The sequence below is a fragment of the Somniosus microcephalus genome, chromosome 3 (assembly GCF_052327205.1).
Source record: "Somniosus microcephalus isolate GS21.2 chromosome 3, FLI_Smic_1.0, whole genome shotgun sequence".
Classification (NCBI taxonomy): domain Eukaryota; kingdom Metazoa; phylum Chordata; class Chondrichthyes; order Squaliformes; family Somniosidae; genus Somniosus; species Somniosus microcephalus.
The window spans coordinates 196,379,931-196,872,663 of NC_140989.1; the positions used below are offsets into that span (position 1 = coordinate 196,379,931).

At 44.2% G+C, this 492,733-nt stretch overlaps 2 protein-coding genes across 15 annotated transcripts; one reads left to right on the top strand and one right to left on the bottom strand.

Annotated features, from left to right (window-relative positions):
• Positions 1 to 96,377: 96,377 nt before the first annotated feature.
• On the top strand, positions 96,378 to 350,746 carry dop1a (DOP1 leucine zipper like protein A). 11 transcript variants are annotated; one of them, XM_085982086.1, is made up of 38 exons: positions 96,387 to 96,570; positions 152,612 to 152,803; positions 155,614 to 155,795; positions 156,647 to 156,817; positions 168,832 to 169,021; positions 175,225 to 175,323; positions 193,010 to 193,109; positions 193,735 to 193,841; positions 209,354 to 209,465; positions 211,165 to 211,285; positions 212,841 to 212,960; positions 213,773 to 213,884; positions 219,349 to 219,378; positions 223,235 to 223,465; positions 224,759 to 225,380; positions 232,091 to 232,362; positions 235,071 to 235,223; positions 238,173 to 238,273; positions 254,717 to 254,976; positions 256,156 to 258,187; positions 270,076 to 270,187; positions 279,776 to 279,949; positions 283,830 to 283,955; positions 285,187 to 285,321; positions 287,236 to 287,291; positions 288,448 to 288,552; positions 289,464 to 289,530; positions 289,666 to 289,810; positions 291,463 to 291,545; positions 311,264 to 311,373; positions 313,068 to 313,217; positions 315,398 to 315,459; positions 326,057 to 326,209; positions 335,878 to 336,014; positions 336,710 to 336,765; positions 346,578 to 346,742; positions 348,107 to 348,236; positions 350,192 to 350,746. In XM_085982086.1, exons 2-38 carry the CDS (start codon positions 152,666 to 152,668, stop codon positions 350,495 to 350,497), a joined length of 7,425 nt encoding a protein of 2,474 aa, XP_085838212.1. In that variant the 5' UTR covers positions 96,387 to 96,570; positions 152,612 to 152,665; the 3' UTR covers positions 350,498 to 350,746. The 11 variants fall into 11 exon arrangements, with proteins under 11 accessions (XP_085838222.1, XP_085838219.1, XP_085838221.1 ...); XM_085982088.1 differs by having other exon boundaries at positions 287,242 to 287,291; XM_085982089.1 differs by having other exon boundaries at positions 193,759 to 193,841.
• On the bottom strand, positions 278,826 to 485,252 carry pgm3 (phosphoglucomutase 3). Of its 4 annotated transcripts, none has more exons than XM_085982099.1 (12): positions 485,022 to 485,252; positions 424,702 to 424,886; positions 416,752 to 416,819; positions 415,580 to 415,713; positions 398,543 to 398,738; positions 394,747 to 394,904; positions 388,986 to 389,069; positions 385,394 to 385,492; positions 382,873 to 382,992; positions 382,258 to 382,380; positions 357,692 to 357,865; positions 278,826 to 279,107 (listed from the first exon to the last, which is right to left on the bottom strand). In XM_085982099.1, exons 1-12 carry the CDS (start codon positions 485,223 to 485,225, stop codon positions 279,045 to 279,047), a joined length of 1,608 nt encoding a protein of 535 aa, XP_085838225.1. In that variant the 5' UTR covers positions 485,226 to 485,252; the 3' UTR covers positions 278,826 to 279,044. The 4 variants fall into 4 exon arrangements, with proteins under 4 accessions (XP_085838225.1, XP_085838224.1, XP_085838226.1 ...); XM_085982098.1 differs by lacking the exon at positions 278,826 to 279,107 and adding an exon at positions 351,717 to 353,382; XM_085982100.1 differs by lacking the exons at positions 278,826 to 279,107; positions 357,692 to 357,865 and adding an exon at positions 351,717 to 353,382.
• Positions 485,253 to 492,733: the final 7,481 nt, after the last annotated feature.

Genomic DNA, 492,733 nt, shown 5'->3' on the forward strand with positions numbered 1-492,733 from the left:
GTTTGTTGGCTTCGCCGGCTGAGGGCTTGCGGAGCGGCTGCATTCATCTTCCCTCATGGCCCCTGGCCATTCCCTGACAGGGGGCTTAGAAGTACCGTGTAATAAGGTGGCGTCGTGCGGCCCTTGGCCCTGGTCGCTCCCTCCTGGGAACGTACTCCTGCTCCTCCTCCTCCTCCTCCTCCTCCTCCTCATGCTCCTCCTGCTCCTCCTCCTGAGGTGCTGGTCCAACGTCAGGTGGCAGTGCCTGAGTCCTGCGGATAGCCAGGTTGTGTAGCATGCAGCAAACCACCACAAATTGGGAGACCCGGTCCGGCGAATACTGGAGAGCTCCTCCGGAGCGATCAAGGCAGCGGAACCGCTGCTTGAGGACCCCAATAGTTAGCTCGATGATGTTGCGGGTGGTTTGATGGCTCTCGTTGTAGGCCTCTTCAGCAGCGGTCCTGGGCGCGCGGAGCGGGGTCATGAGCCAGGTGCACAAAGGATAGCCTTTGTCCCCGAGTAGCCATCCTCTTGGGGGAGGCTGTGCCTGGAACATGTCATGCACAGTACTCTGCCGCAGGATAAAGGCATCGTGGCTGCTGCCTGGGAAGCTGGCATTGACTGCCATGATGCGCTGCTTGTGGTCACAGACCAGCTGCACATTCAGAGAATGGTAGCCCTTCCTGTTGCGATACTGCTCGCCATGCTCCAGAGGGGCCCGCAAAGCCACATGCGTACAGTCAATGGCGCCCTGCACCAAGGGGAATTCCCCGAGTCTGGAAAATCCCAATGCGCGCTGATGCTGGCTCTCCAGGGCCATGGGGAAGGAGATGAATTGGCTTCTCCTTCTGAACAGTGCTTCGGTCACCTGGCGGATGCAGCGATGCGCGCCGTACTGGGAGATGTTTGCTATGTCCCCAGCAGCGTATTGGAAGGAGCCGGTGGCATAGAAGTTCAATGCCACTGTCACCTTCACTTCCACCGACAGAGACGTCCTGCACCTGAGCTTTGGCCGCAGATCTCGGCGAAGCAGGTGGCAGATCTCTGCAATCACCCCCTTCCGGAATCGGAGCCTTTTAACACATCGCGCGGCACTCATGTTTAGGTAGGAGCGCTGCTGGCGGTATAGCCTGACTGGGTAAGGCCTACGTGGCCGACGCCTGTAGCCCCCTCTGCCTCTAGCCAGGGCTGCCCCTCTCACAATACGTCTGCGAGCCCTACGGACATGGAGCTGCAGCTCCGCGTTGGCACCCCATGCAACCCCCATCAAATCCTGGCAAACACTCTAATTTCCAAATGGCCACTTGCAGCGCTGTTGCCTGAGTCCAAAAATACCTGGCTCTTGCTGCTTGAAACCAGTTAGCTATCCTCCTTGTTGTGTCTCCAGAAATGCGTTGCACAAGACTGTTTTCTGAAATAATGGATGGCCTTTATACTGGAGAGGACGTTCCCTTTAATTAGCGCCCCCCGGGGCCCGCGCTGGTTGTGTTGCGTTCCTTTTTCCAAACGCTCCGGCCGCCCGCCGCACAATGGGGCGGTCCGACTGAAGTTTGCAATCGGGGCGGCCAAAGGGCGTTGCACGAGGATGTGACGTCATTTTCTGCGCGCGCATCCGGGCGGGCGCTAAACTTTGCGCCGGCGCTAACGGGCAACTTAATTTGGGGCGGGGCGCAAACTGCGCTGCGCCCGGGCGCTACACGCATAGCGCCCGGAAATCACTTCTCTTAAGGCGCTAACTGCTGGCGCAAGCAACTGAAAATCTAGCCCGTAGTGTTATAATTCAGCGTAGTCCAATGCAGAAACATACTGGTATAATTCAGTGTAGCCCAATGCAGAAAAGTAGTGGGTTAATTCAGCTTAGTCCAATGCAGAAACGTAGTGGGTGAATTCAGCGTAGTCCAATGCAGAAACGTAGTGGTATAATTCAGCGTAGTCCAATGCAGAAACGTAGTGGTATAATTGAGTGTAGTCCGATGCAGAAACGTAGTGTGGTAATTCAGCGTAGTCCAATGCAGAAAAACAGTGGTATAATTCAGTGTAGTCCAATGCAGTAACGTAGTTGTATAATTCAGTGTAGTCCAATGCAGAAACGTAGTGGGTTAATTCAGTGTAGTCCAATGCAGAAACGTAGTGGGGTAATTCAGCCTAGTCCAATGCAGAAACGTAGCAGTGTAATTCAGCCTAGTCCAATGCAGAAACGTAGCAGTGTAATTCAGCCTAGTCCAATGCAGAAACGTAGTGGTATAATTCAGTGCTGTCCAATGCAGAAACGTAGTGGGGTAATTCAGTGTAGCCCAATGCAAAAATGTAGTGGGGTAATTCAGCTTAGTCCAATGCAGAAACGTAGTGGTATAATTCAGTGCAGTCCAATGCAGAAACGCAGTGGTGTAATTCAGCCTTGTCCAATGCAGAAACGTAGGCCGAGAAATTCAGTTTGGGCCCACCAGCTGCTTTGCGCCCAAAAGTTAGCGCTGGGCGGGGAGCCATTTGTGACCATCAGAAATTCAGTTTTTGCGCCCCAAGTCGGAACCGGGCACCTCAGGAGCACAATAAAACTCCCTGAGTCTTGCCCAGACCATTCTAAGGGCTGTGCTTGGGTAATTTGTGTACACAAACCGGATCCTACAGGCATGTTCTGACGGTTCTTTGCCCAGCCATGATGACAATAAATCCAACTCCTCACTAGCACTCAGGCTCAAGCCGCCAGTGGCATTAAGGAAGGATGACTGCCATGCTCTAAAACTCTCTGACTTGTCGTCAAATTTTGTGAGACCTGACCTTACAAGTTCTCTACGTGCCAAATATTGGGTAATGCCTGTCATGTTAGGAGTCTGTGCATGAGTTGCCAGAGTATGATCGCATCGGAAGGGCTGTGATTGGATGGGAGACTGCCATGCCGGATTACCTGTTCTAGCCTTTAAAAAGGGTTCTTTTTTGATGTGTGGAATTTTGGCATGAGTACCTTCCAAGTGGTTGGGAGCGGCGGATTGAGGCGCAGGTTTCTTCGGGAGTGCTGCAAACTCGCCTTCGTGTGACCAGTCATCAATAACAAGGAAGGGGTCGTCATCAATGTAGCGTGAATGTTCCACCTGAGTGACCTCATGTTGGGCTGGTGGTGGCGATTCCGTGTTCTCATGCAATGGTTCAAAGTTTGGGAAGGAGGAGATGTCTGTGCGTGTCCTAGCCTGCTCCTGGACATAGTCGCTTGTCCGCCTCTCAGTGCTTTGAGGTGATGCAGGACGAGCAATGCTGTGGTGCTCTCCCACCTCTGCTTCTAGTGACGCTTTCCATATCTCCGCCTCAGCAGTAGCGGCAGCTGCTTCTTTCTCAATGTGTAGTGCCTCCAGCGTGGCGTCCAATGTAGCAGCCTCTGCTTGTAGTCGGACCTGCTCTTTCTCCAATGTAGCAGCCTCTGCTTGTAGTCGGACCTGCTCTTTCTCCAATGTAAAAAGTCACACAACACCAGGTTATAGTCCAACAGCTTTATTTGAAATCACAAGCTTTCGGAGCGCTGCTCCTTCTTCAGGTGAAGTGGAGAAATGCATAAAGACACAGCTTATATCGTCAGAGAATCATGTCAGATGTTTACAGGTAACCTTTCCAACTGCCATTAATCACACCTCGGCAGAGAGATAATCACAGCAGTCAAAGGTGTGAATGGTGTCCAAACAGGTCAGTCAGGGAAACATTACATCAAAGAACAATGAGGTGGGGTCACAAGGGGTCAAATATTGCAGATGCTGGGGTCTGTATGAAAAACAAAAAAACAGACAAAAAACATTTTTATTTTTTTTTGGCTGGAAATCACAGCAGGTCCGGCCGCATCCGTGTAGAGAGAACAAGCCAATGTCGACTCGAGTCTGGATGACCCTGCATCAGGTGGGGTTACATGTAGCGTGACATGAACCCAAGATCTCTGTTGAGGCCGTCCTCATGGGTGCGGAACTTGGCTATCAGTTTCTGCTCGACGATTTTGCGTTGTCGTGTGTCTCGAAGGCCACCTTGGAGAATGCTTACCCGAAGATCGGAGGCTGAATGTCCTTGACTGCTGAAGTGTTCCCCGACTGGGAGGGAACACTCCTGCCTGGTGATTGTTGCGCGGTGTCCGTTCATCCGTTGTCGCAGTGTCTGCATGGTCTCGCCGATGTACCATGCTCCGGGGCATCCTTTCCTGCAACGTATGAGGTAGACAACGTTGGCCGAGTCACATGAGTATGTACCATGTACCTGGTGTCCTCATGTGTGATGATGGTATCTGTGTTGATGATCTGGCATGTCTTGCAGAGGTTGCTGTGGCAGGGTTGTGTGGTGTCGTGGTCGCTGTTCTCCTGAAAGCTGGGTAATTTGCTGCGAACGATGGTCTGTTTGAGGTTAGGCGGCTGTTTGAAAGCGAGTAGTGGAGGCATGGGGATGGCCTTAGCGAGGTGTTCGTCGTCATCGATGACATGTTGAAGGCCGCGAAGAACATGGCGTAGTTTCTCCGCTCCGGGGAAGTACTGGACGACAAAGGGTACTCTGTTGGTTGTGTCCCGTGTTTGTCTTCTGAGGAGGTCTATGCGATTTTTCGCAGTGGCCCGTCGGAACTGTCGATCGACGAGTCGAGCGTCATATCCCGTTCTTACAAGGGCGTCTTTCAGTGTCTGTAGGTGTCCATCGCGTTCCTCCTCGTCTGAGCAGATCCTGTGTATTCGCAGGGCTTGTCCATAGGGGATGGCTTCTTTAACGTGGTTAGGGTGGAAGCTGGAGAAGTGAAGCATCGTGAGGTTGTCCGTGGGCTTGCGGTAGAGTGAAGTGCTGAGGTGTCCGTCTTTGATGGAGATTCTTGTGTCCAGGAATGAGATTGATTCTGAGTAGTCCATGGTGAGTTTGATGGTGGGATGGAACTTGTTGATGTTATCGTGTAGTCTTTTCAGTGATTCTTCGCCGTGGGTCCATAGGAAGAAAATGTCGTCGATGTATCTGGTGTATAGCGTTGGTTGGAGATCCTGTGCAGCGAAGAAGTCTTGCTCGAACTTGTGCATGAAGATGTTTGCGTATTGGGGTGCGAATTTGGTCCCCATGGCTGTTCCGTGTGTTTGGGTAAAGAACTGGTTGTCGAAGGTGAAGACATTGTGGTCAAGGATGAAGCGGATGAGTTGTAGGATGGCGTCTGGAGATTGGCTGTTGTTGGTGTTGAGTACTGAGGCTGTCGCAGCGATGCCGTCATCGTGGGGGATACTGGTGTAGAGTGCCGAGACGTCCATCGTGGCGAGGAGTGTTCCTGGTTCAACTGGTCCGTGGGTGCTGAGCTTCTGTAAGAAGTCTGTAGTGTCGCGACAGAAGCTGGGGGTTCCCTGTACGATGGGTTTCAGGATGCCCTCGACATATCCAGAGAGGTTCTCACACAGGGTTCCGTTGCCTGATGCGATAGGACGTCCAGGTGTGTTGGCTTTGTGTATCTTTGGGAGGCAGTAGAAGTCTCCCACGCGGGGAGTACATGGGATGAGAGCATGTAGGATGCTTTGAAGGTCTGGGTCGAAGGTTTTGATCAGTCTGTTGAGTTGGCGGGTGTGTTCTTTGGTCGGATCTGCGGGTAACTGTCTGTAGTGTTCCTGGTTGTCCAGTTGTCGGTATACTTCTTTGCAATAGTCCGTTCTGTTCTGTATGACGATGGCACCTCCTTTGTCTGCTGGTTTGATGACGATGTTGCGGTTGGTCTTGAGAGCGTGGATGGCGTTGCGTTGTGCTCGGGTGACATTCTGGACTGTCTTGTGAGTGCGGCTGATGAATCTGGCGTTGATGCATCTCCTGACAGCTTGAGCATACATGTCAAGCTTAGGGCAGCGACCCTCCGGAGGGGTCCAATTTGACTCTTTCTTCTTCGGTTGCTGCACTGCGGATCCCTCTGTCTGCTGTTCCGGATCATTGATTGTCTCATTGGGTTCGCTGCTGACATCTTGGGATTTGTGGAAGAATTCCCGGAGCCTCATTCTCCTGATGAATTCCTCTGTGTCTGCCGCGAGACCGATGGGGTCCATTTTGGTGGTGGGGCAGAAATTGAGCCCTCGGCTGAGAACTTCAATTTCGTCTGGTTGAAGGGTGTGGTCGGACAGGTTGACGATGGATTTCCCTGTGGTTTCAACCGTGGTACCGGGGGAGGCTTGATTGCTGCTGCTGGTGATGCCAAGTTTCTCAAGCTTCCTGTTCTTGGTGTGCATGTAGGTAGCGTAGTTCCGTTGCCTTGTTTGTTTGGCGGTGTCTCGTAGCTGGTCTGCTGCGTCCTGAGCACAGGCTGAGGACATGGACTCCATCTCGGTTTCGAGGTTGCGGCGTCTGCCTCCAAGCTCCATCGTTCGCAGCAAATTACCCAGCTTTCAGGAGAACAGCGACCACGACACCACACAACCCTACCACAGCAACCTCTGCAAGACATGCCAGATCATCAACACAGATACCATCATCACACGTGAGGACACCACCCACCAGGTACATGGTACATACTCATGTGACTCGGCCAATGTTGTCTACCTCATACGTTGCAGGAAAGGATGCCCCGGAGCATGGTACATCGGCGAGACCATGCAGACACTGCGACAACGGATGAACGGACACCGCGCAACAATCACCAGGCAGGAGTGTTCCCTCCCAGTCGGGGAACACTTCAGCAGTCAAGGACATTCAGCCTCCGATCTTCGGGTAAGCATTCTCCAAGGTGGCCTTCGAGACACACGACAACGCAAAATCGTCGAGCAGAAACTGATAGCCAAGTTCCGCACCCATGAGGACAGCCTCAACAGAGATCTTGGGTTCATGTCACGCTACATGTAACCCCACCTGATGCAGGGTCATCCAGACTCGAGTCGACATTGGCTTGTTCTCTCTACACGGATGCGGCCGGACCTGCTGTGATTTCCAGCCAAAAAAAAAAAAAAAAAAAAAAAATGTTTTTTCTCTTTTTTTGTTTTTCATACAGACCCCAGCATCTGCAATATTTGACCCCTTGTGACCCCACCTCATTGTTCTTTGATGTAATGTTTCCCTGACTGACCTGTTTGGACACCATTCACACCTTTGACTGCTGTGATTATCTCTCTGCCGAGGTGTGATTAATGGCAGTTGGAAAGATTACCTGTAAACATCTGACATGATTCTCTGACGATATAAGCTGTGTCTTTATGCATTTCTCCACTTCACCTGAAGAAGGAGCAGCGCTCCGAAAGCTTGTGATTTCAAATAAAGCTGTTGGACTATAACCTGGTGTTGTGTGACTTTTTACATTTGTCCACCCCAGTCCAACTCCGGCATCTCCACACCATTTCTCCAATGTAGCAGCCTTTGCTTGTAGTTGGACCTTCTCTTTCTTCACAGACAGTTCCTGTTTAGCAAAGGTCACGCGAGCCTGTGCCGCTTTAGCTTTAGCCCAGGCTCTAGCTGCTGCTATACTGGCTGTTGATGATCTAGATGAGCGTGTACTTCTTGAGCTGGTCACAGATCTCTGCTCGTCTTGGAAGCTCTTGCCGTCCATGATTGCACCGTGCTGCACTGTGAATGTTGCTTGTTGCGCCAGCTGATGACTTGCCTTTTTACTGTACTGTCCTCCCTACATGTATGTGTCTGTACGCAGTTAGACAGCCAGCCAAACTCTTTTCAATAATGACATGGGAGTCAGGATGTAGCCTCCAAGCTCCAGTGTTTAATAATGCCACACTTGCATGAGGTCAATAAAACAATACAAATCAGTTGCATTGGGTTGGAGTAAAACTGAGAAATAAAAAAGAAAGAAATGCACCTTGTTACATACATGAGATATAACTAACATCTAAACATGAATATGTAATGAAACCATTAAACTCACAGGCAATGCTTTCGAAGGCGTAGCAATGTAAGATTACAGCGGATTAACTTGCAGCACGCTCCATGCTGATGTGACCTCTTTGTTTGCTATCACTATACTACTTCCTGTTGAGTGACCCTACTGGCCATTTCCATTTACTGCCACCTACTGGCAGCAACAAAACGAAACTCCTGCAATTATAAGGCAGAACACTCCCCGCCTGGCGTCTATTAGATGCCACTACTTAAAAAACATACAGAACTGTGGAGTCAATAACACTCAGTCCTCCTTAGGTAAGAGGAGTACGACCTCTGAGATGGTCTGAAGAACTTTTTGACCGTCCCTTTAACAGTGGCCTTGGTGTTCTATCAGTTCATGGTGGTGTCTTGTGAGCAATGTTGTGATGTGGCTTTGATGTGGCAGGACAACAGGACTCCTTTCTTGCAAGCTCAGTTCTGCATGCGTCAGCCATCCTCCAATTCTGATGAGGCCGTCATTCAAAACTGAATTCAGTTTCCACAGTGAACTGGTCTTGGTAATGGTTCTTTTTTCAGCAAGTGCTCTGTACTCCTCAGAGTATGCCTGAATTTGAACTGACCTGATGATAATGTTCTCAGCTGCAGCCAACTCGTCTGGGGAACGAGGCTTCCTGCACCAGTGCCAACCTCTGCATTTGTTTGACAAGCTGCCAGGATCGGACTTGTGAGAGCGAGCCACATGGATTAAGAAAGTTATGGCTCTAACGAGCGATCGCCAGGTTGAAAAGCGTTCAAAGCGCTCACAGGTAAGTAGGCTCGCTTGGGTGTGAGTCATTAAGCTGATCACATGAGGACGGACCTCCACATCTAGATCTGGGCTGACGAGCTTGAATGATTCTTGTGCCGTATGGTCAGCTTGGTCAGGTTTGTGTAAGAAAGCTGGCCCGGTAAACCACATTGTATTGGAGAGCTGGGAGGCAGGCACTGACCTGGTGGCGAGGTCAGCTGGATTCAGCTCTGTGGGCACATAGTGCCACTGGTCGGGGCATGTTGATTGTCTTATTCGCTGAACTCTGTTGTGCACATATATGAAGAACCTCTTTGACTCATTGGAGATGCAACTGAGCACAACTTTGCTGTCACAGTAGAATTTCACTGCATCAATCTTGAAATCTATCTCATCCAGGATGAGATCCGCCATCTCCACCGATAATACTGCAGCACATAACTCCAGGCATGGTATGGTGGGCTCTGGTCGGGGTGTCAACTTCGCCTTTCCCAGGACAAATCCCACGTTGCTTTGGCCCTCATCATCCAGGGATCTCAGGTAGGCGACCGCGCCAATAGCTTTCTCGGACACATCTGAGAATACACACAACTCGGTGCATTTGGATTTGGAGAGTGTGTCTGGTGAGTAGGTGTGTGGGATATGAAGATTTTTTTGTTTTTTGGGAGACTTTCCTCATGTCTCCCATTCTGTTAACCTGCCTTCGGGGAGCGGAGAGTCCCAGTCGCTCATGTCTGTGCAGAGTTCTCGTAGTAGGGCTCTTCCCTGAATAGTCACGGGCGCCACCATGCCGAGAGGGTCAAAGAGCGAGTTGACCGTTGACAGCACTCCGCAGCGTGTAAATGGCTTGTCACCTACAGACACTGCAAAGGTGAAGGTGTCAGATTCAATTTCCCAACGTAAACCAAGGCTTAGCTGGGCTGGCATGGTTTCGTCGCTGAGGTCTAAGTCTTAAATGCCCTTGGCGAGATCCTCAGCTGGAAAGGCCTTCATCACTGCTACACTGTTTGAGGCAATTTTGTGCCGCCTCAGGTTGGACTGTGCTAATGAAGCTTGAGTTCACTTCAGCAGGTTGATGGCTTCTGCTTCTGAAGGTAAGGATATGAGGCTGTCATCAACATAAAAATGTCTCTCCACAAACTGTCTTGTGTCTTTTCCATGCTCGTGTTCTCCTTCTTTGGCTGCACTTCTGAGCCCATAGATGGAGACAGCAGGGGAGGGGCTGTTACCAAAAACGTGGACCCGCATCCTGTATTCAGTGATGTCCTTTGACATGTTGTTGTCGCGATACCAGAAGAACCTCAGATAGTTCCTATGGTCCTCTCTCACCACAAAGCAATAGAACATCTGTTGGATGTCTGCGGTTACTGCTACGAGCTCTTTCCTAAAGCGAATCAGCACGCCAAGGAGGGTGTTGTTTAGGTCTGGACCCGTGAGCAGAACGCTGTTGAGTGAGATGCCACAGTGCTGAGCGCTGGAGTCGAAAACTACTCTTATTTGACTAGGTTTCTGGGGGTGATAAACTCCAAAAATCGGGAGATAACAGCACTCTTCTCCTTCTTTGAGTGGAGGTGCTAATTCAGCATGGTTACTCTCGAAAACCTTTTCCATGAAGGCAATGAACTGTTCCTTCATTTCGGGCTTTCTATCTAATGTGTGCCGCAGTGATGCGAGGCGTGACAGTGCCTGATCGTGATTGTTAGGCAGAAGAAGCCGGGGTACCTCGAAGGGGAGAGGCGCAACCCAGCTGTTTGCCTCATCTTTGTGAAATTCTTTCTCCATAATATTCATGAAAGCTTCGTCTTCGAAGGAGAGAGCACCTTTGTTGTCATCTTTTGTCTTTTCAAACACGGTGTGCCCCAGTTTGTCGACAGCTCTGGTGTCAGCCGAGCACCCCCATGCTGTGTGAGAGAAATCACCTTGTTGCTCCCCGCCGTAGCTCGCTCTCTCTTTCAGGTGGATGTGACTTGGGCAGGGAGTGAGGAAAGAGGGTCGTCCACTTTCTAGCACGTTGGTCTTAAAGGTGCTTACGTTGGGCTTGTGAGCTTGGCCTAGGCACACTTCTCCCACGAGCACCCAGCCTAAGTCGAGTCTTTGGGCAAAGGGGGCACCGTGTGGTCCATTAACTTGCTCTCTCACCTTATGCACCCTCACCACATCTCTCCCGAGCAGGAGAAGAATCTGGGCCTTTGGATCCAATGCTGGGATGCGTGATGTTATGGGCTTTAGGTGGGCATGGTGAAGTGCTGTCTCAGGCGTTGGTATCTCCGATCGGTTGTTCGGGATTTCACTGCACTCTATCAGTGGCGGTAAGTCTATTCTCACCCCTTCACTCACTGCCTCGGCACAGAACCCATCTGCTTTCCTTCCTGCCATCTCCAAGAGTCCGGCACAGGTTCTCAGTGAGTAAGGGGCTGGGCTACTCTCGACGCCAAATATGTCAAAAAAGTCTGACCGTGCGAGTGACCGGTTACTTTGGTCATCGAGTATTGCGTACATGTTTACTGAGCGGTCGCGCTGTCCTTGTGGGTAGACTCTTACAAGGCATATTTTGGAACACGATCATCCTGTGAGGCCTTGGCCACACACCTCAGTGCATATGGAGCTCACCGTTGGTGCCGTGGTAAGGGTTCCCTTTCTCTCGTCTCTGGGCTCAGAGTCTTTGATGGTTGGCTTTTCCATTGTGGGGGTAGGACCTGGGTGCATAGCTGTGCTGTGGCGGTCACTCTCACACACCCTGCATCTCAACGCTATCCTACAGTCTCTTGCAGTGTGGGAAACGGAGGCGCAACACCTAAAACATATCCCATTATTATCTTTGAGGTAGGCTCTGCGTTCATCTATGGTCTTGTTTCTGAAGCCTCTACATTTTGTGAGCGGATGAGGCTTATGATGGATGGGGCAGTGTTTTCCGGGATCGTCTTCATTCTTTGCTGCATATATGCTGATGGCGGTCTTTGCAGTGACATCCGTCTTATGCACAGATATAGGAATTCTTGTGCCTACGTACTTTGACATGGGCTTCTCATACTTTGAGGGTCCACTACAGTAGCTGGACAGGGCAAAGCTTGGATCATTTCTAATTCTGGCCTCTCTGCAGATAAAGTTCACAAAGAAGGAAAATGGGGGAAACCACATGTGGTTGTCTTCTTTGAATTTTGAGCCTACATTGATCCATTTTTCTTGGAGAGGGTGGGGCAACTTCTCCACTATTGGGTTGATGCCGCGAGCAGTATCTAAATAGGAGAGCCCAGGTAACTATCCGTCTGTTTTGGCTGCCAGTAACTCCATTAAAAGGTCTCCAAGTTCTCTAAGCTTAAGGTAGTCTCTGTTACCTATTTTAGGAAAGTTTTCCAGCTTACTGAAGAGGGCTTTCTCTATCACCTCAGGAGCTCAGTAACACTCCCTGAGTCTTGCCCAGACCATTCTAAGGGCTGTGCTTGGGTAATTTGTGTACACAAACTGGATCCTACAGGCATGTTCTGACGGTTCTTTGCCCAGCCATGATGACAATAAATCCAACTCCTCACTAGCACTCAGGCTCAAGCCGCCAGTGGCATTAAGGAAGGATGACTGCCATGCTCTAAAACTCTCTGACTTGTCGTCAAATTTTGTGAGACCTGACCTTACAAGTTCTCTACGTGCCAAATATTGGGTAATGCCTGTCATGTTAGGAGTCTGTGCATGAGTTGCCAGAGTATGATCGCATCGGAAGGGCTGCGATTGGATGGGAGACTGCCATGCCGGATTACCTGTTCTAGCCTTTAAAAAGGGTTCTTTTTTGATGTGTGGAATTTTGGCATGAGTACCTTCCAAGTGGTTGGGAGCGGCGGATTGAGGCACAGGTTTCTTCGGGAGTGCTGCAAACTCTCCTTCGTGTGACCAGTCATCAATAACAAGGAAGGGGTCGTCATCAATGTAGCGTGAATGTTCCACCTGAGTGACCTCATGTTGGGCTGGTGATGGCGATTCCGTGTTCTCATGCAATGGTTCAAAGTTTGGGAAGGAGGAGATGTCTGTGCGTGTCCTAGCCTGCTCCTGGACATAGTCGCTTGTCCGCCTCTCAGTGCTTTGAGGTGATGCAGGACGAGCAATGCTGTGGTGCTCTCCCACCTCTGCTTCTCGTGACGCTTTCCATATCTCCGCCTCAGCAGTAGCGGCAGCTGCTTCTTTCTCAATGTGTAGTGCCTCCAGCGTGGCATCCAATGTAGCAGCCTCTGCTTGTAGTTGGACCTGCTCTTTCTCCAATGTAGCAGCCTCTGCTTGTAGTTGGACCTTCTCTTTCTTCACAGACAGTTCCTGTTTAGCAAAGGTCACGCGAGCCTGTGCCGCTTTAGCTTTAGCCCAGGCTCTAGCTGCTGCTACACTGGCTGTTGATGATCTAGATGAGTGTGTACTTCTTGAGCTGGTCACAGATCTCTGCTCGTCTTGGAAGCTCTTGCCATCCATGATTGCACCGTGCTGCACTGTGAATGTTGCTTGTTGCGCCAGCTGATGATTTGCCTTTTTACTGTACTGTCCTCCCTACGTGTATGTGTCTGTACGCAGTTAGACAGCCAGCCAAACTCTTTTCAATAGCGACATGGGAGTCAGGATGTAGCGTCCAAGCTCCGGTGTTTAATAATGCCACACTTGCATGAGGTCAATGAAACAATACAAATCAGTTGCATTGGGTTGGAGTAAAACTGAGAAATAAAAAAGAAAGAAATGCACCTTGTTACATACATGAGATATAACTAACATCTAAACATGAATATGTAATGAAACCATTAAACTCACAGGTAATGCTTTCGAAGGCGTAACAATGTATGATTACACCGGATTAACTTGCAGCACGCTCCATGCTGATGTGACCTCTTTGTTTGCTCTCACTATACTACTTCCTGTTGAGTGAACCTACTGGCCATTTCCATTTACTGCCACCTACTGGCGGCAACAAAACAAAACTCCTGCAATTATAAGGCAGAATATAGTGGTATAATTCATTGTAGTCCAATGCAGATAAGTAGTGGTATAATTCAGCGTAGTCCAATGCAGAAAGGTAGTGGTATAATTCAGCGTAGTCCAATGCAGAAATGTAGTGGTATAATCCAGTGTAGTCCAATGTAGAAATGTAGTGGTATAATCCAGTGTAGTCCAATGCAGAAACATAGTGGTATAATTCAGTGTAGTCCAATGCAGAGACGTAGTGGTATAATTCAGTGTAGTCCAATGCAGAAATGTAGTGGGGTAATTCAGTGTGGTCCAATGTAGAAACATAGTGGTGTAATTCAGTGTAGTCCAATGCAGAAACGTGGTGGGGTAATTCAGCGTAGTCCAAAGCAGAAACGTAGTGGTATAATTCAGTGTGGTCCAATGCAGAAACATAGTGGGGTAATTCAGTGTAGTCCAATGCAGAAACGTAGTGGTATAATTCAGTGTGGTCCAATGCAGAAACATAGTGGGGTAATTCAGTGTAGTCCAATGCAGAAACGTGGTGGGGTAATTCAGCGTAGTCCAATGCAGTAATATAGTGGTTTAATTCGGTGTAGTCCAATGCAGAAACATAGTGGGGTAGTTCAGCGTAGTCCAATGCAGAAACGTAGTGGGGTAATTCAGTGTAGTCCAATGCAGAAACGTAGTGGTATAATTCAGTGTAGTCCAATGCAGAAACGTGGTGGGGTAATTCAGCGTAGTCCAATGCAGTAATATAGTGGTTTAATTCGGTGTAGTCCAATGCAGAAACATAGTGGGGTAATTCAGCGTAGTCCAATGCAGAAACGTAGTGGTGTAATTCAGTGTAGGCCAATGCAGAAACGTAGTGGTATAATTCAGTGTAGTCCAATGCAGAAACGTAGTGGGGTAATTCAGTGTAGTCCAATGCAGAAACGTGGTGGGGTAATTCAGCGTAGTCCAATGCAGTAATATAGTGGTTTAATTCGGTGTAGTCTGTTGTGTATGTACCTTTAAGAGAATAACTGGTCTCAGACTGCAGTACCGGCAGTGACCACCCTGTATAAAAGGCGCTAGAGAGCCTCTGTTGGTTAGACTCGTTTGTGCCTTTCACCAGTAAAGATCTCTTTGTTTCTCTCCTGCTAGTCCGTGTCTCAATCATTCACGGACTTAACACTGGCGACGAGTTAGAAACAAACTTACCTGCAACTCAGCAGCAGCTCCGACGACGTGTTGAAGGTCGGAGCCAGAAGAAAGAAGAAAAAAAAAAATAGGCCATTGAAACTCGAGAAACGGGCGTCGACCGTCAATCATCGATTTCAAAACTTGCAGGAGAGACTGTCCAGAACCAGGCTGGGTTCCTCGGTCCGTGGTTTCCCAGCTAATCGGGCTGGTGGCAGGTAGTGCTCTGATCCTTCCTGGGCTGCAACGGGGCCGGGCAGCGAGTCGGGAAGCAAGGAGAGAGAGAGAGGGTGGAGCATACAGGGCGCGGCCGGTGTTTCGAAGCTGGGCAGCGTTCGGACCTCAGAAGAGGGAGGGAAGTGTCCCAGAGGGTCCGCTCCACGACGGGAAGATAATAAAAGAAAACGAATTAATATTTAACGCGCAGGAAACCGTGGAAAGCAGCGCTAACAACAGCGGGGAAGAAGGAAAAGCACGGGAAGCGCCATTTTGTTAAATCGGAGAAGAAGGCATTTTAGATTTGCAAGATGCCGAAGACTGGCTGTATCACTGCTTTTGATAATACATTAGAGGACTGGACCACGTATGTGGAAAGAGTCGACGTATATTTCGAGGCAAATGAAATAGCGGAGGGGAAAAAGGCATCAATATTGCTAAACGTAATGGGCGCTAGAACGTACGGCCTATTGCGGGATCTGATTACTCCAGCCAAACCAAAGGCGAAGAGTTTTAACGAAATTGTTGCTGTTCTACAGGAGCACTTAAACCCTGCACCGCTGTTGATAGCAGAAAGATTTAAATTCCACAGGAGAACTCAGCACAAAGATGAGAGTAATGCTGAGTATCTTACGGAACTACGCAAGCTATCAAAGCACTGCCAGTTCGGAGCAGGACTGGCAGATACCCTACGGGACAAATTTGTCTGTGGACTCCTGAGTGAAGGAACACAGAAGAAGTTACTCGCAGAAAAAGAGCTGACGCTAGATAAGGCTTTCAGCGTGGCAGTATCGTATGAAGCAGCAGCCAGGGGAGCTGCAGGAATTCAACAAAAACCACAGGAATACGGCACCCACAAAATGACACGGGGATTTGCAAAATGTTATCGCTGCGGCAGAACTAACCATGACCAGAAGGACTGCTGGTCCAAAGACAAAATATGCAGACAATGCGGGAAGATTGGACACATTGCACGAGTTTGTAGGTCTGGGAAGAAGACCAGCGACAACAAAAAGGCTACTAAGGAACCGTACAAGAAAGTACAAAAGATGACGGACAGTAGTTCCGAAGACCAGATGAGCGATAGTGAATCCGAGAACAGGAGATTAAGCTGTCTCAAACTTCACAATGTAATTGCAAAAGAGGATCACCGAACCATTTGGGTCACCCTCATGATAGCAGGGTCCCAAGTTAAAATGGAATTGGACACAGGATCAGCACTAACCGTCATGAATCGACGAGACTATGAGCGGCTATTTTCACACATACCTTTGAGAGAGACATCCATCATCTTGACGACGTATACGGGGCAAAAAGTATACCCCAGAGGAAAAATAAGGGTGCCTGTCGAATACAATGGCAAGAAAATACGGAAATTGTATCTCTACATACTGCCAAATGGTGGACCACCGTTATTGGGACGGGAATGGATCAGGAAGATAAACTTAGATTGGCATTCCATTCATGCAATGATAGTGGACGGTAAAAAAGATGAAGACGTCACTCCTGGACGATTGTCAACAATCTTAGCTAACGCCAAAGAGGTATTTCAACAAGAACTGGGCACGCTTAAAGGCGTAACCGCCTCGTTAAAAATAGAAGAGAATGCAGTTCCCAAGTTTTTCAAAGCGAGACCGGTACCATATGCAATTCGTCCAGCCGTCGAGGCAGAGCTGGAGAATCTGGAGAAGGCGGGCGTGTTGTCTAAGGTCGACTGGAGCGAGTGGGCAACACCCATCGTTCCTGTCATGAAGAAAACGTTAAGCAATAAGTCCGGAGAGCCAAGGAGGATTCGCATCTGTGGGGATTTCAAGGTGATGGTGAACCCTGTCCTTCACACAGTACAATATCCTCTTCCAAGGATAGAAGACATCTTCGCCTCACTGTCTGGAGGGAAGCGTTTTACAAAAATTGACCTAGCACAAGCATATTTGCAGATGGAGGTTGAAGAGTCCTCTTGGAAGTATCTCACGATAAACACTCACAAAGGTCTTTACCAGTATCATCGATTGGTATTCGGAGTAGCATCAGCTCCGGCGATATGGCAAAGAGCGATGGAACAAGTCCTGCAAGGGATTCCGGGGACTCAGTGTTACTTGGACGACATCTTGGAACAGGTGAAGATGACAGTGAACACCTTAACAACCTAGAACAGGTGCTCACTAGACTACGGGAACATGGGCTGCGAGCCAACCGCTCCAAGTGCGAATTTTTTAAGAAACAGATATCGTATTGTGGCCACGTGATTGATGAAGAGGGGTTACATAAGTCCCCTGACAAAATTGAAGCGGTTGTTAAGGCCCCAGCGCCTGAAAATGTGTCGCAACTGAGGTCATTCCTCGGGTTGGTGAATTACTATCATAAGTTTTTGCCGAATTTGTCGACAATTCTGCATCCACTGAACGCCCTGCTACGAACGGGGGTAGCATGGAAATGGAGCGATGATTGTAAACGTGCTTTTCAGAAGAGTAAGGACTTAATCACTTCGAAGGAAGTATTGGCTCACTACAACCCAGCACTGCCAATCAGGCTGGCGTGTGATGCGTCTCCCTACGGCATTGGGGCGGTACTGTCACATAAATTCCTTGATGGTTTGGAGAGGCCGATAGCTTTTGCGTCACGCTCGTTAACTTCTGCCAAACGTAACTACAGCCTAGTGTGGGGGGTGAAGAAGTTCAATCACTATCTGCACGGTCAAAAATTTACTCTACTAACCGATCATCAACCTCTTGTCTCCATTTTCAACCCTCAGAAGGGCGTACCGATAATGACAGCACAACGGCTGCAGAGATGGTCCCTTTTCCGAGGGGCACACCAATATGACATCGAGTACAGGGGAACTAAACAGCATGGAAATGCTGATGGATTGTCACGTCTACCGTTGCCGATGGTGGAAGAAGAAGACCTTGCAGTGGATCCAATGGAGTTATTCCACTCGACCATAGTCGAATATCTCCCTGTGACGAATGCAAACATAGAAAAGGAAACACGGAATGACCCGACACTATCACGGGTCTATGATTTAACGGTGAAGGGATGGCCAGCACATGGTGAACCACTGCTGCCAGCATTTTCGCCAAGAAGAGAACAGCTGTCAGTGTGCAGAGGAACCTTGATGTGTGGATCCAGAGTAGTAATTCCACCTAAGTTGACGGATAGAGTGCTCAATGAACTTCATGAGGGTCATCTGGGTGGGGTAAAAATGAAGAGCTTAGCCAGAGCATTTGTGTGGTGGCCGGGAAACAATAGAGAAATCGAAGAGATGACCAAGAGCTGTGCAGGATGCCAGAAGGTCCAAAACGCCCCACCACAAGCTCCTCTGCATCCATGGGAGTGGCCCTCATCTCCATGGCAAAGGGTGCACATTGATTTTGCTGGTCCCTTCATGGACTCGATGTTTTTAATTGCAGTGGATGCACGTTCAAAGTGGCCAGAGGTAATAAAAATGTCCTCAACCACCACGGAAAAAACTATCGCAGTTTTACGAACCATATTCGCCAGGAATGGGCTGCCTGAACAGATTTGCTCTGACAATGGACCACAGTTTGTGTCTGAAGAGTTCCGGAGGTTCTTAAAGAACAATGGTGTTAAGCATTACACCTCTGCCCCATATCATCCAGCCACTAATGGATTGGCCGAGAGGTTTGTCCAAACATTCAAGAAGGCTATCAAGGTAATGTGTAATGAAGATATACCCCTACAACACAAGGTGGACAACTTCTTGTTTGCCTACCGGAATGCGACACATGCGGTTACCAACCAAACTCCAGCCATGATGTTCTTCAATCGAAGACTACGATGCCGCTTGGATTTGGTTAAGCCAAACGTCCGAAGAGATGTGGAGAACAGGCAGTTTCAGAATATGAATGACAGGCCAACCAGGAGTTTTAAGATAGGTTAACCAGTTTTGGCCCGGGACTACCGCACTGAGAAATGGCAGCCAGGAACGATTTGTACACGACAAGGACCTCTCATGTATACCGTGGACGTTGGGGAGAGCATTGTAAGACGCCATGCTGACCAGATTCTAGAGTCACTGGAAAACGTCAACTCCACACCACGATCTGATACACCTGGTAATGAAATCGACGTTCCAATTGCAGCTACCGCAGAACCGGTAATATTGGAAGCAGATGAACCAAACAACAACATTGATTCCGACTCAACATTGCCAGAAGAACCTGATACTCCAAAGAGGCGTTATCCAGACAGAATCAGGAAGCCTCCTCAAAGACTGAACTTATAATTGCTTAAACTTAACCAATGTATCTAGCAACAGTAATTGTGATTGTAATTCGTTATCATTAGTTGTTAAATGAATGTTATGTACTGTTTATCTAAAAGGGGAGGAATTGTTGTGTATGTACCTTTAAGAGAATAACTGGTCTCAGGCTGCAGTACCGGCAGTGACCACCCCTGTATAAAAGGCGCTAGAGAGCTTCTGTTGGTTAGATTCGTTTATGCCATTCACCAGTAAAGATCTCTTTGTTTCTCTCCTGCTAGTCCATGTCTCAATCATTCACGGACTTAACATAGTCCAATGCAGAAATGTAGTGGGGTAATTCAGTGTATTCCAATGCAGAAACGTAGTGGTATAATTCATTGTAGTCTAATGCAGAAACATAGTGGTATAATTCAGTGTAGTCCAATGCAGAAACGTATTGGTATAATTCAGTGTACTCCAATGCAGAAACGTAGTGGTATAATTCAGTGTAGTCCAATGCAGAAACGTAGTGGTATAATTCAGTGCAGTCCAAAGCAGAAACGTAGTGGTATAATTCAGTGAAGTCCAAAGCAGAAACATAGTGGTGTAAGTCAGTTTAGTCCAATGCAGACACTTAGTGGTATAATTCAGCCTAGTCCAATGCAGAAATGTAGTGGTGTAATCCAGTGTAGTCCAATCCAGACACGTAGTGGAATAATCCAGCGTAGTCCAATGCAGAAACGTAGTGGTATAATTCAGTGTAGTCCAATGCAGAAACAAAGTGGAGTAATTCAGCCTAGTCCAATGCAGAAACGTAGAGGTATAATTCAGTGTAGTCCACTGCAGAAACTTAGTGGGGTAATTCAGCCTAGTCCAATGCAGAAACATAGTGGGGTAATTCAGCCTAGTCCAATGCAGAAACGAAGTGGTATAATTCAGTGTAGTCCAATGCAGAAACGTAGTGGTATAATCCAGCGTAGTCCAATGCAGAAACGTAGTGGTATAATTTAATGTAGTCCAATGCTGAAATGTAGTTGTATAATTCAGTGTAATCCAATGCAGAAACGTAGTGGTATAATCCAGCATAGTCCAATGCAGAAACGTAGTGGGGTAATTCAGTGTAATTCTATGCAGAAACAAAGTGGGGTAATTCAGCCTAGTCCAATGCAGAAACAGAGTGGTATAATTCAGTGTAGTCCAATGCAGAACCGTAGTGGTGTAATTCAGTGTAGTCCAATGCAGAAACCTAGTGGCATAATTCAGCCTAGTCCAATGCAGAAACGTAGTGGGGTAATTCAGTCTCGTGCAATGCAGAAAGATAGTGGGGAAATTCAGCCTAGTCCAATGCAGAAATGTAGTGGTCTTATTCAGCGTAGCCCAATGCAGCAACGTAGTGGTCTTATTCAGTGTAGTCCAATGCAGAAACGTAGTGGTATAATTCAGTGTAGTCCAATGCAGAAACATAGTGGTATAATTCAGTGTAGTCCAATGCAGAAACGCAGTGGGGTAATTCAGCCCAGTCCAATGCAGAAACGTAGTGGGGTAATTCAGCCTAGTCCAATGCAGAAACGTAGTGGTGTAATTCAGCGTAGCCCAATGCAGCAACGTAGTGTTATAATTCAGTGTAGCCCAATGCAGAAACGTAGTGGTGTAATTCAGCGTAGCACAATGCAGAAACATAGTGGCGTAATTCAGTGTAGTCCAATGCAGAAACATAGTGGTGTAATTCAGCGTAGCCCAATGCAGAAACGTCGTGGTATAATTCAGTTTCATCCAATGCAGAAACGTAGTTCTATAATTCAGTGTACTCCAATGCAGAAACGTAGAGGTATAATTCAGTGTAGTCCAATGCAGAAACGTAGTGCTATAATTCAGTGTAGTCCAATGCAGAAATGTAGTGGGGTAATTCAGTGTAGTCCAATGCAGAAATGTAGTGGTATAATTCAGTGTAGTCCAATGCAGAAACATAGTGGTGTAATTCAGTGTAGTCCAATGCAGAAACGAAGTTGTATAATTCAGTGTAGTCCAATGCAGAAACGTAGTGGTGTAACTCAGTGTAGACCAGTGCAGAAATGTAGTGGTATAATTCAGTGTAGTCCAATGCAGAAACGTGCTGGTATAATTCAGTATCATCCAATGCAGAAATGTAGTGGGGTAATTCAGCCTAGTCCAATACAGAAACGTAGTGGTATAATTCAGTGTAGTCCAATGCAGAAACGTAGTGGGGTAATTCAGCCTAGTCCAATGCAGAAACGTAGTGGTGTAATTCACTGTAGTCGAATGCAGAAACGTAGTGCTACAATTCATTGCAGTCCAATGCAGAAACGAAGTGGTGTAATTCATGTAGTGTATGTGCCTTTAAGTCAGAACTACTTTTACAGCTCCTGTATACTGTAGTACCGGCAGTGACCACACTGGTATATAAGCTTTGCGCATGCCTCTGTACCCCCAGTCTTGAGACTATCCTCCTCCAGTAAAGACCTGTTTATTGTTGATGTACAGCATCCGTGTGATTATTTTATAACAGCATATCCTCTGAATCACGGATCCAACAGTGGCGACGAGTGTCGATTCGAATCTACCTGCAACATAAAAAAAAAAAATTTAAATAGTCGAGGCCAGGAACACTGGCGTCGACCACGAGCAACCGCCCAGCCAGAGATTGAACTTCGCAAGGGAGGCTGTGGAGAGCCGGGCTTGGTTCCCCAGCCACGACGAGCAGCAAGAGACCGACGACAGGTCCAGTGCAGACCCTTCCCGAGCAGCGGCGGCTGGAGCCGACCGACGGCGGAGAGAAAGCCGAGCAGCGTCGACGGGGTAAGATAAAGGGTGAAGAGCACAGGGCACAGCCAGGGGTTGAACACCGAGCAGCGTCGAGAAAAAGAAAACAAAGCGGAGAGAGGGTAAAGAAACAGCCGGGTTCTAGACTGAGTGGCGTCGAAAAAAAAATAAAAAATAAAAAGAAGAACGCGCAGAGCACAGCCAGGGCTCACGGGCTGAACAGGGTCCGCGGGGCGAAGAAAGGGGAGCGCGGGAGACGCTATTTTTAGAAGCCGCTGCGGAGAAGAAGGGCGAGTGCGGGAAGGAAGGAAAGCGCGGGAGACGCCATTTTGTGCCAGCGGAGAAGAAGGGGAAGCGTGGGAGGTGCCATTTTTGACAGTTAACTCATACCCAAGGATGCCGAAGAGTGGCAGTATCTCTACATTCAACAATGAAGTCGAAGATTGGGCGACATATGTGGAACGCATTGAGGTGTACTGCAGGGCAAATGAAGTGCCAGATGCTAATAAAGCACTAGTTCTGTTAAATTCCATGGGTGCAAAAGCTTATGGGTTACTACGAAATCTAATAACCCCAGAGAAGCCGGTAAACAAGAATTTTGAAAGCATAGTAGAAATCCTACAGGACCACTTAAACCCCACACCGCTGCTGATAGCAGAACGATTTAAGTTCCATAAAAGGAACCAACACAAAGACGAAAGCAATGCTGAGTACCTAACGGAACTGCGCAAGCTATCGAAACACTGCCAGTTTGGAGCGGGACTAGCAGATACGTTAAGGGACAAGTTTGTGTGTGGGCTACAAAGTGAAGGAACCCAGAAACGGCTTCTATCAGAAAAGAATCTTACGCTGGACAAAGCTTTCAGTATGGCAGTATCACACGAAGCAGCCGCAAGGGGCGCTGCAGAGATACAACGGAGAACGCAAGAATACGGCACCAATGAAATGTCCTATGGAACAGGGAAATGCTATCGCTGCGGCAGAACAACACATGACCAGAAAGACTGTTGGTTCAAGGACCAAGTGTGCAGACAGTGTGGGAAAGCAGGACACATAGCAAGAGTCTGCAGATCTGGGAAGAAAACCAACAGTAAGAAATCTCCACAGGAGAAGTACAAAAAGGTACACCAGGTGATGGACAGTGGTTCAGATGAACAGAAAAGTGACACAGACTCCGGAAGCAAGGAGCTGGGTTGTCTGAAACTACATAAGGTAACCAAAATGGAGGATCACCAGACTATCTGGGTTACACTCAAGATAGACGGAGTCCAAGTGAAAATGGAATTGGACACAGGGTCAGCTCTAACAGTCATAAATCAAAGAGACTGCAAGCGGCTATTTTCACACATACCCTTGAAAGCTACAGAGATTGTCTTGAAGACGTATACGGGGCAAAAAGTCTACCCCAAAGGAAAAATAAGGGTGAAAGTGACATATAAAGGCCAGGAAATACCTAAAATGGATATGTATGTATTGCCAAATGGAGGACCAGCACTGCTAGGACGTGAATGGATCCGGAAGATACAATTAGATTGGCATTCCATACAGGCACTGAAGGTTGAGGCCAAAAAGGATGACGACGTCACACCTGGACGACTGCCAAAAATGCTAACCGACGCAAAAGAAGTGTTCCAGGAGGGACTAGCAACACTAAAAGGAATAACAGCAACGATTAAAATAGAGGAAAATGCAAGCCCAAAGTTTATGAAGGCCAGACCAGTGCCTTATGCGATCAGACCAGCTGTTGAAGCAGAGCTGGAAGGGTTGGAACGTTCAGGAGTACTGTCCAAAGTGGACTGGAGCGAGTGGGCTACACCCATCATTCCTGTAATGAAGAGGTCGTTGAGTAATACGCCTGGGGAACCAAAGAAGGTCCGCATCTGTGGGGATTTTAAGGTGACAGTGAACACAGTCCTTCACACGGTACAATATCCGCTTCCACGAATTGAGGATATTTTCGCCTCGCTATCTGGAGGTAAATGCTTCACCAAAATTGATCTAGCCCAGGCGTACTTGCAAATGGAGGTAGAAGAAGCTTCGAAACAATACCTTACGATCAACACTCATAAAGGTCTCTACCAATACAACCGGCTGGTGTTTGGAGTAGCCTCGGCTCCGGCTATCTGGCAAAGGGCGATGGATCAGGTCCTGCAAGGCATTCCAGGGACCCAGTGTTATTTGGACGACATCTTGGTCACGGGCGAAAATGACGGTGATCACCTCGCCAACTTGGAGAAGGTGCTCACCAGATTAAAGGAGTATGGGCTATGAGCTAATCGCCACAAGTGCGAGTTTTTCCAGAAACAGATCTTGTATTGTGGCCACGTCATCGATGAAGAGGGGTTACATAAGTCCCCTGACAAGATTGAGGCAGTAGTCAAGGCTCCAGCACTGGAAAATGTGTCACAACTGAGGTTGTTCCTCGGGCTGGTAAACTACTACCACAAGTTCTTACCAAATTTGTCTATGGTATTACACCCACTGAACACCCTACTGCAAACAGGGGTACCATGGAAGTGGGATGACGAACATAGACGAGCTTTCCAGAAGTGTAAGGAATTGATCACATCAAAAGAGGTGTTGGCCCATTTCAACCCAGCACTACCAATTCATTTGGCATGTGATGCATCACCCTATGGTATTGGAGCGGTGCTGTCGCACAAATTCCCAGACGGGTTGGAGAGGCCAGTAGCCTTTGCGTCTCGGTCACTAACCTCAGCCGAGCGCAACTACGCCCAGATTGACAGGGAGGCCCTCAGCCTAGTATGGGGAGTAAAAAAATTCAACCACTATCTGCATGGGCAGAAGTTCACCTTGCTGACTGATCACCAACCACTTGTCTCCATCTTTAATCCTAAGAAGGGCGTTCCAGTGATGACTGCACAGCGGTTACAAAGATGGTCCCTGTTTCTAGGGGCGAATCAATATGAAATAAAATATAAAGGCACGAAACAGCATGGGAACGCTGATGGGCTATCGCGCCTGCCACTGCCTATGGTGGAGGAAGCACCAGCAGTGGACCCTATTGAGATATTTTATTCGTCAATAATTGAACGATTGCCAGTAACAAATGCGGATATAGAGAAGGAGACCCGAAATGATCCGACGCTGTCGTGGGTATATGAATTGACGGTGAGGGGATGGCCAACACATGGTGACTCACTGTTGCCAGCATTCTCATCCAGAAGAGAACAGCTGTCAGTATGCCAGGGGACAGTGATGTGTGGGTCCAGAGTGGTGATTCCACCCAAGTTAAGGGAGAGAGTGCTAAATGAGCTACATGAAGGTCATCTGGGGGGAGTGAAAATGAAAAGCCTTGCTAGGGCTTATGTGTGGTGGCCGGGAATCGATCAACAAATCGAAGACCTAACTAAGAGCTGCTTAGGATGCCAGAAGGTCCAAAATGCACCACCACATGCCCCTCTACACACATGGGAGTGGCCCTCCTCTCCATGGCAACGGGTGCATATTGATTTCGCTGGTCCATTCATGGACTCAATGTTCTTAATAGCAGTGGATGCTCATTCAAAGTGGCCTGAGGTGATAAAAATGTCTTCAACCACTACAGAGAAAACGATTGCAGTCCTACGGACTATATTTACCAGAAACGGTTTGCCAGAGCAGATTTGCTCTGATAATGGACCACAGTTTGTGTCCGACGAGTTCCAAAAATTTATGAGAAGGAATGGGGTAAGGCATTACACATCCGCCCCGTATCATCCAGCCACAAATGGATTGGCTGAGAGGTTCGTACAAACCTTTAAGAAGGCGATAAAGGCCATGTGCGACGATGAAATTCCACTACAGCATAAGATGGACAATTTCTTATTAGCCTACTGAAACGCGACACGTGCAGTTACCAACCAGACCCCGGCCATGATGTTCTTTAACCGAAGGTTGAGATCTCGTCTGGACTTGCTCAGACCAAATGTGCGAAGAAATGTTGAGGACAAACAATTCCAGCACATCAATGAGAAGCCGACAAGGAGCTTCAATGTAGGGCAACCAGTCTTAGCCCGTGACTATCGAACAGAGAAATGGCAACCCGGAATGATATGTACAAGGCAGGGGCCATTAATGTACACAGTGGATATCGGGGAAAACATTGTGAGACGCCACGTCGATCAGATCTTAGCGTCACAGGAACGCGTCAACCCCATGTCTCGAGTACCTGGGGATGAACCCGACATACCGGTAGCATCTACTTCAGACCCAGTAGCAGTGGAACCCGATGAACTACCCGATGAAAAGGAGTCAGAATCGCCTCTGCACCAAGAACAAGAACCTCCGGAAAGGCGCTATCCCGAAAGGGTCAGGAAGCCGCCCCAAAGACTGAATCTATAAATGGACTTTTGTTGTTTAATGTACATGCTGAAATGTTAATTGTTATTTGAATATTAGGGGTACTACTAATCTAAAAGGGGAGGAATTGTAGTGTATGTGCCTTTAAGTCAGAACTACTTTTACAGCTCCTGTATACTGTAGTACCGGCAGTGACCACAGCGGTATATAAGCTTTGCGCATGCCTCTGTACCCCCAGTCTACATAAGAACATAAGAACATAAGAAATAGGAGCAGGAGTAGGCCAATCGGCCCCTCGAGCCTGCTCCGCCATTCAATAAGACCATGGCTGATCTGATCCTAACCGCCAATCTACTATCACAGAACCATCTCCTGAATCTAACAGAATTAGACACACGAAATAGGAGCAGGATCAGGCTACACGGCCCCTGGGCCCGCTCCGCTACCCACAGGGCCATGACCGATCCGAACCTAGACTCATGTCCAAATTCCTGCCCGCTCCCCATAACCCTTTATTCCCTTTACTTCTAGGAAACTGTCTATTTCTGTTTTAAATTTATGTAATGATGTAGCTTCTACAGCTTTTTGGGGCAGCATATTCCATGGACCTACCACCCTCTGAGTGAAGTAGTTCCTCCTCATCTCAGTTTTGAAAGAGCAGCCCCTTATTCTAAGACTATGCCCCCTAGTTCTAGTTTCACCCATCATCGGGAACATCCTCCCCGCATCCACCCAATCCAACCCCTTCACAATCTTATATGTTTCAATAAGATCGCCTCTCATTCTTCTGAACTCCAATGAGTAGAGTCCCAATCTACTCAACCTCTCCTCATATGTCCATCCCCTCATCCCCGGGATTAACCAAGTGAACCTTCTTTGTACTGACTCGAAAGCAAGTATGTATTTTCTTAAGTATGGACACCAAAACTGTATGCAGTATTCCAGGTGCGGTCTCACCAATACCTTATACAACTGAAGCAATACCTCTCTATTTTTATATTCTATCCCCCTAGCAATGAAAGCCAACATTCCATTGGCCTTCTTAATCACTTGCTGCACCTGCATACTAACCTTTTGAGTTTCGTGCACCAGGGCCCCCAGACCCTTCAGTACTTTCCAGTTTCTTGCCATTAAGATAATAACTTGTTCTACGATTTTTCCTGCCAAAGTGCATAACCTCACACTTTCCAGTATTGTATTCCATCTGCCAAATCTCTGCCCACTTACTTAGCCTATCTATGTCCCCTTGCAGGTTTTTTATGTTCTCCTCACTCACTACTTTCCCTCCCATCTTAGTATCATCTGCAAACTTTGATATGTTACACTCGGTCCCCTCCTCCAAATCGTTAATATAGATTGTAAAGAGTTGGGGACCCAGCACTGACCCCTGTGGAACACCACTAGTTACTGATTGCCAGTCCGAGAATGAACCATTTATCCCAACTCTCTGCCTTCTGTTAGATAGCCAATCCTCTATCCTTGCCAGAATATTACCCCCAATCCTGTGATTTTATATCTTAAGCAATAATCTTTTGTGTGGCACCTTGTCAAATGCCTTTTGGAAGTCTAAATGCACTCCGTCCACTGGTTCCCCTTTATCCACCCTATATGTTACTTCCTCAAAGAACTCCAGCAAATTTGTCAAACAGGACTTCCCCTTCATAAAACCATGCTGACTTTGTCCTATTAAATTATGATTATCCAAATGTCCTGTTACTGTCTCCTTAATAATGGACTCCAATATTTTACCTACCACAGATGTTAGGCTAACCGGTCTATAGTTTCCAGCCTTCTGTCTACTGCCCTTTTTAAATAAGGGCGTTACATTAGCAGTTTTCCAGTCTGCCGGGACCTTTGCTGAGTCCAGGGAGTTTTGGAAAATTATTACCAATGCATCCACAATCCCTACCGCCACTTCCCTCAAGACCCTAGGATGTAAGCCATCAGGTCCAGGTGATTTATCCGCCTTGAGTCCCGTTATTTTACCGAGTACCACTTCCTTAGTGATTTTGATCGTGTTTAGCTCCTCCCCCCCCTATAGCCCCCTGTTTGTCCAGTGTTGGGATATTCTTAGTGTCTTCTACTGTAAAGACTGATACAAAATATTCATTCAGTGTTTTTGCCATCTCCATATTTCCCACCATTAATTTCCCGGTCTCATCCTCTAAGGGACCAACATTTACTTTAGCCACCCTTTTTCTTTTTATATAACTATAAAAACTCTTACTATCTGTTTTTATATTTTTTACTAATTTACTTTCATAATCTATCTTCCCTTTCTTAATCAATCTTTTTGTTATTTTTTGCTGTCTTTTAAAGTTTTCCCAATCCTCTATCCTCCCACTAGATTTGGCTACCTTATATACCCTTGTTTTTAGTCGAATATTATCCTTAATTTCTTTACTTAGCCACGGATGGCCGTCTTTTCTTTTACACCCTTTTCTTCTCAGTGGAATATATATTTTTTGGAAGTTGTAAAATAACTCCTTAAATGTACACCACTGATCATGTATCGTCTTACCCTTTAATCTATTTTCCCAATCCACTCTACTCAATTCCGCTCTCATACCTTCATAGCCTCCTTTATTCAAGCTTAGCACGCTTGTTTGAGATCCAACCTTCTCACCCTCTAATTGAATATGGAATTCAACCATGTTATGGTCACTCATTCCAAGGGGATCCTTTACTAGGACATTTTTAATTAATCCTGTCTCGTTACACAGGACCAGATCTAAGGTTGCTTGCCCCCTGGCCGGTTCAGTTACATACTGCTCAAGAAACCTATCCCTAATACATTCAATGAACTCACCCTCAAGGCAGCCCTGCCCAATTTGATTTGTCCAATTAATATGATAGTTAAAATCCCCCATAATTATAGATGCTCCCTTATTACAAGCCTCAACTATTTCCTGATTGATACTCCGTCCAACAGAGTTGCAACTGTTCGGAGGCCTATAGACTACGCCCACTAGTGTTTTTTTCCCCTTATTATTCCTTACCTCCACCCAAACTGTTTCATTATCCTGATCTTTTGACCCAATATCATTTCTCTGTATTACAGTGATTCCTTCCTTTATTAACATAGCCACCCCACCTCCCCTTCCTTCCTGCCTGTCCTTCCAGATCGTTAAATAACCTGGTATGTTTAATTCCCAGGCATTGTCACCCTGCAGCCATGTTTCTGTAATGGCCACAAGATCATACCCATATGTAGTTATTTGTGCCATTAACTCGTCTATTTTGTTACGAATGCTACGTGCATTCAGATGGAGAACTTTCAAATATGTTTTGTGACACTTAGTTCTTGTTTTTGCCCTTTTTATTACTTTACCTTTTACTCCATACCTTCTGCCCCTTCCTGACAGGCTCTGATTTTTAATTCCCCCACTGCTACCTAAGTCTATGACCTTCTCTGTTGTCATTTTTATTATTTGCTCTCTAGGAACCTCCCCCGCACTAGTTAGTTTAAAGCCCTCTCTACAGCCCTAGTTATATGATCCGCCAGGACTCTAGTCCCAGCACTGGCCAAGTGAAGCCCGTCCCAACGGAACAGCTCCCTCCTGCCCCAGTACTGGTGCCAGTGTCCCAGGAAGCAAAACCCATTTCTCCCACACCAGTCTTTGAGCCACGCATTTAACTCTCTAATTTTAAGATGCAGTTGCGGCATTGTCATCAATCTGGTCTTGAATAGTCTCTTGTGTTTTTAGGAGGGAACGGCGGTTCCTCCTGAGAATCTGTCCTTCCTCAGTTCTAACTGTGTATGACCTTGGTCCTACTTCCTCTAGAACTGTAGCTTTCCTGTTCCATGGTGGTGTTGGTATGTCAGCTACTATCATTGGTTCCTTTGCTTGTTTGTTTTGGTGTTTCTGACATGTCTCACATTTGCCTATCATGTTCTCAATGTCCTTATTTATGCCAGGCCAATAAACAGTGTCTCTTGCTCTCCTTTTGCATTTTTCAATTCCGAGGTGTCCCTCATGAATCCTTTTGAGCATGTCTTGACGTAGAGACTGTGGAATGACTATTCTGTTCTGTTTTAGTAATAGTCCACTTGCGACACTCAATTCTGACCTTATGTGAAAATATTTTGGACAGGAACCTTTTGGCCAACCATGATGAATGTTCTCTATTACTGTTTGTAATACTGTATCTTTTACTGTTTCTTCTGCTATTTGCTTTGATTTTGTGTCTGACACGGGCAGCGCAGCAGTAACCATACTCACATGAACATCCACGTCTTCTTCAGTAGAGCTCACATGACTCATTGTGGGTGCTCGGGATAGTGCATCTGCTAACACTATGTATTTGCCTGGTGTGTAGATCAGTTCAAAGTCATATCGTTGCAGCTTCATCATGAGTCGTTGAATCCTTGGAGACATCTCATTCAGGTTTTTTTTTATGATGGCAACCAGAGGGCTGTGGTCTGTCTCAACTGTGAAGGTGGGAAGTCCATATATGTAGCCATGAAACTTTTCTAGTCCAACTACCAAGCCTAGACATTCCTTTTCAATCTGGGCGTATCGACACTCAGTATCAGTCATAGACCTGGAGGCATAGGCAACAGGCTTCCAATCTTCACCCTCTGCTTGTAGCAAGACCGCACCTAGGCCATCTTTTGATGCATCCATTGACACTTTGATTCTTTTTGTTGGGTCAAAGAAGGTGAGTACAGGTGTGGTTGTCAGCACTGTTTTGAGGTTTATCCACTCTTGTTCATGTCTTTCTGTCCATGCGAACTCATTTGTTTTATGTAGCAGGTCTCGCAGACAGGCTGTCTTGGCTGACAAGTTAGGAATGAACTTTCCAATGAAGTTTATCATCCCCATGATGCGTAGCACTCCTTTTTTGTCAGTGGGTCGGGGCATTTTGAGTATGGCGTTTACTTTTTCCATATCTGGCTCTATTCCTTTACCAGATAGATTATCTCCTAGGAAAGTGACTTCCTGGACGCCAAACTGACACTTGGCTTTGTTGAGCTTCAGTCCATTCCGGCGTATGCTCTGTAGCACTTTAGTCAGTCTCTCATTGTGTTCTTTCAGTGTGGAGCCCCAGATGATGATGTCATCAACATAGACCCGAACTCCTTCCAGACCTTCAATTATGTGTTCCATCGCTCTATGAAAGATTTCAGATGCAGATATTATCCCGAAAGGCATTCTGAGGAAACAATACCTGCCAAATGGTGTGTTGAAGGTACAGTATTTGGTGCTCTCTTCATCCAGTTTTAGTTGCCAAAATCCTTGTGACGCATCGAGCTTTGTAAAGTATCTGGCACCTGACATTTCACTGGTGATTTCTTCTCGCTTGGGAATCTGGTAGTGTTCACGTTTTATGTTTGCATTTAAGTCCTTTGGATCCATGCATATTCTTAGATCATTGTTCTTTTTCTTTACACATACCATGGAGTTAACCCAGTCTGTTGGCTCTTCGACTTTCCTGATGACTCCTAGTGTGGTCATTCTGTCCAGTTCATTCTTGAGCCGGTCACGCAGGGGTGCTGGAACTCTTCGTGGAGCATGTACCACTGGCTGAGCATCCTCCTTTAGCTGGATCTTGTAAGTGAATGGTAGAACTCCAAATCCTTTGAACACATCCTGGAAATTATTCACTACAGAATCCACCGAGTCATCTGGTCTGCTTATGGCACAGTTTATACGGTAGACTCTCTTGACCAGTTCTAAGTCCTCACAAGCTTTGTCACCCAATAGTGAATCAAGTCCTTCAGCCACAACAGAAAACATGAGATGATGCACTTTGTCTTTGACTGTCACTTTAAGTCTGCATACACCTAAGCTATCTATTTTCTGACCATTATAGTTCTTCAGTAGTACTGACTTTTTCTGTATTTTGGGCTTTTCTTTCATAGTTTTAATGTCACTCATACTGATTAAGTTTGCTTTTGCCCCAGTGTCCAGTTTCAATGTAACTAATGCTCCATTTATCTGCAGTGGGATCATCCATTTGTCCTCTTTTACTGCATTAATTTTATGTTCAGCATTGTCCATATCTGAGGGCTGCACATTTTCTGTATCATTTTTGACATTGTCACATGGCACCATTCCTACAAAAAATGTCTCACTTAAATCAGTGTCCTCAATTACATTAACTCGTTGCCCTTTCTTAGTTTTTACTTTTGAAAAGCATTGTTTGGCAAAGTGATTCTTTCCATTACACTTTGTGCACATTTTTCCAAACGCTGGGCATTGTCTTAACTGGTGTTTGTAACCACAGCGTTTACAATTTAAAATTTCATCCTCCGATTGCTTTTCATTTCTGTTCTGCCCACGTTTCTTCCCCTTGTAGGACACAGCACCGACAGCAGCATTATCACTCATTACAATCGCATCATTATTGATTTCACTGAAAGTCTTTGCGTGCTTTCGAGCTAGCTTGCTGGCTTGGCATATTTTCACTGCATTTTCCAAATTTAGTTCGGTTTCGCTCAACAGACATTCCCTGACTTTTTTATCATGAATACCAAACACAATCTGGTCACGAATCATGGATGCTTTGAGCTCAGAGAAATTACATGTCTGTGCTTTCAGTTTCAGATCAGTTATAAAGCTATCAAAAGTCTCATTTTGCTGCTGTGTCCTTGAACAGAACATGTATCTTTCATAGGTCTCATTCTTTTTGGGAGAGCAATGTGCATCAAATTTTTTTAGCACATCTTCTAATTTTTCTCTGTTCTCCTCTGGATTAAATACAAATGTATTAAATACCTCTATCGCCTGTGGGCCTGCAACCGTAAGCAGCAATGCTATCTTCCTTGCATCTGGCTTCGTACCGAATCCGATGGCTGCAATGTAGAGTTCGAATTGTTGTTTAAAAGTCTGCCAATTGTAGTCGATTTTTCCTGTGAGTTTCAAACGCTCTGGTGGCTTCAAATTCTCCATGTCGCTTTTCACAATTTTCAGCAGATCTTCACCATCCTGGTACCATCTTATGTTCATTAATAAATAGACTGTGGCGATATGCCACCATTGGACATAATCTGCTCACGGCGGCATGGACAGTTTACGCAGGCGCACTGCCGGCAGCAGCCGCCCCCAGCCGTGGGCCCTTTCCTCCGGCAGCTTGTTTCCCACAGGGACAGGCTGCCGGGAGCACTTCCTGTCTGGGGAGTATTTAAGTGGTTGCGCGGGCTTTTTAAGCACTTGTTTTGCCATGATGTAAATTAAAGCAGTTGTGTTCCATCAACTCTGGTCTCGACTCCCACGTTTGCCGCGGTATCTCAACACTGGTGACCCCGACGCTCAGGACGAATCCTAAGCTAGCATGGCGGATACAAACGCAGTCACGGTTAAACTACCGGACTTTTGGGAGAACCTGGCCGAGGCCTGGTTCGTTCAAGCCGAGTCCAGATTCCGGCTGAGAAGCATTACCGTCGACGCCATGAAGTACGACTACCTCGTCGCCTCTCTCACCTGCGCCACAGTCCCTAAGGTTTGGGCAGCGCTGCAGGATCCACCAGAGGAAGGCAAGTACAAACATCTGAAGGCCGCGCTCCTTAAAAAATTTCAGGCGTCTTCCTACCAGTGCAACTGCCAACCCCTCGACCTCCCAGGCCTTGGTGACGCATCACCATCAGGCCTGCTTTCCCACATGCTGTCCCTTTCGGACGACAAAAAACCCGGCGCCCTCTTTCGCACGCTTTTCATTCGGCAGCTCCCCGCCAGCATCCGCCCGCTCATTGTGGAGTCTGGCTCCGTGGACCTGAACGAGATAGCCGAAAAGGCCAACCGGCTGCTCTCCGCGCAGACCGCCCGCGACGTCGTGCCCGACCTCACGGCAACGACCACACGGTCCCCCCGGCTCACTAGGCCTGACCACCCTTCCACTCCGGGTCACTGCTACTACCACACTCGTTTTTGCACTAGGGCCCAACGCTGCACGCCACCGTGCACTTTCAAACCCCTCCCTGCACCGGCCCCCACGATGGCCGCAGGGCAAAAGGGGCCCCTACTATACGTCACCAACCGCCGATTCCTGTGCGACACAGGAGCCCAGCACAGCATCACCCCCGCCTCCGCCCTTGAAATCCAACGCGGTGCACGGGGTGTTACGCTGGCTGCAGCCAATGGCTCTGACATCCGCACATACGGCACCCGCATGGTCACGCTCGACCTCGCAGGCCGCCGCTACCGCTGGGAGTTCCTCACAGCCAAGGTCCTCTGTCCACTCACCGGCGCCGACTTCTTACACGCCCACGGCCTCCTTGTCGACATTCCGAGGCACCGCCTCGTCGACATCAACACTATGGCCCCCATCCCTGGCGCAGTCACCCCGGCCCATTCGGCCGGCCTGACGACCTACTGCCTCGCCAGAGCCACGGACGACTACTCGGCACTACTAGCCGAGTTTCCCGCCCTCACTAACCCGACCTTTTTGGCCAAAGCTGCCAAACACGGTGTGGAGCACTATATCCCCACCACCGGCCCCCCGGTTGCTGCCCACGCCCGCAGACTCGACCCAGCCAAGCTGGAAATCGCGCGGGCCGAGTTCACCACCATGGAGCAACTCGGCATCATCCGCCGCTCCAGCAGCCCTTGGGCCTCGCCCCTCCACATCGCCCCCAAGCCCGGCGGAGGCTGGCGCCCCTGCGGGGACTACCGCCGCCTCAACGATGCCACCACCCCCGACCGATACCGGGTGCCGCACATCCAGGACTTCTCGGCCCGATTGGCCAGACGAACCGTCTTCTCCAAGGTCGACCTGGTGCGCGGTTACCACCAAGTCCCCGTACACCCTGCGGACATCCCCAAAATGTCCGTCATCACCCCATTTGGCCTGTTCGAGTTCCTGAGGATGCCCTTTGGCCTCAAGAATGCAGCCCAGGCTTTTCAGCGCCTTATGGACTCAGTCCTCCAGGACTTGAACTTTCTATTCGTCTATCTAGACGACATTCTCGTGGCCAGCTCCTCCAAACAGGAACACCTCGAACACCTTCGCATCCTGTTCGGGCGCTTAGCCCAACACGGGCTTATCCTCAGCCCGGCGAAGTGCCAATTCGGCCTAGCCGAGATCGATTTTCTCGGCCACCACATCACTCCTGTTGGGGCCGTCCCCCTGCCCAACAAGGTGCAGGCCGTCCAGCAATTCCCCCGCCCTAAAACCATCAAGGGCCTCCAGGAGTTCCTCGGGATGGTGAACTTTTACAACAGGTTCATCCCCAGAGCTGCAGCCCTCATGAAGCCCCTATACGATTCCCTCCGAGGTAAATCCGGCAAGATGGCTGTAGCCTGGACCGCTGACACGTCAGCTGCCTTCGACGCCACCAAAAACGCGCTCGCCGACGCCACCCTGCTCGCGCACCCGAGGGCTGATGCCCAGGTCGCGCTCACCACCGACACCTCCGACCATGTGGTCGGAGCCATGTTCGAGCAGTGGGTCAATGGCGCGTGGCAGCCACTTGTCTTCTACAGCCGCCAACTGCGCCCACCGGAGGTCAAATACTCTACTTTCGACCGCGAGCTCCTCGCGCTCCACCTGTCGGACCGCCATTTCAGATTCCTCCTGGAGGGCCGTCCCTTTACCGCGTACGTGGACCACAAGCCGCTCACATACGCGATGGCCAAGAACACCGACCCCTGGTCCGCTAGGCAGCAACGCCAGCTCGCGGCCGTGTCCGAGTTTACCACGGACATCCAGCATGTCTCCAGTAGAGACAATGTTGTCGCCGACTACCTTTCCCGTCCTGCCATCTGTGCGAATCACCTAGCGGTCGACTACGCGCAACTAGCAGCGGCCCAGCTCACGGACCCAGACCTCCTCTCAGCGGCTACCAGCCTGCCAGGGCTACGCCTAGCCAAGGTCGCGCACGGGCCCGAAGCCACGGCAGTCACTTGCGATGTCTCACTCGGCCAACCCAGGCCGGTCGTCCCTGCAACCTGCCGCCGCCGCATCTTCGACGCGCTCCACAGGCTCTCCCATCTGGGTTCCCGCGCATCCGTTAAACTCCTCTCCCAGCGCTTCGTCTGGCACGGCCTCAGCAAAGATGTTCGGACTTGGGCCAACTCCTGCCTCGCCTGCCAACGGGCTAAGGTGCAGCTGCACACAAAAGCACCCCTGGGAGACTTCGAGGTACCCAGCCGTCGCTTCAACCACGTACACGTCGACATCGTCGGTCCTCTGCCGCCATCGCAAGGCCAAACTTATCTTCTCACGATGGTCGACCGCTACACACGCTGGCCTGAGGCAGTGCCGCTGACCTCCACCACCACAGCCGACATCGCCAGGGCGTTCGTTAACACCTGGGTCGCGAGGTTCGGCGTACCGGCCGACATAACCTCCGACAGAGGCGCCCAGTTCACCTCTGAACTCTGGACGGCCACAGCACGCAACCTCGGGGTGACGCTCCACCGAACCACGGCGTACCACCCGCAGGCCAATGGGCTGTGTGAACGCTTCCACAGGTCACTCAATGCCTCACTCCGCGCCAGCCTGCAGGACAGTACCTGGACTGACCACCTACCGTGGCTGCTACTAGGCCTACGCACCGCGATCAAGGAAGACCTCCAGTCCTCAGCAGCGGAGTTAGTCTACGGACAACCGCTGCGCGTACCAGGCGAATTCCTTCCGGAGGCTACCATGCCTTGGTCGGCCGAACAGCAGCGGTTCGACTCTTTCTCTTCTGCTCAACAGTTCGCCCCACTTCCGGTCAACCGACATGGCGAACTCGCACCTTATGTCCCGCCAAACTTACAGCAGTCACGCTTCATCTTCGTGCGACACGACGCACATCGCGGACCCCTGCGACCCCCGTACGACGGACCATACGAGGTACTACAAACCGGGGACAAGGTCTTCAAGCTGCGACTCGGCGACAGGGTCGAAACGGTCTCCATCGACTGACTCAAACCAGCACACACAGAACCAGGGGAACAGGTCCCCGTGGCCCGACCTCCAACTAGAGGCCGTCCCGCCAGCAAGCTAGTACAGCCGGCGGCGAACTGCCCGGCCCCACCAACTAGACCGGCGGCCACCCAGAGCCGCTCCGGCAGAACCATTAGACCACCGTCACGATTCGTCCACTCCTCCTAAGCGGATTCTGGGGGGAGCCCTGTGGCAATATGTCACCATTGGACATAATCCGCTCACGGCGGCACGGACAGTTTACACAGGCGCACTGCCGGCAGCAGCCGCCCCCAGCCGTGGGTCCTTTCCTCCGGCAACTTGTTTCCCGCAGGGACAGGCTGCCGGGAGCACTTCCTGTCTGGGGAGTATTTAAGTGGTTGTGCGGGCTTTTTAAGCACTTGTTTTGCCATGATGTAAATTAAAGCAGTTGTGTTCCATCAACTCTGGTCTCGACTCCCACGTTTGCCACGGTATCTCAACAAGACATTCTTATTATGAACACAGCTACCTTTTGCTAGACACTTTTATTGGGCACATGTGGACTAGGTACAGTATCTATAGAGGCATCCATCTTGACTGCTGCCTTGTGGGTAGCCTAGTGCCTCATGGGTAATGTAGTCTTAATATACATACAGCTGGGTAATGTAGTCTTAATATACATACAGCTATATACAGCTCTACACAGCTCTATGGCTCCACCTAGTGTCCACTATAGAATGACATGTTATTAATCATTACAACCCCTAGTTGCTCATACTCCTTTAACAGAATCGGCTTCCTAGTCCTATCTACGTCGTTTGTACCAACATGGACCACGGCTGCAGAGAACTCTATCTATCCCCCTAATAATACTATCCCCTACCACTACAACATTTCTATTTACTCCCCCCTCTTGAATGGCCCCCCGTTCCACGGTGCTGTGGCCAGGTTGCTCATCCTCCCTGCAGTCCCTGCTCCTGTCCCCACAGGGAGTAAGAACCTCGAACCTGTTGGACAAGAGCAAGGGCTGCGGCTCCTCCAGCTCTACCTCCTGGATCCCCGTACCTGCCTCACTCGTAGTCACACTGTCCTGTCCCTGACCATGGGCTACATCTGAATTAATTAACTTCATAGGTGTGACCACCTCCTGATACACAGAGTCCAGGTACTTCTCCCCCTCCCTGATGTGTCGCAGTGTCTGAAGCTCAGACTCCAGCTCATCAACACGGAGCTGGAGTTCCTGTAGCAGCAGACACTTGTCACAGACGTAATCACCGTGAGCCTCAATGGGGTTCACCGGCTCCCACATCTCGCAACAGTAACACATCACCTGCTCCATTCTATGTAATTAATTAAATTTTTTATTGTTAGTTATGGACACCCTCTGCCCGATTTTAGATGCTAGTATCCCCTTTAATTAATTGGATTTAAATTAAATCAATCCCTCTAGTTACACCAGTTAAATGGTTTACCAACATCACTCTGCACCAGAAAGGCCTTGGTACATCACAGCAACCTTAAAAACCATAAACCACAGACTTAAAGTTTTAAAACGAGAGAAATACTCCAACCAATCACCTACCTGTTTTGTGGTGACTTCACACCTTGAATACTTTTTACCTCTCTCCTTGCCTGAGATTGGAGATTGGTACGCCTACCTGAGCCTCTGGGGCCTCTTGTAGTCGCTCTGCCGTGCTGCTCCGCCTCCACCCACTGCCGATGCCGCACTGAGGCCTACCTGAGCCTCTGGGGCCTCTAGTAGTCGCTCTAACGTGCTGCTCCGCCTCCACCCACTGCCCGATGCCGCACTGAGGCCTACCTGAGCCTCTGGGGCCTCTTGTAGTCGCTCTGCCACGCTGCTCCGCCTCCACCCGCTGCCGATACCACACTGAGGCTACCCTCCTCCAGTAAAGACCTGTTTATTGTTGATGTACAGCATCCGTGTGATTATTTTATAACAGCATATCCTCTGAATCACGGATCCAACAATTCAGTGTAGTCGAATGCAGAAACGTAGTGGTATAATTCATTGTAGTCCAATGCAGAAACATAGTGGTATAGTTTAGTGTAGTCCAATGCAGAAACGTAGTGGTATAATTCAGTGTAGTCCAATGCAGAAACGTAGTGGGGTAATTCAGCCTAGTCCAATGCAGAAACGTAGTGGGGTAATTCAGTCTCGTCTAATGCAGAAACATAGTGGGGTAATTCAGCCTAGTCCAATGCAGAAACGTAGTGGTGTAATTCAGTTTCGTCTAATGCAGAAACATAGTGGGGTAATTCAGCGTAGCCGAATGCAGCAACATAGTGATGTAATTCAGTGTAGTCCAATGCAGAAACGTAGTGGTATAATTCAGTGTAGTCCAATGCAGAAACATAGTGGGGTAATTCAGTGTAGACCAATGCAGAAACGTAGTGGGGTAATTCAGCCCAGTCCAATGCAGACACATAGTGGTGTAATTCAGCGTAGTCCAATGCAGAAACGTAGTGGTGTAATTCAGTGTAGTCCAATGCAGAAACGTAGTGGGGTAATTCAGCCTAGTCCAATGCAGAAACATAGTGGTATAATTCAGCCTAGTCCAATGCAGAAACGTAATGGGGTAATTCAGTGTAGTCCAATGCAGAAATGTAGTGGGGTAATTCAGCCCAGTCCAATACAGAAACGTAGTGGTATAATTCAGTGTAGTCCAATGCAAAAACATAGTGGGGTAATTCAGCCCAGTCCAATGCAGACACATAGTGGTGTAATTCAGCGTAGTCCAATGCAGAAACGTAGTGGGGTAATTCAGTGTAGACCAATGCAGAAACGTAGTGGGGTAATTCAGCCCAGTCCAATGCAGACACATAGTGGTGTAATTCAGCGTAGTCCAATGCAGAAACGTAGTGGGGTAATTCAGTGCAGTCCAATGCAGAAACGTAGTGGGGTAATTCAGCCTAGTCCAATGCAGAAACATAGTGGTGTAATTCAGTGTAGTCCAATGCAGAAACGTAGTGGTATAATTCAGTGTAGTCCAATGCAGAAACGTAGTGGTATAATGCAGTGTAGTCCAATGCAGCAACGTAGTGATGTAATTCAGTGTAGTCCAATGCAGAAACGTAGTGGTATAATTCAGTTTAGTCCAATGCAGAAACGTAGTGGTATAATTCAGTGTAGTCCAATGCAGAAACGTAGTAGTGTAATTCAGCGTAGCCCACTGCAGAAACATAGTGGTATAATTCAGTGTAGTCCAATGCAGAAACGTAGTGGTATAAATCAGTGTAGTCCAATGCAGAAACGTGCTGGTATAATTCAGTGTCATCCAATGCAGAAATGTAGTGGGGTAATTCAGCCTAGTCCAATGCAGAAATGTAGTGGTATAATTCAGTGTAGTCGAATGCAGAAACGTAGTGCTACAATTCATTGTAGTCCAATGCAGAAACGAAGTGGTGTAATTCAGTGTAGTCCAATGCAGAAACGTGCTGGTATAATTCAGTGTCATCCAATGCAGAAACGTAGTGGGGTAATTCAGCCTAGTCCAATGCAGAAACGTAGTGGGGTAATTCAGTCTCGTCTAATGCAGAAACATAGTGGGATAATTCAGCCTAGTCCAATGCAGAAACGTAGTGGGGTAATTCAGTCTCGTCTAATGCAGAAACATAGTGGGGTAATTCAGCGTAGCCCAATGCAGAAACGTAGCGGTATAATTCAGTGTAGTCCAATGCAGAAACATAGTGGGGTAATTCAGTGTAGTCCAATGCAGAAACGTAGTGGGGTAATTCAGTGTAGTCCAATGCAGAAACGTAGTGGGGTAATTCAGTGTAGTCCAATGCAGAAACATAGTGGTGTAATTCAGCGTAGTCCAATGCAGAAATGTAGTGGGGTAATTCAGTGTAGTCCAATGCAGAAACATAGTGGGGTAATTCCGCCTAGTCCAATGCAGAAACATAGTGGTGTAATTCAGTGTAGTCCAATGCAGAAACGTAGTGGGGTAATTCAGCCTAGTCCAATGCAGAAACATAGTGGTATAATTCAGCCTAGTCCAATGCAGAAACATAATGGGGTAATTCAGTGTAGTCCAATGCAGAAATGTAGTGGTGTGGCATACCGATCACAGAAAGGACACAATCCGCTTTCCGGTCCGTAGACTATAAATCAGGCGTCATGCCTTTAAGAAGGATCACACCTTTAAGAAACTCGATCTGCAACATAGTTAAGCCCGGAGCGGGGGAGGAGCAGTCGAAGCTGTGCACTGATGAAAGGCAGTCGTACTTTGTGTAGTCTCTGACTCCAATTTGTGTTCAGCATGCAGCCTCAACAATTAAACCTTTTCTGTTGAACCTCTCCAAGTTCAGTATTTTTTGCTAGGAGTACGTAGACTCCTACATTGGTGACCCCGACGCTCAGGACGACTCCTAAGCGTAACCATGGCTGACACAAACGCAGTTTCTGTGAAGCTGCCGGAGTTCTGGGAGAACCTGGCCACCGCCTGGTTCCTTCAAGCCGAATCGCAATTCCGACTCCGCGGCATTACCGCCGACGCAACGATGTACGACTACCTCCTCGCCTCCCTGGGCAGCTCCACAATCACGAAAGCCTGGACAACACTGCAAAACCCTTTGGAGGAAGGCAAGTACGCACATCTCAAGGCCGCGCTCATTAAAAAATTCACAGCCTCCCAATTCTTGCGCAGCTGCCACCTCCTCGACCTCCCGGGCCTCGGTGACTCCACGCCGTCAGACTTGCTTTCACACATGCTTGCTCTGGCCGACGAGAAACCGCCCGGCTCCCTCTACCGCACGCTCTTTATCCGCCAACTACCTCCCAGCATCCGCCCGGTGATCGTGGCGTCCAGCCTCACGGACCTCGAGGCCCTGGCCGATGAAGCCGATAAGCTTCTGTCCGCCAGCTCCAACCACGCCGTCACCCCCGACCTGGCCTCCGCAGCGTCGGCGCGCGCTCCACCCTCTATTGCGCGGCCACACAGCTCGGCCACGAGGCCCCCCAGGCCCCCACGTCCATCAAGCCCTCCGACCCAGGGCTACTGCTACTTCCATACCGGTTCGGCGCACGGGCATGCCACTGCAGCCATCCCTGCACGTTTCCAACCGCCCCCACACTGGCCTACACGATGGCCGTGGGGCAAACAGGCGTGCTGCTGTACGTTATGGACAGCGCCTCCGGATGCTGTTTCCTATGCGACATGGGCGCGCAGCGCAGCATCATCCCTGCGTCCGCCCTCGAGATCCAGCGAGGCGGCCGCGGCCCTGCGCTGGCTGCCACCAACGGCACCATCATCCGGACGTACGGCACCCGCACCGTCACCATCGACGTCGCAGGCCGCCGCTACCACTGGGAGTTTATCACCGCCAAGGTGCTCTCCCCGCTCCTCGGTGCGGATTTCCTGTGCGCCCACGGCCTGTTGGTCGACATGCCTCGGCGCCGCCTCGTGGACATGAACACCATGTCACCTATCCCGGGCGCCATGGCCCCCCCCCAACCCGCCGAAATGGCGTGGCAGTGCCACGCCTGCTCAACGGACGACTACTCAGCACTCCTGGCTGATTTCCCAGCCCTCACCAACCTGACCACCTCCGCGAAGGTTGCTAAGCACGGGTAGAACACTTCATCCCCACCACAGGCCCACCGGTGTATGCCCACGCCCGCAGGCTGGACCCGGCCAAGCTGGAGATCGCGCCAAGTTCGCCACAATGGAACAGCTCGGCATCATCCGCTGCTCCAACAGCCCCTGGGCCTCCCCACTCCACATCGTCACCAAACCCGATGGGGGATGGCGCCCCTGCGGGGACTACTGGTGCCTAAACGACGCCACCACACCGGATCGGTACCCCATACCGCACATTCAAGACTTCTCGGCTAGACTGGCCGGCCATTCAGTCTTTTCCAAAGTCGACCTGGTGCGCGGTTACCATCAGGTGCCAGTCCACCCCACGGACGTTCCCAAGACGGCCATAATCACCCCTTTTGGGCTATTCGAGTTCCTCCGAATGCCCTTCGGCCTCAAAAACGCGGCCCAGGCCTTCCAACGGCTCATGGACTCGGTCCTCCGGGACCTGAAGTTCCTCTTTGTCTACCTGGATGACATCCTGGTAGCTAGTTCCTCCAAGCAGGAACACATCGAGCACCTCCGCACCCTGTTCCAGTGGCTCAGTGAGCACAGGCTCATCATCAGCCCAGCCAAGTGCCAATTCGGCCTCAGCAGGATCAAATTCCTCGGCCACCACATCACGCAGGACGGAGCCATTCCCCTGCCCGCCAAGGTGCAAGCCGCCCAGCAGTCCCCCCGGCCTACCACCATCAATACCACCATCAAAGGCCTCCAGGAGTTCTTGGGGATGATCAACTTTTACAACCGCTTCATTCCCGGTGCGGCCTCCCTCATGCGGCCCCTATACGAAGCTCTCCGGGGTAAGAAAGACAGAATGGCGATCGAGTGGTCGGCGGACATGTTGACCGCTTTCGACTCGACCAAAAAGGCGCTCGCCGACGCCACCATGCTCGCTCACCCACAGCCCAATGCCAGGGTGGCGCTCACCACAGACGCCTCTGACCACGCGGTCGGCGCCGTGTACGAACAGTGGGTCGATGGGGCCTGGCAACCGCTGGCCTTTTTCAGCCGCCAACTGCGCCCCCCGGAGGCCAAATGCAGCGCCTTTGACCGCGAGCTCCTCGCACTGTACCTGGCAGTCCGCCATTTTAGATTTCTTCTGGAGGGCCACCCCTTCACCGCGTTTGTCAAGCACAAACCCCTGACATTCGCGATGGCGAAATCTGCAGACCCGTGGTCAGCCAGGCAACAACGCCAGCTCGCCGCGGTGTCCGAATTCACCACGGACATCCGGCACGTCTCCGGTCGAGACAACGTGGTGGCCGACTGCCTATCCCGCCCCGCCGTCCACGGCACCCACCTGGCAGTGGACTATGCTCAACTGGCAGCGGAGCAACGCACCAACCCCAATCTGCTCTCCGCGCCCACAACCCTCCCAGGGCTGCGACTGACCGACGTCGCCTGCGGCCCGTCCACCGTCACAGTCAAATGCGACACCTCCTTGGCGCAACCCCGCCCCGTAGTCCCGGCGTCCTGGCGAAAACGGGTGTTCGACATCGTCCACGGCCTCTCACAGCCCGGCACCCGCGCGTCCATTAGGCTGGTGGCCAACCGATTTGTCTGGCGCGGCCTGCGCAAAGATGTGCGCGTCTGGTCCAGATCCTGCATAGCTTGCCAGCGTGCCAAAATCCACCAGCACGTCAAAGCCCCACTCGAGGAGTTCACCGTGCCAGAAAGAAGGTTTGACCACGTCCACATCGACCTCGTCGGCCCCGTGCCACCATCACAAGGTCACACGCACCTGCTGACAATCGTGGACTGTACCACCCGCTGGCCCGAGGCCATTCCACTGACGTCCACCACCACCGCCGACATCGCGAGGGCGTTCATCGGTACCTGGATTGCTCGGTTCGGCGTCCCCTCCGACATGATGTTGGATAGAGGCCCGCAGTTCACCTCTGATCTGTGGGCCGCCATTGCCCGAAACCTCGGGGTGGCCGTTCACCGCACCACGGCTTACCACCCCCAAGCCAACGGACTGTGCGAGCAATTCCACAGGTCCATGAAGGCGTCCCTCCGCGCCAGCCTCGAGGACGAGGCTTGGATCGACCGCCTCCCATGGGTGCTACTCGGCCTACGCTCCGCGGTCAAGGAAGACCTGCAAGCCTCGGCAGCGGAACTCGTATACGGCCAGCCGCTGCGCGTACCCGGAGAGTTCCTGCCCACCGCCACGACCCCCTGGTCAGCTGACCAGCAACATTGCGCTTTCGCCAACCGAGCACAACAGTTCGCTCCGGTACCCACCGGCCGGCACAGCGAACCAGCCACCTGCGTACCACCTAGCCTGCACATGGCCAAATTTGTTTTCGTGCACCATGACGCCCACCGAGGACCTCTACGGCCCCCATACGACGGACCCTACAAGGTACTCCAGGCGGGGAACAAGTTCTTCCTCCTCGAAGTGGGCGGCAGAACTGACAAGGTGTCGGTCGACCGGCTCAAGCTGGCGCACCTACAGCCCGACGAACTTGTTCAAGTGGGCCAACCCCCACCGCGGGGCAGACCGCCTAAGAGCCCGACGCGTCCGACCGCCCCGCTCCCGACACCAACCGCCAAGACCCGTTCCGGCCATGCCATCAAGCCACCACGCCGGTTCGTACACTCCCTACTAGCGGATTCTGGGGGGAGCTGTGTGGTGTACCGATCACAGAAAGGACACAATCCGCTTTCCGGTCCGTAGACTATAAATCAGGCGTCATGCCTTTAAGAAGGATCACACCTTTAAGAAACTCGATTTGCAACATAGTTAAGCCCAGAGCGGGGGAGGAGCAGTCAAAGCTGTGCACTGATGAAAGGCAGTCGTACTTTGTGTAGTCTCTGACTCCATTTTGTGTTCAGCATGCAGCCTCAACAATTAAACCTTTTCTGTTGAACCTCTCCAAGTTCAGTATTTTTTGCTAGGAGTACGTAGACACCTACAGTGGGGTAATTCAGCCTAGTCCAATACAGAAACGTAGTGGTATAATTCAGTGTACTCCAATGCAGAAACATAGTGGGGTAATTCAGTGTAGTCCAATGCAGAAACATAGTGGTATAATTCAGTGTAGTCCAATGCAGAAACGTAGTGGTATAATTCAGTGTAGTCCAATACAGAAACGTAGTGGTATAATTCAGTGTAGTCCAATGCAGAAACGTAGTAGTGTAATTCAGCGTAGCCCACTGCAGAAACATAGTGGGGTAATTCAGCCTAGTCCAATGCAGAAACATAATGGGGTAATTCAGTGTAGTCCAATGCAGAAATGTAGTGGGGTAATTCAGCCTAGTCCAATACAGAAACGTAGTGGTATAATTCAGTGTAGTCCAATGCAGAAACATAGTGGGATAATTCAGTGTAGTCCAATGCAGAAACGTAGTGGTATAATCCAGTGTAGTCCAATGCAGAAACGTGGTGGTATAATTCAGTGTAGTCCAATACAGAAACGTAGTGGTATAATTCAGTGTAGTCCAATGCAGAAACGTAATGGTGTAATTCAGTGTAGTCCAATGCAGAAATGTAGTGGTATAATTCAGTGTAGACCAATGCAGAAATGTAGTGGTGTAATTCAGTGTAGTCCAATGCAGAAACGTAGTGCTATAATTCAGTGTAGTCCAATGCAGAAACTTAGTGATATAATTCAGTGTAGTCCAATGCAGAAACGTAGTGGTATAATTCAGTGTAGAGCAATGCAGAAACTTAGTGATATAATTCAGTGTAGTCCAATGCAGAAAAGTCGCGGTATAATTCAGTGTAGTCCAATGCAGAAACGTAGTGGTGTAATTCAGTCTAGTCCAATGCAGAAACATAATGGGGTAGTTCAGTGTAGTCCAATGCAGAAACGTAGTGGTATAATTCAGTTTAGTCCAATGCAGGAACGTGGTGGGGTAATTCAGCCTCGTCCAATACAGAAAAGTAGTGGTATAATTCAGTGTAGTCCAATGCAGAAACATAGTGGGGTAATTCAGTGTAGTCCAATGCAGAAACGTAGTGGTATAATTAATTGTAGTCCAATGCAGAAACATAGTGGGGTAATTCAGTGTAGTCCAATGCAGAAACGTAGTGGTGTAATTCAGTGTAGCCCAATGTAGAAACGTAGTGGTATAATTCAGTGTAGCCCAATGTAGAAACGTAGTGGTATAATTCAGTGTAGACCAATGCAGAAACGTAGTGGTGTAATTCAGTGTAGTCCAATGCAGAAACGTTGTGGTATAATTCAGTGTAGACCAATGCAGAAATGTAGTGGTGTAATTCAGTGTAGACCAATGCAGAAATGTAGTGGTGTAATTCAGTGTAGTCCAATGCAGAAACGTAGTATGATACTCTTACTTAACAAAAACCTATTGATCTCAGCCGTGAAAATTTCAGTTGTCCCAGAATCCATAGCTTTTGGGGGAAGAGAGTAGCGCAGCACAGAAGGCAGCCATTCGGCCCATCGAGCCCATGCCAGCTCTCTGCAAGAGCACTTCAGCTAGTCTCACTCCCCCGCCCTTTCCCCGTAGCTCTACAAAGTTTTTCCTTCAGGTACTTATCCAATTCACTTTTGAAAGGCACTATTGAGTCTGCGTCCACCACCCTTTCAGGCAGCGCATTCCAGATCCTAACCACTCGCTGTGTAAAAAAGTTTTTCCTCCTGTCGCCTATGATTCTTCTGCCAATCACCTTAAATCTGTATCCTCTGGTTCTCTACCCTTCTGTCAATGGGAACAGTTTCTCTCTATCTACTCTGTCCAGACCCATCATGATTTTGAACACCTCTATCAAATCTCCTTTCAAACCTTCTCTGCTCTAAGGAGAACAACCCAGCCTATCCACATAACTGAAGTCCCTCATCCCTGGAACCATTCTTGTAAATCTTTTCTGCATCCTCTCTAAGGCTTTCACCTCCTTCCTAAAGTGCAGTGCCCAGAATTGCACAAAATGCTCCAGTTGAGGCCGAACCAGTGTTTTTTAAAGGTTCATCATAACTTCCTTGCTTTTGTACTCTATGCCTCTATTTATGAAGCCCAGGATCCTGTATGCTTTTTAACTGCTTTCTCAACCTGCCGTCACCTTCATCGATTTGTGCACATATACCCCCAGGTCTCTGTACATGCACCCGCTTTAGGATTGTACCCTTTAATTTATATTGCCTCTCCTCGTTCTTCCTACCAAAATGTATCACTTAGCACTTATCTGCATTAAATTTCATCTGCCATGTGTCCGCCCATTCCACCGGCCTGTCTATGTCCTCTTGAAGCCTATCACTATCCTCCTCACTGCTCACTATACTTCCAAGTTTTGTGTCATTTGCAAATTTTGAAATTGTGCCCCGTACACCCAAGTCCAAGTCATTAATATATATCAAGAAAAGGGGTGGTCCTCGTACCGACCCCTGGGGAACACCACTGTATACCTTCCTCCAGTCTGAAAAACAACCATTCACCACTACTCTCTGTTTCCTGTCACTTAGCCAATTTCGTATCCATGCTGCCACTGTCCCTTTTATTCCATGGGCTTCAACTTTGCTGGTAAGCCTATTATGTGGCACTTTATCAAACGCCTTTTTGAGGTCCATGAATACCACATCAACTGCATTACCATCATCAACCCTCTGTTACCTCAATCAACTTAGTTAAATGTGATTTGACTTTAACAAATCCATGCTGGCTTTACTTAATTAATCCACACTTGTCCAAGTGACTGTTAATTTTGTCCCGGGTTATCGTTTCTTAAAGCTTCCCCACTACCGAGGTTAAACTGACTGGCCTGTAGTTGCTGAGTTTATCCTTACACCCTTTTTTGAACAAGGATGTAACATCTGCAATTCTCAAATCCTCTGGCACCACCCCCGTATCTAAGGAGGATTGGAAGATTATGGCCAGCACCTCCGCAATTTCCACCTTTACTTCAGCCTCCTATGATGTATGCCATCCGGTCCTGGTGAATTCTCTACTTTAAGTACAGCCAGCCTTTCTAGTACCTCCTCTTTATCAATTTTTAGCCCATCCAGTATCTCAACTACCTCCTCTTACACTATGAATTTGGCAGCATCTTCTTCCTTGGTGAAGACAGATGCAAAGTACTCATTTAGTACCTCAGCCATGCCCTCTGCCTCCATGCATAGGTCTCCTTTTTGGTCCCTAATTGGCCCCACCCCTCCTCTTACTACCCGTTTATTATTTACTAGCTGAAGTGCCCGGCGGTGCCGAGGCTTTTTCGAGGGCATGTTGTTGTTGGAAGAGAGAGAGAGAGAGCGACTGGGGGGGGGGGCAGAGAGAGAGAGAGAGCGCGACTGGGGGGGAAGAGAGAGAGCGATTGGGGGGAAGAGAGAGAGAGACTGGGGGAAGAGAGGGCGGGTGGGGGGAAGAGAGGGAGTGGGGGGAGGGGAAGGGAGGGCGGGGGGGAGGGGAAGGGAGGGCGGGGGGGAAGGGCGGGGGGGGAGGGAGGGCGGGGAGGGAGGGCGGGCGGGGGGGAGGGAGGGGGGAAGGGAGGGGGGGAAGGGAGGGCGGGGGGGAAGGGAGGGGGGGGAAGGGAGGGCAGGGGGGAAGGGTGGGGGGAAGGGAGGGGAAGGGCGGGCAGGGAGCGGAAGGGCAGGCGGGGGGGAAGGGAGGGGGGAGGGAGGGCGGGGGGGGAAGGGCGTGTGGGGGGAAGGGCGGGGGGAGGGGGGAAGGGAGGGAGGGTGGGGGGGGAAGGGGGGGTGAAGGGAGGGCGGGGCGGGGGGGAAGGGAGGGCGGGGGGGTGGAAGGGAGGGCGGGGGGGAAGGGAGGGGGGGAAGGGAGAGCGGGGGGGAAGGGAGGTCGGGGGGGAGGGAGGGTGGGGGGAAGGGTGGGGGGGAAGGGAGGGCGGGGGGGAGGGGGGAAGGGAGGGCGGGGGGGAAGGGAGGGGGGTGAAGGGAGGGCAGGGCGGGGGGGAAGGGAGGGCGGGGGGTGGAAGGGAGGGCGGGTGGAAGGGAGAGCGGGGGGAAGGGAGGTCGGGGGGAGGGAGGGCTGGGGGGGAAGAGAGGGCGGGGGGAAGGGAGGGGGGGGAAGGGAGGGAGGGGAAGAGAGGGAGGGGAAGAGAGGGAGGGGAGGGGGAAGAGAGGGAGGGAGGGGGGGAAGAGAGGGAGGGGAGGGGGGGAAGAGAGGGAGGGGAGGGGGGAAGAGAGGGAGGGGAGGGGGGAAGAGAGGGAGGGGAGGGGGGGAGAGGGGGAGGGGGGGAGGAAGGGGAGGGGAGGGGGGGGGAAGGGGGGGAGGGGGGGAGAAGGGGGGAGGGGGGAAGGGGAGGGGGGTGATGGGGAGGGGGAGGGGAGGGAAGGGGAGGGGGAGGGGGGGAAGATGGGGGTTGTGGGGGGGAGGTGAAGTGGGTGGGGGGGAGGGGAAGGGGGTGGGAGGGGGAGGAGGGGTGGAAGGGGGTGAACGGGAGGGGGAAGGGGGTGGGGAAGGGGGGTGGAAGGGGGTGTGGGGGGAAGGGGGTGTGGGAGGGGGTTGGGGGCTGGGGGTGGAAGTGGGTGTGGGGGGGAGGGGGGTGGGGGGTGTGGGGCGGTGGGGGCTGGGGGGAAGTGGGTGTGGGAGGGGGTGTGGGGGGAAGGGGTGGTGAGGGGGAAAGGGGGTGTGGGGAGGGGAAGGGGGGTTGGGGGGAAGTGGGTGTGGGGGGGAGGGGGGTGGGGGGGAAGGGGGTGTGGAGGGTGGTGGGGGGAAAGGGGGTGTGGGGAGGGGAAGGGGGTTTGGGGGGGGAAGGGGGTGTGAGGGGTGGGTGGGGGGTGGAAAGGGAGGGGGGAGATAAACTTAAAGTACAGGAAACTTTGTGCTATCCGGCACCCACTCTTCAGAGTTAATGTTGAGAGATACAGAGATTCTTATCTCTGTATTTAACAACAAACACTGTTGCTTAGCAACAGCTTCTAAACACTCAGGTGTGGCCCTGAAGCCCTCTAGCTAAAGCTGTTGCTATAGCGACAGACCTTGCACAGCTACACAGTCGATTGTCTGTCACAGACACAGATTTGGAGCACAGAAGCCCCACCCACTCTATGTTCCTGTACTAAGATGGCCACGCATGCACTCTGTTACACACTGAATCAAAATGGCGTCGCACTGAAACTTTTTGCCCTCCTTGACAAACATGGCTGCTGTTAACCGGGGGCTGTCTGCAGAAGAAATTTCCTCAGCTGCAAACACAGGATCTTCAGATTATTATTTGGGGCTTGCAACCTACCCCAGTTGCTTATGAAGCCTCCCCACCTACTGACCCCGGGAATGGAGCTGAGGCAGCACACCCTCTCTGCCCTCTGTCAGTGTTTGTCTCTGTCTAGGCCGGGAGCCTGGGTCTAGAGTTGCAATGCTGGCAGTTGGAGAAGCCTAGGCCCCGGGCCTGGAAAAACGGTGAAAGGTAGGAGAATTATAGAGGTTAGACAAAAGATTTACAAATTAATTAACTTTTTTTAAAAACAATTTGTGTTTTAAAAGCAACTTTTTTTTTGCTGGAAATGTATATTTGAAAAGAAAGACGCAGAAAGCAGGAAAAAGAATGGAAGCAAGATGGCGGCGACTCACCTCGGCTCAGAACGATAAGGCCCGGCCACACACGCACCGATTGGCCCGGCGGCACACGCCAGCAACCCGGCGTACGATTGGTCGAGCTCGAGGTCACTCTGTCGCTAATGAGCGGATAATGAGATGCTAATGAGCGGAATGTTGAAGGTTTTTGGGATACCGCGGGCGCGATTTTAGCCCGGCCGAAACGTAAATACGCTTAAAACCGTCTCGGAAGCGTAAGCTTTCTTTGGAGGTAACGCGCGCGTAGGTACGCCCTGTAACTTTCGAGTGCATAGCCCGACAGACGCACAGGCGATGACAGACAGAATGACAGAATGACAGAAGTACCGATTTATATATAGAGACTAGCTGAAGTGCCCGGCGGTGCCGAGGCTTTTTTGAGGGCATGTTGTTGTTGGAAGAGAGAGAGAGAGAGCGACTGGGGGGGGGGAGGGAGGGGGGGGGAGGGAGGGGGAGGGGGAGGGGAAGGGGGGAGGGAGGGGGGGAGGGAGGGCGTGGTGGGAAAGGGAGGGCGGGGGGTGGGAAAGGGAGGGCGGGGGGGGAAGGGAAGGGGGGAAGGGAAGGGGGGAAGGGGCGAGGGGGTGGGGAAGGGGGGGAAGGGAAGGGGGGAGGGGAAGGGGAGGGGAGGGGGGCGGGGGGAGGGAGGGGAGGGGGGCGCGGGGGGGAGGGAGGCCCCCCCGAGGGTCGCGGCCCCCCCCGAGGGTCGCGCCCCCCCCCCCGAGGGTCGCGGCCCCCGCAGAGGGTCGCGGCCCCCCCCCCCGAGGTGAAGACCGCCGATTGCGGCTGTGCGAGACGGCCGGGGGGCCGGTTGCCAGGGTGACGCTTGGCGGCCCCCCCCGAGGGTCGCGCCCCCCCCCCCGAGGTGAAGACCGCCGATTGCGGCTGTGCGAGACGGCCGGGGGGCCGGTTGCCAGGGTGATGCTTGACGCTCAGCAAGCCCCGCCCCCCGGCCGAGCCAGAGAGAGACGCCACGTCTCAGCTCCTGCTGCGCGCGCACCCTAGCGGCGCTGGGCTGAGGCTCGGCCCTCCAGCCTTCGAGTGGGGCCGGGAGGTGCCTAGCTCGGGCGTGGGTGCAAAGGAGAAGCCGAGGCTTCGAGGCCTACCTGGAAAAACGGGGAAAGGTAGGAAAATTAATGAGATTAGATAAGTTAATTCGTTTCTAAATCATTTTTTTTTAAAACAATATGTGTTTTAAAAGCAACGTTTTTTTTAAAGACGCAGAAAGCGGGAAAAAGAAAGGAAAAGTTTGGAATCAAGATGGCGGCGACTCACCTCGGTTCAGAACGATAAGGCCCGGCCACACACGCACCGATTGGCCCGGCGGCACACGCCAGCAACCCGGCGTACGATTGGTCGAGCTCGAGGTCACTCTGTCGCTAATGAGCGGATAATGAGATGCCAATGAGCGGAACGTTGAAGGTTTTTGGGATACCGCGGGCGCGATTTTAGCCCGGCCGAAACGTAAATACGCTTAAAACCGTCTCGGAAGCGTAAGCTTTCTTTGGAGGTAACGCGCGCGTAGGTACGCCCTGTAACTTTCGAGCGCATAGCCCGACAGACGCACACGCGATGACAGACAGAATGACAGACAGACAGACAGATGTACCGATTTATATATATAGATATGCCTATAGAAGACTTTTGAATTCCCTTTTATGTTGGCTGCCAATCTAATCTCCTACTGTCTCTTTGCTCCTCTTATTTTCTTTTTCACTTCCCCTCTGAACTTTCTATATTCAGCCTGATTATCACTTGTATTCTCAACCTGATATTTGTCATACACCCCCTTTTTCTGCTTCATCTTACTCTCTATCTCTTTCGTCATCCTGGGAGCTCTGACTTTGGTTGCCCTGCCTTTCCCACAAGTGGGAATGTACCTCAACTGTATCCAAACCATCTCTTTAAAGGCAGCCCATTGTTCGATTACAGTTTTGCCTGCCAATCTTTGATTCCAATTTACGTGGGCCAGATCCATTCTCAACCCACTGAAATTGGCCCTCCTCCAAATAAATGTTTTTACTCTTGATTGCTCCCTGTCCTTTTCCATAACATATCTAAACCTTATGATACTATGAGCACTGTTCCCTAAATGTCCCCCTACTGATACTTGCTCCACTTGACCCACCTCATTCCCCAGAAACAAATCCAGCAATGCCTCCTTCCTCGTTGGGCTGGAAACATACTGATCAAGAAAGTTCAGAAATTCTTCTCCCTCTCTGCCCTTAACACTATTACGATCCCAGCCTATTAGGATAGTGTGGCAGAACCACTGAATGACTCTGGCTAACTGTATATAATTCTCTTTAACGATGTTCTAACACCAGCCTAAACCTGTACCATTGTGTTAGGCATTACTGTGTTTTGTATATAGAGTTTGCATGTACGGGGTGTGGCCTCTTTAAGAGCGTGGGAAAATGCGAGTAAACACAATGACGTCACGTCGCAAACCACGGGGCTGCCCAGGCAGTCCTCGTGGCATCTCCGTTATTCGTAGGAATTCGTTAATTCCTACAATAGTTGAAGTCCCCCATTATCACTACTCTATAGTTCTTTCACCTCTCTGTAATTTCCCTGCAAATTTGCTCCTCTTTATCTTTCCCACTAGTTGGTGGCCTACAGAATACACCTAGTAGTGTAACGGCACCTCTATTGTTTCTTAACTTTAACCAAATAGACTCTGTCCTTGACCCCTCCAGGACATCCTCTCTCTCCAGCTCTGTAATCTCCTTAATCAATATTGCCACTCCACCTCTTTGCTTTCCTTCCCTATCTTTCATGAACACCTTACATCCAGGAATATTTAATACCCAATCCTGCCCTTTTTTGAGTCAGGTCTCCGTTATTGCCTCGACATCATATTCCTATGTGGGTATTTGTGCCTGCAGCTTACAAACCTTATTTACCACACTTCGTGTGTTTACACACATGCACTGTAAACCTATCTTAGGCCTTCTTGTATTCTCTCTTAATCTGACCCCACCTAATACCTTACTATTTCTTACTTTAGTGCTATTTGTCCCTCCCAATACTCTGTGCACTTTGTTTCTCCTTTCTAATGCTACATCCTGATGTTCATTCCCCTGCCAAATTAGTTTGAACCCTCCCCAACAGCAGTAGCAAACCTCCTCTGCGAGGATATTGGTCCCGGCTCTGTTGAGGTGCAACCCGTCCAGCCTGTACAGGTCCCACCTCCCCCAGAACCAGTCCCAATGTCCCAGGAATCTAAAGCACTCCTTCCTGCACCATCTCTCCAGCCATGCATTCATCTGCTCTATCCTCCTATTTCTACACTCACTAGCTCGTGGCACCAGGAGCTATCCGGCGATTACTACCTTTTGAGGTCCTGTTTTTTAATCTCTTTCCTAGCTCCCTAAAATCTGCTTGCAGGACCTCATCCCTCTTTCTACCTCTGTTGTTGATACCGATATGAACCATGACTTCTGGCTGTTCACCCTCCCCCCTCACAATGTCCTGCAGCCGCTCAGTGAGATCCTTGACCCTGGCAGTGGGGAGGCAACATACCATCCTGGAACATGTCTGCGGCTGTAGAAACGTCTATCTGTTCCCCTAACTATTGAATCCCCTATCACTATTGCTTTCGCGATCTTCCTCCACCCCCCTGTACAGCTGAGCCACCTGTGGTGCTGCGGACTTGGCTCTGGCTGTACCCACCAGAGGAACCATCCTGCTCACCACTGGTTGGAGAGCGAGATGCATGCGGCGGACTCCTGCACTACCTGCCTGGTCCTCCTCTTCTGTCTGGCGGTCACCCATTCCCTCTCTGCCTGCACACTCTTTATCTGCGGGGTGACCACCTCCTGAAACGTGCTATCCACATATCTCTCAGCCTCATGGATGCACCGCAGTGACACCAGCTGCTGCTCAAGTTCCGAAACCCGGAGTTCGAGCTCCTCCAGCTGACGACACTTCCTGCACATGTGGATGTCCAGGACACGGGAAGCATCCTGGAGTTCCCACATGGCACAGATGTGCATTCCACAGGACTGAGGTGCCCTGCCATGCCTCTACTTAACAGACTATTAAGTAACTTAACAGAAATAAACTCAAGACTTTAAAAAAAATCAGCAGCTACTCACCAATCAGCTCCTTTCCTTGGGCTGATGTCACTAGCTATTTTTACCTCACTCCCTGATGCTCGCACTCCCTCTGGGCTCCAGGCTCTTGGGCCTACCTTTATCTCCAGCTGCTGCTCTCACTCTGCCACAGGTCCACTCTCGGGCCTATTAACTTAGAGTCCTTGGATTCTGTGGCTCCACTCCTCCATTTCAGTTAGACGTCTCAACCGCCTACCTCCTCGCCACCCAATTCCTGCTATCACAAATTCTTCCACTCTGCTTGCGATCCACTCCAATTGCGTTCACCCAGCTCTGTCTCCAAGCTCTGTGCTCAAGCTCTCTTGTTTTAATGATGCTTGATGAATAAAGGCAGCCTTCGAGACACACGACAATGCAAAATCATCGAGCAGAAACTGATAGCCAAGTTCCGCACTCATGAGGATGGCCTCAACCGGGATCTTGGGTTCATGTCACGCTACATGTAACCCCACCTGACGTAGAGTCATCCAGACTTGAGTCGTCGTTGGCTTGTTCTCTCTGCACAGATGCGGCCGGACCTGCTGTGATTTCCAGCAAAGTTTCTTGTTTTTTTTTCTGTTTTTCATACAGACCCCAGCATCTGCAACATTTGACCCCTTGTGACCCCACCTCATTGTTCTTCAATGTAATGTTTTCCTGACTGACCTGTTTGGACACCATTCACACCTTTGATTGCTGTGATTATCTCTCTGCCGAGGTGTGATAAAGGGCAGTTAGAAAGATTACCTGTAATCATCTGGCAGTTTTCTCTGACTATATATGCTGTGCCTGTATGCGTCTCTCCACTTCACCCGACGAAGGAGCAGTGCTCCGAAAGCTTGTGATCTCAAATAAAGCTGTTGGATTATAACTTGGTGTTGTGTGACTTCCTACGTTGATGAATAAATGTTGGCCAGAACACCTGGAAACTGCTCAGATCTTCTTTAAATAATGACATCGGATCCTTTCCATCCATCTAAGAGGGCAGATGGGCCTCAGTTTAATGTCCCATCTGAGAGACAGCACCTTTGTGTAGGATTCTCAAAATTCCCACATTTCCCAAGTTATTAATAAGGGACCCTGAAGGACAAGTTATTCGATAAGGGAATGGCTTTTGGACTTTATGGCAAAAACTGCAAGGTTAAAGTGGGACCCAGCAGGCAGGATGACAAGTTCAAAAGCTTAAAACTTGACATGCCTGGGCCTGTAGGAGACAGCTTTGATTTGTCATTTCAAAACCAGACAACTGGAGGAGACAGAACACGCATTCTTCCCTTAAAACAAATCATCTCAGGAAAAGACTTAATCTTACACAAACCTAAAGCCCATCAAAACTCTGCATAAATAATCGCTTACAGTTCAAACTAGCTACCAAGCCAGGAAGATGCCGATTAACCTTATGCATGACAAACACCCAAGACATTAAAGGCCATTTAGCAACGAGACAACCACCCCAAAACCAGTTAAGGTGAATGGCTATAATCACCTTAACAAGCCTGCCAAAAATCGGACAAAGAACTAACCCTGATTTGGCGCGCAGACAACAAACTCAAAAACAGTAAAACGTAGGCCCACCGGTAACCAAAGGCATGCGTGCATCATCCCGGACACAAGACACCACCCTGCATCTTCATTCGGAAACTAACAGGCAGGCTCACCGAACATCACGGCGAGGGGACACGGTGGGGCAGGCTCGACCGAAGACAACAAGGCCGCAACTGCAGCCCTACACGAGGACTGACCACAACCACCTTGGTAACGAAAGGGGCTGGGTAAACCATACCTTCAGATCATTACCACTACACAGGTAATAATCTAGGCCACCGCGACCGAGCCGACACCGAAGACCGCCAACCAAACCCCAACCGCAACAAAACTCGATGACCAGACCACCACCAGAAGAACAAAACCCGAAGTTTTCCACTCTACAAGCTAAGGTACCCAACAAAGGCTTTACTCTCCCTATCTCTAACTAAGAAAAGTGGGTACTTACCAGACAAATCCACAACCGCGCCCAAACCACATCAGCGGACTCCACCCAACTGAAGAACCTTCGCAGATTCTAAGACTAGTACCACGTGGCGTTGGCAGGCCCCAAAGGACAAAAAGAGCGAACCCCAAAAATGCAACCGGCTTAACTGACAGGATTCGAACTGTCAAGAAACCCCTATTGGTGAGCATGATATTGGGGGTGGGACAAGGGTAGGGGAATTATTAATATGATTTGCCCTCTTTGTGCTGTGTGTTCCCCATTCCTAATTAAGTGTACTCTTGAATGTCTGTAACTACTCCAGTAACCTAAGTGTATAATTTTATTGTGACACTAATAAAACACAGTTTTCTTGTACCAAACCAGTTGTCTACTCCAATTTTGTATTGCAGCCTGTACCTAAGTCCAGAGTCTAGAACCAAAGAGGTGTGGGAGTGATTCAAACCACTCAAAACAGTCAGAGGCAAAGCTGATTCAACACACCACCCCCTACAGAATGACGACTGCGGCAGGACTCTGGCAACAGAGGTGCGATACAATAGGCATTGATTCGGAAGAGCAAACTTTAATGGAAGAGAGAATTTCAAATTATGTTTTCAGTAAGGTGAATATCACTAAGAAGTGGATCACTAACCTGTTAAAGGCTGAGCGTCTGGTAGATGCTGCAGCTAAGTGGACAGAAGGGAAGGATCATAAGAAATCCATAGAAAAGGCAGTCTGGCTGATGTGCTTCAAGAAACAGATCCATCTTTTGGACAGGCTCGTTGAAGCACAGGAGTCAGCCCTGGAAGCCCAAGCAAGAGCTCTAGCAGGGGAGAAGTTACTGGTAGGATTGCAGGCTCTGAACCAGGAAAGTGTGCAGTTACTGGGGGAGCATAAGATCAGGCAGGAATATTTACAGTGTCAGGTCACCGAGGCCAAGAACAATGAGCTGAGGTTGCGGGAAAAGAATGCCCGCCTAGCAAGACAAGTAAGAGAGCAGGAGGAGCAAGTAAGAGACTTACGGGCAGCCTATAAGATAGCGAGCGCACAGGGGTTTGAGGATGCAGATCATGGCCCCTGCCAGGAACAGATAGAGAATCTGAACCTTGCTCTAAGGAAGGCAAAAGGCATGGTGTGCCTCATAAGCCTGAGTGCAGCCCAGGTCGACTTTACAGGGAACCTGGGGAAAATGGTTCAGGCACCACGGGTAGTGCCAAGTGACGACCCGGTTGAGGAGCAGGAGGACCCACAACCACCACCTGTAGCGTCAGGTTTCAGCGAAGTCTGGCAGCAAGGGGGGGTGGAGTTAGGGGTAGAAGCTGAGGTGGAACAACCCCCGCAAGAGAGGCTGGGACCAGGGCCGGTGTGCCCGGCCCAGCAGTGAAGGTTAGGCCCACCCGTTCGTAACGGGGAAGAGGGACCCCTCCAAAACCAGTTCGTAGTTCCCTATGGCACCCAACAGCTTAGGGCTATGGTAAGCCATATAACAAAACTCACAGAAAATGGGGACCCCTTGATCCACTTCAGGGAAGTGGAACAGGCAGCCAGCATCAACGAGTGCGATGATGCCGAACAGGCCAAAATGCTGCTATTCTCCCTGAAAAGTAAGCTCCTCCAGTCCCTCTCTGACCAGTGTGAGAAGGGACAGTGTGAGTATGGGGAGCTCAAGGAGGAAGTTCTTGAGGCCATGGGGATGAATCAGGGAAGTCCTTTCTCCTGGGTGGAGAAAGCAGTGCAGCTCGCAGGGGAAACGCCGCAGGCTTTCGTGGACAGGTTGTGGCCGGTGTATAGGAGTGCCTGTACTGGGGCACCTAACCGGGCTAACCTGGACCAGGATCAGCTGGCCCACTGGTTCCGTTGCCTGGTGGCAAACAGCTTGCCACAGGTCAGGGCCAAGGCAGAAATGTGGTTTAACCCAAAGCATCCCCTGACTACCGAACTGACGGTGATCAGACAATTGACCCTGGCTTACCGGAATGGTAAAGGAACCGATGCACACCCACCTAAAGGGAAGGTGCATGAAATAAAACCCGGACAGGGTAGGAAGGAGTGGCATCAGGAAGGGAATAACCCCTCCAGCACAAAGCTTAACTGTTACGGGTGTGGGAAGGATGGACACTGGAGGAAGGAGTGTAGAAATCCTTGGAAGGATAACAAGGGAAAGAATTCCTCAGCCCCAGCCCAAAAGACAGAGACAGGAATCCCTCCTGCCATGGTCGAGTCCTTTTTGGACACGATGAGGACCCTATTGACTAGCCCAGGGAAGGTAGCAGCCACTACCGGTGCTCTGACCCCATCCACCCCATCCAACCCACAGCCCTGACTAGAGCCAGCGCAGCCTGTTTACCTGTGTTCCCTTAAGTACGACTTATGGAAGAGACCCCTCGTTGAGATGGAGGTAGAAGAGGTGAAAGGGACCTATCTGTTGGACATGGGGGCATCATGCACCGTGATCCATTCAGCTAACCCCACCACCTCACCTCTATCTAACGGAGTCCCATACAGTCTGTCAGGATTCACAGGTAAAGAACAGGCAGGCTCATTTTCCATCCCGCTGTCCATTCGCTTAGGAACACTCCGCTCTAAGTGGACCTGTGTCCTAATGAAGTGGGAAGTGGAGGGTGGAAAAGGGATCCTGGGAGCCGACTTTATTGTAGGCCATGGGATCCTAGTGGATTTAAGGAATCATTGCCTATGGGGGGCAAACACAGGAAAGGAAGGCGGAGTAGTAGTCATCCCAGGGAAACAGGGGAAGGGGACCCTGTGCACCATGAAGCCTAAAGAGGGTTATAACCTCGAGCTCATGGTCAGTAACACCCCACAGGAGTTCCAGGCATTTGTGCGAGCCCACCTAGCCACATTTGCCACACACAAGCACGACTGTGGTAGGGTCAACGGGTTTGAGGTCAGTGTAGATGGGGACCCCATGGCCCGACCACAAAAGCAGAGTCTGCTCCGACTCCTACATAAGGGAGTGGAGTGGGTTTGGGATGAGGGTTGCCAGGCAGCATTTGTCAGGCTCAAGAAAGATCTGCAGACCACACCAGCTCTAGGGGCCATAGATGGGGGGAAAGAGTTCTTCCTGGAGGTAGCAGCCAGCGAGGATAGCCTGAGTGCTGTGCTGCTCCAAGAGCGGCATGGCAGGCTGAGACCGGTGGTCTACTCCTCCAGAATACTCACGGATGTGGAGAAGAGCAACTCCAATTGTGAGAGACACCTCTTGGCCACACATTGGGCTGTGAAAAGATCGCTGATCTTCACAGGCACTTCTCCCATCACCCTCCTCACCCATCACACGCCCACCCAGATGCTCCTGGACGGGAGAATCAAGGATGGGACAATGAGCAGTGCCCGCATTGCTCGCTGGACCCTGCTTCTCTCACAGATGGACCTGAAAGTAAAAGGGCTCTGCGAGCCAAAGCTCGCAGCTAACTTGGTATATCCTGGAACAGCCCACCGGTGTTCCATAGAAGGGGTTTGGGAAGTAGACATAGGTTTGTGGGCCGGGATACACCCCACAGGCCGCGAAATCTATGTGGACGGCCCTAGCACAGTATCTGCTGGTGAGCGACTCACAGGGTGTGGAGTTTATGACCGTTGCCCTGGCAATTAAGCTCCCCAGCACCATGAGTGCCCAGCAGGCTGAACTGTCCGCAGTAGTGTACGTTGTTACACACCCCGAAATCTTTCCACCCCATACATGATTTGCTCGGACAGCATGTTCACATGCAATTCGTGTACGGAGTACCTGGCCATCTGGTCCCGCCGCGGATACACCTCCGCTGACGGGAGATCCCTCACAGTAAAACCCCTGCTGGAGAAAATCTTAGCAGCAGTGGGGTAGGAAGGGGAGGTTTTCATCCATAAGGTGAAAGCCCATTCCTCCACAGAACCTCGTAGTAAGGGCAACCAGCAGGCCGACATGCTAGCTAAGGAGGGTGCCCGCACCGGCACTTTCTGGGACCCCTATGGGTCCAGTCCTATAGCAGCAGTCAGGGGTAGGAATGGGACACAAGGGAGTGCAGGGGTAGCTTTAACCCCGGACCTTAAGACGGTCCAAACCCAAGACCCCGTCCTCAAGGCAGTCCTCAGTGCAGTAGCTGAGGGAAAAAGGGTAGAGGGCCCTTATGGCGCAGCAGCCCTCTCTGTGAAGGAAGGCATACTGTTTAGGGGAGAACAATGGGTAGTACCACCGCAGCACAGGAGGGAATTCCTTCAACTGGCCCATGAGGGTCCAGGAGGTGGGCATCCCGGGCCTGAGACCACCTGGTAGCGGGTGGAACAGGCGGGATGGTGGCCAGGACTCAGGGAAGATGTCCGTGAGTTCTGTGCCAGCTGTCTGGTGTGTGCTGCTAACAACCCTGACCCCCACAAAAGGAAGGTACCTATGGGACACATCAGGAGGGTAGAGGGACCATGGCAGTCAATCCAGGTCAACTACATCGGGCCCCTACCCACTGCCCAGGGAGGCTATAAGTACTGCCTAGTCCTGGTAGATGTGTTCACAAAGTGGGTAGAAGCCTTCCCCCGCTGAACAGCCACAGCTCTGGGTACAGCCAAGATCCTGGTCAGGGAGGTGTTCTCACGATGGGGGCTACCACAGTATGTGGAGTCTGACCAAGGGAGTCATTTTACCAGGCAGGTCCTGCAGAATACCCTTATGGTACTCGGCATTAAGGGGAAATGGCGCGTTGCACACAACCCACTGTCCTCAGGGATTGTGGAGAGGACGAACAGGACCTTGAAGGAAAGGCTGAGGAAAGAGACGGTGGACTCGCCTAGAAAATAGGCGGAGGTCCTACCATTGGTCCTGATGGGGATCCGAGCCAGCCAGTCAAAAAGCACAGGGTATTCCCCACACGAGCTGATGACTGGCAGAGTTATGCGGACCCCCACCCATGTACTAGCCCCGGTGCTCACAGAAGGTCAGCTCAGGGAGGTGAACCGGGACAGTTTCGCCAGGAACCTATTTGAGCACCTTAAACAGGTCCACGGGCAGGCGGCTGGGAACATGGGAAAGCAGCACCGGAGTAACCGATTGCTGCTAGAACCCCGAAAACACCACGAGTGGGAGATAGGGGGTCAGGTTATGGTTAGGAATTTTGCTCGGGTATGAAGTCTAGAACCGTTATACATGGGGCCCTACAGCATTGTAGACAAGGCAAGCCCCATGGTATATGCCATAAAGATGCCTCGGCGCGTCAAATGGTTCCACATTAATCAATGTAAATTGTTTAAGCCCGAGAGAAGGGAACAGCCAGTTAGGGCAAGGTCTGAGGATCAAAATCCTCAGTCTGCAGCAGGAGCAAACTCACAGACTGCACAGGCAGGTGCAGTGGCTTGTTTTAAGGGAAGGGCCATCCCACCCACTGTTTGGGACACTCCCCCACTCATCTGGGACTTCGATGAGGTGGGACCTGGGGACGAGGACCCTCAGCCTGCAGCATTAGGCTGCAGAGAGCTACCTGCCCCTAACCCAGGTTTAGGAGAGGTGGGATGTGAGGGCAAGGACCCTCAGCCTGCAGCATCAGGCTGCAGAGAGCTACCTGCCCCTAGCACAGGTTTAGGAGGGGTGGGATGTGAGGGCAAGGACCCTCAGCCTGCAGCATCAGGCTGCGTGGAGTTGCCTGCCCCTAGCACAGGTTTAGGAGAGGTAAAGCCTGAGGGTAAAAATCCCCAACCAGCGGTAGTGGAAGGTTCACAGACCGCGCAGGAGGGGGCAGCGGCTCGTGTTAAAGACCCACTAGCCGGAAAACCCCCACCAGCCAAAGCCCCTAGAAGGTACCCACGAACGCCGCGGCCAACGAAACCGTGTTCACCGGCTCCCCAGTTTAAACGGGCAGCCTCTCGAGTCAGGGATCAATCTGAGGACAGAGGTCCCCAGCCAGCAGCCGCAGGCTGCGAGGGACGAAAGGGACAGGACAAGACAGCCACACCGAAGGGAGTAGTGTGCTGCAGCCCGAACAGGGATTAGGCTGGCCGCTCGGAGACGGGCGGCGGATGTACATAGCTTCTGTTATTTAATTTTGGGATTGTTAAGTTTGGGTGTTTTAGTTTAATTTTAAACAAGGTGATTGGTAGTTTAAATATTATTGTTTAAGAGTGTTTGTATTGAGTCGAGGTCGCAAGACTCGACTATGCTTTACCCAAGCCAGAGAATCTTCTCGGGACCTGGCTATATGCTCTTGTGTCTCTTTACAGAAGGGATTTTCGAAATGAAGAGGGGCATACTCCTACTTGTCCTGATAGGAATGAGCACTGGGAGGCGAGGTGACGTGGAGGACTCCCACATGACTGCTGGGGGCGGCGAACGAGGCGTGGAGGAGCCCGCCATCTATTCCCATGAGGGAAGATGGCCAGGGTGGCTGGGATCTAACTCCACCCGGTACTCCAGCCAGACTGGGTTCACCTACGGGGAGGCCTCCCTCCCCTGCCCCAGCGTACAGGTTATGGCCTCACGGGTCGGGGTCACTGAGGGGAAACGCGTGTGCCTGACCTGCAGAGGACAGATTCTCCTGGGAAGGTGGTGGTGGCTCAGGAAGCTGAGCACAGACATGGGGGACCGTACAGCTGACTGGGAACGACTGGGGAACGACACGTACTGGACGATCACAGGGACCCAAGGGGGAGCTAGTGTGTGCTGGGATAAGTAGTGGGAGTCGAAACAGGGAATTTATGTTTGCATGTGGGGGTCGCAAAGGGCCTGCCCCACAGGCATATCCATCATCTTTTCTGCATCATTGGCAGGATAAGGGGAATGGGGTGGAATGGGATTCCCACCTACACACTTGCACAGTCCCAAACTCCCCAGCCCCAGTCAAAGCCACTGAACTCGTGGCACGCGCCCGAAAGCCCCTGCCCACGACCCAGACAGCAAGGACATACCTAGAAAGGTGCCCTGCCACCACCAAGGGACCAGGGAATGGGCTGGTACTAGTGCCGACCGAAAAGCTGCTATACCAGGGGGTACACTACGCGGTAGCCTCCGTGATTCTAAACCTTACAGAGGTACACTTACACGAAGACAGAACAGCTATACCAGGCCCTGTTAAGAGAAATGTTTAGGAAATTCTGCGAGTTCGATTTTGCCAACGTAGGCAAAACAGAACTGTACACTACACACACACTGAGTACTTTAGCAACACGGGGAGACAAAGAAGGGGAACCTGGAATGATGTTTTAAAACATAGAGGTCCCTTCATGAGTTAGAATGGCTTCCCACATCCTCATGGTTTGCCAGCTGGGAATAGTATTATACCTGTTGTGCACTCAGTGCAAGGGAAAAGGCCAAACACTAGAATTCCGAAACAAAAGGCCTTGGAAGAAGCATTATGTTAAGGTGGAGAGAGATACACCTGTTTGAATCTTTTTATTTTTTGTGTTTCTGAATAAAGATTGTTGTTTTTTTGTGTTTTGCTTTTTTAATAAAGACCTTGACGTGTTATTTTTAATAAAGATGTATGTGTAAGGGTGTTGGACCCTCTCCATGCTTGGATGTGTGTAGATAACTGTATTTTGCCTATGTATACTTATGTACACTACATTTTTAAAGAATGGAGAATGTGTGTGTCATGGGATTTTAGGTAGGTAATTACATAAGAACATAAGAACATAAGAAATAGGAGCAGGAGTAGGCCAATCGGCCCCTCGAGCCTGCTCCGCCATTCAATAAGATCATGGCTGATCTGATCCTAACCGCCAATCCACTATCGCTGAACCATCTCCTGAATCTAACAGAATTAGACACACGAAATAGGAGCAGGATCAGGGTACATGGCCCCTGGGCCCGCTCCGCTACCCACAGGGCCATGACCGATCTGAACCTAGACTCATGTCCAAATTCCTGCCCGCTCCCCGTAACCCTTAATTCCCTTTACTTCGAGGAAACTGTCTATTTCTGTTTTAAATTTATGTAATGATGTAGCTTCTACAGCTTTTTGGGGCAGCATATTCCATGGACCTACCACCCTCTGAGTGAAGTAGTTCCTCCTCATCTCAGTTTTGAAAGAGCAGCCCCTTATTCTAAGACTATGCCCCCTAGTTCTAGTTTCACCCATCATCGGGAACATCCTCCCCGCATCCACCCGATCCAACCCCTTCACAATCTTATATGTTTCAATAAGATTGCCTCTCATTCTTCTGAACTCCAATGAGTAGAGTCCCAATCTACTCAACCTCTCATATGTCCATCCCCTCATCCCCGGGATTAACCGAGTGAACCTTCTTTGTACTGACTCGAGAGCAAGTATGTCCTTTCTTAAGTATGGACACCAAAACTGTACGCAGTATTCCAGGTGCGGTCTCACCAATACCTTGTACAACTGAAGCAATACCTCCCTATTTTTATATTCTATCCCCCTAGCAATGAAAGCCAACATTCCATTGGCCTTCTTAATCACTTGCTGCACCTGCATACTAACCTTTTGAGTTTCGTGCACCAGGACCCCCAGATCCCTTTGTACTTCAGTACTTTCCAGTTTCTTGCCATTAAGATAACTTGCTCTACGATTTTTCCTGCCAAAGTGCATAACCTCACACTTTCCAGTATTGTATTCCATCTGCCAAATCTCTGCCCACTTACTTAGCCTGTCGATGTCCCCTTGCAGGTTTTTTATGTCCTCCTCACTCACTACTTTCCCTCCCATCTTAGTATCATCTGCAAACTTTGATATGTTACACTCGGTCCCCTCCTCCAAATCGTTAATATAGATTGTAAAGAGTTGGGGACCCAGCACTGACCCTTGCGGAACACCACTAGTTACTGATTGCCAGTCTGAGAATGAACCATTTATCCCAACTCTCTGCCTTCTGTTAGATAGCCAATCCTCTATCCATGCCAGAATATTACCCCCAATCCTGTGATTTTTTATCTTAAGCAATAATCTTTTGTGTGGCACCTTGTCAAATGCCTTTTGGAAGTCTAAATACACTACGTCCATTGGTTCCCCTTTATCCACCCTATATGTTACTTCCTCAAAGAACTCCAGCAAATTTGTCAAACAGGACTTCCCCTTCATAAAACCATGCTGACTTTGTCCTATTAAATTATGATTATCCAAATGTCCTGTTACTGTCTCCTTAATAATGGACTCCAAAATTTTACCTACCACAGATATTAGGCTAACCGGTCTATAGTTTCCAGTCTTCTGTCTACTGCCCTTTTTAAATAAGGGTGTTACATTAGCAGTTTTACAGTCTGCCGGGACCTTTGCTGAGTCCAGGGAGTTTTGGAAAATTATTACCAATGCATCCACAATCCCTACCGCCACTTCCCTCAAGACCCTAGGATGTAAGCCATCAGGTCCAGGTGATTTATCCGCCTTGAGTCCCATTATTTTACCGAGTACCACTTCCTTAGTGATTTTGATCGTGTTTAGCTCCTCCCCCCCCTATAGCCTCCTGTTTGTCCAGTGTTGGGATATTCTTAGTGTCTTCTACTGTAAAGATTGATATAAAATATTCATTCAGTGTTTTTGCCATCTCCATATTTCCCACCATTAATTTCCCGGTCTCATCCTCTAAGGGACCAACATTTACTTTAGCCACCCTTTTTCTTTTTATATAACTATAAAAACTCTTACTATCTGTTTTTATATTTTTTGCTAATTTATTTTCATAATCTATCTTCCCTTTCTTAATCAATCTTTTTGTTATTTTTTGCTGTCTTTTAAAGTTTTCCCAATCCTCTATCCTCCTACTAGATTTGGCTACCTTATATGCCCTTGTTTTTATTCGAATACTATCCTTAATTTCTTTACTTAGCCACGGATGGCTGTCTTTTCTTTTACACCCTTTTCTTCTCAGTGGAATATATATTTTTTGGAAGTTGTAAAATAACTCCTTAAATGTACACCACTGATCATGTATCGTCTTACCCTTTAATCTATTTTCCCAATCCACTCTACTCAATTCCACTCTCATACCTTCATAGTCTCCTTTATTCAAGCTTAGCACGCTTGTTTGAGATCCAACCTTCTCACCCTCTAATTGAATATGGAATTCAACCATGTTATGGTCACTCATTCCGAGGGGATCCTTTACTAGGACATTTTTAATTAATTACAGGGAAGATTGGCTATGGAGGGTTAGGAATTTTGCTCACCTTTGTAAGTATGATACTTGAAGCAAGTTTCAGTATCACAGGGGGGAGTGTAGGATTCTCAAAATTCCCACATTGCCCAAGTTATTAATAAGGGACCCTGAAGGACAAGTTATTCGATAAAGGAATGGCTTTTGGACTTTATGGCAAAAACTGCAAGGTTAAAGTGGGACCCAGCAGGCAGGATGTCAAGTTCAAAAGCTTAAAACTTGACATGCCTGGGCCTGTGGGAGACAGCTTTGATTTGTCATTTCAAAACCAGACAACTGGAGGAGACAGAACACGCATTCTTCCCTTAAAACAAATCAACTCAGGAAAAGACTTAGGCCTAGAAATTGGGTTGGGGCGCCAAAGTGGCGCAAAAGTCGCCTGAGCGCAGGATTTAGCGCAGCGATCGGAGTTATACCGATCGCCAGAAATTCAGTTTCAGTGCCCCTCGAGGGACACGGGGCGAGCGCTCGAGGTGCTCCGCGTCCCTCTTAGGGTGTTGAAACTGATTATCGCAGCGCAACGTGCCGCAGCGCCACACGCTGCGGCACGGCACGCTGCGGTACTGCAGGCCTTCCTCCCACTGTTAAGGGGGAGGTGCCTGCAACAGCGCGATCCCCGCTCGCGAGTGCCGGCAAATGAGCCCGCCACCAAGGAGAAGTGCCGGGCTCTCGGGAAACAGCCGGCAATGCCGCAGGGGGGGGGGCGTTTAGGAGGCCGGGGATGGAGGTGCTGGCAGGTGGCCGCCGAAAAAGCGTCTGCCCCGCACCTCCACCTTAACTTGCGCCGCTGCCGGCACAGTAAGGCCCCGTGAACCGGGCGCAGGTAGCAAACGGCGCAACTGCGACGTTCGCTACCAAATATCGCGAACGGGGCACGAATGGGGCGCTGCGCACACCAATGACGTCGTCGGTGGCGGCGCAGCGCAACAGGCTAACGCCACCATTAGCGCCCCTCCTGAATATCGCAGGAGGCGCAGCCAGTGGCGCTACAGCCACTGCCTGCCTCTTTAGGCACTAACAGGTGGCGCTACTCACCCAATTTCTCCCCCTTAATCTTGCACAAACCTAAAGCCCATCAAAACTCTGCAAAAATAATCGCTTACAGTTCGAACTAGCTACCAAGCCAGGAAGATGCCGATTAACCTTATGCATGACAAACACCCAAGACATTAAAGTCCATTTAGCAATGAGACAACTGCCCCAAAACCAGTTAAGGTGAATGGCTAAAATCACCTTAACGAGCCCGCCAAAAATCGGACAAAGAACTAACCCTGATTTGGCGCGCAGACAACAAACTCAAAAACAGTATAACTGTAGGCCCACTGGTAACCAAAGACATGCATGCATCATCCCGGACACAAGACACCACCCTGCATCTTCATTCGGAAGCCAACAGGAAGGCTCACGGAACATCACGTCGAGGGGACACGGTGGGGCAGGCTCGACCGAAGACAACAAGGCTGCAACCGCAGCCCTACACAAGGACCGACCACGAGCACCACGGTAACAAAAGGGGCCGGGTAAACCATACCTTCAGATCATTACCACTACACAGGTAATAATCTAGGCCACCGCGACCGAGCCGACACCGAAGACCGCCAACCGAACCCCAACCGCAACAAACATTGACGACCAGACCACCACCGGAAGAACAAAACACAAAGTTTTCCACTATACAAGCTAAGGTACCCAACAAAGACTTTACTCTCCCTATCTCTAAGAAAAGTGGGTACTTACCAGACAAATCCACAACTGCGCCCAAACCGCATCAGCGGACTCCACCCAACTGAAGAACCTTCGCAGATTCTAAGACTAGTGCCACGTGGAGATGGCAGGCCCCAAAGGACACAAAGAGCGAACCCCAAAAACGCAACTGGCTTAACTGACAGGATTCGAACTGTCAAGAAACCCCTATTGGTGAGCATGATATTGGGGGTGGGACAAGGGTAGGGGGATTATTAATGTGATATTCCCTCGTTGTGCCGTATGTTCCCCATTCCTAATTAAGTGTACTCTTGAATGTCTGTAACTACTCCAGTAACCTAAGTGTATAATTTTATTGTGACTCTAATAAAACACAGTTTTCTTGTACCAAACCAGTCTACTCCAATTTTGTATCGCAGCCTGTACCTAAGTCCAGAGTCTAGAACCACAGGGGTGTGGGAGCGATTCGAACCGCTCAAAACAGTCAGAGGCAAAGCTGACTCAACACACCACCCCCTACATTTGACAATGCAGCAGTTCATCAGTACTGCACTGAAGTGCCAGCCCAGATTATGTTCTCGAGCCTTTGGAGTGGTGATTGAATCCACCACCTTCTGGCTCAGAGGCACCAGTGAGCCAAGCCTGACATTCTCATTGACCAGAACAAAGGTCCATTATGACATTACAGAGAAATCAGCACTCGATTATGCAACAGCATCACCTAACCAATCAAATGGTCCCAACCAACAATAGCCCATTATACCATCACCATTAGGAACTGACTAAATGATCCCATCACTCCTTAAATTGATGCTCAGCGAACTGTAGGGTAAGTTTACTGTAATCCTCACCTCCTGCTACATGTCATTGGTATGGAGCATCATAACTGCTGTAAACCACTCTCCCCAAACCCAGCCACATGAATAATAATGAATGGCTGCTGCCTGCTGGAACATAAAATCCCACAAATCTCCCTCTGACAAAACTTGTTCAAATATATATTAGATTTAAAATAAAAGATGCATGGCAACAGGTTAATGGACTGTAACACAGTCTCTGGGTTCTGCTGACCGTCTGAATGTTATTGGAATCCCCCATCTGTATTCAACTCTGTAGTGCTGCAGAGCACTCAGCCATAAGATGTGAAGATGTGAATATTACTGTACTGAGGTGAAGCACAACATGGTTTTCCACACATTGTCCTCTCGTTGTGAAATCCTCGTGACTGAATTGATCAACTGAATTATCTTGTATTTGTTTTTTTAATACCTTCATTATTTGTTTTTACTTGAAGGTGTCAGCCCCTCCCAAAAGCCTGGGCTTCGACTTCATACTTTGTGCCCAGATTTCCGACTCAAAGCTGATTTTGCAGCCCAAGCATGTGCAGTGCAGCTAACTTTCCAGGGAGCATCAGTGCCATTCAGCCAGCTGTACCGCTAGCAGTTTCTGCCCAAATGTTTTTCAACTTATCTGAAGAAAAGCTAGAGGGCAAATTTCTAATTATTTATTCAAGTTAAAAACAAATGAGTTGAATTTTGACAGCTCGAATTACCATCCATATTGTGGATAGATAGTAATTACATTTACGTACAGCTATGAGAGAGACAGACAGAGAGACAAACACAGAGATACACATCCAGGAACCAATGACAATGCCCAACAGCCCCTCAGAAAGTCATGAATCAGGTGCTAGCAGACATGAAAATCCCACCCACTACAGCCAGAGCTGTGCTGTGCCCCCGCAACCCACCGCTGGCTTGCAAACACCAGGGCCAGAATTTTTACTGTGGAGTCGGGTCGGGTCAGGTGCGTGCAGGCCTCATAACGGGTCTGGAATGCAATGTTCTGCTCAGTGCGTTCTTCAGGGCGACTTTAACTTAATGGCCCCACTTAGAACAGTAATGCTTGTTTCCCGGCCCGGTTAAATGGAGCAGGTCTGATGACGTCATCGATGACGCGTTTCCAGCGCCGATATTTAAAGCAGTCTTGCAGATGTCTCATTTGCAGGTTGCCAGAGGAGGGTGGAAGCTGACAAAGGGCTGAGTACTCAATGATGGATAGTCAAAGGCAGAAGCTGCACCCTGGTATTCTGACGCATCCCTGCACACACTGGTGGAGGCAGTCAGAGCACGCAGGGAGGTCCTGTTCCCTCCTGATAGAAGCAGGAAACCTCCAAAAGACAGCAAAAGAGCCTGGCTGGATATAGCAGAGGAGATCAGCAGGGATGTGGTGAGGAGGACCTGGATCCAGTGCAGGAAATGATTCAATGATCTCATGAGGTCAGGAAAGGTGAGTGCAATGCCACACTCAACCTCATCCTGCTGTGCCTGTCACCACATCCCCATCACTCTGCCTTCCCAAGTCTGCTCCGGCACATCATTCCTCACACCAACATACCTTGCAGATCCACCCATCCCTCTCCCTCTATCTACATTATCACATCCCCCTCTGACTAACCACACCTCACACTCACCCTCATCCTAATGCATACATTTATTTCTTTGCATCATTTTCCAGTCTTGTCCATTTTTGCCTGTTACCTTGGAAGTGGCCTTGTCACTTGGAGTGAATGGTGAGACATTACTTAACCTCGAGCAATGGGGGTTTGGGTGACAGGAATGGCTTGGTCATTGTAGGGATGCTTTATGGGTTGTTGGGGGGTGGGGGGGGAACTTAGTACAGCATGTGGCAACGATGTGGCTGCATTGGAGCAAGTTAAGTAAATCTGGCCATGATGAGACCATCCCGGGCCCCCCGGGCAGCAATGTGCGTCGCTGCTGGTGCCATCTCCACCTCAGGTTCCTCCTCCTCCTCATCTTCCACCTGTTCCTCCTCCTCTGAAGAGGCTGTACGCTCTGCGCCTTGCTCCACCTGCAGCTCCAATCCTCGCTGCTGTGCTATGTTGTGCAGCGTGCAGCAAACAACGATGATTCTGGAGACCCTGGCTGGTGCGTACTGAAGGACTCCTCCAGACCTGTCAAGGCATCTGAAGTGCATCTTCAGCATGCCAAATGCTTGCTCTATGACACATCTGGTAGACATGTGGCTCTCATTATATCTCTCCCGGGCCTCAGTACTTGGCCTCCTCAAGGGTATCATGAGCCACATTTTCAGTGGATAGCCCTTGTCTCCAAGCAGCCAGCTGGAAAGTCTGTTTGGAGGTGCGAAGAGCTGAGGGAGGGTGGACTGGCGCAGCACGAAAGAGTCATGGCAGCTGCCAGGGAATCTGGCGCACACATGCATAATGATCTTCCTATGGCTGCAGACGAGCTGCACATTGGAGACATCTGACTGAAAAGAAGGAGTGGAGCCACAAAACCCAAGGTTTCTAGGTTAATAGACATGAGAGCGGACCTGCGGGAGAGCGAGAGAGTGACCACAGATAAAGGTGGGCCCAAGAGCCCGGCGGGAGCGCGAGTGTAAGTGACGTCAGCACAAGGGAGGGAGCTGATTGGTGATTAGTTGGTGAGCGTTTTTTTTAAGTCTTAAGTTTATTTTTGTTAAGTTACTTATTATTAAGTAGAGGCATGGCAGGGCACCTCGGTCCCGTGGAATGCACATCCTGTGCCATGTGGGGACTCCAGGACGCTTCCCGTGTCCTGGATAACCACATGTTCAGGAAGTGTCATCAGCTGGAGGAGCACGAGCAAATTTGCAGGGAAATTACAGAGAGGTGCAAGAACTATGGAGTAGTGATAATGGGGGACTTCAACTATCCTAATATAGACTGAGATAGTACTGTAATAGTGAAAAGGGCAGAGAGGGGGAAGAATTTCTGAAGTGTGTTCAGAGGAACTTTCTGGCCCAACGAGGAAGGAGGCATTGCTGGATCTGGTTCTGGGGAATGAGGTGGGTCAAGTAGAGCAAGTCTCAGTAGGGGAACATTTAGGGAACAGTGATCACAGTATCATAAAGCTTAGACTAGCTATGGAACAGGACAGGGAGCAATCTAGAGTCAAAATACTTAATTGGAGGAAAGCCAATTTCAGTGGGTTGAGAATGGATCTGGCCCGGGTAAACTGGAATCAAAGATTGGCAGGCAAAACTGTAATCGAACAATGGGCTGCCTTTAAAGAGGAGATGGTTCGGGTACAGTTGAGGTACATCCCTGTGAGGGGGAAAGTTAGGGCAACCAAAGCCAGTGCTCCCTGGATAACGAAAGAGATCGAGAGTAAGATGAAGCAGAAAAAGGGGGCGTATGACAGATGTCAGGTTGAGAATACAAGTGAGAACCAGGCTGAATATAGAAAGTTCAGAGGGTAAGTGAAAAAGGAAATAAAAGGGGCAAAGAGAGAGTACGAGAATAGATTGACAGCTAACATAAAAGGAAATTCAAAAGTCTTCTATAGGCATTTAAATAGTAAACGGGTAGTAAGAGGAGTGGTGGGGCCGATTAGGGACCAAAATGGAGACCTGCACATGGAGGCAGAGGGCATGGCTGAGGTACTAAATGAGTACTTTGCATCTGTCTTCACCAAGGAAGAAGATGCTGCCAAAGTCACAGTGAAAGAGGAGGTAGTGGAGATACTGGATGGGATAAAAATTGATAAAGAGGAGGTACTAGAAAGATTGGCTGTACTTAAAGTCACCAGGTCCGGATGGGATGCATCCTAGGATGCTGAGGGAAGTAAAGGTGGAAATTGCAGAGGAACTGGCCATAATCTTCCAATCCTCCTTGGATACGGGGCTGGTGCCAGAGGACTGGAGAATTGCAAATGTTACACCCTTGTTCAAAAAAGGGTGGAAGGATAAACCCTGCAACTACAGGCCAGTCAGTTTAACCTCGGACGCTTTTAGAAACGATAATCCAGGACAAAATTAACAGTCACTTGGACAAGTGTGGATTATTTAAGGAAAACCAGCATGGATTTGTTAAAGGCAAATCGTGTTTAACTAACTTGACTGAGTTTTTTGACGAGGTAACAGAGACGGTTGATGAGGGCAATGCGGTTGACGTTGTGTACATGTACTTGCAAAAGACGTTTGATAAAGTGCCACATAATAGGCTTGCCAGCAAAGTTGAAGCCCATGAAATAAAAGGGATAGTGGCAGCAAGGATACGGAATTGGCTAAGTGACAGGAAACAGAGAGTATTGGTGAACGTTTGTTTTTCGGACTGGAGGAAGGTATACAGTGGTGCTCCCCAGGGTCGGTACTAGGACCACTGTTTTTCTTGGTATATATTAATGTGGACACTCTGTGTCTCTGCATCACTGGGAGTCATCAGTTTGTTTGTGAGGCGCAGGCTGAATAAGGCTTGGGCCTTACACTAAACATCCGTAAGACAAAGGTCCTCTACCAACCTGCCCCCGCCACAAAGTACTGCCCCCCGAACCAGGGGCCACAGCCTCAGGATAAAGGGTAGGCCATTCAGGACTGAGATGAGAAGATATTTCTTCACACAGAGGGTGGTGAATCTTTGGAATTCTCTACCCCAGAGGGCTGTGGAGGCTCAGTCATTGGGTATATTCAAAACAGAAGTCGATAGATTTCTGACTAGTAAGGGCATCAAGGGATATGGCGATAGGGCCGGTGAATGGAATTGAGGCAGAAGATCAGCCATGATCTCATTGAATGGCTGAATGGCCTACTCCTGCTCCTATTTCTTATGTTCTTATGTTCTTATCAAAATCCACGACAAGGCCATGGACAACGTGGCCCACTTTCCATACCTCAGGAGCCTACTGTCAACAAGGGCAGACATCGATGACGAAGTCCAACACCACCTTCAGTGTGCCAGTGCAGCCTTCGGTCGCTTGAGGAAGAGAGTGTTTGAAGACCAGGACCTCAAACCCGGCACTAAGCTCATGGTCTACAGAGCAGTAGTGATACCGGCCTTGCTGTATGCTTCAGAGACATGGGCCATGGAGAGGTACCACCAACGCTGCCTCCGCAAGATCCTTCAAATCCATTGGCAGGATAGGCGCACCAACATCAGTGTTCTCGCTCAGGCCAACATCCCCAGCATCGAAGCTTTGACCACGCTCGATCAGCTCCGATGGACGGGTCACATCGTCCGCATGCCCGATACGAGACTCCCAAAACAAGTGCTCTATTCGGAGCTCCGACACGGCAAGAGAGCCCCAGGTGGGCAGAGGAAATGCTTCAAGGACATCCTCAAAGTCTCCTTGAAAAAGTGCAACATCCCCACTGACACCTGGGAATCCCTGGCCCAAGACTGCACAAAGTGGAGGGGAAGCATCTGGGAAGACGCCGAACACCTCGAGTCTCTTCGCCGGGAGCAAGCGGAAGCCAAGCGCAAGCAGCGCAAGGAACGCACATCAACCCAAGCACCCCACCCACCCGTCCCTTCAACCACCGTCTGCCCCACCTGTGACTGAGACTGTAGGTCCCGCATTGGACTCATCAGTCACCTGAGAATTCATTTTTAATGTGGAAGCAAGACATCCTCGGTTCCGAGGGACTGCCTAAGAGAGATATATTAATGACCTAGACTTGGGTGTACAGGGCACAATATCAAAATTTGCAGATGACACAAAACTTGTAAGTATAGTGAACAGTGAGGAGGATAGTGATAGACTTCAAGAAGACATAGACAGGCTGGTGGAATGGGCGGACACATGGCAGATGAAATTAACGCAGAAAAGTGCAAAGTGATACATTTTGGTAGGAAGAACGAGGAGAGGTAATATAAACTAAAGGGGACAATTCTAAACGGAGAGACTTGGGGTATATGTGCACAAATTGTTGAATGTGGCAGGGCAGGTTGAGAAAACAGTTAAAAAGCATACGGGATCCTGGGTTTCATAAATAGAGGCATAGAGTGCAAAAGCAAGGAAGTTATGAGGAACCTGTATAAAACACTGGTTCGGCCTCATATGGAGTATTGTGTCTAATTCTGGGCACCGCATTTTAGGAAGGATGTGAAGGCCTTAGAGAGGGTGCAGAAAAGATTTACAAGAATGGTTCCAGGGATGAGGGACTTCAGTTACGTGGATAGACTGGAGAAGCTGGGGTTGTTCTCCTTGGAGCAGAGAAGGTTGAGAGGAGATTTGATAGAGGTGTTCAAAATCATGAGGGGTCTAGACAGAGTAGAGAGAGAAACTGTTCCTATTGGCAGAAAGGTCTGGTACCAGAGGGCACAGATTTAAGATGATTGGCAGAGAAACCAAAGGCGACAATGAGGAAAAACATTTTTATGCAGCGAGTGATTGTGATCTGGAATGCATTGCCTGAAAGGGTGGTGGAGGCAGACTCAATCGTGGCTTTCAAAAGGGAGTTGGATAAGTACCTGAAAGAAAAAATTTGCAGGGCTACAGGGAAAGGGTGGGGGAGCGGGACTAGCTGAAGTGCGCTTGCTGAGAGCCGGCACGGGCTCGATGGGCTGAATGGCCTCCTTCAGTGCTGTAACCATTCTATGATTCTATTTTAACCACAGAGTAGATAGAGAGAAACTGTTCCTATTGGCAGAAAGGTCTGGTACCAGAGGACACAGATTTAAGGTGATTGGCAGAAGAACCAAAGGCGACATGAGGAAAAACATTTTTATGCAGCGAGTGGTTCGGATCTGGAATGCACTGCCTGAGAGGGTGGTGGAGGCAGACTCAATCGTGGCTTCATACCATCCCTCTGTTAAGAAATATCACAGCGTCCTCGTGGGCACTAAGCTGAAATGAAAGCCACTACAAAACAAAGATTCCAAACAAAATTAATACATTTATCAATAATCAATTCACAAATGCTATATCAACTAATCACCCTTGTGCAATCCCTTAGTGCCTGTCGTTCAGGTGCCTTTTCCTTCTCTCGTGCCCCTATGAAGTGCTCCCCCAGTGGCTGCAACATGGCTGGTGGAAGGCTGCTGAGTGTCCGTGGGGGAGACTACAGATGGCCTTGCAGGATGACCTCGAGCAGATCTGGATCTAGAACGCCTGGCTGTAGACTGCACCACCACAGCATAGACGGCAGCAGTCTGGGCTGGCTAGCTGACAGCCGGCAGCAAGGGCAATGGCGGAGTGGCAGTGGTGGGAACAGGAATGCTGTCATCCAGAGGGAGGCCACAGACCCACTGCCACTCCCCCGGGGCGGCGCCTCAGCATTCCTAGTGATCTGTTGGAGGACAGATTGCTGGGCTGCTGCGACCCACTACAAGCTGCGTTCGACAGTGGTAAACCCAGCCACAATGGCAGCAGTCTGAGCTTAGGTGGCAGCAAGCTGAGACTGCACTTCCGCTGCAGCACCAAGACGTTGGCTCGCTTCCACCTGTGCTGCAATGGCAGACGCGACATCGCCATTCACACGCACCATCACATCTGGGTCGACACGGTCTCTTCGGGAGTCCTCCATCATTTCCAGCCTGGAAATCCTGGGCTCCAACTCTGTGCAAAGCCCCGGCCAATGGTGGAGGCGGACTCCTCCATGTTCCTTGACACTGCCAAGAGGCTCTCTGGCAGGCTTGCCATAGCAATTCGGTGTGCATGCCAATCAGCCTTCTTTTGAAGGCTGCCCCATCGAGGTCCTCATCTGAGTTGTGTGCAACAGAACTCGCTCGTGAAGTCGCCCTCCAGGGAGCTGGCTCCCAAGCTACCCTTTCCCCCTGGCCTTTCTGCAGCCCACTCGTACCCAGTGCCTCACCCTGTGCAGGTCGTGCCTCTATACTACCCTCTAAAGTACGTGCAGTGCTAGTTTCTGAACTGGTGTCTGCGAGTGTCAGATGCAGTGACGCTGTGTCTTCTTTTCCCCCCTCTCTCTCATGCATTGCTTCGGGGACAGGCTCTGCAGCTACTAGCTCTTGGTTATCTGAAAGCAGAGAGGCACAAGGTTGTGGTGAGGGGAGGAGGGGAGAGCAAGATATGCATGTATACACCATCAGCAGCTTGTTAGTGAGAAGAGAATATAGGATGAGATGGGACAGGGGGATGTGAGAAGGATTAGGAATGACCATACCGTTGTTGCCTCCAAGAGCTTCAACTTCACCTGTCCAATGATGTCGAGCACCGTCTCCTCCAGTTGGCTCAGGGCCTGTATTACCGCTTGCCCACCCACCTGTCTGCCGCTGCTCCCATCAATTGTGCGTGACCTTAGTCTGCAAGAGAAAGGAAAGTGTGTGAGTGAGTGTGGTGCAATGTGTTTGGGTGATGTGCCTGCCATCGTTGAATAGCTGTCAGCTGTGATGTTGCAGCAGTGGTAAGGTAGTGAGGGTGAATTCAAGTGAAGCTCTGATTGTGAGTTATGAGTGGTGATAAGTAGAGATTGTTGGTAGCTGAGTGCTGGGGGTGTGGTGCATTGAGCAATGTATGAGGCTAGTGGTGCAGATGGTGGGATATGGCATTTACTGAAGCCTTCACTCACCTTGACCTGCCGTGTGGCACTGGATCGAGGACCTGGGAACCACGCTGTTGGCCATCAAGTTTAAGCAGATATCTCCTGCCACAGCCTTCTACACGTATGGGCCGATGGCTTCCTACTGGCTTGCGGGAAGAGGACAGCCCACCTGCTCTCCACGGCCGCCAGCAGTACCTCCAGAGCCACGTCTGACAACCGTGTTGCTCTCACTGTGCTGCCGCTCAGCCACCTCGTCCTCGTCAGTTCTGCTTCCAAGTGGCGCTCCAACTGGAATGACAATGAGGTGCTCTTGCATCACATAAATGGTAAACTGCTTTGAAGTGCAGCCACTGCTGTCAGTCGCCGAATGCGGCAGCTATTTTGCAATGAGAAGAATAACCGACTAATCTGTTTTTGGAGATGCTGGTAGAACATGAGCCGCACTTTCTTTTTTAACTTGCAATTGTTTAGTTGCGCTCTTTATTTTGCAATCGTTCAGTACATCATTTTCATAGCATACAATATAGATGATACAGTGTGACAGGCAATGTAGCTTTTCGAGTGGCCTGTGGACTTCCATGATAGTTAGCTTTGTTATGTGCTAAATACACCCTGGTGTTGTGCTGTGCAGACCCTCAGTTTGGCTGTTTGTGTTGTAGTATCTTTGATTTGGAAGCCTTGGTGTGTGCCCTTCAACCTGGTGCATGTGTTGTCAGGAGTGTTGCTACCGCAGTGTTCGCAGTGGAAGACTTGCATTTATATAGCACCATTCACAAATTCAGGATGTCCCGAAGTGCTGTACAGCCAATTAAGTACTTTTGAAGTGGAGTCACTGTTGTAATGTATGGAAGCGCGGCAGCAAATTTGCGCACAGCAAGGGCCCTCAAACAGCAATGAGATAATGACCAGATAATCTGTTTTAGTGACGTTGGTTGAGGGATAAATATTGGCCAGGACTCCGGAGGGGAATTCTTCTGCTCTTCTTTGAAATATGCCTGAGAGGACGTCCACCTAAAAGACAGCACCTCTGATAGTCAGCCTAGATTTTGTACTCAAGTCTCTGAAGTGGGACTTGAACCCACAACCTTCTGACTCAGAGGCGAGTGCGCCACCCACTAAGCCACGGCTTGTATCTTTCAATCCAACTAAATTATTTTCCATATCCTGAATTTATCCACATTGACCAGTTTTTTGTTTTGGAGGTGGGGTTCTGTATACTGCCACCTCAATGTGATTACATCGGATATACGGCACAGAAACAGGCCATTCGGCCCAACCAGTCCGTGCCAGTGTTTATGCTCCACTCGAGCCTCCTCCCGTCTTTCCTCATCTAACTCTATCAGCATAACCCTCTATTCCCTTCTCCCTCATATGTTTCTCCAGCCTCCCCTTAAATGCATCGATACTATTTATTTCAACCACTCCCTGTGGTAGCGAGTTCCACATTCTCACCACTCTCTGGGTAAAGAAGTTCCTTCAGAATTCCCTATTGGATTTCTTGGTGACTATCTTATATTGATGGCCTCTAGTTTTGCTCTTCCCCACTCTCTCTGTATCCACTCTCATCCAAAACCTTTCATAATGTTAAAGACTTCTATTAGGTTACCCCTCAGCCTTCTCTTTTCAAGAGAAAAGAGACCCAGCCTGTTCATCCTTCCTGATAGGTATACCCTCGCATTTCTGGTATCATCCTTGTAAATCTTTTTTGCATCCTCTCCAGGGCCTCTATATCCGTTCTATAATATGGCGACCAGAACTATACACAGTACTCCAAGTGTGGACTAACCAAGGTTCAATACAAGTTTCGCATAACTTCTCTACTTTTCAATTCAATCCCTCTAGAAATAAACCCTAGTGCTTGGCTTGCCTTTTTTATGGCCTTGTTAACCTGTGTCGCTACTTTCAGTGATTTGTATATTTGTACTCTGAGATCCCTTTGCTCTTCTACCTCACTTAGATTCGTATTTCCAAGTAATATGTGACCTCCCTATTTTTCTTACCAAAATGTAATACCTCACATTTATCTGTTTTGAATTTCATTTGTCAATTATATGCCCATTCTTCAAGTTTATTAATGTCTTCTTGTAATTTGTTGCAGTCCTACTCAGTATTGACTATAACGCCCCCCCCCCCAATTTGATGTCATCTGCAAATTTAGAAATTGTGATTTCAATTCCAAAGTCTAAATCATTAATATAAATTGTGAACAGCAGTGGTCCCAGCACTGATCCTTGTGGAACACCACTTCCCACTTTCTGGAACTGTGAATAGCTGCCCTTTACTCCTACTCTCTGCTTTCTGTCTTGAAGCCAGCTAGTTCTCCAGTCTGCTACTTGTCCCCTGACTCCGCATGCTCTGACCTTATTCATTAGTCAGTTATGTGGTGCCTTATTGAAGGCCTTTTGAAAATTTAGATAAATTGCATCTACTGCATTACCCTTGTCTACTCTCTCTGTTACCTCTTCAAAAAACTCAATAAGGTTGGTCAAGCAAGACTCTCCCTTTTGAAATCCATGCTGACTATTCATTATTATATTTTTGGTTTCCAGATGTTTTTCTATTTTCCCCTTTAGTACGGATTCCATTATTTTTTCTACCACCGATGTTAAGCTGACTGGTCTATAGTTCCCTGGACATGTTCTATCTCCCTTCAAAATATAGGTATTATGTTAGCTATCCACCAGTCATCTGGCACTACACCTTGTTCTAACAAATTATTAAGTATGCGTAGTAATGCCTCTGCTATGTCTTCCCTAGATTATTTTAAAATGCGCGGATGTAATCCGTCCAGATCAGAGGTTTTATCCTCTTTGAATTTGATTAGTTTATTTAATATTTCTCCTCTTATTTTAAATGCAGTTATCTCATTTAAGAACATAAGAACATAAGAAGTAGGAGCAGGAGTAGGCCATACGGCCCCTCGGGCCTGCTCCGCCATTCAATAGGATCATGGCTGATCCGAATCTAGACTCACGTCCACTTCCCTGCCCTCTCCCTGTAACTCTTAATTCCCTTATCTGCAAGGAAACTGTCTATCTCCATTTTAAATTTATTTAATGTTGCAGCTTCCACAGCTCTCTGGGGTAGCAAATTCCATAGATTTACTACCCTCTGAGTGAAGAAGTTTCTCCTCATCTCAGTTTTGAAAGGGCAGCCCCTTATTCTTAGATTATGCCCCCTAGTTCTAGTCTCACCCATCAGTGGAAACATCCTCCCCGCATCCACCCGATCAAACCCCCTCACAATCTTATATGTTTCGATAAGATCGCCTCTCATTCTTCTGAACTCCAATGAGTAGAGTCCCAACCTACTCAACCTTTCCTCATACGTCAACCCCCTCATCTCTGGAATCAACCGAGTGAACCTTCTCTGAACCACCTCGAGAGCAAGTATATCTTTTCTTAAATATGGAAACCAAAACTGTACGCAGTATTCCAGGTGTGGCCTCACCAATACCCTGTATAACTGCAGCAAGACTTCCCTGTTTTTATACTCCATCCCCCTTGCAATAAAAGCCAAGATTCCATTGGCCTTCCTGATCACCTGCTGCACCTGCATACTAACTTTTTGTGTTTCATGCACCAGGACCCCCAGATCCCTTTGTACTGTAGCACTTTGCAGTTTCTCTCCATTTAAATAATAACTTGCTCTTTGATTTTTTTTGCCAAAGTGCATAACCTCACACTTTCCAACATTATATTGCATCTGCCAAATCTCTGCCCACTCACTTAGCCTGTCTATGTCCTTTTGCAGGTTATGTCCTCCTCACTCACTGCTTTCCCTCCCATCTTTGTATCGTCGGCAAACTTGGATATGTTGCACTCGGTCCCTTCCTCCAAATCGTTAATATAGATTGTAAAGAGTTGGGGTCCCAGCACTGACCCCTGCGGAACACCACTAGTTACTGATTGCCAGCCCGAGAATGAACCATTTATCCCAACTCTTTGTTTTCTGTTAGATAGCCAATCTTCCATCCATGCCAGTATATTACCCCCAATCCCGTGATTTCTTATCTTGATCAGTAATCTTTTGTGTGGAACCTTGTCAAATGCCTTTTGGAAGTCCAAATACACTACATCCACTGGTTCCCCTTTATCCACCCTGTATGTTACATCCTCAAAGAATTCGAGCAAATTTGTCAAACATGACTTCCCCTTCATAAAACCATGCTGACTCTATCCTATTAAATTATGTTTATCCAAATGCTCTGTTATTGTTTCCTTAATAATGGACTCCAACATTTTGCCAACCACAGATGTTAGGCTAACTGGTCTATAGTTTCCAGCTTTTTGTCTACTTCCCTTCTTAAATAAGGGTGTTACATTAGCAGTTTTCCAATCTGCCGGGACCTTTCCTGAGTCCAGGGAGTTCTGGAAAATAATCACCAATGCATCCACAATCCCTACCGCCACTTCTCTCAAGACCCTAGGATGTAGACCATCAGGTCCGGGGGATTTATCTGCCTTAAGTCCCATTATTTTACTGAGTACCATCTCCTTAGTGATTTTAATCGTCTTTAGCTCCTCCCCCCCCATTGCCCCCTGTTTGTCGGGATATCTGTTGGGATATCTCATCATCCGATGTCATGTCCGTCTCTCTGGTAAATACTGAAATATTTAATATTTCTGCCATTTCACTATCACAGCCTGTGAATTTATCCTGTCTATCCCTTAGGTGTCCTATTCCCATCCCAACTTCCATTTTTTTATTTATGTGCCTGTAGAATATTTTACTATTTTATTTTATGTTCCTTGATAATTTAATTTCAGAATTCCTCTTTGCCTTCCTAATTGCTTCTTTGATTTCTCTCCTAATCTCTTCATATTCTCTCTTGTCATGCTCTCCCCTGCTGTCCATGTACTTCGTGTATGCCTCATTCCTTACCCTCAATTTTTCCCATATGTCTTTACTCATCCATGGTGACTCATTAGTGTTTAGTTTGTTCTTGTTTTTTAGCGGAATATATTTTTCCCGGACTCTGTTGAATACCATTTTAAATATTTCCGATTACTGTTCTACATCATTGTTTGCCAATATTGTTGTCCATTTTATTTTCCGAAGTTTTATTCTCAGCCCCTTAAAATTGGCTTTTCTCCAATCTATTATCCTGGTCTTCGTCATACTTATGCCATTCTCAATTATTGTTTTAAAGTGTATTATATTATGGTCACTATTGCCTAGATGTTCCCCTACTTTTACTTCTCTGGTTCATTTCCCATTACTAGATCCAGTAGCAAATCCTCCCTTGTTGGGCTTCTTACATATTGGGTTAGAAAGGAGTCCTGTAAACATTGTAGGAACTCCATTCCCTTATCCCCTTTACCTACCTCTTCTGTCCAATTAATATCGGGGTAGTTGAAATCCCCCATGATTATTATTCCATGTTTTTTACTCATTTCCCTAATTTGTCTGCATATTTCTTCCTCCACCTCCCTTCCACTATTAGGTGGTCTGTAGACTACCCATATTAGTGTGATTGATCCTTTATTATCTTTTATCTTTATCCACATGGATGCTATTTCTGTCTTACTGATGGCTGGGTGACTTTTTTCTACTGCCATTATGTTATCTCCCTTTTTCCCTCTTTATCTTTTATAAATATGTTATACCCTGCAATATTTAATTCCCAGTCCTGATTTTTCTGTAGCCATGTCCCAGTAATCCCTACTATGTCTGGTTCCTCACAACGTATTATTGCCTCTAGCTCCCCTGTTTTATTACAGACACCATGTGCATTGCTGTACAGACAGTTTAACTCATTTTTAATGGCAGCTCCTCTCACTTTATTGTTAACCATTTTTATCCACTCCTGTTCTATAACTCTATTTATTCCCTGGCCATCAATGTCCTCCCTTACTTTATTCTTTCCTATGCTCTCCTTTCCTGTTTTGTTTAGGCTGCTTACGTTTCTTGTAGATACCTCCCCCCTTCTTACTAGTTTAAAGCCTTTGCCACCTCCCTATTTATCCTTTCCGCTAGGACACGGGTCCCATCCTGGTTCAGGTAGAGCCAGCCCCATCAGTACAGCTCCTTCCTGTCCCAGAACTGGTGCCAGTGTCCCATGAAAAGGAACCCCTCTTTCCCACACCAGCCCTTTAGCCACATGTTAATTCTCCTGATCTGACTGTTTCTATGTCAATTTGCACATGGCTCGGGCAATAATCCAGAGATTATTACCCTCGAGGTCCTGCTTTTTAATTTCACTCCTAACTCCTGATACTCTTTCAGCAGGACCTCCTCCCTGTTCCTACCTATGTCATTTGCTTCGACATGGACCACGACAACTGGATTTATCCCCTCCCTTTCCAAATTCCTCTCCAGCTGCCTCGAGAACACACCCTTCAGGATTCTCGTTCATGGCTGCAGAGGACGCAATCTATCCCCCTAATTATAGAGTCCCCTATCACTACCACACTTCTATTCTGCTCTGCCAACCCCCAGACAGCTTTTTGAGCCACGGTGCCTTGGTCTGCATTGTGGCTGTCCTCCCCGCCATCTTTCTCCTTGTCCTCACAGATAGTGAGCACATCGTACCTGTTGGACAGGACCAGTGTCTGCGGGACTTCCTTCTCAACCGCTCCTAAGTCCCCGCTACCCGGCTCCCTAACAGTCACGCCCTCCCTTTCCTGAACCTGTGCTTTCCTCCGGTGTGTGACTGTTCTCTGGAAAAAACTGTCCAGAAATTCCTCTCCCTCCCTTATGTTTCGGAGTGTCTCTAACTCGCACTCCAGCTCAATGACTCTGAGCCGGAGTGACTAAAGGCAGAGACATTTCCGGCAGATGTGGGAATCCGGGACAGTCTCGCTGTCCACAAACTCCCACATACTACAGTCCTGACACGTAGCCTGCCCTGCCATCTCTAGACATTTTTGTTTATTTGCTTATTGATAGCCTGAATTAATTTAATTAAAGTTTTTATTCAAATGATTATTTATAGTTGTATTAATTAATTCGTTTATATAGTTAAGTTATTAATTTAATAGAGTAAGCTCTTAGTTTAGCTTAGAGAAAAAAAAGTAATACTCACCAACCAATCACCGACGTATTGTCCTGTGGAGGCAAAAGCAGCACCTCCTTCCCCCTCTGCTCCGAATTCCCACTCTCTCCATATTCCCAAGTTTAACACTGTTTACGTGCACCTCTGAGCTGCTTCTGGAAGAGAACTCAGGAGCTTGTCCATGTTTGAGTGTAAGGACATTGCTGTGGCCTGGCAGAGGAAGCCTTTTACTTGGACAATTCAGTGGTGCGTTGGGTCATTATTTTAACTTCACATGGCACACACAAAAAAATCTACATTTCAAGTAGGATTATTCTGCTGTTTCTCCCCCACTAAGTCAGAACACTGCAAAGGCAACAGGTGAAGGGGGAAGTCTTAATTCATATAACTGTTACATTAAAATGAATTTGGGAGTGTGAAGAAGGAATGAACTGTGCAGTGCCCCTGGTCAGAGGCTTCCTGTGATCAGATCGTACGCAGTCACCAGCGTGTGTTAAAAGCCTTGTAGACTAACTTGATTCCTGCTGCAGGAGGAAACACTTTTTTATTTGACTGTTGCTGCATTAAACAATTTTTTGGAGGCTGCTATGAGTGCCAGCTGTATTGATATCAAACTGAACACTTTCAGTGATACTTAATGAACTATTCTGCCCCAGAAATTATTTTATGATTGACAGGTGCACTGTAGAATAAAGAATGGCTGCACAGTAGTACAGGTAGACTACCCTTTATCCGGACTTCCGAAAACCGAAACCCTCTAAAAACCGAAGGTTTTTTCGTTCAGCGTAAGTAAGCAAACAGGAAGTTATCCACCTTGTGTTGCAGTGGTATGTCGTCATTATACATTGCCTTTATGGCCTTTTTAAAGGTCTGAACAAACCTCTCAGCCAATCCATTTGTGGCTGGATGATATGGGGCAGATGTGTAATGTTTCACCCCATTATTCTTCAGGAACCTCCGGAAATCCTCAGACACAAACTGTGGGCCATTGTCGGAACAGATCTGTTCTGGCAAACCATTCCTGGTGAAGATGGTCCTTAGGACTACAATAGTTTTCTCCGTGGTGGTGGAGGACATTTTAATGACCTCTGGCCATTTCGAATGGGCGTCCACAGCGATTAGAAACATTGAGTCCATAAATGGACCAGCGAAATCAATGTGTACCCGTTGCCATGGAGATGAGGGCCACTCCCATGGATGTAGCGGGGCCTGTGGTGGAGCGTTTTGGACCTTCTGGCATCCTGTGCATCTCTTGGTCATATCCTCGATTTCTTTATCGATTCCCGGCCACCACACAAACGCCCTGGCTAGGCTCTTCATTTTTACCCCTCCCAGATGACCCTCGTGAAGCTCATTGAGTACTCTATCTCTCAACTTGGGTGGAATTACCACTTGGGATCCACACATCAAGGTTCCCCGGCACACTGACAGCTGTTCCCTCCTTGGCGAGAATGCTGGCAACAGTGAGTCGCCATATGCTGGCCATCCCTTCACCGTCAAATCATAGACCCGAGAGAGTGTCGGGTCATTTCAGGTTTCCTTCTCAATACTTGCGTTTGTAACAGGCAAACATTCAACTATGGTCGCATGGAATATCTCCACCGGGTCCACTGCAGGTGCTTCTTCCGCCGTAGGCAACGGTAGGCACGACAGCCCATCAGCGTTTCCATGTTGTTTCGTACCTTTGTACTCTGTCATACTGATGTGCCCCTAGAAAAAGTGACCATCTTTGCAGCCATTGCGCCGTCATCACCGGAACACCCTTCTTTGGGTTAAAAATTGAGACCAGGGGTTGATGATCAGTCAGTAGAGTGAATTTCTGCCCGTGCAGATAGTGATTGAACTTCTTCACCCCCCACACCAGGCTGAGGGCCTCCCTGTCAATCTGGGCGTAGTTACGCTCGGCTGAGGTTAGCGAGCGCGATGCAAAGGCAATTGGCCTCTCTGAACTGTCACGGAATTTGTGTGACAGCACCGCTCCAGTGCCGTAAGGTGACGCATCACATGCCAACCGAATCGGTAGTGTTGGGTTGTAGTGGGCCAATACTTCTTTCGAAGTGATTTGGCATTTACATTCCTGAAAGGCACGCTTACACTCATCACTCCATTTCCATGTTACACCAGTTTGAAGGAGGGCGTTCAGTGGGTGCAGAATTGTAGATAAATTCGGCAAGAACTTATGGTAGTAGTTCACCAACCCGAGGAACGACCTCAGTTGCGACACATTTTCTGGTGCTGGAGCCTTGACTACAGCCTCAATCTTGTCCGACGACTTATGCAACCCTTCCTCATCAATCATGTGGCCACAATACGAGATTTGTCTCCTGAAGAACTCGCATTTGGGGCGGTTGGCTCGTAGCCCATATTCCTGTAATCTCGTGAGCACCTGTTCCAGGTTGGCAAGGTGTTCATTATCATTTTCGCCCGTAACCAGGATGTCGTCCAAATAACACTGGGTCCCCGGGATCCCTTGCAGGACTTGTTCCATTGCCCTCTGCCACATAGCCGGGGCCGATGCTACCCCAAATACCGGTCGATTGTACTGGTAAAGGCCTTTGTGAGTGTTTATCATGAGGTATTTCCTAGATGCTTCTTCCACCTCCATTTGTAGATACGCTTGAGCCAGGTCAATCTTTGTAAAACGTTTCCCTCCAGATAGTGAGGCGAAAATATCTTCTATCCGCGGAAGCGGATACTGTACTGTGTGCAGGACTGGGTTCACAGTCACCTTGAAGTCCCCACAGATGCGAACCTTCCTTGGCTCCCCAGGCGTGCTGCTCAATGCTTTCTTCATTACAGGAACGATGGGTGTGGCCCACTCGCTCCAGTCCACCTTAGACAGCACCCCCGAACGCTCCAGACTCTCCAGTTCAGCTTCCACAGCTGGGCGTATCGCGTATGGCACCGGTCTGGCCTTGAAAAATTTTGGGGTTGCGTTATCCTCAATCTTTATGGTTGCCTTTACTCCTTTTAGAGTCCCAAGTCCTTGTTGGAACACCTCTTCCGCGTCAGATAGAATTTGTGACAGACGTCCAGGTGCGACGTCATCATCTTTTTTGTCAGTCACAGTTAGTGCCAGAATGGAATGCCAATCCAATTGTAGTCTTCGGATCCATTCACGTCCCAATAATGGTGGTCCTCCATCTCGTAGTATATACATGTATAGTTTCTGTGTTTCCTTTCCGTTATATTCAACTGGCACCCTTATTTTTCCTCTGGGGTAGACCTTTTGCCCCGTGTATGTCTTCAATACAATGGACGTGTCCTTTAAGGGTATGTGTGAGAATAGCCACTCATAGTCTCGTCGATTCATGACAGTTAGGGCTGATCCTGTGTCCAATCCCATCTTCACTGGGGACCCTGCTATCATGAGGGTGACCCAAATGGTTCGGTGATCTTCTTTTGCGATCACGTTGTGTAGCTTTAAACAACTTAGTCGCCTGCTCCCGGACTCCTTATCACTCTCCTGATCTTCTAAACTACTATCTGTCAGTTTCTTTACTTTCCTGTACTGTTCCTTAGTAGTTCTTGTCGTGTTGGTCTTCTTTCCCGACCTGCAGACTCTTGCTATATGTCCCATCTTCCCGCATTGCCTGCATATTTTGTCTTTAAACCAGCAGTCCTTCTGCTCATGGGTTGTTCTGCCGCAGCGATAGCACTTTTCGGCTCCATACGCCATTTCGTTAGCGCTGTATTCTTGTGGTTTCTGTTGTATTTCCGCAGCTCCCCGTGCTGCTGCTTCGTAGGATACTGCCACGCTGAAAGCCTGTTCTAGCGTCAGGTCCTTTTTTGAAAGTAGTCGTTTCTGGGTTCCTTCACTCTGGAGCCCGCAGACAAATTTATCCCGTAAGGTGTCTGCCAGTCCTGCTCCGAACTGGCAGTGATTCGATAACTTGCGTAGTTCCGTAAGATAGTCAGCATTGCTCTCATCTTTGTGCTGGTTTCTTTTATGGAACTTGAATCTTTCTGCTATCAGCAGTGGTGTAGGGCTTAGGTGTTCCTGTAAGATATGAACAATCTCCTCAAAACTTTTCTCCATTGGTTTAGCTGGGGTAATTAAATTCCGCAATAGGCCGTACGTATTCGCACCCATCAGATTTAATAATACCGACGCCCTCTTTCCATCGGCCACCTCATTTGCCTTGCAGTACACTTCGATTCTTTCTACATACATGGTCCAGTCTTCTACCTCGTTGTCGAAAGCAATGATACTGCCACTTTTCGGCATCTTGGGCGATTTTAAATGGTGCCTTTTGCTTCTTCCCCAATGGAATAAAATGGCGCCTCCCGCGCTTTTGCTTCTTCCCCTTACTGCCACGCTGCTCCTAGCGTTCTACAGGGTAATGGCGGCGACCCGCAGCTTCGGCGTGTCTCGCTTTCCTTCCCCCCCGTTTAGTTTCTCTCCGCTGTCCTGTTCTCGAGCACCGACCACGCCCTGTGCGCTCCACCCTCTCTTGTTTTCTTTTCCCGGCGACACTGCGCGGCCCGATTTGTAGAGCCGCTCGATCGAGCTTGAGCCCGCCGCAGTCCGGAAGGGTCAGCGCGCTACCTGCTACAAGCACGATTCGCTGGAACCACAGTCTCTCCCGCAATTCTCCAAACACCGATGGATTCTTTGGGCGGTTGCCCTCGGTTGACGCCCGTTGCTCAGACTACGACCTTCCTTTCAGGCGAGATCCCCGTGAGATGATGCCACACTGCAGGTGAGTTCGAACTTACTCGTCGCCACTGTAAAGTCCGCGCCTCAATAATACACGGACTTCGGGAGAACAGTTTAACAGGTACTTTACTGAACAAGAGGCAGCTGGAAACTGAAACTACAGAAGCCTGCTAGGGCCTTTTATACAGGGGTGGTCACTGCCGGTACTGCAGTCTAAGACCAGTTATTCCCTTAAAGGTACATACACAACAGTGGACGGGGTGCCGATCAAGTGAGCTGCTTTGTCCTGGATGGTGTCGAGCTTCTTGGGTGTTGTTGGAGCTGCACTCATCCCGGAAAGTGGAGAGTATTACATTACATGCCTGACTTGTGCCTTGTAGATGGTGGAAAGGCTTTGGGGAGTCAGGAGGTGAGTCATTTGCCACAGAATACTCAGCCTCTGACCTGCTTATGTAGCCACAGTATTTGTGTGGCTGGGCCAGTTAAGTTTCTGGTCAATGGTGACCCCCAGGATGTTGATGGTGGGGGATTCAGCGATGATAATGCTGTTGAATGTCAAGGGGCGGTGGTTAGACTCTCTCTTGTTGGAGATGGTCATTGCCTGGCACTTCTGTGGCGCGAATGGTACTTGGCACTTATCAGCCTAAGTCTGAATGTTGTCCAGGTCTTGCTGCATGTGGGCATGGACTGCTTTATTATCTGGGGAGTTGCGAATGGAACTGAACACTGTGCAATCATCAGCAAACATCCCTATGATGGAGGGAAGGTCATTGATGAAGCAGCTGAAGATGGTTGGGCCTTGGACACTGCCCTGAGGAACTCCTGCAGCGAGGTCCTGGGGCTGAGATGATTGACCTTAAACAACCACAACCATCTTCCTTTGTGTTAGGTATGACTCCAGCCAGTGGAGAGTTTTTCCCCTGATTCCCATTGACTTCAATTTTACTAGGGCTCCTTGATGTCACACTTGGACAAATGCTACCTTGATGTCAAGGGCAGTCATTCTCACCTCACGCTCTTTTGTCCATGTTTGGACCAAGGTTTTAATGAGGTCTGGAGCCGAGTGGTCCTGGCGGAACCCAAACTGAGCATCGATGAGCAAGTTATTGGCGAGTAAGTGCCGGTTGATAGCACTGTTGACAATACCTTCCATCACTTTGCTGATGATTGAGAGTAGGCTGATGGGACGGTAATTGGCCGGATTGGATTTGTCCTGCATTTTGTGGACAGGACATACCTGGGCAGTTTTCCACATTGTCGAATAGATGCCAGTGTTGTAGCTGTACTGGAACAGCTTGGCTAGAGGTGCAGCTAGTTCTGGAGCACAAGTCTTCAGCACGATAGCTGGGATGTTGTCGGGGCCCATAGCCTTTGCTGTATCCAGTGCACTCAGCCATTTCTTGCTATTATGTGGCGTGAATCGAATTGGCTGAAGACTGGCTTCTGTGATGGTGGGGATCTCAGGAAGAGGTCGATATGGATCATCTACTCTGCACTTCTTACGGAAGATGGTTGCAAACGCTTCAGCCTTGTCTTTTGCACTCACATGCTGGGCTCCACCATCATTGAGGATGGGGATATTCATGGAACCTCCTCCTCCCGTTAGTTGTTTAATGGTCCACCACCATTCATGACTGGATGTGGCAGGACTGTAGAGCTTTGATCTGATCCAATGGCTGTGAGATCGCTTAGCTCTGTCTATAAAATGCTGCTTCCGCTTTTTAACATGCATGTAGTCCTGTGTTGCAGTTTCCCCAGGTTGACACCTCATTTTTAGATATGCCTGGTGCTGCTCTTCTGCACTCCTCATTGAACCAGGGTTGGTTCCCTGGATTGATGGTAATTGTAGGGTGAGGGATATGCTGTGCCATAAGGTTACAGATTGTGGTGGAATACAATTCTGCTGCTGCTGATGGCCCACAGCACCTCATGGTTACCCAGATTTGAGCTGCTAGATCTGTTCTGAATCTATCCCATTTAGCACGATGGTAGTGACACACAACACGATGGAGGGTGTCCTCAGTGTGAAGACGGGTCTTCATCGCCACAATGACTGTGCCCTGGTCACTGCTACCAATGCTGTCATGGACAGATGCATCTATGACAGGTAGATTGGTGAGAATGACGTCAAGTAGGTTTTTCCCTCGTGTTGGTTCTCTCACCACCTGACGCAGGCCCAGTCTCGCAGCTATGTCCTTCAGGACTTGGCCAGCAGTGGTGCTGCCAAGCCTCTCTTGGTGATGGGCACTGAAGTCCCCCACCCAGAGTATGTTCTGGGCCGTTGCTACCTTCAGTGCTTCTTCCAAGTGGTGTTCAACATGGAGGAGTACTGATTCATCAGCTGAGGGAGGGCGGTAGGTGGTAATCAGCAGGAGGTTTCCTCGCACATGCTTGACCTGAAGCCATGGGATTTCATGGGGTCCGGAGTCAATGTTGAGGACTCCCAGGGCCACTCCCTCCCGACTGTATACCACTGTACTGCCACCTCTGGTGGGTCTGTCCTGCCGGTGGGACAGGACATACCCAGAGATGGTAATGGAGGAGTCTAGGACATTGGCTGAAAGGTATGATTCTGAGTATGTCAGGCTGATGCTTAACTAATCTGTGTGACAGTGCTCCCAAATTTGACACAAGTTCCCAGATTTGCTGACGATACAAAGATAGGTGGGTTAACACGTTGTGAGGAGAACACAAAGAGTCTGCAAAGGGATATAGATTGGTTAAGTGAGTGGGCAAAAATTTGACAGATGGAGTATAATGTCAGAAAATGTGAGGTTATCCACTTTGGTAGGAATAGAATAGAAAAATATTATTTAAATGGAGAGACTACAGAATGCTGCGGTACAGAGGGATCTGGGTGTCCTCGCACATGAAACACAAAAAGTTAGCATGCAGATACAGCAAGTAATTAGGAAAGCAAATGGAATGTTGGCCTTTATTGCAAGGCGGATGGAGTATAAAAGTAGGGAAGCCTTGCTACAACTGTACAGGGTGTTGGTGAGACCACACCTGGAGTACTGCGTACAGTTTTGGTCTCCTTATTTGAGGGATATATTTGCATTGGAGGCAGTTCAGTGAAGGTTCACTAGGTTGATTCCTGGGATGAACGGGTTGTCTTATGAGGAAAGGTTGAGCAGGTTGGGCCTATACTCATTGGAGTTTGGAAGAATGAGAGGTGATCTTATTGAAACATTTAAGTTTCTGAGGGGGCTTGACAGGGTAGATGCTGAGAGGATGTTTCCCCTCGTGGGGGAATCTAGACCTAGGGGGTGCAGTTTCAGAATAAGGGGTCGCCCATTTAAGATGGAGATAAGGAGGAATTTCTTCTGAGGTTTGTGAATCTTTGGAATTCTCTACCACAGAGAGCTGTGGAGGCTGAGTCATTGAATATATTCAAGGCTGAGATAGACAGATTTTTGAACTACAGGGTCAAGAGTTATGGGGAACAGGCAGAAAAGTGGAGTTCAGGCCAAGATCAGATCAGCCATGATCTTACTGAATGGCGGAGCATGCTCGAGGGGCTGAATGGCCTACACCTGCTCCTATTTCTTATGTTAGTGAGGAGGGCTTTGCAGGGTCGACTGGGCTGATTGTTGTGTCCGAAGTTGGTGCCAAGATTGATGCCGGGTGGTCCATCCGGTTTTATTCTTATTATTGTTTTCTGTAGCGGTTTGTTACAACTGAGTGACTTGCTAGGCCATTTCACAGGGCAGTTAAGAGTCAACCACGTTACTGTGGGTCTGGATTCACATATAGGCCAGACCGGGTAAGAACGGCAGATTTCCTTCCCCAAAGGACATTCGTGAACCGGATGGGATTTTACGACAATCTGATAGTTTCTTAATCACCATTACTGATACTAGCTTTTTATTCCAGATTTTTATTTAATTAACTGAATTTAAATTCTACAGCTGCCGTGGTGGGATTTGGTAATCTAGGCCTCTGGATTGTCAGTCCAGTAACATAACCACTATGCTACCATTCCCGGCAATTTGCTGTTAAACTTGAGCTGATCCAAAACTCGGCTGCCTGTGTGCTAACTCGCACCATATCCTATTCACCCATCATCCCTGTGTTCACTGACCTACTACATTGGCTCCTGGTCTGGCAATGCTTCGATTTTAAAATTCTCATCCTTGTTTTCAAATCCCTCCATGGCCTCGCCGCTCCCCATCATTGCACACTCCTCCAGCCCTACAATCCTCCGAGTTATCTGCACTCCTCTAATTCTGGCCTCTTGAGCATCCTTGATTTCCTTCGCTCCACCATTGCCAGCTGTGCCTTCCGCTGCCAAGGCTGTAAGCTCTGGAAATCCCTCCCTATTGTGTCAGCTGTGGCTTAATTGGTAGCACCCTCACCTCCGAGTCAGAAGGTTGTGGATTCAAATCCCGCTCAAGAGACTTCACAGAATCATAGAAAGTTACAGCACAGAAGGAGGCCATTTCGGCCCATCGGGTCCGTGCCGGCCAACAAAGAGCTATCCAGCCTAATCCTACTTCCCAGCTCTTGGTCCGTAGCCCTGCAGGTTAGAGCATCCCAAGTGCACATCCAAGTACTTTTTAAATGTGGTTAGGGTTCCTGACTCTGCCACCCTTTCAGGCAGTGAGTTCCAGACCCCCACAACACTGGGTGAAGAAATTTCCCCTCAAATCCCCTCTAAACCTTCCACCAATTACTTTAAACCTGTGCCCCCTGGTTTTTGACCTCTCTGCTAAGGGAAATAGGTCCTTTCTATCCACTTTATGTATGCCCCTCATAATTTTATACACCTCAATAAGGTCTCCCCTCAGCCTCCTCTGTTCCAAGGAAAACAGACCCAGCCCATTCAGTCTTTCCTCATAGCTAAGATTCTCTACTCCCGGCAACATCCTTGTAAATCTCCTCTGTACCCTCTCTAGTACAATCACATCTTTCCTGTAATGTGGTGACCAGAACTGCACGCAGTACTCTAGTTGAGGCCTAACTAGTCTTTTATACAGTTGAAGCATAACCCCCCTGCTCTTGTATTCTATGCCACGGCTAATAAAGGCAATCATTCCGTATGCCTTCTTAACCACCTTATCTACTTGGCCTGCTATCTTCAGGGATCTGTGGACATGCACTCCAAGGTCCCTTTGTTCCTCTACACTACAGGAAACTTTGGTTTATCCGGAGGTTAACTGTCCGGAATGCTCGATCCACCGGCAAAATTCAGGATTCGGTTCAGTAAGTTTTTTTCTTTTCGTTGCTTTTTTTTCACCAGTCAGGCTCTGCAAGGTCTAGCTAAAGCTGTTGCTTAGCTACAGAGATGCTTGCAAGCTACGGCTGACTGTTTAGAAGACAGGGTTTGTTGCTAGATACGGAGCTCAAAAGCTCCGTATGTTTTAACATTAGCGCTGGTTTGTCCGGTAGTTTTGATGGGACGGCAACAGCTCAGTCCCGTCGGTGCCGGATATTACAAAGTTTCCTGTACTCAGTGTCCTACCATTTAATGTATATTCCCTTTCCTTGTTAGCCCTTCCCAGACTTGAGCACAAAAATCTAGGTTGACGCTCCAGTGCAGTGCTGAGGGAGTGATGCACTGTCAGAGGTTCCGTCTTTCAGATGAGATGTTAAACCGAGGCCCCGTCTACCCTCTCAGGTGGACGTAAAAGATTCCTTGGCACTATTTCGAAGAAAAACAGGGGAGTTCTCCCCGGTGCCCTGGTCAATATTTATCCCTCAATCAACATAACAAAAACAAATTATCCAGTCATTATCACATTGATGACTCTTGTTACAGGCAATTACCTATTAAGTCATTGGTTGTGCTTCCTTTCTGAAAGGGGCACAACCAATAAAAATTGTAACTTAACAAAAAAGTTTAAAGGAAACTTAACAAATTAAATTAAAATGCTACATCCATGGGTAATGATGCAGTCCAGTGCCCACTGGTCATGGAAGTATCACATTGCTGTTTGTGGGAGCTTTCTGTGTGCAAATTGGCAAATACAACAGTGAATACACTTCAAAAAAAGTACTTCATTGGCTGTAAAGCACTTTGGGATGTCCGATGGTCGTGAAAGGCACTATAGAAATGCAAGTCTTTCATTTACACCTCTCCGCCTCGCCACGTCTCCTCCTTTAAGACGCTCCTTAAAACCGACCTCTTTGACCAAGCTTCTGCTCATCTGTCTCTTTATATTAAAAAAAACTAGGAACACTCAGCAGGTCAGGCCGCATCTGTGGAGAGTTCACGCTTCAAGTCAACCTGAATAGATAAATGCAAGTTATTGTTAAATTAAACACATTAATCAAAAGCAAACGGCCTGATTTTATTTTGACGAACTATTTGTGTGTGTGGAGCGCCGCGGTGATCTCCCGCTAACAGTGAGGGATTTGGCTGCAAAGTGGGCCGAGGCGGGAACTGACTGTGCGCCGCCAGTGTGGGCAGGGGGACTGGAGAGAGCGGGGGACCACTGCACGCGCTGCATGCTGGGCGCCGAGGACCCGGACGTGCGCCAGGCAGGCTGAGGAGCGAGCGGAACGGGAGCGCGCCGAGAGGGTCAGAGGTCGGCGGGTGCGGCTCTCACCGCTTGCGGGTTGAGTAAGTGGGCGGGTGGAGTCACTGCTCTCGGTCAGGCGGGCTGGGGGCCGCCTGAGAGAAGAAGACCGAGGGAGCGAGTGAGCACAGGAGCAGAGCGGCAGGTGAGTGGCCTACCCTGGCATCTACCCTCTTTCTCAAGCTTGTCCTCGGGTGGATCTATCCGCCGTGGCTCACTGGGTAGCACACTCTGTCTCTCACACACCTCCTGAGGGTTCAAGTACCTCTAGAGGCTTCAGCACAAAAATTCAGGCTGACACTCCAGTGCAGTGCTGAGGGAGTGCTGCACTGTTGGAGGCGCTGTCTTTTGGATGAGATGTTAAACCGAGGCCGCATCTGCGCTCTCAGATCGGATGTAAAAGATCCCACTAAAGCACATCGTCAGGTCACTATCACATTGCTGTTTGTGGGAACTTGCTGTGTGCAAATTGGCTGCCTTGTTCTCTGTTACAACAGTGACTACACTTCAAAAAGTACTTCATTGGCTGTAAAACGCTTTGGGACATCTGGTGGTCATGAAAGGTGCTATAGAAAGAATGAAAGACTTGTATTTCTATAACTAAAGTTGTAAAGTTGTACCTGTGCTCATTGTCTCCTCCCCTCTGTAGACATCTACTGTTCACAAATATCAATATACCTGGGGGAGAATGAGTAGGATTTTGCTTCTGTTTTTGCTCTGTGCTTTCACTTCTTTAACTGCAGGATTTTTTTCTTTTACCTCTTGACTCACCATTTATTTCTTTTTTGTATATTTTTCTTTTGGATTTCCTTTCATTTCTGATCCCTGCTGTTTCTCAGCGTTCCCCTAGAGTTCGATTTGGGAGTTTATTCCAAATCCCTTAAAATGGGTCTGCCTCTTTGTTTAGTTCCTATCCCAACCTCAGCCAGTTGGCCTATAACACCAGTTTATTCTCACCGTAAAGTTTCCCATTACAGAGGTGGCTCAGGTTGCCTCACCTCCCAATGGCATTTCCCGATGATCACGGTGAGGCCAGATGGATAAAGTTTAAAAATTCAGTTTTATAAATCACACCCAGCATTTGACTGTTAGCTTTGTAAATAGCCCATTTAAATCTGTAGCAAGGTTTAGGTTAGGTAAGTTGGGTAAATAAGAGAATATCAAACTTGATTGGTTTTCCAAAAGTCCTTGAAGGTGACTTTTCAACATTGCACCTTCAAAAATGTAGTGTATTTTCAATGTGACAAGTTAAAGAACAAAGTTTGCTGCATTGTACATTTAGCTCTGTGACCAGAGTGTGTGTCAGTGACCATTTTAAAAATCAAACTATTAAACGAATATGTTTTTGAGGAATTAAGATACTGGTGACATCAGTTTCCAAACTGAGCAGTGGGAGGGAGGGAGGTTGGTTACCATGCATCCTGAAACAACAAGATGGCTGAAGCACTTTGTTAGTGACTGCATCCTTGGCAGTTCTAAATAAGAGAGCTTGTATTATCTGATTCAGAACTGGCATTTAAAATGAAGTCACCAATGTTGAAACCCTTTAACCATTGTTCCGAATTCCTTTAAGCGTAGCAATACAAACATGACTTCTTAATACTATTTAATTGTATATTTCTGTTTGACTAATTTTTACTGTGAATAGCAGTTTTTTCTCTCTAATATTTGGTAGATACTGCAATAAAAATACAAGATATGATCCTTGTAGTCTCTGAAACTAGACAATCGATTCCTACTTTATGTTGCTGTATGGTATGAGCGCCACAATATATTGAAGCAGCTCGTTATTACAAAGTTCCATAGATACAAACTTTCAGCAAAAGTAAAACAAAAAACATTGGATGTGAAACTGACAAAGTGCCTAGTCAGCAGCATGCTTTCCTGGGGTCAGGCAGCTCGGGATCAGTCTTTCGGTTGTTCTGAAGTTGTAACTGTAATTGCTTTCAGTGGGCTTTTAAAATAGTTTTCATGAAATATGGGTTCAGGTCCATTCATTTGAGAGAAGTTCTTGGCTCCCTTATGAGTCATTTAGTCTTGTGCATTCATGTGATCTTCTCCACATCTGTCCCTGTCATTAAGTATCCATTATTTCTCACTGGTTATGTAGTTTTATTTTGAACTCCGTTCCTTCTAATTAATGCTGTTGATGAATAGTCACTGAAAGATTCGAACTTCAGTTTACCCTTTATCTTAATTCTCTCTTCATAACCAGCCAGCACAATGTCAGGGTGGGTGAGAGCAGGCTATTCATTTCAAGCAGCAAAGCTTTAGTATCAGCCACTTGCTGTGGTCAACTGGACAGGAAGCCAGCTGTTCCTAAACACTGCAAATCCTGCTCCAATGCTGCTAGATTGTGTACAACAGTAGTTAAAGGTGGCTTGATTTGATTTATCTCTTCTCTCTTTCCCCCCCCCCCTTTCCTTGGAGAAGGATTACAGTTCCACTTGTCCAATCACCAAAGCTGAGATTAAGAATTTACAGTGTGGTGTCAACCTCTAGTGGCACATTGCACTGGGACACTAACGTTCTGTGCCATCCAAAGCTGTTTTCTTTGACTATTTGCTCGTATTACCCTTTTCTTTTGAACACATTCAAATGGGGTTCTTTGCTTAATCCCCCATACAAATAAATAACTTCTGAAATCTAGTGCTCTTTTTACTAGCCAAAGAAGAGTTAATTTCATTTGCAATTATTAGTAACAGTTTAGTTTTTAATGAATTTAAGAATCAAGTCCAGATAATGTTATAATAGGCCTGGAGTAGTAGATCTTCAACTCCAGTGTTATCTTGGTACCGTTGTTAACTGCTGGGCATCTAGAGAAAATTGAAGTGAACCGTGGAATGACTGCAAGCAGAGTGAGCAGTGCAGCAAGCTATTCAGCTGTCCAATAGTAGTGTGTTGTGCAGTGGGGTACTGCCAGAAGGATTTTAGATTTTGCAGTTAACACCAAATAGTTATTGGCAGGGCTTGAGAAATTCAGGCACTTTTTTTGTTATCTCTTCCAAGTCTAATTGGAGAAGTATCTTGAAGACAAACACATTAACTGTTTGAAGGTGGGCTAGATGGGCCTATAGTCTCGTCTGGTCTTGAGATTTCCTGGCTTAGAAATTCGATAAGGCCCGCAAAGGGTGGTGGCACCGTGGGGCAAGATTTGCCGATCTCTATCTGTCTATCTCCTCTGAGACTTTCTTGTACAGCTATTTATAATATCTCTCTCTCTCTCCATATCTATCCTGAGACTTTACAGTGCAGCATACTGAAAATGGTGCATTCCAGTCCTGTACAAAGTGACTTCCGATCAGTAGGTGAGTCAGATTGAGAGATTTAGTGCTGTAGTTTATCAATTTACATTGATTGCAAGAGGTAAGCTGGGTTGGTCTGGCTCAAATTCTAACCTCTCCATCCTCATCTGCCCCTTTCTTCTCTTCCTGTGTGTGAGATACTGGTAAACTAAGTACTGTGTCCAGTTCTAGTTGCTGAGACATGGGAGCCATTTAAGGGTTCTGAGAAAGGTTGAGACTGGCCTAGGACATCAGCGGATTGAGTTATGAGGATAGACTGGGGAGACTTTGACTTTTTCAGCCTTGAAAGGCGATGACCTTGTAGAGAAATACAAAATGGCAGTTCTGGAACCCTGCTTGAAAACAACTGAGTGAGCTGAACAAGGGTCGCAGTTTACATTACTCAAATACAAATTCAGGGCAAATGTTAGCAAGTTCTTCACACACTGAACAACACATGGAATAGACAACTGGATAGAATAGTGAGAAACCAGAACTCTGGAATTGTTTAAGAAACAAGTTGGGTGTTGTAATGCAGAGAATCTATGGTCCTTTTGGATGGCCGAACAATGATGGCTATCCTCAACTGTGTCTATTTTGTAACCTTATAATTAGAAAGAAAGCCTTGCATTTATATCATTATAGTGTCAGGAGTGCCGTGTCGGGGATAAAGTAGCTTTTCAAGTGGCCTGTGGACTGCCATTACAGTTAACTTTGTTAAGTGCTAAATGAACCCACGCATTCTGCTGTGTAGAGCCTCGGTTCCGCTGTGTTTTAAAAAAAATTCATTTACGGATTCTGGGTGTCGCTGGCAAGGCCAGCGTTTATTGCCCTTGAGAAGGTGGTGGTGAGCCATCACCTTGAACCACTGCAGTCCGTGTGGTGAAGGTACTCCCACAGTGCTGTTAGGTAGGGAATTTCAGGATTTTGACCCAGTGGCGATATATTTCGAAGTCAGGATGATGTGTGACTTGGAGGAGAACTTGGAGGTGGTGGTGTTCAATGATCCCTGTAAGCTGCGAGCCCGCGTGGCGCTCCAGGGATCCTGCGCAGCCGGCTTTTCAATACAAAAACTGCGCATGCGCGGTATTTTGAAAGGGACATGCGGCGACAAAAAAAATTACAGGGAACATTGGTGGTGTTCCCATGCGCCTGCTGCCCTTGTCCTTCGAGCTGGTAGAGGTCGTGGGTTTGGGAGTTGCTGTCGAAGAAGCCTTGGCGAGTTGCTGCAGTACATCTTGTAGATGAACATAAGAAGTAGGAGCAGGAGTAGGCCATACGGCCCTTCGGGCCTGCTCCGATATTCAATGGGATCATGGCTGATCCGAACTTAGACTCACGTCCACTTCCCTGCCCGCTCCCCATAACCCTTAATTCCCTTATCAGCTAGGAAACTGTCTATCTCCGTTTTAAATTTATTTAATGTCGCAGCTTCCACAGCTCTCTGGGTTAGCAAATTCCATAGATTTACTACCCTCTGAGTGAAGAAGTTTCTCCTCATCTCAGTTTTAAAACAGCAGCCCCTTATTCTAAGATTATGCCCCCTATTTCTAGTCTCACCCATCAGTGGAAACATCCTCCCCGCATCCACCCGATCAAGCCCCCTCACAATCTTATATGTTTCGATAAGATCGCCTCTCGTGCTTCTGAATTCCAATGAGTAGAGGCTCAACCTACTCAACCTTTCCTCATAAGTCAACCCCCTCATCTCCGGAATCAACCGAGTGAACCTTCTCTGAACTGCCTCGAGAGCAAGTATATCTTTTCTTAAATATGGAAACCAAAACTGTACGCAGTATTCCAGGTGTGGCCTCACCAATACCCTGTATAACTGAAGCAAGACTTCCCTGCTTTTATACTCCATCCCCCTTGCAATAAAAGCCAAGATTCCATTGGCCTTCCTGATCACCTGCTGTACCTGCATACTTAACCTTATGTGTTTCATGCACCAGGACCCCCAGATCCCTTTGTACTGTAGCACTTTGCAGTTTCTTTCCATTTAGATAATAACTTGCTCTTTGATTTTTTTCTGCCAAAGTGCATAACCTCACACTTTCCAATATTATATTGCATCTGCCAAATCTCTGCCCACTCACTTAGCCTGTCTATGTCCTTTTGCAGGTTATTTATGTCCTCCTCACACTGCTTTCCCTCCCATCTTTGTATCGTCGGCAAACTTGGATACGTTGCACTTGGTCCCCTCCTCCAAATCGTTAATACAGATTGTAAAGAGTTGGGGTCCGAGCACTGACCCCTGCGGAACACCACTAGTTACTGATTGCTAACCCGAGAATGAACCATTTATCCCAACTCTTTGTTTTCTGTTAGATAGCCAATCTTCCACCCGTGCCAGTGTATTACCCCCAATCCCGTGATTTTTTATCTTGTGCAGTAATCTTTTGTGTGGCACCTTGTCAAATGCCTTTTGGAAGTCCAAATACACCACATCCACTGGTTCCCCTTTATCCACCCTGTTTGTTACGTCCTCAAAGAATTCGAGCAAATTTGTCAAACATGACTTCCCCTTCATAAAACCATCCTGACTCTGTCCGATTAAATTATGCTTATCCAAATGTCCTGTTACTGCTTCCTTAATAATGGACTCAACATTTTACCAACCACAGATGTTAGGCTAACTGGTCTATAGTTTCCAGCCTTTTGTCTACCTCCCTTTTTAACTAAGGACATTACATTAGCAGTTTTCCAATCTGCTGGGACCTTTCCTGAATCCAGGGAGTTTTGGAAAATTATCACCAATGCATCTGCAATCCCTACCGCTACTTCTCTCAAGACTCTAGGATGTAAGCCATCAGGTCCAGGGGATTTATCCACCTTAAGTCCCATTATCTTACCGAGTACCATCTCCTTAGTGATTTTAATCGTGTTTAGCTCCTCCCCCGCCCCCCCCCCCCCCAACCCACCATAGCCCCCTGTTTGTCCAGTGTTGGGATATTTTTAGTGTCCTCTACTGTAAAGACTGATACAAAATATTTGTTCAGCGGATTTGCCATCTCCATGTTCCCCAGTACTAATTTCCTGGTCTCGTCCTCTAAGGGACCAACATTCACTTTAGCCACCCTTTTTCTTTTTATATAACTGTAGAAAGTCTTGCTATCTGTTTTTATATTTTTTGCTAGTTTACTTTCATAATCTATCTTCCCTTTCTTAATTAATCTTTTAGCTATTGTTTGCTGGCTTTTAAATGCTTCCCAATCTTCTATCCTCCCACTAGATTTGGCTACTTTATATGCTCTTGTTTTCAGTCGGATACTATCCTTTATTACTTTACTTAGCCACGGATGGCTGTCTTTTCTTTTACGCCCCTTTTTCCTCGGAATATATTTTTCTTGACAGTTGTGAAATATCTCCTTGAATGTACACCACTGCTCCTGTACCGTCTAACACCTTAATCTATTTTCCCAGTCCACTTTAGTCAACTCTGCTCTCATACCTTCATAGTCTCCTTTATTTAAGCTTAGTACGCTGGTTTGAGATCCAACTCTCTCACCCTCCAACTGAATTTGGAATTCAACCATGTTATGGTCACTCATACCCAGGGGATCCTTTACTAGGACATTTTTTATTAATCCTGTCTCATTACACAGGACCAGATCTAAGATTGCCTGCCCCCTGGTTGGTTCAGTAACATACTGCTCAAGGAACCTGTCCCTAATGCACTCTATGAACTCTTCCTCAAGGCTGCCCTGCCCAATTTGATTTGTCCAGTCAATATGAAAGTTAAAACCTCCCATGATTTAGCTGTTCCCTTCTTACAAGCCCCAATTATTTCCTAATTTATACTCCGACCAATAGAGTTGCAACTGTTAGGAGGCCTATAGACTACGCCCACTAGTGACTTTTTCCCCTTATTATTCCTTATCTCCACCCAAACTGTTTCACTATCCTGATCCTTTGACCCAGTATCATTTCTCACTATTGCAGTGATTCCATCCTTTATTAACATAGCCACCCCACCTCCCTTTCCTTCCTGTCTGTCCTTCCTAATAGTCAAATACCCCTGGATGTTTAGTTCTCAGTCATGGTCACCTCGCAGCCATGTTTCTGTAATGGCCACCAGATCATACCCATGTGTAGTTATTTGTACCGTCAACTCGTCTATTTTGTTACGAATGCTGCGTGCATTCAGATAAAGAACTTTTAAATATGTTTTGTGACAATTTATTCCTGCTTTTAGCCCCTTTACTACTTTACCTTTATCTTTATATATTCTGTCCCTTCCTGACACGCCCAGGATGGTACACACTGCAGCCACGGTGCGCCAGTGGTGGAGGGAGTGAATGTTGAAGGTGGTGGATGGAGTGCCAATCAAGCGGGCTGCTTTATCTTGAATGGTGTCGAGCTTTTTGAGTGTTGTTGGAGCTGCACTCATCCAGGCAAGTGGAGAGTATTCCATCAAACTCCTGACTTGTGCCTTGTAGATGGTGGAAAGGCTTTGAGGAGTCAGGAGGTGAGACACTCGCCGCAGAATTCCCAGCCTCTGGCCTGCTCTTGTAGCCACAGCATTTATGCGGCTGGTCCAGTTAAGCTTTTCTTGTAGGCGATAGACATTGCCTGGCACTTGTGTGGTACAAATGTTACTTGCCACTTACCAGCCCAAGCCTGCATGTTGTCCAGGGCTTGCTGCATCCGGGCAGGACTGCTTCATTATCTGAGGAGTTGCAAATGGAACTGAACAATGTACAATCATCAATGAACATCCCCACTTCTGACCTTATGATGGAGGGAAGGTCATTGATGAAGCAGCTGAAGATGGTTGGGCCTAGGACACTGCCCTGAGGAACTCCTGCAGTGATGTCCTGGGGTTGAGATGATTGACCTCCAACAACCACCTTCCTTTGTGCTAGGTATGACTCCAACCAATGGAGAGTTTAACCCTGATTTCCATTGTCTTCAGTTTTATTAGGGCTCCTTGATGCCAGACTCGTTCAAATGCTGCCTTGATATCAAGGGCAGTCACTCTCGCTTCACCTGGAATTCAGCTCTTTTTTTTGTCCATGTTTGAACCAAGGCTGTAATGAGGTCGGGAGTCTTGTGGTTTTGGCGGAACCCAAACTGCGCATTGGTGAGTAAGTGCTGCTTGATAGCACTGTCGACGACACCTTCCATCACTTTGCTGACAATTGAGAGTAGACTGATGGGGCGGTAATTGGCCGGGTCGGATTTGTCCTACTTTTTGTGGACAGGACATATCTGGGCAGTTTTCCATTTTGTCAGGTAGATGCCAGTGTTGTAGCTGTACTAGAACAGCTTTGCTAGAGGTGCGGCTAGTTCTGGAGCACGTCTTCAGCACGATAGCTGGGATGTGTCAGCTGTGGCTCAGTTGGTAGCACCCTTGCCCCTGAGTCAGAAAGTTGTGGGTTCATGGCCCACTCCAGAGACTTGAGCACAAAAATCTAGGCTGACACTTCAGTGGAGTGCTGCACTGTCGGAGGTGCCGTCTTTTGGACAAGATGCCCTGTCTGCGCGCTCGGGTGGATGTAAAAGATCCCATGGCACTATTTTGAAGAAGAGCAGGGGAGTTATTCCCAGTGTCATGGCCAATATTTATCACTCAATCAACATCACTAAAGCAGATTATCTGGTCATTATCACATTGCTGTATGCAAATTAGCTGCCAATTGCTACAGTGACTACACTTCAGTAAGTATTTCGTTGGCTGTGTACTGCTTTGGGACATCCTGAGGTCGTGAAAGGCGCTATATAAATGTAAGTTTTTCTTTGTGTTGTTGGGGCCCAAAACCTTTGCTGTATCCAGTGCGTTCAGTTGTTTCTTGATGTCATGTGGAATCGAATTGGCTGAAGACTGGCTTCTGTGATGGGGGGGGCCCTCGGGAAAGGCCGAGATTCACTCTGCACTTCTGGCTGTAGATGGTTGCAAACGCTTCAGCCTTGTTTTTTGCACTCCCATGCTGGGCTCCACCATCATTAAGGATGTGGATGAAAATGGAGTTGTCTCCTCCGGTTAGTTGTTTAATTGTCCACCACCATTCATGACTGGATGTGGCTGGACTGCAGAGCTTTGATCTGCTCCAATGGTTGAGGGATCGCTTAGCCCTGTCTATAGCATGCTGCTTCTGCTGTTTAGCATGCATGTAGTCCTGTGTTGTAGCTTCCCCAGGTTACATAGCAACATAGAAGATAGGAGCAGGAGTAGGCCATTTGGCCCTTCGAGCCTGCTCCGCCATTCAACGAGATCATGGCTGATCATCCAAACCCTAGCACCTGGTCCCTACACCGACAGCCATCCCACCCAAGTCCTATCCCTGTAACCCCACGTATTTAATCCCCCCCTAACACTAAGGGCCAATTTTTGTCATGGCCAATCAACCTATCCCGCACATGGTTGGCACCTCATTTTTAGCTATGCCTGGTGCTGCTCCCGGCATGCTCTTCTACACTCCTCATTGAACCAGGGTTGGTCCCCTGGCTTGATGGTAATGGTAGAGTGAGGGATATGCCGGGCCATGCGGTTACAGATTGTGGTGGATTACAATTCTGCTGCTGCTGATGGCCCACAGCGCCTCATGGATGCCCAGTTTTAAGCTGCTAGATCTGTTCTAAATCTATCCCATTTAGCATGGTGGTAGTGCCACACAACACGATGGAGGGTGTCCTTAGTGTGAAGACGGGACTTCGTCTCCACGCGGAGGTCACTGCGACCAATGCTGTCATGGACAGATGCATCTGCGACAGGTGGATTGCTGAGAACGAGATCAAATAGGTTTTTCGCCTCGTGTTGGTTCTCTCACCACAGGCGAAGTCTGGCAGTTATGTCCTTCAGGACTCGGCCAGCTCGGTCAGTAGTGGTGCTACCGAGCCACTCTTGGTGATGATCATTGAAGTCCCCCACCCAGAGTACATTCTGTGCCCTTGCTACTCTCAGTGCTTCTTCCAAATGGTGTTCAACATGGAGGAGTACTGATTCATCAGTTGAGGGAGGGCAGTAGGTGGCAATCAGTAGGAGGTTTCCTTTCCCATGTTTGACCTGATGCCATGAGACTCCTAGGGCCACTCCCACCCAACTGTATACCACTGTACAACCACCTCTAGTGGGATAGGACATAATGGGATGGTGATTGAGGAGTCTGTGATGTTGGCTGAAAGGTATGATTCTGTGAGTATGACTGTCAGGCTGTTGCTTGACTAGTCTGTGGGACAGCTCTCCCAATTTTGCCACTAGTCCCCAGATGTTAGTGAGGAGGACTCTGCAGGGTCGACTGGGCTGGGTGTGCCTTTGTCATGTCTGAATCTGGTGCCTAGGTTGGTGCCGGGTTGTCTGTTCAGTTTTTTTCTTCTTGTTTTTAGTAGCGGCTTTGAAATGGCATAGGCCATTTCAGAGGGCAGTTAAGAGTCAACCACATTGCTGTGGGTCTGGAGTCACATATAGGCCAGACCAGGTAAGGACGGCAGATTTCCTTCCCTAAAGGACATTAGTGAACCAGATGGATTTTTACGACAATCTGATAGTTTCAAGGTCACCATTACTTTTTATTCCAGATTTATTTAATTGAATTTAAATTCCCCAGCTGCCGTGGTAGAATGTGCAGTCCAGTAACACAATCACTGTTACCGTACCGGTTTCTCTTGTATTATCTTTGATCTGGAAGCATTGTAATGTTTCCATCGATATAGTGCTTTGCTGCTAGGAGTGTTGTTGCTGTGTCACATGTTCGCAGTGGACCAGAACAGGAACTAGATTTTGGACAAAGAGACTTGCATTTATATAGCGCCTTTCACAAATTCAGGACAACTCAAAGTGTTTTACAGCCAATGAAGTATTTTTGAAGTGGAGTCACTGTTGTAATGTCGGAAACGTGGCAGCCAGTTTGAACACCGCACGCTCTCTCAAACAGCAATGTGATAATGACCAGATAATCTGTTGTTTGTGATGTAGGCTTAAGGGAAGTATATCGGTCAGGACACTGGGAAGAACGCACTTGCTCCTCTTCAAAATAGTGCCATGGGATCTTTTACGTCCACCTGAGAGGGTAGACGGGGCCTCAGTGAAAAGACAGCACCTCCAACTCTCCCTTAGTACTGCACGGAGTGTCAGCCTAGATTTTTGTGCTCAAGTCTCTGGAGTGGGATTTGAACCCACAACCTTCTGACTCAGAGCATGCCTAATTAGAACTGTCAAATAGTGCTGGTTTTGGAGATTCAGGTCATGAACTCTTGTATTGAGTGATTGCCGAGTAACCTAATTAGGAAGGATGTAGTTTTATTTATTTGTTTTCGCCTGGATGAAGTTGAGAATTATAAGTATTGGCCCAAAAATTACTGTCAATATAACAGCGTGGCTAGTGGTGCTCGCCATTATTTAAGTGCAAATTCCTCAGCAACTTCAGGCGAGCGCAGGTATGCGATGAAACACACATCGAGAAGTTGCTGTTAGAGATGCGCCGCTCCACTGTTAGCTTTGCGAAAACAGCATCTCGTTGTCTAGCTCCCAATTCAAATGCATTGAGTGGCCTGAAGTTCTTGTACTTGCACGGTAGCTATCAAGTAAACTTGCAGCAGAAAGTTAAGTCAAGTCATTTCCCTTTTAATGATGTGATAAGTGTTAATTACAGCCAGTCAACCCCTCTGGCACTGAAAATTAACTATTAGCAGTGTGGAGTCTCATTCCTTCAGCTTTTAATTATGTTGGAGATTTAAAAAAAATTCAAATCTAATTTTTTAAAAACTTTTTCTTCGTCTCTTTTTCTCTTCATACAAAATCTTTCTTTCCTCTTTATTTCTCTTTTTGTACCTGATTTGACATTGAATTCACATTCTAATTTATACTTCCTTGTTCGGACCATGCACTGTTAATTTCGCAATACTTCAATCTGATTGGTTTGGTTAAAGAGCTACACAGTTGCTTACTCAGTTCACCTAAATCCCAGGAGCCCTGTAGAGGGCGCCGCGCTGTTTCCATTTTGCACTTCCAGCAATTTGCCATGCAAAATATAATGGAGATGAATTGGGTATGGGCAAGTCTAAGTAATGGCGGGCGCCGTTCGCTGATCAGCTACTGGAATCTTTGGGCAATGTTATTTACATCTAAAACACTGAATTCTGGATTTTGTTTGTGATTTTTAGCTACCAGTTCAGAGTTCTACTTATAGTATTTAAACATAAGAACATAAGAAATAGGAGCAGGAGTAGGCCAATCGGCCCCTCGAGCCTGCTCCACCATTCAATAAGATCATGGCTGATCTGATCCTAACCTCAAATCTTCTATCACTCTGCATCCACCCGAACCCATGTGATCTCCCGGGAGAGGCGAAAAACCAGATAAAGACCCAATGGCCAATTTGGGAGAAAAAAATCTGGGAAATTCCTCTCCGACCCATCTAGGCGATCGAAATTCTTCCAGGAGATCACTCTGTCCCTATATTTTCTACAGTACTTGCCTTCTGTAAAGGCGATCTCCACCCCAGCCAGGAACAGGAATAAAGATGCTTTTCTGTTATTCTGTACCTCACTTTGTTTAAGATTGAATCACTGACATGCTCAAATCCTCGAGGAGAATGTGATTATTTTTGTTGAACATATTGAATGTTTTTGCAATTCTCTCATTCTTCTGCAGCTTGCTGGAGCTGAGTGTCTTCGATATTTTGGGGGAAAAAAATCACAAAAGGATGATCACCTTTTAAGATGTCCTCTTAATTGGAGGCAGTCACTCCCCATGTATCTAGCCCTGGTCTCGAGCAATGTTACGGTCTTTCAGTTTGATTTTCCCAGCATACGGCAAGTGTTCTTTGAGTGGACAGATGTACTCAATCTTAATTTAGCAGCACTGACTTATCAACTCAGTTAAGTTTTCTGATTCTTTGTGGAAATTTATTAATCATTATTTCAATTTCTTCAATTCTTTGCGTTCAACAAGAAACGGCTGTGTTTAATATCGGATTGAGGTGCACTTGGCCCTTCACTGCCTTTGACTGTTGTCTTTGCTGTCTATTATCAAGGCATTTGTGACCGGCTTGGGCTCTTCAGCTCATACCAAGCTGAAATGGCTGTGAAGGTGGCAAGACATCGTCGGGGAGAAAAAGTAGAAGTTCTGCTCAACCCAACACTCATTGCGATGTCCAAACATCCTCTGTTGTGCCAGTGCAATAAGCATCCTTGACACCAGCTACTTCAGCATCAATTGGCTTGACTCATCCTTTTTGATAGTGAAAGGCTTTTTGGCAGAGGGCCATAACTCTTAAAGGGAAAGGAAAGTTGAGGAAAGAGGCACTTTCCACGTAAACGTTTCCATAGTGTTAATAATAGTGCTGTTTTTAAAAGTATAAATATTTGTCTTACAATTTTTTATGATCAGGAGCCGCTCCCTTGGTGTGTGTCACAATGTAACTTGGTGATTAAATCTATCGCCAATAGAGGAATCCGTTTTCTTGAAACTAGCTAAAATCACACCGACAACTCTTGAAATATTAATAAACAGGAGAGCTTGTTTGTCAGGATATTTTAAGTTGCAAGAACATTTTTTACCCTTCCCTGTAGCAAACATCTTTACCATGGTGTCAGCAAATTAAAGAACAGCATTTAGGGAGCCACTCTTGTTAGATCCGTGTATCTTAATGTTGTGTCCTTCAATAATCAGACAACAGACTGCAGGGAACGATTCAACAGGTGTTTACTGAATGAGGGTTACTCTAGAATTAACTGTACAGATCACTACTCAGGGTTTATATACAGGTGTGGTCACTGCCGGTACTACAGTATACAGGAGCTGTAAAAAGTAGTTCTCTCCCTCAAGGTATATATACATTACATACATTACAATTCCTCCCCTTTTAGATTAACAGTACCATAATACTCATTTAACAATTAACATTTTTAATATACAATGTTCTATGAAAATAGTCCATTCATATATTCAGTCTCTGGGAAGGCTTCCTGATTCTTTCTGGATAACGCCTTTTCCGAGTGTCTCGCTCTTGGTGCGGAGGCGATTCTAGCACCCTGTCGTCGGTTGATTCATCAGCTTCCGATGCTACTGTTTCTGGGGTAGATGCGACCTGTACGTCGGGTTCATCACCAGGTACGTATGGGCGAGGCATGGGGTTGACTTGTTCCTGTGACTCTAGGATCTGGTCAGCATGGCGTCTCACAATGTTCTCCCCAACATCCACTGTGTACATTAGTGGCCCCTGCCGTGTGCATATCGTTCCTGGTTGCCATTTCTCTGTTCGGTAGTCGCGGGCCAAGACTGGTTGCCCTACATTGAAGCTCCTTGTCGGCTTCTCATTGATGTGCTGGAATTGCTTACTCTCAACATCTCTTCGTACATTTGGTCTGAGCAAATCCAGACGAGATCTCAACCTTCGGTTAAAGAACATCATGGCTGGGGCCTGGTTGGTGACTGCATGTGTCGCATTTCTGTAGGCTAACAGGAAATTGTCCACCTTATGCTGCAGTGGCATGTCGTCATCGCACATGGCCTTTACTGCTTTTTTAAAGGTTTGTACGAACCTCTCAGCCAATCCATTTGTGGCTGGATGATACGGGGCGGATGTGTAATGCCTTACCCCATCCCTTTTCATAAATCTTCGAAACTCTTCGGACACAAACTGTGGTCCGTTATCGGAGCAAATCTGCTCTGGCAAGCCGTTCCTGGCAAAAATGGTCCGTCGGACTGCAAAAGTTTTCTCCGTGGTGGTGGAGGACATTTTGATCACCTCAGGCCATTTCGAGTGCACATCCATGGCTATTAAAAACATTGAGTCCATGAATGGACCAGCAAAATCAATATGCACCCGTTGCCATGGAGATGAGGGCCACTCCCATGGGTGTAGAGGGGCATGTGGTGGTGCATTTTGGACCTTCTGGCATCCTGAGCAGCTCTTTGTCAGGTCCTCGATTTGCTGATCGATCCCCGGCCACCACACATAAGCCCTAGCAAGGCTTTTCATTTTCATCCCTCCCAGATAACCTTCGTGAAGCTCATTGAGCACTCTCTCCCTTAACTTGGGTGGAATTACCACTCGGGATCCACACATCAAGGTCCCCTGGCATACTGACAGCTGTTCTCTTCTGGATGAGAATGCTGGCAACAGTGAGTCGCCATGTGCTGGCCATCCCTTCACCGTCAAATCATATACCCGAGACAGTGTCGGGTCATTTCGGGTCTCCTTCTCTATACCAGCGTTAGTTACTGGCAAGCATTCAATTATAGTCGAATGAAATATTTTGACAGGATCCACTGCTGGTGCTTCCTCCGCAGTAGGCAGTGGCAGGCGTGATAGCCCATCAGCGTTTCCATGCTGTTTCGTGCCCTTCTACTCGATTTCATATTGGTGCGCCCCTAGAAAAAGGGACCATCTTTGTAGCCGTTGCGCAGTCATAACCGGGAACGCCCTTCTTTGGATTAAAAATGGAGACAAGAGGCTGGTGGTCAGTCAACAAGGTGAACTTCTGCTCGCGCAGGTAGTGATTGAACTTTTTCACTCCCCACACTAGGCTGAGGGCCTCCCTGTCAATCTGGGCGTAGTTACGCTCGGCTGAGGTTAGTGATCATGACGCAAAGGCTATTGGCCTCTCTGAGCCGTCCGAGAATTTGTGCGACGGCACCGCTCCAATGCCGTAGGGTGACGCATCACATGCCATCCGAATTGGTAATGCTGGGTTGTAATGGGCCAATACCTCTTTCGATGTGATTAGTGTTTTGCTCTTCTGGAAAGCTCGTTTACATTCGTCATTCCACTTCCATGGCACCCCAGTTTGCAGTAGGGTGTTCAGTGGGTGTAGTATTGTAGACAAATTTGGCAAGAACTTATGGTAGTAGTTTACCAGCCCGAGGAACGACCTCAGTTGTGACACATTTTCCGGTGCTGGAGCCTTGACTACTGCCTCAATCTTCTCTGGGGACTTATGTAACCCCTCTTTATCGATAACGTGGCCACAATACGAGATCTGTTTTCTAAAAAACTCGCGTTTGGGGCGGTTAGCTCGGAGCCCATATTCCTGCAATCTAGTGAGCACCTGCTCCAGGTTGGCAAGGTGATCACTGTCATTTTCGCCCGTGACCAGGATGTCGTCCAAATAACACTGGGTCCCTGGGATCCCTTGCAGGACTTGTTCCATTGCCCTCTGCCAAATAGCCGGAGCTGATGCTACCCCGAATACCAGCCGATTGCATTGGTAGAGACCTTTATGGGTGTTGATTGTGAGGTATTTTTTTGATGCTTCTACCTCCATTTGCAGATACGCCTGGGCCAGATCAATTTTAGTGAAGCATTTCCCTCCAGATAGCGAGGCGAAAATATCTTCAATCCGCAGAAGTGGATATTGTACGGTGTGAAGGACCGGGTTCACTGTTACCTTAAAGTCCCACAGATGCGAACCTTCCTTGGTTCCCCAGGCGTGCTGCTCAACGACTTTTTCATCACAGGGACGATGGGTGTAGCCCACTCGCTCCAGTCTACCTTGGACAGTACACCTGAACGTTCCAGACTCTCCAGCTCTGCTTCGATGGCTGGGCGGATCGCATAAGGTACCGGTCTGGCCGTAAAAAATTTTGGGCTTGCGTTTTCTTCAATTTTAATCATCGCTGTCATGCCTTTTAGTGTTCCGAGTCCTTGCTGGAACACTTCTTTCGCGTCAGTTAGGATCTTTTGACAGTCGCCCAGGTGTGACGTCGTCATCCTTTTTGTCAGCCACAGTCGGTGCCTGTATGGAATGCCAATCTAGCTGTATCTTCCGGATCCATTCACGTCCTAGTAGTGGTGGTCCTCCATCTGGCAATACAGATAGGTCCATTTTTGGTGTTTCCTTGCCGTTATATATAACGTTCACCCTTATTTTTCCTTTGGGGTAGACTTTTTGCCCCGTGTATGTCTTCAAGACAATCTTTATCTCTCAAGGGTATATGTGAGAATAGCCGCTTGTAGTCCCTTCGGTTTATGACTGTTAGGGCTGATCCTGTGTCCAATTCCATTTTCACTTGGACTCCTGCTATGTTGAGCGTGACCCAGATAGTTTGGTGATCCTCCGTTTTGATCACATTATGTAGTTTCAGACAACCCAGCTCCTTGCTTCCGGAGTCTGTATCACTCTTCTGTTCGTCTGAACTACTCACCGTCACCTTATGTACCTTCTTGTACTTCTCCTGTGGAGATTTCTTGCTGCTGGTTTTCTTTTCCGACCTGCAGACTCTTGCTATGTGTCCTACTTTTCCACACTGTCTGCACACTTTGTCCTTGAACCAGCAATCATTATGGTCGTGTATTGTTCTGCCGCAGCGATAGCACTTCACTGTTCCGTATGACATTTCATTTGTGCCATATTCTTGCGGTCTCCGTTGTATCTCTGCAGCGCCCCGTGCTGCTGCTTCGTGTGATACTGCAATGCTGAAAGCCTTGTCCAGCGTAAGATCCTTTTCTGATAGAAGCCGTTTCTGGGTTCCTTCACTTTGAAGCCCACACACAAACTTGTCCCTTAAAGTATCTGCTAGTACCGTTCCAAACTGGCAGTGTTTCGATAGCTTGCGCAGTTCCGTTAAATACTCAGCATTACTTTCATCTTTATGCTGGTTCCTTTTGTGAAACTTAAATCTTTCTGCTATCCGCAGCGGTGTGGGGTTTAAGTGGTCCTGTAGGATTGACACTGTTTTCAAAATCCTTTTCTACTGGCTTCTCTGGGGTTACTAGGTTTCGTAGTACGCCATACGTTTTTGCACCCATTGAATTCAACAATACCAGCGCTTTCTTGTCATCTGGCACTTCATTCGCCTTGCAGTATACTTCTATGCATTCGACATATGTCGTCCAATCTTCGACTTCATTGTCGAACGCTGTGATACTGCCACTCTTCGGCATTTTTGGGTGTGGTTAGACTGGCTTAAAATGGCGTCTCCCGCGCTGCTGCCAACGCCGCTCTCGGCGGTCCTCGTGGCAAATTGGCGACGCCCTGTGGGTTTCGTGTGCTGCTCCTGCGCTGCTGTCAATGCCACTCTCTCTGCGGTCTCGTGGCAATGGCAGCGCCTCTTTCCCCCCCCCCCCCCCCCCCCCCCCCGTTGACGCTGCTAGGCCCTTGAACACCGACTGCGCTCTGCTCTCTCTCGCCTCTCTCCCCGTTGACGCCGCTCGGTCCTGAACACCAGCTGCGCCCTGTGCGCTCTGCCCTCGCTGTCCGGGAAGGGTCTGCGCAGTACCTGTTGCCAGCCCGTTTCGCTGGACCACCGTGACTGGAAAGCCAAGCCTGGCTCTCGACAGCCTCCCCTGCGATGCTCAAATCTCCGCTGGATGACTGGGCGGTTGCCCGTGGTCGACGCCCGTGCTTCTGGACTCGACCTTCTTCCACTGTTCTCCAGGAGCGAATCCGTGGGAGGTGATGCAGAGTTGCAGGTAGGTTCGAATCTGCCTCGTCGCCAGTGTTAGATCCGTGTATCTTAATGTCGTGTCCTTCAATAATCAGACAACAGACTGCAGGGAACGATTCAACAGGTGTTTACTGAATGAGGGTTATATATACATTACATACATTACAACTCTGACATTGCAGAGAGTAGGGGAATATTTTTGCTATGACTTCTACTCGCATGTCGTATGCAAATTTCTGGCTTTTTAAAAAAAACAAATTATAAAAAAAGAGAAAGCCAGGCATTTCCTGCAGGTATCTTCTCACCCCTAACTGAATTTAGGATTTATTTATCCTTGGGGTTTATTTAAGAGCTGTTAGCCTCTAAATGACTTCAGAAAGGTAAACCATTAAATTAAAGGGACACACACAGGCTATACCTTACTGCACCTTGGCAGAACATTTTGTTCATTGCATGGTATAATATAGCTGGTCTTTGTATTAAAAAACAGTAATTGTGTTACTTTCTATGAGCAATGCCATAGGGAATCTGCTAGTATTTGTAATTTTAAAAAACAAGACTAGAAATTTAAATTTAAGGCAAAATGGTTGTTCCACAAATGTACATAATTGAGACAATGCACACAGCTTCCTCTACCCCCTTCAACATCCAGCCCTGTCCTTTGACTTCTTAACTGATTCACACCCCACCATATCCACAATTTCTACTGTATCTCTGCTCTCCCTAACTTCTCTAGACAAATCTCTTCATTAAACCCACCATCTACTCCCTTAATCTCCTCCTGACCATCCAATTTCCTCTTCTCTGAACAATGCACTCCAACATCACCAACCTATCTCTGTCATCGAACACTATTCATACCTCCTTCAAAAACTGTTAATCCCCTCTCAACAAACCTCTCTCTAGCACTCCGTTTTCTCGAATATGGTCCTATCTTCAACCCTCCCTTTCCAAAGTCCTGGAACGAGTCATTGCATTGCAACTGTGCCTCCATCTGTCTATTTGAGACCTTCAGTCCAGTTTCTGCCACAACCATAACAGCGAGACTGCCCTGATCACGTTGCAAACAACAATGGCTTGTTGTCTCTCTGCATCCTTCTTGATATCTTCGCAGCCTTTGATACTATCGAGCATTCCATCCCTCTCCTCACCTTCTTGGCACTTCTATCTCTTGATTCCATACATACCTGTTGCAACAAAGCCATTACAACTCTTCCAGTAGTTGTTCCTCCTTTGCCTGCAAACTCACCTCTGCTCCATACTTGGTCCCCATCTTTTATCACTTATAGGATACCCCTTGGTGTTGTCATCCAGAAGCATAGGGTCAGCTTCCATATTCCTGGCAACAATGTCCATCTTTACCCCTCTGCTTCATCCATTGATCTCAAGGCTGTTGTTACAATCCCCAACTGCTTGTCTGACATTGACGTGTATGAGCAGAAAAATATCGTCACACCTGAAGCAGGTTTCTTTGGATCCTGTCAGTTAGGTGCCTCTGGCCATGACTCCACAAATTACAACTCATTCAGAATGCCGTGGCCTGCGTCTTCACCTGCATAATACTCACTGGTGTCCTTGCCAAGTCTGGCTCCTCATACAACAGAAAATTGATTTTAAGATCCTAGGATGCTCGCTTTTACTTTCAAATTTCTACATGGTTTTGCCTCATCATATCTTGGTGAACTCCTCCACCTGTACACCATGTGCTCCTCTGACACTGTCGTCTTGTCCCCTGCTCCCTAAGCTCCACCATCTTTCTGCCACTATGCCCCTTGCCCTCTGGAATTCTCTCCCTAAATCTCAGACTTGCTGCCCTGTTTCCCGTTTTTAAAAACCATATGCCTTTGTTACCTCCAGAATCCACTATTTCAGTGCTTCGCTGGCTGGCCTCCCACCTACCACCCTCTGTATACTTGAGCTCATCCAAAACTCTGCTGCCCATATCCGAACTCGCACCAAGTCCCCTTCACCCATCACCCCGAGCTTACTGAGCTACATTGGCTCCCAGTCCGCTAGCTCCTCGATTTATTTTTTAGAATTCTGATTTTTGTGTTGACATCCCTCTATGGCCTCGCCCCTCCCTATCTCTGTAACCTCCTCCGTCTCTACAACCGTCCGAGCTCTCTGTGCTCCTCCAATTCTGGCCTCCTGCGCATCCCTGATGTCCTTCGCTCCACCATTGACAGCCGTGACTCTGGCTGCCTAGGTCCTAAACTATGGAATTCCCTCTGCAAACCTGTCTCACTCCTTTTAAGACTCTCCTTAAAACCTACCTTTTGCTCACCTGTCCTAATATCTCCATGTGGCTTGGTGTCAAATTTTGCCTGATAACGTTCCTGTGAAGCGACGTTGGGAGATTTTACTACGTTAAAGGTGCTACAGAAATACAAGTTGTTACGCCCTTAACTTTTTTCTTTCTTCTAGACATCTTTTCTTTTTGCACTAATCCGTAAAGCACTTTGAGACATCTTTTCTATGTGAGGTTTGCTATAAAAGTGCAAGTTTTCTGCACTCTCCTGACTTGCAACAGGAAGTATTTCTTCCTGTAACTGCATTGTAGGTTTGCATGAAAATTTGGTTGCTGGACTTTGAGGCTTCTGTTGTCTCGAAGCTTCATTACTTTGTGGTAATTGCCATCCAGCCTCTCATCGTGTGAGGACAACTCGGGATATTTGAGGCCAAAACGAAAGTATTTGATGTGTTTCAACCAGCTGAGATTTCCTGAGATAAGAGTGAATATGGTTCCCAGACAATGAACTCCCCTCTGCAAACGCTTACAATTTGTTTTCACAGTTCTGTGCCGCAGGGTAATAGATGGTTTCAAAGGGGAAAAAAAGAGTCTTTGTGCTTGAAAGCCATATTGGAGATCCATCCTTCTGTGAGGGGTAAGAATAGCTGTTTTTTGTCAGCAAGGACTCGCAGCTGAAAGCAACTTGTTATATAGAAACTCCAGTACAAGGGAGGTTTTGTTTACGATTGTTGTATGGTATGCTGTTTCACTACACTGGTTTAGATGGTCATGATTGCATCTGATGGGATTCAACATGAATTTGTAAGTGTGAATTAGAACTCTCCGTCCAGAATTCCAAGGATTCTCCTTTTTAACTTTTTTTGTTGGTTGGGTGTCATAAAAAAACTAAAATGAATAACCATTCATTGAACAGTCTGTGTGCTGTAATTGCCTCTGGAATGTATTTTTGATGTATGCTAATTGTTTACATGTATATGTTACAATGGGTTGTTATCTTGTGACGCTTGCATAAACTGGAAATGTAAATTAGTGCAGAGTGGGATGGAGAAATCTGGCATGATTACTGATCAGTAATCTATCACAGACTGCTCCATTTACTAGCCTGATTGTTTGGTTTGCATAGGTGCTAAAGTTGTAGCAGCACTTCCCTTCTCTCCATTGTTGCTACTGCTCCCTGTTAGTCTTGTTTTTCTGATTTAGGTAGACAACTAACTACAATGGTGGAGCTCCAAGAGTAGTGAGCTAGACTTTTGATGCTGTACGACTGACTTTGTGATGCCTGACCCTGTTTTTGTCTGGTGTTCGATTCAGTTGTAATACTGTTGTTCTTGGCCCCATTTTTGTTGTGATCGTGAGTGCAATGGAGGGAATGGGTGTCCAAGCATCAGCAGGGCCACTTTCCACTTTCCTTAGCACAAAGAACACTCAGATAGCCCTTTAGCCATGGCACCTTGCCATCACAAGAGATGGCTGAGAGAAAACCGCAGTAGTGATGGATGGAAATAATAGGTGCGTGTGTGCGTGTCCAATTAGTCCCACTCCCCATAGCCCTGTGGTTTTTTTCCCCCCCTTCAAATATTATCTACTTCTCTTTTGAAAGTTACTATTCTGCTTCCACCACCCTATCAGGCAGTGCATTCCAGATCACAACAACTTGCTGCGTATTTAAAAAAAAAAGTTTCCTTCTGTCGCCTTTGGTTCTTTTGCCAATCACCTTAAATATTATCTCCTATATGAAACCTAATTGTTCAAATCAAATCTGTACCTTTTTTCTGCTTAATCAGTGGAACTGTTGGGGGAAAAACTCCCAATTCTTCAGTAATTTTCCAAATTCAGCTGTGTTATGTTCTCTCCGTCACACTGTTGGCAGCAGTTGTTCTCTGGTGAGTTAAGTTCACTTGGAGCAGAAAGTGGGAGGAAAATATGCTGAGGTTAAATTTTTTAAAAATTTGTTTGGTGATGGTGAAAGGCAGTGATGGTGAGAATTCCACTAAGTCACAATATTCTGAAAGTGAAATATAATCTCCCCCGCACCCCCCCCCTTCCATTTGTCACTTAATGAAAAGGGAGCTTGGATTTTAAAAGAACTAGAATACCTGATCATATTCTACAGCAGACCTCTGGAATAAGCCAGCATTATAAATTTTACTTTCATACTGAAATCCTCTTCTGATGCCTAACCGTTAAAATACAGTTCCACTAGAAATCCTAGAGCCCTTACATATTGTCTGCAGGGTGACAGTCCAGGTACATATGATTGATTGCTAGTGGTCCTGCAGGAGATGCGTCCAGCAGTCTACGAAAGGGCTTTTTAATGACCCATGGATATTGCTGCGTAGAGTATTAGTTGTACATTTCAATCCGCTGTCTGTTCTTGCAGGCTTCAAAAGCCGCTCTGTTAATTCGGCATAGTTTTTTGGAGCCTATTTGCACTGGGGAGCGCCTGTCCTTTACTGGCTCCTCAAATGCTTCTCTGCCCCCATATCCACCTCGCAGTGGTTTTCTACTCTGTCGCCTCCCCCACATGCACACATTGCAGAGTGATATACCTATCAATTCATTCAATGAAAAGCGACAAGTTAAGAAAGTAACTATAGGTTTTTATTGGCTAAATAACAGAGCCCACCCTCGTGGGTGATCGGGTCCAACAAGGAGGAATACCAGCCAGTCGACCACCTTTATACCTGGGCAAGCAGGCGGAGCCATGGGCGGAGTCAGATGTGGTCAGCCCAGGTATAACAGCGTGACAAGAGGTGACCTTGTGTAGTGATACAACAGTGTAAACAGTGATAACCATAGTGTAACGATATAAACAGTGATAACCATAGTGTAACGATAGTGAACGATAAAAGTGGTTTACCACATTCACCCCTTGTTTAGATTTGAGTCCGGCGGGGTGAAGTGTACTACCAGTTCGGGTATGTCAGTCTGTCCGGAGGCCTCGTAAGTCTTTCTGATCGGCGCGGCGGCGGTGGTGCAGTATCCGATGTTAATGCTGGTGTCTGCATGGTCGGCGAAGGCTCGTGGGGTTCCGGCATGCCGTCTACCTGGGCTGGATTTGGGGGGGGGGTGGTGGTGGGGGGTAACGGTGGTGTCTCCGGGGTGCCCGAGGGTGCAAGGTCTCGTAAGGAGACTGTGTCCTCCCGCCCGTCTGGGTATGCCACATAGGCGTACTGGGGGTTGGCGTGCAGGAGGTCCACCCTCTCGACCAGGGGGTCCGTTTTATGGGCCCTCACGTGCTTTCGCAGCAAGACGGGCCCCGGAGAAGTCAGCCACGTTGGTAGCGAGGTTCCCGTAGTCGACTTCCTGGGGAAAACAAACATTTGTTCATGGGGGGTGGCGTTAATGGCCGTGCAAAGCAGTGACCGGGATGGAATGCAGCGCTGCCGGGAGGACTTCCTGCCAGCACGAGGTTGGGAGGCCCTTAGACTTTAAGGCTAAGAGGACGGCCTTCCAGACAGTCGCGTTCTCTCTTTCCACCTGGCCGTTCCCTCGGGGGTTGTAGCTGGTGGTCCTGCTTGCAGCAATACCTCTCGCTAGTAGGAACTGGCGAAGTTCCTCGTTCATGAAGGATGAGCCCCGGTCGCTATGTATATAGTTCGGGAACCCGAACAAGGCGAAGAGGTCGTTCAGGCATTTGATGACCGTGGTACTGGTCATGTCTGGGCAGGGGAAGGCAAAGGGGAAACGGGAGTACTCCTCAATGATGTTGAGGAAGTACACATTACGGTCAGAGGACGGGAGGGGCCCCTTAAAATCGATGCTCAAACGCTCGAAGGGGCGGGTGGCCTTGATCAGGCTTGCTCTGTCCGGCCTAAAGAAATGCGGTTTGCATTCGGCACAGGTTTGGCAGTTCCTGGTCATGGTCCTGACCTCCTCGATGGAGTATGGCAGGTTGCGGGCCTTAATGAAGTGGTAGTCTGGTGACCCCGGGGTGGCAGAGGTCGTTGTGGAGGGTCTGCAGTCTATCAATTTGCGCGTTGGCGCATGTACTTCGTGATAGAGCATCTGGGGGTTCGTTCAGTTTACCAGGCCGGTACAAGATATCATAATCATAGGTGGAGAGCTCGATTCTCCACCTCAAGATCTTGTCGTTCTTGATTTTGCCCCTCAGCTTGTTATAAAAGCGACCGAACGCTGGTCGGTGAGGAGGGTAAATCGTTTGCCTGCCAGGTAATGCCTCCAGCGTCGTACTGCCTCCACGATCGCCTGGGCCTCCTTCTCGACCGAAGAGTGTCGGATCTCAGGGCCCTGGAGGGTCCTTGAGAAGAAGGCCACAGGTCTCCCCGCCTGGTTAAGGGTTGCAGCTAGGGCGAAGTCGGATGCATCGCTCTCCACTTGGAAAGGGATAGACTCATCCACCGCGTGCATTGTGGCCTTAGCAATGTCTCCCTTTATGAGGGAGAAGGCTGCGCACGCTTCTGCCGTCAGGTGGAAGGAGGTGGACTTCATGAGGGGTCTCGCTTTGTCCGCATAATTCGGCACCCATTGGGCATAGTAGGCGAAGAGCCCCAGGGTTCTCTTCAGCGCCTTTGGACAGTGGGGGAGGGGAAGCTCCATGAGGGGGCGCATTCTTTCGGGGTCGGGGCCGATGACTCCGTTCTCTACTACGCAGCCGAGGATGGCAAGACGCGGGGTGTTAAACACACATTTCTCCTTATTGTAAGTGAGGTTCAGCCGTTGGGTCGTACGGAGGAATTTCTCCAGATTAACATCGTGGTCCTGCTGGTCGCGGCCGCAGATGGTGACGTTATCTAGATAAGGGAACGTGGCCTGCAGCCCGTTCTGGTCAACCATCTGGTCCATCTCCCTTTGGAAGACCGAAACCCCGTTGGTGACGCCGAAGGGAACCCTAAGGAAGTGGTAGAGGCGGCCATTCGCCTCGAAGGCGGTATACTGGCGGTCCTCAGGGCGGATAGGGAGTTGGTGATAGGCCGACTTAAGGTCGATGGTAGAGAATACCCGGTACTGTGCAATCTGATTGACCATATCAGATATGCGGGGAAGGGGGTATGCGTCCAGCTGGGTGTACCGGTTTATGGTTTGGCTGTAGTCGATGACCAGGCGGTTTTTATTGCCGGTCTTAACGACTACGACCTGGGCACGCCAGGGGCTGTTGCTCCTCTCGATGATGCCCTCCTTCAGGAGACGCTGCACATCAGAGCTAATAAAAGCTGTGTCCCCGGCGCTGTACCGCCTGCTCTTGGTGGCGACGGGTTTACAGTCGCGGGTGAGGTTAGCGAACAGGGAGGGGGGGCGGGACCTTGAGGGTGGATAGGCCGCAGGTGGTACGCAGTGGGCGGTTTAAAGGCTGCTGGTTGTCGACTGAGTGGGGGGAGGGGTCCACCGTATGCCAAAGTGACACTTTGAAGGTGGGATTGGAAGTCCAGCCCTAGTAGGACGGCAGCGCAGAGCTGGGGCAGGACGAGGAGTTTAAAATTTTTATACTCCGTGCCCCTAACCGACAGGGTCACAACACAGTAGCCGCTGATGTCTGTAGAATGGGACCTCGACGCCATCGAGATCCGGTTGCGCGTTGGCCGGACAGTGAGGGAGTAGTGGCTCACCGTGTCTGGATGGATGAAACTCTCCGTGCTTCCGCTGTCGAACAGGCAGGTCGTGGCGTGGCCGTTTACTTTGATGTCCATCATGGACTTGGACAGGTGATGCGGGCGAGCTTGGTCCAGTGTGACGGAGGCTAGTGTATGGCTGAGCGAGCTGCTGTAGTCTGCGGGTGAGGCTGTGGTCGGGTCTGGAGACAAGGTGGCGGTCGAGTGTGGTGGACAAAATGGCGGCGAAGATGGCCGCCCCCACAACTCACATGAGGCACTGCTGGTGTCGGTGGCCTTGATCAAAGATGGCCGCCCCACGACTCACACGAGGGGATACTGGCATCTGTGGCCTTGATGAAAGATGGCCGCCCCCACAACTCGCATGAGGCACTGCTGGCGTCTGTGGCTCTCCCCCTGCAGGCCTTCGCGAAGTGGCCTTTCTTGTGGCAGTCGGAGCAAGTCGCGTTTCTTGCAGGGCAGCGCGTCCTCGGGTGTTTCGCCTGGCCACAGAAGAAGCAGCCGGCGGCCCGATCGCGGGGCTCCGATGTCGCAGCCGGTACCGGGGGTGGCGGTCCCGGTCGGTTCTGGGACGCCGACGCTGAGGTAGGTCCCAGAGGCGGCGGTGCGAGGGGTATTGCGGCCGGGGTCGGGCCCGAGTCCCAGGGTCGCGCAGCACAGTACCTGGAGTACGCCTCGAGGTCCCGATGGGCCACTTCCAGAGAGCGAGCGAGGGCTGCAGTTGTATTCAGGTCGAGGTCCTTTGATTCGAGCAGTCTTTGCCGTGAGTAGTCGGACCGAAGGCCTTTCACGAAGGCATCGCGGATATTCCCTTCAGTATTTTCTGCAGCTGTTACAGCTTTAAAGTCACAGTCCCTGCTGAGTGTTTGTAGCGCCCGTAAAAATTCATCTACAGACTCTCCTGGCTGTTGCGAGCAGGATCTTAGGAGATGTCTGGCATACACAGAATTTACCAGGCTCCGGTACTGCTCTTTCAGCAGGTTGAGGGCGTCCTCGTATGTAGCAAGGTCCCGGATGAATGCAAATACTTTAGGGCTCACCTGGGTGGTCAGAACTCTTAGTTTGGATCCTGGAGGCACGCCGGATTCTCCCAGGTAGGATTCGAAACAGCTCAGCCAGTGTTCGAAGTCGAGGGCTGAGTTCGCTGCCTGTGGGTTTAGATCCAGGTACGGCGGTCGGAGGGCTCGCAGCCAGGCCGGCTGCTGTGGCTGGTTTGGCTGGTCGTTTGGCTGCTCCGATCCACTCATTTCAAAATTTAGCCAATAAAATTGATATACCTATCAATTCATTCAATGAAAAGCGACGAGTTAAGAAAGTAACTATAGGTTTTTATTGACTAAATAACAGAGCCCACCCTCGTGGGTGATCGGGTCCAACAAGGAGGAATACCAGCCAGTCGACCACCTTTATACCTGGGCAAGCAGGCGGAGCCATGGGCGGAGTCAGCTGTGGTCAGCCCAGGCATAACAGCGTGACAAGAGGTGACCTTGTGTAGTGATACACTATGGTTATCACTGTTTACACTGTTGTAACGATATAAACAGTGATAACCATAGTGTAACGATAGTGAACGATAAAAGTGGTTTACCACACAGAGGGATTGGCCGATTTAGAAAGAAACCGGCAAAGTCTTTCATTTTTACTTTCATTAATCTACAACAACTTGCATTTATATGGCACCGTTAACAGAGTAAAGCATCCCAAGGCACTTCACAGGAGATTATCAGATAAAAATGGACACTGAGCCAAATAAGGAAACATTCGGCCAGGTGTTGAAAAGGTAAGGAAAGCTTGGTCAGAGAGGTAGTTTTCAAGGCTGGTCTTGGAGGAGAGGTTGAGGGAGGGAATTCCAGAGCTTAGGGCCTCGGCAGCTGAAGGCACAGCCGCCAGTGGTTGGGTGAAGGAAGTGGGGATGGACAAAAGGCCAGAGTTGGAGGAACGCAGAGTTCTCCGAGGGTTGGTTGGAAGAGGTTACAGAGATGGGGAGGGGTGAGGCCATGGAGGGATTTGAACACTAGGATGAAAATTTTAAAATTGAGGCGTTTGGGGACCGGGAGTCGATGTAGATCACCGGGTACAAGGGTGATGGATGAATAGGACTTGGCATAAGTTAGGATACGGGCAGCAGTTTTGGATGAGTTCAGGTTTGTGGAGGGATCATATCTTCAGGGATTCCTGAACAACATCGTAACTTAAAGGAAAAACTTGAGCGCAAGTCAGTGCTGGGAAACAGCAAGAGCCGTGTTTACAGGTAAGCAGGAATTGAGTAAAAATCAGGGTCTGAGTTGGTTTGGATTTCAGTCCATGCACTGGGTGAGTCCTGGTCACCTTGGTGCCCTGACAGATTTGCACGTGGGTACTTTTAATGTTCCAAGCAGTTATTGGAGGTGACAACAGCCTGTGAATTTGACATTTAGATGACTAAACTGGTACAGTTTTGTATTTTTATTATCAGACATGGCTATTCTCACTGTTTCGATGTTCTGTACCAGTACTTTGTGTAGAACATTTGTGTTAAGGGAAGATTTTTGTGAAATGTTGTTTCCAGCTTGTATGTTTTGTAGACTTTTGCTACAGCAGATGTACTGGCCTAATGAACTGATGGAATGTAGATTTTATTGAATTCGTTGTGAACAACAAGTAGCCTTAGCTAATCAACCATACTTGGGGTGGGGTGGGGGGGCAACAGATTATTTGGGCATTTATCATTGCTGTTTGTGGGTCTTGGCTATGCACAATGTGGCTGCTATATTTCCTTACATTATAACATTATAATATACATTTCAAAAGTACTTCATTGGCTGTGAAGCACTTTGGGACATCCTGAAATCGTGAAGGGCACTATTGAACTGCAAATTCGTTCGTTAAAAGAATGACCCGGAATTTGCAGTCAGGGTGACTGTGAACTGGCAACGTTCGCCATCATTCCGCCTTTGAAACTGACCGTAACTTCGGGATTTGGCGCATGCACAGGCACAAGCGGAAATCCCGAAGTTGCGGCCAGCCATTGACCGCTTCGAAACAGGCTGCGCTGTGCTCCCCCCGCCGGCAGTCAGTAATCAGACAAATCATTGAAACTGACTTTGGCTCTTCCGCAGTAATTACGCTGCTAAATACCCCATTAAATGTTCGACCTAAAGGGATAGGGTGTACCCGGGGTTTTGACAGCGTTATTACTGCGAAACAAATTTTAAGGGCCTGGAAAACTCATTTTAATTTTGTGCAGTGTGAAATTTGTCCATTTTAATAAAAATTAAGAAACTTTTCAAAAACATTAGAACATGTTTTAAAAAAAGTTTGTCCAACTTTATTTCAGGTTTGCCTTTTCCCCATGTGAGAGCCCCAATCTTTGTTTTGCTCTCTAACATTTTAAAAAAGTTAGAATATTAAGGGCTTGCTCACTTTCTGGTTCGCTGTTGGTGAGAATTCTGCCTTTTGATTGGCTGCTCAGACAGCCCGTTGACGTCACAACAGTTCGCACAAGGGAATCCCCACTAACTTCCATTCATTTGAATTGAAGGTCAGAAAAGACAAAGTTCTTGACACGGGGTTACGAGATCCTTGTGCAAAGTATACTTCGAGGCCAGCAGAGAACTGCAAATTCCAGGGCAATAACTCTATAGAAGTTTTGGTGTATCGATGAGTAAATAAGAAAATTGAAAGCTGCATGGAAACATTTCTTCACAAAAGTACAACTGGAAGCAGTCCTGGACTTTTCATATTTAACTAAGTGCAGGTGTATTGACTGGGATCTTATTACCCATGTAAGTCATACCTCAGGCTTACAGGTTTAAAAAAAAAAAAAAAAAAAAAATTTATTCATTGATGGGATGTGGGCGTCGCTGGCTGGCTAGGCCTGCATTTAGTGCCCATCCCTAATTGCCCTTGAGAAGATGGTGGTGAGCCGCTGCCTTGAACCACTGCAGTCCATATGGTGTAGGTACACCCACAATGCTGTTAGGAAGGGAGTTCCAGGATTCTGGCCCAGCGACAGTGAAGGATTGGCGATACAGGTCCAAGTCAGGATGGTGTGTGGCTTGGAGGGGAACTTGTAGGTGGTGATGTTCCCATGCGTCTGCTGCCCTTGTCCTTCTAAGTGGTAGAGGTCGCGGATTTGGAAGGTGCTGTTGAAGGAGCTTTGGCGAGTTGCTGCAGTGCATCTTGTAGATGGTCCACACTGCAGCCACAGTGCGTCGGTGGTGGAGGGAGTGAATGTTGAAGGTGGTGGATGGAGTGCCAATCAAGCGGGCTGCTTTATCCTGAATGGTGTCGAGCTTCTTGAGTGTTGTTGGAGCTGCACTCATCCAGGCAAGTGGAGAGTATTCCATCACACTCCTGACTTGTGCCTTGTAGATGGTGGAAAGGCTTTGGGGAGTCAGGAGGTGAGACACTCGCCGCAGAATTCCCAGCCTCTGGCCTGCTCTTGTAGCCACAGTATTTATATGGCTGGTCCAGTTCAGTTTCTGATCAATGGTAACCCCCAGGATGTTGATAGTGGGGGATTCAGCGATGGTAATGTCATTGAATGTCAAGGGGAGATGGTTAGAGTCTCGCTTGTTGGAGATGGTCATTGCCTGGCACTTGTGTGGTGCGAATGTTACTTGCCACTTGTCAGCCCAAGTCTGAATGTTGTCCAGGTCTTGCTGCATTTGGACACGGACTGTGTCAGTATCTGACGAGTCTCGAATGGTGCTGAACAGTGTGCAATCATCAGCGAACATCCCCACTTCTGACCTTATGATGGAGGGAAGGTCATTGATGAAACAGCTGAAGATGGTTGTGTCAAGTCCGCGCCTCAATAATACACGGACTTCGGGAGAACAGTTTAACAGGTACTTTACTGAACAAGAGGCAGCTTGAAACTGAAACTACAGAAGCCTGCTAGGGCCTTTTATACAGGGGTGGTCACTGCCGGTACTGCAGTCTAAGACCAGTTATTCCCTTAAAGGTACATACACAACAGGTTGGGCCTAGGACACTGCCCTGAGGAACTCCTGCAGTGATGTCATGTGATTGGGATGAATGACCTCCAACAACCACAGCCAACTTCCTTTGTGCTAGGTATGATTCCAACCAATGGAGAGTTTTCCCCTTGATTCCCATTGAGTTCAGTTTTGCTAGGGCTCCTTGATGCCACACTCGATCAAATGCTGCCTTGATGTCAAGGGCAGTCACTCTCACCTCACCTCTTGAGTTCAGCTCTTTTGTCCATGTTTGGACCAAGGCTGTAATGAGGTCAGGAGCTGAGTGGCCCCGGCGGAACCCAAACTGGACGTCAGTTAGCAGGTTATTGCTGAGTAAGTGCCGCTTGATAGCACTGTCGACGACACCTTCCATCACTTTGCTGATGATTGAGAGTAGACTGATGGGACGGTAATTGTCCGGGTCGGATTTGTCCTGCTTTTTGTAGACAGGACATACTTGGGCAATTTTCCACATTGCCGGGTAGATGCCAGTGTTGTAGCTAGTTCTGGAGCACAAGTCTTCAGTTCTATTGCCGGAATGTTGTCAGGGCCCATAGCCTTTGCAGTATCCAGTGTCTTCAGCCATTTCTTGACATCACGTGGAGTGAATTGAATGGGCTGAAGACTGGCATCTGTGATGCTGGGGACCTCAGGAGGAGGCTGAGATGGATCATCCACTCGGCACTTCTGGCTGAAGATAGTTGCAAATGCTTCAGCCTTGTCTTTTGCACTCACGTGCTGGGCTCCACCATCATTGAGGATGGGGATATTTTTGGAGCTGGTGCAAGGGTCAAGGATGTCTTGGTGCGGCTGCAGAACATTTTGGAGGGGGAGGGCAAACAGCCAGTTGTCGTGGTGCACATAGGCACCAACGATATAGGTAAAAAACTGGATGAGGTCCTAAAAGCAGAATATAGGGAGTTAGGAGGTAAATTAAAAAATAGGACCTCAAAGGTAGTAATCTCAGGATTGCTACCAGTGCCACGTGCTAGTCAGAGTAGAAATAGAAGGATATTTCAGATGAATACGTGGCTAGAGGAATGGCGCAAGGGGGAGGGATTCAAATTCCTTGGACATTGGAACCGGTTCTGGGAGAGGTGGGACCAGTACAAACGGGACGGTTTGCACCTGGGCAGGGCCAGGACCGATGTCCTAGGGGGAGTGTTTGCTAGTGCTGTTGGGGAGGGTTTAAACTAAAGTGGCAGGGGGTTGGGAACCTGAGCAGGGAGACCGAGGAAAGGGAAACAAGGAAAAAAGCAAAAGACAGGAAGGAGAAAAACAAAATTAGAAGGCAAAGAACTCAACGGTTTAAATCAAACATGGTCACAGTAAATAACAATTCATGTAGGTCTGAGAGCGTTAAAAAAACAAGCCTGAAGGCTTTGTGTCTTAATGCAAGGAGCATTCGGAACAAGGTGGATGAATTAGCTGCGCAAATAGAGGTAAACGAACATGATTTGATTGGGATTACAGAAACATGGCTCCAGGATGGCCAAGGCTGGGAACTCAACATCCAGGGGTATTCAATATTTAGGAAGGATAGGCAAAAAAGAAAGGGAGGTGGGGTAGCATTGCTGGTTAAAGAGGGGATTAACACAATTGAAAGGAAGGATATTAACCCTGATGATGCGGAATCTGTATGGGTAGAACTGAGCAATATCAAGGGGCAGAAAACGTTAGTGGGAGTGGTATATAGACCTCCAAACAGTAATACGGAGGTTGGGGATGGCATTAAACGGGAAATTAGAGACGTGTGCAATAAGGGCACAGCAGTCATCATGGGTGACTTTAATCTACATATAGATTGGGCTAACCAAATTAGTAAAAATACTGTGGAGGAGGAATTCCTAGAATGTTTACGGGATGGTTTTCTGGAACAATATGTCGAGGAACCAACCAGAGATCAGGCCATCTTAGACTGGGTATTATGTAATGAGAGAGGATTAATTAGCAATCTTGTTGTACGAGGCCCCTTGGGTCAGAGCGATCATGATATGATAGAATTCTTCATTAAGATGGAGAGTGAAGTAGTTGACTCAGAGACTAGGGTCCTGAATTTAAATAAAGGAAACTACGATGGTATGAGGCGCGAATTGGGTAGGATTGATTGGGGAATGTCACTCAAAGGGTTGATGGTGGATAGGCAATGGCAAACATGCAAAGACTGCATGGATGAACTACAGAAGTTGTTCATCCCAGTTTGGGATAAGAAAACAAAAAGGGTGACTCAACCGTGGCTAACAAGGGAAATCAGGGATAGCATAAGATCCAAGGCATATAAATTGGCCAGAAAAAACAGGAACCCTGAGGATTGGGAGTAGTTTAGGATTCAACAAAGGAGGACAGAGGGATTAATTAAGAAGGGGAAAATAGAATATGAAAGTAAGCTTGCAGGGAACATAAAAACTGAGTAAGAGCTTTTATAGATATGTGAAGAGAAAAAGATTAGTGAAATCAAGTGTAGGTCCCTTGCAGCCAGAAGCAGGGGAAGTTATAATGGGTAACAAAGAAATGGCAGACCAATTAAATGCATATTTTGGTTCTGTCTTCACAAAGGAGGACACAAATAACCTCCCAGAGATGTTGGAGAGCATAGGGTCTGATGAAAAGGAGGAACTGAAAGAAATCAGTATTTGTAGGGAAATGGTGTTGGGGAAATTGATGGGATTGAAGGCCAATAAATCCCCAGGGCCTGATAATTACATCCTAGGGTACTTAAGGAAGTGGCCCTAGAAATAGTAGATGCATTGCTGGTCATCTTCCAAAATTCGTTGGAATCTGGAACTGTACCCATGGATTGGAGGGTAGCTAATGTTACCCCACTATTCAAAAAGAGTGGTAGAGGGAAAGCGGGGAATTACAGACCGGTAAGCCTGACATCGGTAGTGGGGAAAATGCTAGAGTCCATTATAAAGGATGTAATAGCTGAGCACTTGGAAAACAGTGACAGGTTCGGACAAAGTCAACATGGATTTACAAAAGGTAAATCGTGCTTGATTAATCTACTGGAATTTTTTGAGGATGTAACTGGGAAAATTAGATAATGGAGAACCAGTAGATGTGGTGTATTTGGACTTTCAAAAGGCTTTCGATAAGGTCCCGCATAAGAGATTAGCGTGTTAAGTTAAGGCACATGGGATTGGGGGCAAGGCATTGACTTGGATAGAGAACTGGTTGGCGGACAGAAAGCAGAGAGTAGGAATTAACGGGTCTTTTTCCGAGTGGCAGGCAGTGACTAGTGGGGTACCGCAGGGATCGGTCCTTGGACCCCAGCTATTCACAATATACACTAATGATCTAGATAAGGGAACTAGATGTAATATCTCCAAGTTTGCAGACGACACAAAGCTGGGTGGGCGTGTGTGCTGCGAGGAGGATACCGAGAAACTCCAGGATGATTTGGACAGGTTGGGTGATGGGGCAGAAGCATGGCAGATGCAATATAACGTGGATAAATGCGAGGTTATCCACTTTGGTGTCAAAAACAGAAAGGCAGACTATTATCTGAATGGCAATAGATTGGGAGAAGGGGAAGTGCAACGAGACCTGGGTGTCCTTGTGCACCAGTCGCTGAAGGTAAGCATGCGGGTGCAGCAGGCGGTGAAGAAGGCAAATGGTATGTTGGCCTTCATAGCAAAAGGGTTTGAGTACAGGAGCAAGGATGTCCTGCTGCAGTTGTACAGGGCCTTGGTGAGACCACACCATGAGTACTGTGTGCAGTTTTGGTCACCTTATCTGAGGAAGGATGTTCTTGCCATGGAAGGAGTTCAGCGAAGATTCACCAGGCTGATACCTGGGATGGCAGGAATGACGTATGAGGAGAGATTGGGTCAATTGGGCTTATACTTGCTGGAGTTTAGAAGAATGAGAGGGGATCTCATCGAAACTTATAAAATTCTGACAGGTCTGGACAAACTAGATGCAGGTAGAATGTTCCCGATGGTCGGAGAGTCCAGAACCAGGGGTCATAGTCTAAGGATAAGGGGTAAGCCAGTTAGGACTGAGATGAGGAGGAATTTCTTCACCCAGAGAGTGGTGAACCTATGGAATTCTCTACCACAGAAGGCGGTTGAGGCCAAGTCTTTAAATATATTCAAGAAGGAGTTAGATATATTTCTTAGAGCTAAAGGGATCAAGGGATATGGGGAGAAGGCAAGTACGGGGTACTGAGTTTGGATGATCAGCCATGATCTCATTGAATGGCGGAGCAGGCTCGAGGGGCCGAATGGCCTACTCCTGCTCCTATCTTCTATGTTTTTATGTTTCTCCTGTTATTGAAAACTTCCGCAAAAGTGCAACCTGTGCACCAGACTTGATGGATTTACTGGGATTAAAAGGCATCTATGAATAAGGACTGTTCCATCCATTTTAATCAGCATATCTTTAACCCTTTTGGATATACAGGTAGACTATCCTTTATCCGCACTACCGAAAACCTCTAAAAACCGAAAGTTTTTTCGTGGAGCGTAAGTCGTGCACACGACATGACCCAAGTGGTGCCAAACATGACAGGAGTGGTCCAGGCGCTCTGCCTTTCCCTGTGAGCAGGACAGAGGGTCACAGAGTTCTCTCCTGGGTAGGAGATTGCAGGCCGAGCCGGGCAGTGTGAAGGAGGTACCGGGAGAGTGAACCCAACAATACAGCCGTCCGATAGCTGCAGCGGCCCGTCCGATAGTCTTTTCTTCCCCGCCTCCCCCCCCCCCCCCCAACCTGATTTGCGGGCCAGCTTAGTGTAGGAGTCAGCCGATATCCGGCTTTCCCACAACTGGCGGCGGTAGTCGAGCCCCAGACCCCCGCTAAGTCAAGGAATTCAGATACGGAGCAGGGGGAGCCGGAAACCTCGATCTAATGGCAGAAATCGGCAGCCGTTTTGTTAGGTTTTTTTCTTCCCCTAGCATTTTTTTTCTTCCCCTAGCATTTTTTTAAACAAACAGTCAGGCTGTGGAAAGAGTCTCTAGCTTAGCAACAGCTTCAGAGACGCTTCCAAGGCAGGGCCCGAGTGTTTACAAGCTGTTGCTAAGCAACAGTGTTTGTTGTCAGATACGGAGATGAAAACCTTCTGAAATTCCGAAAACCGAAACACAGCTGGTCCCAAGGTTTTCAGATAAAGGATAGTCTACCTGTATTCCTGTGGCTGTTTCATTACTTGCTTGTGCACCGAGCTCTGTGAAAAGAGATCAAATTTAGTGAAATTGTCACTAGACTAAGCTGTGTCAGAAAAGAGTAGATTACAGTAAAGTTAAAGACAACACTATTGTAAGCTAAGGATTCTCAGCTGGTCTTAAACTTTTATTACAAGTTTGTCTGAGGATAGGAAACTTGTCAGCACTTAATGTCAAATCACTGGGGTGCATAAATTTAAATGAACACAATGCTGAATCCTATTACCCAGCCATTTAAATAAAAGTCAGATGTCACGTTAAAGTTGTCCAGTGCATATACCATGTCCTTGAGTATTATGTATTCAGCTTTAATTACCAAGACTTGAGGAAAGCATATTTCCATGGACGGAAAGCATATTTCCATGGACGGGGTGCAGAGAAAAACCATGATGCAGATCTCCAGAGTTGAAAGATTGAGTTACAATGAAAGACCAAAGTGGTTTAGCCTTGAAAGAAGGCATCTGACAGGTGACCGTACAGCAGTAAACAGCCTAGATAATAGAAGTAATTCTGTGATCACAGTTCTCCAATCCACTCCCAGCAAGCATTGGCTCTGCTGGGAGTATCAGGCCATGGAATTACCCTCGAGGTTAATCCAGAGCACCACTTCAGGGATGCCTGGATTCCAGAATAAATGGGCATGAGCTAAAGCTGGTGAAGGGGAAATTTACAGGTGCCGGTAAGAGCTTCTTTACGAAAGAAAGGCTTCCAGATAAGAGATGTTAAACTTAAACTCTTACAAGAAACCGGTGATTTGGGGGAGCAGAGAATAAGTATGTTATTCTGAATGGATGAATGAAGATCGGCTGAATGACCTCCCTTATAAGAACATAAGAACATAAGAAATAGGAGCAGGAGTAGGCCAATTGGCCCCTCGAGCCTGCTCCGCCATTCAATAAGATCATGGCTGATCTGATCCTAACCGCCAATCCACTATGACAGGACTATCTCCTGAATCTAACAGCATTAGACACACGAAAACAGGAGCAGGATCAGGCTACACGGCCCCTGGGCCCGCTCCGCTACCCACAGGGCCATGACCTATCCGAACCTAGACTCATGTCCAAATTCCTGCCCGCTCCCCGTAACCCTTAATTCCCTTTTCTACTAGGAAACTGTCTATTTCTGTTTTAAATTTATGTAATGATGTAGCTTCGACAGCTTTTTGGGGCAGCATATTCCATGGACCTACCACCCTCTGAGTGAAGTAGTTCCTCCTCATCTCAGTTTTGAAAGAGCAGCCCCTTATTCTAAGACTATGCCCCCTAGTTCTAGTTTCACCCATCATCTGGAACATCCTCCCTGCATCCACCCGATCCAACCCCTTCATAATCTTATATGTTTCAATAAGATCGCCTCTCATTCTTCTGAACTCCAATGAGTAGAGTCCCAATCTACTCAACCTCTCCTCATATGTCCATCCCCTCATCCCCGGGATTAATCGAGTGAACCTTCTTTGTACTGACTCGAGAGCAAGTATGTCCTTTCTTAAGTATGGACACCAAAACTGTATGCAGTATTCCAGGTGCGGTCTCACCAATACCTTGTACAACTGAAGCAATACCTCCCTATTTTTATATTCTATCCCCCTAGCAATGAAGGCCAACATTCCATTGGCCTTCTTAATCACTTGCTGCACCTGCATACTAACCTTTTGAGTTTCATGCACCAGGACCCCCAGATCCCTTTGTACTTCAGTACTTTCAAGTTTCTTGCCATTAAGATAATAACTTGCTCTACGATTTTTCCTGCCAAAGTGCATAACCTCACACTTTCCAGTATTGTATTCCATCTGCCAAATCTCTGCCCACTTACTTAGCCTGTCTATGTCCTCCTCACTCACTACTTTCCCTCCCATCTTAGTATCATCTGCAAACTTTGATGTGTTACACTCGGTCCCCTCCTCCAAATCGTTAATATAGATTGTAAAGAGTTGGGGACCCAGCACTGACCCCTGCGGAACACCACTGGTTACTGATTGCCAGTCTGAATATGAACCATTTATCCCAACTCTCTGCCTTCTGTTAGATAGCCAATCCTCTATCCATGCCAGAATATTACCCCCAATCCCGTGATTTTTTATCTTAAGCAATAATCTTTTGTGTGGCACCTTGTCAAATGCCTTTTGGAAGTCTAAATACACTACGTCCACTGGTTCACCTTTATCCACCCTATATGTTACTTCCTCAAAGAACTCCAGCAAATTTGTCAAACATGACTTCCCCTTCATAAAACCATGCTGACTTTGTCTTATTAAATTATGATTATCCAAATGTCCTGTTACTGTCTCCTTAATAATGGACTCCAAAATTTTACCTACCACAGATGTTAGGCTAACCGGTCTATAGTTTCCAGCCTTCTGTCTACTGCCCTTTTTAAATAAGGGTGTTACATTAGCAGTTTTCCAGTCTGCCGGGACCTTTGCTGAGTCCAGGGAGTTTTGGAAGATTATTACCAATGCATCCACAATCCCTACCGCCACTTCCCTCAAAACCCTGGGATGTAAGCCATCAGGTCCAGGTGATTTATCCGCCTTGAGTCCCATTATTTTACCAAGTACTACTTCCTTAGTGATTTTAATCGTATTTAGCTCCTCCCCCCCCTATAGCCCCCTGCTTGTCAAGTGTTGGGATATTCTTGGTGTCCTCTACTGTAAAGACTGATACAAAATATTCATTCAGTGTTTTTGCCATCTCCATATTTCCCACCATTAATTTCCCGGTCTCATCCTCTAAGGGACCAACATTTACTTTAGCCACCCTTTTTCTTTTTATATAACTATAAAAACTCTTACTATCTGTCTTTATATTTTTTGCTAATTTACTTTCATATTCTATCTTCCCTTTCTTAATCAATCTTTTTGTTATTTTTTGCTGTCTTTTAAAGTTTTCCCAATCCTCTATCCTCCCACTAGATTTGGCTACCTTATATGCCCTTGTTTTTAGTCGAATACTATCCTTAATTTCTTTACTTAGCCACGGATGGCTGTCTTTTCTTTTACACCCTTTTTTTCTCAGTGGAATATACTTTTTTTGGAATTTGTAAAATAACTCAAATGTACACCACTGATCATGTATCGTCTTATCCTTTAACCTATTTTCCCAATCCACTTTACTCAATTCCGCTCTCATACCTTCATAGTCTCCTTTATTCAAGCTTAGCACGCTTGTTTGAGATACAGCCTCCTCACCCTCTAACTGAATATGGAATTCAACCATGTTATGGTCACTCATTCCAAGGGGATCCTTTACTAGGACATTTTTAATTAATCCTGTCTCATTACACAGGACCAGATCTAAGGTTGCTTGCCCCCTGGTTGGTTCAGTTACATACTGCTCAAGAAACCCATCCCTAATACACTCAATGAACTCATCCTCAAGGCAGCCCTGCCCAATTTGATTCGTCCAATTTATATGATAGTTAAAATCCCCCATAATTATAGATGTTCCCTTATTACAAGCCTCAACTATTTCCTGATTGATACTCCGTCCAACCGAGTTGCGACTGTTCGGAGGCCTATATACTACACCCACTAGTGTTTTTTTCCCCTTATTATTCCTTATCTCCACCCAAACTGTTTCATTACCCTGATCCTTTGACCCAATATCATTTCTCTGTATTACAGTGATTCCTTCCTTTATTAACATAGCCACCCCACCTCCCCTTCCTTCCTGCCTGTCCTTCCTGATTGTTAAATAACCTGGTATGTTTAATTCCCAGGCATTGTCACCCTGCAGCCATGTTTCTGTAATGGCCACAAGATCATACCCATATGTAGCTATTTGTGCCTTTAACTCGTCTATTTTGTTACGAATGCTACGTGCATTCAGATAGAGAACTTTCAAATATGTTTTGTGACACTTAGTTCCTGCTATTGCCCTTTTTATTACTTTACCTTTTACTCCACACCTTCTACCCCTTCCTGACACGCTCTGGTTTTTAATTTCCCCACTGCTACCTAAGTCTTTGACCTTCTCTGTTGTCATTTTTATTATTTGCTCTCTAGGAACCTCCCCCCCCACTAGTTAGTTTAAAGCCCTCTCTACAGCCCTAGTTATATGATCCGCCAGGACTCTAGTCCCAGCACTGGCCAAGTGAAGCCCGTCCCAACGGAACAGCTCCCTCCTGTCCCAGTACTGGTGCCAGTGTCCCAGGAAGCAAAACCCATTTCTCCCACACCAGTCTTTGAGCCACGCATTTAACTCTCTTATTTTATTTGTCCTAGCCAAATTCGCTCGTGGCTCAGGTAATAATCCAGAGATTATTACCCTTGTGGATCTGCTTTTTAATTTGGCCCCTAGCTGCTCAAACTCCCTCAGCAGAACCTCCTTCCTTGTCCTATCTATGTCGTTGGTACCAACATGGACCACGACAACTGGATCCTCCCCCTCCCACTCCAAGTTTCTGTCCAGCCCAGAGGAGATGTCCTTAACCCTGGCACCGGGTAGGCAACACAGCCTACGGGACTCTCGCTCTTGGCTGCAGAGAACTCTATCTATCCCCCTAATAATACTATCCCCTACCACTACAACATTTCTATTTACTCCCCCCTCTTGAATGGCCACCCTCTCCACGGTGCTGTGGCCAGGTTGCTCATCCTCCCTGCAGCCCCTGCTTACGTCTCCACAGGGAGTAAGAAGCTCGAACCTGTTGGACAAGAGCAAGGGCTGTGGCTCCTCCAACACTACCTTCTGGATCACCGTACCTGCCTCACTCGTGGTCACACCGTCCTGTCCCTGACCATGGGCTACATCTGAATTAATTAACTTCATAGGTGTGACCACCTCCTGAAACACAGAGTCCAGGTACTTCTCCCCCTCCCTGATGTGTCGCAGTATCTGAAGCTCAGACTCCAGCTCATCAACACGGAGCTGGAGATCCTGTAGCAGCAGACACTTGTCACAGATGTAATCACCGTTAGCCTCAATGGGGTCTACCGGCTCCCACATCTCGCAACAGTAACACATCATCTGCTCCATTCTATGTAAATAATTATAATTTTTTTTATTTAATTAATTGGATTTAGATTAAATCAATCCCTCTAAATTACACCAGTTTAATGGTTAACCAACTGCCTCCCTTACAGCACAGACCCTAGAAAAAAACCGCCGAATTTAAGCTTGTAATAAAAAGAAGAAATACTCACCAACCAATCCAACCAATCACTTACCTGCTTCCTGGTGACGTCACTCTTGGATTATTTTTTACCTCTCTCCTCTGCTGTTGATTTGGTACGCCTCTGGTCGCTGCCGCTGGTTTTTATGCCGGGTTATAGCTCCTCCTCCTGACCTCGCTGCTCACTCCTAGGTCCGATGCTGGTCTCGGGCCTCTGGTCGCTGCCGCTGGTTTTTATGCCGGGTTATAGCTCCTCCTCCTGACCTCGCTGCTCACTCCTAGGTCCGATGCTGGTCTCGGGCCTCTGGTCGCTGCCGCTGGTTTTTATGCCGGGTTATAGCTCCTCCTCCTGACCTCGCTGCTCACTCCTAGGTCCGATGCTGGTCTCGGGCCTCTGGTCGCTGCCGCTGGTTTTTATGCCGGGTTATAGCTCCTCCTCCTGACCTCGCTGCTCACTCCTAGGTCCGATGCTGGTCTCGGGCCTCTGGTCGCTGCCGCTGGTTTTTATGCCGGGTTACAGCTCCTCCTCCTGACCTCGCTGCTCACTCCTAGGTCCGATGCTGGTCTCGGGCCTCTGGTCGCTGCCGCTGGTTTTTATGCCGGGTTACAGCTCCTCCTCCTGACCTCGCTGCTCACTCCTAGGTCCGATGCTGGTCTCTGTCGTTTGTGAATATAGTGGTGTAATACTGCGTTTATAGTGCTTTAATGCTCTTATGCAGAAATATGGTGCATTCCGACTGTGCCCACTGGAGGTAAATACTATGCTGTTTACTATCTTGGGAGTTCTATCTGATGGAAAAAGAAACATAAAATTAGACTCTGCCACAGTTGAGCTTTTCAATTAAGGACGGGTAAAGCTCTGTTACAATGACTAGTGCACTGTAAAACATACATTTATATTATGACATTGTTTCTTTAACTCTCTGTGACTCAGTTGGTCAATGCATGAATCAGTACTGCGTCATACAGAAGATTTCAGATTTAACCCCTCTACCTGTGCAGAGTTAAATTGCAGCTAGGACAGCATACGAGGTCTCGATGTTTCTGGGTTAGCAAGTGGGAGGAAATCAGCTCGGGATCCTGCTCCACACCATTCTCCAGCGGGCTTACTGGAAGGTGCCTCGACTGAAGCTCTTCCATCACATTGAAGAGATGCGCACCTTCTTCAAGAGAGTCTCAATCGCACCAATACATAAAAAAGACAAAGACCCCATTTTCTGTTCATCTGACTGTATCCCTACTCAAAACACTGACTACAAAATACTTGCTACCAGTCTGAATGCATGCTTCATACAAAGTCACCACTTGAGAGGATAACACCAGGCACCTAATCAATATTTTGCACCACTGCAGCAGAACCCGTGGTCCAAACTTCGCACTCTCCTTCAATGTGCAGTAGGCATTTGACCAAGTACAGTGGGAATTTCTTCTTGCAGTATTTGGACAAAGCTGGATGTTTTTGGATTTTTTTTTTTTTTTTTTTTAACCCTTTTTTCTCTCTTCACCAGCCTTGGTTTGAGATCTGAAGTGACTTGTTCTGATTTTCACACTCATCAGGTTCTGCACTCAGTCTGATGTGGGTGCTCAGTATTCTGATTTGTTCTCCTGTGCTTAACTGAATACATTTTTTTTAAGAAAGATTTTTGGTTGAGCAATAAATATTGTCCAGGGCACCAGGAGGTCTCCCATGCTCTTCTTTGAAATAGTACCATGGGATCTTTTACATCCACTTGAAAGGGCGGACGGGGTCTCGGTTTAACGTCTCGTCTGAAAGACGGCACTTTTTAAAATTCATTCATGGGATGTGGGCGTCGCTGGCAAGGCCAGCATTTATTGCCCATCCCTAATTGCCCTCGAGAAGGTGGTGGTGAGCTGCCTTCTTGAACCGCTGCAGTCCGTGTGGTGAGGGGACTCCCACGGTGCTCTTGAGGGAGTTCCAGGATTTTGACCCAGCGACGATGAAGGAACGGCAATATATTTCCAAGTCGGGATGGTGCGTGCAGTGCGACTTGTAGATAGTACAACCTGCAGCCACAGTGCGCCGGTGGTGGAGGGAGTGAATGTTTAAGGTGGTAGATGGGGTGCCAATCAAGCGGGCTTCTTTGTCCTGGATGGTGTCGAGCTTCTTAGTGTTGTTGGAGCTGCACTCATCCAGGCACGTGGAGGGTATTCCATCATACTCCTGACTTGTGCCTTGTAGATGGTGGAAAGGCTTTGGGGGAATCAGGAGGTGAGACACTTGCCGCAGAATTCCCAACGTCTGACCTGCTCTTGTTGCCACAGTATTAATGTGGCTGGTCCAGTTAAGTTTCTGGTCAGTGGTGACCTCCAGGATGTTGATGGTGGGGGATTCGGCGATGGTCATGTCGTTGAATGTTATGGGGTAGTGGTTAGACTCTCGCTTGTTAGAGATGGTCATTGCCCGGCACCTGTGTGGCGAGAATGTTACCTGCTACTCGTCAGACTAAACCTGAACGTTGTCCAGACAGTGCAGCACTCCCTTGGTACTGCATTGGATTGTTGGCCTAGATTTTCTGCTCCAGTCTCTGGAGTGGGACTTGAACCCACAACTTGAAATGTGTGACCTTATAAACACCAAGCTCTTGTGCCGGGTCTTTCTCAACATCTTTACCTCAAATCTTCTGTTTTTTTCTAATGTCCACTCATAAGATGCTGCGTCAATTGAAATTTTCAAGACCGAGAATGATAGATTTTTGTTAGGTAAGGGTATCGAGGGATATGGATCAAAGGTGAGTAAATGGAGTTGAGGTACAGATCAGCCCTGATCTAATTGAATGGCTCGAGGGGCTGAATGGCCTATTCCTGTTCCTATGTTCCTAAGACTGTTTTATAATTACAGTGCTTCACTCCAGGTTTTTCAAAACTTAGTGTGTATCTGTGACGATTAAATGGGATATTTGTTATACTTTCTTCCACTTTCCTTATCTCTCTCATCCTCATTAAAAAAACAAGTGTCTTTTGATTACAGTGGATCACTCCACTTTGTTTTAAACTTAGCACTGTGGCTATTAAATGGTCAAATTTTTCTACTTTTTTCCTTCTTCTGTTTCTCTCCTTTCCCTTCCCCATAAAACCATCAGTGTTCTTGGATAGCGAAGGAATTGCTCAAGAAGCTTCCTGGATGAAGGGCAGGGACCCTTCCATGGACACGGTGTTTATCTTTAACTTACCCACAAAAGATGTGCTTGAATATCTCATCACTCAGACTTGTGGAAGCCTGAATATTAATGCTGGTCAAGACATGAATTCAGGGACACATCTCCCAGTTGTGATTTCAGTGTTCTTTTATATTCTTTAAAGTTCTACGGTTGAAATAATGTCCTTGGCCATTCTGTTCTCGGTCCTGCGTGTACTACATTAGGGCCCCATGTTAATTTTTAGCATTCTGGATGGAATTGAACTACTGAAGCTTTTGATTTGCTCCATGGGAAGATTTTATTCAATCATGTGAACTTGCTAGTGCAAGATTATTGTTTCCATACGTCTAGTCAGGCGTTTGAGTGCAATTCTGAGAGTGGTTTCAATTCTGCTAAACGGCATGAGTAATTTTAACTAACAATAGTAAACATCTAATTTCTGCCTCACCCAGAGAGCAAAGGGTGAATGTTTGGAGACACGTTTCATTTTTTTGTGCTCCAGTTTAAGGTTGGGAAATGGAACACTTATTAATTGGAACGCTTATTAATTTGAAGCACCTATTATTGAGGCAAACACTCCCAGGCAGGTGAAGCATTCCTAAATGCAGAGTAAAACACATTGTACTGTGTCCCAAAGTCCAGTGTCAGAAGGGCATCCTTGGTGTGCCAGTGTGAATTCTCCCATTTTCCACATCATTCCTCCCTGGGTATGTGAAGTGGTAAATAGTTTTGTTCTGGCCTGTATCTGCTAGACTAATTTGTAGCTGCACAAATTTGTAGCGGAATACTCACACAGTTGACTAAGAGAAGAGACTTTCATCCTATCTCTACCCAGACAGACTCAAACTAGGTCTTTGAGGTGGCAAAGTACCACACCATCCACATAGGAACAGGAGTAGGCCGTTCAACCCCTTGAGCCTGTTTCGGCATTCAGTTGGATCGTGGCTGATCTGTATCTTAACTTCATCCACCCATCATGGTTCCGTACCCCTTAATACCCTTGTTTAACAAATCTATCACTCTCATCCAGTACCAAACAGGGATTAATTATGTTTACTGTTTAGCAAAAAGCTCACATTAAAAAAAAAAGTTGAAACTCTCCCATGCCTTTGCTTAGAGATAGTCTGGAGCAGGGCTTTGATGTTATCTGCCAACTTTGCCTGTCCTTTTAACACGACTGCTTTAAAGAAGTAAATCCAGATAATTGTAGGCACTTAAACTGTTCAGGGCAGTTGTAACTGCCAGTGAATTTCAGCCTAAGGGGTCAGTAACTTTTTCTGAGGCTTTCTTTTTAAGATTGTTTTGCATCTATAATAAAGCATGTCGTCCTGTGTGATGGATGTGTACTACGGATCCCCAGTGGGTGTGCTGGGCAGGAAGGTTGATGAGAGATTAGGACGGGGCAGTTTGGGTTGGTGCTCATAAGGAGGCAGCGATGAGTGCCTTGATGGACCCTATGAAGGATGTCGAGAGGCACAGAGGAAGCTGTAAGCTTATCCAAGAGGGAGCCGAGCCTGGGACACCGACAGGAGAGTAGGAAGGTCGAGAAGTGTTGAAGGGTTGGGGTAGGGGTCTAGGAGAGCAGAGTGCCAAATGGGGTAGAAATGAAAGGAAAACCGCAAATGCTGGAAATACTCAGCAGGTTGGGCAGCATCTGTGGAGAGAGAAACAGAGTAAACGTTTCAGGTCGATGACCCTTCGTCAGAACTTTTTTTGCTTTTGTACTAGAAATGAAAGGAGGCTTGATGACTGGAGAGAGGGGTGTAGGAGGGGTAAACAGAAAAGAAGAAAAATGGTGGGGGAATGGAAGTGATGAGCTCAGGTCTGGAGTTGAAACCAAAACCCCCGCGCGAATGGTAACTCGAGTTACATAGGCATGGTTACACAGCAAGATTATGGTAGATCTGTCCTGGTAATAAACGGAAAATAATGTGGAGACAATAGGAGGGACTCCAACATTGAAGTTCAAGGTCCTGTGCTAAGATGAAGTTGACGTTGGCGGTCACTAAGATCCAGAACCATCAGAAAAATGGACTTTGGCCCAGAAGAGTGAATTTCTGGCCAGGACACGCTAGCAAAATAAAGCTGCAAGACCAGTAGGACAGTCAAGCTCAGCAGTTGACAGCAGCGGTGGGCGATGGGCTGTAAGCTTGACAATTAAGTAGCAGATTAGAGTCATAGCAGCTGAGTCTTAGTGTAGTCTAGTGGAGTATCGTAATCTTGATGACAATAAGAAGTCCAGGAATTCAAAAGACAAATTTGAGCAAAGTTCCAGTACTCACATTTGAACTATCCCTCCTCGGCCTTCTTGACTTGTCTGCAGCCTTTGACACGGTTGACCACTCCATCCTTCTCCAATGTCTCTCCACCGCTGGGTGGGACTGCACACGCCTGGTTCCATTCTTATCTATCTAATCATAACCAGAGAATTACCTGCAATGGCTTCTCTTCCTGCTCCCGCATCGTTACCTCTGGTGTCCCCCAAGGATCAATCCTTGGCCCCCTCCTATTTCACGGTGTCTAAATTGTCAGACATACAGTTCTGGATAAGCAAAAATTTTCTCCCATTAAATATTGGGAAGACCGAAGCCATTGTTTTCGGTCCCCGTCACAAACTGCGTTCCCTAACCACTGACTCCATTCCTCTCCCCAACATCTGTCTGAGGCTGAACCACACTGTTCGCAACCTTGGTGTCATATTTGACCCCGAAATGAGCTTCCGACCACATATCTGCAGCATAACAAAGACCGCCTACACTCACCTCCGTAACATCGTCTGTCTCCACCCTTGCCTCAGCTCATCCGCTGCTGAAACCCTCATCCATGTCTTTGTTACCTCGAGACTTGACTATTCCACTGCACTCCTAGCTGGCCTCCTACATTCCACCCTACGTAAACTTGAGACCATCCAAAACTTGGCTGCCCGTGTCCTAACTCGCACCAAGTCCCATTCGCCCATCACCCCTGTGCTCGCTGACCTACATTGGCTCCTGGTTAAGCAACGCCTTGATTTCAAAATTCTCATCCTTGTTTTCAAATCCCTCCATGGCCTCGCCCCTTCCCATCTCTGTAATCTCCTCCAGCCCCACAACCCCCCCCAAAGATATCTGCGCTCCTCTAATTCTGCCCTCTTGAGCATCCCTGATTATAATCGCTCAACCATTGGTGGCCGTACCTTGTGTTGCCTGGGCCCTAAGCTCTGGAATTCCCTGCCTAAACCTCTCTGCCTCGCTACCTCTCTTTCCTTCTTTAAGATGCTCTTAAAACCTACCTCTTTGACCAAGCTTTTGGTCAGCTGCCCTAATTTATCTTTGTGGATCAGTGTCAAATTTTGTCTTAATGCTCCTGTGCGGTACCTTGGGATGTTTTACTACATTAAAGGTGCTATAAAAATAGTAGTTGTAGTAGTTGTTGTTGAAAACAAAGAGCAGGGATGGGCAGTGGGCTCAGGTAACTGTAAAGTTGCAGCTTGAAGTTGTAGTTGGGGCTGAAATGCACCTACTATTGAGGCGAACTTAAACAGTAGAAGAGAGGAGATTGGGGGCGAAAGGGCAACGGATGGCCAAGGATAGAATTGCACAGCAAAGGAGCTGCCAGCCCAGAAGCCATCTTAAAATGGGGTAGAGGAACTGAGGGATCTCTGGGTAGATACATAAATCACAAAGTCGCAACGCAGGACTGGCATGGATTCGATGGGCCGAATGTCCTCCTTCCGTGCCGTAATGACTTGGGTAAATAAGGCCATACAAATGTAAACAAAGCACTGGGGTTCATTTCTAAATGGATAACATTGAAAAATAGAAGATATGTTAAACTTGTACAGAACCTTGGTTGGACTACACTTGGAGTGCAATGTGCCATTCTGGCCTCCATATTATAAAAATGGTATAGAGGTATTGGAGAACATTAGGACAGCACGTCAGCATAGCACACCATATCTTTTGATTCCCTCAGTGTCTAAAAATCTTATGTATATGACTGAGCCCCCACAGCCCTCTGGGGTAGAGAATTCCAAAGAGTCACAACCCTCCGAGTGAAGACATTTCTCATCTCTGTCCTAAGTGGCCAACCCTTATCCTGAGACTATGACCCCTTAGTTCTAGACTCTCCAGCCAGGGGAAACAGCCTCTCTGCATTTACAAGGATGATACCAGAACTGAGACATTCTACCTAACAGGAAAGATTGAACAGGTTGGGTCTCTTTTTTTTCTCTAGAAAAGAGAAACATGACGGGTGACCCGATAGAGGTCATTAAGATTATGAAAACGTTTGATAGGGTAGACGTAGAGAAGATGTTTCCGGTTGTGGGGAAGACCAAAACTAGAGGTCATAATTACTAAGATAGTCACTAATAATTCCAATAGGGAATTCAGGAGAAACTTCTTTACTCAGAATGGTGAGAATGTGGAACTCACTACCACAAGGAGTGGTTGAGGCAAATAGCATAGATGTATTCAAGGGGAAGTTGGATAAGCACATGAGGGAGAAAGGAATAGAAGATTATGCTGATAGGGTTAAATAAAGAGGGGTGGGAGGAGGCTCATGTGGAGCATAAACACCGGCATAGACCAGTTGGGCCAAATGGCCTGTTTCTATGCGGTACATTCTATGTAAATGAGACTCATTTAATACTGGATCTCTCATGGCATCGCTCTCAGCAAGCTGGAGATTTTTCATAAGGAAATAGCCTTGCGTTGTGTAATGGATAATGTATACTGTGATATATTTTAGGTGTTGGAAATACAGTATAGTAATGTTGATTAAAAATAAATAAATGAATTTAATTGAAAGTGAGATAGAATAATATCCAATATATTTTCATATCTGTGTAAATGGAATAAAGAGAATGTGAGCTTACATCTATTTATCTGCCTCTGACTGTGGCCAGAATTTTCCTTACCGAGTCAGGTCAGGTGTGAGCGGGCCACGTGGCGGGTCAGAACTGCGTTCTAATGATCCCGCTCTTCAGAGCGACTTTGTTAATTGAGTCTACTCAGGCAGACATGGATGTTTCCCGGCCCTATTAAATGACGAGGGTCTGATTATGTCATCGATGACTCGTTTCCATCAGGGATATTTAAAGCAGCCTTGGTCACATTGCATTTAAAGGTTCATCTAATGTGCAGGGAGGATATTGCAGGATCTTATTGCTTGCACTTCAAAACATGACCTCACAAAGACAGAGGGCTGTACCCAGGTTCTCCGATGACTCCCTCCACAAGAATATGAGGGAGTCAGAGCACCCAGGGAAGGTCCTCTTCACTGCTGATGGGTGCAAGAGACCACCCCAGGAGACTGAGAGCCTGGCTCCAAATAGTTGAGGTGAACAGCAGGGATGTGGTGAGGTGCACCTGGGTGCAGTGCCAGAAGCACTTCAATGATCTCATGAGGTCAGGAAAGGTGAGTGCAAAGTCACACTCTCCTTCATCCTGCTGTGTCTCTCATCACATCCCCATCACTTTGCCTTCCCAAGCCTGCTCCTGCACATCATTACTCACGCCAGCACACCTTGCACATCCACCCATCCCCCTCTGTCAACATTATCACATCCCCCTCTGACTAACCACCATTGACACTTGCCCTCATCCTAATGCAATCATACCAACTACTAACACAAGGAGGCCACTTGGCATTGTCACCCAACTCCCTCATAGTCACCCTCTAAAGATGTAATCCATACATTCCTTACACTCATACCATCACTCTCACTCAAACTTCTCTGAGAAGGAGGTGGGGTAGCATTGCTGGTTAAATCTGTGGAATCTGTATGGGTAGAGCTGAGAAATACCAAGGGGCAGAAAACGTTAGTGGGCGTTGTATACAGACCCCCAAACAGTAATGCGGAGATTGGGGATGGCATTAAACAGGAAATTAGAGACGTGTGCAATAAGGGCACAGCAGTTATCATGGGTGACTTTAATCTACATATAGATTGGGCTAACCAAATTAGTGACAATACTGTGGAGGAGGAATTCCTGGAGTGTATACGGGATGGTTTCCTGGACCAATATGTCGAGGAACCAACTAGCGATCAGGCCATCTTAGACACTGGGTATTATGTCATGAGAAAGGAATAATTAGCAATCTTGTGCGAGGGCCCCTTGGGGCGGAGCGATCATAATATGACAGAATTCTTCATTAAGATGGAGAATGAAGTAGTTGACTCAGAGACTAGGGTCCTGAATTTAAATAAAGGAAACTACGATGGTATGAGGCGCGAGTTGGGTAGGATTGATTGGGGAATGTTACTCAAAGGATTGACGGTGGATAGGCAATGGCAAACATTTAAAGATTGCATGGATGAACTACAGAATTTGTTCATCCCTGTTTGGCATAAAAATAAAACAAAAAAGGTGACTCAACCGTGGCTAACGAGGGAAATTAGGGATAGCATAAGATCCAAGGAGAGGACATCTAAATTGGCCAGAAAAAGCAGTAAACCTGAGGATTGGGAGCAGTTCAGGATTCAGCAAAGGAGGACAAAGAGATTAATTAGGGGGAAAATAGATTGAGAGTAAGCTTGCAGGGAACATAAAAACTGACTGTAAAAACGTCTATAGATATGTGAAGAGAAAAAGATTGGTGAAGTCAAGCGTAGGTCCCTTGCAGTCAGAATCAGGGGAATTTATAATGGGGAACAAAGAAATGGCAGACCAATTATTAAATACATACTTTGGTTCTGTCTTCACAAAGGAGGACACAAATAACCTCCCAGAGATGTCGGGGAACATAGGGTCTAATGAGAGGGAGGAACTGAATGAAATCATTTGTAGGGAAATGGTGTTAGGGAAATTGATGGGATTGAAGGCCGATAAATCCCCAGGGCCTGATAATCGACATCCTAGGGTACTTAAGGAAGTGGCCCTAGAAATAGTAGATGCATTGCTGGTCATCTTCCAAAATTCTATAGACTCTGGAACAGTTCCCATGGATTGGAGGGTAGCTAATTTTACCCCACTATTCAAAAAAGGTGGTAGAGAGAAAACGGGGAATTACAGACCGGTAAGCCTGACATCGGTAGTGGGGAAAATGCTAGGGTCCATTATAAAAGATGTAATAGCAGAGCACTTGGAAAACAGTGACAGGATCTGACAAAGTCAACATGGATTTACAAAAGGTAAATCGTGCTTGACTAATCTATGGGAATTTTTTGAGGATGTAACTGGTAGAATAGATAAGGGCGAACCAGTGGATGTGGTGTGTTTGGACTTTCAGAAGGCTTTCGATACGGTCCCGCATAAGAGATTAGCGTGTAAAGTTAAGGCACATGGGATTGGGGGCAAGGTACTGACTTGGATAGAGAACTGGTTGGCAGACAGGAAGCAAAGAGTTGGAATAAACGGCTCTTTTTCCGAGTGGCAGGCAGTGACTAGTGGGGTACCGCAGGGATCGGTCCTAGGACCCCAGCTATTCACAATATATATTAATGATCTAGACGAGGGAACTAGATGTAATATATCCAAGTTTGCAGATGACACAAAGCTGGGTGGGCATGTGTGCTGCGAGCAGGATGCAGAGAAACTCCAGTATGATTTGGACAGGTTGGGTGACTGGGCAGATGCATGGCAGATGCAGTATAATGTGGATAAATGCGAGGTTATCCACTTTGGTGGCAAAAACAGGAAGGCAGATTATTATCTGAACAGCAATAGATTGGGAGAAGGGGAAGTGTAACGAGACCTGGGTGTCCTTGTGCACCAGTCGCTGAAGGTAAGCATGCAGGTGCAGCAGGCGATTAAGAAGGCAAATGGTATGTTGGCCTTCGTAGCGAGAGGTTTCGCGTACAGGAACAAGGACATCTTGCTACAGTTGTACAGGGCCTTGGTGAGACCACATCTTGAGTATTGTGTGCAGTTTTGGTCGCCTTATCTGAGGAAGGATGTTCTTGCCATGGAGGGAGTGCAGCGAAGATTCACCTGACTGATACCTGGGATGGCAGGAATGACGTATGAGGAGAGATTGGGTCGATTGGGCTTATACTCGCTGGAGTTTTGAAGAATGAGAGGGGATCTCATTGAAACTTATAAAATTCTAACAGGACTAGACAGACTAGATGCAGGGAGGGGGGAGTCCAGAACCAGGGGTTACAGTCTAAGGATAAGGGGTAAGCCATTTAAGACAGAGATGAGGAGGAATTTCTTCACTCAGAGAGTGGTGAACCTGTGGAATTCTCTATCACAGAAGGCAGTTGAGGCCAATTCATTAAAATATATTCAAGAAGGAGTTGGATATATTTCTTAAGGCTAAAGGGATCAAGGGATATGGGGAGAAGGCAGGGACAGGGTACTGAGTTTGGATGATCAGCCATGATCTCATTGAATGGCGGAAGAAGCTCGAGGGGCCGAGTGGCCTACTCCTATCTTCTATGTTTCCTTCCTTGCAGGAGAAACGAGCGCACAACAACAGGGAGAGGGAGAGAACCGGAGGTGGCCCTCCATCCTTCACCACTTTAACTCCAGCAGAGGAGGTCGCCCTGGACGTCGAGTTGTGGAGCTGCTGGCGGTGGTAGACGGAGAGAGGGGGACCTCTTAGCAACCTGGTGACAGAATTACATCTCATACAGCCACATGGCATATAGCAGTCACTCATGTTGGGACTGATGTCAGGAGCCAGTGAATGTTCGTCATGTGTATAATGGTAACGTTTCCCATTCTTTATAACATTTCTAAATCATCTCTTTACTCCCACAGCTCCATCAAGAGCCCCACCCACTGTCCAACCGGAGGAGGAAGACGACTTCTCCGAGGATCCTCCAGCCTCTGAGAGCGCACCCAGCACCAGCACAGAGACGCACACCTCGGTGGGTCCCGTGTGAGATAGAGTAGAGTAGAGTAGTGTTGTGACTTGAGACAGCAGGTGACAAGTGAGCAAGGGGAGATGGTGGAGACAGGACCAGCAGTAGAGACTCCTCGTCAGAGGGCACAGGATACTCCCACCTCTGCTCAGCTGCATGCAGACGTTGAGGTGGGGGGCCATCGAGAAAGAGGGTGATCCTAGAAGTGCAGGAGGCTCTCGGGTTTTTCGGCCACTATGTCTGCAAATGTGCAGAGAATGGAGGAGTCGATCTCCAACATGAGCACCACCATGTTGCAGGCAATGGGGACGGTATGCTCTTCCATGGAAAGGATGGCCACCTGCATGGAGCAGCTAATGCGCCACTCACAGGAGCAGATCCTATCTATACAGAGCAGATGGCAGAAACTCATCGACCTCCTCTCTAGGAGGGATGTAAACATTGACATTGACCTCATGGCCCCACTGCTGTGCAGCAAGGTGCTCGCCAGCTCCTTGCTAGCAGGGAAGTGTGGGTGGCCCATGAGAGGGGATATGGAAGTGGGGGCTCCTCTCAAAGTGCTCCCTGCTGGGGAATTTGGTGCAAACATGCATGATCTTCCTGTGGTGCAGACGAGCTGCACATTGAGGGAGTGGAAGCCCTTGCTGTTCACAAACACTCCTGGGTGATGTGGGGGTGCCTTGATGGCCACATGTGTGCAGTCGATGATGCCCTGCACCCATGGGAAGCCAGCTAGAATGGCAAAGCCGAGCACCCGCTCAGTAACAATGGCTTCTTCAAGGGCAAAGTTCATATCATTGGCTGACTTGTCAAACATGGTATCTGTGGGTGGCCGACTGTGAGATGCCGCAAATGTCTGTTGCATATCCCTGGAAGGAGCCTGAGGCGAAGAAGTTGAGGGCGCTGGTGACTTCGACAGCCACTGGTAAGGAATGTCCGCCCGCTCCTCTAGGCTGCAGGTCTTGCTCCAGCAAGCTGCAAATGTCTGATGACCTGGCGCAATAGCCTGAACCACCTCTGGCACTGCTGCTCAGTCATGTCCAGGAAGCTCATCCTCTGCCTGTATACCCTGTGTTTGGGGTATTGCCTCCGGCGCGGAGGGCCCTGTGCTGAAGCCTGTGGCGCATCAGGTCATTGAGGCGAAGGTGGTTGTTGTTGCTGCTGTTGGTGTTGGGGCTCATCCTGGTCCGATTCTGAGGACCATGGTGAGACAGTATAAACTACACCCATGCTGATGAAATCGATGGCGGGTGACGTAGAGATCAGAGGAGCAATCTGTCAACGTTGTGATAGTAGCAATGTGGTGAGAGTGGCTTCCGAGGTTGCAGAAAAGACTTGCAAACTGTAGACCCCTAAATCTGTGCTCAGAGTGGAGTCGGCAAGAGCCTTTCCCTTAGGTAAGTAATGAGGTGTCATGTGGGTGTATTTATTGGGATTTGCAAACTGTGCATCAATGACCTCGATCAATGACCACTGAGCATCTGCCTCAGGTTGACAGAAGTGGTTCCCGAGCTGCGTGACCCACTGGTCACCCAGTGAAATTCAAAAGGTCTGCTTAAAATCCCTGTTTAGGTTCTGCTAACAAGGTTTTAATGAGATTAATTAGGCTGCCCGCCTCTGCCATTTGGGTCGGTGGCGTGCTGGCAAATGTGCCTGAGTTAAAGGCAGGATGATGGCGCGTTCCCGACGTGCTCCCATTTTCTTCGACTTTTACTACCGACCCGCCTCCAAACCCGCACGCATGGCCATGGGAAAATTCTGGCTTATGTCTCAACAGAAACGATGAGTTTCTGTTACAGGCATTAATTATTAAATCTTATTTACACTGTCTATCTAAAGTCACATAAAAATATGATGCCGGAATCCCCTATTTTGGCAAAATGGCAACTTGCTCTTTTTATAAAGAAATTTGTGTGCCCAAAATTAACTCTCGCCTCTCGAGCCAAAACAGTACATTTAATGATGAGCTTGGATGAGTATGACTTGAGATAATGGGCTAGTGAATGCATTACACTTTGTAATTGTTGAGATGGTTATTCCTTTATATTTGTTTATTTTGGTACTTTAACATGTCGTCTATGGTAAGATAAATTGGGATCTGGTAACAGTGAAGCATTAGGTCTTTGTGTATGTCATTTCCCCGCCCCATTTGAATCTCTAGGGTAGTCACAAGTGATTGGTTATTCCCTTTGGAGGCCATGCCACATCAGTTTAATATAAATGGGTAAAAATCCAGGTACAAGGAATGCCACTAGTATCGACACTGTGCTTCAGTAATTTCAATGGTTTGGAATTGGGTTCACGGTCCATTAGATCTTGTTTGGGGGGGGTGGGTGGGGTGGGGAATGGGCGCGCAACTTAGATTGAAATGAGATCTCAATGTACACTAAGCCAGGCATTCACTCTAATGAACTGTTCATATTTTTGTGCAGAAATTTGGAACTAATTTGCAAAAATCATGCATTTAAATGTGCTGCTTTATTAAAACAGGGTTTTTCTTGCCAATATTCCTCATATTTGTCATTTGAGACCATCAAATTTTCTTTAAATATTCCAGGTAAACGATCTTTGATGAGCTTGGAGTTGGACATCAGGTGCATGTTTAAGGAGGATGAACACTGAGGAACTGGAGTTACTGGGCGACTCCAAGTACAGAAATTATGTAGCAGCGGTGGATAAAGCACTGAAAAACTTTGAGTATTCCAGTGAATGGGCAGATCTAATATCTGCACTGGGTAAACTCAACAAGGTAATTGCAGGAAATGGAATCTCTAAAAATCAATTTAGATGAGCTGTTAAGGAGCTATTTACTCTTTTTCAGATTTTCAGCATCCGCAGTATTTTGCTTTTGAGATATTTACTGTTTTTACCTAAAGTGCCTCCAGTTTTATTATTGAATATTATGCAAGTATTGACCTTGATGCATGTTAAAATATAGGACAGCGAGTCACCTACGTTTTGGGTTGTTTCATATTCTCTGCATGCTAGCGAGCTCTTTGAATTCAACTGATTGACTTGCTTCAGCACTTTTAGTAAGAAAGTTAGTCACAACTTGTATCTTTTTCATTGCCCATTTACTAGTATTTCAACAAGGTCTATTCTCCATCCAGGAAGCTAGCAATTAAGCCATTCAAAACATAATGATTGGGTTCAGCTGGATGACCTCCATGGTTTCACTGTAAATGGTTTTAATGTTCATCATGGTTACAAATGATTGCTGTAGTCTGGCATGGAATATTGCTTGAAGTAACCTCTGTTTATTTGGTAGCTTGCTGAAGGGTGTAAAATTATACCACTTTGGGTCAACCGCAATTATGGGGATTTTCTAAAAGAAATAGTGGTTTTTGAATTTCAAAACTGGATCCCTAATTAAAAAGTGAAATCTATCCACCTCCCAAACCCGCGACCTCTTCCACCTAGAAGGACAAGGGCAGCAGACAGATGGGAACACCACCACCTCCAAGTCATGCATCATCCTGACTTGGAAATATATCGGCGATCCTTTATTATCGCTGGGTCAAAATCCTGGAGCTCCCTCCCTAACAGCACTAACGGACCACACGGACTGCAGCGGTTCAAGAAGGCAGCTCACCACCACCACCTTGAGGGCAATTAGGGATGGGCAATAAATGCTGGCCTTGCCAGCGACGCCCGCATCCCACAAAAACAAAAAACAAAAACAAAAATAGTTTGCCATTAAACTAGTTATCAAAATGCAGTCACTGTAATGTTTTGACTTGTTTTTACATTAATCTGCATGCAGAATGACAAGTGATGTGGTAATTAGTCGGAAAGGCATTGCACTGCAATTGATGATTTTCCAAGGAGCAAAGCTGTTCCCGTAAAGCTACTTCACCCCTTTCACTCATTGTATTATTTATCTATCTATCTCATAAAAACTTTACATACATGCACATTTCTTGTCCATCACATACTGTCCAATACTAAAATCTGTGTTGCACTTAAAAGAAAAGGGTAAGGAAACAAAGACAGTCATTTGCAATGTACAGTATAAACTCTGGGAACAGAAAATAAACTCCTATATTTACTTACCACCAGTTAGATTGCTTATTGTAAAGGGGCACACAGCAACACTTCACAAGCAGCAGAATAATACATATATATAGACTTGCATTTCTATAGTGCCTTTCACGCCCTCAGGACATCCCAAAGTGCTTTACAGTCAGTGAAGTACTTTTTTTGAAGTGTAGTCCCTGTTGTAATGTAGGAAATGTTGTAATGTACATGGTGTTTTATATGACTAATCTTCATTGACTTTATAACAACTCACTGAGCAATACCACAAGAAATTGTCTCTTTCTATGCAGCTGCTGAAGACCCTTCCCAAGTACACAGATTACTAAGAATAATGCAATAATTATTTAGGTTACTATTTAAGAATCTAGTTTTTTTAGTGCTCATTCGGGTGCAGGATGTAAATACTAGCCAATAGGAAAGTTTTCTACTTTGTACATTTGTACATGTGCAGCAATGCAGAGTTCTATCTACACTGTCCCAGCAATGCACCCTCGTCCCAGGCCTAAGACCTGACACCACTGTGGATTTTCTACATCAGCCAGACTTAACTGATGTTTCTGATCGAAACTAGTTAAAGTCACGTTGTGGACAATTTTATACTGTGGGCTCTTGCCATTTTTAATTCTATTGAGACTCCACCAACCCATTTCACAGTTGGCAGAGAGAATTTTGGAGAATCAGTCAGGCCTGGATTTGAACCGCTGGCTTCAGCAATTAAAGGACAGTTTATCTGCTACACTGTCTAGTCTGCAGTCCCCTTTTTTGTTTCTTTGACCTGATTGCAATCCTGCACACTCCCTACAATGGAAGGATCTTGCTGAGAACAGCTTTCAGTTGAATTTTGATTTTGCCACTCTGGACCTTTTGAATTTTGTTTTGAATGTGTCTGTTGAAAATCAAAAAGAGAGGACTAAAACGTGCATCTTCCAGATATTTTAAGTAAAGCAAGAATTATGCGGAATGCATTCCAAGGCACTAAGATATTTGGTTTGCTAAGACTAATAGAGGGAACACTGCATACTTGAATTAGAAATTCAATTTATGCTAGTGAATAAGAAATGGGTTGGTACATTATACAGTATCTAGCTTAAAGCATATGCACATAGGTCATATTGCATCTAAAAACTGGCCTTTTTTAAAAAAGTTATTCCCTGGCCTAGTATTGGGTGCAGAACTGGTGTTCACTTTAAATTAAGCTCATGTTAATGCCAGTTTTATGCCATTGCTGATTTGGCCAGGTGTCTGTCTCTCTTAAGCTGAAGGACAGATTCTCTGTCTCCAGCATTCTCTTCTGCACTGGCATTGCCTCTGTCTTGTTTCATGTTAATACAATTGTATTTGTAATTTGCGATGCAGATATGTGCAGCTTCTGAGTTGTGCATTATTAGAGAAAATTTTAAAAAGATTTGTACAACTCGAGAAAACTCACTCAGTCCAGTCATGCGGATTTGAACTCCGAGCCCAGCTTACAGTCTCACTATAGAATATCCTGTGTCCGGTCATCAATTATTATATTTACAGGTTTTACAGAACAATGCAAAGTACCAGGTGATCCCGAAGAAGCTAACTATTGGCAAGCGTCTGGCCCAGTGTCTTCACCCAGCACTGCCTAGTGGCGTTCACCGAAAAGCCCTAGAAACCTATGAGATCATCTTTAAAATCATTGGCTCCAAAAGGCTGGCCAAAGATCTCTTCTTGTACAGGTGGGCTATATGTTAATTATCGTTTATATTAAAAAAAATGGGAGTTGCATGTTTGAAAGCTAGAAATGGATGAATAATTACGGGCAATGTGGCACCATAATATCCAAAATATTGAGCAAGTAATTTGACTGTAAAACCTGCGTGCAACATTGCTGCATCTGGGTACGATGGTCTTGTGAAAGTTGAATATTTAACACTGCCTACCACATAATTTGTACAAATAATACTAAATGTTGACCCATTTTTAAAATAACAGTAGTGAATATGGTGGTGCAGTGTTTATGGTGCTGCACTAACAAACCAGTACTGTACATGGCAGGTTGTGGGCTGGCACACTTGATTGTAAAAGCTACCACTTTGACATAAAAAGCCAACCGGTTCACCAGTGTCCTTCAGGGGCGGGAACCTGCTATCGCTACCCAGTCTGGCCTACGTATGATTCTAGTCTCTCACTACGTGATTGACACTTGATTGCAAACAATTCCTATCAAGAAAAAGGCCCACCCCCTTCTCAAGGCAACTTAGTGATGGGCAATAAATGCAGCCTTGACCGCACCGCCCCCAAAGTAGTTTGCTAGACTTAGATAGATTTTCCAATTGTGGATTCCTGCCGCCAGAAAGTGTCCATATGCAGCCACTAATTGAACATTCTGGCTCGCTGTGATGCCATCCACAGTGAAAGAACCTGGTGGCCCTCAGTTTGTAGGCTCACTGAAAAATGGCTATTTAGCTGAAATACAGGAGGCTGTAAAACTATATTTCCTGCAGGAGTTAGTGCCTTCAGGAGAGGAGGAGAGAAACTGATTCTTAACAACCCTGAATGTTTGGAAATTATTTTATTCTTTCCACAGTTCTGGCCTTTTCCCTCTTCTTGCCAATGCAGCCATGTCTGTGAAACCTGCGCTGTTGAGCTTGTATGAAGTCTATTTCTTACCTCTGGGTAAAACGCTGAAGCCAGGACTGCAAGGACTGTTGACCGGGACGTTACCTGGCCTGGAAGAAGGCTCGGAGTACTATGACAGGTGAGTAGGCAGTTGTTTACTGCATGTATGAATAAAAACCTCCCAGGGAGATAAACAGTCAAGATATTTGGAAGTTACTACTTCAGTCAAGTTACATAAATTTGCCTCATTCAGTTGGAGGCATTTTTAATAGTAAATAAATGCTAACTATATAGTCAGTATTGATCACTGCACTTGTAATTAATTGTGTAAAGTGCTTTGCAATGGTTGTGTGATGAGGAATTATATAAATGCAAGTATTTTAGTATTTGAGAAGTAAATAACTTTTTAAAACTAAGTGTATGAGTTAGATTTGGTAGGCAGTAAGTGTAGCGTAGTATTGCAAGTTCCATAGTAATTCTAAGTGAATTTTCGCAGCTCGTCATTGGTTAAGTTTCCTAAAAGTCACTATGATAACCTCCTCCAAGCCCCTACGGGAGTCTGCTTAATCTTTGGAGGCTAATGGATATGCAAATCCTGCATCCATGTAGACCGGTTGAGCAGTGGGACTTTCCACGGGTCAGTATAATTAATGCTAATCTGCTGCAGCCACCTGGCAGAGAGAAACACACTGCCCCATATTTACAAAGTAATATTTCAGATCCATGTGCCAGTATAGATTTTTTAATTCTCCAGATGTGAGCAGTGCTGTTTATTACCCAATTACTAGTTGTCTTGAGGCGGTGGTGGGCCAAATCCCACCACATTACCTCCTCTATCTATTTTTATCTCATCCAGTAGGGAGCCAGCAAAGCTCTAACAAGGTAGAATTTCTTTGACTTGATATTCCAGCTTGCAGACAGAAAGAAAGGTAGTGTGGGCAGATCATTGAATCACAGAACGGTACAGCACAGAAAGATGCCATTCGGCCCATCGAGTCTGCACCGGCTCTTTCGAAGAGCAGTCCAGTTAGTCCCACTCCCCCGCTCTTTCCCCATATCCCTGCAATTTTTTCTCCTTCAAGTATTTATCCAATTCCCTTTTGAAGGCTGCGATTGAATCTGCCTCCACCCTATCAGGCAGTGCATTCCAAATCCAACCACTCGTTGCGTCAAAAGTTTTCCCTCCTGTTGCCTCTGGTTCTTTAGCTAATCACCTTAAATCTGTGCCCTCTGGTTACTGACCCTTCAGCCATTGGAAACAGTTTCTCTTTATTTACTCTATCTAAATCCTTCATGACTTTAAACACCTCTATATCAAATCTCCTCTTAGCCTTCTCTGCTCCGAGAACAATCCCAGCTTCTCCAGTCTCTCCACATAACTGTAACCCCTCATCCCTGGAACCTTTCTAGTAAATCTCTTCTGTACCTTCTCCAAACCCTTCATGTCCTCCTCAAGTGTGGTGCCTGGAATTGGGGCCGAACTAGTGTTTTATAAAGGTTTAGCATAACTTACTGGCTTTTGTACTCTATGCCTCTATTTATAAAGCCCAGGATCACAGAGGCTTTATTAACTCCTTTGTTAACCTGTCCTGCCACCTTCAAAGATTTGTGCACAAGCACCCCCCAGGTCTCTCTGTTCTTGCACCCCTTTAAAATTGTACCATTTAGTGTGAGTGTAGTCTCTCCTTATTCTTCCTACCAAAATGTATCACCTCCCACTTCTCTGCGTTGAATTTCCTCTGCCCTGTGTCCACCCATTCCATCAGCCTGTCTATGTCTTCTTGAAGTCTATTCCTATCTTCCTCATTGTTTACTGCACTTCCAAGTTTCGTATCATCTGCAAATTTTGAAATTGTGCTCTGTGCCCCCAAATCCAAGTCATTAATGTATTTCAAAAACAGCAGTGGTCCTAGTACTGAACCTTGGGGAACGTCACTGTATACCTCCCTCCAGTCTGAAAAGCAGCCATTCACCACAACTCTCTGTTTTCTATCCTTTAGCCAATTGTGTGTCCATGCTGCTACTGCCCCTTTTATCCCAAGGGCTTCAGTTTTGCTAACAAGCCTAATATGTGGTACTTTATCAAACTCCTTTTGAAAATCCATATACACAACATCTACTGCACTGCCCTCACCCACCCTCTCTGTTACCGCATCAAAAAACCTAATCAAATTAGTCAAACACGATTTGCCCTTAACATATCCGTGGCTGTTAATTTTCTCCTGGATTATTGTTTAGAGTCATAGAGTCATAGAGTCCCTTCGGCCCATCGTGTCCGCGCCGGCCATCAAGCCCTGTCTAATCTAATCCCATATTCCAGCATTTGGTCCGTAGCCTTGTATGCTATGGCATTTCAAGTGCTCATCCAAATGCTTCTTAAATGTTGTGAGGGTTTCTGCCTCCACAACCCTTTCAGGCAGTGAGTTCCAGACTCCAACCACCCTCTGGGTGAAAAAGTTCTTTCTCAAATCCCCTCTAAACCTCCCGCCCTTTACCTTGAATCTATGCCCCCTAGTTATTGACCCTTCTACTAAGGGAAAAAGCTCCTCAGCATCCATCCTATCTATGCCCCTCATAATTTTGTACACCTCAATCATGTCCCCCCTCAGCCTCCTCTGCTCCAAGGAAAACAAACCCAATCTGCCCAGTCTCTCTTCATAGCTGAAGCGCTCCAGCCCTGGTAACATCCTGGTGAACCTCTTCTGCACCCCCTCTAACGCGATCACATCCTTCCTGTAGTGTGGCGACCAGAACTGCACACAGTATTCCAGCTGTGGCCTAACCAGTGTTTTATACAGCTCCATCATAACCTCCTTGCTCTTATATTCAATGCCTCGGCTAATGAAGGCAAGTATCCCATATGCCTTTTTTACCACCTTATTCACCTGTTCCGCCGCCTTCAGGGATCTGTGTACTTGCACACCCAGATCCCTCTGACCCTCCTAAAAGCTTTCCCACCACCGACGTTAAATTGACTTGCCTGTAATTGCCAGGTTTATCCTTCTCCACGTTTTTGAACAAGGGTGTAACAATTGCAATCCTCTGGCACCACCACTGTATCTAAGGAGGATTGGAAGATTGTGACCAGCACCTTTGCAATTTCTACCCTTACGTTCCTCGGCAACCTAGGATGCATTCCATCCAGACTGGGTGACTTATCCACTTTAATTACCGCCAGTCTTTCCAGTACCTCCTCTATCTATTTTTATCTCATCCAGTATCCCAGCTATCTCCTTGTTTAACATAGCTTTGGCAAAGTCCTATTCAGTCTTTGGTAAACACTGATGCAAAGTACTCATTTAGTACTTCTGCTATGTCCTCTGCCTCCACTGTTTTGGTCCCTAATCAGTCCCACTGTTCCTCTGACAACTGTTTAACTGTTAATATGCCTATAGAAGACCTTTGGATTCCCCTTTGTTAGCTGCCAATCTATTCTCATACTCTCTCTTTGCCACTCTTATTTTCTTTTTCACTTCTCCTCTACTTTGTATATTCAGCCTGATTTCCCCTTTGTATTATCACGCTGACATCTGTCATATGCTCCTTTTTCTGCTTCATCCTACTCGCTAGCTCCTTCCTCATCCAGGGAGCTCTGGCTTTGGTTCCCCCTTGGAGGAATGTACCTAGACTGCACCCGAACCATCTCCTCTTTAAAGGCTGCCCATTGCTCCATTATATTTCTACCAGCCAGTCTTTGACACCAATTTACCCGGACCAGATCCCCCCTCAATTTGCTGAAATTAGCCGCCCTCCAGTTAAGTATTTTTATTCTAGATTGCTCCTTGTCCTTCTCCATAACTAATCTAAACCTTACGATACTATGATCACTATTCTCAAAATGCTCTTCAACTGTGACAATCTCCACTTGACCTACTTCATTCCCCAGGACAATGCTTCCTCGTTGGGCAGGAAACATATTGATCAAGAAAATTCTCCTGAACAAACTTCAAAAATTCCTCCCCTTTGCCCTTAACACAATCACGGTCCTATTCAATATTGGGGTAGTTAAAGTCTCCCATTATCACAACTCTATAGTTCTTGCAGCTCTCAGTAATTTCTTTGCAAATCTGCTCCTCTATCTCCTTCCCACTATTTGGTGGCCTATAAAATACACCAAGTAGCAAAATACTGCAGATGTTGGAAATCCAAAATAACAACAGAAAATGCTGGAAAAACTCAGCAGGTCAGGCAACATCCGTGGAGAGAAATTTGAGTTGACGTTTCGGGTCGAACCCTTCTTCAAAACTGGAAAGAAAAGAAAATAGATCGAAGGCAGGGCTGCGATCAGACAAAAGAAGTGAAAGAGACAAAAGAAGTAGAGGAGACAATAAAAGGTGTTCGAAGCCAGACGAGATGGTAATAGGCTGAGATTAGGTGTGAAGTGTACTGGCAGGGCAAGAGATAGCTGCCAGGTGGGAGAGTGAAACAAAAGGAAAGGGGGGGAAAGGAGTGGAAAAATTACAGGTAAAAAATTAATGGGGCCCGAGGTTATGATCTGAAATTGTTGAACTCGATATTGAGTCCGGAAGGCTGCAAAGTGCCAAATCGGAAGATGAGGTGCTGTTCCTCGAGTTTACGTTGAGCTTCCGTGGAACAATACAAGAGGCCAAGGATGGTGAGGTCCGAGTGGGAATGGAGCGGTGAATTAAAATGACAGGCGACCGGAAGCTCGGGGTCACCCTTACGGACTGAACGGAGGTGTTCCGCAAAGCGGTCACCCAATCTGCGTTTGGTCTCCCCAGTGTAGAGGAGACTGCATCGTGAGCAGCGAATACAGTATACTAGATTGCAAGAAGTACAAGTAAATCGCTGTTTCACCTGGAAGGGGTGTTTGGGGCCCTGGACAGTGGGAAGGGGGGAGGTATAGGGGCAGGTGTTACATCTCCTCCGCTTGCACGGGAAGGTGCCAGGCGAAGAGGAAGGGCTGTTTGGGGTGATAGAGGAGTGGACTAGGGTGTCTCGGAGGGAGCGGTCCCTACGGAATGCTAAAAGGGGAGGGGAGGGGAAGATGCGTTGGGTGGTGGGATCACTTTGGAGGTAGCGGAAATGTCGGAGGATGATCCGTTGAATGTGGAGGCTGGTGGGGTGAAAGGTGAGGACAAGGGGAACCCTATCGTGGTTCCGGGAGGGAGGGGCAGGGGTGAGGGCAGAAGTGCGGGAGATAGAACTGACACGGTCGAGGGCAGTGTCAACCACGGTAGAGGCGAATCCTCGGTTGTGGAAAAAGGAAGACATGTCTGAAGCACTGGTGTGGAAGGTGGCATCGTCGGAGCAGATGCGGCGGAGATGGAGAAACTGGGAGAATGGAATAGAGTCCTTACAGGAGGCGGGGTGGGAGGAAGTGTAGTCCAGGTAGCTGTGGGAGTCAGTGGGCTTGTAGTGAATATTGGTCGATAACCAATCCCCAGAGATGGAGACGGAGAAGTCGAGGAAGGGAAGGGAAGAGTCAGAGATGGACCATGTGAACGTGAGGGAAGGGTGGAAATTGGAGGCAAAGTGAATGAAATTGTCTAGTTCAGGGCGAGAGCAGGAAACGGCACCGATACAGTCATCAATGTATCGGAAAAAGAGGTGAGGGAGGGGACCTGAGTAGGACTGGAACAAAGATTGTTCCACATAGCCCACGAAAAGGCAGGCATAGCTAGGACCCATGCGGGTACCCATAGCAACACCTTTGATTTGGAGGAAATGAGTGGAGTTAAAGGAGAAGTTGTTCAATGTGAGAACAAGTTCAGCCAGGCGGAGGAGGGTGGTGGTGGATGGGGACTGGTCGGGCCTCTGTTCAAGGAAGAAGCGGAGTGCCATCAGGCCATCCTGGTGGGGGATGGAGGTGTAGAGGGATTGTACGTCCATGGTGAAAAGGAAGCGGTTGGGGCCAGGAAACTGGAAACTGTTAAAGTGGCGGAGGGCGTCCGAAGAGTCGCGGATGTAGGTGGGAAGAGACTGGACAAGGGGAGAAAAGATAGAGTCAAGAAAGGAAGAAATAAGTTCCGTGGGGCAAGAACAGGCTGAAACGATGGGTCCACCAGGGCAGTTCTGTTTGTGGATCTTGGGAAGGAGGTAGAAGCGGGGTTGGGGAACTAGGAGGTTGGTGGCAGCGGGGGGGAAGATCTCCAGAGGAGATGAGCTCAGTGACAGTCTTGGAAACGGTGGTTTGATGTTCGGTAGTGGGGTCATGGTCCAGGCGGAGGTAGGAGGAGGTGTCGGAGAGTTGGCGTTCAGCTTCCGCTAGGTAGAGGTCAGTTCACCAAACAACAACAGCACCACCCTTGTCAGCGGGTTTAATGACAATGTCAGGGTTGGATCTAAGAGAATGGAGTGCTGCAAGTTCAGAGGGAGGTAGGTTGGAGTGAGTGAGGGGAGCAGAGAAATGGAGACGGCCGATGTCACGGCGGCAGTTAGCGATGAAAAGACCTAGAGAGGGTAAGAGGCCAGGGGGAGGGGTCCAGGTAGAACGGGAATTCTGCAAGCGGGAGAAAGGGTCAGTAGTGCGGGGGGGAAGACACCTGGCCAAAGAAGTGGGCACGGAGACGAAGGCGGCGGAAAAAGAGCTCCACATCGTGCCGAGCTCGAAATTCATTGAGGTGGGGGCGTAAGGGGATGAAGCTCAGGTCTTTGCTGAGGACTGATCGTTCAGGGTCAGAGAGGGGAAGGTCAGAGGGGATAGAGAAAACGCGGCAGGGGGTGAGATTGGGAGAAGGGGGGTCAGAGGAAAGTGAAGGGGAAGAAGGTTCCGGAGGGGCGTTGGTGTCCAAGAGTTGATGAAGTTTGCGATCCTTGACATCGGAGAGGAAGAAAAAAAGTTTTTTGTTAAAGCGTCTGATGAGTCGAAGGATGAAATGGAACTGTGGACCTGGACAGCTTTGAGATAGAGTGCGCCGGTGTTGCTGAAGAGAGAGGTCGAGAGTGTTCATGTGGCGCCGCATGGCGTTGAGCGTGGATCTCAAGATGTGGCGAGAGCAGTAGTTCGAGGAACGATGAATATCTTGGAGATATTTGTAATCCTGGGTGGATCCGAAGCACGAAGGGTGGAAGTTTAGTTGGAACCCACGTGGAATAAGTCGGAACCGGAGACAGTTGCTGAGGAAAATGATGTGGCTGTGAAACCGAGTCTTGGCAGATACCTGATCAAACACAAGAAGGGAAACTGAAAGTAATGAAGATGAACAAGGTTGAAGAGCCAAACGGCGATCCCGTCGAAGAGAAGAGCAGAACTTCTTCAAGGTAGGCATTCCTAGAAGAGGTGTGGCAGTGAACCAAACACTAGTACGACAGCAAAATACTGCAGATGTTGGAAATCCAAAATAACAACAGAAAATGCTGGAAAAACTCAGCAGGTCAGGCAACATCCGTGGAGAGAAATTTGAGTTGACGTTTCGGGTCGAACCCTTCTTCAAAACTGGAAAGAAAAGAAAATAGATCGAAGGCAGGGCTGCGATCGGACAAAAGAAGTGAAAGAGAGCTCCTTTATTGGTTCTCAACTCCAACCAAATAGATTCTGTCTTTGTCCCCTCAAGGACATTCTCTCTTTCTAGCACTAATATTTTCCTTAATCAAAACTGCTACCCCTTTCTTTCCTTCCCTATCTTTCCTGAATACCTTGTACCCAGGAATATTAAGCAGCTAATCCTCCCTTTTTTGAGCCAGGTCTCCGTTATCGGCACTACATCATAGTCCCACGTTGCTATTTGTGCCTGCAGCTCACCACCTTATTAACCACATTTGCACACATGCACTCCAAACCTAACTTATTTTCTATGGTCCCACCTAATTCTGTATTATTTCTAACTCTCTTACTGGCTCTCCCAGTCCTTTGCACCTTGTTTCTACTTTTTAATACTGCATCTTGCCCAACCCCCTGCCGAATTAGTTTATACTTACCCCTACAGCACTAGTTAACCTGCTGTAAGAATATTGGTCTCAGCTCTGTTAAGTTGCAAACCGTCCATCTTGAACTGGTTCTAATGTCCCAGGAATTTGAAGCCCTCCCTCCTGCACCATGTCTTTAGCCATGCATTAATCTGCCATATCTTCCTATTTCTACTCTCACTAGCATGTGGCACTGGGCGTAATCTGGAGATTAATACTCTTGAGGTCCTGCTTTTTTAACTTCCTCCCTAGCTCCTTAAACTCTGACTGCAGGACCTCAACTCTTCCTCCCTACGTTGTTGGTTCCGACATGGATTACTACTTCTGGCTCTTCCCTCTTCTCTTTTTCCCCCCCTTGCAGAATGTTCTGCACCCTCTCCGTGATGTCCCTTACCCTGGTACTACTGAGGCAACACACCATACGGGCCTGGCGTCACACACAGAAACCCCACAGTGCAGATAGAGGCCATTTCGGCCCATCGAGCCTGCACCGACACATATCCCACCCGATCCCCGTAACCCCTACATATCCCACCCTATCCCCGTAACCCCACGTATTTAACCCCCCTAACACTAAGGGTCAATTTATCATAGCCAATCAACCTAACCCGCACATCTTTGGACTGTGGGAGGAAACCGGAGCACCCGAAGGATTGCTTGTCTGCCCTCCCTGACTATCGAGTCCCCAATTACTACTGCATTCCTACACTTTGCGGTAGCCCCTGTGCAGTCCTTTGCCTCACGGTGCCAGGCTCGGGACTGCACTCCTTTGAGGTGTCATCACCCTCACTGGTATTCAATGCTGAATATCAGTTTGAGAGTGCCACACTCCCGGAGGATTCCTGCACTGCTTGCCTCTTCCTACCCTTCCGGGTGGCCACCCACTTGCTATTCTGAACTCTATCTGGCTGTGGGATGGCCACCTCCTGGAACCTGCGATCCTGGAAACACTTAGCCACCCGTATGCCCTGCAGTGAATCCAGCTGCCCCTCGAACTCCGAAACCCTCAGGGTGAGTTCGAGCAACTGGAAGCATTTCTTGCACACAAGTCCAATCCAATCCGGCCAATTACCGCCCCATCAGTCTACTCTCAATCATTAGTAAAGTGATGGAAGGTGTCGTCGACAGTGCTATCAAGTGGCACTTACCAATAACCTGCTCACCGATGTTCGTTATGGGTTCCACCAGGACCACTCTGCTTCAGACCTCATGACAGCCTTGGTCCAAACATGAACAAAAGAGCTGAATTCCAGAGGTGAGGTGAGAGTGACTGCTCCTGACATCAAGGCAGCATTTGACTGAGTGTGGCATCAAGGAGCCCATGTAAAATTGAAGTCAGTGGGAATCGGGGAAAACTCTTCACTGGCTGGAGTCCAACCTAGCACAAAGGAAAACTCTAGCGAATATAAGCCTAATTGACCCAATCTCTCTCCATACGTCATTTCTGACATCCCAAGTATCAGTCTGGTGAATCTTCGCTGCACTCCCTCCATGGCAAGAACATCCTTCCTCAGATAAGGCGACCAAATCTGCACACAATACTCAAGATGTGGTCTCACCAAGGCCCTGTACAACTGCAGCAAGACATCCTTGCTCTTGTACTCGAATCCTCTCGCCATGAAGGCCAACATACCATTTGCCTTCTTAACCGCCTGCTGCACCTGCATGCTTACCTTCAGCGATTGGTGCACAAGTACACCCAGGTCTCGTTGCACTTTCCCTTTTCCCAATCTATTGCCGTTCAGATAATCTGTCTTCCTGTTTTTGCCACCAAAGTGGATAACCTCGCATTTATCCACATTATACTACATCTGCCATGCATCTGCCCAATCACCCAACCTGTCCAAATCATACCATTCAGGTTTGGGCTGATAAGTGGTAAGTAACATTCTCACCACTCAAGTGCCAGACAATGACCATCTCCAACAAGAGAGTCTAACTGCCGTCCCTTGACATTCAGTGGCATTACCATCAACATCCTGGGTGGCACCTTTGAACAGAAACTTAATTGGACCAGCCACATAAATGCTGTGGCTGCAAGAGCAGGTCAGAGGCTCGGTATTCTGTGGTGTGTCTCTCACCTCCTGACTCCCCAAAGCCTTTCCACATCTACAAGGCACTGTTAGATTCGAATTTGGAGATTCTCTAGACTGAGACGGAATTGAGAATAAAGTAAAAGTTTTATTAGTAAATAGCTAAAAAGTTTGTGCACAAAGGAGAGAGGCTGATTTCCCCAGAATCGAACCTTTCCTCTCTACGAAATACAATCTACAAGCCTTGATATACCTTTCGATAGGTAACGCCCATTAATTTGCAAAAGTAGGCGTACACATACAAACAGTGTCACTCCCTTATTGGTTGGCGTGATTAGTCACTCAATGTCGGGAGCCGCCCTGAAGTGTTCTGACATACAGCATAACAGTTTCTAGCTTCTGTGAGCAAGGTCGCTTAATTCTTGAGATGATAAACAATGTCCGCATTTGGTTGCGAGCAGACATTACAAAGGAAGATAAGGTGTTTGAGGCAGAGATAGAAATGGCCGACTCCCTATGAAGTTCAGTTCCGCTTATCTCTCAGAAGGCCAGCTGCATTAAACACTGCTTCTGTAACACTGGTAATAACAAAGACAGAGACTAAGAGTCTAGTAAATATGTTATTCCTACAGTACTTGGTTAAGAGGGTTAATATGATGGTCAAGTATCCCAGCATGCTTCGCAGCTACCTAAATGCTACATGTTCATTTTACTGTATATATATTTCCTAATATGTGAAGCTAAACATCCTTTGAATATGATTTCTAGTACTACAGCCCTCCCTACAGCTTTGGTTAATATATTTAAAGACGAGCGGATTCAGTCTTTGATTCACAGGCCTATTTTTGCAATCCAACAGCACAAATCAGGAGTGTGATGGAATACTCTCCACTTGCCTGGATGAGTGCAGCTCCAACAACACTCGAAACTTGACACCATCTAGGACAAAGCAGCCTGCTTGATTGGCACCCCATCCACCACCTTAAACATTCACTCCCTCCACCACTGGCGCACCGTGGCTGCAGTGTGTACCATCTACAAGATGCACTGCAGCAACTCACCAACGCTTCAACATCACCTCCCAAACCCGCGACTTCTTCCACCTAGAAGGACAAGGGCAGCAGGCGCATGGGAACACCACCCCCTCCAAGTCACACACCATCCTGACTTGGGAAAAATCGCTGATCCTTCATCGTCGCTGGGTCAAAAATCCTGGAACTCCCTCCCTAACAGCACTGTGGGAGTACCCTCACTACACGAACTGCAGCGGTTCAAGAAGGTGGCTCACCAGCACCTTCTCGAGGGCAATAAGGGATGGGCAATAAATGCTGGTCTTGCCAACGACGCCCACATCCCAGGAACGAATATTTAAAAAAAAATGCATGTGGTAAACCACTGTTTGTATTCCACTGTGTACATGCCTCGGCTGACTCCTCCCACAAGTCCTAGTATAAAGGTGACTGCTCCCCAGCCCTTTGTATTCTGGACCGGTCGACCACTCGAGGCAGACCTTCATTCTTTTGTTAATAAAAGCCTTTAGTTACTCTCTTAACTCTCAGTCTTTTATGAGTAATTGATAGCGCATCAATGCATCTGCATTATTTTAATGTGGGGGGGGGGGGGTAAATATTTAACATTCCCAATTTATATTCTGTTTATGGCTCTGGTAATATATTTTTGAAGATAATTTTTTGTAGTCCATTCAATTGAAAATACTCACTTTTTGTCCTTGAGATGTCATTTATTGTTAAGCTCACAGGTTGCTGGGGAGCACTGATAGAGGCGATATTTTAGCCAGATTGTTCCACAGGCTAATCACAATACTCCAAAAAAGGATCATCAGGCAAACAATGAGCAGCAGCTCTGACGAAGGGTTCGACCCGAATCGTTGACTCTCTTTCTCTCTCCTCGATGCTACCCGACTTGCTGAGTGTTTCCAACACTTTCTGTTATTTCAGATTTCCAGCATCCGCAGTATTTTGCTATTGAATGAGCAGCAGTTATTTGGTAGCCAGGTACCAAACGGAACCAACCAAATCTCACCTGTCCTCCCTTTTTGGCTATTGCTCCAAATCTCTGTCCAGAAGGTGCAGAACATTTAGACTTGCTTAGTTGCAGCCAATACATTTCCGAGAGAGAAGCATGGAGGAAAGGGTTTGGTCACTGTTGATGAATGAAATTGTTGAAAAGAGACCTAGACCAATGCTTTTTGTATGCTAAGATTATTTGAATGGCCTTTCTTTACATACAGGGCAAATACATTGCTGGAGAAAGTTGCGGCTGCAGTGGAACAGTCTGCATTTTACAGTGCTCTTTGGGGGAGTATTCTGACCAGCCCAGCTGTGCGGTTACCTGGAATCACCTTTGTGCTCTCTCATCTGAACCGGAAGCTTTCAATGGAGGACCAACTCTACATTATTGGCAGTGACATCGAGCTGATGGTACTGACAGTTTCATACCTTAGTCTGTAGATCCTTCTCTGCATAAATCAATAATTATATCATATTGAATGAAGTTTGAAAGCTGTAGTAAGAATATTTCACTTCATCAGATAGATCAAGATGAGTATTTGATGTAACATTGCTTAAAACGTGACATGAATCAACTGAGTGGCCTGTGGGTGGCGCTGTCCAGGGAGACTATAAATACTCGGGCACGGGCCCAGCTTGCGCAGGACATTCTTAACAGGAATTAGTGAAGGACACAACTAGACCTCCATGTTGTAAAACAGTTGATTAAAGCTTTGTTTAACGCTTAGACCAAGTGCCTAGTAGTTTTCTTGCGTCAAAACATATGTCATGAAATCTTTTAAAATCTCTAGTGTAAAACCTGTGCAATTATAGCAGATAAATAAATGTAAGAAGTCACACAACACCAGGTTATAGTCCAAGCTGCTGGACTATAACCTGGTGTTGTGTGACTTCTTACATTTGTCCACCCTAGTCCAACACCGGCATCTCCACACCACAGCAGATAAATAGGTCCCTCTGAATTGGATTAACATTCTTATCACTTTTGTGAGGAAGAACTTGCAACTTGTGAGTGACTAAGTCCTATGTGAATTAAAGTGCCTTTATTCTGATGAGCATTGCTATTGAGTAATGGGACTTGATATCATAGAATAATACACCAGAGAAGGAGGCCATTTGGCACATTGTGTCTATGCCAACTCTCTGAAAGAGCTACCAATTATTCTCACTCCCCTGCTCTTACCCCATAGCCCTGCAGTCATTCTTTTTTTCAAGTATATATTCACTTCCCTTTTGAAAATGACACTTGAATCCGCTTCCGCCACCCTTTCAAGCAGTGCATTCCAAATCGTAACAACTCGCAGAGTAATAAAAAATTCTCCTCACCTCCCTTTTGTGCCAATTAATCTGTGTTCTCTAGTTACCGACCCTCCTGCCAGTGGAAACCGATTCTCTCTATCTACTCTAACAAAACACCTCATAATTTTGAACACCTATTAAATCTCCCCACAACCTTTTCTCCTAAGGAGAACAATCCCAACTTCTCCAGTCTCCACATAAAACAATTCCCTCATCCCTGGTACCATTCCAGTAAATCTCTTCTGGTACCATCTGTAGGGATGCAGATATTTCAGTGATTCATGGAGCTGAACAGTAGCCAGCCAAAGCAAATCACTCTATGTCAATCAATCAAAGTTACCTTTTAATGATTTAACATTGGGCACAACATTAAAACAATTTACACAAACATAAATACAGGATCAAGTAATACATACAACCTTTAAACCAAGAAGTTCAGTATCAAGGCAGCAGAGTGATCAGCTCTCGCGCGGCAGTTGACTATTCTTCTAGTGAGACGCCCTCCTTTAGCGGGAGCTTTGTTAGGCTCTCGTCGACTGCAGTACTGGACCTGCCATGAAGTCCCATTCTTGTATGGTTCTTACTAGTTGGGGCGTGAGTATAAGTTAGGGGATTGTCCCATTTTTGATCAATCACCCCCCCACCGCCCCCCCCCCCCCCCCCCCCCCAGTTGCTAGGCCTCAATAGTTAACAGGCCTCAATGATCAACAGTTGTCCGTTTGTATTCAGCTTCGCTGTGATGTTAAAACTAGATGCAATTATCTCAATTGGTTTTATGGACAATTGGAATTTGTAGGCCTCATTTACTCTGGGTGCAGACCCTCTCGAGACCTTGTGCCCTGTCTTTTGTAACTGCCTTAGTCGTCTTGTGCCCTTTGTTCCTGTGGGATTTGCCTCATTTCTTCCTCTTCAATTCTTTTTGCAAACCAAAGGCCTGCTAGTATCAAAGTTTCCTGGAGCCGCTTTAGTGATCTCTGCATATTGCTGCCTTTGTAGTTTTAACTCTATGTCCAAAAGGGGTTAATTAATTCTCCCCCTTCACATCCTGGTAAATGGTAAATCATGGTGCACAAGTATTGGTACTAAAGAACAGTGGGGTATGATTACACTGTAGTAGAGTCGATAATAAAGAAAAATGTGATTATGATATCACCGTGCAGGAACAGTGGTATTGAAGGGCAATGGGCTGGGGTGATATCAGTGCAGGAACAGTGGTATTGAAGGGCAATGGGCGGGGGTGATATCAGTGATATTGAAGGGCAATGGGTGGGGGTGATATCGGTGCAGGAGCAGTGGTATTGAAGGGCAATGGGCGGGGGTGATATCAGTGATATTGAAGGGCAATGGGTGGGGGTGATATCGGTGCAGGAGCAGTGGTATTGAAGGGCAATGGGCGGGGGTGATATCAGTGCAGGAGCAGTGGTACTGAAGGGCAATGGGCGGGGGTGATATCAGAGCAGGAACAGTGGTATTGACGGGCAATGGGCGGGGGTGATATCGGTGCAGGAGCAGTGATATTGAAGGGCAATGGGCGGGGGTGATATCAGTGCAGGAATAGTGGTACTGATGGGCAATGTGCGGGGGTGATATCAGTGCAGGAACAGTGGTACTGAAGGGCAATGGGCGGGGGTGATATCAGTGCAGGAGCAGTGGTATTGATGGGCAATGGGCGGGGGTGATATCAGTGCAGGAGCAGTGGTACTGAAGGATCTGGGATGTGATATCAAAGTGCATCATGATATTCACTTTTTTCTTATGCTGTTGCAAAAATAAATCTGTGTCTGGTACTAAAGGCGCACAATTACAGAACAATGTGTGCGCTGTTCTGAAAAAGGCTTCCTTTCTGTGGATATAATGTAGGAAGTGCAAGGTGACCAAATATCTTTAAAATGTTTGGATAATATTGTCCAAATAAAATCATCGTAATGTCTCCAGCAATAATGTTTTAGGTACTGGGTGATATCAAATAATGTTTAATGAATGAGGATTTTTATCTTTATGATAAATAAATGCATAAATCTGGACCATAATATTTTACTAGATGGTCAGATTTGTATGACTGAAGTTACCGAGTGCTAAAAGTAGTTGCCAGCCTAAACTGTTGAACTTCTGCAGGGAATAATTCTGAAGTATTCGAGTTATAGAGGCACAGAAGGAGGCCATTCGGCCCATCGAGTCCGTGCCAGCTCTCTGTAGAGCATATCCAGTCAGTCCCATTCCCCTGCTCTATCCCCGTAGCCCTGCAAGTTTATTTCTCTCAAGTGCCTATCCAGTCTCCCCTTGAAAACATTGAGTGTCTCCGCCTCCACCACTTGCGTCAGCAGCGAGTTCCAGGTCCTCACCACTCGCTGCGTAAAAAAGTTTTTCCTCACATACCCCTGTATCTCTTGCCCAAAACCTTAAATGTGTGTCCCATAGTCCTTGTACCATCAACTAGTGGGAACCGCCTTTCCCCGTCTAGCGTATCCAAACCCGTCATAATCTTGTACACCTCTTAACAAATCACCCCTCAACCTCCTCTGCTCTAATGAAAACAAATCCAGCTTCTCCAACCTGTCCTTGTAGCTAAGATCCCCCATCCCTGGAACCATTCTGGTAAATCTCCTCTGCACCCTCTCAAGTGCCTTCACATCCTTCCTAAAGTGTGGTGACCAGAACTGGATGCAATACTCCAATTGTGCCCTAACCAGCACTTTATAAAGGTTCAGCATAACTTCTCTACTTTTGGTACTCAATACCTCTACTTATGAAGCCCAAGATCCCATATGCTTTGCTGACCACTCTCTCAATATGTCCTGCCACCTTCAGGGACCTATGCACATTAACTCCCAGGTCCCTCTGTCCCTGCACACTCTTTAAAACTGTGCCATTAAGTGTATATTGCCTCTCCCTGTTCCTTCTGCCAAAATGCATCACCTCACATTTCCCTGTATTAAATTCCATTGCCACGTGTCTGCCCATTCTGTTAGCCTTTCTATGTCCTGTTGCAGTTGATTGGTATCATCCTCACTGTTTGCCACACCCCCAAGTTTGGTGTCATCAACAAATTTAGAAATTCTACTCTGTATTCCAATATCCAGGTCATTTATGTATATCAAAAAAGCAGTGGCCCCAGCACTGACCCTTGGGGGACACCACTTTCTACCATCCTCCAGTCTGAAAAACAGCCATTTACCACAACTCGCAGATTATTATCTGAATGGCAATAGATTGGGAGAAGGGGAAGTGCAACGAGACCTGGGTGTCCTTGTGCACCAGTTGCTGAAGGTAAGCATGCAGGTGCAGCAGGCAGTTAAGAAGGCAAATGGTATGTTGGCCTTCGTAGCGAGAGGGTTTGAGTACAGGAACAAGGATGTCTTGCTGCAGTTGTACAGGGCCTTGGTGAGACCACATCTTGAGTATTGTGTGCAGTTTTGGTCGCCTTATGTGAGGAAGGATATTCTTGCTATAGAAGGAGTTCAGCGAAGATTCACCAGGCTGATGCCTGGGATGGCAGGAATGACGTATGAGGAGAGATTGGGATGATTGGGCTTGTACTCGCTGGAGTTTAGAAGAATGAGAGGGGATCTCATCGAAACTTATAAAATTCTGGCAAGACTGAACAGACTAGATGCAGGGAGGATGTTCCCGATGGTCGGGGAGTCCAGAACCAGGGGTCACAGTCTAAGGCCTTTTAGGACAGAAATGAGGAGGAATTTCTTCACCCAGAGAGTGGTGAACCTGTAGAATTCTCTACCACCAGAAGGCAGTAGAGGCCAATATATTAAATATATTCAAGAAGGAGTTGGATATATTTCTTAAGGCTAAAGGGATCAAGGGGTATGGGGAGAAAGCAGGGACCGGGTACTGAATTTGGATGATCAGCCATGATCGCATTGAATGGCGGAGCAGGCTCAAGGGGCCGAATGGCCTACTCCTGCTCCTATCTTCTATGTTTCTGTTCTTAAGCCAATTCCTTATTGAAGCTGCCACTGACGCACCTATTCCATGAACCTCAATTTTGTTAACTAGCCTTCTATGTGGTATTTTGTCAAACGTCTTCCTAAAATCCATGTAGACAACATCCATTGCATTCCCATCATCAATCCTCTGTTACTTCTTCAAAAAATTCAATTAGATTAGTCAAACACGATGTGCCTTTTACAAATCCGTGTTGGCTCTCCTTAATTAGCTTAAACCTCTCCAAGTGCACGTTAATCTTTTCCTTGATTATTGTTTCTAAAACTTTACCCACCACTGATGTTAAACTGTAGTTACTAGGATTGTCCTTACACCCTTGAACAATGATGTCTCGTTTGCCACTTTCCAATCCTCGGGCACCTCACCCGCATCTGGGGAAGATTGGAAAATTATGGCAAGCCCTTCTGCTAACTTCTCCCCCAATTCCCTTTGCAACCTGGGATGCAAGCCATCTGGACCAGGCGATTTATCCACTCTAAGCTTATTATTCAGTAAATTAATCACTATTTAGAGGTACTTAGCCATATTTAGTTAGATTTAGCAGTAATACTTTAAAGCTGTAGTGTCGTCTTGCCATCACCATTCCTTAGAAAATACTTTTTTCTAAAGAATTATTATTAAACCAATTTCATTGTGAGGTCTTTTTTGTCTCCTCCCTTGGGAAGAACCTGGTTTGGTGTGGCTGAGATAAAGAACTGGCCATTTAAAAACATAGAAACATAGAAGATAGGAGCAGGAGTAGGCCATTCGGCCCTTCGAGCCTGCTCCGCCATTCAACGAGATCATGGCTGATCATCCAAACCCTAGCACCCGGTCCCTACACCGACAGCCATCCCACCCAAGCCCTATCCCCGTAACCCCGTAACCCCACGTATTTAATCCCCCCCTAACACTAAGGGTCAATTTTTTTTATCATGGCCAATCAACCTAACCCGCACATCTTTGGACTGTGGGAGGAAACCGGAGCACCCGGAGAAAACCCACGCAAACACGGGGAGAATGTGCAAACTCCACACAGACAGTCACCCGAGGCCGGATTTGAACCGGGTCCCTGGCGCTGTGAGGCAACAGTGCTAACCACTATGCCACACGCTTTTGTGAATGCAGACCGTGGCACTCCTTGTGGCAGCTTGTTGAAGTACCAGTGCAGTGTAGCACAGGCCAGCTTTGGTTTCTGAATATTTTGTTTCGGCAGTTAGCTTCATTGCAGAAACTGGCTTAGGCGAATTCCATGATGTGCTGAATTAACAATCGTAGTTGATTTTTAATCCAGAGTGGTTTTAACACTCTCTTGTTATTTAAGTAAGACAAAAGGTTCTAACAATGTTGCTTCTGTTTCTTGTTCAATTCTGTAGGTTGAAGCAGTAAGTGTTTCAGTCCAGGACTCCAGTGTCTTGGTGCAGAGGAGCACCTTGGATCTCATTCTGTTCTGCTTCCCTTTTCATCTGTTTCAGGTATAAAATCTAGAAATATAACTAGTGGCAGTGTTATACATAGCTATAATATGCAGGATATTCAGATAGTCATATAATGTTATAGCACAGAAGAATGGCATTCAGCCCGCTGCGCCTTTACTAGCTCTCAGAGCGCTGCACTTAATCCCATTCTCAACAAAATAGATTAATTAATAGCACAGATAGAAATAACTGGGGTTGATCTAATAGCCATTAAGGAGACGTGGTTGCAGAGTTACTAAGGTTGGGAACTAACTATTCCAGCATACATGACTTTTAGAAGAGAGGCAAAATGGAAAAGGGGGGAAGGTAGCACTGATAAAGGATGGGATAAAGACAGTAGAGAGAGGGGCTCTTAGCTCTGAAAATCAAGATGTAGAATCAGTTTGGGTGAAGCTAAGAAACAAAAGGCAGAAAATGTGGGTGGGAGTAGTTTATAGGCCCCCCCCTAACAGCGCTAGTGTTGGGCAGAGTATAAACCAGAAATTAGAGGTGAATGTAACAAGGGTAATACAGTAATTATGGGGGACTTTAATCTTCATATAGTCTGGGCAATGCAAATTTGCAGTATTAGTGTAGAGGATGAGTTCATGAATCCATTCAAGATAGTTTTCTAGATCAGTATTGTAGTGTCCGTGTGTAGATAAAGACACTGAAGACAGGAGTTGGTTCATAGGTATTTACTAAGCAAGTCTGGGGGGGAGGTTCTAAAGGATATACAAAATACACAGGCTTATATAGCCCAAGTGGCAATTACCGGCATTACGCACACCTGGGGCTCTTAAAGGCACATACACCACAATTCCTCCCCTTCTAGCTAACTAGTACATCATATTTTAAGTAATTATTAATTACATGTTATATGCAAAATAATATACATTGCTGTATTAATTAATTATAAGTTAGTCTCTCAGGAGGCTTCCTGACTCGGTCCGGATAACGCCTCGGGGGTGTAGTAGTTTCTGGTGGTGTAGTAGGTTCTTCTGGCAAGGCTGATTCGGCTTGAAGGCCAGTGTCGGGTTCATCGGGTTCCAGTATCACCGGATCGGAGGTAGATATGGGTATCTCTACTTCATCGTTAGATGTATAGCGTGGTGGTGTAGGTTGTCCCTTTTCGGATGACTTGATGATTTGGTCAGCATGGCGCCTTATTATGCTTTCTCCGATGTCCACGGTATACATCAGTGGTCCTAGTCGTGTGCAGATAGTTCCAGGCTGCCATTTCTCGGTACGGTAGTCCCGGGCCAAAACCGGTTGGCCTATCTGGAAGGCCCTAGTTGGCCTTTCGTTCATGCCCTGAAACTGCCGGTTCTCCACGTCCCTTCGGATGTTGGGCTTGACCAAATCCAGCCGGCATCTTAGGTTTCTATTGTAGAACATCATGGCGGGAGTTTGGTTAGTAACCATGTGCGTTGCATTCCTATATGCAAATAAGAAGTTATCCACCTTGTGCTGAAGTTTTATGTCTTCATTACCCATGGCCTTTATGGCCTTCTTAAAGGTCTGGACAAACCTTTCAGCCAATCCATTGGTGGCGGGATGGTATGGGGCGGACGTGTAGTGCTTTACCCCATTGTTCTTTAAGAACTTTCTGAATTCTTCGGACACAAATTGCGGTCCATTATCAGAACATATCTGTTCCGGCAGCCCATTCCTGGCAAATATGGTCCTTAATACTGTGATGGTTTTTTCCGTGGTGGTGGAGGACATCTTTATTACCTCCGGCCACTTGGAGTGTGCATCAACTGCGATTAAGAACATTGAGTCCATAAATGGACCAGCAAAGTCGATGTGCACCCTTTGCCAGGGAGATGAGGGCCACTCCCATGGATGTAGAGGGGCCTGTGGCGGAGCATTTTGGACCTTCTGGCATCCTAGGCAGCTCTTGGTCATGTCTTCGATGTCTCCATCGATACCTGGCCACCATACAAACGCCCTAGCTAGGTTCTTCATTTTCACTTCACCCAGATGCCCCTCGTGAAGCTCCTTTAGCACTTTATCCTGGAGTTTGGGTGGAATCACCACTCTGGATCCACACATCAAGGTTCCTCGGCACACTGACAGCTGTTCTCTTCTTTGCGAGAATGCTGGCAACAGTGGTTCGCCGTGTGCTGGCCATCCCTTCATTGTTAAATCGTAGACCCGTGAGAGAGTAGGGCCATTTCTGGTCTCCCTTTCAATGGCAGAATTTGTCACCGGTAGACATTCCACTATGGTAGAGTGGAATATCTCTACTGGGTCTACTGTAGGTGCCTCTTCTATTGTTGGCAACAGTAGATTGGCAATTCCCATGCTGTTTTGACCCTTTGTATTCAATGTCGTATTGGTGTGCCCCTAGAAAAAGGGACCACCTCTGTAGTCTTTGTGCCGTCATAATGGGGACACCTTTCTTAGGGTTGAATATGGAGATGAGGGGTTGATGGTCAGTCAGCAAGGTAAATTTTTGTCCGTGTAGGTAATGGTTGAATTTCTTCACTCCCCATACCAGGCTGAGTGCTTCCCTGTCTATCTGGGAATAGTTACGCTCAGCTGAGTTCAATGAGCGTGACGCAAAAGCTATCGGCCGTTCCGAGCCATCAGGGAATCTATGGGACAATACCGCTCCTATGCCGTAAGGGGATGCATCGCACGCCAGTCTGATTGGTAGTGATGGGTTGTAATGAGCCAAAACTTTCTCGGATGTGATTAAGTCTTTACATTTATGGAAGGCACGTTTACAGTCTTCGTTCCATTTCCAAATCACTCCTGTGTGTAGAAGATCATTAAGAGGGTGTAGAATAGTTGATAAGTTCGGTAAAAATTTATGATAGTAATTTATTAATCCCAGGAATGACCTCAATTGTGAAACATTTTCAGGTGCTGGGGCTTTTATAACTGCTTCAATTTTTTCAGGTGACTTATGCAACCCTTCCTTATTAATTATGTGGCCACAATATGATATCTGATTTTGGAAAAATTCGCACTTGGGGCGATTTGCTCGTAGGCCCCGTTCTTTCAGCCTAGTGAGCACCTGCTCCAAATTGGCAAGGTGCTCGTTGTCGTTTTCTCCTGTTATAAGGATGTCGTCTAGGTAACACTGAGTCCCCGGAATCCCTTGCAGGACTTGCTCCATAGCTCTTTGCCAGATAGCTGGAGCTGATGCTACTCCAAAAACCAGTCGATTGTACTGGTACAGGCCTTTGTGTGTGTTTATTGTGAGATACTTTTTAGAGGTCTCCTCAACCTCCATCTGTAGATATGCCTGTGCCAAGTCAATTTTTGTGAAACGTTTTCCTCCGGATAGTGAGGCGAAAATATCTTCTATCCTCGGAAGAGGATACTGTACCGTGTGAAGGACCGGGTTTACAGTCACCTTGAAGTCTCCACAGATGCGAATTTTTCTCTGTTCCTCAGAGTTATTTTTCAATGCTTTTTTCATGACTGGAACGATGGGTGTTGCCCATTCGCTCCAATCTATTTTGGATAATACGCCTGCCTTTTCCAAATTCTCCAGCTCTGCCTCGACTGCTGGACGTATTGCGTATGGCACCGGTCTTGCCTTAAAAAATTTTGGAATTGCTGCATCTTCCACTTTTATTGAGGCGGTGATGCCTTTCAAGGTTCCTAGTTTCTCTTGAAACACTTCTTTGGCGTTGGCCAAGATGTCTTTTAATCGTTCAGGTATGATGTCATCCTTGTTTTTTTCCTTACTGGTCACCGTCAGTGCCTGACTGGAGTGCCAGTCTAAACGTATCTTCCTTATCCATTCACGTCCCAACAACGGTGGACCACCATCTTGTAGAATGTATAAATACAACTTTTGTATTTCTTTGCCGTTGTATACCACAGGCACCTTTATTTTTCCTTTGGGGTATACTTTCTGCCCCGTATATGTTTTTAAGATAATGGATGTGTCTTTTAGAGGTATATGCGAAAATAGCCTCTCGTAATCTCGTCGATTTATTACGGTTAGAGCTGATCCTGTATCTAGCTCCATTTTAACTGGGGACCCTGCTATTATGAGGGTAACCCAAATGGTCTGGTAATCTTCATTGGCAATTACATTATGTAATTTGAGAGAGCTTAGTCTCTTGTTCCCGGAGTCGCTATCGCTCTTCTGGTCTTTGGAGCTACTGTCCGTCATCATTTGTACCTTTCTGTGCTTTTCCTTATTGATTCTTTTCCCGTTAGTAGATTTTTTATTTTCAGATCGGCATACACGTGGAATGTGTCCCATCTTTCCGCATCGCCTGCATGCTTTTTCTTTGAACCAGCAATCCCTCTGGTCATGGTTGGATCTGCCGCAGCGATAACATCTCTTGAAACCCTGTGTCATTTCATGGGTGCCGAAGTCCTGTGGCCTTTGTTGTATCTTTGCCGCTCCTATTGCACTGAAAGCCTTGTCCAGTGTTAAATCTTTTCCAGAAGATACCTTTTTTTGTGTTTCTACACTTAGGGGATCGCAGATGAATTTGTCTTGCAGAGAATCTGCCAGTCCTGCCTCGAATTGGCAGTGTAGGGTATCAACAATCTCCTCAAAATTCTTGTCCATCGGTTCGGCTGGCGTGATTAAGTTGCGTAACAGCTTGTATGTTTCTGCGCCCATTAGATCCAGAAGCACTGAAGCTTTTTTTTCATCTTCTATTCCATTTGCGGTGCAAAACACCTCCACTCTTTCTACATATGTGGTCCAATTCTCTATCTTATCAAAAACATCAATATTGCCAAAGTTAGGCTCTGTTTCGTTATCAAAAGCATCAATATTGCCAGACTTAGGCATTTCAAAAAAAAAATATGGCGCTTCCCGCGTTTTTTTCTTCTCTCTGTAGCAACGATATGGCGCTTCCTGCGCTTTCCTGCCGCTGCTACCGATAACAACGCTGTTTTACTGTGGTTTCCGTTTATTCACTGTTGGAGACTCGTTCCCGACGGAGGTCTAAACGCTGACCTGCTTGCCGCGCCGGCCGTCTCCCGAGTGCACCCTCCCAGTCCGTTATTGCTTGCCTCCGATTTCGCTGCCTGTCTCAGCTGTAGAGCCCGACGCTGGAGCCCCAGCCTGACGCCCAGGAAGGATTAGTGCAGTACCTGCCACCAGCTTGGCCAGCTGGTGAAACCACAGTTTCTATAACTTCCTTGAGTCTTCTGGACGCTGGAGGAATCGATGTCCTTGAGGTGCTGCCGAATTGCAGGTAAGTCCCTTTCCACTTCGTCGCCACTGTAGTGTCCGTGTGTAGATAAAGACACTGAAGACAGGAGTTGGTTCATAGGTATTTACTAAGCAAGTCTGGGGGGGAGGTTCTAAAGGATATACAAAATACACAGGCTTATATAGCCCAAGTGGCAATTACCGGCATTACGCACACCTGGGGCTCTTAAAGGCACATACACCACAATTGCTCTTAAAGGCACATACACCACAATTATGTCAAGGAAACAGCTAGGGAACAAGCTATTTTAGATCTCGTATTATGCAATGAGACAGGGTTAATTAATAACCTTGTAGTAAAGGAGCTTCTGGGGAAGAGTGATCATAATATAAAAAATGTTATACTGAATTTGAGTGATTTTAGTTAAGTCTGAAAGTAAGGTCTTAAATCTGAAGAAAGCAAACTACGTAGGTATGCCTGGCAAAAGTAGATTGGGAAACTAGACTAAAAGATATGGTGGTAGATAAGCAATGGTAAACATTTAAAGAATTGATTCATAATTAGCAACGTATATACATTCCCTTGAGGAATAAAAACCCCACGGGAAAAGTGGTCCAACCATGGCTAGCGAGAAGTTAATAGTATTACTATTAGCTTATAATGGTGCTAAAAAGAGTTGTAAGCCTGAGGATTGGGAGGATTTTAGAATTCAGCAGAGGAGGACCAAGAAATTGATGAAGAAAGAGAATGAGAGTAAACTAGCACGAGACATAAAACAGATTGTAAAAGCTTCTATAGGTATGGAAAAAGGAAGAGATTCGCGAATATAAAGCAGAGGCAAAAACAGGAGTAATTATAATGGAAAATAAGGAAATGGCAGTGTCATTAAATTAATACTTTGTATCTGTCTTCACGGTAGAAAAACGCAAAAAACATTTGCAAATAGTGTGGAACCAATGGACTAGCGAGAATGAGGAACTTAAAGAAGTTCGTATTAGTAAAGAAATAGTACTGGAGAAATTAATGGGACTAAAAACTGACCTCCCCTAGATGTGATGGCCTACATTTTAGGGTTTTAAAAGAGGTGGCTATAGAGATAGTGGCTGCATTAGTTTTGATCTTCCAGAATTCCCTAGCTTCTAGAATGGTGCCTGTGGATTGGAAGGTAGCAAATCAGGAAAGTAGGGAGAGAGAAAATGGAGAACTATGGACCAGTTGGCCTGAAATCAGTAGTAGGGAAAATGCTAGAATCTATTATTAGGGGATGTGATAACAGGACACTTAAGTCATAGAAACATAGAAGATAGGAGCAGGAGTACGCCATTCGGCCCCTTGAGCCTGCTCCGCCATTTAAGGAGACGATGGCTGATCATCCAAATTCAGTATCCTGTCCCTGCTTTCTCCCGATATCCCTTGATCCCTTTAGCCTTAAGAAATATATCTAACTCCTTCTTGAATATATTTAATGAATTGGCCTCTCCTGCTGCCTTTGGCAGAGAATTCCACAGGTTCACCACTCTCTGGATGAAGAAATTCCTCCTCATCTCTGTCTTAAATGGCTTACCCCTTATCTTTAGACTGTGACCCCTGGTTCTGGACTCCCCCACCATCGGGAACATCCTTCCTGCATCTAGTCTGTCTAGTCCTGTTAGAATTTTATAAGTTTCAATGAGATCCCCTTTCATTCTTCTAAACACTAGCAAGTGTAAGCCTAATCGACCCAATCTCTCCTCATACGTCATTCCTGCCACCCCAGGTATCAGTCTGGTGAATCTTCGCTGCACTCCCTCCATGGCAAGAACATCCTTCCTCAGAAAAGGCAACCAAAACTGCACACAATACTCAAGATGTGGTCTCACCAAGGCCCTGTACAACTGCAGCAAGGCATCCGTGTTCCTGTACTCGAACCCTCTCGCTATGAAGACCAACATACCATTTGCCTTCTTAACCGCCTGCTGCACCTGCATGCTTACCTTCAGCGACTGGTGCACAAGGACACCCAGGTCTCGTTGCACTTCCCCTTCTCTATTGCGGTTCAGATAATCTTCCTTCCTGTTTTTGCCACCAAAGTGGATAACCTCGCATTTATCCACATTGGGCAGATGCATGGCAGATGCAGTATAATCACCCAACCTGTCCAAATCATACTGGAGTTTCTCTGCATCCTCCTCACAGCACACACGCCCACCCAGCTTTGTGTCGTCTGCAAACTTGAAGATATTACATTTAGTTCCCTCGTCTAGATCATTAATATATATATATATATATATATATATATATATAGTGAATAGCTGGGGTCCTAGCACTGATCCCTGCGGTACCCCACTAGTCACTGCCTGCCACTCGGGGAAAAAGACCCGTTTATTCCAACTCTTTGCTTCCTGTCTGCCTATCCAAGTCAGTACCTTGCCCCCAATCCCATGTGATTTAATTTTGCACGCTAATCTCTTATGCGGGACCTTATCGAAAGCCTTCTGAAAGTCCAAATACACCACATCCACTGGTTTCTCCCTTATCTATTCTACCAGTTACATCCTCAAAAGATTCCAGATTAGTCAAGCACAATTTACCTTTTGTAAATCCATGTTGACTTTGTCCGATCTTGTCACTGTTTTCCAAGTGCTCTGCCATTACATCTTTTATAATGGACTCTAGCATTTTCCCCACTACCGATGTCAGGCTCACTTGTTGGTCTATAATTCCCCGTTTTCTCTCTACCACCGTTTTTAAATAGTGGGGTTACATTAGCTATCCTCCAATCCATGGGAACTGTTCCAGAGTCTATAGAATTTTGGAAGATGACCAGCAATGCATCATCTATTTCAAGGGCCATTTCCTTAAGTACCCTAGGATGTCGATTATCAGGCCCTGGGGATTTATCGACCTTCAATCCCATCAATTTCCTTAACCATTTCCCTACAAATACTGATTTCATTCAGTTCCTTCCTCTCATTAGACCCTATGTTCCCCGACATCTCTGGGAGGTTATTTGTGTCCTCCTTTGTGAAGACAGAACCAAAGTATGTATTTAATTGGTCAGCCATTTCTTTGTTCCCCATTATAAATTCCCCTGATTCTGACTGCAAGGGACCTAAGCTTGACTTCACCAAGCTTTTTCTCTTCACATATCTATAGAAGTTGTTACAGTCACTTTTATGTTCCCTGCAAGCTTATTCTCGTACTCTATTTTCCCCCTCTTAATTAATCCTTTTGTCCTCCTTTGCTGAATGCTAAACTGCTCCCAATCCTCAGGTTTACTGAGAATGTGCAAACTCCACACAGACAGTCACCCGAGGCCGGATTTGAACCCGGGTCCCTGGCGCTGTGAGGCAACAGTGCTAACCACTATGCCACCGTGCCTCATACCATCGTAGTTTCCTTTATTTAAATTCAGGACCCTAGTCTCTGAGTCAACTACTTCACTCTCCATCTTAATGAAGAATTCTGTCATATTATGATCGCTCCTCCCCAATGGTCCTCGCACAACAAGATTGCTAATTAATCCTTTCTCATTACATAATACCCAGTCTAAGATGGCCTGATCTGCAGTTGGTTCCTCGACATATTGGTCCAGGAAACCATCCCGTATACACTCCAGGAATTCCTCCTCCACAGTATTGTCACTAATTTGGTTAGCCCAATCTATATGTAGATTAAAGTCACCCATGATAACTGGTGAGCCCTTACTGCACGCGTCTCTAAATTCCCATTTAATGCCATCCCCAACCTCCGCATTACTGTTTGGGGGGCTGTATACAACTCCCACTAACGTTTTCTGCCCCTTGGTATTTCTCAGTTCTACCCATACAGATTCCACATCATCAGAGCTAATATCCTTCCTTACTATTGTGTTAATCTCCTCTTTAACCAGCAATGCTGCCCCACCTCCTTTTCCTTTTTGCCTGTCCTTCCTGAATATTGAATACCCCTGGATGTTGAATTCCCAGCCTTGGTCACCCTGGAGCCATGTCTCCGTAATCCCAATTATGTCATATCCGTTTACATCTATTTGCGCAGCTAATTCATCCACCTTGTTACGAATGCTCCTCGCATTAAGACACAAAGCCTTCCGGCTTGTTTTTTTTAACATAGTCCTTTTAGAATTCTTATTTACTATGGCCCTGTTAGATTTACACCCTTGATTTCTCTGCCTTCCACTTTTGCTTTTCTCCTTCCTGTCTTTTGCTTCTATCCTTGCTTCCCTTTCCCCTGTCTCCCTGCACAGGTTCCCAACCCCCTGCCATTTTAGTTTAAACCCTCCCCAACAGCACTAGCGAACACTCCCCCTAGGACATCTGTCCCGGTCCTGCCCAGGTGCAAACCGTCCAGTTTGTACTGGTCCCACCTCCCCCAGAACCAGTTCCAATGTCCCAGGAATTTGAATCCCTCCCCCTTGCACCATTCCTCTAGCTGCGTATTCATCTGAAATATCCTTTTATTTCTACTCTGACTAGCACGTGGCACTGGTAGCAATCCTGAGATTACTACCTTTTGAGGTGCTATTTTTAAATTTACCTCCTAACTCCCTATATTCAGATTTTAGGACCTCATCCCGTTTTTTACCTATATGCACCACGACAGCTGGCTGTTCACTCTCCCCCTCCAGAATGCCCTGCACCCGCTCCGAGACATCCTTGACCTTTGCACCAGGGAGGGAACATACCATCCTGGAGTCTCATGTGCGGCTGCAGAAACGCCTTTCTATTCCCCTTGCAATAGAATCCCCTATCACTATAGCTCTCCCGCTGTTTTTCCTCCCGTCCTGTGCAGCAGAACCACCCATGGTGCCAGGAAGTTGGCTACTGCTGCCTTCCCCCGATAAGCCATCTCCCCCAACAATATCCAAAGCGGTATATCTGTTTGAGAGGGGGATGGGCACAGGGGACCCCTGCACTACCTACCTGCGCCTACTACTCTGCCTGGCTGTCACCCATTCTTTCTGCCTGTGCAGCCTTTACCTGCGGTGTGACCAACTCCCTAAACGTACTATCCACAATGTCCTCAGTATCGCGAATACTCCAGTATGTATCCATTTGCAGCTCCAGCGCCGCAATGCGGTCTGCCAGTAGCTGCAGCTGGATACACTTGGTCGTCCGGGACACACAATGTGTCTCTGATTTCCGACATAGTGCAGGAGCAGCATGCCATGGGGCTGAGCTGTGCTGCCATGACTTACCCTTTAATTAATTCAAATTAAATTATATCAAATCAATACTACTAATTACACTACAATTAAACCATCCCATCAATCTACTCTCAATCATCAGCAAAGTGATGGAAGGTGTCGTCGACAGTGCTATCAAGTGGCACTTACTCAGCAATAACCTGCTAACTGACGTCCAGTTTGGGTTCCGCCGGGGCCACTCAGCTCCTGACCTCATTACAGCCTTGGTCCAAACATGGACAAAAGAGCTGAACTCAAGAGGTGAGGTGAGAGTGACTGCCCTTGACATCAAGGCAGCATTTGATCGAGTGTGGCATCAAGGAGCCCTAGCAAAGCTGAAGTCAATGGGAATCAAGGGGAAAACTCTCCATTGGTTGGAATCATACCTAGCACAAAGGAAGTTGGCTGTGGTTGTTGGAGGTCATTCATCTCAATCACATGACATCACTGCAGGAGTTCCTCAGGGCAGTGTCCTAGGCCCAACCATCTTCAGCTGTTTCATCAATGACCTTCCCTCCATCATCAGGTCAGAAGTGGGGATGTTCGCTGATGATTGCACACTGTTCAGCAACATTCGAGACTCGTCAGATACTGACGCAGTCCGTGTCCATATGCAGCAAGACCTGGACAACATTCAGACTTGGGCTGACAAGTGGCAAGTAACATTCGCACCACACAAGTGCCAGGCAATGACCATCTCCAACAAGCGAGACTCTAACCATCTCCCCTTGACATTCAATGGCATTACCATCGCTGAATCCCCCACTATCAACAACCTGGGGGTTACCATTGATCAGAAACTGAACTGGACCAGCCATATAAATACTGTGGCTACAAGAGCAGGCCAGAGGCTGGGAATTCTGCGGCGAGTGTCGCACCTCCTGACTCCCCAAAGCCTTTCCACCATCTACAAGGCACAAGTCAGGAGTTTGTTGGAATACTCTCCACTTGCCTGGATGAGTGCAGCTCCAACAACACTCAAGAAGCTTGACACCATTCAGGATAAAGCAGCCCGCTTGATTGGCACTCCATCCACCACCTTCAACATTCACTCCCTCCACCACCGATGCACTGTGGCTGCAGTGTGGACCATCTACAAGATGCACTGCAGCAACTCGCCAAAGCTCCTTCAACAGCACCTTCCAAACCCGCGACCTCTACCACTTAGAAGGACAAGGGCAGCAGACGCATGGGAACATCACCACCTACAAGTTCCCCTCCAAGCCACACACCATCCTGACTTGGACCTGTATTGCCGTTCCTTCACTGTCGCTGGGCCAAAATCCTGGAACTCCCTAACAGCATTGTGGGTGTACCTACACCATATGGACTGCAGCGGTTCAAGGTGGCGGCTCACCACCATCTTCTCAAGGGCAATTAGGGATGGGCACTAAATGCAGGCCTAGCCAGCCAGCGACGCCCACATCCCATCAATGAATTTAAAAAAAATGATATACTCAAGGGCCCTTGTTTACTAGCACTCCCTGCTACACAACAGAGGCCGTAGAAAATGTAAACTACAAAAATTAAGTTCGGGAAAAAAGAGAGAAATACACACCAACCAATCACTTACCTGCTTTCTGGTGATGTCACACTTCGATTACTTTTTACTTCTTTACACTCACCGGTCCGTTGTAGCCCGGCTCACCATTTTAATCTCCCGAGGTTTGGCGCTCTCCAGCCGCTCTCGCTCACCTTTGAAATCTCCCGAGGTTTGGCTCTCCAGCCGCTCTCGCTCGCCTTTGAAATCTCCCCGAGGTTTGGCGCTCTCCAGCCGCTCTAGCTCACCTTTGAAATCTCCCAAGGTTTGGCTCTCCAGCCGCTCTAGCTCACCTTTGAAATCTCCCGAGGTTTGGCTCTCCAGCCGCTCTAGCTCACCTTTGAAATCTCCCGAGGTTTGGCTCTCCAGCCGCTCTCGCTCGCCTTTGTAATCTCCCCGAGGTTGTAATCTCCCCGAGGTTTGGCTCTCCAGCCGCTCTAGCTCACCTTTGTAATCTCCCGAGGTTTGGCGCTCTCCAGCCGCTCTCGCTCACCTTTGTAATCTCCCCGAGGTTTGGCTCTCCAGCCGCTCTAGCTCACCTTTGTAATCTCCCGAGGTTTGGCTCTCCAGCCGCTCTCGCTCACCTTTGTAATCTCCCCGAGGTTTGGCTCTCCAGCCGCTCTCGCTCACCTTTGTAATCTCCCGAGGTTTGGCTCTCCAGCCGCTCTAGCTCACCTTTGTAATCTCCCCGAGGTTTGGCTCTCCAGCCGCTCTCGCTCACCTTTGTAATCTCCCCGAGGTTTGGCTCTCCAGCCGCTCTCGCTCACCTTTGAAATCTCCCGAGGTTTGGCTCTCCAGCCGCTCTCGCCCACCTTTGAAATCTCCCGAGGTTTGGCTCTCCAGCCGCTCTCGCTCACCTTTGTAATCTCCCGAGGTTTGGCTCTCCAGCCGCTCTCGCCCACCTTTGAAATCTCCCAAGGTTTGGCTCTCCAGCCGCTCTCGCCCACCTTTGTAATCTCCCGAGGTTTGGCGCTCTCCAGCCGCTCTCGCTCACCTTTGAAATCTCCCGAGGTTTGGCGCTCTCCAGCCGCTCTCGCCCACCTTTTTAATCTCCCGAGGTTTGGCTCTCCAGCCGCTCTCGCTCACCGTTGAAATCTCCCGAGGTTTGGCTCTCCAGCCGCTCTCGCTCACCTTTGTAATCTCCCCGAGGTTTGGCTCTCCAGCCGCTCTCGCTCACCTTTGAAATCTCCCGAGGTTTGGCGCTCTCCAGCCGCTCTCGCTCACCTTTGAAATCTCCCGAGGTTTGGCTCTCCAGCCGCTCTCGCTCACCTTTGAAATCTCCCGAGGTTTGGCTCTCCAGCCGCTCTCGCCCACCTTTGTAATCTCCCGGGGTTTGGCGCTCTCCAGCCGCTCTCGCTCACCTTTGAAATCTCCCGAGGTTTGGCTCTCCAGCCGCTCTCGCCCACCTTTGTAATCTCCCGAGGTTTGGCTCTCCAGCCGCTCTCGCTCACCTTTGTAATCTCCCGGGGTTTGGCTCTCCAGCCGCTCTCGCTCACCTTTGAAATCTCCCGAGGTTTGGCTCTCCAGCCGCTCTCGCTCACCTTTGAAATCTCCTGAGGTTTGGCTCTCCAGCTGCTCTCGCTCACCTTTGAAATCTCCCGAGGTTTGGCTCTCCAGCCGCTCTCGCTCACCTTTGAAATCTCCCGAGGTTTGGCTCTCCAGCCGCTCTCGCTCGCCTTTGAAATCTTCCGAGGTTTGGCTCTCCAGCCGCTCTCGCTCGCCTTTGTAATCTCCCGGGGTTTGGCGCTCTCCAGCCGCTCTTGCTCACCCTTGAAATCTCCCGAGGTTTGGCTCTCCAGCCGCTCTCTCTCTCACCTTTGAAATCTCCCGGGGTTTGGCGCTCTCCAGCCGCTCTCGCTCACCTTTGAAATCTCCCAAGGTTAATATGATTGGACAGAGTCAACATGGATTTATGAAAGGCAAATTGTGTTTGACAAATCTAATAGTTTTTTGGGATTGCAACTAGCAGTGCAGATGAGGGAGAATCAGTGGATGTGGTGTATTTGGATTTTCAAAAAGCATTTAATCAGGTGCCACACAAGAGGTTATTACACACAATTATGGCTCATGGGATTGGGGGTGATGAGGAGAGTAGGAATAAACTGGTCACTTTTGGGTTGGCAGGCTGTAACTAGTGGGGTACGGCAAGGATCAGTGCTTGGGCCTCAGCTATTCACAATCTACAGGAAACTCTCAATTTACCGGCATCTAAATAACCGGAAATCTCTGTTAACCGGCAAAATTCAGGGGTAGGTTCAGGTAAGTTTTACTTCATATTAGTGGCCTGTTCCTGGATCTGTGGCCGGGTTCCTGCACCTGTTGCTGAGCAACAGGGACGCTTGGATCTTGTGGTCGGAGTTCCTGCACCTGTTGCTAAGTAACAGGGAAGCCTGGATTTGTTGCTGTGTACGGAGCTCTCGTACCTTTTACTATACTGCTCTGTAATCCGGACTTTTTGATAAACCGGCACCACGCCGGTCCCGTTGGTGCTGGATAAAAGAGTTTCCTGTAAGACTTCTTTACTCTTATACTTCAATCCTGTTGGAATAAAGCCAACATACCATTTGCTTACCTTTCTTTAAAGTATTTAAAAATAATAAACCTGTGGAAAAAATGTTTTAATTTTAATTTGCCACATACCTTGTTAAAAGCAGGCCTTGCACCTGCTTTTTATATGTGTAACTCCTGGAGACTTACCCTCCCGGAAAAACCTGGAAAAGAAACCCGTAAGTTCAATGTGCACGCGCTGCCTCTCCGGCACACGCGTTCCACCTCTGAACCCCTTTCAAGGGATCGGAAGTTCTGGTTTCCTGTGCATGCGCAGTGCATGCACGAAACCGGCACTTCCATTGGGTCTACGGGTGAGTATCCCATGTGTACTCATCCGTGGAGACCCGAATTTCTGGGCCTATATAATAGGGAGTAGCCAGCACGAATTTCAAAAGGGCAGATCATGCTTGACCAACCTTATTGAATTCTTTGAAGAAGTAATAGAAAGCGTAGATAAGGGTAATGTAGTACAGGAAACTCTTTACCGGCACCTAAATAACCGGAAATCTTTCTTAACCGGCAAAATTCAGGAGTAGGTTCAGGTAAGTTTTACTTCATATTAGTGGCCGTGTAACCAGGGTTCCTGGATCTGTGGCCGTGTAACCGGGGTTCCTGCACTTGTTGCCATGCAACAGGGACGCCTGGATCTCTGGCCGTGTAACCGGGGTTCCTGCACCTGTTGCCATGCAACAGGGACACCTGGATCTGTGGCCATGTACGGGGCTCTTGTACCTTAGTCAGTATACCTCTCTGTAATCTGGACTTTTTGATCAACCGGCACCACGCTGGTCCCGTTGGTGCCGGATAAAAAAGAGTTTCCTGTAGATGTGTTATATTTGGATTTTCAAAAGGCCTTCGATTAAAGTATCGTGTAGTAGATATTACTAAGGGCAGAGCATATGGAGTCGGGGGACAAGTAGCAGAATGGACCGCAAGCTGGCTACAAAACAGAAATCCGAGTAGGGTTTAAGGGTAGCTATTCAGACTAGCAAAAGGTGTGAAGTGGTGTTCCATAGGAATCGTTGCTGGGACCACTGTTGTTCACCATTTACAGAAACGACTTGGATTTGGGAATCGAAAGTACAAGACACCAAATTGGGGGCTATAGTTAATACTGTGGAAGACTGCAACAAAATACAAGAAGATATTAAACTTGCAGAATGGGCATGTAATTAGCAATAAATTTCAATATAGATAACTGAGGTGGTGCATTTTGGTAGGAAGAATAAGGAGGCTGCACATGCTGCTTGGATAATAAGAGTCTAAATAGGGTATAGGAGCAAAGAGATCTAGGGGTACAGATACACAAATCATTTTTATTCGTTCATTGGATCTGGGTGTTGCTGGCAAGGCCAGCATTTATTACCCATGCCTAATTGCCCTTGAGAAGGTCGTGGTGAGCTGCCTTCTTGAATCGCTGCAGTCTGTGTGGTGAAGGTACTCCCACAGTGCTGTTAGGGAGGGAGTTCCAGGATTTTCACCCAGCGAAGATGAAGGATCGGTGTTGTGGCGAAAAAATTAATTAAATCCGCACACTAATTTGTAAATGGTAAAATAGCCAAGCAGTTTATTGAAAACACAGAAAACGCAAAATTATTCAACAGTACGATACAAACAGTCCGCCGAGGTACCTAAGGGCTGATCAGGGAGCACAGCTTAGAGTTCCTGCAACTCGTTCCTGGCTGACTCTCCGAACTTGTCTTAAAACCACAATGATTCATACTTTTCGCGTGACATCACATGTTTTCGCGTCACTTGTTCAAGTTATTTCTTGCCACATTCTCCTAACAGTCTAGGTGGCGGTTGAACCGTCAGTTGCCCACCTGGTGACTTCCCTAATCTCCCAACGGCTAGTTTCAGTCAAGCGAGTTGTCTCAGTACGTCTCCTTCTGCTTTTCCTATCTTTGTCCCTTTTTGTGGTTACGTGCTGAGCTGTGTGCAAAGCTTATATGCATTTAGCCTGCTGTTGTCAGGCAAAAATGTCTTGACTACTTAATCTTACCCATAATGCTATGCTGCTACTAAGTATGATTTCTAAAAATCCACTTCAATCAGCAATATATTTCCACGTCAGGATGGTGTGTGACTTGGAGGGGAACTTGGAGGTGGTGGTGGTCCCATGCGCCTGCTGCCCTTGTCCTTCTAGGTGGTAGAGGTCGCGGGTTTGGGAGGTGCTGTCAGAGAAGCCTTCGCGAGTTGCTGCAGTGCATCTTGTAGATGGTACACACTGCAGCCACGGTACGCTGGTGGTGGAGGGAGTGAATGTTTAAGGTGGTGGATGTGGTGCCAATCAAGCGGCTGCTTTGTCCTGGATGGTGTCAAGCTTCTTGAGTGTTGTTGGAGCTGCACTCATCCAGGCAAGTAAAGTATTCCATCGCACTCCTGACTTGTGCCTTGTAGATGGTGGAAAGGCATGAGACACTAGATGCAGAACACCCAGCCTCTGTCCTGCCCTTGTAGCCACAGTATTTATGTGGCTGGTCCAGTTAAGTTTCTGGTCAGTTCAGTTAAGTTTACGCAAATAGCATAGATGCATTTAAGGGGAAGCTAGATAATCACGCGAGGAAGAAAGGATTGAAGGATATGTGGATATGTTTGCTTGGAGAGGGGTGGAAGGAGGCTCGTGTGTAGCATAGACCAGTTAGGTTGAATGGCCTGTTTCTGTGCTGGAGACGCTACATAATTCTACGTAATAATTGATTTTAGCATTCCTGGTTTGATCATCAATATACATAATTAGATTGTAAGAAAGATTTATTTATTTTACTTTGAGATGCGGTCACAGTTGTGATGGTGGTAGTGGCAGTCATTTTGCACATGGCAAGGTCCCACAAACAGCAATTAGATGCAATGATGACCATTTAATATATTTGTGGTGGTGGCTGAGGGAAGATTGTTGGCAAGGGCGCTAGGGGAGCTCCCAGCTCTGAATGAATATTGTCATGGGATCTTTAACATTCACCTGAACCGGCAAGTAGGGCCAGTTTAACATCGCTTGTGAAGGACAGAAGCTCCAGCGATGCAACGTTTCCACACTTGCGCTGGAGTATCAGCCTAGGTGATGTGCTCAAGTTCTGCAATGGGACTTGAACCCACAACCTTCTGGCTCTGGTAAGAGTACTACCAACTGAGCCAAGTTGACAAGAGTCAATTCGTAGGGGAGGGGCAGCAATATGAATGAAGAACAATCTCTTTTGGGCCCTCTGATTTTGAAGCTAGGACTGACAATGCTGCAAATGTCTTTCAGCATTAAATCTCCTTTCCAAGTTTAATGGAAATGCGTTTTCCTCCCACTTATTTTATTAGGCCACTCGCCCAGACATGATACAGATACTATCTGCAGCTTTACACGTAGTACTTCGGAGAGATATGTCCCTCAACCGTAGACTTTACGCGTGGCTTCTTGGTGAGTTAGCCCCATTCAGATATGTATGTACTCAAATCGGCAAAGGCATTAGCTCAGGTACTGTGCTGTGATGTTTTATAGAGCAGATGTAAACTGTATAACGTACACAATTTCTTGTATGCATTTTATGATAATGAGTAAGGATTATAAATGATTTACAATGGAAAACTTCTTAAACTCAATTACTGTAGTGTTTGGTGTGGGTGATCTTGTCTCCACATTAGTTTCTTTCTTCATTCTTTTCAAATTTGTTGCATTCAAGCTGAGAAATCAGGTTGGGATTTTCTAACTTTTTAAAATCCACCTAGTGTACATATTTTTTATAGTTTCAAGATTGAAAACATACATAGTCTGTAAACTGGCAGTGAGATTCAATACTTGGCGTGTAAGTAGATGATATTTTGGTCTGTTAAAGGCCAAGAAATTTGTGCAGAATGTAGATTATCATTGATTAACAAACTTATATGTGACTTCTCTTCTGCTTTCTTTAAATGGATTACCATTTGGTAAGTAAAAAGCTTTGTATATAATATTTGGAAAGATCAGCTAAATGTTGCAGTAGCCATCTAGATACACATTTCAGTTGTGTGCATGTTTAAGTCTGTTTTTCCTTCAATTTATTTAGGAATCGATAACAATGGTGTTGTAGGCCCCAGAAGCACCAGGCACAGCAATCCAGAGGAACATGCAATCTACTATTTTAATACCTTTTCTAAGGATCTTCTGATTCAGGTACACCTATTGTTCCAGTCTCTCTAGATTATAGTCGCGCTCTATAGTTTTCAGTATAAACATTTGTAACAATGGCTAACTTTAACTATTCAAGGTAGATTGGGATCACCCAAATGTTCGTGGTCAAAATGTAGTATTCTTAGACTGCTTCCTTAATCTGCACATTGCATGTCCAATAAGGAATGATGCAGTGCTGCATCTGGTTATGGGTAACCACGCAGAACAAGTTGGCTACCTGAAGGTAAGAGAACACTTAGGAAATAGTAACCAGAATATATAACTCTATTTTCAACATGAACCTTGTTAAAGAAAAAGATCATGGTGTTGAACTGGAAGTTAGCCGATTTCACAGTGGACCAGCAGTGCGAGATATTTAAATCAGAGATACATTCGGTACAGGATTAAAAAAATAATTCCACTGGAAGGCAATGGGCTGCATCAAAGGCTGGGGTTCCATGGATAAATAGAGAGATTAGAGCAAAAATGGCATTTAGTAAAGAGGTATAAGATAAATATATGGGGGTAAATACAGAGACATACTTAAAAATATACAAAAATTATAAATGGGAAATCGAGAGATTAAGAAGGTTAAGAGGGAGGAAAATAGCAAAGCCTTTTATAAGCATACAAAAGAATTAAAAGGTGTTAGCCTTGGCTCAGTGGTAGCACTCTTAGCCGAGAGTCAGAAGGTTCAAACCCCACTCAGCTTGACACTTGGGTGCAGTACTGAGGGAGTGCTGCTGTATTAGTGGTGCCATCTTTCAGATGAGACGTTAACCCAAGTCTGCTTTCTTTGGTGTGTGTAAAAGATTGCACTGCACGATTCAAATAAGAGCGAGAGAGTTCTCCCAGTATCCTGGCCAACATCACTAAAACAGATTATCTGGTCATGTACCTCATTGCTGTTTGTGGGATCTTGCTGTGTGCAAATTAGCTGCCATGTTTCTCTACATTACTACGGCCTAAATAATAACTGAGGTGCGTTTGGAGTTGGTGGATGGGTGCGATATCGGCTTTGAATCCCGAAGAGCTTTCAGCGTGTCGGTCTGTACCATTTTAACGCAGCCACCTAATTATAATGGCACGTCCGGGTTTGGCATTGAATACGTGGCAGTGGGCGTGGTGCAGACTTGCACGATCTTAACTTGAGTATTTAAAGGGCCAATCCAAAGCTGGAATTTGGAGGAGTTGGCAGTTTGAACCAAGAGAGCATGAAATCTCCGAATGGATTCATGACGCTCCAGGGCCTTGCCTCAATTTAATGAAGCATCGCTGGGGTACAGTGAGGAATCGGAGAGAGCAATGGGAGCAATTCTGGGCACTGCACTTTAGGAAGGATGTGAAGGCCTTAGAGGGTGCAGAAAAGATTTACAAGAATGGTTCCAGGGATGAGGGACTTCAGTTACGTGGATAGACTGGAGAAGCTGGGGTTGTTCTCCTTAGAGCAGAGAAGGTTGAGAGGAGATTTGATAGAGGTGTTCAAAATCATAAGGGGTCTAGACAGAGTAGATAGAGAGAAACTGTTCCCATTGGCGGAAGGGTCGAGAACCAGAGGACACAGATTTAAGGTGATTGGCAGAAGGTCCAAAGGTCCAGTTGCTTGTTGATGAACGGGAAGACATGAATTGACAGGGACCCATTGGATGATTGGTTGGTTAGAGGACTGCTTTGTTGCAGTGGGATTTGGAGGGCAGAGCTGGTGGGGAAGAGAATGGCCATTGGATGTGATTGCTACATTGGTCCAGTGGTGGTAACGAACTGAACCTTACAGCTATAAGGGAATCCATATAAGTTCCTCATCCTCAAGCACCTGTCCAACTCTGTTTTAAAATTATTGATGGAATCAGCTTCCACCACCTTTTCAGGTAGAGCGTTCCAGATCCCGACCACTCTCAGCGAAAAGATTTCTCCTCATCTCCCCTCTAGCTCTTTTGCCAATGATTTTGAATCTATTTTCTCTGGTTATTGACCCACTCACCAGAGGGAATAGTTTTTCTCTCTATCAAAACCTCTCATCATCTTGATAACCTCTATTGGGTCACCTCTTCACCTTCTCTGTTCCAAGGAGAACAGTCCTAACTTTTCCAACCTCTCCTCATAACTGAAGCCTCTCATCCCTGGTAACATCCTGGTAAACCTCCTCTGCACCTCTAAGGCCTTTATATCTTTCCTGAAGTGTGGGGCCCAGAATTGTCCAAAATACTCCAGCTGAGGCCTAACCGGTGATTTTATAAAGTTCTAGCATGATCTGCTTTTATATTCTATTCTATTTATAAACCCAGGTAACCAATATGCTTTTGTAACCATATCGACTTGCCCTGCACCTTTTAAAGATCTGTGCATATGGACACCAAGGTCTCTCTGCTCATCTACACTTTTCAAAACCGTGCCATTTAAAGTACACTGTCTTTCCATGTTAGCCCTCCCAAAGTGTTTCATTTCACACTTCTCCACATTGAACTCCATCTGCCATGCTTTTGCCCATTTCACCATCCTGTCTATTATCCTGAAGTCTACAATTATCCCCATCACTATCTACAGGAAACTTTCTGATATCCGGCACTGACGGGACCGAGCTGGTGCCGTACCATCAAAAGTGCCGGACATACCAGCGTTAATGTTGAAACATAAGGAACTGAAAAGCTCCATGTGAATCAACAAACCCTGTTGCTAACAGCTTCAAAACAGTCGGCTGCAGCTGCAAGAGTCTCTAGCTGAAGCTGTTGCTATAGCTACAGACCTTGCAGTGCCTGATTGGTGAAAAAAAAAGCAACGAGAACTAAAAAAGATGTATAGAAAACGGCTCCTGATTTTTGCCGTTAGATCGAGTATTCTGGACATATAACCTCCGGATAAACCAAAGTTTCCTGTACTACTTTGACAAGTTTTGTATCATCTGCAAATGTTATAATGCTGCACCCTACACCCGAGTCTAGGTCGCTTATAAAAATTGAAAAGAGTAATGGACCCAAAACTGACCCTTGGGGAACACCACTGTAAACCACCTCCAGTCTGAAAAACATCCATCCACAAGCACCCTCTGCTTCCTGTCACTGAGCAAATTTTGTATCCATACCACCACTTTCCCCTTAATTCCATGCGCTTCCATCTTTTTAATAAGTCTCCTGTGTGGCACTTTGTCAAATGCCTTCCGAAAGTCCATATATACAACATCTATTCCAGTACCTTGATCAACCTTCTCTGTTACCTCATCAAAGAATTCAATCAGATTAGTCAGACATGATTTACCTTTCACAAATCCATGCTGGCTGTCCTTGATTAACCCATGCCTTTCCAAATGAAAGTTTATTTTGTCCGTGATAATGGTTTCCAATAACTTCCCCACCATCGATGTTAGGCTGACTGGTCTATAGTTTCCTGGTTCATCCCTCTCCCCTTTCTTGAATAGTGGTATAACATTAACAACACTCCAGTCCTCCGGCACTGCTCCTGTATCCACTGAGGATTGAAAGGTTGTGACCAATGCCTCTGCTATTTCTACCTTGGCTTCTTTCAGCACTAAGGATGAAGTCCGCCTGGACCAAGTGATTACCAACTTTCAGTAATGCTAACCTTTTTAGTACATCTTCTCCATCTATTACTATCCTGTCCACAACTTCCCTCTCTTTTAGTGCAACCTTCACATCGCCTGCTTCCTTTGTGAAGACCGATGCAAAATTCTCATTTTAATACATTAGCCATGTCCTCTATGTATATGAAGATTTCCCTTTGGGTCCTTAATAGGCCCAACTTTTTCCCTAGCTAACCTCTTGCATTTTATGTTTAGAAAATGTTTTAGGGTTCAATTTAATGTTGCTTGCTAATCTTTTCTCGTAACCTTTCGTTGCCTCCCATGCTAACTTTTTCAGTTGCCTCCTGTACTTTCCATAATCTTCCTGATTATTAACTGCATCTTGCTCCTGACATTTCTCATAAGTGCATCTTCTTTGTTTTATTTGCTTATGAATTTTAAACACCCAGATGGAAAAAATACCCCATAATTTATGAAGCGCCGGCTTTGTGTTACTTAGTTCAGTAATGGAAAACATCAGACTCCTTTTAAACCTTTTGGTACAGTGCTCACCACTGAAAGGCCTTTGATCACATCGGGTGGTTGGTGCACTTGAATGGGAGTAAATTCAATATTAATCTGTGGAAACATTATTTCAGTGAGCGAGCGGTCAATCTATGGAAGATGCTCCCTGGGGAGACGGTGGAAGTAGTTCGTGTTGATTCATTCAGATGCAGATTAGATAGATTGGATAGAAAACTGGTTGGCAGACAGGAAGCAAAGAGTTGGAATAAACGGGTCTCTTTTTTCGAGTGGAAGGCAGTGACTAGTGGGGTACCACAGGGATCGGTGCTAGGACCCCAGTTATTCACAATATATATTAATGATCTAGACGAGGGAACTAGATGTAATATCTCCAAGTTTGCAGACGACACAAAGCTGGGTGGGCGTGTGCTCTGTGAGGAGGATGCAGGGAAACTCCAGTACGGTTTGGACAGGTTGGGCGATATGACAGATGCAGTATAATGTGGATAAATGTGAGGTTATCCACTTTGGTGACAAAAACAGGAAGGCAGATTATTATCTGATCGGCAATAGATTGGGAAAAGGGGAAGTGCAACGAGACCTGGGTGTCCTTGTGCATCAGTTGCTGAAAGTAAGCATGCAGGTGCAGCAGGTGGTTAAGAAGGCAAATGGTATGCTGGCCTTCATAGTGAGAGGATTCGAGTACAGGAGCAAGTGTGTCTTGCTGCAGTTGTACAGGGCCTTGGTGAGACCACACCTTGAGTATTGTGTGCAGTTTTGGTCGCCTTATCTGAGGAAGGATGTTCTTGCCATGGAGGGAGTGCAGCGAAGATTCACCAGACTGATACCTGGGATGGCAGGAATGACGTATGAAGAGAGATTGGGTCGATTAGGCTTATATTCGCTAGAGTTTAGAAGAATGAGAGGGGATCTCATTGAAACTTATAAAATTCTAACAAGACTAGACAGACTAGATGCAGGAAGGATGTTCCTGATGGCGGGGGAGTCCAGAACCAGGGTTCACAGTCTTAAGGATAAGGGGTAAGCCATTTAGGACAGAGATGAGGAATTTCTTCACCCAGAGAGTGGTGAACCTGTGGAATTCTCTACCACAGAAAGCAGTTGAGGCCAATTCATTAAATATATTCAAGAAGGAGTTAGATATATTTCTTAAGGCTAAGGGGATCAAGGGATATGGGAAGAAAGCAGGGACAGGGTACTGAATTTGGATGATCAGTCATGATCGCATTGAATGGCAGAGCAGGCTCGAGAGGCCGAATGGCCTACTCCTACTCCTATCTTCTATGTTTCTATATTTCAGAAAATCACATTTTGGGATACAGTACATGAGTAATTTGAGACGTGTGATGAGGAATTGGTGACTTTGGACCTATGGTTCCCAGAGGTCTCCACCACTGGGGATTTTCCTCGCCTCGTGTCTGGGTCTGTTGTAGACTCATTGGCAGAGGTTGATTGCTGTGATTATTCAATAACTCTGTTATCATTGTATTATGCGACTATCAGGATGGTAGAAGTAAAAGTAGATGTACCTTGGTCTATTTTGTCCAGCAGTTCCTATGTTCACACGAGAGGCCATAGTTGACTCTTCAGGATTAGTCTACACCATCGCTTGATGCCCAGAGGCTGCAGAGTCACCATTGTGTTCCCCATCTTTGTGTTACATTAACTAAAGGTTCATCTGGCAGAGTGATGGTGGCTTTTATCCCATCAGCCAGGATTGGCTCCAGGTCACACCATCCACAAGCTGTACTGCACCAACTCGTCGAGGCCTCTTCAACAGCACCTCCCAAACCCACGACCTCCAGGACCCAGAAGGATAATGGCAGCAGGTGCATTGGAACAACAACACCTTCAAACTCTCCTCCAAGTCACACACCATCCATACCTGGACATATATTAACCATTCCTTCATTGTCACGGTCAAAATCCTGGAATTCCGTATCCAACAGCACTGTGGGGGCACCTCTGCCACACTGATTGCAGCAGCCCACCACCAACCCCTCCAGGGCAACCAGAGGTAGGCAACAAATGCCGGCCTTGCCAGTGACGCCCACATCCTGAGAGTGAATTTTAAAAACTAGTCTCACTGCCTCCTGGATTAGAGAGAAGGGAAATCAGCCAGGGTCCCTGCTCCTGATCACTGTCCAGCGACCTCTGGGTTCGCGAGAAGGGAAATCAGCCAGGGTTCCTGTCCCTGATTATTGTGCAGTGATCCCTGGATTAGAGAAGGGAAATCAGCCTGTGTTCCTGCTCCTGATCACTGTCCAGTGACCCCTGGGTTAGAGAGAGGGGGGGGGAACCAGCTAGGGTTCCTGCTCCTGATCACTGTCCCAGTGACCCCTGGGTTAGAGAGAGGGGGGGAAACCAGCTAGGGTTCCTGCTCCTGATCACTGTCCAGTGACCCCTGGGTTAGAGAGAAGGGGGGGAAACCAGCTAGGGTTCCTGCTCCTGATCACTGTCCCAGTGACCCCTGGGTTAGAGAGAGGGGGGGGGAAACCAGCTAGGGTTCCTGCTCCTGATCACTGTCCCAGTGACCCCTGGGTTAGAGAGAGGGGGGGGGGGAAACCAGCTAGGGTTCCTACCCCTGATCACTGTCCCAGAGGAGTGGACTAGTCCTCTATCACCCCCCAGCACCCCTTCCCCTTCGCCCGGCACCTTCCCATGCAAGCGTAGGAGTTGCAACACCTGCCCATATATCTCCTCCCTTCCCACTGTCCAGGGCCCCAAACACCCCTTCCAGGTGAAACAGTGATTTACTTGTACTTCTTGCAATCTAGTATACTGTATTCGCTGCTCACGATGTGGTCTCCTCTACATTGGGGAGACCAAACGCAGATTGGGTGACCGCTTTGCGGAACACCTCCGTTCAGCCCGTAAGGGTGACCCCGAGCTTCCGGTCGCCTGTCATTTCAATTCACCGTTCCATTCCCACTCAGACCTCACCGTCTGCGGCCTCTTGCATTGTTCCACGGAAGCTCACCGTAAACTCGAGGAACAGCACCTCATCTTCCGATTAGGCACTTTACAGCCTTCCGGACTCAATATCGAGTTCAACAATTTCAGATCATAACCTCGGCCTCTGTTATATTTTCATATTTTTTATCCATTCTTTTGGTTTGTGCCTTTTCCTTTTTTTTTTCTCTCTCCCACATGGCAGCTGTCTTTCACTCTGCCAGTGCATTTCACACTTCATCTAGTGCCATTGTTTGTTTCTTTACCTGTCCTATTACTATCTCGTCTCATCTTGAATATCTCTTAATGTCTCTTCTTTCATCCCCTCCCCCATTTCCCAGCCCCCAAACTGCCTTTTAATCTGTTTCATTTCCTGCCTTTTTTTCTCAGTTTTGAAGAAGGGTTTCGACCTGAAACGTTGACTCTATTTCTCTCTCCGCGGATGTTGCCTGGCCTGCTTCCAGCGTCTTCTCAGATTATTTGGTTATTTATCGCAAAGCTTGTGAGGCCTTGCTTTGCACAATTTGGCCACTGCGCTTGCCTTCATTACAATGGTGACTACACTAAAGAATATTTAATTAGCTGTGAATCTCTTTGGGACGCTGTGAGGAAATGCACGTTCTTTTTCTTTAATACTTCTTGAGCATTGTCTATTCATGTAAAAAATGTTAAGTCTTTTGGTATTTTTCCATAGTGTGTAATGGTAAAGGTGTTCCTAAAATAGAAGTTTCTACATAGTTTTCAGCAAAATTTCCGATCAGAAAATGTCAGTGATATTTTCTTGGCTGATGCGTTTATTTTTCAGTCGACTGAGGCCTATTTTGAGTAGATTGACTTATTCTGGTTGACTCCCTATGGCAACTTCTGATTTTAGGACTTGCGTTGAATGTCTAACTTCCTATCCAGTGACTGCTACCTGTGACAGCTGGTCATCCTTTTTTCCTGTCATGCATTTTTCAGAAATATGAATCCTGCTCCAACATCAGCAACATGATTTTGGCATGACTGTTTTCAGGAAGGCTATCCTGCTTGCAACATCTAAGCTTAATTCTTTCAAATTCAAAGAGACTTTGAATTTTGGTCCTTACAAAAAGGTACAGCTGGTTTCGGTAGAGAGCAGACTTCGGAACGTCCTAGGAGTGATGCACTGGGCAAGCAATCTTCTACACTAATTGCTGACTCTGGGTTTAAGAGGGAGGGGGGGAATCGTGCATGGAGAAGTGTGTGAGGCTAGCGGTGCAGTTGGTAGGAGATGGCTTTTGAAGATGCATTCACTGACCTTGACCAGTGGTCTGAGGTCATGAAGCTTCTTTGGGCACTGGGGCCAGGTGGTGGGGGCGACACTGCTGGCAGTGACGGCCTCGGTGATGTACTCCCACATCATTCTTTCTGGAGGGTCTCCTGGCCCCTGTGGGTAGAGGAGCTCTCTTGCAGTGTTGACCCCCTGCACAACATTCTGGTGAATCTGTGCTGCCTTCCTTCCAAGGCCAGTATATCCTTGTGATGCCCAGAACTGTACAGTGCTCCAGGTCTGGTCTAACCAGGGCTTTGTATATTTATAGCAAAACTTCCTCCCCGTTATATTTTAGCCATCTCGATCGATATAAAGGCTAACATTCCATTAGCATTTTTGATTTTTTTTTGTACTGTCCTTTACGAGGAGCGATACCAGAAATGCGAGGTTATACCTATTGGGAAAGGATGAGAAGGCTGAGTGGTGTCCTAATAGAAATCTTTAAAATTATGGAATGTTTTGATAGAGTAGACACCGAGATATTGGCCTGGAATTTGTGTTCCTGATGACTGCGAACTGGCAGCGTTCACCGTCATTCTGCCTTTGAAACTGACCACAACTTCGGGATGTAGCGCACGCGCAGCCGAACGCGGGAATCCTGAAGTTGTGGTCTGTCATTCACTGCTCCAACACTGGCTGCGTTCTGGGACACCCCCAACCCCACCGAGCCAGCAATCAGTGAAAACTCTCAAATCATGGAAACGGACAAAAACGTGGTTCTTCTGCAGTAATTACGCTGTTAAATACCCCGTTAAAAGTTAGACCCAAAGAGATTAGGTGTAGCTGGGGTTTTAACAGCGTATTGACTGATAAAACAGAGGTGATGGCCCTAAAAAAATTTTTAATTTTAACTTTGTGCAGTGTCAAATTTATCCATTTTAATAAATATTTAAATTTTTTAGAAACCTTTTTCTAAAAGTTTGTCCATCTTTATTTCAGGTTTGCCTTTTCCCCATGTGAGAGCCCCAATCTTTCTTTTACTCTCTCTAACATTTTAAAAAGTTACATTTTAAGAGCTTACCCACCTCCTGGTTTGCTGTCTGCATTTTGATTGGCTGCTTAGACAGCTTGTTGACGTCACAGCAGCTCGCACTATGGGAGTCCCACTGTACTACGCTGAATTGAATTACATGTTGGAAAACCCGAACTTCTCTACACCGAGATGGCGAGATCTTTGTGCGAAGCTTACTTCGGGGCCAGCAACCAGCACCTTTGCTGCACTGCTGGCCACAAATTCCGGGCCAGTGTTTCCACTTGCAGGGAAGAGCAAAACTAGAGGCCATCACTATAAGATAGTCACCAAGAAATCAAATCGGGAATTCAGAAGAAACTGCTTTACCAGAGAGTGGTGAGAATGTGGAACTCGCAACCACAGGGAGTGGTTGAGGCGAATAGTATCGATGCATTTAAGGGGTGGCTGGATAAGCATTTAAGGGAGAAAGGAGTAGAGGGCTATGCTGATAGTTACAACAACAACAACAACCTGTATATATAGCGCCTTTAACGTAGTAAAACATCCCAAGGCGCTGCACGGGAGTATTTTGAGACAAAAGACACTGAGCCACATAAGGATAAATTAGGGCAGCTGACCAAAAGCTTGGTCAAAGAGGTAGGTTTTAAAGAGCATCTTAAAGGAGGAAAGAGAGGTAGCGAGGCAGAGGTGTTTAGGGAGGGAATCCCAGAGCTTAGGGCCTAGGCAATAGAAGGCACAGCCAACAATGTTGGAGCGATTATAATCAGGAATGCTCAAGAGAGCAGAATTAGAGGAGCGCAGATATCTCTGGGGTGGGGGGGGGGGGCGCGGTGTTGGGCTGGAGGCGATTACTGAGATAGGAAGGGGCGAGGCCATGGAGGGAATTGAAAACAAGGATGAGAATTTTGAAATCGAGGCGCTGCTTAACCGGGAGCCAGTGTAGGTCAGCGAGCACGGGTGATGGGCGAATGGGACTTGGTGCGAGTTAGGACACGGGCAGCCGAATTTTGGATGACCTCAAGTCTACGTAAGGTGGAATGTGGGAGGCCAGCCAGGAGTGACTTGGAATAGTCAAGTCTAGAGGTAATAAAGGCATGGATGAGGGTTTCAGCAGCAGATGAGCTGAGGCGGGGCGGAGACGGGCAATGTTACGGAGGTGGAAATAGGCGGTCTTTGTTATGCTGCAGATATGTGGTCGGAAGCTCATTTCAGGGTCAAATATGACACCAAGGTTGCGCATAGTGTAGTTCAGCCTCACAGATGTTGGGGAGAGGGATGGAATCAGTGGCTAGGGAATGGAGTTTGTGGCTTTGGTTTTCCCAATATTTACGTAATAGGAGAAAATTTCTGCTCATCCAGAACTGTGTGTCGGACAAGCAGTCTGACAATTTAGAGACCGTGGCGGGGTCGAGAGAAGTGGTGGTGAGGTAGAGCTGGGTGTTGTCAGCGTACATGTGGAAACTGATGCTGTGTTTTCGGATGATGCCGCCAAGGGGCAGCATGTAGATGAGAAATGGGAGGGGGCCAAGGATAAACCCTCGGGGGACAGCAGAGGTAACAATGCGGGAGTGGGAAGAGAAGCCGTTACAGGTGAGAACAGACGGGAGGAGGCTCGAGTGGAGCATAAACACCGGCACGAAGTGGTTGGCCGAATGGCCTTTTTCTGTGCCGTATATCCTATGTAATTATAAGACCACTACATTTTAGTGATCGATGTACATGGACCCCCAAACCTTTTTGGACCTCTACTGTTCCTAGCTTTTTGCCATTTAAACTCCTTAATTATATCACTTCTTAGTCTTCTATACTCAAGGGAATACAAGCCTAGTCTATGCAAACCTTCCTTATAATTTAACCCTTTTAGCCCTGGTATAATTCTGGTGAATCATAGAATCATGGAAATATACGTGAGTGGCATTAACTGTATAAAAAAAGAGACTCCTCATCTTTTCTCCGACTGTTCCTGACTCAAAGGCTGTAATTTTAACCCACAAAAAATGGGTGGGTTGTGGTCAAGTGGGAAGTTAGTGTTAAAAATCTGAATCCCGACCAGAATTTGTCTCTGACCCACTACCTTCCGGTTTTAACAGAGGCGAGCAGCCAACTCGCTCCAAGGAGGTGGGTCGTCCATTTAAATATTATAATGAGGCTGGCGTGACTCAAATTAAAAAATGTTGGTTAAATCGAACAGCGATTGGTCAGGTTTTGCAGGTCTCGTGAAACCCGCCAGCTAATGGAAGGCATGGACCAGGAGGTAAGTGCCTTTACACTTCTTCCCCTGGATCCAGCGTCCCAGCCAAGCCCACTCCCCACAGTCGGTGACCACCACCCCTCAAGAGGCCTCTGATTTTTGCAGGGCCTGCAGCAAAGCCGATCTCTCGGCTTTCACGACTGCTTCCGAGCCCCCACCCCCGCTTCCAACCCGACAAAGTATTAAAATTCAGGCCAAACTTGCTGCAGACTAACTTGCTCCTTCTGCTCACCAGGAGAGAGGAAGCCAGAAGTTTAAACTTTGCCTCCTCCCTCAGCTCTCTGTGTCACGGACTGCCTTGCCAAACTACCACCTGGAATGAGAAGCCCCCCATCCCCCGCCTGCTCAGTGTGGGAGCCGTGGCAATTACATTGTCTGCTGGCACCTGAACGCACCCTACCGTACTGCGCTAATGATTGCCTCGAGACTGAGGTGGATAACAGTTTTAGTGGCTACCCATTTCCCCTCAGGAGAACACAAATTTCTAAGCGTCCATTATTTCAGCATCTCTGGGCTTTTTGAAAGCAAGTTAGGAAAGTGCACTGGAATTTGGAACTAACACTTTGTAAACTGAATCTAACTTCATATCAACATCATAATATAAAGTAAACTGAAATCCCTTTCAAGCCAAATAGGTAAAAGTCTATGGTACTTCAGCTCCAGAATTCTTACACTTACTGAGTCCAGAATTGACAACTGAAGCTAAATCTTTTACCAGTGCACAACTATTATTGTGTTCCTTTGGCACATACATAGAAAACATAGATGATAGGAGCAGGAGTAGGCCATTCGGTCCCTCAAGCCTGTTCTGCCATTTAATGAGATCATGGCTGATCATCCAAATTCAGTACCCTGTCCCTGCTTTCTCCCCATATCCCTTGATCCCTTTAGCCTTAAGAAATATATCTAACTCCTCCTTGAATATATTTAATGAATTGGCCTCAACTGCCTTCTGTGGTAGAGAATTCCACAGGTTCACCACTCTCTGGGTGAAGAAATTCCTCCTCATCTCAGTCCTAAATGGCTTACCCCTTATCCTTAGACTGTGACCCCTGGTTATGGACTCCCCCGACCATCGGGAACATCCTTCCTGCATCTAGTCTGTCTAGTCCTGTTAAAATTTTATAAGTTTCAATGAAATCCCCTCTCATTCTTCTAAACTCCAACGAATTTAAGCCCAATCTCTCCTCGTATGTCATTCCTGCCATCCCAGGTATCAGTCTGGTGAATCTTCGCTGCACTCCCTCCAGGGCAAGAACATCCTTCTTCAGATAAGGTGGCAAGAACATCCTTCTTCAGATAAGGTGACCAAAACTGCACACGATACTCAAGGTGTGGTCTCACCAAGGCCCTGTACAACTGCAGCAAGACATCCTTGTTCCTGTACTCGAACCCTCTCGCTACGAAGGCCAACATACCATTTGCCTTCTTAACCGCCTGCTGCGCCTGCATGCATATCTTCAGCGACTGGTGCACAAGGACACCCAGGTCCCGTTGCACATCCCCTTTTCCCAATCTATTGCCGTTCAGAAGATAATCTGTCTTCCTGTTTTTGCCACCAAAGTGGATGACCTCGCCTTTATCCACATTAGGCAGATGCATGGCAAATGCAGTATAATCACCCAACCTGTCCAAATCATACTGGAGTTTCTCTGCGTCCTCCTCACAGCACACACGCCCACCCAGCTTTGTGTCGTCTGCAAACTTGGAGATATTACATCTAGTTCCCTCATCTAGATCAGTACCTTACCCCCAATCCTGTGTGCTTTAACTTTGCATGCTAATCTTTGATGTGGGACCTTATTGAAAGCCTTCTGAAAGTCCAAATACACCACATCCACTGGTTCTCCCTTATCTATTCTACCAGTTACATCCTCAAAGAATTCCAGCAGATTAGTCAAGCTTGATTTACCTTTTGTAAATCCATGTTGACTTTGTCTGATCCTGTCACTGTTTTCCAAGTGCTCTGTCATTACATCTTTTATAATGGACTCTAGCATTTTCCCCACTACCGATGTCAGACTTACCGGTCTATAATTCCCCGTTTTCTCTCTACCACCTTTTTTAAATAGTGGGGTTACATTAGCTATCCTCCAATCCGTGGGAATTTTTCCAGAGTCTATAGAATTTTGGAAGATGACCAGCAATGCATCTACTATTTCTAGGGCCACTTCCTTAAGTACCCTACGATGTAGATTATCAGGCCCTGTGGATTTATCGGCCTTCAATCCCGTCAATTTCCCCAACACCATTTCCCTACAAATACTGATTTCATTTAATTCCTCCCTCTCATTAGACCCTATGTTCCCTGACATCTCTGGGAGGTTATGTATCCTCCTTTGTGAAGACAGAACCAAAGCATGTATTTAATTGGCCTGCCATTTCTTTGTTCCCCATGATAAATTCCCCTGATTCTGACTGCAAGGGACCTACGCTTGACTTCACCAATCTTTTTCTCTTCATTTATAGGAACTATCCAATTCAGTTATATCCAGCACAGTATCGATCAAGTTGCTTACTGTGAGCAGAGCTGACACTAACGCACAGAATAGGAAGCGGTTTTGACTTTCCCACAAGTATATATCTCACATTCCAAGTTATTGATTGGGAGAGCATCCGGTCAGTCATTGGTGTGATGGATGCAGGCTGCGTCCAGCATTGTGTTGTAACATTTCTAAGTTGTATCTTTTCATATGAAATGGTCGCTAGGTCAGGGCATTGGAATTTTAAAATGTTTTTGATCGGATTTCTTTTATCATTGTCTTGATCGCATGTGGGTGGTGTAAGTACAAGAGTGTGACTACTGCAGGCGCGATCTAATTGGCTGTGATGCTACAGGAGATGTTGGGTTAGCCAAAATTCCAATGGGCTTTGTTCAGGTCTGAACTGTTAAACAACTCTTCAGACAACTTTCCATCCATCTTGAGTCAGGTAAATAATTAATGGCAGGGCTATTGAGAGAGTGGATTTTCTTCAAACTTGCTTATTGTGACTGGCCTATGTTGACTCTGAGGTGCAAGAAGCTGCCTGGAGAGAGATTTTACAGCAGCCTTTCGCCATATCTTGCGTTCACTTAATTGAACCAGAGTTATGCCACAGGGCTGAGGTGGAGCTTGGTGGAACTTGGGTGCCTGTGTTGCATTTAAATTAAATGAAGCACTTGAATTTCAATTTTATTTATAAAAAAAAGTACTTCATTACTCCTATTTTGCTGATTCATCTTCCATATAAATTTGTCTTACAAACACGATTTGTAGTTTAGTTTGAAATATATGAACTGTCAGCATGGTGGGCTTTGCTCCTGCCTGAGTGATCCAGACACAAGATTTCTAAGGTTTGAATTATAGAAGGTCTGCCCATGGAAACGGCACGGTGAGCATGATTAAAGTGTTTTGGGAGAAGCCTGAATTGTAACAGCTAGTTACAAACAGGCCAACTAGGGCTGGACAATAAATATTACTGTGCCTGTGTCACCCACATCCCAAGAATAAATTTTAAAAATCAATTTTGGTTTATATTAAACTGTTAATGTGCAGAATAACAGTTAGCCTGTTGAGTTAATATGATTCAAGAACCACGAGGATCTCCCTAATTATTCATGAAAATGTAATAAATGTTTTGGCTGTTGAAACCTAATTTGTTTTCCCTTCTTGAGCATCGTGCTGGAACCAGTGGGTCTGGGAGTCAGTCCTCCATGCATGTGTACCAACATTTAAATACTTTTTACAAAAAAGAGAACCAGGCTGTGGCAACTGGTTTGCCCAGAAGTGAATGTGGAAGTTTACATTTTGAAATCGGGACAGTGATTTGCTTGATGGAGATGATTCGCATCTGTTCCTTTAGCTACTTTGTTTAACCTGTTACCGTTAACTGCCTAATTTGTAGCGCTTTATAGGAAATCTTCACTCTGTTTTTCCCGAGTGAACCAATTAATTTTGTTCTCTTTTCTTCCTTTCTACCCCCTCCTCCCCACCCCTCCTCTCAGGCCATGGTAGGAATCTTGCAAGGGAAAGGATGTGGAGAAGATGAAAGGACACCATTGCAAGATCTGAAACCTTTTCGCATTCTCATTAGTCTTCTGGACAAGCCAGAACTAGGTACTGTATTATGGACAGAAATACCATCCAGCAATCGGGAGGGAGCAACAGATTGGGGGTGGGTGGGGAGGGGGAGAGAGCGGCCGTGATCGGCGGAGTGGAGGCCAGAGGATTCCTTGTGGGGCTTGGAGTACTCCTGCTCCTCCTGGCCCACAAGGAGTGCTGTAAAAGGCACTTGCCTTCTTGAGCTGGAAGCTCCTGCCTCCCTTTCTCTGCCAGGTTTTCCGAGCTCTGGGAATCCCGTGTGGCAACTATGAAAGTTAAATCGGGTTCCCAATTGCACTTTGGGAGCCTGATTTACTCAAGCTAATGAAGTGCCCTGCCTCTCGACTCGCACGACACAAAACAATGGCAACGGGTGCATAAACACCAGTTTGGAGACATGTTCCCCCTTTTAAAATTCCTGCCCCTCTCTTTCCCCCCCCCCCCCCCCCTGCTGTTAGTGGGGGGGGGGGGTGAATGTGGATTAATATCGAGGCCATTGTTTCTGTGTCTTGTTTTGGGTAAAGTTTTAATTTGAACAACTAGAATCATAGAAACTTACAGCCCGCCAGGCCTGTGCTGGCTCATGGAAAGAGCAGTCGTGCTCAGTCCCACATCCCTGCTTTTTGTCCGTAACCCTGCAAGTTCCTCATCCTCGGGCACCTGTCCAACTCCCTTTTAAAATTATTGATGGAATCAGCTTCCACCACCTTTTCAGGTAGAGTGTGCAAGATCCCGACAACACTGAGTGGGGGAAAAAAAATCCTCCTTATCTCTGCTCTAGATCTTTTGCCAGTGATTTTGAATCTGTTTTCTCTGATTATTGACCCACTCACCAGAGGGAGTAGTTTTTCTCTCTCTACTCTATCAAAACCTCTCATCATCTTGATAACCTCTATTAGATCACCTCTTAACCTTCTCTGTTCCAAGGAGAACAGTCCTAACTTTTTTTGTCCTAACTGATTTGTTTCTAATCCGGTTCCGAGAAGGCGGCTGTGCATTTCTTACACAATAATGCAGCAGTTGTTGATTAATAGTGGCTGATCGACCAAAAACTGTGGAATCTCTCAACTTTAAAAAGCAGTTTGTGTGTGGTGTTTTTCAATTCTGTAACATAAGCTCATATTTTAGAAGTTGTTGAAACAATTAAATATGTTGCTGTCAGTTTGCAGCACACTTGTGCAAGGTATGCTGTGCACTAGCTTTGTTCCTCTGCACCATCTACCTCACAACTGAAGCATCCGACTTCTGCCCTGCACGAGATGAGCAATATTTTTTTCTACCTCTGCTCTACTCTTTACAAGTGAGCTCTGATCCCAAGCTGCGACTAATACTGATTTGTAACCAGTTATTGGACGATGTGCAAGAATGGCCTGAAGTGGTTTGCCTCCTGTCTTTTGGTCCCCCTCTCTGTTTAGCAAACTGCTTTGTCAGCTTAATGCTTGCTTAGCAACACAACCAAGATCAGGAACTCCATACAAGTGACTCATAGTTGCAACCCCACATCCCACTATATGGTGATTCAGTGTGTAGATGTAATGTTGTGTTGCACTGCATTGTTTAGGAGCATGTCATGCTGCTTCTTTCTACTGATTCCACAGTCCCTGCTATTTTGCAACTGCAATAGTGCAGTAAACTATTGGTTCAAGTGAAGTTGTCTCCTACTATGTACTTTTCATATTTGGCTAAGAGAATTGAGTTGATCCTGTCATTCTAGGGCCAGCAATCTTGGAAGATGTTCTTATAGAAGTTTTCAGAACATTGCATTCACAGTGCAAAGCTGAATTGAATCTCAAACCGCAACCTTCCTACAGCAAAGACCGCACTCAGTTAAGCAGGTATATTGGCTTATTTGGATTGTTTACAACCTAAAGGAAGGGAGCTGTAATTATTTCTAATCTGCAGTATCTTTCACCTCTATACTAAACTTGTACTGTGCAGCATAAGGTGTAATTTTTTGCCTGTTGGAGATGACAATTTGATGTGCATAGTTGTACACCTTCAGAAATGTTTGGTACTATTGAATACAACAAAGTAATTACACCTACTGTCTTGTAGCTTGCATGTTTTTCAAGTGTGACAGTATACAGAATAATCATGGCCATTCACATCTAGTCTCACCTGACTTGATCTAGCCAAGTGGAACAACTAGGTGCTGACTGGCAGCTAGCTAAACTAGCGGCATTTTATCTTAAAGTGTTGGTATCTACAACACCGTTTCTCCTTGTCTGTTGAGCAGCCTCAGCATTTAAAATTACTGTTCAAACTGAGTTTTCTTGTGTCAAATTAGAGTTTATAATTACACTATATCTCCAAGCATATTAAAACTGCCACTGAACCCAGTGCTTGTTAAAAAAGATTCGAAAGTGTGCTAAACTCACCGGCACAGTAAACAGTCTAGGAGATACATTATTGTAATTTTAAAAGGAATATCTTAATTCTAAGGCTATATTCACTGTACTTGCCGTTTTACAGTTTGTAAATACCTGGACCTCAGGTGGAATATCTAAAATGTATACCATCTCTCGCTAAGTGAAGCATTCTGTTGCATGTTGATGATCGGCCTGTTGGAGGAGGCGCTACAGAAACAATGTGCATTCATATAGCGCATTAATTTAAAACCTCCCAAGGCACTTCACAGGAGTGTTATCAAACAACATTTGACACCAAGCCACATGAGAGAATAGGATAGGTGACCAAAAGCTTGATCAAAGTGGTAGGTTTTAAGGAGCGTCTTAAAGGAGGAGAGAGAGGCAGAGGGGTTTATAGAAGAAATTTCAGAGCTTGGGGCCAAGGCAGCTGAAGGCATGGCCACCAGTGGTGGAGCGATTAAAATCAGGGATGCGCATGAGGCCAGATTTGAAGAGCGCAGAGATCGGAGGATTGTAGGGCTGGAGGAGGTTATGGAGAGAGGGGTGGGGTGGGGGGGTGGTGTAGGGGTGAGGCCATGCAGGGATTTGAAAACGAGGATGAGATTTTTAAATTTGAGGCATTGTCAGACCGGGAGCCAATGTAGGTCAGCGAGCGCAGAGGTGATGGGTGAATGGGACTTGATGCGAGTTAGGACACGGGCAGCAGTGTGTGCCCTAACCCATACAGTAGGCTAGGGCCTAAATGCAGTGTTCCTTCAGCTCTAATATCTGGATTCCAATCCAACTCCGACTTCATCCTGTCTGGTATCTTCACTGTTGAACACAAGCTGTGGAATAATATTTTAACTGATATTAAGTACATGTTTTGGTTAGTGTGCAGTATGAGTTATAACAAGTTGGGAATAAAATAATATTGGGTGACTAAGTATGTTCAAAATAATAAAATATATGAAATATTTACATTTTATCAATATGACCTTTTTCAACCTAGGCACAACATTGATTATTTTCTTTGTTGCAGTAAAATGAGAGAGAATAAGAAGACTTCCGAGCTAATTAAAACTGCAAACCTTCTGTTTAATTCCTTTGAACCGTATTACATGTGGGATTATATAGCTCGTTGGTTTGAAGAATGTTGTCGGTAAGTGGCACTGCTTTGTATTAATCACATTGCAGTAATCTTGCAACATAGACCATAGTTAGTTTTTTGCCATTGCACTGTTTTTAAGACTTGAGGACAAATTCTGAGAGAATGTAAAGTTTTTGTTAATGGTCTCTGCTAAATGGTTATATAAGTATGTCATTTGATATATTTTTCAAATATTGCTTGGGTGGGGAAGTAATTGGATCCCTCAGCATATTTTTAAAATGCAAAAATGATTTAGTAACAACTGATATGAGCCAGTCTGTTGGAGGGTATTTGGCTCTTGGGACAGTATTTGTTGGGTTCGAGCCACCAAATGTGAAATGAAGCCTTATTAAATAATCTTTACATACAGTTCCCAATAAAGGTTCTTTTCAAAACCTGACTCTGGTATTTTCACATGCATACCAGAATAAAAGGAAAAAGAAAACAAGCTAGAAATTACCTTTTTGTATTTTGTTGAACGAAAGCAAAATTCTGACTTTTTGAAAATCGAATTATTTTATGAAGTTCAGTAAATTTACACACTTTCTTGGGGTATGACCTATTGCAGGCTGCATTGTACTGGCAATTATGTACGGTGAGGGTTTTGCCAGTTCAGTACCTTTCATTATTAGTTAATTGACCAGAAAAGGGCACTTTCAATAATAAAGGGGTTCTTGGGTCAAGCAAGGCTTCATATTTGGAAGAAACGACTATTCGTATCTTTTTATTTAGCAGTTTGTACCTGTGTATACTGATAGTTTGAGAAAAATCAAGTCTGCGTTCATACAGACAACAGATATTATATCTTTTCCTTTTCTCATTAGGAGAACACTGAGTGCCAGATTACAGGCCTCCTCTCGTGGCAAGGAAATGTCCGAGTACACTCTGGCTGAATTCTGTCTCTTGGTAGACTTCCTGTTGGACATCGTGTCTTTGGTAAGGATTTCACCTAATCGGTTTCTCTAATTGGTTGTTAGCACCTGAGCAAAAAAGATGATAAAGATTACAAACAGAGCTGTACATTTCAGACTAATGATTTGAAGGAAAGGCCACTGTCTGGGTTTTTCATTGAGTATTATTCCTTGAAGTTTTAATAACCTCAACGTGGTTAATTCTACCCAAGGTTCTGTATTCTGACCTTCGTGCCTAAATATGTTGGACTTTCCGAAATAAAGTGTTTATAAATGGAGGATGAAAAGGAACAGAAATTTAAGGAAAATATACAGGAGTCATGATCTCTCTCAAAATGCTAAATTCAGGCTTCAGTAAATTCTAAACAGTAGGTGCAAGGTTTTAAATGGCACTTTTGGTAGCTCATGGAGTGAGCATTTCTGCAAAACTGCTCCAGAATGGGTGACGCTTGATGCAACAAATGGATACAATCTGTAGGGTTGCAATGGGAGGGGCAACGAATGGATAAAATATGGGAGGGAGAAGGTGGGATATATTTTTGATATCTTGCAAAATATTCAGTTTTGATGTGACTTGATAAAAAAACATGCTGCTGTTCTATAAACAGCAACATAGCAAAACTTGGCAACAACAATGTGTTGAATGGCAAAGAATGGTGAGATGGAAGATAACCTAAACCACAAAGCTACAATGCAACCGTACTATTTTCATAGCATCATTTCAGCCCTTGATTTAGATTGCTCTTCTCCTAGCAGTGTAGTATTTTGATAGTCTCCTAATTGTACAATACTGCTGTCAAGAAATAGCGTAGTGCCATTTTATTGAGTTGCATGTGATCCTCCGAATGCCATACAGCAGTGGTCATTTGTACATTACGTTGTGGCAGTCTGAGAAAATATCAACCAAGTATTAATGGGAAAGATGACTATTTTCTGGCTGATTATTTAAAGAATTTTTTTTGTAAGCATGCAGGTGCAGCAGGCGGTTAAGAAGGCAAATGGTATGTTGGCCTTCGTAGCGAGAGGGTTTGAGTACAGGAACAAGGATGTCTTGCTCCAGTTGTACAGGGCTTTGGTGAGACCACATCTTGAGTATTGTGTGCAGTTTTGGTTGCCTTATCTGAGGAAGGATGTTCTTGCCATGGAAGGAGTTCAGCGAAGATTCACCAGGCTGATACCTGGGATGGCAGGAATGACGTATGAGGAGCGATTGGGTCGATTGGGCTTGCACTCGCTGGAGTTTAGAAGAATGAGAGGAGATCTCATTGAAACTTATAAAATTCTGACAGGAGTGGACAGACTAGATGCAGGAAGGATGTTTCCAATGGTCGGGGAGTCCAGAACCAGGGGGTCACAGTCCAAGGATAAGGGGTAGGCCATTTAGGACAGAAATGAGGAATTTCTTCACCCAGAGAGTGGTGAACCTGTGGAATTCTCTACCACAGAAGGCAGTTGAGGCCAATTCATTAAATATATTCAAGAAGGAGTTGGATATATTTCTTAAGGCTAAAGGGATCAAGGGGTATGGGGAGAAAGCAGGGACCGGGTACTGAATTTGGATGATCAGCCATGATCGCATTGAATGGCGGAGCAGGCTCGAGGGGCCGAATGGCCTACTCCTGCTCCTATCTTCTATGTTTCTATGGCATGATTTAATCTATAAATTTGGTTTGAAATGTTAATTTTGTGTTGGCTTTTATTTTTGCATCATGGCCAAGCAAACGCTGTGATGGTCGGTGACCGAGGGGAGGAAAGGTGTGGGACTGTTGGTGAATGTGGAACTGGGGTTGTGTTTACTGGTATCACAGCTGGATGAATCGGTCATGAACAGTCCGGCCAGAAAGCGGCTGTCTGGATTGCCGCCTCCTCTCCCTGCCTCCTCCAGTCTCGCCTCCTCCCCTCACAGTATGGTGACAAAGGCTGTGCCCTCATGATGGCGAGTTTGTGCAGCATGCAACAGACCACCACGAATCTTGACGGCTGCTCTGCCGAGTACTGCAGGGCTCCTCCAGAGCGGTACAGGCATTCGCTGCTCACGATGCGGTCTCTTCTACATTGGGGCGTCTAAACGCAGATTGGGTGACCGCTTTGCAGGACACCACCGTTCAGTCCGTAAGCGTGACCCTGAGCTTCCAGTTGCCTGTCACTTTAATTCTTTGCTCTACTCTCACTCTGACCTCTCCGGTCCTTGTCCTCGGCCTCTTACACTGTTCCAACGAACTCCATGTAAGCTCAAGGAACAGCACCTCATCTTTCGATTAGGCACTTTACAACCTTCTGGACTCAACATTGAGTTCAACAATTTCAGACTATAACCTCTTCCCCCAGTTTTTCAGGCGGCAGCTGTTGATGATTCTGCCACCCCCATTTGCAACATTATTTCTGCTGCCTTCCATCCTAGCACAGACTGTCCCTTTAGTTCCTTCCTCCCCTCTTTCTCCCCCTCTCTCTCTCCCCCCCCCCCCCCCCCCCTTTCCCTGCCTCTGCACCTGCTTAAAACCTGTTACATCCCTAACTTTTTCCAGTTCTGATGAAGGGTCACAGATCTGAAACGTTAACTCTGTTTCTCTCTCCACGGATGCTGCCTGGCCTGCTGAATGTTTTCTGTTGTTTCGAATCTCCTAGATCTTGACTCACAAGTTTGTAATGCTGACTCTCTTTAAGAGTTTTAATCCTGTGTGGGAGTCCAATCAATTTAATTACATTTTGTGTACTGCTTATTTATAGTACTTCCAAGCTAGATTGGGAAAAGGAACAATGCTCAAGCAGTGCACCCTGATCAGGGGCTTTTATTCAGTGTAAATTTTTGAGTGTAGGACGTTTCTCAAATCTCAAAAGACTTTTTTGTAGAACTTTCACCACTTTATATCATCCAGAGCCAGGCCATTCAGGAGAGAAGTTAGGAAACACTTCTTCACACAAGGGTGGTAGAAGTGTGGAACTCTCCACAAAAATCAGTAGATGCCAGCTCTATTCATTATTTAAAACCTGAGATCGATAGATTTTTGCTAGGCAAGGGTATTGAGGCATATGGAGCCAAGGTGGGTAAATGCAGTTAAGATACAGATCGGCCATGATCTGATTGAATGGCGGAACAGGCTCGAGGGACTGAATGATCTCCTGTTCCTATGTAAGTATTGTGCTGCATTTTTATGGCTACTGCCATGTTTAACGGCATCTTTGTGAAAACCACCCTGGAATGCACAGGGTTTCCTGTGTCGTTCCAGGCATTGCTGGTGACTTAAATGAGGCCATTTTCAGGAGACTGTGTAGCACAAATAATGTTTTTCCCTTGTGTCTGCTACAGAATGCCTATAGCCAGTAGGTCATACTGTGTACTTAATCAGGCAGTGACGCCTTTTTACATAAAATTTACATTTTTGCCCCTTATTCTAAAGATCCCAAGGCCCGGGAAATCCTGCCGGCCAGGTTTAAACCAGGAAGACAGGTTAAATATGAGGCATGCGGCCTCATAATAAAATGTCCACCCCCTGTCCTGGGAGTGGGTTGGTTGCTTGCCAAATCCATGAGTATTATGCTAGAATCTACTTGGAATGCAGTGCCCTGCTGGAGAATATCTTAGACGGTCCTCAGTGCTCCTGGACCCCAAAATATGGTATGTAGCTTATCTGATTTAAACTTGTATTTGATGTAATGCTCCATCAGATTGAAACTTGGACATGGCAGTATCTTATAGGGGAATAGATTAATCTCTACACATGAAAGCAGAATTGGGTGAGTATAATGTGCAGTTCGTGACATAGCTCATTCTTTCAGCCTCCACGGCCAAAGCAGTAGTCTGCCGTCCAAATGTGGGAACCGCCCTGAGTCACTGTTCTTTGTCTGAAATTATTTTGTGTTTCATTTATCTCATGTTGAAACTTTATCCAACACCACACACTATATCCAGCTTCCTTCGAAAGGAAGTTTCATTTTATTGATTTGAAGAGCCTTTGTGCTCTCTGCAGATGTTTGATTTGTTAACAAAAATGTACGTGAGTCCATCACTAAAAAGTGTTCAGTGATGTGGTAAATGTGCTAAACCATGTTATTCCTGAGCTGGTCAAGAACCACTAGGGGGAGGAGAAGGATAAGGGGTAAGCCATTTAGGACAGAAATGAGGAGGAATTTCTTCACCCAGAGAGTGGTGAACCTGTGGAATTCTCTACCAGAGAAGGCAGTAGAGGCCAATTCATTAAATATATTCAAGAAGGAGTTGGATATATTTCTCAAGGCTAAAGGGATCAAGTGGTATGGGGAGAAGGCAGGGACCGGGTACTGAGTTTGGATGATCAGCCATGATCGCATTGAATGGCGGAGCAGGCTCGAGGAGCCGAATGGCCTACTCCTGCTCCTATCTTCTATGTTTCTATGAGATGCTCATTGTTCACGTGAAGACTTCATGAGCTAGTATGTAAAAGGTTTCTCTTGACACTTGTCTCTATAAAGCAGCTACATGGAGTAATTTGCATACATCTACACAACATTTGTGATTTTGCAATTTCGGCATTGTGATGCTCCAAGCTCGCTTTGGTATTAAAACCGATCACCAATTACACTACTTGGTATGCTTCATTTTATGGGGAAGAATGTTAATTTAGCATTCTTGGATAAGTCATTCCTCTTTTTTAAATGCAGTTCAACCGTTACATGCTAAGGTCCTTCCTTACCTGCCCCTCATTTCTCTTACTCAATCCAACTTGGAACTTCTGATTTTTGTTTGTTTATTAAATCCGTGATTCGCCAATTTAGTCTCTGTTCTGGCCATCTTTCAAATGTACGGAGTTGTTCTTCCAAAGCTATATACACAGTGGGATTGGGAAGAAGCATATGACTTCTGTTTGGCATCATGATTATTTTTTTCTCCTGTCTATTTGCTTCCATTCCCTCTCCTGAAGATGTTGACTCCTTGCTGGGGCATTTCCATAATAAGGGTTACCCTGTGCTAGCGTGGCCAATATCCCATTATTCACGGGCATCCCTTGATGGTGAGTGTCAGCAGGTTATCAAATAACCACACTCAGACTGTTGCAGGTATATGGTTTTTCTTGATTGGAAGTTGAGCTTCATTTAAGGAACAAGGAAGACTGTATCTAAGGGTGTGTCACTCGAACGTGATTTTATCAAGTAAATTTATTAAGTCTTCTCCTTTTCTAGGATCCCTCATTTGGTGTGGCAGAATATATTGCACCTGATGAAACAAGGTGCCTTTTGTCTTTTTTAATGTCCTCTTCACATGAAATTACTGCTTACTAATTTGTCTACTTAAAATTAGATACGGATGAAATGTGTCCTTGTGTGTTATAGGACATCAGAGGCAACTGAGTACATGACAAAGTACTCTGAGCTTGAGGGGGGGAGAGAGGAAGAAACAAGTATGAACTGCAGTGAGCTGTTCAGGAATGCTTCAGTAATTTCTATTCTCTTCCTGTCCTCTTGAATATGACAACTCTGCTTTTTTTATAAACCTCTGCTTTCTTCTTTTAAAGCCTACTCGAAGTATGAGAGTACTATGTCAGGTATGGGACTCCTACCCTCGTATCACTTCTAATCCTTCTGCTTCCTCATCAATAAAACAGTTGTATCATTGCATGTAATTCTGGAGTGGTTTTGGGGACCCAACTTATTTAAAAAAAAAATATGTTAAGCTATTTGCTGTTTTTTTTTAATCTACTAATTTACTGACTTTTTTTTATTTTCAACAACAACACAGTGCATTTATATAGCACCTTTAACGTAGCAAAACGTCCCAAGGAGCTTAAACAGTGTTAACAATAAAAACATTTTTCACACCAAGTCACAGAAGGAGATATCGGGACAGAAGACAAAAAGTTTGTTTAAGGAGCATCTTAAAGGAGGAGAGGCAAAGCAGAGATGCGAACAGGTTTAGGGAGGGAATTCCAAAGCTTAGGGCCAATGCAACTGAAAGCACGGCGGCCAATGGCGGAGTGGCGCATGAGGCCAGAATTGGAGGAGCGCAGAGATCGCAAAGGCTTATCGGGCTGGAGGAGGTTAGAGGTACGGAAGCGGCTAGGCCATGGAGGGATTTTAAAATTGAGGTGTTGTCAGACTGGGAGCCAGCGTAGGTTAGCAAGCACAGGGGCAATGGGTGAATGAGATTTGGTGCGAGTTAAGATATGGGCAGCAGAGTTTTGGATGAGCACAAGTTTATGTAGGGTGGGAGGTTGGCCAGGAGAGCATTGGAATAGTTGAGTCTCGAGGTAACAAAGGCATGGTTTCAGCAGCAGATAAGCTGAGGCAGAAGTGGAGCTGGGCGATGTTAGGGAGGTGAAAGTAGGCAGCTTGGTGATGGAGCCGATATGTGGTCGTAGCTCATCTCTGGGTCAAACACAGCACCAAGATTACGAATGGTCTGGCTCGGCTCCAGACAGTTGCCAGGGAGCCGGATGGAAACTGGTCAGGGAACGGAGTTTGTGGTGGAGACAAAAGACAATGGCTTCAGCCTTCCCAATATTTAGTTGGAGGAAATTTCTGCTCATCCAGAACTGGATGTCTGACGAGGTGTGTGACAAATCAGGGACAGTGGAAGGGTCAAGAGAGGTGATGGTGAGATGGAGCTGAGTGTCGTCAGTGTACATGTGGAACCTGATGTGCTTTTGGATGATGTTGGTGAGGGGCAGCATGTAGATGAGAAATGGAAGGCAGCTAAGGATAGATCCTTGGGAGATTGCAGAGTAACGATGCGGGAGTGGGCAGAGAAGCCATTGCCGGTGATTCTCTGCCTACGATTAGATAGATAAGAATGGAACCAGGTGAGTGCAGTCCCACCCAGCTGGACGACAGTGAAGTGACTTTGGAGGATGATGGAGTGGTCAACCGTGTGAAAGGCTGCAGACAAGTCAGAGTGAGGGATAGTTTACCACAGTCACAAAGAATGTCATTTGTGACTTTGATCAGGGTCGTTTCAGTACTGTGGCAGGGGAGGAAACTTGATTGGATGGATTCAAACATAGAACGATAGGCACAGATTTGGGAGGCTGAAGTGGTGAATTTAATGGAACTATTTTCCTCAGTTACTATTGATTTTGCATGTAAAACCAGCTTGCTTGGGAAAACCACCAGCATGATTGCTATTTCAGGCCAGGCATGTTGCGGTTCTTGACTTCAGATGTTATTTTTAAAGTGAATGGCCCCGGAATTTGCGATCCATGATGAGGCGAACTGGCAGCGTTTGCTGAAATTTTGCCTATGAAACTGACCGCAACTTCAAGATTTAGCGCATGTGCAGCCTAATGCAGAAATCCTGAAGTTGCGGTCAGTCATTCATTGCTCCTCCACCCCCCCCCCCCCCCCCCCCACAGACACAGACAGACACAGACACACGTGTAATCTGTCAAATTATGGAAACTGCCAAAAACTTCAGCTCTTCTGCGGTAATTAAGCTGTTAAATACTCCATTAAAAATGAGACCCTTTTGGGTTAAGTGTAACTGGTTTTAACCAGCGTAGTGACTGTTAAACAAAGATTATCGCCCTAAAAAACTAATTTTAATTTTGTGAAGTGCCAAATTTATCAATTTTAACTCAATTAAAAATTTTTAAGAAACTTTAAAAGAAAATTAACTTTTTTTGTAATAGTTTGTTCATCTTTATTTCAGGTTTGTCTTTTCCCCATGTGAGATGCCCCAATCTTTGTTTTGTTCTCTATCATTTTTAAAAAGTTAGAATAAAAGGAGCTTATTCACTTCCTGGTTTGCTGTCTGAGAGAATTCTGCGTTTTGATTGGCTGCTTAAACAGCTTGTTGACATCACAGTAGCTCTTCCCCATTAACTTGGTTTCAATTACATGTTGGAAAACCTGAAATTCTCGCTACAGAGATCACAAAATCTTTGTGCAAAACTTACTTCGGGGCCAGTGACGAACGCCTTTGCTTCGCTGCTGACCGCAAATTCCGGGCCATTAAGTTATTCGCTTGAGTCTGGGTTATTAAAGATGACAGTGGAAAGTAAAATACATGCCCAGTGAGATTATTATTATTTTTCTTCTGCTGTTCCAAAAAAGCATGGTCTTCATTTGAAAGTTTTGAACTGAAGGCTGGACTTCAGAAACTCTCAAGTGTGTGCCAAAATTCGGACAAGTTCACATTTCTACCAGCATCTCTGATTACTTTGAGCTAATACCGTTGATATAGCACCATTTCAAGAATGTGTTATGTTATGTTATTGTAAATGTCTATCTTTCCTGTGTTTAAGAAAATTCACACACATTTTATATGGTTTCAGAAACTATATCATCCTTGTGGAAAGCTTCACATCTTTTATTTATGTCTCTTGATTGGAATACCTATGTAGTTCATAAATGCATATACTTAGCCATTTTTAAGGTTTGAGAAGCATTGTTCGTTATCCATGCGTTACACACTTGTGAGGATTCTGGTACTATATTACCAGCTTTGTTTTTTGCATTATCATATTGTGCTAACACTTTTTTTTCCTTCATCAAAAAAGTGCAAAATATAATGGAATCTCACTATAACAAACTAATCCCATATACAGTAAACGGTTTTGGAACTAATCTATGATCTTCACTATAATTAATTCAGCCCTTGAGAATTAGTTTCATTTGCACAAGGGTTATGATACCGTCCAGGATGCTGCAGCACTTGAAGCTCCTGACCCCTACAGAAAGTTGCTGAGACTACAGCTGTATAGTTTTTAATTGGCTTAAAGGCCAACCATATTCACTATAGCCTGAATTCTTGAGAAACAATAAAATTGTTCATCTGAATGAGTGTTTGCCTACGGGAACATAATTTGTTTTACAGAGCTTGTTATAATGAGGTCTCGTTGTATGGACTGTTCATGGGCAATGCTAGAGCTGTGTAGTACCTTTTTTATTTCCAAGGTTAGCGTAATTATTTGGTTGTGAAGGTTCAAAGTGGTGACTCATGTTAATAGTTCACTAACTTATGATTTCTGAGTGGTTCTGCATTAGTAACCTTCTAAGAAATCCTGCTGGCTTGTCTGGGCGAAAGAATCAAGAGCATTTCTCTTCCTGATCTCCTGCCCCACTACCCCAGCAACTGAAGACTGATAAAGACTTTGCCAATTCTAAATATTGGGCATCACTATAGCTCCTTGATTATCATGCTGGAAGAGCAGAAGTCACTACTTTCTCCAGCAAATTGACATAGCAAATTAAGTTTCCAGATTGTCAAGCGTTTCTTAGCTTTAATGAGTTAAATGGATTTAAATATACATTTGCCAATTACATTTTATTTTAGAGGGGGAAATCACTCTTCCTGTTTTAAACAGCAAGCTATTGATCCACCAGTTTGCTTATGCTATGTCTGTATGGTCAGCTTGTTTGCAAATAGATTGCTGAAGGTAATGCTTCATTATTTTTGCCCATTAGGAGACCTACATCGAGATTCAAACGGAACACTTGCCCCAGTTGTTGCTGCGGATGGTATCTGGTCTGACGAGCCACCTGCAGGCTTTATGCCTGTCCGAGCTCACTGACTGCTTAAAGCTGTGCTCGAAGATACTTAGTAAAGTGCAGCCGCCCTTGCTGTCACCTGGGGTAGAGTGTAGGCTGCATTTTCCAGGACATGCCAGCTTTGTCCAACAGAAAGAGGAGAAAAAGGTACACTTTTCTGTTTTGTGGTTTGACGCAATTTTGATGAAGTGTTGCTTTGAATGTATTGTTGGGGACTTGACCCTTTTTTTTTCATTTTATGAACAATTGTCCAAAAAGAACACCCTCATAACAGGCATAACATGGCAAGATACTGAATTAAGAGCAGAGTTGGACTATAGGAGCAAAGGGCATGCCTGAGGGGTCAGTCACGCTGCTAACATAAAAAAGGCTACAAATGATAGTTAGAGAGTTCCTAGATGGTCCAACTAACTATATGGAACTTTTTATACTTATCCTGAATTTTCTTGCCAATTTTCAGTGGCTCAGAGCAGGAACCCTGTTTGATTTCCCTTCTCCCAGCAACCCAGTGGCAGTGGTGCTGAGGGCAGCATCCCTCCTGCTCTCCTGGTTGAGAATTGGCTAAGGGAGTAAAGAGCAGACATTGAACTTGGGAACTTTTCCTCTGGTTGGGATGGCTCAGCAACTCCCTGGATAAACCTGCTGGGCTATCGAGAGAGCAAGAAATCTTTCTGTGGTTTTTCTCTGTGTGCTTTATTAAAGGGCAAGGTGAGTCTGGAAGGAGCTTCTATTTTTGCTACAAATACTTCCCATTTTATCGAAAGAGATCATCTGTTTGCCAGAATTTGTTCATGGGTAGCATCCGAGAATGTCACGGGAAACATTGTATGGTGTGGGGGGGGGGGTGACGGGCAGAAAGAGGGGAAATGGGATGTGTGACTTTGGAATAGCCTGGCGCAGAAAGCCAACCTGCAGATCGGTCCAAAGGCTAACCAGTGTGGATGCTGCTATCTGAAATAGAAACAGACAGCGCTGGAAATACTCAGCAGGTCAGGCAGCATCTGTGTCAGACAGGTCCAACTTTGTAGTCTCTGCTGTTTTCTGCTCTAAGATGCTCTGATCGGTGATGATAGGAGAGTGGCTCCGATTGCCACGTGGGCAGTAATATTGATGGTTTTACAAAACCAAGAAAGAAAGTTCTGGTGAATTTAATTACCTCTGTGAAAGGGAGCACTTCAAACAAGAATGCCTCCTTGTCCCTTTTTTAATATTTTGTTTCTGATGCATAATTATTGCAATGAAGATCCAGCAACAAAAAATATTAGTTTCAACTGACGCATCTCGCCCATCAATCTATAACCTTGTTTGTGTGGCTGCAGCATCTTCTAATGATTCTGTGCCCTAGAAGTGGGGCTTTCAGAATGTTAAATTTTTCACCGCACTATTTGAATATTTTGGGTTTTTCTAAGAATTTTCATTCAATCAATTTCTTTTGATCAGGTTTCATCAGCCAACCTTGGGGCTTGTGGTGATGTGTTTGAAGATGCTGAAAATCCTCCGAGCAGTCAGTCATCTGAAAGTGGTTTTACTGAGTTCGTGCAGTATCAGGCAGACAAAACTGAAGACATTGACAAAGTGCTGGGTGAGGGCCAGAATTCAGGGTCGGTGCCACAGGGCAGCACTTCTTCAGAAACTGAAACTGCTTCCACTGTTGGCTCTGAAGATACCGTGGTCCCATCATCAACACCACATGAGGCTAAAGTGGCTGTGCCTGTGGGGACTTCTACTCAAAAGACAACAATGCAGTACTGCTTAGAGTACTTTGAGCAGTTTTTGACCCAGCTCATTACTCTTTATATTATTCCCAGTGAAGTCATTTGCCAGGCGTTTACAACAGCATTCCGTATGGATCTGTGCCGAGACAGCGGCCAGACTGATCACCGTGACCTTGCTGGTAAAGACGATGCAGCATTTCAAGCACCAAAGCATCAGCAGGGTTCCAAAGGGTATCATCACGCGTTCACTGCTGCATGCCAGCTTTTCTTTGAGTGTTCCAGCTTTCCTGTTTACATTGCAGAAGGAAATCTAGCATCTCCACCTCATATCAGTAAATCAGAAACTGGTAAGTTTTCATGCAGCTCTAATGTGCAGGGTGCGAAAATGCATTTATGCTACTTATAATACAGGCTCCACGAACCACTTATAGTGGGCGTGTTCGCATGACTGTGATCTACCCACTATATGGCTGCTATAACGTTGCAGCGCTGATGCTGTAAATGTTCCTTCTGTGTAGTGACCTTTTACCCAGTTGTTTCCAGCTCCACTCTGACCTGCACCATTAAACTGCAGTTAGTGCTTATTAGAGTGTAACCCCACACCATTTACAGGGGATTAGAGGGTTTAAGTACACAAAACATAATTGAACATTAATACAAAAGCAAAACACTGCGGATGCTGGAACTCTGAAATAAAAACAGAAAATGCTGGAAATACGCAGCAGGTCAGGTAGCATCTGTGGAGAGAGAAACAGTTAACATTTCAGGTTGATGACCCTTCATCAGATCTGGAAAAAGTTAGAGATGTAACAGATTTTAAGCAAGTGCAGGGGCAGAGAAAGGGGGGAGGGGAGGAAAGAAGAAAAGGGAAGGTCTGTGATAGGATGGAAGGCAGGAGAGATTAAATGACAAAAGGGACGAATGGTGCAAGGCAAAAGGAGATGGTAATGGGACAGGTTAAGAAACAAAAGATGATTCTGCCATTCTAGACTCATCAACAGCTGCCATGTGGAAAAAATAGGGGCAGAGGTTATGGTCTGAATTTGTTGAACTCAATGTTGAGCCCAGAAGGCTGTAAAGTGCCTAATCGAATGATGAGGTGCTGTTCCTCGAGCTTACGTTGAACTTCGTTGGAACAGTGAGAGAGGTCGGAGTGGAGCAGAGAATTAAAGTGACAGGCGACTGGAAGCTCGGGGTCACCCTTACGGACTGAACGGAGGTGTTCCACAAAGTGGTCACCCAATCTGCGTTTGGTCTCCCCAATGTAGAGGAGACTGTATCATGAGCAACCAATACAGTATACTAAATTGCAAGAAATACAAGTAAATCGCTGTTTCACCTGGAAGGAGTGTTTGGGGCCCTGGACAGTAGGAAGGGAGGAGGTAAAAGGGCAGCTGTTGCATCTCCTGCGCTTGCACAGGACGATGCCGTGGGAAGGGAAGGGGTGTTGGGGGTGGTAAAGGAGTGGACCAGGGCGTCGCGGAGGGAACGGTCCCTTTGGAATGCTGGAAATGGAGGGGAGGTGAAGATGTTTTTGGTGGTAGGATCACGCTGGAGGTGGTGGAAATGGTGGAGGATGATCCGTTGAATGTGGAGGCTGGTGTGGTGAATGGCGAGGCCAAGGGGAACCCTATCGTGGTTCTGGGAAGTATAGGTGGTTTTTACACTCCTTTAACCCAGATCCTTTAACCCAGATCCTGCCGCTGGTCGCCAGGAGATGTAAACTGTTTTTGATCCTAGCCCAATTGCTAGACGGACGGTTTGAATCGCCCCCGCCTTGCGAAAGTTCGATACCCGAGAATTATTATTCAGAGTGTAAATGAAATAAGTCACTGACAGGAATGCTTCGGTGAAAAATCAAACTTGTATTTATTTGGTCTAACATACACTGGCTAAAACATGCACTACTAAACAAAATCACTGTCCCTGTGGAGAATAAAATCCAGATTACAATCAACATACATCAGTACAAAACTGGGGCCTATAACAAGCAGTAATTCCCTTTAAAAACAGCTATGGTGGACTATAATTCCAACCCTATCAACGAATTACCCAGTCGCATAAACCCCTTTTCGCTTGGCTGAACCAAACGAAGCTCCCACCCTCGGAATAGCCCAAAAACTTCACTTCTGAGTAACCTTAAGCCCCCTACACCTCACCCAGTTTGCCTGGAATATCTGGTTACCGGCTTGGCTCACTCGAGACTGTGCTTACCCCGGTTTCGATCACTCTGCTCGTCAGCTTCTCTGGTACTTGTCTTGTTGGAGCAGGAACGGGAGAGAGAGCGCGCAAGAGAGGTGGAAAAAGAGTCTTGTCTTTATAGGGGTCTGCCTGCCCCTATCTTTTCCCGCCAATCTTCTTAAAATCCTTTTGTGTTTCTGAGCACTCCGGTGCTTAATCTGTGATGAGTCATCCTCAGACCCATGCGTATTGGATTTGTGTTGGGAAAACTGGCTTCCTTCTGGCTGGGTGAGGCGAGTGGGTTCATTGTTCTGCTTCTCCTCTGAGATGGAGGTGAGAAGTGTTTTTGCATATTAGAATGGTTTTTCTAATCAAGTTCAATGGCCCACTTCCTTTTTCCAGGACTGTCGGGCGAACCCAATACATACTGGATGATGGATAGTTCTTTTGTCACAGCCAACTGCCATGCGTTCTCTGGAGTTTTAACAAACCAGTCTTTCACGTATCTGCACAGGGCGATCCCATAACGGAAATACCCTCAGAAAAATCCCATAAAGTCCACAAAAAAATATTCTTGACTGAATCCATTCTTCAGAGACTTTGCAATCTCTTCAGAAGGGGTCATGTCAACCACGGTAGAGGGGAATCCTCAGTTGAGGAAAAAAGAAGACATATATCGGAAGCACTAGTATGGAAGGTGGCATCGTCAGAGCAGATGCGCCGGAGATGGAGAGACTGGGAGAATGGAATAGAGTCCTTCGAGGAAGCGATTTATTCCGTGCACCTTAATGAGGTGCAAACTAGTGAGTAAGCACAGCTGTTTCTACCTGAAATAAATGGGAGCAGTTAAGACGTTCTAGCCAGCAATTTTGAAATTGACCTTAACGCAAATAGTTAATGGTTAGCGATTTCGACCAATTTCTAAGTGACTGTCCGTTTTAAATATGGTGGTTTTAAGTGGTGGGGACCAACGTTCCCACTAAGCTGCGCAGCTGCCTGGAGGAAGGTCCCATGCAGACCATTCACTGGCTTTTCAATGCCAAATTTTGAATGGGCCGCGCAGCCACTTAAAGGGACCCCACACCCAAATAAAATAGGGGGAGCATTGGTGGGGACTACTATACAAAACAGGACCATTCTGCATTTCAGTGTCTTGTGTTGCTCATTCAGCTGGTGTAAGTGGAAGAGTTGGGTTGCTAACATTTGAGTTATTTTATGGCTGAGCTTTGATTTGTTTTACTGAAGGACAATTCCAGTTCTCCAAAAAGACACAAGGTTTATAACACCAGATAGATTAAAACAATTGAACATCTAACCAAGTGGGCTTTAATCTAATTGATTTTCTTAGCGAACCGTTGTGGTTTAAAAAAAATAGAACTTTTCTGCTGCTTGTCATAATTTTGCCTATTGAGACTATTAACCGATAGTAGATTGTGCGATTTTCTGTTTATCTGGTTAACCTGCTTATAACACATTAACGACTTCCTTAAAATAGTGCTGCTGGGAATTTTACACAAGTGCATCAACCAGGGTGCTAACCATGGTGTGGAACAGAATTTCAACCTGCATGCATATTAAAATCCATTACATTTGTTAGGAAGATAGTTACATTTTTGATTATATTAACGGATTAAAAGTGCCCATGTGCCTATCCTATTTGTGGATTTAATGTCTTTTTTTGCTATTTTTCTCTTCTCATATCTTACCTGAAGTCACTGACTATCGTAAAACTGCTCAGTCACAGTGCCCTGCAGCCAATATGGTATTGAAAAGAGATCAAAGTGACTCGGGCATCAAGGGCTTCACTAATGCACAGGAACTGCAAACACTGGCCTTAACGTAGCTATTAAAAGACTCTGATGTAGACACACTAACTCTGTTAAAGGTCTAAGCCCCAACCAGCATATCCTGATCAAGTGACAACAGTTGCGAAGCATCTGTCTTTGGTTAACAAATACTCCTGCCAATGTAGTTTCCATAACTCCGGGGGAAAGGTGTGCTGCTTCCACCAATTGGAAGGATGGAAACTACCAATATCTTTAACACCTGGCAGGGTTTGTAGCCATTGACCAGCTATTGCCTCCCCCATCTATTCCAATGCCAAAGGGACCATGGCCATTAATGCTGGCCCATTTATACTGAATGAATCAGCCAAAAAAAGTAGGATTGATCCTGTGTCCAAAAGGAGATCTCAAACGTGGTAGGAGATGCTGTGAATTTTTAGGAAACAGGATGCGGATAAGCCTTTACCCCCCTTTCACACACCGGGTCCCATACCCCTGTCTGCAGTGTGCTGACCAGGTGGAAGTTAGATCTATGTTTAGGACTGTGGATGGTTTTGTGTAGACATCCTGCTCCCTTGACCCTATTCCTACAAAGCTGCGAACCACCCAACTTCCCTTCTTAGCTCCCATGCTAACTGACGCTGTAAATGGTTCCCTCTCCTTAAGCACTATGTCGCCAACCCTTTCAAAACAGCTTTCATCACCGTGTCCTCAAATCCACAATCAACCCCTCTGTTCTCACTAATGCCCCATTTCCAAATTTTCTTTCCTCTCCAGTGGCCTTGAACATGTTACCTCCAAGTTCCGTGCCTGTCTCTGCAGCTCCCTGCTTGAACTGCTCTGATCAGTTTTCGCACCTTCCCACAGCACTGAAACAGCCTTAACCAAATTCAGGAACCACTTTGTGTGATTGTGACGTGGTGCATTATTCATCCAAGTCATAACCTCTCTACAGCCTTATGCATAGTCAACACACATCATCCTCCTCCAGTCCTCTCTGACAGCCTTGTCAGACTGCCCATGTTTAGTTCCACTCTTAACTATTAACTTAACTTTGGCAATGGCTTCTCTTCTAACCCCAGCATTGTCCCCTCCGGAATCTGCCAAAGGTCCATTCTTGTCCCCCCCCTCCTCCTCCTCCTCCTCCTCCTTCAGATCATCCACAGATGGCGTCTGCTTCCACATGTATGCTAGTTGCACCCAGCTCTATTCTCTACCACATCTGTTGTCCCCTCTGCCTCCGCTGTTGAACTGCTGGCTCAACATCAAGTCTTGAATAAGTGGTCATTTCCTGCAGCTAAATATTGGGAAGACCAAAGCCATCATCATGGTCCATGGCCCAAACTCCATATCATTACCACCAACTCTGTCCTTCTCCCTTGCCACTGCCTTCGGCTGAACCAGACTGTTCACAATCTCCGCATCCTATTTGATCCGAGCTGAGCTTCCAACCTAAAATCCTATTCATTGCAAAGACTTACTTCCACCTCCATAACATGAGCTAGATCTTCTGCCTGTTTGTAGTTGATGGGTGGGAAGCCTAGCCCAGTATATTTAGCTAATTCTGGGGAACTATTACCTCAAAGGAGGGTGGTGGATGTTGCAAACCTGAATTGGATAAATGAAACTGTTATAACACTGAGCTTTAACTGTCTTCTTTAGAGGCTCCATCTTGCCCTCTCAAGTGGACGTAAAAGATTCCATGGCACTATTTCATAGAGGAGCTGGGGAGTTATCCCCGGTGTCCTGGCTAATATTTATCCCTCAATCAACATAACAAAAACAGACTGTGTGGTCATTATCGCATTGCTGTTTGTGGGAGCTTGCTTTGCTCAAAATGGCTGCTGCGTTTCCCACATTACAACAGTGACTACACTTCAAAAGTACTTAATTGGCTGAAAAGCGCTTTGGGACGTCCCAAGGTGGTGAAAGTCGCTATAGAAATGCAAGTCTTTCTTTAAATAATTAGGCTAATTTGCTGTTTAAAAAGTTGGTGGTGACTCTAAGAAGGTGGTTCTTGCAGATGTTATGAATGTAAGTAGTCACGTTTTATCTTGCCACATGAGTGCATTGTGGTTGGTAATTTGGAATCAATTTAAAAGATATAACTCCAAGTAGGAAGTTTTTTGTGATTTGGGAATCGAGAACATCGGGCCATAATCTTAAGATGGCGAGGCCATTCAGGAGCGAAATCAGGAAGCATTTTCACACAAAAAATAGTAGAAATCTGGAGCACTCTTCCCCAAAAGGCTTGGACAATTGGAGCTTGCAAGACTGATCTATTTTTGTTAGGTAAGGGCATCAAGGGGTGTGGAACTAAGCTGGTGGGTCAATGAGGTTGTGGTGCAGGTCAGCCATGATCTCATTGAATGTGGAGCAGGCTCAAGGGGCTGAATGGCCTCCTCATGTTCTAAATGTTCCTATGCTGATTTTTGCAAGAATAGCCCAGTTTGTGTAAATAACATATTCTTTATCCCAATGTACACCATTTCTCCAGAGGGTATAGGTTCCTGCTATTATCTCGCAATTGTAGGTGTGCAACAATTTCAGATCATAACCTCGGCCCTTATTACTTTTTTACTTATAATTTTTTCCACCCCTTTGTTTTGGGTCCTCCTTTCTCCCCCCGCCCCCTTTCCTTTTGTTTCTCTCTCTCACCTGGCAGCTGTCTCTTGCCTGCCAGTACACTTCACACCTAATCTCAGCTGCCTTTTGTCTCCACGGGCCTATTACCATCTCGTCTGGCTTCGAATACCTTTTATTGTCTCTTTTGTTCGATCGCAGCCTTGCCTTCGATCTATTTCCTTTTCTTTCCAGTTTTGAAGAAGGGTTTCGACCCGAAACGTCAACTCAAATTTCTCTCCATGGATGTTGCCTGACCTGCTGAGTTTTTCCAGCATTTTCTGTTGTTATTTCGGATTTCCAGCATCGGCAGTATTTTGCTATCGTTTATTCCTCCGAGTGTTTCCTGTTTTTTTACATGTTGATGTGCTGCCGATTCAATAGTCTTTTGCAGTGTTAGTTTGCAGTCTCTAGACTGTTCATCTAAATTTCTGTTGGTAAGCTTGAAGTCTTACTTTTGATTTCTTTAGATTGTGAACAGGTAAAGCCACCACTCTGGCTCCAGACCCTCATGGCTGCCTGCTGTTTTGCCAGTGATTTCAGCATTCAGAGTGTCGCCATTTCACTGGTGCTCGACTTAGTTGGTCTAACTCAGTCGGTTGCTGCTGTTAGAGAAAACCTGAACAGCTTAGAGCCAGTGCAGCCGAGGAGTCCAAGCCAGGGAACAGTGGCTGTGGTCATCATGCCACCACTTACACAAGGAAATCTCAAGTATATGGCTCAAAAGACTGACTTTTTCAAGGTGAGTACATTTTTGAAGACTTCAGCTTTGAAAGGGTAAAGACTTTCTTGTTTCTCTGCAGCTATATATTCCTCTGCTATACAGAGGACAAGATTTCATTGTTTTATGTTAAACATTATATGCTGATGAGCATTCTTGTACATAAAACTTAGAAACATAGAAACATAGAAGATAGGAGCAGGAGTAGGCCATTCGGCCCTTCGAGCCTGCTCCGCCATTCAATGAGATCATGGCTGATCATCCAAATTCAGTACCCTGTCCCTGCCTTCTCCCCATATCCCTTGATCCCTTTAGCCTTAAGAAATATATCCAACTCTTTCTTGAATATACTTACTGAACTGGCCTCCACCGCCCTCTGTGGCAGAGAATTCCACAGGTTCACCACTCTGGGTGAAGAAATTCCTCCTCATTTCAGTCCTAAATGGCTTACCCCTTATCCTTAGACTATGACCCCTGGTTCTGGACTCCCCGGCCATCAGAAACATCCTTCCTGCATCTAGTCTGTCCAGGCCTGACAGAATTTTATAGGTTTCGATGAGATCCCCTCTCAATCTTCTAAACTCCAGCGAGTACAAGCTCAATCGACACAATCTCTCCTCATACGTCATTCCTGCCATCCCAGGTATCAGCCTGGTGAATCTTCGCTGCACTCCTTCCATGGCAAGCACGTCCTTCCTCAGGTAAGGCGACCAAAACTGCACACAATACTCAAGGTGTGGTCTCACCAAGGCCCTGTACAACTACAGCAAGACATCCTTGTTCTTGTACTCGAACACTCTTGCTACTAAGGCCAACATACCATTTGCCTTCTTAACCGCCTGCTGCACCTGCATGCTTACCTTCAGCGACTGGTGTACAAGAACACCCAGGTCTCTTTGCACTTCCCCTTCTCCCAATCTATTACCATTCAAATAATCTGCCTTCCTGTTTTTGCCACCAAAGTGGATAACCTCACATTTATCCACATTATAGTGCATTTGCCATGTTTCTGCCCGATCACCCAACCTGTCCAAATCGTACTGGAGTTTCACAACATCCTCCTCACAGCATACCCTCCCACCCAGCTTTGTGTCGTCTGCAAATTTGGAGATATTACATCCAATTCCCTCGTCCAGATCATTAATATATATTGTGAACAGCTGGGGTCCTAGGACCGATCCTTGTGGTACCCCACTAGCCACTGCCTGCCACTTGGAAAACGACCCGTTTATTCCAACTCTTTGCTTTCTGTCCGCCAGCCAGTTCTCTATCCAAGTCAATACCTTGCCCCCAATCCCATGTGCCTTAATTTTGCACGCTAATCTCTTATGCGGGACCTTATGGTGTTCGTCGACAATTCGGTTGCTCGGATGTTTTGATTTGCAGAATTTTATAACTTTGCAGGCAGACATGTGAATACAAAACATGCCTCCTTAAATGTCAAAGTAGAGTATTTTCCAACACAATAGAGATTTTTTGTTGAAAGTAACTGCATCCCCTCTTTCCCACACTCCTAAGTGACTATTTTTAAAATTAAAAAGGTACATCATTTTATTATACCCTGTCTTATACAAAATGCTGAGCTTTTTCTTAGGACTTTGTACAATAATGTTTAATTATTCACTACTGTTGTAACATACTCTGCATACTTAGATAAAATTTCTTCAATTTATACTCCAGGAAGACCAGCTGCCACTTTTTCCTAATTCAAAAACCTGCTGCTTTATTCTATTTCAATAAGCAATTTGTGAGCTTGCCTTGGTAATCGATAAACACTTTGTACCCATAGTGTTGGGAAGTTGCTGGTCTTGCATGCCATCTCTTTCTGGTTGTGAGCAACGAGAGATAAAACACACAAACCCAGGCAGTCAAACCAAGCTTTTTGAAACCGAATGCTGCGAGGTAGTCATACACCAAAGGTCTGGAGTGCAGAGGAGAATAGTTGGCAATTGTCACATACGCTGACCCAGTGATGTGGGAGGCATGGCATGTTCTTTATTTTGTATTCTGCAAAGATAAGTTGTACTGGTGAATTAAAGGAGTCCGATCATAACTGCTAATTTTGTATGTTCACCTTAACATGAAATAAAGCAGCTTGATAATTCGTAGCGTAGCTCGCCTCATCTCAAGTATTTGCTTGGTTTGCTTTCGGAGAGATTGAAGAAGCATTTTTGTGAAAGACATGAATATCCAGTCTAAATCACAAGGGAATGCTATTGTTGCCTTCCTGGGTGTTGCAATTGTATAAGGAGAAGTAGGGCAGTGTGAATCAGCTCCCATAAGTTAAGACGCTCAGATGGCTTACGGGTGCGACTGAGAACATTGGACCCAATAAGGCATCTATGGCAGACCTGAATTTTTGTGAGATTGAAGAAATTAATTAGAATAGGGATGTATTAACATAAATGGCTATTGATGCTGAATTAATCACCAAATTCAGCCGGGAATTGGATATGCAATAACGATGCAGGGAAAATGCAAGGAAATTGGATGAAAGTAATCAGCTCTAGTGGGGGCAGGACTAGCAACGATATGATGGGATGAATGGTCTCGTCTTCTCCTGAGTGTTCTAAAAGTACAATCCTACAGTGGAAAAGCTCATTTGAGTTGAAAAATAATGTACTGTACCACCTGTGTTTGGGATTTGAACATCAAGTCTAAAGAGTATCATTGTATATCATTAACAATTAACACATAACTATTGCTTTTGTTTCCATTTCCTATTAAAGCAAGTGTCAGTGACACTGTGGGACCAGCTGGGGGATAAAACCCCACAATATTATCAGAGAAGTGTGGAACTGTTTTATCAGCTGCATAATCTTGTTCCATCTTCCAGCATCTGCGAAGATGTCATTAGTCAGCATCTACTGCACAAAGACAAGGTATGTGGATATTCTAAAAGATTTGAGCACTCTTACTGTTGTCAGACATGTCTGAAATAATTATGTGGCCATTGCTACGGTACTGAGATCACCGCTGCAGAATTTGCTCTCCTTGATAAATCCATAGCCAGGATGACATGGTGGCCTAGAAATTGAAGTAGGCATTGGGCTGTTTGCATATGCAAATAAGGGGCCTAACACCTGTTTGAGGGCCTGCTCGAACATTGGTTTGCCCTGAGGCAGCTGACTGCACAAGCTCTACACAACAGCTACAACAAAGAGGGTACCTGAACGTGGAGCTGGGAGGAGCAATTTCTAGGCCTGCATCTTGATTATTAGATACATATTTTAAATTCGTCCTTATTACAGTAAAAGTTGCATATTGCAAGATGGATCGTCAGGATGACTGCTTCTGGAGGTTTGTCCTTTCCCAATTAAACAAGAGTCATAGGTTAATAAGTGAAAAATGAGTTTTGCTTCAAGTAGAAAATTGTGAAATCTCAAGTGATGCTAGAGATTGGAAGATGTTCTGTCTCTTCATTCCTTTATATAGGCACACAGTGGTAGACTTCCAGCAATAGCAGTTGGTACTATGTTGACACCTTAAAAAGGAGCAGGACAAATATCTGGACAAAATCAGATTGGGGATTATAAGAAGTATGAATACAGATGAACAGTAGGAAATGGTTCCTTTCCATTGTGGAAAGAGCAGGGGAATTATTCACGGAGTCCTGGCCAATATTTATCCCTCAACCAACACCTAAAAACAGATTATCTGGTCTTATTACATTGCTGTTTGTGGGAGCTTGCTGTGTCAAAATTGGCTGCCACATTTCCTACATTCCAGGAGTGAGTACACTTCAAAAGTACTTCATTGGCTGTGAAGTGTTTTGGGATGGCTTCTGACCGTGGAAGGCGCTGGATAAATAAATGCAAGTCGTTTTTTTTCTCTTCTAGTTGGATCCATGACTGTCATCTGTGGAAAGCAACCAAATGTTAAATTGGCGTTGATGAGCTTTTGCTCAGTTACTTTTGGTGGCCAAAAACTTCCTAAAAGTTTTGCTGTGGCTTTAGGAGATGAAATAAATTGAGTGGAGTCTCATGATGGTGAAAACTGTATATGCTCTATTGCAAAAGCAAAATACTGTGGATGCTGGAAATCTGAAATTAAAGCAAAGAACTGGAAATACACAGGCCAAGCAGCATCTGTTGAGAGAGAAACAGAGTTAACATTCCCTCTGTCTCTCTCTCTACCGATGCTGTCTGACCTGCTGAGTATTTCCAGCATTTTCTGTTTTTATTACAGTACATGCTCCGTCCAATTTGAGTAGATTGGATAGGCCCAAGCTGCTTTCTCTTTTCCCATAAGTGTGTTCTTATAACACAAACAATGAGTTAGGAGTTATCCCATCAATTTGAAGTGATTGAATTACAGTGATGACTGTCTCAACTGGAATGTTTTCTCAATAATCCAAGTGCAAGAAACCTGAGTGCAGTGAACCAAACTAGTCCCATGCGCAAAAAAATCTGTCCTCTGCCTAGACGGCACTGATTGCATTGTAGCTTCATATGCTGAATATTCACTTATTAGCCACCATCCTTCATAGCGGTCTTTTTCTTTCCCCTTCTCTCCTCACGAACCGTATCCATCACAACACCTAGAATAGCCTAGTAGTCTGAGGCAGCTTTTGAGAAATGCTGCAAGGTGTCAAATTATGTGTGACTATGCTTCTCTGAAACGCTTTGGGACATTTTTCTACATTAACGGTGCTACATAAATCAGTGGCATTGCGATGTGCCAAAAACAAGGTTTGCCCCTTGATATAAATCCGCAAGGATAAAGTGGTTTATGATTTTTTTTTACCACTTGTGACTCTGATGATTGAGCAATTGCTTATTATGTGGGTGGATTTTGTCTGTAGTATAAAATTGCCAGCACTATAGCCTGTCATATTTTCCACAGTAAGTATTTTAATGTGATAAACTCTTATTGTAGGGATACAGTAGTCCTATGCCTTCTTAGCAAATATGTACTCCCAGAACCCATCATCTAGAACTCTGCTAGAGTACTGCGTGCAGTTCTGGTCACCATATTGCAGGAAAGATGTGATTGCACTAGAGGATACAGAGGAGATTTACAAGGATGTTGACGGGAGTAGAGAATCTTAGCTATGAGGAAAGATTGTTTTCTTTGGAACAGAGGAGGCTGAGGGGAGACCTTATTGAGGTGTATAAAATTATGAGGGGCATAGATAAAGTGGATAGAAAGGACCTATTTCCCTTAGCGGAGGGGTCAAAAACCAGGGGGCACAGATTTAAAGTAATTGGGGGAAGATTTAGAGGGGATTTGAGGGGAAATTTCTTCACCCAGAGGGTTGCGGGGGTCTGGAACTCACTGCCTGAAAGGGTGGTAGAGGCAGAAACCCTAACCACATTTAAAAAGTACTTGGATGTGCCCTTGGTCTGTAGCCCTGCAAGTTACAGCATCCCAAGAGCTGGGAAGTGGGACTCGGCTGGATAGCTCTTTGTTGGCCGGTGTGGACACGATGGGCCGAAATGGCCTCCTTCCGTGCTATAACTTTCTATGATCTGTACATTCTCCTGTTAGGGCTCCTCTTAGCACGGCACAAATAGATGACATTTATTAAACGTCCCTGGTTTTCCCCCCCCCCCCCCCCCCCCCAACCAAAGAGTGAAGCTGTATTTTACAGTGATGGTTAGTTTGTTGTAATTGGAGACTTTGGGAATTTTCAGTGGTCCTATTGACCATTCCTTCTCCCACTCTGAACTCTGCTGGGTGTAGCTGGCTTCAGATTCTGATAGCAAGGATACATTTTCTCCTACAATTTCTCAGCTTAACTGACGAGTGTTCTTCCCTGGGCTGGAACAAGTAAAAATACAACCAGAACTAAACATTTGGATTGAAATTTCGCTTATCTTTTATTGTAGAAAATACGTATGGAAGCTCATGTAAAATTTTCAGTACTTTGGCACATTACTCGGGACCTCCTTATCAACAAGTCTTCCTCCTTTAATCGCACTTTTGACAGGTTGGTGAATTTAAAAGCTACATATTACTGGGCTGTAATGGCATTTTTAAACATAGTTTTTTCAACTCCAGGATGAATGATATAGGCTGTACAGTTATGTGTATATTCTGAAGTTTGCTTGGTTACGATTGAGGAACAGGGAGAGACTTGGCAGAGCCTTCCCTCAGGAAATTTAATAAGTTGGGTAGAGTCACTGATGGGATGAATTCTACCAGATCTCTGAAATGAATAAGCTTGATGATCTAAATGGCCTTTTCTCATTCCACACTTTGTTCTTAGTAGAATTCAGAATAGTAGAGGTTTGTGGCCTGTAATTTAAGGGCAGGTGTGCTGCTGTTTGTTTATATTGAGGCTTGTACAAAACTAAATATGTTGCATCATCTTATTGTTGCTGAATTGTTGATGCCCTCAGACAGATTATAATTAGCAGTTCCTCCAACTAATGTTGCCATTAGATTCCTCCTTGTATTCCTTTTTTCTTCGCCATCCTTTTTCCCCACTCCTGAAAACAATCTTAAACATCTTTCCGTTTTTGGCTTTAATATACACTCTACAGGAATTTGCATCAAATGTTCCCTGTGAAATTACTTGGACCAAAACCAGCTGTGACTGTTTTTGTTTATAAGCAATCCTTGACTGGAATATTGGCATTACATTGTTAAGCTCCACTTCAGCATTAAAAGTCTGTCAGCAGAGAAAAAATAGCTTTGCCAGATCCAGTAGAGATGGGTGCAATACTCTGCTAATAGCTTCGTGGATAAAAGCAACATCCACTGATGCTGAACATAGAGATCAGGAAGATCCCAGCTTCAATTCCCCTTCTGTGCTGAGTTAGCTGTTCATAGCTGCGACTGTGCTGGGGCAGTACAACTGGACTTTGTGTCCCTGGAGGGAAGGGCGAAAAAGCGAGACGAGGTCCCCTCTTGATCGATGTCCAGTACCTCTGCTGTATCAACATAATTGGATGCTGAGTGAACACAGGATCAGACTCTGCAGAGGTGACTCCCATGCTCACATAGCCTATCAGCATTCACTGTCTGTTCTCACACATCACGAATGGGCACTTGGGCATGGTGTTGGAGAGTGGTGAGTACTGTACACCAGTGCCATGGGGGGGGGGGGGGGGGGGGTTGGGCACGGAGAAAATAAAATAAATGAGCACCACCAATAAGTAAGGTGTTTTTCTCTCAAACAGTACATAAGAACATAAGAATTAGGAGCAGGAATAAGCCACTTGGCTCCTCGAGCCTGCTCCGCCATTCAATAAGATCATGGCTGATTTTGGGCTCAAAGCCACTTCCCCGCCCATTTCCCATAACCCTTCACTCCCTTATCTTGTAAAAATCTGTCTATCTCCACCTTAAATGTATTTAATGACCCAGCCTCCATGGCTCTCTGGGGCAGAGAATTCCACAGATTTACAACCCTCTGAGAGAAGAAATTCCTCCTCATCTCAGTTCTAAAAGGGCAACCCTTTATTCTGAAACTGTGCCCCCGCGTTCTAGATTTCCCCACGAGGGGAAACATCCTCTCCATCTATCTTGTCGAGCCCCTTCAGCATCTTATGTTTCAATAAGATCACCTCATTCTTCTAAATTGCAATGAGTATAGGCTCAACCTTTCTTCATAAGTCAACCCCCTCATCTCCAGAATCAACCATGTGAATCGTCTCTGAACTGCCTCCAATGCAAGTATATCCTTCCTTAAATAAGGAGACCAAAAGTGTGGTCTCACCAATACCCTGTACAGTTGTAGCGAGGCTGAGATCTATGTGGATAACACGTTTAACGAGATGGTCACACCGCAGGTGAAGAGTGCGCAGGCAGAAAGGGAATGGGTGACTGCCAAACAGAGTAAAAGAACTAGGAAGGTAGTGTAGGAGCCTCCTGGGTCCATCTCCCTCCAACAGATTTTCCGTTTTGGATACTGCTGGGGGAAATGGTTTCTCAGGGAAATGCAGCACGAGCCAAGTCCGTGGCACTACGAGAGGCTCAGCTGCACAGAAAGGGAGAAAAAAAAGAGTGGAAGAGCAATAGTGATAGGGGATTCTATCGTAAGGGGACCAGATAGATGTTTCTGTGGCCGCAGATGTGACTCCAGGATGGTATGTTGCCTCCCTGGTGCCAGGGTCAAGGATGTCACTGAGCGGCTGCAGGACATTCTGAAGGGGGAGGGTGAACAGCCAGAAGTCATGGTCCATATCGGTACCAACGATAGGTAGAAAGAGGAACGAGGTCCTGCAAGCAGAATATAGGGAGCTAGGAAATAAATTAAAAAGCAGGACCTAATCTCAGGATTACTCCCAGTGCCATGTGCTAGCGAGAGCAGAAATAGGAGAATAGACCAGATGAATGCGTGGCTGGAGAGATGGTGTAGGAGGGAGGGATTTAAATTCCTGAGGCATTCGGACCGATTCTAGGGAAGGTGGGACCTGTACAAGCTGGACGGATTACACCTCGGCAGAACCGGGACCAATATCCTCGCAGGGCGGTTTGCTAGTGCTGTTGGGAAGGATTTAAACTAGTTTGTCAGGGGGCTGGGAACCTAAGTGTGTGCCCAGAACAGAGAGAAACAAAGCTGGAAGTGCAAGTTAGAAAAGTAGTCAGCAAAACTAGTAGGAGGCAGAAACAAAGGCCAACAGTAAAGTGGGTCAAAGTGCAGAAAAATATTAAATGGGCAAAGTTGAAGGCACTTTATCGAAATTCACATAGCATTCGCAACAAGGTAAATGAATTAATGGCACAAATAGAAGTAAATGGGTATGATGTAATTGCCATTACAGAGACATGGTTGCAGGGTAACTGAAATAAAGAATAGATTTGCCTTTCTAATCTAGGTTTTTTAACTTAAAAATCCGGTAGCACATCTTCAGCACCCAGTCCCAACTAAAGGCTGGAAAGAACTGAATTTAAGATGGCCACCACAAATCACATGACATCAACTACCAATGAGATTACAGCATATATCCCAAGGCAGGAAACAAACAACCAATCACAATACTTCTTACTAAACATAAAGAATAATCACCACAGTAACCAAAGCTGGGAACTGAATGTTCCAGGGTACTCAACATTTAGGAAGGACAGACAAAAAGGAAAAGGAGGTGGCGTAACTCTGTTAATAAGGGATGAGATCGGTATGGTGGAGATAAAAGATCTTGGCTCGGCAGATCGTGATGTAGAACTGGAATCGGTTTGGGTGGAGCTAAGAAACAGCAAAGGGCGGAAAACATTGGTGGGAGTTGTGTATAGGCCACCAAACAGTAGTGGTAATGTAGGGCACAGTATCAATCAAGAAATTAGAAGTGCATGTAACAAGGGCAATACGGTAATCATGGTGGACTTTAAGCTACATATTGACTGGGCAAATCAAATTACCACGAATGGTGTGGAGGACGAATTCTTGGAATGCATGTGAGATGCTTTCCTGGATCAGTATGTGGAGGAACCAACCAGGGAATAGGCTATTCTGGATCTGGTACTGTGTAATGAGAAAGGGCTAATCAATAATCTTGTGGTAAAGGGGCCTTTAGGGAGAAGTGACCATAACATGATTGAATTTTACATTAAGTTTGAGAGTGATGTAGTCCAGTCTGAAACTAAGGTCTTCAATCTAAACAGAGGAACCTACAAGGGTATAAGGGACAAGTTGGCCATGGTAGATTGGGAGACTACACTAAAAGGTATGCAGGTGGATTTAAAAATAATGCATAATTTGCAACAAACATATTCCTCTCTGGCATAGAAACCCAAAAGGAAAAGTGATCCAACCATGGTTACCAAGAAATTTAAGCTAGTATTAAGTCAAAGGAGGAAGCTTATAAAGTTGCCAGAAAAAGCGGTCAGCCTGAGGATTGGGATCTTTTTAGAAATCAGCAAAGGGAGACCAAGAAATTGATAAAGAAAGGGAAAATGGAGTATGAGCGCAAACTAACGAAAAATATAAAAACGGATTGCAAACACTTCTATAGGTATGTGGAAAGGAAAAGACTGGCAAAGGTAAATGTAGGTCCTTTACAGTCAGAGATGGGAGAATTTATAATGGGGAATGAGGAAATGGCGCAGAAATTAAAAAAGTATTTTGCTTTTGTCTTAGTGGAGGAAGACACAATAAACTTCCCAGAAATACGAGAAAACCAAGGGTACATAAGAAGTAGGAAGTAGGAGCAGGAGTAGGCCATACGGCCCCTCGGGCCTGCTCCGCCATTCAATAGGATCATGGCTGATCCGAACCTAGACTCGCGTCCACTTCCCTGCCCGCTCCCCGTAACCCCTAATTCCCTTATCAGCTAGGAAACTGTCTATCTCCGTTTTAAATTTATTTAATGTCGCAGCTTCCACAGCGCTCTGAGGTAGCGAATTCCATAGATTTACTACCCTCTGAGTGAAGAAGTTTCTCCTCATCTCAGTTTTGAAAGGGCAGCCCCTTATTCTAAGATTATGCCCCCTAGTTCTAGTCTCACCCATCAGTGGAAACATCCTCACCACATCCACCCGATCAAGCCCCCTCACAATCTTATATGTTTTGATAAGATCGCCTCTCGTGCTTCTGAATTCCAATGAGTAGAGGCCCAACCTACTCAACCTTTCCTCATAAGTCAACCTCCTCATAAGTCAACCCCCTCATCTCCAGAATCAACCGAGTGAACCTCTGAACTGCCTCGAGAGCAAGTATATCTTTTCTTAAATATGGAAACCAAAACTGTATGCAGTATTCCAGGTGTGGCCTCACCAGTACCCTGTATAACTGAAGCAAGATTTCCCTGCTTTTATACTCCATCCCCCTTGCAATAAAAGCCAAGATTCCATTGGCCTTCCTGATCACCTGCTGTACCTGCATACTAACCTTATGTGTTTCATGCACCAGGACCCCCAGATCCCTTTGTACTGTAGCACTTTGCAGTTTCTTTCCATTTAGATAATAACTTGCTCTTTGATTTTTTTTCTGCCAAAGTGCATAACCTCTCACTTTCCAACATTATATTCCATCTGCTAAATTAGCCTGTCTATGTCCTTTTGCAGGTTTTTTTATGTCCTCCTCACTCACTGCTTTCCCTCCCATCTTTGTATCGTCGGCAAACTTGGATACGTTGCACTCGGTCCCTTCCTCCAAATCGTTAATATAGATTGTAAAGAATTGGGGTCCCAGCACTGACCCCTGCGGAACACCACTCGTCAATGATTGCCAACCCGAGAATGTGTGGCGAGAATGAGGAACTTAAAGAAATTATTATTAGTAAAAAAAACAGTACAGGTAGATTACCCTTTATCCGAACTTCCGAAAACCGAAACCCTCTAAAAACCGAAGGTTTTTTCGGTCAGCGTAAGTCGTGCGCACGACCCCCCGCCGACCCCGACCCCCCCCCGCCGACGCGGACCCCCGCCGACCCCGACCCCCGCCGACTTACGCTGAGCAGAGGGTCAGCGTAAGTCGTGCGCACGAACCCCCCGCTGACCCCCCCCCCCCCCCCCCCTGTGGAACCACCTGACTCTCTTCCAAAGGCTCGAAAGCAACGAGAGCTCTGAGCCCGCGGCGGTGCCGGCCCCTGTTCCGACCGAGCACGACGACCTGTTGGTGGAAATGCGGAACTTCATTGCATTCCAGGCTAGCAGCGACGGACAAGCCACGACTGCGGGCCGACCCCGACCCCCCCGCCGACCCACCTTCCGAAATCCGAAATTTTCCGAAAACCGAAACACGGCTGGTCCCGAGGTTTTCGGATAAAGGATAGTCTACCTGTACTAGCAAAATTAATGGGATTAAAAGTTGATAAATCCCAAGAACCGGATGACCTACATCTGAGGGTTTTCGAAAGAGGTGGTCATTGGGATAGTAGACGCATTGGTTGTCATCTTCCAAAATTCTATAGATTCTGGAACGGTTCCTGCAGATTGAAGGATAGCAAATGTAACCCTGCTATTTAAGAAAGGGGGGAGAGAAAATTGGGAACTACAGACCTGTTAGCTTCACATCAGTAGTTGGGAGAATGCTGGAATCTATTATAAAGGATGCAATAACTGGGCACTTAGAAACTGAAGATTGGGCAGAGTCAGCATGAATTTATGAAAGGGAAATCCTGTTTGAGAAACCTATTGGAGTTCTTTGAGGATGTAATTAGTGGAGTAGGCAAAGGAGAACTGGTAGATGTGTATTTGGATTTTCAGAAGGCCTTCGATAAGCTCCCACACAAGAGGCTGGTGAACAAAATTAGGGCACATGGAATTGGGGGTAATATACTAACATGGATTGAGAATTGGTTAACAGACAGAAAAGAAAGAGTAGGGATAAACGGGTCCTTTTCAGGATGGCAGGCTGTGACTAGTGATCGGTGCTTGGGCCCCAGCTATTCACAATCAATGATTTGGATGAGGGGACTAAATGTAACATTTCCAAATTTGCTGCTGATACAAAGCTAGGTGGCAGTGGCATTGTGAAGAGGCTTCAAGGGGATCTCGACAGGCTCAGTGAGTGGGCGAGAACATGGCAGATTGAATATAATGTGGATAAATGTGAAGTTAACCACTTTGGTAGCAAAAACAGAAAGGCAGAGTATTTCCTAAATGGTGAAAGATTGGGGACTGCAGATGCTCAAAGGGACCTGGGTGTCCTTGTACATGAGTCACTGAAAGTGAATGTGCAGGTGCAGCAAGCCATTAGGAAGGCAAATGGTATGCTGGTCTTCATTACAAGAGGATTTGAGTACAAGAGTAAAGAAGCCTTACTCCAATTATATAGGGCCTTGGTGAGACCACACCTGGAGTACTGTGTACAATTTTGGTCTCCTCACCTAAGGAAGGATATACTTGCCATAGTGGGAGTGCAGCGAAGGTTCACTAGATTGATTCCTGGGATGGCGGGACTGTCGTATGAGAAGAGATTGAGTAAACTAGGCCTGTATTCTCTTGAATTCAGAAGAATGAGAGGGGATCTCATTGAAGCATACAAAAGTATTACAGGGCTTGATGGGGTGGATGCTGGGAGAATGTTTCCCTTGGCTGCGGAGTCCAGAACCAGGGGCCACAGTCTCAGGATAAAGGGTAGGCCATTCAGGACTGAGATGAGAAGAAATTTCTTCCTTCGGAGGGTGCTGAATCTTTGGAATTCTCTACACCAGAGGGCTGTGGAGGCTCAGTCATTGGGTATATTCAAAACAGAAGTCAATAGATTTCTGACTAGTAAGGGCATCAAGGGATATGGCGATAGGGCCGGTGCATGGAGTTGAGGCAGAAGATGAGTCATGATCTCATTGAATGGCGAAGCAGGCTCGAAGGGCAGAGTGGTCTACTCCTGCTGCTATTTCTTATGTTCTTATACTCCAACCCCCTTGCAACAAAGGCCAACGTTCCATTTGCCTTTTAAATTATTTGTTGCATCTGCATGCTAACTTTTTGTGTTTCATGCACAAGGACCCCCAGGTCCCTCTGAACTGTAGCATTTTGTAATCTCTCTCCAATTTGCTTTTTTATTTTTCCTGCCAAAGTGGATAACCTTGCACTTTCCCACATTATACTCCATCTGCCAAATGTTTGCTCACTCACTTAGCCTGTCTATATCCCTTTGCAGATTTTTTGAGTCCTCTGCACAACTTGCTTTCCCACCCATCTTTGCATCATCTGCAGATTTGGCTACATTACACTCGGTCCCTTCATCCAAGTCATTAATGTAGGTTGTAAATAGTTGAGGCCCCAGCACTGATCCCTGTACATTGTAAGAGTGACGTGTATGTAGAATTATTGTGAAGGTTTTTTTTAAATTTAGAGAATTAGTAAAAGTTACTATTTATAGTCCTCTGCATACATTAGTGGATGATGAGAGTGAGTTGCAAGTGTCTCCAATTCCAAGGTGTCTGAAAGTATGTGTGACTGGTACAGCCATTTGTGTGCAGCGCATTGCGACGCTGGAGCTGCGAATGGATACATGCTGGAGCTGCGAATGGATACATGCTGGAGCTGCGAATGGATACATACTGGAGCATTCGCGATGCTGAGCACATCGTGGATAGCATGTTTAGGGAGTTGGTCACACCGCAGGTAAAGGCTGCAGAGGCAGGAAGGGATTGGCTGACCACCAGGCAGAGTAGTAGGTGCAGGCAGGTAGTGCAGGGGTCCCCTGTGGCCATCCCCCTCTCAAACAGATATACCACTTTGGATATTGTTGAGGGGGATAGCTTATCGGGGGAAGGCAGCAGCAGCCAACTTCCTGGCACCATGGGTGGTCCTGCTGCAGAGGATGGGAGGAAAAAGAGCGGGAGAGCGATAGGCATAGGGGATTCTATTGTAAGGGGAATAGATAGGCATTTCTGCGGCCGCAAACGAGACTCCAGGATGGTATGTTGCCTCCCTGGTGCAAGGGTCAAGGATGTCTCGGGGCGGCTGCAGGGCATTCTGGAGGGGGAGGGTGAACAGCCAGTTGTCGTGGTGCATAAATGTACCAATGATATAGGTAAAAAACTAGATGTGGTCCTAAAAGCTGAATATAGGGAGTTAGGAGGTAAATTAAAAAGTAGGACCTCAAAGGTAGTAATCTCAGGATTGCTACCAGTGCCACGTGCTAGTCAGAGTAGAAATAGGATATTTCAGATGAATACGTGGCTAGAGAAATGGTGCAAAGGGGAGGGATTCAAATTCCTGGGACATTGAAACCGGTTCTGGGGGAGGTGGGACCAGTACAAACTGGACGGTTTGCACCTGGGCAGGACCGGAACCGATGTCCTCGGGGGAGTGTTTGCTAGTGCTGTTGGGGAGGATTTAAACTAAAATGGCAGGGGGTTGGGAACCTGTGCAGGGAGACAGGAAAGGGAAGCAATAAATAGAAACAAAAGACAGGAAGGAGAAAAGCAAAAGTGGAAGGCAGAGAAATCAAGAGTGTAAATCAAACAGGGCTACAGTAAATAATAATTCTAAAAGGACTGAGTGTTAAAAAATCAAGCCTGAAGGCTTTGTGTCTTAATGCGAGGAGCATTCGGAATAAGGTGGATGAATTAACTGTGCAAATAGATGTAAACGGATGTGATCTAATTGGGATTACACGGAGACATGGCTCCAGGGTGACCAAGACTGGGAAGTCAATATTCAGGAAAGACAGGAAAAAAGGAAAAGGAGGTGGGGTAGCATTGCTGGTTAAAGAGGAGATTAACACAATAGTAAGGAAGGATATTCGCTCTGATGATGTGGAATCTGTATGGGCAGAGCTGAGAAATACCAAGGTGCAGAAAACGTTAGTGGGAGTTGTATACAGACCCCCAAACAGTAATGCTGAGGTTGGGGATGGCATTAAACGGGAAATTAGAGATGCATGCAATAAGGGCACTGCAGTTATCATGGGTGACTTTAATCTACATATAGATTGGGCTAACCAAATTAGTAACAATATTCACAGATCACAGATCACAGAAACCCCACAATGCAGATAGAGGCCATTTCGGCCCATCGAGCCTGCACCGACACACATCCCACCCTATCCCCGTAACCCCGCGTATTTAATCCCCCTAACACTAAGGGTCAATTTATCATAGCCAATCAACCTAACCCGCACATCTTTGGACTGTGGGAGGAAACCGGAGCACCCGGAGAAAACCCACGCAAACACGGGGAGAATGTGCAAACTCCACACAGATTTTGTGGAGGAGGAATTCCTAGAGTGTATACGGGATGGATTCCTGGATTAATATGTTGAGGAACCAACTGGAGATCAGGCCATCTTAGACTGGGTATTATGTAATGAGAAAGGAATAATTAGCAATCTTGTGCGAGGCCCCTTGGGGAGGAGCGATCATAATATGATAGAATTCTTCATTAAAATGGAGAGTGAAGTAGTTGACTGAGACTAGGGTCCTGCATTTAAATAAAGGAAACTATAATGGTATGAGGCACGAGTTGGCTAGGATTGATTGGGGAACGTTACTTAAAGGGTTGACGGTGGATAGGCAATGGCAAACATTTAAAGATCGCATGGATGAAGTACAGAATTTGTTCATCCCTTTTCGGCATAAAAATAAAACAAAAAAGATGACTAAACCGTGGCTCATGAGGGAAATTAGGGATAGCATAAGATCTAAGGACAGGACATATAAAGTGGCCAGAAAAAGCAGCTAACCTGAGGATTGGGAGCAGTTTAGGATTCAGCAAAGGAGGACAAAGGGATTCATTAAGAGGGGGAAAATAGATTGAGAGTAAGCTTGCAGGGAACATAAAAACTGACTGTAAAAACATCTATAGATATGTGAAGAGAAAAAGATTGGTGAAGCCAAGCGTAGGTCCCTTGCAGTCAGAATCAGGGGAATTTATAATGGGGAACAAAGAAATGGCTGACCAATTAAATGCATACTTTGGTTCTGTCTTCACAAAGGAGGACACAAATAACCTCCCAGAGATGTCGGGGCACAAAGGGTCTAATGAGAGGGAGGAATTAAATGAAATCAGTATTTGTAGGGAAATGGTGTTGGGGAAATTGACAGGATTGAAGGCCGATAAATCCCCAGAGCCTGATAATCTACATCCTAGGATACTTAAGGAAGTGGCCTTCGATATAGTAGATGCATTGCTGGTCATCTTCCAAAATTCTATAGACTCGAACAGTTCCCATGGATTGGAGGGTAGCTAATGTAACCCCACTATTTAAAAAAGGTGGTAGAGAGAAAACGGGGAATTATAGACCGGTAAGTCTGACATCAGTAGCGGGGAAAATGCTAGAGTCCATTATAAAAGATGTAACAGCAGAGCACTTGGAAAACAGTGACAGGATCGGACAAAGTCAACATGGATTTACAAAAGGTAAATCATGCTTGACTAATCTGGAATCTTTTGAGGATGTAACTGGTAGAATAGATAGGGGAGAACCAGTGGATGTGGTGTATTTGGACTTTCAGAAGGCTTTCAATAAGGTCCCGCCTAAGTGATTAGCGTGCAAAGTTAAAGCACATGGGATTGGGGGGTAAGGTACTGTCTTGGATAGCGAACTGGTTGGCAGACAGGAAGCAAAGAGTTGGAATAAATGGGTCTTTTTCCGAGTGGCAGGCAGTGACTAGTGGGGTACTGCAGGGATCGGTGCTAGGACCCCAGCTATTCACTATCTATATTAATGATCTAGACGAGGGAACTAGATGTAATATCTCCAAGTTTGCAGACGAGACAAAGCTGGGTGGGCGTGTGTGCTGGAAGGAGGATGCAGAGAAACTCCAGTATGATTTGGACAGGTTGGGTGACTGGGCAGATGCATGGCAGATGCAGTATAATGTGGATAAATGCGAGGTTATTCACTTTGGTGGCAAAAACAGGAAGACAGATTATTATCTGAACGGCAATAGATTGGGAAAAGGGGAAGTGCAACGAGACCTGGGTGTCCTTGTGCACCAGTCGCTGAAGGTAAGCATGCAGGTGCAGCAAGCGGTTAAGAAGGCAAATGGTATGCTGGCCTTCATAGTGAGAGGATTCGAGTACAGGAACAAGGATGTCTTGCTGCAGTTGTACAGGGCCTTGGTGAGACCACACCTTGAGTAGTGTGTGCAGTTTTGGTCGTCTTATCTGAAGAAGGATGTTCTTGCCATGGAGGGAGTGCAGCAAAGATTCACCAGACTGATAACCTGGGATGGCAGGAATGACGTATGAAGCGAGATTGGGTCGATTAGGCTTATATTCGCTAGAGTTTAGAAGAATGAGAGGGGATCTCATTGAAACGTATAAAATTCTAACAGGACTAGAGAGATTAGATGCAGGAAGAATGTTCCTGATGCTGGGGGAGTCCCGAACCAGGGGTCACATCTAAGGATAAGGGGTAAGCCATTTAGGATTGAGATGAGGAGGAATTTCTTCACCCAGAGAGTGGTGAACCTGTGGAAATCTCTACCACACAAGGCAGTTGAGGCCAACTTATTAAATATATTCAAGAAGGAGTTGGATATATTTCTTAATGCTAAAGGGATTAAGGGATATGGGAAGAAAGCCGGGACAGGGTACTGAATTTGGATGATCAGTCATGATCTCATTAAATGGTGGAACAGGCTCGAGGGGCCGAATGGCCTATTCCTGCTCCTTCTATGTGCATATAAATGCTAGCTATGAGGAACTCCATACACTGTGCATAACGTCGTTATGAGACTTTTCTCCTTGCCACAATGCCGCCCATCCTATTTAGTTTCTTCTTCATTGATGTGTTGGATGGCATATTGGAGGAGAGTCTGAGTATCAGGCATTCCTGAACAAATTGAAATGCTCCTCTTCATAAATGACCTGTTGCTAGTGCTTCGGTCCATCCTAAGGACATGAAAGGCACTATATAACTGCAAGTTCTTCCTTCCATCCTACCACTTGTACACTTGCCTGACCTGTGAGGCATTAGGCTTTGTATGGTTCAAGAGTGGCTCTTGTATGGATTGATTGGAAGATACAAGGAACATCTGTTCTAATTGATTTAGATCAGTACCTGGGGGCAACCAAACCTAGCCTGGTCCTGCTAAGGGAGTTTGCTGGAAAGGGACAATGAGTACTTTGTTCTCATTGAAGATGAGGATGGACAAAGTCCCACTCTCATAAGGCATGGCCGGTTCTCCTTCATGATTCAGAGCTCCTAGCTATAAGAACATAAGAAATAGGAGCAGGAGTAGGCTATACGGCCCCTCGAGCCTGCTCCGCCATTCAAATAAGATCATGGCTGATCATCGACCTCCGCTCCACTTTCCTGCCCGATCTCCATATCCCTTGATTCTCCTCGAGTCCAAAAGTCTATCTATCTCAGCCTTGAATATACTCAAAGACTCAGCATCCACAGCCCTCTGGGGCAGAGAATTCCAAAGATTCACGACCCTCTGAGTGAAAAAAATCTTCCTCATCTCAGTATTAAATGGCCTACCCCTTATCCTGAGACTATGCCCCTTAGTTCGAGACACTCCAGCCAGGGGAAACAGCCCCATAGCATCTACCCTGTCAATCCCTTTCAGAATCTTGTATGTTTCAATGAGATCACCTCTCATTCTTCTAAACTCCAGAGAGGCCCATTCTACACAATCTCTCATTGGATAGCCCTCATCCCAGGAATCAATCTGGTGAACCTTCGTTGCGCTGCCTCTAAGGCAAGTACATCCTTCCTTGGATAAGGAGACCAGAACTGTGCACAGTATTCCAGGTGTGGTCTTACCAAGGCCCTGTACAATTGTAGTAAGACTTCCTTACTCTTATACTCCAACCCCTTGCAATAAAGGCCAACATGCCATTTGCCTTCCTTATTGCTTGCTGTACTTGCACACTAGCTTTCTGTGTTTCTTGCACGAGGATACCCAATTCTCTCTGAACACCAACATTTAAAAGTTTCTCACCATTTAAAAAATATTCTGTTTTTCTATTCTTCCTACCAAAGTGAATAACCTCATATCCCTATATTATACTCCATCTGCCACCTTACTGCCCACTCACTTAGTCTATCTATAGCCCTTTGCAGACTCTTTGTTCTCCTCACAGGTTACTGTCCCACCTAGCTTTGTATCATCAGTAAACTTGGATACATTACACTCGATCCCTTCATCTAGGTCATTAATATAGAGTGTAAATAGCAGAGATCCCAACACTGATCCTTGCGGCACCCCACTAGTTACAGCCTGCCAACCTGAAAAAGACCCGTTTATCCTTGCTCTCTGTTTTCTGTCCGTTAACCAATCCTCTATCCATGCCACTATATTACCCCCAACCCCATCAGCCCTTATCTTGTGCAATAACCTTTTATGTGGCACCTTATGGAAAGCCTTTTGGAAATCCAAATATACTACATCCACTGGTTCCCCTTTATCTACCCTGCTAGTTATATCCTCAATAAACTCTAATAAATTTGTCAAACACGATTTCCCTTTCATAAAACCATGTTGACTCTGCCTAATCAGGTTATGATTTTCTAAGTGACTTGATACCAGTTCCTTAACAATGGATTCCAGCATTTTCCTGACGATTGATGTCAGGCTAACTGGCCTATAGTTCACTGTTATTTCTCTCCCTCCTTTCTTGAATAGCGGTGTTACATTTGCGACCTTCCAATCCGCTAGGACCGTTCTAGAATCTAGGGAATTTTGGAAGATCAAAACCAATGCATCCACTATCTCTTCAGCCACCTCTTTTAGAACCCTAGGATGTAGGCCGTCAGGTCCAGGGGATTTGTCGGCTTTTAGTCCCATTAATTTCTCTAGTGCTATTTCTCTACTTATATTAATTATGCTAAGTTTTTCACCCTCATTAGACCCTTGGTTCCCCACCATTTTTGTTATGCTTATTGTGTCTTCTACTGTGAAGATGGATACAAAATATTTGTTTAACGTTTATGCCATTTCCTTATTCCCTTGTCCTGTCTCAGCCTCCTAAGGAACCAATGTTTACTTTTGCTACTCTCTTCCTTTTTACATACTTGTAGAAGCTCTTACAATCTGTTTTTATACTCCTTGCTAGTTTTCTCATTCTATTTTTTTCTCCTTTTTCCCCCCAATTTTTTGGTCATCCTTTGGTTTCTGAAACTCTCCCAATCCTCAGGCTTACTATTATTCTTCGCAACATTATAAGCTGCTTCTTTCAATCTAATTCTATCCTTAACAACTTTAGTTAGCCACAGTTGGATCACTTTTCCCACCGAGTTTTTGTTTCTCAATGGAATGTATTTTTGTTGAGAATTATGGAATATTTCTTTAAATGCTAGCCACTGCTTATCTACCGCCATATCTCTAGTTATTTTTCCAATTTACCTTAGCCAACTCGCCCCTCATGCCTATGTAATTGGCTTTATTTAAGTTTAAGACTCTAATTTCGGGCTTCTATTGGCTTCTTCCCCAAAATCCATGACCAAGCTATGAGATGAATTTCTGGGACCAAAGGGAAACGGTTGTAGAGAGGGAAAGCTGCAGCCTACATTAATTTATCATTGAACACCCTGCAGAGGGAGTTAACTCCGCAATAGGTACACCCTCTTGCCAAAATCCTTCGTAATGGTAATGGATAAGCCTGCTTCTCAGTATTGCACTTGGACTTTTAACACATCAAGGCACCTAGAATTGAAGTCAACATCTTCAGGATACTACAAGGGCAGTTACAATGATGAGAATCACAATGTTGAATTGTGAAGGTGTTGACTCTTGCTGGGTACACTTCCACAGGCACTGGCAGCCCTCCAGTACCAATTGGCCATTCTTCATGTGAGACTAAACAACAAGTGTTGATGAGATAGTCAACAGTGGGGGACATTACAGTTGAGCATAACAAGTTCTTGTTCACACATGCACACTTTCCAGCAAGGATTACTGGATCGTGATCAAGAGCAGGATTCACTTCCGTTCCATAATCCATGGGGAAGTGTTTTGACTGTTGCCCTGGTTGAGACCTAACTCTGAGTCTGAGTCAGTTCTAGGACATTCTGGTCTGTATGGCTTAATACTTAGCAGGCAGTGTGTTTACCCACTGGGACTTGGTGGTGATGGAACATGCAGCTTTTGCTTCCAATAGCTAAGCAGTAACCGGCACTCCATTATTTGATCCAACCGACTATTGAAATAAAATTCAAAACACATTAGCCCAGATTTTGCGGTAGGAATAACAGCGAGGCTATCAGCACTCGCCATTATTAAGGATTAAATTGGACAGCAACTTCTGGCAACTGCACATGTGCAGTTAAACGTGGAAATCAGGAAGTTGTCTGATTTGCCCTGCTCCTCCACAAGCTTTGCTACACCGGTATCTCGCCAGGATATTCGGCATTCAAACACATGTGGGACGTGAAGTTGCAGTACTTGCCCACCAGATATTCACTAAACATGCCAGAAAAAGTTGGGGCTTGTTAATTCAAGTGTAAGTGAATTTTTAACAGCTTGATAAATCGTAATCGCTACCAAACAACCTCTCTGGCCCTGAAAATTTACTTTCATAAGTGTGGAGCTCATTCCTTCAGATTTGAATTATTATTGGAGATTTTTTTTTAAATTATAAAATAATATGTTTTTACTTTATCTTTCTGACTCTTGTCTCTCTCCATCCCATCTTTCTCTCCCTCTCTATTTCACTTTCTGTACATGAATTTACATTCAAATAAATATTCTAACGTGCACTTCCTGGTTTAGACTGTGTGCCTCAGTAAGGATTCTTCAATCTGATTGGTTGAGGAGACGCGCTGTTGCTTGCCCTGTTCACACATCCCCTGTAGAGGAGCCGCGCTGTACCGGACTCCCAGTGGCCGTAAGTTGCTGCGCAAAAGCCCATGAAAAGTCTGTGGGCAGCTGTAAGCATAATGAATGGTGAGTGTCATTCGTTCGCTGTTGACCGCAAAATCCGGCCCATTAATTCATTGCAGCCCACTGTTTTGCCAGAGCTGGCCGTTAGCTATGGTTTGCTACTGGATTCTAGCTCATCTTGAGATCTCTGCGAATCTGTGGGCTATTTGGGCATTTCCAAAGTATAACTCTGTGCTTAAATTTGTTTTTTGCAGGTCTCTCTTTATAATGCTCGATAGCCTGAGCAGCATGGATGGCTCCACTTGTTCAGTGGCTCAGGCCTGGCTGAACCAGGTTATCCAGAGACATGACATTGCAAGGATCCTTGAACCACTGCTTCTGCTGCTCCTCCATCCAAAAACACAGCGTATCTCTGTGCAACGCATGCAAATAGAGAGGCACATAAATAAATCCAAGAATACTCCTATTGAAGAAGTTGGAGATAATTGCGTGCAAGGAATTAATGGTGTAGATGGTGAGTATTCTTTTAATTAGTGTTATGTGAAAAGTCAGGTTATTAATGTGTTTTGAATTTTATTTAATTAACAAAATCTTCATAACATTGATCTGGGCTGCATGAATTTTAACTATTTTGAAGTGTAACCTAAAGTAAATCTCTCCTCGCCGTAAACCCTCCCTCTCTGATAGTACCTTTGGCTCTCGCTCCTAATCCCACACCTCAGGTTGGATTCCCAACTGTGAAGCACATTAGCGTCTTTTGCTATGTTAAATGCTAATTGTTCAAGATTAAAAAAACAAACCAGAAAAAAGTGGTTTCAGATATTTAAAGGTTTTCCCCAGTTGGTACCACAGTTTACAGTTGAAGATTGTTATCGAGTTCCATGCTGACTTGAGGTGTTCAGTTTGCCAATTTGTTCACTTGATTATTGTAATGTTGATGAATAATCATGAAAAATTAAATTAAACCTGACTTATTGGAAGTGGCAAGAAAGAAAGACTTGCATTTCTATAGCGCCTTTCACGACCACGGACGTCCCAAAGCGCTTTACAGCCAATGAAGTACTTTTTGAAGTGTAGTCATTGTTGTAATGTAGGAAACGGGGCAGCCGATTAGCACACAGCAAGCTCCCACAAACAGCAATGCAATACTGACCTAGATAATCTGATTTTTATGATGTCGATTGAGGGATAAATATTGGCCAGGACACCAGGGATAACTCCCCTGCTCTTCGAAATAGTGCCATGGGATCTTCTCCGTCTACCTGAGAGAGCAGGCAGGGCCTCAGTTTAACGTCTCATCTGAAAGACGGCACCTCTGACAGCGCTGCACTCCCTCAGCACTATGCTGAGAGTGTCAGCCTAGATTTTTGCGCTCAAGTCTCGAGTGGGACTTGAACCCACAACCTTCTGACTCAAAGGCAAGTGTGCTACCAACTGAGCCACAGCTGACACAGGGTTCAAAAGTAACACTGGATTCTCATTTGTAGTTTTTGTATTTCTAAATTGCAAGTAAACCTCTAGGGAAATTATTGCAGGTGGGAATTAGACAGTGTAAAACATGTCATTTGAAGCTTAATTATTCAAGACTTGATTTCTGTTTAAACAAGTGAATAATGTTAGAGCTCTTTAACAAGCTTGGCTTAAGAAAATCATGTTTAAAGATAACTTTCTTTCTCTACTGTTAATCCCATAGTTTTTGGACACCTATCTTTTGACTCTGGAAAACACCCAGCTTCTAAGGGAACTATTGGCAAACATTTAGGTGTAGAAGAAATGGAGAACTTCAGCTTTACAGTGAACCCTCTAAGTGACAGGTTGTCTATGCTGAGCACAAGTAGCGAGACCCTACCATTTGGAGTGTCCGACTTCGATCTACAGGAGCAACAGGCAGAAATCCTCCATAGTTCTGAATCTGGCTGTTCCCAGTCCTCGACAGGAGACAACAGCAGTTATGAGGCAGAACCACTGAGCATGAGCAGTGCCAAGACCAATGAGAATTCACAAATTTGGTCAGAAGAGTCCGTGGATGATATTGTGCAGCAAGTAGTTTCAGACTTGGTCAGCAGTGTTGTAAATAGATTAAAAGGCATGTCTGAAAATCTCGAGTGTCAGGTTCCGGCTCAGACTGAAACCAATGTATTGGGATCAAGTATTAGCATACAACCAGCAGAGTGTTCTGTCGAAAGTGCAACTAAAAGCGTACATGTTAGAAGTCCCCTGAATGGGATGTTTGAGTGCGTCAGTCCTGAAAGTGTGTCTGCGTCGACTGATGGTGGCATTGGGACCATGTCTGAAAGCCTAAGTAGACCCAGATCCTCACCATCCATTGCAATATCTGAGGATCTTTCACCTAAATACAGTCTCTCTGCAGAAGAGGTGCAGTCATTAAAGAGAAGCCCAACTGGTAACCATTTAGGACAACATGGGAAAATGATGGAGAAACTGTCTGACAGAGAAGTTGGCTTCAAAGATTTTCCTAAACCACCTGGTGCCAAGCCCAAAATAAAAGTAAGCAAAAAGAAGGAAGTTGATAAAAAGAAGGCACAAAATGAAAAAATGAAACCACCTAATGTGTTCTTTGGCGATAGCTTGGATCTGGAGAACTGGTATAGCTGCGGTGAGGGTGAGATTTCTGAAATTGAAAGTGATGTTGGCTCTCCAGGAATCTGGAAAACTTCAAAATTTCATATCCATCCTTTATACCAGCATGTTTTGCTCTATCTTCAAGTGTGTGACTCCACAAGGGCTTTACATGCTCTATCTGCTGTTGAAGCTATCTTGAAAGCAAATCCAGTAGGATTTGTGAGCGCCATTTCCACCACTAGTGTAAATAATACCTACACTCCACAGCTCTCGCTACTCCAGAACCTCATGGCCAGACACCGAATCTCCGTCATGGGCAGGGACTTCTACAGTCACATCCCACTCGATTCCAGCCATGCTTTCCGTAGCTCCATGTACATCGAGATCATTATCTCTCTCTGTTTGTACTTCTTGAGGAGCTACTACCCAGCCCATGTAAAAGTGACTCAACAGGACCTCTCTGGAAACCGAAACTTGCAAATTGTCAGCATCCAGATCCTAACCTTACTTTTTACTGAGCTGGCAAAAGTGACTGAAAGTTCAGCTAAAGGCTTTGCCAGTTTTATATCTGACATGCTGCTGAAATGTAAGGTTCAGAAGGTAGTCCTCCACTGTTTGCTTTCCTCTATCTTCAGCGCACAGAAATGGCACCATCTGAGAACAGCTGGGAAGAATGTAACGGCCATTGAAGAGGGGTTATCTGAGGACAGTATCATCAACTTTTCAGAGGATGAAATTGACAATTGCAGCACATTGCAAACTCAGCTACTAAAACTGGTGCAGCGATTGATTGTCCTGGAGCACAGAGTGATGGTCGCATCTGAGGATAGCGAAACCGGCTATGAATTTGTCACCTCCGATCTAGAGAATAGCAATCCACAGCAGCCATTGACTTCCTTACAATATCTACACTCCCAACCAATTACTTCTCAGGGAATGTTCATCTCTGCTGTAATTAAGGCATTAAATCAGCCCTTCTCCTGTAAAATGGACCCTCAGTGGATTGGGTTGATAACATCAGCTCTTCCATACATGGGCAAAGTGCTGCAGAGGGTGGTGACAGCTGTGACGTTACAACTTTGCCGAAATTTGGACAACCTAATCCATCAGTATAAGTACGAGTCTGAAATGTCAAACAGCAGGTATGTACTATAAAAGCCTTGAGTTGTTTTGATATGTTTAATTGCTTTCGGTTAGATTTATTCTTCATTTCGCACAGAGTATAGCCTGGCTTAATAGGTTCTGGGGAAAACCATCTACTGAGCATGTACATAAAAATGTTGTCCTATGCAGGTAGATGTTGTATAAAACCTGCTTATCCAATTCGACAGCTCATTTTTCCTTGGTTAAGGTTTGTGATTAATTTAACGTCTCTCCTGCAGCAGGTTAAATTAGTCAGAGTACCAGACATCATTATTTCAGGCAGCCTGTCCAATTTTTGTAATATAAACAGAAAAGGCTGAAAATACTTAGCAGGCCAGGCAGCATCTGTGGAGAGAGAAACAGAGTTAACGTTTCAGGCCTCTAACCTGGAATAAGTTAGAGATGTAATGGGGTTTAAGCAGGTACAGAGGCAGGGAAAGGGGGAGGGGAGGAAAGAACAACAGGGAAGGTCTGTGATAGGGTGGAGGACAGGAGAGATTAAATGAACAGAATCATTACCAGCACCTGCTGTCTGGAAAAAATGGGAGCAGTGGTTATGGTCTGAAATTGTTGAATTCGATATTGAGTCCAGAAGGCTGTGAAGTGCCTAATTGAAAGATGAGGTGCTGTCCCTCGAACTTGCATTGAGCTTCATTGGAGCAGTGTCAGAGGCTGAGAACAGAGGTCAGAGTGGGAGTGGAGCGGAGAATTAAAATGACAGGCAACCGGAAGCTCAATTTTTGTGTTTCTTTTACAGGCTTTCCAGGGGCTAATGAAAATAACATACTAGATTGTCCTTTTTGGGACAGACATACCTTGCTCTTTAGGTTGTATGGCAGCACCAGCAGCCAACCCTATGCACCACACTTGGTCTTATAGATAGCAAACAAGAAAAGAGCATGAATCAAACAAGGATTAAGGCACAAACTGGAATTTTTGCACTCAGCACAGAATGTGGCCCAGCTAGGCAGTGCTTCAGTGTTATGCTGCTTTTGGCACTGGCCCGTGCAATACATCATCTACATCAAAAGAAAACTTAAGTACAAGGCACCTTCCCATGCAAGCGCAGGAGATGCAACACCTGCCCATATACCTCTCCCCTTCCCACTGTCCAGGGCCCCAAACACCCCTTCCAGGTGAAACAGCGATTTACTTGTACTTCTTGCAATCTAGTATACTGTATTTGCTGCTCACGATGCGGTCTCCTCTACATTGGGGAGACCAAACGCAGATTGGGTGACCGCTTTGCGGAACACCTCCGTTCAGTCCGTAAGGGTGACCCCGAGCTTCTGGTCGCCTGTCATTTCAATTCACCGTTCCATTCCCACTCAGACCTCACCGTCCTCGGCCTCTTGCATTGTTCCACGGAAGCTCAGCGTAAACTCGAGGAACAGCACCTCCTCTTCCAATTAGGCACTTTACAGCCTTCCGGACTCAATATCGAGTTCAACAATGTCCGATCATAACCTCGGCCTCTGTTTATATTTTTATATTTTTTATCCACACTTTTGGTTTGTGCCTTTTCCTTTTTTTTTCTCTCCCACATGGCAGCTGTCTTTCACTCTGCCAGTGCATTTCACACTTCATCTAGAGCCATTGTCTGTTTCTTTACCTGTCCTATTACTATCTCGTCTCATCTTGAATATCTCTTAATGTCTCTTCTTTCATCCCCTCCCCCATTTCCCAGCCCCCAAACTGCCTTTTAATCTGTTTCATTTCCTGCCTTTTTTTCTCAGTCCTGACGAAGGGTTTCCACCTGAAACGTTGACTCTGTTTCTCTCTCCACGGATGTTGCCTGGCCTGCTGAGTTTTTCCAGCTTTTTTTGTTGTCACCTCTGATGCTAGTTGGACTGGACTGCTTCAAGATGTGTAAATAGTCCTTTGAGGAGCAGTGGAAAGCCTCCCAGACCATCACCTAGGAAAGCAGCTTGGTACTCCTAAATCTGTGGGGTTGGTAACCCACATCTACTCAAAGGGACAGGTGTTATGTCTGCAAGCTCCTTGAGAACCACCTCCTGCTCCCTCGACCCTATTCCCACCAAACTGCTGACCACCCAACTTCCGTTCCTGGGCTCCATGTTAGCTGATATTAATGGTTCTCTCTACTCGGATACTGTCCCTCTGCCCTTCAAATTTGCCATCATCACCCCTCTCCTCAGAAAATCAACCCTTGACCCCCTCCGTCCATGCAAACTGCTGCTCCAGCTCCAACCTCCTTTTCCTCTCCAGTCCTTGAACGTGCTGTAACCTCCCAAATCCATGCCCATCTTTCCTGGAACTCCATGTTTGAATCTCTCTAATCAGGTCTCTGCCCCTGCAACTTATCAAAGTCACAAATTACATCCTGTGTGTCTGTGACCATGGTTAACTATCCCTTCTCAGCCTGTCTGCAGCCTTTGACACGTTTGACCACACCATCCTCCTCCAGTGCCTCGCCACTGTCGTCCAGCTGGGTGGGACTGCACTTGCCTGGTTCCATTTTTATCTATCCAGTCATAGCCAGAGAATTACCTACAATGGCTTCTCTTCCCCGCTCCTGCATCGTTACCTCTGGTGTCCCCCAAGGATCTATCCTTGGCCCCCTTCTATTTCTCATCTACATGCTGCCCATCGAGTACGCTGACGACACCCAGCTGTACCTCACCACCACTTCTGTCGACCCCTCCACTGTCTCTGATTTGTCATGCTGCTTGTCCGACATCCAGTACTGGATGAGCAGAAATTTCCTCCAACTAAATATTGGGAAGACCGAAGCCACTGTCTTCGGTCCCCCGCCAGAAATTCTGTTCCTAGCCACGGACTCCATCCCTCTCCCTAGCATCTGTCAGAGGCTGAACCAAACTGTTTGCAACCTTGGTGTAGTATTTGACTGAGAGATGAGCTTCCGACCACATATCTGTACCGTCACTAAGGCCGCCTATTTCTACCTCCGTAACATCGCCCAACTCCGCCCCGCCTCAGCTCATCTGCTGCTGAAACCCTCATTCATGCCTTTGTTACCTCCAGACTTGACTATTCCAACGCACTTCTGGCCGGCCTCCCATTTTCTACCCTCCATAAACTTGAGCTCATCCAAAACTCTGCTGCCCGTATCCTAATTCGCACCAGGTCCCGTTCACCCATCACCCCTGTACTCGTTGACCTACATTGGCTCCCGATTAAGCAACGCCTCGATTTTAAAATTTTCACCCTTGCCCCTCCCTTTCTCTGTAATCTCCTCCAGTCCTACAACCCACTGAGCTATTTGCGCTCCTCCAATTCTGCCCTCTTGAGCATCCCTGATTATAATCGCTCCACCATTGGTGACCGTGCCTTCAGCTGCCTAGGCCCTGAACTCTGGAATCCCCTCCCTAAACCACTCCTCTTTACCGCTCTTTCCTCCTTAAAATCTACCTCTTTGACCAAGCTTTTGGTTATCTGCCCTACTATCTCCTTACGTGGCTCCGTGTCAAATTTTGTTAGGTAATGCTCCCGTGAAGCATCTTGGACGTTTTATTACGTTAAATGCGCTGTATAAATACAAGTTGTTATTGCTGCATTTTCATTGATAGCATCTCCCTCTGGGAAGGAGAATTTTCGAATCTGTCAGCTTTCTCCAGCAGTATGTGGGGGAATCAGAGTATTAGACAATTGGTGATTTTATAAAATCGTTATCCTGGCCACAATGAGACAGACTGGAACCCCGTAACCAGTGGAGACCAAGCACCTGCTTAAGATCATACCCATCTATCCACGGGCAGTGGGGAGTGTGAAAAACCCTAATGTTCAGTTGCCCATGAGCATCTTGTTAGACCAAAGCTCTAAATACACAGGGTAGACCCCTTCTTTCAGATCTTGCAAAGATCACATCAGTCTGGAAGTTTTTGTGGGATCCCTCCAAGCTGCTTCTCTAGTGACCATGGACATTATCAAAGTCTATCCTGAAGGGTTTTGATAGAGTTAATAAGGAGAAACTGTTTCCACTGGCAGAAAGGTCGGTAACCAGAGGACACAGATTTAAGGTAATTGGCAAAAGAGCCAATTTTTTTTACGTAACAAGTTAGGATCTGGAATTCACTACCTGAAAGGATGGTGGTAGCCGATTCAGTAGTAACTTTCAAAAGAGAATTGGATAAATACTTGAAGAGCAGGGGGAGTGGGACTAATTGGAGAGCTCTTTCAAAGAGCCGGCACATGCGCGATGGGCCGAATGGTGGCCTCCTGTGCTGTAAGAGTCTATGGAACCTCTACGTTAGCTACTGTCACGAAAAATATCAACACAGCAGGTTTTTCAACCTTCAGACTGTTTTAAAATACTCAAGGATCTGGTTTCAGCTTTATGTGAAGGATCATTGATCAAAAGGTTATTTAAGTACTTTAGGTGTTGTGACAGGTTTGTGGTTTTCACCATCTTTTAATGTAACTGGTTCAGCTGAACCTGCTCAACTACTGGTCCCCCTCCTCCAACCAATGCCCACTGAGATTCTGTTTTCCAACCAGTAAAGGTTGACCAGGCCATGGCCTGGACCTTACCATGGCGCAGCAGCAGATCCTACTGTCACGGTGCAGGAATAGGATTGTTTTAGACGCACATACCCTCAGTGTTCTAAAGTACAGTTGTGGTTTCTGTGCACAAGCTGGAGGATCCTGATGAGCCTCCACAGTACCAAGGAATCTTTTTTCAGCGGCTTTTAAAGTGGAAATTCAAATTGTCAAGACATGAGTATCAGTTGCTTTGGAGGACTGTGGTGGAGCAATCCGCAAGGAACAGGCAGTCATAAATATGTAGGACATGCTGTGCCTTTATACGAGATTGCATACGTCACAAGGATTGGGGAAACCCCACTACGTTTCATACATTCTTGTAGGCTTTCAACCGTGTACCTTGTGTCCCTCGTAATGCCTAAGCTAGAAGCTATGGGAGTCCAAAGCCAAATCTTGGAATTTATCTTGAGATGTATGCTCCAACTCTAAAGATCCATGTACGGAAAGGTGAGAAACCCACAACCTCTACCATTTATTGCCCATCCCTAATTGCCCTCGAGAAGATGGTGGTGAGAAACCCACTGAACTTCTGTCTCAAAAGAGCAAAGCTGTTCACTGTTGCCCATCCTATTTGATGTCTTCTCCAATGATGTGGATAGCATCATATGGGATGGCAGCGCAATGTCTGTTCTGGCCATTACTCTTTTTCACAGATGATATGTTCCTGATAGAATCACCAGTGAGCACGTGACTCACCTTGTCGGACATTTTAAAAATTTGTTCCTGGAATGTAGATCTGGGCGTCGCTGGCAAGGCTAGCATTTATTGCCCATCCCTAATTGCCCTTGAGAAGGTGGTGGTGAGCCTCCTTCTTGAACCGCTGCAGTCTGTGTGGTGAAGGTACTCCCACAGTGCTGTTAGGGAGGGAGTTCCAGGATTTTGACCCAGTGACGATGAAGGAACGGCGATATATTTCCAAGTCAGGATGGTGTGTAACTTGGAGGTGGTGGTGTTTCCATGCGCCTGCTGCCCTTGTCCTAGGTGGTAGAGGTTGTGGGTTTGGGAGGTACTGGCAAAGAAGCCTTGGTGAGTTGCTGCAGTGCCTCTTGTAGATGGTACACACTGGCGCCACGGTACGCCGGTGGTGGAGGGAGTGAATGTTTAAGGTGGTGGATGGGTTGCCAATTAAGCGGGTTGCTTTGTCCTGGATGGTGTCAAGCTTCTTGAGCATTGTTGGAGCTGCACTCATCCAGGCAAGTGGAGAGTATTCCATCACACTCTTTACTTGTGCCTTGCAGATGATGGAAAGGCTTTGGGGAGTCAGGAGGTGAGACACTCGCAGCAGAATATCTAGCCTCTGACCTGCTCTTGTCATAGAGTCATAGAGTTTTTACAGCACAGAAAGAGGCCCTTCGGCCCATCGTGTCTGCGCCGCCCATCCATCCCTGTCCAGTCTAATCCCATTTTCCAGCATTTGGTCCATAGCCTTGTATGCAATGGCATTTCAAGTGCTCATCCAAATGCTTCTTGAATGTTGAGGGTTCCTGCCTCCACCACCCTTTCAGGCATTGAGTTCCACATTCCAACCACCCTCTGGGTGAAAAAGTTCCTCCTCAAATCCCCTCTAAATCTCCTGCCCCTTACCCTGAATCTATGCCCCCTTGTTATTGACCCCCCCACTAAGGGGAAAAGTTCCTCTTTATCTACCCTATCTATGCCCCTCATTATTTTGTACACCTCAATCAGGTCCCCCCTCAGCCTTCTCTGCTCCAAGGAAAACAACTCCAGCCTGTCCAGCCTCTCTTCATAGCTGAGGCGCTCCATCCCAGGTAACATCCTGGTGAATCTTCTCTGCACCCTCTCCAAAGCAATCACATCCTTCCTATAGTGAGGCGACCAGAACTGCACACAGTACTCCAGCTGTGGCCTCACCAGCGTTTTGTACAGCTCCATCATAACCTCCCTGCTCTTATATTCTATGCCTCGGCTAATGAAGGCAAGTATCCCATATGCCTTTTTAACCACCTTATCTACCTGCTCCGCTGCCTTCAGGGATCTATGTACATGTACACCAAGGTCCCTCTGACCCTCTGTACTTCCTAGGGTCCTACCACTCATTGTGTATTCCCTTGCCTTATTTGTCCGTCCAAAATGCATCACCTCGCACTTTTCAGGGTTAAATTCCATTTGCCACTTTTCCGCCCATCTGACCAACCCGTTTATATCGTCCCGTAGCCGGAGGCTTTCCTCCTCGCAATTTACCACCCCACCAATTTTCGTGTCATCTGCGAACTTACTGATCATACCTTTTACATTTTCATCCAAATCATTTATGTAGATCACAAACAATAAGGGACCCAGCACCGATCCCTGAGGTACCCCACTGGACACAGGCTTCCAGTCACAAAAGCAACCTTCGACCATCACCCTCTGCCTCCTGCCACTCAGCCAGTTTAGGATCCAACGCGCCAAGGCACCCTGGATCCCATGGGCTCTTACCTTCTTGACCAGTCTCCTATGCGGGACTTTGTCAAAAGCTTTACTGAAGTCCATGTAAACCACATCCACAGCATTTCCCTCATCCACCCCACTAGTCACCCCCTCGAAAAATTCGATCAGATTTGTTAGACATGATTTACCCTTGACAAAGCCATGCTGACTATCCCCGATTAATCCTTGCCTCTCCAAGTGGAGATTAATTTTGTCCCTCAGAATTTTTTCCAATAATTTCCCCACCACAGATGTTAGACTCACTGGCCTGTAATTTCCTGGTTTATCCCTGCTACCCTTCTTGAATAATGGTACTACGTTAGCTGTTCTCCAGTCCTCTGGTACAGTATTTATGTGGCTGGTCCAGTTAAGTTTCTGGTCAATGGAAAACCCCTAGATGTTGATGTTGGGGGATTCAGCGATGGTATTGCCGTTGAATGTCTTGGGGAGGTGGTTAGGCTTTCTCTTTTTGGAGATGGTCATTGCTTGGCACTTGTGTGGAGCGAATGTTACTTGCTACTTATCAGCCCAAGCCTGAATGTCGTTCAGGTCTTGCTGCATGCGGGCACAGACTGCCTCATTATCTGAGGAGTTGTGAATGGCGCTGAACACTCTGCAGTCATCAGCAAATACCTCCACTTCTGACCTTATGATGGAGGGAAGGTTATTGATGAAGCAGCTGAAGATGGTTGGGCCTAGGTCACTGCCCTGAGGTGCTCATGCAGAGATGATTGGCTTCCAACAACCACAACCATCTTCCTTTGTGCTAGGTATGACTCCAGCCAGTGGAGAGTTTTCCCCCTGGTTCCCATTGACTTCAGTTTTACTGGGGCTCCTTAATGCCACACTCGGTCAAATGCTGCCTTGATGTCAAGGGCAGTCACTCTCACCTCACCTCTGGAATTCAGCTCTTTTGTCCATGTTTGGTCCAAGGCTGAAATGATGTCTGGAGACAAGTGGTCTTGGCAGAACCCAAACTGAGCATCAGTGAGCAGGTTATTGGTGACACCTTCCATCACTTTGCTGATGATTGAGAGTAGACTGAGTGCGATAATTGGCCGGATTGGATTTGTCCTACATTTTGTGGACAGGACATACCTGGGCAGTTTTCCACATTGTCAGGTATATGACAGTGTTGTAGGTGTACTGGAACAGCTTGGCTAGAGGCGTGGCTAGTTCTGGAGCACAAGTCTTCAACACTACAGCCGGAATGTTGTCTGGGCCCGTAGCCCTTGCTGTATCCAGTGTGCTCAGCTGTTTAAGAACATAAGAAATAGGAGCAGGAATAGACCACTTGGCCCCTCGAGCCTGCTCCGCCATTGAATAAGATCATAGCTGATCTTGGGCTCAAAGCCACTTCCCCGCCCATTCCCCATAACTTTTCACTCCCTTATCTTGCAAAAATCTGTCTATCTCCATCTTAAATGTATTTAATGACCCAGCCTCCACGGCTCTCTGGGGCAGAGAATTCCACAGATTTACGACCCTCTGAGAGAAGAAATTCCTCCTCATCAGTTCTAAAAGGGCGACCCTTTATTCTAAAACTGTGCCCCCGCATTCTAGATTTCCCCACGAGGGGAAACATCCTCTCTGCATCTACCCTGTCGTGCCCCCTCAGTATCTTATGTTTCAATAAGATCACCTCTCATTCTTCTAAATTCCAATGAGTATAGGCCCAGCCTGCTCAACCTTTCCTCATAAGTCATCCCCCTCATCTCTGGAATTAACCTAGTGAATCATCTCTGAACTGCCTCCAATGCAAGTATATCCTTGCTTAAATAAGGAGACCAAAACTGTACGCAGTACTCCAGGTGTGGTCTCACCAATACCCTGTATAGTTGTAGCAGGACTTCCCTGCTTTTATAAAGGCCAACATTCCATTTACCTTTTTGATTACTTGCTGTACTTGCATGCTAACTTTGTGTTTCATGCACTAAGGACACCCAGGTCCCTCTGAACTGTAGCTGAACAGTTCTGACGAAGGGTCATCGACCTGAAACGTTAACTCTGTTTCTCTCTCCACAGATGCTGCCTAACCTGCTGAGTAGTTCCAGCATTTTCTGTTTTTATTTCAGATTTCCAGCATCCGCAGTATTTTGCTTTTGTATCAACCTTTTAAGTACCTCCACTTTATCTATTCTGAGTTTCTCTACTACCACCTCCTTTACTGTGAAATTGACAGCATCCTCTTCTTTCATGCAGACAGATGTAAAGTCCTCATTTAGTACCTCAGCCATGCCCTCTGCCTCCACAAGATGATCTCCTTTTTGGTCCCTAATCGGCCCCAACCTTCCTTTGACTCTTTTACTATTTATATGTTTATGAAAGACTTTAGTGTTCCCTTTTTATTTTACCTGTTAATCTATTCTCATACTCTCCCTTTGCCCCTCTTATTTCCTGATTCAGTTCTCCTCTGCACTTTCTGTATTCAGCTTGGTTCTCCTGCTGAATTATGAACCTGACATTTATCATAAGCCTCCTTTTTCTGTTTAATTTTAATTTTAATCTCTATATCTTTAGTCATCCAGGGGGCTCTAGCTATGGGTGCCCATCTTTTCCCCCTCATGGGAATGTGTCTAGTCTGTACGCAAACTATCTCCTCTTTGAAGGCCTCCCATTGGTCATTTCCTGCTTTACCTGCCAATCTTTGAATTCAAGCCGCCAGAGCCAGATCCATTTTCAACTCACTGAAATTAGCCCTCCTCCAATTGAGGATTTTTACATTTGATTGTTTCTTGTCCTATTCAATAACTACCCTAAACCTAATGATATTGTGATCACTGTTTCCCTAATGCTCTCTCACTGAGACATGCTCCACTTGCCCCACATCATTCCCTAGAACTAGATCCAGCACCACTTCCTTTTTGACCTGGAAACATACTGATTTAGAAAGTTCTCTTACACATTTCAAGAATTCCTTGCCCTCTTCTTTGCACTGTTATTTTCCCAGTCTATAGTAGGATGGTAGGAGTCGCCCATTATTACTGCGCTATTGTTCTTGCATCTTTCTGAAATCTGCTGGAAGATTTACCCCTCTATCTCCTGCTCACTATTTGGGAGCCTATAGTCTGCCCCCAGCAGCACCACAGATCATCTTCTGTTCCTTAACTCTACCCAAATAGATTTTATCTTTGAACCCTCAAGTACATCATCCCTTTCCAGGGCTGTAACAGTATCTTTGATCAATACTACTACCCACCCTCCTTTTTTTCCTTCACAATTTTTCCTGAATTAATTGGAGCCAGGAATATTAAGTTCCCATTGCTCCCCTTGTTTAAGCCAGGTCTCAGTTGTTGCCACTATATCATAATAATCCCAGGTGACAACCTGCAGCTTGCCAACCTTTTTTGCCAAGTTCTGTGCGTTTACGCACATGCACGCCAATCTCGCCTTAGGCTGCTTTGTTAACATAGAAACATAGAAGATAGGAGCAGGAGTAGGCCATTCGGCCCCTCGAGCCTGCTCCGCCATTCAATGAGATCATGGCTGATCATCCAAATTCAGTACCCTGTCCCTGCTTTCTCCCCATATCCCTTTAGCCTTAAGAAATATATCCAACTCCTTCTTGAATATATTTAATGAATTGGTCTCCACTGCCTTCTGTGGTAGAGAATTCCACAGGTTCACCACTCTCTGGGTGAAGAAATTCCTCCTCATCTCAGTCCTAAATGGCTTACCCCTTCTCCTTAGACTATGACCCCTAGTTCTGGACTCCCCGGCCATCGGGAACATCCTTCTTGCATCTAGTCTGTCCAGGCCTGACAGAATTTTATAGGTTTCGATGAGATCCCCTCTCAATCTTCTAAACTCCAGTGAGTACAAGCCCAATCGACCCAATCTCTCCTCGTACGTCATTCCTGCCATCCCAGGTATTAGCCTGGTGAATCTTCGCTGCACTCCTTCCATGGCAAGAACATCCTTCCTCAGTATTTCTCCTCTATCTGATCGCTCCTATTTCTGAACTACTCTTTAAGTCTAATGCTGTTCGTCTCTCCCAGAACTATGTGCACCTTGTTTCTTCCGGTTCCCCACCCCTTCCCAAATTAATTTAAACCCTGCCCCACAACACTAGTTAAACTACCCATGAGGACATTGATCCCAGCCCTGTTGAGGTGCAACCTGTCCATCTTGCACAGGTTCCTACTGCCCCAGATCTGCTCCCAATGCCCCAGGAACCTGAAGCAATTTCTAATACCAAAAACAGCGAGGCTGCAACAGTGGCACCGGGTGCCAACAACGCCGTTGAAACTGTTGTATTATGTGAGTGGTGAGAAGTGTAGGGACATATGTTTTTCACCAGCTTCATGTTCTACAAAGTCGGCGGGGGGGTGGGAAGTGGCGAGCAAACTGCTAAATTTTGGAATTTTTCCAAATGTGGCCCATGAAAAAACCACTTTCTTAGCAAAGGGACTTGATTTCAACACAGCGAGGATATAGAAAGGGGGAACAGAATGTCGAAGGGTGTGCTTGGAGCATGGGAGTAGTGAGGGAAGTTCAAAGACATGACTAGCTGTATCCATAGATAATTGGAAACTTAAACTACAATAAAACCTGGCTTACTCTATATTTCTATTCAATTTGCTTGGTTGTAGCAAACACAGGTAACAACAATTATATCTTAATTTTGTGGATATTCCAGTAATTTAATACAGGGTAGATTGAAATTTAAGATCTACCACCAAATATTCCAATTTAACCTTTTTTAAAAAAAAATCAAAAAACTATTTGAAATATACCATCAATTGGACTGGAGGTAAAACTTAAGCAACCTCCTAAATCCAGTCAGTGAATGCAGTGCCATACAAACCTCACTGTAATCTGATGCTGATTCAAGCTTGTAATTTATTTTACATGTAGCAGTGTTTTTCTAGGTGTTTTAAAAGTGCTAGCCTACAATAAACTTTTTTAATCTACTTTTTCTGGTTTTCCGAAGGCCCACTTGGATGGCAGTAAGCATTGCCCCAGACATGATTCTCGCTCTCCTTGAAGGAATGACCACAATTATTCACTACTGTCTGTTGGACCCTTCCATACAATATCACCAGGTGAGTTGCAGATTCAGTGTAAGCACCAAAAAAATAAAGAAATGCTAGCATTGCACAACATAGAGAAAAATGAAATGGGGCTACAGAGAGATTGGGATTAAAAAAGAAAAAAATGAAGTGGGGAAGGAAAAGATGGAGCCAGAAAAATACAGCCTGAACTGAAGAGGGAAAGAAAATGGCAATATTAGAATTGCAGTAAACGGAATGAGAATCCAATGCAGACTGATCAAAGAATGGCCATCCTCGCCATTTTTTTCTCTTTTAATCTTTACTTGCCTCTATACAAAGTTTGGCTACCACAGCATTATTTTAGTAACCAATTAACTAAAATACTCTCTTTGCCACCCTTTTGGACCCAATGTAGCTCATCATTTGCACAGATTCCCACTTGATGCATTTCTGTTCCTACTTTGTATTATTGATTGAGTTTTAGTACTCCTGTATAAAACCAATTTCTGTGTGGGAGCCAAATAACTTAATTTCTTGATGTTTGTATGCTACAGTCAATGGCTTGCTTGATTAAATGAATACTCCATGGGAGAGTGAGCCTAAACTCAATCAAAAGAAAGAAAGACTTGGATTTCTATAGCGCCTTTCACAACCACCGGACGTCTCAAAGCGCTTTACAGCCAATTAAGTACTTTTGAAGTGTAGTCACTGTTGTAATGTGGGAAATGCGGCAACCAGTGTGCTCTCTCAAACAGCAGTGTGATAATGACCAGGTAATCTGTTTGTGTTGTTGATTTAGTGAAGTTGGCCAGGACACTGGGGATAATTAAGATTTGCTAAAGGGTCGAGGAGTCACGAGCGGTTTATTGAGGAGCGACGGTTCAAATACAACACATAATCAGGATAGACACAGTAGACATATGGCTCGTAACAGGTGAGAACGGTTTACTGGGCCCAAATCGGATGTTTGAGGCAGGACGACTTGATCTTTGCAGCCTGCGGTAACGATCTCCTCCTCTTCGGTCGCCTCTGAGGCTGGCTGAGGTGTTAAGCCGAAGCTAGCATGGATCCACCTCGGGGAGCTGTCCTCTTTTCCCTTCTCGACTGCCCGTTTATATACTAAGGGTCGGTGGGTACCACATGTCAATCATTCGTTTAATTGCATTTACCCATTCCATTGTTCAATTACAGGGGAATCAATACCCAAGGTGGACCCCTCCCAACCTAGGCTCCAGTCCCATGAGATCATTCCTTTGCTTATCTCTTGTATGGACATCCTGTTACCTTCTCCCAGACAGTTTGTTTTAGATATGTAGATCACGAGGCTCCTTTCCCAACCTCTTATCAGGCCCAGTCATGCCTACACAAAGGCCTGTTTCTACGTTATGTCCTTGGCCTCATAACGAGCCCTTGTGAAAACCCTTCTCTAGCATGATTAACATTGTTCTGTGTCAGCTCAGGCAGCCTGCTGAAGAATTTCCCTTAACTAGAGAAGCCTATTTCTTATGATTCTATAGGACCATTATTTCTTACAATGCCCCACCTTGAGAAGGAAATATCCTTATTGACTTTTTATAATCGGCTCCTGACTAATGTTGCTAGCTCTAGGTTATTGGCCCACTTCCCTAACTTCTTAATCAGACACTGTAGGTAACATACCAAAATTATTGGAATCAGCAACACAAACCCTTCAGCTGTCACCAAGAATAAAAGCAAGCATTCTCAACCAGGGAGTCTGGCTAATGTTGTAGACTGGCTCATACCAGTCTCGTTCTCCCAGCTTCTGGATTTCCTGCTATATTTCTTCATTTTGTTGAGCCATCCTATATCGATCTGCAAACAGAAATTGTGGAGTATTTATTCTTTTGCAGTTTTTAGCTGATTGACGTGGTACCATTTGGGTCTCTTTTCCCTTTTTATCCGGGATCTGGATCAAGTACACAGCGGGGCTGGCTCTGTCCACAATTAGGTAGGGTCCCACCCACTTGGATTCAAAGGCATGCTCCTTTCTTAAATAGTTTAGGACCATGACCACATCTCCCACCTGGTACTCAAATGGCCGAACCTTTTTGTCAAACTATTTTTTGATTTGTTGTTGGCTTTTCCCGGCGTGCCGTGCCATGAACTCATTCGTCTTCTGAATGTGCTCTATCATTGACTCTAGCCATTTCTGGTTGGCCGTCCCTTGTAAGAGTGGGGTGAGCGATGGAGTGAGGAGGTGGGCAGGTGTCCTCATTAACCGTCCTGTCAGAGCCTGGTAAGGTGAAGTACCTGTGGTGCTATGTGGGGTTGCTGTCATGGCCATCAGGCACATGGGTAACATGTGTGGGGCGGTCTGCATGGAATTTTTTCAGCATTGTTTTAAGGGTTCGGTTGCCCCTTTCCACCACCCCCTGATGATTGTGGGTGATGTGCAACGTGCAACTTATGGGTGATTTTCATGAGTTGTTGGAGTTCTGAGAAGACTTTCCCAGTAAAGTGACCCCTGGTTGCTATCTACCTGGATTGTCATTTCCCACCTGCAGACCACCTCACACAACAACAGTCTCGCTGCAGTGAGGGTGGAGTTCATCTTACAGGGGAAGGCCATTTTGTGAATTTGTCTGTCAGGACCAGGCAGTATTTGTAGCCCGAGGGTGCCATTGCGAGAGGGCCTATAAAATCCATCTGAATGCGTGTCCAGGGCCCGTCCGGTGGGGGTGGGTTCTTGCAGTAGTGCCCGATTGGAATGATTGCCCGGGTTATGCTGGAGACATGGAAGACTCCTCTGAGTCCTGGTCTCAAACTCCTCTTTACAGCCCGGTTACAGGCCACGGTGGATAGTTTCTCCAGGGTGGCATTCGCTGAATAAGAACCCCCTACGGGGTGAGCATGCAATAATTCAAATAACTTGCTTCCCATAGCCGGGGGTATGCAGGCAATGCAAAACCCAGGGGCAATACCGTACATGAGGATGGGTGTCCGGGTGCCGGTTGCATGCAGATAGAGGGAGGTGAGTTGGGCCCAAGGGGTCAGAACTGGCAAAGGCCGACCCTGCTGATGCCATGCAATGACAATTGAATAAGGGTCGTATGTGGCCTGCAAGGAGGCTGGGTCAGTGACTGGGTCAGTGGCTTACAGATGATACAGGTAACGGGCCAGGTTCCTGATGCTTTTCCCACATGGGGGCATCTATAGTGGCCTTATCCGCCATTGAATTACCTTTGGCGAGCGGTTCTGTGGAGTGGGAGTGTGCTCTAACTTTGCCTACATAGACGGGCCCCGTTCGTTTTCACAACACCGCATCTAAGATTTGAAATAAGCTGCTGTAAAGCAAGGATTTACTGTCGGTAGTACAAAAATTATTCCGCGTATACAATAGTAAGGACAGCAGAGAGTTGATAACATTCGGTCCGACAGTGATCATCCTCCGCCACCAAAACATGTCTTCTCCGCCCCCCCCCCCCCCCCCACAAAGCATTCCGAAGGGACCGCTCCCTCCGCGACACCCTGGTCCACTCCTCAATCACCCCCAACACCCCTTCCCCTACCCACGGCCCCACCTTGTGCAAGCGCAGGAGATGCAACACCTGCCCTTTTACCTCCTCCCTTCCCACTGTCCTGGGCCCCTAACACGCCTTCCAGGTGAAAGTGATTTACTACATGTATTTGCAATTTAGTGTACTGTATTCGTTGCTCACAGTGCGGTCTCCTCTACATTGGGGAGACCAAACGCAGATTGGGCGACCACTTTGCGGAACACCTCCATTCAGTCCGTAAGCGTGACCCTGAGCTTCCGGTCGCCTGTCACTTTAATTCTCCGCTTCACTCCCACTCTGATCTCTCTGTCCTCGGCCTCTTACACTGTTCCAATGAAGCTTAATGTAAGCTCGAGGAACAGCACCTCATCTTTCGATAAGGTACTTTACAGCCTTCGAGACTCAACATTGAGTTCAACAATTTCAGACCATAACCTCTGCCCCTATTTTTTTTCTCTGGCATGGCAGCTGTTGATGATTCTGCCATTGCCATTTACACCTCATCTAGAGTCATCTTTTGTTTTTTATCTTGTCCCATTACCATCCCCTTTTGCCTTGCACCATTATCCCTTTTGTCTTTTAATCTCTCCTGCCTTCCATCCTATCACAGACCTTCCCTTTTCTTCTTTCCTCCCCTCCTCCCTTTCGCTGTCCCACACTTGCTTAAAAATCTGTTACTTCTCCAACTTTTTCCAGTTCTGACGAAGGGTTATCACCCTGAAACGTTAACTCTGTTTCTCCACGATGCTGCCTGACCTGCTGAGTGTTTCCAGCATTTTCTGTTATTTTTGAATTGATTCTCTTGTTTTACTGGGATACTCCAAAAATCATTGAAGATATCCAGGGTGGAGAAGACAGTACTGCCCCATGGAATCTGGGAGAGTAGGATGAGTGTCTCTCGGACCACCGGGGCACACGAGGGGTGACTGAGTTGAGTTTGCAATAGTCAGTTGCCAGCTGTCATCCGGTTTTCTAACCGGCCAAATTGGGGAGTTAGTAGTGAACGTGCCTCTGCGAACAGCACCCTGCTTTAACAATGACTCGACGGTGGCTCGAATATACGGTATACTCTCGGCTGGGTAAGAGTACTGCTTCACTGGAGTATGTACCGGTCTGTTAATTTCTTCGGGTCCGGTCATGCTTCCGCAATCATGTTTATGGGTTGCGAATACACCCGGCACCGACTAGGGTCGCCTGTACCTCTGGGTCATTAGAGGTGGCAGGTCCGTACTCCTCTGATTTTTTAATCACGAATACTGAGTGCGCGCTAGACACTGGAGTAGGGTCTGTTTTTAAGGTTCCACCAGATACAATTGTTGGCATAATCAGTTACTGTCGGATAACCTTTGAGCACATCACTACCCAGTAGTCCCTGCCCATTATGCATGGCCATATAAATGGAAGACATGACTGACTCGAACCCCATCTATGTGTAACTGTAGGGGAAGGGATCCTTGTATAGTTGTCTGGGTTGAATTGTCAAAGCCTGATAAAGCTTGGGGCACGCCCTTCGTCGGGGTGGGGTGGGGATCATGAATGATGGTGGCGGAGGAACCAGAGTCAACTAACATTAATTGTTGACGGCCTCCAGTATCAACAGTGTGGACTACCAGTCTCCCAACACTACCTTATGGGAGAGGGGAAATCGCCTCTCCCCGAGAGGCCTGCTGGAGTCAGTGGGGATCTTGAGCCATTTGCCCGGGTTGCTGATGCACTGTGGCAACCGGCTGAGTACCCTGACTAATCTGCATGGCCTCTATTGCTGCCTCCATCCTCTCCAGCTGCTGTGCGACAGGGTCGGGACCCATCTGTCTCGGAGGATAGCGGGGATCACCGTTTCTGTCGGCCTCAATAATGCGCCTATTGCGGCAGCTACGGGCATAGTGGCCCAGGTGGTATCAATTAAAGCAGTGCACCCTTCTCTGGCGCAGGGGTTTTAGAGGGCCCTGATCTCTGGCTGAGTAGTCGGCCCTTGACAGCCTAAGCCTTAGCTTTAGTGGGTGCTCAGGGAACATTGGCACGGGTCTGTTCCCAAGCAGTTCCGGAGTGGGTGCGCAGTTATTCCCAGGGTGTGTTTTTGGTGATGTAAACGCCCAGCGTGTTACAGACTAATGGTTGGAGGCCGTTCAAAAAAAAAAAAAAAAAGGGTTTTGAAGCCCGGGCAATCGGAGTGGTTCCCTCTACCATCCCTAGTGCACCGGAAGATGTTCTGGAGCTTATCTGCGAAGGCATTCAGGCTTTCGGTAGGGCTCTGTTTCGTATTGGCCAGGACTTGGTGGAAGTCGATGCCCTGCTCCCCCAGCATTCTGCACAGGCTAGCCTCAGTATTCCCGACCGTGCCCTCGAGCAGGATTACCTGATCCATCCCTTGTCTTCACTCCGAGAAACACGCAGCAAGGAGGACCTGCTTAAGGTCGTTCCTTTCTAGTTCTGGATGAGCGTCCTTCGAAATTCTCCACCGTTACATGAGGTCGAGGGAGCTGGTGTTCATGTCCATCGTCCCCAGGTCATCTTTTAGCGCCCTGACCTCAACGGGGGTAAGGGACCTATGCGTAGTTGTGGTGATGGTTTCTCCCTCACCATCAGTGGTCATGGATGGTTGGCCTTTGGCCTCCTCCCGGTCAGTCCTGTGCGCGCAGTTCTGGCTCGGGTAACCACACCCACTGGTATTTTTTCATTTGTCTTGCTGTCCTTTTATGGAGCAGAGGGGGCAAGGTTCTCATCTATATTGTCCCAACAAGGGCCGGGGTCTCTTGCTCTGGTTTTGGAGACAGCAGCCACCACTGCCTGCTGTTGGCCGATTTGTGCCTGAAGTTGTCGATTTTAGCTAAACACGGGGCGTGGTCTGCTTTGGGGGAGGCGACGGTTTGACACCGGTCTAACTCCTTCAGAGCCCCCCTTGCATCTTCTAACTCCACCTAGTCTGGTATTTTCTGCCTGTGACTTGATATTTTGTTCCAGTATTAGTTCCAGCTTTTTCTGCGTATAACGTGCTCCGTCATGTGCTTCCTGTTCCCACTGTAACTGATTGTGCAGGGCGGCAATGCTTTCCTGCCAACCTCTGCTTTCATTTTGTAACTTGTCTACCTGTTCCTTCAATTCTTTGTTTTTTTTATTTAACTGTGAGGCACACAAGTGTGCCCCGTAGGCCAACTTACATCAGTCGCTTTTTAGATTAAGTTTGTGTTTCTGGACGTTTTCAGAGAGCCTGCCGAGAATACAATCATAATCCCCATTGCACTCCTCTCAAATCCTTAGGATGTCCGTCGCCCCAGGCGTGCCTGTTTTCTGTCAGGCTATCTATCAACTGTTCCCTGTGAAATGCCAACGCCATTGTACCTCTGCTTTCACTTATTCAGAATGCCCTCTCTCTCTCTCTCTCTCTCTCAAGGTTTCCTACCCAGAGTGGGACTTGAACCCACAACCTTCTGACTCGGGCGAGGGTGCTACCCACTGAGACACAGTTGGGTTCTTTAAATTTGTTGGCTATCTTTCCTTTCCTTAATAGTATCATAATAAGTGCCTTAATTGGCACGTTTTCACTGTGATTATCAAATCACTACAGAGTTTAAATTATGTGGGTAATGTGAACATTTGGATGCTCATGAATGTGCTGAATTAAATTCATGGGAGTGGGTAAAACAATGGGTTCGACTCTGGGTTCAAACCCAGCCCAGACTGATATTGTCCTGTTCCTTGTTGACTGACATGAATTTAGGCAGTCTTGATCTACAGGCTCATAGCACAAAACCTCTCCTCATTTGAGGCTAACTGTCCCTAAATTGGGTGTCTCACTCAAAGGATGGCTGCTGTTAGAAGTGGAAAGTGGAAGCGGTGTTCTGAAGTTTGGGGCTGAGGCACACTGGTGGGTTCCATCTATCAGCACAAAAATTCACGCACACATCAGTAAAAATGTTTTATGTATCCATATATATGCTAACCGTACAAACTGATGATAATCTGATGGCATTTCTCATTTTGTGCTTCAATAGTTGGCAGAGAGCAATATTTTGAAAAAATGTTTTGTTTCAATTCAACAGCAGCATTCTGCAACCAGCCCTTTCACCTCAACCTGGGTCATTTTTTCAGTGCTGTGGTGTTCTGAAAATTGATATGCGACAACTGCAGTGATGTATAACAGAAATAAGGGTATCATTTAACAAGGTGGTTTTCCTACTTTGCCTAACAAATGGGAGGCTTGCTTGCAGAAGGCACACATCAGAACTCGGCAATATGTTGCGCCTGATTTTGTGAATTACATTTTTCCAACTGAATTTGGAATAATTACCTCAAAGTTTCAATTTATGTTGTCCAGTGGGCACTGACTTTGAATCTGGTCACTGGCAAAAAGTTCTTGGACCAGTAATCCCCCTGAGAGTTGGACTCCCTTTGAGTGGGCTCCAGTCTAACCAGCTGCCCAATGGATATCTGCAAGGTTCACATGAATCTAGTCACTATCTGCTGGAAGTGCAGGCTCCTGAGCTGGACCCATAAGAGACAGATGGACACTTCCCCTCTCAAGCCATGCTTTGATTAAGAGTTGGCTGTGGACAATTTAACTTCCTTTTACTCTCAATTGATTGGGTAGGGCAGTATGTCCGTACTTTTGGAGCACTGAACCAGATCTGTGTCTCACAACCTGGCAGTGAGCCTTGCATTACTAAATCACTATCGAGTCAGACAGGATTATGATTTAGCGCCACTTTTGGAAGTCCTTGTACCATTTCATTACCGCTCCTTCACTTCTGCCTTTCTCTCCATTTGTCTTCTATGTCTGTTTCACTCTTCTTCCTCTTCATTCCTTCCCCCCTTCCTCTAGCTCCTTTTTCATCTTTCTCCCTTCACTGATTTCTTCCTCTCCTGCTGTTCTGCCTCCACTTCTGTGCCAGTCCCTCTGCTTCTGTTTGTCTCTCTCCTGTTCACTTTCTCTTTTTCATCTTCCTCTTTGACACTTCTGTTTTTGCCCCTTTCGTCTTTTTGTCTCCCCAGATGTGAGCAGGGAGAGGCAACAGCATTGGGGAGTTGGGCGAGTTACAGGCAGCAGGAAGCTGAGGTAATTAGAGTGGGAGGAGGCTTGTGTGGAGTATAGACCAGTTGGGCCGAATGGTCTTGTTTCTGTGCTGTAGATTCTATGTAGTAGTTTGGGGAGGAGTTGAAAATCTATTTAAAAAAAAATCTAAATATGTGCAAGGTGGTTCACACTTCATTTAATAAAGGAAAAGAACCTTTATTTATATCGCACCTTTCACGACTTCAGGACATTCCAAAGCTCTTCACAGCCAATTTTTGAAGTTTAGTCACTGTTGTAATGTAGGTAAACGTGGCAGCCAATTTGCTCGTAGTAAGGTCCCACAAAGAGCAATGACGTAAAAGGACCAGATAATCTGTTTTTAGTGTTGGTTGAGAGATAAATATTGGCCAAAACTCTCCTGTTCCTCTTCATTTACGTCCATCTGAAAGGGCAGACAGGGTATCAGTTTAACGTTTCATCTGAAAGACAGCACCTCCAACAGTGCAGCACTCCCCTCAGCACTGTACCGAAGTGTCAGCCTAGATTTTGTGTTTATCTCTGGAGTGGACTTGTTCCCATGGCCTTCTGACTCGAGCAAGAGCATTACCACTGATCCAAAGCTAAATGTGTTTTACTTCAGACTTTTAGAAGATGGATTAATCAACCTGAAAAGTCTCCTGCAATAACATAATTTCACTTTTAAAAATGATATAATAAACTAATCAATCTCCTGTGACATTGCACGCAAATGTAGTCTTTGGGTGACACGGGATGAGAGGCTGCTTATTTGAACCAGGGTCTGCGGATGTAATTCATTTCCCATTACAAAGCTATAAACTCTGACCTTATTTTTATATTTCCATTATAGATTCCTGCGTCCACATTTATAATGGAAATTGCCTATGTAAACATGTCGTGCTATAATGACACCCTCAACCATTGATAGTTCTGCAGCACCTCCACTGGGGAGGAGAGGGTGTCGCAGCGTGACAAGCTTACACAGGCAGTTTCCATTATAATTGCGAGCATAAGAATTTATAATGGCAGGTGTGCACCAACGTAAGATTTTTACTTTATTAAATAGATAATTGCCTGTCTTCCTTATTTCAGCTGTTGGTTACTGTGGACCAGAAATATTTGTCTGAAGCACGAAATGGAATCCTTTTCATCCTGTGTACCATCATGTCGTCTGTGAGCCTGCTGTGGGGCATCCTGCAGGTTGCGGACTCAACCGAGAGAACCGCAGCTGCCTCTGCTGTTACCATTAACCTGGGTTCCACAAAGGTGGGTGAAGTGTTGAGTCTCCAATGTATAGTCGTCATGACAAATTAAAATGCAGCCAATTTTGTGTCTGCCGCAGGTGTTGATACAGTTAAATGCTCCTAACAGCGAAGCCTGTGGTTTAGCTTTATATTTTACAAAATTTATAGATTTTGTTCACTCCCACGCAGAACCATATATTTTGTACAATAGCAAAATACTGCGGATGCTGGAAATCTGAAATAACAACAGAAAATGCTGGAAACATTCAGCAGGCCAGGCAGCATCTGTGGAGAGAGAAACAAAGTTAACGTTTCAGATCTGTGACCCTTCGTCAGAACTGGAAAAAGTTAGAGATGTAACAGGTTTTAAGCAGGGGCAGGGGCAGGGAAAGGGGGGAGGGGGAGAAAGAACGAAAGGGACGGTCTGTGCTAGGATCGAAGGCAGGAGAGATTAAATGTTGTAAATGGGGATGGCAGAATCATCAACAGCTGCCATGTGGAAAAAATAGGGGCAGGGGTTATAGTCTGAAATTGTTGAACTCAATGTTGAGTTCAACAATTTCAGACTATAACCCCAGCCCCTATTTTTTAGTTAGAGATGTAACAGATTTTAAGCAAGTGCAGGGGCAGAGAAAGTAGGGGGGTGTGGAGGAAAGAACCAAAGGGAAGGTCTGCGATAGGGTGGAAGGCAGGAGAGATTAAATGACAAAAGGGATGATCGTGCAAAGCAAAAGGAGATGATAATGAGACAAGTTAAGAAACAAAAGATGGGTCTAGAGATGTAAATGGGAATAGCAGAATCATCAACAGCTGCTGTCAGCATGTTTTTATGAAAGGCAAATCATGTTTGACATTTTTTGAGGATGTAACTAGCAGGGTAGATAAAGTCAAACCAGTGGATGTATTATACTTCAAAAGGCATTTGATAAGGTGCCACCTGAAAGGTTGTTGCACAACATAAGGGCTCATGGGGTTGGGGGTAATATATTAGCATGGATAGAGGCTTGGTTAAAGGACAGCAAACAGAGTAGGAATAAATGGGTCATTTTCGGGTTGGCAGGCTGTAACTAGTGGGGTACCGCAAGGATCAGTGCTTGAGCCTCCGCTATTTACAACAGCAACTTGTATTTATATAGCGCCTTTAACGTAGTAAAACATCCCAAGACGCTGCACAGGAGTATTATAAGACAGAAAAATTGACACCGAGCCACATAAGGAGAAATTAGGGCAGGTGACCAAAAGCTTGGTCAAAGAGGTAGGTTTTACGGAGCATCTTAAAGGAGGAAAGAGGCGGAGAGGTTTAGGCAGGGAATTCCAGAGCTTAGGGCCTAGGCAACAGAAGGCACAGCCACCAATAGTTGAGCGATTATAATCCGGGATGTTTGAGAGGGCAGAATTAGAGGAGTGCAGATATCTCGGGCGCCGGGGGGGGGGGGGGGGGGGGGAGGTGGTTGTGGGGCTGAAGGAGATTACAGAGATAGGAAGGGGCGAGGCCATGGAGAATTTTGAAATCGAGGCGCCGCTTAACCAGGCGTCAATGTAGGTCAGCGAGCACAGGGGTGATGGGCGAACGAGTTTTGGATGACCTTAAGTTTATGTAGGGCAGAATGTGGGAGGCCAGCCAGTTACGGAGGTGGCAATAGGCAGTCTTTGTTATGCTGCGGATATGTGGTCGGAAGCTCATTTCAGGGTCAAATATGACACCAAGGTTGCAAACGGTGTGGTTCAGCCTCACAGATGTTAGGGAGAGGGATGGAGTCAGTGGCTAGGGAACGGAGTTTGTAGCGGGGAACGGAAAACAGTGGCTTCGGTCTTAATTGGAGAAAATTTCTGCTCATCCAGAACTGTGTGTCGGCCAAGCAGTCTGACAATTTGGAGACCGTGGAGGGGTCGAGAGAAGTGGTGGTGAGGTAGAGCTGGGTGTTGTCAGCGTACACGTGGAAACTGACGCTGTGTTTTTGGATGATGTTGCCATACAATCTATATTAATGAGTAAGGAATAATAGAGTAAGGAAGTCATGCTACAATTGTACAGAGCTTTGTTGAGACCACACCTGGAGTACTATGCACAGTTTTTGTCTTAGGGAGTGCAATGAAGGTTCACGAGATTGATTCCTGGGATGAGAGGGTTGTCCTATGATGAGAGATTGTGTAGATTGGGCCTATACTCTCTGGAGTTTAGAAGAATGAGAGGTGATCTCATTGAAACATACCAGATTCTGAGAGGGATTGACAGGGTAGATGCTGAGAGGCTGTTTCCCCTGGCTGGAGAGTCTAGAACTTGGGGGTCACAGTCTCAGAATAAGGGGTCGGCCGTTTAGGACTGAGATGAGGAGAAATTTCTTCACTCCAAGGGTTGTGAATCTTTTAGAATTCTCTAACCCAGAGGGCTGTGAATGCTCAGTCGTTGAGTATATTCAAGGCTCAGATAGATTTTTGGACTTTTAAGGGAATCGAGGGACATGGAGATCGGGCGGGAAAGTGGAGTTGAGGTCAATGATCAGCCATGATCTTATTGAATGGTGGAGCAGGCTTGAGGGGCTGTATAGCCGACTCTTGCTCCTAATTCTTATGTTCTTATTTTCCCCCTTGTCAGGTTAGTGCTGCAACTCCGTATTGAAGCACTTTTTGGCAATAATGCCAGACTGTTGGGTTTTTGTATGAAATTGAAGCTCAAGTAACAGCTCATTGGAGGGTGAGTTGTGAAGGTATTTATGCGGAATCAATTAAATAACGGTGCAAGCACCCACCTTGTGGGTGGGGAAGAAATTACCCTTGGAATGTGTTAGTCTTATGAATGTCACTCTAAATTGTTACTTAAGAGAAGCTTATGGTTATGGTTGGGAATGATCAGATTCAAATGATATAATAGGAATACTGAAGAGTGATAATGTCAGTGGTCAGGATTTTGTGGTCAGCGGCGGCAGCCGTTCATTACACTTGCACTTCCCCACAGACTTTCTATGGCCGCATTTGCATTGGAACTTGCGGTGATTAGAAATCCAAAATAGATTTCCCTCTACAGGGAGTCTGGGACCTGTGTGAACAGGGCAAGCAACTGTGTATCTCCTTACCCAATCAGATTGAAGAATCCTTGCTGAGACACGCAAAGTCTAAACCAGAAAACGTAAGTTAGAATAGTTAATTCAATGCCAAATCCTGTACAGAAAGCAAAATAAAGAGAGGGAAAGAAAGATGAGATAAGAGACCAAAAAAAGTTTTTAAAAATGTTTTTAAAAATCTCCAATAATAATTGAAATCTGAATGAGACTCCTCACTTGTAAAAGTTAATTTCAGTGCCAGAGAGGTTGTTTGGCAGTAATTAAGACTTCTCATGGTGTTAAAAATCCACTTACACTCGAATGGTCTAGCCCGAACATTTTCTGGCGAGTTTAGTGGGTATCTAGTGGGTAAGTACCGCAACTTCACATTGCTGCATGTGTTTGAATGCCGAGTCTCTCGGTGAGATACCAGTGCAGCGTCGATTCTGGAGGGCAACAACTTCCTGGTTTTTGCGTTTAACAGTACACGTGCGGTCGCCGAAAGTTGTTGTTCAATTTACTCTTAACGGTGAGCGCCGTTAGCCTCACCGTTATTTTTACTGCAAAATCTGGGCTGTGGCTGCATTCCACAGCTGTAGCTTTTAACTATGCTTACGTGACTCGGGCTTTGGCATCTATCTTGGGTGCTTTCCAAGTGTTTAATCTTGTAACATTTGCAAAGCTGTGATAAATGGCTGCACATGATAATGAAAGGAATATCAGATAACTTTTGCTCCCTTTCACAATACAATATAAACTATTGAGAAAAGCAGGATGATTGGGTTGTTTCAGATATAGTATTGTGATTTGTTTCCCTGTATTGACCAATAGTAAATTCATGTTCCTTATATCCCCGTCTAGAGTCTCCGACAACAGATTTTGGAACTCTTAGGCCCCATCTCTATGAACCACGGTGTACACTTCATGGCTGCAATTGCTTTTGTCTGGAATGAGAGGAGGGAGAACACGAGCGCCACCAGAAACAAAGTAAGACTCGGCTCCTTTGTAGAATAGTGTTTGCAGCGGAATGAGACATTGCTGTAGCAGGTGTAGAATAGTGTTTGCAGCAGAATGAGACATTGCTGTAGCAGGCTGTCTAAACCATGTTTTGCCGTTTTCCCACCAAGATGGACTTCAAGTCTCTCTCAAAGGCAGACTCTGTTTTATGGCTGCTTGGTTTTGGCTGTTTAGTAGGACCCTAAGGTGTCATGTCTTTATAAGGAGGTCCTGAAGTAACCCAAGTACAAGATGGATGGCGGTGAAATGTCTATAAAATCATGTTTTACAAGATTTTCACTATAAAAACATTTTTTTTTTTTTTTTTTAAAGTCTGTTTAATGTGAGTAGCAGCTTTATTGTTGGTCATCCAATCAGCAACCACGCACTCTGCCTGTGACTGGTTCCTGCATTGTCATTGGCTAATCCATTTGGCACCTTCTGTTGTTACAAACAAAACTCTTAAACCTAGAGCGTTGATCTCTGCAGAATAGAAATGCTGGTGTAAATTTTAAAATGGTGCAGTGACTTTTTGAACTGATGAGGAAAAATACATAAGATAACAACAGTAAACAAAAATTATCTCAAGTGGTCGACATGAGACCTACCAGATGTCTACCTGAAAAATCAACTCGGTCACATGATAACTTAACAAATAGCACCACTTGTAAGTCAATCTAAACAGATCAATATTTTATAAATATTTGCTCAATACAGCAGTGAAAAGTGTTTAAATTATTACCACTAAGAAGACGTCTGCCTGCCCTTTGTTGTTTAACTGATTCTAGATAATGAAGAGTCTTCATGTGCAAGCACTAAAATGCGCACCAGCCAGCGGCTGTTTATACAGTTCCCATCGTGGCACAGAATTGATGACTTGCCATGTTGGTATGAAAGTATTTCCTCATTGTTTCCCCCAGTCTGTAATGTTGCTTTGGTCACTGTATTTTTCTGATTTCAATTCAATTATGATGTACCAGACACGTTGGGCCGAATGGCCTCCTTCCGTGCTGTATCATTCTGTGATTCTATGTCTGAATCCATGAGCTCTTTGCAAATCTTAGTGCGTCTCAGGGTCCTTAGCACGTTAAATTCATCAAGTGCCATTCCTTTGGTTGATGGGAGGTTGTCATGCCATCGCTGTCGTGACCGGTTTTTTGTCTGTCTCTGATTTATGTGAGAGCATTTAAAGGTTAATAAATTGTAACTTTAATATTTGAAGGTTATTCCTGTACCCTGCCCTGAGCAGTTGTTGTTGGTGGAACTAGTGCGCTCCATTAGTGTAATGAGGGCTGAGACTGTTATGCAGACAGTGAAGGAAGTGCTAAAACAGCCTCCAGCCTCAACCAAGGAGAAGGTACGTTGAGTGTTAATTCCAAAAGAGTTAGTACTGTTTAATTGTTCTGTTTCTGTTATTTTACATTGTTGCTGATCGCATGCAATTTGAATCACTGCTTTTACCATGTTTTAATACCAATAAGAAACTGGCCATACCCACATTATCAGTACTATAAATCTAAGAAATACAATCTATATTCTATCTCTCTAGCGTCAGCTGTGGCTCAGTGGGTAGCACTCTCGCCTCGGAGTCAGAAGGTTGCGTTCAGAAGGCTGTAAAATGCCTAATTGAAAGATGAGGTGCTATTCCTCGAGCTTCCGTTGAGCCTCCTTGGTAGAGTAAATCGCTGTTTCACCTGGATGGAATGTTTTCTGCCCTGGGTGGTGGGAAGGGAAGAGGTGAAAGGGCAGGTGTTGCATCTCCATCCTCTACCGTCTCCACCACCCCCATTTGCCTCGCACCATCATCCCTTTTGTCATTTAATCTCTCCTGCCTTCCACCCTATCACAGACCTTCCCTTGTGTTCTTACCTCCCCCTTCTTTTCCTGCCTCTGCACTTGCTTAAAACCTGTTAAATCTCCAACTTCTTCCAGTTCTGATGAAAGGTCAGCGACCTGAAACGTTAATTTTGTTTCGCTGCCTCACCTGCTGAGTATTTCCAACATTTTCTGTTTTAATTTCAGATTTCCAGCATCTACAATATTTTGCTTCTGTTCTCTGTTTAATTTCTTACCCAGCTTTTTGATTTCTAATCTGAATGTTAGCAGTAATTTCACAGTATGGCTCTTAATACTGGTTCTCTGCATTTTGTGGGCTTTGATTTTTTTTTGGCGGGGTTGGGGGTGAAGGAGCATAATCAGCACAGATCTCCGAGTCCATGGGTTAGATTCAAGATTTCGGTAATTTTCTGGGATGTAATGTTTAAGTTATCCACCAGATGGAGCCAAAGATTAAGTGTTCATATTCACCAGTATTTAAGGTAATGGGTCATGTATTCAATGTCCTGGTACACCAGTTTATACGGTAATGTGGCATTGCATTATGGGTATGACTGAGGTTCATCCTCCATCTTGGTGCTCGTGCAGTAAGAAATGGTGCTTTGCCTCCAGCTGTAAGAGATATGTTTCTCTGCTACACCGTGTAATAAACAGTTGGATTTTGTTCCTAATATCTCGCTTCTCTCAGTTTCTGACCTTACCACTCGGATATCACAAAGACAAACTGCTTTCCTTGCACAACACTTCAAAGTCATCCTGTTTATATTGGAACATTTATTGCTCCATGATAGGAAGATGTTCAACTGTTAACTCTTAACACCCCAAAATGTCCAACAAGCATCTCTCCACCAATGTGAAAACTATGTCCCCTGACGGCTCAGTTGAGTTTATCCAGTAGATAGCTGAGCCGTACAAGCAAAGGAGGGCCTAGGTTCAAACCCGCGTTAGTGCCAAGTTAGCTGGTTTCAGCCATGGTAGCATTAGTCTCCCCAGGAGAGTGGGGGTGGGGGGGAAATTCCTGAGCTCTCCCGATACTGATTGTCCAGAAAATCCTGCTGAAAGTGCATGTGTTTGGACACTGAGTGAAGATGGGATTGGGCTTAGATTCTCAGCCCCCGTCCCTTCTAAGGTACAGTAGCTCATATTCAGTCACCGTGCCCGTGGAGCCCTAGTCCGCATCTTCAGGAGGGGAAGGAAGAACAATGGGGGTGCAGGAGTAATCAGATCAGGTTTTAAATTGCTCAGTAAATTTTGGGTTGGTTGCTTTTAAACCTTGTTTGCTTGTTTTCAACTTGTTGCAGTGGAGTAGTCCGGTGTACAGTTAAGCACCAGAGGGCACTGCAGCTATCAAAATATGGTGATGACCCAAGGTCACTTTTTAAATGTGATGCAAGAAAATTCCATTTATAATTGGACCATCTGTTTTATGTTCCAGAAACAGCTCTCACTGGAAGTTTGTATGCTGCAGTTTTTCTATGCGTATGTGCAAAGGTAATGTGCTTTTGTTGTACTATATAGCTTACTGGCCAAGCCATTTCACGTCACAATTTATGACCATACAGATTGGTTTACCTGATACAGGACTTCAATTTAATCCAATCTGATTAAATCCATGTGAAGATAAAGTGGCTTAAGAGGGTTTTAGTGCATCAGCAATTTGTGTTAAATTTTCATCAGCAAAATAAAGGTGATGTGACTGGATTTTGCATAAAAGAACAACTTGTTAACAAAATTGGCTCTGGTTGTGAAGAAGACAAATGAACCCACAGAAAATACAAAGAATATGTTTAATATTTTGGTTTTTTTAATCACACAGTTACTTTGATGAATGCGGCTATGTTTCTGCTGCTAATTTTTTGGATCTGACAGGTTCTGTTGCTTTAATTACTCTTGCTGTACCTCAGTAGCAGTTACAGTCAGAGCCCCAATGCTGCTTTTTAGAACTAGTCATTCATACAACAAAATGGCCTGAGCAACAGGGGGAGGTGGGGGTGGGAAGCTGGCAGTTGCAGTGAAGATATAACATTGATGGCCACCTGCCTCCTGTTGCTGTGTTTTCCTCTCATCTGTCTTTAAAGGTCTTTTTGGGCACCTGTGTCATTGAACTGAAGTGTGTCTTTTTTAAACAGTCATCCAGTGATACATTGAGCAAAACTATAACAAAGAAAAGTGCTTTGATAATCCAGTCAGTGTCTGGAGATCCCCATTAAGTGAAACCCACCCAAAAGGATGCTGAAAATATCTGATGATTGTAGTAGGATGGGACCAACGAGCAGCATTGTGCAGCAATAGGACATGGGTCGCTACTGGTGATTCATGCACACCTATGACTGCCGTATTACAGCCACGTCGCTGTAAGGAATCGGTAACTGGAAGTCGGGTGCTTTCGCACAGGAGGGAAGTAAAACCATGTGGGAAAGGTAGCCTGATGCTGCTCCTGCTGTCTGCTCCTTGGTGGCACAGCATGGGTGTAGGTCATCCAACATCTCTCTCGGCAGTGGATGAGACCCCACTGGGAAAAAGAGGAATGTAACTTCCAGAAAGTATTCTCTCATCCAGAGTAAACACAAAATAGAGTTAATTTTTGATTTAAGATGCACTGTATAAGTTAGCAGCTTTCTAACCTGATCTGACCTTCCTTTCGCAGGATTTCAGTGCAGAATTTGGTAGATAGCTGGCCATCTCTTTTGACATTGCTGAAAGATTCTGTTCAACTTTATCTACCCCCACCGGGGCAATTCCTCATCCTTGGGTAAGAACCACTGCTGAATTTGTTCAGAGAACAGTAGGGTCGGAGGGGCGGGAATTGCATTTTTAAGTCTGAATAATCAAACATGGGCTTTAAAGCTACTTGTATATTGAGTTTAGTAGAGTGCTTTGGCCACAGGCTCCTGACACATGGTTACTTTGGGGTTGCTGCTGGCTGCATAAGACCTGTGCATCCAGAGATGGCGCCCTAGCACACCGTTCGTACCTTAATCCTTCGTGGCAGACATGCCAAATATGCACACCGGGTTTGTGGGAGGAGGACGTGATGAGATCAAACCATGTAGAGGCATCCAGTATTCAACCACTATGTGAATTGAGAAATTATAAACTAGTTAATCTCACATTAGTAACGTAGGAAATGCTTGGCCATGCTCTCAATGCTCATTTAAGAGGTGTGGCAGCCATAAGGGATAATCATATGGTTTAGAAGCAATTGTGTGTCGTGTAAATCCAGTGGAATTTTTTGAAGAGCGAAGTAATTTAGTTGGCATGGAGTGTCTATTGGATGTAATGTACTTATAAGGTGTTCTATGATCTGTATCTGAAGCCATTGAAGGCTTCTGTTTGTAAAGGTAAAGTGGCCAGTTGGAATGAGACTAGGCAGTGATTAGTGGTGTTCATAACACCAAAAATACAGTACTAACACTAGTACCTAGAGGAGAATTTTAGGCAATGTGTGTAACTGTTAGTAAACATTCATCCTTTAACCAACACTACCAAGGCAGATTAACTGGTTATTCACCATATTACTGTTTATGGGACCTTGGCTGCTGTGTTTGCCTAAAAATAATAACTTCATTTTAAAAATAATTAATTGGTTGCGAATTGCTTTGGGATGTGCCGAGGATGTGGAAGCCTTTTTAATACTAGTTTGTTCTTGATTTGTGTCTTTAGAGTACTGAATGAGTTCATCATGAAAAATCCCAACTTGGAAAACAAAAAGGACCAAAGAGACTTGCAGGTAAGAGGAGGTTGATTTGCTAAATCTACTTTGATAAATCAATTAATTGATAAATTAATGATAAATCAGTCTTGTTGCATCTATATTCTGCTAATGAGTGACGTTTATGGCCTGTTCGTGCCTTTGGTTTTCTAGGATGTCACCCATAAGATAGTGGAGGCCATTGGGACCATTGCAGGCTCATCCTTGGAGCAGACCACCTGGCTAAGGAGGAACCTAGAAGTAAAGGCTTCTCCACAAATCCTAGTGGAAGGAAGCAGCCTGGAAAGGGATGTTGAAGGTATGAATCATTCTAATAGCCATGTAGAGGAACATGCCAAAACCATCAATGGAACAGTCATTTTAAAGTAGTTTTGCACACTTAGAATAAAATGCTAATTGTGATTAGCTGGGGAGGGGGGGGGGGGGGCGGCATTAGATGCCGGGCAAAATAGCTTTTACCAATCCTCCTAATTGATGTGAGTAGGCAATCATCTTCATCGTCAACAGAGCCGAGATCCAGCCTGCTAACATCGCAGTATAACTCTGTAAAATGGATACAAAGTTTTCTTGTTCATAAATAAAAAATCATCTCCAAGAAAAAAATTAAAAAGGAGAGTTATTCTGAACTTAGAATTAATTTAGCTTGCGGAACAATATGTAATACAGCTGAAATCTCCTTTAAAGTTTAAAAAAAAAGTGATTTTAAGCAACAAAATAAACAAATCAACCCGGAATTTGAGGTTAGGGTGAACGAATGACGCTCACCATTCATTGTGTTTACAGCTGCCCACAGACTTTTCGTGGGCTTTTGCGCAGCAACTTACGGTCACTGGGAGTCCGATACAGTGCGGCTCCTCTACAGGGGATCTGGGACCTGTGTGAACAGGGCAAGCAACAGTGTGTCTCCTCAACCAATCAGATTGAAGAATCCTTACTGAGGCACGCAGAGTCTAAACCAGGAAATGTAAATTAAATAACAGCAGAAAATGCTGGAAATACTCAGCAGGCCAGGCAGCATCCGTGGAGAGAGAAACAGAGTGAACGTTAAGGGTCCTAGACCTGAAACGTTAACTCTGTTTCTCTCTCCACGGATGCTGCCTGGCCTGCTGAGTATTTCCAGCATTCTCTGTTGTTTCAGATTTTCAGCATCCGCAGTATTTTGCTATTGTATTCATGTAAATTAAATATTTAATTCAATGTAAAATCATGTACAGAAAGTGAAATAGAGAGGGAAAGAAAGATGGGATTAAGAGAGATAAAAGAAACAAAGAAAAAGTTTAAAAACATGTTTTATTTTAATAATTTTGTTAAATAATTAAAATCTGATGGAATGAGATTCCACACTTGTAAAAGTAAATTTTCAGTGCCAGAGAGGTGGTTTGGTAGTAATTAAGATACACAGTTAAAAGTTCACTTACACTTGAATGGCCAAGCCTTAACTTTTTCTGGCGTGCTTAGTGGGTATCTAGTGGGCAAGTGCCACAAATTCATGCTCGTCGTGTATTTTAATGCTGCATTGCTCGGCGAAGCTTGTGGAGGAGCAGGGCAAATCAGACAACTTCCGGATTTCCACATTTAACGTGTGCAGATGTTGCTGTCTGATTTACTCTTTAATAACGGTTAGCGCTAATAGCCTCACCGTTCTTACCGCAAAATCTGGGCCATTATGTCCCTTAATTTGAATCCAGTGCTTTGCAGGAACAATGCAGTGGTGTCCTAGGCTTTCAGTCGCACTGTGGTCAGAGGAATGGGTGCGAGCTGAATAGGAGGGAGTTGAAACGCGATGTGTGCCCTTGTAATGTGGACTGGCAAAAGTCCGAGTCCTGAAATGTCAATGGGAGTAATTAATTTTCATCAAATACCGATTTTACTGGTTTTAATTGGTTTTCATGAAATATTCAATCCAAAAGGTGTAGTTAAACCTGTTCTGTTCTTTTCTCTCCTTTCCAGATATTATGTTGACCCCAGTGATGGAGACATCCAGTATCACACCTTCTGTGTACAGTGTGCATGCACTGACCTTATTAGCTGAGGTATGGAAACTCTGCACATCTTGCTTTAAGTATTTGTTCTCTTTACACCTCTCCTGAACTCCCCCCACCCCCTTGAGTAAACTGGTAACCTTCTGGTATATGACTCCAGTAATATTCGCATGTGAGCCTAGGTATTTTACACTGGCAATTTTATATTTCGGGCATCACCGCTGAACCTGATACTGCCCTCACCCATTTTCCAGAAAAGGTACTGAGTAGCAGTCAGGATTTTTCCCCTTCCCTCTCCTAAGCATCCAGTTATTGTGCTCCCATTTCTCTGCTCAGGCTGACTCAGCATGGACTCGGGATCAAACATTGGACCACCTTTGTCAATATACCTCAGTACCGTATCAGACATCGTGGAACTACTCAAGAAGTCATTGCAGAAACTCCTTGTATTATTCTGGTTTATATTGGTGATTTCACCTATTTGCTGATTATTTTTGCATACTATCTCTATAAAAAAAACTGATAAATGAAACCAGCCTCAATTTTTCTCATCAATTCTTATTCACTTTTAAATGCCTCAAGTTGTGACATCAGTTAATGGTTATGAATAAGGATAGCAAATACAATATATTAAAGGCATGCATATGGTGTGCACTTCCTGTCCACAAATCTTACTTCCTGATCTGATGTTTGAGTGATTTCTATGTTAACATTGGCTGGTGTCAACTGTGGCTCAGTGGGTAGCACTCTCACCTCTGAGTCAGAAGGTTATGGGTTCAAACCCTATTCCAGAGCCTTGAGCACATAATCTAAGCTGGCACTTCAGTGTAGCACTGAGGGAGGTCCTGCCTTTCAGATGAGACATTAAATCAAGACCCTGTCTGCCCTGTCAAGCAAAAGATCCCACGGCACTATTCAAAGACTAGAGTTTGCCCTGTCCAAAAATTTATCCTTCGTAGATCACCCTCAAAAAAGATTATCTGATTGTTACCTGACTGTTTGTGGAACCTTGAACTGATCAAACGGGATGTGGGCATCGCTGGCAAGGCCAGCATTTATTGCCCTTGAGAAGGTGGTGGTGAGCCGCCGCCTTGAATACAACTGAGTGGCTTGCTCGGCCATTTCAGAGGGCAGTTAAAAGTCAACCGCATTGCAGTGGGTCTGGAGTCACATATAGGCCAGACCAGGTAAGGACCGCAGATTTCCTTCCCTAAAGGGCATTAGTGAACCAGATGGATTTTTACGACAATCCAGCAGTTTCATGGTCACCATTACTGATACTAGCTTTTTAATTCTAGAATTATTTAATTAACCAAATTTAAATTCCACAACTGCTGTGATGGGATTTGAACTCATGCATTACTAGCCCAGTAAAATAACCACTATGCCACCGTGCCTTTGGGTTGTGCAATACACTATATACAGGAAACTTTCGTTTAACCGGAGGTTAAAAGTCCGGAAAGTGCTACGGTATCTACCGGCAAAATTCAGGCGCCGTTTCCTATAAGTTTTTTTACTTCTCATTGCTTTTTTTTTTCCCAGTCAGGCTCTGCAAGGTCTGTAGCTAAGCAACAGCTTCAGCCGACTGTTTTGAAGCAAGCAACAGGGTTTGTTGATTCACACGGAGCTGAAAAGCTCTGTATGTTTTAACATTAGGGCTGGTTTATACGGCAGTTTTGATGGGACAGCACCAACTCGGTCCCATCAGTGCCAGATAGCACGGTGGCATAGTGGTTAGCACTATTGCCTCAAAGCGCCAGGGACCCGGGTTCGAATCCGGCCTCGGGCGACTGTCTGTGTGGAGTTTGCACATTCTCCCCGTGTTTGCGTGGGTTTCCTCCGGTTGCTCCGGTTTCCTCCCACAGTCCAAAGATGTGCGGGTTAGGTTGATTGGCTATGATAAATTGACCCTTAGTGTTAGGGGGATTAAATACGTGGGGTTACGGGGATAGGGTGGGATATGTGTTGGTGTAGGGGTTACGGGGATCGGGTGGGATATGTGTCGGTGCAGGCTCGATGGGCTGAAATGGCCTCTATCTGCACTGTGGGGTTTCTGTGATACCAGAAAGTTTCCTGTAAATACAAGTTCTTTATTTAGAATGGAAACTAAACCCAATATCAATACGTTAACATTTTACATCATACTTTGTTGATAAACCAATTGAATCCCTCAAAATGTTGTATTTCATTTCCTCAGTAACTGAAATTTCTAATATCCAAAATAAGGTTTTAACTGTTTATTTTAATTAAATATTTCACAATAACGTGATTACATTTATCCATTGAATTGTCTTTTGTGACTTTCAATACCTTAATTGAAGACTGCTGCCTCTCCCAAAAGCCTGGGCTTGGACTTGGATCTTTGTGGCGCGGGCCATGGCAGTCGCCATTTTGAGCAGGTCGGTAACGCGGCCGTTGCCTGCGTTCGGCAGAAGAATGCAAATGAGGCAGATTGTGCCGTCAAATCAGCATGCAGTGCTGATTTGATGCACAAACTGCTATTTTAGCTGTCGTCGCTCGACTGTACGTCCTCTTCAAAGTACGCACAACCATCTTCCTTTGTGTGGAATCCTGGATACTGTAACAAGCTTCGAGGGAGATTTGGTGAGAAGGGACAGAAAGGTGAATGGTTGGTTGTTTTTCAGACTGGAGGGAAGCATACAGGGGTTGGTATTCGGACCACTGCTCCTTTTGAGATATATTAATGACATGATCTTTGGTATACAGGGTACAATTTCAAAGGCTGCAGATAACATGAAACTCGGAAATGTAGTAAACAATGTGAAGCATAGTAACAGACTTGAGGAAATAGACAGAACGTGTCAGATGAAATTTAATGCAGAGAAGTATGAAGTGATACATTTTGGTAGGAAGAATGAGGAGAGGCAATACAAACGAATGGTACAATTTTAAATGGGTGCAGGAACAGATACCCTGGGGGTGTACATACACAAATCTTTGAAGGTGGTCAGACTGTTTTGATTTCTTTTTGGGTTCAATAAAGACTCATTTCTGAAAGAGAATGTTGTTTAATCTAAAGTCTTGTTCAAGACTTTCTACAGCTTTTTACAGAACACACTATGCTGTGATGCATCTAGAATGAAACTGAAAGTAAAACTCCTCTGGACTGCTTGTCTCTCACATGACCTCTGCTGGTCAGGCACAAGTAATCAAAAACACAGACAAATATGCTGTAAGGCATAAGTAATCAAACACAGACAAATATCATCACTATTTGCTGATATTACATCTCCCTTTCTTAAAACAAAAGTATTTTACTTTGAACTAACAACATTTAATGAACTTACATTATCATTATCCTGATCAAGGTTTTTTACCCTTGCTTTGTGTGTTCACATGAAATATGTCAATACACTAGAACTTGAAGAAAGAATAAGATAACATTACTTCCTTCTTTAACAATAGTCCTTAAATTTGCTCAATGAGTCTCTCAGGAGGCTTCCCGTGTCTTGAGGATTTTCTGATTGATTGTCCTTGAATCTGAGTTGTTGCCTCATGATTGGTTCTCAGCTGTGTGAGCAGGTTGTTCACCAGTACCAGTCTCTTGACCTGCTGTGGCTGGTCCCATGAGAAGATCTCGACGATTTCTTCTCAGAACAGCACCCTCATCTGTCTGAATGGTGTATGATCTTGGTTGAACTTCACTCAGGACAGTTCCCTTCTGTGTCCATGTGTTTGTTTTGTCTTTCAACCTTACTTGGTCACCAGTGTGGAGTTCAGGTAGGTTTTGTGTTCCTCTGTCATAGTAGTACTTTTGCTTTTCTTTCTGTTGCTCTTTGAACTTCCTCACTTTCTCCCCCTCTTTTGTTTTCAGGAGGTTCTCCGGGATGGGTAGGTTTGACCTCAGCCGACGTCCCATCAGGAGTTGGGCTGGTGACATACCACACTCGAGCGGCGTTGTGCGGTATACAAGCATGCTTTGGTAGAAGTCAGTTCCACTGTCTTTTGCCTTGTACATCAGTCTTTTCACTGTCTGGACCGATTTTTCCACTAGTCCATTGGACTGTGGATAGTGAGGACTTGACGTTGTGTGGACAAAGTCCCACTCTTTGGCAAAGTGTCGGAAATTTGCATTGTTAAACTGGGGTCCGTTGTCTGTGAAGACCTCGCTTGCCACGCCATGTCTGGAGAATATGGCTTTCATACTTCTTATCACAGCTTCTGCAGTGGTGGTGTACAGTCTACAAACCTCTGGATACAGGGAGTAATAGTCTGTGACGACAAGATAGTCCTTCCCTTGACATACGAATAGGTCAGCGCCTACCTCCTGGTAAGGTCTGTCTGGTGCTGGGTGTGGCTTTAGTGGTTCTACCGGATTGCTTGCTCGATATTTCAGGCATATTGTGCAGTTTGACACCTCATTTGTCACATCTTGGTTGATTCGTGGCCAGTACATCACCTCTCGTGCTCTTTTCTTACACTTTTCGATTCCCAGATGTCCTCCATGGATCTTTTTTAGCATCTCTCTTCTCAGACTCTTTGGGATAACTATTTTACTTCCTTTGTAGATGATGTCTTCGACCACTGATAGTTCCGCCCTGCAGTTCCAGTACTCTGCTATATCAGGTGAGCAGTCTTGCTTCATGTTGGGCCATCCATCCAAGATGCTTTTTCTCAGTCGTCTCATTGTTTCATCTTTGTTTGTCTCAGTCTTTATGAGCTCCATTTTTGCATCTGCTATGGGCAGTGCACTTGTGATCATGTCCACGTAGGCGTTCACTTTTTCATCCATTGTGGTGTTTGCGGGCTCACTTGGGTCAACAGCTCTTGACAACGTGTCTGCTGTATACATCAGCTTACCCGGTGTGTACGCAACATTCAGTTCATCATAGACTGTCTCTCTTTCGCTTTCCACAACGAGGACTCTCTTTACCAGGTTCAGTCTGTCACAGGCTTTTAAACCTAGTATGGCTTGCACTTCCTTTGGCACCACGATTAATGCTAGCGTGTGCTCTCTGTCCTTGTGTGTTACTTTGACAATGCATTTTCCTTTCACTGGTATATCAGTACCTGAGTATCCGGTCACTTTCACTTGTATTCCATGTAACTTTGGTCTGGGTCTAATTCTCTTAAAATCGGTCTCTGATATCACATTAACTTGTGCTCCAGTATCCAATTTAAATGGAATGTGTATATCATTCACTTTTAGTGTCAACATCCAGTCTCTCTTTTTTGTTTTCAGACACAACATCTACATTGAATTCCTCTATCTCGCTTTCATCTACTGTATGGACCTTGCTTTGTTGCGCTTGGTTCTTACAGCAACGGGCATAATGGTTGTTTTTGTTGCATCTATTGCATGTTTTACCATATGCTGGACACTTTCTTGGTGGATGCTGTGTACCGCATCGACTACATGACTTCCGATTGTCTCTTTCATTTTCGTTTGCTGGCCACGTCTCTTTTTTCACATTGGCGCTCTCTTTGTTAAACGGTTTGTATCCGTTCTTTCTCACTGCATCCACGTTGCAGCTACTGTCACTGAACAGCTCCTTTGCCTGCAACTTCACAGTCTCTGTAGCCCTACACAATGCTATGGCTTTTCCCAGGTCTAGATCTTGCTCTCTTAGCAGCCTTTCCCTTAGACCATTATCTGGAATACCACACACCAGTCTGTCTTTTATCAGCGAGTCTGTGAGTCCCCCAAATTCACACGATTTGCTCCGGTTTCTCAGTTCAGTCACATACTGATCAATAGTCTCGCCGATTTTCTGTACACGTGAAAAATTTGTGCCTCTCAAAGGTCACGTTGCGTTTAGGTATGCAGTAGGCCTCAAACTGTTCCATTTTATCTAGCTTCATTTTGTCTCCATCAACAGCAAATATGAAATTATTATATACCTCCAGCGCTGCATCACCCACTACATGTAAAAACACGGACGATTTCTGTTTATTACTTTTATCGTCAGCTCCGATTGCTGATAAATACAACCCTACACGTTGTTTGAATCTCCTCCAATTTTCAGCCACATTACCTGTCAATTGAAGCGTCGCCGGTGGGAGTAAACCTTCCATTTTTTCACTTCGTTAGCTATTCTCTAATGGGAAGCAACGATGTTCTCTTCTGGCTTGCTAATATGTGGAGAGCTGATTTCGCTTACTTGCCACAACTGCTTTCACTGTCCCATCAAGTTGCTAACTTCAGATTTTTTCTCTTTCAGCCACTTCTGACATCATGTTTTGATTTCTTTTTGGGTTCAATAAAGACTCATTTCTGAAAGAGAATGTTGTTTAATCTAAAGTCTTGTTCAAGACTTTCTACAGCTTTTTACAGAACACACTATGCTGTGATGCATCTAGAATGAAACTGAAAGTAAAACTCCTCTGGACTGCTTGTCTCTCACATGACCTCTGCTGGTCAGGCACAAGTAATCAAAAACACAGACAAATATGCTGTAAGGCATAAGTAATCAAACACAGACAAATATCATCACTATTTGCTGATATCATTACACAGACAAGTTGGGAAGGCTGTTAAAAAAGCATCTGGGATCTTTGGCTTTCTTAATAGAGACATAGGCCCCGATTTTCCCCGAGCCGTCGGGTGGGGTTTCAGGCGGGCGGGGGCTGAAAAATCACAGAAATAGGGGGTCGCGACCCCCCCCCCCCCCCCCCCCGTGTTTTAGCGCGACCCGGATCAGTCCTGCCCACAGCAGGCGGGAATGGCCGGCGGGAGCCGAATGATCAATAATTGGCATGTTTAATCCTATTTTCAGCCTTTCCCCACGTAAAACATGCCTGGTGGGAACACTGCTGATGAAACCTGGCGTGAACAATGTTGGCTTGCATGCTTTCAGCTGCAGGTCAATCAGGACTGAAGAGATTTAATCAGCCAGCATTTGTAGGCTGCAGGACCTTGTTGCTGAAGGCTTGGGGCAACTTGTTGAAGGCTTAGGCACAGCTGTGGAAGGTTGGAGCCTCACACACTTCTCCAGTGTGAGCTCCTGGGAAGCTCCTCTCACAACCCTCACTCAGCGCCTCCTCAACGGAGGCATCTGCCAGAAGCATGGGAGGCCTTTTGTTCCTTCCCTTCCTGGCATTAGAGGATCTCCAACAGCAAAGGAGGCTGGAGCAGCACCAGCAACAACAGCAGCAGCAGCGCCAGCAGGAGCGACAGGCTGCGGCTCAGCCACCTGAGGCAGCACAGGCCAGAAGGGGCCAGTGCATGGAAGGCTGTCGGCGCAGGAGATACCCCCCCCAAACAGGGTCTACAGACACGGGGTGAGCTACCTCAACATAACTGAGCAGCAGTGCGAGAGGTTGTGACTGACATCTGCGCAATGCTCCAGCAAGACCTGGAGCCCAGAGCATCAGGTCGACACTCCTTACCAGTGGCCATCAAAGTCACCACCGCACTCAACTTTTATGCCTCAGGCTCCTTCCAGGGATCAGCAGCAGACATCAGCGGCATCTCCCAGGCGGCCGCACACACTTGCATCACGCAGGTCACCGATGCCCTCTGCCCTCGCGCACAATCACATCCATTTCACCAGGGCGCAAGTGTGAGGGCGCGAGCGCTTGGATGAGCTCAGCTGGCAGACTTTCCAAGGGTGCAGGGTGTCATTGACTGCACACATGTGGCCCTTGGGGCACCCCACCGCAATCCAGGAGCTTTTGTCAACCGCAAGGGCTTCCACTCCCTCAACGTTCAGCTGGTGTGTGACCACAAGAAGGTGATTTTGCATGTTTGTGCCAAGTACCCTGGCAGCTGCCATGACTCCTTCATACTGCGCCAGTCTACTGTGCCTCCGCTATTCAGTCTGCCAAACGAACTTCAAGGATGGCTACTTGGAGACAAGGGATATCCCCTGCGCTCTTGGCTAATGACGCCGTTGAGGAGACCAGCCAACGAAGCTGAGGAGCGCTACAACTCCAGCCACATTTCCACCAGATGCATTATCGAGCAAGCCATTGGATTGCTGAAGATGCGCTTCAGATGCCTCGATAGATCAGGTGAAGCCCTACAGTACTCATCAGCCAGGGTCTCCAAAATTGTTGTGGTATGCTGTGTGCTTCACAACATGGCACAGTGTCGTGGCTTGCCGATTCCGCAGGACTAAGAGGCTCCTCACAGAGCCGCCTCGGATGAGGATGATGCGGAGGAGGAGGAGGAGGACGGAAACGAGCATCCTGCAGAGGCCCGTCAACCAGCGGCACCAGTGCGCGAGAGCATTGCTGGGCGGAATGCAAGGAACGCACTCATCCTGGGCAGATTTGCGTAGCCTGGTACATCAAACACTGCAGCCTCACTGCTTCTTAACTGATGATGGACCGTGGCCCATGCCTGCGCCTTCCTACCTATTTGACTAGCTTGCTGACATCTGCAAGTTATCCTAAGGCCTCTATGTGATATCCCCATTCGCCAAATGACAGACGCCATAACTACAGCAGTTGCCACCAGATTTTTAATGTACAGGAAACTGATGGCATTAAAACTATTTACAAGACTTTTCACCCAAGTGACTACCCTTGTGATTAGTGTTGCTTTATTTTTCTCTTACGCGTGCTCCTACGTAGTGGGCACCCCTGTGGCTTCAGCAGATGTGGAGGCCCCTTGCTCACTTTCCTGCTGCGCCTGTCTCAACACCTTTGGCGGGCGTCCTCTGGGGTGGCGAGTCTGTGAGGGCTCGCCAGCAGTCTGCTGCTCCTGCGGCTGTGCAGGGCTTGAGACTCCTATCTCACTGGGGTGTGGACTCCGGCGGGGCTCTGACCGAGGGCTCTGAAGTGGCATGGAAGTGTGAGCGCGTGGAGAGGAGCCCCCACTTCCTTGAGGTGTGCTAACAACCTCCCTCTCATGGGTCAGCTCCCCCTCAGTGCCTGCAAGTGGCTGGAGAGCACCTTGCTGCACATCAGGGGGGCCATGGGGACACGTACCTGCATTGGAAGTCCTGCTCAGAGGGACTTCCATGAAGGTCTGGTTTTGGTGCTCAATAGATGCCCATCGCTCCTCAAGAGATGTCATTCTATTCAGAGCACTCACCATGTTTTTGATACCCTGGTGACTAAGCTCCTCCATGGCTGCAGCCCTCCTTTCCTCGGCTGCAGCCCTCCTCTCCTTGGCGGTAGCCAGCCTTACCACGGAGGTAGCCATCCTTTCCGTGGTGATGCTTTCATGCGCCAATGACTCCAATAAGGCTCTGCTCATGCTCGCCATGGACTCCTCCATTCGCTCCACACTCGCAGCGACCCTGGAGACAAAACCTGCCAGAGACTCCTGCATCTGTGCATGGAGATCCATCACCTCCTCTCTTGTGGATGGACCCAGAGGCATAGGGTCGACATGCAGCTGAGCTGAGCTGGCAGAGGCCTGCGCCCTCCGACGAGGACACTCCACTGCTGTCCCTGTCTCCACAATCTGCTGATGCTCACTTGTGAGCTGTGAAACACCAGGTGACACGACTCTATGTCCCGAAGGTCCCACCGAGGTGTGAGTGTCTGCGCTGGTGCTGGGTGCGCTTGCTTCTGCTGACGCTGCGCCCTCAGAGGCTGGAGCTTCCTCTGAGGAGTCTGGCTGCAAAGCCTCTTCCTCCTCGGCAGTGGCAACGGGGGCGCCGGATGGTCCTGTAGGGGAGTAAAGGAAAGAGTTAGAGATGTGATGCCAAGGCTACTTGCACATTGGATTTGGCAAATACTCATAAGTCCAAATGATGTGGCTTCAGAATCATATCCGCAACTCATGCTATGTCAATGAGAGAGATGGGAAATTATTCTGTCACCAGCTTGCGGGCTTGCTCCTGTCTCTCCTGCCCCAGCTTCCACAGGCACGTCAGCCCCGACAATCTCCATCACAGCTTCCTCCCAGGGGCTCAGGTGGGCGATTGATGGTGGGCCTCCTCCAGTCCTCACATGCTCTCTCCTATTGTGAGCTCTCTTCTGCAATAAGGGAGACAAGTGGAGTTTGAGTGAGAGTGCAGGAGTGAGTGTAGAGATTGCATAGCATAGATACTTAGAAGGAGACAAAGATGGTGTGAGGCTGCAAGACCAAGGGCCCTCCCTGTGTGTTGTCAGTTGTGTTCCAAGCATCAGAGTGAGAGGCAGTGTGAGGGCTGCATGGTGGAATAGTTCTGTGAATGTGAGCATAGAGAGATAGGGAATGGGTAAAGGTGCATGGATGTGACTGTGAAGTGGGATGTGGAGGAAGAGAGTGCTGAAGCTGAGTGCTGGTGGGGAAAGGCAATGGGGATCAGGTTGGGTGATGGAAACTTCATACTTTTCCTGTATGGTGAAGGTCATGGAAGCGCTTCCTGCACTGTAGCCCGGTCCGTGGGGTGACTCCCAGAGAGTTGACCTCTGCAGCCACCTCCATCCAGGCAGCCCTGGTCTCTTTGGGAGGCTTCTTCCTCCCTGAGCTAGGGAAGAGGCCCTTTGGGCCCTTACCCCATCCACCAATGTCTGGAGTGAGGTCTTGTCGAATTTGGCGGCAGCTCGACCTCTGCCGCTGGCAGCAGCTGGTGCAGGCTCCTCTGCCATTCTGCAAGACTGGTTGGGAAGCCTGCAGAGGTTGAGAAGCTTGCTGGACACTTTAAAAGCACCACGAATGATGACATCATACTGTGGGGCTTTCTGACTGGAAATGGACAATTAGCAAGGGGGCTCACACGCTGGATTTAAATTGGCCACTTGAGTGAAAATTGCGTGCAGCTGGCTGACTCATTTAGATTCGGGTCAGAACCCGACATTCGGGGAACCCAACAATTCCCCGCACCTTCGGGAAAATCGGGGCCATAGAGTACAAAAGAAAGGAAGTTATACTAAACCTTTCTAAAACACAGGTTAGACCTCCGCTGGAGTCTTGTGTTCAATTCTGGCGACCACACATTTGGAAGGATGCAGAAGAGATTTACTAGAATGGTTCCAGGGATGAGGAACTTCAGTTACGTGGATAGACTGGAGAAGCTGAGGTTGTTCTCCTTAGAGCAGAGACGGTTAAGAGGAGATTTGATAGAGTTCTTCAAAATCATGAAGGGTTTTGATAGAGTAAATAATGATCAACTGTTTTCAGTGGTAGAAGGGTCGGTATCCAAAGGGCACAGATTTAAAGTGATTGGTAAAAGAACCAGAGGCGAAATGCCGGAACATTGTTTTACACAGCGAGTTATGATCTGGAATGTGCTGCCTGAAAGGGTGGTGGAAGCAGATTTAATAGTCACTTTCAAAAACAAATTGGATAAATACTTGAAGGGAAAAATTTTACAGGTCTATGGGGAAGAGCTGGGGAGTGGAACTAAGTAGATCGCTTTACTAAGGAGCCGGCACAGGCCCGATGGGCTGAATGTCTCCCTTTGTGCGGTATGGCCCCAATATCGATGGGAGGGCAGAGTTCCGGGTTTCCCTTTTTTAAACAGGATCCACACCCATGATTGACAGGCTTGGCTTCCAGTTGGGTGGGGAGCAGGCTGCAGGTAGGGAGTCTGCAGCTGGTAGCGTTGGGGGGCAGGGGGCACCTCGGGGAAACCTGACATACCAGGGTTAAACCTGTAAAACGGGTTAAATGTGAAGCTCCCAGCCTCATTTATAATATTTAAATGACCAGCCTGCCTCCTACGAGCGGGTTAACTGCCTGCTACCTGTCCCACCTCCGTTACATTTTTACATCTCACCTGACCCCAACCCACCCGTTTTGGAGGGTTAACGTTACCCCCTACGTGTCCACATTTTCCAAAAGAAACCTGTGGAGCAACACTCAAGAGGACTGCTGCCTATTTTCCTTAGCGAGAGAAAGAATGAATGAGAAAAGTCAGACAGATAGAGACAACAATGAAAAGGTATGTGAGAGAGAGAGAATGAGAAAGGAAGACAACAAAATGAATTCAAGACAGATATTTGGGTGACAAAAGAATTAGTGAACCAGCTGCAGGAACAGATGCAAATATTTATCTTACTTTTTATCTCTTAGTGGAAAAATACCAGTGAATAAAGCCTTTATTCTTGGTACATTTATGTTGTGTTAATATAGTCTCATCTTGTAAACAAAATGTTATTGCCAATTTTTCTCTGTCAATTTGCTTCTCTTCTCTACTGAAGATGTTGAGTTCTTACTGGGATATTGTCTCTGATGCTGATCACCTTCCAATACCTCACTCAAATGGTTATTAGTCCTGTAGGATCCTTGCTAGTGAGTGTCTGCAGGTTATTCAGTTGTTGTCGGGGGGGGGAGGGGGGGGGGGAAGAAACATCACAGCTGAGCTCAATCTTGTCCACAGACAGCACTTCCAGTAAGGAGTCACTGGATAATAATGGTAGGTGGGGTGTCCTGCTATCATAAAATCATAGAATAGTACGGCACAGAAAGAGGCCATTCGGCCCATCAAGACTGCGCCAGCTCTTTTGAAGAGCAATCCAGTTAGTCCCACTCCCCCGCTCTTTCCCCATATTCCCTTTTGAAGGCTACTACTGAATCTGTATCCTCCACCCTATCAGGCAGTGCATTCCAAATCCTAACCACTCATTGCAAAGTTTTTCCTCATGTCGCCTCTGGTTCTTTTGTCAATCACCTTAAATCTGTGTCCTTTGGTTATCGACCCTTCGGCCATTGGAAACAGTTTCTCTTTATTTACTCTATCTAAACCCTTAATGATTTTAAACACCTCTATCAAATCTCCTCTTGGCCTTCTCTGCTCTCAAGAGAACAATCCCAGCTTCTCCAATCTATCTACATAACTGAAGGCCCTCATCTCTGGTACCTTTCTAGTAAATCTCTTCTGCACCCTCTCCAAAGCCTTCACACTTTCCTAAAGTGTGGTGCCCAGAATTGGACACAGTACTCCAGCTGGGGTCAAACTAGTGTTTTATAAAGGTTTAGCATAACTTTTTGGCTTCTGTACTCTATGCTTCTACTTATAAAGCCCATGATCCCATATGTTTTATTAACTGTGTTGTTAACCTGTCCTGCCACCTTCAAAGACTTGGGCACAATCACCCCCAGGTCTCTCTGTTCTTGCACCCCCTTTAAAATTGTACCATTTAGTGTGTGTGGGCTCTCCTCATTCTTCCTACCAAAATGTGTCACTTCACACTTCTGTGTTGACTACTGCCCTCTCTAACCCAGGACACTAAGACCAATTAGTCACAACCACAGAACTAACTCCGCACAGAGCAGGGAGTGAACTTAGCACCTGAATGATCTCTTTGGCTCAGCTATTGACTGCATAAGCTCACTCAGCCATCAGTGGAGCCCCAACAATACTTCCGTTTAAGGAATACTATTGGCAAATACAGAGGTGAGTCTAAAATTCAGCACCCACTCCGAAAGAAGGAGGGCAGATTTTCCTGGATAGGTGCTCAGCGAGTGTAGCTGCCCGGGAGCACTGGAGTGTCTGGATTTCCTAGTTGTCCTCATTGACCTGGTGCTATTTGGCTGCTTAAAAACTTGGGAAAATTCTCACTAAGTACTTCCATCAACACATGGTAGCTGAAATCCTCCTCCTGTAGTAAAACCTAGGAGAGATACAGTGTTGCGTTTCTTGAATCTTTTTATTTTCAAAATGTTCTTACATTTTTGTTGCAATTTTGCCCTGTCGGCACAAAAGAGATTCTTCACTACTGGCCGGCCTTAAGAGTTGCTGTACTGTGTGTTACGTCCGTGTATAATGAGACACAGACTGCGGAGAACGGTACAACAGGTGTTTACTCAACGTGGCTCACACTGCAACTGATCTGTACAGATCACTAGTACGTGCAAGCGGAGGAGATGTAACACCTGCCCCTATACCTCCCCCCTCCCCACTGTCCAGGGCCCCAAACACCCCTTCCAGGTGAAACAGCGATTTACTTGTACTTCTCGCAATCTAGTATACTGTATTCGCTGCTCATGATGCGGTCTCCTCTACATTGGGGAGACCAAACGCAGATTGGGTGACCGCTTTGCGGAACACCTCCGTTCAGTCCGTAAGGGTGACCCCGAGCTTCCGGTCGCCTGTCATTTCAATTCACCGCTCCATTCCCACTCGGACCTCACCGTCCTTGGCCTCTTGTACTGTTCCACGGAAGCTCAACGTAAACTCGAGGAACAGCACCTCATCTTCCGATTAGGCACTCTGCAGCCTTCCGGTCTCAATATCGAGTTCAACAATTTCAGATCATAACCTCGGCCACCATTTCATTTTCACTTATATTTTTCCACTCCTTTCCTTTCCCCCCCCCCCCCCCCCCCTTTCCTTTTGTTTCTCTCTCACACCTGGCAGCTATCTTTTGCCCTGCCAGTACACTTTACACCTAATCACAGCCTATTACCATCTCGTCTAGCTTCTAATCTCTTTTACTTCTTTTGGTTCTTTTATTCTTTTGTCCGATCGCAGCCCTGCCTTCGATCTAGTTCCTTTTCTCTCCAGTTTTGAAGAAGGGTCAAACCCGAAACGTCAACTCAAATTTCTCTCCACGGATGTTGCCTGACTTGCTGAGTTTTTCCAGCATTTTCTGTTGTTATTATGTACAGATCACGACTCAGGGCTATATACAGGTGTGGTCACTGCCGGTACTGCAGTATACATGAGCTGTAAAAGATAGTTCCCCCCTTAAAGGTATATACATTACAATTCCTCCCCTTTTTAGATTAACAGTACCATAACACTCATTTAACAATTAAATATCAAACTAATTACAATTAACACTTTTAACATGCAACATTAGCTGAAAGTAGTCTATTTATATATTCAGTCTTTGGGGAGGCTTCCTGATCCTTTCTGGATAGCGCCTTTCCCGAGTGTCTTGCTCTTGGTGCGGAGGTGATTCCGGCCCCCTGTCATCGGTTGGTTCATCAGCTTCCGATGCTACTGTTTCTGGGGTAGATGCGACCTGTACGTTGGGTTCCTCACCAGGTACGTATGGGCGAGGCATGGGGTCGACTTGTTCCTGTGACTCGAGGATCTGGTCAGCATGGCGTCTCACGATGCTCTCCCCAACGTCCACTGTGTACATTAGTGGCCCCTGCCGTGTGCATATCGTTCCTGGCTGCCATTTTTCTGTTCGGTAGTCGCGGGCCAAGACTGGTTGCCCTACATTGAATATCCTTGTTGGCTTCTCATGGATGTGCTGGAATTGCTTACTCTCAACATCTCTTTGTATGTTTGGCCTGAGCAAATCCAGGCGAGATCTTAACCTTCGGTTAAAGAACATCATGGCTGGGGCCTGGTTGGTGACTGCATGTGTCGCATTCCGGTAGGCGAACAGGAAATTGTCCACCTTGTGCTGCAGCGGAATGTTGTCATTGTACATAGCCTTTATTGCCTTCTTAAAGGTTTGTACGAATCTCTTAGCCAATCCATTTGTGGCTGGATGATACGGGGCGGATGCGTAATGCCTTACCCCATTCTTTTTCAAGAACCTCCGGAACTCTTCGGACACAAACTGTGGTCCGTTGTCGGAGCAAATCTGTTCTGGCAAGCCATTCCTGGCAAAAATGGTCTGTAGGACTGCAATAGTTTTCTCCGTGGTGGTGGAGGACATTTTGATGACCTCCGGCCATTTCGAGTGCGCATCCACGGCTATTAAAAACATTGAGTCCATGAATGGACCAGCAAAATCAATATGCACCCGTTGCCATGGAGATGAGGGCCACTCCCATGGGTGTAGAGGGGCCTGTGGTGGTGCATTTTGGACTTGCTGGCATCCTGAGCAGCTCTTGGTCAGGCCCTCGATTTGTTTATCGATTCCCAGCCGCCACACATAAGCCCTGGCTAGGCTTTTCATTTTTATCCCTCCCAGATGACCCTCATGAAGCTCATTGAGCACTCTATCCCTTAACTTGGGTGGAATTACCACTCGGGATCCACACATCAAGGTCCCCCGGCACACTGACAGCTGTTCTCTCCTTGTCGAGAATGCTGGCAACAGTGAGTCGCCATGTGCTGGCCATCCCTTCACCGTCAAATCATATACCCGAGACAGTGTCGGGTCATTTCGGGTTTCCTTTTCGATACAAGCGTTAGTTACCGGTAGGTATTCAACTACAGTCGAATGGAATATTTCGACAGGATCCACTGCTGGTGCTTCCTCCGCAGTAGGCAGTGGCAGGCGTGATAGCCCATCAGCGTTTCCATGCTGTTTCGTGCCCTTATATTCAATCTCAATGGTGCGCCCCTAGAAAAAGTGACCATCTTTGTAGTCGTTGCGCAGTCATCACCGGGAACGCCCTTCTTTGGATTAAAAATGGAGACAAGAGGCCGGTGATCAGTCAGCAAGGTGAATTTCTGCCCGTGCAGATAGTGATTGAACTTTTTCACTCCCCACACTAGGCTGAGGGCCTCCCTGTCAATCTGGGCGTAGTTACGCTCGGCTGAGGTTAGTGATCGTGACGCAAAGGCTATTGGCCTCTCTGAGCCGTCCGCGAATTTGCGCGACAGCACCGCTCCAACGCCGTACGGTGACGCATCACATGCCAACCGAATTGGTAATGCTGGGTTGTAATGGGCCAATACCTCTTTCGATGTGATTAGTGTTTTGCTTTTCTGGAAAGCTCGTCTACATTCGTCACTCCACTTCCATGGCACCCCAGTTTGCAGTAGGGTGTTCAGTGGGTGTAGTATTGTAGACAAATTTGGCAGGAACTTATGGTAGTAGTTTACCAGCCTGAGGAACGACCTCAGTTATGACACATTTTCCGGTGCTGGAGCCTTGACTTACTGCCTCAATCTTCTCTGGGGACTTATGTAACCCCTCTTTATCGATAACGTGGCCACAATACGAGATCTGTTTTCTAAAAAACTCGCATTTGGGGCGGTTAGCTTGGAGCCCATATTCCTGCAATCTAGCGAGCACCTGCTCCAGGTTGGCAAGGTGATCACTGTCATTTTCGCCCGTGACCAGGATGTCGTCCAAATAACACTGGGTCCCTGGGATCCCTTGCAGGACTTGTTCCATTGCCCTCTGCCAAATAGCCGGAGCTGATGCTACCCCGAATACCAGCCGATTGTATTGGTAGAGACCTTTATGGGTGTTGATTGTGAGGTATTTTTTTGATGCTTCTTCTACCTCCATTTGCAGATACGCCTGGGCTAGATCAATCTTAGTGAAGCGTTTCCCTCCAGATAGCGAGGCGAAAATATCTTCAATCCGCGGAAGTGGATATTGTACGGTGCGAAGGACCGTGTTCACTGTTACCTTAAAGTCCCACAGATGCGAACCTTCCTTGGTTCCCCAGGCGTGCTGCTCAACGACTTTTTCATCACAGGGACGATGGGTGTAGCCCACTCGCTCCAGTCTACCTTGGACAGTACACCTGAACGTTCCAGACTCTCCAGCTCTGCTTCGACGGCTGGGCGGATCGCATAAGGTACCGGTCTGGCCTTAAAATTTTGGGCTTGCGTTTTCTTCAATTTTAATCATCGCTGTCATGCCTTTTAGTGTTCCGAGTCCTTGCTGGAACACTTCTTTCGCGTCAGTTAGGATCTTTGACAGTTGCCCAGGTGTGACGTCGTCATCCTTTTTGTCAGCCACAGTCAGTGCCTGTATGGAATGCCAATCCAGTTGTATTTTCCGGATCCATTCACGTCCCAGTAATGGTGGTCCTCCATCTTGCAATACATACAGGTCTAGTTTTGGTGTTTCCTTACCGTTATATATAACGGTCCCCCTTATTTTTCCTTTGGGGTAGACTTTTTGCCCCGTGTACGTCTTCAAAATAATTTTTGTGTCTCTCAAGGGTATGTGTGAGAATAGCCGCTCGTAGTCACAGAATCACACAGAATCACAGAAACCCCACAGTGCAGATAGAGGCCATTTCAGCCCATCGAGCCGACACATATCCCACCCGATCCCCGTAACCCCACATATTTTAATCCCCCCAACACTAAAGGTCAATTTATCATAGCCAATCAACCTAACCCGCACATCTTTGGACTGTGGGAGGAAACCGGAGCACCCGGAGAAAACCCACGCAAACACGGGGAGAATGTGCAAACTCCACACAGACAGTCGCCCGAGGCCGGATTCGAACCCGGGTCCCTGGCGCTGTGAGACAACAGTGCTAACCACTATGCCACCGTGTCGGTTTATGACTGTTAGGGCTGATCCTGTGTCCAATTCCATCTTTACCTGGACTCCTGCTATCTTGAGAGTGACCCAAATGGTTCGGTGATCCTCCGTTGTGATCACATTATGTAGTTTCAGACAACTCGGTTCCCTGCTTTCGGAGTCATTATCACTCTTTTGTTTGTCTGAACTATTCTCCGTCATCTTATGTACCTTCTTGTACTTTCCTTTGGTCGGTTTCTTATTGCTGGTTTTCTTTCCCGACCTGCAGACTCGTGCTATGTGTCCTACTTTTCCACACTCTGCACACTTTGTCTTTGAACCAGCAATCATTCTGGTCGTGTGTTGTTCTGCCGCAGCGATAGCACTTCTCTGTTCCATATGACATTTCGTTTGTGCCATATTCTTGCGGTCTCTGTTGTATCTCTGCAGCGCCCCGTGCTGCTGCTTCATATGATACCGCAATGCTGAAAGCCTTTTCCAGCGTAAGGTCCTTTTCGGATAAAAGCCATTTCTGGGTTCCTTCACTTTGAAGCCCACACACAAACTTGTCCCTTAAGGTATCTGTCAGTCGCGCTCCAAACTGGCAGTGATTCGATAGTTTGCGCAGTTCTGTTAAATAATCAGCATTGCTTTCATCCTTATGCTGGTTCCGTTTGTGAAACTTGAATCTTTCTGCTATCAGCAGCGGTGTGGGGTTTAAATGTTCCTTTAGTATCGTTACTATGTCTTCAAAACTCTTTTCCATTGGCTTCGTTGGGGTTACTAGATTTCGTAATAACCCATACGTCTTTGCACCCATTAAATTTAACAATACCGACGCTTTCTTGTCATCTGACACCCCATTTGCCTTGCAGTACACCTCTATTCGTTCGACATATGTAGTCCAATCTTCGACTTCATTGTCAAATGCGGTGATACTGCCACTCTTCGGCATTTTGGGTGTGGTTTAAAATGGCGTCTCCCGTGCTTTCCTTCCTCCCCCGCTGCTGCCGACGCCGCTCCCGGCGGTTCTCATGGCAATGGCGGCGCCCTGTAGGTTTCGCGCGCTTCTCCTGCGCTGCTGCCAACGCCGCTCTTGGCGGTCCTCGTGGCAATGGCGGCGCCTCGCGGGTTTCTGCACGTCTCTCCCTCTCCGACGCTGCTCGGCCCCTAAACACCGGCTGTGCGCTCTGCCCTCTCTCTGTCTCCCCCGTTGACGCTGCTCGGCCCTTTGCTGTGCCATTTGGTCGGGCTCTAGCCCGCCGCTGTCCGGGAAGGGTCTGCGCACTACCTGTTGCCAGCCCGTTTCGCTGGACCACCTCGACTGGAAAGCCAAGCCTGGCTCTCGACAGCCTCCCCCGCAATTCTTGAGTCTCTGCTGGATGACTGGGCGGTTGCCCGTGGTCGACGCCCGAGTCTCTGGCCTTGACCTCCAATCCACTGATCTCCAGGAACGAATCCCTGGGAGGTGATGCAGAGTTGCAGGTAGGTTCGAACCTGCCTCGTCGCCAATGTTACGTCCGTGTATAATGAGACACAGACTGCGGAGAACGGTACAACAGGTGTTTACTCAACGTGGCTCACACTGCAACTGATCTGTACGGATTACTACTCAGGGCTATATACAGGTGTGGTCACTGCCGGTACTGCAGTATACATGAGCTGTAAAAGATAGTTCCCCACTTAAAGGTATATACATTACACTGTGCTCTGCGGTCAATAATGAAAGTTCGGTGAAAGAGGTTAGTAAAGCATTACAATGTACTGTAGTGAAGTGTGCGTGTTCCCCTCTCTTTCAGGTTTTGGCTCACCTGTTGGACATGGTTTTCCACAGTGATGAAAAGGAGAAAGTCATTCCGTTACTTGTTAACATTATGTACTATGTGGTGCCCTATCTTCGCAATCACAGGTACTCCAAGCTCTACTTTGTCCTGTTTGCATGGAATGTAATTTCAGTTTTATGATGATCCCTTACATTTAAAATGTGCCATTTGTAAAACAAGCTGGGCCTCTCCCATTATGGCATTTTCAGCTCCTGTCTCTCCAGAATTTCCCGTGCAGTGCTCACAGTTCATGATTGTATGCGTACATTTATCATCTTTTTAACAAACCGAACACAGACTCTATTCCGATAGCAAAATACTGCAGATGCTGTGTGATGACATATATGCCTTCACCAGCCCATGTGTTTTACCTGCTTGTATTGTGTGAACCGCCCCCTTTTGTTCCTATTGTGTGTATTGGCTACGCCCCTGTCTTTTGCCATATAAAGGTCTCAAAAGCTGTATGAGTCATTCCTACCAGACGAACCCGATGTGGGAAGACCTGTAATGCTGCAATGTTCTTAGTGATTAAAGGCCTTCAGTTGAATCCTTGTCTTTGAGTCATTGATGGCATATCATGCTGGAAATCCGAAATAACAACAGAAAATGCTGGAATAACTCAGCAGGCCAGGCAACATCCGTGGAGCGAAAATAGAGTCAACGTTTCGGGTGAATACCCTTTGTCAAGACTAAAGAAGCACAGGAAATGAAATAGATTAAGAGGCCAGGCTGGGAGAGAACAAAAGAGAAGAGTCATTAAGAGGTATTCAAAACGAGACGAGATGGTGATAGGACTAGTGGAGACAAAAGACGGCTCTATTCCACTGGACTGACAGTTCTCAGTAATTCACTCATGGAATTAAACTTACAGTTGCTGTTTTTCAGACTGTGTGAAAAATGGCTGGTACAAATTGCTTTCCGAGTAGAATTAAACCAGTTTTTATGTCAAGTTTCTCAAACCGGTTTTTGTTGGGGAGGTGGGTGGGTGAGGCAAAGATTTCCATTCTTTAACATTTTTTTCCTCCTACCTCATTTGTGCACACCAGCAGAACAAGCATCATGTTTGTTGCCAGACGTGCTGTGCAGTCAGCCAATTGGAAAGCAGTGCTGGACTATTGCCTCACTTGTCCTCTGCTTCACACCCACCACGACAGGGTTGGGAGTTCATGGTGTGTAGGTCACAGGCATGCACCACAAGCCCAACTTCCCATGCTGCAAGTCTGTTGGTATTGATGTGCTGTCACGATATCTAAAATAAAGTTAGTTGTATCTGTGTTAAGCACTTAGCTGAAAGATACCTATGTATTCCTTACAAACCTTCTGTATAGCAACAGTTGACGCTGAGTTTTTAAAGCAATGTTATATTTTCTAAAATCAATTTAGTAGAATTCAGGTGTGTGCCTATATTATGTACAGTTTTAATTGGTATGATTCAAATGCAACAATTCTCATTTTTGGGGGGTAAAATGTTCCTATAAGCTGCCTGTTTATTGTCATACGGCTCTGAGGACCACGTGTTTCACACTTGTTCTGTATGTATCGGAATCTGTACAAGTTGGACTGGAATTCAACACTTTCTTTTGTTTATTCTGTTGGGGCTCATTGAACTCGAGGTGGAGCAAGACATAAGGCTGGTGATTCTCTTTGCATCGGTGGATTCTACGCTGGAAAGGCCTTCTGTTTTCTGTAGCTGTTTCTGAATGGGATTTTCTATTTTATTCAGTATAAACCATTGCACAGCTTTCCTTCTCATCCTAAAATTGCTGTGTTTTTCTTCTAGTGCCCATAATGCCCCAAGTTACCGAGCATGTGTGCAATTGGTAAGCAGTCTGAGTGGCTATCAGTATACGAGGCGGGCTTGGAAAAAAGAAGCGTTTGATCTTTTTATGGACCCCAACTTCTTCCAGATGGATGCATCTTGTGTTAGTCAGTAAGTTGCATGTGCTGTTTGCAATTTATTTTCTTTGTTTTTGGAAGAACCAAAGGGTAATAAATCGGTGGAATAAGTTACCATGGAAGCTGTTGAAGCAAGCTTTAGAACCAAGTTCAGGAGACTGCTAGACGTGTTTCTGCAGAGAGGAGAGATTGAGGTATGCGGGGAGGTGTGGGTTTGAGGAGAAGATCTCCAAGGGATGCACTTATTGAGCCAGATGCAAGTATGAACGTTGTGTGGTTTCCATGGTTGTATTAAAGTTTTCACACAAGAAATGATGTTGAGATATCACCAAGTTACCACCCTTCTGGAGGAGCTATTTTTTCAGTACTTCATTGGGGCATTGAAAACTGAAGGATGAGCTGTGGAGCTTTTTTCTGGGTTATTGCTGGTCTTTGGCAGAGGCATGAATTCACAAGTAGAATTTTCAGGCTATGAAGTGGCTTTCAATTGTGGACAGTCACATTTATGGGAAACTAGTATTATTTTGGGGTAAACCAGGTGGGTAAAAGTGATGTAGGCTGCACCTCAATCAAGCAGGATGGAAGAGACTGGCTATTAATAAAGAGGCAGGCCATTTAAGCTAACTGTAGGGGCGAGGAGTTGAGTTGAAATTTAGATGACCAAAGCTTGGAGGGTGCTCAAATAGAAAGCGAGAGCAGCATAATGTTAATCCAGACAAAGTAACCAAACATAGAGACAAAAATAAGTTGGAAAAAAGGTAGAGCTGGTAAACTGCCCGTACCTGAATGCTAGAAGCATTTGGAGTAAATCGCTTGAGTTAAAGGCATATATCTCAGCACCAAATTGGTATAAAGATCACAGAAGTGTGACTCATCCTGGATGATGGGAATTAATTTAAAATACAAGAATATAGAAAGTTCCAGAATGATGGAAAATAGTGCAGTGTGTGCCAAGGAGCCCACTAGGGATAACTCCCATCCAGGCCTGGTTCTTGTAAACAAACAGTACAAGATCTACTACCTCTGGGGATTGGTGTGCACAATACGAGTAAATTTAAACTCATTTATCAACCTTTGGAACTTCAAAGGACTAAGGAGTGAACAAAAAGGGAGCGACTGGGAAGTATTGCTGAGAAATCACAGTTGAAGAAAGACGGAGCCCTTTTAAAGATCTAATGTGGAGTACGTGAGTTAATTATGTACCCAAGAAAAAGAAGTGCAAGTTAAACCAGCAGGCCTTAAAATAGAAGAACTAGTCAATTAAAATCATAATAAAAGAACTATACAAAACCTACAGCGAAAAGGAAGGACACACTTCTGGGAGAAGGATATAGAATCATAGAATGGTTACAGCACAGAAGGAGGCCATTCGGTCTGTTGAGCCCGTGCCGGCTCTCTACAAGAGCACTTTTCTAGTCCCACTCCCCCGCCCTTTCCCTGTAGCCCTGTACATTTTTTTCCTTCAGGCACTTATCCAATTCCCTTTCGAAAGCCACGATTGAATCTGCCTCCACCACCCTTTCAGGCAGTGCATTCTAGATCTGAACCACTCGCTGTGTAAAAATGTTTTTCCTCATGTCGCCTTTGGTTGTTCTGCCAATCACCACCTTTAAATCGATGTCCCCTGGTTCGCGACCCTTCCGCCAATGGGAACAGTTTCTCTCTCTACTCTGTCTAGACCCCTCATGATTTTGAACACCTCTATCAAATTTCCTTTCAACCTTCTCTGCTCTAAGGAGAACAACCCCAGCTTCTCCAGTCTATCCACATAACTGAAGTCCCTCATCCCTGGAACCATTCTAGTAAATCTCTTCTGTATCCTTCCAAATGTGTGGTCCCCAGCCTTTCTAGTACCTCTATCAATTTTTATTCCATACAGCATCTCAACTACCTACTCTTTCACTATGACTTTGGCAGCAGCATCTTCCTTGGTGATGACAGATGCAAAGTACTCATTTAGTACCTCAGCCATGCCCTCTGCCTCCATGCATAGGTTTCCATTTTGGTCTCTGATCGGCTCCACCCCTCTTACTACCCGCTTACTATTTATATGCCTATAAAAGACTTTTTGATTCCATACATGTATATTTATTAAACAGGTTAAAAGAATATTATCAAGACGTTTCTAATCTCACTTCTCTGTTGATTAAATGGTGTCTTGCCCTGACTCTAGGTTCACTAAGTTTAACAGATTTTCTGTTTCAAACTTTGCAGTTGGAGAGCCATCATAGATCACCTGATGACCCATGACAAAACCACGTTCAGGGATCTCATGAGTAAGTATTGAGATCGATTTGCGGACCTTACTCTTTCCCTTCAGTCCTTTTTACACATCTGTTTATTTGCTTCACGGTTTTCAGTTCGCACAACCTTACTGTATGTAACAGGAATGTTTTTGTACTTTTCTGTGTAAAGCTGTTTTAAGGTATGTTCAACAAATGGAATCAGTGAGTAATTAGTTATGTACGCGTTAGTTACCGTGGCAAATACAACAACTAGATCATTTCTGGTCTAAATGTGCAGACTGTTACAACCCGCTTTTGAGAAATTTGGACAAACTAATCTCGGTGAAGTTTGCAGTTGATGGGTCATTTTAACTAGACTGTATAACTAGAGACTCCATTCTACTGTACACAAAACATTGATTGTCATTCATGAAATTATTAGAAGGGCCGGAGCCTATAGTTTGTGGGTCTGAGACTGAGACCGCTTGTATTCTCCCCGTGTTGTACCCTGCCCCCTTTCTAGAATCATAGAAAGTTACAGCACGGAAGGAGGCCATTTCGGCCCATCATGTCCACACCGGCCAAGAAAGAGCCATCCAGCCTAATCCCACTTCCCAGCTCTTGGTCCATAGCCCTGCAGGTTAGAGCATCCCAAGTGCACATCCAAGTCCTTTTAAATGTGGTTAAGGTTCCTGCCTCTACCACCCTTTTAGGTAGTGAGTTCCAGACCCCCACAACCCTCTGGGTGAAGACATTTCCCCTCAAATCCCCTCTAAATCTTCCATTAATTACTTTAATTCTGTGCCCCCTGGTTTTTGACCCTCTGCTAAGTGAAATAGATCCTTTCTATCCACTTTATCTAAGCCCCCCATAATTTTATACACCTCAATAAGGTCTCCCCTCAGCCTCCTCTGTTCCAAGGGAAACAGACCCAGCCTATCCAGTCTTTCCTCATAGCTAAGATTCTCTACTCCCGGCAACATCCTTGTAAATCTCCTCTGTACCCTCTCTAGTGCAATCACATCTTTCCTGTAATGTGGTGACCAGAACTGCACGCAGTACTCTAGCTGGAGCCTAACTGTTTTATACAGCTGAAGCATAACCCCCCCCCCCCCCCCCCCTTTCCTCCTTGCCTTTATTAGCCTTGACATAGAATACAAGCATGCCGTATGCCTTCTTAACCACCTTATCTACTTGGCCTGCTACCTTCAGGGATCTGTGGACACGCACTCCAAGGTCCCTTTGTTTCTCTACACTACTCAGTGTCCTACCATTTAATGTGTATTCCTTTTCCTTGTTAGCCCTCCCCGATTTTAGTATCTGCAAACTTCTTAATTATTACCCCCTATATTTAAGTCAAGATCGTTGATATATACCACAAAAAGCAAGGGACCTAGTACTGAGCCCTGCGGAACCCCACTGGAAACAGCCATCAACCATTACCCTCTGCTTCCTGTCTCCGAGCCAGTTTTGAATCCAACTTGACACTTTGCCCTGGATCCCATGGGCTTTTAACTTCGTGACCAGTCTGCCATGTGGAACCTTATCAAAAGCCTTGCTAAAGTCCATATACACTACATCAAACGCACTACCCTCCTCTACCCTCCTTGTTACCTCCTCCAAAAATTCAATCAAGTTTTTCAGACACAACCTTCCCTTAACAAATCTGTGCTGGCTATCCTTGATTAATCCGTGTCTTTTTCTCCAGAATTTTTTCCAATAATTTTCCCAACACCGAGGTTAGGCTGACTGGTCTGTAATTACTCGGTCTATCCTTTTCTCTCTTTTTAAACAAGGGTACCACATTAGCAGTCCTCCGGCACCACACCTGAAGCCAGAGAGGATTGAAAAATGATGGTCAGGGCCTCTGCTATTTCCTCTTTTGCTTCGCTTAACAGTATAGGATAAATTTCATCTGAGCCTGGGGATTTATCCACTTTTAAACCCCTTAATACTTCCCCTCTCTCTTTGTTTATTTCATCTAATATTTCACACACCTCCCCCCCCCCCCCCCCGATAGCAATTTCTGCTTTGCCCCTCTCCTTTGTGCAAACAGACGCAAAGTATTCATTAAGAACCCTACCGACGTCTCCCACCTCCACACACAGATTACCCTCATGATCTCTAATAGGCCCTACCATTTCTTTAGTTATCCTCTTACTCTTAATATATTTATAAAACATCTTTTGGTTTTCCTTGATTTTTCATGCACTCTTTGCTTTCCTAATATCCTTTTTAATTGCACCCCTGCACTTTCTGTACACCTCTAAAGATTCTGGAGTATTTAGCCCTCGGTATCTGTAATACGCCTCCCTTTTTTTCTTTATCCTACCCTGTATGTCTCTAGACATCCAGGAGGCTCTAGATTTGTTAGTCCCACCTTTTTTCTTTAAGGGCACATGTTTGGTCTGAACCCTCTGGATCTCCTCCTTGAATGCCTCCCACTGCTCTAACACTGATTTACCTTCAAGTAGCTGTTTCCAGTCCACTATGGCTAAATCCCCTCTGAGCTTAGCAAAATTTGCTTTTCCCCAATTTAGAATTTTTATTCCTGGTCTATCTTTGTCCTTTTCCATAACTACCTTAACTCTAACAGAATTATGGTCACTAGCACCAAAATGCTCCCCCACTGATGCACCTTCTACCTGCCCAGCTTCATTCCCTAAAACTAAGTCCAGAACCGCCCCCTCCCTTGTTGGGTTTGCTACATGCTGGCTGAAAAAGTTCTCCTGGATGCATTTTGGGAATTCCGCACCTTCTATACGCTTCACACTAATTTTATCCCAGTTAATATTGGGGTAATTGAAATCCCCTACTATTACTGCCCTATAGTTTTTGCACTTCTCAGAAATTTGTCTATATTTATCTTTTTGCCCAGGACTGTTCGTGGTGTCTATCTCCATTCCCTCATTGTCTGCGTTGCTCTGTCTTTCTCTCTCTCTCTCTCTCTATGTTGCACTTCCATGGCCCCTCTCTCCAGTTTTCCTGGCTACATTCTGCCTGAGCTTTTGGTGTTGGCAACTCTCGGTGCTGAAGCTGGCTCACCAACAGTCAGACAGCACTGCAGAGAAGATCCATGGGGTTTGGTGGGAAGAAAGAAGGGTGCTGGCTATACTGGTCCCTCAGGCTAGTTCAAGAAGCCATCCTAGCAGGTGGAATAAGGCCACGAAAGCCAGAATCAAATAACAGTAGAAGACCACTGCAGCACATGGCGTTAAAACAGAGCCTGGTGTGAAAGTTGGAACTGGCCTGTGTTAATATATAAATTCAAACCGACAGGCTCGGTGAGGATTGAGGATTCTATCTTCATCAGCATTAATGTAGAGTTCAATCAGTCAAATATGGAATGATCAGAATGGTCACCTGACTAAGATTGGCCAATGTGATTGCTACAAAGTGACACCAGTTTCTTAAATTAATATAGATGGAGATCTTTAAAATTGCCAATTTCCAGCAATAGGTTCCCAAATTTTTCTGGCTTGGTAGAGGTAAGAAAAACAATTTTTACCTTTCAAAGGCCCAAATTCTCTTGCTCCTTGCGAAGAAGGGATAGGGAAGGAAGAAGGGGAGTGGGGTAGATGTACTAATTAGAGATAACAATGGCAGTATAAAAAGGATATCACCAACGTTAAGATAGAAACAGAATCCATAGGGTTAGAGATAAAGCATAAGAAAGGATCGATCGCACTAATAGGGGTATTCTGTAGACCACCTAATAGTGGAAGAAAGTGGAGGAAGAAATATGTACGCAAATCTATGAAATGAGTAAAAGACATAGAATAATGATCAAGGCAGATTTCAACAACCCCCAAATAACCTGGCAAGAAGTAGTAGGGAAAGGGGAAAAGGGAATGGAGTTTTTACAGTGCATTCAGGACTCCTTAAGAACTTCGGTACATAAGAAGAGGGAGAGGAATCCCTACTGGATCCAGTAATGGGAAATGAGCTAGTGAAGATAGGAGAAGTAAGCATAGTGGAACATCTAGGCAATAGCGATCACAACATAATAAGGTAAAGATTGAGATAAGTAAAACAAAGACAAAGCTAATAGATTGGAAAAAACTGATTTTGATGGGATGAGAATGGAACTAGGGAAAATAAACTGAAAAATAAAATTGGCAAACAAAGAGCACAGCAGTGGTAAATATTTAAAACAGTGATCAATGGAGACCAGGAGAAACATATTCCGCGAAAAAACAACAAACTAGCCAATAATGAAATACCATGGATGAATAAAGACATACGGTCAAAATTGAAACTAAGGAGAATGGCATACACTAAGTACGTAGACAACAAAAGAGTATGACGAGTGGCAATATGAAGAGAGAAAAAAGAAAGACTTGCATTTATTTTGCACCTTTTACGACCTCCCAAAACGCTTTATAGCCAATTAAATACTTTTGCATTGTAGTCACTGTTGTACTGTAGGAAATGCGGCAACCAATTTGCGCACAGCAAGCTCCCACAAACAGCAATGTGATAATGACCAGATAATCTGTTTTAGTGATGTTGATTGAGCAATAAATATTGGCCAGGACACCAGGGATAGCACCCCTGTTCTTCTTTGAAATAGTGCCATGCGATCTTCTACATCCACCTGAGAGAGTAGACGGGGCCTCGGTTTAACGTCTCCTCCAAAGCACACACTCAGCACTGCACTGGATTGTCAGCCTAGATTTTGGTGCTCAAGTCTCTGGAGTGAGACTTGAACTCACAACCTTCTGACTCAGAGGCGAGCCACAGCTGACAGAGTGTAGGAAAGAAATCAAACAACAATTAGGAAGGCAGAGAGGAACTAAGATATGAAATTAAATGATCAAGGAATATAAAAAGGTATTCTACAGACACATAATTAACAAAAGAAAAATCAGGAGAGGGACACTAAGGGATGCACAAGATAAACTCGCTGGTGATGACACCGAAATGGCAGAAAATTGAACATTTACTTTGCCTCACTATTTACCAGGGAGACTAACAAAGTGGACATGCCGACAACAACTTGTATTTATATAGCGCCTTTAACATAGTAAAACGTCCCAAGGCACTTCACAGGAGTATCAGAAGACACACAATTTGACACCGAGCCACATGGGGAGAAATTAGGGCAGGTGACCAAAAGCTTGGTCAAAGTGGTAGGTTTTAAGGAGTGTCTTAAAGGAGGAAAGAGAGCTAGAGAAGTGGAGAGGTTTAGGCAGGGAATTCCAAAGCTTAGGGCCTAGGCAACAGAAGGCACGGCCAACAATGGTGGAGCGATCAGGGATGCTCGAGGCAGAATTAGAGGAACACAGATATCTCGGGGGTTGTGGGGCTGGAGGAGATTACAGAGATAGGGAGGGGCGAGGCCACGAAGGGATTTGAAAACAAGGATGAGAATTTTGAAATCGAGGCTTTGCTTAACTGGGAGCCAGTGTAGATCAGCACGCACAGGGGCGATGGGTGAACAGAACTTGGTGCGAGTCAGGACACAGGTAGCCAAGTTTTGGATCACCTTAAGTTTACGTAGGGTGGAATGTGGGAGGCCAGCCAGGAGTGCGATGGAATAATCAAGTCTAGAGGTAACGAAGGCATGGATGAGGGTTTCGGCGGCAGAGATGGGCGATGTTACGGAGGTGGAAGTAGGCGGTCTTTGTTATGTTGCAGATATGTAGTTGGAAACTCATTTTGGGGTCAGATATGACACCAAGGTTGCGAACAGTCTAGTTCAGCCTCAGACAGATGTTAGGGAGAAGGATGGAGTTTGTGGCGGGGACCGAAAACAATAAAACAATGGCTTCAGTCTTCCCAATATTTAATATGAGAAAATTTCTGCTCATCCAGTCCTGGATGTCGGACAAGCAGTCTGACAATTTAGAGACAGTGGAGGGGTCGAGAGAGGAGGTAGTGAGGTAGAGCTGGGTGTCGTCAGCGTACAGGTGGAAACTGATGCTGTGTTTTCGGATGATGTTGCCAAGGGGAAGTATGTAGATGAGCAATAGGAGGGGGCCAAGGATAGATCCTGGACATTAGAAGAGATTAGAAAAAATACCAAGACATTTAAGATAGAAAGGATGGGGGACGTGGAGATTATTGATAAACTAAGAGGATAAACCCCTGGTTCCGACATATTACATCCATGCATATTAAAAAGTTGGGGAAGAGATAGCAGAGGCAATATTTACATACTACATAGTAGGCTCAAGGTCAGAGCATGTGTAGTCAGGGGACAGGTAGCAGAATGGAGAGCAAGTTGGATACAGAACAAAAATCAGAGAGTTGGGGTTAAGGGTAGCTACACAGACTGGCAAATGGTGGGAAGTGGTGTTCCACAAGGATCGGTGCTAAGACCACTGTTGTTCACAATTTACGTAAACGATTTGGTCTCCGGAATTGGAACTACAGTTTCAAAATTTGCAGCCAACCCCAATTGGGGATTATAGTTCATATTGAGGGAGACTGCGACAAAATACAAGGCGACATTAATAAACTTGCAGAATGGGTGAGTAATTGGCAAAATAATTTCAATATTGATAATTGTGAGGTGGTGCATTTTGGTAGGAAGAATAAGGAGGCCACAATACTGCTTGGATAATAAGAGTCTAAATGGGGTAGAGGAACTGAGGGATCTGGGATTACAGATACACAAGCCACTAAAAGTAGCAACACTGGTTAATAAGGCCGTAAAAGAAGCAAACAAAGTGCTGGGGTTTATTTCTAGAGGGATAAAATTGAAAAGCAGAGACGTTAAGTTAAACTTGTATCGAACCTTGGTTAGACCACACTTTGAGTACTGTGAACAGTTCTGGTCTCCATATTTATTTAAAAAAGGATATAGAGGCACTGGAGAAGGTGCAAAAAAGATTTGCAAGGATGATACCAAAACTGAGAGGATAGGCTGGGGCTCTTTTCTCTAGAAAAGAGAAGGCTGAAGGGTGATCCAATAGCGGCCTTTAAAATTATGAAAGTGTTTGATAGGGTAGATGTAGAGAAGATGTTTCCACTTGTGGGGAGTCCAAAACTAGGGGCCATAAATATAAGATAGTCACTAATAAATCCAATAGGGAATTCAGGAGAAACTTCTTTAACTAAAGAGTGGTTAGAATGTAGAAACTCACTACCACAGGGAGTAGTTGAGGTGAATAGGATAGATACATTTAAGGGGAAGTTAGATAAGCGCATGAGGGAGAAAGGAATCGAAGGTTATGCTAATAGTTAGATGAGGAAGAATGGGAGGAGCCTCGTGTGGAGCATAAACACCGGCGTGGACTGGTTGGCCGAATGGCCTGTTTCCTTGCTGTAAATTCTGTAATCCTGAGATGTGTTAGCATTGAACTGAAGACTTCATAATATATCACGGTGCCGTATGTATGCTCCATATGCAATGACGGCACTTGTACGATACGTACACATCCCAGCGCTGACTTTCAGTGTGGGATTCTGGAGGCGAAGGCAGCTACGGTAAGTTCACTTGTTGATGTTGCTGGTCATGTTGCTTAAAGGCTGCTTAACAAGCTTCTCTCTGACTGCTGATGCTGCAGTAACACAGCCAAGAGCAGAAGCAAAGTGTGCCCATGAGGTCACCTTCAGCTGAAATGTGAACATTGCTAAAGTTCATCAGTGGATAAGGTGTATGTAATGGAAGCGGATCTAAATACCTTTAAAAACAAGAACTATTAAAGTAAACAACACGATCTAGGACCTGAAAGCCCTTGTTAGTCTCTTGCTTGATTTCTTTGAAGTTCATTGTTCAAAATAAAAAGTATTTTCCTGAGGTTTCTCCAAATTTACTGTTTTCTGGGGCTCTGTTTTTCCCCATATGTACTCCCAGTTTTTGATGCTAAAAGTAGTAATTGAAAAGAATGCAGGTTTTTAAATCGGCAATAAAAACTGACTTTAAAGGTCCTTAATTATAGAGAAATAGAACAAAGATTGACATTCTAGTGGAACAGGAGCTGAAGTTCCAGCATATTGCTGCTGATGAGAGCTGTCTACGCATCAGGAACAGAGTGGGTGTTAGTGAAAAGCGCGATTAAAAACAGAAAATGCTGGAAATACTCAGCCGGTCAGGCAGAGTTTTAGGGGGGAATTTTTCGGGGGGGTGGGCAGCGGGCGCATTTGGTGGCAGGTTGAGTGGGGGGGGGAAATTTTGACAGCTGGTAGGGAACTCGCCGCCACGCTAGTTTCCCAGATGTCGGGTCTGTCATCGCTGAACAGACCCGATCCAAGTGGCGGGGAGGCAATTTAGATGATTAAGAGCTTGTTAACGGGCACTTGTAAAATTTAACTGTGAGCTTAAATTGTTTGAGTTTACCCACGGGTTCCCTGCTGCTTGGGGATCACGTCAGGTAAGCAGGTCGGGAGTTGAATGGCCATGGTATCATTTCTTTACTTGACAGCTGCAAATGTGCTATAAAAGCTCCCATCTCACAGCTGTTCACTTTCCAAGCTCAGAAGCTGTTGCTGCCCTCTGTCTTGTGCAGCATCAGTTGATTGCAACAGCAACACCCGACCACATTGCTGCCCTGGAGACCAGGGATGGCCTCACCATGGCCAGATTTACTTCACTTGATGCTGTACACCCTGGCTGCCACATGATGCGCCAGGTTGGCACCACCCCACACCAACACCATTTTAAAGCCTCCCTACAATGCCCAAGCCATTCCTTTCACACTCGTCACCATTGCGGGGGCTACCATTATGTCTCACCAGTCACTGCAACTCAGTAAGCCATTTCTAAAGGTGCACACAAATCTGTCCAAGAACGCAAAGCGCTGAAAATAAAGATTTCAATGTTTGACAGCACATTAACAGAAACGTCACATGAACATTGGCTAAAACACTCAAGTGCCTACCCTTGTGTGTTATTACTTGGTATGATTGCACTAGGATGAGGGTGAGTGTGAGGGGTGGCTAGTGAGATGGGGAAGTGATGATGTAGATAGAGAGGGATGGGTGGAGGTGCAAGGTAGGTTGGTGTGAGTAAGGATGTGCAGGAGTAGGGTAGGGAAGGCAGTGATGGGGATGTGATGAGTGGCACAGCAGGATGAGGTTGAGTGTGGCTTTGCAGTAACGTTTCATGATCATCTGAGATCATTGAAAGGTTTGCGCCACTGCAGCCAGGTCCTCCTAATGACATCTCTGCTTGTGTCACCCATCCTGTGCAATATGCAACCAGGCTGCGTTGGTGTCCTGGGGAGGTCTCCCGCCCATTGGAAGGGAAGTGAACCTCCCTGTGTGCTGTGACTCCCTCCATAAGCATATGGAAGGAGTCAAGGGAGAGCCTGGGTGCAGGCGTGCACCTTTGTGCAGTGCTTGTCAGTGTTTGCAGCACCTCGGTTCTGTAGAACACTGACAGCACAACTGACAATCAATTTGTGCATGGTCCCTTTAAGGAAACTGACTGATGACGCGTTAACAAATGATGTCATCAGACCCGCTTTGATTAAATTGGCTGGAAAACACGCTGGGTGGGCTTAATGAGCCCAATTAATGGAAAATCACTTTGGACAGCGGGCTGGAGCCATCAGCAGGGTCGCAACCTGCCACCGACCCCTGCCGCACCGGACCCGCTGAGGTAGGGGAAATCATGGTCAATGTTTCAGGTCGATGACCTTTCAGTAGAACTGGGAGACTAATGAAAGTTAATGGCCTTTAGCTTAGAAACATAGAAACATAGAAGATAGGAGCAGGAGTAGGCCCTTCGAGCCTGCTCTGCCATTCAATGTGATCATGGCTGATCATCTAAATTCAGTACCCTGTCCCTGCCTTTTCCCCATATCCCTTGATCTCTTTAGCCTCAAGAAATATATCCAACTCTTTCTTGAATATATTTAATGAACTAGCCTCCACCGCCCTCTGTGGCAGAGAATTCCACAGGTTCACCACTCTCTGGGTGAAGAAATTCCTCCTCATTTCAGTCCTAAATGGCTTACCCCTTATCCTTAGACTATGACCCCTGGTTCTGGACTCCCCGGCCATCAGAAACATCCTTCCTGCATCTAGTCTGTCCAGACCTGACAGAATTTTATAGGTTTTGATGAGATCCCCTCTCAATCTTCTAAACTCCAGTGAGTATAAGCCCAATCGACACAATCTCTCCTCATACGTCATTCCTGCCATCCCGGGTATCAGCCTGGTGAATCTTCGCTGCACTCCCTCCATGGCAAGAACGTCCTTCCTCAGGTAAGGTGACCAAAACGGCACACAATACTCAAGGTGCGGTCTCACCAAGGCCCTGTACAACTGTAGCAAGACATCCTTGTTCCTGTACTCGAACCCTCTTGCTACGAAGGCCAACATACCATTTGCCTTCTTAACCGCCTGCTGCACCTGCATGCTTACCTTCAGCGACTGGTGTACAAGAACACCCAGGTCTCTTTGCACTTCCCCTTCTCCCAATCTATTGCCATTCAAATAATCTGCCTTCCTGTTTTTGCCACCAAAGTGGATAACCTCACATTTATCCACATTATAGTGCATTTGCCATGTTTCTGCCCAATCACCCAACCTGTCCAAATCGTACTGGAGTTTCCCAACATCCTTGTCTAAGTTTGTGAAATATACAATTTAATAGCTGTGAGATTTAAGTAAATGTTTGAGTAAAAGTTAGTGCAGGGACATGTAGTGTATCCAAGGCACTCCCCTGACCTGATTGTGGTTTTCACTCCCACAGCTCGGGTTGCAGTGGCACAAAGCAGCTCACTCAATCTGTTTGCAAGTCGTGAGGCAGAACTGGAACAGCGAGCAATGCTCCTGAAGAGACTGGCCTTCGCTATTTTTAGCAGTGAAGTGGATCAGTACCAGAAGTATCTGCCAGACATACAAGGTTGGTAACACCATTCAAATCTGTATTCGAGGTCAAGTATCTTGCGCACAAGATAGTGGGAGTAGTTACAATAGTTATCTCGGAGGTATTTGGAGGACGTTCTCAAACAATTTATAAATATCATTAAACCCCGTATACAGCAATACCCTGTTATAACAAGTCCCCGCTCAGTGATTCATTGAAACGTCTCAATTCGAATGCTCTGTATTACTGCTTGTATATGATGATTACATTATTCTTTAACAATGTTACAAAGTATTACAAAATATTTACAGCACAGAAACAGGCTCAGAAGGCTGTCCAAGGGAGGGGGGAGAAGAGCAGAATAGAAATGTGGTAGTGATGGGGGATTCTATCATTAGGGGGATAGATAGCATCCTCTGCGGCCAAGAACAAGATTCCCGAAAGGTTATGTTGCCTACCCGGTGCCAGGGTAAGTGATGTCTCACGGCGGCTGGAGAGGAACTTGGAAAGGGAGGGGTAAATCCAGTTGTCCTGGTCCATGTTGGAACAAATGACAGTTAGGAACAGGGAGGAGGTCCTGCTGAAAGAATATCAGGAGTTAGGATCTAAATTTAAAAAACAGGACCTCGAGGGTAATAATCTCTGGATTATTGCCCGAGCCATGTGCAAATGGGCGTAGAAGCAAACCGATCAGGAGAATTAACACGTGGGACAATGGCACCAGTTCTGGGACAGGAAGGAGCTGTACCGATGGAATGGGCTCCACCTGAACCGGGATGGGACCTGTGTCTTAACGGAAAGGGTAAATAGGGAGGTGGCAAAGGCTTTAAACTAGTAAGATGGAGGGAGGGTCTACAAGAAACGTTGCGAGGAACCAGACATAGGGATTACTGAGACAAGGCTACAGAAAATTCAGGACTGGGAATTAAACATTGCTGCATATAACATATTTAGAAAAGATAGAGGGGGACAAAGGGGAGGTGGAGTAGCTGTACTTATTAGGGATAACATAATGGCAGTGGAAAAAATAGAATCCATATAGATAGAGATGAAAGATAATAAAGGATCAATCACACTAATAGGCATAGTCTATAGACCACCTAATAGTCGAAGGAAGGTGGAGGAAGAAATATGCAGACAAATTATGGAAATTAGTAAAAAAACATGGAATAATAATCATGGGGGATTTCAACTACCCCGATATTAATTGGACAGAAGAGGTAGGTAAAGGGGATAAAGGAATGGAGCTCCTACAATGTGTACAGGACTCCTTTCTAACCCAGTATGTAAAAAGCCCAACGAGGGAGGATTCGCTATTGGATCTAGTAATGGAGAACGAACCAGAGCAGATAAGAGAAGTCAAGTAGGGGAACATATAAGCAATAGTGACCATAATATAATACGCTTTAAGATGATAATTGAGAAGGACATGAGTATGACGAAAACCAGGTTGATTGGAGAAAAGTTGATTTTGAGGAGCTGAGAATAGAACTGGGGGGAAAAATGGGCAGCAATATTGGCAAACAACGATGTAGAACAGCAATGAGAAACATTTAAAACTGTGTTCAACGGAGTGCAGGAAAAATATATTCCGCTAAAAGGAAAGAACAAACTAAACAATAATGAGACTCCATGGATGAATAAAGCCATAAGGGAACAATTGAGGGCAAGGAAAGAGGCATACTTTAAGTACATAGACAGCAGCATGATAAGGGAGAATATGAAAAGATTAGGAGAGAAGTCAAAAAAACAATTGGGGAGGCAAAGAGGAACTATGAAATTAAATTATCAAGGAAAATAAAACAAAATAGTAAAATATTTTATAGGCTCATCAATAGAAAAAGGTTGGGATGGGAATAGGGCCATTAAGGGATAGACAGGATAATACCAGAGGTAACGATAGAGAGATGGCAGAAATATTAAATAATTATTTTGCTTCAGTATTTACCAGGGAATTAGAACAGGTGGACATGACATTGGATGATGAGATGAGTAATGAGATAAGTGCATTTCAAATTTTTTTTTAAAAGGGGGATATATTAAATAAACTAATCAAACTCGAAGAGGACAAAACCCCTGGACCGGATGGATTGCATCCACGCATTTTAAAAGAATCTAGGGAAGAGATAGCAGAGACATTACTACGCATATTTAATAATTCATTCGAAAAAGGTGTAGTGCCAGAGGACTGGTGGATAGCTAACATAATACCAATATTTAAGAAGGGGGGATAGAACATGTCCAGGGAATTATAGTCCAGTCAGCTTAATATCGGTGGTAGGAAAAATAATGGAATCCCTACTAAAGGGGAAAATAGAAGAACATCTAGAAACCAAAAATATAATAATGAATAGTCAGCATGGATTTCAAAAGGGAAAGTCTTGCTTGACCAAACTCATTGAATTTTTTGTAGAGGTAACAGAGAGAATAGACAATGGTAATGCAGTTAGGTATCATTTATCTAGATTTTCAAAAGGCCTTCGATAAGGTACCCCATAATAGACTGATGAACAAGGTCAGAGAATGCAGAGTCAGGGGACAAGTAGCAGAATGGATTGCTGGCTTCAGGACAGAAACGCAGAGAGTAGGAGTAAAGGGTAGCTATTCACAGTGGCAGAAGGTGGGTAGTGGTATTCCACAAGGATCAGTGCTGGGACCACTGCTGTTCACAATTTACATTAACGATTTAGACTTTGGAATCAAAAACACAATTTCTAAATTTGTGGATGACACCAAATTGTCAATACTGATGAGGACTGCAACAAGTTATAGGAGGATATTAATAAACTTGCAGAATGGGCATATAATTGGTAAATGAAGCTAAACACAGATAAATGTGAGGTATTACATTTTGGTGGGAAAAATAAGGAGGTCACATTACTTGGAGGGTGCGACTCTAGGTGGGGTAGAGGAACAAAGGGATCTCCGAGTACAAATACACATCACTAAAAGTTGTGACACAGGTTAGCATCCTTTCATAATCTTAAAGATCTCCTATTAGGTCACCCCTTCAGCTTTCTCTTTTATGGAGAAAAGAGCCCAGCCTGTTCAATCTTTCCTGATAGGTATAACCTCTCAGTTCTGGTATCCTTGTAAATCTTTTTTGCATCTTCCCCAGTGCCTCTATATCCTTTTTTATAATATGGAGACCAGAACTGTTCAAGTGTGGTCTAACCAAGGTTCTATAGAAGTTTAATACAACTTCTCTGCTTTTCAATTCAATCCCTCTAGAAATGGACCTCAGTGCTTTGCTTTTTTTATAGACTATTAACCTGGGTCGCTACTTTTAGTGATTTGTGTATCTGTACCCCAGATCACTCTGTTCCTTTACCTCATTTAGACACTTATTTTCCAAGGAGTATGTTGCCTCTTTATTCTTCCTACCAAAATGTATTGGGCCAGAAATTCCAGGCCAGAAGCGTGAGTACGGTCGGCTTACTCACGCTTCTGGCCGTTGGAAATGCCGGCGTTCAGCATGAACAGCGCATGCGGGGAACGCCGGCATTTCCAGACCTCGAGCGCGTGCGACTGCACAGGCAGCGCTTGCGCAGTGAACTTCGTGGATTTCATTCATGAAATCCGTGAGGGTAAGTCCTTAGAAGTTACACGTGAAAAAAGCAAGTGTAAAGTTGTTCATTGGCTGCGGAGGAAGATATATTTTATCGTGGAGCTTTTGAAATGCAATATTTTTGTTTGGGAAAGGGAGGGAAGTTATTTTAAGAAATTTTAAGTAAGTTTTAAAGTTTAAATTTTTTTTTTTTTTAAAAGGGTTTTCAGAATGGTAGGTAGAAGGAGCAATTGTGGCTGTGTGAATGGAATGTGAGAATGAGTTATGTATGTATGTCCACATATATTCCTTTACGTATATGTATGTATGTTTTATATTCCTTTACTAATGTATGAATATGTTTTTAATTATGATTTTCCAATAAGTTACTTTCTCTGAAAGTCATAATTAAATAATACATTCATACACATAAATAAAGGAATATATACATAACACGCAAAGGAATATATACAGACATACATACTTTCAGAAGCTCCACGATAAGAAATACCTTCCTCCGCAGCCTGTGGAGCAACTGTACCCATGCTTTTTTCATGTGTAAGTTGTAATGACTGGACCTCACTGAAAGCATTAATGAAAGCGGCGAATTATACTGCGCACGCGCTGCCTGTGCAGTCGCACGCGTTCTGCCTCTGAACCCCTTCGTTCAGAGGACAGGAAATGCCGGTTTTCCCCACATGCACTGTGAATGCTGAAAACCGGCATTTCATCCGGCCAGATGCGTAAGTACCCCGACCGTACTAGCGCATTTGGAAGGGAATTACTGGGCCAACATTTTACATGTCAATAAAATAAAAAATTTAACAATTGCACGACTTGCCCCCTCGCATCTGCGACTGAGGGCCCAAGGAGGTGCATTGCGCAAGAGGTCATCATCGTACGTATCCTCACACTGTTCCCTTTGGGGAACTGTATGAAGTGGTGGAAGGATTTATGGCCGTGATTAACGCTCATTCCGTGACCGTAACCATCTTTGAACCGGCCATTAGGGTGGTTAGTCCTATGGCGGGAGGGTTTTACGGGCTCCCACAACCCATCTGAAGGGGGGGGGGGGCCACCAACACCCACGGACGCAAGTATCCCGCTGGATGTCCACCCAGAATTTAAAGTTGGAGCTCCGACTCCACTTGCCGGGACTGTCTGGAGTGGGGTTCAAAACCCTACTCCTTCTGGCCCAGCGGCGGGGATGCTTACTGCTACGCAAAAGGCCCACTCCGCACAAAAGGTGACACCCATACGTTTCCTGCGCCTTTTCCCTCCCCGTGACTGGAGCCCTATGCTGCCATTTCACGTTGCTAATTGGATTGGGCCTTTGTCATAGCGGTAGGATCCCCGCCGCTGGGCCAGATCAGGGTAGGGTTGCGAACCCCGCTCCAGACAGTCCCGGCAAGTGGAGTCGGAGCTCCGGCTCTAAATTCTGGGTTGACATCCAGTGGGATATTTGCGTCCGTGGGTGTGGGTGGCCCCCCCTCCTTGTATAGCTTGCGGGAGCCCGTAAAACCCTCCCGCCATAGGACTAACCGCCCTAATGGCTGGTTCAAAGATGGTTACGGTCACGGAATGAGCGTTAATCATGGCCATAAATCCTTCCACCACTTCATGCAGTTCCCCAAAGGGAACAGTGTGAAGACACGTATGACGACGACATTGCTAAATAAATAAATGGAATTAAAAAAATTCTTTTAGGGCTTTTAAAAGTCTTTAAATTGCTTTAATTCTCTTTAAAACTACTTCAGATTACTCAAAATAATGTAAACATTTTAAAAAGTTTATAAAAGTTACCAAAATCTTCAAAAAACTTCCAAAAACCTATTTAAACTGCTGCTTTGCATGTAAAAATCCTTAGCAGCTTGACAGAAACATTGGGGGCGTGTCCAGTGAAACTGAGACCTCAAGGGGCGTGTCTCACTTACACTGCACGCTCCTGGCTTCGCGCTGGCTGCACTCCTGGGCGGCGTGACGTCATACGCTGCCCGGGAATGTGCTTTCTATTTCTGCAAGTTCAGGCGTCCCAGAAGCTGATCGGCACGAGCGCGTGGTAAGTGCAAATACGGGGCTTGCACGCGCTGCAAGCCCCGTTGTGGAATTTCTGGGCCATTACTTCACACTGACCTATATTGAAGTTCATTTGCCAATTGCACGCCCATTCTGCAAGTTTATTGATGTCTTCCTGTATTTTGTTGCAGTTCTCCTCTGTACTAACTATACCCCCCAATTTGGTGTCCTCGGTAAATTTTGAAATTGTACTTCCGATTCAGAGTCCAAATGGTTTATGTAAATGGTGACCCAGTGGCCCCAGTACCGATCCTAGTGGAACACCACTTCCCACCATTTGCCAATCTGAGTAACTATCTTTAACCCCGACTCTCTCTTTTCTGTTTTGTGGCCAACTTGCTATCCATTCTGCTACTTGTCCCCTGACTCCGCATGTTCTAACTTTAGTCATGAGTCTACTATGTGGTACCTTATCGAAGACTTTTTGGAAATCCAAATATATTGTGTCTATTGCATTACCCTTTCTGTTACATCTTCAAAGAATCCAATGAGGTTGGTCAAGCATGACCTTCCATTTTAGAATCCACACTAACTACACGTTATTATATTTTCAGTTTCTAGATGTTTTTCTATTATATTTTTGATTAAGGACTCCATTATCTTTCCTGCCACTGACGTTAAGCTAATTGGTCTATAATTCCTTGGGCTTGTTCTAACTCCCTTTTTATATATGGGAATCACATTAGCTGTCCACCAGTTCTTTGGCACTATTCCCTTTTCTAATCACATTTTATATATGTGTAATAGTGCCTCTGCTATCTCTACCCTAACTTCTTTTAATATGCACGCATGTAAACCATCTGGACTAAGGGTTTTATTATCTCTAAGTTTGATTAGTTTATCAATTATCCCCCCTTAAACATAATAAAGGTGCAAGATAAAGATTGAGAAGGGCATAAGCAAGATGAAGATCTTAAATAGCTTTTATATCCTTTTTGATCTCTTCTAATGTCATGTCTACCATGTTAGTCTCCCTGGTAAATGCTGAGGCAAAGTAAATATTTAATATGTCTGCCATTTCACTGTCATTACCTGTGAGTTTGCCTTAGTGGTCTCATCACTATCCTGATTTTTCTTTTGTTATTTATGTGTCTATAGAATACTTCACTATTTCTTTTGATCTTCCTTGATGATTTAATTTTGTAGTTTCTCTTTGCCTTCCTAATTGTTTTTTGACTTCTTGCCTGCCTAACTTTTTTGTATTCCCTTTTGTCATCCGCTCCTTTGTTGACTAATTACTTAGTGCATATCTTTTTCTTTAATTTCAAATTTGCCCTTTATTTCTTTTTCCATCCATGGTGTGTCAATATTGGCTATTTTTTTCTTGTTTTTTCGCAGAATATATTTCTCCTAGACTCTTGATCACCGTTTTAAATGTTTCCCACTGCTGTTCTATTTCTTTATTTGTCATTACATTTTTCCAGTTTATTTTTCCTAATTCCACTCTCGCCCCTTAAAATTGGCTTTTTTCCAATTTATTACATTGGTCTTCATCTTGCTTATGCCCTTCTCAATCTTTATCTTGCACCTTTATTGTGTTGTGATCGCTAATGCCTAGATGTTCCCCCTACACTTCTTGCCAGTTCTGGTTTATTTCCGATTAGTAGATCCCCCTCTCGTGCTTTTTAAATGCTAGGTAAGAAAGGAGTCTGGCACACATTGTAAAAACTCCCTCTGCTGCATTTGCTGCTGCATCTTGCCAGTTTATTTGGGGGTAGTTAAATTCTCCCATGATTATTATTCTATGTCCTTTACTCATTTCACATTTGATTACATATTTCTTGCTCCACCTCCTTTCCACTATTAGGTGGTCTGTAGTATACAGTATCCCGTTAGCATGATTGATCCCTTATCTTTTATTTCAAGCCATATGGATTCTGTTTCTAAACTTCTGCTAGTTATGTCCCTTTTTTCTATTGCCATTGTTATCTTTAATTAGTACAGCTACCCCACCCCACCCTTCTTCCTTCCCTATCTTTTCTGATTATGCTATAACCTGCCATATTTAGTTGCCAGTCCTGTTCTTTCTGTTTCAGTTATTCCTACTCCATCTGGTTCCTTGCTATGGATTATTGCCTCCAGTTCCCTCATTTTATTTTGGATGTGGTGTACATTGCTGTACAGGCAGTTTAATTCTTCAATAGTTGTTCCTTTTACTTCATTTTTAAGTCTTTTTATACTTCTGTTTTATAACTGTATTTGTTCCCTGACCGTTTATGTTACCCTTGTTCCTTACCTTGGTCTGACCATTACTCTCATCTCCTATTGCTTTTATCTTCAGACTTGGGTAATTTTCACCAGATCCCTCTCCACCTCTTACTAGTTTAAAGTCCTATCGGCAGCCCTAATTACCCGTCCGCCCACTCCAGTTCGGGTGGAGCCCATGCCAGCGGTACAGCTCCTTCCTGTCCCAGTACTGGTGCCAGTGTCCCATGAAATGGGACCCCTCCTTCCCACACCAGTCTTTCAGCCATGTAGTCACCTTCCTGATCTGTCTGTCTCTATGCCAAGTAGCATGTGGCTCTCGGGATTACCACCCATGAGGTCTTGTTTTTTTTAAATTTAGTTCCTAAACTTCTGATATTCCCTTAGCAGGACCTCCTCCCTTTTTTTCCCTGTGTCATTGATCCCAACATGGGCCACGACAACTGGATCTTCCCCACTCCCTTTCCAAATTCCTCTCCAGTTGCTCCGAGATATCCTTTACCTTTGTACCAGATAGGCAACGCACCCTTCTGGACTCTCGGTTGCGACTGCAGAGGACACACTCTATCCCCCTAATTACTGAATCCCCTATGACTGCAATCTTTCCGTGCCTCTGCTCCTTGCTCTCCTCCCGTGCCTCTGCTCCTTGCTCTCCTCCCGTGCCTCTGCTCCTTGCTCTCCTCCCGTGCCTCTGCTCCTTGCTCTCCTCCCGTGCCTCTGCTCCTTGCTCTCCTCCCGTGCCTCTGCTCCTTGCTCTCCTCCCGTGCCTCTGCTCCTTGCTCTCCTCCCGTGCCTCTGCTCCTTGCTCTCCTCCCGTGCCTCTGCTCCCTGCTCTCCTCCCGTGCCTCTGCTCCCTGCTCTCCTCCCGTGCCTCTGCTCCCTGCTCTCCTCCCGTGCCTCTGCTCCCTGCTCTCCTCCCGTGCCTCTGCTCCTTGCTCTCCTCCCGTGCCTCTGCTCCTTGCTCTCCTCCCGTGCCTCTGCTCCTTGCTCTCCTCCCGTGCCTCTGCTCCTTGCTCTCCTCCCGTGCCTCTGCTCCCTGCTCTCCTCCCGTGCCTCTGCTCCTTGCTCTCCTCCCGTGCCTCTGCTCCTTGCTCTCCTCCCGTGCCTCTGCTCCTTGCTCTCCTCCCGTGCCTCTGCTCCTTGCTCTCCTCCCGTGCCTCTGCTCCTTGCTCTCCTCCCGTGCCTCTGCTCCTTGCTCTCCTCCCGTGCCTCTGCTCCTTGCTCTCCTCCCGTGCCTCTGCTCCTTGCTCTCCTCCCGTGCCTCTGCTCCCTGCTCTCCTCCCGTGCCTCTGCTCCCTGCTCTCCTCCCGTGCCCCATCTGCGCTTCTGTGATACAAAAACAGCCCCACCCTATGAGCACAGGTAACGCGAACCCTGTGTTATGTTGCAAATTAGCAGATGAGACCACTGGATTCTAAAGCAGTGTAGTCCAGTCCTCAGTGCTGCACCATAATCTCAGTCACTGGCCCCCTTGGCTGAACCGCGTGTGGAACAAATCACTACAAACTTAGGTTTTATTCAGTTTGGACCCATCTTTGTACCAGCAGGGGTTGAGTGGTGACTGACTGCTGTATAATGCTATTCTTACTGAAAGGTTTTGTAGGTTACACCATCACAGCAAGGTAACATGGAGTTGATCTGAAGCTTCACAGTTGATTTATAATCACATCGTCGTCTGGCATTAGTGAACTAACTGATATTTAGATAGTTATTTAGAGTAACTGTAGGCAACTTGGCATTATTTTGTATCTAAACAAATCCTCCCGTGGATTATCCAGAGTCAGTAAATCATAAGTTTAGAACTACCTTTGACAGTAAATGTCGGTCATGATTGTACAGGGTTTTTGATTGGCGATTGTATTTTGCTCTCTTCCAGAACGCCTGGTGGAAAGTCTGCGTCTCCCGCAGGTCCCCACACTCCATGCCCAAGTGTTTCTCTTTTTCCGGGTGTTGTTGTTGCGGATGTCTCCACGCCATCTCACCTCACTGTGGCCCACTATGATCACAGAACTGGTAAGCTGGCCAAAAGTCATCCCTGTAAGTTTATAGAGTTGTTCCAGGATGAATCTTCCTTGTTCAGTTTACACATTAATCATGTCAAAATGTAAATTCAAGTGAATCCAACATCTTGGAAAGCAAACAATACATTCTGCATTCCCAGAATGCACCCAGGTACTGCTCAGTCCTTTATTCTGGAGTTGGGAGTAATTCAGGGGGGCAGGAGAAAGTCAGTGCGAAGGTTTGACACACAAATCCCAGAAGATTAAAATGATCATTTTGCTTAATCGCTCCCACAAGTGGCTTGGTTTCCTGCTTGACCATTTTCTCCCACCTGACTTTGGAGTTTCATAAGAGTTTGAAAAAAGTCTTAAAGGGCTTAAAAAAGGTTTTTATTAATTGATTCTCCATATGCAGTAGAAGTTTAAGTTGTTGGAATGGAGACATTATCCCTTTAAGAATTTGTAGGTGTGGCATCCTCTTAAGAGCTATGTGATCTCCCCCCTTCCTCACGAATGTCATATTGTATCTGTCAGTCTCTGCTCTTACTGCACTGTACACAGGGTCTTGGTCTCATCTTCCTCCTCAGTTTCTTTTCTCTAATTGAAGAGAGAAAACTTTTGTTTTATGGAGGAGAGCAATGTGTTTTATTTAATAGATTATAAGTGATTATATTGATGATCATCTGCTTCTCTTCGCATTCCCTGAAGGTGCAAGTATTTTTGCTGATTGAGCAGGAACTGACAGCAGATGAAGACATTTCAAGGTAAGTGGTTCCTGCAGACCATCGTTGTGATGTAATACCTCTGCACGACCCCAAAGCCAAGTTCCTGATCAATATTGTGGGGGGAATGGGCTGGTTTTTTCATAGGGACAGAGGGAAAACGTAGAATGCATGGCTGGGTTGTTAATCAGTCCGTAGCTGGTTAAAGTGCCCTCTTCTCATCAGATACTGAGTAACCATTGAAGATTCTTTGAGTCACTTAATAACTCAATAATGCTGCACTGGATTTTATTAAAACTTCATAAATGTCACAGCATGGTGAGGGCGTATTGTATGTATCTTTGTGTCTTCAGTCTTTCTGTTTAGTGATTCAAACTTACTTCTCAAAGGAAAAAATACATTTATTGTGCATGAGCAACTTCTCAACTTTGTCAGTGGATTTAAAGCTGAAATGATGCTAATTGTATTAAGATTTTGTAATCAGTGTAATCTTTTTAATATATAAACAGAAAATGCTGGAAATACTCAGGTCCGGCAGCATCTGTGGAGAGAGAAACAGAGTTAACGTTTCAGCTTGATGACCTTTCAGCTGAACCTGACCTGAAACGTTAACTCTCTTTCTCTCTCTCTTCATAAATGTTCTGTTTATACTTCAGAGTTCCAGCATCTACAGTATTTTTCCTTTTGTAATCTTTTTAATAACCATGTTTGGATATCTTTTGTTCTCATTAAGGTGAGAAATGAGCAGGGAATACAATACCCAGTGTCCGCATCAAGCACTCGCAGGGCAGAAATAGCAGTGAGTTGCAGAGTAAACCTCCCTTTAGTCCAGAGTCGCTTATTCTCTCTGCCCTCTGCCCCCCACCCCCCCTCGCGCTCTCTGCCCCCCACCCCCCCCCCCCGCGGGCTCTGCCCCCCGCCCCCCCTCTGCCCCCCGCCCGCGCTCTCTGCCCCCCCCCCCCCCCCCTCCCTGGATCCATTCTAGTACATCTCTTCTGTGCCTGCTCTAAAGCCTCCACATCTTTCCTAATGTGTGGCGCCCAGAGTTGGACTCAATACTCCAACTGGGATCAAACTGGTAGTGTGTGTAGGTTTAGCATAATTTCCTGGCCTTTGTACTCTCTGCCTCTATTTATAAAGCCCAGGATCACAGAGGCTTTATTAACTGCTTTGTTAACCTGTCCTGCCACCTTCAAAGACTTGGGCACAAGAAACCCCAGGTCTCTCTGTTCTTGCACCCCCTTTAAAATGTATCATTTATTTTATAATACCGCTCCTCATTCTTCCGATCGAATTAAATTTCATCTGCCACGTGTCTGCCCATTTCACCAGTCTGTGTATGTCCTCCTGAAGTCTGTTAGTGTCTTCCTCACTCTTTACTACACTTCCAAGTTTCATGTCATCTGCAAATTGCAAAATTGTGCCCAAGTCATTGGGGGGGTGGGGGGCAGAGAGCGCCGAGTGGGGTGGGGGGCAGAGGGCATGGAGTCAAAGGAAAGGGAAACAAGGAAAAAAGCAGAAGACAGGAAGGAGAAAAACAAAATTAGAAGGCAAAGAACTCAACGGTTTAAATCAAACATGGTCACAGTAAATAATAATTCATGTAGGTCTGAGAATGTTTAAAAAAACAAGCCTGAATGCTTTGTGTCTTAATGCAAGGAGCATTCGGAACAAGGTGGATGAATTAGCTGCGCAAATAGAGGTAAACGAATATGATTTGATTGGGATTACAGACACATGGCTCCAGGATGGCCAAGGCTGGGAACTCAACATCCAGGGGTATTCAATATTTAGGAAGGATAGGCAAAAAAGAAAGGGAGGTGGGGTAGCATTGCTGGTTAAAGAGGGGATTAACACAATTGAAAGGAAGGATATTAACTCTGATGATGCAGAATCTGTACGGGTAGAACTGAGAAATATCAAGGGGCAGAAAACGTTAGTGGGAGTGGTATATAGACCTCCAAACAGTAATACGGAGGTTGGGGATGGCATTAAATGGGAAATTAGAGACGCGTGCAATAAGGGCACAGCAGTCATCATGGGTGACTTTAATTTACATATAGATTGGGCTAACCAAATTAGTAAAAATACTGTGGAGGAGGAATTCCTAGAATGTTTACGGGATGGTTTTCTGGAACAATATGTCGAGGAACCAACCAGAGATCAGGCCCTCTTAGACTGGGTATTATGTAATGAGAGAGGATTAATTAGCAATCTTGTTGTACGAGGCCCCTTGGGTCAGAGCGATCATAATATGATAGAATTCTTCATTAGGATGGAGAATGAAGTAGTTGACTCGGAGACTAGGGTCCTGAATTTAAATAAAGGAAACTACGATGGTATGAGGCGCGAATTGGGTAGGATTGATTGGGGAATGTCACTCAAAGGGTTGACGGTGGATAGGCAATGGCAAACATTCAAAGACTGCATGGCTGAACGACAGAAGTTGTTCATCCCAGTTTGGGATAAGAATAAAACAAAAAGGGTGACTCAACTGTAGCTAAAAAGGGAAATTAGGGATAACAAGATCCAAGGAGAGGGCATATAAATTGGCCAGAAAAAGCAATAACCCTGAGGATTGGGAGCAGTTTAGGATTCAACAAAGGAGGACAAAGGGATTAATTAAGAAGGGGAAAATAGAATATGAAAGTAAGCTTGCAGGGAACATAAAAACTGAGTAAGAGCTTTTATAGATATGTGAAGAGAAAAAGATTAGTGAAATCAAGTGTAGGTCCCTTGCAGCCAGAAGCAGGGGAAGTTATAATGGGTAACAAAGAAATGGCAGACCAATTAAATGCATATTTTGGTTCTGTCTTCACAAAGGAGGACACAAATAACCTCCCAGAGATGTTGGAGAGCATAGGGTCTGATGAAAAGGAGGAACTGAAAGAAATCAGTATTTGTAGGGAAATGGTGTTGGGGAAATTGATGGGATTGAAGGCCAATAAATCCCCAGGGCCTGATAATTACATCCTAGGGTACTTAAGGAAGTGGCCCTAGAAATAGTAGATGCATTGCTGGTCATCTTCCAAAATTCGTTGGAATCTGGAACTGTACCCATGGATTGGAGGGTAGCTAATGTTACCCCACTATTCAAAAAGGGTGGTAGAGAGAAAGCGGGGAATTACAGACCGGTAAGCCTGACATCGGTAGTGGGGAAAATGCTAGAGTCCATTATAAAGGGTGTAATAGCTGAGCACTTGGAAAACAGTGACAGGATCGGACAAAGTCAACATGGATTTACAAAAGGTAAATCGTGCTTGACTAATCTACTGGAATTTTTTGAGGATGTAACTGGGAAAATAGATATGGGAGAATCAGTAGATGTGTATTTGGACTTTCAAAAGGCTTTCGATAAGGTCCTGCATAAGAGATTAGCGTGTAAAGTTAAGGCACATGGGATTGGGGGCAAGGTATTGACTTGGATAGAGAACTGGTTGGCGGACAGAAAGCAGAGAGTAGGAATTAACAGGTCTTTTTCCGAGTGGCAGGCAGTGACTAGTGGGGTACCGCAGGGATCGGTCCTTGGACCCCAGCTATTCACAATATACATTAATGATCTAGATAAGGGAACTAGATGTAATACAGGAAACTTTGTGCTATCCGGCACCCACGGGACCGAGCTGCTGCCGTTGCCTCAAAACTGCCGTACTCTCCAGAGTTAATGTTGAGAGATACGGAGATTCTTATCTCCGTATTTGACAACAAACACTGTTGCTTAGCAACAGCTTCTAAACACTTGGGTGCGGCCCTAAAGCTCTGTAGCTGAAGCTGTTGCTATAGCTACAGACCTTGCACAGCTTGACTGTTCAAACAAAGCAAAAAAAAACAAACAAAAAGAATAAAAAACGGCTGGTGATTTTTGCCGGTGGCTCCAGATTGCCGGATAGCTCACCTCCGGATAGGACAATGTTTCCTGTATCTCCAAGTTTGCAGACGACACAAAGCTGGGTGGGCGTGTGTGCTGCGAGGAGGATACCGAGAAACTCCAGGATGATTTGGACAGGTTGGGTGATTGGGCAGAAGCGTGGCAGATGCAATATAACGTGGATAAATGCGAGGTTATCTACTTTGGTGTCAAAAACAGAAAGGCAGACTATTATCTGAATGGCAATAGATTGGGAGAAGGGGAAGTGCAACGAGACCTGGGTGTCCTTGTGCACCAGTCGCTGAAGGTAAGCATGCAGGTGCAGCAGGCGGTGAAGAAGGCAAATGGTATGTTGGCCTTCATAGCAAAAGGGTTTGAGTACAGGAGCAAGGATGTCCTGCTGCAGTTGTACAGGGCCTTGGTGAGACCACACCTTGAGTACTGTGTGCAGTTTTGGTCACCTTATCTGAGGAAGGATGTTCTTGCCATGGAAGGAGTTCAGCAAAGATTCACAAGGCTGATCCCTGGGATGGCAGGAATGACGTATGAGGAGAGATTGGGTCGATTGGGCTTATACTCGCTGGAGTTTAGAAGAATGAGAGGGGATCTCATCGAAACTTATAAAATTCTGACAGGTTTGGACAAACTAGATGCAGGTAGAATGTTCCTGATGGTCGGAGAGTCCAGAACCAGGGGTCATAATCTAAGGATAAGGGGTAAGCCATTTAGGACAGAGATGAGGAAGAATTTCTTCACCCAGAGAGTGGTGAACCTTTGGAATTCTCCACCACAGAAGGCGGTTGAGGCCGTCTTTAAATATATTCAAGAAGGAGTTAGATATATTTCTTAAGAGCTAAAGGTATCAAGGGATATGGGGAGAAGGCAGGTACGGGGTACTGAGTTTGGATGATCAGCCATAATCTCATCGAATGGCGGAGCAGGCTCGAGGGGCCGAATGGCCTGCTGCTGCTCCTATCTTCTATGTTTCTGTATATTAAAAATAGCAGTGGTCCTGGTACTGAACTTTGGGGAATGGCACTGTATACCTCCCTCCAGTCTGAATACTGCCGTTCACCACAACTCTCTGATTGCTATCCCTTTTCCAACTTCTTAAGCATGCTGCCTACATTGAAGTCTAAATCTTTGACATGTGCCACAAAAGGCAAGGGACCCAGTACAGAGCCCTGCAGAACCCCTTTGGCACCACCCCTGTATCTAAAGAGGATTGGAAGATTGTGACCAGCACCTCCACAATTTCTACCCTTACTTCCTGCAGTAACCTAGGATGGATCCATCCAGGCTGGTGGTGACTTATCCACTTTCATTACAAGAAGAACAAGGAAGTTTACTAGGCCTTACTGGCCAATATTGATCTCTCCTACTTGACCTTGTCCTCACCAATCTATCTGTCGCTGATGCTTCTGTCCAGGACAGTATTGGTAGGAGTGACCACCACACAGTCATTATGGAGACAAAGTCCCGTCTTCACACTGAGGACACCCTCAGTGCGATAGATTCAGAACAGAACAGCCATGATCTTATTGAATGGCGGAGCAGGCTCGAGGGACCAAATAACCTACTCCTGCTCCTACGTCGTATGTTCTATCTAGCAGCTCAAAACTGGGCATCCATGAGGCGCTATGGGGCAGGATTGTATTCTGAAGTGTTTGCAACCATCTTCAGCCAGAAGTGTCGAGTGGATGATCCATGTCGGCCTCCTCCTGGGGTCCCCACCATCACAGAAGCCAGTCTTCAGCCAATTCGATTCATTCCACGTGATATCAAGAAATGGCTCAGCGCACTGGATACAGCAAAGGCTATGGGCCCCGACAACATGCCGGCTGTCGTGCTGAAGACTTGTGCTCCAGAACTAGCCGCGCCTCTAGTCAAGCTGTTCCAGTACAGCTACAACACTGGCATCTATCCGACAATGTGGAAAACTGCCCAGGTATGTCCTATTCACAAAAAGCAGGACAAATCTAATCTGTCCAATTACCGCCCCATCTGTCTACTCTCAATCATCAGCAGAGTGATGGAAGGTGTCGTTAACAGTGTTATCAAGCGGCACTTACTCACCAATAACCTGCTCACTGATGCCCAGTTTGGGTTCTGCCAGGACCACTCGGCTCCAGACCTCATTACGGCCTTGGTCCAAACATGGACAAAAGAGCTAAATTCCAGAGGTGAGGTGAGAGTGACTGCCCTTGACATCAAGGCAGTATTTGACCGAGTGTGGCATCAAGGAGCCCTAGTAAAACTGAAGTCAATGGGAATCGGGGGCGGTGGGATCTTTCCACTGGCTGGAGTCCTACCAAGCACAAAAGTTGTGGTTGTTGGAGGCCAATTACCTCAGCACCAGGACATCGCTGTAGGAGTTCCTCAGGGCAGTGTCCTAGGCCCAACCATCTTCAGCTGCTTCATCAATGACCTTCCCTCCAACATAAGGTCAGAAGTGGGGATGTTCACTGAGGATTGCAGTGTTCAGCGCCATTCACAACTCCTCAGATAATGAAGCAGTTCCTGGACAACATTCAGGCTTGGGCTGATAAGTGGCAAGTAACATTCGTGCCACACAAGTGCCAGGCAATGACTATCTCCAACAAGAGAAAGTCTAATCACCGCCCCTTGACAATCACCCCCTGGATGAGTGCAGCTCCAACAACACAAGAAGCTCGACACCATCCAAGACAAAGCAGCCTGCTTGATTGGCACCCCATCCACCACCTTAAACATTCACTCCCTCCACCACCGGCGTATTGTGGCTGCAGTCAGTGTGTACTATCTACAAGATGCACTGCAGCACCTCCCAAACCCACGACCTCTTCCACCTAGAAGGACAAGGGCAGCAGGCGCATGGGAACAACACCACCTCCAAGTTCCCCTCCAAGTCACACACCATCCTGACTTGGAAATATATTGGCCGTTCCTTCATTGTCGCTGGGTCAAACTCCTGGAACTCCCCCCCCCCCCCCCCAACAGCACTGTGGCAGTACCTTCACCACACTGACTGCAGCGGTTCAAGAAGGCGGCTCACCACCACCTTCGCAAAGGCAACTAGGTATGGGCAATAAATGCTGGCTTTGCCAGCGATGCCCACATCCCATGAATGAATTAAAAAAAAAAAATTAAAAAAAACTCCACATCATCTATCGCATTGCTGTTTGTGGGACCTTGCGTAGAATTTCACAGCACAGAAACAGGCCAATAGGTCTGTGCTGGTGTTTATGCTCCACGTGATCAAACAGAATGCAGGGGTTGCAAATTCTGGTTAAACCTGAGACAGGGAAGGAGGCTGTTGGTGGTGAGGGCACAGAGTTTGAAAATCAAAGTGTTGAGAGAATATTACAGAAAGTTAAGGGAGGTAGGCACAATAAAAGGAGGTGGCAGTGAATGGGCTCTACTTTTAAGGGCACATTTTGCTCTCCCCAGTGTGAAGCTTTGCGCGTCTGAGACCTATCAGAAAATCACTCACGTGGCTCCTGATTTTTCATCATTAAAATGAGGCAGGGCTTCGCGACAGGAGTGCAGATACAGAAATTGTATCTTCTAGTTAGTACCTTGAGCTGCAACCTTCCCAATTGTTTTTGTTTTTTTTCTTCCCTTACCGCCATGATGATTTTAAAGTATCTCGACACTGATGTTCATAAATTCACTTCCTACTCCTCTCCATTTGCTCTCATTGTGCAGTATCCATTCCTACCACAGATCCTCTTTGTTAGGAGAGCCCTGGAACCCAGGTCCAACAGGTGAAAGGATAGTGTGCTAGCCCACTGCACCTCCCCAACACATGTACAAATATTGCACTTATTTTTGTTTCACGTGCTTGAATGGCCTCTTGTAAATGTAGTTTTCTTTAACAAGTTGTCAGATATTAGCACCCGTTTCTTCCCCTCTGGCGGATTCTCTCCCCTCCGCCTCTGGAGGACAGTGAGTACCCGCGGGGCTAGAGTTCCATGGATGCCTGTTGCCTCTAGTAGCTCGCCCAAAAGCCCATTATTGGTGTGCAAGCCTCGACAATGAGGCCAAATTCTTCTGAACCAATGGGAATGGAGCAGGTCGGCTGGGCACTTGCCCGTCTCTCCCTCAGCCTTGACCTTCCAGGCTCAGTTGCTCATTGATGCCAAGCTCCCAGCAGTATTTCCACTGCCACCAGGTCACTCACCTTATGTGGTGTTAGGGTGGTGGAAGGAAAATGGGCGCAGTGCCAGCCTCACCATAGTGTGGCCAGTTTTGAAAACTCTCATTTTGCTCTGCAATGGAATGCACTGTGCAAGGCAGGCCCTTCATTTTGAAATGTCCCCTTCCGCTGCCTCAGTAATGCTAGTCACCAGAAATGCACATTCGGTGGAAATTTCCAGAAACAGCAGTGACGGCCGGTGGGGGTGACCTGGCAGAATGGTTACCACTTGACTACCAAGAAACTGCCCAAAAGGGGGCAGAAAAATATCAGAAAATCACGGCCGGAGTATCAGCAGGCTATTCAATCAGGGAGACCCTGCCCCGCTATAGAAAACATGCACATGCAAACAACATGTAGGGTTTTTCTTTTAGGCAGTGATCGCATGTGCCATTTCCATCTGACCAGATTTATTTTCTATCTAGAAAATGAATTACACTATTATTTACATGGTCGCAGGTTTTGTAACAAGAACATTACTTTAAAGTCAAATTCTTGTTGGTAAAGTACCAGATTACAGAGCCTCACTGCAAAGCAAAGATGCATTTAAAGGGAAGCTAGATAAACACACGAGGGAGAAAGGAATGGAAGGTTATGCTGCTAGGATTAGATGAAGAGGGGTGGGAGGAGGCTTGTGTGGAGCATAAACACCGACATAGACCAGTTGGGCCAAATGGCCTGTTTCTATGCCGTACATTCTATGTAATCACTAGAATGTGTTTGAGTACGAGAGAAAGTCGAAGTATTTAATGAAATCACAATGTGGCTTTAAAATGATCGGAAATGCAGTTTTCTTTCCTGGTTTTGGCATTCCACTTTTTTTTCTTGCTTTTCTGTTCTGCTAAAAATGTGACACTAAAGCACTTTACTGAAAGGCTGAGCTGAAAAAGCAAGCTCTGTACTTCAGCTTTCAATCTTTACCCAATGACCCTTACTGGATTCACAACCCCAGAATCCCCCCCGCCCCCAGTGTGGCACCTTCCCACTCTCTGTGGCCTCTCTGGATCCGGTTCGCACTTTATTGGCAACTCGTGCTGAATTACTCTTGTAGTCTGGGCCCAGCACCAGAAGCTGGGCTGAGACTGTCCAAACTCCTTTCACATACACCTACAGCCAGCAGGCGGAAGAGGCTTCTATCCCATCAGTCTGGGTAGGATTTGGACCGAGTCCCAGAGGTGCGAGACCAGCCTCAAGTTGCTGCACCATCCAATAACAAATATCTTTGACTGATTTCAAAGCAAAAACCTAGTTACCACGAAGTGCTGGACTCCTGATTGGTGCAGCCATCTAGATTGCTGAGGTACAAGACTCTCTGCCTCTGGGGTTTGGGTTGAATCCAGCCCTGACTGATGAAATGTACTAGTCCTATATTTAAAAAGCTGGAGTATTCTGAACCTGGCTCCTAATGGGTATGGGCACGTAACACAAAGCTGGCACTAGTTGGCACTAAATTGACAATCTCTTCATACTACAAGGTGGAAGGAATTGGAGAAATGTATGTATTTGCAGTAGTAGGTGTGCCTTTGAGGTTGGAGTTACAGCTGAGGGTCAGCACACTGAAGCTTTACTCTTTGGTCATGTTATACTGACCTAGGACTGCTTCATGCTGACACTGGGTGTTGAAAGTAGAAATGTTCCATTCTCCAGTGCTGACATGCTCAATTTACAAAAAAAAACCTCTTAAAATGTAGCGCTGAATGTGTGTCAGCATATTCTTAAAGGGCCTTTTTCTAGGAGCGTTTACTGACCGATAAAGATACAAAATACAGAGTAAATATTTACCATCGTTAACTCACTTATCCATTTCAGAACTGCTGGTCCATCAGTGTCTGGCTTGGAAACCACCTACATGGGAGGTAATGGGTTCTCCACATCTTACAACAACCAACGCTGGCTTGGCCTCTACCTGTCTGCATGCAAATTCCTGGATCTGGCTCTGACCTTGCCCTCGGGAAACCTTCCCCAGTTTCAGATGTAAGTGAAGGGAGATGCGTTGTTTCCTGTCCAGTACAGAGTGGAGTTTGAACTTGCTACTGTTAGTATGGCTGTTTCTCAGTAGTGTTGTCCAAGGGAAGGAGAGAAGAGAGAAACATACTTAAAGGATTTGAATGCAAGACACCTTTCTAGGTAATGTATTCTATGTATGTGGGAAATATACTGGGATGGAGTGAGGGCTTGAATCCCCACTAGACGGCCTGGCTAAGGGTATCCCTTGTCCTGTCAGTCCATGGACATCCTGTTAGTGCAGCACTGCATCAAAGCAGTTTCTTTATTTAAAATAACTTCCCTTCTAATGTCAACCCTTTGCGTATACAGGAAACTTTTTTTCATCCGGCACCGACGGGGTGCCGGTTCATCAAAAATTCCGGATAACTGAAAGCTATAGTAAAAGATATGGAGAGCTGAGAGCTCTGTATAAAGCAACAAACCCTGTTGCTGAGCAACAGGTTCAGAACAATGGCCACAAGTTCCAAGCATCTCTGTAGCTTAGCTGCAGCCACACCCTTACACAACAACAGATCGAGGAAGGCAAGTACAATATGAAGTAAAACTTACATGAACCTACTCCTGAATTTTGCCGGTTAACCGAGATTTCCGGTTATTTAGGTGCCGGTAAATCGAAAGTTTCCTGTAATTTGTTTCACTGCTGACCTGCACTCGAAGCTCCAGTATTGTACAGGACTCATCTTTGGGTCATTCTGCCATTTTTTGTAGATTTTTCAGCATAGAAAGTTTCTAGGCACATTTCAGTTTGCAATAGAAAAAAACTATACTTTCTAAAGACATTCATTATGAAAAGGGTAAACCCAACATGGAAAATACATTGAGTGCAAGTTCAGACATCGTTGTGGCTTTCCTATGTAGACCACCAACTGGATAGAATTTGTGACTTCACTCAACAAATTGTTAATGGGAGCTGCCAGTATTATTATGAGGTATGAGTCGTGAGTGTGTGTATTTGAAACCCTGGATAACCTGTAAAGCGAGAATGCATTATGTAATCAGTCATGTAACAGAAGAAAAATCAAACTGTGTTTAATGTCTTGATGTAAATTCTAGTTAATTCTTAAGATTTTATTACAGATGTATAGACTATTTAAAGAGTGCACTAATTCAAATATGAATTTAACCAAGCAGAATGATAGTGGCAGTACCTTTGCCAAAGTATAGATGTCAGTGATACAACCTGTGACAAAAGGGAGTAACTTAACTATTGTCAATGCTTATGTTGCTGCTATTCTGTAATTTCAGTGCTTTGAACATTTTTCTAAAGCGCCCAGAAGTCAAAGTGATGTATTTATGGAGTTACAATAATCTTTAATTCACTCTATGTTTAGGTATCGTTGGGCTTTCATTCCAGAAGTATCTGATGATTCAGGACTGGAGGTTCGCAGACAGGGAACACATCAACGAGAATTCAAACCCTACGTGGTTCGATTGGCCAAACTGCTGAGGAAAAGAGCAAAGGTATTTTCTTTCCTCTTTCTCTCCAATTGTCTTTTTTCTCCACCTCTCCTGAAGGTATTGACTCCTTGCCTGGTTAGGTTTTGATGGGCACCCTCCAGTCGGTTAGACAAGCGGTCATTATTCACACGTGACCCTTGACTGTCAGCAGGCTAGTCAACTACAGGCAGCGTCACTGCTGAACCCCATCCAAATTCTAGGCCTGATGATGATATTAGGAGGGGTAATCAAAAGCTTGATTAAAATGGTGATTTTAAGGAGGGCTTTAAAGGAGGGAATTCAAGAGCGTGGGACCAGGGAACCTGAAGACACTGCCACTAATGGTGGGGGCGAAGGAAATGGGAGAATGCACAAGAGGTGAGAGTCAGGGGAACTGAGTGTGCCCAGGATGGGAGAGACTAATGGTATTGATCAGGACAAGAGCCTCAAAGGTGGAGATGAGGGAGTGGTTGAGCAAATCAACTGCTGCAGTAGTGTGCTGAATGAATGGAAGGCCAAAGGCTAGGCAGTTTGGAAGTACATTGAGGGGTGGGGGAGGTTTTTTTTTCCAGAGGGGGTATGGGATACAAGGGAGTTGTCAGAGAGACCCTGGGAGTAGAGACGGCACAGGAGATGGCAAGGTTGAGGGGGTGACTTTGAATTTTGGGTACGAGAATTGATATGGAGGGAGAGGTATAGTGACTATGGGTGGGCAGTTAACTCAAAGAGAGAGGGTAAGTGGAGTTGAGACGCAGATTGAAATCCTTGAGGATGAGCTCAGCAGGGGCTGAGGAGGGAGGATATCTTGGTGCAGGAGAAGACACAGGGATGGGGCTTAAAGGAGCAGTAAAAGAGGCGCGAGATGGATGGAGTAAAGTGAAGTGCTCAAAGAAGGGAAAGTGTTATAAAGACAAGGGTGTGATTTGTGATAGAGGTCATACCACCATCGTGGCTGTTTGGGGTGAGACGACTAATAGAACGTATAGCCAGACGGGGGAAGGATTCAGTCGGGGCAAGATGTCGCCACCTGTGAGCCAATTTTCTCAAAGCTAGGATGACTATTACATCATCATCAATTAGATTGTGGATTGTAAGGACCTTGTTCAGAAGTGAACAGGTGTTCTGGAGGGAAATGCAGAGATGGTGGTGATTGGGACCTCTGGCAGAGTCCAAGAGAGTAGTGCGGGACGGGATCAGCTAGTTTTCCTTTGTCCGTGCATTTTTCTCTCATTTTGGTTTTGAGTATTTTACAAAGGAAATGGAGATGAGCAATGGCTTGTATAGTAAAATGTCAGTGATTTAGATCCCATTTGCAATTTGGTTTTCTTTTCTCCTGTTATGACACATTGAACTTTAACCCAGCATTATTTTGAAGTGGGTTATAGAAGCTGCCCGTGTCCTAACTCGCACAGAATCCCATCACCCCTGGCTCCCGGTTGAACAATGTCTCGATTTTAAAATTCTCATCCTTGTTTTCAAATCCCTCCATGGCCTTGTCCCTCTCTATCTCTGTAATCTCCTTCAGCCCCACCCCCAAGATATCTGCGCTCCTCTAATTCTGCCCTCTTGAGCATCCGATTATAATCGCTCCACCATTGGTGGCCGTACCTTCTGTTGCCTAGGCCCTAAGCTCTGGAATTCCCTGCCTAAACCTGTCCGCCTCGCTACCTCTCTTTCCTCCTTTTAAGACGCTCCTTAAAACCTACCTGTTTGACCAAGATTTTGGTCACGTGCCCATATTTATCCTTGTGGCTCGGTGTCGAATTTTATTTGATAATCGCTCCGGTGAAGCACCTTGTGATGTTTCACTACATTAAAGGCGCTATATAAAATACAAGTTGTTGAAATAGTGCTCAAATTCAACTTCTGAGATTGGGAAAAGCTCAAGTATGTTCAACTTGTGTATTGTACTTGCAGTTGATCATGATATGAAATAACTGGAATCCAATTCATGGTAGAATTTTGTTGCTTATTTACAGAAAAATCCAGAGGATGACAATTCGGGGAGGACACTAGCATGGGAACCAGGACATGTGCTGCTGACTGTTTACTCCATTCGCAGCATCGAGCAGCTGCTTCCTTTCTTCAATGTGCTCAGCCAGTTTTTCTCCAACAAAGTCACAAACCGGTTTACTGGATACTCGGGGAGCCCTGTCCCATACACAAACTCATTCTCAAACAAAGACATTAAAATTGAGAACCAGAAAACATTCTGGAGCAAAACCAGACAAAAAATTGAGGAAGTGCTTGAGAAAGATTTCCTCGAAGGTGTTATAAAAGCATAATGGTGTCGCACTGGAGGTTGTGCAATCACTCTAAAATGTACACCTTGCAGAATATTTATTTTGTTTGTATTTAAACGAGGAACCCATTTCAAGGATGTACTTATATTAAATTTTAATTGTACAGATTGTGTCCTGAATTATGAATTGGATTTTGTCAAGTATTGTTGGCTCATATTGATTATGGTGCCAGAAATGTAAATTACTGTACTATTCCATTTGATTCTAAATAAATGCACTCATGATAAATTCTGCAAGTGATGACCTATAATTAAATGTGCATTTTGATTGCAAATGTTATTTTGTGAGTGATCTGGCGTTTAAAGCAACGAAATGAAAAAGAACAAGAAAGCAGTCCAACGGTAGATGAGGTCGTTATGCTCTTCCAAAATTCTCTCGATTCAGGAAATGTCCCCTTGGATTGGAAAACTGCCAATGCCTCTCCATTATTTAAGAAGGGCAAGAGTGATAAACTAGGAAATGATAGGCCCATTAGTCCAATGTCAGTTGTGGGGAAGTTACTAGAATGTGTTATTAAGGACAAAGTGACTGAGCATTTGGATCAATATGAGCTGATCAGAGGTTTATAAAGGGCAAGTCATGTTTAATCTAGTTGAATTTTTTCAGGAAGTAACTAACGTGGTAGATAAGGGAGTTATTTATATTGACTTCCAGTAGGCATTTGACTGTTCCCCATAAGAGACTATTAACAAAATTAAGATGCATGCAAGTGGAGGCAAAATATTGACTTGGTTAGGAAATTGGTTATGAGATCTGCCTGTAATCCCTTTGTTTATAGCATTCTGGACACTTAAAGACTGGCTTCAGGTAGATCATGCAAAGTGTAAAAAGAGAAACGTTAAGGGCAATGCAATCTCTTCTACCCTTAGATGAGAACCGAGAGGAAAGACTTAAGATCTTCAATCAGGTGCCTGCTGCCATCATTCAATAAGCAAGTGACTAGGAGGTATACACTGGTGACTAACCCTCCAATCCAACCTCTGTTTGCTGCTTCCCCATGGTCGTGATGAGAGTGTGGGGAACTGCAGACGAGATGGATAACAATCGGAGACAGGTATGTGCACCTTACTGTGTTAGTGACTAAGTACAACCCGATTCCTTTCAGTGGTAGTCTACTGTATTTTGTCCATAACAGATTTACATAGTCATAGTTTTTAATGACACTTAATACTTATATAATTGCACCAATTGACGAGTAAGATGAAATTAGTAGAATGTTTATTTTTGGCTGAACCCATCTGATTTGATTAAACAAAGCATAATATTATGACAGTTATTCAGTCTTCCACTGCAACATCAGCGATGAGGAACTATAAAGGCAATTAGTTAAAGCAGCCATGCCAGTGCTTTAATCTTTCATTAAGTTAAGCTAACACCCATTCTTTTTCCGGCAGATACAAATCAGTCTCTATAGCTGATCAATGGTTTAAAAATTATTTAAAAGTCAGAATAGAGTGAACCCCCATTAAACCAAACACCGCTTCGATGGTGTCCTGCCCAAAATCAAACTACTTTAGGAACAAGTTTGTTTATAATGAGGTCTGACTTGAAATTACAAATCTTCATGAGCAAATATTGCACTTTCCAGTTTGAAAGGAAAATATACCTGGGGGTGTGAAAAGTACTTTCAGCAGAACTTCCGCTCTCCCCGTCACTGTTATCTTTATTAATGAACTGTACTGGCATTGGCTGACCGTGCATATCACCGTGAGCAGAAACTGTACTGGCATTAGCTGACTATCACCGCGAGTAGGAACTGTACTGGCATTGGCTGACTGTACATATCACTGCGAGCAAGCAGATGTTCCACTGGTTAGTGACGGGCTATTTGGAAGATAGCATTTAGAGATAAAAAGGAAAACAATTAGGGGCTACAATTAATTTTATGAACCAGCTCTATGGAATTCTGCCAAAGACAGGTGTCCTTTCAGAAGAGGCACTTTGTTCCTGATAGAGCTCATAATAAAATGAACCTGTTTTTGTGGGGAGGGGAGGAATGCAGAGCAGTATTCAGTCTCATCGTTCCTCCCCACCCTTAACCCTGTAAAACTGGTGACATCAGTGTTTTGAGGTCCCATTAATTCAGTAGGAAGGGAATATAAATACAACAGAAACCGTTTATAGGATTCATTTTACCCATCTTGTGCTATGCTGGAACTTTTTATTGTGCCTGTTTCTCTCCCCCCACATCCTTTCTGACAATGTTATCAATATATAAAAGTTATCAGTATCAACCGGCAAAATAAATCCAGCATCACCTCCAGTCTAGTCATGTGTGTGGTACACAAGTATGCGTCTTTCACTGTCCACCACAGCACATCTCCAACTTAAATGGGGAAAAACAGTGAATCGTTTCTAACTGAATGAAAGGCTCAAGTATCATCTCGAGCGTGAATCAATGTATGCTGCTACCTTGCAAGACCATTCTCCTGGCTTATGACATCACTCAACCCTTAAAACATTACTACCTTGTAGCACAGAATGAGGAGTTAACCCAAGTACATATTGTAAACAGAAGTTCCCACTCTTGCGTAGAATGCTTTTTCTTAGCCGTATTCATGTCTGGGCCAAAAAGGTGAATGTGAACTATTCCTCGACATCAAATTTTAAAATTGGTCATTCTCATTACTACTTGATTGCAGGTTACTAGAACCTGCACGTTTAGTTTTGAAGGATTACAGGAATTCCAGTTGCCCCCCGACAGTACCTGTGCATGTAGTGTTAATGTAAAGCTCAAAGAGTGCAAATAGAGACATCCACCATTTGTTTTGTTTTTCTCAATGCAGCAACTTTGGTTCCTCTCCCACTCCTCCAGCCAATTTGTACACAACAAGGCTCACTTCATGTGCCAGAGTATCTGCATTAGTCTGCAAAACAAACAGATTGCACTTTACAGAGCTGTGAACAAAAAAATCGATTCTATTTATAATCTGTCACTTATCAACAGCTGATAACACAGTAACCCTACTAAGGAGCACATTATGTACACTGCAGCAGCTGAGTGCAGAGTGTCTCTTCAGGCTTAGTTAAGTACCTGTATAGGCAGCAACAGGGCATAATCCATGGTGATCACGCTCAAATGTAGCACTTTGTCAACAGTGTATGTTATTTCTGCAGTTAAAATAGGTTGGCTAAAAAGAATCTCACACAACACACTCTGGATTGCAAGAGAATCCACATTTAATCTGCACTGTAGCCCTCCTGTAGATTACATGGAAATAGGCTGCTTCCTTTGTTCTGAAATTAATTGTTCAGTAAATAAGGGAAATTTCCTCATAGAAACATAGAAGATAAGAGCAGGAGTAGGCCATTCGGCCCTTCGAGCCTGTTCCGCCATTCAATGAGATCATGGCTGATCATTCAATTCAGTACCCTGTCCATGCCATATCCCTTGATCCCTTTAGCCTCAAGAAATATATCCAACTCTTTCTTGAATACATTTAATGAACTGGCCTCCACCGCCCTCTGTGGCAGAGAATGCCACAGGTTCACCACTCTCTGGGTGAAGAAATTCCTCCTCATCTCAGTCCTGAATGGCTTACCCCTTATCCTTAGACTATGACCCTGGTTCTGGACTCCCCGGCCATCCGAAACATCCTTCCTACATCTAGTCTGTCCAGACCTGACAGAATTTTATAGGTTTCGATGAGATCCCCTCTCAATCTTCTAAACTCCAGTGAGTATAAGCCCAATCGACCCAATCTCTCCTCGTACATCATTCCTGCCATCCCAGGTATCAGCCTGGTGAATCTTCGCTGCACTCCCTTCATGGCAAGAACATCCTTCCTCAGGTAAGGTGACCAAAACTGCACACAATACTCAAGGTGCGGTCTCACCAAGGCCCTGTACAACTGCAGCAAGACATCCTTGTTCCTGTACTCGAACACTCTTGCTACGAAGGCCAACATATCATTTGCCTTCTTAACCGCCTGCTGCACCTGCATGCTTACCTTCAGCGACTGGTGTACAAGAACACCCAGGTCTCTCTGCACTTCCCCTTCTCCCAATCTATTGCCATTCAAATAATAATCTGCCTTCCTGTTTTTGCCACCAAAGTGGATAACCTCACATTTATCCACATTATAGTGCATTTGCCATGTTTCTGCCCAATCACCCAACCTGTCCAAATCGTACTGGAGTTTCATGACATCCTCCTCACAGCATACCCTCCCACCCAGCTTTGTGTCGTCTGCAAATTTGGAGATATTACATCAAATTCCCTCGTCCAGATCATTAATATATATTGTGAACAGCTGGGGTCCTAGGACCGATCCTTGTGGTACCCCACTAGTCACTGCCTGCCACTCGGAAAATGGCCCGTTTATTCCAACTCTTTGCTTTCTGTCCGCCAACCAGTTCTCTATCCAAGTCAATACCTTGCCCCCAATCCCATGTGCCTTAATTTTGCACGCTAATCTCTTATGCGGGACCTTATCGAAAGCCTTCTGAAAGTCCAAATACACCACATCCACTGATTCTCCCTTATCTATTTTACCAGTTACATCCTCAAAAAATTCCAGTAGATTAGTCAAGCATGATTTACCTTTTGTAAATCCATGTTGACTTTGTCCAATCCTGTCACTGCTTTCCAAGTGCTCTGCTATTACATCTTTTATAATAGACTCTAGCATTTTCCCTACTACCGATGTCAGGCTTACCGGTCTATAATTCCCCGCTTTTTCTCTACCACCTTTTTTGAATAGTGGGGTAACATTAGCTACCCTCCAATCCATGGGTACCGTTCCAGAGTCTATCGAGTTCTGGAAGATGACCAGCAATGCATCTACTATCTCTAGGGCCACTTCCTTAAGTACCCTGGGATGTAGACCATCAGGCCCTGGGGATTTATCGGCCTTCAGTCCCATCAATTTTCCTAACACCATTTCCCTACAAATGCTGATTTCTTTCAGTTCCTCCCTTTCATCAGACCCTATGTTCCCTGGCATCTCTGGGAGGTTATTTGTGTCCTCCTTTGTGAAGACAGAACCAAAGTATGTATTTAGTTGGTCTGCCATTTCCTTGTTTCCCATTATAATTTCCCCTGATTCTGACTGTAAGGGACCTACGCTTGACTTCACCAATCTTTTTCTCTTCACATATCAATAAAAGCTTTTACAGTCAGTTTTTATGTTCTCCGCAAGCTTACTCTCATATTCTATTTTCCCTTTCTTAATTAATCCCTTTGTCCTCCTTTGTTGACTCCTAAACTGCTCCCAATCCTCAGGATTATTGCTTTTTCTAGCCAATTTATATGTCCTCTCCTTGGATCTTATGCTATCCCTAATTTCCCTTGTTAGCCACGGTTGAGCCACCTTTTTTGTTTTATTTTTATGCCAAACTGGGATGAACAAATTCTGTAGCTCATCCATTCGGCCTTTGAATGTTTGCCATTGCCTATCTACTGTCAACCCTTTGAGTGCCATTCTCCAATCAATCCTACCCAACTCGCTCCTCAGACCATCGTAGTTTCCTTTATTTAAATTGAGGACCCTTGTTTCTGAGTCAACTACTTCATTCTCCATCTTAATGAAGAATTCGATCATATTATGATCACTCTGACCCAAGGGGCCTCGTACAACAAGATTGCTAATTAATCCTTTCTCGTTACATAATACCCAGTCTAAGATGGCCTGATCTCTGGTTGGTTCCTCGACATATTGGTCCAGGAAACCATCCCGTAAACACTCCAGGAATTCCTCCTCCACAGTATTGTTACTCATTTGGTTGGCCCAATCTATATGTAGATTAAAGTCACCCATGATGACTGCTGTGCCCTTATTGCACGCTTCTTTAATTTCCCTTTTAATGCCATCCCCAACCTCCGCCTTACTGTTTGGAGGTCTATATACCACTCCCACTAATGTTTTTTTCCCCTTAGTATTTCTCAATTCTACCCATACAGATTCCACCTCATCAGAGCTAATATCCTTCATTACAATTGTGTTAATCCCTTCTTTAACCAGTAATGCTACCCCACCTCCCTTTCCTTTTTGCCTATCTTTCCTGAATATCGAATACCCCTGGATGTTGAGTTCCCAGTCTTGGCCATCCTTGAGCCACGTTTCCGTAATCCCAACCAAATCATATTCGTTTACCTCTATTTGCGAAGTCAATTCATCCACCTTATTACAAATGCTCCTCGCATTAAGACACAAAGCCTTCAGGCTTGTTTTTTTAACACTCTTAGACCTATTAGAATTATTATTTACTGTGGCCACGTTTGATTTAAACCGTTGATTTCTCTGACTGCCACTTTTGTTTTTCTCCTTCCTATCTTTTGCTTTTATCCCTGTTTTCCTTTCCTCTCTCTCCCTGCTCAGTCCATCCAGGAGTTAAAAAAGCAGCTGATCGAGGGCACATCTGTGAGCACAATTCCAGCGCAGCAGAGCAACTCTGCATTTTAATTTCTGTGTAGTCACCAAATGTCCTGAATGGTGAAACATATCTATTGGTGCCCTTTGTCCCAGTTTAAACTTCAATGGGAATGATGGGGGTTATGTCAGATACCAGTTTGCAGCAGATTTTTTAGTTCTTCTATTCCATCATTACGGAGCAAATACCCAAAGGCTCCACGAGATTAAAAAGCCTCATGTACAAGTTTGTACAATGGATGATGGACCTGGGTTGGTATTGTAAGGGGCGTTTTCAAAGTGTTGCATCTTACTGTTTGTATATGAGAAGGTGTAACTTAACGGTCTGTAATCAGGTTAAATTGGTATTGATTTGCTGCTAGTGTTTCACTTTTACTTTCAATAAACCTGATTTGTGGTTTATCACCTAATTCAGATAGTCAGACCATTTCATTCTCCTATCCAGGATTGGAAGATGATGAGTGGACTCATGTCAACTCCAGTGAGCCAATCATAGCAAGAGTGTTCTCGTCAACCCTGGGTAGTGCTACGTTACCAGATATTGAGTGTAGAACGACATACTTTGGTTTGCAGGGAGTGAAGGCTTGAGTAGGACTCCCGACGCGAGAAATATCTGGTAAAGCCCTAAAATTGTAATACACCTTCCAGAGGTGTAGTGAAGGCAATTTAAGACGGTGGCCAGTCACACCTGGGAACAGGTAGCTCTCGGTGATGCAATGGCAGAATGAGATGTTTCTAATCTTCATCCAGTACTAGGGCAACACAGATCTATACTGAAGCAATCGATGTTCAGTGCCATACCTACCTGTGTGTCAGCTTCAGCATACACTCTGACCACATCTTCTGTGCCTGATGGACGTACAAAGGCCCGGGACAAATTGTATTTCTTCACCAGAGCATCAACTTGGTGCTGCAGCCCCGCGGGGGACACTGCACGTCTTCCAGCATCCACAGTGCTAATCACTTGTCGATCAGACACCTGGTGCAAACCAAAACAAAAAGGAACACTTGCAGCTGAGAAATAAAATGGTGAAGACTGGGGCTCAACTCCTCAGTAGCTAGCCTAAGCTCACTGTAGAAAATGCTCCATCAAGTTTACAAAAATTAACTTTGACTGAGGTGTTATTCAAAAGCTTGGTGATCTTGTTTAAATTAATTACTCCTCTCAGTGCTTAATTCTCAACATTGTTCTAAAAATGTGAGGACTCTAGGAGACCTAAGCCCATATTTTGGGAGCTAAAACATTGAGAGCTTAGATTAAATCAAACTATGTTTTTTTTTGCAGAGTAAGTGGCTCAGTAGTAGCACTAACCTCTGATTCAATGTCGTGGGTTCAGGCCACACGGCAGGGAGTGCTGCACTGTCAGAAGTGCTTTTTTTGGATGAGACATCTGCCTGCTCATGTGAACATAAATGATCCCATGCTCTATTTGAAGAGGAGCACACAGTTCTTGTAATGTTTTGGCCAACATTCCTTCTTTAACCAACACCACCAAAACAAACTAATTAGTCATTTCTTTCATTGCTGTTTGTGGGACCTTGCTGTGCACAAATTGCTACATTTACTGTCCAAAAATTATCTATCTCAGCCTTGAATATACTCAAAGACTCAGCATTCACAGCCCTCTGGGGTAGAGAATTCCAAAGATTCATAACCCCGAGTGAAGAAATTCCTCCTCATCTCAGTCTTAAATGGCCGACCCCTTATCCTGAGACTATGCCCCCTAGTTCTAGACACTCCAGCCAGGGGAAACAACCTCTCAGCATCTACCCTGTCAATCCCTTTCAGAATCTTGTAAGTTTCAATGAGATCACCTCTCATTCTTCTAAACTCCAGAGAGTATAGGCCCAATCTACACAATCTCTCATCATAGGACAGCCCTCTCATCCCAGGAATCAATCCAGTGAACCTTCGTTGCACCGCCTCCAAGGTAAGTATGTCCTTCCTTAGATAAGGAGACCAAAACTGTGCACAGTACTCCAGGTGTGGTCTCACCAAGGCCCTGTACAATTGTAGCAAGACTTCCTTACTCTTATACTCCAACCCCCTTGCAATAAAGGCCAACATGCCATTTTGCTTATTGCTTGCTGTACCTGCACACTAGCTTTCTGTGTTTCTTGCACGAGGACACCAAAATCTCTCTCAACACCAACATTTGAAAGTTTCTCACCATTTAAAAAATATTCTGTTTTTCTGTTCTTCCTACCAAAGTGAATAACTTCACATTTCCCTACATTATACTCCATCTGCCATCTTACTGCCCACTCATTAAGTCTGTCTATATCCTTTTGCAGACTTTGTGATCTCCTCACAGCTTACTGTCCCACCTAGCTTTGTAAAATCAGCAAATTTTGATACATTACACTCGGTCCCTTCATCTAGGTCATTAATATAGATTGTAAATAGCTGACGTCCCAACACTGATCCTTGCGGCACCCCACTAGTTACAGCCTGCCAACCTGAAAAAGATCCGTTTATCCCTACTCTCTGTTTTCTGTCCGTTAACCAATCCTCTATCCATGCTACTATATTACCCCCAACCCCATGAGCCCTAATCTTGTGTAATAATCTTTTATGTGACACCTTATCGAATGCCTTTTGGAAATCCAAATATACTACATCCACTGGTTCCCCTCGTTACATCCTCAAAAAACTCTAATAAATTTGTCAAACACGATTTCCCTTTCATAAAACCATGTTGACTCTGCCTAATCAGGTTATGATTTTCTAAGTGACTTGATACCACGTCCTTAACAATGGATTCCAGCATTTTCCCGATGATTGATGTCAGGCTAACTGTAGTGTATGTACTTTGCAGAAGGAACTATATTCTGCAGCCCCTGTATACTACAGTACCAGTAGTGACCACCCCTGTATATAAGCCTGTGTAGTAACATTTGCATAGTAGTTCCAGGTTGCCTCCATTCAGTAAAGACCTGTTATAACCAACTCCTGCAGTCCGTGTCTCAATTATACATGGACATAATACTGGCGACGAGCAGATACGAACTTACCTACAGTCTGCACCACCTCATGGGGATCCATCCCTGAAGCGAAGTTATCAGAGGTCGAGGCCAGAAGGAAGAAAGAAACAGAAGAAACGGGCGTCGACCGTGGACATCCGCCTCTGAGTCAGCGGAGTTGAAGATTTGCAGGAGAGGCTGTCGAGAGCAGGGCTTGGTTATCCTGTTGATGGTGCTTCAGCTAATCGGGCCGGTGGCAGGTAGTACACTGATCCTTCCTGGGCTGCGGCGGTCTAGAGCTTGAGCGGGTGGCTTTGCATCGGGGCCGAGCAGCGTTGTCGGGAAGAGGAGAGAGAGGGTGGAGCACATGGCGCGGCCGGTGCTACGAAGCCGGGCAGCGTACAGACCCGAGAAGAGGGAGGCAAGAGTCCCGCAGGGTTGTTCCGACGATGGGGAAATAATAAAAATTAAACGCGCAGAAAGCCACGAGGAGCTGCAGTTTGCCACGGGAACTGCGGAGAGCGGCGTTAGCAGCAGCGCGGGGGGAAGTGCGCGAAGACCATAGGGCGTCGCCATCAAGGCATAAAACGCCAGCAACAGCGCTAGCAACAGCGGAGAAGACAGAAAGCGCGGGAGGCGCCATCTTAATCCAGCGGGGAAGGCGCCATTTTGTTAAATCAGGGAAGAAGGCAAAGCGCGGGAGGCGCCATTTTAGATTTCCAAGATGCCGAAGACTGGCAATATCACTGCCTTCGATAATGCAATAGAAGACTGGACCACGTATGTGGAAAGAGTCGAGGTATATTGCGAGGCAAACGAAGTAGCCGATGAGAAAAAGGCATCGGTACTGCTAAACTTAATGGGCGCAAGAACGTACGGCCTATTGCGGGACCTGATTACTCCAGCCAAACCGAAGGCGAAGAGTTTTAACGAAATTGTTGCTATCCTACAGGAACACCTAAATCCTACACCGCTGCTGATAGCAGAAAGATTTAAATTCCACAGGAGAAACCAGCATAAAGATGAGAGCAATGCTGATTACCTTACGGAACTACGCAAGCTATCAAAGCACTGCCAGTTCGGAGCAGGACTGGCAGGTACCTTATGGGACAAATTTGCCTGTGGACTCCTGAGTGAAGGAACCCAGAAGAGGTTACTCTCAGAGAAAGAGCTGACGCTAGATAAGGCTTTCAGCGTGGCAGTATCGTACGAAGTAGCAGCAAGGGGAGCTGCGGAAATACAGCAAAAGCCACAGGAATACGGCACCCACGAAATGACATGGGGATTTGCAAAATGTTATCGCTGCGGCAGAACAACCCATGACCAGAAGGACTGCTGGTCCAAGGACAAAATATGCAGGCAATACGGAAAGATGGGACACATTGCACGAGTTTGCAGGTCTGGGAAGAAGACCGATGACAACAAAAAGGCTACTAAGGAACCGTACAGGAAAGTACAAAAGATGACGGACAGTAGTTCCGAAGACCAGATGAGCGATAGTGAATCCGGGAACAAGAGACTAAGCTGTCTCAAACTTCACAACGTAATCGCAAAAGAGGATCACCGAACCATTTGGGTCACCCTCACGATAGCAGGGTCCCAAGTCAAAATGGAATTGGATACAGGATCAGTTCTAACCGTCATGAATCGACGAGACTACGAGCGGCTATTCTCACACATACCCTTGAAAGAGACATCCATTGTCTTGAAGACGTATACGGGGCAAAAAGTATACCCCAGAGGAAAAATAAGGGTGCCTGTCGAATACAACGGCAAGGAAAGACAGAAATTGTATCTGTACATACTGCAAGATGGTGGACCACCGTTATTGGGACGTGAATGGATCAGAAAGATAAGTTTAGACTGGCACTCCATTCAGGCACTGACGGTGGCTGGTAAAAAGGATGACGACGTCACTCCTGGACGATTGTCAACAATCTTAGCTAACGCCAGGTATTTCAACAAGAACTGGGAACTCTTAAAGGCGTAACCGCCTCAATAAAAATAGAAGAGAATGCAATTCCCAAGTTTTTCAAAGCAAGACCGGTACCACATGCAATTCGCCCAGCCGTCGAGGCAGAGCTGGAGAATCTGGAGAATGCAGGCGTATTATCTAAGGTAGACTGGAGTGAGTGGGCGACACCCATCGTTCCTGTCATGAAGAAAACGTTAAACAATAAGTCTGAGGAGCCAAGGAAGGTTCGCATCTGTGGGGACTTCAAGGTGACGGTGAACCCAGTCCTTCACACAGTACAATATCCTCTTCCAAGGATAGAAGATATCTTCGCCTCACTATCTGGAGGGAAGCGTTTTACAAAAATTGATTTAGCACAAGCGTATTTGCAGATGGAGGTTGAAGAATCCTCTAGGAAGTATCTCACGATAAACACTCACAAAGGTCTTTACCAGTATAATCGACTGGTATTCGGAGTAGCATCAGCTCCGGCGATATGGCAAAGAGCGATGGAACAAGTCCTGCAAGGAATTCCGGGGACTCAGTGTTACTTGGACGACATCCTAGTGGCAGGTGAAGATGACAGTGAACACCTTGCCAACCTAGAGCAGGTGCTCACTAGACTACGTGAACATGGGCTACGGGCCAATCGCCCCAAGTGCGAGTTTTTTAAGAAACAGATATCGTATTGTGGCCACGTGATTGATGAAGAGGGGTTACATAAGTCCCCTGACAAAATTGAAGCGGTAGTTAAGGCTCCAGCGCCTGAAAATGTGTCGCAACTGAGGTCATTCCTCGGATTGGTGAATTACTACCATAAGTTTTTGCCGAATTTGTCCACAATTCTGCACCCACTGAACGCCCTGCTACAAACGGGAGTAGCATGGAAATGGAGCGATGAATGTAAGCGGGCCTTTCAGAAGAGTAAGGACCTAATCACTTCAAGAGAAGTATTGGCTCACTACAACCCATCACTACCGATAAGACTGGCGTGTGATGCGTCTCCCTACGGCGTTGGGGCGGTACTGTCACATAAATTCCTTGATGGTTCGGAGAGGCCGATAGCTTTTGCGTCACGCTCGTTAACTTCAGCCGAGCGTAACTACGCCCAGATTGACAGAGAGGCCCTCAGTCTGGTGTGGGGGGTGAAGAAGTTCAATCACTACCTGCACAGTCAGAAATTTACTCTACTTACTGATCATCAACCTCTTGTCTCCATTTTCAACCCTCAGAAGGGCGTACCGATAATGACAGCACAACGGCTACAGAGGTGGTCCCTTTTCCTAGGGGCACACCAATATGACATCGAGTACAAAGGAACTAAACAGCATGGGAATGCTGATGGATTGTCGCGCCTACCGTTGCCGATGGTGGAAGAAGAACTTGCAGTGGATCCAGTGGAGATATTCCACTCGACCATAGTCGAATGTCTACCTGTGACGAATGCAAACATAGAAAAGGAAACACGAAATGACCCAACACTCTCCAGGGTCTATGATTTATTGGTGAAGGGATGGCCAGCACATGGCGAACCACTGCTGCCAGCATTCTCGCCGAGAAGAGAACAGCTGTCAGTGTGCAGAGGAACCTTGATGTGTGGATCCAGAGTAGTAATTCCGCCCAAATTGAAGGATAGAGTGCTCAATGAGCTTCATGAGGGTCATCTGGGAGGGGTAAAAATGAAGAACTTAGCCAGAGCGTTTGTGTGGTGGCCGGGAATCGATAGAGAAATCGAAGAGATGACCAAGAGCTGTACAGGATGCCAGAAGGTCCAAAACGCCCCACCACAAGCCCCTCTACATCCATGGGAGTGGCCCTCATCTCCATGGCAAAGGGTGCACATTGATTTTGCTGGTCCATTTATGGACTCGATGTTTTTAATTGCGGTGGATGCACAAAGTGGCCAGAGGTAATAAAAATGTGCTCAACCACCACAGAAAAAACTATCACAGTCTTACGAACCATATTCGCCAGGAATGGGCTGCCTGAACAGATTTGCTCTGACAATGGACCACAGTTTGTGTCTGAAGAGTTCCGGAGGTTCTTAAAGAACAATGGTGTTAAGCATTACACATCCGCCCCATATCATCCTGCCACTAATGGATTGGCCGAGAGGTTCGTTCAAACATTCAAGAAGGCTATCAAGGCAATGTGTAATGAAGATATACCCCTACAGCACAAGGTGGATAACTTCTTGTTTGCCTACCAGAATGCGACACATGCGGTTACCAACCAAACTCCAGCCATGATGTTCTTCAATCCAAGACTACGATGCCGCTTGGATTTGGTTAAGCCAAACATTAGAAGAGATGTGGAGAACAGGCAGTTTCAGAATATGAATGAAAGGCCGACCAGGAGTTTTAAGATAGGTCAACCAGTTTTGGCCCGGGACTACCGCACAGAGAAATGGCAGCCAGGAACGATCTGTACACGGCAAGGACCTCTAATGTATACCGTGGACGTTGGAGAGAGTATTGTAAGACGCCATGCTGACCAGATTCTAGAGTCACTGGGGAACGTCAACTCCACACCACGATCTGATACACCTGGCGATGAAACCGAAGTACCAATTGCATCTACCTCAGGATCGGTGATATTGGAAGCAGACGAACCAAACAACGACATTGATCCCGACTCAACGTTGCCAGAAGAACCTGATACCCCAAAGAGGCGTTATCCAGACAGAATCAGGAAGCCTCCTCAAAGACTGAACTTATAATTGCTTAACTTCAACTAATGTATCTAGCAACTGTAATTGTAAATATGTTATTTCATTGTTAATCGAATGTTATGTAGTTTAGCTAAAAGGGGAGGAATTGTAGTGTATGTACTTTGCAGAAGGAACTATATTCTGCAGCCCCTGTATACTGCAGTACCAGTAGTGACCACCCCTGTATATAAGCCTGTGTAGTAACATTTGCATAGTAGTTCCAGGTTGCCTCCATTCAGTAAAGACCTGTTATAACCAACTCCTGCAGTCCGTGTCTCAATTATACACGGACATAATACTAACTGGCCTGTAGTTCGCTGTTTTCTGTCTCCCTCCTTTCTTGAATAGCGGTGTTACATTTGCGACCTTCCAATCCGCTGGGACCATTCCAGAATCTAGGGAATTTTGGAAGATCAAAACCAATGCATCCACTATCTCTTCAGCCACCTCTTTTAGAACGCTAGGATGTAGGCTATCAGGTCCAGGGGATTTGTTGGCTTTTAGTTCCATTAGTTTCTCTAGTACTTTTTCTCTACTAATATTAATTACTTTAAGTTCCTCACCCTCATTAGACCCTTGGTTCCCCACTGCTACTACCTCCGTCCCAAGAACCACAAACAGGACTGGCTGGTAGACCCATCGTTTCAGCTTGTTCCTGCCCCACGGAACTTACTTCTTCCTATCACAACTCTTTTTTTCTCCATTTATCCAGTCTCTTCTGACCTACATCCACAACTCTCCTGATGCCCTCCGCCACTTTAACCATTTCCAGTTTCCTGGCCCCAACCATCTCCTTTTCACCATGAGCATCCAGTCCCTCAACACCTCCACCCCCACCATGAGCATCCAGTCCCTCAACACCTCCACCCCCACCGTGAGCATCCAGTCCCTCAACACCTCCACCCCCACCGTGAGCATCCAGTCCCTCTACACCTCCACCCCCACCATGAGCATCCAGTCCCTCAACACCTCCACCCCCACCATGAACATCCAGTCCCTCAACACCTCCACCCCCACCATGAGCATCCAGTCCCTCTACACCTCCATCCCCACCGTGAACATCCAGTCCCTTTACACCTCCATCCCCACCATGAACATCCAGTCCCTCAACACCTCCACCCCCACCATGAACATCCAGTCCCTCAACACCTCCACCCCCACCATGAGCATCCAGTCCCTCTGCACCTCCATCCCCACCGTGAACATCCAGTCCCTTTACACCTCCATCCCCACCATGAACATCCAGTCCCTCAACACCTCCACCCCCACCATGAACATCCAGTCCCTCAACACCTCCACCCCCACCATGAGCATCCAGTCCCTCAACACCTCCACCCCCACCATGAACATCCAGTCCCTCTGCACCTCCATCCCCACCATGAACATCCAGTCCCTCAACACCTCCACCCCCACCATGAGCATCCAGTCCCTCAACACCTCCACCCCCACCATGAGCATCCAGTCCCTCAACACCTCCACCCCCACCATGAGCATCCAGTCCCTCTACACCTCCACCCCCACCATGAACATCCAGTCCCTCAACACCTCCACCCCCACCATGAACATCCAGTCCCTCTGCACCTCCACCCCCACCATGAACATCCAGTCCCTCAACACCTCCACCCCCACCATGAACATCCAGTCCCTCAACACCTCCACCCCCACCATGAACATCCAGTCCCTCTACACCTCCACCCCCACCATGAACATCCAGTCCCTCTGCACCTCCACCCCCACCATGAGCATCCAGTCCCTCAACACCTCCACCATGAGCATCCAGTCCCTCTACACCTCCATCACACAACAGGACTCTTTCAAAGAGCCAGCACAGGCACGATGGGCCGAATGGCCTCCTTCTGTGCTGTATCATTCTATGATTCTACGACTCCACCGTCAAACATCAAGCCATCGTTTCCCAAAATTTTTTCCTTGAACAGAGGCCCAACCAGCCCCCAGATCTCACATACCCCATGAAGAGGCAGGCATAGCTCGGACCCAAGTCCTTTCCATGGGATATATTCTTTGTTCCAACCCTACTCGGGTTCCTTCCCTCACCTCTTTTTCCGATATATTGATGAATGCGTCAGTGCCACTTCCTGCTCTCACTACGAACTGGAAAATATCAACTTTACTCTAATTTGCATCCTTCCCTCACCTTCACATGGTCCATCTCCAACTCTTCCCTTCCCTGATTTCTCCATCACCAATTCTGGGGATAAAGTTGTCCACCAATATCTACTATGATCCCATTGACTCTCATAGCCACCATAATTACACTTCTTCCCACCCAGTTGCTCCGTTGAATCTGTTCTAATGCTGCCCCCTTACACACCGGTCACTCCGATATGTCTTCCTTTTTCCTCAACCAAGGATTCCGTCCACTGTGGTTGACGTGGCCCTCGACCGTGACAATTCCATTTCCCGCACTTCTACCTTCACCTGTTCCCCTCGCTCCCAGAACAACGATAGGGCCTCCTTGTCCTCATCTTCCACCCCACATCGACAGTGGCAGTAGAACAGCAAAAGCAACATGAATTTATATAGCGCCTTTAACGGAGTAAAACGTTCCAAGGCGCTTCACAGGAGCGATTAGCAAATCATAGAATCATAGAAAGTTACAGCACAGAATGCGGCCATTTTGGCCCATCGTGTCCGCGCCAGCCAGCAAAGAGCAGCGGCAGTGGCGGACCTGCGAGGGAGCAGCGGCTTTGGGTGAAAATAAAGGTCGGTGATTTTCAGGCCCAGTCGAGAGAGTGATGTCACAGTACAGAAAGTGACGCCGGTGCAGGGGAAGCAGCTGATTGGGTGAGTATGGCCAGGTGAGTATTTATACTACTCTATAGTTTGACAGTTAAGGTTAATAGTTTATGGCCTAGCAATTTGGTGGGCTGCGCCACCAGTTAGCGCCTAAAGAGGGCACTCAGTGGCTTTAGCGCCACTGGCCGCGCCTCCCGCGATATTTAGCTGGGGCGCTAATGGCAGCGTTAACCTGTTGCGCTGCGCCGCCTCCGATGACGTCATCGGTGTGCGCAGCGCCCCGCTACCGCCCCAATCGCGATATTTGGCAGCAACTGCCTCTGTAGCGCCGTTCGCAAATGGCGCCGGTTCACGGGGCCTTCGTGTGGTGGCAGTGGCGCAAATTAAAGTGGAGGTGCGGGGAGGCCGTTTTTTTCGGCGGCCGCCTGCCAGCACCTCCATCCCCAGCCTCCTGATCGCCCCCCGCGGCATTGCCGGCTGTTTTCCGAGAGCCCGGCACTTCTCCTCGGTGCCGGACCCTTTTGCCGGCACTCGCGATCTCTGATCGCGCTGGTGCAGGCCCCTCCCCCTTAAGAATGAGAGGAAGGCCTGCGGTACTGCAGCGCGCCGTGCCGCAGCGTGTGGCGCTGCGGCACGTTGCGCTGCGATATTCAGTTTCAGCGCCCTAAGAGGGACGCGGAGCGCCTCGAGCCTCGCCCCGTGTCCCTCTTGGGGCGCTCATGCTGAATTTCCGGCGGTCGCTATTGCTCCAAACGCTGCGCTAAATCCGACGCCCAGGCGAGCTTGGCACCCCGTTTGCGGCTCCACCCAATTTCTCCCCCTATAAGGTTTAGAAGGTCTTAATTTTGTGGTTTATAGTTTCTAAGGTCTCTGTTGTGTAGCGGGGAGTGCTAGTGAACAAGGGCCCTTCAATATATCATTTAATTGTAGTGTAATTACTGGTATTGATTTGATTTAATTTAAGTTAATTAAAAGGGTAAGTCATGGCAGCACAGCTCGGGCCCCGTGGCATGCTCCTCTTGCACTATGTGGGAAATCAGGGACACTTCATGCGTCCCTGACGACCATGTGTGCGGGAAGTGTATCCAGCTGCAGCTACTGGCAGACCGCATTGCGGCGCTGGTGCTGCGAATGGATACATACTGGAGCATTCGTGATGCTGAGGACATCGTGGATAGCACGTTTAGGGAGTTGGTCACACCGTAGGTAAAGGCTGCACAAGCAGGAAGGGGATGGGTGACCGCCAGGCAGAGTAGTAGGCGCAGGCAGGTAGTGCAGGGGTCCCCTGTGGCATCCCCCTCTCAAACAGATATACCGCTTTGGATATTGTTGGGGGAGATGGCTTATCGGGGGAAGGCAGCAGTAGCATACTTCCTGGCACCATGGGTGGTTCTGCCGCACAGGACGGGAGGAAAAAGAGCAGGAGAGCTATAGCGATAGGGGATTCTATTGTAAGGGGAATAGATGACTGTCTGTGTGGAGTTTGCACATTCTCCCCGTGTTTGCGTGGGTTTTCTCCGGGTGCTCCGGTTTCCTCCCACAGTCCAAAGATGTGCGGGGTTAGGTTGATTGGCCATGATAAAAATTGACCCTTAGTATTAGGGGGATTAAATACATGGGGTTACGGGGATAGGGTGGGATATGTGTTGGTGTAGGGGTTACGGGGATCGGGTGGGATATGTGTCGGTGCAGGCTCGATGGGCCGAAATGGCCTCTATCTGTACTGTGAGGTTTCTGTGATTTCTGTGATTTCTGCGGCTGCAAACGAGACTCCAGGATGGTATGTTGCCTCCCTGGTGCAAGGGTCAAGGATGTCTCGGAGCGGCTGCAGGGCATTCTGGAGGAGAGGGTGAACAGTCAGTTGTCATGGTACATATAGGTACCAACTATATAGGTAAAAAACAGGATGAGGTCCGAAAAGCTGAATATAGGGAGTTAGGAAGTAAATTAAAAAATAGGACCTCAAAGGTAGTAATCTCAGGGTTGCTACCAGTGCCACGTGCTAGTCAGAGTAGAAATAGAAGGACATTTCAGATGAATAGGTGGCTATAGGAATGGTGCAAGGGGGTTTCAAATTCCTGGGACATTGGAACCGGTTCTGGGGGAGGTGGGACCAGTACAAACTGGAAGGTTTGCACCCGGGCAGGACCGGGACCGATGTCCTCGGGGAGTGTTTGCTAGTGTTCTTGGGGAGTGTTTAAACTAAAATGGCAGGGGTTTGGGAACCTGTGCAGGGAGGCAGAGAAAAGAGAAGCAAGGATAGAAGCAAAAGACAGGAGGAGAAAAGCAAAAGTGGAAGGCAGAGAAATCAAGGGTGTAAATCAAACAGGGCCACAGTAAATAATAATTCTAAAAGGACTAAGAGTGTTAAAAAAACAAGCCTGAAGGCTTTGTGTCTTAATGCGAGGAGCATTCGTAATAAGGTGGATGAATTAGCTGCACAAATGGATGTAAACGGATATGATATAATTGGGATTACGGAGACATGGCTCCAGGGTGACCAAGGCTGGGAATTCAACATCCAGGGGTATTCAATATTCAGGAAGGACAGGCAAAAATGAAAAGGAGGTGGGGTAGCATTGCTGGTTAAAAAGGAGATTAACACAATAGTAAGGAAGGATATTAGTTCTGATGATGTGGAATCTGTATGGGTAGAGCTGAGAAATAGCAAGGGGCAGAAAACGTTAGTGGGAGTTGTATACAGACCCCCAAACAGTAATGCTGAGGTTGGGGATGGCATTAAACGGGAAATTAGAGACGCATGCAATAAGGGCACAGCAGTTATCATGGGTGACTTCAATCTACATATAGATTGGGCTAACCAAGTTAGTAACAATACTGTGGAGGAGGAATTCCTAGAGTGTATACGGGATGGTTTCCTGGACCAATATGTCGATGAACCAACTAGAGATCAGGCCATCTTAGACTAGGTATTATGTAATGAGAAAGGATTCATTAGCAATCTTGTTGTGCGAGGCCCCTTGGGGAGGAGCGATCATAATATGATCGAATTCTTCATTAAGATGGAGAGTGAAGTAGTTGACTCAGAGACTAGGGTCCTGAATTTAAATAAAGGAAACTACGATGGTATGAGGCGCGAGTTGGCTAGGATGGATTGGGGAGTGTTACTCAAAGGATTGACAGTGGCTAGGCAATGGCAAACATTTAAAGATCGCATGGATGAACTACAGAATTTGTTCATCCCTGTTTGGCATAAAAATAAAACAAAAAAGGTGACTCAACCGTGGCTAACAAGGGAAATTAGGGATAGCATAAGATCCAAGGACAGGACATATAAATTGGCCAGAAAAATCAGCAAACCTGAGGATTGGGAGCAGTTTAGGATTCAGCAAAGAAGGACAAAGGGATTAATTACGAGGGGGAAAATCAAACATGGCCACAGTAAATAATAATTCTAATAGGTCTAAGAGTGTTAAAAAAACAAGCCTGAAGGCTTTGTGTCTTAATGCGAGGAGCATTTGTAATAAGGTGGATGAATTGACTTCGCAAATAGAGGTAAACGAATATGATTTGGTTGGGATTACGGAAACGTGGCTCAAGGATGGCCAAGACTGGGAACTCAACATCCAGGGGTATTCGATATTCAGGAAAGATAGGCAAAAAGGAAAGGGAGGTGGGGTAGCATTACTGGTTAAAGAAGGGATTAACACAATTGTAATGAAGGATATTAGCTCTGATGAGGTGGAATCTGTATGGGTAGAATTGAGAAATACTAAGGGGAAAAAAACATTAGTGGGAGTGGTATATAGACCTCCAAACAGTAAGGCGGAGGTTGGGGATGGCATTAAAAGGGAAATTAAAGAAGCGTGCAATAAGGGCACAGCAGTCATCATGGGTGACTTTAATCTACATATAGATTGGGCCAACCAAATGAGTAACAATACTGTGGAGGAGGAATTCCTGGAGTGTTTACGGGATGGTTTCCTGGACCAATATGTCGAGGAACCAACCAGAGATCAGGCCATCTTAGACTGGGTATTATGTAACGAGAAAGGATTAATTAGCAATCTTGTTGTACGAGGCCCCTTGGGTCAGAGTGATCATAATATGATCGAATTCTTCATTAAGATGGAGAATGAAGTAGTTGACTCAGAAACAAGGGTCCTCAATTTAAATAAAGGAAACTACGATGGTCTGAGGAGCGAGTTGGGTAGGATTGATTGGGGAATGGCACTCAAAGGGGTGACGGTGGATAGGCAATGGCAAACATTCAAAGACCGAATGGATGAACTACAGAATTTGTTCATCCCAGTTTGGCACAAAAATAAAACAAAAATGGTGACTCAACCGTGGCTAACAAGGGAAATTAGGGATAGCATAAGATCCAAGGAGAGGACATACAAATTGGCCAGAAAAACCAATAATCCTGAGTATTGGGAGCAGTTCAGGATTCAACAAAGGAGGACAAAGGGATTAATTAAGAAAGGGAAAATAGAATATGAGAGTAAGCTTGCGGAGAACATAAAAACTGACTGTAAAAGCTTTTATAGATATGTGAAGAGAAAAAGATTGGTGAAGTCAAGCGTAGGTCCCTTGCAGTCAGAATCGGGGGAATTTATAGTGGGGAACAAAGAAATGGCAGACCAACTAAATACATATTTTGGTTCTGTCTTCACAAAGGAGGACACAAATAACCTCCCAGAAATACCAGGGAACATAGGGTCTGATGAAAGGGTGGAACTGAAAGAAATCAGCATTTGTAGGGAAATGCTGTTAGGAAAATTGATGAGACTGAAGGCCGATAAATCCCCAGGGCCGGATAATCTACATCCCAGGGTACTTAAGGAAGTGGCCCTAGAAATAGTAGATGCATTGCTGGTCATCTTCCAAAACTCGATAGACTCTGGAACAGTACCCATGGATTGGAGGGTAGCTAATGTTACCCCACTATTCAAAAAAGGTGGCAGAGAAAAAGCGGGGAATTATAGACTGGTAAGCCTGACATCGGTAGTGGGGAAAATGCTAGAGTCCATTATAAAAGATGTAATAGCAGAGCACTTGGAAAGCAGTGACAGGATCGGACAAAGTAAACATGGATTTACAAAAGGTAAATCATGCTTGACTAATCTACTGGAATTTTTTGAGGATGTAACTGGTAAAATAGATAAGGGAGAACCAGTGGATGTGGTATATTTGGACTTTCAGAAGGCTTTCGATAAGGTCCCGCATAAGAGATTAGCGTGCAAAATTAAGGCACATGGGATTGGGGGCAAGGTATTGACTTGGATAGAGAACTGGTTGGCGGACAGAAAGCAAAGAGTTGGAATAAACGGGTCGTTTTCCGAGTGGCAGGCAGTGACTAGTGAGGTACCACAAGGATCGGTCCTAGGACCCCAGCTGTTCACAATATATATTAATGATCTGGACGAGGGAATTGGTTGTAATATCTCCAAATTTGCAGACGACACAAAGCTGGGTGGGAGGGTATGCTGTGAGGAGGATGTCATGAAACTCCAGTACGATTTGGACAGATTAGGTGATTGGGCAGAAACATGGCAAATGCACTATAATGTGGATAAATGTGAGGTTATCCACTTTGGTGGCAAAAACAGGAAGGCAGATTATTATTTGAATGGCAATAGATTGGGAGAAGGGGAAGTGCAAAGAGACCTGGGTGTTCTTGTGCACCAGCCGCTGAAGGTAAGCATGCAGGTGCAGCAGGCGGTTAAGAAGGCAAATGGTATGTTGGCCTTTGTAGCAAGAGGGTTCGAGTACAGGAACAAGGATGTCTTGCTACAGTTGTACATGGCCTTGGTGAGACCGCACCTTGAGTATTGTGTGCAGTTCTGGTCGCCTTATCTGAGGAAGGACGTTCTTGCCATGGAAGGAGTGCAGCGAAGATTCACCAGGCTGATACCTGGGATGGCAGGAATGACGTATGAGGAGAGATTGTGTCGATTGGGCTTATACTCACTGGAGTTTAGAAGATTGAGAGGGGATCTCATCGAAACCTATAAAATTCTGTCAGGCCTGGACAGACTAGATGCTGGAAGGATGTTCCCGATGGTCAGGGAGTCCAGAACCAGGGGTCATAGTCTAAGGATAAGGGGTAGGACATTTAGGACTGAAATGAGGAGGAATTTCTTCACCCAGAGAGTGGTGAACCTGTGGAATTCTCTGCCACAGAGGGCGTTGGAGGCCAGTTCATTAAATATATTCAAGAAAGAGTTGGATATATTTCTTAAGGCTAAAGGGATCAAGGGATATGGGGAGAAGGCAGGGACAGGGTACTGAATTTGAATGATCAGCCATGATCTCATTGAATGGCAGAGCAGGCTCGAAGGGCCGAATGGCCTACTCTTGCTCCTATCTTCTATGTTTCTATGAGAGTAAGCTTGCAGGGAACATAAAAACTAACTGTAAAAGGTTCTATAGATATGTGAAGAGAAAAAGATTGGTGAAGTCAAGCGTAGGTCCCTTGCAGTCAGAATCAGGGGAATTTATCATTGGGAACAAAGAAATGGCAGACCAATTAAATACATACTTTGGTTCTGTCTTCACAAAGGAGGACACAAATAACCTCCCAGAGATGTCGGGGAACATAGGGTCTAATGAGAGGGAGGAATTGAATAAAATCAGTATTTGTAGGGAAATGGTGTTAGGGAAATTGACGGGATTGAAGGCCGATAAATCCCCTCATCTACATCCGAGGGTACTTAAGGAAGTGGTTCTAGAAATAGTAGATGCATTGCTGGTCATCTTCCAAAATTCTATAGACTCTGGAACAGTTCCCATGGATTGGAGGGTAGCTAATGTAACCCCACTATTTAAAAATGGTGGTAGGGAGAAAACGGGGAATGATAGACCGGTAAGCCTGATATCGGTAGCGGGAAAATGCTAGAGTCCATTATAAAAGATGTAATAGCAAAGCACTTGGAAAACAGTGACAGGATTGGACAAAGTCAACATGGATTTACAAAAGGTAAATCATGCTTGACTAATCTACTGGAATTTTTTGAGGATGTAACTGGTAAAATAGATAAGGGAGAACCAGTGGATGGTGTATTTGGACTTTCAGAAGGCTTTCGATAAGGTCCCGCATAAGAGATTAGCGTGTAAAGTTAAAGCACATGGGATTGGGGGTAAGGTACTGACTTGGATAGAGAACTGGTTGGTAGACAGGAAGCAAAGAGTTGGAATAAATGGGTCTTTTTCCGAGTGGCAGGCAGTGACTAGTGGGGTACCGCATGGATCATAGAAACATAGAAGATAGGAGCAGGAGTAGGCCATTCGGCCCCTCGAGCCTGCTCCGCCATTCAATGCGATCATGGCTGATCATCCAAATTCAGTACCCGGTCCCTGCTTTCTCCCCATATCCCTTGATCCCTTTAGCCTTAAGAAATATATGCAACTCCTTCTTGAATATATTTAATGTATTGGCCTCTACTGCCTTCTGTGGTAGAGAATTCCACAGGTTCACCACTCTCTGGGTGAAGAAATTCCTCCTCATTTCTGTCCTAAATGGTCTACCCCTTATCCTTAGACTGTGACCCCTGGTTCCGGACTCCCCGACCATCGGGAACATCCTTCCTGCATCTAGTCTGTCCAGTCCTGTCAGAATTTTATAAGTTTCAATGAGATCCCCTCTCATTCTTCTAAACTCTAGCGAGTGCAAGCCCAATCGACCCAATCTCTCCTCATACGTCATTCCTGCCATCCCAGGTATCAGCCTGGTGAATCTTCGCTGAACTCCTTCCATGGCAAGAACATCCTTCCTCAGATAAGGCGACCAAAACTGCACACAATACTCAAGATGTGGTCTCACCAAGGCCCTGTACAACTGCAGCAAGACATCCTTGTTCCTGTACTCGAACCCTCTCGCTACGAAGGCCAACATACCATTTGCCTTCTTAACCGCCTGCTGGATCGGTGCTAGGACCCCAGCTATTCACAATATATATTAATGATGATCTAGACGAGGGAACTAGATGTAATATCTCCAAGTTTGCAGACGACACAAAGCTGGGTGGGCGTGTGTGCTGTGAGGAGGATGCAGAGAAACTCCAGTATGATTTGGACAGGTTGGGTGATTAGGCAGATGCATGGCAGATGCAGTATAATGCGGATAAATGCAAGGTTATCCACTTAGGTGGCAAAAGCAGGAAGACAGATTATTATCTGAACGGCAATAGATTGGGAAAAGGGGAATTGCAACGAGACCTGGGTGTCCTTGTGCACCAGTCACTGAAAGTAAGCATGCAGGTGCAGCAGGCGGTTAAGAAGGCAAATGGTATGTTGGCCTTCATAGCGAGAGGATTCGAGTACAGGAGCAAGGAGGTCTTGCTGCAGTTGTACAGGGCCTTGGTGAGACCACACCTTGAGTATTGTGTGCAGTTTTGGTCGCCTTATCTGAGGAAGGATGTTCTTGCCATGGAGGGAGTGCAGCGAAGATTCACCAGACTGATACCTGGGATGGCAGGAATGGCGTATGAAGAGAGATTGGGTCGATTAGGCTTATATTCGCTAGAGTTTAGAAGAATGAGAGGGGATCTCATTGAAACTTATAAAATTCTAACAGGACCAGACAAGACTAGATGCAGGAAGGATGTTCCCGATGGCAGGGGAGTCCCGAACCAGGGGTCACAGTCTAAGGATAAGGGGTAAGCCATTTAGGACTGAGATGAGGAGGAATTTCTTCATCCAGAGAGTGGTGAACCTGTGGAATTCTCTACCACAGAAGGCAGTTGAGGCCAACTTATTAAATATATTCAAGAAGGAGTTAGATATATTTCTCAAGGCTAAAGGGATCAAGTGATATGGGGAGAAAGCAGGGACAGGGTACTGAATTTGGATAATCAACCATGATCTCATTAAATGGCGGAACAGGCTTGAGGGGCCGAACGGCCTACTCCTGCTCCTATCTTCTATGTTTCTATGTATCCAGCCTAATCCCACTTCCCAGCTCTTGGTCCGTAGCCCTGCAGGTTAGAGCATCCCAAGTGCACATCCAAGTACTTTTTAAATGTGGTTGGGGTTCCTGCCTCTACCACCCTTTCAGGCAGTGAGTTCCAGACCCCCACAACCCTCTGGGTGAAGAAATTTCCCCTCAAATCCTCTCTAAACCTGCCACCAATTACTTTAAATCTGTGCCCTCTGGTTTTTGACTCCTCTTCTAAAGGGAAATAGGTCCTTTCTATCCACTTTATCTTGGCGCTTCATAATTTTATACACTTCAATAAAGGTCTCCCCTCAGCCTCCTCTGTTCCAAGGAAAACAAACCCAGCCTATCCAGTCTTTCCTCATAGCTAAGATTCTCAACTCCCGGCAAATCCTTGTAAATCTCCTCTGTACCCTCTCTAGTGCAATCACATCTTTCCTGTAATGTGGTGACCAGAACTGCATGCAGTACTCTAGCTGAGGCCTAACTAGTGTTTTATACAGTTGAAGCATAACCCCCCTGCTCTTGTATTCTATGCCACGGCTAATAAAGGCAAGCATTCCGTATGCCTTCTTAACCACCTTATCTACTTGACCTGCTACCTTCAGGGATCTGTGGACATGCAATCCAAGGTCCCTTTGTTCCTCTACACTACTCAGTGTCCTACCATTTAATGTATATTCCCTTTCCTTGTTAGCCCTCCCCAAATGCATTACCTCACACTTCTCCGGATTGAATTCCATTTGGCACTGTTCTGCCCACCTGACCAATTTATTGATATCTTCCTGCAGTCTACAGCTTCCTTCTTCAGTATCAACCACACGACCGATTTTAGTATCATCTGCAAACTTCTTAATCATACCCCCTATATTCAAGTCAAGATCGTTGATATATACCACAAAAAGCAACGTTTAACAAATAACGTTTGACACGAGCCACATAAGGAGACATTAGGGCAGGTGACCAAAATCTTGGTCAAAGAGGTAGATTTTAAGGAGCGTCTTAAAGAGGTGGAGAGGTTTAGGGGGGGAATTCCCGATCTTAGGGCCTCGGCAGCTGAAGGCACGGCCGCCAATGGTGGAACGATTAAAATCAGGGATGCACCAGACGCCAGAATTGGAGGAGCGCAGATATGAGGGTTGTGGGTCTGGAGGAGGTTACAGAGATAGGGAAGGGCGAGGCCATGGAGGGATTTGAAAACAAGGATGAGAATTTTAAAATTGAGGCGTTGCTCAACCAGGTGCCAATGTAGGTCAGCGAGCACAGGGGTGATGAGTGAACGGGACTTGGTGCGAGTTAAGACACGGGCAGCAGAGTTTTGGATGAGTTTAAGTTTACGGAGGGTGGTAGATGGGAGTCTGGCCAGGAGTGCAGTGGAATAGTCGAGTCTAGAGGTAAAAAAGGCATGGAGGAGAGTTTCAGCAGCGGATGAGCTGAGGCGGGGCGGAGACGGGCGATGTTACGGTGGCGGATGTAGGCGGTCTTAGTGATGGCGCAGATATGTAGTCGGAAGCTCATCTTGGGATCAAATACCACACCAAGGTTGCAAACAGTCTGGTTCAGCCTCAGACAGTTGCCAGGGCAAGGGATGGAGCCGGTGGCTAGGGAACGGAGTTTGTGGCGGGGACCAAAGACAATAACTTTCGTCTTCCCAATAGTTAGTTGGAGAAAATTTCTGCTCAGTACTGGATGTCAGACAAGCAGTCTGACAATTTAAAGACAGTGGAGGGGTTGAGAGAAGTGGTGGTGAGGTAGAGCTGGATGTCAATTCAATTCAATTCAATTTGTCATATATGCAGCAGACGTGTGTACTGCACAATGAAATGTTGATTTTTACGAGTCCTCCCAACATTGGAATAAATGTCGTCAGCGTACATGTGGAAACTGACTATGGGGAAAGAGCAAGGGAGTACGATTAATTGGATAGCTCTTTCAAAGAGCCGACACAGGTATGATTCTATATGTAAAATTGTTGAACTGTTCCAATAAGTCACCTACTTCCAGGTATGTGCTCCTCTGTAACCAAATAGTATAAGACAGGACAGACAGGCATTTATATAGCTCCAGTCACCACCTCAGGACATCCCAAAGTGCTTTACAGCCAATGAAGTACTTTTTGAAGTGTAGTCACTGTTGTAATGTAGTGAAAAGCTGCAGCCAATTTGTGCTCAGCAAGCTCCCACAAAAAGCAATGAGCTAATGACCAGATAATGTGTTTTTATGGACACTGCACAAACTCCCCTGCTCTTCTTGGGAGTGATTGCTTGCAAGCGCATCAGTCCTTCTGCGTGCGCCCGTATGGGGGAGCCTGAAGACCGTTTTGCGTACTCGATCGGTCGGGCATGCGCCCAGGCAGCAGCTGGAGCCTTGCTGCCTGCAGCATTATTTTGAGCTTGACAATACTGATATAACCCACAATAAAAAGTGTCAAAATGTAGAGCAGCAGAACAGTTTGTGAAGATTAAATAAAAGGATAATAGATTATATCACTCATTATACATTTTCCCACAATTTGGCCATTTGGTAGTGTTACAATTACAGGAAGCTCGTTTAAACGGCACCTAAATATCTGGAATTCTCTATTAACCGGCAAAATTCTCACTCCGAAAACAACACCTCAATAACTGGCAATGTTGCCGAGTCTGAGTCTCCCGCGGTGGCCGAGTTAGTCAGTGGGGGTAGTTCTCCAAACTGCCACTACTCGGCTTCTTGGCGCTGTCGGAAGTCGGAACACCTCAATACTCCTTTAACAGGAGTCTGACTCTCCCGCGCTGCCGGTAGTCTCTTCTGATCCGCCATTTTACAGGGGTACTGTGTCTCCCATGCTGCTGGTGGCCATTGCATTGCATTACCCTCAACTGGCAGTACTGTACTTAATCAAGCATCTTCCACCATCCATTTAACACAACATTCTGTAGGTGAGTACCCAATTACTGTATACTGCACATTTCTTGATTTTTTTATTTTTCTTTGTTAAAAATAGCCTCGGTAGATAACCCTCTCCGTCATCTGGAATTTTTGCTCAACTGGCAACACGCCGGTCCCGTCAGTGCCGGATAACAAAGAGTTACCTGTACATTCAATTATATCTAAGGTGCAATGTAGTTGATATGTACCGACTCCAATAAGTATGGTTAGATTTCACTACTGTTATGGATCGGTGTATTGTACTTATTCCAAATTAAACTGTCTTAGTCATCAAACTGGTACTAACGATAGGTTCACTAGACTGATTCCTGGGATGGGGGGATTGTCCTATGAGGAGAGATTGAGTAGACTAGGCCTATATTCTCTAGAGTTTAGAAGAATGAGAGGTGATCTCATTGAAACTTATAAAATTCTTACAGGGCTTGACAGGGTAGATGCAGGCAGTCTAGAACCAGGGGTCACAGTCTCAGAATAAGTGGTCGGCCATTTAGGACTGAGATGAGGAGAAATTTCTTCACTCAGAGGGTGGTGAATCTTTGGAATTTTCTACCCCAGAGGGCTGTGGAGGCTCAGTCGTTGAGTATGTTCAAGACAGAGATCGAAAGATTTTTGGATATTAAGGGAATCAAGGGATATGGGGATAGTGCAGGAAGGTGGAGATAAGGTCGATAATCAGCCATGATCTTATTGAATGGTGGAGCAGGCTCGAGGGGCCAAATGGTTCACTCCTGCTACTCTTTATGTTCTAACAATAGAAATGTGTTTACTGGTACTATTTTAGTCCATGTTGTTTGTACAACAAGTTAATATCCTTGAACAAATGTATTTTTAGATTGTCCTGAACCTACTAATACAATGGCCCAGAAATTCGGGTCTCCACGGGTGAGTACGCACTAGGCCGACTGGAAGTGCCGGTTTCCAGCATGTACTGCACATGCGCGGGAAACCGGCACTTCCGATCCTCTGAACGAAGGGGTTCAGAGGTCGAACGCGCGCGCAGGAGAGGCTGCGCGTGCGCTTTGAACTTAGGTTTTTTTTTGCAGGTTTTCCCGGGATCGTAAGCCTGCAGTATTTAGAAATGTAAAAAGCAGGCGTAAGGCCTGCTTTTTACAAGGTAAGTGGTCAATTAATTAAAATTAAAACATTTTTTCCACAGGTTTATTATTTTTAAATACTTTAAAGCAAGGTAATTTTATTTTTAGCCCCGTTAGAATATAAAATTATTTTTTCAAAAATTTAAATTATTGTTTAAAATAGTTATTTAATGTAATTTATAGTTAATTTAAAAAGTGTGATTTAAAAAAAAAAATATTTGAAGGTTTACTGCTATTTTGGGGCCGTAGTATTCATAAGTTTTGACAGGTCTTCCTGTCAATCTTATGAATGGTCTTTTCCCTCCTCCGATTGGCTGCCCATGGCTCACGTGATCCCAGGGGACGCATCGCACTAACTACACCCCTGGGACACGCAAGCACTGCGCGCCGGCAGCTGGGCCAGGCCCCGGAGCGGAATTCCACGGGGCCCTACAGCTCAACTGCCGGCGCGCAAGGTAACACCCGCGGGAAGCCCCCGACCCGAATTTCTGGGCCATTATCCTATTAACGAGATATCATCACATTCAACTCAAGTGTAAAGTATTACATTTCAATTTGTGTAATTGAAGGAAAGATGATGCTTCTGGAAAACTAGCACAGACAGACACATGCCCGCACCCATTGGTTTATTGACTGGCAAATCCTCACCAGCTTCCTGCTATAATAGCACCACCTGAGATCCAGAGGCCATTGAGTATTTGCACTTCTTGTTTTCTATTTCCTATTTTAATGAACATTTCTGCCTTAAAAATTGCAGTCTTGACCTTGGTCCCTTCATTCAGAATTAAAAGATTTTTTTATCACTTCCAGAAGGAAAACAAAACCCATAAAACTCCAAAGAAGTAACTAACCCACTAATTAGAGTATAAAGTCTTTTATTTTACCAGCCAAGGGCAACTATAATTACAATTGCAGAACACTAGATAACACAGGATCTTCACAAAACTAACTACAGCTCCACTTTGTGCATCCTACCATATCACCATTCTCACTTTGCACCTTCTTTAACCATACTGTACAATCAAAGCAGCACTCTGAACTCTATAGCCTATCTGCCTACAATGACTGGATCAAATTACACATTGCAGAGAACTTGAATTACTCGACAGCAGACAGGATCAAATTACACATTCCAGACAAACTGTTGGGTGTGTCTTGTCCTCCAGGGGACCAATCAGAAATCTGGTCCAACCCACTTGTGTTGCAAATAGACGCAGCCATTCTTCTTTGAATAGTGCCGTGGGATCTTTTACGTCCACCTGAAGGGGCAGACATTGGACGTCTCACCCGAAAGACGGCACCTGCGACAGTGCAGCACTCCCTTAGTACTGCACTGGAGTGTCAACCCAGATTACCTAGCTCGAGGAACAGCACCTCATTTTTCGATTAGGCACTTTACAGCCCTCTGGACTCAACATAGAGTTCAACAATTTCAGATCATAACCTTGGCCCCTATCACATTTTTTATCCACACTTTTTGTTTGGCTTTCTTTTTTCCCCCTCCCACAGGGCAGCTGCCTTTCATTCTGCCAGCGCAATTCACACTCCATCTAGAGCCATCCTTTGTTTCTTAACCTGTCCCATTACCACCTCCTCTTGCCTTGAATATCTCTTAATGCCTCTTTTCTTCTCCTGCCTTCCATCCTATCACAGACCTTCCCTTTTGTTCTTTCATCCCCTCCCTGATTTCCCAACCCCTAAACTTGCTTAAAAATCTGTTCCTTTTCCTGCTTGTTTCCAGTTCTGACGAAAGGTCTTTGACCTGAAACGTTAACTCTGTTTCTCTCTCCACGGATGCTGCCTGGCCTGCTGAGTTTTTCCAGTGTTTTCTGTTGTTATTTCAGATTTCCAGCATCCGCAGTATTTTGCTATTGTATTACCTACGCAAGTCTCTGGAGTGGGACTTGAACCCACAACAGTCAAATTTAGAGATGAGATGCTACCACTAAGCCACGGTGGACTCTACTAATAAGCACCTGTGGTTCTTTGTCCCCTTCCTGCCTTTGAATGATTCCTTCAAAGCCTCTTATCTTTTAAATGAATGTAGTGTAAAGAATGGACTCACCTTCACTTTTAGTTGCCGGTTAGGAAGGTCAGTGTAAATTAAATCCCATTGCTGGATTGTGAAGCCCTTGATGGACAGGATAGCCTCTATTGTCAGCAGGTCTGATATGGCATCACCCACAGTCTGTAAAGTAGGAATCAGAGCTCAGAGTAAGTGGATCTGACTGCTTAATCGTGCTCTTCAAAGATCGAGGTAGATCTTGCCAAACATAGCTAAGAGTAGTCAGACAAGTCCATTTGTACTTCCTGTCAGTAAAAGGAAATTTTTAGTTAAGATAGGTAGATTTTGCTTGCACTATTACAGGACGAGCAATATTCACTTTCCATAGAATTAAGCTGTTCAATAATTAACGAAAATCTCTAGCTGTACTACTGGTTTTCACCAACACACCCGGCTCACTGAGCTCCCTGGTGTGCTGTTGTCGGAGGGCATCAAGCGAATGCCAGTTGCTTCTGCAGGTCAGGGAGGTGAGTCAGTCCAGGCTCCTCTTGCACTCTTCATTGGTACTTAAGGAAATTACCAGCATGCAGCCCATCAAGAGGTAATAGGAAGGTGTACATCAAATAGCTACGTAAAGCACACTGTTACATGCTGTATTTACCAACTTTTACTCGCCTGGTTGATTAGATCAATGATATTTTCAAGCATTTTAGCTGCATTGCTTTTCTCTCCCACTTGGTTTTTGTCCTGGGCCATCTGTTTGATTTTGCTCTCTGCTGTTTTACTGAAGAGTACCTTAAAAGGGGAAAAAATAAGCAGAGGCATTTTCTGATTCACTTAAAGCAATATTATTGAAGGTGGCATTCTCAACTCCAAGAGCAGTATTTTAAATCTATAATTTCTACCATGCAAGCAACGGGGTGTCCCTCCTAGCAGGGGGGCTTCTAATTCCCCCCCCTCCCCCCAAAAATGATGCAAATACTAGAGTGATTGTAAATCTAACCTGTAGCCCTTTTTAAAACATTGCTTCGTGTCACAGACGAGCTTTGTTCTCTCATTTAATCTTTCCTGCCATCCACCCTATCACAGACCATCCCTTTTGTTCTTTCCTCCCCTCCTCCCTTTCCCTGTCCATGCTTAAACCCTGTTACATCTCCAACTTTTTCCAGTTCTGACGAAAGGTCACCAACCTGAAACATTAACCCTGTTTTCTCTCCACAGATACTGCCTGGCCTGCTGAGTATATTTCCAGCATTTTCTGTTTATATTTCAGATTTCCAGCATCCATGGTATTTTGTTTTTCTCTCATTTGTCTAACTCTATTGAGTTAGAATACTAGGACCCCAGCTATTCACAATAATGATCTAGACGAGGGAACTAGATGTAATATCTCCAAGTTTGCAGACGACACAAAGCTGGGTGGGCGTGTGTGCTGTGAGGAAGATGCCGAGAAACTCCAGTATGATTTGGACAGGTTGGGTGATTGGGCAGATGCATGGCAGATGCAGTATAATGTGAATAAATGCGAGGTTATCCACTTTGGTGGCAAAAACAGGAAGGCAGATTATTATCTGAACGGCAATAGATTGGGAGAAGGGGAAGTGCAACAAGACCTGGGTGCCCTTGTGCACTAGTCGCTGAAGGTAAGCATGCAGGTGCAGCAGGCAGTTAAGAAGGCAAATGGTATGTTGGCCTTCATAGCGAGTGGATTTGAGTACAGGAGCAAGGATGTCTTGCTGCAGTTGTACAGGGCCTTGGTGAGACCACACCTTCAGTATTGTGTGCAGTTTTGGTCGCCTTATCTGAGGAAGCATGTTCTTGCCATGGAGGGAGTGCAGCGAAGATTCACCAGACTGATACCTGGGATGGCAGGAATGACGTATGAGGAGAGATTGGGTCGATTGGGCTTATATTCGCTGGAGTTTAGAAGAATGAGAGGGGATCTCATTGAAACTTATAAAATTCTAACAGGACTAGACAGACTAGATGCAGGAAGGATGTTCCCGATGGCGAGGGAGTCCAGAACTAAGGGTCACAGTCTAAAGATAAGGGGGAAGCCATTTAGGACAGAGATGAGGAGGAATTTCTTCACCCAGAGAGTGGTGAACCCGTGGAATTCTCTACCACAGAAGGCAGTTGAGGCCAATTCATTAAATATATTCAAGAAGGAGTTAGATATATTTCTTAAGGCTAAAGGGATATGGGGAGAAAGCAGGGACAGGGTACTGAATTTGGATGATCAGCCATGATCTCATTAAATGGCGGAGCAGGCTTGAGGGGCCGAATGGCCTACTCCTGCTCCTATCTTCTATGTTTTTATTTTGGTACTCTGGTTCTGTAAGAAAGGAACGACTTGTATTTAAACAGCACCTTTCATGTCCTCAAGACATCCTAAAGTATAATTGTAATGGGATTAAGTTAATAATGACAGATTCCACTGGGGTTTACAGCACCTTTCTGCGTGCGTTCTACTATTACTTGGGAGGAAACTTCAGTCCAGCGAGTCTCGACTATGACAGCAAGTAATTTCAAGATTTGTCATTGTTATCTTTGATTTCCTCTTTGCAATCTAAGGCCTCAAGGTTTAGCAAGGTTAATAAAGACTGTGTCTATTTACACTAAAAATGTAGAATGCAATGAATAGGTATTATATCACAGCAAGCTGACTAAACTAAAATTGAGATCACAACCTCTTCACAAGGTACACTGTGAGGACACAATGACACTCTTTGGGAATGCATACTCGGGTAGCTATTGTGGACAGGTAAAGTGCATCATCCTTTCTCACCTCACCTTCTCGTACCATAAATCGCACCTCAGGCATCCTGGTCCTAGGCCCACTCAAGGTTTCTCTGTAACTAGCGACTAAAAAGTGTAAAGACAGCCATGTTAACTGCCTCCAATTTTTTGCATGGATGTACGTTTGCAGGGACACATGTTTGCAGGGACGTACGTTTGCAGGGGCGTATGTGCCCCTTTCACTCCCACTAATATACAACAAATCACCATATGATGAAAGTAACACAAATTTACCAGAATATGCTATGCGAGCCTACAATTTAAATATTTTATTTCATGTCATAAATTCAGTCTTTAATGCAACAGAACAGGTATTCTCTCAATTCCAAATACCATGAATCCTTCTATACCACAAACGAACAGAGCAGACGAGCTCTCCATTCAGACTGCCACTTACTGTGCCATGGCCATTTGCTTCAAAGTAAACCCCAACATCAAATTCCTGAGCTTTATGGTGCAAATATTTCACTCCTGTATTCACACAGTGTACAGGAACCTAAGAAAAACCACAAGCATACATATTAGAAATCAGCCAACTGTTTAAATCCAAACTTGGATTATGTGTCGATTATTAACTTAGTGGTTATGTTACTGGACTGGTAATCCAGAGGCCTGGACTAATGATCCAGAGACGTGAATTCAAATCTCACCACGGCAGCTGGGGAATTTACATTCAGTAAATTAAGTAAATCTGGAATTTTAAAAAAGCAAGCATCAGTCATGGCGACCATGAAACTACCGGATTGTCCTAAAAACCCATCTGGTTCACTAATGTCCTTTAGGGAAGGAAATCTGCCGTCCTTACCTAGTCTGGCCTACAGGTTACTCCAGATACACAGCACTGTGGTTGATTCTGAAATGGCCTAGAAAGCCACTCAGATGTAACAAGCCGCTACGAAAAATACCAAAAATGAAACCAGACAGCCTACCCGGCATCGACCTCGGCATCAGCTTCAGACACGGCAACGGCACACCCAGCCCAGTCAACCCTGCAAAGTCCTCCTCAACAACATCTGGGTACTTGTGCCAAAATTGGGAAAGCTGTTCCACAGACTAGTCAAGCAACAGCCTGACATAGTCATACTCACAGAATCATATCTTTCAGCCAATGTCCCAAACTGCTCCATCATCATCCCTGTCCTGTCCCACTGGCAGGACAGACCCACCAGGGGTGGCAGCACAGTGGTATACAGTCGGGAAGGAGTGGCCCTGGGAGTCCTCAACATTGACTCTGGACCCCATGAAGTCTCATGCCTTCAGGTCAAGCATGGGCAAGGAAACCTCCTGCTGATTACCACCTACCGCCCTCCCTCAGCTGATGAATCAGTACTCCTCCATGTTGAACACCATTTGGAAGAAGCACTGAGGGTAGCAAGGGCACAGAATGTACTCTGGGTGGGGGATTTCAATGTCCATTACCAAGAGTGGCTCGGTAGCACCACTACTGACCAAGCTGACCGAGGCCTGAACGACATAACTGCCAGACTGGGCCTGTGACAGGTGGTGAGGGAACCAACATGAGGGAAAAAACTATTTGACCTCGTCCTCACCAACCTACTTGTCGCAGATGCATCTGTCCATGACAGTATTGGTAGGAGTGACCACCATACAGTCCTTGTGGAGACAAAGTCCCGTCTTCACACTCAGGACACCCTCCATCGTGTTGTGTGGCACTACCACCATGCTAAATGGGATAGATTCAGAACAGATCTAGCAGCTCAAAACTGGGCATCCATGAGGCGCTGTGGGCCATCAGCAGAATTGTATACCACCACAATCTGTAACCTCATGGCCTGGCATATCCCTTACTCTACCATTACCATCAAGTCAGGGGACCAACTCTGGTTCAATGAGGAGTGTAGAAGAGCATGCCAGGAGCAACACCAGGCGTCCCTAAAAATGAGGTGCCAACCTGGGAAAGCTGCAACACAGGACAACATGCTGCTAAACAGCAGAAGGAACATGCTATAGACAGGGCTAAGCGATCCCGCAACCAACAGATCAGATTCAAAGCTCTGCAGTCCTGCAACATCCAGTCATGAATGGTGGTGGACAATTAAACAACTAACAGGAGGAAGAGGCTCCAAGAACATCCCCATCCTCAATGATGGCAGAGCCCAGCACGTGAGTGCAAAAGACAAGGCAAAATCGTTTGCAACCATCTTCAGCCAGAAGTGCCGAGTGGATGATGCATCTCGGCCTCCTCCCGAGGTCCCCACCATCACAGAAGCCAGTCTTCAGCCAATTAGATTCACTCCAAGAAACAGCTGAGCTCACTGGATACAGCAAAGGTTATGGGCCCTGACACCATCCCGGCTATCGTGCTGAAGACTTGTGCTCCAGAACTAGCCGCGCCTCTAGCCAAGCTGTTCCAGTACAGCTACAACACTGGCATCTATCCGACAATCTGGAAAACTGCCCAGGTATGTCCTGTCCTCAAAAAGCAGAACAAATCTAATCCAACAAATTACCGCCCCATCGGTCTACTCTCAATCATCAGCAAAGTGATGGAAGGTGTCGTCGACAGTGCTATCAAGCGGCACTTACTCACCAATAACCTGCTCACTGATGCCCAGTTTGGGTTCCAACAGGACCACTCGGCTCCAGACCTCATTACAACCTTGGTTCAAACATGGACAAAGGAGCTGAATTCCAGAGGTGAGGTGAGAGTGACTGCCCTTGACATCAAGGCATCATTTGACCGAGTCTGGCATCAAGGAGCCCTCGTAAAATTGAAGTCAATGGAAATCAGGGGGAAAACTCTCCACTGGCTGGAGTCATACCTAACACAAAGGAAGGCGATTGTGGTTGTTGGAGGTCAATCATCTCAGCCCCAGGACAGTGCTGCAGGAGTTCCTCAGGGCAGTGTCCTAGGCCCAACCATCTTCAGCTGCTTCATCAATGACCTTCCCTCCATCATAAGGTCAGAAGTGGGGATGTTCGCTGATGGCTGCACAGTGTTCAGTTCCAGTCGCAACTCCTCAGATAATGAAGCAGTCTGTGCCCGCATGCAACAAAACCTGGACGACATTTAGGCTTGGGCTGATAAGTGGCAAGTAGCATTCACGCCACACAAGTGCCAGGCAATGACTATCTCCAACAAGATTCTAACTACTGCCCCTTGACATTTAACAGCTTTACCATCGCCGAATCCCCCACCTTCAACTTTATGGGGGTCACCATTGACCAGATTCTTAACTGGACCAGCCACATAAATACTGTGGCTACAAGAGCAGGTCAGAGGCTGGTTATTCTGTGGCAAGTCTCTCACCTCCTGGCTCCCCAAAGCCTTTCCACCATCTACAAGTCAGGAGTGTGATGGAATACTCTCCACTTGCCTGGATGAGTGCAGCTCCAACAACACTCAAGAAGCTCGACACCATCCAGGACAAAGCAGCCTGCTTGATTGGCACCATATCCACCACCTTAAACATTCACTCCCTCCACCACCGGCGCACCATGGCTGCAGTGTGTACCATCTACTAGATGCACTGCAGCAACTCGCCAAGGCTTCTTCGGCAGCACCTCTCAAACCCACGACCTCTACCACCTAGAAGGATAAAGGTAGCAGCCACATGGGAACACCACCACCTCCAAGTTCCCCTCCAAGTCACACACCATTCTGACTTGGCAATACATCACCATTCCTTCCTCGTTGCTGGGTCAAAATCCTGGAACTCCCTCCCTAACAGCAGTGTGGCAGTAGCTTCACCACACGGACTGCAGCGGATCAAGAAGGCGGCTCACCACCACCTTCTCAAAGGCAACTAGGGATGGGCAATAAATGCTGGCTTTGCCAGCGACGCCCACATCCCAGGAACGATTTTTTTAAAACTTGCTTTGTTCTGTTCCTGGCTGCACCGATTGATGCAACTCTGTCTAGTAAAGTTACACATTAAGTTAATTCAGGGGATGTTGCTAAAATGGATTTGAAGCAACTTTTGAAACTACTGAAGTTGAGAAATAATCCAGTCTCAGAATGTTATTACCTTCATAACCTCTTCAATGTATCTTGTTGAGCTTCTATTTGCATAGGCAGTCTGCACCACTGCTATATGCAAGTCCAAATCTGCCTGAGCAATAAAAAAAAGGATAATTAGCTCTACTGCCAATATTCACTCACAGTCCACTCTGGTAATTATGGTGCATTACTAGTTTAGCATTGGTATGAATCTCTTTCCTTTTCACATCAATGCGAAACATGTGCAGTACGAATCTGGACTTAAGGACCAATCAAAATCTGGAGCAAAGCTGAAACATGGAAACATAGAAGATAGGAGCAGGAGTAGGCCATTCAGCCCCTCGAGCCTGTTCCGCCATTTAATGAGATCATGGCTGATCATCCATATTCAGTACCCTGTCCCTGCTTTCTCCCCATATCCCTTGATCCCTTTAGCCTTGAGAAATATATCTAACTCCTTCTTGAATATATTTAATAAGTTGGCCTCAACTGCCTTCTGTGGTAGAGAATTCCACAAGTTCACCACTCTCTGGGTGAAGAAATTCCTCCTCATCTCAGTCCTAAATGGTTTACCACTTATCCTTAGACTGTGACCCCTGGTTCTGGACTCCCCTGCCATCGGGAACATCCTTCCTGCATCTAGTCTGTCTAGTCCTGTTAGAATTTTATAAGTTTCAATGAGATCCCCTCCCATTCTTCTAAACTCTAGCGAATATAAGCCAAATCGACCCCATCTCTCCTCATACGTCATTCCTGCCATCCCAGGTATCAGTCTGGTGAATCTTCGCTGCACTCTCTCCATGGCAAGAACATCCTTCCTCAGATAAGGTGACCAAAACTGCACACAATACTCAAGATGTGGTCTCACCAAGGCCCTGTACAACTGCAGCAAGACATCCTTGCTCCTGTACTTGAATCCTCTCACTATGAAGGCCAACATACCATTTGCCTTCTTAACCACCTGCATGCTTACCTTCAGCAACTGGTGCACAAGTACACCCAGGTCTCGTTGCACTTCCCCTTTTCCCAATCTACTGCCATTCAGATAATAATCTGTCTTCCTGTTTTTGCCACCAAAGTGGCTAACCTCGCATTTATCCACATTATACTGCATCTGCCATGCATCTGCCCAATCACCCAACCTGTCCAAATCATACTGGAGTTTCTCTGCATCGTCCTCACAGCACACACGCCCACCCAGCTTTGTGTCATCTGCAAACCTGGAGATATTACATCTAGTTCCCTCGTCTAGATCATTAATATAGATTGTGAATAGCTGGGGTCCTAGCACCGTTCCCTGCGGTACCCCACTGCCTGCCACTCGGAAAATGACCCGTTTATTCCAACTCTTTGCTTCCTGTCTGCCAACCAGTTCTCTATCCAAGTCAGTACCTTACCCCCAATCCCATGTGCTTTAACTATTCTACCAGTCACATCCTCAAAAAATTCCAGTAGATTAGTCAAGCATGATTTACCTTTTGTAAATCTATGTTGACTTTGTCCAATCCTGTCACTGTTTTCCAAGTGCTCTGCTATTACATCTTTTATAATGGACTCTAGCATTTTCCCCACTACCGATGTCAGTCTTACTGGTCTATAATTCCCCGTTTTCTCTCGACCACCTTTTTTAAATAGTGGGGTTACATTAGCTACCCTCCAATCCATGGGAGCTATTCCAGAGTCTATAGAATTTTGGAAGATGACCAGCAATGCATCTGCTATTTCTAGGGCCACTTCCTTAAGTACATTAGGATGTAGATTATCAGGCCCTGGGGATTTATCGGCCTTCAATGACATCAATTTCCCGAAAACCATTTCCCTACAAATACTGATGTCATTCAGTTCCTCCCTCTCATTGGACCCTGTGTTCCCCAACATCTCTGGAAGGTTATTTGTGTCCTCCTTTGTGAAGACAGAACCAAAGTATGTATTTAATTGGTCTGCCATTTCTTTGTTCCCAATTATAAATTCCCCCGATTCTGACTGCAAGGGACCTACGCTTGACTTCACCAATCTTTTTCTCTTCACATATCTATAGAAGCTTTTACAGTCAGTTTTTATGTTCCCTGAAAGCTTACTCTCATATTCTATTTTCCCCCTCTTAATGAATCCCTTTGTCCTCCTTTGCTGAATCCTAAACTGCTCCCAATCCTCAGGTTTGCTGATTTTTCTGGCCAATTTATATGTCCTCTCCTTGGATCTTATGGTATTCCTAATTTCCCTTATTAGCCACGGTTGAGTCACCTTTTTTGTTTTATTTTTATGCCAAACAGGGATGAACAAATTCTGTAGTTCATCCATGCGATCTTTAAATGTTTGCCATTGCCTATCCACCGTCAACCCTTTAAGTAACGTTCCCCAATCCATCCTAGCCAACTCGCGCCTCATACCATCATAGTTTCCTTTATTTAAATTCAGGACCCTAGTCTCTGAGTCAACTACTTCACTCTCCATCTTAATGAAGAATTCTATCATACTATGATCGCTCCTCCCCAAGGGGCCTCGCACAACAAGATTGCTAATTAATCCTTTCTCATTACATAATACCCAGTCTAAGATGGCCTGATCTCTAGTTGGTTCCTCGACATATTGGTCCAGTAAACTATCCCGTATACGCTCTAGGAATTCCTCCTCCACAGTATTGTTACAAATTTGGTTAGCCCAATCTATAGGTAGATTAAAGTCACCCATGATAACTCTGTGCCCTTATTGCACACGTCTCTAATTTCCCATTTAATGCCAGCCCCAACCTCAACATTACTGTTTGGGGGTCTGTATACAACTCCCACTAACGTTTTCTGCCCCATGGTATTTCTCAGTTCTCCCCATACAGATTCCACATCATCAGAGCTAATATCCTTCCTTACTATTGTGTTAATCTCCTCTTTAACCAGCAATGCTACCCCACCTCCTTTTCCTTTTTGCCTGTTCTTCCAGAATATTGAATACCCCTGGATGTTGAATTCCCAGCCTTGGTCACTCTGGAGCCATGTCTCCGTAATTCCAATTACATCATATCCGTTTACATCTATTTGCGCAGCTAATTCATCCACCTTATTACGAATGCTCCTCGCATTAAGACACAAAGCCTTCAGGCTTGCTTTTTTAACACTCTTAGTCCTTTTAGAATTATTATTTACTGTAGCCCTGTTTGATTTACACCCTTGATTTCTCTGCCTTCCACTTTTGCTTTTCTCTTTCCTGTCTTTTGTTTCTATCCTTGCTTCCCTTTCCTCTGTCTCCTTGCACAGGTTCCCAACCCCCTGCCATTTTAGTTTAAACCCTCCCCAACAGCACTAGCAAACACTCCCCCAGGACATTGATCCCAGTCCCACCCAGGTGCAAACCGTCCAGTTTGTACTGGTCCCACCTCCCCCAGAACCGGTTCCAATGTCCCAAGAATTTGAATCCCTCCCCCTTGCACCATTCCTCTAGCCACGTATTCATCTGAAATTTCCTTCTATTTCTACTCTGACTAGCACGTGGCACTGGTAGCAATCCTGAGATTACTACCTTTGAGGTCCTATTTTTTAATTTACCTCCTAAATCCCTATATTCAACTTTTAGGACCGCATCCCATTTTTTTACCTATATCATTGGTACCTATATGCACCATGACAACTGGTTGTTCACCCTCCCCCTCCAGAATGCCCTGCAGCCGCCCGAGACATCCTTGACCCTTGCACCAGTGAGGCAACATACCATCCTGGAGTCTCATTTGCGGCCGCAGAAACGCCAATCTATTCCCCTTACAATAGAATCCCCCATCACTATAGCTCTCGCACTCTTTTTCCTCCCGTCCTGTGCAGCAGAACCACCCATGGTGCCAGGAAGTTGGCTGCTGCTGCCTTCCCCCGATAAGCCATCTCACTCAACAATATCCAAAGTGGTATATCTGTTTGAGAGGGGGATGGCCACAGGGGACCCCTGCACTACCTGCCTGCGCCTACTACTCTGCCTGGTGGTCACCCATTCCCTTCCTGCCTGTGCAGTCTTTACATGCGGTGTGACCAACTCCCTAAACGTGCTAGCCACGATGTCCTCAGCATCGCGAATGCTCCAGTATGTACTGATTCGCAGCTCAAGTGCCGCAATGCAGTCTATCAGTAGCTGCAGCTGGATACACCTCCCGCACACATGATCGTCAGGGGCACAGGAAGTGTCCCTGATTTCCCACATAGCGCAGGAAGAGCATGCCACGGGGCCGAGCTGTCCTGCCATGAATTACCCTTTAATTTAAATTAAATTAAATCAAATGAAAACCGCTAATTACACTACAATTAAATGATATAGAAACATAGAAGATAGGAGCAGGAGTAGGCCATTCAACGAGATCATGGCTGATCATCCAAACCCTAGCACCCGGTCCCTATACTCAAGGGCCCTTGGTTACTCGCACTCCCCGATACACAATCCCAAATAAAACTCACTCCTCCAAGGAGCCTAACTCTGCTTCGCTCCACAAGCGGGATGAGTCCTGTAATAGCACAATGCTGCAATTACACAACTGCTTCGCATTGATGACTACAGTTACAGTGTAAATGGACACAAATTCTTTATTTACTTGGTAAATCTTGTGGCAACAGATGGCAAAGAGGAAGTCAAAGTTAACAATGAATCACTTGATGCCATAGGCAAGACGTGTTCTGTTAGCTGCAGGACCTCACTCACTGCAAGTGTTTTTAAACATCAAAGAAGCCAACCTAATCGCTTCAAAAATTATTTCCCTGGTCATCTTCATATGGATTAGGCTGACTCGTGTTTGGTTAAAAAAAAAGTTAGGTAGATCCTGTAAATTTCTCAACTTGATCAATACCAAGAAGTACACAAAGAACAGTAGTTAACAGGATTTACCCAATCCAAGCAAGACAATCAATAGGGCCTCTCCCCACCCCCTGCAAAGGAAAGCTGGCACTATAATCATCATAGAAAAAAGGATGCCAGTCTGAACTGGTTATGGTTACACAGGAAATGGCTACTTAAAGTACAATAATGGAACCAGGCAAACTTAATAGGCCAAGTGACTCAAGTGAATGCAATCAATAGGCTTTATGTCATAGCAAGTAGACTAAATAAAATGGAAATCACAGCCTCTCTATGGGAAATATACTTGTGTAGCCATTTTGGAAGAGAGTAGGGGCCACCTGGAAAATAAATTCTCGGATCAGGATCCCAATGAGCCTGACATTATCTCCCTACCCATGAAGCTCATCCCAGCTGGGCAAGAAAACGCATTCACAGAATGTGAAAATAACTAGCATCACCATCACTGACTTTAGAGGTTCCAAATCAGACCTGGTGTAGAAACAGTATGCATGGTCTGTAACTGACTTGGGGAAGTGTTAGTAGAGAGCCCATAAACAAAGGAGGATAAAACATAGAGCTGAATAAACTACAGGACGATAAAAGACTGACCATATAAATGTAACCCTTGGTTTCAATACTGATGACCTCCAATATATATTTGATCAGATGTACACTGTACAGAAGTATGTTTTTTTTCTTTAATTCTTTACATTTTAAATACAAGTTATGAATATTAACAAAAAACAAAAAAAAACTGCAGATGTAGGAAATCTGAAGCAGAAACAGAAAATGCTGGAAACACACAGGCCCGTCAGCATCTGTGGACAGAACAGCTGAATTAACGCTTTAGGTGTAGACAGTTCTGATGAAGGGTCTGTGCCTGAAATGTTAACTTATCCGTTCTGTCCACAGATGCTGACTGAGCCCAGCAATATCCGTTTTGTTATAATAACACAGTGAGCTGACTTATAGGAAAGTTTTACCTTGGCAAGAAGTTCCTTTAGAAATGTAGTAATTAAAGTTGCGATCTTATCTCCATCAAGAAGGTGGAAGCACCGGGATTGGTCGATATAATAGTATACGATTCTGTCTGCATCACCATCAAATGAGCAGCTGCGTTCATTTGCCTTCATGTCTAAGCCTGCAGCAATTGAGAATGTGGCCGTTAACATTTTCCTCGTCAGTACGGCAGACGTTAAACAGAAACTATCCTTTCAATTGCAACACAGCCCATAAAGGTTAAGGTTACAACATAACACAACCTCCTCCTTTACCAAACTCAGCTAGTCAAACAGGTGTCTATTATGCTAGTCTTTAAATTGTAACCAACACAGCGATGAAACGGAGTTACTGGGATAGACTCTGGCGTATTGTTCGTCCTTCACAACTGCTCCAATAACCGCTCCAGATCCTATAATGTGCTGCCCAAGGGTCAGCGAGCTGAAACGTTAACTCTGTTTCACTCTCCACAGATGCTGTCTGACCGGCTGAATATTTCCAACATTTTCTGTTTTTATCTCCAGACCCTATATTCTATATGTTAACAAGACTATATTCAGCATGAAGAATAGTTTTAAATTGATATTTTATCTGGAAAGCACAATTCTGGGAAAAATAAACTGATGTGCCCTTAGCAGGAGAGCTTGTTTCTGTTAATGGAGTTAAAGCAAAGTCAACACGAAGTAGCGACACTTTGAAGTTTGAAGGAAGCGTTTTTTAAATGTCAAAATCAAGAAAGAAGCTCAGTAGCAGCACTTTTGTCAGCACACAAGTGAGCACTAATGTCTGGCCGATGTACTGTAGAGACAGTATTCGAAATTCCTGGTGAAAGAAAGAAAAGCTGCACGTTATTCTCCTCCATGCATCATGGATATTCACTGAAACAGACATCATCATCTTGGGTAACTCATTACAGAAAGATCATAGAGAATGTACAGTGTAAATTCACCAAAATGACAATGTGGATGGAAAATTCTAAATTGGGGAATCGCAATTTTTGCTAAGCTCAGAGGAGATTTAGCCATAGTGGACTGGAAACAGCTACTTGAAGGTAAATCAGTGTCAGAGCAGTGGGAGGCGTTCAAGGAGGAGATCCGGAGGGTTCAGACCAAATATGTGCCCTTAAAGAAAAAAAGGTGGGACTAACAAATCTAGAGCCCCCTGGATGCCTAGAGACATACAGGGCAGGATAAAGAAAAAAAGGGAGGCGTATGACAGATACCAAGGGCTAAATATTCCAGAATCTTTAGAGGAGTACAGAAATTGCAGGGGTGCAATTAAAAAGGTTATTAGTAAAGCAAAGAGAGAGCATGAAAAATTCTTGGCAAGTAAAATCAAGGAGAACCCAAATATGTTTTATTAATATATTAAGACTAAGAGGATAACTAAAGAAATGGTAGGGCCTATTAGAGATCACGAGGGTAATCTGTGTGTGGAGGCAGGAGACGTCAGTAGGGTTCTTAATGAATACTTTGCATCTGTTTTCACAAAGGAGAGGGGCGAAGCAGACAGTGCAATCAGGGGGGAGGAGTGTGAAATATTAAATGAAATAAACATAGTGAGAGAGGAAGTATTAAGGGGTTTAGCAGCTTTAAAAGTAGATAAATCCCCAGGCCCGGATGAAATGTATCCTAGGCTGTTAAGCGAAGCAAAAGAGGAAATAGCAGAGGCCCTGATCATCATTTTTTAATCTTCTCTGGCTTCAGGTGTGGTGCCGGAGGACTGCTAATGTGGTACCCTTGTTTAAAAAGGGAGAAAAGGATAGACCGAGTAATTACAGACCAGTCAGCCTAACCTCGGTGGTGGGAAAATTATTGGAAAGAATTCTGAAGGATAGGATAAATCTTCATTTAGAAAGACACAGATTAATCAAGGATAGTCAGCATGGATTTGTTAAGGAAAGGTCGTGTCTGACAAACTTGACTGAATTTTTTGAGGAGTTAACAAGGAGTGTAGATGAGGGTAATGCGTTTGATATAGTGTATATGGACTTCAGCAAGGCTTTTGATAAGGTTCCACATGGCAGACTGGTCACGAAGTTAAAAGCCCATGGGATCCAGGGCAAAGTATTAAGTTGGATTCAAAACTGGCTCGGAGACAGGAAGCAGAGGGTAATGGTTGATGGGTGTTTTTGTGACTGGAAGGCTGTTTCCAGGGGGGTTCCACAGGGCTCAGTACTAGGTCCCTTGCTTTTTGTGGTATATATCAATGATCTTGACTTGAATATAGGGGGTATGGTTAAGAAGTTTGCAGATGATACTAAAATCGGCTGTGTTTTTGATACTGAAGAAGGAAGCTATAGACTGCAGGAAGATATCAATAAATTGGTCAGGTGAGAACAGTGGCAAATGGAATTCAATCCGGAGAAGTGTGAGGTAATGCATTTGAGGAGGGCTAACAAGGAAAGGGAATACACAATTAAATGGTAGGACACTGAGTAGTGTAGAGGAACAAAGGGACCTTGGAGTGCATGTCCACAGATCCCAGCAGGCCAAGTAGATAAGGTGGTTAAGAAGGCATACGGAATGCTTGCCTTTATTAGCTGTGGTGTGGAGATGCCGGAGTTGGACTGGGGTGGACAAATGTAAAAAGTCACACAACCCCAGGTTATAGTCCAACAGCTTTATTTGAAATCACAAGCTTTCGGAGCGCTGCTCCACTTCACCTGAAGAAGGAGCAGCGCTCCGAAAGCTTGTGATTTCAAATAAAGCTGTTGGACTATAACCTGGTGTTGTGTGACTTTTTACATTTATTAGCTATGGCATAGAATACAAGAGCAGGGGGTTATGCTTCAACTGTATAAAACACTAGTTAGGCCTCAGCTAGAGTACTGCGTGCAGTTCTGGTCACCATATTACAGGAAAGATGTGATTGCACTAGAGAGGGTACAGAGGAGATTTACAAGGATGTTGCCGGGAGTAGAGAATCTTAGCTATGAGGAAAGACTGGATAGGCTGGGTCTGTTTTCCTTGGAATGGAGGAGGCTGAGGGGAGACCTTATTGAAGTGTATAAAATTATGAGGGGCATAGATAAAGTGGATAGAAAGGACCTATTTCCCTTAGCAGAGGGGTCAAAAACCAGGGGGCATAGATTTAAAGTAATTGGGGGAAGGTTTAGAGGGGATTTGAGGGGAAATTTCTTGTGGGGGTCTGGAACTCACTGCCTGAAAGGGTGGTAGAGGCAGGAACCCTAACCACATTTAAAAAGTACTTGGATGTGGACTTGGGATGCTCTAACCTGCAGGGCTACGGACCAAGAGCTGGGGAGTGGGATTAGGCTGGATAGCTCTTTGTTGGCCAGCACGGACACAATGGGCCGAAATGGCCTCCTTCCGTGCTGTAACTTTCTATGATTCTAAAACTCTAGTTATGAGGAGAGACTGGAGATACCAGGACCGTTTGCACTGGAGCAGAGAACGTTGAGAGGATAATTAACTGCATTTTTCCAAATTATGAAGGGTTTTGATAAGGTGAATAGGGAAAGACTATTTCCTCTGGTTTGGGAGTCAGTGACAAAGGTCAATTTAAGATCACAAATTCGGGAGAGGAGTTCGGAATTTTTTTTATATAGTGAGAGTTGAAGAAGCATGGAATACTTTGTCAATAGGAATAGTTGAGTCAAAGAGACTATTGCATCTTTTGAAGGAAAATGTGGACAAATATTTGAAGCAAAGGAATATAGAGGGCTATGGATAGACAACATGATGGGTCAAATGGCCTTCTGTTGTAAACTTGTATTGATCAGTTCCATTTTACAAAAGCTTTTCATCCATTACTTGCCTTGAGGTGGCTTCTGCTGAACCTTTACAAAATCTGCTCCACAGAGGTAGTTGAGTTTGCCACTTGTACCATCATTATGCACCTTTAACAGTAGCTTCTTCATGAGGTAAGGCTCCAGTTCCTGAAGCTTGAGTGCGCCAATACCATTTGCCCCATCCACATTCAGTTGTCTCATTTCTTCTGGATGGTAATGTGTCTGCGGATAAACGGGATATTGAAATACATCAGTAGAATGTGTTGGAGGTTGATCATACACAAACTCCATTTAACCAGAAAAACCAATATAGCCGCAGTCAATATCATAATCATCCTCACTGGACTATGTGTAGCAAATTAATCACACCTTCAACATTAAAAGTTCTTTTTGAATGTTTAAAATATTAGACCAAACAGTAGTTTGGCAGCTTGGATAATATACAAAACCACTTCAAGCTTACACAGCAGTTGATGCACATCTGAACAGTGAGGAGGAACCTTTAGCTGGACTTTTGCCAACACTCATAGCCATGACCATTATTAAACATTCATACTTTACAACTTAGATAGCCATTCTCAATAAAAGCTGATGGCTGTCCTGGACAGTTTCTGGGACCTTCTGAATGAAATGCCTTTTGATCTCTTGCCAGTCAAAAGCACAGCTGTCTGACCGTGCCTCAATCTTGATCTTGGCCATTCCCAAATTCACCTGCTGGTTCTGATTAGCTGGCTCCTGTACCTCCACTGTTGCCCCAGGATTTTTAATCTCATCCCCGAACCACTCATTCCACTGAAGAAGTAGGAAAGGAAATTGATAGCATCCTAATGCCTACACCGATGCAACCAGTGTACACCATTTCCGGGAAAACATAAGCAGCAAAAGTGTGCATTCCACAGTCCAGCACAGGAATTATCACACCACCAAGGATATATTGGCCTTGGAAGGAGTGTAGCACAGATTCACTAGAATAGAAACATAGAAGACAGGAGTAGGCCATTCGGCCCCTCGAGCCTGCTCCGCCATTCAATGAGATCATGGCTGATCATCCAAATTCAGTACCCTGTCCCTGCCTTTTCCCCATATCCCTTGATCCCTTTAGCCTTAAGAAATATATCTAACTCCTTTTTGAATATATTTAATGAATTGGCCTCCACTGCCTTCTGTGGTAGAGAATTCCACAGGTTCACCACTCTCTAGGTGAAGAAATTCCTCCTCATCTCTGTCCTAAATGGCTTACCCCTTATCCTTAGACTGTGACCCCTGGTTCTGGACTCCCCGGCCATCGGGAACATCCTTCCTGCATCTAGTCTGTCTAGTCCTGTTACAATTTTATAAGTTTCAATGAGATCCCCTCTCATTCTTCTAAACTCCAGCGAGTATAAGCCCAATCGACCCCATCTCTCCTCATACGTCATTCCTGCCATCCCAGGTATCAGCCTGGTGAATCTTCGCTGAACTCCCTCCATGGCAAGAACATCCTTCCTCAGATAAGGAGACCAAAACTATACACAATACTCAAGGTGTGGTCTCACCAAGGCCCTGTACAACTGCAGCAACACATCCTTGTTCCTATACTTGAACCCTCTCGCTACGAAGGCCAAAATACCATTTGCCTTCTTAACCACCTGCTGCACCTGAATGCTTACCTTCAGCGACTGGTGCACAAGGACACCCAGGTCTCGTTGCACTTCCCCTTCTCCCAACCTATTGCCGTTCAGATAATAATCTGCCTTCCTGTTTTTGCCACCAAAGTGGATAACCTCGCATTTATCCACATTATACTGCATTTGCCATGCTTCTGCCCAATCACCCAACCTGTCCAAATCATACTGGAGTTTCTCGGCATCCTCCTCACAGCACACACGCCCACCCAGCTTTGAGTCGTCTGCAAACTTGGAGATATTACATCTAGTTCCCTCGTCTAGATCATTTATATATATTGTGAATAGCTGGGGTCCTAGGACCAATCCCTGCGGTACCCCACTAGTCACAGCCTGCCACTCGGAAAAAGACCTGTTTATTCCAACTCTTTTCTTCCTGTCTGCCAACCAGTTCTCGATCCAAGTCAGTACCTTGCCCCCAATCCCATGTGCCTTAACTTTACACGCTAATCTCTTATGCGAGACCTTATCGAAAGCCTTCTGAAAGTCCAAATACACCACATCCACTGGTTCTCCCTTATCTATTCTACCAGTTACATCCTCAAAAAATTCCAGTAGATTAGTCAAGCACGATTTACCTTTTGTAAATCCATGTTGACCTTGTCCAATCCTGTCACTGTTTTCCAAGTGCTCTGCTATTACATCTTTTATGATGGACTCTAGCATTTTCCCCACTACCGATGTCACTACCCAATTTTCTCTCTACCACCTTTTTTGAATAGTGGGGTAACATTAGCTACCCTCCAATCCATGGGAACTGTTCCAGAGTCTATCGAATTTTGGAAGATGACCAGCAATGCATCTATTATTTCTAGGGCCACTTCCGTAAGTACCCTAGGATGTAGATTATCAGGCCCTGGGGATTTATCAGCCTTCAATCCCATCAATTTCCCTAACACCATTTCCCTACAAATACTGATTTCTTTCAGTTCCTCCCTCTCATTAGACCCTATGCTCCCCGACATCTCTGGGAGGTTATTTGTGTCCTCCTTTGTGAAGACAGAACCAAAGTATATAATTAATTGGTCTGCCATTTCTTTGTTCCCCATTATAAATTCCCCTGATTCTGACCGCAAGGAACCTACGCTTGACTTCACCAATCTTTTTCACTTTACATATCTATAAAAGCTTTTCCAGTCAGTTTTTATGTTCCCTGCAAGCTTACTCTATTTTCCTCCTCCTAATTAATCCCTTTGTCCTCCTTTGCTGAATCCTAAACTGCTCCCAATCCTCAGGTTTACTGCTTTTTCTGGCCAATTTATATGTCCTCTCCTTGGATCTTATGCTATACCTAATATCCCTTGTTAGCCACGGTTGAGTCACCTTTTTTGTTTTATTTCTATGCCAAACCGAGATGAACAAATTCTGTAGTTCATCCAAGCGATCTTTGAATGTTTGCCATTGCCTATCCACCGTCAACCCTTTTAGTAACATTCCCCAATCAATCCTACCCAACTCGCGCCTCATACCATCGTAGTTTCCTTTATTTAAATTCAGGACCCTAGTCTCTGAGTCAACTACTTCACTCTCCATCTTAATGAAGAATTCTATCATATTATGATCACTCCGACCCAAGGGGCCTCGCACAACAAGATTGCTAATTAATCCTTTCTCATTACATAATACCCAGTCTAAGATGGCCTGATCTCTAGTTGGTTCCTCGACATATTGGTCCAGGAAACCATCCCGTATACACTCCAGGAATTCCTCCTCCACAGTATTGTTACTAATTTGGTTACCAGGGCTCCAAGGGTTAAATTAGGAGGAGAAATTACATAAACTAGGCTTGTATTCCCTGGAATATAGAGGAGTAAGGAGTGATTTGATTGAGATTTTTAGGATATTGAAAGGAATTGATAGGATGGATAGAGAGAAACTTTCTCTGCTGGTGGGGGAGTCTAGGACAAGGGGACATAACCTTAAAATCAGAACCAGGCCATTCAGGAGAGAAGTTAGGGGTCACTTCTTCACGCAAAGGGTGGTAGAAATGTGGAACTCTCTCTCACAAAAAAGTAGTAGATACCAGCTCAATTAAGAATTTTAAACCTGAGATCGATAGATTTTTGCTAGCCATGGGTATTAAGGGATACGGAGCCAAGGCGGGTAAATGGAGTTAGGGTACAGATCAGCCATGACCTCATTGAATGGCGGAACTGGCTCGAGGGGCTGAATGGCCTCCTCCTGTACCTATGTTCCAACCCTTGGAGATCACAAGGGCGCAACAGAACAGGCAACGCCAGTGATCCCACCACAACTAGCGAATGGGACCCTCAGGAACGAGGATTACCCTTGCTCCAGGTGTCTTGCAACAATCTGGCAAACCACAGGGAAGCAGGAAGGGGAGAGTTCTCGCTCACAAAATAATTAAACATTTTATAACATTAGTTTTACATTTTGAAGTTTATAATATTGTGTTTTCCAAGTGAGGTCCTGTTACTGAGGGGCTTCAACCAATGGTAAATGGAGGATCAAAGTGGGTGTCAAAGAGCAGAACTTAACACTGTGTGTGATCTGGTTTGATGCTCAAAGTACAGTTTCTACAAAGTAGTGTTAACATTCAAAAACATCACAATAAAACCTCTTTCGTAGCAGCACAAATTCGTTCTACTGCACAGATGCCACTGAAGCAGTGGCTTTTTAACTCAGCCACCACATTGTAATTTTACTTCCAGGTTTCTCGCCCAACCAGCGGCAGCGGGCGTGCTGTGGACCCGCATGACGCAATCGCAACTCCAGTATTTAAAGGGACACTCCAAGCATGCAAGTTGAAGGAGTTTGGAGCTGGGAAGAAAAGAGAAGCAAGTGGCAAAATGGATTCCACATGAGCAAAGGCTGCGCTGTGTTTCAGTGATGCCTCCCTGGATGTGCTGCTGGAGGTCGGAGAGATATGCTGCTGCCTATCAACAGGAGGAAGAAGCTTGCAGATGAGACCAAGAAGGCGTGGTTGGAGGTAGCGGAGGAGGTCCACAGCAGGAGCGTGGTGCCACGCTCCTGGATTCAGTGCAGAAAGCGCTTTAATGACCTCAGCAGGGAAGGAAAGGTGAGTACAGTGGCACATTCACCTACATCCTGATGTGCGCATCACCCCACCGCCTCACTCTGCCTTGTCACACCCACTTACCTTTCAGGTGCACCCATCCTTCTCTTTCTATGCACTTTCTCACATCCCCATCTATCCATCCACCACTCCCACTCATCCTTATGCAATGTCACACCTCTCCCTCATTCACCCTCACCAAATGCACTTCATCCATCGGATGAACACATGCCATTACTCTCACTCATGCGTCTCTTCTTTCCCTCCTTGCAAGAGAAGAGAGTACAGAACACCAGGAAGAGGGAGAGAACCGGAGGGGGCCCTCCAAACATCTCGCAACTGACAAGTGCAGAGGCGGCGGCACTGGAGATTCAGCATCCCTGGTCATTAGAGATGGGGAGTCGGGGAGCTCCCAACTACCTGGTGACACAATTAAATAAAAGCCACCCACATACTGCATTCAGTCATGTTGACTTGATTTCAACAGCGAGTGAAATATGATCATCTTCATAATGATAACTTGCAACATATTCTTACCTTGCCAATACTAATTCATGTCATTTATCTCTGACAGGGCCATCACACGTGCAGCAGAAGTCGGTGAAGGTCGCTGACGATGATTCCTCGGAGAAGCCGAGTCCTTCTGAGGGTGCTGCATCACAGGACTCATTCAGAACATGCACCAGCTCAGATACTCGCACTTCGGTGGGACCAGTTAGAGAGATAGTTGGGTTTTCACCTGGTGACTCACAAGTGAGCAAGAGCAGATGGTGGTGGCAGGGACAGCAGTGGAGAGTCCATGTTGGAGGACGCAGCCCTCTCCAAGCTCTGCTCAGCTGGACACAGATGCTGTGCCCCAGGGGCCATCGATGAAGAGGAGAATCATTGAGCAGCAGCAGACAATGTGCAATGTACTGACAGGCCTTCAAAGTGGCATCACCACGATTGTAGATAGATTGGAGGAGTCCACCTCAAGCATGAGGGGGTGATATCACAAAGTCACCGAGATGATGTCTTCTGCCCTGGATAGAGTGGCCAGCTCCGTAGACCATCAAATGAGTCCATGCATGCCTTCAACACCACTGTGCAGACTCCGGATGCCAACATGTCTGCCACCTTAAACAGGTTGACAGATACCTTAGCCTAGGCCTTACAGGGCTGCACTGATCTGCACCAAACTGTTCTCTAGCAGTGGTAGCAGTGAAGTGTGGCTGGGCCACGAGAGGGATGATGGCGAAAGTTGTCATGGAAGTGGGGACTCCACTCAAAGTGCTTTGTCTTCTCACTCACAGCCCACCTCTCAGTCAGTAGGCCATATGCTGCCTCATTTCTCGATGGCCGTGTTTGCCCCTGCATAAGTGCAGGTGGAGCAGTCTTTGGAGGGGCGCTCACGGGCTCCAAAATCCAGAGGACATCAGCCAAGAGCATTTCAACAGTCAGAGCAGGGATGTGAGCAGCCTGTCTCTACCACTGCTGAAGCCACAGGGGTTGCACAACTTAGGAGTAGCAGCAAAAGGAAGAGTAAGGCTTTGTAGTTGCACAAGGGTATGCACATGGGTGTCTGAGAAAACGTTTTGGAACTTTTTGTTCTCTATTTAGATCACATAAGTGTTACTCTTTATCACCATTGTCCATTCTTGGGTGCTGGGTGGTAAGTTGCCTTCTAACTTGTTTGATGATGAATGGGAAGACATGAACTGATGGGGACCAATGGTCGGGGGGGGGGGGGGGGAGGTATTCAAGGGGTGGTTGGTTGGTTGCAAGACTGCTTTGTGTCAATAGCACTGGGGAGGGGGGTGGGAAGAGTAGCTTTTGCATTTTCTGGTGACATGGGTGCACTTGTGCAACCTAAGTGAACCTTGCATTAATAAAGGCATCCCTGGCAACAATGTGAACACTGCCCTCATCACCCTCCTCCTTTCCTTCTTCCTCCTCCCCCTCCAATTCGTGCGAGGAGGATCTGAGCTCTGCTTTGTTCCTCCTGCAGATCCAAACCTCGCTGCTGTGCAATGTTGTGCAGAGCGCAGCAAACCATGACCATTCTGGAGACCCTGGCTGGTGCATACTGAAGGGCACCTGCAGATCTGTCCAGGCACCTGAAGCACATCTTCATCATGCCAATGGCCTGTTCAGTCACAAAGCTGGTGGTGATATGGCATTCATTGTAGCGTTGTTGGGCTTCAGTGGTCGGGTTTCTGACGGGTGTCATGAGCCAGGTTTGCAGTGGGTATCCCTTGTCTAGCAGCCACCCCTTAAGTCTGCTTCCAGGTCCGAAGAGATCAAGGAGCTTGGACTCCTGCAAGATGAAAGCATCATGGCAGCTGCCAGGAATCTCACGCACACCGGCATAAACATCTTTTAGTGGTTGCACATTGATGGAATGGAAGACTTTGTGGTTGACGAACACTCTTGGTTGTTCTGGAGGAGCCCGGATTGCCACTTGTGTGCAGTCAATGGCACCCTGCACCTTTGGGAAGCCAGCCAGAGCCGCAAACCTGAGCGCCCGCTCATTCTGACTTGCATCATTGGTGGCAAAGTTAACATAAATGCCAGCCTAGAGAACCTGGATATGTCTGTGGCAGAGCCCTGGAAGGATCTGAAGGCTAAAAAAATTGAAGGCGGTGGTGACTGACAGCCACTGGTAACCAATGTTCCCTTTAAGCTGCAGGGAATCCGCATAGCCAGCTTTTCAATGTAGGGGCCGCGCAGGGCCAAAAAGAATGACAGGGTAGATTGCTGGTAACGTGTGGCCACCAGGTCCAACAGGCAGCAGCTCTTCTTCTCCGAGGCTGCAGATGTCTGCCACCACCTGACATGACATCCTCAGCCTCCGGAGACGCTGGTGTTCAGACAGGTCAAGGAAGCTCAGCCTCTGCCTGTAGACCCTGTTTCATGGGTAGTGCCTCCAACGAGCTCCCCCTCTCTGCTGGTCGCTCACTCTCTGCTGTGCAGCTACAGGTCTGTGGTAAGCTGCTTCGGGTGCTGGTACTGGTCAACTTGGTCCTCATCTGAGGTACAATCTAAAGTAGTATAAGCGGCACCTGTTCTGATGTGATAGAGCAAACCACTAAATTGTACAAAGTAACCTCTCAGCAAAAGCACTGTGAACAAACCCTTTCCCACAAGCAGGTAAGAAAGCAGCTGTGAGTGCTGAGTATTTATTGGCATATTTGCCCGAGATTGCTTCAGCCCCTCACATTGCCGCTGTGCACTCGCCTTGGTTTCACTGGCGAGTTTCAGGAAGCCCAGGAAACCTGTGGAGCCCACGTTAAACTGAAAACTGTGGGTCAATATCGCTCAAATTAAGCGATTAGCATATGGAAATAGACAACCCGCCTCTCCAAAGGGGGTTGCGCAAACGCAGCCGAATTCATGCAAAAGTCGGCGGGTTGGAGCCGGCTTCCCGACGCACTGTCAATTTTGCCCTTTTTAAATCCCACCTGCACCCAAACCTACGCACTTCTGCAGATTAAAATTCAGCCCTGTGATTCTGAAAATGCAAAATTTCAACTTACCAGACCAAAAAGACGGCTTTCCCTCTTAACCTTTAAAAAGCTTCTCAAAACCCATCTCTTTGACCAAGTTTTCAATCACACCTCCTAATCTCTCCCTGCCTGGCTCAGCATCCTTACACTCATCTGTGAAGTGCCTTGAACACTTTTTTATTAACAGCTTAATTTTAACTCCAAAGAAAACTATTCCAGAGCTTGTCCATAGAGTTCACAGTTTGTTAAGTGACTGAAGCATAAACTCATGTAGAATATTGGAACTAATAGCTGACATTCAGTCTCATCTGCTTGATCATTCTAGCCAGAGAGATTACTACCTTCCATGTGATTTTGTTAAATCAAGCTTACTTTACTTATCATTTGGCACCACTTGGGATTGGTCTTCAACTCACCCACCTCAGGGTGCTGCTCCTGATCTTTGTTGAACTCTTTAGGAAGTTACCAGCTGGCACAGTCATCAACTGATGTACGTTAAACCGAAGTTCCACGCATTGTAACTTTAAATGGCAGCCCTGAGATCTCCAAGTATCTGATTGCAGACAAAGTTAATGATATTGGAAATTAAACTGACTTGAGCTACATCAGTTGGTCTTCAATAGGCAATATTTAGTCTCAAAAGATTTTGTTGTGAGGTTTCAACCACCACCCCCTCAACCCTGGGAAATAGCAAAAATGTGGCAATAACTTTGCTAAAAAGGGTTTTGTGTGGTTTCTACTGTATTAATACTGCTAGCATTTACACTGTGGCAAATGTTACAATGACAACCAGAATTGTACTAGGTCCAAATGATACCAAGTTTATGTTCAGAGATATTACCGATGCAAATCAGAGCAATGTTTCGTCCTCCTGTTGCCAAATTTGTGGTGTATGTGCCTTTAAGAGCCCCCTGTGTACTGTAATGCCGTTAATGGCCACTCGGGCTATATAAGCCTGTATAGTGTCTTGTATCTGTTAGTTCACCTCCAGACTTTGTTCAGTAAACACCTGTGAAACCAACTCCTGCATTCCGTGTCTCCATTAACACACGGATACAACAGTGGCGACGAATTGGAAACAGACTTACCTGCAATTCGGCAGCACCTCAAGGAGATCAAAGAAAAACAAGAAAGAAAAAAAAAAAAAAACTGTGGTTTCACCAGCTAGCCGAGCTGGTGGCAGGTACTGCAATAATCCTTCCTGGGCGGCGGGCTGGGGCTCCATCGGCTGGCTCTGCAGCGGGGCCGAGCAGCGAAGGCGGAGGCAAACAGAGACAGAGGGGGGGAGCACTCGGGAGACGGCCGGCGCTGCAAAGCAGGTCGGCGTTCGAACCAAGCAGAGGGAGGGAAAAGTCCCAGAGAGTCCGGCGGGAACGAGTCTCCACCTATTGAAAAAAAAACTATGTAAATAAAAACCGCGGAGAACAGCGTTGTCAGCAGCAGCGGGAAAGCGCGGGAAGTGCCATTTTTTTTCTGCAGGGAAGAAAGGAAAGCACGGGAGGCGCCATTTTTTTTTCAGGATGCCTAAGGCTGGCAATATTAATGCTTTCGATAACGATATAGAGGATTGGACCACATATGTGGAAAGAGTGGAGGTGTATTGCACAGCAAATGAAATAGATGATGATAAAAAGGCATCAGTACTTCTAAATCTAATGGGCGCAAGGACATACGGGCTGTTACGAAACTTAATCACTCCAGCCAAACCAAAGGACAAGAATTTTAAGGAGATTGTTGATACCCTACAGGAGCACTTAAACCCAACACCGCTGCTGATAGCGGAAAGATTCAAATTCTTCAGGAGGAATCAGCACAAGAATGAAAGTAACGCTGATTACCTCACCGAATTAAGGAAGCTGTCAAAGCACTGCCAATTCGGGGCAGGACTGGCAGATTCTCTTCGAGACAAATTCGTCTGCGGTCTCCTAAGTGAAGGAACACAGAAAAGGCTACTTTCTGAGAAAGATTTGACACTGGACAAGGCTTTCAGTATGGCTGTATCATACGAAGCAGCCGCAAGAGGAGCTGCAGAGATACAGCAAAAGCCACAGGACTTCGGCACCCATGAAATGACACAGGGTTTCGAGAGATGTTATCGCTGCGGCAGATCCACCCATGACCAGAGGGACTGCTGGTTCAAGGACAAAGCATGCAGGCAATGCGGAAAGATTGGACACATTGCACGTGTATGCCGATCTGGACAAAAAAAATCCACGGACAGGAAAAAAATCAATAAGGAAAAGTACAGAAAGGTACAAATGATGACGGACAGTAGCTCCGAAGACTAGAAGAGCAAGTGTGACTCCGGAAACAAGAGACTAAGCTGTCTCAAATTACATAATGTAATTGCCAAAGAAGATTACCAGACCATTTGGGTTACCCTCACGAGAGTGGGGTCCCCAGTTAAAATGGAGCTAGATACAGGATCAGCTCTGACTGTCATAAGTCGACGGGATTACGAGCGGCTATTTCCGCATATACCTTTGAAAGACACATCCATTATCTTGAAAACATATACGGGGCAGAAAGTATACCCAAAAGGGAGAGTAAAGGTGCCTGTTGTATACAACGGCAAGGAAATACAGAAGTTGTATTTATACGTTCTGCAAGATGGTGGTCCACCGCTGTTGGGACGTGAATGGATCAGGAAGATACGTTTAGACTGGCACTCCATTCAGGCACTGACGGTGACCAGTAAGAAAAAAAATGATGATGATGTCATACCTGAACGATTAAAAGACATCTTGGCCAACGCCAAGGAAGTGTTTCAACAGGAACTAGGAACCTTGAAAGGCGTCACCGCCTCAATAAAAGTGGAAGATGCGGCAATTCCCAAGTTTTTTAAGGCAAGGCCGGTGCCATACGCAATTCGTCCAGCAGTCGAGGCAGAGCTAGAGAATTTGGAAAAAGCAGGCGTATTATCCAAGATAGATTGGAGCGAGTGGGCAACACCCATCGTCCCGGTCATGAAGAAAACGTTGAATAATGATAAATCTGAAGAACAGAGAAAAATTCGCATCTGTGGGGACTTCAAGGTGACTGTAAACCCGGTCCTTCACACGGTACAGTATCCTCTTCCGAGGATAGAAGATATTTTCGCCTCACTATCCGGAGGGAAACGTTTCACCAAAATTGACTTGGCACAGGCATATCTACAGATGAAGGTTGAAGAGGCCTCTAAAAAGTATCTCACGATAAATACAAACAAAGGCCTGTACCAGTACAATCGACTGCTTTTCGGAGTAGTATCAGCTCCAGCTATCTGGCAAAGAGCTATGGAGCAAGTCCTCCAAGGGATTCCGGGGACTCAATGCTACCTAGACGACATCCTTGTAACAGGAGAAAACGACAACGAGCACCTTGCCAATTTGGAGCAGGTGCTCACTAGGCTGAGAGAACGGGGCCTACAAGCAAATCGCCCCAAGTGCGAATTTTTCCAGAAACAAATATCATATTGTGGCCACATAATTAACGAGGAAGGGTTGCATAAGTCACCTGAAAAAATTGAAGCGGTCATAAAAGCCCCAGCACCTGAAAATGTCTCACAATTAAGGTCGTTCCTGGGATTGATAAATTACTATCATAAATTTTTACCGAACTTGTCAACTCTTCTGCACCCTCTTAACGAACTGCTACAAACGGGAGTAATTTGGAAATGGAGCGAAGACTGTAAACGTGCCTTCCATAAATGCAAAGGCTTGATCACGTCCAAGGAAGTTTTGGCTCATTACAACCCATCACTGCCAATCAGACTGGCGTGCGATGCATCCCCTTACGGCGTAGGAGCGGTATTATCGCATAGATTCCCTGATGGCTCGGAGCGGCCGATAGCTTTTGCGTCACGCTCATTGAACTCAGCTGAGCGTAACTATGCCCAGATCGACAGGGAAGCACTCAGCCTGGTATGGGGAGTGAAGAAATTCAACCATTACCTACACGGACAAAAATTTACCTTGTTGACTGACCATCAACCCCTCATCTCCATATTCAACCCTAAAAAGGGTGTTCCCATTATGACAGCGCAAAGGCTACAGAGGTGGTCCCTTTTCCTAGGGGCACACCAATATGACATAGAATACAAAGGATCAAAACAGCATGGGAATGCTGACGGTTTATCTCGCCTACCGTTGCCAACGGTAGAAGAGGCACCTACAGTGGACCCAGTGGAGATGTTCCACTCAACCATAGTAGAATGTCTACCAGTAACAAATTCTGCCACTGAAAAGGAAACGAGAAATGACCCGAGTCTACGATTTAACGGTGAAGGGATGGCCAGCACATGGCGAACCACTGTTGCCAGCATTCTCGCAAAGAAGAGAACAGCTGTCAGTGTGCCGAGGAACTTTGATGTGTGGATCCAGAGTGGTGATTCCACCCAAACTCCAGGATAAAGTGCTAAAGGAGCTTCACGAGGGGCATCTGGGTGGAGTGAAAATGAAGAACCTAGCCAGAGCATTTGTGTGGTGGCCAGGTATCGATGGAGACATCGAAGAAATGACCAAGAGCGGCCTAGGATGCCAGAAGGTCCAAAACGCCCCACCACAAGCCCCTCTACATCCATGGGAGTGGCCCTCATCTCCATGGCAAAGGGTACACATCGACTTTGCTGGTCCATTTATGGACTCAATGTTCTTAATCGCGGTTGATGCACACTCCAAGTGGCCGGAGGTAATAAAGATGTCCTCCACCACCACGGAAAAAACCTTCACAGTATTAAGGACCATATTTGCCAGGAATGGGCTGCCTGAACAGATCTGTTCTGATAATGGACCGCAATTTGTGTCCGAAGAATTCAGGAAGTTCTTAAAAAACAATGGGGTTAAGCACTACATGTCCGCCCCATACCATCCCGCCACCAATGGATTGGCTGAAAGGTTTGTCCAGACCTTCAAGGCCATAAAGGCCATGGGTAATGAAGACATAAATCTTCAGCATAAGGTAGATAACTTCTTGTTTGCATACAGGAATGCAACACATGTGGTTACAAACCAAACTCCCGCCATGATGTTCTTCAATAGAAGCCTAAGATGCCGGCTGGATTTGACCAAACCAAACATCAGAAGGGACGTGGAGAACCGGCAATTTCAAGGCATGAATGAAAGGCCAACTAGAACCTTCCAGATAGGTCAACAAGTTTTGGCCCGGGACTACCGTACCGAGAAATGGCAGCCTGGAACTATTTGCACACGACTAGGACTGCTGATGTATACCGTGGACATTGGAGAAAGCATAATAAGGCGCCATGCTGACCAGATCATAGAGTCACCCGAAAAGGGACAACCTACACCACAATTCTATACGCCTAATGATGAAGCAGAGATACCCATAGTATCTACCTCCGATCCGGTGATACTGGAACCAGATGAACCTGACACTGGCATTCAAGCCGAATCGACCTTGCCAAAAGAACCTACTACACCACCAAAAACTACTACACCACCGAGGCGTTATCCGGACCGAGTCAGGAAGCCTCCAGAGAGACTGACTTATAATTGATTAACTGCAGCAAATGTGTAGATTATTGTTCTTGTAATATGTTGATTAATGATTACTTAAAATGTTATGTACTGGTTGTCTAAAAGGGGAGGAATTGTGGTGTATGTGCCTTTAAGAGCCCCCTGTGTACTGTAATGCCGGTAATGGCCACTCGTGCTATATAAGCCTGTATAGTGTCTTGTATCTGTTAGTTCACCTCCAGACTTTGTTCAGTAAACACCTGTGAAACCAACTCCTGCATTCCGTGTCTCCATTAACACACGGATACAACAAAATTGTCCCGTGTGGCTGGCTTTTCTGCTGTGACCCAACAAAAGTGGGCTTTGTTTATTCAGAATTGGCTTGGTTCAATGCGCTTAGTGGCAAATGGGAGCCAAATTATTCAAATTTACTGACTGAAATAACTGGTGCAAAAGCTATTAACTGATTCATTATATTTTACAATAGTTATCCAATTTACAATTGGATTCAACCCTCTTCCTTCATTTTCAACTGCTCCCCCCAATCCGACAAGGAAGAGAAGTTATAATTGGGCTTTCTGATGTAAATGTCAGCCATGCCCCTTGTGGGCTTTTGGGAAAAAGACACAGACAGAAAGAGGGAAACGCAAACGGGGTGACACAGACTCGCATCACCTGTTCAGGAGGGTGCTTCTGGAAACTAATAAACCAGTATTTTGGGCAGATCTTAAGAGACAGAACTACCAGATAGTCTTGATGGCATTTCAGAGGCCAGGAAGATATACCTGGCCTGTTTAACATATGGCTGTGTTGCAAAGCTGAACTCTACAGGCCTTCTCAATAATTAACAGATAAATGTGCTAACTTGGCACAGCAACTTTACAATGACCAGTCTAGGGGCTATTCCAGAGTTACACAGTGAGAGCTGAGCCAGAAGAGAAAGCTCCCAGAATTGATCCTGTGACTTCAGCCATGGTGACAGTAGGGGTACTACAACTGGAACACCGCTGGGAGGAGGAAAAGGCCAATGACTCCTGATCGCTGTCCAGTGAGATCTGCTGGAAGTGTGCGTATGCGAGTACCAACGAGCTTGCATGCTTTTATACCAGATATGAAGAGGATCAGAATTGGCTGTGATACTTCTGCTGTCGAATAGCTCACTAACACTCATGGTCAAGCCCAACACAGACTCGCATGGGCACAGCACCAGAAACTACTGTCATCTGTGCAGCTGGAATCTAGCAAGGAGTCAACACCTCCAGAAGGAAAGAATGTGGCCATGGAAATAAATGAGAGAAAATAAAGAGCAGCCTAGAAATCAAATGAACAACCAAGAAGCTACACGAACGTCTGGAAGCCTATATCAGATATACCAATTAAAATCTGATTTAATACGGGCACAGACCAGTCTAATACCTTGCAATTAGGAGGGGGGGTGGAAGGCACAGTGAGACAAGATTACCTGTAAGGGAAGATACATAAGAATTAGATGAAATAAGAGAAAAGGGTAGAAAAAGAGGGTGCAGTATCATGAATAGTTTAAAATACAAGCACTGATGTTTCATTTACGACTTTGATCTAACTGACGTACAGTTCAATATTTTTGTGATGCAGTGTGCATCTGTTTGTTCTACATTTCAATAAAATACCAAGTATCAAAATAGTGGGATCCTGGTGCCAGTATACCTCCAATTGGTTATTAGTCAAACCTTTTCCTTAGCATAATCTCCTGAGTTACAGAGTTTGTTTAAAAAAAGTTTAACAATTGATTCAGTGCTGCATAATTCTAGACACACAGGTACCAGGTTTATACATGGTGCCAGAAATTCAAGACCAGTTCAGATGCTGTCCAGGAGACAATTATATCGTCAAGCCAGATGGCCAGAAACTCACCGACACGCCAAATTTCTATATATTCCTTCCAGAGGTCTTTGCATCACTACAAAGTGGTTTCTGCTTCACAGCACCACAAAAACAGTCACTTTATACAAGCTCAGAGTCATATCCCCTATATGATTTTGCGATACAGTGGTTAAGTGTCCCTCACAGAGACGGTCTCATTCCCCTTAGGTGTGACACCACATGGAGGACACATCACAGCATGTTGTTGAACCTCCTGGGCACTTTATATACTTGATGCAGAGTCTCTTAACATCAAGAAAGTGAATGAATGCTTCCATTCACACTCTGAAACCTTCAGAAATGTGCATGTGTGCAGTGTTCTTTCCTGACATTAGGGTGTGATCAGCAGCCAGGTATTAGAACAAGCATCTTATGGCTCTGAATCAGGCTTAAGATTGGTAGCACAGGGTAACCAAAGCCTTTGTTCTAAATACTGCAGCACTATCTAGTAACATGCTGATTAGATCTGGCCAATACAAGTCATGTTCTTTGAAGTTAAGCACTGTTGGCACAAATCAAAACACATTGCTAATGATCAGAAAACCAGAGAGACAAATTCAGTCATTAGGGAAGAGTACAGATTCAGCAATGATCAGTTTGTAGTGGCTAGGGCCTAGAAATTGGGTTGGGGCGCCAAAGTGGTGCAAACGTCGCCTGAGCGCAGGATTTAGCGCAGCGATCGGAGTAATACCGATCGCCAGAAATTCAGTTTCAGTGCCGCTCGAGGGACACGGGGCGAGGCTCGAGGCGCTCCGCGTCCCTCTTAGGGCGCTGAAACTGATTATCGCAGCGCAACGTGCCGCAGCGCCACACGCTGCGGCACGGCACGCTGCGGTACTGCAGGCCTTCCTCCCACTGTTAAGGGGGAGGTGCCTGCAACAGCGCGATCCCCGCTCGCAAGTGCCGGCAAATGAGCCCGGCACCAAGGAGAAGTGCCGGGCTCTCGGGAAACAGCCGGCAATGCCGCGGGGAGGGGGTTAGGAGGCCGGGGACGGAGGTGCTGGCAGGCGGCCGCCGAAAAAGCGGCCGCCCCGCACCTCCACCTTAACTTGCGCCGCTGCCGGCACAGTAAGGCCCCGTGAACCAGGCGCGGGTAGTGAACGGCGCAACTGTGGCGTTCGCTACCAAATACCGCGAACGGGGCACGAATGGGGCGCTGTGCACACCGATGACATCATCGGTGGCGGCGCAGCGCAAATGCCTAACGCCACCATTAGCGCCCCTACTGAATATCGCGGGAGACGCAGCCAGTGGCGCTACAGCCACTGACTGCCTCTTTAGGCGCTAACAGGTGGCGCTACTCACCCAATTTCTCCCCCTTAGTCTTTACGGCGCTGGCATGACTGCTGCCTAAAGAATAATCCTGCCTTCTGCCCGGCGAGTACATCACACGGTTGTGTGATTTGGGCACCAGTTAGGTAAGTTTAACTTTTAGTTGAAATCTCCAGCAGGGTATTCTTTTTAACCTGAAAAATATTTCTCTAAATGGTCAATCCTCCAGAGAGATGATAAAAATTACCTGCTTAGTCAGGGCAATAAAAGCCCGAGAAAGTTTCTGGTAATATCCTTCAACAGTTGCAGTCCCGTATTGCTGGCTGGTATTCCAACAGCAGACCATAAAATGCAGCTGTGGGGTGCTCACAAGGCCGTAGTCTACAACAGAGATAATCAGGTAACTTAATATTAACAGTTCAGCCACATGATCCCCGAGATTTCACCACAACACCAGAGGTCCCTGCCGAGTGAAATTAAACAGAGTACAATCTGATCCAAGTTGCTTGTTAGAATGGACATTAAAACACAATGGCCCGGAATTTGCGATCCATGATAACGATGAACTGCCAGCGTTTGCTGTCATTTCGCCTTTGAAGCTGACCACAACTTAAGGATTTAGTGCACACGCAGCCGAACACGGGAATCCTGCCGTTGCAGCCTGTCATTCACCGCCCCTTCACAGGCTGCGCTGTGCCCCCCCCCTCCACCGCACCCCCCCCCGCCCTTCAGCTCTTCCGCGGTAATTACACTGTTAAATACCCCATTAAAAATTAGACCCAAAGGGATTCGGTGTAACTGGGGTTTTAACAGCGTATTGACTGCTAAACAAAGATTATGGCCCTGAAAAACTAATTTTAATTTTGTGCAGTGTCAAATTTATCCACTTTAATAAAAATAAAAAATTTTAAGAAACTTTAAAAGAAATGTTACAGCAGCTCTTCACTGGGAATCCCTATTAACTTCCGTTGATTTCAATTGCACGTCAGAAAACCCGAAATCCTCACTCGAGAGATGGCAAGATCTTTGTGTGAAGCTTACTTCGGGGCCAACGCCTTCGCTGTACCGCTGACCGCAAATCCAGGCCGTTAGCAATATTCAGATAAAGCTTTTGAAAAGAGTGATTTGATTGGCTGAACCTCAAATGACAGCAGCTAGACCTGGTTGGGATACCCTCATCAAATTCTGACACATGTCAGGGTATCAAACACCTCCTTTAGTGTGTCAACATTGTGAGCCATCCACAAGTGTCTGCACCTTTTAATTAAGTCACTGTCCAGGATCAAAACCTAAACACAAGTTCAACATCCCAATCAACATACAAGCGTATACAATAGTCTTCATGTTCTGACACAATTAAATGCAGATTACAAGATCATTTTCAGAAGATACAGCTGTTAGCCTAACTTTGGCACATACCTTGGTAAGTTCCTCCTAAGGCACTCACGCCATCAATAACAGCCTGGGCAAGCTTTAGGCTACTGGGCCTGAAGGTGAAAGACATACAGAGCACAAAATTACAGGACCAAAACATCCACACACATACACACACACAAACAGAAATGTTGTTTGTTATACAGGTAAATGGTATTCATAACACCCAGCGGGACCATGTGTTGTGTGCGTGTGCTGACCATTTAAAGCTTCTTAGAGCTCACCTCATGATTAAGTTGCACAATCAGCCGTAAAATGTAAATTAATTGTTCACAGAATAATGCATTGTCAGAGGTGAATTCATTACAAGTCCAACCCAGGGTCGGATTCTTCAGTCATACAAACTCAAAGCCAAAAAAATAGCACAGTTCATGCAGGTACATAATTCACACTCTGACCGTATGTTACTTTACAATACATGGAGGTTACTTTGCTTCAGTTCAACAAATACCGCTCCATAATTGGATCAGCACACAATGAGACAGCCACTAGCAAAGTCACAACTACATCTACACATGCTAACATAGCATTCACAGAAATCACAGAAACCCCACAGTGCAGATAGAGGCCATTTCGGCCCATCGAGCCTGCACCCACACATATCCCACCCGATCCCCGTAACCCCTACACCAACACATATCCCACCCTATCCCCGTAACCCCACGTATTTAATCCCCCTAACACTAAGGGTCAATTTATCATAGCCAATCAACCTAACCCGCACATCTTTGGACTTCAGTTTAGACAATTAACCAGGCAATCTGCATCCTTATCTCAAAATACGTGAATTGTTTTCACACCTGTCGGCAGTGCATTGCACTGCTTGGCCCTCGTATGTCCATGTTTTTCTTTATTACCAATAATTTGTACACTTGTACCCTCAACTCACTTCAATGTGCCCAGGTTTAAGTTTTGGGAAATAGTGCTTTAAGCTTTAAATAAAACAAAATCAACAGGCTGGAACATGTTAAAAGGCTGGAAACAAAGGAGCTGCTTCATCTGACTATCCGTTCTAATAATGGAGTAGATTGTAAAAGGTGTGCTGCACTGCGGGACTTTCTGCTGACAGCAGGTGTCATGGCAAATGCACAGAATGCTGTCATTAAACCATGCAATTTGAGTGGGAGTGTTTTTATTACACTGCACATTACAGGGACCAGCAAATCTCTCACCCACTGTAAGTCAGATATAGATATTATTAAAGAGTATGTTGCAATTAATGGACCAACGATGAGGAGTTCAGGTGATGTCACTGAGCGCAAGAACAAGGGCGAAAGACTTCAGCTTACAGAATTTTTCTTTAAAAATTTACCAAATATTGAGGAAAAAATCATTTATTTTATATATTATTACAACAGTGACTATACCTCAAATGTACTGCACTGGCTGTGAAGCACTGTGGGATGTCCCAAGGTCATGAGAGGCGCTATAGAAAAGCAAGTCCTTTTCTTTAAAGAATTGAAATAAATACTTTGTTTATTTGAAAGGATATACAGTACATGGTATGAACAGTCCTGTATTCTGCCATCTGATCTCATGATATTGGGGAGAATTTACATTGAAAGGAGTCTCATACACTACTTTAAAAAAAACTAATAGGGAAAGCAAGGGTTTAAAATCAGCAGGAAACTGAGGCTTTTAATACATATTGAATACGCTAAAAACCTGGAGACAGGTACTAGAGAAAAATCCAACCTTCAAAACTAAAGACTGAAATTACTTTAAAAAGTTAGCCTTTTTTTAACTACTTTATATGAAAATATCTCCACTTCGGTCAGCCTTTAAAATGTATAAATAGACTTCCTAGAATTAGTGTTTGACACTAAAATCACACACTGCTTAATGGTCCAAAATACAGCTATATAGAGAGAGACTTGGCTACCTTCTCCATCTGCACAGGCTGGCCCAGAACTTCAGGTCTCCACGGGTGAGTACGCACGGGGTACTCACCTGTAGGCCCAATGGAAGTGCCGGTTTCCTGCATGCGTGGGAAACCGGCACTTCCGTTCCCCTGAACGAAGGGATTCAGAGTTCGAACGCGTGCGCAGGAGAGGCAGCGCGTGCGCATCGAACTTATGTTTTTTTTGCAGGTTTTCCCGGGAGGGTAAATCTCCAGAAGTTACACATTTAAAAAGCAGTCGCAAGGCCTGCTTTTTACAAGGTAAGTGGTGAATTAATTAAAATTAAAACATTTTTCCCACAGGTTTATTATTTTTAAATACTCTAAAGAAAGGTAAGTTTATTTTTTTTAAATACTCTAAAGAAAGGTAAGTTTATTTTTAGCCCCGTTAGAAAATAAAATTAATTTTTTCAAAAATTTAAATTATTGTTTAAAATAGTTATTTCATGTAATTTATAGTTTATTTAAAAAATGTGATTAAAAAAAAATTATTTGAAGATTTTGTGATGTTTTGGGGCTCGTAGTATTTATAGGTTTGACAGCACTTCCTGTCAAACTTATGAATACATAGATACATAGATACATAGAAGATAGGAGCAGGAGTAGGCCATTCGGCCCTTCGTGCCTGCTCCGCCATTCGATGAGATCATGGCTGATCCTTTAATTCAGTATCCCGTCCCCGCCTTCTCTCCGTAACCCTTAACCCCTTTTGCCCGTAGAAATATATCTAATTCCCTCTTAAATATATTTAATGAGCTGGCGTACACTGCCCTCTGTGGCAATGAGTTCCACAGGTTCACCACTCTCTGAGTGAAGAAATTCCCCCTCATCTCTGTCCTAAATGGTTTAGCCCTTATCCTTAAATTATGTCCTCTAGTTCTGTTTTCACCCGCCAAGGGAAACATTCCTTCTGCATCCAGTCTGTCTAGACCTGTCAGAATTTTATACACTTCTATGAGGTCCCCTCTCAATCTTCTAAACTCCAGTGTGTACATCCCTAAACTACATAGTCTCTCCTCATAGGTCATTCCCGCCATTCCTGGTATCAGCCTGGTGAATCGCCGCTGCACCCCCTCCATGGCAAGAACATCCTTCCTCAGATGAGGCGACCAAAACTGTACACATTCCCTGCTCCGATTGGCTCCCCATGGCCCACGTGATCCCAGGGGACGCATCGAACTAACTGCGCCCCTGGGATACGCAAGCACTGCACGCCGGCAGTTGGAGCAGGCCCAGGATCGGAATCCCACGCGGGCCCACAGCACAACGGCCGGCGCGCAAGGTAAGTGCAGGTCGGGGGCTTGCACCCGTGGTAAGCCCCCGACCCGAATTTCTGGGCCATTACATTTAGTTAATCGGTGGCTGGGGGGGGGGGCAATTGCTTTCACTGGCATGTGTGACTGGCATGTTTCAGTGAATGCAGAGCTATAGCTATTAACATACCACATGCCATATCAACTTGTCAGGATTCTCTAACCACCCCCCCCCCCTTTCTCCTGAAAGTAAGGTACAGTTACACAGATATCGGGAGACCTCCAATATTCCATCTAAGCAGCCATCCCTCATATGTTAGCTTACACGATAAGCACTGGCAAACCAGCCAAAGAGAGCACCAGAACAAACCCCAATCCCGTCCTCATCCAACATCAACACAAGCAGGGTTTTCCAGAAAAAGTAATGACCCCATTCTTGATCAACGCCAACTGATTTCCCCACCTGGGGTCCTGCTACCCCATCAGTATAGAACATGGGACCTTCTATATCTTTTAGGGATCAGTCCCACACCCATTTACCCACAATTTGGGGGAAAAGCTCATGATTACAGTTACATTGAATTGGTATCAGTAGCACTATTGATATAGAAAGACATCAGAAAGCCAACGGGTGAGACTGAATTGGATAAAGTTTAACATCTATTAAATGTACTGGACTATCCTATTCCGTGGCCCCTCAGTGACAACTTTTATTTGTGATTATGAATATTTTAACAAATTGAATCATTGGTGAGAAAAAGTTATTCAGCACATCCACCTCATTCCTGTGTTTCAACTTAGCCTGGCATCCAAAGGCATCTTGAATTCCCCGGTCTTTGATTCTACTAGCTTACCTGCTTATTCCAAATATTTATCACTAGTTGAGTAAAGATATTTTTTTCAAGGCATGCTTTAAATGTTGTATTTCACCAATTTAAACTTACATTCTCTTGTTTTACTGATCTGGCTGTCCTTAAAGTGATATTCTGGGTTCACCTTCTGTGCCCACTTAATATCTTTAAGATTATGAAAGGGTTTGATAAGGCAGACAGATAAACTGTTTCCACTTGTAAGGGAGTCCAAAGACTAGGGGCCATAAATATATGGGGAATTATGGAGGAAATGTCTTTATCCAGAGAGTGGTGAGAATGTGGAACTCGCTACCATAGGGAGTAGGTGAGGAGAATAGCATTGATGCATTTAAGGGAAAGTTAGATAAACACATTCAGGAGAAAGGAATAGTTAATAGGAATAGAAATAAGAAAGGTTAGAAGGGAGTGGGGAGGAAGCTCGTGTGGAGCATAAACATCAGGATGGATCACAATTCAGCCAAATGGCCTGTTTCTATGCTGTACATTCTATGCAATTCTATGTCACATCTTAAGCTTCATTCTAGACTGTATAGCTTAGGATTCGCTAATCTTTCCCAGTAGCTTTTACACAAGATAATTCTTATCACTCTTTACTGTCCCTTTTCCAGTACATGTATGTGTCCTTTTTAATTATGGTAAGCAAAATTACACACTGTATTCAAAATGAAGGGTTTGTGTAGAATAAATAAAGAGAAACTGTTTCTAAGGGTCGATAACGAGCGGACACAGATTTAAGGTGATTGGCAAAAGAACCAGAGGCAACATGAGGAGAAACCTTTTTATACAACGAGTGGTTAGGATTTGGAATGCACTGCCTGATAGGGTGGAGGCAGATTCAATCATAACCTTCAAAAGAGAATTGGATAAATATTTGAAGGAGAAAAAATTGCAGGGATATGGGGAAAGAGCGGGGGGAGTGGGATTAACTGGCTTGCTCTTCGAAAGAGCCGGCGCAGCCTCGATGGGCTGAATGGCCTCCTTCTGTTCTGTACTATTCTATGATTCCCAAGGCCCTTTCAAATTTTCCCTGTGCTAAACCTAGTCCCTTCAAGGAATATGAAAGGAAATAGTAAAGTATTCTACAGACACATAAATAACAAAATAAAAACCAGGATAGGGATAGGGCGACTAAAGGATGCACAAGATAAACTCACAGGTAATGAGAGTGGAATGGCAGAAATATTAAATAGTTACTTTGCCTCAGTATTTACCAGGGAGACTAACAAGGTGGGCATGACATTAGAAGAGAACAAAAATGACACGAGGACATTTAAGATAGAAAGGGGGGAGATAGTTGATAAACTAATCAAACTTGAGAGGATAAAACCCCTGGTCCAGTTGGATTGCATCCACGCATATTAAAAGGAATTAGGGAAGAGATAGCAAAGGCGCTATTACACATATATAAAAATTTATTAGAAATGGCAATAATGCCAGAGGACTGGGGGATAAGTAATGTGATTCCGATATTTAAAAAGAACAAGTCCAGGGAACTATAGACCAGTTAGCTTAATATTGGTGGTAGGAAAGATAATGGAATCTTTACTCAAAGATGTTACAGAAAAACATCTGGAAACTGAAAATCTAAGAGTAGTTATCACAGATGCTTGACCAACCTTATTGAATTCTTTGAAGTAAGAGAAAGAGTGGACAACGATAATGCTGTAGATGCAATATATTTGGATTTTCAAAAGGCCTTCAATAAGGTACCGCATAATAGAATCATGACTACGGTCTGAGCATGTGGAGTTGGGGGACAGGTAGCAGAATGGAGAGCAAGCTGGCTACAAAACAGAAAAGAGAGAGAAAAGGGTAGCTACTCAGACTGGCAAAAGGTGGGAAGTGGTTTTCCACAGAGATCGGTGCTAGGACCACTGCTTTTCACAATTTACATTAACGATTTGGGCTCTGCAATCAGAAGTACAATTTCAAAAGTTGTAGACAACACCATTGGCTGACAAATTGGAAGAATGCCACAAAATACAAGACAACTTTAATAGACTTGCAGAATGGGCGTGTAATTGGCAAATTAATTTCAATATAGGTAAGTGTGTGTGGTGCATTTGGTAGGAAGAATAAAGAGGTTACATACTCCTCGGAGAATAAGAGTCTAACTGGGGTAGAGGAGCAAAGGGATCTAGGGGTACAGATTCACAAATCAATAACATTGCGACACAGGTGAATAAGCCCATGACAAAACAAACAAAGCACTGGGGTTCATTGCAAGAGGGATAGAATTGAAAAGCAGAGAAGTTGTGTTAAACTTGTTTAGAACATTGGTTAGACCACTGTGCCGTGCAGAGCTCTGGTCTCCATATTATAAAAAGGATCAAGTGCCAAGGGATCGTTTACATCCACCTGAGAGAGCAGACGGGGCCTCGGTTTAACATCTCATCCGAAAGACGGCATCTCCGACAGTGCAGCACTCCCTCAGCACTGCACTGGAGTGTCAGCCTAGCTTTATGTGTTCAAGTCCCTGAACCCACAACCTTCTGACTCAGAGGCAAGTGTGCTACCAACTGAGCCACGGCTGACAATGTAGAGGCACCGGTAAAGAGGTTCAACAGGGTAGACAAAGAAAATGTTTCCACTTGTGGGGGAGTCCAAAACTAGAGGTCATAAACATAAGATAGTCACTAATAAATCCAATAAGTAATTCAGGAGCAACTTCTTTACCCAGAAAGTGGTAATAATGTGAACCCGCTACCACAGGGAGTAGTTGAGGTGAATAGCACAAATGCATTTAAGAGGAAGCTAGATAAACACATGAGGGAGACAGGAATAGAAGGATATGCTGATGGGGTCAGATGAAGAGGGGGCGGAGGAGGCTTGTGGGGACCAGAAACACCGGCACAGACCTGTTGGGCTGAATGGCCTGTTTTTGTGCCATAGACTCAATGTAACTCAATATGTACTTATGTTGCCATATGCAATATTTGAAGTTGTCAGTATTGCATTTTATTTTCTATTAACCCGCCCACAAATCCAAATCGTTGTGCAAAACCATAACTGTATTTCTTGTTCCCACTGCACTCACTATTCTAGTCCCGCCTGCAAAAGTCAAGGAGATTTGGCAAGCTGGACCTTCCTTTCCTAGATCCACGCTATTACTTATTAAGCTGTTACATAAAGTTGTCCACTATTTACATAAACAATTTCGACTCAGGAATCGGAAGTACAATTTCAAAATTTGCGCATAATGGGCACTTTACACACATTATGTTGGAAAGTCCTTTGATCCCTGCCTATCTGTGAACAGAGGGAGATAAAGAAAGAGAAACAGGGACACAAGGAGGCTCTAAGAAACAGGAAGCGTGCATAGGCAATCGAGTTTGTTAATGGGAAAGCTGCAAGGGTTCTTCCTGAGGCAAAAAGGTTAGAAATGCTGGAGAATAGTTAGAAGCCATCTTGTTTAAATCAGGTAAGGCAATCGACTGAGAATGGGCTAGCGTGGCATGTTCTTTATTTGGACTTATTATGCAATGGAATGAAGACTGGTCATAATGGCTATTCTGTATGTTCACTTAACGATGAGATTAAGTAGCTCAATGATTCACACCTGGCTGCATCTCACCAAGTGTTTGCTCAGTCTGCCTTTCCAAGGATTGAAGAAGTACATGTTTGAATATCTGGTTCAGGTCACAGGGATTACTATTGTTAATATTTTGAATTTGGTAAACTCCCTGTTTCAGTGGTGAAATAGGACAACACTATGAATTAAATATTTAAATTCTAATTCAGGGAATTTTCAAGGGGATGAGCAGCCACCACGACGAAGTAACGGGAAGCTCACATAAATAGCCATTATTAAAGTCCCTTTCTTGCTTAAGATCTTGTAATAATCCGGTTTCTTAAAAAAAGTTACTCTACAATTCCAGCAATATCTATATCACAGAACTATAACCCATACCGTGTGTCTCTGCCAAGAAATACCCGAGCCACTTCCTGCAGGCTCACAGACTCTTTCTGAACGATATTGGTTAAGACAGATTTCAGACCCTGTTCTTCTGCATTTGCTAAGTGTGTGGCATATGCTTCCCATGCAGGTGCAAGCATCTCTCCTCGAGGATCAACCAATTTCACTCCATTGTCTTCCTGTAATGGAAAGCAAACATTTATGATAGCGCCGTACAAGCTAGGACTCTAGGTGCTCTGTAGAGATGCTGACTAAAACTGCTCTACACCTTTGCAGACTATCTTTCTCATTTCCTGAACCAATGCGGTCACTTGGCTGACTATGAGAACTGGGCCCATTGCTGCAGTCAACAGCGCACAAATGGGTGACATACACCTGCTGCTCGTTCAAAATCACATTTTTACTACGTGAGAGACATAGTCCTGCTTCAATACAAACTCACTTTCTCACTAATCAAAGTAGAGCGTACCCATACAGTAAAACCACTTTGCAACCATTACAGCAGTAATACAGTTTCATTCTCCCCGAGCAGTAGGTGCAAACTTGATCCCATTAGTGGGAAACTGATTCTCTCTAACCCGTAGGGAGACACGAGAAACGTAAACAAAAGAAATATAATAAGTTCTAACTTTGAATCCAAGTCTGTGATGAGTTAAGAGTCATATAGTTATACAGCACAGATAGAGGCCCTTCGGCCCATCGTGTCCGCGCCGGCCATCAAGCCCCGTCTATTCTAATCCCATTTTCCAGCACTTGGTCCGTAACCTTGAATGCTATGGCATTTCAAGTGCTCATCTACAGTAAATGCTTCTTGAATGTTGTGCGGGTTCCTGCCTCTACCACCCTTTCAGGCAGTGAGTTCCAGATTCCAACCACCCTCTGGGTGAAAAAGTTTTTCCTCAAATCCCCTCTAAACCTCCTGCCCCTTACCTTGAAACTATGCCCCCTGGTTATTGACCCCTCTACTAAGGGGAAAAGTTCCTTTCTATGGACCCTATCCATGCCCCTCATAGTTTTGTACACCTCAATCAGGTCCCCCCTCAGCCTTCTCTGCTCTAAGGAAAACAACCCCAGCCTGTCCAGTCTCTCTTCATAGCTGAAGCGCTCCAGCCCAGGTAACGTCCTGGTGAATCTCCTCTGCACCCTCTCCATTGCAATCACATCCTTCCTATAGTGTGGCGACCAGAACTGTACACAGTATTCCAGCTGTGGCCTAACTAGCATTTTGTACAGCTCCACCATAACCTCCCTGCTCTTATATTCTATGCCTCGGCTAATGAAAGCAAGTATCCCATATGCCTTTTTAACCACCTTATCTACCTGTCCTGCTGCCTTCAGGGATCTATGTACATGCACACCAAGGTTTCTCTGATCCTCTGTCCTTCCTAGGGTCCTACATTCATTGTGTATTCCCTTGCCTTGTTAGTCCTCCCAAAATGCATCACCTCACACTTTTCAGGGTTAAATTCCATTTGCCACTGTTCTGCCCATCTAACCAACCCGTCTATATCGTCCTGTAGCCTGAGGTTTCCCTCCTAGCTATTTACCACTCTACCAATTTTCGTGTCATCTGCGAACTTACTGATCATACCTCCTACATTCATATCTAAATCATTAATGTAGACTACAAACCGGCAGGACAGACCCACCAGAGGTGGTGGCACCGTGGTATACAGTCGGGAGGGAGTAGCCCTGGGAGTCAAGATTGACTCAGGACCCCATGAGGTCTCATGGCATCAAGTCAAACATGGGCAAGGAAACCTCCTGCTAATTACCACCTACCGCCCCCCCTCGGCTGATGAATCAGTACTCCTTCATGTTGAACACCAATTGGAAGAAGCACTGAGAGTAGCAAGGGCACAAAATGTCCTCTGGGTGGGGGACTTCAATGTCCATCACCAAGAGTGGCTCGGTAGCACCACAACTGACCGAGCTGGCCAAGTCCTAAAGGACATAGCTGCCAGACTGGGTCTGCGACAGGTGGTGAGGGAACCAACAAGAGGGAAAAACCTACTTGATCTCGTCCTCACCAATCTACCTGTTGCAGATGCATCTGTCCATGACAGCATTGGTGGAAGTGACCACCACACAGTCCTTGTGGAGACGAAGTCCCGTCTTCATGTTGAGGATACCCTCCACCGTGTTGTGTGGCACTACCACCGTGCTAAATGGGACAGATTTCGAACAGATCTGGCAACTCAAAACTGGGCATCCATGAGGCGCTGTGGGCCATCAGCAGCAGCAGAATTGTATTCAACCACAATCTGTAACCTCATGGCCCGGCATATCCCTCACTCTACCATTACCATCAAGCCGGGAGATCAACCCTGGTTTAACGAAGAGTGCAGGAGAGCATGCCGGGAACAGCACCAGGCATACCGAAAAATGAGGTGTCAACCTGGTGAGGCTACAACACAGGACTACTTGCATGCCAAACAATGGAAGCAACATGCGATAGACAGAGCTAAGCGATCTCACAACCATCGGATCAAATCAAAGCTCTGCAGTCCTGCCACATCCAGTCGTGAGTGGTGGTGGACAATTAAACAGTTAACAGGAGGAGGAGGCTCCAAAAATATCCCCATCCTCAATGATGGTGGAGCCCAGCACGTGAGTGCAAAAGACAAGGCTGAAGCATTTGCAACTATCTTCAGCCAGAAGTGCCGAGTGGATGATCCATCTCGGCCTCCTCCTGAGGTCCCCAGCATCACAGATGCCAGTCTTCAGCCCATTCAATTCACTCCACGTGATGTCAAGAAACGGCTGAAGACACTGGATACTGCAAAGGCTATGGGCCCTGAAAACATTCCGGCAATAGTACTGAAGACTTGTGCTCCAGAACTAGCTGCGCCCCTAGCCAAGCTGTTCCAGTACAGCTATAACATTGGCATCTACCCGGCAATGTGGAAAATTGCCCAAGTATGTCCTGTCTAATCCGACTCGGCCAATTACTGTCCCATCAGTCTACTGTCAATCATCAGCAAAGTGATGGAAGGTGTCGTTGACAGTGCTATCAAGTGGCACTTACTCAGCAATAACCTGCTAACTGACGCCCAGTTTGGGTTCCGCCGGGGCCACTCAGCTCCTGACCTCATTACAGCCTTGGTCCAAACATGGACAAAAGAGCTGAACTCAAGAGGTGAGGTGAGAGTGACTGCCCTTGACATCAAGGCAGCATTTGATCGAGTGTGGCATCAAGGAGCCCTAGCAAAACTGAAGTCAATGGGAAAACTCTCCATTGGTTGGAATCATACCTAGCACAAAGGAAGTTGGCTGTGGTTGTTGGAGGTCATTCATCTCAATCACATGACATCACTGCAGGAGTTCCTCAGGGCAGTGTCCTAGGCCCAACCATCTTCAGCTGTTTCATCAATGACCTTCCCTCCATCATAAGGTCAGGAGTGGGGATGTTCGCTGATGATTGCACACTGTTCAGCAACATTCGAGACTCGTCAGATACTGACGCAGTCCGTGTCCATATGCAGCAAGACCTGGACAACATTCAGACTTGGGCTGACAAGTGGCAAGTAACATTCGCACCACACAAGTGCCAGGCAATGACCATCTCCAACAAGCGAGACTCTAACCATCTCCCCTTGACATTCAATGGCATTACCATCGCTGAATCCCCCACTATCAACATCCTGGGGGGTTACCATTGATCAGAAACTGAACTGGACCAGCCATATAAATACTGTGGCTACAAGAGCAGGCCAGAGGCTGGGAATTCTGCGGCGAGTGTCTCACCTCCTGACTCCCCAAAGCCTTTCCACCATCTACAAGGCACAAGTCAGGAGTGTGATGGAATACTCTCCACTTGCCTAGATGAGTGCAGCTCCAACAACACTCAAGAAGCTCGACACCATTCAGGATAAAGCAGCCCACTTGATTGGCACTCCATCCACCACCTTCAACATTCACTCCCTCCACCACCGGCGCACTGTGGCTGCAGTGTGTACCATCTACAAGATGCACTGCAGCAACTCGCCAAAGCTCCTTCAACAGCACCTTCCAAACCCGCGACAAGGGCAGCAGACGCATGGGAACATCACCACCTACAAGTTCCCCTCCAAGCCACACACCATCCTGACTTGGACCTGTATCGCCGTTCCTTCACTGTCGCTGGGCCAAAATCCTGGAACTCCCTTCCTAACAGCATTGTGGGTGTACCTACACCATATGGACTGCAGCGGTTCAAGGCGGCGGCTCACCACCATCTTCTCAAGGGCAATTAGGGATGGGCACTAAATGCAGGCCTAGCCAGCGACGCCCACATCACATCAATGAATACATTTTTTTTTTTTTTTTTTTTAAAAAGGACATCGATCCCTGCAGTACACCACTGGACACAGGCCTCCAGTCACTTGATCTCAGCTGGGCTGCCGGTGGGATGCTACATTTGGCCTACTGCCTCTGGGCCAGGGAAAGGAAAGCGGACCAGGGTTTCCACACTCGATTTGCTATTCAGCGATTGCCGCTAAAAGTGCATCTATATCGACATACACAGAAGCAATAGTCCCCATGCAGTTCAATAACCTGACAACACTCACTGGAAAGGCACTGGAGGGCACTTGGCATTTTAAGTCAAAAGCAAGTTAACACTTTCAATGGAGGAGATAAAGAAGAGTAAAAGAGAAACTAAGCAAGTACTCAAATGCTCGATGGAGGCTTTCACCGTTGTGTTTTACTGGAATTCTAGTGGCAAATTAGATTAAAAGAGGCTTATAATGTTGCCAGAAAGAGTAGTAAGCCTGAGAGATCAAAAGGAGGAAAATAGAATAGGAGAGCAAATTATCAAGAATTACAAAAACAGACAGCAAGAGCTTCTACAAGTATAAAAAGGAAGAGAGGAGCGAAAGTAAACGTGGGTCCCTTAGAGGCTGAGGCAGGAGAAATTATAATGTGGAGTAAGGAAATGGCAGAGACAGTAAACAAATATTTTGTAACTATCTTCACAATAGAAGACACAAACATACCAGAAATAGTGGGAAGCCAAAGGACTAATGAGAGTGAAGAACTTAAAGTAATTCATACTAGTAATGAAAACTGGAGAAATTAATGGGATTAAAAGCAAACCTGATGGCCTCCATCTTAGGGTTCTAAAAGTGGTGGCTACAGAGATAACAGATGCACTGCTTGTGATCTTCCAAAATTCCCTAGATTCTGGAACAGTCCCAGTAGATTGGAAGGTAGCAAATGTAACACTCAAGATAGGAGGGAGAGAAAACAGGGAACTACAGGCCAGTTAGCCTGATATCAGTCATCGGAAAAATGCTGGAATCCATTATTAAGGAAGTGGCAACAGAGCACTTAGAAAATCATATGATTAGGCAAAGTCAACATGGTTTTATGAAAGGAAATCATGTTTGACAAATCTATTAGTTTTTTGAAGATGTAACTAGCAGGGTAGATAAAGGGAAACCAGTGGCTGTAGTATATTTAGATTTTCAAAAGGCATTCGATAAGGGGCCACATGAAAGTTTGTTTGTACAAGATAAGGGCTCATGGGGTTTGGGATAATATATTTGCATGGATAGGGGATTGGTTAAAGGACAGAAAACAGAAAGTAGGAATAAACGGGTCGTTTCCAGGTTGGCAGGCTGTTACTAGTGGAGTGCCGCAAGGATCAGTGCTTGAGCCTCAGCTATTTACAATCTATATTAATGACTTAGATGAAGGGACTGAGTGCAATGTATCCAAGTTTGCTGACGATACAAAGCCAGGTGGGAAAGTAAGCTGTGAAAAGGGCACAGAGTCTGCAAAGGGATATAGACCGGTTAAGTCAATGAGCAAAAAGGTGGCAGATGGAGTATAATGTGGGGAAATACGAAGTTATTTACTTCAGTAGGAAGAATAGAAAAACAGAATTTTTTTAAATGGTGAGAAACTATTAAATGTTGTGCTCAGAGGGATTTAGGTGTCCTCATACACGAAACACAGAAAATTATTACGCAGGTACAATAAGCAATTAGGAAAGCAAATGGTATGTTGGCCTTTATTACAAGGGGATAGGAGTAGAAAAGTAAGGAAGTCTTGCTGCAATTGTACAGGGCCTTGGTGAGACCACACCTGGAGTACGTGTACAGTTTTGGGCTCCGCACCTAAGGAAGGATATACTTGCCTTAGAGGCAGTGCAACTAAGGTTCACTAGATTGATTCTTGGGATGAGACGGTTGGCCTATGAGTAGAGTGGGCCTATACTCTCTCGAGTTTAGAAGAATGAGAGGTGATCTCATTGAAACATATAAGATTCTGAGGGTGATTGACAGGGTAGATGATGAGAGTTTGTTTCCCCTGGCTGGAGTGTCTAGAACTAGGGGGCATAGTCTCAGGATAAGGAGTCCGCCATTTAGGACTGCGAGGAGGAGAAATTTCTTCACTCAGAGGGTCGTGAATCTTTGGAATTCTCTACCCCAGAGGGCTGTATATTCAAAGCTGAGTTCAAAAGATTTTTGGACTCTAGGGGAATCAAGGGATATGGAGATAGGGCAGGAAAGTGGAGTTGAGGTGGATGATCAGCCATGATCTTATTGAATGGCGGAGCAGGCTCGAGGGGCCCTATGCTCTTATTTCTTATGTTCTTATATAATCCTGCAGTGAAATACAATTTATACATATAAAACCAGAGCATGACATGACAATAAAGCAAATTCAGATTGAAGCCTACCTAAGCCACAAAAAAGTGCTCAAATCTTCCTCAACACATGATCCACTAGTAGTGGATACAGTATATGATGAGAGAGGGGAGGAAAAGGAGAGACAAACAATATGCTGAATTTGAGAAATTTCAACTTTAACATTCAAGACAGTTATTAAACAGTATTAACTCAGATTCATAAGGCTATCTTGGGATTTCTGACTACTTCATCATGAAAAGATCCTGGTATGAATTATATTCAAATCAAAGTTAAATTTAGCTGTCAATGGATTAGATTGAACAGAAGTGCCGAGATGTATATTGAAGTCAGAGAAACGACTTTGAGAAATGGTGCATTTTGCAAACCACTTCAGCTTCAGACAATGGAAGACTTTCCTTTCGAACATCCATTAGAATGGTTTATCCAGAGATTATATTAGAATGGTTTATCCAGAGATTATATTAGAATGGTTTATTCAGATATATTAGAATGGTTTATCCAGATATTATATTAAAATGGTTTATTCAGAGATTATATTAGAATGGTTTATCCAGATATTATATTAAAATGGTTTATTCAGAGATTATATTAGAATGGTTTATTCAGATATATTAGAATGGTTTATCCAGATATTATATTAGAATGGTTTATTCAGATATTATATTAGAATGGTTTATCCAGAGATTATATTAGAATGGTTTATCCAGAGATTATATTAGAATGGTTTATCCAGATATTATATTAGAATGGTTTATCCAGAGATTATATTAGAATGGTTTATCCAGAGATTATATTAGAATGGTTTATTCAGAGATTATATTAGAATGCTTTATCCAGATATTATATTAGAATGGTTTATCCAGAGATTGTATGAGAATGGTTTATTCAGATATTATATTAGAATGGTTTATCCAGATATATTAGAATGGTTTATTCAGATATTATATTAGAATGGTTTATCCAGATATATTAGAATGCTTTATCCAGATATTATATTAGAATGATTTATCCAGAGATTATATTAGAATGGTTTATCCAGATATTATATTAAAATGGTTTATCCAGATATTATATTAGAATGGTTTAGCCAGATATTATATTAGAATGGTTTATTCAGATATTATATTAGAATGGTTTATCCAGGTATTATATTAGAATGGTTTATCCAGAAATTATATTAGAATGGTTTATCCAGAGATTATATTAGAATGGTTTTTCAGATATTATATTAGAATGGTTTATCCAGGTATTATATCAGAATGGTTTATCCAGATATTATATTAGAATGGTTTATCCAGATATTATATTACAATGGTTTATCCAGATATTATATTAGAATGGTTTATCCAGATATATTAGAAAGGTTTATTCAGATATTATATTAGAATGGTTTTTCAGATATTATATTAGAATGGTTTATCCAGGTATTATATTAGAATGGTTTATCCAGATATATTAGAATGGTTTATTCAGATATTATATTAGAATGGTTTATTCAGATATTATATTAGAATGGTTTATCCAGATATTATATTAGAATGGTTTATCCAGATATTATATTAGAATGGTTTATTCAGATATTATATTAGAATGGTTTATCCAGAGATTATATTAGAATGGTTTATTCAGATATTATATTAGAATGGTTTTTCAGATATTATATTAGAATGGTTTATCCAGATATTATATTAGAATGGTTTATCCAGATATTGTATTAGAATGGTTTATCCAGATATTATATTAGAATGGTTTATCCAGATATTATATTAGAATGGTTTATCCAGATATTATATTAGAATGGTTTATCCAGATATTATATTAGAATGGTTTATCCAGATATTATATTAGAATGGTTTTTCAGATATTATATTAGAATGGTTTATCCAGATATTATATTAGAATGGTTTATCCAGATATAGTATTAGAATGGTTTATCCAGATATTATATTAGAATGGTTTATCCAGATACTGTATTAGAATGGTTTATCCAGATATTATATTAGAATGGTTTATCCAGATATTATATTAGAATGGTTTATCCAGAGATTATATTAGAATGGTTTATCCAGATATTATATTAGAATGGTTTATTCAGATATTATATTAGAATGGTTTATTCAGATATTATATTAGAATGGTTTATCCAGATATTGTATTAGAATGGTTTATCCAGAGATTATATTAGAATGGTTTATCCAGAGATTATATTAGAATGGTTTATCCAGATATTATATTAGAATGGTTTATCCAGAGATAATATTAGAATGGTTTATCCAGAGATTATATTAGAATGGTTTATTCAGAGATTATATTAGAATGCTTTATCCAGATATTATATTAGAATGGTTTATCCAGAGATTATATTAGAATGGTTTATCCAGAGATTATATTAGAATGGTTTATCCAGAAATTATATTAGAATGGTTTATTCAGAGATTATATTAGAATGGTTTATTCAGAGATTATATTAGAATGCTTTATCCAGATATTATATTAGAATGGTTTATCCAGAGATTATATTAGAATGGTTTATCCAGAGATTATATTAGAATGGTTTATTCAGAGATTATATTCGAATGGTTTATTCAGATATTATATTAGAATGGTTTATCCAGATATATTAGAATGGTTTATTCAGATATTATATTAGAATGGTTTATCCAGATATATTAGAATGCTTTATCCAGATATTATATTAGAATGATTTATCCAGAGATTATATTAGAATGGTTTATCCAGATATTATATTAAAATGGTTTATCCAGATATTATATTAGAATGGTTTATCCAGATATTATATTAGAATGGTTTATTCAGATATTATATTAGAATGGTTTATCCAGGTATTATATTAGAATGGTTTATCCAGATATATTAGAATGGTTTATCCAGATATTATATTAAAATGGTTTATTCAGAGATTATATTAGAATGGTTTATCCAGATATTATATTAAAATGGTTTATTCAGAGATTATATTAGAATGGTTTATTCAGATATATTAGAATGGTTTATCCAGATATTATATTAGAATGGTTTATTCAGATATTATATTAGAATGGTTTATCCAGAGATTATATTAGAATGGTTTATCCAGAGATTATATTAGAATGGTTTATCCAGATATTATATTAGAATGGTTTATCCAGAGATTATATTAGAATGGTTTATCCAGAGATTATATTAGAATGGTTTATTCAGAGATTATATTAGAATGCTTTATCCAGATATTATATTAGAATGGTTTATCCAGAGATTGTATGAGAATGGTTTATTCAGATATTATATTAGAATGGTTTATCCAGATATATTAGAATGGTTTATTCAGATATTATATTAGAATGGTTTATCCAGATATATTAGAATGCTTTATCCAGATATTATATTAGAATGATTTATCCAGAGATTATATTAGAATGGTTTATCCAGATATTATATTAAAATGGTTTATCCAGATATTATATTAGAATGGTTTAGCCAGATATTATATTAGAATGGTTTATTCAGATATTATATTAGAATGGTTTATCCAGGTATTATATTAGAATGGTTTATCCAGAAATTATATTAGAATGGTTTATCCAGAGATTATATTAGAATGGTTTTTCAGATATTATATTAGAATGGTTTATCCAGGTATTATATCAGAATGGTTTATCCAGATATTATATTAGAATGGTTTATCCAGATATTATATTACAATGGTTTATCCAGATATTATATTAGAATGGTTTATCCAGATATATTAGAATGGTTTATTCAGATATTATATTAGAATGGTTTTTCAGATATTATATTAGAATGGTTTATCCAGGTATTATATTAGAATGGTTTATCCAGATATATTAGAATGGTTTATTCAGATATTATATTAGAATGGTTTATTCAGATATTATATTAGAATGGTTTATCCAGATATTATATTAGAATGGTTTATCCAGATATTATATTAGAATGGTTTATTCAGATATTATATTAGAATGGTTTATCCAGAGATTATATTAGAATGGTTTATTCAGATATTATATTAGAATGGTTTTTCAGATATTATATTAGAATGGTTTATCCAGATATTATATTAGAATGGTTTATCCAGATATTGTATTAGAATGGTTTATCCAGATATTATATTAGAATGGTTTATCCAGATATTATATTAGAATGGTTTATCCAGATATTATATTAGAATGGTTTATCCAGATATTATATTAGAATGGTTTATCCAGATATTATATTAGAATGGTTTTTCAGATATTATATTAGAATGGTTTATCCAGATATTATATTAGAATGGTTTATCCAGATATAGTATTAGAATGGTTTATCCAGATATTATATTAGAATGGTTTATCCAGATACTGTATTAGAATGGTTTATCCAGATATTATATTAGAATGGTTTATCCAGATATTATATTAGAATGGTTTATCCAGAGATTATATTAGAATGGTTTATCCAGATATTATATTAGAATGGTTTATTCAGATATTATATTAGAATGGTTTATTCAGATATTATATTAGAATGGTTTATCCAGATATTGTATTAGAATGGTTTATCCAGAGATTATATTAGAATGGTTTATCCAGAGATTATATTAGAATGGTTTATCCAGATATTATATTAGAATGGTTTATCCAGAGATAATATTAGAATGGTTTATCCAGAGATTATATTAGAATGGTTTATTCAGAGATTATATTAGAATGCTTTATCCAGATATTATATTAGAATGGTTTATCCAGAGATTATATTAGAATGGTTTATCCAGAGATTATATTAGAATGGTTTATCCAGAAATTATATTAGAATGGTTTATTCAGAGATTATATTAGAATGGTTTATTCAGAGATTATATTAGAATGCTTTATCCAGATATTATATTAGAATGGTTTATCCAGAGATTATATTAGAATGGTTTATCCAGAGATTATATTAGAATGGTTTATCCAGAGATTATATTAGAATGGTTTATTCAGAGATTATATTCGAATGGTTTATTCAGATATTATATTAGAATGGTTTATCCAGATATATTAGAATGGTTTATTCAGATATTATATTAGAATGGTTTATCCAGATATATTAGAATGCTTTATCCAGATATTATATTAGAATGATTTATCCAGAGATTATATTAGAATGGTTTATCCAGATATTATATTAAAATGGTTTATCCAGATATTATATTAGAATGGTTTATCCAGATATTATATTAGAATGGTTTATTCAGATATTATATTAGAATGGTTTATCCAGGTATTATATTAGAATGGTTTATCCAGAGATTATATTAGAATGGTTTATCCAGAGATTATATTAGAATGGTTTTTCAGATATTATATTAGAATGGTTTATCCAGGTATTATATTAGAATGGTTTATCCAGATATTATATTAGAATGGTTTATCCAGATATATTAGAATGGTTTATCCAGGTATTATATTAGAATGGTTTATCCAGATATTATATTAGAATGGTTTATCCAGATATATTAGAATGGTTTATTCAGATATTATATTAGAATGGTTTATCCAGGTATTATATTAGAATGGTTTATCCAGATATATTAGAATGGTTTATTCAGATATTATATTAGAATGGTTTATTCAGATATTATATTAGAATGGTTTTTCAGATATTATATTAGAATGGTTTATCCAGATATTATATTAGAATGGTTTATCCAGATATTGTATTAGAATGGTTTATCCAGATATTATATTAGAATGGTTTATCCAGATATTATATTAGAATGGTTTATCCAGATATTGTATTAGAATGGTTTATCCAGATATTATATTAGAATGGTTTATCCAGATATTGTATTAGAATGGTTTATCCAGATATATTAGAATGGTTTATCCAGATATTATATTAGAATGGTTTATCCAGATATTATATTAGAATGGTTTATCCAGATATTATATTAGAATGGTTTATTCAGATATTATATTAGAATGGTTTATCCAGATATTGTATTAGAATGGTTTATTCAGATATTATATTAGAATGGTTTATTCAGATATTATATTAGAATGGTTTATCCAGATATTATATTGGAATGGTTAATCCAGATATTATATTGGAATGGTTTATCCAGATATTATATTAGAATGGTTTATTCAGATATTATATTAGAATAGTTTATCCAGATATTGTATTAGAATGGTTTATTCAGATATTATATTAGAATGGTTTATTCAGATATTATATTAGAATGGTTTATCCAGATATTATATTGGAATGGTTTATCCAGATATTGTATTAGAATGGTTTATCCAGATATTATATTAGAATGGTTTATCCAGATATTATATTAGAATGGTTTATCCAGAGATTATATTAGAATGGTTTATCCAGAGATTATATTAGAATGGTTTATCCAGATATTATATTAGAATGGTTTATCCAGATATTATATTAGAATGGTTTATCCAGATATTATATTAGAATGGTTTATTCAGATATTATATTAGAATGGTTTATCCAGATATTGTATCAGAATGGTTTATTCAGATATTATATTAGAATGGTTTATTCAGATATTATATTAGAATGGTTTATCCAGATATTATATTGGAATGGTTTATCCAGATATTATATTGGAATGGTTTATCCAGATATTATATTAGAATGGTTTATTCAGATATTATATTAGAATGGTTTATCCAGATATTGTATTAGAATGGTTTATTCAGATATTATATTAGAATGGTTTATTCAGATATTACATTAGAATGGTTTATCCAGATATTATATTAGAATGGTTTATCCAGATATTGTATTAGAATGGTTTATCCAGATATTATATTAGAATGGTTTATCCAGATATTGTATTAGAATGGTTTATCCAGATATTATATAAGAATGGTTTATCCAGATATTATATTAGAATGGTTTATCCAGATATTGTATTAGAATGGTTTATCCAGATATTATATTAGAATGGTTTATTCAGAAATTATATTAGAATGGTTTATCCAGGTATTATATTAGAATGATTTATTCAGATATTATATTAGAATGGTTTATCCAGATATTATATTAGAATGGTTTATCCAGAGATTATATTAGAATGGTTTATCCAGATATTATATTAGAATGGTTTATCCAGATATTATATTAGAATGGTTTATTCAGATATTATATTAGAATGGTTTATTCAGATATTGTATTAGAATGGTTTATCCAGAGATTATATTAGAATGGTTTATCCAGAGATTATATTAGAATGGTTTATCCAGAGATTATATTAGAATGGTTTATTCAGAGATTATATTAGAATGGTTTATTCAGAGATTATATTAGAATGCTTTATCCAGATATTATATTAGAATGGTTTATCCAGAGATTATATTAGAATGGTTTATCCAGAGATTATATTAGAATGGTTTATTCAGATATTATATTAGAATGGTTTATCCAGATATATTAGAATGGTTTATTCAGATATTATATTAGAATGGTTTATCCAGATATATTAGAATGCTTTATCCAGATATTATATTCGAATGATTTATCCAGAGATTATATTAGAATGGTTTATCCAGGTATTATATTAAAATGGTTTGTCCAGATATTATATTAGAATGGTTTATCCAGATATTATATTAGAATGGTTTATTCAGATATTATATTAGAATGGTTTATCCAGGTATTATATTAGAATGGTTTATCCAGAGATTATATTAGAATGGTTTATCCAGAGATTATATTAGAATGGTTTTTCAGATATTATATTAGAATGGTTTATCCAGGTATTATATTAGAATGGTTTATCCAGGTATTATATTAGAATGGTTTATCCAGATATTATATTAGAATGGTTTATCCAGATATTATATTAGAATGGTTTATCCAGATATTATATTAGAATGGTTTATCCAGATATATTAGAATGGTTTATTCACATATTAGAATGGTTTTTCAGATATTATATTAGAATGGTTTATCCAGGTATTATATTAGAATGGTTTATCCAGATATATTAGAATGGTTTATTCAGATATTATATTAGAATGGTTTATTCAGATATTATATTAGAATGGTTTTTCAGATATTATATTAGAATGATTTATCCAGATATTATATTAGAATGGTTTATCCAGATATTATATTAGAATGGTTTATTCAGATATTATATTAGAATGGTTTATCCAGATATTATATTAGAATGGTTTATTCAGATATTATATTAGAATGGTTTTTCAGATATTATATTAGAATGGTTTATCCAGATATTATATTAGAATGGTTTATCCAGATATTGTATTAGAATGGTTTATCCAGATATTATATTAGAATGGTTTATCCAGATATTATATTAGAATGGTTTATCCAGATATTGTGTTAGAATGGTTTATCCAGATATTGTATTAGAATGGTTTATCCAGATATTATATTAGAATGGTTTATCCAGATTTTGTATAAGAATGGTTTATCCAGATATTATATTAGAATGGTTTATCCAGATATTATATTAGAATGGTTTATCCAGATATTATATTAGAATGGTTTATCCAGATATTATATCAGAATGGTTTATCCAGATATTATATTAGAATGGTTTATCCAGATATTGTTTTAGAATGGTTTATCGAGATATTATATTAGAATGGTTTATCCAGATATTATATTAGAATGCTTTATCCAGATATTGTATTAGAATGGTTTATCCAGATATTATATTAGAATGGTTTATCCAGATATTGTATTAGAATGGTTTATCCAGATATTATATTAGAATGGTTTATCCAGATATTATATTAGAATGGTTTATCCAGATATTATATTAGAATGGTTTATCCAGAGATTATATTAGAACGGTTTATCCAGAGATTATATTAGAATGGTTTATCCAGATATTATATTAGAATGGTTTATTCAGATATTATATTAGAATGGTTTATCCAGGTATTATATTAGAATGGTTTATCCAGATATATTAGAATGGTTTATTCAGATATTATATTAGAATGGTTTATTCAGATATTATATTAGAATGGTTTATCCAGATATTATATTAGAATGGTTTATCCAGATATTATATTAGAATGGTTTATTCAGATATTATATTAGAATGGTTTATCCAGAGATTATATTAGAATGGTTTATTCAGATATTATATTAGAATGGTTTTTCAGATATTATATTAGAATGGTTTATCCAGATATTATATTAGAATGGTTTATCCAGATATTGTATTAGAATGGTTTATCCAGATATTATATTAGAATGGTTTATCCAGATATTATATTAGAATGGTTTATCCAGATATTATATTAGAATGGTTTATCCAGATATTATATTAGAATGGTTTTTCAGATATTATATTAGAATGGTTTATCCAGATATTATATTAGAATGGTTTATCCAGATATTGTATTAGAATGGTTTATCCAGATATTATATTAGAATGGTTTATCCAGATACTGTATTAGAATGGTTTATCCAGATATTATATTAGAATGGTTTATCCAGATATTATATTAGAATGGTTTATCCAGAGATTATATTAGAATGGTTTATCCAGATATTATATTAGAATGGTTTATCCAGATATTATATTAGAATGGTTTATTCAGATATTATATTAGAATGGTTTATTCAGATATTATATTAGAATGGTTTATCCAGATATTGTATTAGAATGGTTTATCCAGAGATTATATTAGAATGGTTTATCCAGAGATTATATTAGAATGGTTTATCCAGAGATTATATTGGAATGGTTTATTCAGAGATTATATTAGAATGGTTTATTCAGATATTATATTAGAATGGTTTATTCAGATATTATATTAGAATGGTTTATCCAGATATTGTATTAGAATGGTTTATCCAGAGATTATATTAGAATGGTTTATTCAGATATTATATTAGAATGGTTTATCCAGAGATTATATTGGAATGGTTTATTCAGAGATTATATTAGAATGCTTTATCCAGATATTATATTAGAATGGTTTATCCAGAGATTATATTAGAATGGTTTATCCAGAGATTATATTAGAATGGTTTATCCAGAAATTATATTAGAATGGTTTATTCAGAGATTATATTAGAATGGTTTATTCAGAGATTATATTAGAATGCTTTATCCAGATATTATATTAGAATGGTTTATCCAGAGATTATATTAGAATGGTTTATCCAGAGATTATATTAGAATGGTTTATCCAGAGATTATATTAGAATGGTTTATTCAGAGATTATATTCGAATGGTTTATTCAGATATTATATTAGAATGGTTTATCCAGATATATTAGAATGCTTTATCCAGATATTATATTAGAATGATTTATCCAGAGATTATATTAGAATGGTTTATCCAGATATTATATTAAAATGGTTTATCCAGATATTATATTAGAATGGTTTATCCAGATATTATATTAGAATGGTTTATTCAGATATTATATTAGAATGGTTTATCCAGGTATTATATTAGAATGGTTTATCCAGAGATTATATTAGAATGGTTTATCCAGAGATTATATTAGAATGGTTTTTCAGATATTATATTAGAATGGTTTATCCAGGTATTATATTAGAATGGTTTATCCAGATATTATATTAGAATGGTTTATCCAGATATATTAGAATGGTTTATCCAGGTATTATATTAGAATGGTTTATCCAGATATTATATTAGAATGGTTTATCCAGATATATTAGAATGGTTTCTTCAGATATTATATTAGAATGGTTTATTCAGATATTATATTAGAATGGTTTATCCAGATATATTAGAATGGTTTATTCAGATATTATGTTAGAATGGTTTATCCAGATATTATATTAGAATGGTTTATCCAGATATTATATTAGAATGGTTTATTCAGATATTATATTAGAATGGTTTATCCAGATATTATATTAGAATGGTTTATTCAGATATTATATTAGAATGGTTTTTCAGATATTATATTAGAATGGTTTATCCAGATATTATATTAGAATGGTTTATCCAGATATTGTATTAGAATGGTTTATCCAGATATTATATTAGAATGGTTTATCCAGATATTATATTAGAATGGTTTATCCAGATATTGTATTAGAATGGTTTATCCAGATATTATATTAGAATGGTTTATCCAGATATTGTATTAGAATGGTTTATCCAGATATATTAGAATGGTTTATCCAGATATTATATTAGAATGGTTTATCCAGATATTATATTAGAATGGTTTATCCAGATATTATATTAGAATGGTTTATTCAGATATTATATTAGAATGGTTCATCCAGATATTGTATTAGAATGGTTTATTCAGATATTATATTAGAATGGTTTATTCAGATATTATATCAGAATGGTTTATCCAGATATTATATTGGAATGGTTAATCCAGATATTATATTGGAATGGTTTATCCAGATATTATATTAGAATGGTTTATCCAGGTATTATATTAGAATGGTTTATCCAGATATTATATTAGAATGGTTTATCCAGATATTATATTAGAATGGTTTATCCAGATATTATATTAGAATGGTTTATCCAGATATATTAGAATGGTTTATTCACATATTAGAATGGTTTTTCAGATATTATATTAGAATGGTTTATCCAGGTATTATATTAGAATGGTTTATCCAGATATATTAGAATGGTTTATTCAGATATTATATTAGAATGGTTTATTCAGATATTATATTAGAATGGTTTTTCAGATATTATATTAGAATGATTTATCCAGATATTATATTAGAATGGTTTATCCAGATATTATATTAGAATGGTTTATTCAGATATTATATTAGAATGGTTTATCCAGATATTATATTAGAATGGTTTATTCAGATATTATATTAGAATGGTTTTTCAGATATTATATTAGAATGGTTTATCCAGATATTATATTAGAATGGTTTATCCAGATATTGTATTAGAATGGTTTATCCAGATATTATATTAGAATGGTTTATCCAGATATTATATTAGAATGGTTTATCCAGATATTGTGTTAGAATGGTTTATCCAGATATTGTATTAGAATGGTTTATCCAGATATTATATTAGAATGGTTTATCCAGATTTTGTATAAGAATGGTTTATCCAGATATTATATTAGAATGGTTTATCCAGATATTATATTAGAATGGTTTATCCAGATATTATATTAGAATGGTTTATCCAGATATTATATCAGAATGGTTTATCCAGATATTATATTAGAATGGTTTATCCAGATATTGTTTTAGAATGGTTTATCCAGATATTATATTAGAATGGTTTATCCAGATATTATATTAGAATGCTTTATCCAGATATTGTATTAGAATGGTTTATCCAGATATTATATTAGAATGGTTTATCCAGATATTGTATTAGAATGGTTTATCCAGATATTATATTAGAATGGTTTATCCAGATATTATATTAGAATGGTTTATCCAGATATTATATTAGAATGGTTTATCCAGAGATTATATTAGAACGGTTTATCCAGAGATTATATTAGAATGGTTTATCCAGATATTATATTAGAATGGTTTATTCAGATATTATATTAGAATGGTTTATCCAGGTATTATATTAGAATGGTTTATCCAGATATATTAGAATGGTTTATTCAGATATTATATTAGAATGGTTTATTCAGATATTATATTAGAATGGTTTATCCAGATATTATATTAGAATGGTTTATCCAGATATTATATTAGAATGGTTTATTCAGATATTATATTAGAATGGTTTATCCAGAGATTATATTAGAATGGTTTATTCAGATATTATATTAGAATGGTTTTTCAGATATTATATTAGAATGGTTTATCCAGATATTATATTAGAATGGTTTATCCAGATATTGTATTAGAATGGTTTATCCAGATATTATATTAGAATGGTTTATCCAGATATTATATTAGAATGGTTTATCCAGATATTATATTAGAATGGTTTATCCAGATATTATATTAGAATGGTTTTTCAGATATTATATTAGAATGGTTTATCCAGATATTATATTAGAATGGTTTATCCAGATATTGTATTAGAATGGTTTATCCAGATATTATATTAGAATGGTTTATCCAGATACTGTATTAGAATGGTTTATCCAGATATTATATTAGAATGGTTTATCCAGATATTATATTAGAATGGTTTATCCAGAGATTATATTAGAATGGTTTATCCAGATATTATATTAGAATGGTTTATCCAGATATTATATTAGAATGGTTTATTCAGATATTATATTAGAATGGTTTATTCAGATATTATATTAGAATGGTTTATCCAGATATTGTATTAGAATGGTTTATCCAGAGATTATATTAGAATGGTTTATCCAGAGATTATATTAGAATGGTTTATCCAGAGATTATATTGGAATGGTTTATTCAGAGATTATATTAGAATGGTTTATTCAGATATTATATTAGAATGGTTTATTCAGATATTATATTAGAATGGTTTATCCAGATATTGTATTAGAATGGTTTATCCAGAGATTATATTAGAATGGTTTATTCAGATATTATATTAGAATGGTTTATCCAGAGATTATATTGGAATGGTTTATTCAGAGATTATATTAGAATGCTTTATCCAGATATTATATTAGAATGGTTTATCCAGAGATTATATTAGAATGGTTTATCCAGAGATTATATTAGAATGGTTTATCCAGAAATTATATTAGAATGGTTTATTCAGAGATTATATTAGAATGGTTTATTCAGAGATTATATTAGAATGCTTTATCCAGATATTATATTAGAATGGTTTATCCAGAGATTATATTAGAATGGTTTATCCAGAGATTATATTAGAATGGTTTATCCAGAGATTATATTAGAATGGTTTATTCAGAGATTATATTCGAATGGTTTATTCAGATATTATATTAGAATGGTTTATCCAGATATATTAGAATGCTTTATCCAGATATTATATTAGAATGATTTATCCAGAGATTATATTAGAATGGTTTATCCAGATATTATATTAAAATGGTTTATCCAGATATTATATTAGAATGGTTTATCCAGATATTATATTAGAATGGTTTATTCAGATATTATATTAGAATGGTTTATCCAGGTATTATATTAGAATGGTTTATCCAGAGATTATATTAGAATGGTTTATCCAGAGATTATATTAGAATGGTTTTTCAGATATTATATTAGAATGGTTTATCCAGGTATTATATTAGAATGGTTTATCCAGATATTATATTAGAATGGTTTATCCAGATATATTAGAATGGTTTATCCAGGTATTATATTAGAATGGTTTATCCAGATATTATATTAGAATGGTTTATCCAGATATATTAGAATGGTTTCTTCAGATATTATATTAGAATGGTTTATTCAGATATTATATTAGAATGGTTTATCCAGATATATTAGAATGGTTTATTCAGATATTATGTTAGAATGGTTTATCCAGATATTATATTAGAATGGTTTATCCAGATATTATATTAGAATGGTTTATTCAGATATTATATTAGAATGGTTTATCCAGATATTATATTAGAATGGTTTATTCAGATATTATATTAGAATGGTTTTTCAGATATTATATTAGAATGGTTTATCCAGATATTATATTAGAATGGTTTATCCAGATATTGTATTAGAATGGTTTATCCAGATATTATATTAGAATGGTTTATCCAGATATTATATTAGAATGGTTTATCCAGATATTGTATTAGAATGGTTTATCCAGATATTATATTAGAATGGTTTATCCAGATATTGTATTAGAATGGTTTATCCAGATATATTAGAATGGTTTATCCAGATATTATATTAGAATGGTTTATCCAGATATTATATTAGAATGGTTTATCCAGATATTATATTAGAATGGTTTATTCAGATATTATATTAGAATGGTTCATCCAGATATTGTATTAGAATGGTTTATTCAGATATTATATTAGAATGGTTTATTCAGATATTATATCAGAATGGTTTATCCAGATATTATATTGGAATGGTTAATCCAGATATTATATTGGAATGGTTTATCCAGATATTATATTAGAATGGTTTATTCAGATATTATATTAGAATGGTTTATCCAGATATTGTATTAGAATGGTTTATTCAGATATTATATTAGAATGGTTTATTCAGATATTATATTAGAATGGTTTATCCAGATATTATATTGGAATGGTTTATCCAGATATTGTATTAGAATGGTTTATCCAGATATTATATTAGAATGGTTTATCCAGATATTATATTAGAATGGTTTATCCAGAGATTATATTAGAATGGTTTATCCAGAGATTATATTAGAATGGTTTATCCAGATATTAGAATGGTTTATCCAGGTATTATATTAGAATGGTTTATCCAGATATTATATTAGAATGGTTTATTCAAATATTATATTAGAATGGTTTATCCAGATATTGTATCAGAATGGTTTATTCAGATATTATATTAGAATGGTTTATTCAGATATTATATTAGAATGGTTTATCCAGATATTATATTGGAATGGTTTATCCAGATATTATATTGGAATGGTTTATCCAGATATTATATTAGAATGGTTTATTCAGATATTATATTAGAATGGTTTATCCAGATATTGTATTAGAATGGTTTATTCAGATATTATATTAGAATGGTTTATTCAGATATTACATTAGAATGGTTTATCCAGATATTATATTAGAATGGTTTATCCAGATATTGTATTAGAATGGTTTATCCAGATATTATATTAGAATGGTTTATCCTGATATTGTATTAGAATGGTTTATCCAGATATTATATTAGAATGGTTTATCCAGATATTATATTAGAATGGTTTATCCAGATATTGTATTAGAATGGTTTATCCAGATATTATATTAGAATGGTTTATTCAGATATTATATTAGAATGGTTTATCCAGGTATTGTATTAGAATGGTTTATTCAGATATTAAATTAGAATGGTTTATCCAGATATTATATTAGAATGGTTTATCCAGAGATTATATTAGAATGGTTTATCCAGATATTATATTAGAATGGTTTATCCAGATATTATATTAGAATGGTTTATTCAGATTTATATTAGAATGGTTTATCCAGAGATTATATTAGAATGGTTTATCCAGAGATTATATTAGAATGGTTTATCCAGATATATTAGAATGGTTTATCCAGAGATTATATTAGAATGGTTTATCCAGAGATTATATTAGAATGGTTTATTCAGAGATTATATTAGAATGCTTTATCCAGATATTATATTAGAATGGTTTATCCAGAGATTATATTAGAATGGTTTATCCAGAGATTATATTAGAATGGTTTATCCAGAAATTATATTAGAATGGTTTATTCAGAGATTATATTAGAATGGTTTATTCAGAGATTATATTAGAATGCTTTATCCAGATATTATATTAGAATGGTTTATCCAGAGATTATATTAGAATGGTTTATCCAGAGATTATATTAGAATGGTTTATCCAGAGATTATATTAGAATGGTTTATTCAGAGATTATATTCGAATGGTTTATCCAGATATTATATTAGAATGCTTTATCCAGATATTATATTAGAATGGTTTATCCAGAGATTATATTAGAATGGTTTATCCAGAGATTATATTAGAATGCTTTATCCAGATATTATATTAGAATGATTTATCCAGAGATTATATTAGAATGGTTTATCCAGATATTATATTAAAATGGTTTATCCAGATATTATATTAGAATGGTTTATCCAGATATTATATTAGAATGGTTTATTCAGATATTATATTAGAATGGTTTATCCAGGTATTATATTAGAATGGTTTATCCAGAGATTATATTAGAATGGTTTATCCAGAGATTATATTAGAATGGTTTTTCAGATATTATATTAGAATGGTTTATCCATGTATTATATTAGAATGGTTTATCCAGATATTATATTAGAATGGTTTATCCAGATATATTAGAATGGTTTATCCAGGTATTATATTAGAATGGTTTATCCAGATATTATATTAGAATGGTTTATCCAGATATATTAGAATGGTTTATTCAGATATTATATTAGAATGGTTTATTCAGATATTATATTAGAATGGTTTATCCAGATATATTAGAATGGTTTATTCAGATATTATATTAGAATGGTTTATCCAGATATTATATTAGAATGGTTTATCCAGATATTATATTAGAATGGTTTATTCAGATATTATATTAGAATGGTTTATCCAGATATTATATTAGAATGGTTTATTCAGATATTATATTAGAATGGTTTTTCAGATATTATATTAGAATGGTTTATCCAGATATTATATTAGAATGGTTTATCCAGATATTGTATTAGAATGGTTTATCCAGATATTATATTAGAATGGTTTATCCAGATATTATATTAGAATGGTTTATCCAGATATTGTATTAGAATGGTTTATCCAGATATTATATTAGAATGGTTTATCCAGATATTGTATTAGAATGGTTTATCCAGATATATTAGAATGGTTTATCCAGATATTATATTAGAATGGTTTATCCAGATATTATATTAGAATGGTTTATCCAGATATTATATTAGAATGGTTTATTCAGATATTATATTAGAATGGTTCATCCAGATATTGTATTAGAATGGTTTATTCAGATATTATATTAGAATGGTTTATTCAGATATTATATCAGAATGGTTTATCCAGATATTATATTGGAATGGTTAATCGAGATATTATATTGGAATGGTTTATCCAGATATTATATTAGAATGGTTTATTCAGATATTATATTAGAATGGTTTATCCAGATATTGTATTAGAATGGTTTATTCAGATATTATATTAGAATGGTTTATTCAGATATTATATTAGAATGGTTTATCCAGATATTATATTGGAATGGTTTATCCAGATATTGTATTAGAATGGTTTATCCAGATATTATATTAGAATGGTTTATCCAGATATTATATTAGAATGGTTTATCCAGAGATTATATTAGAATGGTTTATTCAGAGATTATATTAGAATGGTTTATCCAGAAATTATATTAGAATGGTTTATTCAGAGATTATATTAGAATGGTTTATTCAGAGATTATATTAGAATGCTTTATCCAGATATTATATTAGAATGGTTTATCCAGAGATTATATTAGAATGGTTTATCCAGAGATTATATTAGAATGGTTTATCCAGAGATTATATTAGAATGGTTTATTCAGAGATTATATTCGAATGGTTTATTCAGATATTATATTAGAATGGTTTATCCAGATATATTAGAATGGTTTATTCAGATATTATATTAGAATGGTTTATCCAGATATATTAGAATGCTTTATCCAGATATTATATTAGAATGATTTATCCAGAGGTTATATTAGAATGGTTTATCCAGATATTATATTAAAATGGTTTATCCAGATATTATATTAGAATGGTTTATCCAGATATTATATTAGAATGGTTTATTCAGATATTATATTAGAATGGTTTATCCAGGTATTATATTAGAATGGTTTATCCAGAGATTATATTAGAATGGTTTATCCAGAGATTATATTGGAATGGTTTTTCAGATATTATATTAGAATGGTTTATCCAGGTATTATATTAGAATGGTTTATCCAGATATTATATTAGAATGGTTTATCCAGATATATTAGAATGGTTTATCCAGGTATTATATTAGAATGGTTTATCCAGATATTATATTAGAATGGTTTATCCAGATATATTAGAATGGTTTCTTCAGATATTATATTAGAATGGTTTATTCAGATATTATATTAGAATGGTTTATCCAGATATATTAGAATGGTTTATTCAGATATTATATTAGAATGGTTTATCCAGATATTATATTAGAATGGTTTATCCAGATATTATATTAGAATGGTTTATTCAGATATTATATTAGAATGGTTTATCCAGATATTATATTAGAATGGTTTATTCAGATATTATATTAGAATGGTTTTTCAGATATTATATTAGAATGGTTTATCCAGATATTATATTAGAATGGTTTATCCAGATATTGTATTAGAATGGTTTATCCAGATATTATATTAGAATGGTTTATCCAGATATTATATTAGAATGGTTTATCCAGATATTGTATTAGAATGGTTTATCCAGATATTATATTAGAATGGTTTATCCAGATATTGTATTAGAATGGTTTATCCAGATATATTAGAATGGTTTATCCAGATATTATATTAGAATGGTTTATCCAGATATTATATTAGAATGGTTTATCCAGATATTATATTAGAATGGTTTATTCAGATATTATATTAGAATGGTTCATCCAGATATTGTATTAGAATGGTTTATTCAGATATTATATCAGAATGGTTTATCCAGATATTATATTGGAATGGTTAATCCAGATATTATATTGGAATGGTTTATCCAGATATTATATTAGAATGGTTTATTCAGATATTATATTAGAATGGTTTATCCAGATATTGTATTAGAATGGTTTATTCAGATATTATATTAGAATGGTTTATTCAGATATTATATTAGAATGGTTTATCCAGATATTATATTGGAATGGTTTATCCAGATATTGTATTAGAATGGTTTATCCAGATATTATATTAGAATGGTTTATCCAGATATTATATTAGAATGGTTTATCCAGAGATTATATTAGAATGGTTTATCCAGAGATTATATTAGAATGGTTTATCCAGATATTAGAATGGTTTATCCAGGTATTATATTAGAATGGTTTATCCAGATATTATATTAGAATGGTTTATTCAGATATTATATTAGAATGGTTTATCCAGATATTGTATCAGAATGGTTTATTCAGATATTATATTAGAATGGTTTATTCAGATATTATATTAGAATGGTTTATCCAGATATTATATTGGAATGGTTTATCCAGATATTATATTGGAATGGTTTATCCAGATATTATATTAGAATGGTTTATTCAGATATTATATTAGAATGGTTTATCCAGATATTGTATTAGAATGGTTTATTCAGATATTATATTAGAATGGTTTATTCAGATATTACATTACAATGGTTTATCCAGATATTATATTAGAATGGTTTATCCAGATATTGTATTAGAATGGTTTATCCAGATATTATATTAGAATGGTTTATCCAGATATTGTATTAGAATGGTTTATCCAGATATTATATTAGAATGGTTTATCCAGATATTATATTAGAATGGTTTATCCAGATATTGTATTAGAATGGTTTATCCAGATATTATATTAGAATGGTTTATTCAGATATTAAATTAGAATGGTTTATCCAGATATTATATTAGAATGGTTTATCCAGAGATTATATTAGAATGGTTTATCCAGATATTATATTAGAATGGTTTATCCAGATATTATATTAGAATGGTTTATTCAGATATTATATTAGAATGGTTTATCCAGAGATTATATTAGAATGGTTTATCCAGATATATTAGAATGGTTTATCCAGAGATTATATTAGAATGGTTTATCCAGAGATTATATTAGAATGGTTTATTCAGAGATTATATTCGAATGCTTTATCCAGATATTATATTAGAATGGTTTATCCAGAGATTATATTAGAATGGTTTATCCAGAGATTATATTAGAATGGTTTATCCAGAAATTATATTAGAATGGTTTATTCAGAGATTATATTAGAATGGTTTATTCAGAGATTATATTAGAATGCTTTATCCAGATATTATATTAGAATGGTTTATCCAGAGATTATATTAGAATGGTTTATCCAGAGATTATATTAGAATGGTTTATCCAGAGATTATATTAGAATGGTTTATTCAGAGATTATATTCGAATGGTTTATTCAGATATTATATTAGAATGGTTTATCCAGATATATTAGAATGGTTTATTCAGATATTATATTAGAATGGTTTATCCAGATATATTAGAATGCTTTATCCAGATATTATATTAGAATGATTTATCCAGAGATTATATTAGAATGGTTTATCCAGATATTATATTAAAATGGTTTATCCAGATATTATATTAGAATGGTTTATCCAGATATTATATTAGAATGGTTTATTCAGATATTATATTAGAATGGTTTATCCAGGTATTATATTAGAATGGTTTATCCAGAGATTATATTAGAATGGTTTATCCAGAGATTATATTAGAATGGTTTTTCAGATATTATATTAGAATGGTTTATCCAGGTATTATATTAGAATGGTTTATCCAGATATTATATTAGAATGGTTTATCCAGATATTGTATTAGAATGGTTTATCCAGATATTATATTAGAATGGTTTATCCAGATATTATATTAGAATGGTTTATCCAGATATTGTATTAGAATGGTTTATCCAGATATTATATTAGAATGGTTTATTCAGATATTAAATTAGAATGGTTTATCCAGATATTATATTAGAATGGTTTATCCAGAGATTATATTAGAATGGTTTATCCAGATATTATATTAGAATGGTTTATCCAGATATTATATTAGAATGGTTTATTCAGATATTATATTAGAATGGTTTATCCAGAGATTATATTAGAATGGTTTATCCAGATATATTAGAATGGTTTATCCAGAGATTATATTAGAATGGTTTATCCAGAGATTATATTAGAATGGTTTATTCAGAGATTATATTCGAATGCTTTATCCAGATATTATATTAGAATGGTTTATCCAGAGATTATATTAGAATGGTTTATCCAGAGATTATATTAGAATGGTTTATCCAGAAATTATATTAGAATGGTTTATTCAGAGATTATATTAGAATGGTTTATTCAGAGATTATATTAGAATGCTTTATCCAGATATTATATTAGAATGGTTTATCCAGAGATTATATTAGAATGGTTTATCCAGAGATTATATTAGAATGGTTTATCCAGAGATTATATTAGAATGGTTTATTCAGAGATTATATTCGAATGGTTTATTCAGATATTATATTAGAATGGTTTATCCAGATATATTAGAATGGTTTATTCAGATATTATATTAGAATGGTTTATCCAGATATATTAGAATGCTTTATCCAGATATTATATTAGAATGATTTATCCAGAGATTATATTAGAATGGTTTATCCAGATATTATATTAAAATGGTTTATCCAGATATTATATTAGAATGGTTTATCCAGATATTATATTAGAATGGTTTATTCAGATATTATATTAGAATGGTTTATCCAGGTATTATATTAGAATGGTTTATCCAGAGATTATATTAGAATGGTTTATCCAGAGATTATATTAGAATGGTTTTTCAGATATTATATTAGAATGGTTTATCCAGGTATTATATTAGAATGGTTTATCCAGATATTATATTAGAATGGTTTATCCAGATATATTAGAATGGTTTATCCAGGTATTATATTAGAATGGTTTATCCAGATATTATATTAGAATGGTTTATCCAGATATATTAGAATGGTTTATTCAGATATTATATTAGAATGGTTTATTCAGATATTATATTAGAATGGTTTATCCAGATATATTAGAATGGTTTATTCAGATATTATATTAGAATGGTTTATCCAGATATTATATTAGAATGGTTTATCCAGATATTATATTAGAATGGTTTATTCAGATATTATATTAGAATGGTTTATCCAGATATTATATTAGAATGGTTTATTCAGATATTATATTAGAATGCTTTTTCAGATATTATATTAGAATGGTTTATCCAGATATTATATTAGAATGGTTTATCCAGATATTATATTAGAATGGTTTATCCAGATATTGTATTAGAATGGTTTATCCAGATATTATATTAGAATGGTTTATCCAGATATTGTATTAGAATGGTTTATCCAGATATATTAGAATGGTTTATCCAGATATTATATTAGAATGGTTTATCCAGATATTATATTAGAATGGTTTATCCAGATATTATATTAGAATGGTTTATTCAGATATTATATTAGAATGGTTCATCCAGATATTGTATTAGAATGGTTTATTCAGATATTATATTAGAATGGTTTATTCAGATATTATATCAGAATGGTTTATCCAGATATTATATTGGAATGGTTAATCCAGATATTATATTGGAATGGTTTATCCAGATATTATATTAGAATGGTTTATTCAGATATTATATTAGAATGGTTTATCCAGATATTGTATTAGAATGGTTTATTCAGATATTATATTAGAATGGTTTATTCAGATATTATATTAGAATGGTTTATCCAGATATTATATTGGAATGGTTTATCCAGATATTGTATTAGAATGGTTTATCCAGATATTATATTAGAATGGTTTATCCAGATATTATATTAGAATGGTTTATCCAGAGATTATATTAGAATGGTTTATCCAGAGATTATATTAGAATGGTTTATCCAGATATTAGAATGGTTTATCCAGGTATTATATTAGAATGGTTTATCCAGATATTATATTAGAATGGTTTATTCAGATATTATATTAGAATGGTTTATCCAGATATTGTATCAGAATGGTTTATTCAGATATTATATTAGAATGGTTTATTCAGATATTATATTAGAATGGTTTATCCAGATATTATATTGGAATGGTTTATCCAGATATTATATTGGAATGGTTTATCCAGATATTATATTAGAATGGTTTATTCAGATATTATATTAGAATGGTTTATCCAGATATTGTATTAGAATGGTTTATTCAGATATTATATTAGAATGGTTTATTCAGATATTACATTAGAATGGTTTATCCAGATATTATATTAGAATGGTTTATCCAGATATTGTATTAGAATGGTTTATCCAGATATTATATTAGAATGGTTTATCCAGATATTGTATTAGAATGGTTTATCCAGATATTATATTAGAATGGTTTATCCAGATATTATATTAGAATGGTTTATCCAGATATTGTATTAGAATGGTTTATCCAGATATTATATTAGAATGGTTTATTCAGATATTATATTAGAATGGTTTATCCAGGTATTGTATTAGAATGGTTTATTCAGATATTAAATTAGAATGGTTTATCCAGATATTATATTAGAATGGTTTATCCAGAGATTATATTAGAATGGTTTATCCAGATATTATATTAGAATGGTTTATCCAGATATTATATTAGAATGGTTTATTCAGATATTATATTAGAATGGTTTATCCAGAGATTATATTAGAATGGTTTATCCAGAGATTATATTAGAATGGTTTATCCAGATATATTAGAATGGTTTATCCAGAGATTATATTAGAATGGTTTATCCAGAGATTATATTAGAATGGTTTATTCAGAGATTATATTAGAATGCTTTATCCAGATATTATATTAGAATGGTTTATCCAGAGATTATATTAGAATGGTTTATCCAGAGATTATATTAGAATGGTTTATCCAGAGATTATATTAGAATGGTTTATTCAGAGATTATATTAGAATGCTTTATCCAGATATTATATTAGAATGGTTTATCCAGAGATTATATTAGAATGGTTTATCCAGAGATTATATCAGAATGGTTTATTCAGATATTATATTAGAATGGTTTATCCAGATATATTAGAATGGTTTATTCAGATATTATATTAGAATGGTTTATCCAGATATATTAGAATGCTTTATCCAGATATTATATTCGAATGATTTATCCAGAGATTATATTAGAATGGTTTATCCAGGTATTATATTAAAATGGTTTGTCCAGATATTATATTAGAATGGTTTATCCAGATATTATATTAGAATGGTTTATCCAGATATTGTATTAGAATGGTTTATCCAGATATTATATTAGAATGGTTTATCCAGATATTATATTAGAATGGTTTATCCAGATATTGTATTAGAATGGTTTATCCAGATATTATATTAGAATGGTTTATCCAGATATTGTATTAGAATGGTTTATCCAGATATTATATTAGAATGGTTTATCCAGCTATTGTATTAGAATGGTTTATCCAGAGATTATATTAGAATGGTTTATCCAGATATTATATTAGAATGGTTTATCCAGATATTATATTAGAATGGTTTATCCAGCTATTGTATTAGAATGGTTTATCCAGAGATTATATTAGAATGGTTTATCCAGATATTGTATTAGAATGGTTTATCCAGATATTATATTAGAATGGTTTATCCAGATATTGTATTAGAATGGTTTATCCAGATATTATATTAGAATGGTTTATCCAGATATTATATTAGAATGGTTTATCCAGATATTGTATTAGAATGGTTTATCCAGATATTATATTAGAATGGTTTATCCAGATATTGTATTAGAATGGTTTATCCAGATATTATATTAGAATGGTTTATCCAGATATTATATTAGAATGGTTTATCCAGATATTATATTAGAATGGTTTATTCAGATATTATATTAGAATGGTTTATCCAGGTATTATATTAGAATGGTTTATTCAGATATTATATTAGAATGGTTTATCCAGATATTATATTAGAATGGTTTATCCAGAGATTATATTAGAATGGTTTATCCAGATATTATATTAGAATGGTTTATTCAGATATTATATTAGAATGGTTTATCCAGGTATTATATTAGAATGGTTTATTCAGATATTATATTAGAATGGTTTATCCAGATATTATATTAGAATGGTTTATTCAGATATTATATTAGAATGGTTTATTCAGAGATTATATTAGAATGCTTTATCCAGATATTAAAGTCGAATGGTTTATCCAGAGATTATATTAGAATGGTTTATCCAGAGATTATATTAGAATGGTTTATTCAGATATTATATTAGAATGGTTTATCCAGATATATTAGAATGGTTTATCCAGATATTATATTAGAATGGTTTATCCAGGTATTGTATTAGAATGGTTTATCCAGATATTATATTAGAATGGTTTATCCAGATATTGTATTAGAATGGTTTATCCAGATATTATATTAGAATGGTTTATCCAGATATTGTATTAGAATGGTTTATCCAGATATTATATTAGAATGGTTTATCCAGATATTATATTAGAATGGTTTATCCAGATATTATATTAGAATGGTTTATCCAGATATTATATTAGAATGGTTTATCCAGATATTATATTAGAATGGTTTATCCAGATATTATATTGGAATGGTTTATCCAGATATTATATTAGAATGGTTTATCCAGATATTGTATTAGAATGGTTTATCCAGATATTATATTAGAATGGTTTATCCAGATATTATATTAGAATGGTTTATCCAGATATTGTATTAGAATGGTTTATCCAGATATTATATTAGAATGGTTTATCCAGATATTGTATTAGAATGGTTTATCCAGATATTATATTAGAATGGTTTATCCAGATATTATATTAGAATGGTTTATCCAGCTATTGTATTAGAATGGTTTATCCAGATATTATATTAGAATGGTTTATTCAGATGTTATATTAGAATGGTTTATCCAGGTATTATATTGGAATGGTTTATTCAGATATTATATTGGAATGGTTTATCCAGATATTATATTAGAATGGTTTATCCAGAGATTATATTAGAACGGTTTATCCAGAGATTATATTAGAATGGTTTATCCAGATATTATATTAGAATGGTTTATTCAGATATTATATTAGAATGGTTTATCCAGGTATTATATTAGAATGGTTTATTCAGATATTATATTAGAATGGTTTATCCAGATATTATATTAGAATGGTTTATCCAGAGATTATATTAGAATGGTTTATCCAGATATTATATTAGAATGGTTTATTCAGATATTATATTAGAATGGTTTATCCAGGTATTATAATAGAATGGTTTATTCAGATATTATATTAGAATGGTTTATCCAGATATTATATTAGAATGGTTTATTCAGATATTATATTAGAATGGTTTATCCAGATATTGTATTAGAATGGTTTATTCAGATATTATATTAGAATGGTTTATTCAGATATTATATTAGAATGGTTTATCCAGATATTATATTGGAATGGTTTATCCAGATATTATATTAGAATGGTTTATTCAGATATTATATTAGAGTGGTTTATCCAGATATTATATTAGAATGGTTTATCCAGAGATTATATTAGAATGGTTTATCCAGAGATTATATTAGAATGGTTTATTCAGATATTATATTTGAGTGGTTTATCCAGATATTATATTAGAATGGTTTATCCAGAGATTATATTAGAATGGTTTATCCAGAGATTATATTAGAATGGTTTATCCAGATATTATATTAGAATGGTTTATCCAGATATTATATTAGAATGGTTTATTCAGATATTATATTAGAATGGTTTGTCCAGATATTATATTGGAATGGTTTATCCAGATATTATATTAGAATGGTTTATCCAGATATTATATTAGAATGGTTTATCCAGATATTATATTAGAATGGTTTATCCAGATATTATATTGGAATGGTTTATCCAGATATTATATTAGAATGGTTTATTCAGATGTTATATTAGAGTGGTTTATCCAGAGATTATATTAGAATGGTTTATCCAGAGATTATATTAGAATGGTTTATCCAGAGATTATATTAGAATGGTTTATTCAGATATTATATTAGAATGGTTTTTCAGATATTATATTAGAATGGTTTATCCAGATATTATATTAGAATGGTTTATCCAGATATTATATTAGAATGGTTTATCCAGATATTATATTAGAATGGTTTATCCAGATATTGTATTAGAATGGTTTATCCAGATATTGTATTAGAATGGTTTATCCAGATATTATATTAGAATGGTTTATCCAGATATTGTATTAGAATGGTTTATCCAGATATTATATTAGAATGGTTTATCCAGATATTATATTAGAATGGTTTATCCAGATATTATATTAGAATGGTTTATCCAGATATTATATTAGAATGGTTTATCCAGATATTATATTAGAATGGTTTATCCAGATATTGTATTAGAATGGTTTATCCAGATATTATATTAGAATGGTTTATCCAGATATTATATTAGAATGGTTTATCCAGATATTGTATTAGAATGGTTTATCCAGATATTATATTAGAATGGTTTATCCAGATATTGTATTAGAATGGTTTATCCAGATATTATATTAGAATGGTTTATCCAGATATTATATTAGAATGGTTTATCCAGATATTGTATTAGAATGGTTTATCCAGATATTATATTAGAATGGTTTATTCAGATATTATATTAGAATGGTTTATCCAGATATTGTATTAGAATGGTTTATTCAGGTATTATATTAGAATGGTTTATCCAGATATTATATTGGAATGGTTTATCCAGATATTATATTGGAATGGTTTATCCAGATATTATATTGGAATGGTTTATTCAGATATTATATTAGAATGGTTTATCCAGATATTGTATTAGAATGGTTTATTCAGATATTATATTAGAATGGTTTATTCAGATATTATATTAGAATGGTTTATCCAGATATTATATTGGAATGGTTTATCCAGATCTTATATTAGAATGGTTTATCCAGATATTGTATTAGAATGGTTTATCCAGATATTATATTAGAATGGTTTATCCAGATATTATATTAGAATGGTTTATCCAGATATTGTATTAGAATGGTTTATCCAGATATTATATTAGAATGGTTTATCCAGATATTGTATTAGAATGGTTTATCCAGATATTATATTAGAATGGTTTATCCAGATATTATATTAGAATGGTTTATCCAGATATTGTATTAGAATGGTTTATCCAGATATTATATTAGAATGGTTTATTCAGATATTATATTAGAATGGTTTATCCAGATATTGTATTAGAATGGTTTATTCAGATATTATATTAGAATGGTTTATTCAGATATTATATTCGAATGGTTTATCCAGATATTAGATTGGAATGGTTTATCCAGATATTATATTGGAATGGTTTATCCAGATATTATATTAGAATGGTTTATTCAGATATTATATTAGAATGGTTTATCCAGATATTGTATTAGAATGGTTTATTCAGATATTATATTAGAATGGTTTATTCAGATATTATATTAGAATGGTTTATCCAGATATTATATTAGAATGGTTTATTCAGATATTATATTAGAATGGTTTTTCAGATATTATATTAGAATGGTTTATCCAGATATTATATTAGAATGGTTTATCCAGATATTGTATTAGAATGGTTTATCCAGATATTATATTAGAATGGTTTATCCAGATATTATATTAGAATGGTTTATCCAGATATTGTATTAGAATGGTTTATCCAGATATTGTATTAGAATGGTTTATCCAGATATTATATTAGAATGGTTTATCCAGATATTGTATTAGAATGGTTTATCCAGATATTATATTAGAATGGTTTATCCAGAGATTATATTAGAATGGTTTATCCAGAGATTATATTAGAATGGTTTATTCAGATATTGTATTAGAATGGTTTATTCAGATATTATATTAGAGTGGTTTATCCAGATATTATATTAGAATGGTTTATCCAGAGATTATATTAGAATGGTTTATCCAGATATTATATTAGAATGGTTTATCCAGATATTATATTAGAATGGTTTATTCAGATATTATATTAGAATGGTTTATCCAGATATTATATTGGAATGGTTTATCCAGATATTATATTAGAATGGTTTATCCAGATATTATATTAGAATGGTTTATCCAGATATTATATTGGAATGGTTTATCCAGATATTATATTAGAATGGTTTATCCAGATATATTAGAATGGTTTATTCAGATATTATATTAGAATGGTTTATCCAGATATATTAGAATGGTTTATTCAGATATTATATTAGAATGGTTTATTCAGATATATTAGAATGGTTTATTCAGATATTATATTAGAATGGTTTATTCAGATATTATATTAGAATGGTTTATTCAGATATTATATTGGAATGGTTTATTCAGAGATTATATTAGAATGGTTTATTCAGATATTATATTGGAATGGTTTATTCAGATATTATATTGGAATGGTTTATTCAGATATTATATTAGAATGGTTTATCCAGATATATTAGAATGGTTTATTCAGATATTATATTAGAATGGTTTATTCAGGTATTATATTAGAATGGTTTATTCAGATATTATATTAGAATGGTTTATCCAGATATTATATTAGAATGGTTTATTCGGATATTATATTAGAATGGTTTATCCAGATATTATATTAGAATGGTTTATTCAGATATTTTTTTAGAGTGGTTTATTCAGATATTATATTAGAATGGTTTATCCAGATATTATATTAGAATGGTTTATCCAGATATTATATTAGAATGGTTTATCCAGATATTGTATTAGAATGGTTTATCCAGATATTATATTAGAATGGTTTATTCAGATATTATATTAGAATGGTTTATCCAGATATTGTATTAGAATGGTTTATTCAGATATTATATTAGAATGGTTTATTCAGATATTATATTCGAATGGTTTATCCAGATATTATATTGGAATGGTTTATCCAGATATTATATTGGAATGGTTTATCCAGATATTATATTAGAATGGTTTATTCAGATATTATATTAGAATGGTTTATCCAGATATTGTATTAGAATGGTTTATTCAGATATTATATTAGAATGGTTTATTCAGATATTATATTAGAGTGGTTTATCCAGATATTATATTAGAATGGTTTATCCAGAGATTATATTAGAATGGTTTATCCAGAGATTATATTAGAATGGTTTATCCAGGTATTATATTAGAATGGTTTATCCAGATATTATATTAGAATGGTTTATTCAGATATTATATTAGAATGGTTTATCCAGATATTATATTGGAATGGTTTATCCAGATATTATATTAGAATGGTTTATCCAGATATTATATTAGAATGGTTTATCCAGATATTATATTAGAATGGTTTATCCAGATATTATATTGGAATGGTTTATCCAGATATTATATTAGAATGGTTTATCCAGATATTATATTAGAATGGTTTATCCAGATATTATATTAGAATGGTTTATCCAGATATTATATTAGAATGGTTTATCCAGAGATTATATTAGAATGGTTTATCCAGAGATTATATTAGAATGGTTTATTCAGATATTATATTAGAATGGTTTATCCAGATATATTAGAATGGTTTATTCAGATATTATATTAGAATGGTTTATCCAGATATATTAGAATGGTTTATTCAGATATTATATTAGAATGGTTTATTCAGATATATTAGAATGGTTTATTCAGATATTATATTAGAATGGTTTATTCAGATATTATATTAGAATGGTTTATTCAGATATTATATTGGAATGGTTTATTCAGATATTATATTAGAATGGTTTATTCAGATATTATATTAGAATGGTTTATCCAGGTATTATATTAGAATGGTTTATCCAGAGATTATATTAGAATGGTTTATCCAGAGATTATATTAGAATGGTTTTTCAGATATTATATTAGAATGGTTTATCCAGGTATTATATTAGAATGGTTTATCCAGGTATTATATTAGAATGGTTTATCCAGATATTATATTAGAATGGTTTATCCAGATATTATATTAGAATGGTTTATCCAGATATTATATTAGAATGGTTTATCCAGATATATTAGAATGGTTTATTCACATATTAGAATGGTTTTTCAGATATTATATTAGAATGGTTTATCCAGGTATTATATTAGAATGGTTTATCCAGATATATTAGAATGGTTTATTCAGATATTATATTAGAATGGTTTATTCAGATATTATATTAGAATGATTTATCCAGATATTATATTAGAATGGTTTATCCAGATATTATATTAGAATGGTTTATTCAGTTATTATATTAGAATGGTTTATCCAGATATTATATTAGAATGGTTTATTCAGATATTATATTAGAATGGTTTTTCAGATATTATATTAGAATGGTTTATCCAGATATTATATTAGAATGGTTTATCCAGATATTGTATTAGAATGGTTTATCCAGATATTATATTAGAATGGTTTATCCAGATATTATATTAGAATGGTTTATCCAGATATTGTATTAGAATGGTTTGTCCAGATATTGTATTAGAATGGTTTATCCAGATATTATATTAGAATGGTTTATCCAGATATTGTATTAGAATGCTTTATCCAGATATTATATTAGAATGGTTTATCCAGATATTATATTAGAATGGTTTATCCAGATATTATATTAGAATGGTTTATCCAGATATTATATCAGAATGGTTTATCCAGATATTATATTAGAATGGTTTATCCAGATATTGTTTTAGAATGGTTTATCCAGATATTATATTAGAATGGTTTATCCAGATATTATATTAGAATGGTTTATCCAGATATTGTATTAGAATGGTTTATCCAGATATTATATTAGAATGGTTTATCCAGATATTGTATTAGAATGGTTTATCCAGATATTATATTAGAATGGTTTATCCAGATATTATATTAGAATGGTTTATCCAGCTATTGTATTAGAATGGTTTATCCAGATATTATATTAGAATGGTTTATTCAGATATTATATTAGAATGGTTTATCCAGGTATTATATTGGAATGGTTTATTCAGATATTATATTAGAATGGTTTATCCAGATATTATATTTGAATGGTTTATCCAGAGATTATATTAGAACGGTTTATCCAGAGATTATATTAGAATGGTTTATCCAGATATTATATTAGAATGGTTTATTCAGATATTATATTAGAATGGTTTATCCAGGTATTATATTAGAATGGTTTATTCAGATATTATATTAGAATGGTTTATCCAGATATTATATTAGAATGGTTTATCCAGAGATTATATTAGAATGGTTTATCCAGATATTATATTAGAATGGTTTATTCAGATATTATATTAGAATGGTTTATCCAGATATTATATTAGAATGGTTTATTCAGATATTATATTAGAATGGTTTAATCAGAGATTATATTAGAATGCTTTATCCAGATATTAAAGTAGAATGGTTTATCCAGAGATTATATTAGAATGGTTTATCCAGAGATTATATTAGAATGGTTTATTCAGATATTATATTAGAATGGTTTATCCAGATATATTAGAATGGTTTATTCAGATATTATATTAGAATGCTTTATCCAGATATTATATTCGAATGGTTTATTCAGATATTATATTAAAATGGTTTATCCAGATATTATATTAGAATGGTTTATCCAGATATTATATTAAAATGGTTTATCCAGATATTATATTAGAATGGTTTATCCAGATATTATATTAGAATGGTTTATTCAGATATTATATTAGAATGGTTTATCCAGGTATTATATTAGAATGGTTTATCCAGAGATTATATTAGAATGGTTTATCCAGAGATTATATTAAAATGGTTTTTCAGATATTATATTAGAATGGTTTATCCAGGTATTATATTAGAATGGTTTATCCAGATATTATATTAGAATGGTTTATCCAGATATTATATCAGAATGGTTTATCCAGATATTATATTAGAATGGTTTATCCAGATATATTAGAATGGTTTATTCACATATTATATTAGAATGGTTTTTCAGATATTATATTAGAATGGTTTATCCAGGTATAATATTAGAATGGTTTATCCAGATATATTAGAATGGTTTATTCAGATATTATATTAGAATGGTTTATTCAGATATTATATTAGAATGGTTTATCCAGATATTATATTAGAATGGTTTATCCAGATATTGTATTAGAATGGTTTATCCAGATATTATATTAGAATGGTTTATCCAGATATTATATTAGAATGGTTTATCCAGATATTGTATTAGAATGGTTTATCCAGATATTGTATTAGAATGGTTTATCCAGATATTATATTAGAATGGTTTATCCAGATATTGTATTAGAATGGTTTACCCAGATATTATATTAGAATGGTTTATCCAGATATTATATTAGAATGGTTTATCCAGATATTATATTAGAATGGTTTATCCAGATATTATATTAGAATGGTTTATCCAGATATTATATTAGAATGGTTTATCCAGATATTGTATTAGAATGGTTTATCCAGATATTATATTAGAATGGTTTATCCAGATATTATATTAGAATGGTTTATCCAGATATTATATTAGAATGGTTTATCCAGATATTATATTAGAATGGTTTATCCAGATATTATATTAGAATGGTTTATCCAGATATTATATTAGAATGGTTTATCCAGATATTGTATTAGAATGGTTTATCCAGATATTATATTAGAATGGTTTATCCAGATATTATATTAGAATGGTTTATCCAGATATTGTATTAGAATGGTTTATCCAGATATTATATTAGAATGGTTTATCCAGATATTGTATTAGAATGGTTTATCCAGATATTATATTAGAATGGTTTATCCAGATATTATATTAGAATGGTTTATCCAGATATTGTATTAGAATGGTTTATCCAGATATTATATTAGAATGGTTTATTCAGATATTATATTAGAATGGTTTATCCAGATATTGTATTAGAATGGTTTATTCAGATATTATATTAGAATGGTTTATTCAGATATTATATTCGAATGGTTTATCCAGATATTAGATTGGAATGGTTTATCCAGATATTATATTGGAATGGTTTATCCAGATATTATATTAGAATGGTTTATTCAGATATTATATTAGAATGGTTTATCCAGATATTGTATTAGAATGGTTTATTCAGATATTATATTAGAATGGTTTATTCAGATATTATATTAGAATGGTTTATCCAGATATTATATTGGAATGGTTTATCCAGATATTATATTAGAATGGTTTATTCAGATATTATATTAGAGTGGTTTATCCAGATATTATATTAGAATGGTTTATCCAGAGATTATATTAGAATGGTTTATCCAGAGATTATATTAGAATGGTTTATTCAGATATTATATTTGAGTGGTTTATCCAGATATTATATTAGAATGGTTTATCCAGAGATTATATTAGAATGGTTTATCCAGAGATTATATTAGAATGGTTTATCCAGATATTATATTAGAATGGTTTATCCAGATATTATATTAGAATGGTTTATTCAGATATTATATTAGAATGGTTTGTCCAGATATTATATTGGAATGGTTTATCCAGATATTATATTAGAATGGTTTATCCAGATATTATATTAGAATGGTTTATCCAGATATTATATTAGAATGGTTTATCCAGATATTATATTGGAATGGTTTATCCAGATATTATATTAGAATGGTTTATTCAGATGTTATATTAGAGTGGTTTATCCAGAGATTATATTAGAATGGTTTATCCAGAGATTATATTAGAATGGTTTATCCAGAGATTATATTAGAATGGTTTATCCAGATATTATATTAGAATGGTTTTTCAGATATTATATTAGAATGGTTTATCCAGATATTATATTAGAATGGTTTATCCAGATATTATATTAGAATGGTTTATTCAGATATTATATTAGAATGGTTTATCCAGATATTATATTAGAATGGTTTATTCAGATATTATATTAGAATGGTTTTTCAGATATTATATTAGAATGGTTTATCCAGATATTATATTAGAATGGTTTATCCAGATATTGTATTAGAATGGTTTATCCAGATATTATATTAGAATGGTTTATCCAGATATTATATTAGAATGGTTTATCCAGATATTGTATTAGAATGGTTTATCCAGATATTGTATTAGAATGGTTTATCCAGATATTATATTAGAATGGTTTATCCAGATATTGTATTAGAATGGTTTATCCAGATATTATATTAGAATGGTTTATCCAGATATTATATTAGAATGGTTTATCCAGATATTATATTAGAATGGTTTATCCAGATATTATATTAGAATGGTTTATCCAGATATTATATTAGAATGGTTTATCCAGATATTGTATTAGAATGGTTTATCCAGATATTATATTAGAATGGTTTATCCAGATATTATATTAGAATGGTTTATCCAGATATTGTATTAGAATGGTTTATCCAGATATTATATTAGAATGGTTTATCCAGATATTGTATTAGAATGGTTTATCCAGATATTATATTAGAATGGTTTATCCAGATATTATATTAGAATGGTTTATCCAGATATTGTATTAGAATGGTTTATCCAGATATTATATTAGAATGGTTTATTCAGATATTATATTAGAATGGTTTATCCAGATATTGTATTAGAATGGTTTATTCAGGTATTATATTAGAATGGTTTATCCAGATATTATATTGGAATGGTTTATCCAGATATTATATTGGAATGGTTTTTCCAGATATTATATTGGAATGGTTTATTCAGATATTATATTAGAATGGTTTATCCAGATATTGTATTAGAATGGTTTATTCAGATATTATATTAGAATGGTTTATTCAGATATTATATTAGAATGGTTTATCCAGATATTATATTGGAATGGTTTATCCAGATCTTATATTAGAATGGTTTATCCAGATATTGTATTAGAATGGTTTATCCAGATATTATATTAGAATGGTTTATCCAGATATTATATTAGAATGGTTTATCCAGATATTGTATTAGAATGGTTTATCCAGATATTATATTAGAATGGTTTATCCAGATATTGTATTAGAATGGTTTATCCAGATATTATATTAGAATGGTTTATCCAGATATTATATTAGAATGGTTTATCCAGATATTGTATTAGAATGGTTTATCCAGATATTATATTAGAATGGTTTATTCAGATATTATATTAGAATGGTTTATCCAGATATTGTATTAGAATGGTTTATTCAGATATTATATTAGAATGGTTTATTCAGATATTATATTCGAATGGTTTATCCAGATATTAGATTGGAATGGTTTATCCAGATATTATATTGGAATGGTTTATCCAGATATTATATTAGAATGGTTTATTCAGATATTATATTAGAATGGTTTATCCAGATATTGTATTAGAATGGTTTATTCAGATATTATATTAGAATGGTTTATTCAGATATTATATTAGAATGGTTTATCCAGATATTATATTAGAATGGTTTATTCAGATATTATATTAGAATGGTTTTTCAGATATTATATTAGAATGGTTTATCCAGATATTATATTAGAATGGTTTATCCAGATATTGTATTAGAATGGTTTATCCAGATATTATATTAGAATGGTTTATCCAGATATTATATTAGAATGGTTTATCCAGATATTGTATTAGAATGGTTTATCCAGATATTGTATTAGAATGGTTTATCCAGATATTATATTAGAATGGTTTATCCAGATATTGTATTAGAATGGTTTATCCAGATATTATATTAGAATGGTTTATCCAGAGATTATATTAGAATGGTTTATCCAGAGATTATATTAGAATGGTTTATTCAGATATTGTATTAGAATGGTTTATTCAGATATTATATTAGAGTGGTTTATCCAGATATTATATTAGAATGGTTTATCCAGAGATTATATTAGAATGGTTTATCCAGAGATTATATTAGAATGGTTTATCCAGATATTATATTAGAATGGTTTATCCAGATATTATATTAGAATGGTTTATTCAGATATTATATTAGAATGGTTTATCCAGATATTATATTGGAATGGTTTATCCAGATATTATATTAGAATGGTTTATCCAGATATTATATTAGAATGGTTTATCCAGATATTATATTGGAATGGTTTATCCAGATATTATATTAGAATGGTTTATCCAGATATATTAGAATGGTTTATTCAGATATTATATTAGAATGGTTTATCCAGATATATTAGAATGGTTTATTCAGATATTATATTAGAATGGTTTATTCAGATATATTAGAATGGTTTATTCAGATATTATATTAGAATGGTTTATTCAGATATTATATTAGAATGGTTTATTCAGATATTATATTGGAATGGTTTATTCAGAGATTATATTAGAATGGTTTATTCAGATATTATATTGGAATGGTTTATTCAGATATTATATTGGAATGGTTTATTCAGATATTATATTAGAATGGTTTATCCAGATATATTAGAATGGTTTATTCAGATATTATATTAGAATGGTTTATTCAGGTATTATATTAGAATGGTTTATTCAGATATTATATTAGAATGGTTTATCCAGATATTATATTAGAATGGTTTATTCGGATATTATATTAGAATGGTTTATCCAGATATTATATTAGAATGGTTTATTCAGATATTTTTTTAGAGTGGTTTATTCAGATATTATATTAGAATGGTTTATCCAGATATTATATTAGAATGGTTTATCCAGATATTATATTAGAATGGTTTATCCAGATATTGTATTAGAATGGTTTATCCAGATATTATATTAGAATGGTTTATTCAGATATTATATTAGAATGGTTTATCCAGATATTGTATTAGAATGGTTTATTCAGATATTATATTAGAATGGTTTATTCAGATATTATATTCGAATGGTTTATCCAGATATTATATTGGAATGGTTTATCCAGATATTATATTGGAATGGTTTATCCAGATATTATATTAGAATGGTTTATTCAGATATTATATTAGAATGGTTTATCCAGATATTGTATTAGAATGGTTTATTCAGATATTATATTAGAATGGTTTATTCAGATATTATATTAGAGTGGTTTATCCAGATATTATATTAGAATGGTTTATCCAGAGATTATATTAGAATGGTTTATCCAGAGATTATATTAGAATGGTTTATCCAGGTATTATATTAGAATGGTTTATCCAGATATTATATTAGAATGGTTTATTCAGATATTATATTAGAATGGTTTATCCAGATATTATATTGGAATGGTTTATCCAGATATTATATTAGAATGGTTTATCCAGATATTATATTAGAATGGTTTATCCAGATATTATATTAGAATGGTTTTTCCAGATATTATATTGGAATGGTTTATCCAGATATTATATTAGAATGGTTTATCCAGATATTATATTAGAATGGTTTATCCAGATATTATATTAGAATGGTTTATCCAGATATTATATTAGAATGGTTTATCCAGAGATTATATTAGAATGGTTTATCCAGAGATTATATTAGAATGGTTTATTCAGATATTATATTAGAATGGTTTATCCAGATATATTAGAATGGTTTATTCAGATATTATATTAGAATGGTTTATCCAGATATATTAGAATGGTTTATTCAGATATTATATTAGAATGGTTTATTCAGATATATTAGAATGGTTTATTCAGATATTATATTAGAATGGTTTATTCAGATATTATATTAGAATGGTTTATTCAGATATTATATTGGAATGGTTTATTCAGATATTATATTAGAATGGTTTATCCAGATATTATATTAGAATGGTTTATTCAGAGATTATATTAGAATGGTTTATTCAGATATTATATTGGAATGGTTTATTCAGATATTATATTGGAATGGTTTATTCAGATATTATATTAGAATGGTTTATCCAGATATATTAGAATGGTTTATTCAGATATTATATTAGAATGGTTTATTCAGGTATTATATTAGAATGGTTTATTCAGATATTATATTAGAATGGTTTATCCAGATATTATATTAGAATGGTTTATTCGGATATTATATTAGAATGGTTTATCCAGATATTATATTAGAATGGTTTATTCAGATATTATATTAGAATGGTTTATTCAGGTATTATATTAGAATGGTTTATTCGGATATTATATTAGAATGGTTTATCCAGATATATTAGAATGGTTTATTCAGATATTATATTAGAATGGTTTATTCAGGTATTATATTGGAATGGTTTATTCAGATATTATATTAGAATGGTTTATTCAGATATTATATTGGAATGGTTTATTCAGATATTATATTAGAATGGTTTATCCAGATATATTAGAATGGTTTATTCAGATATTATATTAGAATGGTTTATTCAGGTATTATATTAGAATGGTTTATTCGGATATTATATTAGAATGGTTTATCCAGATATATTAGAATGGTTTATTCAGATATTATATTAGAATGGTTTATTCAGGTATTATATTGGAATGGTTTATTGAGATATTATATTAGAATGGTTTATCCAGATATATTAGAATGGTTTATTCAGATATTATATTAGAATGGTTTATCCAGATATATTAGAATGGTTTATTCAGGTATTATATTAGAATGGTTTATTCGGATATTATATTAGAATGGTTTATCCAGATATATTAGAATGGTTTATTCAGATATTATATTAGAATGGTTTATTCGGATATTATATTAGAATGGTTTATCCAGATATATTAGAATGGTTTATTCAGATATTATATTAGAATGGTTTATTCAGATATTATATTGGAATGGTTTATTCAGATATTGTAGCGGTACTACCGAGTGTCCCTTACTTATTATACGATGTATATATATATTTACCTGTACGGGGCGTTGCCCCTTTAAGAACGCGACCTAACGCAATGACGTCATGTCGCGCATCACGTGACTCACCTAAACGCGAGCCGGCCCAGCTCGGCCTCCAGCTCCTGCGGCAATCGCCGGCTCAGCTCGGCCTCTCGCTCCCGCGACTTCGGCTGCAACGGCCGGCTGCAGTGCCAGGAGAACGCGATGACGTCATTGCGCCATTCACGTGACGGCCCATGCGTGGGAAAACGCGATGACATCATCACGCAATCCACGGGACTGCCGAGTCAGTCCTCGTGGCGTCCCCACTGGGGAAAGACCTGTTCCACGACTCTCCTGCATCGTTCTACGTTGTTTGCTGTATTTCATCTAATTCAACATTAAAATCCTGTTTGTTGTTCTTCCGAGTCAAGCTCCGTTATTTGTTAGGAATACGCCTATTCCTACATTGGTGACCCAACGACGTGAGGACGGGAATTCATCGCAACCTATATTGGTGACCCCATCTCAGTGAACGTTTTTCACGGACGAAGCGCACAGCCTGAAACCCGTCTCTGTGAAGGTTTCACAGAAGAAGAGCCCGACGAACAACACCCGACAAACAACCGACGAACACCAATTCCTACACTGGCGATCCCGTCTTTGCGAACGTATTCGCAAAGGAAGCGCAGCCTGGAAGTGATACCGTTTTTCACAAACGAAACGCAGCTGGACCCCGATTTTTGTGAACGATTTTCACAAAAGAAGCACGCCATGGAAGCGACAGCCATTTCGCTGACGCTACCGCAATTCAGGGAGCAGCAACCGCCCTCGTGCTTTATTCAGGTAGAAGCCCCGTTCGCCAAGAACATCGATGCGGCGCAGACCAACGAGGTCTCCGTATTCAACAGCTCTGCCGCCTTAGGGATCGTCCGCCTCCACGACATCTCCCAATGCAACAGCAAGTATGAATCCCTCCAAGTGCGGGTTCCACAGGTTTTCGGGCCCACAAGATCGGAGCGCGCCCCCGCGGAGATGCCACGAGAACTCGCTCCTCGCGAACCACGAGGACTCGCTCCTCACGAACCAAAAGGACGCACTCCTCACGACCCACGAGGACCCATCCCTCGCAAACCACGAGGACCCATCTCTCGCGAACCACGAGGACCCATCCCTCACAAACCATGAGGACCCATTCCTTGTGAAACACGAACTCATTCCCCGCCGACGACGCACCAGCCCATCAGCCTGCTGGTTGTGTTTTCTACCACGCTTTGCGGCGCGAAAGCAAAGTGTTGCCGCCCTCCCGGCAGTTTTCCCCCTCAATCAACAATAACTAGAAGCGTTGCCGCCCTCCCAGCAGTTTCCCCCCTAAATCAACAACAACTAGAAGCGTTGCCGCCCTCTCTACAGTGTTCCCCTCAACAAACGCAAACATCTGCTGACGCTGCGACAATTGAGGACGGGTCCAACAGGCATCCCGCGGCCGCGATCGGCCACGCGAAACTTGCTGTCATCACAGATCACTGATCAACACAGCAACGGTTCACTCTCTTCTGTGTTACCGTCGTAGCACTACGGCACGCACCGTTCCGTGCATTCCCGACTGCCGAAGAGTTCGCCCGCCTCTCAGCGAGTTCACCGACCTGCCAGGACCCACGTTTATTTCCTCCTGGATCATCCGTTCGGCGTTCCTGCAGATTTCGTCAGACTGGGGACCTTTTCCCAACAATGACAGAGCCATGGTCTGCGTCTGCCCAACCTGCCAGTCACTATGACGCAGCCAGCTGTTTCGCCCCTGCGCCCGATTCGAACCACGGGCTGCAGAGGTCACACGTCTCCACGGTCCTTCGCCTGGCTGAATACGTTTTATTCGCCATGACGCCACGGTCCTTCGCAAGGCTGGATACGTTTTATCCGCCACGACGCACGCAAGGATCCACTCATGACCAGCAACTTTAGACCTCGCCCGCCAAGTCGAGACAGCACGACCGCCGAGACCATCGGACACCCATTGTCGTTACGGCAGACCAAGCACGATCGTCCACCAGACCGCCAGCCACCCAGCAGTCTCCATCTCGAGACTGCAGGAGTCGTTCGGACAGGCTCATCAGACCACCTCACCTTTTGACGTCCGTTAAAGCGAATTCTGGGGGGGCACATGTAGCGGTACCACCGAGTGTCCCTTACTTATTATACATAATTCCCTTTAACTTAACGATGTATATATATATATAGTTTACCTGTACGGGGCGTTGCCCCTTTAAGAACGCGACCTAACGCAATGATGTCACGTCGCGCATCACATGACTCACCCAAACGCGGGCTAACGCGATGACATCACGTATCACGTGACAATCGCCAGCCTAGCTCGGCCTCCCGCTCCTGCGGCAATCGCCGGCTCAGCTCGGCCTCCCGCTCCCGCGACTTCGGCCGCAACGGCCGGCTGCGGTGCCGGGAGAACGCGATGACGTCATCGCGCCATTCACGTGACGGCCCAAACGCGGGAAAACGCGATGACGTCATCACGCAATCCACGGGACTGCCGAGTCAGTCCTCTTGGCGTCCCCACTGGGGAAAGACCTGTTCCATGACTCTCCTGCATCGTTCTACGTTGTTTGCTGTATTTCATCTGATTCAACATTAAAATCCTGTTTGTTGTTCTTCCGAGTCAAGCTCCGTTATTTGTTAGGAATACGCCTATTCCTACAATAGTATATTAGAATGGTTTATCCAGATGGGCTCCTTGCAATTCAGTTTCTGGAAAATCTGTCGAGGGAGGTAAGACTGGAAAGATGCAAATAGTCATTAAAATAGAGCCGATTGGGATCAGAGGAATGGCTGACCAGAGAAGTGATATTTAACGGGGACAGTGTGGCATGTTTGTCATTTTTCACAAGTTGGAGTATGGTCAGATTTATTATGATGCTTTGCTCATTCACTTTAATAACTGTAAAATAAACCAGTTTTCTTGATTAACATTTGGCCCCTTCTCGCTAAAATGTTAAATCTATCCGACCTTTGGAAAATTGGAGAAGGGCACACGGCATCCGCTGTGAGGGTACGATTAGCAGTTCATATAACAAGGACTTTCATTGTTACAGGTTTAATGTTAGCCAAACAGTTAAATAGCCTTATAGCTAAACAAACAGTTTGAAATAACTGTTAGCTGACATGGCAGGGCAGCTGAGGCCTGTCACATGCACATCCCGTGGGAACTCCAGAACAATGTGTATCTTGGAAAACCACATATGACCACCTCCTGAAACGTGCTATCCATGAAACTCTCAGCTTCCCCTATGCACTGTAGTGACGCCAACTGCTCGAGTGGAGACTTTCAGAGCTTGAGAGCCATCTTTCATCACTATAGTGCATACAGGAAGCCGAGAGTTTCCTGGATAGCACGTTTCAGGAGGTGGTCACCCCGCAGCTACAGAGAGTTCAGGAGGAGGAGTGGGTGACCACCAGGCAGACTAGGAGGAACAGGCAGGCAGTGCAGGAATCCCCTGGGAGTGTGGCGCTCACAAACCGGTATTCAGTGCTGCCTATCAGCGAGGATGATGACACCTCGGGGAAGTGCAGTCAGAAGCAAATCCACAACACCACGAGAGACTTGGCTCTACAGGGGGGCACCAGAAAGTGTAGAAATGCAGTTGTTATAGGGGATTCGATCGTCAGGGAATAGACAGGCATTTCTGCAGACGCGAGTCGCAAATAATTTTACCTCTCTGGTGCCAGAGTAAAGAACATCACTTAACAGGTGCAGGACGTTCTGCAATGGGAAGGGGAACAGCCAGAAGTCGTGGTCCATGTTGGAACCAATGACACAGGTAGGAAAAGGGTTGAGGCCCCGACAAGCAGAGTTTCAGGAGCTAGGAAAAAGATTAAAGAACAGGACCCTGAATGTGGTACTCTCTGGATAACTCCCTGTGCCACATGCGAGTGAGTACAGAAACAGGAAGACAATGCCAGTGAATGCCTAGCTGGAGAAGTGGTGCAGGAGGGAAGGCTTCAGATTCCTGGAGCATTGGGACCAATTCTGGGGCAGGAGGGAGCTGTACAAGCTGGATGGGTTGCACTGGAACAGGCTGGGACCAATGTCCTCGCCAGGTTACCTAGTGTTGTTGGAGAGGGTTGAAGCTAATTTGGCCGGGGGTGGGGGTGGGGGGTGGCGGGTGGCCGGGGAAAGGTGCGAAACCAGGATGTAGCAGCAGAGAGGAGATACAAGGTGCATAGAAAAGTAGTAGAATAAAGTATAGGGCAGAAAGAACAGGCATTAGATGGAGGAAGAAAGCGTAGCTGACTAGCATAGTGTTGGAATGCACGTGTGTTAATGCGAGGTGTGTTACAAATAAGGTTGGTGAGCTGCAGGGTCAAGTTGCTACATGGGGTTATGAAATAGTGACCATTATGAAGACCTGGCTTAAGCATGGGCAGAAATGGAAACTAAACATTCCTGGCTACAATGTATTCAGGAGGGATAGGGAAGGAAAAAAGAAGAGGGTGTGTGGCGGTGCTGATCAAGGATAATATTACAGCTTTACAGAGGGACAATATACCAGAGGGTTCAAAGATTGAAGCTATTTGTTTAGAGTTAAGGAGCGGTTACATTACTGGGTATTTACTTTAGTCCCCCAGAAGGAAGTAGCAAAGCAAATCTGCAGGCAAATTTCAGATAAATGTAAAAATAATAGAGCAGCAATAGTACGGTGCTTCAATTACCCTAATATAGAATGGGGTAGAAACAGTATAAAGGGCAAAGATAATGAAAAATTCCTAAAATGTATATGGGCTAATTTTTTTAAGCAGTATGTTTCTAGCCCAAAGAGGAAGGAAGCAGTGCTGTATCTAGTGCTGGGAATGAAGTAGGGAAAGTGGAGCGTGTTACAGTGGAAGAACATCAGGGTAATAGCGATCATAATATAATTAGGTTTAAAGTAGTTATGGAAAGGGACAGAGAAAAATCAATGGTGAAAATACCCAACTGGAAGGGAGCCAATTTCAGTGGCTTGAGAAGGGGTCTAGCACAGGTGGACTGGAAACAAAGATTGGCAAAGAAAACAGCAAATGAGCAATGGCAGGCCTTCAAGGCAGGAATAGTTCTGATACAAACCAAGCATATTCCTGTAAGGAGGAAAGATGGAGCATCTAAAGCTAGAGCTCCCTGGATGACAAAGCAAATAGGTTAAAATAAAACTGAAAATAGAGGTTTATGACAAATGTCAGGTACAGAATTCAGTGGAAAACCAGGCAGAACACAGAGTGCAGGGGAAACTGAAAAAGGATATCAAAAGGGCAAAGTGAGAGTATGAGAAAAGATTAGCAGGTAACATAAAAGGGAACCCAAAAATCTTTTATAAACATATAAAAAGTAAAAGGACAGTTAAAGGAAGGGGAGGGCCGATTCGGGACAAAGAAGTAAATCATCTTGTGAAGGCAGACGGCATGACTGAGGTACTGAATGAGTACTTTGCATCTGTCTTCACAAGAAGATGAAGTTAATGTCACAGTAAAGGGGGGGCGTAAAGATATTGGACTTGATAAAAATAGATAGAAAGGAGATGCTAAATAGGTTGGTATCACTCAAAGTTAACAAGTCACCCGGTCCAGATGAGCTGCAGCCTAGGTTGCAGAGAGAAGCAAGCATGGAGATAGCAGAAGCTCAGAATACAATCTTTCAATCCTCCTTGGATATGGGAATGGTGCCAGAGGACTGGAGGATTGCAAATGTTAGACCCAAGTTCAAAAAAGGGGAGAGAAATAAACCTGGCAACTACACTTCAGTCAGCCTAACGTCAGTGGTGGGAAAACTACTAGAGAGCAAGGACAAAATTAATTCTCACTTGGAAAAGCATGGGTTAATAAAGCACAGCCAGCACGAAATTGTAAAAGGCAAATCGTGTCTGACTAACCTGATTGAGTTCTTTGATGAAGTAACAGAAAGGGTTGATGAAGGTAGTGCGGTAGCTGTTATATATATGGACTTTCAAAAGGCATTTGATAAAGTATCACATAGCAGACTTATTCGGAAAATAGAAGCACATGGGATTAAAGGGACGGTGGTAACTTGGGTACGTAATTGTTTAAGGGATGGGAGGCAGAGAGCATTGGTGAACGGATATTTTTCTGACTGGAGAGAAGTATGCAGTGGGGTCTCCCAAGGGTCCATATTAGGACCATTGCTTTTTTTTGTTATATATAAAATGACCTGGACTTGGGTATAGGGAGTAGAATTTCAAAGTTCGCAGATGATACAAAACTTGGTATGTAAGAACATAAGAAATAGGAGCAGGAGTAGGCCATTCAAGCCTGCTCCGCCATTCAATGAGATCATGGCTGATCTTCTGCCTCAACTCCATTCAACGGCCCTACCGCCATATCCCTTGATGCCCTTACTAGTCAGAAATCTATCGACTTCTGTTTTGAATATACCCAATGACTGAGCCTCCACAGCCCTCTGGGGTAGAGAATTCCAAAGATTCACCACCCTCTGTGTGAAGAAATTTCTTCTCATCTCAGTCCTGAATGGCCTACCCTTTATCCTGAGGCTGTGGCCCCTGGTTTAGACACCCCAGCCAAGGGAAATATTCTCCCAGCATCCACCCTATCAAGCCCTGTAATAATTTTGTATGCTTCAATGAGATCCCCTCTCATTCTTCTGAATTCAAGAGAATACAGGCCTCATTTATTCAATCTCTTCTCATACGACAGTCCCGCCATCCCAGGAATCAATCTCGTGAACCTTCATTGCACGCCCTCTATGGCAAGTATATCCTTCCTTAGGTAAGGAGACCAAAATTGTACACAGTACTCCAAATGTGGTCTCACGAAGGCCCTATATAATTGGAGTAAGACTTCTTTACTCCTGTACTCAAATCCTCTTGTAATGAAGGCCAGCGAAATTGCACACGGACCTTTTCGGCACGAAAACAGCAAGGACTCCCAGGGTATAAAGATTAAGCCCAGGAAGTCCTCTGGGGCTTTTTGTCTCTTTTACTCTTTGGACTGCAGGTGAGCAAGGCTTCTCACCTACTAGCAAGACAATCTAGTGAGAAGTAAAGGGGTGGTAATTTAAGGGAAATGTTGCTAAGATTGTAAGATTAACATTGTAGCCATTTATCCCTCATCTTTGCCGTCTGCCTTCCCCTGTTAAGCAATTTTACCGTGATTACTTTGATCATGTGGTGTAGTTTCTTTAGTTTTAATAAAATTTGACTTTCTTGCATCCAGACCATTTGTCCGTTTTTAATATATCATTTAATTATAAGTTCCTCCAGTCAGAACTGGAGGGGGGGGGGGTGTTTAGTGATTCGAAACCGCTGTTTGGAATTGGTCACAGTGCAGTGGCAAAGGCTGCCTGACCAGGTAAATTACTGTAAACCAGGTAAAGGATGCCCCCCTACAAATTGGCGACCGCGGCAGGACTGGAGGCAGTTTTTGATATGATAAGTGGTCTGGATCTGGAGAAAGCATCAGCTCTTGCTTTTCTTGCTTTCAGTCTGTGGGTAGCCCTGCAGAAGTTAGTGGCAGCGTGTAAGCTGACCTATTATAGTATAGGTGGCTGGGTTAAGAAGGGTGAGATGAGGGTGCGGGAGGAGGTTACAGAGGCCAAGAATCAGGAGTCAGAGTTTGAAAAATGCCAGGCGGAGGTAGAACGCCTCATAAGAGAGGTGAATGAGGCCAGAGATAGTGGGATGAGGGTGTGGGAAGAAAATGCACGTCTCACACTAGAGGTCACGAAATGCCAGGCAGAGATAGAGCGCCTTGTGCAGGATGTCAGAGGCTAGGGACAGTGAGATGAAGCTACAGGAGGAAAACGCACACCTCACCCAAGAAGCTAGCGAGGGCAAAAGCCACGCGAGGCACAAGATAGAGTTCCTAAAGTGCCAAATTACAGAAGCAAAGAGTAACGAGATGAGACTGCGGGAAGAGAATGCCCGCCTCACCTCAGAAGTAACAGAGCAGGAGGAAAAGGTTAGGGAGGTAAAGGCAGCTTATAAGCTGGCCTGCGACCAAAGGTATGGTGGAGCAGATCATACCCCATGTAACAGAAAGATAGAGAGTTTGGGTATGGAGTTACTAAGGACTAAAGGGATGGTATGTCTCATAAGTCGGAAGCAAAGTCCGTCGGACAGTACCAGCAGCCCAAATCAAACCGCCCCACATGCAGCACCCAGAACAGAGCTGGCTAGGGAATTAGAGATCCCAAGACCGCAGCCCACAGCTCCGAGTTTTGAGGAGCTCTGGCAGCAAGAAGGGGTGGACAATGGGGTGGTAGGAGAATGCCAGCAGGTCCCGCTAGGCAGGCGGGGACCAGGACCAGTGTACCCCCTCCGACAACGGAGGTACGGTCCACCCTTGAACGATAAATACCATGGGGCTGTTCAGCATACCTATTTGGTACCCTATGATACCCAACAGCTCAGAGGCCTGGTGAAACATATTCCCCTGCTCTCCGAAAAGGGAGACCCCTCAATGCACTTCCAAGAGATAAAACAGGCAGCCTGTGTTAACGGCTGTGATGACGAAGAGAAAGCCAAAATGTTGCTTTTCTCTGTAGATAGTAAGCTCTATCAGACCCTTTCAGATGAGGCTAAGAGAGGGCAGAAGGGTTTTGAGGACCTAAAGGAGGAAATACTGGAAGCCATGGGTGCGAACGACGGCAGTCCGTTCGATCGCATAGGGAAAACACTGCAGAAGGAAGGGGAGACCCCACAGGCATTTGCAGACAGGCTGTGGCCAGTCTACAACAGCGCGTGTACAGGGGGACAAGATAGGGCACACCTGAACCAGCGGCAGCGGACCCAATGGCTTCGTTGCCTGGTGTCCAATTGCCTGCCCCAGATAAAAGCAATGGCTGATACTTGGTTTGACCACCGAGACCCCCTAGCACCCGAAGAGACTGTAATCCGGCAGCTCACGGTAGCATATAGGAACGGTAGGAATAGTGGGACCCCCCAGCAAAAGGGTACGGTCCACGAGGTTAAACCTGGGGCTCAATACAAGAAAGAGTGGCGCCAGGAGGGGAGCCGTCCCTCCCAGAGCAAGGTCACTTGTTACAGGTGCGGGGAGGATGGCCACTGGCGCAGGGATTGTGAAAAGCCTGGGAGAGACGATAAAGCCAGGACCCCCGCAGCCCCAACTCAGAAGGCAGAGACAGAAACTCCTCCCGATACAGTCAAGTCCATCATGGAGTCGATAAAATCTTTCCTCAGGGCCAATCAGGGAAAGGTAGCAGCCATCAGTGGTGCTGCAGCCCCCTCGCCCACCTCTGCCTCCCCACAATGACTGGAGCCCGCGCAGCCTGTCCGTCTGTGTAATCTCCGGTACGATGAATGGAAGAGACTGCTCGTACAGATGGAGGTAGAGAAGGTTACAGGGACTTATCTATTGGATACGGGGGCATCATGCACCGTGATCCATATGGATAATCCCACCACCTCACCTCTGTCTAACAGGGTTCCATACATACTATCGGGATTCACCGGTCAGCAGCAGGCGGGGGTATACTCCAGACCCCTCTCAGTCCGTCTATGCATGCTCCAAACTAAGTGGACGTGCATCCTGGCAAAGTGGAATAAGGAGGAAGGAAAGGGGATCCTAGGGGCCGACTTCATGGTGAGCCATGGGATCCTCGTGGATCTCTGCAACCATTGCCTTTGGGGGGCTAGCACAGACAGGGAAGGTGTAGTGGTCATCCCGGGCAAGGAGGGTAAGGGGACCTTGTGTACTGTGAAGCCCAAAGAAGGTTATGACCTCGGGCTCATGGTAAATGGTGTCCCGGAAGCACTGCAGGCAGTGGTGCAGGCAAACCTCACAGCGTTTGCTACCCATAAACACAACTGCGGGAGGATCACAGGGTTTGAGGTTAAAATAGACGGGGATCCCATGGCCCGACCACAGAAGCAGTACAATTTCCCCAAGGAAGCAGAACCCAACATGGAGGCAGCCATCACCTCCTTAGTTAAACAGGGAGTGTTGAGGCCCATAGCCACTCATGTTAATTCTCCACTTTGGCCGGTTAGGAAACCAGACAATTCATGGAGAGCCACGGTGGACTATCGGGTGCTTAACAGCAATATCCCCGCGTGTGCCCCCACAGTAGAAGCAGTGGCTAATCTTATTAGCAGTATTCCAGCATCTGCGAACACATTCACGGTGCTGGACATTTCGAATGATTTCTGGTCCATCCCTTTAAAACGGGAGGACCAATATAAGTTTGCCTTCACCTTTAAGGGACAGCAGTATAATCTGCGACAGTGACACCAGAGATTAGCCTGGCCGTCCGGAGACGGGCGGCATTTGTATTATAGCTTTGTGTTAAGTTACCAATGTTTATAGCTTGCTTTTAAGGTGTTTAAATTTTAAGTTTAGAATGTAACTAGTAGTTTTGAGTTTAAGTTTAAAGTTTAAGTTTATAAGTGTGCCAAATGCTTGTATTTTGGTCCGAGGTCGAGGGACCCGACCATGTCTCCACCTAAGGCAGCAGGTCAGTGAGAGACCTGGCTGCATGTCCTTTTAAGTTCTTTTGCAGGAGAGTGGACAAAGGAGCAGCCCTGTTCGCCCAGCCCGAGCTGGGCAGCGAATGAAGATATGGTTATACAGAATGTTGGGGATCACCTCGCCACTGGACAAATCCAGGAGGAGACCCCGCAGCGACCTTCGGGAGAAACTGGACAGGGTCCGGAGGAACCTGCCTACTCATCCTACGTGGAAGAGATGGCCCCAGCTGGGTGGGGCACGGCCCCAACCCAGCACTATCCTGACCGAATTTCACTTGCAGGAGACCTCGCTATTGAGGAGTCATGGTGGGGAAGCGCGGGCGCCTTGTCAGATAGAGACGCGTTCCCCGGGAGTGGGTGGTGATGGCCCGGGAAAGATTGTAAAGGGGAGGGGGAGACCCAAGAGTCGCGTGGGTGTGTTCGGGGAAGGGAGGAACTCACCCAGGGCCCACGGGCAAAGTTAGAGTGTAAATGTGGCTGGGAAGGATGAGTGGGTGGCCGGATCTGGGATCCAAGTTTGAGTGTGGGGCCAGTGAGAGCCGCCACACAGGCACCCATCATTTTCTGCAGCCAGTCGAGGGAAGACGGAAGGGGGAGGGACTGGGAGTCGCGATCCCATACTCCCCGGTCTCGGTCTGTGAAACATGAGGGGTACCCCGCCTCCACAAAGGGACAAGAACATAAGAAATAGGAGCAGGAGTAGGCCAATCGGCCCCTCGAGCCCGCTCCACCACTCAATAAGACCATGGCTGATCTGATCCTAACCTCAAATCTACTATCACTCTACATCCCTCCCGAACCCATGTGATCTCCTGGGAGAGGCGAAAAACCAGATAAAAAACCCAATGGCCAATTTGGGAGAAAAAATCTGGGAAATTCCTCTCCGACCCATCTAGGCGATCGAAACTCGTCCAGGAGATCACAAAGGGACAAGGGAACGGCTCAGGGCTGGCGGATCAGACTGTTCTGTAAAATCCATTCTGTATGTTTTAAAAGTTTAAGACCATTAAAGGGGGGGGGTGGAAGGAACATTTACTGCCTGGGTGGGAGGAGCAGTACCCACTCGAATTTCGCAACCCATCATTGGCACATGATGGTCGGGGTTTATTTTAGCATTTTGTTTCAAATGTTTATTAATGAAGATTTTTGTATTTTGTTTTACAGTTCCAAGCGGTGCAGAGGCATAGGACCCTCTCCGTGCTTGGGATCATTTTGATCACATTGTATAACCAAAATTGCAACATTTTGTAATATGTTATAATGTAACAAGTGGTGCAGGGGTATGAGACCCCTATTGTAACATTTTGTAATTGATGTATCTGTAGATGCCTACCGTACCACGGTTTTTCTCGGATTTGAGGGGAATAGACTGGTCGGGGAATCAGTGATAGGTAGCTATAGGTAAACACAGGGGATGATTGTTTGTGGGGTGTCAGAAAATTTTGCTCGCTTCTTCAAGAGGATACTACAAGCAAGTTGGAAGTATCCAAGGGAGGAATGTAGGGGTCGCAAAATCCCCTCAGCCCCAAAGATCGGGAAATATTCATCCACATCATGGACGGAGACTTGTGTGATTTAAATTGTCTCTGGGTTGGACAATTTTTTTGAAAACATACCCAGAACCGCGAAAGGCTGCGTTTAAAAGCTCGTAAGCTAGGCAGCACTTGGACACTGGAATCAAAGAACTTTGTGAAAATCGCACACTTTAAGATTGTACATTTTATTAAAAGATGTACTCTTGAGTTTTGGACTGTTTAAATTGCCCAGGGCATAAAAATGGCTGAACAGACCTCATGGAAACAGAATTTTAAAAGGCAGCAGAAAAGGACAGACAGGCTGTTAGCATATGAAAAGGTCAGCGCTGCCCTGTAGTAAGTTTGAATGGAGCCCGAGCTGTCAGTCACCCTGTGGTATTGGGCGGGTCCGGTAACCTACAAGCTGCTTGTTTACACTGGGGAGTAGCCCGCTTGAATCAGCCAATCATCGGACAGCAAGCACAATGGGTTGTTTACATACATCCATTCACTGAAATTGACTCTACTACGTGATGTCTCCATGTATAAATGGAGGAAGTTAAAAGCCCTTCTCCTGTGTATTCGGACTTTTTGGCGCGAAATTGCGCACGGACCTTTTCGGCGCGAAAACAGCAGGGACTCCCACGGTATAAAGACTAAGCCCAGGAAGTCCTCTGGGGCTTTTTGTCTCTTTTACTCTTTGGACTGCAGGTGAGCAAGGCTTCTGACCCACTAGCAAGACAATCTAGTGAGAAGTAAAGGGGTGGTAATTTAAGGGAAATGTTGCTAAGATTGTAAGATTAACATTGTAGCCATTTATCCCTCATTTTTGCCATCTGCCTTCCCCTGTTAAGCAATTTTACCGTGATTACTTTGATCGTGTGGTGTAGTTTCTTTAGTTTTAATGAAATTTAACTTTCTTGCATCCAGACCATTTGTCCGTTTTTAATATATCATTAATTATAAGTTCCTCCAGTCAGAACTGGAGGGGGGTTTTAGTGATTCGAAACCGCTGATTGGAATTGGTCACAGTGCAGTGGCAAAGGCTGCCTGACCAGGTAAATTACCGTAAACCAGGTAAAGGATGCCCCCCTACAGGTGGGCAATAAATGCTGGCCTTGCCAGCGACACCCACATCCCATGAACTAATTTTTTTAAAAGGTCAGGCTTAATGGACAACCTGGGCTTTTCTTGTCCTTCATTTCAGTCTGTTTGTAACCCCCTTCATAACCTCCTGTTGCTGAATACCCAACAAGGGTAAAATTAGAATCAACAACTCAATGGAAAACTAGCTTCCCTTTGAACCCACACGCTCACTGTTGAATCTTACCTCTGGATTGTGGGAGGCTGTGACCATTACACCGATAGTAGATTTGGTTTTCTTGGACCTCAGCACTGCCAGCAAGCCCATGCGATACATCACATGATCCAGCTTTTCGGCCTTTGCACGGAATCCTGCTGTTCCATATTGAAGAACTAGTCCTACAGGTTTAGGGTGCTGTCCAGCCAGCTTTACTTCTTCAAAACAAGCCATATCTGTGTTAGAGAAAGAATTTTTAGGAATAGGAAAAGACTGTGAGGCTGCATCAATCTGACGGTCTCTTGAACCCATTTAACTTCAAGGGTCTTATGGTAACTTATTCCACAACTTTAGTGTCCTTTGGGTGAACTGTATGACTAGATCAAGTCTCTTCATACTCTTGAAAACTTTCATTGCATAGAATTACACAGAAAATCCAACAGAAAAAAGGCCATTGAGCCCAGCCAGTCCACGTTGGTGTTTATTTTCCATATAAGGAGTCGTCGGAATCCCAGATGCCTGCTTTGTTCCCATATCCCTCTTTTCCACTTGCCTTAAACAACCTATCTAACCTATTTTAAATAGTCGCAGTCTCTGCTAATGTAACACCCTTATTTAAAAAGGGCAGTAGACAGAAGGCTGGAAACTATAGACCGGTTAGCCTAACATCTGTGGTAGGTAAAATTTTGGAGTCCATTATTAAGGAGACAGTAACAGGACATTTGGATAATCATAATTTAATAGGACAAAGTCAGCATGGTTTTATGAAGGGGAAGTCATGTTTGACAAATTTGCTGGAGTTCTTTGAGGAAGTAACATATAGGGTGGATAAAGGGGAACCAGTGGACGTAGTGTATTTAGACTTCCAAAAGGCATTTGACAAGGTGCCACACAAAAGATTATTGCTTAAGATAAAAAATCACGGGATTGGGGGTAATATTCTGGCATGGATAGAGGATTGGCTATCTAACAGAAGGCAGAGAGTTGGGATAAATGGTTCATTCTCAGACTGGCAATCGGTAACTAGTGGTGTTCCGCAGGGGTCAGTGCTGGGTCCCCAACTCTTTACAATCTATATTAACGATTTGGAGGAGGGGACCAAGTGTAACATATCAAAGTTTGCAGATGATACTAAGATGGGAGGGAAAGTAGTGAGTGAGGAGGACATAAAAAACCTGCAAGGGGACATAGACAGGCTAAGTAAGTGGGCAGAGATTTGGCAGATGGAATACAATACTGGAAAGTGTGAGGTTATGCACTTTGGCAGGAAAAATCGTAGAGCAAGTTATTATCTTAATGGCAAGAAACTGGAAAGTACTGAAGTACAAAGGGATCTGGGGGTCCTGGTGCACGAAACTCAAAAGGTTAGTATGCAGGTACAGCAAGTGATTAAGAAGGCCAATGGAATGTTGGCTCTCATTGCTAGGGGGATAGAATATAAAAATAGGTGTATTGCTTCAGTTGTACAAGGTATTGGTGAGACCGCACCTGGAATACTGCATACAGTTTTGGTGTCCATACTTAAGAAAAGACATACTTGCTCTCGAGTCAGTACAAAGAAGGTTCACTCAGTTAATCCCGGGGATGAGGGGATGGACATGTGAGGAGAGGTTGAGTAGATTGGGACTCTACTCATTGGAGTTCAGAAGAATGAGAGGCGATCTTATTGAAACATATAAGATTGTGAAGGGGTTGGATCAGGTGGATGCGGGGAGGATGTTCCCGATGATGGGTGAAACTAGAACTAGGGGGCATAGTCTTAGAATAAGGGGCTGCTCTTTCAAAACTGAGATGAGGAGGAACTACTTCACTCAGAGGGTGGTAGGTCCATGGAATATGCTGCCCCAAAAAGCTGTAGAAGCTACATCATTAAATAAATTTAAAACAGAAATAGACAGTTTCCTAGAAGTAAAGGGAATTAAGGGTTACGGGGAGCGGGCAGGAATTTGGACATGAGTCTAGGTTCGGATCAGACATGGCCCTGTGGGTAGCGGAGCGGGCCCAGGGGCCGTGTAGACTGATCCTGCTCCTATTTCGTGTGTCTAATTCTGTTAGATTCAGGAGATGGTTCTGTGATAGTAGATTGGCGGTTAGGATCAGATCAGCCATGATCTTATTGAATGGCGGAGCAGGCTCGAGGGGCCGATTGGCCTACTCCTGCTCCTATTTCTTATGTTCTTATGTTCTGTTTTAATCAGTAACTCTAAAAAGTTTCCCTTGCCCTCTATTCTAAAGCTCTTCCAGTTAATCTTAAATATCTATGTCCCATTTTAGATCCGTGAAAGTAGTCTGTCCCATTCCTTCATAATATTAAACACCTCTATCCAACCACCAGTTAATGTCCTCTGTTCTAACAAAAACAGCCTCAATCTTACCAAATCTTCCTTCATATTTGTATTTCCACATACCAGGCAGTATCCTAGTAAATCTGTTCTGTACCTTCTCTATTGCCTCAACATCCTTCCTATAGTGTGGAGCCCAAAACTGTGCCCAGCACTCCAACTGTGGTCTTACTAAAGTTTTATATCAATTCATCATTACATCTCAACTTTTGTATTCTATACTTTTGTCATCAAACCCAATAATTATTAGCCTCTCAGCTCAAGGTGCTCCTTTTAAAGCCTTGTGAATCTGAACACCCAAATTCCTCTGCTTCTGCACATCACCCGTCATCAATGGGTCAATTAAAAATCAAGAAATCAGTAGATTTTTATTAAGTACAAATATTGGCATGTGTGACATCTGAAGTTTAACAAACTCAAAATTTTATATATACCATAGCAGATTTCCCGATGCTGTTGATAGTGGGTCGGAGCCTACACTGTTGCAAAGTGAGGGGTTAGGGTGTGGGAGGGATACAAATCTCTGAAATAATTTGGAAACAAATTTGTAAGAGCTCTGCTCAGAAACAGTAATTATGTTTTTTTCTGATTAATTCCTAGAAAATAGTGCTTTCTTTACTCACTGCCGTTAGATTCACAGAATTATAAACCAACCGCTTAACCCAGCAAATTTATGCCAGCGTATATATAGTTACACAGCATTCCTCTCACAAGCCAGTTACATAAACAAATCTTTGGCATATCTCATGGGGTGTGGGAAAAAGAATAGTTCTTTACCTAGTGAAAGCCAAGGAAGGTAAAACTTCATTTCTCTGCACTCCTCCAATTCTGCCGTCTTGCGCATCCCCGATTTCCATCGCTCCACCACTGGTGGCTGTGCCTTCAGCTGCCTGGGTCCCAAGCTCAGGAAGACCCTCCCTAATCCTCTCCCTCCTCCTTTAAGACAATCTTTAAAACCTACCTCTTTGACCAAGCTTCTGCTCACTTGTCCTAATAGCTCATGTAGCTCGGTGTCAAATTTTGTGTGATAACGTTCCTGTGAAGCGTCTTGGGATATTTTACTACGTTAAAGGCTCTCTATAAATACAAGTTGTTGTTGTTACTTCCTTCTTTACCAAAAATCTTTACGATTGTATTTAGTGCTACTAAGAAATTCTGCTTAAACAAACAAGATAATTTCAGGGTTTCTATTTGGAACTTCCTTACACTTGAACAATTGTTGTTTTTCTTCCCTCCCAGTTTGCTTCATGTTAGGTCACCTCAAAGTCTCTTGAAACACTGACGAACCCAGGCCCGCCACCCCGATGGTGCTCAAACTGGGGTCCACGGAGAGGGCCCTAGGGGTGGGGGGGGCGGACAAACTTTGACCAATTCTCCTTCGAATCGCCCTCCCTACTTTAAATGGTTTAGTGCAAAGCGGTTTGCTGACAGATAGCCTCGCCGGTTTGGTATCTGAAAGCAAACACTCTGCTGGGCTTCAGTATTTTTTAATATATATTTCAAAAAATATACTTTATTCATAAACTTCATCAAGATAAGAACATAAGAGCAGGAGTCGGACATTTGGCCCCTCGAGCCTGCTCCGCCACACGGCCCCTCGGGCCTGCTCCGCCACACGGCCCCTCGAGCCTGCTCCGCCATACGGCCCCTCGGGCCTGCTCTGCCACACGGCCCCTCGGGCCTGCTCCGCCATACGGCCCCTCAGGCCTGCTCCGCCATACGGCCCCTCGGGCCTGCTCCGCCACACGGCCCCTCGAGCCTGCTCCGCCATACGGCCCCTCGGGCCTGCTCCGCCACACGGCCCCTCGGGCCTGCTCCGCCATACGGCCCCTCAGGCCTGCTCCGCCACACGGCCCCTCGGGCCTGCTCCGCCACACGGCCCCTCAGGCCTGCTCCGCCATACGGCCCCTCGGGCCTGCTCCGCCATTCAATAAGATCATGGCTGATCATCCACCTCAACTCCACTTTCCCTCCCGATCTCCATATCCCTCGATTCCCCTAGAGTCCAAAAATCTATCGATCTCAGCCTTGAATATACTCAACGACTCAGCATTCACAGCCCTCTGGGGCAGAGAATTCTAAAGATTCACAACCCTCTGAGTGAAGAAATTCCTCCTCATCTCAGTCTTAAATGGCCGACCCCTTATCCTGAGACTATGCCCCCTAGTTCTAGACACTCCCGCCAGGGGAAACAACCTCTCAGCATCTACCCTGTCAATCCCCTTCAGAATCGTGTATGTTTCAATGAGATCACCTCTCATTCTTCTAAACTCCAGAGAGTATAGGCCCAATCTACACAATCTCTCATCATAGGACAGCCCACTCATCCCAGGACTCAATCTAGTGAACCTTCATTGCACTGCCTCTAAGGCAAGTATATCTTTCCTTAGATAAGGAGACCAGAACTGTGCACAGTACTCCAGGTGTGGTCTCACCAAGGCCCTGTACAATTGTAGCAAGACCTCCTTACTCTTATACTCCAACCCCCTGTGGGGGAGAGTTCCGCTTTCTGCACAACCTCCGCCCGCTGAAAACACTTAGAAATCTTATACCTGGTAAAAGCACACGTAAGGCCTACTTTTACCAGCATAAGAGTTCAAAAAAGAAAAAAAAAAGTTTTCACTCATTTATCATTTTAAAATACTTTTAAAAAAGGTAAGTTTATTTTTAGCCCTGTAAAAAACTTTTTTTTTCAAAAAATTACATTTTTGTTTAAAATATTTAATTTATTGTAATTTTAACTAATTTTAAAAACGTGATTTTTTAAAACATTTATTGAATGTTTTACAGTGTTTTTGGGGTGATCTCCATTCATATATTTGACAGGTCTGTCTGTCAAAAGTATGAAGGGAGATTCCCTTCTGCTATTGGTTGGCCTGGCCCGGCCCACGTGATCCCAGGGACACTTGCGAACTGCATGCGCCTCTGGGATACGTGGGCCCTGCGTATTTCGACTGTGGAGAGGCCCAGGAGCGGAAGTGTCCGCACCTCGGGAGCCCTCAGCTAAGTTCGGAGATTTTTTTTCCCGATAGGAGGCGTCCGTACGCAGGAAGCCACCAGGAAGAAATTACCGGCCATTCTGTTTTTCTGTTCTTCCTGCCAAAGTGAATAACCTCACATTTCCCTACATTATACTCCATCTGCCACCTTACTGCCCACTCATTTAGTCTATCTATATACCTTTGCAGACTCTTTGTGATCTCCTCACAGCTTACTGTCCCCCTAGCTTTGTATCAGCAGCAAACTTGGATACATTACACTCTGTCCCTTCATCTAGGTCATTGATATAGATTGTAAATAGCTGAGGCCCCAACACTGATCCTTGCTAGTTACAGCCTGCCAACCTGAAAAAGATCCGTTTGTCCCTACTCTCTGTTTTCTGTCCGTTAACCAATCCTCTATCCATGCTACTATATTACCCCCAACCCCCATGAGCCCTAATCTTGTGTAATAATCTTTTATGTGGCACCTTATCGACTGCCTTTTGGAAATCCAAATATACTACATCCACTGGTTCCCCTTTATCTACCCTGCTAGTTACATCCTCAAAAAACTCGAATAAATTTGTCAAACGTGATTTACCTTTCGTAAAACCATGTTGACTCTGCCTAATCATGTTATGATTTTCTAAGTGACTTGATACCACGTCCTTAACAATGGATTCCAGCATTTTCCTGACGATTGATGTCAGGCTAACTGGCCTGTAGTTCACTGTTTTTTTTCTCCCTCCTTTCTTGAATAGCGGTGTTACATTTGCGACCTTCCAATCCGCTGGGACTTCTCCAGAATCTAGAGAATTTTGGAAGGTCAAAACCAATGCATCCACTATCTTTTCAGCCACCTCTTTTAGAACCCTAGGATGTAGGCCGTCAGGTCATGGGGATTTGTCGGCTTTTAGTCCCATTAGTTTCTCTTGTACTTTTTCTCTACTTATATTAATTATGTTACGTTCCTCACCCTCATTAGACCCTTGGTTCCCCACCATTTTTGGTATGCTTTTTGTGTCTTCTACTGTGAAGACAGATACAAAATATTTAACATTTCTGCCACTTCCTTATTCCCCATAATAATTTCTCTGGTCTCAGCCTCTAAGGGACCAACGTTTACTTTTGCTACTCTTTTCCTTTTTACATACTTGTAGAAACTCTTACAATCTGCTTTTATATTTCTTGCTAGTTTTCTCTCATTCTATTTTTTCCCTTATCAATTTTTTGGTCAACCTTTGCTGGTTTCTGAAACTCTCCCAATCTTCAGGCTTACTACTTATAAGCTTCTTTTTTCAATCTAATGCTATTCTTAATTTCTTTAGTTAACCACGGTTGATCACTTTTCTCATGGAGTTTTTGTTTCTCAATGGAATGTATTTTTGTTGAGAATTATGAAATATTTCTTTAAATGCTATCATCTGCTTATCTTCCGCCATACCTTTTAATCTATTTTGCCAATCTACCTTAGCCAACTCGCCCCTCATACCTATGTAATTGGCTTTAAAGTTTAAGACTCTAGTTTCGGACTTCGGCAAGTCACTCTCAAAATTGATGTTAAATTCTATCATGTTATGATCACTCTGCCCCAGAGGATCCTTTACTATGAGACTGCTAATTAACCCTGTCTCATTACACAATACAAGATCTGAAATAGCCTGCTCCCTGGTTGGCTCCATGACATATTGTTCTATGAAACTGTCCCGAATGCATTCCATGAACTCGTCCTCCAGACTATCTTTGCCAATTTGATTTGTCCAGTCTATATGAAGATTAAAAGTCCCCCAAGATTATTGCATTACCTTTGTTGCAAGCTCCTACTATTTCTTGATTAATATTCTGTCCAATGGTATGGCTACTGTTAGGGGGCCTATATACTACTACTATCAGTGGTTTCTGCCCCATGTTATTCCTCATCTCCACCCATACTGATTCTACTTCCTGATCTTCCAAGCCAATATTCTTTCTCTCTACTGTCCTTATGTCATCCTTTAATATCCTACCCCCACTCCTTTTCCATTCTGCCTGTCTTTTCAAAACGTCAAGTACCCTGGAACATTTAGTTCACAACCTTGCAACCACGTCTCTGTAATGGCGATTCGATCAAACATTTTAATACTTGTCAAAATACCTTACAATACAACCCACAAATCGTATTACATATAGCACAATACAGATGAAGGCAGTACACGGTACTCCATTTACAGAAACAGATTCCCAGCCCAGCTCCATTTAAACATTGCCCTCTGGGGCCCTCACTCACTCCCTGCCCTCACCCACTCCTGCCCTCACTCACTTCTTCCCCCACTCACTCAATTCCCTAACCTCCCTCCCTCCCTTCCCTCACCTATCTCCCTCCCTTCCCTCACCTCCCTCCTTTCCCTCACCTCCCTCCTTTCCTTCCCTCACCTCCCTC

What these genes read in the sequence shown, in the direction of transcription:
- dop1a (XM_085982086.1), top strand. Translation starts at nt 152,666, where the DNA reads ATGAACACTGAGGAACTGGAGTTACTGGGCGACTCCAAGTACAGAAAT. An exon ending in AGGAATTAATGGTGTAGATG is followed by an intron (nt 254,977 to 256,155) that starts GTGAGTATTCTT and finishes TTAATCCCATAG; the next exon opens with TTTTTGGACACCTATCTTTT. An exon ending in CGAGCGCCACCAGAAACAAA is followed by an intron (nt 283,956 to 285,186) that starts GTAAGACTCGGC and finishes TAATATTTGAAG; the next exon opens with GTTATTCCTGTACCCTGCCC.
- pgm3 (XM_085982098.1), bottom strand. Translation starts at nt 485,225, where the DNA reads ATGGCTTGTTTTGAAGAAGTAAAGCTGGCTGGACAGCACCCTAAACCT. An exon ending in CAGCCTCCCACAATCCAGAG is followed by an intron (nt 424,887 to 485,021) that starts GTAAGATTCAAC and finishes TTTCCATTACAG; the next exon opens with GAAGACAATGGAGTGAAATT. An exon ending in TAAAGGAACTTCTTGCCAAG is followed by an intron (nt 389,070 to 394,746) that starts GTAAAACTTTCC and finishes TTTATTGCTCAG; the next exon opens with GCAGATTTGGACTTGCATAT.